The 576,716-nt window shown below is 43.8% G+C and overlaps 2 protein-coding genes across 2 annotated transcripts; both read left to right on the top strand.

The window, feature by feature from the left end:
* The first annotated feature begins 228,458 nt into the window (after nucleotides 1-228,458).
* LOC137347569 (tomoregulin-1-like) lies at nucleotides 228,459-547,787 on the top strand. The gene is made up of 10 exons (XM_068012070.1): nucleotides 228,459-229,034; nucleotides 336,804-336,913; nucleotides 362,539-362,668; nucleotides 402,094-402,120; nucleotides 471,743-471,839; nucleotides 502,329-502,477; nucleotides 517,820-517,876; nucleotides 529,518-529,632; nucleotides 539,178-539,336; nucleotides 540,790-547,787. The coding sequence occupies exons 1-10, from the start codon at nucleotides 228,851-228,853 to the stop codon at nucleotides 540,878-540,880; spliced, it is 1,119 nt and encodes a 372-aa protein (XP_067868171.1). The 5' UTR covers nucleotides 228,459-228,850; the 3' UTR covers nucleotides 540,881-547,787.
* A 150-nt stretch (nucleotides 547,788-547,937) lies between these two features.
* Nucleotides 547,938-552,560, top strand: LOC137347574 (caveolae-associated protein 4-like). The gene is made up of 2 exons (XM_068012083.1): nucleotides 547,938-548,413; nucleotides 550,737-552,560. The coding sequence occupies exons 1-2, from the start codon at nucleotides 548,000-548,002 to the stop codon at nucleotides 551,364-551,366; spliced, it is 1,044 nt and encodes a 347-aa protein (XP_067868184.1). The 5' UTR covers nucleotides 547,938-547,999; the 3' UTR covers nucleotides 551,367-552,560.
* The last annotated feature ends 24,156 nt before the right edge of the window (nucleotides 552,561-576,716 follow it).

Genomic DNA, 576,716 nt, shown 5'->3' with positions numbered 1-576,716 from the left:
CATTTTACAGTGAACATAATAAATGATTGGGACATACACGTGGGGTTAAAAAAGTTTTAAAAATATGTGTAACTCTTTTTATCATAGTGGAGAAATCTGACATTCCACAAATATTAAATTAATTTTCCAGGGGCAGAGAGGTTTTTCAGCAGTAATTATGAACTTAGTATACCATTGAAAATGAAGTTACACCTCATTCAAAAAGGTGTAACTTTTTCAAGGGCTGTTACAGAGAAACTAATAAAGTGGAAAGACAAGTTCATGGCAGTTCTCTGATTTCTAATTGATTGCAGTCTGCAGGGATTTCAACAGTGCACCCTATGGGAAAGTACAGAATCAATGACATCAACTTCGGGTTTTAACTGTGCACCTGCGGACCCCAGAAGTTACTGTCAGTTTCAGAGGTGAAATGACAGTGAATCCTGACAGTTTGCATCATTACTACAACAAAATCCAGGCCATTATGAGCACAAAAAGATTAACGACAAATGATTTTGATTCAATACATTCAATGAAAAATTCCTTCCTATTACCTCAAAAACAAAAGGAAATAAAGTTGTGAGTTTTTCTTACTGAGTGTGAATAAGATATATGAAATTGTAAAAAAGAGCAGTGACTTTCTGTAGTTTTTGAAAGCTTCATTATCTGGCACTCAAATTGCATGTGTTCAAATCAAAGCTACTTCTCGAGAGTGTGATTCTCCAAAATTGTGTCTTAATTTTCTGTGCTTTGACATGTGCATGCTCAGCATACAGCCACACAATATAATGCTTGGGCCAGAATTTGCTGTCAAAATAATGGAGAGGCTAATCGTGCTTGTGTTATTTATGCATAAATGGTGTAGCAGCTTCAGGTGGTAGGCAGACTGTGACTATCCAAAAGTTGCAGTCCAAGTTGCGCTGTTTGCTGTTAGCTTCATGGAAACCGCATCTCACTCTCTGCCTCACCATTGACATGCATTGAATGTGGTGAGGTTGCTGTTTTTGCATAGTAGGTGCAAACTAAACTCGCCACAGATTTTTGGGGCTATTAGTTGCAAACTTAAGTATCCTTTTAATGCCATATTAATTACTGCCAGTAAACCTCTCTGGCACCAAAAATTAACCATTACAAGTATGGGGGTCATTTCTTCAGTTTGTAGATTGTTTTAGCAGATTTTAAAAATGACATTTTTACTTTTTCTTTCTGCCTCTTTCTCTCTTTTAATCCAATCTTTCTTTCCCTCTTTGTATTTCTCTTTCTGAATTGAATCCCGTTTAAATTATCCTCCTCAGTCCTTCCGCTGTTGATTTCCCAGTTCTTAAATCACACTGGTTAAGGAGATATCATGGTGCTTGTCCTGTTCACTCAGGTCCCAGAAGCCCGGTTTCACTCACTGCGCCATTATCAGCTCGGACTTTCAGCAATTTACTGGGCAAAAATATTTTGAATTGAAGGGTGCAGGAAGCAATCTGCTGTTAAGATGCCCACCTACAGCAAAATCTTGCCCAATATATCACAGGAGTTTATATGTTATAGGCTTAAAAATTTGCAGTTTGTTCATTGATGTTAATTTTATTATTTAACACTAGATGGGCCCACAAGAGCTGCTTCATCAATGCCATTCTAAAAGAGTTTTCTTTTGTTTGCCATATTACAGCTGAATTTGAAAAATTGTTGCAGTTATTTACAACTAAATTATTTTAGAAGCTCTGTTTCAGATAGTGAAGTCATCTTGGGAGATGTGACAGTGATGGCAAATCTGGGAGAAAGGGAGAGAGACCCTGAAATTCCTAGGGTCAGTGGATAGATAGCAAAATAGAAGGGTTCAGAATTTGGGATGAAAGCTGGTTACACCTGGATTCTGCCCTGTTTACAATGCCCCTTTAAATTCTGAAGATGAAGGCGGGCTGTGGACACATCTACCATCTGGCCCCCTTCATGATGGACATCCCAGGGAATTCTACCTATAACAGACTTGATAGATACTGGCATGAATCAAATCTTTGTAAGACTGAGGCAACTGATTCATGAGAAGAACGATTATCTTTAATCAAAGGGAGAATGGCATTAGTAGGAGCTGAAGATGTTTTTTTGAAGTTTTGTCCTCAGCCCAGAAAGGCATCGGGGTAGCTCAGGCAGAGTGACCATGCCACCTTCCAAGATTGTGTTGTGGTGGGTGCTGCTGAAACACCCTTGTAGGTACGATGCACCCACCCTGGCCATGCAATTGACCACGGGCTGAATTTTCCCAGCCCAAGTGGGGGAAGGCATTGGGTGGGTATTGGGAGGGGAGCCTGAAATCGTCCCGCTGCCAATGCCAAAATGCCAGCAGCAGGAAAATTGGCCTCCCAGGTGGCCTATTGAATCATTTAAGTGGCCAATTAAGATTAAGGGCCACTTTGTGCCTCTGCAGGCATTTTGCCCACATCGGGAGGGCCCGCTACCACTTGGGGAGACTGTGTGGCCTCCAGGCGGGCTCCTGGAGGGGGGGAGGTTGTCCTCTTTGATGGGCACTCCATGGTCCAGGAAGAGACCCCCGGCGGCAATGGCCACCCTCGTGGCAATGTGCTGCTGGTGCTCAACAATATCACTCCCCCTCCCGATCACCGGGACCTACCTGCCTGGCTCCGGCTTCCCCCAACCATACTTACCCCTCTTCGAGGGCGCCCACCATTGAGGTACCTCTCCCTGGTGTTGCAGCCTCAGCAATGACCACTGCTAGCAGTGGTGCTGCTGAGGCTGCTGGCATTCTGATTGGGCCAGCAGCTCTTTGTTGCAGGCCATTGTCCTTAATTGGACAGCAGCCTGGCAGCGGCCTCTTAATTGGCCACTGGTGGCAATATGCCGCCCCGGATCCCGCTGCTGGCTAAAGTGGGTTTGGCTCCCGCTTTTGGCCCTGACAGCAGGATTTTACTGTTAGTCACAAAATGTAGCCCTCTGTTTCTGCAGTTGGCAGTTTTGGGCTAGGACAAATGGGGACGAGACTCCTCCACACTTGAGCCAGGAGAGTGAATCCCCTAGCAATTTCAAGGCTCGACATTTATTGGAAGCAAGGTGGCAAGATGCTTGTAATAGATATGTGTGGAAATCTCATTGCCAGAGATGGAGAAAGAGAGAGAATTCCATTAACTGAAGAGTCAGGGATGGATCATGTGAAAGTGATGGTGGGAATTGGAATCAAATAATAAAATTCTTCAAATCAAGTAAGAGCAGAAAGTTTCACAAAAACAGTCATCTATGCAAAGGAAGAATAAATCAGGGAGGATTAAATAGAATTGTAACAAAGAGTGTTGCAAGTGTCCTACAAAAAGACAAACATGTTGGTCTTCAAAGCAACATCTTCCATCTGCAAAAAAAATTGAATTGAAGTATTAAACAGCTTGACAAAGTATACATACAATAACGCGCTTCCTCCCTCTCACAATATTTTCCAGTTCATCAAATGTTGACCACAAAATCCCATAAAGCAGGACACACTTGTAGCAGCGACTTGTAGCTATAGCTTCCCATACTCACACTCTTAAAGGGCTTTTACTACAAACATCCTTCCACTTGAATCATGCTTCATCAGGTGTACATATAATCAGTTCCATGAACTTGAGGTGCCATGTGGGCTCACTACATGTGCGTCTGACACTTCTAACCTCTCAATTCTTCTCCATTGTTTGGAGGCCAGAGCATTGCAGAAGAGAATGGTGCAGACACAGACTGGAGGCGACCCAGGAACCATCAAGTACTTAAGTACATTTTAAGATACCACCTTATAGATCATTGAGCCAAAATGCATAAAGACTGTGTGGGACATTGAAGTTGACAGTCTCCCCCAGCTTAGAGTAAGTACCATACATTTTGTATTGTTTCTTCTAATTCTACTTATATACTCATTGTCTCACAGGCCTTCATCAAAGTTAATTCCATACAGCACAGCATACTCTCAGTTATGCAATACTTGAAGGGTGTTTTGCAGTCAGCTTCCTAATATATGCTCCCTTTCTCTTTTTATCGTGCGTCACAAGAAAAAGTGTCAGTCCAAGTGCCTCACAAAATGTAAGTACCTCACAGTACCCTGCATAATTCAGTGCAAGCTCAAGTGCAGGTACATTCACCTGCAGAGGATTTAAATAGTGAGGGTGATGTACTGGGTATGAGTGAGGAAGAGCTGAGGGCGGTGGCAGTGTAGCAGTGGGTAACTGTGGGCTGCAAGGCCTGCTGATATCCTTCCTTAGCTACAGAGTATTAGATTCGGACATCATGGAGCCTGAATTTAAAAGATGGATGCAACTGGAGCTTTCTGCAGTAGTTCGAAACTGTGCACTTATAGATCTGAGGGTAAGGATTGATGAGTCGACTAGACACATCTGTCCGGCCATGTGGAAAGGTTTCACTGCATCGTGTAGGAAGGGTTCTAATCTCGGAACATATGGCAACTATAAGGATGGTCACAAAAGTTCTAACTCCAGTGTTATGACCAGGTGAGAAGGGGTCTAGGGGTTTCCTCTCTGCTGCTGCCTGGTTTCATCGTAACAGGGTTTAATTTTAGAAACACCGTGTTTTTAGCACCCCCTTAGTGAATCCTTGTTCACTGCTCCAATTGTAAGGCAAAAAATCAAACAGGTTTCCTTAGATTTAAACAAGAAAGGTAGAAGTTTATTAATCTTAAACTCTAATCCAGTTAACGACTACGAATATGTGACACGACCACGCTAGCATGCATACACAATAAACATACATGCAGATAGAGACAGAAAAAGTAGAAGGAATAAGGGTGAAAAATTTGAGGCAATATATGGTAGTTACAGTCCTTCAAATTCAATGTGGAGTCTTTGGTTGCCGGCAATTCTTGAAGTTCGTTGGGGCCCAGTTCACACTTCAACTTGTTTCGCTGTAGGAGTCTTTTCTCCCACGAGAATTATGTGTCTTTCCGTGGGTTCGGAGGCTTGGGAGACAGCGAGAGAGAGAGACAGCGAGGCGAGAGACTTGCTTGTTCCAGCTTCAGTTGGAAAACTGCCTTCTGCTTTTCTGTGTGGCACAACTCAAAAAACCCCAGGTTGCCCAGCAGGTTAGTCATGTGACTAGCTCCTTATTTGGAACAGTCTCTCCTGCAAGGTTTGTGGACTGTATTACCTTAGTAGTCTCTGGAATTCGCTTCCTTACACCTTCAGTGTCCTGTGATCAAAATCCATTCGGGTTAATTGGAGCAGGGAATAGTCCTTTGTCTCAACAAGCAGCATCTCTTAGTATGCAAATGTCCTTCCAGACCAGTGTCTGGTGATCTTCAAACAAGTCATTTCTTTACTCCAGCAACAGTTTAAAATCATTCAAATGACAACATTAATATGCCTCATTCTTGTCAGGAGGGGGTCTGCATGACACCAGTCAGAGTATCACTTGTGAATGCTAAATTTGCTACTGTAGAGGCTTTGGGTTCTATTTTACGATAATGTTCAAAATGCGAGAAAGGATGGAGTGCATGTTGAGGCAGAGTTTAGGTCTTACTGCTGCCCATGTGTCTGCTCCTACGTAGATCAGTGAACATGCTGAGGTTATCCCAGCAGCATGGCTGAAGATGGAAGATATGTGGCTGCTGTCCCTCAAGGTTAGACTGCATGTGGCCTCTATTTGATAAAAATGTGACAGAAAGTGCACTGAGCAGTAGCTAAGGTATTAGAGCTAGTTGCTAAGACATCTTTTTACACAGCACACATCGTAGAATGGCTATAAGGAGTACAAAATTAAAAACTAGAACATCTGTAAAAATGTATTAGCACCAAGCACATGGTAAAACAGACTAAGCACACATGAACTCAGTGCCAGGAAGGGAATAAATTGGGTTAAAATAAAACAATTTCCACTTTGACCAAATAGTTTTGTTTCTGCTGCCAATGAATGCCTTCTTTCATCTTATAGCAAAGTTCAGCATGAAATCAGTAACTGTGGAGCTTTGATATCAAGCTCCAGCATTAAGATCACAGTAATTCGCCAAAGGGCATTGACCTCTGTAGTTTCCAGTTGGCAGTCTTGGTGCAATGAACAGTTGTATTAAAGGAGCCGCTTTACAGATCCCCTCTTCTTTTAAGGATCTTCTACTCTGTTTAATTTTTGGAATGGATTTCTTCCATAATATGATTCTTTGTGACTGATAACAATGTCTCTTAACATAAACATTACCTCCTTCATATGATACAGTAAATGCTTCTGTAAATGCCATTCAAGAAACAGGAAAAATCCCTGTAGATGCCATAAAAACACAGGAAAATATGATTGAATAACATTAGCAAAAAATCTTGAATGTCCATTTAATTTTAATGTTTGGCCTGAATGGGCAAGGGTGATGCCCCTAAGAGTTTTGATAGCAGACAAAACCAACTGAACATGCTGCTTGTATATTTAATGAGCATCTCAAGTGAATGATGCCATAAGGAAAGCAACCATGGTGGCAAGGGAAGACTGCGTTACACAGAAGAGAAGGTTTTGGAGATGAGATGTGCTCCTGCCTCTTGTCGCCGTGACTGAGAAGTTCTGTGAGCGCGAGTCATTGTGATGCCCTCTTCCACTTAATTCTCACTCCAACAAAAATCATGGCCTCTTCATCAGCAATGATAAAGTCCAGCCTTTTTTGAACACCATAGCAGGTTATAATGAATCATGACACATGGTCTGGAGTGTACTGCAGAGCCCCTCTGGACCGATCTGGACAGTTAAAGCTTGCCTTTAAGACCGAAATGGTCTTCTCAACAACTAATCTAGTGGAGGCATCTGTCTCGTTGTAATGCATTTCTGCTACTATATGGACTACTTTTACTGGATACATTATCCATGGGAGCAGGGAGTGGCCAGAAGCCTGAAGTGACCTGAATTTCATTCCTGAAAAGATCAGGCAGGGCCTAATTTTGAAGGATGAATGCATCATAACAACTTCCAGCATGTCGACATGGAGGATCCTTTGAATGTTGTCATACTGAATCTACATGTTGGGGGAGTTGAAACACTTCCTGTCGAGATACTTGAAGGAGAGTTTTATGGTAGCTGAAAAAGTAATGTGAGTGGCATTGATAGCTTAAGAAAATTCAACAATCCCCTCAGGAATGTAAGTTGTGAGGATGCAAAGAGGCTGCAAAGGGAAATGTGGCAAAGTGTGAAGTTGCCCCTTTGGTAGGAAAAATACAAAAGCAGAATATTTTTTAAATGGTAATAACTGGGAAATGTTAGAATTCAGAGGGACCTGGGTGTCCTTGGACATGAAGCACAGAAAGTTTACATGCAGGTACAACAAACAATTAGGAAAGCAAATGGTATGTTAGCCTTTATTACAAAGGATTTGGAGTGTAATGGTGAAGAAGTTTTACTGCAATTATATAGGGCCTTGGTGAGGCCACACCTGGAGTACCATGTGCAGTTTTGGTTTCCTTACCTGCCCTAGAAGGAGTGCAACAAAGGTTCACTAGACTGATTCCTGGGATGAAAAGATTATCCTATGAGGAGAGATTGAGTAGACTAGGCCTAACTTCCCTGGAGTTTAGAAGAATGAAAGGTGATTTCATTGAAACATACAAAATTCTTGAGGGACTTGACAAAGTAGATTCTGGAAGGATATTTTTCTGGTTGGAGATCTAGAATATGGGGTCACAGTCTCAGATTAAGGGGTCAACCATTTAGGACTGATATGAGGAGAAATTTCTTCACGCAAAGCATTGTGAATCTTTGGAATTCTTTAGCCCAGAGAATTGTGGATGTTCAGTAATTGAGTATATTCAAGACAGAGATCAATAGATTTTTGGGGACTAAGGGAATTAACAGATATGGTGATGGTGTGAGAAGGTGGAGTTGAGTTAGAAGATTAGTGATGATCTTATTGAATGTGGAGCAGGCTTGAGGGGTAGAATGGCCTACTCCTGCATTTTTTTTTTATTCGTTTATGGGATGTGGGCATCACTGGCTAGGACAGCATTTATTGCCCATCCCTAATTGGGGTGTAGGTGCACCAACAATGCTGTCAGAAAGGGAGTTCCAGGATTTTGAAACAGCGACAGGGAAGGAATGGTTATATAGTTGCAAGTCAGGATGGTGTGTGGCTAGGAGGGGAATGTGCAGGTGGTAGTGTACCCATGTATCTGCTGCCCTTGTCCTTCTAGGTGGTAGAGGTTGCAGGTTTGGAAGGTGCTGTCTAAGGAGCCTTGGTGTGTTTCTGCAGTGCATCTTGTAGATGGTACACACTGTTGTCACTGTGCATCAGTGATGGAGGGAGTGAATGTTTGTGAATGGTGTGCCAATCAAGTGGGCTGCTTTATCCTGGATGGTGTTGAGCTTCTTGAGTGTTGTTGGAGCTGCACCCATCCAGGCAAGTGGACAGTATTCCATTACACTCCTGACTTGTGCTTTGTAGATGGTGAACAGGCTTTGGGGAGTCAGGAGGTGAGTTACTCACCACAGGATTCCTAGCGTCTGGCCTGTTCTTGTAGCCATGGTATTTATATGGCTACTCCAGTTCAGTTTCTGGTCAATGGTAACCCCCAGGATGTTGATAGTCGGGGCTTCAGCAATCATAATGCTCTTGAATGTCAATGGGAGATGGTTAGATTCCTTCTTGTTTGAAATAGTCATTGCCTGGCACTTGTGTGGTGCGAATGTTACTTGCCACTTATCAGCCCAAGCCTGGATATTATCTAGGTCTTGCTGCATATGGTCATTGATTGCTTCAGTATCTGAGGGGTCGCAAATGGTGCTGAATATTGTGCAATCATCAGAGAATATCCCCACTTCAGATATTATGATTGAAGGAAGGTCATTGATGAAGCAGCTGAAGATGGTTGGGCCTAGGACACCAGATACGAACATACGAATTAGGAGCAGAAGTAGGCCATTTGGCCCCACCTCAGAACAATTAAAGCCCGGGGACCCGTAAAATGTGGGTCGGATTCCCAGGCCAGGCGGAAGCAGGTTCACCACTGACTTTTACATCGATGACCAGCTCCCATCCGTCCAACGTAAAATCAAGCCCAGAGAGTTCCAAAGTTGCACAACCCCACTAACAGATAAAAATTCTCCTCATCTCTGTCCTAAAAGGGCAACACCTAATTTTAAAACAGTGCCCCCTAGTTCTGGACTCCCCACAAGAGGAAACATCCTTTCATTTCCACCTTGTCAAGACTGTTCAGGATCTTATATACTTCAATCAAGTCTCCGCTCACTGTTCCAAACTCCAGTGAAAACAAGCCCAGTCTGTCCAACCTTTCCTCATAAGACAACCTGCTGATCCCAGATATCAATGTAGTAAACCTCCTCTGAACCGCTTCAAACGCATTCACATCCTTCCTTAAATAGTGAGACCAAAATTGCGCACAGCATTCGAGATGTAGTCTCACCAATGCCCTATATAACTGAAGCATAACATCCTTATTTTTATTTTCAATTCCTGTCGTAATAAAGGATAGCATTCCATTAGCCTTCTTTATGCTCCATGACCTTCTGATCAGTTATTCTCTGTGACCTTGTCCTATCAACACCTCTTTTGTTATATCTTGCCCCAGCCCCGCTTTACTTGATTAAAACCCATTACATTTTTGGCTCTGCCAGTTCTGATGAAGGGTCACTGACCTGAAACATTAACTCTGCTTCTGTCTCCACAGATGCTGCCAGACCTGCTGAGTATTTCCAGCAATTCTTGTTTTTATTTCAGATTTCCAGCATTTGCAGTATTTTGCTTTCATTTTAGCTTTCTTTATGAATTGCTGTAGCTGTATATTAACTTTTTGTGACTAATACACCAGAATACCTAGATCCCTCTTACCTTGGAGTTCTGCAGTCGTTTTCCACTTAAGTAATACTCTGCTTTTTTATTCTTCCTGTCAAAGTGACCAGCTTCATATTTTCCCACATTATACTCCATCTGCCAGATTTTTGCCCACTCACTCAACCTATCAATATATGTCTGCAAGCTCCTTATGTCCTCTTCACAACATACTTTCCTACCTACCTTTGTATCATCTGCAAATTTAGTTACCATGCCATCGCTCCCCTCATCTAAGTCATTGATATCAATTGTAAAAAGTTGAGTACCCAGCACAGACCCCTGCGGGACTCCACTTGTCACATCCTGCCAATCAGAAAAGGACTACCCTGAGGAACTCCTACAGTGATGTTCTGGGGCTGAGTTGATTGACCTCCAATAACCATAACCATCTTCCTTTTTGCTAGGTATGACTCCAACCAGTGGAGAGTTTTCCCCCTGATTTCCATTGACTCCAGTTTTGCTAGGGCTCCTTGATGCCATACTCAGTCAAATGCTGCCTTGATGTCAAGGGTAGTCACTCTCACCTCACTCTCACTCTCAACTCACCTAACTTCTTAAGGGGGAGGCGAAGGCGTAGTAGTGTTACTGGACTAGTAATCCAGAGGCTTGGGCTCTGGGGACATGAATTCAAACCCCACCACCGCAGATGGTGAAATTTGAATTAAATTAATAAATCTGGAATTAAAAGCTAGTCTAATGGTGACCATGAAACCATTGTTGATTGTTGTAAAAACCCATCTGGTTCACTAATGTCCTTTAGGGAAGGAAATCTGCCATCCTCACCTGGTCTGGCAGACATCTGACTCCAGATCCAAAGCAATGTGATTGTCTCTTAAATATCCAGTGAAATAGCCTAGCAAACCACTCAGATCAAGGCATTTAGGGATAGGCAATAAATGTTGTTCTAGCCAAAGATGCCCACATCCCATGAATGAAAAGAAAATGCACTTATGTCCTTAAAACTGGCTAGTTGTATCTTGCTGCTGCTTTGTTGTGATCCCAAAGGTGATGAATTCCTCAGGTCTTTAGTAAAATGTGTCAGTGACCTGAATGGAGCCTAGCTGAAGTTACGTAGAACACCTGTTGCTGCCTGAAACAAGCCAGTGTCTGCATACTTTCACAGCCATACTTGCTGCAGGCTGTCTCTTACAGTAGATGATAAATTGATGTATTGCCTCTTTGATGAAGCACATCTTCTCAATAAGATCTTCATAAGACCTTAGTTGCCTGTGCATTCTATAGGGGAAAAGCAGGTACTAATATCTGGTGAGCTGCAGATCCCTTAAATGCTGCTTTCATTTGCTCCATCCTGTGCTGCTCCTCATTCATAATACTAATAATGTGTGACACTCATGTAAAGTGCAGCAATTGAAATTACAAGAACTCAACCTGAAGAGTTACAAAAATTGACTTTTCTTTTTAGAAAAATGGACAATGTGCTTACAAAAATTGCCACTGAAGTTCCAAAGGCCTTGCCCTTGTATATTCAAACTGTCTGGCAAGGACAAAAGAATACATTCAAAGCTAAGATGTGTCAATTGCACCCGTCCTGAACCCATCAAGAGACTTTTTGAATTGAATGGGTTCTTCTGCGTCAAAGAAGGTGTGAAGTAGCTACATCCTGGGCCATTATCAGTCACCACAGGGAGTAAAATCTCTGTCTCCCAACAGAGGTGAGATGTGAGAGACTTTTAGCTTTAAAGATAGCTCTCTGGCGAGACAGAGAGAGACACCCAGGAAAAAGCAACACAAAAGCAATCCAGCTGAGAGCTGGGAGAAAATCCAGCAAGCCAAAAGGGAAGTGCCTTGCTGGGAGTTGTACATTTCAACATGTGCAGCAGTGAATTGGAAGTGATCCCTTGTTTTCAAACAGAACTTTCAACCAACAGAGAAAACTGCAAAAACCTCAGGCCTGCAACTAAAGAGAGCTTGACCTCCAAGAAAATTGAACAGGTTTACCGTGAACTCCAAAACCCTACCTCACTTCAAACCAGTTATCCTTTTTCCTCTCTACCTGTCTCTTCTTGTGCATGTGTGTGTGTGTGTGTGGAAACCACCCACATCCCTTACCATGTGGCCATAATAAATGGCATATTAGGGTATGCCTGTGGGGAATAGCATATTTACAGAGAGGCTTCCTCTGCGTGTAGATAATGGGAGGCAGATGGTGAAGGAGTGCTAAAATCTTTCAGTGATTTAACCCAGTGAGAAGCAGTAAAAAATTGGTAATGGTGTGAATAAGCAGAATGTCACTGGAATAGGCCTTGGCAGGCTCAACCCATGCCCCAGTGGTTGGGGCATATTGAACCTCTTTTAATTGGGCCTGACTTCTCAATGATTTCAGTCTTAGTCTTTGACCTAGGCCTCGATCCTCTCCACTGGCCTGGGGGAAGGTAAATCTCCTTTCAGATAAATTGGCCTCTCAACAAGGACAACAACTTATATTTATATAGTGCCTTTAACATAATAAAATGTCCCAAGGTGCTTTACAGGAGCATTATGAAGCAAAATTAGACACATAAGGCAATATTAGGACAGATGGCCAAAAGCTTGGTCAATGAAGTAGGTTTTAAGGAGCATCTTAAAGGACAAAAGAGAGGTAGAGAGTCAGAGAGGTTTAGGGAGGGAATTCTAGAGTTTAGGGCCTAAGCAGCTGAAAATACAGCCCTTAATGGTAGAGCAATTAAAATTGGGGCTTTCAAGAGGCCAGAATTAGATAAGCGCAGTTATTTCGGAGGGTTGTGGGGCTGGAGGAGATTGGGCGGATCCAAATGGATCCCAGGCTGCGGCTAAGAAAATAAAAACAGAAAGTGCTGGTAATACTCAGCAGGTCTGGCAACATCTGTGGAGCGAGAAACAGAGTTAACGCTTCAGGTCTGTGACCTTTCATCAGAACTGGGGCTAAGGAAATCCTGGCTTGGGAGCTCCCTCCACTTTCTGTGCCCCTTCCAATGTAGCTGCCATCTGGGGCAGCTGGTGGTTCCACTCCAAACAGACCACTGAGGAAACTATCAGTGGAGACCATGATTTGGTGAATTCGGGTCATGGTTGAATTTGTGCGTCTTCTATTGCACTCCCACCCAACTTGAGGCAGGAGTGTGTTAGCAGGAATGAGAATTTAGGGAGCTTAGGTGTCCAGCTTGCAATCCCCTCATTTTAACAATTACGTTAAGGGCAGTCATAATCACAGATGAAGAATAAGACAGCTATGAGTTCATGCTGACGGTGAGCGATGCTTCCTGATAGCAACACAGACTTGTAAAATAACTCTCTACTGTGCTTCTGAAGCTGAAACTTCAAGCCTGTCTGGATCGAAGAGAAAGTTATCTGCTGTGGTTTTAAGTGAAAACTGTTCATGGAGAAAATTACCTGGCTCCCTGTGCAATGATAAAACCTGTCCATTGCTGGTGATACTAATGATAAGGAGGAAGAGACAGTAGCTCTCTTGATACCACACAAATGCTTCCAGGATAGCAACTGGAAAATATGAATTGGGACATCATCTGAGAAATGAAATACATTTGATAAACCCACAAGAGCGTAATGAGGTAGGGAACTTTAGCATCTTGGCATCTACACTGGGACAGCTCCAAAAAGATAAGACTGAGCAAGCTGCTGTAACTTAGCAACGTTTTCCACATCTAATTCCAGAAGTTTCAAAGCCAGGGTTTTCTTCCTCCAGCTAAAAGAAAACATTACATGCGGCCATGCCAGATTCAGTTCAACCCTTCACCATTAACAAAGGAACTATTTAAGCTTCCTCTGAAGTCAGCCATGAGGAAATATGGCTTTGAAATATAAATCCAAGTGTCATTTTACAATGTCAAAATAAATGTTACTTAAAAAAATATTTTCATTAAATTGTCTCAGTCGAATGATTGACAAATCCAATATTGTAATTGAGTCTCTTACCAGAACGAGTTTACATTTTCAGCAGATATTCTAAATTCCCTTCATCTGTCCTTCTGCACCTCAGTCTTCCATCAAAAGTATAATGCTCTCCCAATTTCCTTCTGTACCTCTGTGCTGTAGTAAGTCTACTTTTTTTTGGACTTACTTAAGACCGGCACTAATGTGGTAATATTAATGTTCATAACACCAGAGATGAAAATTGCACATATTGAGTAAAGCAAGCAATGGAGCTAAATAATACATCCATGGGGCACAAAAATTGACATGTGCTATAATTTTCCTCACACACAAACAGCCAAGGGGAAATGTATGATCAATGTGAACACATGGACAAAACAATATTAGTTGTACTCACTCCGTCCAAAATCATACCACAGATGCTTGCCTTTTTCTTACTGGGAATACTGATTTTAATTCTTTTAGCTGTGAACAGATTCTTCAATACACAATTCAGTTATACTTAAATAAATTAGCAATATTTTTTAAAGAAACAAGTTATTTTGTCGCAACTTTTTACCTTCATCTTATTCCTTCTGTTTACTCTATGAGGCCAATTTTGCAATCCTGACACAGCGGCGATGGAAACATTGCTCTTTGAACCCTTGTAACAGTGAAAGCTGACCTTCCCCCATAAATTAATGCCATCTAATTTATGTGAGATCATGGCAGTCCAATTATACATGAGCTAAACATATTTTTGGGTCCGTGAATGGACATATAATTGCCCTTAAGGCTGCCCTGTTGTGAAGAGAGAGAGGAAAGGCTCCACCCATGGGAAAAGTGAACTAGAGTTTTAGGTGTGGCTTTGGATGTAATCAGTAGAAGGTGTTTCTATTTGGAGTGGGGAAATATCCTCTTGGTAAGAGCAGTGCCAGTGCAACCTGGACAGATGTTGCATAGCTTCTGTCATTGATTCAGAAAGCAGATGTGGAAGAAACTTACTAATCTCTGAAAGGTTGCAAAAGTTTCCCACTTCAACAACCTCACAGTATAATGTATATCAACAACATTTTATGGTAAGCTCACTTTAGCATCATAGAAAAAACATGTCCAGCTCTCTGGCAATTGTTCATCTATTTTCCAAGTGCACAAACACATTGAGTTGCTGCCACATGAATATGTTCTCACACATAAAACTTGCAAGCTAAGGATACCATGTCATTGTCGATGGAAGATGGCTGTATGCTATTTGTCATGGGCTTACATAGGTGGCTGGTGGCTGGGCACTTAGGTGACACTAATGTCATATTTTTCTCAATTCAATAAATACCCCTTATCATCATGATAATTTCATGAACTGGACCATAAATGGACTCAGTAGCTTCCTTTTTATACAAGTACTTTTTCAGGTTCCGCAGAGGTCTAACCAACAGCCCACTATCGTGTTGTGTGGCATTACCACCGTGCTAAATGGGATAGATTTCAAACAGATCTAGTAACTCAAAACTGGGCATCTATGAGGCGCTGTGGGCCATCAGCAGCAGCAGAATTGTATTCAAACACAATCTGTAACCTCATGGTCCAGTATATCCCCCAATCTACCATTATCATCAAGCCAGGGACCAACCCTGGTCCAATAGGAGTGCAGGAGAGCATGTCAGGAGCAGCACCAGGCATTCCTAAAAATGAGGTGTCAGCCTGATGAAGCTACAACGCAGGACTACTTGCATGCCAAACAGTTGAAGCAGCATGCAGTAGACAGGGCCAAGCGATCCCATAACCAACAGATCAGATCTAAGCTCTATAGTCCTGCCACATCCAGTCGTGAATGGCGGTGGACAATTAAACAATTAACAGGAGGAGGAGGCTCCACAAACATCCTTATCCTCAGTGATGGGGGAGCCCAAGACATCAGTGCAAAAGACAAGGCTGAAGCAATTCCACCCACCTTCAGCCAGAAGTGCAGAGTGGATGATCCCTCTCAGCCTCCTCCTGAGGTCCGCAGCATCACAGATGCCAGTCTTCAGGCACGTGAAATTAAGAAATGGCTAAAGGCACTGGATACTGCAAAGGCTATGGGCCCTGACAGCATTCCGGAAATAGTACTGAAGACTTGTGCTTCAGAACTAGCCATGCCCCTAGCCAAGCTGTTTCAGTACAGCTACAACACTGGCATCTACTCAGCAATGTGGAAAATTGCCCAAGTATGTCCTGTCCGCAAAAAAAAAGCAAGACAAATCGAATCCGCTCAATTACCGCCCTATAAGTCTACTCTCGATCATCAGCAAAGTGTTGGAAGATGTCGTTGACAATGCTATTAAGCGTCACTTGCTCAGCAATAACCTGCTCAATGACACTCAGTTTGGGTCCTGCCAGGGCCACTCAGCTCCTGACTTCACTACATTCTTTGTCCAAACATGGACAAAAGAGCTGAACTCCAGAAGTAAGTTGAGAGTGACTGCCCTTGATATCCTTGAGCTCCTGTCTCCTCAAAGCTCGTCCACCAACTACAAAGCACAAGTCAGGAGTGTGATGGAATACTCTCCACTTGTCTGGATGAGTGCAGCTCCAACAACACTCAAGAAGCTTGACATCATCCACAACAAAGTAACCCGCCTGATTGGCACCCCATCCACCACCTTCAACATTCACTCCCTCCACCACTGATGCACAGTGGCAGCAGTGTGTACCATCTACAAGATGCACTGCTGCAACTCACCAAGGCTCCTTCGACAGCACCTTCCAAACCCATGACCTCTACCTCCTAGAAAGGCAAGGGCAGCAGATGCAAGGGAACACTACCACCTGCAAGTTCCCTCCAAGCTACACAATTACCTGGCTTGGAACTATATCGCCGGTCCATCAATGTTACTGGGTCAAAATCCTGGAACTCCCTTCCTAACAGTATTGTTGGTATACCTACCCCACTTGGACTGCAGCATTTCAAGAAGGCGGCTCACCACCACCCTCTCAAGGGTAATTAGGGATGGGCAATAAATGCTGGCCTAACCAGTGACACCCACATCCCATGAACAAATAAAACAAAATTAAAGGGATTGTTAAAGGTGGCAGTAGACATCTGCAGGTAGGTTTTTTTGACGTTCCTTAATGAGGAGCCAGGAGGAGCTGGAATTCTACCCCTGTCTCCACAAGCAGACTGCCAGCCTGCCCTCACTCACTCCCTGTTTCCCCCCCACAACCTTAGACTCTCCTGTGGGCTTTGGCTGCATCCAAGCCAGTTGGAATTGGTCAGGCCTTGATCAGCGAGTGGTATTGGGGCACCCAACCAATTTTTGATGGCCCTTGGGGCTTCTCACTCTAATGCACCTTGGCTGAATGCCGAACGATTTCACCCAGTTTTGGGCATCAATAAATGTAGGTCCCTCTGACTACATTGTAAAATGTTGCACTAAGAATTTCTGTAACATCAAGAAGCCAAAGATACACCATGTAAATGGATTTCCAACCATCTTCTGCTGAAGTGACAGTGATCAATCGGGAGACCCGACAATGAAATTCCCGGTGATAATTTTTCAGTGCCTTAATGAGCCTAGTGCATATTAGGTATGCAGGCTATCAGCACCACATGCACTAGCTGCAGATAATGCATTAAGCAAAACGGGGCAAAATAAGTCCTAAGCACTTCACAATCCGCATTAGATCTAGCTGCATCAGGAATCTAAATTTCTAAACCTTATATTCACAAAGGAGCAATCCACCTGAAAAATAGTGAAGAATTTCTTTTGGCTTCTTTTAGCATTACTGTTAGTACAATGCTAACACTGATTTGCCCCATGTATTTTTTTTATTTTCTACAATGAGGCACTTCTTTAGCAAGGTGAAGTAGTGCTATCATTTGAATTGCACTGCTTGGTGAATATATAGGCGCCTGCTGTCTATTCCACAGTGTACCAACATTATCAAACAGAAAAGATAAGCCTGTGACTATTATCTGAGTTTTTGAAACATTCAAACATTCTCAACCAATCAAACCAGAGTTGCCATCTGCCCATTATTTTAAAAGACTGACTTTTGGTGACAAAACGACTGATTTTCCTGAGGCTCATGGAAATGAATGTGACCAGTGGGCAGCATGCTGGAATTGTACTGCCCCTGATGCCGTGCCTCTGTGGCACAATTTCCTCTCGGGGTTAATTTGCATGCTGTGGGTGTTCCATGGGCAAACACTTGCGTCTGCTTCAAGGGTTGGGACATCTTGGGGCCTCAGGAAAACCTGTGGAGGGAACAGGAGAACCTGAGCCTGGGTAAGCAGTAAGGAAGTCTGCAACATGCAGACAAATGTTTCGGAATTTTCCTGTGAAGTGATTTTTGCCAGATGATCATTTTAAGTGCAGTGCAGAGGAGCAAGGGTTGTATGCAACGATAAATAAAAGCAGCTTGTAGTTTTCAGAGGGCGTCCTTTCATGATGAGGCCATTGAACAGCTGCTGCAGAAAGTGGAGCAGTGCAGGCTGTGATATTTCCCCATGGTCGAAGGAATATAGTGAAGGCAATGATACTCAGGACAGGGAAAGAAGTTGCTGAGGCCTTCAGCAGCAGCAACATGCAAAAGATATGGGTATAATGCTGAAATAAATGTGGACGTTTACATGGATATAAAAATGCTGGTGAGCAACATGCCAACTACCTAGTGTTTCCTATCATTCAATCTAATCTACTATTTAGTACAGCATTATGTAACAATGGGATATCCTCGTGAACATTAAGGATTGACTCACTAGCCAGAAGTTACATTCATTCTATAAGGTAATGATCAACAAAGCAGCACCACCTTCATAGTAATCGCAGCTGTTCCTGAATGGAAGATGAAAAGGCACTACTAATGTTGTGGGGGGGGTGGGGGGGGTCACTATATTGCAGAAAGTCATGGAAGTCTTAGTCACAGGAGAAGGCAGCATTTAACAAAAGGTACGTCACAGCTCCTGGTGGTGTACCTGCTCCAGTTCAGGAAGTCACTCCATTTTGTGGAAAGGACAATACAGCTGCAGAGATGCAACTTGACAGAGGTGGTGGGGAGGTGAGGAAGAGAGGGGAAGAATATATACAGAGGAGTCATTGGGTGATGTTCCTAGGCAGCATTCAGACCATTGTGACAACCGTGAAAGAGTCCACCTCTGCAAAAGTGAGGTGTTGATGTAAGTGGTGACAGCCAGAGATGAAAGTTCAAATTGCATCTACAATGTGCTGTGTCAATCCTGTAATGGGGTCTGACAACCTCAGACCTATGGGTAGAGTGGCAGAAAGGTCTGGAGAAGGTTAGAATTGAGCATGGATGTTGGCGCTCTCTGGCTGTCTCCACTTACACAGCTATCAGTCCCCTCCACCACCTCTACCACACTGTACCCCAACCCCCTCCCATACCCTGCATGACTGAAATGAGATCTAAAAGCATGATGGCCAGGCCACCCCTGCAGCAGCAGATAAGCTACAGCCTGAAGCTAGCTCATTTGGTGTGTGAGTTCACGGAGATTGAGACTACCTCAAGTGCTGGAGCCTGACTGTGAAACAAATCTACCATCCTCCTTCCTACATCATGTCTCAAGGGAACAACTTAAGACGAAAACAGAAAATGCTGGAAACGCTCAGCAGGTCAATCAGCATCTCTGAAAAGATCAGACAAGTCAACATTTCAGATGTGGATCTTTTGAACCTATTTAGACAGGTAGACAAGAAGGACCAGGCAGGTAGTGCAGAGTTCCCTTTGTGCATTTCGCTCTCCAACTAGTGAGAGTGATAGTTCCACGGGAAGTGCAGCCAGAGTCAAGTCCACTGCACCATGGCTGGCTCAGCTGTACAAAGAGGCAGGAGGAAGACTGGGAAATCAATAGTGATAGGGGATTTTATAGTTAGGGGAATAGACAGGTGTTTCTGCGGCCGCAGAGGTGAATGCAGAATGATAGGTTGCCTCCCTGGTGTCAGGGTCAAGGATGTCACCAAGCAGCTGCAGAGCATTTTGAGGGGGAAGGGTGAAGCCAACAGTTGTGGTCCATATTGGTACTAATGACATAGGTAGAAAGAGGGATGAGGTCCTGCAATTAGATTTTGGCGAGCTAGGAAGGAGAATAGCAAGCAGGACATCAAAGTACTAATCTCTTGAATACTCCCAGAGCCATGCGCTAGTGAGTATAGAAATAGGAGGATAGAACAGATGAATACGTGGCTGGAGAAATGGTACAGGAGGAAGGACTAAAGACGCTTGGGATATTGGGATTGGTTTTTGGAGAGGTGGAAGGGTACAGGCTGGAGGGGTTGCACCTCAACAGGGCCTGGATCAATCACCTTGCAGGACAGTTTGCCAGTGCTATCGAGGAGGGATAAACTAACTTAGCAGGGGTGGTGGGGTGGTGGGGTTGGGGGGTGGGGGGGTGGTGCAGGGTTGTCAGAACAAGGGGTAACATTAGAAAAGAAAAACAAGGTGCACCAAGAACTGGGAGAGACTGATAGCACTAGGTTAAGAAATAGTAAGACATTAGGTGAGGTCAAAGTAGGGCAGAATGCAATAAGGTCTAAATTAGGTTTACAGTGCATGTATGCAAACGCACTGAGCCTGGTAAATAAAGTTGGTGAGCTGCAGGCACAGATAAATAAGGGGGAATATGATGTTGTGGTGGCAATGGAGACCTTGCTCATAAAGGCCAGGACTGGGTATTAAATATTCCTGGATATAAGATATTCAGGAAAGACATGGGAGGAAAGAAAGGAGGAGGTGTGGCAGTGTTGATCAAGGAGATTATTACATTGCTGGAGAGAGTATGCCCTGGGCAGGTCAAGGGCAGGATCTATTTGGTTGGAGTTAAGAAAAAGTAGAGGTATAATTACAGTACTGGGTGTATTCTTTAAGCCACCAACTAGTAGGTAAGATATAGAGGAACACATTTGCCATGAAATTACAGAGATGTGCAAAAACTAAAGAGTATTTATAATGGGGGACTTCAATTATCCTAATTTTGACTGGGATACTAATAGTGTAAAGGGTAGAGAGGGGCAAGAGTTTCTGAAGAGTGTTCAGGAGAACTTCTTTGATCAGTATGTTTCCAGCCCAATGGGGAAAGAGGCACTGCTGGATCTGCTTCTGGGGAATGAGGTGGGTCATGTGGATGAAGTGTCAGTAGGGGAAAAATTAGGGGACAGTGATCATAGTATGAAAAGGCTTAAGTTGGCTATGGAAAAAGACAAGGAACAATCCTGAATAAAAATAATTAATGGCGGGGGGAGGGGGGGGGGGGCGCAATTTCAGTGGGGTCAGAATGGATCTGGCCCAGGTAAATTGGAATCAAAGATTGGTAGGCAAAATTGTAATTGAACTATGGGCTGCCTTTAAAAAGGAGATAGTTCAGGTACATTCGAGGTACATTCCTGTGAAGGATAGAGATAGGACAAACAAAGCCAGAGCTCCCTGGATGATGAAAAAGATAGAGAGTAGCATGAACCAGGAAAAGGATGCATATGACAGATGTCAAGTTGATTATACAAGTGAGAACCAGGCTGCACATAGACACTTCAGAGGGAAAGTTTTTTAAATTCTTTCATGGGATGTGGGCGTCACTGGCTAGGCCAGCATTTATTGCCCATTCCTATTTGCCCTTGAAAAGGTGGCGATGAGCTGCCTTCTTAAACTGCTGCAGTCCATCTGGTACAGGTACACCCATAGTGCTGTTAGGTAGGGAGTTCCAGGATTTTGATCCAGTGACAGCGAAGGAACAGCGATATAGTTCCATGTCAAGATGGTGTGTGGCTTGGAGGGGAACCTGCAGGTGGTGGTGTTTCCATGCATCTTCTGCCCTTGTCCTTCTAGGTGGAAGAGGTCGCAGATTTACAAGGTGCTGTCAAAGGAGGCATGGTGAGTTGCTGCAGTGCATCTTGTAGATGGTACGTACTGCTGCCACTGTGTGTCGGTGGTGAAGGGAGTGAATGTTTAAGGTGATGGATGTGGTTCCAAATAATAAGGCTGCTTTGCCCTGGTTGGTGTCGAGCTTCTTGAGTGGTTGGAGCTGCACCTATCCAGGCAAGTGGAGAGTATTCCATCACACTCCTGACTTGTGCCTTATAGATGGAGGACAGGCATTGGGGAGTCAGCAAGTGGGTTACTCACCACAGAATTCCCAGACTCTTGCAGCCACAGTACTTATGTGGCTACTCCAGTTCAGTTTCTGGTCAATGGCAACTCCCAAGATGCTGATCGTGGGGGATTCAGCAATTATAATGTCATTGAATGTCAAGGGGAGATGGTTAGATTCTCTCTTGTTGGAGATCATCATTGCCTGGCACTTGTATGGCATAAATGCTACTTGCTACTGATCAGCCCAAGCCTGAATGTTGTCCAGGTCTTAACTGCATACGGACATGGACTGCTTCAGTGTCTAAGGAGTTGCAAATGGTGCTGATCATACAATCATCAGCGAACATCCCCACTTCAGACCTTATGATGGCAGAAAGGTCATTGACGAAGCAGCTGAAGATGGTTGGGCCTAGGAGACTACCCTAAGGAACTCTGCAGCAATGTTCTGGGGCTGAGATAATTGGCCTCCAACAATCACAAAAAATGTCCTTTGTGCTAGATATGACTCCAACCAGTGAAGAGTTTTGCCCCTATTCCTATTGATTTAAATTTGGCTAGGGCTCCTTGATGCCACACAGTCAAATGCCACCTTAACGTCAAGGGCAATCATTCTCACCTCACCTCTGGAGTTCAGTTCTTTTGTCCATGTTTGGACTAAGGCAATAATGAGGTCAAGTGCAAAGGGGCCCTGAGAGGTGTAAAAATAATAGGGTAATAATAGTAGGGGATTTCAACATCCCTAATATCAACTGAGAGAGTGCAAAAGGCTTAAAGGGGGCGGAATTCTTAAAATGCATACAGGAGAGCTTTTTGAGCCAGTACGTAGAAAGTCCTACAAGAGAAGGGGCAGTACTGGACTTAATCCTAGGGAATGAAGCTGGACAAGTAGTAGAAGTGTTAGTGGGGGAGCATTTCGGGGATAGTGACCATAACTCTGTAAGATTTAAGGTAGTTATGGCAAAGGACAAAGACGGACAGGAAATAAAGGTACTGAATTGGGGGACGGCTGAATTCAGTATGATAAAGCAGGATCTGGCCAAAGTGGACTGGGAGCAGCTACTTGTAGGAAATTTTATGTCAGACCAGTGGGAGTCATTCAAAGAGGAAATAATGAGAGTTCAGAGCCAACATGTACCCGTTAAGGTGAAGGGTAGGACCAACAAGTCCAGTGATATAGAAAATTGGATCAGGAAAAAAAAGGAGGCTTATGGCAGATTCAGAGCGCTGAAAACAGCAGAGGCCCTAGAGGAGTATAGAAAGTGTAGGGGAGGTACTTAAAAAAGTAATTAGGAGAGCGAAGAGGGGACATGAAAAATCACTGGCGGGCAAGATGATGGAAAATTCTAAGGCATTTTATAAGTATATTAAGGGCAAGAGGATAAGCAGGGAACGAATAGGGCCCATTAGGGACCAAAGTGGCAATCAATGTGTGGAGCTGGAGGATGTAGGTGAGGTTTTAAACGATTACTTTTCATCTGTGTTCACTATGGAGAAGGACGATGTAGGTGTAGAGTTCAGGGAGGGGGATTGTGATATACTTGAATGTATTAGTTTTAAAAGGGAGGAAGTATTAGCTGTTTTAGCAGACTTAAAAGTGGATAAATCCCCAGGCCCAGATGAGATGTATCCCAGGCTGTTATGTGAGGCATGGGAGGAGAAAGCAGGGGCTCTGACACAAATTTTCAAATTCTCTCTGGCCACAGGAGAGGTACCAGAGGACTGGAGGACAGCGAATGTGGTACCATTATTCAGGAAGGGTAGCAAGGATAAACCAGGTAATTACAGTTCGGTCAGTCTAACATCAGTGGTTGGGAAAATATTGGAAAAAATTCTGAGGGACAGGATTAATCTCCACTTGGAGAGGCAGGGATTAATCAGGGATAGTCAGCATGGCTTTGTCAGGGGGAGATCATGTCTAACTAACGTGATTAAATTTTTCGAGGAAGTGACTAGATGTGTAGATGAGGGTAAAGCAGTTGATGTAGTCTACGTGGACTTCAGTAAGGCTTTTGATCAGGGACAGCATGGGAGGTTGGTTAAGAAGGTAAGAGCCCATGGGATCCAGGGCAATTTGGTAAATTGGATCCAAAATTGGCTTAGTGGCAGGAGGCAGAGGGTGATGGTTGAGGGTTGCTTCTACGAGTGGAAGTCTGTTACCAGTGGTGTACCACAGGGATCGGTGCTGGGACTGTTGCTGTTTGTAGTGTACATTAATGATTTAGACATGAATATAGGAGATATGATCAGTAAGTTTGCAGATGACATGAAAATTGGTGGTGTCGTAAATAGTGAGGAGGAAAGCCTTAGATTACAGGACGATACATATGGGCTGGTAAGATGAACGGAGCAGTGGCAAGTGGAATTTAATCCTGAGAAGTGTGAGGTGATGCACTTTGGGAGGACTAAAAGGCAAGAGAATTATACAATGGATGGTACGACACTAGGAAGTACAGAAGGTCAGAGGGACCTTGGAGTACTTGTCCATAGATCACTGAAGGCAGCAGCACAGGTAGGTAAGGTGGTTGGGAAGGCATATGGGATACTTGCCTTCATTTGCCGAGGCATAGAATATAAGAGCAGGGAGGTTATGATGGAGCTGTATAAAACTGGAGTACTGTGTACAGTTCTAGGTACCACACTATAGGAAGGATGTGATTGCACTGGAGAGGGTGCAGAGGAGATTCACCAGGATATTGCCTGGGCTGGAGCGTTTCAGCTCTGAAGAGAGACTGAAAAGGCTAGGGTTGTTTTCTTTCGAGCAGAGAAGGCTGAGGGGGAACATGATTGAGGTATACAAAATTATGAGGGGCATTGATAGATTAGATAGGAAGAAACTTTTTCCCTTAGCGGAGGGGTTAATAACCAGGGAGCATAGATTTAAGGTGAGAGGTAGAAGGTTTAGAGGGGATTTGAAGAAAAATGTTTTCACCCAGAGGGTGGCTGGAATCTGGAATACACTGCCTGAAGAGGTGGTAGAGGCAGTAACCATCACAACATTTAAGAAGTATTTAGATGAGCACTTGAAAGGCCATGGCATACAAGGCTATGGACCAAAAGCTGGAAAATGGGATTAGAATAGTTAGGTGGCCGGCACAGACACAATGGGCCGAAGGGCCTGTTTCTGTGCTGTATGACTCTATGACTCTATGACTGATGGAACCCAAACTGAGCATCAGTGAGCAGGTTATTGCTGTCTAAGTGGCGCTTGATAGCACTGTTGAGGCCACCTTCCATCACTTTGCTGATGATCGAGAGTAGACTGAAGGGACGATAATTGTGGCTGGATTAGATTTATCCTACTTTTTGAGGACAGGACAGACCTGGGCAATTTTCCACATTGTTGGGTAGATGCCAGTGTTGTAGCTGTACTGGAAAGCTTGGATAGGGGCAGAGCTATTTCTGCAGCACAAGTCCCCAGTACGACAGCCGGGATGTTGTCAGGGCCCAAAGCCTTTGCAGTATCCAATGCCTTCAGCCATTTATTGATATCATGTGGAGTGAATTGGATTGGCTCAAGACTGGCAGTTGTGATGCTGGGGACCTCAGGGGGAGACCAAGATGGATCATCAATTCAGCACTTCTGGCTGAAGATGGTTGCAAATGCTTCAGCCTTTTCTTTTGCACTGATGTGCTGGGCTGCCCTATCACTGAGGATGGGGATATTTGTGGAGCCACCTCCCCTGGTTTGTTGTTTAATTGTCCACCATCATTCACAACTGGATGTGGCAGGACTGCAGAGCTTTGATCTGATCTGTTGGTTGGGGGAGTATTGTGCCCAATTCTGGGCACCATACCTTAGGAAGGATGTGAAGGCATTAGAGAGGGTGCAGAAAAGATTTATGAGAATAGTTCCAGGGCTGAGAGACTTCAGTTATGTGAATAGCATGGAAAAGCTAATGCTGTTCTCTTTAGAGAATGGAAGGTTGAGAGGAGATTTAATAGAGGTGTTCAAAATCAAGAGGCGTCTGGACAGAGAAACTGTTTCCATGATCAGAAGGGTCAAGAACCAGAGGACTCTGATTTCAGGTGAAAAGCAAAAGGCGACTTGAGGAAAAACATTTTTTTGCAGCAAATGGTTAGGATCTGGAATGCACAGCCTGAGAGTGTGATGAAGGCAGATTCAATCATGGCTTTCAAAAGGGAATTGAATAATTATCTGAAGAGAAAAAAAATTGCAGGGCTACAGGGAAAGGGCAGGGCAGTGGAACTAGTTGTGTTGCTCTTGTAGAAAGCTGGAATGGACACATAGGACCGAATGGCCTCTTTCTGTGCTGTAATCATTCTATGATTCTGAGATAAAGCATCACATAGCCAATCACAAATTACACCTATTTTAGAAGAGAGAAACACCGCGATGGAAAGCATTACATTGATAGTGAGACATTGAAAGTTTATAAAATAATTTTTTTGAAATCAGATGATGCTTTGTGCAGAATATTTTTACAAATCCAACATGTCAGGTTTCTAGCATATGTTTAATCGTAATAAAATGGATAATGACTTTACTTTTTATTGATATTTTTATTATACAAAACAGTTAAGGGGGAAGGATAGAAAGGCACAATGTCTGAAACATTCAGGGAAAATGTCCCAATTACAAATGTCCAAATTACAAAATGGTCCTTCCAATAAATCTCACCATGGTAAGCAGTGAAATCAAATACAATTAACGGTGATTTGTAGGCTAGTACAAAATGACCATGAGAGCTTCTGGATTTTTATGAAATCACAACTGGTCCACTTTTGTGTCCTCCTTGGAGAAGAGGAGGTTGAGAGGACATTTGATACTGTGTTCAAAATCATGAGGGGTCTTGACAGAGTAGAGAAGGAGAAACTGCTCCCACTGGGAGAAGTGTCAAGAGGACTAGAGGACTAGAGGACACCGATTTAAGGTGATTAGCAAAGAACCAGAGGCAACATGAGGAAAAATGTTTTTATGCCGCGAGTGGGTAGGATCTGGAATGCACTGCTTGAGGGTGTGGTGGAGGCAGATTCAATCGTGGCTTTCAAAAGGGAATTAGGTTATTATCTGAAGAGCAAACATTTGCAGGGCTACAGGGGAAAAGCAACAGAGCGGTTCTCGCTGAGTAGCACTTATGGAAAGCCGGTATGAACAATGGTCACTTTCTGTAATGTAACTGTTCTATGATTCTATGTCCTTCAGTAAAGGGACCCTGCCACACTTATCCAACCTAAACATATGGCTCCAGTCCCACACTGAGGGCTGAATTTTACCAGCCCCTCGACCTTGGGGGTCATGGAGGGGGGTGCGTAAAATACAACGCCAAGAAGGCCCTACCGCATTTTACCAGAGGTGGTGAGGCCTGAGTGCAGCCGGGCCTTCATTTAAATATTACAATTAATTAAATAAACATGCAAATCAACTTACCTGGTCCCAGCGGCCGTCCAATGCCAATATTACGGTCGCCCACTGCAACTCGCGCACCTTCGGAACTCCGTTCTGAGTTCCGAGGCGAGCCACTGATGGTGAGGGTGGAGGAGTGAAATTAGCAGGGTGGGGGTGGGGGGGTGCGGTAAAAAAATTTTATTGGCTGTGGGGATGGTGGGAATGGGTTGAAGGGCAAATGTGATGAGTTTTGGGGGGAAAGTTCAGGGTGTGAATACAGTTATTGATCGTCATATAGGACAATAAAAAAAGCATTGGGGAGGCTGGAAAAGGGTCTCCAGCTTTTGATTATACTTTACAACAAATTCCAGAGTAATGTTCCTTTAAAAATTCAAATTTTTGCTCTGGGCTTGAAGCCCTTTAAAAAATGGCGCTGCCACCTGCACGGTTGCGGCGGCGCCATTGTTGAGGACAGAGCGGCTGCCCCCTTAAGTCATTGGGGGTGGCCACTCTGCTTCTTCCATTTAAGTGAGTCCCTGCGCGAAATATCACGGGGGCTCAGCAGCGGCACTTCTGCGCCTGAAGGCCGCCAACCTCAAAACACACCATTGCAATGTGCGGCACGCTAATAAAGTTCAGCCCTGTGTGGTTGACTCTTAACATACTAAAGTCAAGTTGAATTTGGCAATAAATGCTATGTTGTACATATCCCAGTGATCAGACCTAACCAATTTTGAAATAAAGCTAGCAGAACTCTGGCATTGCTTATGTGAAATTACAGGATACTTTATGAATGTGTGATTATGCAATTTAATTCATTTCCTGTTCATGAATAAATTTTTGCAAAAAAAATTAAAGGAGGCAATAAATAAATAACTGCTTGTTACAGCAAAAAATGAATAATTGATTATTTTTATAGTTGTCAGGTAGCCCAATTAGTGAAATAGACAAATTTCTGGCATTGATTTATCTTTCTTTATTCGTTCAGGAGGTGTGGGCATTGCTGACTAGGCCAGCATTTATTGCCCATTCTTAATTGCCCTTGAGAAAGTGATGGTGAGCTGCCTTCTTGAATCACTGTAGTCCATGGGGTGTAGGTACACCCACAGCGCTATTAGGAAGAGAGTTCCTGGATGTTGTGCAGGTTTTCTGCATCTGGACATTGGCTGCTTCGGTATCTGAGGAGTCGCGAATGGTTCTGAACATTGTGCAATCATCAGCGAAGATCCCCACTTCTGACCTTATGATGGAAGGAATGTCATTGATGAAGAAGCTGAAGATGATTGGGCCTAGGAAACTACCCTGAGGAACCCCTTCAGTGATACCCTGGGACAGAGATGATTGACCTCCGACAACCACAACCATCTTTCTTTGTGCTAGGTCTGACTCCAACCAGTGAAGAGCTTTCCCCTTGATTCCCATTGACTCCAGTTTTGCTCGGGCTCCTTGATGCCATACTCGGTCAAATGCCGCCTTGATGTCAAGGGCAGTTACTCTCACCTCACCTCTGGAGTTCAGCTCTTTTGTCCATGTTTGGACCAAGGCTGTAATGAGATCAGGAGCTGAGTGGCCCAGGAGGAACCCAAACTGAGTGTCAGTGAGCAGGTTATTGTGACAAGGAAATGTCTGTGTGACACAGCTAGCAATCATGTCAAATAGATCAAGAAATCTGATGCACTGAACTGCTGAAGTTGGATAACTTAATAAATCTATGTTGGCTGTGGTAAGAGCTTGGCATTCCTCACTGTGCTAATATTAGAGTATGAGGCTGGTCCATGACTTCTCGTCACCTCACTTATCATTGTAGATGGTGAACAATAGGAATTGTAATTCTTTTCTTCCTGTATTGCTGTAAGGGAATGAAGAGATTGTCAGAGAGAATTAGAATGCCTGTTGGACCAAGCAACCCCTTGAACTGTCCATATGGACAACGCAAAAGAGGCCTGTGTCAGGTGCTCCACTTGAAGATATGCTTTCAAAACAACCCAAAATCATGCATGAGCCACCATGTCCAGTTACCAGATTTGGCCAGGTATTTTTCTAATTATCTCTTGCTCTCCAACTTGCAATCTTCAGTTGTTCTTGGCTTTTCAAAAGCTGACTCCTAAATTCCAAGCACTGCCCCTGTGTACATGGGAATTGCGCTAATGAACTGCCAATGCATATTGCAAAGAGTTAACCCCACCATTTACGGCACTGGTGAGGATTGGTGGTTGTAAGGTCTGCTTTCAGGACGCAACAGTGGCCTGAATAACCCCAGGGATTTTCAGGGCAAATTCTTTTAATTATCTAAAGTCTGTGGCGCTTTTAATTAGACAAAATAGCAAAGAAAGGAAATGGCAGCAATTCTATATTTGTAATTTAAAAAAGAAATCATTCATGTAACCTTTTCTCAAGTAAGTCCTTGTTGGGTCCTGTGCTATTCTTCCTTGGTCTCCTCTAAGACCCAATTCCACAACCTTACCAGCCAGCTGGAGGTGTGTGGTACTATTAGCAGAGCAACCCGATCCAATTTCTCTTTTACATAGAGAGAGGCCTTGCAATCTGCATTTAGGAGATTCCCACTTGGCACAGTTAAAGAACTGACTGAACTGCAGGATTGAACCTGACATGCACCACTCCATGACACTGAGCATTAGAATATCAATCTTCAGCACCACTGCACTAATCTGCATTCTGCATCTTCATTTTGTCCACTGCACAGTTAAGCAAAGACTAATGCAAAAATCAGACTTTAAAGCCCATTTAAGAAAAAATACTTTCTAGCTGTGGTAAAATATTTAATTAACACTCATGACAATTGTAGAATGTATTGAATACAGTACAAACTATAGTCAACTATGAGAAATAGTAAAAAAAATTGGTTCATATTGTAGCTCTTAATCTTTTATAATTTCAACTATTATTAAGAGTGAGGTATTTATGTCTCTATTTTTGCTGAAGTGATATTTCTATTCATAATTTATTCCATGGAAAAGATTCTAGTTATTGACATTATATTCTCTCCTATCTAATTGACACCACATACAATTGCTGCTCAATACCACAGGCAGAAAAATGTGCATTCAGCCAACATTGAACAATGCCAGTTACAAGGAACTGTGCAACTTGACTGCACTCTAGTTATGTGAAGAGATATATTTACTCTTCTTCTGATAATCGCCAAAGGAACAAGATAATGTTCACTGTCATTACAGTTAAATTTTATGTTTGTTCCAATGTTCCTTGTTTTATCCCCCATTTACCATTTTCTGTCACTTAGCCTTCCTGCTATGAAGATAAACACCTGGAAAAAACTTTGGCAGTTAACTGTGGAGAAATGCTGGGGGGTTTCTGACAATCTTTCACCAAAGTTATGGTGGGAGATTGACAGAAACCAATGGAAATTCTCACCTGAGAAATAAAACTGAAGTGAGAAAACAGAAAATGCCAGAAATATACATCATGGGTCAATGTTTTCTGTAGCAAGGCGATGAATGGTGTCAGCATTAATTAGACTTGCCCTTGCCCGTTTAGATTTTTAAATTTTTGTATGGCAAGTTGCTGAAAGTGCAAGCTGATCATGCTGCAATGATGGAAATAAAGGCATCTGGGACCTAAGTGAGCAGGGAAAACAACAGTGTACTGAAGGATTGCAAATTCAATGCCAAATCAGGTACAAAATGAGAAATAAAGAGAGGGAAGGAAAGATTGGATTAAGAGAATGAAAAATATACAGAAAGGAAAAGTAAAATTATTTAAAATTTGACATTTTTCAAATTTCCAACATCCATTAATACCTGAAGGAATGAGAATCCACAATTGTAATAGTTAATTTTCAGTGCCAGAGATGCTGATTATCAGTATTTAGCAGCTATCATTAAAATAATACCTGCGCTTGAACTGACAACACTTAACTTTCTGTGGTGAATTTAGTTTGTATCTGCTATGCAAATGTAACAACTTCAGCAATTCAGTGCATTTCAATTATTCGCCAAACAGCAAGAAGCCATTTTCACAAAGTTCATGGTAGAGCATTGCAACTTGTATATCAATGGTTTGATACCCATGTACAACTGTGCACTTGCCCTCTTCTGAAGTTGCTGTACCATTTGCACATAAATAACAGTGAACGCCATTCGCCTCACCAAACTTTTGAGAGAAAAATCTGGGCCAGCAACTGAAAAGATGTGTAAACCTCAGTAGTGGGCAAATTATTGGAATCTATTCTGAGAGACAGGATAAACAGTCACTGAGAAAGGCATAGGTTAATCAAGGATAGTCAACATGGATTTGTTAAGGGAAGATCTTGTTTGACCAACTTGATCGAATTTTTTGAAGAAGTAACAAGGAAGATAGATGAGGGTAATGCAGTTGATGTGGTCTACATGGATTTTAGCAAGCCTTTTGACAAGGTCCCACATGGCAGACTGGTTAAAAAAATAAAAGCCCATGGTATTAAGGGAAATGCAGCAAAGTGGATACAAAATTGGCTCAGTGGCAGGAAACAAAGGGTAATTGTTGATGGTTGTTTTAGCGACGGGAGGGTTGTTTCCAGTGGCGTTCCGCAGGGCTCAGTATTTGGCCCCTGCTTTTTGGGGTGTATATTAACGATTTTGATGTAAATGTAGGGGGCATGATCAAGAATTTTGCAGACGACACAAAGATTGGCCATGTGGTAGATAGCGAGGAGGATAGCTGTAAGCTGCAGGAAGATATTGATGGTCCGGTCAGATGGGCAGAAAAGTGGCAAATGGAATTCAGCCTGGAGAAGAATGAGGTGATGCATTTGGGGCGGTCAAACAAGGCAAAGGAATACATGGTTAATGGGAAAATACTGAGAAGTGTAGAGGAAGTGAGGGACCTTGGAGTGAATGTCCACAGATCCCTGAAGGTAGCAGGACAGGTCGATAAGATGGGTAAGAAGGCATATGGAATCCTTTCCTTTATTAGTTGAGGTATAGAGCAGGGAGGTTATGCTGGAACTGTTTAACTCATTCGTTAGGCAACAACTTGAGTACTGTGTGCAGTTCTGGTCATCTCATTACAGAAAGGATGTAATTGCACTAGAGAGGGTACAGAGGAGATTTAGGAGGATGTTGCCAGGACTGGAAAAATGCAGCTATGAGGAAAGATTGGATAGGCTGGGGTTGTTCTCCTTGGAACAGAGAAGGCTGAGGGGAGATCTGATTGAAATGAACAAAATTTTGAGGGGCCTGGATAGAGTGGAGGTGAAGGGTCTATTCACCTTAGCAGAGAGGTCAGTGATGAGGGGGCATAGATTTAAAGTGATTAGTAGAAAAATTAGAGGGGAGATGAGGAAAAACTTTTTCACCCAGTGGGTGATGATGGTCTGGAACTCACTGCCTGAAAGGGTAGTTGAGGCAGAGACTCTCAACTCATTCAAAAGGAGTCTGGATATGCACCTCAAGTGCCGTAAGTTGCAGGGCTACGGACCAAATGCTGGAAGATGGGATTAGAATAGGTGGATCATTTTCTGGCACAGACACGATGGGCCAAGTGGCCTCTTTCTGTGCCTTAAACATTCTATGATTCTAACACTTCTGCTGAAAAAGCCAGAGGTGTCTCCTGACAAATTCAAAATGTTAACCTTTCTCTCTACAGACTCTGAAGGAACTGCTGTGCATTTTCTGTTTTATTTCAGAGTTCCAGCATAAAAATTGTTTTCTTTATTTCAATACTGCTCTATTACAACCTAATAGAAAATGCAATTTTTGTGGCATGAGTTAAATTCTGCCACTGATTCCTTCCTTTAAACTAGAATTAGACAGTGTCTTGTAGAGCTTATTCCTCCCACGGTAATCTGGTTGGACTTCAAATACTGCTTCAACGTTACCAAACTGTCTTCCAGAAAGCATCGCTGGCAGGCGTTTATTCTCTAGATAATGAATGTACACTTCCTCGCCTCCACATAGAAACTTGCATCACCTGGAGTCCAAGGATGTACATAAAGCACATTGCATAAACTTCAGAAAGTACACAGACTTGAATGTCATATCACCACCATATCAGCATTCCTGTAGCATAGATGATGTAGCACCACAGGTGCAGAAAATGAATTAGACAAACCTGTGTTCCATCAAATATGTCGCTGAACTCATGCATATGTGTAGAAGATGGGTACAGAGATGATCTAGCCTTGAATTCTGGAATAGCAGCAGGATATAAGCAGTACAGTATGTTATGTATCACTAACTGTAATTTTACATAATGCACATATTCTGCCCATTACACTATGGTGTCATAACGTGGACGTCATGGGGCAGAATTTCCTGTTATTGCAGTTGGGTGTGAAACGTTACCTGGATGTAGCATAAAGAGGAAAATTGGGCGGGGAGGATTATACATGTGTAACAAAATCCACCTGATTATCTGTCCACTCAGATTGACAAATATCTGTTCAAATAACTGGGCAACTATTCGCCAGTTGGTCTTACAACAGTAATAGAAATATTATTCGAGACCATAATTAGAGATATACTATTTGAATAGCTAGAAGGGCATGGACTGATCAGAAAGGTTTGTGAAGGAGAGGTCATGTTTGATGAACATAATAGAATTTTTCAAGAGAGTAATGTAAGATTTAAGTTTGGGAGTCACAGAGACCGAAAGAAGGGAATCCAAGTCATAGGTGGTTTTTAAAGCAGTTTATTAAGAAGCAACAGCTTAATTATAATATATATTAAGAAAAAACAGTTTAAATATGATGATGCATAAGTTAAATAGACAGAAAACACATATGACTCATAACAGATTGAACAGATTCCTGATCCCAGATCATACAGTAGGGAAGAACGGTGCTGACAGTCATCCTGATGGATGAGGCAGGCAAGGTGTTGGTGGTCTTATTGGTCCTTGAGATCTTCAGTCTTCTTGAGCTAACCAAAGCGTTTGGCCAAAGCTGAGCTTCGGGAAGCTCTTCTTCTTCCCTCCCCCCACCTCCCCACACACCCCAAGCACCTGTATATATACTTTATTTCTAGGGGCTGTTGAGTGTCACATGTCAATCCACTTGTCCAATTCCAATTGCCCAATCACAAGTGCTAAAAGTAAATGCCTCCTATGCCCATTACTTTGCCCCTCAAACTCACTTTTCACCTTATCTCATGCTTGGTATTGTTTGTAATCTTCTGCCGGACACTTGTCTAGAGAGGGTACAAGGCTATTATCAGCTTTAGCAATGTCTTGTTTCACAGCCTAGTGCTAGAGTCATGTCCTTGGCAAAGGTAACAGGCCAATGCAATAGAATCTTTCTTCATAAGAGAGAGAGCTATTTCTATAGGATGCAATTAATTTCTTAAGGTTTTATCAGATTTTTAGACAACTATTTCTTACAAATGGAAAGTATAGATGGGGGAGTGCAATAGATGAAGTTCATATTGACTTTAAGAAAATATTTGATAAAGTGTTACATAAGAAATTGACAAAATTAGGATACTTGGGGTGGAATCTTACCAACACAGTCCCTGGCAAAATGACAGGACCATTTTTGGGTTTGGGATCAGGCTCCCTGCACGGTGTGGCCAACAGTTGTTCTTTACCAAAGTAAATCAATTAACATCCTGCCTCTGGGCTCCCCTGACCAATTAACATCCATTTTGTCAAAGGAAGGCTTTTTAATTAAACAGACTATGGCAAGTTGCAGAAAAGCTCACTGGCACTTGGATTTTTCAAGCTGTAGCAACCATAGAAATGGAGAGGAGACCTGGGAAAGCTGCTCCCTGGGTCTCTCACTCTTACCTGGAGGTCCTGCTGTGGGATGTGAGAGGCTGCAGTGAGGTGAGTTTTCCCAATGTCAGGAGGAACAGGCCAGCTTCTCCAAACAAGCAGGCATAGATGGAAATGGCCAAGGAAGTCAACAGCAGGAGTGTGGTCCTTCCAACCTGGAAACAGTGCACCAAGGATCCAGGACCTCAGTAGAACATGACAGGTGAGTGGCATAACACTTTCAGGTGCCAAGCCCCACACTCTGACTTTACCAGCATTCTCCTGCTCAGCACTCCTCAGGTATAAACACACCTTTCAGCTCCACTCATTCCTCTATCTCCAGGTACCTCATATCCCCATCTGAGCAGCCAACACTCACTCTCAGTGTATTGCTCTCTCACACCTATGCCTCACAGTCACCCTCCACAAATGGTGTCATTCCCTCCTTTGCGCACAAGCCATTACGAACATTCGCACATCCCTGCTATCTCTCCTTGCTGGCTAAGATAGCATACAACTTGGTGAGAGGCAGAGACACATGACAGTCACCTTGTTATCCACTGACAAAAATGCCCAGTTGGTCCGCTGGGAAGGTCTTGTTCTTGGAGGCTGCAGATGTCAGCAGTGGCCTGCCATGAGAGCCTAAGCCTCCTGAGGCACTGGTGCTCACACACATCGAGACAGCTGATCCTCTGCCTGTAGATCCTGTGTTGTGGGTCTCACCTCCTTCCAGCTGGATCTTGGTGTCCAACCCATCTGTCCTGTGAAGGGGCATGCAGCAGCGGAGAAGGTAGCTGGTGCTGGTGCTGATGCTGATGCTGGTATTGCTCCTTCTGCTGGAGCGGATAGCAGTGGTGTGGGCTGTGCTCCTGACCCTTGGCAGAAGTGGATGATGGAGTTGCTAAGCTGCTCCCATGTTGTACTGAAGGCTGGCAGCAGAGAAGTGCAGCTGAAGGTGAGTGCAGTGCTAGATAGGTGAAGTGCCTTTCCAAGCAGTTGACAATCACCTGTCACGCAGTGAAAGCTCTCTCTGAGAGAGGAAGTGCTTTGAACAGCAGCCTCTCAATGGCCATGCTTGGAGCTGTTCCGTATAACGGATCGATTTCCTAGCTTGTCAGTTTCACTGAAGAAGCTCTTCGTGCTCGGTGCCCTGGGTGAACTGCTGACAGGTCGGGAAATATGTTCCATGGCTAGGAAAGTCAGGATTCAAGGCTGAAGGACCTCATAATAGGCCTCTTAACAACCTCAAAGTTCTTAACTACTTACCTGACAGATCCAAGGGATTTCACCGGTTGCCTTAAATGACGCCCCGGGGAAAACCGGAAGAGGACGGGATCTTGTTGGGATCCCAATCCGACACCACTTTATGGGATTTTCCCACCTCGCATGCTCCCAAACCTGCCTCCACCAGGCTGGAAAATTTCTGTCCAAGGTATAAGTAGCAAAGTGGCAGTATGGAGAGCAAGATGGCAGAAAGGCAGAGAGCAAAAGACTGCGGTAAATAAATATTGCTCAGTTATTAATCGGGTACCCCATTGATCAGTGATAGGAACACTATTGTTTTCCACATATAAATAATCTGGACATGGACATAAAGAGGTGGAAATAAAAGCTTGCTAATTATGTGAAATGTGGAGAAATAGCAAATTGCTAGGAAAAATGCAGCTGGCTATAGGGGTCACTTCTGACTATCTCACTGGAAGCTCATATTGGAACCTTATGTACATATCTTTGTATACATAATTGTGCAACATGCAGCAGGTAACCCAAACCATGAAGTGAAGCAATGAAGGCACCTAAATCCATCCTCTAGCATTCCAATGGTGTTCTCAGTGTTAATGTGGGTTGGCATATGGGCCTTGTTACAGCGTTTCTCACCATCTGCAGATATTACACCCTGGCATTGCAGCAAACAACTATTATTCCCTCAGTAACTCCCCCCGCCCCCCCAGACATATGTCTATCTGGTCGAAACGTAGCTGGGACACTTGACTGGCACAGAACAAAGTAGTAGCAACAGATGCGAGCAAAATGGGATTGAACTTGCAGAATTCTGTACTGTTGGTTGTGCCTACCAGCTGCACATTTAATAAATAGAATCTTTTTTAGTTCAGCTGGTTCATGGATTTGATAGTTGGAGGGATGGTCATGGCCCACTACCCATTGCCCGCTAGGGAAGCTGGACAGGTGGTTAAAAGGACTGGCTGTTCAGATTGCTATTTGGCAATTATGCAAAATGTCATTGTTTGGGCAGCCTTGCTGACACAATGCATCAATCACAACTGTAACTTAGTAGTGTGGTTGTGTTCCTAGAGGCTCTGATGACCCAAGTTCAGACTTTTAAAATAGCCTGAAAACATTGTGGCAGACAGATACAAAAGATAACGCAGAATATAGACATAGTGGATGATGGCCTCCATCAGAAGCTGACCAAATTGATATTCAAATTAGGGAAATAGTCTGCTGCTCATTATCCTCAGCCTCCCAAACAACACAATTTCCCAGCAGAACAGGTAAAGTTAAAGTAAGTTGTGATTACAAGGAAATCTCAGTCCTAAAAATAATAATTTTTAGTTCAACTTAGGCAGAAGAAAAGTTTAAAGCAAACCATCAGCAAGAAACCAAGATCTAAGGGAACAGAGGGAGCACCTGACAGAAAGTTAACTAAAAGGGCATATAATAGAAGGGACAAATATAAATGAAAGGCAAAAAGGAGACAAATGAGATGAATAAAATCTAAAGGGGAACAGAGGAGAGAAGTAAGAGTAAAATGGAAGTCTTGAGGTGATTTTGCTGTGAGACATTTACAAAATAAAGTCATGTTTAATAGAAGAGCTAAAAGATGCAGAAATTACCTTCTGACCAATAAGCTTAAAGGAAGGATCATCACTTTAAATATTGTCACAGTCCTGTAGTTTTTTTTTCGGAATATGCGGTTTGCCTTTAAGGCTTGCAAGGGATCAGTATTGCTTTAAGAGCCGGCAAGCCTCATGAGTTATAGGAAGGTGCATTTTCGTTGCCTTAGAAACAGCCATTTGGAGACTGCGATTCAAAGGGTACATTCTCGTTACCATAGATATAGCCACTGGGAGTCATTCTGATGAGATATATTTGTTACAATTCAGTTTTGAACTGGCTTTTAGTGGAGACAGTTTTTTATAATAGAAGACACAGACACAGACAGCTGTGATAAGCACGCCTGAAAAAGAGCTCTCAACCATTTAAACTGAAGGAAGAGGATTTTAGTCTGTTTAATTATTATCTCTCAAAATTCTAAAAAAAATGTCAATCTCTGGTAATTTAAATTGAAGAAAGGGAAGTTAGACTGTGACAATCTTTTATCTCTCAAAAACTCTAAAGTAAGATTGATTCTGCTGAAAGTGTTTGCAAGTCGTTAATTGCTGAAATTCGCTGGAGAAGGAAAGCAACATTCTGTGAGGACTTTGAGCAACATCCTGTGAGGACTTCAAGCAACATTGGACTGTAAATTTGCAAGGACTCTAATTTTTTCTATTTTAAATGTTGTTTATATCTTCATAGTGTTTAAGAATTTAGTTCTTCTAATTAAAGAGTTAATTTATTGATTTAAAGACACCTGGTTTGGTTAGCCTCATTCGGGGGTTAATAGATGGTACAATTTGGTTGGGTCTTTCTTTAATTTGGAAAGTTTTAAATGATATATTAACCGATCTGTGGAACAACAGATTGAATTAACAGTGCGTTGGTCCCACCACAATCAGAATCGTATATTTTGATTGGGGGCTTTGACAGGAGTGGTCAGTCGTAACAATATTTACCGAGAACAGTTCATTCTGTAGTTTTGTTCTGAAATGTACCCAGTTATTTATGAAGGTAGCTTGTTGACTTCACACATTACCAGTCATGCATCAACATCTTTAGTTTTCAGGGTGAGCTTCCCTCTTTTCCCAAGCACTGAAAATACCCCAGAGAACATTGCTATGCATCTAATGCCTTTGTGTTTAAAGCTAATGCTTCTTTTAACGCACCTACATTATTTATTTCAGTGTTATTTACCCTGTTTTGGATGACCACTATGAAATCCTGTCCCGTTGCTTTCTGTAGTGCTTCGAACCTTTCATTCATATGTACTGCTCTAGCTCCAGGTAGACAAATCACCATCCTGTGGATATTGTCCTTAGGAGATACATGGTTATTCACTTTTCTGAGCAAAGTGTCCCCAAATGCATTAATCTCCCTGTAGCTTGTAAATCGCTTCTTAGTCCAAGATGCCTTACCTGTTTTTCTAGCAACCTCATCTTCTGCAACCTTGGGGGTACATATGACATACAAATTAGGAGCAGAAGTAGGCCATTCGGCCCCTTGAGCCTGCTCCACCATTCAATAAAATCATGGCTGATCTGTTTGTGTCTCGAATTCCACACTTCCATCTACCCCCGATAATCTTTGATTCCCTTGCCTAACATCAATGACTAGGGCGGCACAGTGGCGCAGTGGTTAGCACCGCAGCCTCACAGCTCCAGTGACCCGGGTTCAATTCTGGGTACTGCCTGTGTGGAGTTTGCAAGTTCTAAGGATACGGGGTAAACCTTTCAGGACTGAGATGAGGAGAACTTTTTTTACCCAGAGAGTGGTGAGCCTGTGGAATTTGCTACCACAGAAAGCAATGGAGGCCAAAACATTGTATGTTTTCAAGAAGGAGTTAGATATAGCTCTTGGGTCTAAAGGGATCAAAGGGTATGGGGCAAAAGCAGGAACAGGTTACTGAGTTGGATGATCAGTCATGATCATAATGAATGGCGGAGCAGGCTCGAAGGGCCGAATAGCCTACTCCTGCTCCTGTTTTCTATGTTTCTATGTTTCTATTTGAAATTTTTGGAGAAGTGCAAGCAGCCCCTAGGAATCAACGCTTTCTGCTAGTTATGCACGATCTCCATAGCAAATTGTCGGAAAATGCTACAACAATTTCCATTACAATCACCTCAGTCACCAACATCCTGGACAAATTATTTACAAAATGATGTTTGCTGGAGACCATCACTACAGACAATGGACTGCAGTTTGTTGCAAGTCAATTCATGGAATTCCTAGCCAGTTATGGAATCCATCACCAGCTGACATCACACTACAACCCGCAATCGAATAGTGGCATTGAACGGTTCAACAGGGTGATAAAGGAAAGTCTGAAAGCTAGTATTGCGGAGGGAAGAACATCCTACTCCGCACATACCGATCCACCCCACACTCTCTGACCGGCAAGACTCCAGCCGAATTTATGATAGGTCATAACTTTCTCATGCCACTGACCATTCTCAAGCCACCACTACCAGTTAACAAGGATGTCAGAGCGAAAGCAGATGAAATCGCAAAGCGACAGGGTAAAGCAAAAGCATACTTTGACAAACGTACAGAAGCAAGAGAACCACAATTTAAAGCTGGAGATTGGGTTCGAATCAAAAGGCCAAATCACAACCACAAACTTCTTTCATCAGTATCAGGTCCAAAGCATATTAAGTGTTTGCCCAGTACACATGCTTATCTGTTGGCTGACAACAGCAAGTAGAAGGCAAGATGTTTGATAGGGAGCAGACCAGGATATTCTGAGGATAGTGGTTATGAGGATACATTTCCTTTTCCTATGAATGATATTGATAATTGACCTCATTAAGCTGACCAACAGATCCACACCTCGAATTTGTAAATCTAATTACAGACCTAAGAGACCTTCCTCGCTCAAAGACTATTTCTGTACTTAGTGAAAACAGACAAGTTGAACACTAAAAAATAACTTGATGTATATATGTTTGATGTTTAGAATACTTTAATTTACAAATAATGTCTTTAGTCAAAAGGGGGAAAAATGTAGTGTTTGATCGATCAGAGTTTGACTGTATCAATCTGTCCACTATCGTTGTTCACTGTGTTTGATTGCTTAAGCCCCCAGGTGGAGCTGCAGAGTAAAAGTGAAACTAAGACAGACTGCTAGAAGCTTCCACAGAATACTAGCTGCTTTCAAGACATGTACTGAAATCCTGTAAGAACTTTTAAGTTAATGTGTTGTAAATAAACCAGTTGGTCATTTAACAAAGTGTGATACCTGCATTGATCGGAGATTAATCAGATATCAAAACTAAACCCAGTAATCCAGCGTAAACATAACACCCAGTAAGAATTAAAAAAAGGCCTCCATTCAGGCCACACTCCTTCTGCAGCATTGCCTGCCTGAATCAATCTTTTATTGATAAATGTCCAAAAATATTGGCATAACAATGCACTACTTTTCGTACATTTATTTTTCATAACATTAAGTGTTCTCATCAGCTAAGAGTTTGCAATGCTTGTGAATCAACGTTTTTCATGTAGCCTTCAATAAGCATGTTATGACTATGGTCAAGGACAAGGGCTATCAGTTGGATGTGAGGCAAAATAAAATGAGATTATTCAGTTAGTGTCACATTTGAATGATCTTTCCATGAGCCTGCTTCAATTAGAGGCCTGATCTATTCAAAATTTGGAATAGTTTTGCAAAATTCCAGTTCTAATCATGTAACTGCAGCATATATGGTTATCTGAATCTTCATCACTGAGATTAAAGTCAAAGCAGAGGCCTGAACCTCTATCTATCTATGTCCATAACTCTATAATCTACATGCATAAATATATAGATAGTCCCCATCACTTGCACTATCCGTGCTTATCCTAAATGGCTCCCTATATTGGGCAAATCGCACATTATTTACAAAGGAGCTGCTTAAACCATATTATTTCCATGCTATTTCAGACAGTTCGAACAGTTGTTCACACCTCGTTGAACTGCCACTTCAGCCGCGTTCAGCTCTCAGTACTAAAGGTGAAACTGACTAGACTGCAATATTTTTCTCATGAAGTGTCACTGACCTGAAACGTTAATTCTGCTTCTTTCTACACATATGCTGCCAGACCTGCTGAGTATTTCCAGCATTTCTTGTTTTTATTTCAGATTTCCAGTACTTTGCTTTTAATATAATATTTTTCTCCCGTTTAGTTAATTTTTGGGACATTCAGAAAGAGTGTGAAGTACAGAGAGAGAGGATAATTTCCTGGATGCTTTAAAAAAAATCTCATTTACACCGACCACCAGAGTAAAAGCTAAGATCTGCATGGCTCGTTTACAAGCAGTATGATTAGTCTATAAATTTTAATTTTATCTCCAGCAAAAGGGAAACAGATGTAGTGGAGCTGACATTAAGAATTGCTTGTTTCCAAATTAATGCAGGGAAAGAATCCATCATTAAACCACGTACACAAACATTCATACCTCACTCATGAGACTTGCAGGTTTTTTAAACAGAGACAGTAGCCCTGGATTTACATTAAAGCATTTGCGCCATTATTACACTGTTATTACGCTAAAAAAAATGATCGAGGAAATTTGTGTTTATCGCATTACATCTCTTTTGTGCTATTAATACAGTCAATATGAGTTTCTTTGATTTGTAGCAGCATTGCCAATCCACCCAAGCCCCATGGTGTTTATTTACATTAAATGAGTGCCACTCACCTGGCACACTAATTCCAGGAATTCCCGGCTTTTACATCACTACTATAGTTTTTGCAGCAACGCAGGTGAGCTATATTGGTTGGGAAACTGTGGGATTTCATTGCTACTTTGCTCAGAATTATTATTTGTGGGCTTTGAGATCTTGCGCCTGATTAAAATTTGTTCGCGGGTACTAATAATACTAGATCAAAGCATTGCATAAATATATAAACATTTTAACCGAATCTGCCGGACAGGAATCTTTGGGATCGGATCGGCCTCCCATTTTATACCTCAACTGATTTTATCTTTCACTTAAGGACGGAGCGTCTCTGGAGAAAATTATTGAAATCAGCAGGACAGGAGAGCGGCAGCATTGACAACTAACTTTACTCTGGTTCCCACTGAGCTATTGAGGTGGTAGCAGCAAATGACAGGGGAAGGGAAACACAACAGCAGCAGCAACACTGTTGCTAAACAGAAGGGTCTAACCCGTGCAACAGAAACATGAGTGGGTGAACACTGGATTACTGTATAACAAACCTACCATTGTCTACTTTTACAAGATGTCAGCCATTTCCCAGAAAATGCTCTGCTACAGATTCATCCTGTGGTGAATGTTAAGTACGGTGGTTGGAATTGATTTAGGGCTGATTTTAACTTTCAGCAGTGGCAGAAAGCGGGCGTAAGTGGCTCACCCGCTTGTTCTTACAGACCACCTGATTTTCCTTCCCTCAATGCAAGGGAATGGCTGGAGTGTATAATGTGTGGTAAGTTCCCAGCTCCATTTTAATTGTCCCTGGCATAGGGAATTAAAATCGACTCATAGTAGCAGAATCCTTATAACTTTGAGCTCAATTAATAATCTATTGTCTGGAGCTTTATCAAATACCTTTTGGAAGTCTGCGTCCATAATGTCATTGGGTTGAACACAATCAACTTGAATTATCACTTGAAGAAATTAAGGAGATTGGTCAGGAGGATCTTTACCCCTCTAAAGTGCTGTTTACTAGATAGTTGTTGTTGCAGATAATCCTCAATGTTACTCATGATAATCAATTTCATTATTTTATATGGAACTGAAGTAACACCAGTGGATCTTCACTTGTCTGCGTCTGCTTGAATATAGGCACAAAATTAGAATGTTTCCAATATATTTGTACCTCCAGAGTCTCCATTGACTCTCCCATAATGATTGACTGTACTTTGCAAGTCTGCTCACTAGTATCTGTCAACCATGCCACCTACCACTGGGGATTTATTTGTTTATTGCCTTTTCATTTTGTGTAGGATTTCCATCCCATTTATATTGAAGCCTTGAACTTTTTTTGAGACCATGCTGTCCATGTCTTCCCTTGTGAATTCTTTGAGGAAATAATCATTCAGAATATTTACTAGCTTGTGCTCACCCCAGTTTCAAGCCTATTTGCATCTTTCAATGTGCTCACCTCTTCTCTGACTGTCCTCTGTAGTACTGCTGATTGTTTTATGGTTATGTTTTACTTCTGTAGCTCTCTTAGTCTGTTAAATCAACCTCTTAACCTATTTCTGCCTATTCCTATATTCATCCAAGTGAGCACTTTCTCCCTGCAAGATTAGTAGAGGTTATTTTTCCTCTTTATTTCATGTTTAATCTTCCATTTAGAGACACACTTGCTTAGTTTGAGCTTGCTGATCTTAGCTATGCATTTATCTTGCATGTATTCTTTTAAAGGTGTTCCATTTGCTTCAGGTCTGTGTTATCTACTTTCAGACTCATCAGGACTTTTTTTCCAACTTGATTATTATCTTATTTTGTTGCATGAGCAAAAAGCTTAGCAGAATCTGAAAAAAAAAGATAGCTCCCAATCCTTGTTAGCACTGCCCCGCATTTCAGCTCGTTAGGTCCATGAATCAGAAGTCAAATAGCTAGAATCGTCTCTACATTCCGCCAAACCTAAACTGGGAACTGGTGACATTGCTAAAACAAAATTGGGGGAGATTTTCTTGTTATTGTGCCAGGGCACACTGGATTTCAAATAGCATGGAGGAAAATTGCAAGGCGAGGATCTCACACCAAAAAGAAAGCCCACTAGATTTCCTGTTACATACTCCGCTTGGGCAAAATGTCCAGAACTTTAAAAAGAAATACGGTCTGGATAAATTAATTACATCAATATGCAACAGAGAATCATGCAATCATACAACTTTCAGCACAGAGAGAAGCTATTTGGTGTCATGCCCCTGCCAGAGGGAAGTAGTGTTTTTTTTAATATATTTCTGCTCAGACTATAATGAATCAATGTAATGAGCCAAAGGATGTAAATCCCTTATGTTCAACAATCTTGAAATAATTCATATTAATCTTACATGGTGTATTTATATTTGAATGTAGAATTATTCATTGGTTTACTGCAGGTATATGTTTCTCTGCATGGTAATATTCCTTATGCTGTTATTCCTCAGTGCATTTCTAAGCACAAAGCAGGTCGACATCTTGCTCAATAGGCACCCATTTCTCCATACCATTCTCAATGTAAGAACACAGAACCAGATGTTAAGACCAACTGAGGATGTCAGTTGCTCAATTTGATTTATTGGCACATAATATTACAGCAATGAGGAAATTAAAGGTAGATTTGAATGTTATTTCACCTAGAAATACTTGTGTCTTCCGATCAACACCAAGGATGAAAGTATGTCAATCACTGCCAGATAGTATGAACTCAATTGTATAGTGAACATCAAGTGTACGATATCATAGAGGTTTGAGATCCAACTGTCAAATATGTAAGACCTTCCAGAGAACACTGAAAGCAATATGCCTGGTAGGAATGTGTACAGAAAGTGGTTGGAAAAGTGAAAATGGGTAGACAGACTTGAACAAAAAAAAACTGGACAACAACAAAAACCTGTATTCATTATGTCCTTAAAGTAGTAAAATGTTTCAAGGCACTTCACAGGAATACTATCTGTTACAAAGGAGGTGGGAGGAGTGCACTGTTCATTCAGTCCCACTTCTCCACAGGTCAAAGCATATCAATAAATTTTCTCAATTACTGAAACAGCCAATTAGATACTCTATTTGCCCCCAGAATAAAGCACACAGGTTTCTTTAATAAACAACAAAAAATATCCGTTTATTATAAAACCAAGTCTTAACCAATAATGAAGTAAATATATATATGAATTGAGATATTAAAGCTCCTTATTTTTCCCCAGCCCTCACGCACACGCACATACATCCAAAAACAGGTTAACCAGGAAAAAAATAGATTTTTATTAATAGCTATTTCAAAGGAATAAAAGGAATAAAAAAACTTAGATTGCAATGATCTGGAAGGAAGTTCTTTGGTTTGGCAAGGTGTCCCAAAGTCGAATAGTTGGATGCCACTTGAAGTCTTTCCAGGCGAGGTTGATGAACAGTCTGTGTTGGGTAGGCGTTCAAAGAATTTCAACTGTAGAAGGTTTCACACAGGTCTTCCATCAGGGGTGCAGCAACAGGTATCAGTTCTCACATTCAATGCAAAAGTCCTTTTAAAGATACAAGTTTTCTGCAAATTCAGGGTTTCTTCAAAAATGCAGGAGGCAACAGTACCACTTCATACACACTAGTGCTTTTCAAGAGCAAAGATTCTTTACAGAGAGGGAAAACTTGTCTGGTTCTTCTTCTGATTTCCTGGCAGGTCTAAATCAAATTTGAATTACCTGCTTTAGTCTGAACCTTTTAAACTTCAAAAATGAAACTAAAATTTTCCAGAAACTTTCCATGCTAAGTCATAAATTCTCTCTTGTCACACAAAGGATAGCTCTTAGGTCAAACCCCCTGCTGATTTCCTTGAAATTACCTGGTTTCCAGTATTTGGTTACTGGTCAAAACTAGGAACCTCTTTTTGACCTTGCTTTTTTTTAAAAAAAAGCATCCATAAAGTTCTGCTATCTCCAGATGTTTCAATGTCCACTGAAATACTCTTCAGTTTTTAAAAACATAGAATCCCAAGTTTTAATACAGAAAATGGAAATCCTCTTAACATATCAAACAAAATTTGACACCGAGCCACATAAGTAAATATTCCAACAGATGATCAAGTGCTTAGTCAAAGAGGTAGGTTTTAAAGAGCATCTTAAAGGAGGAAATAAAAATAGAGAGGCGGAGAGGTTCAGGGCCTTGGCAGTTGTAGGTATGGCTGCCAATGATTAAAATTGGGGATATGCAAGAGGTCAGATGGGATGAGTGCAGATATCTTGGATGATTGTAGAACTGGAGGAAGTTACAGAGATAGGGAGGGGCAAGGCTATGGAAGTATTTGAAAACAAGGATGAGAATTTTAAAATTGAGGCATTGCTTAACCAGGAGTCAATGTAGGTCAGCGAGCACAGATGCGATGGGTGAACAGAACTTGATATGAGCGGCAGAGTTTTGAATGAGCTTAAGTTTCTAGAGGGCGGAAAATGGGAGACTGGCCTGGAGTGCATTGGAATAGTCAGGTCTGGAGATAACAAAAGCATGGATGAGGGTCTGAACAGCAGATGAGCTGAGGCGGCACAGAGTTGGGCAACGTTACAGAGGTGGAAATAAGCAATCTTATTAATTGTGCTGATTTGAGGTTGGAAGCTCATTTCAGGGTCAATTACGACACCAAGTTGTGAACAGTCTTGCTCAGTCTCAGGCAATTGCCAGGGAGAGAGATGGAGTTGAAGGTTAGGGAGCGGAGATTGTGGGGGGATCAAGGACAATGGCTTCGGTCTTCCCAATATTTAGTTGGAGGAAATTTCTTCTCATCCAGTACTGGCTGTCGGACAAACAATTCAACAATTTAGAGACAGTGGAGGGGTCAAGAGGGCTGGTGGTAAGATACAGCTGGGAGTTGCCAACATACATGGGAAAACCAACACTGCATTTTCCAATGTTGTCACCAAGGGGCAGCATGTAGATTAGAAATGGGAGTGGCCAAGGACAGATCCTTGGGGATCACCAGAGATAAGGGTACGGGAGTGGGAAGAGAAATGATTGCAGGTGATTCTCTGGCTATAACTGGATAGGTAAGAATGGAAATAGTCAAGTGCAGTTCCACCCAGCTGGACGATGGTAGGCAGGCATTGGAGGAAGACGGTGCAGTCAATCATGTCGAAGGCTGCAGACAAGTCGATAAGGATGAGGAGGGATAGTTTACCACTGTCACAATCAGTGGTACATGGGTGCCATCTATTGCAACAAGGGACTCCCAAAATATTATCTCAGAGCTTCTTCCTATGTGTGTTGGGGGGTGGGGGGGGGAGTGAATTGAAGAACCCAGAAACATGATGAGATTGGATGGCTCTATCATGCTGCGACCTTGCTTTCATGCCAAACTGGGTGAATATTCCCACTCTCCAAAAGTTACTTGACAAATGTATGCATGGATGGCATCCTTGGTGATATTGTAGAGATCACATGACTGCTCGAAATGAGTCATTGACATAGAAATTGAGTGCAGTGGTAACTTTTACAGTCTCAGGCTCTCAAGCTGTTAGAGGCAATGTCAGTTTTGTCTAGATACAGTACTACACCAAAAAAGCCCAATATCTTTCTTGTAAGTGAACTGATCTCCAGTGTTCAGGTGCCACAGTAAAGCACTTCCTTCAAGATCAGCTCAAGCTGGCACAAGTATATCCCTTTGATTTTGTTCTAAGTTACTCTTGGTGTGCTGGGGGTTCAGGTTTAGCCTCTCCTATGCCGGCTAACCACATTTGTATTTATTATAAGTAGCTCCAGGCAGCACACCCATTATTGGTTTAAACACTCTGCAAAAATGTCATCTATCTCAATTTACAGGCCTCAGAAAAGAATATCATCATTCCAGGGGCAAAGGTGTGCTGGCAATGGTGTATAAATTTGAGCTGCATGTGTAAATTAATGCAATTGATTCTGTACGAGTATACTGAGCTGTTGATATTTCCAACTGGTTTTACATCTTTGGAGTCTAATGAAGCCTTTACTTGGCATTTTATATCACACCCAACATAACTGTAAAACCAGTCTATGCCAGTTTCATAGAAATATAAATCTTAAAGCTTGACAGCTTAAGTCCTTTAGACAGGTATGACATTCACTTCAGCGTGCCATCATATTGGATTCACTCTTTTTCAAACACACAATGTAAATTAAATAAAAGACGAAGACATCATTTCATTTCAACTCATCTGTGCACTTTGAAGAGGACAAAATAGATGTGAGTTGAAGAATGTTCACTCTGGTTAAAGATTCACATGACTTCAATAAATATTGCATGGAAGGAATAGAATGAGGCGACTGGAGGTCACAGCTCTTACAGAATTGCCTGAATTTCTTGGCAGCTATGCACTATTTTAATCAAATATTTCCAGAGCTTGTGTTTGTTCATCATTTTTCATCTGCTGCTGTGACATGAGGCAATTTCAGGTAAGTAAAGTTTGTAAAATGAAAAAGAGGGTCAGCAACAAAAGGGGAATATTAGTCCCTCTGTCCAGCAGAAACCGTATCTGGGTGGGGTGGGGGTGGGGGTGGGGGAGGCAGTTAAAATGGAATGAGAAACTTAACCACTGGCCTCCCATCCCCAGCCTATCGACTTCTGCATTCTCTGTAATCTTGCAATTCAGAGAAGTATCTGTATGGAATAGCTGAGCAAGAGCCATCTGCTGAACAGCTGGAGGATGTTGCTGAAAAGCCCGATGAACTAGAGGAGGCAACAACACAAATATCCTTGGCAGCTGCAAGGGTCATTCATCATATGGGACCCTTTATTCAATCCATGAACCCTTTCCATTGCCAGTCCTCCGTGCAATAAATACAATTGGAACAGTGTATGCACAAGTCTAGTGCCTGTAGATTTCATTCCGCAAAATATAATGTGCTTGTTACCATGGTGTATCTTATTCTGAACAGTCTGTATAAATTATGCTCCATTACCAAATCAAATGCTTCTTCTTGGTGTAGCCCCAATGGTTGGAGCCATCAAGGGACTGGCAGATGAACTCAGAAATTGTGTTGGCTCTTGACCTCTTTAAACACAGCCCAGAGATGCTCCTGCTATGGGCTGAAGCACTGCCTCAGCTGTGGTGGCAGAGAAGCCCTGGCTGCCTTACTGGTACATGTGAAGACTTTGGAGTGGGGTGGTGGAATGGTCTGATGTGAAGTCTCTCAATATCAGGAAAGACAACAACATCATCTGTTGCTTCCTCAGGTCTATATCCAACTTTTTCCAAGTTCTGCATCACTGTGTCCACTGATCTGTGGGTTAGCAGATCTCCTGGGCTGAAGTCCCTATCAAAATTGATTTCTTAATTCAATCTGGTAACCATTCAAGCAGGGGTTTTTATTACACTCCAAAACTTGCATGGCAGTGGTATGGACATTCCTGAGAGTACAAAGATTGCCATTAGTTCCTTTGCTGTAAGGGGCTGCATGGCAGATATCCCTGGAAATGTCATGTCCTTCAAAGTGGGCTATGGAGTTATCAACAGAACCCCATAATTGAGGCTTGTAGAATTCTCCACACTATAAGGCAGGTCCCTCTATTTGTTATGCTCTGAAAGCTGGGCTGTGGAGATTGCGACCCTCACCAACTGTGGAGGGATCCTCTGACCCCTGACTCAGCTTCCTGTAATACCCAGCAAGAGAAAAATTGTCACTGACAAGTCCTCATTATAACTTGTTTCTGTGCATATTTCACCAAAGTACTGGCATGAAGCTACAGTTCAGTGGCGGCTTTAGTGTCAGTGATTGCGCAAACTCTGAGTTCTAACCATGCTTCCTACTTCCCCATCTCAATCCACTTCTAAATCCTATCTCTATATTTGGAAGTGCATTAATATAATAGGTGGAAAATCAGAGGTAAGATGCACATAATTTCTCAGATGTGCTTCCTGTACATGCAGCTCTCTGCTGGAAGAGTCAGATAGTGGAATTACCCATTTAAGCCCTTTTGCAAGGGGTCAGAGAGAGGACACATAAATGCTAAATGACTATTGGTCTCCCTCACCACCACCACCCCCCACCCCCACCCCATCCCCGATTCATCTGGTAAACAAAGCGTGGGAGGAAGTAAAGAAAGCATATAGCTATCACAGTCTTGGGTATGGCAGACTCACATGCAGAGCCCTCCGAATGAACAACTTAAGAAGATCGAAGGTTTCAAGAAAGCCAGCAGGCTGTTGGTGAAACCCTGTAGCCACCCCCCAATAAATGGAGTATGTAGTTAGAGACTTCTCATTTAAATATAAACAGTCTTACATGCAACTGTGGGTGTATCCTGAATGCCTACCAGTCCCAGGATACCACAAAATGTGGCCTTGATGCCCAAGCTGAGGTGGGGGAAGGGACTGGTGTCAGGGCCCCATTGAGACCGCCAGATTCAGCCCCCAGTAGCATCCAGTTTAGGTGCCACTTTAAAAAAAAATCAATAAGCATAAAGGAAGTCTGGTGTTGTGATGTCCCATACGGATTTTACTGTCGGCAACCAACATGAAGGTGGACATTCATGAGGCGGGAAGCCAATTAAGTTATATAAGTTCCCAACGCGCTGCAATTTTGTTCACTGTTTTGAATTTTCCTTATGGCGCACAGGAATCATGGGGCTTCAGGTGCCCACCTGGTGAAAGGAGACAGGTGCTCATGCTGGCTTCACTGGGAAGCCGTTGGGTGAAGTAGTGTCACTTGAAAGGAAGTGTGGAGGAGGAAAGGCATCGGGAAATACTGGCAGGAGTGGGGGCAAAGATGCCTGTACTGCAGGGAATCAATAACAGGGTCCATCGGGGTAGTGCCAACTCATCGAAGTAAGGGGTGGGGGCAAGGTCCGATTAGCTGAAAGGTCAGGGAGAGGCAAACTGTCGTGCACCTCATTTACCCTGGTCTCGTGGCCCCATTTGAGGAGGAGGAGCATAAACTGGTAGGGGCAGCACCGCTGTCTGGGGGCACACAGGAGGGACAGCCTCGGGAATGGGAAGCTAGAGAAGGATGCAGAGGGGCATGCCAGCTGCCTTCTGTGCGCAGAAGAAGCTACCCTCCAAAGAGGGCCTAACGGCCAAGGCTCAACTACCTGCACTGTCCGAATGGCAGTGTCTCTGAAGACTCCACCTCTCCAGGGAGACCGTCATTGATCTGTGTGCCATAATGCATGATGAGCTGAGATCCATGGGACTTGGAGGGCACCAGATGCCAGTGGCACTGAAGGTCACTGTGGCACTGAACTTCTATAATATCGGATCATTCCAAAGGTCCTTGGGCGATAAGTGTGGAATCTCCCGGTCTGCAGCACATTGGTACATCAAAGAGGTCACCAATGCCCTGTTCAAGAGGACTGGCAGCTATGTGCACTTCCACACCAATCCCAACTCTCAAGCTGAAAGGGCTTTAGGATTCGGGACCATCTCTAGATTCTCCCAAGTGCAGGGTGTCATCAACTGTACGCATGTGGCTATCAAGGCTCCCACTGACCAGCCTGTTACCAGTGTTAACCAGAAGGGCTTCCACTCGCTCAAGATGCAACTGGTCTGCGACCACCGCAAATGGATCATACAGGTGTGCACGAGATTCCCGGGAAGGAGTCATGATGCCTACAAACTTCGGCAGTCCCCGGTGCCAGAGCTTTTCCGTCATCCCGCGCGCCTTCAGCATTGGATCGTTGGAAACAAGGGCTACCCACTGAGGACATGGCCATTGGTCTGCTCAAGATGAGATTCAGGTGCCTAGACCAGTCCGGTGGAGTCCTTCAATAAGCCCCTGCGAGGGTCTCACATATCATGGTGGTTTGCTGTGCACTGCAAAAGCTGGCGCTGTGGAGGGGGGAATACGTTGACCAGTGAGGATATTATGGAGTGCAATGCCTCCTTCGATTGCGAGGATACGGAGGAGGATGCTGCCCAGGCATTGCAAGGTGAAGAGCCCCAGGCACAGCAGGAAAGGCATCATGAGATGTGTGCGAGGGAGGCATGAGATAGCTTTATACATTAATGTTTCCTTTGCACTGTACTACCTTCTGGAACTGCAAAAATAAAGCCTTACCGTTAAGCAGTCCTGTTTTTGCCTGCTTCCTTCTGCATTGCAACGCCAGTTGCACATCACACCGTGGCAAGGCCAAATCGTTGAGCACTCGCAGCTTGATCATTGCTTCCAGCCACTTGGCAGGAAGGGTTTAAATAAATTCCCAAAGGGCATCGACAACAGAAAAGAGATGTGGTGAGTGAACGTCATTATTTTATTCTGCATCACAACAAATGCAATACTAACAATTTCGACTGCATCTTCACCCGTGTTCCCCTAAGTGCATCTAGATGTTCTTCTCAAATCTTTTCTGGGTGCTCCTGTATGGTGCTTCACCTGTGCTGTCAGCTGAGGTGGATGCAGGCTGCTGAATTTGTGGTCCCCTGGCTTGGGATGACTTTGGCGGTCATCCTGCAGCTGCCTGAAGCTTCAACAAATCACAAAATCGTTGCAGTGCAGAAGAGGCCATTCGGCCTGAAAGAGCAATTCCCTCAGTTCTATTCCCCTGCTTTCTCCCTGTAACCCTGCACATTCTTCCTTTTCATATAACTGTCTAATTCCCTTTTGAATGCTTCAATTGAACCTGCCTCCACCATGTTCTCAGGCAGTGCATTCCAGACCACTAGCTGTGAGAAAAATATTTTCCTCATGTCTCTTTTGCTTCTCTTACCAAATACTGTAAATCTGTGCCCTCTCGTTCTCGATCCTTTCTACTCTGTCCAGACCCCTCATGATTTTGAATACCTCTATCAAATCATCTCTCAGCCTTCTCTTCTCCAAGGAAAACAGTCCAACCTCTCCAATAGATCTTCATAACTGAAATTGCTCATCCCTGGAACCATTCTCCTGAATCTTTTTTGTAATTTCTCCAATACCCTCACGTCTTTCCTAAAGTGTGGCGCCCAGATCTGGACGCAATACTCCAGCTGAGGCCAAACTAATGTCTTATACAAGTTCAACATAACGTCCTTGCTCTTGTACTCTATGCCCCTACTAATAAAGCCCAGGACACTGTGTGCTTTATTGACCACTCTCTTGACCTGTCCTGCCAACTTCAATGACTTATGCACATGTACACCCAGGTCCCTCTGCTCCTGCACCCCCTTTAGAATTGTACCCTTTATTCTATATTATCTCTCCATGTTCTTCCTACCAAAATGAATCACTTCACATTTCTCTGCATTGAACTTCATCTGCCACCTGTCTACCCATTCCACCAACTTGTCTATGTCCTTTTTGAAATTCTACACTATCCTCCTCATAGTTCACAATGCTTCCGAGTTTTGTATCATCTGTAAACTTTGCAATTATGCCCTGTACACCAAGGTCTAGGTCATTAATATATATCAGGAAAAGCAAGGGTCCCAACATTGAATCCTGGGGAACTCCACTACAAACCTTCCTCCAGCCTGCAAAACATCCACTAACCACTACTCTTTATTTCCTGTCACTCAGCCAATTTTGTATCCATGTTGCTACTGTCCCTTTTATTCCATGAGCTACAAGTTTGCTCACAAGTCTGTTGTGTGGCACTGTATCTGTATCAGCACTGCAGTGCTGGATCTGAGTTCTGAAGAAGGGTCACTGACCTGAAATGTTAACTCTGCTTCTCTCACCACAGATGCTGCCAGACCTGCTGAGTATTTCCAGCATTTCTTGTTTTTATTAAACCCCTCTAGTGTCTGCCTTACTTCCTCTTTCAACATTGCCTGGGTTGCATCTTCTTCCTTGGTAAAGACAGATGCAAAGTATTCATTTAATACCTTAGCTATGCCTTCTGCCTCCATGTGTAATTCCCCTTTCTGGTCCATAATCAGCCCCACTCCTCCTTTTACCACCCTTCTGCTATTTATGTGCCTATAGAAAACTGGGATTTCCTTTAATGCTAGCTGCCAGTTTCTTTTCATGCTCTCTCTTTGCTTCTCTTATTTGCTTTTTCACTTCCTCTCTGGACCTTCCATATTCAGCCTGGTTCTCAATAGTATTTTCTACCTGGCATCTGTCATAAGCACACTTTTTCTTCTTTATTTTAATCTCTGCCTCTTTTATCATCCAGGGAGCTCTGGATTGTTTGCCCTACTTTTCCCTTTCAAGGGAACATACCTTGACTGTGCCTGAACGATCTTTTCTTTGAAGGTAGCCCATTGTTCATCTACTGGTTTTCCTGCCAGCTTTTGACTCCCAATTTATTCACCCTAGCTCCATTCTTACCCCATTGAAGTTGGCCTTCCCCTAGTTAATTATTCTTACTCTGGATTGCTCTTTGTCCTTTTCCATAGTCAGCCTAAACCTTGTGATACAATGATCACTATTCCCTAAATGCTCTCCTACTGATACTTGACCCATTTGGCCCACCTCATTCCCAAGAACCAGGTCCAGCGGTGCCTCCTTTCTCATTGGACTAGCAACATACTGCTGTAGAAAATTTTCCTGAACACACTCTAGGAACTCTTGCCCCTCACTGCCCTTTACACTACTATTATCCCAGTCTATGTTTGGATAATTAAAGTCCCCATTATAAGTACCCTATAATTTTTGCATCTATCTGTAATTTCCTTGCACATTTGTCCTTCCCATTAGCTGGCGGCCGAGAAACAACACCGAGCAATGTAACTGCATCTTTTTTGTTCCTTAGCTCTAGCCAAATTGATTCTGTCCTCGACCCCTCTGGGACGTCCTTTTTCTCCAGCACTGTAATGCTCTCCTTAATCAATATCGCCACCCCTCCCCCTTTTTTCCTTTCCTTTCTTACCTGAACACCTTGTATTCAGGAATATTTAACACCCGTCCTGCCCTTCTTTGAGTCAGGTCTCTGTTATAACCACAACATCATATTTCCACATGGCAATCTGCACCTGTATCTCACCAGTCTTATTAACTACACTATGTGCATTCACATACATGCACATTAACCCTGATTTAGACTTTATTGCTTTCTCCCTTACTCTGGCCCTACTTAATCACTTACTAGTCCCTACTCTAGTGCTATCTATCTCCCCCAGTATTCTGTGCATCTTGGTATTCCTCTCTAATACTTGCTCCTGGTTCCCACACCCCAGACAAGTTACTAGTTTTGCTTCCCTCCAATCTGAGCTCCCTCTCAGGTTCCCACCCCCTGACAATTTAGTTTAAACCCTCCCCAACAGCACTAGCAAATCTCCCTGCAAGAATATCAATCCCAGTCCTGCTAAGATGCAACCCGTCCATATTGTACAGGTCCCACCTGCCCCAGAACTGGTCCCAATGTCTCAGAAATCTGTTGCCCTCCCTCCTACACCAGTTTCCAGCCACATGTTCAATTGCTCAATTCCCCTATTCCTATCCTCACTTGCACGTGGAACTGGGAGTAATTCAGATATTACTGCTTTTGAGGTCCTGCTTTTTAATTTCCTTCCTACTTCCCTAAATCTGCTTTCAGGACCTCGTCCCTCTTCCTACCAGTGTCGTTGGTACCAATGTGGACCACGACCTCTGGCTGTTCAAGCTCCCCGAGAAGAATGTCCTGCAGCCTCTCCGTGACATCCTTGACCCTGGCACCAGGGAGGCAACCCACCATCCTGGAGTCACGTTTACTGCCGCAGAAATGCCTGTCTGATCCCCTGATCCCCTAACTAATGAATCCTCTATCACTACTGCTCTTCCACTCCTCTTCCTCCCCTCCTGTGCAGCTGAGCCACCTGTAGTGCCACAAACTTGGGTCTGACTGCAGTCCTCCGAGGAACCATCACCCTCACCAGTATCCAAAATGGAAGACCGATTAGCGAGTGAGATCATATCAGGGGACTCCTGCACTACCTGCCTGGTTCTCTTAGACTGCCTGGCGGTCACCCATTTCCTATCTGGTTGCATGTTATTGACCTGTGGTGTGACCACCTCCCTAAATGTGCTATCCACGTAGTCCTCTGCCTCACGGATACACCACGGTGACTCCAGCCACCGCTCGAGTTCCGTAATCCGGAGTTCAAGTTTCTGCAGCCGGTAACACTTCCTGCAGATGTGTTTGTCTGGGACACATGGTGCATCCATGATTTCCCACATGCCACAAGCTGTACATTCCACTCCGCAGAGTTGCCCTGCCATACCTTAACTTTACAGACTATTTATTATAAGTAGAGTAACTTACCAGTGACTCACCAAACAGCTCCTTCCACTGCACCAAAGCAAGAACTAAATACTGGAGGGAGAAAAAAGTAGAAAAAAGGAGCACCTCCTCCCCGCTTCACTGAACTCGCTACTCACCAAACTCAAATCTCAACACTCAGCTTGCAATCTGCACACCGTTTAACACCGCATGGAGGGTCCCAGCATATTGAGGTCATCCTGCAAGGGTGCAAGGATCCCTCTGTCATCAGGGACGGCAGAGGGGTGGTGGAGCTACTGCCCATACCAGGAGGACCCTAAGAGGAGCCCCCAGATGTGGGAGGCAGCCACTCCTCCCCACTTAAGAGGCACACTTGTATCTCCTTGCTGACCTGAGAGGGATGTGGACCAGGACATGCACAGAGCTCATGAACAAAGCAAAGGAGTGCAGGTCTGGGGTTATCTCCAGCAGCCACTGATTGGTCTGCTGGATCTGGCTCTCCGTAAGAGCTGCCAATCTCTCAGCAGAGGAAGCCAGATGCACAACTGGCGGAAACAGTGCAGCATCCAAGGCCTGGATGGATTCCTCCATCGGCCGCTCTTGGGTGCACATAGCCTATGGCATCCCTGCCAGATGTTGCCTTACCTCTTGCTGCAGCTGCAGCATTTCCCGTGTTGCCGCTGACATCAAAGGCATTTCACCAGCCTGGGGCTCAACATGGGCCTGGCCTCCCATAGTCCCCAGACTGAGAGTAGCCTGGGCTGTCAAAGCCTCCGTTAGCTGCCCAGGCACATATCCATGATGTGCTCACATCTCAACACGTGCGATTACCCACTGACGTGAGAGTATCTGCGCTGGTGGACTGGTGTGGAAGAATGATGCGACGGTGCATCCTCTGAGGCTCCCTCCTCCTCCTCAGAGGTGGCTGCCTGTTGTCCAGCCTCTTCAGCTCCTCTCTCTCTTGTTGTTCATCTTGACCTGCATGAGAAATCATAGACATTGAAGGATTAGGGTCTGCCCTTCGTCACATTCCAGCCACCCCAACTGTGCTTCTCCATTGATGCTGTGGTGATCACATGAGCAGCATGGCTCTTTGGCACCAGGTACACCCTTGTGCCCAGGAGATGCTCACTCACTCTCTTGGGTAGGCACCCCTGTCCTGCCATCAGCTATGATGTGTCCGCCTTACTGCCCTGCCAGTTCCATGGTCTCCTCCTCCATTGGGCTGAGGACATGGAGATATGGCACTCCACTGCCAGTCTTGGCATGCTTCTTCCTATTGTGTGCTGTCTTCTCCTGCAGACACAATAATGAATCATGTTAGTCTCCCAGTGGGGAAAAGCTATTGAATTCAGATGGTGATAGTCCTGGGGGCCATAATGGGGGCACACATCTGCCTCCTGCATGCAGGCCCTTTCGAGGGTCTGTGTATGGTCTAACAATGACTGTCATGTGCCCCTCGCTGAGATGCAGCCCATACACAGTCATCATGTCCTAATGACCCTCCCCAGTGAATGTGACTGGCTGGCTACTCTCCTAAAAACAAGCTGAGCCACATACAATGCCCAAAGTGTTTGGAGTTCACACCTTAGCAGCCTGGAAGAGGTCATTGGCCCGCTTGCTGCACTGAATCCATGTCCTAGATGTGATCCCCCTGGGCTGCTGATCTCCTCTGCAATCTCTGTCCAGGCTTGCATGGTCAGGCGGGCAGGTCTTCTCCTCCTGTCCCTGGGGAAGAGGACTTCCTGCCTTGTCCTTTGAGCCTGGAGCAGAACCTGCAGGGAGGCATTGCTAAACCGTGGAGCCATCTGGGGTCTTCTTTCAGCCACAGCAAGTGCAGGCTTGTGAACAGCACCTTGCCTAGTATGTAGTAAAGGCAGCAGACAGGATCCAGGGGCCATGAAGGCAGCAGACAGGATCCAGGGGCCATGAAGGCACCAGACAGGATCCAGGGGCCAAGAAGGCAGCAGACAGGATCCAGGGACCGTGAAGGCAGCAGACAGGATCCAGGGACCGTGAAGGCAGCAGACAGGGTCCAGGGGCCATGAAGGCAGCAGACAGGATCCAGGGACCGTGAAGGCAGCAGACAGGGTCCAGGGGCCATGAAGGCAGCAGACAGGGTCCAAGGGGAAAAGAGGGCACAGTTTGGTTTCCCATCCAGGCAGGAGTGAATGCAGGGCTGGCAGCCCTTTAAATATGGCTCCAACACCTGCTTCTGTGTGTGATGACGGCACCATCGGCATCCTCTTCCCCACCTCAAGCCCGTGGTTGCATGGGCTCCACGCCTCCCCTTGCTTAATTGGCCGGCTGCTGCATGATCGTGGTCATCCGGCTGCATTTCTCATGTGCAGCAATGGCACCACCCGCTTCTGGTGCTGCTGCTGAGACCTGCAACAAGCAAAATTCAGCCCAGTATACCTTCGCTGCCTTCGGAGAATACTTGGCATCAGGTGGCAGGACTATATCTCCAACACAGAAGTCCTTGAAGCGGCCAACATCCCCAGCTTGTACACACTACTGAGTCAGCGGCGCTTGAGATGGCTTGGCCATGTGAGCCGCATGGAAGATGGCAGGATCCCCAAAGACACATTGTACAGCGAGCTCGCCACTGGTATCAGACCCACTGGCCGTCCATGTCTCCGTTATAAAGACGTCTGCAAACGCGACATGAAATCGTGTGACATTGATCACAAGTCGTGGGAGTCAGTTGCCAGCATTCGCCAGAGCTGGCGGGCAGCCATAAAGACAGGGCTAAATTGTGGCGAGTCGAAGAGACTTAGTAGTTGGCAGGAAAAAAGACAGAGGCGCAAGGGGAGAGCCAACTGTGCAACAGCCCCAACAAACAAATTTCTCTGCAGCACCTGTGGAAGAGCCTGTCACTCCAGAATTGGCCTTTATAGCCACTCCAGGCGCTGCTTCACAAACCACTGACCACCTCCAGGCGCGTATCCATTGTCTCTCGAGATAAGGAGGCCCAAAAGAAAAAGAAAGAAAGAATACCTTGGAAAGATACCTTCCCAATAGGAAAAGCCATTACTGGACTGTAAAGCTCATTTTAAATGTGGAAATACAAATTAATGAAGGCATACATCACAACGCTTTCTTTACATGGATTTTCAATGTGCAATAAAACTCTCACGTATTCTGTCTAAAAGCAAAGAACAGGAGTGAGAAACCATGTCTGCAATAATGTGGTGTATGTTATGAGTAGGGAGATTACGAGTTTCAGAATTTACTATTTCCAATCTTTGCTGCCATAGAATCATTTCTGCCAGCTGGAATTTTTATCCTAACAATTTTTTCCTTCACAGAAAACTGAAGACTGCTGGTGCAATTAAGCCACCTTAGTATCAGAATGCAACAGTGTGAACAATGATATCCTGCTTATGTAGGAGTTTTGTGAGAACCTCATGGTGACACTGCTGTTGGAACACACCATCATTGGCATAAGACAGCCTGATATCACAAGTTCCGAAGTGGGAAAAGAAATATATTATTTTTGATAATTAGAACTGAATTATATATCAAATTACCTTAGCACATTTTGCCCTGCACACACTTCAGTGGAGAACCCATTATTGTTAGTCATATTCTGTTAAGTTTGTATATTTCTCACAAAGGAGCCAAAATCACATCTCAAGTGGATTTTCTTTTGCTGAGAGGGACACTTCAATGGAACAGATTCACTCCCTACTCACTGCAGCAACTGAGATCAAAGGAACCTTTTTCTTTGCTACTGCTGATTTCCCCAAACTCATCCATCTGTCTGTGCATCTGGAAAGAATTCATATGTCTACGGCAAAAAGACAAACATCAGATGGTATGTGCTGTCATCAAGGATCTTATCTCGACAGAACCTATGACTGCTGCCAATTCTCAACTATATGGAGGTTAGCTAAGGTGAATTGATCAGTGCATAGCTTAGTATGGATCTTTGTGTTTGTGCTCTGGTGATTTTTCATTAGGATTTAAAAGAAAATCCCATTCTCCCTTGAATAGGCGATGTGGAAGCCTTTCCTCTGTCATGAAATTGAGGCTTATAAAAACATAGTCTCTGATGTATTTTATGTCTCGTTTACCATTGCAATGCTGGATATAAGGTGCACCCGTTTGACCCACGCATCAGTGTTGCTATGGCAGCGAAAGGGAATATTTAAAATTTAACAGGCCAAAAAGCCAGTACAATTGATCACAAGGTGCCTTTATTGAAAATTAGATTTTTTTTTTGTTGCTTTCATTAGACAGCACTGAGACTGCTAGCCTTGCGATGCTGTGGCCTCTGGGATCTGCCACAGACATCTACCTCCCTCCAGGCAGACTCAACGACCCAGGCCAGGAAGCTCGCTAAAATTAATAAATGGTGCTCGGGCTGGAAAATCTTCACCCATGAGCAATCAGGAATTCATCACTGCAGCAGGCAGAAATTTTGCCCCACCCAACATCTGCCAGTGAAAGGGGTTTGTGGGTGACCTAGGTGCTAATGTTTGAGTGTGATTAGCAAACCAGGGAGCTGAATACATGTAACAGATTAAAGCCTGATATCATCTTTATCAAGATGGAGAGTGACGTAGTTGATTCTGAGACAAGGGTCCTAAATTTTAGGAAAGGAAACTACGAAGGTATGAGGCGCGAGTTGGCTATGACGGATTGGGAAACATTACTTAAAGGGATGACAGTGGATAGGCAATGGCAAACATTTAAAGATCGCATGAATGAACTGCAACAATTGTTTATCCCTGTCTGGCGCAAAAGTAAAACGGGGAAGGTAGCCAAACCATGCCTTACAAGGGAAATTAGAGATAGCATTAGATCCAAGGAAGAGACATATAAATCTGCCAGAAAAAACAACAGACCTGAGGATTGGGAGCAGTTTAGAATTCAGCAAAGGAGGACCAAAGGATTGATTAAGAAGGGGAAAATAGAGTACGAGAGCAAGCTTGCGAGGAACATAAAAACTGACTGTAAAAGTTTCTATAGTATGTGAAGAGAAAAAGATTGGTGAAGGCAAATGTAAGTCCCTTCCAGTCAGAAACAGGGGAATTTATTATGGGGACAAAGAAATGGCTGACAAACTAAATGCATACTTTGGTTCTGTCTTCACAAAGGAGGACACAAATATCATACCAGAAATGTTGGGGCTTAGTGAGAGAGAGGAACTGAAGGAAATCAGTATTAGCAGAGAAATGGTGTTGGGGAAATTGATGGGATTGAAGGCCGATAAATCCCCAGGGCCTGATGGTATGCATCCCAAAGTACTTAAGGAAGTGGCCCTAGAAATAGTGGATGCATTGGTGGTCATCTTCCAAGATTCTATAGACTCTGGAACAGTTCCTACAGATTGGAGGGTAGCTAATGTAACCCCACTATTTAAAAAGGGAGGTAGAGAGAAAGCAGGGAATTATAGATCCGACGTCAGTAGTGGGGAAAATTCTAGAGTCCATTATCAAAGATTTTATAGCAGAGCACTTAGAGAACAGTGGTAGAATCGGGCAGAGTCAGCATGGATTTACAAAAGGGAAATCATGCTTGACAAATCTATTAGAATTCTTCGAGGATGTAATGAGTAGAGTTGATGAGGGGGAGCCAGTAGATGTGGTTTATTTGGGCTTTCAGAAGGCTTTCGACAAAGTCCCACTTAAGAGATTAGCGTGCAAAATTAAAGCACATGGGATTGGGGGTAGTGTATTGCGATGGATAGAAAATTGGTTGGCAGACAGGAAACAAAGAGTAGGGATAAATGGGTCTTTTTCCGAATGGCAGGCAGTACTGGTGGGGTACCGCAGAGAACGGTGCTAGGACCCCAGATATTCACAATATACATTAATGATTTAGATGAGGGAACTAAATGTAATATCTCCAAATTTGCAGATGACACAAAACTGCGTGGGAGGGTGAGTTGTGAGGAGGATGCAGAGAGGCTTCAGGGTGATTTGGACAAGTTGAGTGAGTGGGCCAATGCATGGCAGATGCAGTATAATGTGGATAAATGTGAGGTTATCCACTTTGGTAGCAAATACAGGAAGGCAGATTATTATCTGAACAGTTATAAACTGAGAGAAGGGACTATGCAGTGAGACCTGGTGTTCTTGTACACCAGTCGCTGAAGGTAAGCATGCAGGTGCAACAGGTGGTAAAAAAGGCAAATGGTATGTTGGCCTTCATAGCGAGAGGATTTGAGTACAGGAACAGGGATGTCTTGCTGCAATTATACAGAGCCTTGGTGAGGCCACACCTGGAATATTGTGTGCAGTTTTGGTCTCCTTATCTGAGGAAGGATGTTCTTGCTATAGAGGGAGTGCAGCGAAGGTTTACCAGACTGATTCCTGGGATGGTGGGACTGAAGTATGAGGAGAGATTGAGTCGGTTAGGATTATATTCACTGGAGTTCAGAAGAGTGAGGGGGGATCTTATAGAAACCTATAAAATTCTAACAGGACTTGACAGGGTAGATGCAGGAAGGATGTCCCTGATGGTGGGGGAGTCCAGAACCAGGGGTCATAGTCTAAGGATACGGGGTAAGCCTTTCAGGACTGAGATGAGGAGAAATTCCTTCACCCAGAGAGTGGTGAGCCTGTGGAATTTGCTACCACAGAAAGCAGTTGAGGCCAAAATATTGTATGTTGTCAAGAAGGAGTTAGATATAGCTCTTGGGTTTAAAGGGATCAAAGGATATGGGGCGAAAGCGGGAACAGGTTACTGAGTTGGATGATCAGCCATGATCATAATGAATGGCAGAGCAGGCTCGAAGGGCTGAATGGCCTACTCCTGCTCCTATTTTCTATGTTTCTATGTTTCTATCCTACAGAGTAAAGGTGACCAGGCTAGACCAGACAGCCACTACAGCAATGGATATGGTGCAGCCAGTTGCACATACTATCACTAAGAGAAGCATTGGGATAAAAGAAAGGGACAAAACATTGATTGACCAGTTCGAGGGAACTAAATTAGGTTTAATATAGAACCACTTGTAGAGAGAATTTGTCCTTATTGCTGCAGATTAAGTTATCTCTTTCATCTTGTATCAAGTAAAATATGAAATCAAGTGATTTTACCACACTCCAATGTTAAGGTTACCCTGTCTTACCAAAGGGCACTGGGCTCTGTAAATTCCAATGAGTTGCTTTGATGGTCCCATAAACATTGGTTATATAGAAGCCACTTTGCAAATCCCTTCTTTCTTAAGGATCTTTGTGCTCTGCTGAATTCTTGGAAAGCATTTCTCCACAGTAGGTTTCTCTGTAATATTCCACCCTAAGTGCACCTACCTTGCAGCATAACTAGGACAGGGAGGTGCTTTTTTTTATTCGTTCATGGGATGTGGGCATCACTGGCTAAGCCAGCATTTATTGCCCGTCCCTAATTGCCCTTGAGAAGGTGGTGGTGAGCTGCCTTCTTGAACCGCTGCAGTCCATGTGGGGTAGGTACACCCACAGTGCTGTTAGGAAGGGACCAGGATTTTGACCCAGTGACAGTGAAGAAATGGCAATATAGTTCCAAGTCAGGATGGTGTGTGGCTTGGAGGGGAACTTTCAGGTGGTGGCATTCCCATGCATCTGCTGCCCTTGCCCTTCTAGGTGGCAGAGGTCGTGGGTTTGGAAGGTGCTTCCGAAGAAGTCTTGGTGAGTTGCTGCAGTGCAATTTGTCGATGGTACACACTGCTGCCACTGTGCGTTGGTGGTGAAGGGAGTGAAAGTCGAAGGTGGTGGATAGAATGCCAGTCAAGCGGGCTGCTTTGTCCTGGATGGTGTCGAGCTTCTTGAGTGTTGTTGGAGCTGCACCCTTCCAGGCAAGTGGAGAGTATTCCATCACACTCCTGACTTGTGCCTTGTAGATGGTGGACAGGCTTTGGGGGGTCAAGAGGTGATTTACTCGCCGTAGAATTTCAGCCTCTGACCTGCTCTTGTAGCCACTGCATTTATGTGGCTGCTCCAGTGGAATGTGTCAAGTGTGGAACGTGCCGGGAGCTGTACCACTGAGTCCCCGCCATTTGTTTAATTCTGAGTGATGTTGAATCCAGGAAGCACCCGCACACTTTCATGAAAATATAAATGAAGGGATAATGACATTATGATGTTCCACATCACATTTTCTTCATTGTGCCTTTAATTGCCTAGTGCAAGGGATTCCTGTACAAAACAAACATTCTCTGTTTCTAAGGGTCAGGGGTCAAGATGGAGGTGCTGTAACTGTGTCACAAGATATTTATATTCATTTTTTCATTTATTGGGGGTGGGTGTGCTATTTTCAGCCTGCTTGACCTGTGTCCTAGAATCTACTGTTGTTTGGATTTTAAATTATAGGGCTGCAAAATTTGCTTGCATAGCACCTGTATTTTCAGCGCTACGGGTGTCACTTTGGGATCAAAATGCTGTCTGCGCCGTATGTGCATACTTCTGGTGTGGACCTGCTGGACGGTATTTTGAGCAGGGCATTAGTGCAGGCAGTGGGAGCATGTGCCGTAAGTAGGTAGATCGCAACATCAGTCAGCGTGTAATGCTGATTTGATTCTAGCGCCGCCATTTTCGACCACAATGCTCCAGTTAACACCCTCTCTTAATCTTGCACAATTAATTGCATTTGGCAGCATAAAGAACCACCTATCAACGCTATTTAAAGGGATCAGCAACAACTTTCAGGTTGGTTGTTGATTGATTTCTATTGGCTATTTCTCAGTTAGTATAACTTTGTACTGCTGCTTAAAGTTGGTGAAGTCTACAGGGAGTGGTGCTGCACATAGTGAAAGCCTTGGTTCTCACTTCAAGAGTTCTGCTCTCAACACTTGTTCCCAGTCATGGCTGCTGGAGTTACCAGCCCACTGAGTCTGCAGGGTGACAGGGAGAATAAGCAGAAACAACACATCAGGTGCTCGAAGAGAGAGGAGGAGGAGGAGGAGGAGGAGAGTTCTCAGCAGGGTCTTCAGGGAGCAATTTTCCTACCTCAACCTCAGCGAGGAATAATGCGTGTGATGCCCCATTTCACAAAGGAGGTGCTCACTGAAAACTGCCACCTTTTGCAGGCAGACCTGCAACCTCACAGCAGGGCGGGGACAGCATTGCCAGTTGCTGTGAAGGTGGCCGTGACCATGAATTTTTTCACTTGGTATCCTTCCATGCTAGAGCAGGTTATATTTCCAACATCTCGCATTTCACAATTCACATTGTATGAGGGAGTTCACTGAGGGTCTGTAAGCAAGGAAAGCTGAATACATTTCATTCTCCCTTGCTAGAGAGAAATAGGCAAAACAAGCACACAACTTTGCCAGGATAGCAAGTTTGCCATGGTGCAGGGTGCCATTGAATGCACATATGCACATGTGTGGAGTTTGCAAGTTCTCCCTGTGTCTGCGTGGGTTTTCGCCGGGTCCTCCGGTTACCTCCCACCACCAAAGACTTGCAGGTTGATAGGTAAATTGGCCATTATAAATTGCCCCTAGTATAGGTAGGTGGTAGGGGAATATAGGGACAGGTGGGGATGTGGTAGGAATATGGGATTAGTGTAAGATTAGTATAAATGGGTGGTTGATGGTCGGCACAGACTCGGTGGGCCGAAGGGCCTGTTTCAGTGCTGTATCTCTAAATAAAATAAATGTCAGTCTGTGTGAACTGCAGGTAAATTCAGAGATGTACTGCAAGCAGAAGGGGTTCTACCTCAATGTCCACCTTGTGCACATTCAGCCCATCATGCAGGTCAATGCCGGGTATCCTGGCAGCAGTCATGATGCCTTTATTCTGCTGCTGCCTACTGTACCACCAGCATTTGAGCCACCATGAGAAACCAAAGGGTGGCGACAAAGGCTACCTACCCACTGACTACCTGGCTCATGAACCTGGGTGCGCATTCCACGCAAACATGGGCAGCATGCATATAACAAGGGCCATTCTGCCACACAAAATGTCACTGAGTAGACCATTGGGGTTTTTAAACAATGTTTCTGCTGCTGGGACCACCCTGGAGGAGCCCTAAAGTACCCTCCAGAGTGCATGTCACAATTGGTGCTGGTCTGCTGCATGCTGCCTTGGTCATCATGGGGGCAGAGCCTTTGCCATCAGTTATACTGCGAGTAGCTGAGAAGAAGGAGGGAAGAAGGAGACGAAGCAGGAGGAGGAAGAGGAGGTGGATGAAGGGAGCAGCCAACCAACATGGCCCCTTTCTGGAGGGACTGTCTATGATAGGCTCATTCAACTGCAGTACCAGTGAACGCAACCCAATTCTCCATTCAACAACAGTAACAAACCTTACCTTCCCTCTGACACTGACCATCCCAGCGTCCTCCTGGCCACTATGCTACAGGCAACGGTAACTACCAGACTGTCATAAAACCTATCTGGTCCACTAATGTCCTTTAGGGAAGGAAATCTTCTATCCTTACCCAGTGATTCCAGACCACAGTAATATGGTTGACTATTAATTGCCCCCTGAAATGGCCTAGCAAGCCACACAGTTAAGGGCAATTTGGACTGGGCAATAAATACTGGCCTTGCCAGCAATGCTAATATACTATGAGTGAATAAAAACAAATGCTTAAATAAAAGCCACAACAAACTAAACATTCCAAACCAAATTTAAAAATCAGAGCATCAAATATTCCATACAAAGGTGAACTAATCACCCTTGTACATTCTCTTAGTGCCTGCCTACTATGTGTCTTTGCCTGTCCTAGTGCTCCTATGCAATGCTATCCCAGTGGCTGCAGCGTGACTGTTGGAAGGCTGCCGAACATCAGTGGAGGGCATTGCAGATGGCCTTGTAGGATGACTTTGAGCAGCTCTATGTCTAGAAGGTCTGGCATCAGACTGCATGAGTGGCAGCAGTCTGGCCTACCTGGCTGAAAGGCAACAGTAAGGCACTGGCGTAATGGCAGTGGTGGGAGGGCAAATGCAGTCATCCTGAGAGAGGACAGTGGGATTGGGCTCTACTGAACAAATGCCACTCCCCCAGGCTGATTCCTCAGCAATGCTGTGCTGCTATGAGATCCTGAAAGCCCTTTTTGAGCACTGGTATCCACAGCCATGTTACCAACAGTCTGAGCTTGCATGGCAACTAGCTGAGGTTACATGACTTCAATGAGAGCTTTCACTGCAGCACTCAGATATTGGGTGTCTTCTGCTTTTGCTGCAATGAACATCCGACAACATTGACCATCAGACTGTCATGTTGGATCCACAAGTGTGGTAGTGGAGTTGGCAACCACTTCTCCTCCATGCTCCTTGACAGTGACCCCCAGGCTTTGTAGCAAGCCTGCCAACGTACCCAGCATTTCTCTGTGCATACCCATCACCTTTATTCTGTAAGCGACCCCCTCAAAGTCCTCATCTGAGTCCTCTGCAGCAGAACTCATGTGCAATCTCACCCTGCAGCAAACTGGCAGCTGTACTACCCTTTCCCTCTGCCGTGGTTGCAGATCCTACCTCTAGGCTAGCTTCTAAAGTATGCACAGTGTCAGTATCTGACCTGGTGGCTGTGTTTCTTCATCATCAATCTCTACTTCCTTTCCACTTCTTGCTCCTGCACCACTGCCTGGCCAAGTTGCAGTTCTTGGGTATCTTAAAGGAGAAAGGCACAAGGGTAGGGTTGCAGGGAGAGGAGGGGCAAGAAAGCAAGAGGTGCATGCTTAGACCATTTGCAGGGAAGCGGGATGTGAGAAGAAGGATTAGATATCAGCATACTGTTAACTTCAATAGTTTGAGCCAGCCCCACTTTCGGCCATGGCCTCAGTCATGGCCTTTCCAATGATGGTGAGCACTGTCTTATCTCTGAAGGTGAGGACATGCAGATGTGCCTGTCCCCTGCCAGTTAGGTGCTGCTGTCTCCAGCTACGTGCCGCTTAGTCCTGCAAGAGAGGAATGGAAGTGTGTGTGGTTCAATATGTTTGGGTGATGTGCCTATCATGATTGAATAGCTGGCAATGTGTGCTAGCTGTGAAATGTAGGTGTGAGGCTTGCAACAGAGCTATGCATGTGGGAGTGATGTGAAGCTATGAAAGTGAAGTATGAGTTGTGGTTGATAGAGATTGTTGGTAGGTGTTGGTAGGGCTATGGTGAATTGAGTAGTATGTGAGGCTAGTGGTGCAGTTGGTGGGATATGATATTTGAAGACTCATTCACTGACCTTCACTCCTCATGTGAGGTAATTGAACTTCTTGAGGCACTGCATCCATATCCTCAAGGCTACATCACTGGAATTGCTATCTGCTCCCAAGGCTTTCACAGTGTCTGTCTGGAGGGCCTCCAGGTCTCCAGTGGATAAAGGGCCTCTCTCCTCCTCTCCACCTCTTCCACCAAGGCCTCCAGTGCTGTGCAGGGAAACTTGGAGCCCACTCTCATCCTTGTTTTGCCAATCTTGTGTCTTTCCCAGGTCAAACTCACTTTTCGAATGATTTCCTGCACCTGCTGCAGTCAAGATGCACCTGCCTTTAAGAGGTGCAGGCTGAGCTTAAGTAATGGAAGCTAGAATGAACTCATGCTAGCCTCTCATGATTATGTACCCCCTGCTCAGGCATTCAGTCACTCAGCAGTGAGCTTGGCACTGAGTGCACGCTACAATCATGCAAATGAGCAGGCAACACAAAGTTTGCATACTGCCTGCATCGGAAGAAACAGGTGTAGATTCACAATCCCCACATCATTTATCAGCGGTTATGCAATTTTGCCCCAAGGACTCTTATACATTCCATCTTGGACAGGATGGCACTCCCTTTGGAAATACTTCTCTGCTCGCTGTCTTGGAGGAGTAAGAGGAGGAGGCAGGTCAGACTGTACAGGTAGTATCTGATAACCACCTGGTAGTACTGAACCTCAAGAATCTACAAACCCTATTAGTACTACCTGCACTTCATCTATGAGCAAAGCATAATAAGGCTTACCTCACATGGGAAGCCAGTCATCCACATGCTGGAAACTGACTGTAGATAACCTCCTGCATATTGATTGCACTATCAATGGTGGTTAAGATAACCATCACTTTTAATTCCTTTACCATGGTCTCATTCCAGGCTGCTTCAGGGGACATTTGTGACAGTTCTCAGTCAGCTACATTTGGTAAATCTGTGTTACATCAGTGTGGAATAAAAACAGAAAGTGCTGGAAAAGCTCAGCAGGTCTGGCAGCATCAGTGGAGAGAGAAGCAGAGTTACCATTTCAGGTCAATGACCTTTCATCAGAACTGGCAAAGGTTAAAAATGTTACAAAGGTTTTAAACAAGAAAAGTGGGGGTGGGGGGAAGAGAACAAAAGGGAAGGTGTGTGAGAGGACAGAGGGCTGGAGAGATTAATTGACAAGGTCATGGGACAAAGGCAAAGAGAGTATGCTAATAGTGTGATGAAAGATAAAGCATTAGTGCCGAGGGAGTGTTAATGACAGAATAATGAGCAGCCCTAGCCAAAAGCACAAACATGAAAAAAACAGTAGGCAGGCACATGGTAAAAAAAAAATGGAACAAAATAAAATAAAATAAAAATAAAAAAGGGGCAGTCATGTTCTGAAATTATTGAATTCAATGCTCAGTCCGGTAGGCTGTAGTGTGCCTAATCGGAAAATAAGGTGTTGTTCTTCGAGCTTGCGTTGATGTTTATTGGAGCACTGCAGCAGGCCAAGGACAGAGATGTGGGCATGAGAGCAGGGAGATGTGTTGAAATGGCAAGCGACCGGATGCTTGGGGTCCCCAATGTAGAGGGGACCGCATTATAAGCAGCAAATACAGTATACTAAATTGAAAGAAGTACAAGTAAATCGCTGCTTCACCTGAAAGGAGTGTTTGGGGCTTTGGATAATGAGGAGAGAGGAGGTACACTGGGGAGACCAAACGCAGATTGGGTGACTGCTTTGCGGAACACCTCCGCTCAGTCTGAAAACAGGACCCTGGGCTTCCAGATCGGTTCAGCTTTCCAGCATCTGAAGTATTTTGCTTTTATTCCATCAGTGTGGAATGACCCTGCTATTTTATTAACTGATCAGATACTCCAAAGCCAGAGAGACCATTGATGGAAATCATTGGCTCTATATGCTCCCTTTATCAATTCTGTAGTTTGCATCAACAGGAAAGGCTATATTCCTTCAAAGTGTAGCTTGTGTGAGACTGCTAGCCCTGCATGATGCTCATTTTCGGCAAGAATGGCCATGATTCTTTTATACTTAAGCCCTGGTGTCAACACTCTTTCAAAAAAAACACCAAATATTTGGCTAGATCTTGGTGATAAAGGCTGTGTCTTCGGTTAATGAAACTTGCATCTTCCTCAGAGCACCTGGATTGATCTGGCGGGGATCAGTAGGTACAGTATGGCGTTAGGGATAGCGTGCTGCCTGCTACACAACTTTGCTTTAGAAAGAGGGCTTGTCATGGAGGCCAGAGAGGACGAAGGTGACTAAAGACATCAGAAGGATGGCCAGCAAGAAGAGGAAACTGAGGAAAACCAATTTCCAGTGACCAGCAGTATTGAGAACCAGTTGATTTGGGACATCCTCTCCTGAGAATCACATTTCCCAGTACATGTATAGCACATTGTCCCACTGCTTATCCCTGAGAATCCACTCTGCCCGGAATCTTTTGTATTCCCATTAAATCACACAGCTGCCATTCATCAGATATTATTCCAGCCACTTCAAAACAGATTGAAAAGCCATTGCAAACAAAAACAAAAATTGCACCATTTCCAAATACTTATTTTCAGTTCTCACTAACAATGACAATTTATGCACCTTGTAACTAACATACTTCCCCTTGGTAACACTCTGTGCTCTTCTACCTGCGACTACTTTGGTGCTGATCCTAAGCACTATGTCAAAAGCTGGAGCAGATAGAGAGTTGTTTGCTGACTGTTTTTATGAGCCTATTGAGACTATGGTGGCCATCATCTCCTGGCAGCTACATCCTGAGAAGCAGCGGTTTCAGGCAACATTTCTAGTAGAGATATTTGAGTAGGCTGGCCCTGTTGTCTTATCGCCATGTGCAGCCATGAGGAAGCTATATGGAAAAAAAACATTTGATCTGCCATTGTGAGAGACAGCAGGGTCTTGGTGGCACCTTCCGACCTGGTCATTGGCACTGGGTTCTGCAAGACCACTAATCTGATGCAGAGCACATGGTACCAACAGGACCTGCCTTGTGGTTGTCTTTAACCAGTGCCAAATCTGTTGAAACCAGAAGAGATAAGCTTCTCAAAATGGACACCTAAGGCCTGAATAACAGCAGTTTGAGGTGCCATGGAAGACAGTCCTCCTGATCCATGAGGTGAGACATCTGCTGCAGTGCTGCCTGGAGCTCCTACACACTCCAGGGTGCTCTGTAGAGCTGTGAAATTCATCTTTATGGTGCCACACTTGCTAAGCTTCGACCTCTTCAGTTGGCTAGACAGTTGCTGCACATGGTGGGAGATTGTATCAATTCTTTCACATAGAAATGATTTTCAGCTTCTTTCTATTAAAAGCAGGACTAGTGCGATCACCATCCGCAAGCTCTTTGGCGAAAGGTTGAGACCTCCTGACCCTACACCAGGAATGCCAGGGTCCTTGGGGTGTATTCAACTTCAGGGGGCAGACAACATATCGACTGCTCGTTATGCACTCTGATCCATTTTTATTTCCATCTGAAGTTAAGCAGAGCATATGGCAGGCAGCCGATCGAATACTGTTCTCTTGAGCCCCGGCCTAAATTGAATTTCATCCTTCTCATCTTTCATCACATATTCCCTGTGCCCTCTTATGCTTATTATCTAATTCTCTCTCTTTTTTTAGTATTTCAGCTGGCAAGGCATTTATTATCCATCCAGTCAGATAGTTCTGATGAAAGATCATCAGCCTGAAACGTGAACTTTGTTTCTCTCTCCACAGATGCTGCCAGACCTGCTGAGTATTTCTGCATTTTCTGTTTTAATTATTGGTGACAGTACGAGCTGTGAGAGACTTATTTGTATAGTTTGGAGGTCTTCATACAGGGAACACCAGGATGGGTGGTCTTCACAGCTGTTTTTGATTGTCTTCCGGATTTGAAGTCCGATCAGAATATACAGCAACAAGGATGTACTGTGGAGGGAGCTGCAGCTGGATAGCAGAAAGGGGGGAGCAATGGGGGTGGGGGGGGGGGGAACAACAGAGTGATTGAGTTCATATAGGAGCCACTGCGACTTAACAGAGTGTACCGACAGAGGCTCAGCTTCCTTGACCTCTCAGAAGAGCAGTGCTTAGAAAGACTCAGATTGTCATGTCAGGATATTGCAAACATCTGCGGTCTTCGAGAAAAAGACCTGTTCCCTCTGGCCTTGCATTATCAGTAGTTATAAAAGTGTAAATAATTTATATTGGATTGGGACTTTGATACTCAGAGACTAGAGGGAGCCTTGTTCTAATGTATATCTGTTTTTATACATATAAAAGAAATTACAAGAAGTTAAGGCACAAAGGTTATACTTATTCAACAGTTAAACAGTGAATAAGACGATATACAATCTGACTAATATCTAAAAGGTTCTGAGGTTGTTATATTATCTGTAAAGAGCTAGGAACTAATTAGCTAGGAACTAATGGTTATGTGTTAAGTGTTCCAGCAAACCACATTCACGGCTGCACCAGACAGTCATGTGACATGTAACACTACACCAGTTTACAAGCAGGTCCTTTCCAGGCAGCATGGAAGCTGAATGAAATAAACAAAGGGCTCCAGTATTTTTAAGCCTAAAGTGTAATTATTTCTAACTTATGGGAACCAGAAAGCATAATATGGTGGCAGCAGGTGTCTGTGAGTGAACCTAAAACATTTTAAACAAATTTAATGGTGAATTAGGTTGGAAAAAATCGACCCAAATTAGTGCCAGAGAGAGGGAGAAAAGACTGAGTGAATCACGTGAAAATTAAAATGACCGCTGGCGCAGCAATGAATGCACAGCTACAGCCCTTAATGAATTGGGAAGCTGATGATGTTGTCGAGGCATTTGAGAAGTTTAAACAAAAGTGCAGATTGACAAAAGGCACCAACGAAGAGGAGAACATCAGCTATATCATTCTGTGGACAGGAGATAAAGGATTAAATGTGTTTAATGGCTGTGAGTTGAGTGAAAAGGACAGCAGAAACCCAGTCAAAATTTTAGAAAAATTCAGCACCCATTTCTAGCCAAAATAAAATCATTAGTTCTACCAAAATGAATTTCAAGGCCTCAGACAGGAATTAGGTGAGGGACATTGACAATTTTGTAACAGGATTGAAAAGTGCAGCCAGAAAATGTAAATTTAAGGACACAGATGAAAGGCTGATAGATCAGCTAAGTTGGGGTTCTGCACACCCTGAAATACAAAAAACTCTAACTGGAAAGGACAAACTCACAATATCGCAGGCTGTAGACACTACCAGAGCACATGAAGACACGGGCAGTCAGATGAAGCCACCGACTACCCAAACAGCTAGCCTTCAGTTAAGCCAAGAGAAAGGCAGCAGGGTTGATGCAGTGAACCAGCAATGAAAGAATGCACACCAGACAGAGAGAAAGACGTGCAGAAGCTGTGGGCGACCACATGAATTCACAGACAGAAGGAAACATCAGTAGAGTTTGTGGAAAGGCCAATCACTGGGAAAAGATGTGCGGAACAAAGGAAAAAGGTGGTAGACGAATCACCAGAAACAGAGCAACAGGATGAATGAGTAGGAAAAGAAACGAAAACATTGATACCCTGGAAGATGACAATGAGTTTGAGAACACGAGAGACATACGAACCACACAACTGCAGGAATGTCTGGATGCAACAGCTCCAGAGAAAAGAAATTCACAGAACCATTCAGATCAGGAAGAGGGTGAAGAATAAGCTCACAATGATGAATCTGAAGGTGAAGATTGCTACTGAATATAGAGTCACATTATAGAGTAACATCATCCCACTCAGACTATACCAGAAGATGTTCCTGAAAATTTGGAAGAAAATGGTTATCCAAGGAAAGGTGCTCTGAAACTGAGCAAAAGATAAGGCTGAAGCATTTGCAGTAGTCTTCAGCCAGAAGTGCCGACTTGATGATCCATCTCGGCCTCTTCCTGAAGTCCCCAGCATCACAGATGCCAGTCTTCAGCCAATTCGATTCACTCTGCATAGCAAGAAATGACTAAAGGTACTGGATACTGCAAAGGCTATGGGCCCTGACAACATTCTGGCAATAATACTGAAAACATGTGCTCCAGAACTCGCTGCGCCCCTAGCCAAGCGGTTCCAGTACAACTAAAACACTGGCATCTAACTGGCAATGTGGAAAAGTGCCCAGGTATGTCCTGTACACAAAAAGCAGGACAAGTCCAACCCGGCCAATTACCGCCCCATCAGTCTATTCTCAAATATCAGTAAAATGATGGAAGGTATCGTCAACAGTGGTATCAAGCAGCATTTGCTTAGCAATAACCTGCTCAGTGACGCTCAGTTTGGGTTCCGCCAGGGCCATTCAAATCCTGACCTCATTGCAGCCTTGGTTCAAACATGGACAAAAGAGCTGAACTCAAGAGGTGAGGTGAAAGTGACAGCCCTTGACAGCATTTGACCGAGTATGGCATCAAGGAGCCCGAGCAAAACTGGAGTCAATGGGAATCAGGGCGAAAGCTCTCCACTGGTTGGAGTCATACCTAGCACAAAGGAAGATGGTGGTGGTTGTTGGAGGTCAATCATCTCAGCTCCAGGACATCACTGCAGGAGTTCCTCAGAGTAGTGTCCTAGGCCCAACCATCTTCAGCTGCTTCATCAATGACCTTCCTTCAATCATAAGGTCAGAAGTGGGGATGTTCGCTGATGATTGCACAATGTTCAGCACCATCCGTGACTCCTCAGATACTGAAGCAGTCTGTGTAGAAATGCAGCAAGACCTGGACAATATCCAGGCTTGGGCTCATAAGTGGCAAATAACATTCGCACCACACAAGTGTCAGGCAATGACCATCTCCGACAAGAGAGAATTGAACCATCTCCCCTTGACATTCAATAGCATTACGATCACTTAATCTCCCAGTATCAACATCCTGGGGGTTACAATTGACCAGAAACTGAACTGGAGTAGCCATATAAATACCATGTCTACAACAGCAGGTCAGAGGCTAGGAATCCTGTGGTGAGTAACTCACCTCCTGACTCACCAAAGCCTGTCCACCATCTACAAGGCACAAGTCAGGAGTGTGATGGAATACTCTCCACTTGCCTGGATGGGTGCAGCTCCAACAACACTCAAGCAGCTCGACGCCATCCAGGACAAAGCAGCCCACTTGATTGTCACCCCATCCACAAACATTCACTCCCTCCACCACTGATGCACACGTGTATACCATCTACAAGACGCACTGCATCAACGCACCAAGGCTCCTTAGGCAGCACCTTCCAAACCCACAACCTCTACCAGCTAGAAGGACAAGGGCAGCAGATGCATGGGAACACCACCACCTAAAATTTCCCCGTCCAAGTCACACACCATCCTGACTTGGAACTGTATCACCATTCCTTCACTGTCGCTGGGTCAAAATCCTGGAACTCTCTTCCTAACAGCACTGTGGGTGTATCTACCCCACGTGGACTGCAGCGTTTAAAGAAGGCAGCTCACCACCACCTTCTCAAGGGCAATTAGGGATGGGAAATAAATGCTGGCCTAGCCAGCGACGCCCATATCCCCTGAATGAATATAAAATAAAGTCATGCTAACGGTATACGAGGAGATATGTGGAGATATGTAAACTTCTTCTGTGATGACAATAGCCAGAATGTGGGCACTCAGATTCGCGTATCTAGCTGGCTTCCCAGAAGTGCAGGATGACATCAATTGCACCTTTGTCGCAATCCGAGCATTGCCAGATCAGTCAGGAACAATCATAAATAGCAAGGGATTTCATTCTATCAATGTTCAGCTGGTGTGTATCCACAAGAAAAGGTTCATGCAGGTATGTGCCAAATTCCCTGGGAGCTGCCACGATGCTTTTCTACTGTGTCAGCCCAACATCCCCAACCTGCTCCTGCCTGGGACTATCCTTAGGGGGGTGGCTGCTTCGCAGCAAAGGATACCCCCTTCAGTGCTGGCTGTTGACACCTGTGAGGAACCCCACTAATGACTCCAAGACCGCTACAATGTGAGCCTTATGACAACCAGATGTGTCATTGAGCAAGCTATTGGCATGCTCACAATGCACTTTAGGTATCTGGACAGATCTGGAGGTGCCTTTTAGGATTCGCCAGTGAGAGTCTCTAGGGTAATCATTGAGTGCTGCTGCATTCTGCGCAACTTTGGGTGGAGGAAGAACAAGCCACCTCAGCACTTACCATCTGATGAGGATTCCAATAAAGAGGAGGGGGAGGAGGAAGAAAAGGAAGATGAGAGAGCCCCCAAAGTCTGATCATCCAATAACGTTGCTGCTCCAGATGCCAGGGATGTCCTAATAATGCAATGGTTGAGTGAGTCATTCACTGACTTTGTTTTTTTAAATTTCCTTTGTACAATTCTTGCCTGAGTTTGACACAAGTATATATTCTTGTTTAGAACATTTTCGGATAGTGAACATTTTTTCTTTTTAGGATGGCCAAGTTCAAGAAATTACGATGTTAGAAAGTTGGATTGGTTGTTATTTATTAAATAACCAATACACTTGCTCCCCTTTCACCTCCACTAATACAAAGCAGTCCTGCAAGCAGTCATCCGCCCATGACACATGCACCAATTGGTCGCAGTCAATCCATGTTTCCACATTCATCACAAAGCAATTGAAAATCTAAATTGGCATTCACCATGCAAGAATGGTGAACACAGGAGAAAGTTGAAAATTAATAACATTTGTGTGAATAAGTGCTTGAGCTGGATTCCTCCATCTTCTGTGCTATTGTGAAAAGTCTGACCTAACTGCCTGTACCTCCCACATTTGCTACTGAGCCTCTATCATTATCCTTTTCATTGATGGCCTCCAGGTTTCAGCATCTGTGTTTAGCTGAGCAGAGCTTGGACAGGACTGTTTCCTCTAACACAGACTCACCATAACTGTCCATGCCACCAGTCTCTGCCAATCCTCACCTGCGAGCTGTGAGTGACCAGGTGAGATCCCACTTAATTGTCTAAGAGGAATCAGAGAGAGCTTGTATCCATGCTGGTGCCTGGTAAATATGTGTTCAGTGCACCCTCAGAAGGAATTAGCTCCTCTGAGAAAACATTGTCTGCAAGGGGCACTGGCTGCTCTTCTTATGATGGCCCTGGAGGAGAGATGAAAAGGATGTGATTTAGTCATGGGAATGTAAAAATGGTGACATTCAGCATGTTTAAGGAGATTATTTTTACAGATTTTTATATATTTTGAAGAAGGGTCACTGACCCAAAACGTTAACTCTGCTTCTCTTTTCACAGATGCTGCCAGACCTGCTGAGTGGTTCCAGCATTTCTTGTTTTTAATCCCATATCCCCTACCACATCCCCACCTTCCCTCAATTCTCCTACCACCTACCTACACTAGGGGCAATTTACAATGGCCAATTTACAAATCAACCTGCAACTTGCAAACTCCGCACATGCAGTACCCAGAACCGAACCTGGGTCGCTGGAGCTGTGAGGCTGCGGTGCTAACCAGCTCATTTGGAGCTGAAAACAAGTCACCAGAACTTAGTCTTGTATGTTTTGTGGGTCGGAGAATCTTAACGCTGTCACCACACAGCAGTGAAGTCTGGGTCTTGCTCCAAATTCCAGGGACACTAGTATTCTGTTCATCTCCATGTACGCCTGCTTTTTAGATGTCAGCTGTATGATCTGTGGTGGACCACCTCTGGTCCTCTTCCTCACCCTTCTATTTTTTGCTCTCTTCTTGTGCAAGGGGCACGTCAGACCTGAGTGTCTATAAAACATATGTGTAGCAGATGGATGCAGTGCATTTGTAAGAGTGACTATCAGGCATCATTGAGGTGAAATTATGACATGCACATCATGTCTGCACAAGTGCACTGGAAACTCAAAACCCAGAAGTAAAATGACAATGAGGCATCCCTGTTGAAATTGGACATTCCCACCCATCCCATGATCTTTTGTGTTTCGTGTCTACTCTTGCTTCCCCCCACCCCCTGCTCAGATCCCGCCTTTGCCTTTGTATTGACACCATGTCTGGCTGGAAAATCTACCTCAATACAAAAGCAAATTTTCTTCTTTTTCCAAGGGCTGCCCACAATATTGAAAAAAATCCTCTTCTCTAATTTACATGTGAGAATTCCTATTTTCTCCCAAAAAGCATAAAATGGCATTTAAAAAAAATTGAAGTTAACAAAAATCACAGAAGTGCACTTTCTTGAAATATGTGATTCTGAAGAAAGTGATTTGGGAACAGAAAATATCCACTAATCATGATGCACTTGCATTAATTATTCTGTAACACTTCTCAAGCAGCTAATGAGCCACTGCAACAGTTTAAATACCAAAGTTCATTCTTTAAACTGTGGCGTGCATAATTAGATCAAACAATGGCTGAACATTAGCAATCTGATTTACCCACATGTCACTGCATGTTTTTGGGCCCATAGCAGCTGTTTTATTTTTTGGCTTGAGCTTCAGTGTAGATAAAGTAGCTGTTTCTTGTCACGGGCAGCGGCTTCTACATTGTCCCTAATGAAGCTATTTGTAAGTACCATATTGTTTCATATTTCATATCGTCTTTCCGTGCCCATGATCATAAAATCTCTCCCTCAACCATGATCTCTCTCCTGAATAAGATCTCTCTTCCCTGACCACACTCCCTCCCTCCTTGTTCTTTGCTCCTCAGCTGCGCCCTTGATCCACAGGCTTTCCCACCCAATAGATAAGCAGCCTATCGATCAGACTGGCTATTGGGCAGGAAACTTGGAGAAAAAAATTCAAATATGTCCTTCAGTTAATATCTGCAGGATGTCCTGGAAACCCCATCCTTCCTGGTTTCCTGTTCAGAACTTGCCCCCTGCTCCTCATCCCTGCCACTTCCTCTCCATAACTATTGACCTTCTTCAAATTGACAATGGTCAGAACAATGCTTACAAAGGAATATGGATTGGTTAGAACACTGGCAGTTTGCACCCTATGAATATATATTTTCCATCTTCATTAACAACTTTTACTTTGATTGCAAACTCAGTTGAGACATGAAACTGTATTGCACAGCTACACGGTGTCCTGCACTGGACCTTACATCAGGATCAGCCTTCTTAAACTTCCATACAGCTTTCAATAACAATTTTTTGGAAACATTTAGAGATGCAAATCAGAACATGATAGAAGTACAAATCACAGCTCTCAAAATAGATATAACTAAGGGAAGACATTCAGCCTATTGTTACGACCAGGAGGCCCTCTCAGCCTTCACCTGGTCTTACCGTAACAGGGTTTAATTTTAAACACACCATGTTTTTAGCTCCCCCTTGTTGAATCCTTGTTCACTTCTTTCCAATTATAAGGCAAAGAAACCAACACAAACAGGCTTTCTTAGGTTTAAAGAAGAAAAGTTGAAATTGATTAAACTTAAACTTAAATTCTAATTCGGTTAACACCTACGGATACATGACGCGTCCACGCTAGAATGCATACGCGATACACACATGCAAATATAGAGAGAAAAGAGCAGAAGAAAAATAAAGTGGAAAAGTTTGAGGCAATACCTAAAGAGTTTTTGTTTCGGTTCTTTGAACTCACTGTTGAGTCTTTGATTGTAGGTAGATCTTGCTTTTTGTTGGGGCCCAGTATTCTTCTTAAACCTGTTCACTGTAGGAGACTTTTCTCTCTTGGGGTTCATGTGTCTTCAGTGGATTCAGAGGCTTGTGAGAAAGAGATGGGAATAGACAGGAGAGATCTTCTCAGTCCAGAAGCAAACAGACACTCTGAGTTCAAATTGTTTGTACAATTCAGAAGAATTTGCCAAGCAGGTTAGTCATGTGACTAACTGGTCTGACCACGTCTTGGATTGTATCACCTTAGCAGTCTCTGGAATGCTCCTCTTACACACAATACCTGATAATCAAGGTCCATTGTGGGTTGAATGTGTCAGGGAATGGTCCTTTGTCCTTCCAAACACTGTATGTTAACATGCAAATGTCGTTTCCAGCCATGGCTGATCTGTTGAACAAGTTCTTTCTTCACTCCAGTAACAATTTAAAATTAATATTCATGACAAAATGAATATGCCTCATTCTTGGCAGGTGGGGGCCTAGCATGACACTATCATTGTTCATCCATTTGGAATTAAAAAAAAACTTACTACCCACCCTCCCTCACCCACTCATGTTGCCACCTAACTATTTCTTGAATGAATCTAAGGTTTCCATCTTCACTACCCTACCTAAAAGACCATTACAAGTTTTGAGAACTCTGGGTGTGATGTTCTTCTTGACATCTGCCCAATGATTTAAACTTATGTCCTCTTGCTTGAGTGTCTTGGCATACCTTGATTTAATTCTCCAGATTTACTTTACATGCGCTGTTAAATATATACTTCTAAAAAGTCCACTCTCAATCACCAGCTTCTAAAGCTAAAGCGCCAGAGGACTATAAATTGGAGAAGGCCCATTAGTGGGCACAGGGGTCAAAATGTGCAATTATCCCATGCCCGATGGAAGTAATGCAGACTAAACACGCTACTGACTGGTTGTGTGATTAGCAGGGGCCAAGGTTCATGTGAGGCTAGCACAAATTAAAGCTAGCCTGCACTTCTTAAAGCCAGCCTGCTCCTTTTAAATGAGAGGTGTATTCTAACTGCAGCAGGTGCTTGAAGTGGCTGTGAAAGACTTTGAGCAGGAAAAAATCTGGAGCGCTGAAGCAGCAGGCCAGATGCAGGGTCTCAGATGCAGCACTGCAGGCCTCAGTGCAGGAGGTGGAAAGGAGGAGATCGATCCTTTTTCCACAGGAGGCCCTCGAGACAAGCACTTAGAAGGGGATGTGAGCAGCAAGGCCAGAAAAATGATAGTGCATGTACCAACTCACTGGAGGACAAGGTTGCAAATGAGTTCTGCTGCAGAGGACTCAGGTGAGGACATCAATGGGGCGACATACAGGAAAAGGCTGTTGGCTATGCACACTGAATTGCTTGGTGCATTGGCTAGCCTGCCAGAAAGCCTGATGTCACTGTTGAGGAGCATGGAGAAGTCTGGCTCCAACTTGGCACATGGCTTAGTGCAGAGCTTAATGCCCATCTTTTCCAGCATGGAAGTGGTGGCCAATTCCATGAGAACACTGGCATACTCAGTCGTGATGCAGCGTCTGATAGTCAATGTCTCACCTTCCATTGCAGCACAGGCAGATGCCACCCAATGTCTTGTGCTGCAGTCTTGTGCTCAGACTGAGGTCATGAGATTTCTTGTTGCCATGCAAGCCCAGCTTGGTGCCTTACAGGCTCAGACTGCTGCTATCACAGTTGTGAACACCAGGGTTCACAGGGTCTTGCAGAGTCTCAAAGGAGTCCAGCAATCTGTCCTTTAGCAGGTTACTAGGATTGCTGAGGCACCACCCTGGGGAATTGGCAGTGGCTCTGTGGTGGACCCCATCAGTGCCCCTGCGGTTGCCTGGTAGCCAGCCCAGACTACTTCCACCCAAGCTGAGGTGGTGCAAATCAAAGCCGGGCCCTCAAGGCCCAGATCTGTTCAAGGGTGTCCGGCAAGGCCATCTGCAGCATACCCAACTGCAAGTCAGTCAGCATTCCACCAGCCATACTGCAGCCACTGGGGTAGCCTCTGACGGTACACTTTTTGAGCAGGGTACTTACTGCCTTCTGCGACCATGAGGATGCCCGCTGCTCCCATGTGTCCTTCTTGTCCACTTCCAATGCTTCCTCAGGCTACTGGAGCTCCCCTGGCTGCTGCACAGGTGCTCCATGTGACTCCATCCCCATCTCTGTGCCACTCTCCTCCTCACTGGAAGAGTCAACCTCTGAAAGCATTGACCCCATAGCCAGATGAAGCCTCCACTGTGATGAGCCTAGGAACCTGTCTCCAGTAGCTGCTGTGGATTGGGTGGCCCCTTTCCAATAGCAGCACTTCACTTTGGCCCCATCCTCTGGAGTGCCTCCAAACGTGATAGTGTAGCTTCTTCAACACGCAGCCTACAGACATGTCACAGTACAGCTGCCAGCTCCCTCCACAGCTCAGCTGCTGCTGAGATCTCGCCTTGTTTGAGTAGGCAAGACTGTGAGCTTCCATGCATCCCATGCGCCATTGGTAAAATTGGAAAAAGGTAGGAAAATACCTGACAATTGGCTGTTTAACAACCTTAATTACCTTCCCTCTGCCAGTCCGTCAGCCACTGATCCATCCCGCTGCCCGCCTCTGGTAAAGTTGGTTGGAAGCAAGAACACACCAAGGAGCCAGTTCGATGCAGGTCCACGCCATTTTACTAGCTCGCCCCCCTCCCCCCCCACCTCCATTCCCACCTCCACTGGGCCGGTAAAATTCTGCCCAACAACTTAGGATGGATAGTGAGAAAATGTGCATGATTTTCCCTTCAAAATACTAAACTAAAATTGTAGATAAGCATCAATTAAAATACCAAACGCCATACTATTCCAAATAGGCATGACTGCCACCCACCCCAATAAAAACAGAAAGTACTGGAAATACTCAGCAGGTCTGGCAGCATCTGTGGAGAGAGAAACAGAGTTAACGTTTCAGATCTGTGGCCTTTCATCAGAACACCTGCTGAGTATTTCCAGCACTTTCTGTCTTTATTTCAGATTTCCAGCACCCGCAGTATTTTGCTTTTATTTAACTGTTGGCCAGTTGCTTTTGATTTCCATTGGTCTATTGCTAAATAGCTTAATCAGCATATTTGTTTTATATTTTGTTTTTCTAATCATTCTCCAGAGTATTCATCCTGCCAGCAGTACAGAACTATAAACTGATCCTAGGTGCCTACCCATACCTATGATAATATTTGGAAATGCACTTCTTCATTGAGTTCACTAACACCAGATCTGCCCTGGAGTGAGATATTCACTTTCTGATTTGTTTGGGCAGCAGTGGAATACTATATGCCATTCTTATCCATGACCTGAACAAGGTTGTAAAACATCAGCTTCTTGTCACAATTTCATTAATGTTCATTAATGAAGTTTTGGTGGGATGTAGGAATGATCAGAGCAAAACTAAATTAAGGTGAACAATCCATTATAACATTCTACCTAAAATCTGCACTTTTTGCTCAGTACTTATTTTTCAAAAGTAGGAATTTCAGCCTCTTTTTTTTTTAGCAGATTTTAGTAGACTACTGTCTACTAAATGAACTTCCTGTACTATTTAATCATTTATGAAATCAAGACATAGTCAAAATCCAATTAAGCAAGTGACTTTAGTGTTTAACTTTGTACTCTATTAAAAAAACAGGTCTAATTGCCCCCAACAAAAACTCTTGCTATTGGGAAATAAATCATTAGGAAATAAATAAGTTGAGGAGAAGGTGGCGTAATGGCAATGTTACTGAAATAGTAATCCAAAGGCCCAGACCAATGCTCTGGGGACCTGGGTTCAAATCCCACCATGGCAGCTGGTGGAATTTTAAATCAATTAATTAATAAAAATCTGGAATTTAAAGCTAGTTTCAGTAACGGTGCCATGAAACTATCATTGATTGTCATAAAAACCCATCTGGTTCACAAATATCCTTTAGGGAAGGAAATCTGCCGTCCTTATCTGGTCTGGCCTACATGTGACTCCAGCCCCACAGCAACGTGGCTGATTCTTAATTGCCCTCTGAAATGGCCTAACAAGCCACTCAGTTCAAGGGCAATTGGGATGGGCAACAATGCTGTCCTTGCCACTGGTTCTGACATCCCATGAAAGAATAAAAATAAATTTCCATGATATCTGAAACAGTACAAACAAAGAACAAAGAACAGTACAGCACAGGAACAGGCCATTTGGCCCTCTCATGATGCCTGTACCCTCTATTCCCATCCTATTCATGTATTTGTCAAGTTGTGTTTCTGTGTAATATTCAGTGAAATAATAACTAAGTGTAGTCAGATTAATTGGCCATGTTTTTGCTGGTAGCACAGAAAGACTGGGAGATGGAATGGCAACAAACAAACCATAAATGTTTCAAAACTCCAATGATCCTTAGCCAGCAAGTTATAAATAATTGTGCATTAGGGATTATACATTCAGGGAACAGAATCTGAAGCAATATTTGGAAAATAATTCTACATGCAGAAGGCAATGGCATAGAGGTGTAGATTTTTATCTTCACTATCTGGGCGGTAATCTGGTTGAACAAATCCCACACCTGTTATAGAACCCACCCGATTGATATGGCTTAAATGGAATAACTGTGCTCCAGCCATATTGTGGTGCAGGACTAATGGCCACATAGGTCTCTTCGCTGTTGTCGAGGTGGATTCTGACAATAATCCAGATTCATCTAGATCACTGGACTCTTTTGATTGTACAAACCCACAGGCATTAAAAAAGGCTTCTCTGTATCTTGCTAAAGAGGATAAGAACATTCAATCAATGGGCAGATATAGGTTCTGTAAAATACTGATTGCTGGTGTTGACAAGAAAGTTAAAACTTTCTTGAGGAGTATTGCTCGCTTTGCATCTTTCCATCTATCTTTTCAACTTATTTGTTTCAGCATCATTTTGATATGATTGAAAAGGCAAGGAGCTCGATGTTTTTAACTAAAGTCATTTTGTACCTTTAAAGAGAAAATAACATCATTGTCAATTTTTATCAGATAGTAACTTATTCTTCCCAATGCTAAAGATAACACATTTATCTATCCACTGTCCCCTTATATCTAGATTTGTCTGAAATGATTCAGTTAGTGCAGGTCTTTCAGATAAGCAGCGAAGACTAGAATATTTTTGATTGCATCTGGCAAATCATAATGATAAGGAACAAAGCCAGGCAGGCATTCCAGTGGGTGTTGGAATAAGATGACAAGTATTGCAATTCAAAATCTGCATTCTCTCAAGTAGTCACTTATCCAGTTCATCATCTCACCAGATATATAAAGGAGAGAAAGATTTGTATTTATATGGAGCTTTATTATGTCTTCAAGAAAGGTGTTAAAGTGCTTCATGTACAATAAAGTACTTTTAAGTGCAGTGACTGTTGATCAGGCAAATCAGGCAGCAATTTTCCAACAGTAAGATGCCCCAAATAACAATGAGATGAAGGACGAGTTAAATTATTGTTGGGAGAGGGAAGATTATTGGTCAGGACATCAGAAGCCCCTTATTTTCTTCAAATAGTGCCTGGGACAGAAGCAGAGCTCAACATCCATGTAAAAATCAATTAAATTAGCTGTACATTTAAAAGTGTCTCTTTCAAAAGAGTAACCAATACACATAATATCCTGATTCAACCATATTTCTATAAGAATCATCTGTCTTGAATGATTCACCCCACTGATATTGTTTCCAGTGTTTTTAGAATTTAGTTGTATCAGACGTTGTGTAATGTGACTGCTAGGATGGTAGAAGGCAAACTAGATAGAGTTTGGTCCATCTTCATCTAGCAATTCCTATGTTCTTATTACCTATCATAGAGTCATAGAGAGATACAGCGCTGAAACAGGCCCCTCGGCCCACCAAGTCTGCGCCGACCAACAACCACCCATTTATACTAATCCTACATTAATCCCACATTCTCTACCACATCCCCACCTTCCCTCGAATCTCCTAACACCTACCTACACTAGGGGCAATTTACCATGGCCAATTTACCTATCAACCTGCAAGTCTTTGACTGTGTGAGGAAACCGGAGCATGCGACAGAAACCCACGCGTTCACAGGGAGAACTTGCAAACTCCGCACAGGCAGTACCCAGACTGAACTGGGGTTGCTGGAGCTGTGCGGCTGCGGTGCTAACCACTGCGCCACTGTGCCGCCCCATCTGTCATAGAAACATAGAAAAATAGGAGCAGGAGTAGGCCATTTGGCCCTTCGAGCCTGCACTGCCATTCAATATAATCATGGCTGATCATCCAAACTCAATACCCTGTTCCCACTTTCTCCCCGTATCCCTTGATCCCATTAGCCTGAAGAACTATATCTAACTCTTTCTTGAATATATTTAATGATTTGGCCTCAACTGCTTTCTGTGATAGAGAATTCCACAGGTTCACTACTCTCTGGTGAAGAAATCCCTCCTCATCTCGGTCCTAAATGGCTTACCTCTTATCCTTAGACTGTGAAGCCTTGTCCTGGTCTCCCCCGCCATCAGGAACATCCTTCCTGCATCTAGTCTGTCCAGTCCTGTTAGAATTGTGTAGGTTTCTATGAGATCCCCTCTCATTCTTCTAAAGGAACAGTTCAAAAGGAAGACAGTTCAACTCAGATTTTCTTATATTGGGGTATACAACAGACTGGTATTCAAATGCCAGTGCTCTATTTGCACCCAGTTTTTTTGGTATATTCAGCATGATATCAGGTGCACATTTAAATTAGGGAGCACTCCTGTGGTTGGATATGAAAATTACATTTAAGTCAAATTTAAAGAGATGAGGACAATTAAAGAAGAATGCGACAATAGGGAACGAAAATTCTGGAAGACTTTGAAGAGTCTCGAAAGGCCTCTTAACCCAGTCAACTCAAGCTTAAAAGGCAGATCGCTAAGAAGGGACAGACTAAAATGTAGGGAAAGGAAACACAAGGCACACCTATGAGTGTGCAGCAACATGACAGAAAAGTCACTAACCCCAACTCCCTTTTTAAGAAGGTCTGGCCAATAATCATCCCTCAACCAACCTGACTAAAACATGCAAAACAGATTATCTAATCTTTTCTCATTGCTTTATGCAGGACTTTGCTGTTTATAAATTGGCTACCATGTTTTCCTACATTATGGCACTTCGAAAGTATTCCATCAGCTGTTAGACACTTATGGACACCTTGAGGTCATGAAAGTTACTATGTAAATGTAAGTTCTTTCCTTTCTTTCTTGCTGAAGTGGAGGTCGTGCTGCATCAAATGGCTGCAAGGATAGTTGTACTCTCTACTACTCCCTCTGGATCAGTGATCCAGTATGCCTGCAAAGAAGTGAAGCTAGGTTTCAGACCACAGCTAACTATACAGTCACTACAGTGCCGGCTGTATGCAGCATGGTAGCTGCAGATGTCCTTGCAGCAGGTGGTACTGAACTGCAGTTGCCGCTCTGCTGATCCAGACCTGAGGAAATAGTTGCCAAAAGTCATTGCAAGGTAGGTGAATCAGAACCTCAAGAAAGGTTGTTTGTATCTCAGTAGGTGCGTCTGTGATCACCTGGCATACATTCTTCCATACAGTGGCACTGAAAATACAACATGCTGTTCTTGGAGTCTCTCCAAAGAAACACTTAAAATTATCATTTCATGGATTAACATATTTTAGCAATTTCATTGAGTCCGCTGTCTCACCTTCTTTTGGGAAGAAGAGCTTCCACCAGCCCTTAATTGTCTGCAAAGTAAGTATTTTCAGCTCTGTTTGCTGGTATGGGTATATGGGTATCAGAGATGGGTAAAGAACATCATTTGTTTAGCTTGCTCTTATCCCAAACATATCCAGTTAATGGATTCCATTGGCAAGTATATTTGTATATTGTATAGCAGTGGGTATGTATAAAAACTGACATAAAGACACCTGAGAACCTAAATGCCAACAAAAAAAGAAAACTGATTAAGAAAGACTAAAGTACACTTATCTCATATTACTGCATTTTCCATGATCTCCAAGAGGCTTACTTCTGCCTAGCAACCCCAGATGCCCAATTCAAGTGTCGTTCATTACATCAGACCTCGTGCATACCAGAATGGCAGGCTCACAAATGTTTTAAGGGAGTGCCAACCTGTTTTCACCAGGCATTTTTACCACCACTGGTGCTATGTCCTGGAAAATGTTATTAAAGTGATCTGCTGAAGGGCAGGCCCACTGCTCATTTCGCCATGCCTCACGGTCTTGCACTTTCCTCTTCAGTTGCTGTAGAGGCCTCCCATTTTCAATTTCAAATTGTCCAACATCATCGTTCTCTTTCTCTCTCTTGGTCTACATCCCTCTAATCTTCCTTCAATCACCTCCTTCAGCAAGTTCTCGTGCCTAGAATACAGCCATACAACCTTTTTGCCTTTCCTTGATGATATTCACTAATCATCTATCATCCTCCACCATCCTGAGAACTTCTTCACTGCTCTTGTGTTCTCTCCAAGTGACTTACTCCATCCTTCTCCAGAACCACATTTCACAACTTTCTAATCTTTGGATGTCTGCTTTTCTCAAAGTTGACATTTTAGCCCCGTACAGCAAAACACTCCAAATCATAGTCTTGATAAGTCTTTTCTTAACATCTCTACTCATTCCTATACTGAGCAATTCTTTATATTTGGCGAATGCATTCTTTCCCATTACTATTCTAGCTTTGATTTCTTTCTGGCAGTACCATCTTCTGATAGATGCTTCCCCAGTACTTAAACTGTGATACATGTTCCAGCTGTTGACCATTTATCTTGACCTCTGCTTTCTCATTACTATCCTTCCAATCTTCATAACTTTCACCTTTTTTACATTCATTTTCATTCTGTAAACTTTCAACACTTTATTCATTCCATCTATTAGTATCTGTAGATCTTCTGCTGTGCTAGCCACTAGGGCCTGGTCATTTGAAAATCTCACTACCTTCACCGACTTTGACACCTTTCTGTATTTCACCTAGAGCTTCTTTTACCATGGCTTCTGCACAGATATTAAAGAGCAATGGTGATAGTAGACAGCCTTGTCTCATCCCGTGCCGGATTAAACCAGGTTCAGTTTCACCAAATACTGTCCAGATTGTACATGGGACGGACTGCTACAGAGCTACAATCATTCATATATGTCCTCAGTCAGCTCTGATCTACTCCAGCACTTTCAACAGCTTTTGCTAGTTCACGCAATCGAAAGCTTTTTCACAATCCACAAAGCAGGTGAATAATTCTTGCTGGTATTCTTTGCTTCTTTTGCTTAACACTCTCATCACTGCGATAGCCTCTCTAGTTCCACAACCTTTCTTAAAACTGAACTGATCATAGCCAATGTAATGGCTTGCTTTGGCTTCCAATCTATTTGCTAGGATCTTTAACAGTACCTTGGATGCATGTGTAATTAAAGTTATGGTGTGGTGCTCTTCACATTTTCTGGTTTTTGCCTTCTTCTCCAATCGGTCCATTGTGCTCCTCAAAATGTCTTCAGGCCATTGTCCCTTAGTGTACATCTCCTTACACAATGTTATGACCAGGTGAGAAAGGTGTCTAGGGGTGCTTCTCAGCCTTCACCTGGTCTTGCAGTAACAGGGTTTAATTGTAAACACACCGTGTTTTTAGCTCCCCCTTGGTGAGTCCTTGTTCACTACTTTCCAATTATAAGGCAAAGAAACCAACACAAACAGGCTTTCGTAGATTTAAAGAAGGTTGAAATTTATTAAACTTAAACTTAAACTCTAATTCAGTTGACATGACGTGCCTACGCTAGCATGCATACATGATACACACATGCAAATGAGACAGAAAAGAGAAGAAAAATAAAATGGAAACGTTTGAGGCAATATCTGAAGAGTTTTTGTTACTGTTCTTTGAGCTCCCTGCAGAGTCCTTGATTGTAGGTAGATCTTGCTTTTCATTGGGGCCCAGTATTCTTCTTAAACCTTGTTCACTGTAGGAGACTTTTCTCTCTTGGGGTTCATGTGTCTTCAGTGGATTCAGAGGCTTATGAGAAAGAAATGGGAGCAGACAGGAGAGATCTTCTCAGTCCAGGAGCAAACAGTCTTTCTGAGTTCAGACTCTCTGTGGCTAGTTCAAAAGACCCTGGAACAACCAGTTAGTCATGTGACCAGCTGGTCTGACCACGTCTTGGAGTGTATCACCTCAGCAGTCTCTGGAAAGCTCCTCTTATACACAATACCTGGTGATCAAGGTCCATTGTGGATTGAATGTGTCAGGGAATGGTCTTTTGTCCTTCCAAAAACTGTCTGTTAATATGTAAATGTCTTTTCCAGCCATGGCTGGTCTGATTATTTCCTCGCTCCAGCGACAATTTAAAATCAATGTTCATGACAAATTTAATGTGCATCATTCTTGGCAGGTAGGGGCCTAGCGTGACAACAAGTTAAACAATTCTCTTGTTGTCTTCTCTCCAAGTCCTTTTCATCATTTCTGCAGGGATTCCATAACATCCTTTTGTTTTTCCTGCCTTCTGTTCTTTTGTAACTCAAATTATTTTACAATCCAGAAGATCAGGTCCTAAACCATCCCGGAAAACGTCGTCTTCTTTCTCTGGTTCGAGTTCTGTTGGCTTGCCATCTTTGTCGTACAGGTCTTTGAAGTACTCTTTCCATCTATTCTTTACTTACACTGGTTTTATAAGCAGTGTACCATTTCTACTATCAATTCCTCTTTGCACTTGCTTACCTCTCCTTCCTCCTGTCAATTCTTTAATTTTCTCATAGACAGTGTCCGTACTTTTTTTTTAGTTCTTCCAATTCTCTGCGTTGCTCTCCCCACCAACTCTTTCTTGCCTGATCACTCTCTCTTCTTAGCTTATTGTCTAGTTTTCTATACATTCTTTTACCTTCATTAGTGTTGTTGTTCTTCCACTTTCTTGTCTGGAAGATACATTAGATCTTAAACTTGGCATATTTCCAGTGGGTTGGACTGCTGCCCGTTTTCCAATAACACTATTCGGGCCTTTGGAGGCAGGGGAGTGAGCAAAATTGGAGAAAAATGCATTGTAATGATTCCCCAACGTGTTCTTGCCTCCTCCCGCTTGTCCCAAAGGTGGCTTCTGTGCAGTGACGGCAACCTGCCAGCAGTGACGGGAAGCCAATTATGCTTGTTAAATGGGAAATTATTAGCAAATTTCTGAAGGCATTGCAATTTTAACAGCATGCCTGGACTCCATGCTGTGTCAGAACCTCAGCTTATCAGCTACAGTAGGAGGTACAAGTGGCGTGAAAATAAGATGCATTATGACCGTTCAATTGTACAAACAGCAAACCTGAGGGTATTCTCAGACAGATGATTGCCATTGCACAAGCACCTCTTGGAAATTGCTCTCACAGACAGTGCTTAAAGCGCAGAGATGGCTGATGGTTCCCTCAGCCTTTTCTCGCAGCCATTTTGCCTGGCCCTCCTTTGAAGCTTTCACCTCAGCAACACACGGACACTCCAACCACTGTGAAGGCTGCCGGTGCACTGCTGGCCCTCTGTCCTCCTCAACCCGCCTGGAATGGCAAACCTGGAGAAGGCCTACTAATTGGTTGCCTTCCAGAAAATTGACCCTGAAGGTGTGGTCCTCTGACGGCCAGGTTACAGACCCATAAATGGTCCCGATGGCCGAAAATACTCTATCTCCTGAAAATTCAGCCCAATGTCTTGAGTTTAACACCTGTGACATAAAAGATTTATTTTGATACAAAGACACTGTCATTACTAATCATCTTCTGTTCAGCTTCAATTAACTCTAAAATAATGACTGGACTCTGCACTGGGCAAAAATATCACCTCATCCATGTATAAAATCTTTGAAAGATTGGTTTCTCAATGAGTCTTCACTGATTATTGGACAATGTAAGAAATGCATCCTGAAGAATATTTAACTCGTGGAGACTGATTTGAATGTTATTGCTGTCTAAGTATTTTTACCATTATTGTCTTGTAATGTTTTTCTGATTCTGTGTAACTATCCTACTGGCAATTAAATTTTATCGATTGGCCATATCAGTCTGACGATATGTTTTTTTTTTACCACCTTTGAGATTCCAGTGTTCATCCCAAATAGTGCCCAGTGTGCTATTCCATACATGAGGCAGACTGGTATCCCTACCACATATGCTCAATTCCTGTTATGCATACGGATGCAAATTTCAGATCATAGGAGATGTTCAGTCTGCTTACTGAAACTAACATTTTGCTGTGAGCAGTAGTTGAAGATGTTGTGAAGAAGTCCAAACTAAAAGTGTCCAAATCATTTCAGGAACTTGAACAACCATTCCATCAGGCAGACAAGTCCTGGTTTACCTACTATCTGAAAGAGAGTCTTTCTAACATTATAAATGTGTCACAAGGGGCTCCATAAGGAAGCCTTGAGCTTCCATTGTTTGGACTCTCCTCCCCCTCCCCTGACCACTAGGCCCTTTCAACACACTACCACCCCTCGCCACCACCAAACCATTTATCTCACTGGGGGGAACCATTCCTTTGTGTCACTGCCATCCGAAATCTCACTCCAGCCTTTGGCCAGCTATTGTTTCGCACTAGGTTCAGGTGGGAGACTGACAGGACTCTGAACTTGAGGCACAAGAGTTACAGTCTGCTGAGCCTCACACTGCAGTGGGTCAGATGGTGTGCTTCAACCTCCGCCATGCAACTTCCGGCAGGAATTAACATTGGGGATTTTATGGTAATAGTTAACAATGCTTTCAGAATTAATGCAAACTCATTTTCCATGAGCTCTTGTGGATGTTTCCCTGCCTTCCTCAAGGAGGATATGACAGCCATCTGAGATTTCAGAGTGATGAACCTTGATCATTAGATGTGCCCTCTGTGCCTCCTGGATCAATTGATCCTGGATGAATTCACCTTTTGCACTGGTAGCTGTAACTGAATTAGTTGGTTGAAATATTACCTCCTTGATCTCAGGGAAATTTCTGCATCAAAGTGACATTCTGTATCTGGCTGGTAAAGACGTACTATCTTAACTTCTGAAGCCTTTCTCTGTCAGAGATGCATTTTCTGATCTTGTAAAGAAGGTGTTGTACATAGAGTAGACAAATAAATCCTGCACCTTCTATAATAAAGTTTGCTACAAACATTACTAAAAGAACAAGAACTAAACTAAAATAAGAAATAAAACCTGAAGCTGGAGATTAAAAACTGAGAACATAACATTAACTGAGAAAAAAACCGTATGGCCCATATTTTGCAGTCAACCGTGAAGTGATGACACTGACCTTGAAGAAAACTGCCTAGTAACCTTGGGCAATCCTCTTGGTGAAAACTGAGAGATTTCTGTGTGACATCCATTCCCAAAGATTTGAGCCACATTCCTTAATACACTTGCAAATAACATGGGGCATTGAAGACAAGACGCACCCACAAACTCTGACAAAACTGACTGGAAAATACGACATGCCCACAAATCCATCCTGGACTGAAGAGAGGTGAATGCGGTTAAATGACCTTTTAGCTTTAATTTTAATTGCAGAGAAACGTTTAAAAACTTTTGTAAAGTTTTAATAAAATGGCAAAGTAAAATGGACGGTTTGTAAAAAGCTGAGCAAAGTAAAATTAACAGTTTTTAAAAGGTGTGCAAAATAATTGACTTTTTAAAAAAGCTGCGCACTTATAGAGAAAAAGTCGGCAGAGCAAAAGATAGATGAGAAGACGAAGTGTCACAACTTTTCTGATGAAGACGTCAACACATTCCTCAATCAGGTGGAAGTGAGGTGTAGGCAAGTTATCAAGAACGAGAAGTATAGGGCACCATAAAGTTTAGCATGTTGGCATGCAAGGAGGTGGCAGAGGCTGTGAGTCATAACTGGAACATGACACAGAGTGAAGAACAATGTCAGAAAAAACTGAATGGTTTTATGTCATCTGCTAGGATTTGTACAATTACTTGAAATTTTAATATTAAATTATTTCTTAAACTGTCACTAATGCAATGAAAAATGAGGAGCTTGTTTATGGGTGGGTTGGTCAGGCTTCAATCTAAAGACAACTGGTCATAAAATTCAATTGCCATTGGAAATGGGCCTCACTAAGTGCTTGTAAAGATCTTTTATTTGTATTCCACAGATTGGAGGTGTGAAATTGCAATTAGTGAATTATACCCTATCTCCAAAGCACCCAACTAGTTCCTCTCACACCAACAATGAAGCACATAATGCCTGTGAGCAGCTGATGACCAGTGGTGTTGTAGCCTTTCTCAAGGAGATTCATGAACATGAAGAAAAGGCCAGACAGCTGGCTGGCATCAATAACAGTTCAGTGCCTGGTGCCCATTCATATATTGGAGTGAGGAAAGGTGAGTGTCACATTGTTACTTTGGCCAGCTGCATATAAATATGAACAAAAAATGTAAAAAGTCATATAAATGTGAAAACTGAACAAAATCTGATACCTGGCCTTACAGGCATTTTGGGTAAGTTTAGTCCATGTGAAAATCTCCTTGCAGTAGAATTGTGGCTTCATTAAATATTCACAAATGCCAAACAGGCTGCTTGTGCCTCCTCAGACAAGACCTAAATCTTCTCGCAAAAACAAGTTTGTAAGAAGTGGGCAACTGGCCCAAGCTCATGCCCGTATGTTGTTTTCAACATAGGAGATTTCAACAGCTCACCCTATGGAGAAGCGTAGAATCACTGACAGCAACTTCTGGATTTCCATGTTTAACTGCATTTGTGCAGACTACAGAAGTTACTGTCCGTTTCAGAGGAGAAATGATGACAAACACTGACAATTTCACCATCATTACTACAGCAAAATCCAGGCCAGGATTCTTAATTTCCAAAGAAATCTCTTTAATTCTGATAACCAATTTAACTGACGTGAATGAGATGAGTAGCCTCACACAAAATCATAGTACCCCTGATGACTTCTAAATTAAATAAAGCACTGACATCTAGATAGGTGAGGCCACCATTTACTTCCTAGCTTCTCAGATCTTTCCGAGGGGGGTCTAATACAGGTACGTATCAAGTAAGACATCTTTATGTCCCATTTAATCAGCCACCTCCAGATTGGATCATGATGGCCTTTTTCTAACCCTGGTGAGGAATGTTTTGTTTGTATAAGCCTTTGTGGTTTCATTAATATTGCCCTTCCTTTTCGTACCATTCTGTCTGACTACAAACTCCATTTTTGACGACATGTTTAAGGCAATTCTTAGGGCATTTCTCCTAAGACTTCTTACTAAATCAATACCATACATGAGACAATGTCAATGGGCAGCTGGTTGAAATAGAATGTACCAACAGCACTGTGTGAGTTAATTTAGTGAGTTTGGTTAGGTTAAATACAGGGCAGAGGTGATCGTCAGAATTGTCCAATGGTATTTTCTTGAATATTTTCTGGAGATCAGAAATAAATATAAATTTTCTTGTAGTTTGAGATCAAATCAGCTGGATAAACTCAATAGTGATTGCAAAAAAGGGCAGTTGTTTGTGTTTTTCATTTCAAAGCCAATACTCATGATTGTGATTGAACTTACTAATCATGAGAATGGTGAACCTCATCAAAGTCTGGCAACAGCATCTGAAAGGTAGTTAAAATTTGAATTATTAACAGATGGTAGATTGTAGACTGTTGCCAAATCATCATCTCCATGAGGAGTGTTTCTACCCAAAGGACTTTGAAGGTGCTTGATCTAAGACTTGTCTGCAAGAGGATGCCAACTTATCCTTAGTCACCTGCCCTTATGTGGCTCAGTGTCAAATTTTGTTTGATAATGCTCCTGTGAAGTGCCTTGGAATATTTTACTGTGTTAAAGGTGCTATATCAATGCAAAGATTTTTGCTTTTTTTGGATTATAGAACAACACAGACAACTATCTGTACTGTGGTTCCAGAATTGATAACAGGGATGTAAACAATCTTGTTCACTACTTGTTTCATTAAGAATGATGTTTTGATAGCTGCTCTATCAAGATTATCAGAGGCTCTGCCAATAGTTAGCAATAACAAGAACACAATGTCATGTGTCAGTATTGGCTTAGTGATAGCACTCTTACATTTGAGTCAGTTGTAGATGATTGGTTAACAGACAGGAAGCAATGAGTGGGCATAAATGGGGCATTTTCAAGTTGGCAGGCAATAAATAGTGATGTGTCGCAAGGATCAGTACTGGGGCCTCAGCTATTTGTAATCTATATTAATGACTTAGATAAAGAGACAGAAAGTAATGTATCTAAGTTTGCTGATGATACAAAAGTAGGTGGAAAGGTAGGGGGTAACATATTGGCATGGATAGAAGATTGGTTAGCTAACAGGAAACAGAGAGTAAGCATAAATGGGTCATTTTCTGGTTGGCAAGATGTAACGAGTGGTGTGCCACAGGGATCTGTGCTGGGGCCTCAACTTTTTACAATTTATATAAATGACTGAGATGAAGGGACCAAAGGTACAGTTGCTGAATTTGCTGATGACACAAAGATAGGTAGGTAAGTAACTTGTGAAGAGGACAAAAGAGGGCTACAAAGAAATATAGATAGGTTAAGTGAGTGGGCAAAGACCTGACAAATGGAGTATAATGTGGGAAAGTGTGAAATTGTCCACTTTGGCAGGAAGAATAAAAAAGAAGCATAGAATCTAAATGGTGAAAGATTGCAGAGCTCAGATGCAGAGGGATCTGGGTGTCCGAGTGCATGAATCACAAAAGGTGAGTATGCAGGTACAGCACGTAATTAGGAAAGCTAATAGAATGTTATAATTTATCGTGAGGGGAATTGATTACAAAAGTAGGGAGGTTATGCTTCAGCTGTACAGGGCATTAGAGAGGCCACATCTGGAGTACTGTGTACAGTACTGGTCTCCTTATTTAAGGAAGGATGTAAATGCGTTGGAGGCAGTACAGAAAAAGTGTACAAGACTAATACCTGGAATGGGCGGGGCTGTCTTACGAGGAAAGATTGGACAGGCTAGGCTTGTATCTGCTGGAATTTAGAAGAGTAAGAGGGGACTTGATTGAAACATATAAGATTCTTAGCGGTCTTGATATGGTAGAAGTGGAAAGGATGTTTCCCCTTGTGGGAGAATCTAGAACTAGGGGTCACTGTTTAAAAATAAGTGGTCACCCATTTAAGACAGAGATGAGGAGAAATTTTTTCTCTCAGTGTGTCATGAGTCTTTGGAATTCTCTTCCTCAAAAGGTGGTGGAAGCAGAGTCTTTTGAATATTTTTAAGACAGAGGTAGTTAGATTCTTGATAAGCAAGGGGGTAGAAGGTTATCGGGGGAGGTGGAAATGTGGAGTAATCAGTTCAGCCATGAATTTATTGAATGGCGGAGCAGGCACGAAGGGCCGAGTGGCCTACTTCTGCTCCTAATTCATATGTCCGTAAGCTGTGGGGAAGAAACAGAGAGGCTGCAAAGAGATATAGAACAAAGAACAGTACAGCACAGGAACAGGCCATTCGGCCCTCCAAGCCTGCGCCGATCTTGATGCCTGCCTAAACTAAAATCTTCTGCACTTCTGGGGACCGTATCCCTCTATTCCCATCCTATTCATGCATTTGTCAAGATGCCTCTTAAATGTCGCTATCGTACCTGCTTCCACACCTCCCCCGCCAGCAGGTTCCAGGCACTCACCACCCACTGTGTAAAGAATTTACCTCGCACATCCCCTCTAAACTTTGCCCCTCTCACCTTAAACCTATGTCCCCTAGTAACTGACTCTTCCACCCTGGGAAAAAGCTTCTGACTATCCACTCTGTCCATGCCGCTCATAACTTTGCAAACCTCGATCATGTCACCCCTCCACCTCTGTCGATCCAGTGAAAACAATCCGAGTTTATCCAACCTCTCCTCATAGCTAATGCCTTCCAGACCAGGCAACATCCTGGTAAACCTCTTCTGTACCCTCTCCAAAGCCTCCACGTCCTTCTGATAGTGTGGCGACCAGAATTGCACGCAATATTCTAAATGTGGCCGACCTAAAGTTCTGTACAGCTGCAGCATGACTTGCCAATTTTAATACTCTGTGCCCTGACCGATGAAGGCAAGCATGCCGTATGCCTTCTTGACTACCTTATCCACCTGCGTTGCCACTTTCAGTGACCTATGGACCTGTACGCCCAGATCTCTCTGCCTGTCAATGCTCCTAAGGGTTCTGCCATTTACTGTATACCTCCCACCTGCATTAGACCTTCCAAAATACATTACTTCACATTTGTCTGGATTAAACTCCATCTGCCATTTCTCCACCCAAGTCTCCAACCGATCTATATCCTATCCTCAACTCCACCAATCTTTGTGTCGTCCGCAAACCTACTACTGCTACCCTCTGTCTTCTATGACAGAGCCAGTTCCGTATCCATCTTGCCAGCTCATCCCTGATCCCGTGTAACTTCACCTTCTGTACCAGTCTGCCATGAGGGATCTTGTCAAAGGCTTTACTGAAGTCCATATAGATAACATCCACTGCCCTTCCTTCATCAATCATCTTCGTCACTTCCTCAAAAAACTCAATCAAATTAGTGAGACACGACCTCCCCTTCACAAAACCATGCTGCCTCTCGCTACTAAAACATTTTCCCTCATCTCCCCTCTACTTTGTCTACCAATCACTTTCAATCTCTGCCCCCTCACCCTGACCTCTCTGCTGAGGTGAATAGACCCTCTCACTAATAAGTTTGTTTGTTTCCAAATGGGAGTAAATCCTGTCCCGAAGAATCCTCTCTAATAATTTCCCTACCACCGGCCTATAATTTCCTGGATTATCCTTGCTACCCTTCTTAAACAAAGGAACAACATTGGCTATTCTCCAGTCCTCTGGGACCTCACCTGTAGCCAATGAGGATGCAAAGATTTCTGTCAAGGCCCCAGCAATTTCTTCCCTTGCCTCCCTCAGTATTCTGGAGTAGATCCCATCAGGCTCTGGGGACCTATCTACCTTAATGCTTTGCAAGACACCCAACACCTCCTCCTTTTTGATAATGAGATGACTGAGACTATCTACACTCCCTTCCCTTGGCTCAGCATCCACCAAGTCCTTCTCTTTGGTGAATACTGATGCAAAGTACTCATTTAGTACCTCGCCCATTTGCTCTGGCTCCACACATAGATTCCCTTCTCTGTCCTTGAGTGGGCCAACCCTTTCCCTGGTTACCCTCTTGCTCTTTATATACGTATAAAAAGCCTTGGGATTTTCCTTAATCCTGTTTGCCAATGACTTTTCTTGACCCCTTTTAGCCCTCCTGACTCCTTGCTTAAGTTCCTTCCTACTGTCTTTATATTCTCAAGGGATTCGTCTGTTTCTAGACAGATATAGACAGGTTAAGTAAGTGGACAACAAGATGGCAGATGGAGTGTAATGTAGGGAAGTGTGAAGTTATGCACTTTGGTCATAAGAATAGAAAAGCAGAATATTTTTTTAAAAGTGTGAAACTTGTGTCGATTTTCAAAGAGACTTGTGTGTGCTTCTACAAGGAACGGAGAAAGTTAACATGCAGGTACAGCAAGCAATTAGGAAGGCAAATGGCATGTTGGCCTTTATTGCAAGGGGATTGGAGTGCAGGAATAAAGAAGTATTGTTACAATTGTACAGGGTTTTGGTGAGACCACATCTGGAATGCTGTGTGGAGTTTTGGTCTCCACATTTAAGAAAGGATGTACTTGCATTGCGGCAGTACAGTGAAGATTCACTAGATTGGTCCCTGGGATGAAGGGGTTGTCCTATGATGAGAGGCTAAGTAAATTGGGCCTGTATTCTCTGGAGTTTAGAAGAATGAGAGGTGATCTCATTGAAACATATAAGATTCTTAAGGGGCTGGATAGGATAGACACTGAGAGGTTATTTCCGCTGGTTGGGGAATCTTAAACACGGGGGCACAGTCTCAGGATAAGGGGCCGAACATTTAGGACTAAGAAGAGGAGAAATTACTTCACTCAAAGGGTTTTGAATCTTTGGAATTTTCTACCCCAGAGGGTTGTGGGTGCTCCATCGTTGAATACATTTAAGGCTGGGATAGACAGGTTTTTGGTCTCTCAGGGAATTAAGGGACATGGCGAGCAGGTGGGAAAGTGGTGTTGAATCCTAAGATCAGCCATGATCGTTTAGAATGGTGGAGCAGCCTCAATGGGCATTATGGTCTACTCCTGCTCCTATTTCTTTTGTTCTTGTGTTATTAAGCCCTATTCCAGCAACCTGAGCACATAATCCAGGCTAACATTTCAATGCAATTTTGCAAATGTGCTGCACTGTTTGAGGTGCTCTCTTTTAGAAGAGATGATAACCTGAAGCCCCATTTGCTATTCAGATGGATATAAAAGAATTGCATTGATAAGAAGAGCAGTGTTCCCTGGGTGTCCTGTCAAACATGTAACACTTACTCAATACCACTAAAACAGATTTTATGGTCATTTATTGCATTGTTGTTTGTGGAAACTTTCTGTGCACAAATAGACTGAATGTCTGCCTACATTACAGCAGTGACTACACTTCAAAAGTTCTTCATTTAAGACATGAATGGTACTACATAAATGCAAGTTCTTTCATTGTATATGAAGCTATAGGGAAAGGAATGGGACCTTATTGCACTCCACCAGTTATAAAAGAGACACAATGAGGGCACATTTTGGGGACCAATATCCTTCACCCCAAGGACTCCGAAATGATGCCGACTTGGATGTTGGGTCCCCCACCTAAAGTAACGATAGGTCCTTCGTATATGCAATGAGGAACCTAGCTTCTTTTATTTGGACCCTTCTGGGAAACTAGGCTGCTTTGAGCAGGGAAAACAACAGTCCTGTTCCACTCAGGTCTTGCTGGTGTGGGGCTGCAGTCTAACAAACTACCATCACCAAAAATGAAAGTAACTTTTAAAATTTTTTTTATATCTGGCCAGGAAGAGCAGAAGTGCTTCTCCCGGATTCACTGTGCTCCTGAGGGCTGCTGATGGCCTGTGATTGGTCCCTTCCTTGCATCCATTCACTTATCCAAGTGCAGTTGCCAATCAGACGGGGATCCAGAATTGAATCCCTCGACATAGACAAGCTGCCTCCAGAAATACAACAGGTGTCAGCAGCCTGCTCAAAATATTAAGATTAGTCCAAGGAGCAATTTCAGGCGGTCCTTGGGCAAGCCTCTTTGGTGCCCGCAGCATGTGTGCAATCTGGTTCATGCAAAGTTTTTGAAGGAGTAACTAATTAAAAAGATAAAGGGAATTAGATATAGTGTACATGGAATTTCAGAAGGAATTCTACAATGTGTTGCACAAGAGGCTTGTTAAAAAAGTTCAGACGTATAATTTAACGGAAAATCAGCATGGATTGAAATTTGTTTGACAGGAAACAATGATTTGGGTAAACTCAGATTGAAAGTGATGTACCCTGGGGCATTTGGGAATAGGGAACATAATCTTGAAATTTGCTGTTGGCGCATAAGTAGTGGGTTGGCAAACAACAAGGGAGCAGAAAGTAAGATTGCATTTATGTATATCAGCTTTCTCCTCACAATGCCCAAATTGCTTTACAGCCAATGAAGCATTTCTAAAGTGAAATCACTGTTGTAATGCAAGAGGAGGACACAACAGACATGAGGAAGACAGAAAGAGGTGAACAGAATTGTCAGGTAGGTGCCAACTGCAATTTAATGCTCATAAGTATGAGGTAATACATTTTGGGAGGATAGACAAAGAATAGCAGTATACAGTTAAAGAAAAGACACTAAAGTGTGTGCATGAACAGTGACACTTAGGGGTTCAAATACATACTGCAGGTAAATAAAGCTATGAAAAGAGACTAACAGTATTTTTGGGTTTTATAAAAAGGAGCATAAAGTACAAGAATGAACGTCATGATGAATTTGTACAAAACATTGGTTAGCCAACAGTTAGAAAAAACATTAAAGGCATAGAGGGCATTCACCAAGATGATGCCAGGGATGGGAAACTATAGTTACAAAGAGAGTCTTGAAATACTGGGACTATTTCCAATGCAGCAGAAAGGCTAAGGGGAGATTTAAAAAAGGTTTTCAAAGTTATGAAAGGTTTTGACAGTGAGGGACATTTTCCCTGGTTGATAAGTCAATGATGAGGGTTGCAGAAGGGGAGGGTTGGGATGGGAGAAGGAGGGGTGCTTGGAAAGCAAGAACAGCAATGTTACATCATCTGTAGCTTATACATCTTACCAGATTGAGGAGGAGGCTGAAGTGAGATTTATGAAGGTCTATAAGGCAGGAACATAGCGTCATCATGGATGATTTTAGCGAAGCTGGTTGCCATGGCCTCAGTGATGGCCCTACCAAGCATGCAGAGCACGGTGAAGACATCGAATCATAGAAAATTTAAGGCGCAGGAAGAGGCCATTTGGCCCATCGTGTCTGTGCCAGCCGAAAAATGATCCACCCACTCTAATCCCACCTTCCAGCATTTGGTCCATAGCCCTGCAGATTACAGCACTTGAGGTGCATATCCAGACTCCTTTTGAATGAGTTGAGGGTTTCTACCTCATCTACCCTTTCAGGCAGTGTGTTTTAGACCCCACCACCCTCTGGGTAAGAACAAAGAACAGTACAGCACAGGAACAGGCCATTCGGCCCTCCAAGCCTGCGCCGATCTTGATGCCTTTTGAACTAAAACCTTCTGCACTTCCGGGGACCGTATCCCTCTATTCCCATCCTATTCATGTATTTGTCAAGATGCCTCTTAAACGTCGCTATCATACCTGCTTCCACCACCTCCCCTGGCAGCAAGTTCCAGGCACTCACCACCCACTGTGTAAAGAACTTGCCTCGCACATCCCCTCTAAACTTTGCCCCCCTCACCTTCAACCTATGTCCCCTAGTAACTGACTCTTCCACCCTGGGAAAAATCTTCTGACTATCCACTCTGTCCATGCCACTCATGACTTTGTAAACCTCTATCTTGTCGCCCCTCCACGTCCGTCGTTCCAGTGAAAACAATCCGAGTTTATCAAACCTCTCCTCATAGCTAATGCCTTCCAGACCAGGCAACATCCTGGTAAACCTCTTCTGTACCCTCTCCAAAACCTCCACGTCCTTCTGGTAGTGTGGCGACCAGAATTGCACGCAATATTCTAAGTGTGGCCTAACTAAAGTTCTGTACAGCTGCAGCATGTCTTGCCAATTTTTATACTCTATGCCCTGACCGATGAAGGCAAGCATGCTGTATGCCTTCTTGACTACCTTATCCACCTGCGTTGCCACTTTCAATGACCTGTGGACCTGTACACCCAGATCTCTCTGCCTGTCAATACTCCTAAGGGTTCTGCCATTTACTGTATAATTCCCACCTGTATTAGATCTTCCAAAATGCATTACCTCACATTTGTCCGGATTAAACTCCATCTGCCATTTCTCCGCCCAAGTCTCCAACCGATCTATATCCTGCTGTATCCTCTGACAATCCTCATCACTATCCTCAACTCCACCAACCTTTGTGTCGTCCGCAAACTTACTAATAAGACCAGCTACATTTTCCTCCAAATCATTTATATATGCAACAAACAGCAAAGGTCCCAGCACTGATCCCTGCGGAACACCACTAGTCACAGCCCTCCATTCAGAAAATCACCCTTCCACTGTTACCCTCTGTCTTCTATGACCGAGCCAGTTCTGTATCCATCTTGCCAACTCACCTCTGATCCCGTGTGACTTCACCTTTTGTACCAGTCTGCCATGAGGGACCTTGTCAAAGGCTTTACTGAGGTCCATATAGACAACTACCAATGCCCTTCCTTCATCAATCATCTTCGTCACTTCCTCAAAAAACTCAATCAAGTTAGTGAGGCACGACCTCCCCTTCACAAAACCATGCTGCCTCTCACTAATAAAATGTTTTTCCTCATCTCCCCTCTACTTTGTCTATCAATCACTTTAAATCTATGCCCCCTCGCCCCTGACCTCTCTGCTGAGGTGAATGGACCCTTCACCTCCACTCTATCCAGGCCCCTCAAACTTTTGTACGTTCCAATCAGATCTCCCCTCAGCCTTCTCTGCTCCAAGAAGAACAAACCCAGCCTATCCAATCTTGCCTCATAGCTGCATTTTTCTGGTCCTGGGATTGGGGGATTGTCCTACGAGGAAAGATTAAATTGACTGGGCCTTTATTTTCTGGAGTTTAGAAGAATGAGAGGTGATCGCATTCAAACATACAAATTTCTTATGGGGTTGGACAGGGTTGATGCAGGAAGGATGTTTCCCTTGGCTTGGGAGTCCAGAACCAGGGGACACAGTCTCAGAATAAGGGGCAGGCTATTTAGGACTGAGATGAGGAGGAATTTCTTCACACAAAGGGTGGTGAATCTTTGGAATTCTCTGCCCCAGAGGGCTGTGGAGGCTCAGTTGTTCAGTATGTTCAAGACTGACATCGATAGATTCCTACATATTAAAAACATCAAGGCTTACGGGGACAGTGCAGGAAAATAGTGTTGAAGTAGAAGATCAGCCATGATCTCATTGAATGGCGGAGCAGGCTCGAAGGCTAAATGGCCTACTCCTGCTCTTATTTCTTATGTTCTTATATTCTTATTGGGCATGGGGCAATTACACATTATAATCCCCATGCCCACTAATGAGCCTTATTGAATTTTCTCTCAATAAGCTTATATTAGTTAAAATCAAATATCAGACAATATCAGAGGTAAGATAAAACATTTAAATTATATTTAATGATGAAAGAAAGAAAATTAAATCAGGCACAGTAACATTTGTGGGAAGGTACTCGGGGAAAAACTGGACTGTGTACTGCCTGCTTTTTGGTGGTACTTGGCCTCCTAATGCTCAAATGGGTCCAGGATGCACATGGACTTCTGATGAGAATTGCGCTGGCCAGCATCTTGGTAAAGGGATTTGTGAGCTGGCACCTATCAATCACCGGCAGCATTATGACATCATTGTGCAACATGATTTCATACCAGTCTGCCATTTTTGAACTCCGTGTTCCAGTCTACACCCTGTCTTAACCTTCCGCAGCTTAACACAACATTAAATTGAATGAAAGAACTCTCACCAGCACAATTTGGCGGGATCATGAGCTACTTACAATTTAGTTGCTGGATTGTTTCTTCTGTCTGCTGGTGCAATTGTATCCATTTTTGGAACTTCTCTATATTTGATGGAAGTTTGAATAGTCATCAGGGAGCGGCCTGTGGTTCTGAAGTACCTTTTGTTGATTCAAAAGCTTGAGCTGTAACAAGTGCTTGCAGTCACTGCTTAAGGCTTCTTTTGGGAATTGAACATAACATGGAAAACAAAAAGAGGTCACAGAGCAGAACAAGCTGCTAGGAGAAGGAGAGGGAGAAGGGTTCTGAACAGGAGGCCATATCCACCAAGCGTCTTTAGGGAGAAATTCTGTTACTCCAACTTCAGAGAGGACCAAAGCATGAGACATCTTAGCTTCACGAAAGAGGTCACGACTGAAACCGCCAACTGCTTCAGTCACAAAAACAACCTCAAAGCAGAGCAAGGACAGCACTGCCTGTGGCTGCCAAGGTGATTGTGGCTCCTTCCAGGCTGTTGCTAGAGATGTGAGTAACATCTCATCGTTTGCAGTGTTGCATAAAGGAGGTCACTATACAAAGAGTGACAGCTTCATCTCATTCCGTCTAGTCAGAAACAAGCAGGCGGAATGAGCACAAGGGTTTGCAAGGATTGCAGGCCTCCCCATGGTGCAGGGTGCCATTGACTGTCCACACACTGCCTTGATGTAAACTTGGCCATTTTCATGAACCGAAAAGGATTCCACTCCCTCAATGAACAGCTGGTGTGCGACCACAGACAGCTTATCATGCTCCTCCTGCACATCCTGTTGCACTTCGTCCTCTTCCTCATGTTCCTGCTCTTCAGCTTCTTGCCTGATAGATGGTGGCAAGGGTTGTTTCCTTATCATGGTATATGGTAGTGTGCATCCTGCACATTATCACAAATCTTCATGCCCACTCAACTGAGTACTGCAGGGCTCCTCCAGAACGGTCCAAGCAGCAGAAGCGTGGCTTGAGGATGCTGATGGTATAATGTTCCTTTTTACAGAATGGCTCTCATTTGGGTGATGTGGCTGTTGTGGTTGAATAGCGAGTGCGTGCGAGCTGTGAGTTGTAGGTGTGAGGCTTACAACAGTGCTACGTATTTCAGGATGAGGTAAACCATATGAATTGAAGGGTTGAGTACTGATTAATAGAGATTGTTGGTGGGTGGGTAATGGGAGTGTAGTGAATTGAGCAGTGGATGAGGCTAATGGTGCAGTTGGTAGGATGTGGCTTTTGGAGGTTGAACTCAGTCGCATGATAACTGGTGTCAGATCATTAAACTGTTTCCTGCACAGCATCCATCTTTCCGGAGCAACACTCCTGACATTGGCCTCCATTGCTTTTGTTCCCACTGCCTCCTAAGCGTCTGCTTGCAGGACCACCTGCACCCCTCTAGATACACAGCGGGGGAATTTTATGCTCTCCCCCCAAGGCAGGTTTGGAGGCAGGGAGGGCATATAATCGGGTGGGATGGTGACAGGGTGGGGGGGACCCCGTCACCTTCCCGCCTCCATCAAAATTAAGTCCGGGTTGGGAAGGCCTGTAAATGGCCCCCCGCCCTGCTGCAAATTGAGGCCCAATTAAGGGCCTCATCCTGCTGCCTTGTTGCTGTATGGGAAGCATGGCACAAAAAACTGTGCTGGCTGCTTTCTGGCTGCAGGGGGGGTGGGGGTGGGGGGGTAGTGCCCTCCTTAAAAGGCACTTAGTGCCTGAATGATGGATCCAGATTTGGGAAGAGGGCCCCCTGACAGCCATGCTTGACCTAGCTACCACCCTGCCTGCACCCCATCCCCCGCAACCCTCACCCCTTGAGAGCCCTCCCATCTTGCCCTACCTGTGACCTGGGTCCAGCACCACTCTTGGGCCTCGGGTATGTGCTTCACCGACAGCAGCCACCGCCTCTGCTGCTCAGTTAAAGAGCTGCCAGCCTCTGATTGGCCGGCAGCTCTCAGAGAGCAGGACCTCTGTTGCCAGTGTCCTTGACTCTGTGGCAGGACTGCCACTGTCCACTTAGGTGCTTAATTGGCACTATATTCGGCAAGCCTCCCACAGAAGAGGCGTTGATTTTTCCAGAAGCCAAAACCCACGTTGCAAGGATAAAATCCCAGCCAATGTCTCTGCTGTCCACCTTTTACACCCAGGCTGCCAACGCATTGTATGAGAACCTTGGTGCTCGCTCTGTCACATGTTCATCCATTGCTTAAAGTATCACAGCCCAGACTGACTTTTGCAAAAGCTCCCCTCACTTCTTGCAGCCCCAATGCACCTCCCCTTGACAAGATGCAGTATCCCTTTAAGTAGTGGTAGCCACTCATGATATCAGGTGCCCTGCAGATGAATGTAGTCAATGGACAGCATGGGAGAGTGTTGGCTGCCCACAGCAATTTAAAAGAGCAGGCAGCATGAATAGGCATGGGTTAATCTTATACTGTGATTCCCCACTCCTGTTTTCAAGGATTATCCAATTTAACCTTCACTGAGTGGTGCCATAGGCCACAAGCCAAATTAACTTTTCTAACTGACATATATGAATTGTTTAGAAAGGTTACATGGCTGTGTTTTGATGATATAATGAAATATTTACTCGCTTACTTATTGTGCACTAGAGCCAAAATGTTGGTGCATTAAATTCCAGAGTACATATTGCCAGTTACTTCTGCATCCCTCTTGAGTTGATTTTTGTATTTTTGTACCACTAGCTGTATATTACTTCATTACATATGTCTTTTGTCAAAAATATCAAGAAAGAAAGAAATGCAAAATATATTCAACTTGATGTAATTCTAATTGATACATCTGGGAAAATGTTTAGGTAATGTTGCCTCAGAAATTTGGGTGTGCCCAGGCACACAGGAGAGTTCATTCACTGTGCCTGAGTGGTGATGCCTGAGTCACCTGTGATATTGGGTGTGAGGCCTCATTGCAATGGGGCCAGTGAATGAGAGCCTGCCAGTGAAGAAGAGTTCAAGAACAGGCTGTTGCTATGAATCATAGTTAAGTGGGACTGGAAGTTGGCTCTGGGATTGGATGCAGGGGTCAGGGCCAGGGATCAGAGCTTGGGTTTGGGTCAGGGATGGGAGCCTGTGATCTGGGCCAGACGTCAAGTCAGGGGTCAGGGCCAGGCTCCAAAGGTGGGCCTGAGGGGTCAGGGCCAAAATCCAAGAGTGGGGCTGGGGGTCAGGGTCCAGGATCGAGTCTGGAAACCACGGGGGCCGGGGATCATGTGGAGTGGGAATCATGGATTGTGGAGGTTTGGGGACGACAATTGGCTTTGGACCCAGGAGAGGTGGCAGCGGACCAGAGGGCCAATGAGGCCTCCTTTAATTCCTCATCACCATCCCCAACACCCCCGCCCCTCCAAAGTCACGGGTGCCAGAGGGCAACAGCTGCAGGCCATCCTGTGCAAGGGCCCCCTTAATTGGACAAGGCTCCTGGAAGCAGCCTGTTAATTGGCCACCTCCAGGAAGATTGCACAGTTGGGTAGGACTCGGACATTATCGGGGTCAGGACCCCACGCCCAAGAGTCTTCTAAGTTGGTAAGGTTATAAGAGTCAAGAGGAGAGCTCAAACAGCCATTAGGCCCTTGATTTACATATGCAAGTGTAGAATGCCTATTGCAGATGGGTGGCTGGGACCCTGGGAAAGATGCCTTTACAGGTATTGGGATGTCCCTGACACAGGTGCAAATTAGGGGCTGGATGTTGCAGCCTGCAATTGATGCTTTTTGACCTCATTTTGGCCTGGAAAGCACAGTTCATGAAGAACAATGTCTCCCCTGTAAAACTTTAATTAAAGTGATGGACATTGTCAGATGACAGAGGCAATAATGTTAAACATGCAAATAGTCTATGTGGTTACATGCACAATAAAAATGATTCCATTATTTCAGACCTTTCTTTATAATGAAAATATAAGTTTCCTGTTTTAAATACATTAAAAATACCTGCTGACCATTTTAAAGAAGTTTAAATCTAGAGGCTTGAATCAGAATGTCCCGGTGGAGAGCATAACCAGTTAACATCACATTTTCATGTTCAATATTATAAAAGCTGTATTAGCACCATTGTAATGAATATGAAACATTAATAACTGCACAATATTTCTCAGATCATATAATGGTGTGTGAATAGTGTTAAAAGTATCTGATTTCAGCTGAGTACCTGTGCTTTGGCACTTGATATCCATGAAATCAGGCTTCAAAATTTTCAGTGTATAATTTGAGAATCTGCCACATTGAGTACTAAAAAAAGATAAGCCAAATCCTTCTTTATGATATAAATTTATTCCGGTTAACTAGTATGGGACCCGGGTTCAATTCTGGGTACTGCCTGTGCGGAGTTTGCAAGTTCTCCCTGTGACCGCATGGGTTTTCGCCGGGTGCTCCGGTTTCCTCCCACCGCCAAAGACTTGCAGGTGATAGGTAAATTGGCCATTGTAAATTGCCCCTAGTGTAGGTAGGTGGTAGGGAATATGGGATTACTGTATGGTTAGTATAAATGGGTGGTTCTTGGTTGGCACAGACTCGGTGGGCCGAAGGGCCTGTTTCAGTGCTGTATCTCTAAATAAATAAATAAATAAAAGTATATGCAACTTTTAGCTCTGATTTCCTTCGACTGTTTGTCATAGATTGGCAAATTTTAGAAGAGATTGCTTTATCTTGTAGCATGCTGATGTTTTCTCATGGGGAGACGCCACAAAGGAATAGAAGACTGCTAATTATAGCTTCAATTCACTCTGCACAAATAGCAAAACAACAGGATAGTATCAACAACCAGGCATGAAAAAGGATTTTTGAAAACAAATACTTGATGAAGTTCTGAACCAAAATTCACCCAAGTTAGATAAAGCTTTCCTCAGGGGTTCTTTTCATTTTGAACTTATGTTACTCAGGGAATTAAATTCACTGTCATTTTAAACACTGCTCATTTGAATGTTGATGCATGGAGCCAATAAATCTCCAGATGCCTAAAGGCTGTTGTCATTGAATAACCATGTGCTTCAGTGACTTTTACTACACAGTTGCGTTATTCTTTAACCTGACAAAAAAACCTGAGAATTGTTCTTTTCAGCATTTATCCATCTCTGCCATATTAAATTGATGTTGCAAAGTATACTTCCAGAAAAGTCACCTGTTATGAAGGGAAGCGAAAGTGACACTCATTATTACAAAACATGCAAGCCCTTCAGGTTTGTAGTGCAGACAGGGTAAATAAATTAAAATATAAAATATTCTGTAAAGGGAAAAAATTCTGGATACAAACTTGTACATAAAATCTTAGTTTTGTTGATTTATTTAAAAAATTAAAAACAACATACAGTGTTGTATAAGATATATTAGTAAAAGCATCTTACAATCTATGTTTAAGGAGATCCATACCGGAAGCAAAAATATAACATTACCATCTTCCATTTGTTTCCATGATGTTTTCAGTTGAATAATGTTCCATTCTTCATGTTTAGTCTTTCCTGTGTATTTCATGAGAAATTGCAAGATGTCATTTTTCTATATGGTATTAAAGGGATATCTAGATTGAAAAGTTCAGTACTCAGAAGATTAAACTTGCAATTTGATTAAATTATTTTATCAACAATTCTAAGTATGAGTACGAATATATGATGAATATGCTAAATTATTTAATTACAATAAGCAAGTTTTCCAGTTCACAGATTGTCCTTTTTATGTTTCAAAGTTCATTTATTTTTTGACAAAAATGAGGGAGTCTTGTTTTAATTGGTGGGAGATTTGCTTCACTTCAAAGATTAAAGTTAAGTAAAATCCTTAATGATTTTCTGTGGCTTTATAGAAAAAGCTGCTCTTAATTTCAAGTATCAGATGTTAGCAGCTGAATTCTATTTGCATAATATAATTTGTGGCATCATCTGAATATGATACCATAATCTTCTGATTCCATTCCTAACAATTTATTATTTAATAGGTAGCTGAATAATAAGTAATAAGAATGATTTTTTCGAAGAAGTAAACTATTTTAATATAATTGATAAAGCAGACATTCAAACAGCTCCATGATTGTTTGGCAGACTTCCTTATTAAACCACTTTTTGATAACACTATTAATTTTAGTTAACAGTGACACGGCTAATTTGACATTCTTTCCAAGAGAAAAGTCACAGACACCAAATAATTTCCAGTGTGTTCCAATCACTGCTAATGACAAAGGCAGCAAAGTGGCACAGTGTATTGGTTTGCTAATGTGCTCTGCTGCAAGTACTAGGACACTGCCACAGCTGTAGTTATTGCCACGGCAACTTCTAGGTCTGAAATAGATTATTGGGAAGAGTGAGATACAAAGCTCAAGCATACTGATTTCCATATAAGGTAGGGTACATCAAAGAACAAGCCAACTCCTATTGTTCTTTCATTGCTCCAAGCAGCTAAATGGACTGTAGTTTAGGCAACAGTATAGCAGCAGATCATATGCTGACCTCTGAATTAGAGCATGTATGGTGTGTGTTATGACCAGGTGAGAAGGAGTCTAGGGGTTCCCTCTCAGCCTTTGCCTGGTTTAACCGTAACAGGGTTTAGTTTTTAAAAACACCATATTTTAGCTCCCCCTTAGTGAATCCTTGTTCACCGTTTTCCATTTGTAAGGCAAACAAATCAATTCAGACAGGTTTTCTTCGATTTTAAACAAGAAAGGTAGAAGTTTATTAATCTACAGACTGCAAATATGCGATGTGACCACACTAGCATGCATACGCGATAAACACATACACAGCTAGAGACAGAAAACTAGAAAAGAATAAAGGGGAAAAAGTTTGAGGCAATAGATGAGTTTCTATTTTACTGTTCTTTTGAGTTTGCTGTGAAGACTTTGGTTGCCGGTCAGACTTGTAATTTGTTGGGGCCCAGTGCACGCTTCAACTTGTTTCGAGGTTGGAGTCTTTTCTCCCTTGAGGTTTACTTGTCTTCCGTGGGTCCGGTGGCTTGAGGGAAAGCAAGAGAGAGAGACAGGGAGGAGAGTTGCTTGTTTCAGCTTCAGTTGTGCACTGCCTTCTAAATTCAAACTGCCCTGTGGCTAGTTCAAAAAACCCTGGACCAGCCAGTTAGTCATGTGACCAACTGGTTTAACCAGTCCTCGTTCTGTGCATTGTATCATCTTAGCAGGGCCTGGAATGCACTTCCTTACCCCTTCAATGCCTGGTGCTCAAAGTCCATTGTGGGTTAAGTGGACCAGGGAATAGTCCTTTGTCTCCACAAGCACTGTCTGTTAGTATGCAAATGTCCTTCCAGCCAAGTGTCTGGTGATTTTTTTTTAACAAGTCCTTTCTTCATTCCAGCAACAGTTTAAAATCAATGTTCATATGACAAAATTAATATGCCTCATTCTTGGCAGGTGGGGGTCTGCATGACATATGCTGACCTCAATTAGAGCATGTATGGTATGTCCTTCAAAAATGACACATTAAAAAAGTATACTAAGTGTGAGCGCATTTATGAAATCTGTTGGGAACCTGCTGATATTACTCATATATTTTATAATAATTCAATGAACATTAATTTTCAATTCCTTTGTCAAAAGCAGAAAGCTAATAATGCAGGATATTGGCACTTTTATTAAGTATCAACACTTTAGGATTCTTTACATTGACCTGTTTTTCATTGATTCACTCTTGGCCTATCTGCTTGATGTCTTGAATTTTCATGAGTGTACCAACTGACAGAGAGGTCCATATTGTAGGCTGAAATCAATATACTTACAGTACAAATGGAACTATTTACGTATTATGCAAACTTTGTTTTTTTTTAAATTTTACAGCACAAATTATTTTTTCCACTGTTTATGTTCTCCCTTTTGCTCCTCTTCAGGACATGCATTGAGACCTTGGATCCTACCAATGCTGTTCCTGATCCAGACATGAAGAGCTTTGCAAAAGTGACATGGGTAGACTTGCCTTTCAACTTTCTCTCCTTTGTTCTTTGAATTGGGATATACCACACTTGGATGGGCTCACTAAGAGAAGAACTGACTTGAGACAAGGGGATAATTTTCTGGGTATGTGATGGCAGTGGAGAACCTTGTCTAACAATGTCTAATATTGGAAAATCACAGATGTGCTTCCTAGAACTTTTCCATCCGTTGAACAGAACAGGCAGAAAAGCATGGTGCATGCACATGCGAATTTCCAGTATAGACTCTTGGGTGAAGTTCTCCTGCATCCAGTATTTTAGCGTTCTTTTGAAAAAAGGGTTTCAATTTTCTCCCTTTTCGCTCCTGAAGATGCTGACTCAGAGTTGCCGACAACACTTCTGTCGTTACATGAATACAGTTGTTTTGGTGCAAATAGTCACTCTTCAGGTATGAGTTGAGACAGTGAGTGTTTCAAGTTATCTGAATACAGGAATGATGTTCCCATAAATGCACATTACAGCAGAGGTCACTGGATAGTTGCCACCTTGGCTGATTTTTCCCTTTCCCTAGCCCACTTGAGGTTATTGTAGCCTCTGAACTGATGCACAGGATGCTATTAGTAACTCAGCATACAATGAGATACAAATCTCAGACCGCTCTGCCTAGAATGACACAGCATCACAACAGGAACATAGACCTATCCACTGGGTCATCGGGAATTTATACACTAATACGTTAAGGTGCTGCATCTTTGGCCCATTGGTTCTATTTTTAATTTCTGACTTTTATAGAAAGATCAGAGAACAATTTTAGAAATGTGATAGGTATTCTGTTAGTTAAGGCTGGACTGATGACTATTTTCAGAAGAACAATATTATAGTGTGTTGCATTATTAATCATAGAACTTTCAATTTTAAAAATTGAGATTTAAAAAAAAAAATCTGCAGAAAGTGGGAAATAAATCTGCTTGTATTTTCCATTGATCTCATTGATGGGGCATTCCTTCCTAGTGGTGATCTGATAAACAGGGCAATTTAATTTTTAATATGACACCCAATCAGCAGGCTTCAAATGTACCGGAATCTTTAGGTACATTTAATGCCATTTAGTGCAGACTTGGTTTCTGAATGCATCCATTGTGTTACCCTGACATTCCATTGAACCAACCTCAGGTGGACTATGAAATTAATTCAGGAAGTAAACTGATTTTTTCCAGAATAACCAAGCTATAACCCTTCAGACATACATATGCTGACTTGCTGACAGCTAGTGTCACCTGAAGCAATTAGAAAAGAACCCCATTGAAAGACTTGTGCTATTAATTCTTCATCTTTGTAACATTCAACCTCATGATATTACAAGCGACTCGAAGATCGTTTTACTTGTTTCTCCAAAAGGATCAGAACACAAAACAAATTTGAACCTTTAGACAAGTTATGCATCGTGATCACAGCTCCTTTCTGTTCAGGGAAACCATTATCAATCTATTGCCCTCAATGACCACCAATAACGCATGTCTGTAGAGGTAAAAGCAGTTGATAGCTTTTCCAACTGATGACAATGAAAGGTATTGATGTGGGAGTTCTTCTAATCTATTCCAGCCTGAAGTATTATCCCCTTTATAATTGAATCCTGACACTCAAGTGAAAGGCAGGACTTTCTATTAGAAACATAGGCAATTGTAGCCTCTGAACTGATGCACAGGATGCTATTAGTAACTCAGCATACAACAAGATATAGATCTCAGACCACTCTGCCTAGAATGACAATTGTATTGATAGATAACTCACAGGGTAGATATTTTGTCAATATTGCTGATATTTTATGGTTTTCCATTAATACCGTCTATAAGACCATAGATGCAAAATAATGTATGTAAATAACAAAATGTGATGACTTTCATCATTGAAAGTAAATATATTTCTACGTTTTTCCAATAATACTTGCATTCATAGAGCATCTTAACATGTGGCAAAACATCTCAAAGTATTTCATGTGAATTACTTTTAGAATACAAAGCTTGTTAGCACTTCAGAATAAAATATCAATTGCTGTCTACTGGCAGCAGGAATACAGAATTTGGAGACTAAAATGATGTCTAAAAAAAACAGCTGTCATTCAGACTGGCCAAATCATTCTTGACTGGATATCTTCTCCATGATACTTTTAGACTTCTGGTGTGTGTGTTTATATATATATTTATATATACTGCATAAAATGCAACAAAGATATTTAATTAATCTGGCCAATCACATTCTATTCCAATTTTCAGTTTCTCCTACATAAAGAATAAAATTGTGTCCACATTTCTCTTTCCTTCAGTCATGAAAGATTACCTGATATTTCATTATGGCAGCTTCTCAGCCTGTACCCATCTGTCGTTTTAGTTACGCAGTTTTTCCAAAGGTTTTGTTGGTTAAGAAATGATTCCAAAAGTGCAAGTCAATAATCCATTTCTGAAATTTTTACCTAACCTCGAACAGTCAACAAAAGAGTAAGATTTTCTCAGCTCCCCTCTTGACTCAACAAGTTCATCTCCACTGTCAGGAAACCCACCCCCCCCCCCCCCCCCCCCCCCACACCTGCCAAGGCTGAGGCACACATGATTTCGCCACATGAACATTAAAACTTAAAATTGCAAGCCCCCAGCTGGAAGGATATTTGCATAGTACCAGACAGTGTTGAAAGAAAACCAGTCCCCGCACTAATTCACAGAATAGACCTGGTCAAACCAGTTAGTCACGTGACCACCTGCTGGCCAACTAGGGGAGTTTTAAACTGGAAAAACAGAATTTGAACTCAGAACGTCGTGTGCTCCTGGAACTGAAGCAAAAATTACCTCCTCTCCTGTCTCCCCTCATCTCATTCTCACCAGCTTCGGAAACCACTGAAGACACGTAAACTCAATGAGAGAAAAGTCTCCTACATGGACAAGGTTTAAGCAGAATATTGGGCCCTAACGAATTGCAAGACCATATCTTCAATCAAGGACTACAGTGAGCTCGAAGCACAATAACAAGATATTGCCTCAAACTGTTCCACTTTATCTTTTCTTCTCTTTTCTGTCCCTATCTGCATGTGTCTATCGTGTGTGCATGCTAGCATGGGCGCGTTATATCCGTAGGGATGAACCGTATTAGAGTTTAAACTTAAGTAAGTTGAATAAATTTCACTTTTCTTCTTTAAACCATAGAAAGCCTGTTTGTGCTCATTTCTTTGCCTTATAATTGGAAAGCTGTGAACAAGAATTCACAAAGGGGAGCTCAAAACACAGTGTGTTTAAAATTAAACCTTGTTACAATAAGACCAGGTGAAGACAGTAACAGACCCCTAGATACATTTCTCACCTGGTTGTAAGACCACAGACTAAGATGCTACCAGGTTCAATATCCAGGCTCAATGCCTTTGGGTTAGGAAAGGTAAAATGATCAAAATTCATGCTCCTGATAGTTATCCAGTGAAGGGATGCCATACAGGATGGTGAGGATGGGCATGCACACCGAGATGCTGGGTGCATTGGTTGGTCTGCCAGACAACCTCCTGTCACTGTTAAGCAGCATGGAGGAGTCCAGCTCCACTTGGCAGAGGGCATTGGCCAGAGCTTGCCCTCTCCACTGCTGCTGCTCCATCTCCCTGCTGTGTTGCAGACCCAGTGGCACTGCAGTTGCAGCCTGCATAACTGGTACAGCCTTTGGGTGAAGAGGTCAGCTACTTCTCTGATGAAAGGTCACAGACCTGAAACATTAACTCTGTTTCTCTCTCCACAGATGCTGCCAGATCTGCTGAGTATTTCCAGCACTTTCTGTTTTTGTTTCAGATTTCCAGCAGACTGGAGCATTTTGCTTTTGTAAGTCATAGGGAGCATTCAGCATTGATTCACTAATATAACACTTGGGATGGTAAACTGTAACCCCAAATTTAACCTAAGCTGCCCAGCGGGAATGGGATGGACGTGGTCAGACACCTGTTTTATACCCTACCCAAATTTACACTTCATTGAAGAGACTCAAAGGTAAGAGTGCTACCACTGAGCCAAGTCTTAATGACAGATGACACTGTGAATGCAGCTTTCTGCAGGAGCTTTGCCAGTGGCGGTTACTGCAAATTACTTCAGCACCATTGTTAGTTTTGTACAGAAGTGGTTCATGTTATAGCAAGTTATATAAAATATAATGTTATACATATTATATAAGGTACTGATTCACCCCAAGCTGTTTACGAACATATGAACATAGGAATTAGAAGCAGGAATAGGCCACTTGGCCCCATAAGCCTGCTCTGCTATTCAACAATATCATGGCTGATCTGATTGTAACCACAACTCCACATTCCCACCTACCCTGATAACCTTTCTCCCCCTTGCTGATCAAGAATCTATCTACCTCTGCCTTAAAAATATTCAAATACTCTGCTTCCAACGCCTTTGGAGGAAGAATTCCAAAGACTCACGACCCTCTGAGAGAAATAATTTCTCCTCATTTTTGTCTTAAATAGGCGACCCCTTATTTTTAAATAGTGACCCCTAATTTTAGATTCTCCCACAAGTGGAAGCATCCTTTCCACATCTACCCTGTCAACACCCCTCAGGATCTTATATGTTTTAATCAAGTCACCTCTTACTCTTCTAAATTCCAGTGATACAAGCCAAGCCTGTCCAAACTTTCCTCATAAAACCAACTGCCCATTCTAGGTATTAGTCTAGTAAACATTCTCTGAACTGCTTCCAATGCATTTACATCCTTCCTTAAATACTGTACACAGTACTCCAGATGTGGTCTCTCCAATGCCTTGTATAACTGAAGCATAACCTCCCTACTTTTGTATTCAATTACCCTCGCGATAAACAATAACATTCTATTAGCTTTCCTAATTAATTGCTGTACCTGCATACTAACCTTTTGCAATTCATGCACGAAGAAACCCAGATCCTTCTGCATCTCAGAGCTCTGCAATCTCTCACCATTTAGATAATATGCTTCTTTTTTATTCTCCCTGCCGAAATGGACACTTTCACATTTTCCCACATGATACTCCATTTGCCAGGTCTTTGTCCACTCACTTAACCTGTCTATGTCCCTTTGTAGCCTCCTTATGTCCTCTTCACAACTTACTTTCCTACCTATCTTTCTGTCATCAGCAAATTTAGCAACTATACTTGCGGCCCCTTCATGCAAGTCATTTATATAAATTGTAATAAGTTGAGGCCCCCGCACTAACCTCTGCGGCACACCACTTGTTACATCTCGCCAACCAGAAAATGACCTATTTATGCCTACTCTCTGTTTCCTGTTAGCTAACTAATCTTCTATCCATGCCAATATGTTACAACCTACACAATGAGCTTTTATTTTCTGCAATAACCTTTGATATGGCACCCTATCAAATGTCTTCTGGAAATCTAAGTACAGTACATCCATTGGTTCTCCTTTATCCACGGCACATGTTACTTCAAAGAACTCCAATAAATTGGTTAAACATGATTTCCCTTTCATAAAACCATGTTGACTCCAATTGATTACCTTGAATTTTTCTCAGTGTCCCGCTATAGTGTCTTTAATAATAGCTTCTAACATTTTCCCTATGACAGATGTTAAGCTAACTGGCCTGTAGTTTCCTGCTTTCTGTCTCCCTACCTTTTGAATAAAGGAATTACATTTGCTATTTTCCAATCTCGTGGAACCTTCCCAGAAGCTAGGAACTTGTCATACCGCAGCTCCAACAATTCGCTCAGTACTAGTTCCCTGGTGTTTGTAATTTTCTTGAGTTCGTCCCTCCCATCCATTTCCTGTTGACAGCTATTTCTGGGATGTTACTTGTATCCTCTACAGTGAAGACCGATGCAAAATATCTGTTCAATTCATCTGCCATCTCCTTATTTTCCATTATTAATTCCCCAGACTCGCTTTCTATAGGACTGATACTCATTTTGCTAATAAAAGCAAAATACTGCAGATGCTGGAAATCTGAAATAAAAACAGAAAGCACTGGAAATACTCAGCAGGTCAGGCAGCATCTGTGTAGAGAGAAGCAGAGTTAACATGTTAACATTTCAGGTTTGTGACCTTTCACAGTGGCTAGCACCGCAGCCTCACAGCTCCAGCGACCTGGGTTCGATTCTGGGTACTGCCTGTGTGGAGTTTGCAAGTTCTCCCTGTGACTGCGTGGGTTTCCGCCGGGTGCTCTGGTTTCCTCCCACAGCCAAAGACTTTCAGGTTGATAGGTAAATTGGCCATTGTAAATTGCCCCTAGTGTAGGTAGGTGATAGGAGAATTGTGGGGATGTGGTAGGGAGTATGGGATTAATGTAGGATTAGTATAAAATGGGTGGTTGATGGTCGGCACAGACTCGGTGGGCCAAAGGGCCTGTTTCAGTGCTGTATCTCTAAATAAATAAAATAAACTGACAACGATTAGAAAATAATTAAGTTTTAAGCAAGTGAGGCAGGGTGGGGGGGGCTGCGTGTTTGGTGGGGAATAGAAAAAAACGGAAGGTGTGTGATAGGGCAGAGGGCAGGAGAGATTAAATAGCAAAGCTGTCATGGGACAAAGGCAAAGAGTGTGTTAATGCTGGTGATGAAAGACAAAGCATTAGTCCAGAGAAAGTGTTAATGGCAGAATAATGAGCAGCTCTGTCGTCATGAGAAACAGGCACATGATTAAAAAAGAAAATAAAATAATAAAGAAAATATAAAATATAAAAAAAAGGCCAGTTATGGTCTGAAATTATTGAACTCAATGTTCAGTCCACAAGGCTGTAGAGTGCCTAATCAAAAGATCAGGCGCTGCTCCTCCAGCTTATGTTGATGTTCACTGGAACACTGCCGCAGTCCAAGGACAGAAATGTGGGCAAGAGAACGGGGTGGGTGGGTGTTGAAATAGCAAGCAAGAGGAATCTCAGGGTTATGCTTTCGGACTGAGCCGAGATGTTCCGCAAAGCGATCACCCAATCTGTGTTTCGTCTCCCCAGTGTAGAGGCGACCACATTGTGAACAGCGAATACAGGATAGGAAATTGAAGGAAGTACAAGTAAATCGCTGCTTCACCTGGAAGGAGTGTTTGGAACCTTGGATGGTGAGGAGGAAGAAGTAAAAGGGCAGCTAATTACACCTTCTGCAATTGCATGGGAAGGTGCTGTGGGAAGGGGACGAGGTTTCTGGGGTGATGGAGGAGTGGACCAGGGATTCACAGAGGGAATGCTCCCTTTGGAATGCTGACAGGGGAGGGGAAGGGAAGATGTATTTGGTGGTAGCATCTCGCTGTACATGGCGTAAATGGCGGAGGCCGATCCTTTGGATGTGGAGGCTGGGGGGCGTGGAAAGTGAGGACAAGGGGAACCCTGTTGCGGTTCTGGGAGGGAGGAGAAGGGGTGAGGGCAGAAGTGGGGGAAATGGGTCAGACATGGTTGAGGGCCCTGTCAACCACAGTGGGGGGGAATCCTCAGCTGAGAACAAAGGAAGATATGTCAGAAGCGCTGTTGTGAAAGGTTGCATCATCAGAACAGATGCATCCGAGACGGAGAAACTGGGAGAATGGGATGGAGTCCTTACAGGAAACAGGGAGTGATGAAGTGTAGTCAAGGTAGCCATGGGTGTTGGTGGGCTTATAATGAATATTAGTAGACAGCCTATCCCCAGAGATGGAGACAGAGAAGTTGTGGAAGGGAAGGGGAGTGTCGGAGATGGACCATGTAAAGGTGAGAGAAAGGTCAAAATTGGAAGCAAAGTTGATGAAGTTTTCCAGTTCTGCGTGAGAGTAGGAAGCAGCACTGATACAGTCATCAATATACTGGAAAAAGAGGTGAAGGAAGGGGCCTGAGTAGGACTGGAACAAGGAATATTCGACATATCCCGCAAAAAGATAGGCATAACTAGGACCTATGCGTGTACCCAAAGCAATACATTTTACTTGAAGGAAGTGAGTGGAGTTGAAGGAGAAGTTGTTCAATGTAAGAAAAGGTTCAGCCAGGCAGAGGAGGGTGGAGGTGGATGGGGACTGGTTGGGCCTTTGTTCAAGGAAGAAGCAGAGAACCCTCAGACCATCCCGTGAGGGATGGAGGTGTAGAGAGATTGGACGTCCATAGTAAAGAGGAGGCGGTTAGGGCTGTTTGGAAATTGTCAAAATGACGTAGGGCATCCGAAGAGTCGTGGAATTAGGCGGGAAGAGACTGGACCGGGGAGAAAAGATAGTCAAGATAGGAAGAAATAAGTTCAGTGGGACAGGAACAGGCTGAAATGATGGGTCTACCAGGACAAACAGTCCTGTTTGTGGATTTTGGGAAGGAGGTAGAAACAGGCTGTCTGGGGTTATGGGACTATGAGGTTGGAAGATCTCCGGAAGAGATGAGGTCAGTGACAGTCCTGTAGACAGTAGCTTGATGTTCGGTGGTGGGGTCATAGTCCAGGGGGAGGTAGGAAGAAGTGACAGAGAGTTGGCGCTCAGCCTCTGCAAGTTAGGGGTCAGAATGCCAGACAACAACAGCACCACCCTTGTCAGCAGATTTGATCACAATGTTGGGGTTAGAACTGAGAACGGAGGTCAGAGGGAGACAGATTAGAGTAAACGAGGGGAGCGGAGAAATTGAGACAGCCGATGTCATGCCGACAGTTCTCAGTGAAAAGATCAAGAGTGGGTAACAGACCAGAAGGAGGAGTCCAGATGGAGGGAGAATACTGGAGGTGGGTGAAAGGGTCCACTGGTCAGAGAGAGGACTCCTGGTCAAAGAAGTGAGCCCAGAGGTGAAGACGATGGAGAAGAGTTCCAGTGATGAAATTACAGTCTATTCCTCTTAAGTCAAAGTTGCTTCATTCAAATATTAGAGTCATAGAGAGATGCAGCACTGAAACAGGCCCTTCAGCCCACCAAGTCTGTGCCAACCATCAACCACCCATTTATACTAATCCTACATTAATCCCATGTCCCCTACCACATCCCTACCAACACGAGGGGCAATTTACAATGGCCAATTTACCTATCAACCTGCCAGTCTTTGGCTGTGGGAGGAAACCAGAGCACCCAGCAGAAACCCATGCAGTCACAGGGAGAACTTGCAAACTCCACAGAGGCAGTACCCAGAACTGAACCTGGGTCGCTGGAGCTGTGAGGCTGCAGTGCTAACCACTGCGCATTCTATTAATTCTGTTAATTCAATGTATTTAAGACACAAAACATCTTCTGTGCTGTTTTATTTTAGTTGCTAAAATCAAATTACTGGATAATTCAAATTATTTTATGTAAGAAGTGATTCGATCAGCAAGAGTAGACTGTACATCCAAAAAATTAACATATCTTTGCAGTGGCCTTCAGTTTACTTCCAATATTTTCTGTTTTGTTCCAATTTGTAATTTTTTACCTTTTGTCTCTGGCCTAGAAATTCAGCAGGCAACATTTGCGTGCACATTATGGCTTGGCAGCAATCCGGAAGACTGCTACAAGATCCCACTTGGCCCCCTCCTAATCATTCCTCTCCCACCCAATTGATATAAACTTTTTGAAACATTTGTATAATAACAGTGGGCTTCAGGTTCAAATGTATAAAGATTTTGGTTTACGTTAAAGTTTTGTGTTTAATGGGATTGAAAGTAGGATATTAAAATAGAATTAGATGAGGTGACTGAAATAATATTGTTTTAGTTTTGCAAATACTAAAGGCTATCTAAAATTGGTACAACAGGATCAGAGGGATATCACCCTTAATCTCACATACAAACTAGGTTGCAGAACTGTTTGTAGCATTTTGAGAAGACTGAATCCCTTAACAGGACAGTCTTTCAATTTTGTTTCAATGAGTGCTGCCTTTGTCCTCAAAATAAAGTGATCAGTGTAAGCCCATTTAATCTTCCTAAATATTCATCACTTACTGCCTATGGGTTACCTTTTGTGAGCACTTCTTACTCTATACAAAACCACAAGGGATATCTAGCACAGCTCTATTTATAGATAATGGTTTAATATGTAAAATAAACCGTAACATAAAATGGTGCCTTGTTTCAGGACAGTAGTTTTATGTAGACTGTAAAAACCATTAGCATATAATATTTCACTTTCTTTCCTGGAGCACTGTATTTGGAGAGATGGTGGGAATTTTAACCCTCAAGGACGGGTGGGTTGCCGGTGCTTGGGAAAGGTGGGCCATGAGGTTAGAAGACCAATCCGCTCTTAGGAGACAGGTTGATCAGTAAAATCTTTTAAGGAAATGGTGTTGCTCTATTTTAGCCGCATTCTTATTTTTAATCCATTTCAAACAGGTTTTTTGGGGTTTGGGAACCCTGGCAGGTAAAAGGAGATGAAAAGGGCCAGATCCATGAGGTAAGTACATTGACAGCATCACAGAGAACTTCATAGAATATATAGCACAGGAACAGGCTGTTCTGCCCAATCAGCCCATGCCTGCAGGATTTCAGATGGGGAAAACTTTGGGAGTGCCAGCTATGAAAACCACACTGCATTTCACAAAGAATTTTATGGTTCCTTTCTGGGCCATATGGACCACCAGACAATCCCAGTTCTACGCTGAGTTAGCTGATCTCATCGAGGGCAATTGTAGGGATGTAAACCACCACTCAGGATTATTAGGATAGTTTCAACCAACATTTAGCATCAGCCATCTTGTCCATTTCCTGCACTTGTGCTTTTCCTAAAGGCCCAATAATGGTGCTCTTTTTAAAGCCTCAATTCCTGGCTGATTGAGACATCTATCCAGTTCTCTCATCTTAACTATGCTGCCCAGAAGTCTCCCCACTTGGCAGCTTCAATGCAATGAAAGTAGAAAGAAACGGAAACTTGCAAAGGCAAAAGAAGAAAGAGTTGAAAAAGGGAAAGTATAAAGACAAAGAGAAATAAGTATAGGATTTTACCCACTTTGTACGATTTCACTGTCATCCTTATAGACCTTAGGCTCAAACCCAGAGGGAAGATCACAGATTTACAGAATTGTTACAATGCAGAAGGCGGCCATTCGGCCCATCGTGTCTGCACTGGCTCTCTGAAAGTGCAATTCCCTCAGTTCCTTTCCCCATAACCCTGCACATTCTTCCCTTTCATATAACTATCTAGTTCCTACTTCCCTTTTGAATGCTTCAATTGAACCTGCCTCCAACATGTTCTCAGGCAGAGAATTCCAGACCTTAACCACTCGCTGAGTGAAAACGTTTTTCCTCATGTCGCTTTTGCTTCTCTTAACAAATAATTTAAATCTGTGCCCTCTTGTTCTCGATTCTTTCACGAGTGGGAACAATTTCTCTCTATCTGCTCTGTCCAGACCCCTCATGATTTTCAATACCTCTATCAAATCACCTCTCAGACTTCTCCAAAGAAAACAGTCCTAACTTCTCCAATCTATCTTCATAACTGAAATTCCTCATCCCTGGAACCATTCTCGTGAATCTTTTCTGTACTCTCTCCAATGCCGTCACATTTTTCCTAAAGTGAGGCGCCCAGAACTAGACACAGTACTTGAGCTGAGGCCGAACTAGTGTCTTATACAACCCCTTATCCTGAAACTCTGACCTCTACTTCTACACTCTCCAAATCAGTCGCAAACATCAGTCACCATATTGGTAAAATCAACATTGCTTTATTACTTCTACCAGTTATTCAATAAAGAGTTAACAATAATACAACCTCAAAAAGAGGGTTTGTACAATGCTCAAAATGAAGGGTTGATCACACCCTTGTCGAAGGGTACTCTCCTGATGTCTTCTTTCTTCTGCTTTTTAAGCAATACAAGGTTTAAGAAAATAAAAAAGGAGCAGAAGTAGGCCATACGATCTCCTCAAGCTTACTCCACCATTCAATAAGATCATGACTAATTTTCTACCTCAGTTCCATTTTCCTGCCCAATCCCCATATTCCTTGATTTCCTTAGTGCCCAAGTATCTATCCATTTCTGACTTGAATAAACTCAATTACTGAGCATCCACAGCCCTCTTGGATGAAGTATTGAAAAGATTCACAAACCTCAGAGTGAAGAAATTTCTGCTCACCTGAGTTCTAAATGGCTGACTCTTATCCTGAAACTATGACCTCTACTTCTACACTCTCCAGCCAGGGGAAACAATCTTTCAGCACCTACCCTCTCAAAACCTCTAAGAATTTTATATATTTCAATGAGATCGTCTCTCATACTTCTAAACTCAAGCAAATACAGGCCCCTTCTACTCAATCTTTCCTCATAGGACAGCCCTCTAATCCCAAGAATCAATCTCGTGAACATTTGTTGCACCCCCTGTAAGGCAAATATATTCTTCCTTAGGTATGGAGACTAAAACTGTGCACAGTACTCCAGATGTAATCTCACTAATGGCCTATATAATTGCAACAAAATTTCTTTACTCTTATATGCCAAGCCTTTTGCAATAAAGGCTAACATACCATTTGCCTTCTTCATTGCTTGCTGTACCTACATATTAATTTTCTGATGAAAGGTCACCGACCTGAAACGTTAACTCTGCTTCTCTCTCCACAGATGCAGCCAAACATGCTGAGTATTTCCATCACTTTCTGTTTTTATTTACATTAATTTTCTTCATCATTTCCTTAAAACTGGTATTAAAAAGTCCACACTCCTTCATAATTGAGGGAAGATTGAGATAAAAGTGAGTGACAGTGAGGGGGAAAGGAGACAAAAGGTAGACAGACAAAAGTGGAAGAAAAGAAAGATGATAGAAAAGATGGATGAAAGTGAGTGGGACAGAGAGAGATTAAAAGCGAGAGAGAGGAAACAGAAGGGAAAATGAAGCGGCAAAAGCATTGTAGTGAAAGATGGAGAGTGATATGAAAGTGAGGAAGGACAGAGAGACAACAGTAAAAGATACAAGAAACTGAAGTGCAAGAGAAAGAGCAGGAAGCAGAATTGGAGGAGAAATCAAGAGATGAAATAACTGTAGGAGGAAAGAGAGAAACAGAAGTGGGGAGAATGTAAAAGAAATAGAGTGAACAAGGAGAGTGAGAGAAAAAGAATTAAGGAGATAGAAAACCGTATAGGAAAGAGAAAAACAAAAGTATAAGAGAGAATTATTTGTTTTGTTGAAGACTTACTCCAATCAGTACCCTTGGCTAGAGGGATGTTGTAGGGTAAGAATACTTTGGTGGGGCTCAGTCCCCAAAAAAAGATTTGAAAACAATGGAACCAGATCATTTTGATCAAGTTTATTGACATGAATAATCGATAATAATTAGTTTTAGCCAGTCTTGAGTGAAGGTATGTGGTCACAGCATATATGTGGCAGGGCTGAGCAGGTCTCCAACTATTATCATGACAGCAGTTGCACCACTAAGGTGTTAAAATTAGCTTCAGTGGCCCTGGAGTAGGCGAAAAAATATCACCCTGAAGAGTTAAAGCAGGCGGGGTTAAAATCAGCATTGGACCTGATTCCATCAGTTTCATGATGGGCAGGTGAAGGTAAAATTGCACCCTTTGGCTTGAACTTTCCTTCATGACAGTGGGATGAATTTTATCAGCCCTCTAGGGAAGACATGGGGCCCATAAAATAGTGAGTGAAGGTGGGAGGTGAGGTGCCCCTCACCTTCCCGATGCCATTCAATTAAGCCAAGGGCGGAGAAGGCTGAGGACGGACTTCACACCCAGAAGCCAATTGAGGCCTTTAAGTGGCCATTCCACTGCTGCTGGTATTTTGTCAGAAGCCTGTGGGAACCCCACCACGTGTGGAGGCAGCCCAGTAAAACACGGTGGCCTCCCTGTGGGCTGGTGGGGGGGAGCCCTCCAGCTTAGGCAATCTGTGGCCCACGGAGGGACTCCGGTTGCAATAGTCACTTCTGTGCCAACAGCACAACCCCTAACCTCATCAACCACCTCACCCAGCCCCTCAATGGGGCCTGCCTGTCTGGCCCCGGTGAGCCCGCCCCCACTTAGCTCATCTCCGAGGCTCCAGTGCTGCTCCTGATCCAGGGCCTCCTTCAGTCCTAGCAGTAGAGACTGCTCCCAGTGGCGCTCCTGGAAACGCCTCTGATTGGCTAGCAGCTTTTGGAGGCAGGATCCCCATCCTTAAAAGGTCAGGGACCCTAGCACTGGGCAGTTAATTACCTGTGCATCGTAACATGCAGCTGGGAATCCCCAAAATGGCTGAGGCAGGGTTCCCCCCACCTTTCTGGCCCAGCATTGGGACCTCCGCTGGCTGTATAAAATCCAACCCAGTGTGTCCACCGCAAGTGTGCTGGAACAGGAGATCTGTCTGATGGTGAGACCTGTTCTGGTCCCATCTTATTTTCCTTGGTTGAGTCATTATATTATTTAGGGCAGGCTCTCATGCTTGCTTTGGGAACTTGCCTCTAGAGGGATGTGGGAATCTGGCAATGATGCAGCATCTAACTGGCTGCAACATTTTAAGGTCACTGACACAACATCAGAGAACAAGGAATCTGAACAATGCCTGCATGTTTCAGGGTGCTACATCAGTGCCTGGAGCCCCCAAGTAGAGGTTTTATTGACTGCTTTGCCAACTCGCTTTGTTGAATGATAATTTTCTTTAATCCACTGACTGGAGATCTGGATTTATGTTTTTTTTTAAAGAAATTTGAAAGGAACAGATAAAAGATGACTTTGCTAGCAGCTTAAGATGACCACCTAATTTGCAACACTGTATCCTATACTGCAAGGACTGTGAGGAGGGAGATGAAATGACTGCTCATCCCTGCAAGAACCAAGACACAGGAAGTTTAAGGGAACTGCTTGCTCTTTTTAGCAAGAAGAAGAAATACTGCTAACTGCTATGTTTGAATCTCTGCGTGACTGTCATGTGACAAGCCCCTCCCCATCTGTGGTTTTAAGCTGGTGTTTTCTCTGCAGCAGAGGAGAGGCTTCTGCACTCTGACACATTCAGACCCAAAGTGTGGTCCCTCGCTCTCTCTCTCTCCCTGTTTCAGCTTGAAAACTTCAAATCCTGTTTGTTGACTGACCACCTTTGCACACTCCAGCTACAATCAGAAAACCTGTTGGAGGAAATCATTCACATCACTGTCTCCAAGAGACCCACCCAACCATTCATCTACCTCTTCAAACTAAAAGCCCCAGGACCACCGAATTCAGCTAGAAGCCAGCTGAATCACCAAACCTCACAGACTGTATACCCTTTTTTCTATGGACTCTAACTCAACTAATCTACCTTTCCCCACTCTGTAACCTCTTTGTGTGTGCAAACCTATAGTGTATGTACATAAGTGAATGTTGGCACATAGTTTATTATTTTCATTAGTTAGGTTTAGGTACAATAAAGTTAACCTCTTTCTCTGTTAAAACTCGAGAAAATCTGTCTGATTGGTTCTTGTTATGATCATAGAAAATAAGTAATCAAACACCTACTGAAATGGCCAGAACATTCACTTTAAAAACGAATTAAACCTGTTGTGGTCAAACAAGGAGAGGGAAAAGAGGGAAGCCCTTCAACCCCTTCTCACTTGACCTTAATAGATATTTGGGGGCTCATGTCTGGGATCAAACCCAAAGACAAATGGAAAATTGGAAGCAGGAAACCAAATTTACCCCTAACAATAATTTAAAGACTTCAATATAGATTTTCTTGTGAGTTTCAGTGCTAGAGTACTAAAATGTTCATATTCGAGGCCAGTACCTTCCTAGAACAGAGTGAAATAATTCGGGCCAGGTTATAAGTCCGATCTATTGAAGAGTTGAGGAATGTAGCTGGGCAGTTAGAGATTACTATCCATTCAAAAGCTAGGAAGCCTGAAATCCTAAAACATGTGGCCAACCATTTTAAAATTGACACTGAAGAACCAGAGACAGGCTTAGAATCTGAAATGGTCAAGGTAACATTAGCTAAGGTACACCTAGAACAGAGGAGACTAGAATTAGAATTCCAGAAGGAGAAAGAGCAGAGTGTGCTTCAGGAAACAGAAAAAGAGAGAGCTTTCCAGACAGAGACAGAGGAGAGAGAATTCCAGTAAAGGGAAAAAGAAAGGGAGAAAAGAGCAAAAGAAAGTGCTTTCCAGAAGGAGAAGGAGGAAAGGGGGTTAAGGTGGTTCAAACTAACTAAGGAAAAACCCAATATAACCAGTGAAGGCACCGCTAGTGAGGGAGTTACCACTTTCTCAGGACATGGTGCTGAGCTCTTAAAGGTCTCCCAGTTGATACCAAAGTTCAATGAGGGGGACGTGGAAACAGTTTTTGTCTCTTTTGAGAAGCTTGCACAACAGCTGAAGTGGCCAGCAGAAAGCTACACACTGTTAAAGCAAATGAACAGGAAAAGCCCAGGAGGTTTATTCACTGTTCCCGGATGAGAGTTCATCAGCCTATGAGATGACTATAAATGCTATCCTGGGCGCATATGAGCTAGTACCAGAGGCGTACTGCCAAAAATTCTGAAGCCACCGAAAGCAGCCTGAACAAACTTACCTCGAGTTTGAAAGAGTTAAGCAGCTTGCTTTTGACCAGTGGAAAAGGGCACTTAAGATAGAGTCCACCTAGAAAAACCTTAATAGAAGTGATCCTCCTCGAGGAGTTCAAAAACTCGCTTCCCCTGTCTATAAAAAAAACCACGTGGAGGAACAAAAGGTTCCAAGAGCCTGGCAGGCAGTAATTCTGGCTGATGATTATACACTTATTTACAAGCCGTTTCCCCAAGGGAAACCCTTCCCAAGTCACCTCCAAAAACCTGAAAAGGATAGAAGGTGGCCACCACTCCCGGTGGGACTGCCGATACTGCTGAGCTGCTGACACTTTGGCCAGCAGCTCTTGGAGGCGGGATACACGTCTTTAAAGGGATGCGGTTCCCGAGTCCTGAAACTTTGTTTTAAAAGACTGGAGGATAGTTCCGGGAGAGGGTGAGAGGGGTGGGGAGAGGGAGCAGAAAGGTTCGGCCCAGTGCCGGGAGCCCCGCCTCCAACATAAAATCCATCCCTCTATTTCTATTTCAGATTTTCATTAATTGCAGTTTCAGTTTTGCCTGTTTGATTTCTGACACTTCTCTTCCAGGAGAGCTAGCTTTGAAGAAGCTCTATCTTCTCTTCGTTGTGATTTCTGTTTGTTTCTTTCATACTGCCCATCTTCATTGTCATCCTTTTTGCTTTTTCACTGTGACTCTGTACTTGCTAAGATCCACTTTCAGATCCATATCTTCTTTCTCAACACCTGCCTTCACTCCATATGGATTCAAGGTTATCTTTTGCCTTTCCCCTTTTGGTCCACTCATGGATACCAATTCCTTTAAAATATTCAATGCTCCTTTAACCACTGCTCTCAACATTTCTTCCTCTCTGGTATGTGATACTGTACGCACATTCTAGGGGTCAGGTTTTGAGTCCCCACCGGGGCTGGGAAAGGAGGCGGGCCAGTGCTAAAAATAACAACACTGGCTGGCCTGCCAGTTCCCTGCCTCCATCCTGAGACAGCCATTTTCCTGGAGACGGGATTGGGGATGGAGGGGGCAACAAGGCTACCTGCCCACACACGTAGGGTAGCCAATTAAATTAATTAATGGTCACTTAAAGCCAATTCAAGGAGGCTGGCTTGGATTTTCCAATTGGGCTCCAGGTCCGCACTGGCAGAGGGGGCCGGTTTAACTGCTTGGAGGCAGCCACCCTGTAGCATACCAGAGGGTCAGCACTGCAGGCAGGCTTAGAGGCCCTCCTGCCTATAAAAGTTGATGGCAGTGGTAACCTTAACAGACCCTCGGAATGTGAAGGATTTGTTGAATGCAGGCTGCACGTCCTGGCTGACTATGTAGCACGGCTATTAAGTATTTATTGTGTACATCAACCAAGCTTGCAGATAATAATACATTAGAAAGCATACTAAACTACTCTGAGTTCCAAAAAATGGGGCTGTATCATTAGAAAAAAGGAGAGTAAGGGGTTATCGAATAGAGGTATTTAAAATTAAGGAAGGATGGAACAGAGCAGATAGGATAATAATTTTAATCCTCAAATACAGGCAGGTTCGAGTCAGGTAGGCAGTAAAAAATATTTTAAATTTCAAACCCACCCCCAACTGGTTTTAATGGAATCAGGGCAGGCAACCAATCCGCCCTCAGCAGATGGATTGGGGGTGGGGGTGAGGGGGGGGGTCAGGTGACCAATTGCCATCAGAAGATGGATCAGGTGAGGGCAGGCAACCAATCTGCTCTCAGAAGATGGATCGGGGAGGGACAGCTGACCAATCCGCTCTCGGGAGGTGGGTCACTGAAATCTAAAAAAGCTTTTTCTCATGTTGTCTCTGGTTCTTTTGCCAATCACACTAAATCTGTGCCATTCAGCCATTGGAAACAGCTTCTCTTTATTGACTCTATCTAAACTGTTCATGATTTTAAACACCTTTATCAGTCTCCTCTAAGCCTTCTTTGCTCTAAGGACAATAATCCCAGAATCTCCATTCTATCCAAGTAATTTTAATCCCTCATTCCTGGAACTATTCCAGTCGATCTCTTCTGTACTCTTGCCAAAGTCTTCTCATCCTTCTAAAGTGTGGCGCCTGGAATTGGACACAACCCTCCAACTGGAGCCGAACTACTGTTTTAAATAAAATAAAAACATAAATGCTGGAAATACTCAGCAGAGCTGGCAGCATCTGTGGAGCAAGAAACAGAGGTAAAGGGCAGAATTTTCCAAACTTAGAAATTGTTTGGCCATCGGGACCATCTTTGAATTCTGACCACACTCACAGCAGCAGCATGCCTTCCGGTTCAGTCTTTCAGAAGGCGGCAAATTAAGAACTTGCCTCCGTGACCGCTGTCCTATTAGGGATGGCGGGTTGGCTGAGGGGGCAGGAGGTCAATTTAGTGCACCTCATTGCAAGGGCAGCTGGCAGCCTCCACTGTGGGAGGGACGCAATGGAGGTGGGATCAGTCGGATGGGAGTGGCTGCCACTGCAGCACCCCAGCCATATCTGAGACATCAGTCTCCAGGCGCTCCCCACACAATGGAAAGCCTCTGTCAGCAGAAGACATCAGCCTTTCCATTAAAGGTTAGAAAGGCATGATCTCTCACTGCTCCGAGCTCCCACTGTGCAGCTGTTCCCTCTGAGTTACTGAAGTACTGACACATATGGGGCCTGCAATGCCAGTGGGAGATTGCATTTAATTGCCTAATTATACACCTCAATTGGCTTCCTGCCACTGCTGGGTGGGTTGCCAACATCGCACTCAGCCCGGCCCTGGGAAATGCAGCCGAAGGCAAGAACACGCTGGCAAACTGGTCTGTCACTTTTTTCTCTAATATTGTTCACCATCCTGCATCCAAACCTGCCTCTAAGGTCCTGATAAAACTCCCTCCAATGTTTCAGGTCGATAACGTTTTGTCAGAAAGGTCTGAAGTTCAGTCAAAAGGTCATCGACCTGAAATGCTAACTGTTTCTTTCTCCACAAATTCTGCTAGACCTGCTGAGAGTTTCCAGCATTTTCTGTTTTTGTTTGAGATTTCCAGCATCTGCAGTATTTTACATTTGTATTAGTGTTTTATATAGGTTTAGCATAATCTCCTGGCTTTTGTACTCTATAACTCCATTTATAAAGCTCAGGATCCCACGTGCTTTAAAAACTGCTTTGTTATCCTGTCTTGCTACCTTCAAAGATTTGTGCACAAATATTCTCAGGTCTTTCTCTTCTTGCGCTCCTTTTAAAGTTATACTATTTAGCCTGTATTGTTTCTCCTCATTCTTCCTACCAAAACTTATCACCTCTCGTTTTTCTGCATTGAATTTCATCTGCCATATCATAGAGACATTATAGCACAGAAGGAGGCCATTCATCCCATCAAGTCCATGCCAGCTCTCTGTAGAGCAATCCAGTTAATCCCCTTCCCCTACCCTATCCCTATAGCCCTGCAAGTTTATTTCCCTCATGTTCCCATCCAATTTTCTTTTGAAATCATTCATCGTCTTTGCTTCCACTGCCCTCGTGGGCAGCGTGTTCCGGGTCGTTACCACCTGCTGTGTAAAAGAAGTTCTTCATCACATTCCCCCTGCAATCTTGCCCAAAACCTTAAATCTGTGTCCTCTAGTCCTTGTACCATTAGCTAATAGGAACAGCTTTTCTTTGATAACCTTATCTAAATCTGTCATAATCTTGTACACCTCTATCAAATCTCCCCTCAATCTCCTTTGCTCCCAGGGAGAACAACGCCAGCTTCTCCAACCTAACCAAAATCCCTCATCCCTGGAGCCATTCTGGTAAATCTCCTCTGTACCCTCTCAAGGACCCTCACATCCTGCCTAAAGAGTAGTGACCAGAACTGCACACAATACTCCAATCGTGGCCTAACTAGAACTTTATAAAAATGCAGCATGATTTCCCTGCTTTTGTACTCAATACTGCTATTTAAGCTCAAGATCCCATATCCTTTGCTAACTGCCTTCTCAATATCACTTGCCACCTTCAAAGTTCTATGCAGATGTACCCCCAGGTCCCTCTGCTCCTGCACACTCTTTAGAACTGTGCCATTAAGTTTATATAGCTTCTCCCTATCCTGTCTGCCCATTCCACCAACCTATGTGCTCTTGAAGTCTATTACTGATCTCCTTATTTAAGGAAGGATGTAAATGCATTGGAGGCAGTACAGAGAAGGTTTACTAGACTAATACCTGGAATGGGCGGGCTGTCTCACAGGGAAAGATTGGATAGGCTAGGCTTGTATCTACTGGAATTTAGAAGAGTAATAGGTGACTTGATTGAAACATATAAAATCCTGAAGGGTCTTGACAGGGTGGCTGTGGAAAGGATGTTTCCCCTTGTGGGAGTATCTAGAACTAGGGGTCATTGTTTAAAAATAAGGGGTCGCCCATTTAAGACAGAGATGAGGAGAAATATTTTTCTCTCAGAGGGTCGTGAGTCTTTGGAATTCTCTTCCTCAAAAGGCGGTGGAAGCAGGGTCTTTGAATATTTTTAAGGCAGAAGTAGATAGATTCTTGATAAGCAAGTGGGTGGAAGGTTATTGGGGGTAGTTGGTAATGTGGAGTAATCAGTTCAGCCATGAACTGACTGAATGGCGGAGCAGGCTCAAAGGGCCGAGTGGCCTACTCCTTCTCCTAATTTGTATGTTCGTATGTACTATCGTCCTCAGTGTTTACTGGACTTTCAAGTTTCGTGTCATCTGCAAATTTCAAAATTGTGCTCTGTGTAAGATTTAGGTTGGAAGTCACAGATACCCAAAGAAGGGGGACAAAAACCCATAAGTAATTTTAAAGTAGTTTATTAAGAAGCAACAGTTTAAATATAGAGTATTAAGGAGTAGCAGTTTAAATATGATGATGCATAAGCTAAATAGACAGACGAAGTATACAACCCATGACAGAGGATTTTGCAGCCGATTTCTGCAGCTGGAAGGCCAGTCTTCTCTCTCTCTCTCGCTCTCACCTCTTCCAGTTAGCCGAGGTGTCAGGAAGCTCTCTATCTTCTGCCAGACAGGGGCTGCCATCTCTGCTCCTCTGAACATCAATTGATATACCTTATTTCTGGGGGCTGGTAATTCACCCTATGTCAATCACTTCTTCGAATCCTTCTAGCCAATGAATACAGAACAGGTACCTGAGGTGTCAGAGTTGTCAGCTCCCCCTTGTCCATCATACAGAGGAAAAGGGGTAAGTGGTTTTCAGGTGAGGTAGGGTTTCGGGGTTCATGATAAACCTGTTGAATTCTTTTGGAAGTGAAGTTCTCGTTGGTTGCAGGCATGAGGTGTTTGTAGATTTCTCTCTTGGTTGAAAGGTCAGTTTGACGACAGAAGATCACATCAAATTCACTGCTGCATAAGTTTAAAATGTGGAATTTGCAGCAGGGCGCTTCCCTTCTGGCTTGCTGAATTTTCTCCCAGCTGATAGCTGGACAAGCTTTTTGGTGATGCTTCATTCTGGGTCTCTCTCTCTCTCTTTCTTCAGGGAACTACCTTTAAAGCTGAAAGTTTCTCACATCTTGCCTCTGCTGGGAAACAGAGATTTTCTTCCTTGTGGTGACCAACAATGGCTCAGAATGTGGCTACTTCACAGCTTCTTTGTTTCAGAAGAACCCATTCAATTCAGGAATATTTCAGGATGCGGTAATTGACACCTCTCAGCCTGGTTAGGCATCCTTTGTTCAAAACAGACAGTGTGGCAATGTTCGAATACACATGCAGGCATCTATTGCAGCATGCCCCTTTTTAAAAAAAGACAAAGTCAATTTTTATAACTCTACAGTTTGAATCTGTATTTTTTTCATCATCGCATTTCTCGTAAGGGTGACACTGATTTTAACTCCTTCATCATTTAGGGAGCTCTGGCTTTGGTTGCCCTCCCTAACCCCTTCATGGGAATGCACTTAGACTGTACTTGAACCATCTCCTCTTTAAAGATTGCCTATTGTTCCATTACATTTGTGCCTGCCACTCTTTGGCTCTAATTTACCCAGACAAGATCCCTCCTTAATTCACTGAAATTAGCCCTCCTCCAATGAAGTATTTTTATTCTAGATTGCTCCTTGTCCTACTCCATAACTAATCTAAATCTCATCATAATACAGTTAGTATTCCTGATATGTTACCACACTGTGACTCTCCACTTGACCCACTTCATCCCCCAGGATTAGATTTCGCTTTGTCTCCATCATTGGGAAGGAAACATACTGAACAAGAAAATTCTCCTGAGCACATTTCAGAAATTCCTCCCCTTCTCTGCTCTTAACACAAACACTGTCCCATTCAATATTGGGATAAAGTCTCACATTATCACTGCTCCATAGTTCTTGAATCTCTCTGCAATTCCATTGCAAGTCTGCTCCTCTATCTCCTTCCCACTATTCAGTGCCCTATAAAATAAACCAAGTAGCAAAACAGCTCCTTGAATAGATTTTTTTACTTCTAACTAACGTCAGCCAGGTTTCTTGGGGGTTGGGAATCCCTGTAGGTAAAATGAGTCAAGAAGGGCTGAATGCAAAATGCAGGTGCTTTTACAATACTGCTTGTGGGCTAGAAGGAGCAGAAATGTTTCCTCCAGGCCTAACAAGCTTACTCCACCTAACCGAGATCCGTGATCTCCGACTCCCCTGACATCTCCAACACCCACCACCCCACAATTTCCGACCCTCCCCTTCACCCAGGATCCCCAAACACCTCACCCTGATTTCTGACTCCCCTACAATCTCCAACCCACCCTCCAATCTGCAGCCCCCCAATCCCGATCACCAATCCCCCCACCACAATCCCCTACTGCCCTCCACTTACCCGGCATTCATTTCTCAGCTGCTTTCCCACTAGACAGGCAGCCAGCTGTCAATAATCCTGCCAATCAGGTTGGCTGTCAGCCAGGAAATCTACTGAAAATGTTTAAAAGACATTTTGCGTAAAATCCTGCCGAACATTTGGGAAGCCCTTACTTCAGGGTTTCCCGTCCAGAAATCCTCGCCACCCACCCCCACACCTCCCCCCACCCTCTCACAGCCAAGTAAATATTAGGGCCACTGTTCCTAGTGATTGAGCGATTCAGAACAAACAGACATAAATATAAGAATAAAGGTAGGAAATTTAGGACAGAGAGCAGGAAAAGCCTTTTTACACAAGGGGTTTTGAAGCTGTGGAATACACTACCAGTAGTATTGATTAAAGCAGGCATCAGGTCAACATTTAATAAAATGTTAAATAGATGGTTAAATGAAAGGAGGATAAAGGGATATAAGAACAGAGCAGGCACATGGGATTTGGACTACAGCTTGTGTGAAGTATAAACACCAACATGGACTGGTTGGGTTGGACAGGCTGTTCTCGTGCTGTAATTTCTATGTAATTTATGTTACTATTATACATCCTCATGAGTGAAGCACAGCTTTTGTCAGCATTGCCTTTTGTCTTGGGCTATAGATTTGGATAAAAGGTACCTCCGTGCTTTCTGCTTAGCCTGGCCTCTGCTTTCCTTCTCCTCATCCTCCAATAACTAACACAAATAGAGAAAAATCCCTAAAAGATTTGCCATTGTTGCATTTGTGGAAGGTCACTGGGTAAAAATTCAAGTCCCAGAGCATGTTCAACTTAGCAGTAAGGTTTGAATGACAATAAATCAAAATAAATATTACTATAAACAAATACTGAGAAGAGACTTTAAAGATTCCGTGAAGTTCCCCTTTAAATGTACTTCTGCCTGTCAGCAGATGTCTATCAATGCTAAATGGCTCTTTTATACTGTTGTTCTCAGAAACAACGGGAAATCCAAGGGCTGATGTCATGTTAGTATTTAAATTCAATTTACATACAGCTGCCAGTAATTGGAAGGCCGCTCCGAGTCACTTATTTCACTTCTGGAGGAAAGCGTTTACAGGATTTGTTAAGGGCAGAGATGCAGCAGAATGCATCAGCATCCCGATTTCCTCCTCCAGCCTCTCTGAAACTATTCAAAATTGGGCATTAAAACAAAAAAAAATCTAACCTATTAAGTTCCAAGTGTGATACAAGCAAGCAAGTATGCATTTCAAATATATTTTACTGGCCTGTGAATTAACTGGACTCCAAGCCTAAAACCTGTGTTTCACTGGAGTATTAAAGAATACAATCCTGTATTGCTGCTGAGACTTCAGGTTTAAATTGGCGTTCAAAACTCATAAAACAGAAGTTGAATTTGATATCTGCCACTATTCTGACTTGTATTCCAGAGATAATATGGACTGCCAGGCAACCAGCCACCATCCTCAATAATCCACCAGAAATCCAAACAAAGTACTGGTAACATAAGGCTGCAAACCCTCAGCACAATAGACTACCAGAGATCAGATGCACATTTTACGAGCATTCAAACCATCAACAATCAGACTTACTTTTTCTCTTCAACCTCTCCAAGGGTCAATTCTGAAGTCCTGTTGCAGCAGCAATGGTACCATTAATGCAGAGATTTGACCTTATGAAGTTTAAAACGTCAGGCAAGTTACACCAGCAGGACACACACTGGAATCAATGGGTGGGATATCTGACAAGATCAGTCCTTATAGATCTGCTCTTTATTCCCTTAAATCTACCCTGTTGTGACTTCAAATTTAATGTGTAATGTTTGGCATGAAGGAAAGAATTAAAAGAAACAGGATTGCTTCTTTTCAGAAGGCCATATTGGAGGGCTTGCTCCATAAGATCCTGGCCAGAACAGTGATTGTTATGCAGCTCATTGGTAGCCTCCAATCTTTTCATAGCTGTGCAATACCTTGGTAGAAGTGACAAAGCATATTATTGCTGTATCATGCATGCATGGAACCTGGAAATAAATAAGAAAGGTATTTTCTGGATTCAGGATTGCATTTAATATACTTTACGTATATGATCCCTTTCATAATCCCTTTCCTGTGCGCCACCATTGGTGTATGCTTGTTCAGACATTCTGTTCCTCCCTGCTGAAACTGCATATGCAGTTCACTCAACCTTGCCACTTCCATAGCTCCTTTCAAAATCTTTCTCAAAACACTTCCTTCAACATGCTATTGGTGTTGGGCCATAACTTCTCCAATTTTTACTTCTCTCTTCCTGCTCCTTATTTACTATTTTCTGCTTCTTCATGTAAAATTCTTTGAGATATCTTTCTCCACTTGTGGAGTCCTACTGAAATGCAAGTCATTGCTATTGCTATTTAACCATGGGGAGCATCACGGCTGACTCCAATCTTGTTCTCACTTGTAAGCATATTGACAGCAGGAGTCACTCGAGCATTCAGGGGTAAAGAACCAAAAAGAAAACTTGCATTTATAAAGCACCTTTAATGACCTCAGGGCATCCTAAAGCACTTCACAGCCAATGAAGTACTTTTGAACTGTTGTTCCTGTTGTAATATAGGAAAGATAGCAGCCAATTTGTGCTCAGCAAGATCCCACTAACAGTCAGGTCAGGCTCACAGTGTGGTGCATTTGCGTGTACTGGAAGCTACATATATTAATACACAGGGCCCTGTTCTTTGCAGACAGAAAGAACATGTACAGACATTGCTCCTGTTTCAGCTAAAGAAAATAACTGACAGCCATTGGCTGGTTCATTTCTCAGGGCAATGCCTTAACCAATCAGAGTCAAGCTGCCTGGTTTAAATTTCAAACAAAGCTTGGCAGTTAACTGTCAGTCACCATAAACTGGTGCATTCACCATGCCACTGCCTCTACCAGGCAGAGTCCACTTGCCAACCAATCAGCACTCTTTTCTCATATAGTATAAATTTGTTGCTTCTGCTTACATTGATATTCTTGCACATGATCTGTAGCGGGGAAGCCTGCAGATGGGTCCAGATGAGGCCCACCACGGAGCTTGACACCAGCAGGGCCCAGCCCAATCCTCCCGGTGGCAGTGACAGGTCCAGAATTTAAATATGCAAATGAATAATGTTAATGAATTTACATACACTTATGTCCAACTTGAGGGCCCGGTGTGGCAGCCAGCACTCCCACGCCTTCAAATCCCTGACTGGGGAAACGCGGCCCCATACTGGTGGGGAAGGGGGAGGAGATATGTTTGTCAGTGCGGTGGGGGGAACGGGGTCAAATAAATGTAATGGGTGTAGGGGATTGTGGGAAGGGTTGAACCTTAAACTTTGTGCAGTTTGGTGGGGTGGGGAAGTTCAGATGTAAAGGGTAAGTGTTTTTTTTTGGGGGGGGGGAAGGCAAATAGTTATTGTTATTGGTGGCTGAGAAAGAGACATTATAAATGTATTTATTTAATTTGGGGGGGAGTGTGACTTTAAAAATTTTAATTGGGTGGCAGCGCTGCTGCCCTTTAAAAATGGCACCAGTGCACAGCAGCTGATGCTATTGCCAGGGACAGTCAGCCCACCCCCTCCAAGAGATTGGAAGGGGGTGGGCCGCCCAGGCTATTTAAATGAGCTGCTGTGCTTGAGTTTGCAGCAAGTCTTTGGCGTGCGGCCTGTGCATGCGGACACCATTTTTGAGCTCCCCGCCAAGATGGCGGCAGGCTCTTAAAAGTTCAGCCCTGTGCGTTAACCAGGGGTAATTCCATGATCCCATACTCGCAATGAGGAGTCATGCTCACAAAGAATGTAGGTCAGTAAGTCAGGACTACATTATTGCAGCCCTACCTCTGACTTGCACCCCCAGCACATGAAAGTGCATTGAATGGTTTCTGGATTTTTCATCCATGGATCTTTACCCAAAATATTAGCCTACGTTCTCTTTTTATATGGCGATGCAGCTGTAATTTTTTACTTTTACTTCAGATTGCTGTTTTTTCTTTTGTCCTTTACTGTGTTTCCCCTGTATGACTATAGAATGTTTCATTCCAAGCACATAAATCCTGTTGGAGGCACTTTATATGATTTAACCTTCATGGTTTTGAAAAGTTACTGGCCTGTTCCATGAGTCTCTGTTTCTGTATTTTTGTTGTTCATGAAAAGCTGCATGAAAATGACAACAGGCATGGCTCATTCAAATGATTGTTTCAATATGTGTTTCTATTTTTTGTAAGTTAAAAGCAAAATGTTTTCGATTACAGGCATAAGCCTTCAGGGTATGTCAAGTTTCCTACAATTTTCCCTGAGTCAATTAGAGCAAAAAGCACAAGACATATGCTCAATAAACAAGAGAACTCGGCAAATTTTACAGGATGGAGCTTATTAGGTATATGGTTCATTGCCACTTCCAACAGGTATGTTCTGATCAGCTCCTGGGCTGTTTATTAGCTCTACTGTATCCCACCTCATAGACAACACACTGGCGAAAACTACCTGCCAAAACAATATTAAAGGAAGTAGAAATGTACTCTGATTTAACACTTTCTCAGTGCACTAAGAGGAAATTAACCCTTCAATGATTAATTTCAAGATGATTAGTGTATTCTGTTTTCGTAAGCAAATATGGAAAGGTTTCTCAAACACATTTTCATAAGGTATGGTAATTAATATGGCAAAATGTACATGTTACCAACGCTTCAATCAGTTAAAGTATTGGGTTGAACTTAGAGACCCTGTCATGGATCCCAATGGGGACCCAGAAGCGGGTGCTATCGCCACCTGAGGCATGTGCGGCCGGCCAACCGCGATCACGCGATGGGGGTCACTTAACATATTGGAGGCGTGGGCCTGTCCAATCATATGATAGGGGTGGCTTGGAGGTGGCAATTGCAGGGCCAGATGACTCCAATGCAGGTGTTAGCGCTATATTTAAAGTCTGCCAGTTCTGCTTGTATTGCTGCGTTTAAATGAATCACTGATTCTGGATTGCTGCTGGACCTGGTGAACTCCTGGACTGCTCCCCCACCTCCGCCCGCAACCCTGCACCCCGCCCCCCCGGGAAGAAGGACGTGGCACTGTTGACACACAGTGGGAGTGACCTGGCACTATGGCTGAGGCAAGACACCAGGCGGCCCCACGGTTTAGCGATGCCTCTCTGGAGATTCTCCTCCAGGCTGAAAAGGAAAGACGGGAGGTCTTTTTTCCAAGGGATGGCAAGAAGAGATCCTGCCACTTGTTGTGTATTTCACTGAGTAAAACTAACATGTGGACTCACAGCAAGCAGCCATTATAGAGCTAACTAATTTACACCTCCCCAGCAGAGAGGGCAGTATAACAAAAAGCTCAACTTTTATACTACACGAATATATTACGCTCCCTTTCCACTTAAAAAAACATATATTAAATTGTCAAATGGTACATGTACATAATTTCCCTGAATACAATCACAATACATGAAATTTAACAGGTTGGGTTGCATGCTTATTGTTACCGTAATCACAATTAAAACATATAAGACCAATATTTCCAGAGTAATTTACATGTAAAAAAAATGTTTTACCTTAACTTCAGTGTGTGTTTAACAAAAATCATGATTTGACAAGAAGTAATGAAAAGAACAACTTAATCCTTCTTCCTTCCTACATACTTTCAATTAACCATAGAAAAATTACGGCACAGAAGGAGGCCATTCATCCTATCGTGTCTGTGCCAGCCAAAAATAAAATCTAGCTGCCCATTCTAATCCCACCTTCCAGCACCTGGTTCATAGCCTTGCAGGTTACAGCACGTCAGGTGCATGTCCAGGTACCTTTTAAAAGAATTGAGGATTTCTGCCTCCAACGCCATTCAGGGCAGTGAATTCCAGACACCCACCACCCTCTGGGTGAAAAAGTTTTCTCTCATGTCCTCTCTACTCCTTCTACCAATCACTTTAAATCTGTGTCCCCTGGTAATTGACCTCTCTGCTAGGGGAAACAGGTCCTTCCTGTCTACTCTATCTAGGCCCCATAATTTTGTACACTTCAATTAAGTCATCCCTCAGCCTCCTCTGTTCTAAGGAAAACGACCCTAACCTATTCAATCTTTCCTCATAGCTGCAACTTTCAAGCCTTGGCAACATTCTTGTAAATCTCCTCCGTACTCGCTGCAGAGCAATTATGTCCTTTCTGTAATGTGGTGATCAGAACTGTACGCAATACTCCAGCTGTGGCCTAACCAGCATTTTATACAGTTCCAGCATTACATCCCTGCTTTGGTTTTCTATACCTATCTGGCTTCTTTCTCTTTCTGCCTGGGTATTTTCTTCCATTTCCATTAGCTTGACTCTGCTCTGTCAACATCTCAGGCTGTATCAGCCCTGAACTTCGACTTTGACTCTACTTAATGGTTGGGACTGTGAAATTGATTGATTAGTCTTAATCAAAGACCCTAACTCACTTTGCTCTATCCACTGATACTGGCAAACTTTCAGTTTCTTTGTGATTTGCATTTTCTTTCTGACTTTCACTTCGAACTGTAGGAACTTGGACTATAGGAGGTTTCTCATGCTCTTCCTTTGTCAGATTTCCTCTTTCAAGCAAAGAATCTATATGACACTGACAGAGTCTCTCGCCAATCTTCACTAGATATGTACACCTAGTCTTTTTACAGCAACTCCAAACACATACTTCTCATTATCACCTCGGTGGTTTTTCATCATGACCTTCCGACCAGCACTGAACTCTCTAAGTTTCATGCCTCGAGTATCATGACTTATCTTCACTCTGTCATGCTTTTCTCTTACTTTGCTATTGACGTCAGGCTCAAGCAAACTAAATCTTGTCCTAGAAGTGTGTTTAAAGGCTAACTCGTGAGGTGAGCAACCTGTTACAGACTGTGGGGTTATTCTGTAAGAGAACAGACAATTCTCTAGCTTTTGTCGGAGAGAAACATGGAAATTACTGCCTAGCTTGTCACCGAACAAATACTTCTGCAAAGACTTCTTCACAATTTGTACACTTCTTTATGCAGCACCATTCGATGCTGGATGATATGGCGGTAGTAGAGTATGTTTGTCTCCGTTCTTACTCAGAAATATTTCAAACTCTTCTGATGTAAACTGGGGACCATTATCTGACACCAACACCTCTGGCAACCCATAAATTGCAAACCAACTTCTGAAAACCTTAATAGTTTGGCACTTGCTTTATTGGGCAAAGACTCAACATTTATCCACTTGCTATAGCTATCAACCAAAACAAAATACTCTTTCCCTTCCACTTCAAAGAAATCGGCATGTACTCATTCCCATTGTTTTCTTGTGTTTGACCATGGAGTGAAAGGAGCCTTGGTTGGATCATTTCTCATTCTGAGACACACTTTATGACTTTTCACCAACTCTTCAATATCTCTATCTACCTTTGTATATCAAAAATAACTTCTTGCTTCTGCTTTCCTATGGACCATCCCTGTGTGCTCTTGATGAGGTTCCTTGCACAATCTCACTCTACATCTTGGCGGATTAATAACTCTTAAACCCCATAGGAGACAGGCTTGATCTACACTCAGTTCATTTCTATGTGTGAAATACTGCAATTTCTCATCATCACACTCTGTAGGCCAGCCATTCATAACATAATTGAGCCCTTGACTGAGTACCATATCCTTGCAAGTTTCTTCACTAATTTCTCTGGTGACACTGGCATGTCATTTGTGTATGTAAAGTAATTCACAGGTACTCATTGGCTTGATAGTCAGTTAACAAAGTGAATGTCCTACCATGTATGTATTTATGGAACTTTGTAATGCCATATATAATCGCTAATGCCTCTTTCTCAACTTGTGAGTAATTTTGCTCTGATTTTGTTAAAGTACGTGAAGCATATGCTACAGGCTCATCCACACCATCTTCCATTATGTGAGATAACAACACACCTAACCCATGTGGTGAGGCATTGCATTCTAAAACCAATTGGGGATTTCTTGAGATCACAGTGGGTCAAAGCAGCATCACTAGTTAGTACTTTCTTAACTTCTTCAAATGCTTTCCGACACTCCACAGACCACTCCTAATCTATTCCATCTTTGATACAATGGAACAAATGTATTAGCTAAGTTGAGGATGAACTCAGAATAATACACAACAATTCCTATGAATATTCTAAGTTCTTCTTTGTTCTCTGGTCTCTTTGCTTCACTCCTTTCATCCCACTTAGTACAGGATCCATGACACTCTGGAACACTGCGGGAACAGTAGACACCCCAAATGGTAACTTTTTGTACTGGTACAACCCTTTGTGTGTATGAATGGTAAGCAATTTCTTGCTCTTATCGGGTCAGTTAATTCTGTTACATAAGTACTTCCATTTTTTGATTAAATTTTGAGGACTTGTGTTTTCATACGGAAAAAAAGACTCCATAGATGCTGGACTTTGCATCTTTTTTTAAAAAAATAAGTTATCGTAAGGTCTTTTGGTTTGTAAACAGCCCCTATTGGAAGGCACCTGTCTGCAGATAATTAACCAGCAGGGGTTTTTTGATTTGGAGGAAATGTTTACAGAGAAGTGACAGGTAAAGCTTTATAGGAGTCAGAAGGCATGACTCTTGAGATTGTTTTTAGTTTCACTTTGGACAGTCAGTTGGAGTTTTAAAAAAATCAACCTTAAGGACAAAACCCAGTTCAGCCTGTTGCATCTCTTTGAAAAGCCTGCCAGTTTTTCCATCTCTTTGAGAAGTTCTTAGAAGCGAGTATGAGAAACAGAGAAATTGATAATGCATTCCTCCTGAAAGGGCTGCCTGAAACCCCGGTTGCTACATTTCTCCTGAGAAGCTGGAAAAACCTGCCCGATAAACCCTCGCATTGCCTGACTGAATTGCTCCAGAGAAAGATCCCAGTGACAGCCGTCTACGTGAATTTAGGACGCCAAACCAAAAAAGGACAACTGACATCTTTACATATCTTTTTTTTTCAAGAATTAGCAATTATTTGGCCAAAGTATTCTTTTTTTGTCTTTTTTTATAACAGAGCTTTAAAAAGAAAAATCTCTATTTTTTCTGTTTAATCGATGTGTGTATGTGTGTGTGTGAAGGGCTAAGGTAAAAGGGAACTTTCATATTTCAATCTGTGTGTTAATGCTTTGCTTCATTACTGGTTTTGTCTTATTTTATAATAAACTGATAATTTTGTTGTTTATTAAAGAAGCCTGGTTGGTGTATTTTATTCTGGGATAAAGAATAGAGTCTATGATTGACCATATCAGTAACTGGGTAAACATTTAAATAAATGGTGGAACTAGAAAAGACAGTGCACTCCTCCCACCTCGGTTGTATCATATAATTGGGGGCTCTGTGCGGGATAGCCTAAAGCGGACGATGTGCATTTGTAAGTAAGTACTATAGCTGCTCCACTGACAGATTTGCTATAAAAAAGAAAGCTAAGATTGTGTGGTCAGGGAAGTGCCAAGCATCTTTTGTGAGGCTGAAAGCCATTTTGATTAATGAACCATTGCTGACTGCTCCAAATTTCACTAAGCCCTGCAATTGATGCTAGTGACTTCAGGGTCAGTGCAGTCCTGTTACAAGACGATGAATCAGGCATCAGGCATAGAAAGGCCAGTGGGTTATTTTTCCAAAAAGCTAAATCGACACCACAAGAAGATATTCAACCATGGAAAAGAAACCCTGGGCTTATTACTGGCTCGTAAGCATTTTGAGGTCTATGTCTGCCATGACTACAGAGAGACACTGGTATATACTGATCATAACCCCCAAAGCCTTTGTGGAAAAATTCAAGAACCAGAATGCCAGGCTATTCCAATGGAGTTTACTATTGCAACCTTATCACTTAAAGATTATCCACATTGGAGGGCAAAATTGTGTGATTGCAGATGTTTTATCCAGAATTTAATTTTGCTTTGCATTATGAGTGCAAAGATGGTACAAAGCAGAACTGTATTAGCTACAGGTAAAGAGTGAATGTGAATGAGTGTGTAAATGTGTTTTAATATTTTTTCATCTTCTATGTTTTCCACACTTTGTAATGAAACATATTTAAAAATGCTGTTTCATTCCTCCAAGGGTGGAGGTGTTACAAAAGTACTTCCATTTTTTGTTAAATTTTGAGGACTTGTGTTTTACAACTGAAAAAAGGACTCCATAGATGCTGGACTTCGTATTTTTTTTAAAAAAAGAGGTCATTGTAAGGTCTTTTGGACTTGGTTTGTAAACAGCCCTTACTGGAAGTCATCTGTCTTCAGATAATTACCCAGCAGGGGTTTTTGACTTGGGAGAGATATTTACAAAGAAGTGACAGCTTAGGATTTATAGGGGTCAGAAGGCATGACTCTTGAGATTGTTTTAGGTTTCGCTTTGGACAGTCAGTTGAAGTTTTAAAAAATGAACCATAAGGACAAAACCCAGCTCAGCCTGTTGCATCTCTTTGAAAAGCTCTTGGAAACGAGTGTAAGAAATAGTAAAATTGATCATGTATTCCTCCAGAAAGGGCTGCCTGAAACCCCGGTTTCTGCATTTCTCCTGAGAAGCTGGAAAAACCTACCTGATAAATCCTCACACTGCCTGACTGAATTGCTCCAGAGAAAGATCCCAGTGACAGTCTGTACGAATTTCGGATGCCAAACCAAAAAAATGACAACTAACATCTTTACATATCTTCTCTTTTTTCTTCAAGAAATAGCAAGTATTTGGCCAAAGTATTCTTTTTTGACTTTTTTTTTGTAACAGAGCTTTAAAAAGAAAAATCTCTTTTTTTTTTGGCCAACCAGTGTGGGTGTGTGTGTGTATGTGTGAGGGGCTAAAGTAAAAGGGAACTTTCCCATGCTGAGCCCCAGGCTGATGACGAACCTCTGGTGTTGACAGCACAGGGCATGGTTGAGTTGCAGTGTGAGGTAAGATAATATCTGGCAGAGATGCCAGAGGCCATCCTCAGCCTTGAGCGGACAATGGAGGAGTCTATCCATGCCATAAGTGCTGCCATGTCGGCTGGCAACCCTTATGGAGAGCCAGATCCTGCAGATGTGTACAGAGCTGCACACCACTGCCTTGGCCATGAGCTCAACATAGCAGTGGCAAGGCGAGAGAAGGACGAGGCACCTGGAGTCTTTTCCAGGTCCTCCTTCTTCTCTGGTCAGCAGGGAGATTCAAGTGAGCCTTGAAAGGGAGGAGGAGAGGCTGACCTCCACATCTGGGGGGGTCCCCTCCAGGTGCTCTGAGTCTGGACACTGACTGCTCAGCCCCTCTGCCAGTGAGCGCAGCTCCAGTAGCCATGACTGAGAAGGCTCCTGCACCTGTGCAGCAAGCCCTCAACCAGCAGCGGCCCTCCAGGCCTCAGGTAGCCAGAGGGCATCCACCGATGTCATCCCAGGCTAAGGAGCAGACTGATCAGCAGCCTGCCTCCAGCCTAGCTGCTAGCACAGAGGTTACACCTTGTAGAAGCACTCAAAAATGTATTAAGATAAGCACTAGACAGCTGTTTTTTATTTGCCATTTATATTGTTTTATAAACCTTTGTCATTAGTACAGTTCACACTAAGTGTTGTGAAATGCTCATTCTTTCATGCCTAAAATGTGAGCTGCAGGTTTCACCCTTGCTGCCTCATTGAACTGCCTTTGTACGCACAGGCTGTGTTTGGTAAGTGTCTCAGATGTGCCAGAGCATGTGGTGAAGCTGGGCACTAGGCACAGAATTGAGAAAGGAGGCGACAGACTGAATACAGTGAGGAGCCTTTAAAATGTTCACTTTGAGAGGCTAACATGGTGGCAGGAAGCAGATATGTATGAGATTGTCACTTGCCTCCCTTGCCCATTGCTCAATGTGCCTGGCCTCCAGTGCAAGGGGTTCAACATCCGTTGCTACCTGCTCATTAGCCACCTCCACATCCTCCTCATTGATCGCCAGTCCTCAACCAATCATGTCCTGTTTATGCAAGGCCTCCTCTCTCCGCAGTGCTAGATTATGCAAAATGCAGCATTCAGCCACGATACGTGAGACCCTCGCTGGAGCATACTGCAGGGCTCTACCAGATTGATCGAGGCAGTGGAATCTCATCTTCAGCAGCCCAATGGCCTGCTTGATGGTCATTCAGTTGGAGCCGTGGCAATTGTTGTACTTTTCCTCTGCTGCAGTGCGAGGATTCCTCACAGGTGTGAGTAGCCATGTCTTCAATGGGTAGCCCTTGTGCATGAAAAGCTGTGGCACCTGAGACTCTCGAAGTATGTAGGCAACATGGCTGCTTCACAGGAAGCAGGCACACACCTGCAGGAAACATTTTCAGAGGTTGCAGACCAGTTCAACATTGATGGAATGGAAGCCCTTCCTGTTGATGAAGGTGGTTAGCTGCTCCAAAGGAGCCTTGATGGCCACGTGCGTGCAGTCCATGATACCTTGCAGCTGGGGGAATCCAGCAATAACCCTGAACCTGATGGCCCTCTCTGCCTGACTGTCAGGGTCGGTCTGGTAACACATATAGTTGCCAGCCCTCTTGAACAGGGCATTGGTCACCTCCTTGATGCAGCGGTGGGCTGCTGCCTGACAGACTCCACACTTGTCCCCAGTGGGTCCTGGTAAGAGCCAGATGTGTAAAAGTTGAGTTCCACAGTGATCTTCAGGACCACGGGCATTGGGTGACCACCGAATCCTATAGGTCGCAACTCGTCTTGCAGCACGGCGCATAAGTCGGTAATGGCCTCCCTGGAGAGCTGCAGTCGTTGCTGACACTGCCGCCTGGACATTTGCAGGTAGCTGAGGCAAGTCTGGTACACTCTCTGGGGCAGGCAAGCCCTTCTCGGCATGGCTGGCTCCTGTCACTCACCTCTTGGAACTTCACAGGCAGGTGTAGCTGCCTCTTGGCACGCTCTCCCTCTGAGCCATTGCCTTGTGCCACAGGGGTCCACAAAAACAGGGTGTATGAGACCCATGCCAGCTGATTGGTAGCACTCCAGAGTGCTGTCCTTGCAGAGACAAACTAGCCTTAGCACCTATCCCTTTGCTACTCCCCTCAGAATATGCGCTAATGGCCCTCAATGCCCACCTTGCAGCGAGCCCACCACTATGGCCACTGAACCCTGTCACCCAATATTATGGCCACCAGATCCTGTCACTTGAGACCAAGCCCACCTATGCAGAGTACCCAGCACTGCAGGCTTACAATGGTCTCCACTCCCCCCTCTTCCCTGATTCAATGCTCCCCATGGCTGCCTTCCTGCAGCGGCACTGAGACCTTGCCTCGGTGCCGCCACCTTTCAACAGCCGGGGACCAGAAGGCACGTGATCCCAGACCACCATTGACATAATTCCAACCCCACTCCCCCGCCCCATTGAATTGCCATCAGTTCCATGCAAATATATTACAACAAGCCGTTCACCAATTTAAATTGCAGTCCCATCATGTCAGGGCACCTAAACTGTCTTGGAGCTTTCCCGCCGCTGACAAAATCCAGAACCAATGTCACAATGTTGGATTTCTGGGCGAACATGTCCATTGCTTTTCTCTGGTCCCCCCGCCTCCATTCCCACTCCTGCTGGTCTCATTAAATTCCGCCCATGTGCATCCCCTTACAGAAAGATATTACAGCTGTAGGCAAGGCACATAGGAACATAAGAAATAGCAGCAGGAGCAGATCTTATGGCCCCTTGAGCCTCCTCTGTCATTCAATAAGATCGTAGCTGATCTTCTGCCTCAACTGCACTTTCCTGCCCACTCCCCATCTCCCTCGATTCCCTGCGAGATCAAAAATCTTCCTATCTCAGCCTTAAATATACGCAATGATGGAGCATCCACAAACCTCTGGGGTAGAAAATTCCAAAGATTCACAACCCTCTGATGACTCTGTCTAATCATACTATGATTTTCTAAGTGCATTGTTAAGAATTCCTTAAAAATGATTCCAGCATTTTCCCAGTGAGTGAGTGAAGAAATTTCTCCTCATCTCAATCCTAAATGATCGACACCTTATCCTGAGATTGTGCCCCCATGTTCTAGATTCCCCAGCCAGGGGAAACCCCCTCCCAGTATCTAACCCTGTCAAGCCCCTCATAATCTTGTATGTTTCAATGAGATCACCTCCCATTCTTTGAAATCACAGACAATATAGGCCCAATTTATTCAGGCTTTCATCATAGGACAAACATCTCATCCCAGGTACCAATCTAGTGAACATTCGTTGGACAATGTAAGTACATCTTTCCTGAAATATGCAGACCAAAACAGCGCACAGTGCGCCAGGGGTGTTCTCACCAAATCCCAAGACAATTGCAGCAAGACTTTCTTATTCTTGTACTTCAATCCCCTTACAATAAAGGCCAACATGACATTTACCTTCCTAATTGCTTGCCGTACCTGCATACTAACTTTCCATGTTCCTTGTACGAGTACACACGAGTCCCTCTGAGTGTCAACATTTGCAAGTTTCACACCTTTTGAAAAATATTCTACTTTTCTATTCTTACTACCAAAGTGACTATCTTCACACTTCCCCACATTATTCTTCATCTTCTACCTTAAGTGGCGCAGTAGTTAGCACCGCAGCCTCACAGCTCCAGTGACCCAAGTTCAGTTCTGGATACTGCCTGTGTGGAGTTTGCAAGTTCTCCCTATGACCGTGTGGGTTTTTGCCGGGTGCCCTGGTTTCCTTCCACAGCCAAAGACTTGCAGGTTGATAGGTAAATTGGCCATTGTAAATTGCCCGTAGTGTAGGTAGGTGGTAGGAGAATTGAGGGAAGGTTTGGATGTGGTAGGGAATATGGGTTTAATGTAGGATCAGTATAAATAGGTGGTTGTTGGGCGACACAGACTCGGTGGGCCGAAGGGTCTGTTTCACTGCTGTATCTCTCTATGACTGTACCTTGTTGCCCACTCACTTAACCTGCATATATCTGTTTGCAGCCTCACAGCTTACGTGCCCACCTAACTTTATATCGTCAGCAAACCTAGATACATTAATTTCAGTCTCTTCACCTAAGTCATTAATGTAGATTGCAAATAGCTGAGGCCCCTGTACTGAGCCTAGTGGCACTCCACTAGTTACAGCCTGCCAATTTGAAAATGCCCCGTTTATCCCCTCTGCTTCCTGTCCGTTAACCAATCCTCCATCCATGCTGATATATTACCCCCAACTCCATGAGCCCTTTTCTTGTGTAATAACCTTTTGTGTGGCAACTTATTGACTGCCGTTTGGAAATCCAAGTATACTACATCTGCTGGCTCCCCTTTATCTACCCTACTAGTTACATTCTCAAAAAATTCTAATAAATTTATCAAACAAGATTTCCTTTTCATGAAATAATGATGACTGTCTGATCATACTATGATTTTCTAAGTGCATTGTTAAGAATTCCTTGCTAATGATTCCAGCATTTTCCCAATGACTGATATCAGGCTAACTGGTCTGTAGTTCCCTGTTTTCTACCTCCCTCCTTTCTTGAATAGCGGTGTTACATTTTCTTACTTTTAATCCGCTGAGACTGTTCTAGGATCTAGGGAATTTTGGAAAATCTTGACCAGCACATCTATTATCTCTGCAGTTACCTCTTTTAGAACCCTAAGATGTAGGCCATAAAGCCCTGAAGATTTGTTGCTTTCAGTCCCTTATGTTTCTCCAATACTCTGCCTCTGCTCATGTTAATTAACTTAAATTCTTTATTCTTATTAGCCCTTTATATTTCTGGTATGTAATCTGAGTTTTCTACTGTGAAACCAGACACAAAATATTTGTTCAGCATCTCTGCCATTTCTTCATTCCCCATGATAATTTCTCCTGTCTCTGCTTCCAAGGGACCAACATTTACTTTAGCTACTCTCCTCCTTTTTATATACTTGTAAAAGCTCTTACAATCTGTTATTGTATTCCTGGCTAGTTTAATCTCATTCTACTTTTTCCTTTGTATCAACTTTTTGGTCACCCTTTGCTGGTCTCTAAAACTCTCTCAATCCTCAGGCTTCCTAATATTCTTCACAACATTATAAGTAAGCCTTTTCTTTTAATTGAATACTATCCTTATGTTTCTCGCTGAGTTTTTGTTTTTAAATGGAATGTATTTTCATTGAACATTTTAAATTGTTTCTTTAAATTTTTGCCAATGTTTATTTACCGCCGTACCTTTTAGCCCATTTACCCAATCAACCTTAGCCAGATCTCCACTCATACCTATGTAATTGGTTTTGTTTAAGTTTAAGATTCTTCTTTTGAACTGGAGTATGTCGCTCTCAAACTTAGTATGGAAATCAATTGTATTATGATCACTTTTTCTGAAAAGATCATTTACTATGAGATTACTAATTAAGCCTGCCTCATTACACAACACTAGATCTAAAATAGTTTTACCCCTAGTTGGTTCCACAATGTGTTGTTCCAGGAAACTATTGTGAATGCATTCTACAAACTCATCTTCCAGACTGCCTTTGTCAATTTGATTTGTCCAGTCTATATGAAGATTAAAGCGCCCACAATGATTTCATTGCCTCTGTTAAATGCTCCAATTATTTCTTGATTAATGCACTGTCCAATGGTATAATTACTGTTATGGGGCCTATAAACTACTTCCACCAATGATTTCTGACCCTAGTTATTCCTAGCCTCTACCCATACTGATTTTACTTTCTGATCTTAGCTAAAGATCCTTTCTTACTACTGTCCTTATGTCATCCTTTACTGTCGGGGCTACTCCTCCTTTTCCATTCTGCCAGTCTTTTCAAAATGTTATGCACCCTAGAATATTTATTTCCCAACAGTGAAGATTCACTGGAATGACACCAGGAATGAAACATTATAGTTACGAAGACACACTTGAAGATGGGGGCTTTTCATCATGAGCAGGAAAAGTTAGGGAGGATCAAGTAGAAATATTCAACATAATGAAAGGCTTTGAGAGAGCTAATAGTGCCACATTGTTTCCGATGAATATTCAAGTAGTAACAAAGAATTATCACTAAAAGAAGAAACAGGAATGTTAGAAGAAATTTTCAATATACATGGTTATCAGAATATGGAATGCAAGTGGCTTTTGAAGCTAAAAGTATATCAGATTCAAGATCAAGTTTTTCATACTACTAATGTTGCCTGTATACTTGGATTAATTAACTTCTTGACATTTATATCAGTTAATTGGCTTATTAGTTGCTTGACAAGTGTTAAAGGATCATTATTGCAGGAGTTCTCTGATTGGCTATTATTTCTCATTTTCAATAATGAAATTGCATTTTCAGATATCTCTTCAAAAATTTGATTTCTTGCAACTTTGCTCGGGTTCATTAATCTTGATTTTAAAAAAGGCAGAATCTCTCACACTTCACAAAAATAGAAATTTTGGTCTGTGAAAGCTATCAGGAAATGGAGGGTGGAATTTTATGGGCTCTGCAAGAGCGGCTTTGGTGGCGGGCAGGGTGATTTTAATAGGCATTCCGATGGTGGGATATTTTTTTCGAAATTAAGTCAGTGGCATGTTTGCGGTGGTCTGGGGATTCCTCCGCATGGTGGCGGATTGCAGCTTTGCATTCATCTACATATCATAAATACCCGTTACCCTACACTTAGTTCAAATTAAGTCCTACCTGCCAGATTAAGTTAGCGGCAAGTGGTATTCCCGTGCCACCCGGTTCATGTTTGTTTAAACATGGTGTGCAATAGTCGGCTTTGTGCAGTTGTGTCTGAGGTCAGTGGTTTCATGTCTTAAACTCATCGACGCGAGGAAGGCCAACATTGGAATGGATGTTTGGCGCCAGGTTCGGCACCAGCAAGGGTGATTCTTCTTAAGTGATGGTGGGGAAGGAGTGGGGCTCGGGTGCATTGAGGAGCAGGGAAGGGTAGTCGGGCAGGACAGGGTGGGGTCTCGGGTGCATGGAGGAGCAGGGGAGGAAGGAGGGCAGAATCCAGGGTGTATCGTCGAGTTCACGGAGGAGCAGGAGAGGGAGGAGGTCAGAGTCCAGGGTGTATAGTGGCTGATTTTGATGATGAGGCTGGCTGTGTGTGGTTGCAGGGCGTGGTGGCTTGATATTTTGCTGTCAGAAAACTGATGGTCATGAGGGGCCTAAAAGGAGGGAGGATCACTGTCTATGTCAAGAGTCCTGTGTGTCCAGATCAGGGTACTGGCTAGCAGAAGGTACAGTCACAGGGGACAATTGTAAATGGTGGGGGGAAGGTTGAGACTTAGAGCTGGATATTCAAGATAATCATAGGGCGGGGATTGGGAATCTGTAACTATATCAAGGTGGGTTTTTGGAGGTTCAAGGGTGAGAGTCGGCAGTTGGATGGTGGTGGGAGTATGGACAGGGGGGAGGGATGGCATGTATAAATTGATGATGAGCTGGTCCACGGTAATGGGGGGAGGTTCTATGGTAACGGAGAAGGGTGAAGGTTAAGTTGGGTGAGTCAAGGGTGATAGGTGCAGGCTGGAAGGTGGCAGGTGGAGGTTGGAACTTACCTGGTATCGCAGATACAACATTTTCTGGAAGAAGAATGCAAACCACGTGTCCAATCAAGGAATGCAGGTTGATTGGGAGGAGACAAATTTTATTTTTTTTAAATTTATTTATTTATTTTATTTTATTTAGAGATACAGCACTGAAACAGGCCCTTCGGCCCACCGAATCTGTGCCGACCAACAACCCCCCATTTATACTAATCCTACATTAACCCCATATTCTCTACCACATCCCCACCATTCTCCTACCACCTACCTACACTAGGGGCAATTTACAATGGCCAATTTACCTATCAACCTGCAAGTCTTTGGAGGTGGGAGGAAACCGGAGCACCCGGCGGAAACCCACGCAGACACAGGGAGAACTTGAAAACTCCGCACAGGCAGTACCCAGAACTGAACCCGGGTCGCTGGAGCTGTGAGGCTGCAGTGATAACCACTGCGCCACTGTGCCGCCCGAAATGATGGTGGGCGAGATCTCCTGCTGCATGCAAATGTAAGGCACATAACAACAATCATGACTTTCATGGTTCTGCTGAATGGCAGAAGGAGAACTATTTTACAACACTCGTCTCATCTGAACAACTATAAAGCTGCAAAGACACTAGTCTCATACATGCAATTTGACCTCTAACACGCAAACAATTGCAGAGGAAGACTGAGGAGGGATCTTGACGATCAATGGATGATGCCTCAACAGGAGCAGTAGGCAGTACAAGAGGTTGAGGCTGCTCAGAATGAAGCCATCCAGGAAAGGCATCATTGAAGACAGGAGCTGGCGTGTCATCGCATCCTCAAGAGAAGGACATATTACCTTCAGATGTCAGAGCGGGAATGCCAGAGAAGCATGAGGATATGACTTACAATGGCGACAGAAATGTGTACAATCCTTCAGCATTACCTGAAGCTGCCTGTTTTCGTAGGGAACCCCATGCCACTTACCCTCAAGGTTACTATTGCAATCAATTTCTTTGCTAACATGAATCAACGGGTGACATATGTGGCATCTCACAGTCCAAGACCCATAGGTGCATCAAAGAGGTGACCAATGCCCTGCTCCAGCATGCTGATGATTTAATCTACTTCCCTGTAGACGAGGACAATCAGGAAGCAATGTCTGCGCCCTTTGGCTACATCACTAATTTCCATACAGTTCAAGGGGTGATCGAGTGCACTCATGTGGCCATTAAAGCTTCAGGGCAACAGCCTACAGCATTTGGCATTCGCAAAGGCTTCCACTGTTTGAACGTACAACTGGTTTTTACCCCTTGAAAAGAATCATGCACATTTGCGTGCGATTCCCAGGGTGGTGCCACGACTCATACATTTTGCAAAATTCACAGCTGAGAGAAAATTTTGAAGAAACAGCAGAATTTGATGGCTGCATCTTCGGTGACCAGGGCTACCCCTTTGGACATGGTTAATAACATCAATGCGGCATCCTCAAAGTGCAGCTGAAGATCGATACAATGCTGCTCACTCATCCACTAGAGCCATCATCGAACAGGCCATTGGCAGGTTGAAAATGCGATTCCGATGCCTTGAACACTTTGGAGGAACTCTTGAGTACACGCCACAGAGGGTCACTCTCTGCTGACCACTGCACAACCTGGCAATTAGATGCAGTCACAGATTTCATGCTGTGCAACAGGAAGCACCCTAGTCATCCTCAGATGAGAATGACTATTCAGAGCATGAGGAGGAGGACAACAATGCAAATTATGCCATTATAGATATAAGGGCCATAACGTTTCAGCCAACATTGAGTCACTTGATGAAGTCTATTTAATTAGAAATGTCGTGCAGGCCCCCACCTGCCAAGAATGAGGCATATTGGTTTTGTCATATGAACATTGATTTCTAATTGTTGCTGGAGTGAGAAAATGACTTGTTGAACAGATCAGCCGTGGCTGGAAAAAACATTTGCATACTAACAGACAGTGCTTGTGTAGACAAAGGGCCATTCCCTGACACATTCAACCCACAATGGATGTTGATCATTGGACAGTGAGGGGGTGGGGAAGAGCATTCCAGGGCAATCCACAGGGGCCAGGACTGGTTGGACCAGCTGCGCACATGACTAACTAGATGTTCCAGGGTTTTTTGAACCAGCCACAGAGAGTTTGAACTCAGAAGGTCTGTTTGCTCCTGGACTGAGAAGATCTCTCCTGTCTGCTCCCATCTCTTTCTCACAAGTCTCTAAATCCATTGAAGACACATGAACCCCAAGAGAGAAAAGTCTCCTACAGTGAACAAGGTTTAAGAAGAATATTGGGCCCCAACGAAAAGCAAGATCTACCTACAATCAAGGACTCTTACAGTGAGCTCGAAGAACTGTAACAAAAACTCTTCAGAGAATGCCTCAAGCTTTTCCACTTTATTTCTTCTGCTCTGTTCTGACTCTATCTTCAAGTGTGTATTGCGTATGCATGCTAGCGCGGGCACATCGTGTATCCATAGGCATTAACCGAATTAGAGTTTAAGTTTAATAAGTTTCAACCGAAGAAAACCTGTTTGTGCTAGTTTCTTTGCCTTATAATTGGAAGTTACTGAACAAGGATTCACTAAGGAGGAGCTAAAAAAACAGTGTGTTTATAATTAAACCCTGTTACGGTAAGACCAGGTGAAGGCTGAGAGGGAACCCTAGACTTCTTTCTCACCGGGTCATAACAGGAAGGAAAACAATCTACACATGTTAATGTAAGTCTGTGTTCTGATTCAATGTAAAAGAAGGGCTCTTATGACAGCATCAAGTTAACCTGCATTGGAGATGTGCCTAATGGCCTATCTGCTGTCTCCTTTATTGAAAGGGACATGCATCTCCATGGAAATGATGTCCTGCATCAAGGCTGAGACACTCACACAGAGGAGGCAGCAACTTTGCAGCACTTTGATATGAGATGCATATATAGTCATTTATGGGCAACAAGAGACCTGCAACAGCACCTATGCAACTGATGTAAGGGGGCGACCACAGAACTGAAAGTGGAAGACGTGTTGGTAAAGAATCGAGCGACAACTGTTGAAGCGGAAAACAGCCATCGTTGCAGACTGAAGGCAACAATGTCGAAGATTAAATGACACAGGACTCTTTCATAAATCCTTTGCAAGCATCAATGGGTGCCAGATATAGGCCTGCAAAATAAATGTACCTTCTCATCTAGAACTAATGGAATGACTTAGGAGAGTGCATCAAAAATTAAAGCTAATAAATATATTTGTAACATTCCTTCCGTTACGTACAATATTTACATCACCCATGTCACCTAAGTGCTCGTAATTATTTCCTTTTACTTTTCCTACCACTATGTCTACGTGCAACCCCAACATTAACAGCTGAGGTGGAGGCAGTCTGCTCAGTGCACTGCTCTGTTGCTGTGGATGACTGTGGCAGGTGTCCTCTGGAGGAACGGGGCCTTGATGGTTCTATCCTGCTGGGGGTGTGTAGCTCTGGTGCTTGAGTATCCCCGTGTGCTCGTCTGCTGGAGGTAAGGGGGTCAATGTCGGGGGTGGGGTGGGGTGGGGTGAGGTGGAGGACAAGACGCCATTACTCTGGGGGTGTCATGAGAGGAATGCCCCAGGGCAGCTCCTCCTCTATCTGGGAGCACGATGGCACCAGTCTGTCTCCCTGAAGGGAAGGAGCACTTGGAGGCAGGTCCAGGTTCCTCGTCCCCCTCTCGCTTAGACTGTGCTGCATAGAGACCATGGATAAAGCAATGAAGTGCAGGTCAGATCGCAAATGGTTCAAGTGCTCAACCAGACTCACCACAGAGCTCGCTAAACTCTCGACTGAGGAAGCCGTATGCTCAAATTCCTGGGACATGGCAGACGTCATGGCCTGCATTGGACTCCTCCATGGCATGCGGAAAGCCAAGCAATACTTCAGCCCTCTCCAACATATGTTCCACATGGCTTTCCTGCACATCCAGCAGACTTCTCATAGCAATAAACAGAGGATCATCAGGAATGTGGGGCTGAGCAGGGGCTTGGTCTCCAGCTGTCCTCCGGTTGTCAGGGGACCCGGCTAGCACATGCTCCTTCAGCTGCTGAGACATGTCTGTGTTGTACCCACCAGATTGTGACCTTGCTTCTAAGCCTATCCCCCCGCGGACCATGTAGATGTATATGCACTGGTGGTGGTGGATGAAGAGGCAGGTGACTGTTTTGTTGGGTTTGTATTAGTAGCATTTTAGGGCATTCTAGAGAAAGTCTTAGACTCCGGTAAAGGTTAACTAACAACTCTATTATTTACAGTTACTTTTGTTACGACCGACCGCTCCTGTCAAAGCCCCCTATCAAAATATATCATTCTAATTGTGGTGGGACCAACGCACTGTTAATTCAATCCCATCGCACCACAGATCGGCTAACATATCATTTAAAAAACTTTCCAAATTAAAGAGAGACCCAACCAAATTGTACCATCTATTAACCTCTGAATGAGGCTAACCAAACCAGGTGTCTTTAAATCAATAAATTAACTCTTTAATTAGAACTAAATTCTTAAACACTATGAAGATATAAACAACATTTAAAATAGAAAAAATTAGAGTCCTTGAAAATTTACAGTCCAATATTGCTCGAAGTCCTCGCAGGATGTTGCTCTCCTTCTCCAGCGAATTTCAACAATTAACGACTTGCAAACACTTTCAAAAGAATCAATCTGACTTTAGAGTTTTTGAGGGATAAAAGATCGTCACAGTCTAACTTCCCTTTCTTCAATTTAAATTACCAGAGAACTCTGTTTTGGCTTGACTTTTTCTTAGAATTTTGAGAAATAATAATAAATAGATTAAAATTTCTCTTCCTTCGGTTTAAATGGTTGAGAGCACTTTTCAGGTGTGCTCATCACAGCTGTGTCCTTTGTGTCTGTGTGTCTGTTAGAATAAACTGTCTCACTAAAAGCCAATTCAGACTGAATTGAAACAAATGTATCACATCAGGCTCACTCCCAGTGGCTGTTTCCATAGTATCGAGAATGTACCCTTTGAATCGCAGTCTCCAAATGGCTGTTTCTAAGGCAAAGAAAATGCACCTTCCTATAACTCCTGAGGCTTGCTGGTTCTTAAAGCAATACTGATCCCTTGCAAGCCTTAAAGTCAAACCACATATTCTGAATAAAAACTACAGGACCATGACACTATACACACTCTCCACAAGCCACTTAAACTGGCATCTTTCTTGCTGCTGTACCTTCTTCTTCTCAAGCCTATCTCATGTGATTGTTACATCATCGCTTGTACAGTGAGAGGGGTCTCTCACTGTCTTCAGTATTAACCCTTTACATCCTTATACTACAGTGACAATGCACCCTCTGGGGCATTGGCTTCTTCTTCCTCCCCAGAGGAGGATTGCAGGCCCTCACGTCATTCTGTCGGCAGAGTGTGGCCACCTGCAGTGGAGACACAAAATGAGGAACATTCAGCATAAGTTCAGCATGAAAGTGAAATTTTCACTCACATTCCTGCTGCATTCACATATGGCTGCTAGACTACATTGAACACTTCATCCTTATGCCTCCTCATTTGAATGATTTCAGCAGGTAGCCAAGCATGACCTGTACTGCTAACTAGATGCACACTGAAAAAGAGGATCCCAGCAGTGCATGTGGCTAACACATGTTTCAGCTAGTCTTAAAGATAGCCTACCCCTTAAAGGGGAGCTGCATTCATTACACAGATGCTGCTGCTGATGGTGGAGAATGTGGTTACAAGGAGAAGCACACCAAATGGAACAACAGGCAAGAGAGGAAGCTCCCAAATTTTCTGATGTGGCACTGGAGGCATTAGTATAGGAGGTGCAAGGGAGGAGAGATGCAATGTTTCTGCAGGGGGCCAGGAGGCCCTTAAGGCGCACCCTGAGCAAATGACCGGGGTGGTTGATTCCCAGAGTCTGGCCCTGAGCAGTGCCACAAAAAGTTCAATGACCTAATACAGATGGTCAAGTTCAGTAAATTCATCTTCACATGACACCTCCTATTCACCACTCCACCAACTTCTTATGCTGCTCAATGCACTACACCCCCATACTCACTCATCAGCAATCAGGACATGCTTAACATTCAGATACTCCACCTCACCCTCACACACTGCCAAAGTACACCCACCTCTTGCTGCTTCCACATACCTACAGCTATTCAGCTTTGGCAGGCACATCACCCAAACACATTGTACACCATCACTAGCATTCTTACCTCTCTCTCTTTCAGGATAAGGTGGTCTATAACAGGAGGGAGCAGAGCAGAAGCAGAGGGAAACAGGCACACGTACATCACCAGAGCCCTCTGGAGGAGATCGTTCTCCGTAAATGAGGCCATTTATGACAGAAGCCGTTGCATCCAGCATGACCGAGAACATTCAGGATGATAGTCTGTTTCTGCCTTATGGCTCTTCTCAAATTCCACCTCACCATCATCCTGCTGTCTGGTATGAATGCTGTAGATGGGGTAGCCATGGATCTATTGCTTTCCAGATCAACACCCCACCCCACTTCCCTCACCCCAACCTTCCACCTCCCCTTCTGCATTTCTACTTTCAGATATTCAAGAATTGCCCCTTGCCAGCAACTGCAGCCTTATGAGGAAGAGCAAGAGCTGTTACAGACCTCCAAGGAAGAAGCACCATCATTTGATGTGATAATCGCAGCCACCAGCTCACATACTGGCACTTAGAGGGGAGTAGTGGGATCTGCATGTGGTGAGTCAATGGGCATGAGTGAGTTGCAGCCAAGTCAGGGGCTAAGGACAGTTCAAGTGCCAGCTCGCCAGAGGGCGAGGTCACAGATGAGTTCTGTTGCAGGGGACTCAGGTGAGGACTTCAATGGGGCGGCACACAGGAGAAAGCTGATGAGTATGCACACTGAGATACTTGGTGTATTGGAAGGCCTGATAGAGAAGATTGTTGTGACTGTCAAGGAGCATGGAGGTGTCCAGCTCTTACTTGGAACAGGGCTTGGCACAGAGCTTGGAGCTCATCCTTTCCAGCATGGAAGTGGTGGCCAACTCCATGACAGCATCTGCAGACCCATGGTGATGCAACATCTGGTGGCCGATGTCTCATTTTCCACTGCAGCACGGGCAGAAACCTCCCAATATCTCCGTTCCACAGTGAAAACTCAGACTGAGCTCATGAGAGCCATGCTTGCTGTCATGCTGACACAGACTGCCCACCTGCATTTGGCTGCATGTCAGTGAGGTATTGAGTGTTGGCAATGTTTCAGATTGTCCAAAAGCATTCTGAAACAGCATTGCTCAGTGTGTTTAATTTGTCATCCATTAATAGATTCCATATCAATGTAGGTTTCAGCTTTTGGAAAAGGGTGTGTAAAGTGGAAATAGATTCAATTAAAGTGAGCCACATTGTCATTTCTGATATCCTGAAGGGAATTGCAAACATAGTGCTGAAAAATCAAGTGAAATTTAGTGATTCTAGCTGTGTAGATCAGCAATTATCAAAATTTAGCATCATAACAAGCAAGAAGTGAACCTATTGACCCCAAATAAAAAAAGTTGTCATTAATACATGCAAATTGAAAATGTCAGAGCCATGGTTCAAAAAACACTGAGGCTGACTCATATTTACGGCAGTTTGGAAGAGGCACTTGCAGGAGAAAGAGGAGTATTACATGTAGTGACTGAAGGTACCACTGAAGAGCTGGACTTTTAGGAGGCTATTGAAGGTGGGGAGAGATGAAACAGGGCAGGCTTTGTGGGGGGGGGAGGGGGGGGGGGGTAGTATGTGTTGGGGGGATGAAAAAGTGCATTCCAGACTGTAGGGCTGAGATGGTTGAAGGCTTTGTCACTGCTGGTAGAGCAGAGAGAAGAGGAAACGCACAAAGGACCATGCCTAGGAGAGCTGAGGATGTGAGCCAACATGTAATTAATAATATAGAAATGGGTGAGGTTACAGAGGTAGAATTGAGCAAGGCTGTGGGGAGATTTGTAGAGAAGGATAAGAATTGTGAATTTGACATTGAGGAATGGAGAGTCAATGATACTTGCCAAGGAAACGCATGTAAGTCAGTTTGTGCAGAATAGGAAACTGTCACTAGGTTATCCAACTGGTTCATCTATTTGATACAAAAATTAGCCATGTGGTTGTTCGTGAGGAAGAAAGCTGTAGACTGCGAAAAGATATGAATGAGCTGGTCAGGTGGGCCGAAAAGTGGTAAATGGAATTCAACCCAGAAAAATTTGAGCTCATGCATTTGGGGAGGGAAAACAAGGCAAGGGAATACATATTAAATGGTAGGATACTGAGAGGTGTAAAGGAACAGAGGGACCTTGGAGTGCATGTTCTCAGATCCCTGAAGGTAGCAGAACAAGTAAGTACCGTAGTTAAGAAGGTATACAGAATACTTTCTTTTATTAGCCAAGGCATAGAACATAAGAGCAGGAAGGTTATGCTAGAGGTGTATAAAAACTATTTCGCCACAGCTAGAGTACTGTGTACAGTTCTGATCACTGCATTTTAGGAAGGATATGATCACACCAGAGAGTGTACGGAGGAGAGTTACGAGGATGTTGCCAGGAATGGAGAATTTTAGCTATGAGGAAAGATTGGATAAGGTGGGGTTGTTCTCCGTAGAGCAGAAGTGAGATTTACTTAGGATGTATAAAGTTATGAGGGGCCTAGATAGAGTGGATAGGAAGGATCTATTTCACTTAACAGAGAAGCCAACAGGGGCACAGATTTAAAGTATTTGGTAGAAAGATTAGAGGGGAGTTGAGGAGAATTTTTTCGCCCAGCAGGTGGTGATGTTCTGGAAGTCACTGCCTGAAAGGGTGGTAGAGGCAGAAACCCTCATTGCATTTAAAAAAAATACTTGGATATGGTTTTGAAGTGCAATAACCTACAAGACAATGGACTAAGAGTTGGAACATATATTAGGCTGGATAGCTCTTTTTGGTCAGCACAAACATGATGGGCTGAATGACCTCCTTCTGTGCTGCAAATTTCTATGATTGAGCAGTATTTCTGCATAGAAGTGCAATGATTGCTCTATGGGGTTTCCATTGAAGGAGTACAGATGTTTGCAGTTTTGTTTTTAAATGTGTCATTTATCACAGCAGGATCCACTCTAGTGGTTCCATCCTCATTCTTAATTCCCATAATTATTCTGTTGGCTATCTCCTTATAGGAGGAGCAAATCAACGATTTCCCAACTCTGCTACACGTTCAGTTTAGCTGGTTTTGATCTTTTAATGACCATTTATGTTAATCGTTCAAAATCTAATGTATTTTGATTTTTTTTTCTCTTATAGCTACACCAGACAGGGTTGCACAAACATCTAAAATCACTTCCTGACTGTCTCCAGATCTCAAGATTTGACTTCCACATGATTTTCTACTCCCTTTATTTAATGAGATTCATAACATATCGGGGTCTCAGCTGCACTTCCAACTAAGTTATGGCAGCATGGTTCTGTAATGTTAACCTGTCTTCTTTTTACTAATGTTGACTGATCGGCTTTTTCAGGCATTCACTGTTCAAATTTCAGATTTCCAGCATTTGCAATATTTTTTTCATTTTTACTCATAAAGAGATTGCCAGCCTAGAAAATGAGAATAAAGCTAGAAATGCCCATTCTTTTATACATGTTTTACTAGCTGCCTTGATTTGTACAGTTGTGTGTTAGATTAAGTGAGGAGCTTTATACTCTATTTCAATCCCAAATGGTAAGCAATCCAGCAAAAGATAAAAATAAAGTTAGCACCATTATTCAGTGAATGCTAAATTATCAATTAAACTGATCAAATACAAAGAAAAGTATAAACTTCAGAAAAGAAGCTGAGTATATCGATGATTATAAATAACATTGACTTTTTTGGCTGCTGAATTTATATTATAGTTCTAAATTATGGTCGTTGAACATTTTGAGATTATGGGTAGGGAGGAAATCACAGGGTGGGGTTGAGAGATTGGCGGGGGGTGATTCGGTGAACACAGAGAGCAGCTGACAGATCACAGGGGAGATCGGGGGCTCAGTGATGGGGAAATGGTGATCATAGGGGGAGGGCCAGTGAGAGATCGGGGCCTCTGTGATGGGGAAATGGTGATCATAGGGGGAGGGTCAGTGGGAGATCAGGAGCAACGGTGATTGTGTGGGGTCTAGGGGACATCAGGAGAGTTGGTGATGGGGAGGCAGAGAGAGATCATGGAAATGGGGGTGGGATTTACAAGATAAGCTTTTTGGACCTGGAGGGAACACTCCTGTTCCTCCTGCCCCACAAGCAATGCTTTAAATGCACTTACCTTATGGAGCCAGCCCTTCTTGTTAAGCCCTTCTCCCTGCTGAGTTTCCTAAGGCCAGCAAAGCCTGGCCTACAGTAGTTAAAAATAGAAACCTGGTTAAAATGGCAGGATGCAGCCTCCTTAAAAGGTTTCAATGACCAACATTCCATCTGACAGCAGATTGGCCATCAGTCCTTCGTCCCACCCCCATTAAAACCCGAAGTGCACTGGTATGAGGTGGGTTACGTTCGCATTTGAACTTCTTAACATTTGTACTTCCCCTTAGACCCAAACCCACCTATTTTGTGGTGGGGGGTAAAATTCTGACCATCATATTAAAAGATCTTTCATAATTAAATAATGAAATTGATCAATGGGAAATTTAAAATGCTATCTTTTAAATACCCAGCAACATATAAAATTAGAAATAGATCATTTTTTTAATGACATTTGATTAAACTAATTTTCTTACCTTTAGTTTCTGTCTGGACTCTGCACAATTGAATTTGGGCCCTGAGATTTCCCAGAGCCCATTTTCCCTCATGATGTAAGGCCTGGACTTCTGCCTGTTGACTCACTCCAAACCTGACCCTACCATAAATCGCAGGATTAGGTCATTTGGCATAGCTGCTGGCATTGACTTGGGCACAACTCCCATGTAACACAGAAGGTGGCGGTAGCACTGATGCCACTTCTCTCACCCTAGAACTGCAGATAAATGCTGGGGAAATTTCAATGACTTGATGAGAGCATGCAATGTAAAGACAACAGTTTCCTCCCTGTCCAACATGGGCACCACTGTAAAATCAATTAGTTGCATAAGTCAACTCTAGTTAAGGTCACTAACTTTGCTTTTTACAATATATGTTGCCAAATCCACTAAAAGGAATTACTTGCATGTAGCACCTTAAAACCCTCGCTCCACTGTTAACACAATGGTATCAGAAAATCTATTACATCAGCCACCCTCAACTGCTAGCCTTAAACTCTGATTAATCATAGCAATGAATCTCCATCATAGAACCATATAATGATATAGCACAGAAAAAAGCTTTTCAGACCACCATGCCTTTGCCAGCCCTTTGGTAGAGTGATCCAATTAATCCCAGTCCCCTGCTCTTTCCCCATAGCCTTGTAATTTTTTTTCCTTCAAGTATTTATCCAATTTACTTCTGAATGTTACCATTGAATCTCCTTCCACCAATCAGGCAGTGCATTCCAGATCACAATAACCTGCTATGTAAAAAAAAGTTTAGAAACATAGAAAATAGGAGCAGGAGTAGGCCATTCGGCTCTTCGGGCCTGCTCCGCCATTCAAAAAAGATCATGGCCGATCGTCTAATTCAGTACCCTGTTCCCGCTTTCTCCCCATATCCCTTGATCCCTTTGGCATTAAGAAATATATCTATCTCCTTCTTGAATATATTTAATGACTTGGCCTCCACTGCCTTCTGCGGTAGAGAATTCCACGGGTTCACCACCCTCTGAGTGAAGAAATTTCTCCTCATCTCGGTTCTAAATGGCATACCCCGTATCCTGAAACTGTGACCCCTGGTTCTGGACTCCCCAGCCATCGGGAACATCCTCCCTGCATCTAGCCTGTCTAGTCCTGTTAGAATTTTATAGATTTCTATGAGATCCCCTCTCATTCTTCTAAACTCTAGTGAATATAGGCCTAGTCGACCCAATCTCTCCTCATATGTCAATCCTGCCATCCCAGGAGTCAGCCTAGTAAATCTTCTTTGCACTCCCTCCATGGCAAGAACATCCTTCATCAGATAAGGAGACCAAAACTGCACACAATACTCCAGATGTGATCTCACCAAGGTCCTGTACAACTGCAGTAAAACATCCTTGTTCCTGTGCTCAAATCCTCTTGCAATGAAGGCCAACATACTATTTGCCTTCCTAACTGCTTGCTGCAACTGAATGCTTGCTTTCAGCGACTGGTGTACAAGGACACCCAGGTCTCATTGCACCTCCCCCTTTCCCAATCTATCACCATTCAGATAATAATCTGCCTTTCTGTTTTTACAACTAAAGTGGATAATCTCACATTTATCCACATTATACTGCATCTGCCATGCCTTTGCCCACTCACCCAACTTGTCCAAATCACATTGGAGCATCTTTGCATCCTCCTCACAGCTCACAGTCCCCCCTAGCTTTGTATCGTCTGCAAACTTGGAAATGGTACATTTAGTTCCCTCACCCAAGTCATTAATATATATTGTGAATAGCTGGAGCCCAAGCACTGATCCCTCCGGTACCCCACTAGTCACTGCCTGCCACCCGGAAAAAGACCCGTTTATTCCGACTCTGTTTCCTGTCTGTCTATCTGGGTGTGAGGGGGGGTGGCCATACTACTGGGTGTGAGGGTCGGGTGGCCATACTATTGGGTGTGAAGTTTGGGTGGCTATACTACTGGGTGTGTAGTTTGGGTGGCCATACTACTGGGTGTGAGGGTGGTGTGGTCATACTACTGGGTGTGAGGGTGGTGTGGCCATACTACTGGGTGTGATGGGGGGGTGGCTATACTACTGGGTGTGTAGTTTGGGTGGCCATACTACTGGGTGTGAGGGTGGTGTGGCCATACTACTGGGTGTGATGGGGGGGTGGCTATACTACTGGGTGTGAGGGTCGGGTGGCTATACTACTGGATGAGAGGGTGGGATGACCATACTACTGGGTGCTGGGCTGTCTGAGGGCCATTAGCACGTAAGCCAAGGGGAGTAGCAAAGGCAAAGATGCCAAGGCAATTTGTCTCTGCAAGGGCAGCACTCTGGAGGCCTACTGATCAGATAGCATGGGTCTCATACACCCCATCTTTATGGACTCCTACATCATGATGCAGTGCCTCGAATCGAGGGAGGGCCAGGAGGTTGCTGTGCCTGCCCATGAAGCTCCACAATGAGAGCAACAGCAGCCAGCCATTCCAAGAAGGGCCCACTTTTGCCAGAGAGTGTACCGGACTCGAATCAGCTACCTGCAAATATCCGAGTGGCATTGTCAGCGGTTCTCCAGGGAGGCCGTCACCAAGTTATGTGCCCTACAACAGGATGAGTTGCGACCTATAGGCTTCAGTGGTCACCCAATGCCAGTGGCCCCGAAGATCACTGTGGCACTCAACTTTTATGTGTCTGGATCTTTCCAGGGATCCACTGAAGACATGTGTGAGGTGTCCCAGGCAGCAGCCCACCATTGTATCAAGGAGGTGAACAATGCCCTGTTCAAGAAGGCCGGCGACTATGCACACTACCGTACCGACCCTGACAGTTAGGCAGAGAGGCCATTGGGTTCGGGGACATCACTGTAGTTCCCTGAGTGCAAGGTGTGATAGGTTGTATGTGTGTAACGATCAAGGCTCCAATGGAACAGCCAACTGTCTTCATCAACAGGAAGGGCTTTCATTCCATCAACTTTCAACTGGTCTGGAACGACTGCATGCGTTTCCTGCAGGTGTGTGCCTACTTCCCAGGTAGCAGCCACGACGCCCACATACTTCGACAGTTCCAGATGCCACAGCTTTTCAATCCCCCCACTCACCTTCAAGGATAGATTCTCATGGACAAGGGCTACACCTTGAAGACAAGGCTATTCATACCTGTGAGGAATCCTCGCAATGCAGCAGAGGAGAGGTACAATACTTGCCACGGCTCCACGCGACTGACCATCGAGCAGACTAGAGCTGCTAAAGATGAGATTCCAGTCACTGGATCAATCCAGTGGAGCCCTGCAGTATGCCCCAGTGAGGGTCTCGCACATTGTGGTGATTTGCTGTGCTCTGCACCTTCTAGCAATGCAGAGGGTGGGAGGCCTTACATGAGCAGCACACGATTAATCATCAGTTGTCTAGTGACGAGGAGGATGCAGAGGAGCGAGATGAGTAGGCAGCACTGGATGTTGTAACCCCTTGCACCAAAGGCCAGGCACATTTAGCGAAGGTCAGGGAGGGAAGAGACAATCTCATACTTACCCACTTCCAGCCACCACGATCACCTCTCAGAGTGAAATCAATAAAGACTCACCTCAATGGATTCAGTCTGTCACCTCCTTTCTATCTGGATTCTGTGCCTAGCATCCAGCTTAAACACTCACTCTGGCACATCTGAGATACTTACCAAAGTAAGGCTGTACTTTCACTGGCAGCCCAATGAGGGAGGATGGGTAAAGGCAGAATCTTACAATTAAAGCATAAAAGAATAAATACTTTACAATAATGAATGTGAACTGTAATAGCGATAGAACTTTATAACACAATACAAATGACAAATGGCAATCGCCCGTGAAATCCCAAGTCTAGGAGCTTTTCTTAATATATTTACGAGTGCTTTTACGAGGTGTGACCCTTGCAGGAGTGGCTGGGCTGGAGTCAGGCTACATACCAGAATGCCCCTTGGTCTCGGCTGATTTCGGCAGCCATCCTTTGGCTGCCTGTGGCCTGGAGGGCCCCGGCTGCCTAAGGGTTTCCTGCACAGGTGCAGAACTCTCCTCAGGCGTCACGGCTAATGGAGTTGCGCTCACTGGCGGCAGGACTGGCAAGCCAGTTTCTACACTCAGAACACCCTGAGGGGAGCCCCCAGATGTGGAGGTCAGCTGCTCCTCCTCCCCAAGGCTTACTTGAACCTCCCTGCTGACTAGAGAAGGTTGAGGAGCTGGAGAAGACTCCTCGTGTCTCATCCTTCTCGCCTTGCCACTGCTGTATTGAGCTCCTGGCCAAGGCGATGGTGTGCAGCTCTGTGCACAGCTGTGGGATCTGGCATTCCGTGAGGGTCACCAACCTTTCGATGGAGGAAGTCATATGCTCACAAGCCTGAGACATGGCAGCACTCGTGGCATGGGAGGGACTCCTCCATCGTCCGCTCATGGCTGTGCATGGCCTCTGGCATCTCCGCCAGATGTTGCTTTACCTCTTGCTGAACTCCAGCATGCCCTGTGCTGTTGACACCAGAGGCTCATCATCAACCTCAGGCTCAGCATGAGCCTGGCCACCCACAGTCCTCCGACTATCAGAGGCCTCGGCTGTCTCAGCCTCAGCCTCAGCCAGCTGCTTGGCACGTGTGCGGTGCTCTCACCATCTTGTGATCCTGACTCTACAGCTGAGCGGAAAACCATCGAGGTGAAAGTATCTGCGCTGGTGGAAGGTGTAGGAGAATGATGTGATGATGCATCCTCTGACTGCTGATCCTCCTCAGATGGCTGCGCCCTTCAGCTGGAACCTCCTGAACATGAGAGAACACAAACATCTGTGGTTGGGATGTGCAGCTCCTGTCATGCCAACCTTGCATGATGTGGATCTCCAGAAGTGTGGTGGATGTCAGTTGAAGACAATCCTCACTACCTTGTGTGGAGACTCCAGTCTCACCAAACGCTATTGAGCTGCCGCCCCGGGCCCCCGCTAACTCCAGTGCCCCTGCTTCAGCCATGGAAAGAAGTCGCACATCTGGTACGTCTCGTCAGTCCGTGAGTTCTCCCTGGTGTTATGGCCCCGTTTGTCCTGCAAGTAGAAAGAGGGACATAGTAAGATTTCGCAGGTAGAGCAAGAGGACAGTTCTGCTAGTGACAGCCCCTCATCCCCTGATGGGGTTACCTACATGGTTCCTCCTCACGCTCGCTCTTAGGGAACTTTATTGGGCTGACCTGTGAAAGAAGGTGGCTTGTGGTCGAGATGCAGCCATGCACCTACCAGGATGTGATGATACCTACCCCTCTTGCCATCACCTGTGTGGTGACTCCCTCCCCATGTCGCGTTGCCTTCCACATAGCCACATGCAAACTCCAAATAGGTGATAGTTATGGAGCACTCACCTAGGCAGAACAAAGTTTGTCAATTACTCTCTTCCTGCTCTGGACCCAGTGCACTGGGTGACCCAACAGCTGCTGACCTCCTCTGCGATCTCCATCCATGCTCACTTGGTCAGGCGGGAGGATCGCTTCTTACCATCCCTTGGAAAGAAGACCTCCTGCCTTGCAGTGTGGAGGAGAATCTCCAGGGAAGCATCACTGAACCATGGGGCCACCCAGTGTCTTCCACCTGACGTGGGTCCCTTGGCTTCTGGAGAACTCCTGGCCTTTTGAGGTCCTGGTCAGCAGCACAGCAGCAGAGAGACTCCAGGCAGGGGATCAGCAGTACAGCAGCAGAGAGACTCCAGGCAGGGGATCAGCAGTACAGCAGCAGAGAGATTCCAGGCAGGGGATCAGCAGTAAAGCAGCAGAGGGACTCCAGGCAGGAGATCAGCAATACAGCAGCAGAGAGACTCCAGACAGGGGATCAGCAGTAAATCAGCAGAGGGACTCCAGGCAGGAGATCAGCAGTACAGCAGCAGAGAGACTCCAGACAGAGGGTCAGCAGTACAGCAGCAGAGGGACTCCAGGCAGGAGATCAGCAGTACAGCAGCAGAGAGACTCCAGGCAGAGGGTCAGCAGTACAGCAGCAGAGGGACTCCAGGTAGGGGGTCAGCAGTACAGCAGCAGAGAGACTCCAGGTAGGAGGTCAGCAGTACAGCAGCAGAGGGACTCCAGGCAGGGGGTCAGCAGTACAGCAGCAGAGAGACTCCAGGCAGGGGATCAGCAGTACAGCAGCAGAAGGACTCCAGGCAGGGGATCAGCAGTACAGCAGCAGAGAGACTCCAGGCAGAGAATCAGCAGTACAGCAGCAGAAGGACTCCAGGTAGGGGGTCAGCAGTACAGCAGCAGAGAGACTCCAGGCAGAGGGTCAGCATTACAGCAGCAGCAAAGTCAGTCAGTGAAGCAGCAGTTTAAGCAAGGCTGGCAGTGTTTTAAATATGGCGCCAGCACTTACGTTCATCTCCGCTGATGACACCATTGGTGTCTCATTGCCTGACCCCATCCTTCAATTGGAATGGGCCAGCCGCTGCGTGATCAAGGTTCGGCTGGCTGCAAACATAACAAGCGGTGACGGCGCTCACTTCCGGATTTGCCACCGGTACACATGACGAGCTCACTAAATTCAGCCCGATTCCTCTTTCAATAAAGCCAAGGATCCCATATCCTTTTTAACAGCCTTCTCGCCTTGTCCGGCTCCTTCAAAGATTTCTGTACATACACTCATGTCTCTCTGTTCCTGCTCCCTCTTTAAAAGTAAACCATTACTTTCATATTGTCTCTTCTTTATCTTTGTGCCAAAATGTATCACTTCACAGTCTCGGCGTTAAATCTGCCACGTGTCTGCCCATTTTACCAGATGTCTACTTTGTCCTGAAATCTGTTACTATCCTTCAAGTTTACTACATTTCTGAGTTTTGTATCATCTGCAGACTTTAGAATTCTGCCCGGTATCCAAAAGTCCAGGTCATTGATAGAAAACAAAAAAAGCAGTGATCCCAATACCGACCCCTGGGGAGCACCACTGTATACTTTCCTCCAGTCTGATAAACAATCGTCACCTCCGCTCTCTGCTTTCTATCTCTTAGCCAATTTTGTTTCCATGCTGCCACTCACCCTTTAATCCCATCAGCTTTAATTTTGCTAACAAGTCTATTATGTGGTACTTTATAAAATGCCTGTTGAAAGTCTTTAAACGCAATATCAACCACATTACCCTCATCAACCCTATCAAAGAAGTTAGTTAAACCCAATTTGTCTTTAACAAATTTATGCTGGCTTTCATTTATTAGTCCATTCTTTTCCAAATTTTGTTTTGGATTATTCGGCTGAATTTTCCCATTTTAGGATTTTTGTGGACAGTGTCGTTTCTGAATTTTGTGCAGCAGTGGTACTGCCAGTAGAGTCTTCTGAGACGTGTCCAATTAAGTTAGTGCCTCTTGGATCAGTGTCTAATTAGGGACGGTGAGTGGGTTGAGGAGGTGACAGGGTGATTCAGCGGCTGCGATTGCAAGGGCAGCCAGCAGCCTTCACTGTGTCTGCAGTGAGACTGCCATTGAGGTGAATGGGACGAGAGAGGGCCGGACGAAATAGAGGCATAAAATGGCTGGAGGAAATGGCAGCCACTTCTTCACCACCAGCACTATCCGTGACATCAGTCTCCAGGAGATAATCATGCAATTGTAGGCCTCTGCCTGCAGATGTAAGCACATTCCTAGTAACTACAGGCTGGTCAGTTTAACATCAGTGGTGGGTAAGGATTTAGAACCAATAATCAGGAAAAAAAAGATCAACAGGCACATGGAGAGATTTGAGTTAATTAAGGAGGGCCAACACAGATTTGTAACAGGCAGATTGTACTTGACTAATCTTGTTGAATTTTTTTGATGAAGTAACAGAGAAGGTTGATGAAGAGAATGCAATGAATGTTGTCTGTATGGATTTCAACAAAGCATTTGATACATAGAAGGTTAACAAAATTGAGGCTCATGAAATAGGAGAGTCAGTGTGAGCTTGGACAAAAAAAATTGGCTTAAGGATAGAAAACAGTGAATTATGGTATATGTTATTTTTCAGATTGGAGGAAGGTAGACAATGGTGTTCCCCAAGGGTCAGTGCTAGGACGACTGCTTTTTTTCCATATTTATATAAATGACTAGGATGTTGGAATACAGAGTAAAATTTCAAAATTTGTTGATGATACCAAACTTGCAGGTCTGGCAGATAGTGATAGCACCATATGTGCAAGAAGTGTCATCAGTTGCAGCAACTCGAGCTCCGGGTTCCGGAACTTGAGCATCAGCTAGTGTCACTGCGGTACATCCGTGAGGTTGAGAGCTTCATGGATAGCATGTTTATAAATGTGGTCACCCTGCAGCTTAAGAGTATGTAGGGAAAGAGAGAATGGGTGGCCACCAGACAGTCAAGAAGAAACAGGCAGGTAGTGCAGGGATCCCCTGAATGCATCACACTCTCCAACCAGTATTCAGTTCTGAATAATGATGAAAGTGATGGTTCATCTGGGGAGTGCAGCCAGAGCAAAGCCCATGGCACCATGGTCAGCTGAGCTGCACAGGCGAGCACAAAGAAGATTGGAGGAGCAATATTGATAGGAAATTCGATAGTATGGGGAATGGACGGGCATTTCTGTGGCTGCAGCCGTGAATCCAGGATGATGTGTTGCCTCCCTGGTGCCAGGGACAGGGATGCCACTAAACAGCGGCAGAGCACCCTGAAGGGGGAGGGTGTACAGCCAGCAGTTGTGGTCCACATTGGTACCAAGGACATAGGCAGAAAGAGGGATGTGGTCCTACAGTCAGAATTTAGGCAGTTAGGTAGGAAGTTAGCAAACAGGACCTCAAAAGTAATAATCTCTGGATTACTCCTGGTGCCACGCACAAGTGAGTATAGAAATAGAAGGATAAGACAGATGAATGCGTGGCTGGAAAGATGGTGCAGGAGGGAGGGCTTTAGATTCTCGATACATTGGGACCGGTTCTGGGGGAGATGTACAGGCCGGACGGGTAGTACCTGAACAGAGCCAGGACTGAGTTCCTTGTGGGACGTTTTGCTAGTGCTGTTGGGGAGGGTTTAAACTAGTTTGGCAGGGGGGTGGGGACCTGAGGGTAGACTCAGTTGGGACAATATCTGAAATGAAAATGGAAGGCAGAAAATTAATAGATGAGTATGGAAGACAGAGGGGAAAAAAGGTTAGAAAATGAAAAAAAGAGTTTGGCAGTGCTCAAGGGTATCTATTTCCCCCTCCTGAAGTCCCCAACATTACAAATGCCAGACTTTAGCCAATTCGATTCACGCCGCATGATATCAAGAAATGACTGAAGGCACTGGATACAACAAAGGCTATGGATCCTGACAATATTCCAGCAATAGTACTGAAGACCTGTGCTCCAGAACTTGCCGCACCCCTAGCCAAGCTGTTCCAGTATAGCTACGACACTAGCATCTACCCGGCAATGTGGAAAATTGCCCAGGTATGTCCTGTACACAAGTCCAACCAAGCCAATTACTGCCCCATCAGTCTACTCTCAATCATCAGCAAAGTGATGGAAGGTGTCATCAACAGTGCCATCAAGCAGCACTTGCTTAGCAATAACCTGCTCAGTGATTCCCAGTTTGGGTTCCGACAGGGCCACTCAGCACCCGACCTCATTACAGCCTTGGTTCAAACATGGACAAAAGAGCTGAAGTCAAAAAGGTGAGGTGAGAGTGACTGCCCTTGATATCAAGGCAGCATTTGACTGAGTATGGCATCAAGGAGCCCTAGCAAAACTGGAGTCAATGGGAATCAGGGGGAAAACTCTCTGCTGGTTAGAGTCATACATAGCGCAAAGGAAGATGGCTGTGGTTGTTGGAGGTCAATCATCTGAGCTCCAGGACATCACTGCAGGAGTTCCTCAGGGTAGTGTCCTGGGCCCAACCATCTTCAGCTGCTTCATCAATGACCTTCCTTCGATCATAAGGTCAGAAGTGGGGATGTTCGCTGATGATTGCACAATGTTCAGCACCATTCACGACTCCTCAAATACTGAAACAGTCCGTGTAGAAATGCAGCAAGACCTGGACAATATCCAGGCTTGGGCTGATAAGTGGCAAGTAACATTTGTGCCACACAAGTGCCAGGCAATGACCATCTCCAACAAGAGAGAATCTAACTATCTCCCCTTGACATTCAATGGCATTACCATCGCTGAATCCCCCACTATCAGTATCCTAGGGGCTACCATTGACCAGAAACTGAACTGGAGTAGCCATATAAATACCGTGACTACAACAGCAGGTCAGAGGCTAGGAATCCTGCAGCGAGTAACTCATTCCTGACTTCCCAAAGCCTGTCCATCATCTACAATGCACAAGTCAGGAGTGTGATGGAATACTCTCCACTTGCCTGGATGGGTGCAGCTCCAACAACACTCAAGAAGCTCGACACCATCCAGGACAAAGCAGCCCACTTGATTGGGACACCATCCACAAACATTCACTCCCTCCACCACCGACGCACAGTGGCAGCAGTGTGTACCATCTACAAGATGCACTGCAGCAACGCACCAAGGCTCCTTAGACAGCACCTTCCAAACCCGCGTCCTCTACCACCTCAAAAGACAAGAAAAGCAGTGCATGGGAACATCACCACCTGCACATTCCCCTCCAAGTCGCACACCATCCTGACTTGGAACTATATTGCTGTTCCTTCACTGTCACTGGGTCAAAATCCTGGGACTCCCTTCCTAACAGCACTGTGGGTGTACCTACCTCACATGGACTGCAGCTGTTCAAGAAGACAGCTCACCACCACCTTCTCAAGGGCAATTAGAGATGGGCAATAAATGCTGGCATAGCCAGTGACGCCCACTTCCCATGAATGAATTTTTAAAAATTTCAATGCAAGGAGTATAGCAAATAATGCAGATGAGCTGAGGGCACAGATAGACATGTGGCAGTATGATATCATTGCTATTACAGAAACATAGCTTAATGAGGGAGAGGAATGGCAGCTCAATGTTCTTGGTTACAGGGTTTTCAAACGTGATAGGGAGGGGATAAAAAAGGAGCGAGTGTGGCAATTTTTGTCAAAGAAACTATTACAGCTGTGAGGAGGGATGGTATGTTGGAAGGTTCATCAAATGAGGCCATATGGATTGAGCTAAGGAACAAAAAAGGGGCAATCACACTGCTGGGAGTGTACTATAGACCCCCAAACAATCAGAGGGAGATAGAAGAGCAGATATGTAGGCAAATCTCTGAGAAGTGCAGGAACAACAGGGCAGTAATAGTAGGGGATTTTAACTACCCCAATATTAACTGGGATACTTTTAGTGTGAAAAGAATTGAGGGAGCAGAATTCTTGAGGTGCATTCAGGAGAACTTTTTTGGCCAGTATGTAGCAAGTCCAACAAGCGAGGGCACAGTTTTAGACTTAGTTTTAGGAAATGAAGATGGGCAGGTGGAAGGAGTGGCAGTGGGAGAGGATTTTGGTGTTAATGATCATAATTCAGTCAGTTTTAACATAATTATGGAAAAGGACAGAGATAGAACAGGAGTTAGAGTTCTCAATTGGGGCAAGGCCAATTTTACTAAACTGTGGAGTGATTTCACGAAAGTGGACTGGAAACAGCTACTTGAAGGTAAATCAGTGCCAGAGCAGTGGGAGGCATTCAAAGGGGAGATTCAAGGGGTTCAGAATAAACATGTTCCCATAAAGATAAAAGGGTGGGATGGCCCAATTTGGAGCTCCATGGATATCAAGGAGCTTGCAGGGTAAGATAAGGCAGAAAAGGAAAGCTTATGTCCGACACCGAGAACTCAATACTACAAAAAGCTGAGAGGAGTATAGAAAGTGGAGGGGTGAAATCAAAAAGGAAATTAGGACAGCAAAGAGAGGGGTGGAAAGAATATTGGCAAGTAAAATCAAGGTGAACCCAAAGATGTTTTATCAATACATTAAGAGTAAGAGGATAGCTAAGGAAAGAGTCGGGCCCATAAAAGACCAAAAAGATAACCTATGTGTAGGGGTGGAAGATGTTGGTATTGTTCTTAATGAATACTTTGCATGTCTTCACAAAAGAGGCGGAAGATGCAGATATTGTAGTTAAGGAGGAGGAGTGTTAAATATTGGATGTGATAAACATAGGGAGAGAGGAAGTATTAATGGGATTAGCATCCTTGAAAGTTGATAAATCACCAGGGCCAGATGAAATGTACCCCAGGCTGTTAAAAGAAGCAAGAAAGGAAATAGCGGAAGGTCTGACCAACATTTCCTCACTGGATACAGGTGTGGTGCAGGAGGATTGGAGAACTGCTAACATTGTGCTTCTGTTCAAAAAGGGAGCGAGGGATAGACCAAATTATTACAGGCCAGTCAGTCTAACCTCAGTGGTGGGCAAATTATTGGAATCTATTCTGAGAGACAGGATAAACTGTCACTTAGAAAGGCACAAGTTAATCAAGGATAGTCAGCATGGATTTGTTAAGGTAGGATCTTGTTTGACCAACTTGATCAAATTTTTTGACGAAGTAGCAAGGAAGATAGATGATGGTAGGGCACTTGATATGGTCTGCATGGATCTTAGCAAGGTTTTTGACAAGGTCCCACATGGCAGACTGGTTAAATAAATAAAATTCCACGGGATCCAGGGAAATGCAGCAAGGTGGATGCAAAATTGGCTCAGTGGCAGGAAACAAAGGGTAATTGTTGACAGGTGTTTTAGCGACTGGAGGGCTGTTTTCAATGGAGTTTCCCAAGGCTCAGTACTGGGTCCCCTGCTTTTTGTAGTATATTAACGATTTGGTCGTAAATGTGGGGGGCATGATCAAGAAGTTTGCAGACGACACAAAGATTGGCTGTGTGGTAGATAGTGAGGAAGATAGCTGTAGGCTGCAGGAAGATATTGATGGTCTGGTCAAATGGGTAGAAAAGTGGCAAATGGAATTCAACCCAGAGAATTGTGAGGTGTTGCATTTAGGGAGGTCAAACAAGGCAAAGGAATACACGATTAATGGGAAAATACTGAGAAGTGTAGAGGGAATGGATGTCCACAATCCCTGAAGGTAGCAGGACAGGTCAATAAAGTGGTTAAGAAGGCAAATGGAATCCTTACCTTTATTAGCTGAGGTATAGAATATAAGAGCAGGGAGGTTATACTGGAACTATATAATTCATTGGTTATGAGTACTTAAGTACTGTGTGCAGTTCTGGTCAACTCATTACAGAAATGATGTAATTGCACTAGAGAGGGTACAGAGAAGATTTACGAGGATGCTGCCAGGACTGGAAAAATGCAACTATGAGGAAAGATTGGATCGGCTGGGGTTGTTTTCCTTGAAACAGAGAAGGCTGAGGGGAGATCTGATTGAAATGTACAACATTTTGAGGGGCCTGGATAGAGTGGCGGTGAAGGGCCTATTCACCTTAGCAGAGACGTCAGAGACTAGGGGGCATAGATTTAAAGTGATTGGTAGAAAAATTAGAGGGGAAATGAGGAAAAACTTTTTAACCCAGAGGGTGGCGGGGGTCTGGAACACACTGCCTGAAGGGGTAGTTGAGTCAGAAACCCTCAACTCATTCAAAAGGAATTTGGATATGCACCTCAAGTGCTATAATCTGCAGGGCTACGGACCAAATGCTGGAATGTGGGATTAGAATGGGTGGATCGTTTTTCAGCTGGCACAGACACAATGGGCTAAGTGGCCTCTTTTTGTGCCTTAAACTTTCGATGATTCTATGCTTCTCAAGCTTTCCTCAAAAAACAACCCCTTCCTCCCAGAAATCAGCCTAGTGAACCTTCTCTGAACTGTCTCCAAAGCAAGCATATCCCTCCCTAAGTAGGGAGACCAAAACTTATTTTTAATTCTTTCCTCAATTGTGGGCATGGCTGGCAGGCCAGCATTTATTTCCCATCCCTAATTGCCCTTGAACTGAGTTGCCTGCTCGGCCATTTCAGAGGGCAGTTAAGAGTCAACCACATTGCTTTGGGTCTGGAGTCACATGTAGGCCAGATCAGGTTAGAACAGCAGATCTCCTTCCCTGAAGGACATTCGTGAACCAGATGTGTTTTTATGACAATCAATGATAGCTTCATGACATCATTACTGAAACTAACTTTCAATTTCAGGTTTGTACTGATTAATTGAATTTATTAATTAATTGAATTTAAATTCCACCAGCTACCACGTTGTGATTTGAACCCCTGTGCATGGGGCATTAGTCTGGCCCACTAGATTATTATTTTTTTTATTTAGAGATACAGCACTGAAACAGGCTCTTTGACCCACCGAGTCTGTGCCAACCATCAACCACCCATTTATACTAATCCTACACTAATCCCATATTCCTACCACATCCCCACCTGTCCCTATATTCTCCTACCACATACCTATACTAGTGACAATTTATAATGGCCAATTTACCTATCAACCTGCAAGTCTTTTGGTGGTGGGAGGAAACCAGAGTACCCGGCGAAAACACACGCAGACACAGGGAGAACTTGCAAACTCCACACAGGCAGTACCCAGAATTGAACCCGGGTCGCTGCAGCTGTGAGGCTGCAGTGCTAACCACTGCGCCACTGTGTCTCCCCCAAGTGACATTACCATTACACCATCGTCTCCCCTACTGTATGCAGTAATCTAGTGCAGACTCACCAATGGCCTGTACAGTTTGCAGGAAATGTGGATGTTTTATATCTTTTTGCATTATAAATTTTATATATGTTTCATCTATGTTTTGTATAAGCTTTTGTTAAATAAAGAGTTAATTTTAGATATGTGCCTTATTGAAAAAAAATGCTGCCTGCACAGTTTGAGTCAAACGAAATCACTTTGTGACACAGGTTAATAATATGAACAGATAAAGGGAAAGAAAAGAACATATATCAAAAACTATGTAACAAGTTGTGGTCAAAATGTAACAGAAAACCAGGATAAGTTTCGCTGGCAATGTATGAACTAATGGACTTCAATGTGATAACGGACTGCTTGTGTGCCAAGGACACATTGTTTTGCGCATGTGATCACGATTAATGTCTAAACAGAAACATCAACAAATGAAATGACAGGACCAATCGAAACAGCGATATGTATAAATCAACCAATCAATGCATGGTATGTTCCCCGGAGCACAGGAGGAGCCACCGCCTAAGAAGAATAAAGGAACGAACCTGGAGAGATTCGGCACAAAGATTTGAAGATGACAAAGGGAGAGACAAGAGAAGAGGAGTCACGAGCTGTCAATGCCACTAGAGCTGAAGAAGAGTCAAGGCCAGCTGGACTAGGATACCGACTGCCTTGGATTTGTTAAGTATTTCTTTTTGCCTTAACAAAACATTCTGATACTATTACATCAGGTTTCTCCTTGTCTGAATTCTTATTGTCTGGTCCAAGAATAAATTATAAGTAAGGTTCTAAATCTTACAAGTTGTAGCAAGTCTTCCCTACGTTTATACTCCATCCCCCTTGCAATAAATGCGAACATTCCATTTGCCTTCCTAATTACTTGCAGTACCTGCATGTTAACTTCTTGTGATTCATGTACAAGGACACCTAGATCCCTCTGTACTGCAGCATTCTGCAGTCTCTCTCCATATAAATAATATTCTGCTTTTCTATTCTTCCTGCCAAAGTAGACAACCTCACATTTTCCCACTTCCCACTCCATCTGCCAAATTTTTGCCCACTCACTTAACCTATCTATAGCTTTTTGCAGACACTGTGTCTTCCTCACAACTTGCTTTCCAACTATCTTTGTATCGTTTGCAAATTTGGCAACAATACACTCAGTCCCTTCATCCAAGTCATTAATATAGATTGTATATAGTTGAGGCCCCCACACCGATCCCTGTGGCACTTCACTAGTTGCAGTTTGCCAACTGGAAAATGCTGCATTTATCCTGACTCTCTGCTTCCTGTTTGTTAGCAAATTCTCTATCCATGCAAATATATTACCCCAAACTTTGTTTGCAAATAACATAACGGCATATGAGGATAGTGTGGGGAAAAAGCATTGAAGTGGATGATCAGCCATGATCGTATTGAATGGCCGAGCACGCTCGATGGGCTGAATGCCCTACTCCTGCTGCTATGTTCCTATGTTTCTATGTAGTAACCTTTTATGTGGCACCTTATCAAATGCCTTTCGGAAATCAAAATACACTACATCTAAGAGTTCCCCTTTATCCACCCTGCTTGTTACATCCTCAAAGAACTCTAATAAATTTGTCAAACATGATTTCCCTTTCACAAAACCATGTAGGCTCTGCCTGATGGCATTATAGAGTCATAGAGTGATAGAGTTATACAGCACAGAAACAGGCCCTTTGGCCCATCATGTCTGTGCCGATCGTCCAGCACCCAACTATTCTAATCCCATATTCCTGCACTTGGCCCGTAGCCTTGTATGCTATGGCGTTTCAAGTGCTCAGCTAAATACTACTTAAATGTTATGAGGGTTCCTGCCTCCACCACCTCTTCAGGCAGTGCGTTCCAGATTCCAACCACCTGCTGGGTGAACAAGTTTTTCCTCAAATCCCCCCTAAACCTCCTACCCCTTACCTTAACTCTATGCCCCCTGGTTCTTGACCCCTCCGCTAAGGGAAAAAGTTTCTTCCTATCTAACCTATCAATACCCCTCATAATTTTGTACACCTCAATCATGTCTCCCCTCAGCCTTCTCTACTCCAAGGAAAACAACCCAAGCCTTTTCCGTCTCTTCTCATAGATGAAATGCTTCAGCCCAGGCAACATCCTGGTGAATCTCCTCTGCACCCTCTCCAGTGCAATCACATCCTTCCTATAGTGTGGTGACCAGAACTGTAAACAGTACTCCAGCTGTGGCCTAACTAGCGTTTTATACAGCTCCATCATAACCTCCCTGCTCTTATATTCTATGCCTCAGCTAATAAAGGCAAGTATCCCATATGCCTTCCTTACCACCTTATCTACTTTTGCTGCTGCCTTCAGTGATCTATGGAAAGGTACACCAAGGTCCCTCTGACCTTCTGTACTTCCTAGGGTCCTACCACCCATTGTATATTCCCTTGCCTTGTTAGTCCTCCCAAAATGCATTACCTCATACTTTTGAGGATTAAATTCCATTTGCCACTGCTGTGCCCATCTATCTCCCTGTAATCTAAGGATTTCCTCCTCACTATTTACAACACCACCAATTTTCATGTTATCTGCGAACTTACTGATCATACCTCCTATATTCACATCTAAACCATTAATGTACACTACAAACAGCAAGGGTCACAGCACCAATCCCTGTCATACACCACTGGTCACAGGCTTCCAATCGCAAAAACAACCCTCGACCATTACCCTCTGCCTCCTTCCACTAAACCAAAATTGGATCCAATTTGCCAAATTGCCCTGGATCCCATGAACTCTTACCTTCTTAACCAATCTCCCATGCGGGACATTATCAAAAGCCTTACTGAAATCCATGTATACCACATCAACTGCTTTACCCTCATCGACACATCTAGTCACCTCCTCGAAAAATTCAATTAAGTTAGTTAGACATGATCTCCTCCTGACAAAGCCATGCTGACTATCCCTGATTAATCCCTGCCTCTCCAAGTGGAGATTAATCCTGTCCCTCATAATTTTTTCCAATATTTTCCCAACCACTGATGTTAGACTCACCGGCCTGTAATTACCTGGTTTATCCCTGCTACCTTTCTTGAATAATGGTACCACATTCGCTGTCCTCCAGTCCTCTGGTACCTCTTCTGTGGCCAGAGAGGATTTGAAAATTAGTGTCAAACCCCTGCTATCTCCTCCCTTGCCTCACCTAACAGCCTGGGATACATCTCCTTCTCCGTCTCCGACGCATCTGCTCTAATGATGCTACCTTCCATGACGGTGCTACTGATATGACCTTTTTCCTCAACCGAGGATTTCCCCCCATTGTGGTTGACAGGGCCCTCAACTGTGTCCGGCCCATTTCCCGCACCTCTACCCTCACCCCTTCCCCTCCTTCCCAGAACCGTGACAGGGTTCCCCTTGTCCTCACTTTCCACCCCATCAGCCTCCATATCCAAAGGATCATCCTCCGCCATTTCCGCCACCTCCAGCGTGATACCACTACCAAATGCATCTTTCCCTCCCTTCCCCTGTCAGCATTCCGAAGGGATCATTCCCTCCGCGACACCCTGGTCCATTCCTCCATTACCCCCACCGCCTCATCCCCGTCCCATGGCACCTTCCCCTGCAATCGCAGGAGGTGTAATACCTGCCCATTTACCTCCTCTCTCCTCACTATCCCAGGCCCCAAACACTCCTTTCAGGTGAAGCAGCGATTTACTTGTACTTCTTTCAATGTAGTATACTGTATTTGCTGCTCACAATGTGGTCTCCTCTATGTTGGGGAGACCAAGCACAGACTGGGTGACCGCTTTGCGGAACATCTCCGCTCAGTCCGCAAGCAGGACCCTGAGCTTCCGGTTGCTTGCCATTTCAACACTCCCCCCTGCTCTCATGCTCACATCTCTGTCCTGGGATTGCTGCAGTGTTCCAGTGAACATCAACACAAGCTCGAGGAACAGCATCTCATCTACCGATTAGGCACACTACAGCCTGCTGGACTGAACATTGAGTTCAATAATTTCAGTGCATGACAGCCCCCCATTTTACTTTCATTTTTAGTTATTTTTTCTTTTTTACATTTTTCACAATCTTTTTTTTTGCATTTATTTCATTTCATCTTAGTTTGTTCAGTTTGCTTACCCAATGTTTTTTTTCAGGTTTGCACTTGCTGCTGTTCAATATTCAGTCCGTTAACACCTAATCTGTACTAATGCTTTGTCTTTCAACACACATTAACATATTGATTGCCTTTGCTCCATGACCTTTTAGTCAGCTATGTGGCCTTGTCCAATCTACACCTCCTTTGTTATCTCTTGCCCCACCTCCACCTCACTTGCTTATAACCTGTGACTTTTCTAATATTTGTCAGTTCCGAAGAAGGGTCACTGACCCGAAACGTTAACTCTGCTTCTCTTTTCACAGATTCTGCCAGACCTGCTGAGTGGTTCCAGCATTTCTTGTTTTTATTATCTGGGATACATCTCATCTGGGCCTGGGGATTTATCCACTTTTAAGCCTGCTAAAACAGCTAATACTTCCTCCCTTTCAATGCTGATATGTTCAAGTATATCACAATCCCCCTCCCTGATCTCTACACCTACATCATCCTTCTCCATAGTGAACATCGATGAAAAGTAATCATTTAAAACCTCACCTATGTCCTCTGGCTCCACACAAAGATTGCCATGTCGATCCCTAATGGGCCCTACTCTTTCCCTGGTTATCCTCTTGCCCTTAATATATTTATAAAATGCCTTAGCATTTTCCTTCATCTTGTCCGCCAGTGTTTTTTCATGTCCCCTCTTCGCTCTCCTAATTACTTTTTAGCTGCCAGCCTACACTTTCTATACTCCTCTAGTGCCTCCGTTGTTTTCAGCGCTTGGGATTTGCCGTAAGCCTCCTTTTTTTTCCTGATCCAATCCTCTATATCCCTTGACATCCAGTGTTCCCTGGGCCTGTTAGTCCTACCCTTCACCTTAACGGGTACATGTTGGTTCTGAACTCTCTCAATTTCCTCTTTGAATGACGCCCACCGATGTGATGTAGACTTTCCTACAAATGGCTGCTCCCAGTCCACTTTGGCCAGATTCAGTTTTATCATATTGAAATCTGCCTTCCCCCAATTCAGTACCTTTATTTCTGGACCATCTTTGTCCTTTTCCATAACTACCTTAAATCTTACAGAGTTATGGTCACTATCACCGAAATGCTTCCCCACTGATACTTCTACCACTTGACTGGCTTCATTCCCTAGGATTAGGTCCAGTACTGCCCCTTCTCTTGTTGGACTTCCTACATACTGGCTCAAAAAGCTCTCCTGTATGCATTTTAAGAATTCCGCCCCCTTTAAGCCTTTTGCACTAAGACTATCCCAGTTAATATTGGGGAAGTTGAAATCCCCTATTACCCTATTATTTTTACACCTCTCTGAGATTTGCCGACATATCTGCTCCTCTATCTCTTCCTCACTGTTTGAAGGCCTGTAGTACACTCCCAGCCAAGTGATTGCCCCCTTTTTGTTTTTAAGTTCTACCCATGTGGCCTCATTAGAGGAACCTTCTGAGATATCATCCCTCCTTACAGCAGTAATTGACTCCTTGATCAAGAGTGCAATGCCACCTCCTCTTTTATCCCCTCCCCTGTCGCGCCTGAAGATTCTATATCCTGGAATATTGAGCTGCCAGTCCTGTCCCTCTCTCAACCATGTCTCTGTGATAGCAATAATATCATAATCCCTTGTGCTAATCAACACCCTCAATTCATCTGCCTTACTAGTAAGACTCCTTGCATTGAAGTAGATGCAATCCAACCTTGCATTTTTCACTTGTGCCTTACCAGGTCTATATTTGCTCTGCCTTCCAGGCGGACTCACTTTCTGTTCTATATTACCCCCTACTGTATCTTCACTCTGTTTCCCATCCCCCTGCCAAATTAGTTTAAACCCCCCCCTTCCAATAACACTAGCAAACCTCCCAGCAAGGATGCTCGTCCCATTCCGGTTCAGGAGCAACCCGTCCAACATGTACAGGTCCCACCTTTGCCAGAAACAGACCCAGTGATCCAGGAAACTAAAGCCCTCCCTCCTGCACCATCTCCTCAGCCACGCATTCATCTGCTCTATCCTCCTATTTCTAAACTCACTAGCACGTGGCACCGGGAGTAATCCAGAGATTACAACCTTAGAGATCCTGCTTTTTAATCTACTACCTAGCTCCCTAAATTCTTGTTGCAGGACTTCATCCCTTTTCCTACCTATGTCATTGGTACCAATGTGTACCACGACCTCTGGCTGCTTACCCTCCCCCTTCAGAATGTCCTGCAGCCGCTCCGTGACATCCTTGACCCTAGCACCAGGGAGGCAACATACCATCCTGGAGTCACGTTTGCATCCACAGAAACGCCTATCAGTATGCCTTCTGATAGAATCCCCTATCACTCTAGCTCTTCCACTCCTTTTTCTCCCCTGCTGTGCACCAGAGCCATCCTTGGTGCCACGACCTGGCTGTTGCTGCTTTCCCCTGGGAGGCCATCGCCCCCTACAGTATCCAAGGCAGTATATCTGTTTGAGAGGGGGATGGCCACAGGGGACTCCTGTACTACCTGCCTGCGCCTACTACTCCACCTGGTGGTCACCCATCCCTTTTCTGCCTGTGCTGTCATTACCTGCGGTGTGACCACCTCTCTAAACGTGCTATCCATGATGTCCTAAGCATCGTAGATGCTCCACAGTGAATCCACCTGCAGCACTAGCTCCATAATGCGGGTAGTCAGTAGCTGCAGATAGATACACTTCCTGCACACATGGTTGTCAGGGACACTGGAAGCATCCCTGATTGCCCACATAGCGCAGGAGGAGCATATCACGGGTACGAGCTCTCCTGCCATGACCTTCCTTTAAATGACTTAGTTACTAATTACTAATAAAATACTAATTACACTAGGGGCTTTGTTCTACTCCAAACACACCCAGTACAATCTAAAGTCCTTAATAAATTACACTAATTAAAAAAAAAACACCCTTTCGTACTAATCACCTTATCACTTGAGGTTTTTTAAAAAAACACTTTCCCCTTTTTAAGCAACTTAAATACACTAACAGCTGTTACTTACCCAACCAATAACCTTGCAGAATTCCCATAATATCACTAAGTTTTTTTCCTCTTTGAGTCTCAGCGCGCGCCGAGAGACACAGGGAGTCTACCGCTGCTCCGGATCAGCTTCCTCGCAGGTCTGCCAGCCGCCGCTCTGCTCCCAGGTAAATGAATGAGGTCCTCGAGCCCCGCTCTTTATTTACCGGCGCTGCTCCGGATCAGCTTCCTCGCAGGCCCACCAGCTGCCGCTCCGCTCCCAGGTAAGTGAATGAGGGCCTTGAGCCCCGCTCTTTATTTACAGCCGCCACTCTGGATCAGCTTCCTCGCAGGTCCGCCAGCCACCGCTCTGCTCCCAGGTAAGTGATGAGATTTGACATGTCCTGCTACTACTTCCTTAATAGATTCTAGCATTTTCCCAATGACAGATGTTAGGCTAACTGGTCTATAGTTTCCCTGTCTGTCACACCCCTCCCCCCTTTCTTGAATAGAGGTGTTACATCTGCAGTTTTCCAATCTGCTGGGACCTTGCCAGAATCTAGGGAATTTTGGAAGATTGCAACCAATGTATCCATTATCTCTGAAGAAACTCCTTCTAAGACCCTAGGATGCATCAGGTCCAAGAATTTGTCAGACTTTAGTCCCATGGCTGGGATTTTATGCTGGTGACAAGGGCCACAATATCTGGAAAAATGACGGCGAGATCCCTGCGTCGCCTCTTCTCCAGAAGACCCACAAAATCTAGTGCCAAGCAGGCACTTAAATGGACAGCAGCAGGCCTTCCAAAGGATTGAGGACCCCGTCATCGGAAGTCTCACCCTTGGAGAGCTGCCGGATAACCAGAGGTCGGCAGCTGTTCCACTGAGCAGCACCGCCATGTTTGCGGTGGCTGCTGGTGAAGGAACACCTGCTGGAGGCCCAGGAGCAGCTCTGGACCCAGACCACAGGTAGGACAGGGTGGTAGGGGTCTCTCAGGGTGTGGGTCACAGGGGAGAGTGGTATAGGGGTTTCCCTCGCAAGGACGGGGGGGCAGCTCTCAGCAGACCCACCCTTCCCGATGCCGGGTACCTCGTTCAGGCACTAAGTGCCTTTTAACGAGGTACCAACCCCCACTCCCGGAGCTGGGAAGCAACCCACGCAGTTTTGTATGCCATGCTACCTGTATGGTGAAGGGGCCGCCTGCTGCATAACTAATTGTGGCAAAGGTGGGATGAGGCCCTTAATTGGGGTTAATTGCCCAGTTAAGTGCCTCAATTGGTGGCGGGGCGGGAAGGCCATTCACAGGCCTTCCCAACTTGGAATAAATTTTTGAGGCCTTCCTGTCCCGGGCTAAATGTGTACGGAGGCGCAATGGTGGTGGGAACCCCCTCCGCCACCATCCCACCCTATTGTATGCTTTCCCCACCTCCAAGCCCGCTATGGGGAGAGTATAAAATTCCAACCCCCCCCAATTAGTTTTCCTAGTAGTTTTTCTCTAGTGATAGTGATTGTTTTAATTTCCTCACTCCCATTTGCCCCTTGATTTTCTTCTTTCCTTGGGATGCTTTTTGTGTCCTTTGCTGTGAAGATAGATACAAAATACTTGTTCAAAGTCTGCCATTTCCTTGTTTCCCATTATTAATTCTCCAGTCTCATCATCTAAGGGACCAACACTTACTTTAGCTACTCTCTTCCTCTTTATATATTTGTAGAAGCTTTTACTGTCTGTTTTTATAATTTCTTGCTCGTTAACTTTCATATTCTAATTTCTACCTCTGCTGGTTTCTAAAATTTTCCAATCTTCTGGTCTACCACTGATCTTTACAGCATTGTACACCCTTTTTTTCAATTTGGTACCATCCTTAACTTCCTTAGTTAGCCATGGATGATGCATCCTTTTCAGAGTTTTTCTTTCTCAATAGAATATATCTTTGTTGAGAGTTATGAAATATCTCTTTAAATGTCTGCCACTGCTTCTCTACTGTCTTACACTTTAGCTTATTTTCCCAGTCCACTTTAGCAAACTCCGTCTTCATACCCTTGTAATTGCCATAATTTAAGTTTAAGACACTAGTTGCAGACTGAAACTTCTTACCCTCAAACTGAATGCAAAATTCTATCATATTATGATCACTCTTGCCTAGAAGATCCTTTTCCATGAAGTCATTTATTAATCCTGTCTCATTACACATTAACAGGTCTAAAATAGCCTGCTCCCAGGTTGGTTCCAGAATGTATTGTTCTAAGATACTGTCCCTAATACACTCTATGAATTCATCCTCCAGGATACCCTTGCCAATTTGATTCATCCAATCTATATGAAGATTAAAATCACCTGCAAGTATTGCAGTACTTTTCCTACAAACCTCCATTATTTCTTGATTTATATTCTGTCTTACAGTGTAGCTACTCTTAGGGGGCCTATAAAATACTCCCACCAGTGACTTTCCTATTTCTTAACTCCACCAAAATTGATTTTACATCTTGATCTTCTGAGCCAAGATCATTTCTCACTACTGAACTGATCTCATCCTTTATTAACAGAGCTGCTCCACCTCCTTTTCCTTTCTTGCTATCCTTCTGAAATGTAAAATACTCTTGAATGTTTAATTCCCAGCCTTGGTTACCTTGCAACCACATCTTTTAATGGCTATCATATTCCTGGCACAGTGGTGCAGTGGCTAGCCTCACAGCTCCAGTGACCCGGGTTCAGTTCTGGGTACTGCCTGTGCAGAGTTTGCAAGTTCTCCCTGTGACCGCGTGGGTTTCTGCCGGGTGCTCCGGTTTCCTCCCACAGCCAAAGACTTGCAGATTGATAGGTAAATTGGCCATTGTAAATTGCCCCTAGTGTAGATAGGTGGTAGGAGAATGGTGGGAATGTGGTAGGGAATATGGGATTAGTATAAATGGGTGGTTGTTGGTCGGCACAGACTCGGTGGGCCGAAGGGCCTGTTTCAGTGTTGTATCTCTCTATGGCTAGATCTTCAAGTTCCTGGGCCAAAGTACATTCCTCTGCTGCTTTTGGATCTTATGGTAACCTCCTACCTCACAACTGCATTTTTTCTGCTCTCCTCTGATTCTGACAGGTCCCAGATCTTCATTCTGATGAAATACCTCCATCAGTGTGTCTTCCAATACCCTACCATTCAAATAACCTCTGGTTTTCGATCACCTTCCCACCTATCTCTGAACTTCGAAAACAGTTCATTGATGCTCCATGCTGACATCACACTACCGATGTCAACTTTATCCCACTATTGGTACCTCCAACTTTAACTTTGGATTCCCTCCTATTGTCTCCTCTCTAATCCCCATTTACTGCCAGGATATATGTATCCTAATAATTGCTACAAAACCAGGGCTATGTAACTTGAGTTTTCCTCGTGTCCGTTCACATCCACACTTTGGCAGCTGCTCTGAACCCATGCCCATCACTTCTATTTCCACTTTGTTTTCTCCCCTTTTTACTTCTTTTTTCATTACCTTTCCTCGACCCCTCTCTCCTATTGTCATGTCTTTCATTTCTCTCCTCTCAGGTACTCTGCCCTCCCAAATCCCTACCCCAATCTTTCAGTACTCCTTGACCTTCCCACTCTCCTGAAACTTGACTCCCTCTTAGATAAGCCTACAGCTTCCCTTTGTGCCTCTCTTGGCATCCTCTGAAGGGCCCATTGAGGCACTCGGCACTGCCTCTTTATAAACAGCAACCCCCAACTGCCCCATCCTACTGTCTCGCTGTCCATCCACTCAGTGCATTCGCTGTGAGTTAATCTTGAAATCACCTCCCCATCCAACTCTCCTCTCCCTTTGGACTCTGCCAGTGGATCAGCTATCATGGCCCCTCTCCATATCTCCCTCCAAAATGTCCGTGAGCGAGGCCCTTGCCATCCACGAGCTCATTGTGGATGATTGTATCAACATGACGGCCTTAAAGGAAAACTGGCTGAAGGATGAAATGAAGCCTCCCTGTCTGGCTATATCTTCCACCACTTACCCCTTCAAGACCATCACAGTGGTGGTGTGGCTCTTATCACCAAATCACACCTTTTTATGTCCCCGTATCTCCTAGTCACTTTCTCCTGCTTTGAGCATCTCTCCTTATTCCACCACTCTTATTAAAACCTCATTTAAAATCCTCATTCTTCACTGCCCACTCAAATACCATTAAAATGTTCTTACCGAGATATCGTCACTGTTTTCTTCCCTCAGCTTCTGCATTGAGGGACTTCACATTGGAGGTGATTTCAACCTCCATCTCAATTCATCATGCTCTCTCTGCTTTGAGTTCACTGTCACTGCCCTCCAATGCTCCTTTAATCTCATTGCTTCATTGCATCATTCGCCACCCACATCCCCTTCCCCCTTCCCCCTTCCCCCTTACAACCCTACTTCCTGCTGTGTCCGCCCTGGAAAAAAACTCTCACCCAATTTACTTGCAACTGCACTTTCAAAATTCCAACTGTCTAGCCTTTGGCCCTCCATTCACTACAACATTTCTGCAGCTACGAATCTGTTCAACAAATCTGTTCAACCACACTGTTTAACTTCCAACTGACGACAGCAAATGCTTTTGTTACTAGGGTTTTAACCCCCTTTGTGTTTTATTTGTCAAATAAACAGACAACAGGTTTTCCTTTAGGTTTAAAACAGAAGATTAACTATTTATTTAATGAGCAATATTCATTCCTGAAATGGTCGCAAACATTCCCATACATGCATTCACTCGCACACAGACAAGAAGAGATAGATAGAGAGGAAAAGGGTAAGTGGTTTGAGGTGAGGTAGGCTTTCGGGGTATACTGTAAACCTGTTGAATATTCTCGGAAGTCAGTTTCTCTTTTAAAGTTGCAGGCCTGGGTTTGTAGATTTCTCTGGTAGTTGAGACTTCAATCTAGAGATGGGGGATCACCTTCAGTTCTCTGCTGCATACGTTGAAGTGCAGAACTCACAGCAGGGCACCTTCTTTGGGTTTTGCTGGATTTCTCCCCACTCGGAGCTGGACAGGCTTTTCTGATGCTCTCGCTCTCTCTCTCGCTCTCTTTCTCCAGAGAGCTACTTTATAAGGTTAAACATCTGTCACATCTTACCTATGTTGGGAAACACAGGTTCCCCCTCCCTGTGGTGACTGACAATGGCCCAGGATGTGGCTACTTCACACCTTCTTTGTTTCAGGAGAACCCATTCAATTTAAAAATGTCTCTCAATGAGTTCAGGATGGGCGTAATTGACACCTCTTAGCTTGGACTGTATCCTCCTGTCCATACCAGACAGCAAAACAGTTTGAATATGCAGTTTGACCTTTATAACTCTTCAGTTTGGGTTCTTGTATTTTCAGTTGCTGCACTTCACTTGAGTGTAACAACACCATCATGTCCATCATTGATGCCTCATCCATTAAAACCATTACTCTCTTTTACCCAGGCCATTCACCCTGTATGACCCTCATCTCTGCTCCCGTAAGTCCAAGGATATGGCAGACAACAGGTTTAGCCACTCACCACCAGATCTGGCCTGACTACATAAAGCGTATATGCCAAAACTGCTCACTGTTCCAGGATCATCCTGGAATGGAAAGATAATCCCTACCTACTTTGTTCTCCTGCAAAATGTCTTCTTAAAACCAATTCTCCTGTCGCCTCACCCTCACCTCCAACAAGAGTAAGGAGCTCATGGGCTTCATTGTCACTATGATTGAGATCCTTTGATCAGTTTCCTCTGCCTCTTCCCACTCTTCCCCGAGCCCACTGGGCCAAACATCCTCTAATGTTCTGCCCTGTGCTAGCCCTTAACTTGCACCTTTATCTAGCTTCTCTCTTATCTCCCCTCATGCAATTTCCTAACTCAACTTGTCTGAGATCCACCTCCATGACCCTATTCCCACTAAACTGCTAATCACCCAACTTCCTGTCCTGACTCCCATGTTAGCTGATATTGAGTATTGCTGAAAAGAGACATGCTGTTGAAGCTTCTCATCTTGCACTCATCAGGACAGACATAAGAATGTCAAATTTCAAAGAAAGCAACAATTTATACTACATGAGAAAAGGGTGCTGATTGGTTGGCAAGTCAACTCAGATTGGTGGAGGCATTGTTATGGAGAATGTACTAGGGATCTATTGCCCCCACACTTACGTTTAATTCAAAAAAGGCACAATGCCTAGCCATGTTCCTTTTGCCTGCAGAGGACAGGTCCCTCCATACGACTGTATGTAACTTCTAGCAAACATAAGTGAGCCACACTGTGAGCTCAACTGATAATAGGATGAATAGTTTAATATTTATAAGTGCTGTTGGTTGTATCATGTTTACATTATCTTGGATGTATATAAACAATGATGATGGTAATTGGGTAGTGGTGGAAGGTTCGGTCTTTTTTTATTGTGATCTTTATGGGGAAAGTCCTGAAAGAATTGCCTGATGGATCTTAAGTTGTGGACAATACATCATATGGCAACAGTGTTCCTGAATCTGATGGTGGAGCACGTCTCTCAAAAGCACTCTTCAATTAGATGGTGGCAAGTGTCCCTCTCAAATGGAGGACTTCTGCCTGTAATCCTTTGGTGCTCCTCCCAGTTCCCCTCCTCTTCCTCCCCCTCCTATTCTTGTGGCTGCTGAGCATAATTGCTGGTGGTAACAGCCAGTCTCTCATGAGCATCAGATTGTGGAGCATGCAGCAAATCACCACGGATCTGGGCATCTTTTCAACTGAGTACTGAAGGACACCTCCTAATCAATGAAGGCATCTAAACCTCCAAATGATGACCCCCATAGTATGCTCAATGATATTCCAGGTGGCCGAGTGCCTCTCATTGAATGTGTTTATCTAGTGCCAGGAGGCTTTCTCAAGGGAGTCATAAGCCATGGCATCAGAAGGTATCTTTTGTCATCTAATAGCCAGCCATTGGGTTGGGGCTCAAAGATCTGTAGAACTACGACAGTCTCATTATAAATGCATTGTGCAGCTACCTGCATTGCAGGCATTCAGATGTATGATGCATTGCTGGTGGATGCAGACAAGCTGCACATTGAGGCAATGGAATCCCTTTCTGTTCCTGACATCCCTGAGTTTAAATGAAGGACTCGCATGGCCATATGTGTGCAGTCAATGGATCCCTGGACAATAGGGAATCCCACAATCCTGTTGAATCCTACAGCTGTCTGCCTCTGTTCTTCTGTGGCAATAGGGAATGATATGCCGTCATTCCTCAGGGCATATGGAGATGCAGAGACTTCCCTTATGCAGAAATACACAGAGGATTGTGATATGGGACTTACATCACCTGTGGCAGCAGGAAGTACTAGTGTGACCTTGATTGCCACAGTCAAGGCAGTTCTGGCTGTGCTGCAACATCTGAGTCTTCGTTTCATGAGGTCACAGATCTCTATAATGACCTTTTAAAGTGCAGCCTCCTCATCCACTGGTCTTGGGTCATATAAATGTAGGAGCACTGCTCTGCAAAGACTCTGGGTAGATATAGCCTCCTGCTGAGAGCTCTTCTCGCCCTGCTGTCCCTTTTGCCCCTCTCTCCTGCATCTACTGATACTGTTCTGCCGACCTTCATGTCTTCATCCAATTTCTCATGCAAAGCAAGGACACCCCCTGGCCCCAGTAAGATATTCATGACCAAGCACTCCCTTTCTCCTGGTTACTCCTATCACGTAGAATAGCACACTACTCACTTTTTCAGTGAAACTCTGAGAGAGCATTTGGGAAAAATGAAAAGTTGATAGAGTGTTGGTGAAATCTTGATAAAGTGTCCCAGAAAGTCTCCTAATATGTCTCAAGGATCCTCTTCAAATGCAATGTAGTCAGTCAATCTCAATCAGCAAGTAAATACTAAAAGCTGAACATAGCTTTAAGTAGCACTCTGTAAAAATGTGTTTACTCCTATTCAGCTGTTCACTGTTAGGAGCTATCGTTAACTGAAGCATCACCCAACAAATGGTGTGCAGCCGCTTTAAGGGGCTTGAGCAGGTAATTTACTTGTCAATCCGCCCTTAACAATCCTCCGGATGGCCATTCTTAGCCTGTGCTTCAACTCCTTTACCAAGATGGTATTTTACACTAAACACAAGCTAAATGGGCATGTGGCTTAAGATCCATCCTGGCCACCTCAGAGGCTCTTGAGCACCTAAAGTATCTGATGAAATCAAGCCCTCTAACTACAATTACTTCTTACCACCCTGTCTTGTCCCTTGTCCCTTGTCCATTGTAGAGTACAGAAATAGGAGAATAGCACAGATGAATGCGTGGCTTAACAGTTGGTGCAGGAGTGAGGGTTTAGATTCCTGCACCACTGGGGCCATTTCTGGGGAAGGTGGGACCTGTACAAGCGGGACGGTCTACATCTGAACCAGACGGGGACTAATATCCTTGCTGGCGGGTTTGCTAGTGCTGTTGGGAGGAGTTTAAACTAATTTGGCAGGGGGAGGGGACGCAGACTCCTAGCAGAATAGGGACACAGCTAAACACAGGAAAGCAAACAAGTCAGAGGAAATACAGTGGAAGTAAGTTTCAAAGGAGTAAGACCAGGATGGATGGCCTCGACTTTAATGTCAAGAGTATTACAGGTAAAATGGATGAGTTAAGGGCAAGGATTGACATGTGGAATTGTGATATCGTAGCCATCACGGAGACATGGTTGAGGGAGGGGCAGGATTGGCAGCTCAATATCCCGGGATATAGAATCTTCAGGCGAGACAGAGGAGGGGGTAAAAGAGGAGCGGGCATTGCAATATTAGTTAAGGAGTCAGTTACTGCAGGAAGGAGAGATGATATCTTGGAGGGGGCATCAAATGAAGCTTTATGGGTAGAGTTTAGGAATAAAAAAGGGACAGCCACATTGCTAGGTGTTTATTATAGACCCCCAGATAGTCAGCGGGAAATTGAGGAGCAAATATGTGCGCAATTCGCAGAGGTGTGTAAAAATAATAATAGGGTAATTATATTAGGTGATTTCAACTTTCCCAACATTAATTGGGATAGTCATCGTGTTAAGGGCTTAGATGGAGTGGAGTTCTTAAAATGTATACAGGAGAACCTTTTAGCTCAATATGCAGAGGATCCAACAAGGGATGGTGCAGTGCTGGACCTATTTCCGGGGAATGAAGCCAGACAGGTGGTCGATGTGTTGGTGGGGGAGCATTTTGGTGATAGTGACCACCAACATGGTAGAATTTAAGCTTATTATGGAGAAAGAAATAGACAAGTTGCAAAAAAAGGTCTTGGATTGGGGGAGAACGAATTTTAGTAAAATAAGGCAGGATCTGGCCAAGGTAGACTGGAAAGAGTTACTTGTCGGGAAATCTACAGAAGAACAGTGGGGGGCATTTAAAAAGGAAATGGGGAGGGTACATGCCCAACATGTTCCCTCTAAGGTAGTAGGTAGGAGCAACAAGCCCAGAGGACCATGGATGACCAGAAACATTCAGGGTACGATGAGTAGGAAAAGAGAGGCTTTTAGCAAATACAAAGAGAGCAAATCAATGGAAGCATTAGTGGAGTACAGAAAGTGTAGGACGTAGCTTGAGAAAGCAATTAGGAGACCAAAGAGGGGACATGAGAAAGCTCTGGCTGGTAAAAGTAGAGAAAATCCCAAGATATTCTATAAGTATATCAATGGGAAGAGGATAGCCAGGGAAAGAGTAGGACCCATTAGGGACCAAGGGGGAAATCTGTGGGTGGAGCCAGAGGACATTGGTGGGGTGTTGAATGAGTACTTCACATCTGTCTTCACCCAAGAGAATGAGGAAGTAGATATGGAACTCGGAGAGACTGTGAGGTTCTTGAGCAAATTGTCAAAGGGTGTGACAAGGTATTGGAGGTTTTGGCAGGCTTAAAAGTGGACAAATCTCCAGGTCCGGACGATTTGTGTCCCAGTATGCTGTGGGAGGCGAGGATGGAGATAACAGGGGCTCTGACCCAAATTTTTAATTCCTCTCTGGCCACCGGGGAGGTGCCAGAGGACTGGAGAACAGCTAATGTGGTCCCACTATTTAAGAAAGGTTGTCGAGATAAGCCAGGGAACTATAGACCAGTGAGTCTCACGTCAGTGGTAGGGAAACTATTGGAGAAAATTCTGAAGGAGAGAATCTATCTCCACTTTGAGAGGCAAAATTTGATTAGGAATACTCAGCATGGCTTTGTCAGAGGGAGGTCATGCCTAACAAATTTGATTGAATTTTTTGAGCATGTGAGCAGGTGTGTAGATGAGAGTAGTGCAGTTAATGTAGTTTACATGGATTTCAGCAAAGCCTTTGACAAGGTCCCACATGGGAGACTTATCAAGAAAGCAAATGCACATGGGATACAGGGTAACTTAAGGTGGATTCAAAATTGGCTTATCTGTAGGCGACAGAGCGATGACAGACGGCTGTTTTAGTGACTGGAAGCCAGTGTCCAGTGGCGTACCACAGGGATCTGTGCTGGGTCCCCTATTGTTTGTCATTTATATAAACAACATAGTTGACTATGTGGGGGGTAGGATCAGTAAGTTCGCGGATGGCACAAAGACTGGCCGAGTGGTTAACAGTGAGGTTGAGTGTCTTAGGTTACAGGAAGATAAAGACGGGATGGTCAAATGGGCACAAAAGTGGCAGATGGAATTTAACCCTGAAAAGTGTGAGGTGGTACACTTTGGAAGGAGTAATGTGACATGGAAGTATTCAATGAATGGCCTGACATGGGAAGTTCCGAGGAACAAAGTGACCTTGGCGTGTTTGTCCATTGATCTCTGAAGGCAGAAGGGCAGGTTAATAGGGTGGTGAGAAAGGTCTTTATCAATCGAGGCATAGATTACAAAAACAGGGAGGTCATGTTGGAGTTGTATAGAACTTTGGTAAGGCCACAGCTGGAGTACTGTGTTCAATTCTGGTCGCCTCATTATAGGAAGGATGTGATTGCACTGGAGGGGGTGCAGAGGCGATTCACCAGGATGGTGCCTGGGATGGAACATTTTAGCTATGAAGAGAGGTTGAATAGGCTTGGGTTGTTTTCGCTGGAGCAGAGAAGACTGAGGGGTGACCTGATCGAGGTGTACAAGATTATGAGGGGCATGGACAGGGTGGATAGGGAACAGCTGTTCCCCTTAGTTGAAGGGTCAGTTACTAGGGGGCACAAGTTTAAGGTGAGGGGCAGGAGATTTCAGAGGGATTTGAGGAAGAACTTTTTTACCCAGAGGGTGATGACAGTCTGGAATGCACTGCCTGGGAGGGTGGTAGAGGCAGGTTGCCTCACATCCTTTAAAAAGTACCTGGATGAGCACTTGGCACGTCATAACATTCAAGGCTATGGGCCAAGTGCTGGCAAATGGGATTAGGTAGATAGGTCAGGTGTCTTTAATGCATTGGTGTAGACTCGATGGGCCGAAGGGCCTCTTCTGCGCTGTATTATTCTGTGATACCTTCTAATTTGTTTGCACAGGTTCCTAATGTTCTATTTGTACAAGGTGCTCCCTCACTGATAAGCGGCTGAAAGGTGGGTGGTTGTGATCGTGTTCCTGGTCTCTTTGAGGATTGAGGTGATTCTTGTCTTGGTGAAGCTGCTATCATACTTCTGGTCACCTTTCTTTTTGCATATTATAGGGTGCCAGGTGTAAAGATTGCAATGATAGACAAGGACTTCGGCCTTAGACTATGTATGAGAAATCAGGATTCTAAACGCGAAGCCAAACACTTGCAAGTTTATTAAGGGTTAAAGATGGGGTGATGCTTTATTGCGGAAGATCACAAGTTACAGTCGTTGAGCTCAACTAACTACGGGTCTGCTTTTTCTTCTTCCCACTTCGAAATACAGTCTTGCTCTCTTTATACATTTTTCTGGCCATTAATCCAAATACTTTACACACTCTACCAGCTCGTACTAGTCTTTATCAACTTTCCACCCTCAACACGATCTTCCCCACAGAACACAATTTCATCACATCCCCATAAGACCCACCCACCAATCATTGTTTCTCTCTTTTCCTCCCTTCTCTCTGATCCTTGGTTGTGGTCTTGTGCTGCGGGCTTTCCAGTCTGACAGGCGAACATCCTGTCAATAGCTGTTGGGAGGGAAACCAGCAAAAAAAATTAAAAAGCCACCCTGCACATAGTGGGCTGAAGTTTGTGGCACGGCTGGGCTCCCAGTGTCAGGCCTTGGCCATTTGGTTCCACCCCGGCACTGTCCCTTTAAAGACAGGGATCCCTCCTCCAAGAGCTGCTGACCAATCACAGGGCCAGCAGCTCAGTAATATCGGCAACACCACTGGGAGTGGTGGGCACTGCCAGCACTGCAGAGGCCTTGGACCCAGGCCCAGCACTGGAGACCAGGACAACAGGTAAGTGAAGCAGGGTCACCTGGGCCAGTCAGGCAGACACCGGCGAGGAGTGGGGTGGAGGGTGGGAATTGAGTATAGGCAGAGGGTGGGTTATATATAAACATATCATTTGTAAAGAGCTAGGAACTAATTAGTTAGGAACTAAATGTTATGTGTAGTGTGTTCCAGGGTGCTGCATTCACTGCTGTACTTGAGTCATGTGACATCTAACATGACACCAGTCTAAAGCAGTCCTTACCAAGCAGCATGGTGGGCTGTATGAAATAAACAAAGAGCTCCAGCTTTTCCAAGTGTGATCAAAGTGTGATTATTTCCAACTTATGGAAACCAGAAAACATAATATGGTGGCAGCAGGTGTCTGTGCGTAGACCTAAAACTTTTTAAATGTATTTAATGCTGACTTAGATTGAAAAAAAACCCCAAATTAGTGCTAGAGAGAGATGGAGCGAGAAAAACTGAGTGAATCATGCAAAACTGAAATGACCACTGGCACAGCAATGAATGCACAGCTACAGCACATAATGAATGGGGAAGCTGACGATGTCATAGAGGCATTTGAGAAATTTAAACAAAAGTGCAGAGTGACATCCAATAGTTTTCTAAAAGACACTATTGCAGAGGAGAGGGTCAGCTATATCCTTCTGTGGGCAGGAGATAAAGGATTAAATTTGTTTAATAGCTGGGATCTGAGTGAAGAGGACAGCAGAAACCTCGACAAATTTTTTGAAAAACTAAGCACCCATTTCTAGCCAAAATCAAATTATCAGATCTACTAATATTTATTTCAAGGCCTCAGATAGGAATTAGGTGAGCCTATTGACAATTTCATAACAAGTTTGAAAAATGCAGCCAGAAAATGTAAATTTAAGGACACAGATGAAAGGCTGATAGATCAACTAATTTGGGGTCCTGAAGTAAAATAGCTCTAATCGGAAAGGACAAGCTCAAAATATCAGATGAAAACACTGTCTAACCAAACAGCTACCCTTCAGTTAAACCAAGAGAAAGGCAGCAGGGTTGATGCAGTGAAATGGCAACAAAAAAATGCACGCCAGACAGAAAGACGTGCAGAGCTGTGGACGACCACATGAATTCACAGTCAGAAGGAAATGTTCTGCATATGGATCATTCTGCAGAGCTTGTAGAAAAGCCAATCACTGGGAAAAGATGTGCCGAACAAAGGAAGAAGGTGGTAGATCAGTCACCAGAGACAAAGCAATGGGGCGAATGAGTAGGATAAGAAACTAAAATATCCATGCCCTGGAAGATGATGATGAGTTTGAGAACGAGATTCAGGGGAACCATACAACTGCATGAAATGTCTCGATGCAACAGTTCCCAGAGAAAAGAAATTCACTCAGTCAGATCAGCAAGAAGATGAGAAATAAGCCCACAATGATAAATCTGAAGGTGAAGATTGATACTGGAGCACAGAGTAACATAATCCCGCTCAGATTATACCAGAAGATCTTTCCTGAAAATTTGGAGGAAAATGGTTATCCAAGTAAAGGTGCTCTGAAACCAAACAACGTCAGGCTAATGGCATACGGGGGAATTGAGATTTGACAGTTAGGAACAACCCAAATCAGAGGGACACACAAAGGAAAAGACATTAACTGTATGTTGTACGTCACAGAAACAGATGGTCCTGCTATCCCAGGGTTGAGCAGTTGTGAAGAGCTGCAGATTATCTCAGTAAATCATGAGGTGAAGAAGGTGACAGTGAAAGTTGAAGATAGTACACCCGTTGAAAATCATCCTCCAATCAAAAGCAAAGAACATCTGGTACAAATGTACCCAAAGTGTTTTGGTGAGACAATTGGATGCTTTGAAGATTTTGAGTATCACATCACTATTGACCCAGCGATGAAATCAATGATTCATCCCCCACGTAAAGTACCAAAAGAACTAAAAGGAAAGCTTGAAAAAGAGCTCCAAGAGATGTAAGAAGGTGATCGCCAGAGTCACAGGGCCTACAGATTGGGTAAATTCCATCATGATGAGAGAGAAGCCAAATGGACGGCTAAGAATTTGCCTAGATCCCAAAGATCTTAACCAAGCAATAAAGAGGAATCACTCCCCTGTTCCAACACTGGAAGAGATCACACCAGCACTGGCAGGGGCAAAAGTTTTCAGCAAGCTTGCTGCCAGAAACGGCTACTGGAATGTGAAGTTGACAAGGAATCTTCGCTGTTGACAAGATGGAACACACCCTTTGGACAATACAAATTCCTGCATCTTCCTTTTGGCCTTAAAGTGAGCCAGGATGTGTTCGATCAGAAGTAGATGAGACAGACTGAGGATGTAAAAGAGCAGTCGGTATAGCAGATGATATCCAGATATATGGAATGCCAGTTCTTTGGAATGGTGTACACAGCTGATGGAGTCAAACCGAGTCCTAAAAGAATCTCAGCCATCTCTGGGATGGAGGCCCCAAGAGAGAGTTGAGAAGTTTCTTTGGCTTGTTCCAGTACATGAGCTCTTTCATATCGCACATGTCGGAACACAGAGCAAATCTGCGGGAGCTGATGAAAGGAGATCTAGAGTACCAGTGCTCAAAGTCACATGACAGGAGTTTCAACAAACTCAAAAGGTAGTATGCAAGGAGACAAGTCTGTCATACTATGACAGAAAGAAAGAGGGTGATATATATTGGCTTATCATTCGTAAAGAGCTAGGAACAAATTATCTAGGAACTAATTGTTCTGTGTAGTGTGTTCCCGGGTGCTGCATGTATTGCTGCACTGCAGTCATGTGATGTGTAACATGACACCGATCTAAAGCAGTCCTTACCAGGCAACATTTGTTGTCAGAAAGTGAGAAAGACTTCTTTATTTGCTCCAAGTCTGTGCTGCCATTGAATGGGGGAATGAGGCTTTGCACTGACATTGCAAGCTCATAGAATTACCCCTCAGTAATGCAGAGTGAAATACACAACCTGGAAGAACATGTTTGGTTAATAATAAAAAGCAAAATTCTGCAGAGTCTAGGAATATGAAACAAAATGGAAAATGCTGCAAACTCTCAAAGTCTGTCAGCATCTGTGGAAAGAGAAAAAAAAACTATTCAGGAGTGGACCCATTAAAACTTTTGAAATATGATCCATGAAAACTACTAAATTTCAAATGGTTTTTGGTTAGCGATATTGTACTAAAAACGATTTAGATACATAAGGGAGAAATTAAATTCTGTTTGCTTAGTGGAAACCAGGTGGTATGGGAGTTTAAATCAAAGGGGTCCACTTACCGTTGCTTTTCCACTTGTGGCTTCTTTTCAGTCAGGTAATTGGGGGGTGGGGGGGGGGGCTCCACTTACATCAGGTGCAATTCTCTTGAATTTACATAAATGAGGTTTGTATCACTTAAACAGATCACTGAAGCTTTTTTAATGGACTACTGAGCAGAACATCTGCTGTGGATGCCCTGTTCAGAAGAAGCTGCCAGGCACCCACTTGAGGCACCAAAAGATAAGAATTGTTTTTTTGGGGGGCCAGGTGAGGCAGGAGTACTCCTCTAGGCCCCACAAAGAACCTTTCGGCCTTTGCCACTTGGGCTCCCTCCCACTCCAGACCCTGCCCAATGACTTACTTGGCAGACTACAGGCCACATGATATTGCACCAGCTAGAACCTGGCAAGCTGCTTCTGAGCATCCATGTTAGGTGAACAGCCTGTTGGTAGTATTTAAATGAGGCTGAGCTATTAAAATGGACTGGGCCTCCCATTGCATCTCCCAGATGACCAGCCTATCCATCAGGCTGGTCAACTGCCTGGCAGCTAAAGTTCCTCCTTTAATGTCTCCCAAAATCTAAATAAATCCTTAATCAACATTTATCTTTTACTAATATCAGTATTTAACCAAATCTGATTAAATGTTTTTTATACAAAATGATTTGATTCCATTATCAGTATTTTACAGTCATCGATCCTAAACTAAACCCGCTATGTATGCACCATGTGGATAGTTTCTTCGATATATGCCATATATTTTTAATGGACTAAATGTGTTATATGTCAGCACTGTTAAATTATTTTAGTGAAGTTATGATACCTTTATTTTTTGTTTTACCTTTAATTAGACCTTTAAACTGAAATTCCACACTATTTCATTTATTATAAGAGAAGAAACTGAAATATTCTGTGTCTTGCTCATTTTAACAATATTGACAGAAAAAAAGTAAGTCTCAAAAAGAAACATAGGAATGGAATAGGCCACTCAGCCACTCCAGTCTGTTCCACCATTCAATTGGATCGTGGCTGATCTGTATCTTAACCCTATCTATCTGCCTTACTACTGGGGCTAAATGAGTTAAGTCATGTGTATAGGCATAGACTAGGCTTATATTCCCTTAAGTATAGAACCCCCTAATACTCTTGCTTAATAAAAATCTATCAATCTCAGTTTTGAAATTTTCAATTGACTTAGCTTTTTAGAGAGATTTTCACGACCCTTTGGGTGAAGAAGTGCTTGCTGACATCACCCCTGACAGCCGAGCTCTAATTTTAAGGATATGCCCCCTTGTTCTGGACTCCCCCACCAGAGAAAATAGTTTCTTTCTATCTACCCTAATCCTTTAATCATCTTAGGAACCTCAATTAAATCACTTATTAATCCTCTATACTCAAGGGAATGCAAGTCTAATCTATGCAGCCCATCCTCATAACCTAGCCCTTTTAGCCCCTGTGGCATTCCGGTGAACCTTTGCTGCACCCTGTCAGCTATTGTCTGACAGATAGAAAGATTCTCAATAATATACAGCTGTTGATGAGTATCAAAATGACACAGCACTGAACCAAATGCAGGCAGAGAGAAAGTCTAAAGCTGCAGGCAACAGGTCATTAATTTATACTGGAAGCCTCTTTTGAAATCCTCGGGAAGATAATATGGCCTGTTTGAGCATTTAAATGGTCTAAATCTCTAACATGCTGGGTAGGAAGTACACATTCATTACAAGCTGGAAGTGCACTGTCCACCATGTTGGCGTGCAGTGCCGACACCTGAAAACGGCATTAAGATGCATAATGCCCATTTGAGGCCCCCCATTGCAAGATTGGTTTGCCATGAGGCAGCTAGTGGCAGCACCAGCTGCACTCAGGAAAACCAGACCTACGTATGGCTTAACAAATGGTCCTTAAAAGGACCACCATTTCGACCACAATCAATAAGGTAAATTTTTTAAAATAAACCTACCTGAATGTGGAGCTAGGAAGAACAGGAGTACTCCTCCCGAACCCAGATAAAAAGAAAGCAGACTCCAACTACAGTTATCCACCCCTTCCGTACTTACTTGAGGGCCTCTGCCAACATTGCAAAGGGTGATCTTCAAAGATGTTTTGCTGGGTGAGCTGCGTCTTACTCTCGGCATCCTATCCACTTTATGGAAATGAAGCCCAAGGTCCATTATCGGGGCACCTTAGGCTATTCCAAGGTGGGCACACCCAAATTTCTAGGCTTATCTCGTTTAGTTCCATACATTAGCTGAGTGGACCATTGCTCATAATTAGTAAAAAAAAAAACTATAGTTTAGAGATCGCAAGAGACAATAACTGGGGAGGAAGCTGTTTTGCCCATTAGAGAACAAATTTCTTGGCCATTCTTTAAGACTACATAACAGCTTCACAGTCATACAAAATAAATCCTACACTGGTCTTAAATTGTATATTTAGCTTAGGCATTATCAGTGAGAGTACTGGGGTCCTTACTTGGTTGAGGGCTAAGGTCATGGCCAGATGGCTCATGGTTTAAATCCTCAGCTATTCACCCATCAGAGGTGAGTAAAGTGTATACTACATCTTAGGATATTGAGAAAGGGAGCAAGAAAGAACAGAACACTACTGCGACTATCCTCCAATCAGCAAAACAGCATTTGTAACAATGTTGTGCAATGTTTGCCACGTTGTCCAAGTACTGTCTTCAGTTCAATAGGCAATAGAAACAGAGTTAAGCACCACCTCATGCTACCATCTGGTGGCAATGAGATACATTTGTCTCAACACTGAAGCATCATAATGACATTCCTAATATTTAAAATAAAAGGGGTATTATTGATGGCAATAGAGTTTGTAGGTGAGGAAAGAAGGAGGGACCTCATAATTTAATTACATTATTGCTCCCAAAATGCTCTATTCCAACTGTTGCATGTCCATCAGCAGAATTTATGTTTGCAATTCAACACAATTAACTGCTGCTGTAGAAAAAATAACCTGAACAGCCAGACATATTCTGTGGAAAGTGTGGGGATTGAAGGAGGAGCAATGCAATGAAATTTGAAAATTTTCCTTCCTTTCCACTTAAAGTTCCAAATTTACTAAAATGCCTATTATTCAACCAAATTTATTACAACATTTTTAATGGCTGTTGATGCTGCTGTTTATTTGCTTTCACTTCATAAATAGACCAGCGTAATCCCTTCGGTTTGAATGAAATCTTATCCAAAACTTGTAATGTGATTCCTTTCTTTCCTATTCTTACGACCAGGTGAGAAAGGGGTCTAGGGGTTCCCTTTCAGCCTTCTCCTGGTCTTACTGTAACAGGGTTTAATTTTAAACACACCGTATTTTTAGCTCCCCCTTGGTGAATCATTGTTCACTGCTTTCCAATTGTAAGGCAAAGAAACCAGCCAAACAGGTTTTCTTAGGTTTAAAGAAGAAAGTTTGAACTTTATTAAACTCTAATTTGGTTACCGCCTACGGATATGCGACGCGCCCACACTAGCATGCATAAGCGATACACACATGCAGATAGAGACAGAAAAGAGCAGAAGCAACAAAGTGGAAAAGTTTGTGGCAACATCTGAAGATGGTTTTGGTTACTGTTCTTCGAGCTTACCAGAGAGTCCTTGCTTTTTGTTGGGGCCCAATATTCTTCTTAAACCTTGTTTGATGTGGGAGACCTTTGTCTCTTGAGGTTCACGTGTCTTCAGTGGGTTCAGAGGTTTGAGAAAGGGATGGAAGCAGACAGCAGAGGACTTCTCAGTCTAGGAGTAACCAGTCTCTCCCTGTTCAAATTGTCTGTACAATTCAAAACTCCCAAGTTGGCCAACAGGCTAGTCATGTGACCAACTGGTGTATCCACATCTGTGCTTGTGGATTCTCTTGTCCTAGCAGACCCTGGAATGTCTCCTCTTACACACAATACCTGGTGATCAAGGTCCATTATAGGATAAGTGGTTAAAGGATGTAACCTCTCTTGTGCCTATTGGTATGCAAATGTCCTCCAGCCAAGTGTCTGGCAGCCCTTGTAACAGGCCTTCTCTTCTTCCCAGCAACAATTTGAAATTTACTGTCCATATGGCAAAATTAATATGCCTCATTCTTGGCAGGTGGGGGCCCAGCATGACACCCATATTCAGCCATTTTTACCTCAGTATAACAATGGTTTTCACTCTTATTGATAATTAGAACTTGACCTTAAGGTTGTTAACAAGTCGTGATGAAATTCCTATTTTAACAAAAACGGGAAAATCAAATTCTCAATGTTTCATTAGTGCTGCTTTCCCTGATTTTGTTGGTGAGTTTATGAAATATGGGGGGAAAAATCTCTTTCTTTCATTATGGGAGGTTGTGACAAAAGAAATAGCTTTTGTCTGTAAAATATCATGATATTAGTTTTGTTCTATTTGACAAGGTAAATAAGGTGTTAAAAATCAGGTTCCGTAACAGAAAATGTTTCAACTTGTTTTGATAAAATAAGAGATTTTGAGGTCTCCAGCCTGGCGGAAATGAGGCGGTTGCATCATGAACATCATCAGAAAGAGCTTAGCTCCTAATTCTGTCCGCCACTATGGCTGTCGCAATTTTGCCAGGGTCTTTGAAATAGGTGGTCCAAGCAGCTGCCTGAAGGAAGTGTATAGGTAATTTAGGCACTTAAATCACTCATACAATCACAATAGAATCCTGGTGCTATTTTGGACAGATTTGAAACAAGCACACGTGGTGATGGTTGTCCAGCCAAAGAGGAGCCAAAAGGAGCTGGAGTGCTCTTCAGCATCCACAAAATTAACCTGGTGTGCTACTGCGCTGGGTAGCCATCCATCAACACCCACTAACTAAGCTCTCACCTACCCTAAGTTAATAAAAACCACACAGAGGGAAAGTCTATCGCAGTATGCCCAGTTTTATGGCACTACATGTGTGGTTTTGCCTCTAAAATGCATCCATGGTATCTGTATGCACACATCTGGTGCTAGCCTTGTCAGTTGCCATTTTGGTGAAGTTGTTAGTACATGCGCAGCATAATAACACTGATTTGACACCAGCACTGCTATTTTGGAGCTCAGTGCTCCAGTTAATGTGATCTGTTAACCTTGCACAGTGGAACATGAGCTCAGCAGCAGGAAGGAACCCCCAGCAGTAATATTCCAGTTTTAAAATTTTTTTTAATTAATTGAATTTAAATTCTACCACATGTCCTTTGAGCCCATGTCCTCAGGGTATTAGTTCATAACATTACCACTATGCCACCACCTCTCCAAGTATTGAGGATTCTGCACAAGCCATTTGTTCCCAGATATGGGTGCAGTAGTTTACATCCCATTGGACTACAGCAGGATAGGGAGAATAAGCAGAGGCCACACAGAGCAGAACAGTTTTGAGAAGAGGGAGGAAGAGGAAGCGAAGAAGGGTTCTCAGCAGGTGGCCATATCTGTGCCCTGGGTCATCAGGGAGCAATTCTCCTACCTGAAACTTAACAATGAACAATGTGTCAGACGTCTCCACTTCACTAAGGAGGACCTCGCTGAAATCTGCTGCCCGCTGCAGTCATAGGAACATAGGAGTAGGAGTAGGCCATTCAGTCCACTGAGCCTGCTTCGCCATTCAATACGATCATGGCTGATCATCCACTTCAATGCCTTTTTCCCACACTATCCCAATATCCCTTTATTTCATTGGTAATTAGAAATCTTTCAATCTCTGCTTTAAACATACTCAATGACTGAGCTTCAATAGCCTTCTGGGGTAGAGAATTCCAAAGATTCACAACCCGCTGAGTAAAGAAATTTCTCCTCATCTCGATACTAAGTGGCTTCCCCCTTATTTTGAAATTGTGTCCACTGGTTCTAGACTCCTCAACAAAGGGAAACATCTTAGCTGCATCTACCCTGTCTATCGCTTTATGTATTTTGTAGGTTTCAATGATCACCTCTCATTCTTCGAAACTCTAGAGAATACAAGCCCAGTTTCCCAAACCTCTCTTCAAAGGACAGTCCCGCCATCCCGGGAACAACTCTGGTGAACTGTCATTGCACTTCCTCTATGGCATTAATATCCTTCCTAAGGTAAGTGAACCAAAACTGCACACAGTACTCCAGGTGCGGTCTAACCAAGGTTCTATGCAATTGAAGCAAGACTTCACTACTCCTGCACTAAAATTCTCTTGTGATAAAGGCTAACATACCATTAGCCTTCCTCATTGTTTGCTGAACCTGCATGTGAGCTTTCAGGGACTTATTGACAAGGACACCCAGGTCCCCTTTGTCCATCTATACTTTCTAATCTCTTAACATTTAAAAAATACTCAGCACATCTGTTCCTCCTACCAAAATGGATAACCTCACATTTTTCCACATTATATTCCATCTGCCACGTTCTTGCCCACTCACTTAAGTCTGTCCAAATCCCTTTGAAGCCGCTCTGCATCTTCCTCACAACACACATTCCCACCTAGTTTTGTGTCATTTGCGAACTTGGAAATATTACATTTGGTCCCCACATCCAAATCATTGATATATATTGTGAAAAGCTGGGGCCCAAGCACTGATCCCTACAGTACCCTACTAGTCACAGTCTGCCATCACGAGAATGACCCATTTATTCCTACTCTGTTTTCTGCCTGTGAACCAATCCTTAATCCATGCCAATATATTACCTCCTATCCCATGTGCTGTAATTTTACTAACCAACCTCCTGTGGGGAACCTTATTAAAGGCCTTCTGAAAATCCAAGTGTATTATGTCCACCAACTCCCCTTTATCAATTCTGTTAGTAACATCCTCAAAAAACTCCAACAGGTTCATCAAACATGATTTCCCATTCATAAATCCATGTTGATTATGCCCAATCAGATCGTTATGAGCCAAGTGTCCATTTATCACATCCTTTAGAATAGATTCCAGCATATTCTCTACTATTGATGTAAGGCTAACAGATCTGTAGTTCCCTGTTTTCTCTCTCCCTCCCTTCTTAAATAGTGGGGTGACATTTGGGACCTTCCAATCTGTAGGAACCATTCCAGAATCTATAGAATTTTGGAAAATGATCACCAATGCATCCATTATCTCCATAGCTACCTCTTTCAACACTCTGGGATGTAAAATATCAGGTCCTGTAGACTTATCAACCTTCAGTCCCATCAATTTCTCCAGTATAACCTTCTTACTAATATTAATTTCCTTCAATTCCTCATTCCCCCTAGTCCCTTGGATCTCTAATTCTAGAAGATTTCTTGTATATTCATTAGTGAAGACAGACACAAAGTAATCATTTAGCTTCTCAGCCATTTCTCTATTCTCCATTATAAATTCTCCTGACTCTGCCTGTAATGGGCCCACATTTATCTGAGCCAAGCATTTCCTTTTTACATACCTAGAGAAGCTTTTACAGTCTTTCTTTTATGTTTTTTGCTAGTTTCCATTGATATTCTATTCCCCCTTTCTTTATTATTTTCTTGGTCCTCCTTTGCTGTATTCTAAAATTCTCCCAATCCTCAGGCTTACTACTATTTCTGGCAATTTTCTAGGCCTTTTCTTTTAATCTTATACAATTCTTAACTTCCTTTGTTAACCACGGTTGACTGCCTTTACTTTTGGGGTTTTTGTGCCTTGAAGGAATGTATAGTTGCTGTAAATTATGTAATAATTCTTTGAAGACTATCCATTGTTAACTATCCATTATTAACACCCTGGCTTCAGATTGAACTACCTCACTTTCAAACATAATGTAAAATTCTATCATATCATGGTCACTCATCCCTAAAGGTTCTTTTACAACAAGATTATTAATTAACCCTTTCTCATCACATAATACTAGATCTAAGATAGCTAGTATTTTTTCTCGTATTTTTTTCTCTAGTCAGTTCCTCAACATACTGCTCTAGAAAACCATCCCTAACGCACTCCAGAAACCCGTCCTTTACAGCATTAGTGCTCATTAGGTTTACCCAGTCTATGTGTAGATTAAAATCACCCATGATTACTATATTACCCATGTCACATGCTTCTCTAATCTCCTGATTAATACCATGCCCCACACTACTACTACTGTTTGCTGGCCTATAAACAACTCCCACCAATGTTTGCTGCCCCTTACTGTTTCTTAGCTCCACCTAAACAGATTCCACATTTTGTTCTTCTGATCTGAGATCTTCCCTTCCTAATGCACTGATCCCGTCCCTTATTATCAGCACAACGCCACCTCCTTTTCTTTTTTGCCTGTCCTTCCTAAATGTCAAATATCCTTGAATATTCAGTTCTCAGTCTTCGTCACCCTGTAGCCACGTTTCCGTAATGGCAATTAGATCATACCCATTTACCTCTATTTGTGCCTTTAAATCATATACCTTGTTGCAAATGCTGTGTGCATTCAGGTAAAATGCCCTTAACCTCTTTTAACAGTGGCGCAGTGGTTAGCACCACCACCTCACAGCTCCAGCGACCTGGGTTCAATTCTGGGTACTGCCTGTGTGGAGTTTGCAAGTTCTCCCTGTGTCTGCGTGGGTTTCCTTTGGGTGCTCCGGTTTCCTCCAACATGCCAAAGACTTGCAGGTTGATAGGTAAATTGGCCATTAAAAATTGCCCCTAGTATAGGTAGGTGGTAGGGAAATATAGGGACAGGTGGGGATGTGGTAGGAATATGGGATTAGTGTAGGATTAGTATAAGTGGGTGGTTGATGGTCGGCACAAACTCGGTGGGCCAAAGGGCCTGTTTCAGTGCTGTATCTCTAAATAAAATCAAAAAAAAACCTTACCTTCTTGACATTATTCTGCATCCTAAGCCTAGTTGATGCTTGCCTTTGTTTCACCTGCCCTCTAATGTCGCTTGCTACTTTTCTACCTCCTGTTACCAGCTTTACTTCCTTCCAATTTGAGCTACCCCTCAGGTCCCCAACCCGCAGTCAGAATTGCAACCTCAGAGCAGGGCGAGGACGACACTACCAGTGGCTGTGGAGGTGATTGTGGCCTTAAACTTTTATGTGTCAGCCTCATTCCAGGCTGGAGCAGGTGATATTTACAACATGTCCCAGTTTGCCACCCACTGTTGCATAAGGGAGGTCACTGAAATTCTGTTTTTCAAGAGAGCTGAATACATTTTATTCTCCCTTGTTATAGAGAAGCAGGTGGGGTGAGAACATGACTTCATGAGGATTGCAGACTTCCCCATGGTACAGGGTGCCATTGAGGGTCCAGGAGGTACGCCGCTTTGCAGGAGCTACACGTCAATTCTGAGATGTACCACAACCAAAGGGGATTCCACTCCCTCAACATCCAGCTGGTGTGTGACCATGCGAGGTGTATCCTGCATCCTTTGCCAATGTGGCTCATGAATCCAGTGTGTAACCCACACACACGTGGGCAGCATGCATACAACAAAAGCTATGCTGCCACATGTGATAGAGCAGACCATTGGGTTGCTTGAACAATGCTTCCACTGTCTGGACTGCTTTGAAGAAACCTCACAATACTTGGATTTGTGGTGGTCTGCTGCATGCTGCACAACTTACCATCATGTGGGCACAGCCCTTGCAATCAATTATATGAAGAGCAGTTGAGGAGGAGGAAGAGGAGGGGAAAGAGGAGGAGGAAGGGAGGAGGCAATCAGCCCAGCCCCTTTCTGGCTGCACTGTCTGTGATCAACTCATCTGACTGTGATACGAGTAAACGCAACCTCAATTCCCCATTCACCAACTGTTCCACACCTAGCCTTCCCCCTTTTACTGACAATCACACCATCTACTTGGCCACAATGCAAAAATAAAAGTCACCACAAAATAAACTTTCTAAACTGAATTTATAAATCAAGTTATGCCATATTGCACACAAAAGTCAATTAATCACACGTGTAGTTAATGCCTGTCTTAAAGTGTCTTTGACTGACCTAGTGCTCCTATGCAGTGCTACCTCAGTGACTGAAACAAGGCTGGTGCAAGGCGATTGACTTCCAGTGTAGGGAGACTGCAGATGGCCTTGGAGGATGATCTTGAGCAGCTCTGGCCCTAGAAGGCCAGCTTCAGACTGCACCACCTCAGCATGGGCGGCAGCAGTTTGGACTTGCTGGCTGACAGGCAACAGCAAAGACACTGGCAGAGTGGCAGTGGTGGGAGGACCAAGACTGTCATCCTGAGAGAAGACAGTAGGTTTGTGCTCTGCAGAGGCACTGCCATTCCCCCAGAGTGGTACCTCAGCATTTCTCGTAATCTGTTGGAGGACTGCTGGACTGCTGTGACACCCTGCAAGCCCCTTTGAGCACTGGTATCTGCAGCAATGAAGGCAGCAGTCTGAACTTGCATAACACTAATCTGAGCTTGCATGACTTCAGTCTGCTGTAGCATCTGAACATTGAGTGGCTTCTGCTTGTGCTACGATGGAAGCTGAGACATCGGCCATCAGACGCTGCATCGTAGTTGGGTCCATAGGTGTGCTAATGGAGTTGGCCCCCACCTCCAGGATGTGCTCCAAGGTCAGTGGAAAGCCCTGTGCCAAGTTGATGTCGGCTCCTCCATGCTACTTGACATTGACTGCAGGTTTTCTGGCAGACCTGCCATGGCACCAAGCATTTCATTGCACATACCCATCAGTCTTCTTCTGTAGGCCACCCCATCAATGTCCTCGTCTGAAGCCTCTGCAGCAGAACTCATGTGTCACCTCACCCTCTAGCAAGGTGATGCCTGCACTACTGTAAGAATGTGAACTATGTTCTGATTTATTTATCCATGCACATGTATCAGTCAAGTATATTTTGAAATCTTGCTGCCATATTTTTAGACACCATATTTTATACATTAGTCTTTTATACACACTAGTTGTTATATATTTATATACATTGTTATACATCCTAGTTTTATATAAACTAACTTTGAGTTTTGTTTTAGTTTTGAGATTATGTAACTTACCACCTTACTTTTGTCTTGGTTGAAAACATTATTTGCCATTAATTTCATTTATAAGACAACATGAGATGTGCAGACCTTTTCCTGGAAACCGCATGATCTCCTCAGGATTTGGATTCCTGGAAATTATGCAGTCTCCTCAGTCACAGTCATAAGCAGGATTTCTGGAAATCTCATGTCTGTAATTTCTGTAAAACATGAGACCTCTTATCTCAAGAGAACAAAGGGGCAGTGGAATGGATAGTGCCGCCCCTTTAAGAAACCAATGAGAAAGTGATCACATGCACCTGAGACCAATCAAAAGAATTGGGAAGGGTCGTCTGGTTATGGGTGTAAACCTTCAAGAAAGAATCAAAAGACTATGCCCAGTAGCCTTTGGCACCCAGTTTCACAAAAGAAAGAAGTAAGACCAGAACTAGTGTCAACCTGTGTCCAAGCCGTTCCAGAGAGTAAATGTCATGTGTGACTTGTAAACTATCACCTGCTTGTTAAGTATGACTTTGTTACTTAATAAATCCTCTTAATTTGTTGCACCGGAGCTACTGTCTGTCAACTGTTTTGTCTTGTTCAAGCACCCAAATAAGGTTCAGAACCACCCAGAATCTTTACACTACCCTTGTCCCATGCCCTGGCTGCATGCCTCATTCTTGGTGTCTCACCATGTGCAGATCTTGCCTCTAAAATGTCCTGTAAAGTGTCAGTATCTGAGATAGTGCCTGCAACTGTGACAGCAACTGATGGCATTTCTGGCTCATCACTGTGTTCCTGCTCATCCAGTTGTTTCATTTTCACAACTAAGTGACTAGGTTGCAGTTCTTGGGAATCTGAAAGGAGAAAGGCACAAGGGTAGGGTTGTGGTGAGGGAAGGGGGCAAAGTAAGAGGTTCATGCTTATACCATCTGCAGCTTGTAATTCAGAAGAGATTGTGGGATGAGGGAGAAGTGGTATGTGAGAAGGAGGATTAGGTATGAGGATATTGCTATCTTCGATTATTTCAGCTTGTCGCTGGCCACATCCTTAGCGATGGGTGCTCCAATAATGGTGAACACCATCTCCTCCATTGGAGTGAGTACATTCAACCCTGGCCGTCCCCCACCAGTTAGGTCCTGCTGCCTGCGGTTATGTATTTATGCTACTTCCAGTTACCTTGTCCTGCAAAACAGGGAAGTGTGTCAGTGAGTATGGAACAATGTATTTGGGTGATGTGGTAGTCATGGTTGAATAGTAAGCAATGTGTGCAAGTTGTAAGATGTGGGTGTGAGGCTTACAGCAGTGCAAATTGAGGTGAAACTGTTGTTGTGTGAGTGTTTCTATTTTTCTTTGCAAAAAGTGCTTTAAGAGCTGATATTTGAATTGAGGACTGAGTGAAGTGTGCACAGACTGCAAGGCACCTGTTTCCAAGCAGCTCAACAGGGAAATGGCAAGAAGATTTATGACTGTCACATGACTTGATTGTGGATTTTAGTTTCACTTTGCATTGTGAAAGAAGTATGGGCAGGACCAGCAGCATGCAGTGAGACCTGGCTGGGACCTGCTTTTGCAGACCAGGGAAAAAGACCGACTCTCTGTAAAAGATGACTTGCCTCTCTTGGAAAAAGAAATCCTACATTTGGGGTGGTGGCTGTGGTCTGCCTGGAGAGAGGAAAAGACCACTGGAGAGAGAAAAGACCCAGGAAAAGAGGAGTTGCTACTCTGTGAAGGAAAACTACTTTGCAGAGAGAAAACCCCTGCAATTTGAAAGATAACAAATTCCAATTGCCTCCAGTCTCTGGAAAAGCTCTACCTCAACAGTGTTGCTTCTTGTGTTTTGGAAGATCCTGAAAGCTCAAGAAAGCTTCTACTGCTAGACTGCTACTTCAAAATCCAAGTAGACCTTTTGTGACACCCTTTGCTGAAAGGCCTGTGTGATGTCTGCCACAGACAAATTGCCTTGAAAGTCTACCCATCACAGACTGTTCATCAACCTTGCCTGGAGAGACTTGGAGTGGCATCCATCTATTCGACTCTGGGACACCTTACCGATCTGGAAATATCATACCAGACCGTGGCAATCCAATTATTTTATTTATCGTAAGAAACAGTAAACTGAAAAAGCCTTTTTGCCTGGTTAACCATTTTTTGAATGTATGTGTGTGCATGAGGGTTAGGAAGAATAAGAAGTTTAAAAGTATCTTTTTCACATATAGACTTATCTCATTATTGTTTAAGACTGTTTATTAATAAATAGTTAATTTTGTTGTTGTTTAAAGAAACCTGGTTTGGTGTGTTTTATTCTGGGGGACACATATAGTGTTTAATTTGACTACTTTCTGACAGGTGGGAAACTTTACTAATATGCTGTGACCTGTAGAGTAGTAGGACTGAATCAACAGTGCATTATTCCGGCCTTGGTCGTAACACTATGATGTGAAGTGTGAGTTGTGATTGATAGGTGAGTGATGAGGGTGTGGTGTATTGAGCAGTTTGCGAGTCTAATGATGCAGTTGGTGGGATATAGCATTTGAAGCTGAATTCACTGGCCTTGACCATTTATATCAAGTCATTGAACTTCTTGTAGTACTGCATTCAGGTCCTTGAGCTAATCTCCTGGCATTGACTGCCATGACTATCTGATCCCACTGCCTTTGTACAGTTTGTTTGTGGGGCCTCCTGATCCTCTGTGGATAGAGTACACCTGTCCTGCTGTCGACCTCCTGCACCAAGGCATTCAGAGAAATGCCAGACAACCTTGGAGCATGCTTTCTGCCCTGTTGCAGCTAATTCAGTGTTCTTCTTGCTCACACTCCCTTCTGCAACCTTTACCAATACCTTCTCGAGCCAGAATGAATCTCCCTTTTCAGAGGTGCAGGCTGCCTTTAAATAGTGCAGGCCTAATTGAAGTGGTGCTAGTGTTGCACAAACTTGGGCTGCCTGCTGAGGCACGCATCCACTTCGCCACATGTTTAGCACTGGCTGCATGCAGCTATCATGTAAATAGCAGACAGCACAAAGTTTGCGTGCTTGCATTGGAAGCAACGGGTGTGGGTTAATTATGCATTGTGATTCCTGTGCCCATTTTCAGGCATTATCCAATTTCCCTGCCTATGGGCTGGATTTTAAGAGCCTGCTGCTGATCTTATGCGCGGCGGCTCATTAGCATGCCTAGGTAGGCCCGCTCCCCCTAATCATGTGGCGGGGGCCGTGAATGGTGTCAGCTGACAAGTCAACAAGTGCTGGTGCCATATTTAAATGGCAGCCAGCCCTGCATACAACCTCTTTCATATTTAAACATTTGCTGCTGGTGCTGACCAGCCAGCAGTGAAGTGTGAAGAGCCCCATCTGCCAAGGAACTGCAGATGGCAGAGATGCGAGGAAGGTTGGCCCCACGGTTCAGTGATGCCTCCCTGCTCACTCTCCTCCAGGCTGCAAGGGAAAGGCGGGAGGTCCTTTTCCCCGGCAACGGTAAGAAGAGGTCCTCTCGCCTGATCAAAGCAAGCCTGGACGGAGATTGCAGAGGAGGTAAGCTGCCATGGGGTCACCCGCTGAGACTGGGTCCAGTGCCGCAAGAGGATGAACGATCTCATGCGCTCGGCAAAGGCAAGTGGCACTTTGTTGTACGGCTCCATTTGAAGTGGATGTCCACACACAGAGTGGCACTTGGGTGCCACAGCCATGTCAAAGACAGGGAGGTCAGGCAGGGAGGATTGAAGCCACATGAGTGGCTGCATGTATGAAAGAACTCACCCTCATTTGCACCCCAGAGCATAGCAACTACATGACAGGCTGAGTCCGTATTACACACTGATTGTCCCCCACCTTTGGCTTTAGCCCCCCTGTTGTGACATGCATTATGTTGTTGTTTGGCAATGTTCAACATCTGCATCCATGCTCTTCCAGGCAAAGAGGGCCCACAACGCGAGGGAGTCCTCCAGGATCAGTGGACAGGTGCCAGACATCAGACCACTATCACAGGCTGAGGAGGAGGCCCTTGAGCTAGGTGGCAGCCAGGGAGGATGTGCCATTTCGGATGATAAACTTGGGGTCCTGGGTGAACATACAGCTCTTTGACAAACATAATGATTACTCAAAACATTTCATTTCTGGACACAATGCTGTCATATTTGTGACTTGTGCACCATAAAACCTAAAATTGTGCTCTTCACATTGTATCTTGCAAGGCAACGTTCTAAGTCGGCATTGGAGGCCCTGGAGATTTCCAGCACCTCTGAGGAAGAGACAACTTCAGAGGATGCAGTGTCCCATGACACTCTCGCACCTTTCACCAGCACAGATACACTCACCTCGGTGGTAATCTGTTCGGCTTTAAAGTCTGGGTCACAGCTGGTGAGAGCACCACACATGCACCCAAGCAGCTGGCTAAGGCTGAAAAAGGCAACGCCTCTGACAGTCAGAGGACTGTGGGTGACCAGGCCCCTGCTGAGCCCCAGGTTGATGATGATCCTCTGATGGCGACAGCACAGGGCATGCTGGAGTAACAGGAAGAGGTAAGGCAACATCTGGCGGAGATGCCACAGACCATGCACAGCTTTGAGCGGATGATTGGGGAGTCCATCCAGGCCATGACAGCTGCCATGTCCCAGGCATATGAGTGCATGGCTTCCTCCATCGAGAGGTTGCGATCCTCATGCAGAGCCACATTCCACAGATGCACACAAACCTACAAACATTCACCTTGGCCATGAGCTGGACGCAGCAGTGGCTAGGCGAGAGAGGGACCAGGAGCTTGGAGAGTGTCTCTGCTATTGGTCCTTCTCAGCAGAGCAGCGAGGTTCCCACAAGCCTTGAGGGGGAGGAGGTGAACCAGTGCTCCACATCCAGCAGCTACGATGTCTGAGGACAGCCCTGCACTGGTGCAGGAGGCCCTCAGGCTGCCAGAGCCCTCCAGGTCTCAGGCACCCAGAGGACGAATGCCCAAGTCATCCAAAACCAAACGGCGTGCTGATCAGCGGCCTGCCTCCAGTCAAGCTGCTAGTGCAGAAGTAGCACCACGAGGGAGCACCCGCAAACGTTTCAAAAAGACACCATGACATATATGGGTTTTCACGGGTGACACGTATTAATTCCCTCTCACTAAATGTGTTTTTCTAATATATGTCTCCTTTTTACTGTGCGAATGACACATGCCAGCATGTGCTAATTATATGTCCTCCCATTACATCATTGACATGACAGAACTACCAATGTATGGAATAACATCATTGTTATGCCAGTACGAGTGATGACGCACTGCATGGATGCAGTCACATGGGCAATGGCTCAGTCATCTACTGCCAGTAATAGTGGAATCACAGATGTCACAGATGCAAAAGGCTGCCTACCAGATGAAGCATGGTGATGTGTGACGTGCAGAGCATATGGTGCACTTCAGGGATTGTGGAAGCACTCAGCAATTAGACATTGTCATGCATCCCTTGCTCGTTGCTCACCATGTATGCGCTGCATCAATGAGTTCCATCCTCCCATGCGCGTATGCTGCTGCAACTCCTCTGTGTCCTCATCATCCAAGGATGTCTCCTGCTCCCGTCTCTTATCATCCTGCAAGGTCTTCCCTTCTGTATTCTAAAGTTGTACAGAACACAGCAGACACTACGATATGCGCAACCCTTTCTGGTACGTGCTGTAGGGCCCCACTTGATCTATCCAGGCAGCGGAAGCGCATCTTCAGCATGGCCTGTTCAATGGTAGCTCGTGTGGAGCCATGGCAGGCGTTGTACCTTTCCTCTGCATCACCGGTGGGGTTTCTCACCAGCGTCAGGAGCTATGTCTGCAAGGGGTAGCCCTTGTCCCCAAGAATCCACACTTGCATCTGAGCTGGTGGAGTGAATAGCAGCGGCACCTGGGACTGGTGCAGGATGAAGGAGTCATGACAGCTGCCTGGAAGGTGGGCACATACTTGCAAGAAGATGCTCTTCCGCTGCCTGGATCAATCAAATGGGGCCCTACAGTACGCACCAGAAAGAGTTGCGCATATCGTTGTGTATGCTGTGTTCTGCACAACTTGGCAATACAGAGAGGGAGGCCTTGCAGGATGATGAGAGACGGGAGCAGGAGGCATCCTGTGGTCACATGCTAACTGCATGTTGACGGAGTAGAAGCCCTTTCTATAGAGGTATGCGGCTGGTTGTCCGGCCGGAGCCTTGATGGCCACATGCATGCAGTCTATGACCCCTTGCACCTGTGGGAATCCCATGATGGCCCCAAATCCAAGGGCCCTCTGGGCCTGACTTTCAGGGTCTGCCCTGAAGTGAACATAATCACCGGCCCTGCTGTACAAGCCATCGGTGACCTCCCTGATACAGCAGTGCACTGGTGACTGTGAAACCCTACACAGGTCGCCAGTGGGTCCCTGGAATGATGCGGTGGTGTAGAAGTCAGGAGCCATGGTCACTTTGAGGTCCACATGCATAGGGTGTCCATCAAAGCCCATCGGCTGCAGGTCATCATTCAGCAGTGCACAGAGATGTGTCACCGCCTCTCTGGATATTCTCAGTTGTCTCTGACACTGGCACTCTGACATCTCCAGGTATGTCATGCAGGGTCCGTAGGCCCACTATCTTCTTTAGCCACGAATGTACCTTAGTGGCTGCTGCTTGTGTCTGGGGGCTACCACGTGGGCTGCATCTGCCTGTTGGTTCTGCCTCTGCTGGATATGGCTCCTCAAGGCATGTGGATCAAGAAAAACAGGGTGGACCAGCCCCATCTGTATGCTGTAGGTGAACTCAGTTTTCAGTAGGTCAATGGCACCTATTGGGGCAGAGAATGATGTGAATTGGTGCTTCAGCTGCGTTCTGGCATCACCTATAAGGTATGGCATAACATTGCCCATCTTAGCTTTAAATAAGAGTGGGGCAGCATGAGCACAGTCATATTATTGACCTTGCCTGGATTGGCCCACCAGTGACATGACCTTAAAACCATTTGTGCCATTGTTACCCCACCTCCCCCAAACATCGTTGGCCAACTGCAGGGTCGACCCCCTTCCCACCCCCCCTCCCCCCAAATGTTCACAGGCGCAGAGTGGCCCCCTTTACCGAACAAGGGTATGGGATTCCTCCCTTTGTGAATGCAGTGTTGAGACCCCCCTTCACAACAGCCACCCACCCACCTCCCTTCATGAATGCAGAGATGAGACGCCCTTCACAACACACACCCATCCACCTTCACAGACTCCGAGGACTGACACCTCGGTGCTGCCAGCTTTTCTCAGACGTGAAAGCTAAAGATTGTGACCTGATGGCTGAATCACAGCGGCATGCATAGTAACATATGGTAAGTGGATATTTACATATTCAAATCCAGGTCCCGTCGCCAAGCAGCGGGGGTCCACCACAGAGCCTCACTGCTGCCGGAAGGATCGGCCGGGCCCTCCCGGCGCCGAGGTCCATGATGGGCCTCTTCCGGACCCATCTTCTACCCCTTCCCCCCGCCACGGATCATGACGTCGGGGCTTGATAAAATCCAGCCCTTTATGTCTGTCAAGGTGTCCAATGAAGACCCAAGCTATTCAATTCAAATGCAAGTATTTTTTGCATTCACAACTGCGGTACCCTGCTTGACTTCAGGCTGAGCTTCCAACCCCATATTCGCTCCACTATAATGACTGCCTACCTCGAACTCCATAACACCACCTGTCTCCACCTCTAAGTCAGCCCATCTGTCACTGAAACCTTCAACCAGGCCTTTGTCACCTTTAGACCTAACTAATTACAATGCTTTCTGTCTGGCCACCCATACGCCAACCTCCATAAATTTTGACACTCCAACCTATGCTGCTCATATCCGTTACTCCTGTCCTCACTGACCCATATTGGCTTGCAGTCCCGAACACCTCAAATTTAAAATTCTGATCCTAGAGCTTAAATCCCTTCATATTCTTGTCCCTCTCTATGTCTGTAACCTCCTCCTGTCCTGCAATGGCCCCAGCCCAGAACTCTCCATTCCTCTGAGTCTGACCTATTGCACAACTCTCCTCATTTCGCCCCACCATCAGCAGACTTACCTTCAGCAATATAGGCCCCAGGTTTTGGAATTTCCTCCCTAAATCCTCCATTTCTCCATCTCTCTAAGATCCTCATTAAAGCTCACTTCTTTGACCAAGCTTTTGGTCATCCCTCCTTTTATTATCATCTTTGCCCCAGTTTTTTTGATTACACATTTGCAAACCCACTGGGAATTTTTCCTATGTTTAAGGTACTTTTTAAATAGAAATTGTTGTTTTATTGGTATCAATGTTTTATTATCAGTTAATTTTGAATACAAGGGACAGCCTGGACATTAATGGGGGCACAGAGTTTTGGGTGAAGCCTGGGTTTCCTGCATGTAGTAGAGTTTTACCTCCACAGCACACGTCTTTTGACCCTTTCAGGTTCCCTGCCCAGAAGTCAGCCTGACTAACAGACTTGTCTTCCAGTTGTGTAGGGAGGACTCAGGAGCAGGCCGCACGACTGGGTAGGTCCAATCCCGACCCTGAGCCGTGGGGGTGGTCCGATCCCAGGGACTGTCTGCTCCTCATTCCCAGCAGTTGGGCTGATCCCCAACCCGAGGGGGACTCTTTGTATAGGGAGGGGTTCTGATGGGGGTGGAGCTTGGGAGGCCAATGGGAAACACTCCTCCTTCTCCTGGTCCATAAGCAGTGCTGGAAAGTCACTTACCTTCTCCTTGAAGCTGTCCTTGCCTCCCTTCAACTGCCAGGTGTCCCATGCCTGGGAAAGCCAGTCGACCTGTTAAACCTGTAAAGCAGGCTAAATCAGAGGCTTCCAGCCTCATTAAAATATTTAAATTATCAACCCGCCTCCTGGCAGCAGGTTTGCTGCTTACCCCTTGTCCCGTCTCCGTTAAACTTGGAAGTAGGTGGTTTGGAGGCTGCTTGCGGTCGGTTTCAGGTTTTTAAAATTTTAGCAGCTGACCCGATGCCAGCACATCCATTCTTGGGTGTTAAACTTCATCCTATATTGTTTAGTACAGTCATTTTAAAAAAAATATTTTTCAATCCATTTGGTTAAAATGGAATAGTCTATCTGAATAAAAAAAGAGACTCTGTGGCCAGTCAGCAAGAAACCATCGAATATCCAGGAATTTTTTGTAACTACTATAAATCTACTGTATGTCATTGCTTCTGTTCATTTATTGTCCAATAAATCTGTTTACTAGTTTATGGTCTAAGCCGTAGTCTAGTGAAGTATTTACTCTACCAGTTTTCAAAGCTGAGAAGGTCATATGAGTGCCAGTGATATAACCAATTGCCTAGGTACTTTATTGAGCATTATTGATCACCCCTGGCAGTGATCTGAGATGCAGAGAGATATATTTAGAATAAACCATGAAAATGTAACAAGTGATTTCACCCATTAGAGTCTTGCACTTGATTTTTCAGCAATGTTCTTCACAAAGAACATTGGGGCGGCACAGTGGTTAGCACCACAGCCTCACAGCTCCAGTGACCTGGGTTCAGTTCTAGGTTCTGCCTGTGCGGAGTTTGCAAGTTCTCCCTGTGACCGTGTGGGTTTCTGCTGGGTGTTCTGGTTTCCTCCCACACCCAAAGACTTGTAGGTTAATAGGTAAATTGGCCATTGTAAATTGCCCGTAGTGTAGGTAGGTGGTAGGAGAATGGTGGGGATGTGGTAGGGAATATGGGATTAATGTAGGATTAGTATAAATGGGTGGTTGTTGGTCAGCACAGACTCAGTGGGCTGAAGGGCCTGTTTCAGTGCTGTATCTCAAAATAAATAAAAAATTTTGCTACTCTTCTTCCCAGGGTAACAATACCAGGTACTACATGACTTGTGCATTTCACGTCCTCCCGTAGCTGTCTTTTATATTGGAAACATTGAAGACAAGTCTCCTCTAACAAGAAATCTTCTTCTTCCAATATGTCTGTCTTAGCTACAGACTTTTCAATCACCTCAAAATAACCATTTCCTTTCAATTTTTTAAAAGCTAGGGATGATGTAGAGGGTCTATAAATGCAACTCCCAGGGTCGTGACAGCGGTGGATAGGACTCATCAGGTGTTCTTACACCTGCTTTTGGTGGCCTCTTATGAAGTGCTCTTCCTCATTTGAAGAATACAGTACATTTGGAACCTAGCAAGGCATTTGAACATATGAAATTGATGGGCAGGAAAAGACCAGGGGAGGCCTTAAAATTAAACTTTTTTTCTAGTTGCAGGGACACTAATAGGTGCATTTTGAAAGTTTTAAAATATCCTATATTTTTTAATTTACTAAGAACCTGACTACTGTATACTAATGGAACCAGTAAATGATTCTGCACAGTTTTTTTAAAAGCCATTTTCAGTTATTTAGAATTGAGTTACTCATATTTGGGAGACACTCTGATTAAAAATGCTTATGTTTTTCTGTATTAACAAAGCTGCTCCAGGTCTTAAATATATAGAGGAATGTTTTTAATGCAATTTTTTAAAAAAATACTAAAGAGCTGCCTAATTGTGCTGGTTTATGGCAGATTTTATGATTGGGAGTTATGCATATGAGTTTGAGCAGAAACTTGAGAGAAAAAAGCACCTCTCAAAACTAATGCAATTTGTGCCTGGATCACCTATTGTGCCCAAAGCAGAAACTCTTGGCCTTTAAGTATACTTTGATTTAAACACAGAGGATCAAATAAGGAAGAGTTGGAAAATCATTTAAAGTTAAAACATCATCAACTTGCACTTATATAGCGCTTTTAACATAATAAAATAGCCCACAGAAATGCTAATAGAGCAAATTTAACACCAAGACACATAAGGAGATATTAGGACTTGTGGCCAAATGCTTGGTCAAAGAAATAGGTTTTAAGGAGTGTCTTAATGGAAGGGAGAGAGGCGGGGAGGTATCGGAAGGGAATTCTAAAGCTGGGGCCTAGGCAGATGAAGGCACAGCTGCCAATGGTGGGGCAATGGAAATTAGAATGCATGGCAGGGAAGATTGGAAGAACACAGATATCTCAGAAGGTTGTAGGGCTGAAGGAGGTTACAGAGACATGGAGGTGTGAGGCAGCGGAGGGATTTCAAAACAGCAATGAGAATTTTTAAATCAAAGCGATGCCGACTGGGAGCCAAGGTCAGCAAGCACAGGGGTGATACTTGAACAAAGCTTAGTATGAGTTAGTGTTACGACCAGGTGAGAAAGACGTCTAAGGTTGCCCTTCAGCCTTCACGTGGTCTTACTGTAACAGGGTTTAATTTTTAAACACACTGTGTTTTCAGCTCCCCCTTGGTGAATCCTTGTTCACCGTTTTCCAATTATAAGGCAAAGAAACCAGCACAAACAGGTTTTCTTAGGTTTAAAGAAGAAAAGTTGAAATTTATTAAACTTAAACTCTGATTTGGTTGATGTTTATGGATACACGCACACTCACGCTAGTATGCATACGTGACAGGCGCATGCAAATAGAGACAGAAAAGAGCAGAAGAAATAAAGTGGAAATGTCTGAGGCAATATCTGAAGAATTCTTGTTACGAGTCTTTGAGCTCACTGTAGAGTCCTTGATTGTAGGTAGATCTTGCTTTTCCTTGGAGCCCTGTATACTTCTTAAACCTTGTTCACTGGAGCAGACTTTTTTCTTGGGGTTCATGTGTCTTCAGTGGATTCAAAGGCTTGTGAGAAAAAGATGGGAGCAGGCAGACAGGAGAGGCTGTGGTGAGCCAGCCAGTAGAGAGCTTCTCAGTCCAGGAGCATTCTGCTTTCTCCCCAAACTGTTTGTACAAATGCAAAAACCTCAGGTTGCCCAGCAGGTTAGTCATGTGACTAGCTGGTTTGACCATGTCCGTTTGTGTATACGGCCATCTCAGCAGTCAACCTGGAATGTGAGCTCTCCAACCTTGAATGTCTGATGATCAAAAGTACATTGTGGGTTGAATGTGTTAGGGAGTGGTTGCTTTGTCCTTCCAAACACTGTCTGTTAATATGCAAATATCTTTCCAGCCGCAGCTGATCTGTTTAACAGGTCCTTTCTTCACTCCAGTAACAATTTAAAATCAATGTTCATGACAAAATTCATGTGCCTAATTCTTGGCAGGTGGGGGTCTAGCATGACAATTAGGGTACGATCAGCAGAGTTTTAGATGAGCTGAAGTGTGTGGAGCTGGAAGGTGGCCAGGGAAACATTGGAATAGTTGAGTTTAGAGGTAACAAAAGTATATAAAAAATAATGTAAAATTGAAAAAAAAAAGGAAAAACACACTGTAGTGAATTATATGATTTATTGCTCATATTCAGAACTATCGAGCTGTTCTGTAAAAATTGTATAGTTGTTTATTTCAGTTACATTATCTGTTAGGATGTTCTGAAATTTTCTGGTAAAGACTGGAGAAGGTTATGATCAGTTCTAAGTAAAATTAAAGGTGTTCAGCTAATAATACCTCTGAATTCCCTTATCATTGAATCATAGAATGATACAGCACAGAATGAGGCAATTTGGCCTCATTGTGTCTATGCTGGCACCTTGAAAGAACTTTCCAATTATTCCTACTCCCCTACCTTTTCCCAATAGCCCTTAAAATGTTTCCCCTTCAAGTATTTATTCAATTTCCTTTTGAAGATTATCATTGAATCTGCTTCCACACCATTCCAGATCATAACAACTCATTGCCTAACTATTTCACATCAATGTAATTGTTCTGTGCAATCTATGATTCCTTTGCCAAGGAAGAATTGCTCTGGTCATTGTCTATGTGATTATGATATTGCTATACAAAGTCACGAGAGAAATCCCCCACCCCACCATGTGTAGACATGGTGCATAAAATGAATGGATGGAAAATGCTATGGGGGATGCCTCATACTGTGAGCATGAATTCATAACAGCAAGACTGATATTTTCAATTTACATCCATATGTAAATAGAAAAAGATGCTGGTTACCCATTAGCCATATTTATCAGCGAGCAAACCCAACTCAAATTGATTGGCCACTCATTGAATAAAAATTTGATGACTGACATGATCCTCTGAATCTTTAGTTTTATTAGCAGTACCACTGTTACCGTCTAAATCCTAAAGTTCAGATTTAACACAAGATATCTTACATCTAGGTACCCTACTGAATTTAAAATTTATCAAGCTTGTTTTTAACAAATGCTCTGTTTATAGGATCCAGTGTTGTGGTTAGGTTCTTCCTCTAACTCAGCCCATCCATTACCGAATGTTTATACATTCCTCTGTTACCTCCAGACTTGACGCAAATACTGCCCTTGCTGGTGTTTCATTCTCTATTCTGAAACTCCAATTTATACAAAAAATATTGTGTCCTGTCCGGTACAATGTCCCATTTGCCCATCACTCTTGTTTTCATTGACTTACAATAGCTCCCTATCCCAATTCAAGTTCAAAATCTTTGTCATATCTCGAAATCTCTCCATGATCTTATACCCTGCTATATCTCTGCAAGCACCGCCAGATCTACTTCCTTTCCTGAAATGTCCATTTCTCTGACTTCTGTAAACCCCATTAATTTTGCCGTATTGTTAGTGGCAGAATCTTCAGCTGCCTTGGTCTTACTCGTTTGATCTTCCTCCTTTAATCCTTTTTGTCTCTTCTCTTCCTTTAAAACCGACAGAAAGCATATCTTTGAGTTTGCTTTCAATCACCCTATCTAGTTCAGTGGGATTAGTTTTGAATTACGGGAACAAAGAATTGACACTGATCGCATGGGCTAAAGGGCTTCCCTCTGTGCTGTAAAATTCTGTGGTTCTGTCTCTTCCTGGCTCAACAGCTATTTTCACTGGGTTTGCATATGTAGCACTTTGGGAGTTTTTTTTACTGTTAAGGGCGCTTTATAATTTAAGTTGCTGCTGTTACACCTATCGCGTGCTATTCTATATTACCCCTATTAACCCTACATTATACTACTATCACGCACATTTATTACAAAATGATTTATTGGCATTTAGCTATGCCAAGCATTATTTGAAATGCTGCACTTGAATCATGTGTTTTTGTAATTTATTCTTTTCTGATCATATTTATTCAATCTTCGAAACATCTGATTCCGCATGGCTCATTTTTAATTGTCTCTTTCGCACCCTGTCAGATAATGTTGAGTATTTGCGTACATTTAAATTTGGCTTGGGGACCCAATATTTGAGTATCATGAAGTCGAATCCGGAGACTTAATTCCATCAGGCAATGCCCAATTTTCCCGAGACAAACGGGGAAGGCAAATAAACGTCTGACTGTATGACCATGGAGAGCGAGCACGCTCGTCCAATATGATAGAAGACACAGATCGGAGATCATCAATCACTTGCTCAACCCGCGGGGACGGTAGCAACACGCGGAGACATTTTGTGCTCGAGTGCCATCATTTTTGAATGGGATAGGAAACCATCAATCCGAATTGATTCCAATTTACGTTTACAGAGTGACCAAATGAACAAAAGGAGCGCCCCTCCCCCCACGCTCGCCCCGCTAAAACTCACATTTGTATTCAATCTTACTGTTTTGTCTCGTTTATTTCCAGTGAAATTGTTGATTTTCTGAAGAGTTTTAACCTGTTTCTGTGCCGTTCACTGCAGCAAACTGAACACTTGTGATTATTTCTACGAATTGAATATCTCGCTGTTGGAAATATTTCACGGTAGCAAGTAATTTAGCAATCGAAAGGCAACATTTGGTTGTAAATGCCCAAGAGTTATCTGACTAATGTATTATGGAAAAATTCGTAACACTTTTATTCTAAGCAGCTGTTTGTATATCTCTGCATCTTATTTATCACCGCCTTGCACCGTGGAGCTAACTGATTTGGAAGATTGATGTCTGTGTTTGAAATTCAAATTCCATAAGCAAGACCCCCCCCCCCCCCCCCCCCCAGTAAGGTGGATTTGTGCACAGTTACATGCTTTCGAATATTGGAGCCAGTCTGTTTCGCAAGTCCGTTTTTTTAATGTGGGGGATTTTGGAAACCAAAATTACTACATTACCCAACACCCACGAAGTGAAATTAATTGCTGCTTAGTTACTAAACGTCCCTTTTCAGTCTCCTGTGGAGAGTATTCACCAAATCTCCATCCATTTCACTGAAAGATAAAGGTATGTCGAGTAAGACCCGGCTCCCTCCTCTCACTCTTGTTGACTTGCTTATTCATATGTATCCACACATTCCGTCCTGTTTAACTCTGATTGCTTTAAACAACCGTTTTATTTGCGGGACGAAGGGATACAAATTCACCAATACTTCACGTCTATCTATGCGTCAACTATAAACAAAAGTCGGAACAATTTGGAGTTATTTCCAGACACTTGACGGGTAGCTTAAAAATACATGTGAACTTAAGGCGAGTAGGAGAATGGGGTTGGTGTTATTGTTTTTTTTTGGTGGCTGTCAGATTGTCCACTGGTGCCCCCGCCCCCTCCTCTTTTAATGTGTGTGGTGTCCCCGCGGTCATGTGATGTGATTCCCCCCCCCCCCCGCCTCTCCTCCTCAGCTCCGCTCCGCCGTCTCCTTTGTTGTTTCTGTGGCTCAATCCCCCGAATCTGCCCGAGTGTCTGCGAGGAGAGGACAACAGAGAGAGTCAGAGGAGCAGAGAGAGAGAGAGAGAGAGAGGGGGGAAATCAAGCAACTGAACAACTCCTCACGTTTATTAATATACTTCGTATCGGGGGACAGCCTGAGGAGCTGTTTGAAAGAATTGGAGAGAGAAAAGCAGCGTTGTGCCCCCACTGAGAGAGGGAGTGAAGAGGAGAGGAGGTGCTGGCTTTCTGAGGGGGATGGCCGGTGAGAGGAGGTGATGCTCCAGGGAGGACGAGCGCTTCTTCTCCTTGACTGAGGAGCTGCCGCCGCTGCCTGCTCTCTCTCTCTCTCTGCCTCCCTGGATCCTCGCTGTTTACCCTCGCTCCGGTCATGGTGCTGTCAGAGTTGTCCGCCTTTCCTCAGCGCACGTTAGGCGGCTCCTCGGCCGTGTCCTGCTGCCTCGGGGTTTTCGCCGTGTTGGCGCTCAGCAGCCTGCAGCCGGTCGGACTGGCCGCCAACCCGCTCTCCACTGCCGACTGCCAAAGCGGCAAAGGCAAAGGAACCAACTGCTCAGGTGGGTGAGAAACAAAGAACCGGGAGAATCATTGTTTTTACTCATCCCTAGAACAAAGAGGATGAGAATGAGTTAAACCATCAGCATGTGAATCTTTTCCTATCATTGCGTCTATTTTTTTTGTTGAAGGGGTGGTTGTAGACAGAATGAATTTCTGAGAAATGTGCCAGATTGAATGTAGCACTTGGGCACTTTGATGTCGCTGGGGTGCATTAATATGCTCTTTGGATGTTGCATAGGGGAGTAGCAGGAGATTGGCACCCCACCCCCATCAGCCCCAAGCCTCCCTTGGCCAGCAGAAAGATTGAAAGATGGAGCATCCCCAAGGACTTCACGTGACCTTCACCATTAAACATTTAACAAAAGGGTTTTTTTTTGTTCATAAAGACATAAAGAGCAAAAACGCTGACCGAGAAAACTGGAAGCTTGCAATGATCTGTTGGTCAAAGATATCAGGATCAAAATCGCGAAGTTTGTTTTGCAATACCTACATATCATGGTGAAATCGTCAGGCTTTGACTTTTGCCATTTGATTTTTGTAGGTCAGTATTACACGTAATATGGAAAAGGACTTTCTACTTGTCATTGTTTATTTTTGATATTTATAGAATGCGAGCGAGTTTTCTGTCAACCAGTTATTAATTTAACGTGTAGACCTTTAAAAAAAACTCCTCCCCTCCCTGTGATGTGACTAAATAGTGAACCAGTCTCTCAGATCTGTCTTTACGGTGCGAAGCACAGTACCATTAACACTGAGGTCCGTTTCAACTGCTCAGTGTTTGAGCTCAACTCTAACAGCTCCAGTGCATAAATACAGAACTGAATCATTGTGTAGGATCATATGTTCAAATGCTGTCTTGCTTTCGTGGTTGAGAATATATTCAATTTAATATGTTTTGTTCTGGTACTTTAAATATGCCTGTATAGTACAGTAAATATTCGTGAAGAAGCGGAGCTTGTATTTTAAAGTAAACATTTCAAACACGTAGAGAGTGATATCCACAACGAGTTTTGTAGCTTTACTGTTTACATGTTTGATCCGTGCAAAATTCCGAACTATGCATTGATTGTGTCATCTCGATTAGTAACAGCCACTGCCTTCTGAACGAAAACCCTTGAAAACACTCATCGCTACTTCTAGACAATGGTTTGGAAAGCAAACTTTTCTCATGCGTTAATGCAGTTCTCTTAGACAAAGGATTTGCTCGTAGAAAAGGAGAACTTAACTTCGTTGAATCTAACTCCTGTAACTTTTTACTGTCCTTTCATTTCCCCACATTGACTGCGGGCTTATGCCTCCAATTAACGCTTTATGTCCTAACATACCGCATGGTCATCATAACAGCCTCGCCTATCCCAGATTCCTGACTGCGACCTAACCTTAAACCATTCATGTTATAAAGTCCCCCGCTATTCCTGCAAAATAACGAATTAAACAGACAAAATAGAGAGATCACATAACATATATTTTTCATGCTGTAATCATACCTTAACATTTGCCAGAGGCCTTTCTTTGCCTCTTTCAGAATTACAATCCTCCTTTACTTGTGCGCATCCAAGTATCTAATCAAGAATCCACAGTCCAGGAAGACACCCTTTCCTCAACAGTTCGTTTTCTCCAAAACTAAACAATAGACTATTAAATTGAATTTTAATTAACATTCAGTTGGTAAATTGTTAAATTGATTAAAAGTATTAATACAATTTACAGCAATCCTGATCTGTTGTATGAAGTTCATAGGGAAATAGTAATGAATTTCTAGGGATTTAACTACTGCATGCTACATTGGTTCTGTATGCATTTGATATATTTTCTAATTGACAAACCCTGGTTGTCATCAAGGTTGGAAATAGTAAAAAGACAGGGAATCAGGAAGGAGTGAATAGATGGACATCAAATTTGGGTTTTAAATGGGTAGATTTGTATGGGGCATGGCATTAATGTGGGAGGGAGGGAAGAAGTTAGGAGTTTCAAAGTTCTGAAGTCCTGGGAAAATGTAAATGCTTGTGGTAATCTGCAGTAAGTCCTGATTTCAACATAGTGGAGACAAAGGAAGAAGAAATAACACAATATAGCAGATTAGAAGGAGCAAGTAAGGAGAGAGTAGAGAAGCAATCATTATAATTTGTATTGATGAAATGAAGGCAAAAATTTCTAGTGGAGACAATTAGAGCTCAAGGTGAGAGATGGATCTCTTATTGAGTAACAAGCTTTTCCATCCAGATAAAGCCACTCTAACATGTAAGCAGTATTCAAGGCTGGAACTTAGATTTTCTAAGGAACAAATATGTATTTGTTAGTAAACTGGAAACCAAGTTTCTTGAAAGCAATTTTAAGAATGGAGAAGTGATAGGTCCATTTGAAGTCATAAAAAATGAAGCCAACACTGTTAGTGCATGAAAAAATGTAAGAGCTGATAGATCATAGAATCATAGAATTATAGGGGCAATGTTTATTTTTCATCCCTATTTTCAACTGGCAACAGGACAATAATGTTTCAGAAGTCACAGAACTGAACATATTACTCTCTTCACACTCCCAATCCTCCCACCAACATTTTCATTGTGGTCTTCATATGAGTGACCAGGTGTTCATCTGTTTTGGAACTTATATTGGGGTCCTGACCCCTGATGCAATTTTGAGGGACCAGTGTGCGCGCTGTTCACGCTTCTCCAATTGGTATTAGTATTGAACAGCCTAACCAGTGGCCATTAAAGGGGCCGCTGCAAGCCACTTCAAAACCAGGTACAATTTTTTTTTACAGATTATTGAGGGGTCAACAGATGTAATTGCATCCTTTAATATATTCTTATAAAGGATATTAGGTAGACCTGTGAGAGTCAGGAAGAATTGAAAGAAACAATATATAGCTTTCTGATCTGAATTGTAAAACCTAGAGCATGCCCAATGGGAAAATAATACATCATCTGATTGCACACAAATTATTAATGTGCTATCTATGTAAAGTCATTTCCATGCCAAAAACCTTCTTTAATTGGTCATTTCTAAGCAGAGGTGTCAAATTGGATTGTGGATGGCTTATAAAATTAATACTTTTGTTTAAATCTATGTATACGTTATGCAAGTATGTTGCATTTTTTTTAAATGCACAATGTTGTGTAGTACAAAAAATAACAGACTTTAAAATGTGACAGCTACCCAAAGAAAGAAAAAAAAAGGCAGGGAGAAGGAAGAAGACAGAGAAGAAAAAGATATAGGGAGAGGAAAGTGGATGGGAAGGGGAATAGAAGAGGAGAGACAGAGAGAAACAGTAATCTGAAGACAAGAAATAGATATTCTGTTCCTTATGCACAAAGGCATGTGGGAGATTGACTGAAAATAATAATTGTACAACATAGAGAGAACAACAATAATCTATTCATGTAATATAAAAAAAGATATGTGCCCACATATTTCCTGTCCATCATGGTAATGCATTGTGAAAGGAAATCAACGGATTGGAAGCGTAAACTTAATGGAAAGATGTTGAATAATATGGAGGAATAGAGAGACCTGGGATCAAATACATAATTCCTCTCAATAGTGAGAGTGCAGGTAAATACAGCTATAAAAAGACCAATGTTTTTTACATTTTATAAATATAGGTGTAGAGTACAAGAACAAAAAAGGTAATGACAGTTTTTAACAAATAAATAGGGCACAGCTAGAGTATTGTATGGTTTTGGGCATCACATTATAGAAAAGAAATTGAAATCATACAGAGGATATGCATAGAATATACCAGTATGATACCAGGGGTAAGAAACTATAGTTATTTGGAGAGTCCTTAGATACTGGGACAGAGAAAACAAACAGGAGGTTCAATAGGGACAGTTTTACAATTGTGAAGAGCTTTGATAAGGTGACAAGGGAAAGACTATTTCTTTCTGGTTGGCAAGATATTGTCCAGTGATTATCAATTGAAAATTGTCATGAAAAGAATGAGGAGATAAGTTAGGAAAAATTCTTTATACAGAAAGTTGTTAGAGCATGAAATCTTTTGCCACAGGGAGTAGTTGAGGCAGAGACCATTACATCTTTTAAGGGAATAGCAGATAAATATTTGAAGCCGAGGAAGATATAGGACTACGGGGTGAGAGCAGGAGAGTTAAATTAGTTTCTGATTGCTCCAGCATAAAAATAACTTTAAAAAAGCTTAGCAATTGCACTTGGAAAAGAGAAAAGAAGCCAGCCATTTGATCGTGACTATTACCTGCAGTTAAACTTTGGTTAACTTCACCCCGCGTAGCTCCCTCACCAAACAACTAAATTCCAATTGAATTAAGCATCTGTTTTGTGGCCTGAATAACAGAATAATACATTCAGACAGATTTAACTGCGCCCTGATGCCCCCCCCCACTATCCAATCCTAGGATCACTGCAATTTCCAATCCCAAAATATACTCAGCACGTAATGTTAATATTATTAATTAATATAACCACAGCTGCAGCATCCGGTCCCAACCTCTCAATTCCTTCTTAACACAGATCATGCTTCACTATGCCACACCCAGACCATGACTTCCAATTTCTTCATGCAGACATCACAATTTGCCACACATCCCTATCTCCACCTACTTAGAGACAAGTAGCGAGTAATTTTAAACTAACCCTTTGGGCAGGTTCAGGTCGGTCAACTGTTTTATATTGGTCAGTATTGACTTCAACTAAAATTACTCGCAGAATTCCTTCAGCCATCAAAGGTTTGGAGTAATTCTGGGTTTACTTCCAGTTCTCTAATACAGATGGAAGGAGAAAGAGGAGGACTGAACATTCAGAAAGAAGACAGAGACAAAACCCCAGAGAAAAGGGACCAAAAGTGTATGAGAGACATACGTTGTGCCAGGCAAACAAAAAAAAATGTCCAAGAAGAGGAAGAGCAATGAACAGAAACTGTTTGTTGCATGGAGAAGAGAATAGGCAGGGATAAGGAGAATCTTTAGGCAATAGGAGAGAGTTAGGGGTTGAAATTTATAGACCCGCCAGTGAAATCGGCTGTGGACAAAAACTATGGCGGTCCGCCTGCATGAGCCGCACGTCGTGAAGCCGCTGTGTTATTCAGCGCGGTGGTTCATTTAACTAGCCAGGACAGACTGCCCACCCTGATGACGTGGAGGGGGCGGGCTGTCCTTCCCCAGCAATGGTGTCAGCTGCCTTTGCGCAGGCACTAACACCATTTTTAAAGGGCTTCGAGTCCTCCATTTCAGTTTAAATATTTAAATTGAATTAAATTTAAAATTCCATGGAATCCGACGCCAGGAAGGCCTGGCCTGATATTGCCAGCAGCAGAGAGGCCTTGTGGCACCCCGCCCCGCCCCCCGGTCGCTCGGCAACAGGAGCCCAATTTAAGTATTTAAATTAATTTAAATATAATTTAAATAAACAAAATAGATATTTCTCGTTCCTGCCGTCTGTCCCAGAGCGATAATGGTGCCTTCCTGTCTGGGAATCTGATGCGGAACACTAGTGGGGAGGGGGAAGCAGGTAATTTTCTCTGGGGGGGGGTGGTGGTCACTGTCATCTCATTGGTATAGAGGATGATGGGAAGGGGTAACATTACACTTTAGGGGGCAGGAAGGTCAGGAGCACAAGGTAAGTGTTTTACGGGAGGGGGAAGAGGGCAGGTAATTAAATGTATAGTTATGGGGGGGTGGAAGAGGGTCAGGATCAATTTATTTAATTTAAAATCAATATCTTTAAATTGACCCCTTACAGTCAGAGACAAATTAAACAGATAAAGAGCCAGTGACAAAGGTGTGTGAGAGGCATATGAGGAAAGAGAGCGAAAATGCCAGAGAATGGAGAGAAAACATAGGAAAGGGGAGACAGAGAGAGAGAAAATTACCGGAAGAGAGAGATGCAATCTAATTTTTTCCAATTTCTGTTGAACACCACCAGGAAAGATCAACTGCAGTATAATTATGCATTGTGTGTCCATGGTAAAATGGTCCTGTTAGTAGTTAACAGTGGGGTCAATGTTAACTTGTATTGTTTAGTTTAGTTTAGAGATACAGCACTGAAACAGGCCCTTCAGCCCACCGAGTCTGTGCCGACCATCAACCACCCATTTATACTAATCCTACACTAATTCCTACCACATCCCCACCTGTCCCTATATTTCCCTAGCACCCGGAGGAAACCCACGCAGATACAGGGAGAACTTGCAAACTCCACACAGGCAGTACCCAGAATTGAACCTGGGTCGCTAGAGCTGTGAGGCTGCGGTGCTAACCACTGCACCACTGTGCCGCCCCTGGTGTCTGGTGTAACTGGAACTCACAGCCTCAAAATGGGTAGCTCGTTAATCCCCACAATGCGCCCAGTGCCATTTTGAAAAGGGCCTAATGCAGTGCACCCAAAGCACCTTCCTGTTTTAGGCAGTAGGCCATTTCAAAATGTAAACCATGTTCTAGGACTCCGATTACTATTTTAAGTTGGAAATGATTGGACTGTGTGCCATGCACACTCTGATCATTTCTAGGGGCAATAGAAGGAAAGAGAAGTTTTGAACTATTTTTGTAGAGAGTGCTGCTTTGGACTCCACAAAAGTAAGCTGAGCTGCTGCTGCTGGCCTGGTACCCCCTACTACAAAAGTGACTTTCCCTTCCCCCGCTACTTATCTTTCCAGCTGTTTCGAACCGATCGTGGTCGACTTCAATCCAGGGAGTTGCATCATAATGTCTGTCTGGTGCCCCGCAACCTGCTGTTCCAATGTTAATGAGGCTGCAGCTGAAATTCAATGTTGCTGCTTGTCCAGATGCAGTGATAGGCTGTGCCTTCCCTAAACTCAAAATTAACCCCAATGGATCCTCCAAAGTACAGTGAGCAATGCCATGGAGGCCTGCTGTATTATATAACATAACAGCTGCCACAGAGTGGGTTAAATGCTGTAACCTAATCACAGGAATCAATTCATGTTTATAAATCTTATGAGTGTCATTTCCACAATTCATGATTTATTTGAACCTCCTGATTCACATATAGGATCTATTACTCTGTATGTAAACATTTTGTCAGTTTTTAGATTTCTTTGTGCCATGTACAAGGTGAACATCAGGCAGTGTTTCATTTCATTAGCGGGAGGTCAACAGACCATGCTACACACTGAATGAAATTCATTAACCATCGTTCAGTGATGTATCATTCACTACTCATTTCAGTGAAGTCCACATATAATAAATTCAGACAAGATCAAATCCTGCTTTAGTTAAAAAAAAAATCTCGTACTAATCATTCATTCCAATGTAATTTATAGATAAATTTAATTGCATTTCCTCAAATATTCTTTAAGGTGCATCTTTTCAAGTATAATATTTGTGCAGCATTCTCTTAGAAGTAAAATTATTCTGATTTCTAATCCTCTGTATATTATTTTTCTAGTGTCTGTTTACCATTGCATTATCCTAGGCTTTGGTTTTTCAGGGGAAGGTACTTAGCAGTGAACATATGAGATCGTGATGGTATTTTGTATGACTTGCTGCTTGATTTTCATTAGTAGTAAAGAATAGTGAAATAAGGAACTTGAGAAAGGCCAGCAGATTTTTACTAGCTTTTCATTCACAGTTTTTGTTTTTGGATATGTTCATAACACTTCCGTTCTCAGCTTCAAATCCTTCAAAGTGTAACAGTTCTGCGAATTTTTAATTGTCAAAATGGATTTGTGTGGCCACACTGCAGTTTGCATTAGATTATCTGGGAATTAAATAATTTAGAAAATTATTAATTGCCTATGCAGGCCCTCTGTCATTTTTCTAGATACCTATTACTGCAAAAAGCAATTGAGCAGATTTGAATAACTTGTAAAAGCTACGTTAATGATTCATTCCAACACAAAATCCATGTGTAAGCATGCCTGAAATGAGCACACAAACTTTTTAACTATTTCACTGTTATGTAGTGCTGATGAAAATATAATGATGCGACAACCTTGTGGGTTTGCAGCAATTAGGAAGTTTAGTTTAATGCTGTGTTCCCTGGTCAAATGGAACATTTTACTTCTATGAAAAAAGTGTTATAAAATTAGTGCAAAAACTTGATTGTGCTTGGGAGTTTTCCTTTATGTTTGCCACATCAATGCACATGGTAAGTAAAGCTAAAACTGATGAAGGCTTATTTACTGCTAAAGCATGTATGATATACAGTCGTGCAATGTTGCTACATCTCTGTTTTCCTTTTGTATATGATTTGAAGATCTCACTTGAGATAATACTTAACTTTGAAATTGCCCTTCTTGGAACTATCTATCCATATTTTAAAAATAATGGATTCACTGATTTTGTCTGGCTCAAAAAAATATATTTTATTAAAGCAAACTTTTGACATACTTCATCCCCACATGTTCACAGTATTGGTGATGGTGTTTCACCACCTTTAGTGCAAGAATGGAATATTTTAAAAATTAGTACAGGTTAGCCAACCTTGAGTTCATATATAATTTTTGCTCTCAGCTGTAATTATCATTGGCAACTATATATTTGTCCCTTCTCATGCACAGTTGATTGTCTGAATATTTCAAGTAATCATGTGCAGGACTTGAATTTATTTTTTTACATGCACTTGTGCTCTTGGCTGTAATACCACAAGTAAACATTTGTTTCAGCAGGAAAAATGTATTTCCTCTCTAATTCTACAACAAAGCTGTTCCTGCTATACTGTAAAGTTGTTGCTAGTGTGGTGATGATTATCAGTTCTGGATAAAAATAAAATTTAATTACACTTCCTCTGAGCATTGAAGCCTAAGTGTATGTGTGTTTGTGTATTCCCATTTGTTAAGATAGCTTTTCTTTCTCCATCCCTTTTGTGAGTCTTCCCACACAAACACCATTATCAGCTGAGTGGGTTAGTTGGTGACCTGTTATCAGGACTCTTCCACTGCTAGTCTGTAGCCAGGAAAAGCATAGAAGTTGCCTTAGAGAATTGTTTGATTTTCAGAAGCAGTACCTTGCACTCATTGATCTAGTCTTTCCAGGGTAAGGCTTCCATTCCATAGATACCCCACCCCTGACCACCTTTCCCAGATGGGGAGGGGGTGGGTGGGGAAAGGGGCATTTACATGCTATAGCTGGGGTGTCTACCTGGTGCGTGGAAATTATGCCACACTGGGTTATGATTTGCCATGGCAGGCCTTACAGACTTCTGCAACAGGAATAAGAAGGCAATCACCTGATGTTTCATGTCGCTGTTGAGGCCTGGACAACCCTTGAGCGGGCTCCTCAATAATCCTTTGAGGTTCCCTCTGCTGATCATTAAACACTGGATTCAGGGACCCAACAGGTGGAGGCTGTGTCCCCCTCATTTCAATTTCATTAGCATATAAAGCAGCGTATTTTAGGGTGCTGGGTGTGCATGTCCAGAAAAGGACAGAGATGGGGATGCAGCAAATCAAGCCCCCAAGCACATTAATAATCTAAAATAAGAAATAGGAGCAGATGTAGACCACTCAGCCTTTGAAACCTGTTCCACCATTCAATATGATCATGGCTGATCATCTACCTCAAATCTACTTTCCTGCCCACTCCCCATATCCCTTGATTCCCTATGAGATCAAAAATCTATGGATCTATCTCGATTATACTGAATGATGGAGCATCCACAAACCTCTGGGGTAGACAGTTCCAAAATTCACAATCTTCTGAGTGAAGAAATTTCTCTTCATCTCAGTCCTAAATGATCAACCCCTTATCCTGAGACTGTGCCCCCCCTGTTCCAGATTTCCCCAGCCTGAGGAAACAACCTCTGTGTCTATCCTGTAAAGCCATTTCAGAATCATGTATGTTTCAATGAGATCACCTCTCATTCTTCTAAACTCCAGAGTGTATAGGCCCAATTTATTCAGCCTTTCATCATAGGACAACCCTCTCATCCCAGGAACCAATCTAGTGAATCTTTGCTGTACCACCTCCAATGCAAGTATATCCTTCCTTAAATGTGGAGACCAAAACTCTCCACAGTTCCTTATTCTTCTACTCCAGTCCTCTTGCTATAAAGGCTGACATGCCATTTTCCTTCCTGATTGCTTGCTGTATGCTAACTTTGTGTTCCTTGTCCGAGTACACGCGGGTCTCTCTGAATATCAACATTTAAAAATGTCAAGCTTTTAATTAAAAAAAAATTCTGCTTTTCTATTCTTATTACCAAAGTGAATAACCTCACACTTTCCCAAATTACACTCCATCTGCTACCTTGTTTTCCACTCTTTAATCTGTCTATCTCTTCAGTCGCTTTGTATCCTCCTCACAGCTTACATTCCCAACTAACTTTGTATCATCAGCAATCTTCAACAAATTTCTTAGTCTTTTCATCTAAGTCATTAATATCGATTGTAAATATCTGAGGCACAGTCCTGATCCTTGAGGTACTCCACTAGTTCCAGCCTGCCAACTTGAAATGACCCATTTATCGCTACTTTCTGTTTCCTGTCCATTAACCAATACTCCATCCACGCTATTATATTACCCCCCATCTCCAGGAGCCCTTATCTTGAGTATTAACCTTTTGTGTGCAACTTATCAAATGTCTTTTGGAAATCCAAGTATACTACTGGTTCCCCTTTATCTAGCCTACTAGTTGCATCCTCAAAGAACTAAGAAATTTGCCAAACATAATTTCCCTTTCGTAAGACTTTGTCTGTCTGATCATACTCTGATTTTCTAAGTGCATTGTTAAGACTTTCTTAAGAGATTCCAGAATTTCCCTGATGACTAATGTCAGGCTAACGGGCCATGTAGTTCCTTGTTTTCTCTCTCCCTCCTTTCTTGAATAGCGGTGTTACATTTTCAAAGCTGTCCACCCCAGTTCCACTGGAACTAAGTTAGGCCAAGCTGGAAAGCCTAGCAAACCATCTGCCCCTTAAGACATGAGATAGGAAATATATCGTGGAAAATTATGGGCAACAGGCCATATCATGCGTCAAGTGATGCCACTGTGCATACTGGCCAAAGAGTATATCTAATTGTTAATACAGGACTGTTCAGCGCAATATACAGGTATCATGAAGATGTTATAATTTATGCTGTGATATTCAATTGGATTCAATATGGAGACAATTTTAACTTTTACCTTCAATTAACTTCAATGGAAAAGAAAATCTGGCGAGGAGTAAAACCAGCTGCCAGGTCGTACAATGAAATTGAAGTTCTAGTGTGTCAATCAGACTGGAAAAGCCATTTTTAAGGCCTACTGGGTTGGTCATTCCCCATGGATAATCCACTGAATACAACCTGTCGACCAAGAAGCAGAGGTCCTCAAAAGATGAAGTCTGTTCCCCCATTCAATTAAATTTTGGCTAATCTGCATTTCAACTCCATTTACCCGCCTTGGCTCCATAGCCCTTGATACCCTTGTCTAATAAAAACCTATCTATCTCGGACTTGAAAGCTCCAATTGTCCCAGCAACCACAGCCCTTTGGGAGAATGTTCCAGATATCCACTATCCTTCGTGTGGAAAAAAAAAGTGGTTCTTGGTTTCACTCCTCAATGGCCTAGATTTAATTTTAAGATTATGTTCCCTTGATGTTGGTTACTTGTCTTCTCTGTAGCTAATCTATCAAATCCTTTTAACATTTTAAACACCTTGATCTGGCCATTCCTCAATCCTCTATATTCAAGGGAATACAAGCCGAGTTTATGTAACCTATCCCCATAATTTAACCCTCTAAGCCCTGATATTCTGGTGAAACTGCATTGCACGCCCTTCAAGCAGCCGGAAGGAATAGTAGTGCAGAAGACCTATGGAAACACCACAGAAATGGTGTCAACAGTGTAATGGCAAATGATTGGGAGATCCCTATGAAAATTTGATTCCTTTTGTTTTTACTGTCAATTTTATGACCTCTTCCGAGCTGCTCACTCAGGCTTACTCTGATGGTGCTGCTCTTATTATTCTTTGCAACCCTGTGCTGAGCTTCAAACCTCACATTCATTCCATTAATATGATTGCCTAATTCAGTCATTCTCTAACTTTTTTGATTGAAGGACCCCTTGTCAAATCGATTGATAATCACAAACCCTCCATTTAAATTAAAATACGGTGTAATACTCGCTGTAAACAAGAAATAGTTCTTAGTTATATGTGGTAACAGTGCTGGCCTTGGGGAAAATGGCACCTTCGGTGAACTTGTATTTTGGCACCCTTGCTTTGAGTTAAGTATGCAGTACTTAACTATTTAAAAAAAAAACTCTCCTCTCGATCATGGCTGAACTCACCTGGCACCCGCCATTTGCCTTGGTAACTGTGGGTCTACCTGGCAATCTCCGTATCGCTCTCCGCTCTCCTTCATGCAGGCTTCCTTTCTAGGCGCAACAGTCAACGAACTTGGTTGCACATGTGGCGGCCATGCTCTGCTCCCAATTCCTGGCTTGCACCAAATCTGCCTCTGGTCCTTGTAGTGCACTCCATACAGTTGTGATGCTTTGTACACTACAGTACAACCACTCTGTGCTTACCTGGAGGCATGTAATCTGGAAGAGGCTGATCAGAGAGAGGCAGCATGGATTTGTAAAGGGTAGGTCATGTCTGATAAATCTGATTGAATTTTTTGAAGAGGTGTCTAAAGTAATGGACGAGGAAATGTATATGAATGTTATTTATATGGACTTCCAGAAGGCATTTGATAAAAGTCCCTCATAAGAGAATGTTAGATGATTTACCTCAGCTCAGGCAGTATTTTAAGTAGAGTAGATTGAAGCGTAAAATTACGAAAAGATAATAGATTGAGTGAATGGGCAAAACTATGGCAAATGGATTCCACAGTGGGCAAATGTGAGGTCATCCACTTTGCACCTAAAAAGGATAGAACAGGGTACTTTTTAAATGTTGAAAAGCTAGAAAAAGCAGAGACCCAAAGTAACTTGGTGGGGGGTCCAGGTACACAGATCATTAAAATGCCAAGAATGGGTACAGAAAAAAATTGAAAAGACTAAAGGAATGCAAGCCTTTATATCTAGAGGGATAGAATACAATGGGGTTGAAGTCAAGCTGCAGCTATACAAAGCCCTGGTTAGACCACAGCTGGAGGACTGTGAGCAGTTCTGGACACCACCCTTTAGGAAGGATGCCTTGACCTTGGAGGGAGTGCTGTGTAGATTTACTAGAATGATACCTGGACTCAAAGGGTTGAGCTAAGAGGAGGGTTATAGTCTCTGGATGGAGCATTTCTGACATCCTGTCCCATGATGTTCGTTTTCTTGAGGCTGATGGTTAGGCCAAATTCGTTGCTGGCAGCCGCAATCCTGTCCGTGAGTCTCTGCAGACACTCTTCTGTGTGAGATGTTAATGCAGCATTGTCAGCAAAGAGGAGTTCCCTGATGAGGACTTTCTGTACTTTGGTCTTCGCTCTTAGACGGGCAAGGTTGAACAACAAGGTTGAGTTCTGATGAAGGGTCACTGACCCGAAATGTTAACTCTGCTTCTCTTTCCACAGATGCTGCCAGACCTGCTGAGTGGTTCCAGCATTTCTTGTTTTTATTTCAGATTTCCAGCATCCGCAGTATTTTGCTTTTATTTTAAAGTTGAACAACCTGCCATCTGATCTTGTGTGGAGGAAAATTCCTTCTTCTGAAGACATGAACGCATGTGAGAGCAGCAGGGAGAAGAAAATCCCAAACAGTGTAGGTGCGAGAACACAGCCTTGTTTCACGCCACTCAGGATAGGAAAGGGGCCTGATGAGGTGCCGCTATGCTGAATTGTGCCTTTTGTATTGTCATGGAATGAGGTGATGATACTTAGTAGCTTTGGTGGACATCCGATCTTTTCTAGTAGTCTGAACAGACCCAGTCTGCTGATGAGGTCAAAGGCTTTGATGAGATCAATGAAAGCAATGTAGAGGGACATCTGTTGTTCACGGCATTTCTCCTGTAGCTGGCGAAGGGAGAACAGCATGTCAATGGTGGATCTCTCTGCTTGAAAGCCACACTGTGCCTCAGGGTAGACACGCTCAGCCAGCTTCTGGACCCTGCTTAAAGCGACTCGAGCGAAGACTTTCCCCACTATGCTGAGCAGGGAGATTCCACGGTACTTGTTGCAGTCACCACGGTCACCCTTGTTCTTATAGAGGGTGATGATATTGGCATCGCGCATGTCCAGTGGTACTGCTCCCTTGTCTCAGCACAGGCAAAGCAGTTCGTACAGTGCTGAAAGTATAGCAGGCTTGGCACTCTTGATTATTTCAGGGGTAATACCGTCCTTCCCAGGGGCTTTTCCGCTGGCTAGAGTATCAATGGCATCACTGAGTTCCGATTTTGTTGGCTGTACGTCCAGCTCATCCATGACAGGCAGAGACTGGGCTGCATTGAGGGCGGTCTCAGTGACAACGTTTTCCCTGGAGTACAGTTCTAGGTAGTGCTCCACACAGCGGTCCATTTGCTTGCATTGGTCAGTGATTGTGTCCCTTGATTTAGATTTGAGGGGGGCGATCTTCTTGATGGTTGGCCCAAAAGCTCTCTTAATGCCATCATACATTGCTCTGATGTTTCCGGTGTCAGAGGCCAGCTGAATATGACTGCATAGGTGTTGCCAGTAGTCATTTACGCAGCGCCTGGCTGTTCTTTCTGCAGAAATGCTCCATCTCATCAATATTGGCGACCACGCTCTGGAAGTGGTTTACGAGTTCACCTACCTAGGCTCAACTATCACCAGTAACCTGTCTCTTGATGAAGAAATCAACAAGCGCATGGGAAAGGCTTCCACTGCTATGTCCAGACTGGCCAAGAGAGTGTGGAAAAATGGCGCACTGACACAAAACACAAAAGTCCAAGTGTATCAAGCCTGTGTCCTCAGTACCTTGCTCTACGGCAGCGAGGCCTGGACAATGTATGTCAGCCAAGAGCGATGTCTCAATTCATTCCATCTTCGCTGCCTCCATAGAATCCTTAGCATCAGGTGGCAGGACCGTATCTCCAACACAGAAGTCCTCGATCGGCCAACATCCCCAGCATATACACCCTACTGAGCTAGCAGCGCTTGAGATGGCTTGGCCATGTGAGCCGCATGGAAGATGGCAGGATCCCCGAGGACACATTGTACAGCGAGCTCGTCACTGGTATCAGACCCACTGGCCGTCCATGTCTCCGCTTTAAAGACGTCTGCAAACGTGACATGAAGTTCTGTGACATTGATCACAAGTCGTGGGAGTCAGTTGCCAGTAATTGCCAGAGCTGGCGGGCAGCCATAAAGGCGGGGCTAAAGTGCGGCAAGTTGAAGAGACTTAGTAGTTGGCAGGAAAAAAGATAGAAGCACAAGGGGAGAGCCAACTGTGTAACAGCCCCGACAACCAATTTTATCTGCAGCACCTGTGGAAGAGTCTGTCACTCTAGAATTGGCCTTTATAGCCACTCCAGGCGCTGCTTCACAAACCACTGACCACCTCCAGGCGCTTACCCATTGTCTTTCGAGACAAGGAGGCCAAAGAGAAGAGAAGTCTCCGGAATTTAGAAGATTAAGGGGTCATTTGATTGAAGTTTTCAAGATATTAAGGGGAACAGATAAGGTAGATTGGAAAAAACTATTTCTGCTAATTGGGGAGTCCAGGACTAAGGGGCATATTCAAAAAATTAGAGCCAGACCTTTCAGGAGTGAAATTAGAAAACACTTCTACACGCTAAGGGTGATAGAAGTTTGGAACTTTCTTCACCAAATGGCAATTGATGCTAGATCAATTGTTAATTTTAAAACCAACTGATAGCTTGGATAACAAAAATCTATCAAGGGATAAAAGGCAAAGACAGGTATTGCTGAAAATAGAGACATGCTGTCAAGCTTTTCATCTTGCACTCATCAGGAATCAGCAAGAATAACCAATGTAAGGGAAAACAACAACTTATACTGCATGAGAAGAGAGTGCTGATTGGTTGGCAAGTGAACACTGGTAGAGGCATTGCCATGGAGAGTGCACCAGTTTACGATGACTGGCAGTTAACTGCCAAGCTTTGTTTGAAATTTAAATCAGGCAGCTTGATTCTGGTCAAGGCATTGCCCTGAGGAATGAACCAGTGAACGGCTGTCACTTATTTTGTTCAGCTGAAACAGGCACAATGTGTGTACATGTTCTTTCTGTCTGCAACGGGCAAGGTACGTGCCATACCAACCAGCCCATGCTTGCAAAACTCAAAACACAGTGTCCAACATTAGATGTGATTCCGCGATTGGACAACATTTGCTAAATAATCTGCAGTGTGCTGAGAGTTACACTGACAACCAATTTAAGATTGTCAGTAGGGCTTGCGGTGTGGCGCATTTGCGCGTACTGGAAGCTGCATATATTAATACACGGGGCCCTGTTCTTGGCACTAGGTGGCCAAAGTAGGTGGAATAAAAAATCAAGAAAATTCCTCTCCAACACATTCAGTGCACGAGCCGGCAACCTGTTTCACAGGTCTTGATCAAATCATCCTTGAGTCTATGCTTCTCTAAAGTATACATACCCCTGTTCTTTAAATTTATCTGAAATAGCTAAGGATTTTGAAACTGTAAATCAATCTTGTGGTCTTTCCCTGTACCATTTCCAAAGTCTCAATATCCCCCACTATGTGAGACAATTAAAACTGGGCCCAGTTTTCTACCTGATGCCGAACCTGGGTCTTGTACTGGACAAAATGGTATTTTTTTTTCTCTAGTGAATTGAGAATAGGTGGAGTGGTTTAGGGATGGAATTCTAGAGCTTAGGGCCTAGATGGCTGCCAATGATTGGGCGAAGTCTCGAGATAAAGGCATGGTTGAGGATTCCAGCAGCAGATGGGTTAAGATGGATGCAGAAGTGGAAGCGGTGATCTTTGTGATGAAGAGGAAATAGGGTTGGAAGCTGAACTCCATGTCAAATAGGGCACTGAGGTTGTGAACACTCTGGTTCAGCCTGAGACAGCGGCCGGCGACGTGATGGAAGTTCAGGTTGCATATAAGTAGCACTGCTCAGGATAGGCAATATTTTAATGAGATAGAAGCATTAAGGAATCTGGCAAATATGCATCGTAACATTTAAAATACACCAAGTTTTGTAGATTATGTCTGTGTAATGTCATGTTAAATTGCTGCTACAGCTTGTTTTCCTTTCTTGAATTCCCTCCCTCTACGTCTTATTCTGCCATGCAGAAAATACCTGCAGCCTGTTTTGTTAATTTGTATGTGCCCTCTGCTTGTCGGTAAACCATTAGTCCATATTTTAATATTCTTGCAGGCACTAAGAGTTCCTTCTTTCTTTCAGTTCGCTATATTCATCTGCAATTTCCACAGTGTCAAACTGATAGATCCCACAAAATTTAAATTAAGTTCCACTGAAAATGTTTCAAAAGTATACTTCTCATAAAACATATTTCATGGCAATCGATGCATTACTTCATTTTATCAGCCTTTGAAAAATGTCTTTCACCATATCACTGTTGTGATTAAGAACTCTCAGTCATGCAGGACAGTTTTAAAATCTACACTATGAAGTTTAAAAGCTGCTGGTGCAAAAATAATTTTTAAAAATCAAAATTCTGTGGAAGTTATTGTATAATTTTCATTTATAGCAGGCATTCACTAATAAACACCTGAATTTTGATTGCATTTTTAATGTAAAGTAGGTATTATTCAAAAATTTATTGTACAGGGCAGAAGCTAACCATAGTAAAGTCATCCTATAGAGTCTAAAGAGTCATTTTTCTCACCGTTCTTAGTGTATTTCTGATGTATAATCAGGGCAAGGAAATTTTTGTGGCAGAAAAATTGCGTAGGAGCCACCTCTGCTATTTTTCTGCCATCAAATTGTACATCATTAGTTGCTACTCTGCCTACATACACTTGGACTTAGTTCTCACTGTTTCTGACAGGGTCATACTACCAGCAGATTTTCATCAACCCATATCGCACCGAGGGCTTCTTAGGAGTGAATGTAGCTTGCCATATTGCTGTACACTTGTTTGCCAATGTGGTGGTGGAAGAGGAATAGCAAGGAATGGATGCAGTCCACCAGATATTGCTGGTCAACAGATGGTTTCTGGATAACAAAGGCTACTCCTTGCTCCCATAAATAATGATCCCCTGTAAAAGTGGCCTAAACTGTATTGGGGTATTACAATAAGGTGCATGGCTTAAATAGATTGGTCACTGACTGGACATAATGGGAGCAGCTCTTCAGTGTGTTCTAATTTGGTGTCATGAATTACTGCGCCCTTCACAACTTCACAATTTGACACTGATGGTGAGAAGGCCCTGGCTTTATTAGGTGGAAAGAGGTCATTGGGCCCAAGCAGTCCATATTGGTGTTTACCCTGCACATGAACATATAACCTAATCATGTTTGCCAACCTGGTTCCCATACCTCCTCATAATATTCTCCTTCATCTTTTGGTCCAATGTTGTATGATGACATAAGGGGGTGAACTTCCTCAGAGCTTCTCCTGCTCCACTGCCATAACTTTGGCGGAAGCGTGGCCGGCATTTTAACTTCCCTCTCCACCCACTTCCAACCTGGCAGAAATGATGCAGGAGGGGAATTAAAATGGGGAGAATTACTTACACCTGTTATCCTCTTGCCTTCGCTCTGGGCCTCAATAATAACCTGCTCTTTTGAGCAGGCGAGCAGAATGCCTGGAGGAAGGAAGAGGGGTACAAATATGCAGATTGGGTCAATTTTAGAAAGGGACCTGGCAAGGGAGTGGTGACGGCAGTTCTGATGAAGGTCACAGACCTGAAATGTTCACTCTGTTTCTCTCTCCATTGATACTTAGCAGGTCTGGCAGTATTTCCAGCATTTTCTGTTTTTATTTCAGATTTCCAACAGCCGCAGTATCTTGCTTTTATTTTATTGGTGATGACTTACCCATCAGGCTAAACCTGTTGGGAGGGAGATACAGGTTCAGCAGAGGCCCAGGCAGATAAGTCTTTTTTTATTTTTAATTTTCAGTTTCATTGTGAGATAGGAGTGCCCCTCTGGACTACACAATGAAGCCTTGGACTTCCATTACCCCGAGCTTTTCCCCCTGACCCCCTTACAACAACAACTAGCATTTATATAGCACCTTTAATATGTCCCTAGGTGGCTTACGGGAGCATGATCAAACATTCCTGGACTCCTTGGGTGCACCAGCTGCTATGGGTCTGCCCACATGAAACCCGTCCACCCATTAAATCGGGACTCCTGTTTAGCCTGCCAATACAATGACAGAGCAGGAGAGGCTGCTAAGACATTCCGTCCATGGTTTTTGCCTCAACAGCTAAATCTGGTCGTGAATTCTGCAGCTTCACTAATCTCTGTATACAGATGTTTCACTTGTTCTCTGTTCTAAACACCTTTCATTTAATCTTGTGTCTATAGTCCCTTATTCTAGATCCCACAACTACGGGAAACAGTTTGCTTCTATATATCCAGTCCCATCCTTTATAATTTAAACTTTTCTATCATATCAGCCCATCAATCTACATTGTTCTAATGAAAAAAGCCCCTGTTGTTCAAGTGATTCTTCATAATTGTAACATCCTATTTTTCCTATTGTATGGAGCCCAATATTGCACACAGTACTCTAACTGTGGAATTATTAAGATTTCATACAGACTCATCTTTACTTCTGGGCTTTTATATTCTATACCTTGTAATAAAACTTAGAATTCCATTAGCTTTTGTCACAGCTTTAACAACCTGAGTGCTGTCTTTAATGTCTTAAATCCCTCTGTTCTTCCATGGCACCTAGCCGATTTCAATTCAGAATATAATTACTGTTTTTTTTTATATATCAAAATGCATGACCTAATGCTTTCTGGCATTGAGTTCTGACAATTTTCCCATCTTATAAATTTTGCAGCTTCCTTTAATTTTGTAAAGATTTAGCCGTGCACACAGGCTCCTGTTCCAATATCAGCTGCAAATTTCAACATCAATCCGTCTAAGGCTATATCCAAATAATTGGAATTGATTTTAACTCTCAGCAGGTTTGGGGTGGGGTGAGTGCAAATTGCAGTCACTAGCTCGATTTTGGGCCCAGAGCATTTTAACTCCTGGGCCCCATTATCATTTGATTGGTGGGTTTCCCGATCGTGTCAGGAACAGGATGCTGGCCCATTTTTTATGATGCAATTTTCGGCCGGCTTGTAAGCACCTATTTGAAGAGGGAATGCACCTCTATTTTTGCAAGATGGCTGCAAAGGTTTCTTTTTGAGATGAGTCAGATGCATGCTCTGAGGCCTCCAAGGAGCCATTGGCCGAAGAACTGAGGGCGACTGTGTTTCCTATGAATGGGAGGAAGATTGTGAAGTATGACATACACCAGGCCTGGAGATCAGTTGCTGAGATAGTCAGTTTTGGAAGCATCATCCCCAGGGTCTGGACCCAGTGGAGGAAACTATTCAATATCTTCACAAGAGTGACAGTGGTGTGTTTGCCTCTATTTCTCCATCTATTTGAATGATAGCTGACAACAGTCATTCTCATCCCTCTAACCCCACAATCTGAACAATCTCCTTCCCTACACCACCGGTCACAATGGCACGTTATACCACCTGTATTGTAAGGTATATATTGCAAGGGGATGGGAGTACAGGAATAAAGAAGTCTTACTAAAATTGTACAGGGCTTTGGTGAGACTGCACCTGGAATAGTGTGTGCAGTTTTGGTCTCCACATTTAAGAAAGGATATACTTACACTGGAGGTGGTGCAGCGAAGATTTACAAAATTGGTCCCTGGGATGAGGGGGTTGTCCTATGATGAGAGACTGAGTAAATTGAGGCTATATTCTATGGAGTTTAGAAGAATGAGGGGTGATCTAATTGAGACATTCAAGATCAAGAGGTTTGCAGATGACACGAAGATTGGCCGTGAGGAGGATAGCTGTAGGCTGCAGGAAGATATTGATGGTCTGGTCAGATGGGCAGAGAAATGGCAAATGGAATTCAACCTGGAGCAGTATGAGGTGATGCATTTGGGGAAGTCAAACAAGGCAAAGGAATACACGATAAATGGGAAGATATCGAGACATGTAGAGGAAGTGAGGGACCTTGGAGTGAATGCCCACAGATCCCTGAAGGCAGCAGGACAGATCGATAAGTTGGTTAAGCAGGCATATGGAATCCTTTCCTTTTTAGAATATAAGAGCAGGGAGGTTATGCTGGAACTGCATTACTCATTGGTTAGGCCACAACTTGAGTACTGTGTGCAGTTCTGGTCATCTTATTACAGAAAGGATGTAATTGCACTAGAGAGGGTACAGAGGAGATTTACAAGGATGTTGCCAGGACTGGAAAAATGCAGCTATGAGGAAAGATTGGATAGGCTGGGGTTGTTCTCCTTGGAACAGAGAAGGCTGAGGGGAGATTTGATTGAGATGTACAAAATTGTGAGGGGCCTGGATAGAGTGATGGTGAAAGGTCTATTCACCTTATCAGAGAGGGGGCACAGATTGAAAGTGATTGGTAGAAAAATTAGAGGGGAGATGAGGAAAAGCTTTTTCATCCAGTGGGTGGTGGGGGTCTGGAACTCACTGCCTGAAAGGGTAGTTGAGGCAGAGACCCTCAACTCATTCAAAAGGAATCTGGATGTGTACCTCAAGTGCCGTAATCTGCAGGGCTATGGAGCAAATGCTGGAAGGTGGGATTAGAATAGGTGGATCGTTGTTTGGCTGGCACAGACACACTGGGTCAAGTGGCCTCTTTCTATGTCTTAAACTTTCTATGATTCTATAATTCTGAAAAGGCTTGATAGGGTAGAAGCTGAGAGACTGATTCTGCTCATCTGGGAATCTAGAATGGGGGTGGGGGCACAGTCTCAGGATAAGAGGCTGATCATTCATGACTGAGATGAGGAGAAATTACTACACTTAAAGGGTTGTGAATCTTTGGAATTCTGTACCCCAGAGGGTTGTGGATGCTCCATCGTTGAATACATTTAAAGCTGGGATAGATAGATTTTTGGTCTCTCAGGGAATCGAGGGGTATGGGGAGCAGGCAGGAAAGTGGAATTGAAGCCCAATATCAGCCATGATCGTATTGAATGGCAGAGTAGGCTCAATGGGCCATATAGTCTACTTCTCCTATTTCTTGTGTTCTTGTGTGTGTTCAAACTCTCATTCCAAGCATGTACTCACTTTTTCCTTACTCCCTTCACGGCAGCCACTAGCAGTACTCTCTTCTCATTGGTAGCCTTTACAGAATCAGCATGACTCCTTCCACACTTCACATTCCAGTCACTCGCTTTCCATTCAAAATCTCCCCATCATGATTGCATTCTCCTTCTTCATCATATGCACTACCAGCAGAAGTCTCACATATGTGTGCTTTTTTTCAATGGGCACTCACTAACTCTTGCACTCTCTTTCTGCACAAGCCAGAGCACAACAGCAGGGAGAAACAAGATTGTGGGAAGAACACCCAACGTGATGATCCTCTCAGAGCTGGAGTAGCATGTCATCGGGAACAGTGGCCCCTCCAGAGCTGGGCCCCTCATTGAATGGGGTCTTTGTATCTTTGAAAAATGCACATTCAACCTGCTTGAAAACGTCAAGTTGCAATGTGAAGCCTGTCATCAGCTACTATCCAACTTGTCAGTTCCAGCCTAACACTTCTATCTTTTTGCTTCCTCTAGGTGCTTCTCAGCATCAAGAAGGAGGAGGAAGATAATCCTCCTGAGGATGCACTATCATACGCTCCATCCCTTCCAAACACCAGCACAAAGATTAGCACCTTGTGTGATACAGAAAGTGAAATAGAGGGGTCTTCTCATTGGCAAGCACCTCGTGTGAATGAGTGAGGGCAGATAATGATGGCAGGGACAGCCTAGAAGGGCTGGAGGGTGAGATCCTTTCCCAGCTCTGCTGAACAGGACAGTGTTGTGAACTTCAGAGGTTCAGACTTAAAGTTAAAATTTCTAGCCTCTCGCAGACAATTACACAAGGTTTTGGAATACTTGCCAAGATATTTCAGTATCATGGCTGAAAATATGAGAGAGCCTGCTTCCAACTTGTGTGGTGTCATCTTGCTTGGCACCAGCATTCTGTGGTCTACCTTGGTGCATACGATCAACTCCACACATGCTGCAGTTGGTCTCTCACAGCAGGGGTTGATATTGTCAGCTTTTGTAGCTCTGGTGAAAACTCAAATGGCTGCCATCCAGATTCTGCACTCCACTTGGAGAGGCTGCTGGACTAAGCAAGGAAGCATTTTCAATGCATCCTTCATCACCTCAGTCTGCTCTCCCACAGATGAGTGGAACTGCTGAGCCCCAAAGGAAGAGGCAGTGACGCAATGGGATTGCATGTGTTGCCCTCTCTCTCAGGTTGTCAGCACATCTGTTCCCTTGCCACCCCTCAACCAAAACCATCATGGTGCCAGAAAGTCTGCTGGCCAGGCTGCCATGGCAAAGCCAAAGTGCAGCAGTCTGCACCTGATCCATCACATGCTTAAGCATCTGAAGTCACTGGTATCTCAAAATCCAAGATGAGCAACAGAACCCTTCCAGTAGTTTTGCTGAAGGGGCATCACGTATATGTGATGGAATTAGTACACCTTCTCATAAGAAAAGCAAAATGGATTGATAGTTGGGTGAGAAATGAAGACAAAGGAATTATTATGTTTTGTGTTAATTTCCTTTATCACTTTTGGTATTTTGATTTTCATGTCTTGTCATTGCAGATGCAAGCCAGGATTTTATTTTGCCGCCGCTATAATTGGCGGCTGCCCTAAAAGATGGTGGCTGACGCATGCGGGTTTTACTCCACGGAGCCACCACAATATTATAAGTGGCGGCTGACCTACATGGCCGGGGCTTCCAGCCCTTATATTTAATTTTAAAGACATATTGCCTCAAAATGTATTAAAAATAATTAAATAAATGTTCCCAACCACCCCCCCCCCCAATAATTTTACATTTCAGTCCTTGCCCTCTTCCCCCTGCAACCCCCCCCCCCAAATACTTACCTTATCTACCTGACCTTGCCCACCACTCCCCTCCTCACCAAAGTTCAGAAACTTTTTTAACTTTACCCCTTCCCATCACCCACTAGACCAATCAGGTAAGTTTGACTCCACTTCCCCACCCCCCCACCCCCAACCTCCTGCACTAACATACTTACCCCATTCCCCTCCCCACCTGCATTCCGCCTTACAACATCAGTCGCAGAACTGACAGTGCGGGAGTGCTGGCCGGCGGGACCAGGCAAGTCATTAATTAACATTAATTTGGCTGTCACCGAACAGCTGTTGGGGGTGGGGGGGGGTGGTGCCTTCCTGGCATCAGGGAGTGTGGCCTATCCTGGAGCCATTTTACGCACCCCCCCCCTCCACTGCCATGACCCCCCCCCCCCCCTATGTTGGGGATTCGGTAAAATTCAGTCCTCTAAGTCTGTATGGTCAGTATGGTATAAAGGTTGGCTGAATGCTTTGTGTATTCTTTAATGCAGGATTAGGAAAGTGCTGAAAGGGGTAACAAGGACAGGTTTTCAGGTGCCCTTGGGCTGCAGGATCACATGCCCACAAATTGGTCCTTTTTTGCACCCATTTTATATTTGTACAACAGGTGCAAAGAGAAACAATTTCTACCTCTTTGTGTGCGACTTATTATACGGAATCCCCAGACCTATTGAGGCACCTAAACCTTTGCTTCAATAGGCCAGTAATTTACTCAGTGATGTTTCTGGTGGTCTCCTTGCTGTGCTTGTACCTCAGTCATTCAGGAGTGGTAGGTTGCAAAGAAGTGTCATCAGCCATCTATGGAGGTGGTAGCCCTCGTCCCCAAGTAGCCAGCCTGTAGCTGGATGAGTGTTGCACAATGAAGGTGTTATGATAGCTGCCTACAAAACTAGCACAGACTTGTGTGATCCTGCCGAGGTGACCTCAGACCAACTGGATATTAATTGATCAATAGAAAGTACAAAACCTTTTCCATTAATTTAACAGTGGCACAAATGTCTGTGAAGAAATTCACCCACTATGTGCACACATACTTATTTATGGGTGTATACTACTGAGGAGCAGTGGTACTTTCACACCACCACCCATGTAATTTATTAATAGATGCTGTAGCTTGCTTTCTTCATAATATGGCAATGTATGGTCAGAACACCTAGCAGAAGATTTAGCATATGATTTAATAACTGAAAACCTTTTTCACAAGTTGATAGAATTTCCCTTTAAAATATCTTTCAAATTAGTGCTGATGAATTAGAAAAATATTGCAGTCTTTCAGAAGTCTGGCTCGATGATGACCTGCTGTCTTTTGTAACTGAAGCTATTCCTGGACTGCTAATGTGTAGCCTTTAAAGAGCCCTCTGAGACCAAATAGGCTCAAGGAACTCCTCTACAGAATGCAGTAAAGAGCCAGACTCTAAGGTCTTTAATAGCCAAAAATTTGCAACTTCCTGAAAGCAAAATATTTTCCAGGGAGCAAGGGAAAGGGGCCAACCTTTCTGTACAGAGAACCAATTATTTTCCAGTCCAGAGCTTTCAACTTAAATAGTTAAAAATGACACTTTGACCTTGTTAAAATTACTTCATGCCTCTAGCATCAGGAACAGCTTATTCTGTTGTGCCAAATTCCAGATTATTCACAAGTGTATATTATTTCTCCTGCCTCAACCCAAATAAAGACTAAGCAGAACATACTTTAAAACATTGATTCCCTGAGGCAAGAGGCAAGCTATAATTCTAGGATAGATCAAAATGACTTGCTCCTAAAGGTGGCAAATGTAAGGAAAATGCTTGGAGTTAAAGTGATTGATGTGCAACTAGTCTGTAAATTTTTCAACAAAGATCCATGTAGTCTGGATGACATAAGTTATTTATGCTCAGTTAATACAATAGACTTACGAAAATTTATGGCTTTCCAGTTTTGCCAGTTTACATAATTAAAATTGTCAAGTCATAGTTACATATTTATATGTGTGTGTATACACTATGTATATTACTTAAAAAAAAAATCCAAGGATATAAATTAATCTTTGCAGCTAATTTTGCCAAACCATGATGCTGTATTCACTTTTGCCATTGGTGTCTTTGTACATATACCTGTATATTTATGCACAATTCCTCATTCTTATTCTCTCCAGTATTCGTGTCCTTTCTTAGTTCTTGAGTGACCAAGAAACCACCAATTAAACCCCTCACATCCAGGTTATTCACTTATGAAATAAGCTACTACTTCATATGATAATCTCAAAGGAGTTGAGGTGAGGGCGTGGATTTTCAACTTTGGTCTGAAACAGGCGTGAGGTCTGGGCCTCATTTAAATATTACTGGCAAACTGCATGTGCCAAATGGGCACCCCACTTCAGCTCAGTGGTTTTGGATGGTGGAAAATCTTCCACTTACTGCATGGAACCAGCCTGCTGACCTGGGGACAGCAGGCCAGAAATCTTTTGTGGGCCCAGCTGGATTCTGAAGGCTGACCTCACAAAAATCTTCTTAAAAAAAACCACCCCAAAACTTACCTCTTCCTGAGAGGCTGCCAGTGGCTCTTTTATAGACCACTGGTTAGATTGCTTAATGCCTCGCAGAACTGATATTAGTATGCATGATGTAAGCTCTGCTGATTTGTACACTAAAATTGCAATCGGGATCCTACAACATCCTTCCTAACTGCTTTGGGTGGGAGTGCTGGATGCCCACTTAAAGTCTTGCTTGAAAATTGTATCAGGCAGGTAAATGGATGACCAAGGTGTCCACCAGATTTGGCTGTAGCAATTACCTGTTTTCTCAGGTGAGAAATTGGTGTCTGACGGTAGAATTTCTTTTTGCAGGGATGTTGACACTGGGAAAACCCTGGGTGTAATATTTCTAGTCATGTGTCGGACACAATGAGGTATTGTGTTGAGTCAAAAGCTTGTCTATCTCTCTACTTAGCTGTCACATTTGGAATAAGGTTGGGTGGGGTGGGGGAATGGCCTGAAATATGAAACTGATACTGTCTAGTGGTAATGGTGGTAATGATGGGGGTGGGGGGAAGCTCAACTGTTTCATTGCAAGGGGAGTTCTTCTCTAGCTTTGCTTAACAACTTCCCCTCTAGCTGTACATGAAACCACACAGAGAGGATTACTGATTTTTTTTTTCTTTCTTTCCTTCCCTCTTTCCACATTGTCTTTAAGTTGATTCTTCAGTGAGGCTGAAGTGAATATATACCCTGCCTTCAGACATCATTTATTCACCAACATCACAGTCAACCCAATAGTTTAGTCCTTCTTCCAAGACCTTCTATAATTGCATTGTTATGAAATTCCTTTCTCAGTGTGTGATAATTTTACAACACACCCTAACTACATGAGAAAATGTTTCAAACACAGGCGTTCACAATTATGAATGGTTTTGATAGTGTAGATAGGGTGAAACTGTTTCCACTGGAAGGAGGGTCGATAACCAAAGGACACACACCTGAAATAATTGGCAAAAGAACGGGGGGAGAATAACTATTAATGTAGCATTTTATTATGGTCTGGAATTCACTGCTTGAAATGGTGGTAGAAGCAAATTCAATGGTAACTTTGAAAAGGAATCTGTTATATGCTTTAAAAAAAAAATTGCAGGGCTGTGGGGAAGGAGTAGAAAAGTGGAAGTAATTGGGTAGTTCTTTCAAAGAGCAGGCACAGGCTGAATAGCCTCCTTCAGTGCTGTATGATACCATGATTTTTTTGATATAAGAACATAAGAATTAGGAGGAAACCATTTGGCCCCTTGAGCCTCCTCTGCCATTCGATAAGATCATGGCTGATCTGATCTAGGCCTCAACTCCACTTTACTGCCTGTTTCCCACAAACCCTTGACTCCCCTTAAGTTTACAAAAAATTGCCTATATCAGCCTTGAATATATTCAATGACTCAGCTCTCTCGGGTAGAGAATTCCAAAGAGTCACAACCCTTTGAGAGAAGGAATTCCTCCTCGTCTCTGTCTTAAATGGGCGACCCCTTATTCTGAAACTATGACTCATAGCTCTAGATTACCCCACAAGGGGAAACATCTTCTCAGTATCTACCCTGTCAAGCCCCCTCAGAATGTTATATGTTTCAATAAGATAATCTCTCATTCCTCTAAATTCCAATGAGTAAAGGACCAACCTGCTCAGCTTTTCCTCATAAAACAACCACTTCATCCTCGGAATCAACCTAGTGAACCTTCTCTGAACTGCCTTCAATGCAAGTATATCCCTCAAAACTTGCTTATCTACCTATAATTGTATCATCAGTAAATTTGATACAATACTCTCAGTCCCTTTATCCAAGTCATTAATATAGATTGTAAATAGTTAAGGCCCCAGCATTGATCCCTGAGGCACCCCACTAGTTACAGTTTGTCAACCTGTAAGGCTGCCCATCTGTAGGGATGGGCAATAAATGCTGGCATAGCCAGTGACGTCCACGTCCCATGAATGAATTAAAAAAAAAACCTGAAAATGACCCATTTATTCCTACTGTCTGTTTTCTATTAGTTAGCCAATCCTCTATCCATGCTAATTACCCTCAACCTATGAGCTCTTATCTTGTGCAGTAACCTGTTATGTGGCACCTTTTTGAATGCTTTTTGGAAATCCAAATACACTATATCTACTGGTTCCTCTTTATCTATACTGCTTGTTATATCCTCAAAGAGCTTAATAAATTTGTCAAACAGGATTTCCCTTTAATACAATCAAGCAGAGGCAACAAGATTTTATTATATTCTAAATCTTCTGCTACAACTTCCTTAATAATGGCATTTTCCTGATAACAGATGTTAGGGAACTGGCCTATAGTTTCCTGCTTTCAGTTTCCCTCCTTTCTTGAGTAGGGGTGTTTCATTTGTGGTTTCCAATCCACTGAGCCCTTTCCAGAATCTAGGGAATTTTGGAAGATTTCAACCAATGCATCCACTATATTTTAAGACTGTTGAATGCAGGCTATTGGGTCCCAGGGATTTATCAGCCTTTAGTCCCAGAAGTTTGCCTAGTACTTTTTCATAAGTGATAATTGTTTTATGTTCCTCCCTCCCCTTTTCCCCTTGATTTTCTACTATTATTGAGATGCTTTTAGTGTCTTCAACCCATGAAGCTATATACAAAATACTTGTTCACAGTCTCTGTCAATTTCTTGTTTCCCATCATTAATTCCCAGTCTTATCCTCTAAGGGACCAATGTTTACCTTAGCTACTCTTTTCCTTTTTATATACTTGTAGCAGCTCTCACTGTTTTTATATTCCTTGCTATTTTACTCTCATTATCTATTTTCTCTTCTAGCCATCCTTGGCCAGTTTCAAAAATGTTCTCAATCTTCTGGTTACCACCAATCTTTGCAACATTGTATGCCTTTTCTTTCAATTTGATACCATTCTTAACTTCCTTAGTCAGTCATGGATGGTTCATCCTTCCCAAATATATCTTTGCTGAGAATTATGAAATAGCTCCTTAAATGTTACTGCTTAACTATTGTCTTACCATTTAATATATTTTCTCAGTCCACTTTAGTCAACTCTGTTTTCATACCTTTGTAGTGCCTTTATTTAATTTTAAGACATGAGTTTCAAACCCAAGTTTCTTACCCTCAAACTGGATGTAAAATTCATCATGTTATGATCACTGGTTCCTACAGGATCCTTTACTTGAGGTCACTAATCCTGTCTCATTACACATTACCAGATCTAAAATAGCTAAAATAATGTAAATTGAAGGCTAAATATGTGCCCTTTCTCAAATTGTGACCTCGTCTTTCACGTCCAACAGAGAGGGCAGATATGTCCTCAGTTTAGCACTTCACATCATACAGGGCATCACTCACTCAGTTCTGTACTGAAGTGTCAGCCTTTGAGTGGGACTTGAGTTCATGGCCTTCTAACGCAAACATGATGGTACTACACGGAGCAAAACCTGACTCCAGTTGACTCACTTGCCATTGCTATCACCTAATCCCATTGCTAATTTGAAAGATGTATCCTGCGTGCATGTGTGCTCAGACCTGGGGTGGAATTTTGTGAGGCTGGTTTGGAGTGGGAATGGAGATGTGGGGGGACCGGAAAATAGTGATGGATGCGTCCACCCGGAAATCCGATGTCGTGAAATCAGTTCTGGATTAAGTCAACGGCCGGAAAGCACCAAGGTGGCCTGACCACCTTGGTGCGATGGGAGTGCAATTTGAATTGCCAAACAGTTAGTTTAAATACATTTGAATGTAATTGATTGCAATTCAGTGGGGGGGTTTGGAATTAAGTTGACGACGGGTAGCTCTCAAGTGCTTTCGGATCCCCGACCATTGAAAGCTGGCGGCACTGAGGCCAGGCCATTGTTGGCCTGCAATGCTGTGCACTCTGCATGAGTGGGCTTGGTCTCGGGTGGTCAGCACGGTTTTCAATACAACTGGGTGCAAGGGTCAAGTGGCCATACTGTTGGGTGAGAGGGTTTGCTATCAGTAAGGGTGGGCACTGAGTATCATCAGCATGTAAGTTGAGAGAAGTAGCAAAGGAAAGATGCCAGGGCAGCTTTGTCTCTGCAAGGACAGCACTCTGGAGGCCTACTGATCACTTGGCATGGGTCTCATTCCCCCATGTCTTTGTGGACCCCCCTGGTGTGATGCAGTGCCACCGATGGAAGGAGATCCAGGATGCAAGAGGCAGTCTCATATTTGCCCGCTTCTGGCTTCATACTTGTCTCTCCGAGTGAAGGCAATAAAAATTTCCCTAAAAGTATTCATTCTGTCGCCTCCTTTCTGTTAGGGTTCTATGCCTAGCGCCTGGATCACACACACGCTGTGGCACATCAGAGGCGCTTACCAAAGGAGGGCAGAGCCTAGACTGGCATCCAACTATGGGAGAAGGGTGAAGTCAGCATCTCACATTTAAGGCATGAAGGAATGTGCATTTTCCACAATGAATGTCAACATCAGAAAACAAATAGCAAATTGCAATCACCCGTGAAAATCCAAATGTGTCTAGATTTTCTTTTACATGTTTGAGCGTTTCTACATGGTTTGACCCCTGCGCTAGCAGCTGGGCTGGAGGCAGGCTGCTGATCGTGCAGCTGCTTGGCCTGGGATGACATTGGTGAGCCTCCTCTGGCTGTCTGAGGTGTGGAGGATCGCAGCTGTCTGAAGATTTCCTGCACAGGTGCAGGACTGTCCTCAGGCATCGCAGCTACTGGAGCTGGACTCACTGGCGGAGGGGCTGAGAACCCGCTGTCCACACTCAGTCCCCAGATGTGGAGGTCAGCCTCTCCTCCTCCCTTTCAAGGCTCACTTGAATGTGCCAGCTCACCAGAGAAGGATGAGGAGCTGGAGAAGACTCCAAGCACCTTATCCTTCTCTCACCTTGCCACTGCTGTGTTCAGGTCATGGCTAAGGCAGAATCACAGAATTGTTACAGCATAGAAGGAGGCTGTTCGGCCCATCATGTCTGCACTAGCTCTCAAGGTGTAATTTACCTAGTGCCACTCTCCCCACCTTCTCCCTATAACCCTGCACATTCTTCCTTTTCAGATAATAGTCCAATTCCCTCTTGAATGTCTTGATTGAACCTACATCCACCACACTCTCAGGCAGTGCATTCCAGATCCTAACTAATTGCTGCGTGAAAAAAGTTTTCCTCATGTCGCCATTGCTTCTTTTGCCAATTACCTTAAATCTGTGCCCTCTTGTTCTCGATCCTTCCACCAATGGGAACAGCATTTTCCTATCTACTCTGTCCGGACCCTTCATGATTTTGAATACCTCTATCAAATCTCCCTTCAGCCTTCTCTTCTCCAAGGAAAACAGTCCCAACTCCTCCAATCTATCCATGAAACTGAAGTTCCTCATCACTGGAACCATTCTTGTGAAACTCCACTACAAACCTTCCTCCAGTCCAAAAAACATACATTAACTACTACACTCTGTCCTGTCACTCAGCCAATTTTGTATCCATGTTGCCACTGTCCTTTTTATTTCATGAGCTATAACTTTGCTCATAAGTCTGTTGTGTGGCACTTTATCAAATGCCTCTTGGAAGTCCATTTGGACCACACTAACAGCATTACCCTCATCAACCTCTTTACTGTTACCTCATCAAAAAACTCCAGAAAGTTAACCGTGATTTGTCCTTAACAAATTTGTGCTGCCTTTCCTTAATTAACTCACATTTGCCCAAGTGACTATCAATTTTGTCCCAAATGTTGTTTCTTGAAGCTTCCCTCTTACCTCTCGCTGCATCTCCAGCATGCCTTCTGCTGTCAATACCAGAGTCTTGTCATCAGCCTGGGGCTCAGCATGGGAATGGCCACCCACAGTCTCTGACTGTCAGAGGCCTCGGCTGTCTCAGCCTCAACCAGCTGCTCGGCACGTGTGCGGTGCTCTCACCAGTTGAGACCCAGATTTTTTAACGCAGAGCGGAAAACCACCAAGGTGGAAGTATCTGCGTTGGTGGAAGGTGCAGGACATTATTGTGACAGTGCATCCTCTGACTGCTTCTCCTCAGAGGTTGACTGCTGTCCCACTTTGGATTGAGTTGCCTGCAATGCCGACCCTGCATGAGAGAACACAAAAATGTGTGGGTTAGGCATTGCAGAGCTTATGATATCAATGCATTATGAGGATCTCCAGAAGTGTGCTGCATGTCGATGGAAGACAGTCCTCACTCTGTTGCGTGGAAACTCCAGTCTCGTCATCTGCGATTGAGTGTCCACCAAGGGACCCGGCCAACTCCAGTGCTTCACTCTCAACTGCTGAGAGAGGCCATATGTCAGTAATACATCCGTCAGCCCATAAGGTCTCCCTGTTGTTATGGGCCTTCTTGTCCTGCAAGTGGAAAGAGGGAGATTGTCATACTTCACAGGAAGAGCTACAGGACAGGTGTGCTAGTGGCAGCCCCTCGTCCCCTGCAGAGCTTTTCTATATGGTTCATCTGCATGTTATTTCTCAGGGAGGTAATGGAGGGAGCTATGAAAGAAGGTGGCCTGTGGTTGAGATGCCACCATGCAACTGGCAGGATGTGTTGATGCCAAACCCCTTTGCCAGCAGCTTTGTGGTGCCTCCCTCCTCATGTTGCGCACCCTCCTGCATAGTCAGATGCAGTCCCCATAAAGGAAAGGGGTATGGAGCACTCACCTTGGCAGATCGAATGAGGTCATTGGCTCTCTTCCTGCACTGGACACATGTCTGGGGGTTGACCCCACAGCTGCTTACCACCTCTGTGATCTCCAGCCAGGCTTGCTTGGTCAGGCAGGATGGCCTCTTCTTGCATTCCCTGGGGAAGGGGACCTCTTGCTTTTCCCTTGCAGCCGAAGGAGAATCTGCAAGGTGCATTGCTAAAGCCTGGGGCCACCTGGTGTCTTGCCTGAGCTATCCTGCAGTTTCCTTGACAGAAGGGTGGTGGGTCCAGGCATCACTGCAGTACCAATCTCAGCAGAAAACCATGAATGACTCTAAGGCAGCAATGAAAGCAGGGCTGGCAGGATTTTAAATATGGCCCCAGCACCTGCTCTGGAGTCATCCTACACCCATTACGTAATTGACTGGGTCCTGCGCCTCCATTATTATAATTGGCCGCCCGCTGTGTGATTGTGGTGGGCTGGCCACACAGGTGCTGAGTGGAGACGGTGCCCACTCCCGGGTCTGCCTCCAGAAGCTGCGACACGCACATTAAATCCAGCCCCAGGTGTGCATCAGCAAACCAATAGCTTTATGCGTCACTTAGAATCATGGAATAGTAAAGCACAGAATGAGGCCATTTGGCCCATTGAGCTGCACCAGTTCTTTTGAAGAGCAATCCAGTTAGTCCCACTCTCCAGTTCTTTTCCCATATCCCCGTAATTTTTTCTCCTTCCAAGTTTTCATCCAATTCCCTTTTGAAGACTATTATTGTATCCGTTTCCACAACCCTACCAGGCAGTGCATTCAAAGCCTAACCACTCATGACGCCTCTGGTTATTTTGCCAATTATCTGAAATCTGTAATCTCTGGTTATCAACTCTTCAGCCACTAGAAACAGTTTTGCTGTATTTGCTCCATCGAAATCCTTCATGATTTTAAACACCTTTGTGGTATATCTTTTCAGGGGCATGTCTAAAACTGTTGTCTATCACCAGACAGGTTATGATGTATGTGCTCATGTAATTATCGGGCAGAAATTAGGTGCAGTCAGAGAGACCAGACATATTAGTTAACCTCCCAGATATTGTACATAGTTTCATATCTTCAAATAAAGAACCCACTTTTTTGAGTTACCAATTCTCCTCGTGTAGTTGGTGTGTTTGTGTTAAGGAAGAGGACAAAATGGTGGCAGCTGGTGGTGTTTGAGGATTTGCTTCAAAGATTCTGCAGGATCTGCAGCACTGAACCCCTCCACACACTAGAGAGCTCCAGTGTGTGGAAGTTTGAAGATGCAACAAGTACATCTGCCGTACTTACAGCAGCGTGGAAGTCTCTGTGAATGATTCTGTAACAGTGTAGGTGTCCATTACTCAGCAGAGCTGTGCTGTCCCAGTAAAATAGCTGCAGATTGGGGGAGCGTTAGTCGGAGTGTAATTGCTGGTGCAGCTTGCACAGAAAAAAAAATATTTCACATAACCAACGCCGTGAGGTGTTATGTTGGGGATCAGGGTACTGGAGCGGGGGTGGGGGGGTGTGGGGATGGGGTGGTTGGTGGGCGGCGGCAGTGCAGGTATGGGGGGCGGGGGGGGTGCGACGGACATGCAAAAGGACCAGAAAATAAAAAATAAGTAATTGAACGATAGCCTCCTACAGCTTTGAGAAGGCTGAAAGAGACCTTCATCGCCATTAAAAATTTTGTCGCTGAAACTCAGCTTCGTGGGCATGGCCCAGCAAAAGAGCAGGACGGTCGCAACAGCGCCATCGTTTCCAAGTCTAACAACTAGGTGTGGCCATCCAAGGTACTGCAAGCTAGTGGAGCCTCAGAACTTAACTCCTTAAGGGCTGTGCATGTGTGAATTTTTGTTCCTACTCCAGATTTAACTGAAACTCCTGCGAACATTGGCAAGTCAACTACAAAATTCCCATCTCTGAGTTGAAAGGACAGCAGATCTCCTTACTGAATTCAAATCGTTCAGGCAATGGATGGAGCTATGTTTTTTGGACTTGGCTGTCTCTGAACCAGACAGACAAGCCTGCAAGGTAAAAATAGCCAAAGGAAATGAAGGTCTCCACAGACTGAATACATCAGGACTGTCTGAGGATTACCTCAAAGACCCAAGTAAAATATGGTCTACACTGGAAGAGCAGTTAAAGGTGAAGCTCAACTTCCGAATACACTGTCTTGAATTTGTCTTTCAGACAGCAACTGAAGGAGACAATAGATGAGTTTGTGAGCCAGTGCAGAGATAAAGGGTGTGATTGAGACTTTTTGGAGGCAGAGCTGGCTGATAGAATCATCGAGCTCATGAGCGCTTCTACCCCTCTCGAGGCAGTTCAAAGGGATCTTTTGGATCGACCCAAATGTTACAGCTTGGAAACATTGCTCAAGAGTGGTCACAAGAATGAAGCAATCCTTATGGGTCAGCAGAGTCTTGAGGCTCTGAGTTCTACCATTGGCATGGTAGCCAATTCAAACAAACTTGGTAAACCATGCATATAGTGCAGTCTCATACATGCACCCAGAAATTGTCCAGCTTTCCATGACATATGCAAGGTATGTGGCACCAGCGGACACTGCAAACACAAAGCAGGAAGCCAAAGCCAGAACAGGTGGCTCGATCCCGGGACAAGCCACAGTTGGATGCAAGACAGGTACAGCATTCCAGAAAACGAAGGGAGTGTATCAGATATCACAAGCGGCAAATCCATAAAATGACCAGGCAGATGACTAGGGCAGATGATGAGGATGACCAGAGCATTAACGCACAAAGTGAGCAGGCATTACGTACAGTCAACATCACTGAACATGTTGACATCACGGTACCATCCGCAGCCTTTGCCATTATTCACATCGTATGCTTACAGAAGCCTGGTAAGCATATGCTGTGGACAAAAATCGTTACAAGTGCCAATGCTAAAATCCTTCCACGTTGCACACTGAAAAACATGTACCCACAGAAGTGGAAAGCGATGGCTGAACCAACCACTGCCAAGCTCGCTGCCTGCAATGGCTCAGAGATTCTATCACTGGGATCCATTGTGCTTGAATGTCGCTACAACAACTCACCATGGTCAGCCCAGATAGTCTATATTGTGGATACCATAGGTCCAGTGATTGCAGGCCTTCCGGCATGCAGAGACCTGAGCTTGGTTACCTTTTGTAGCATCGACATGATAATGACGAAAACAACAGTCCACAAGGACAACTGCAGATTATCTGTGATGAGCAGGACTGGGCTACCAACTCAGTGAGTCAATACTCAAAATCGAGACAATTAAACAAGGCAACAAGGCATTGCAGGGTCCAACTCGAAACTGATCTGAAGATCAAAAAAGAGTGGAGACAGGCACTACAGAATGTCCTTCAGAGGGAAAGGGACACCATCTCCGAACTGAGAGCACAAACACAGCAACACAAGCTGAAGAAGGAATTCCATCGATTACAAGAAGACAAAGGACAAAAGGTACGAATACAACACCCAACCGACGGAACATGCAATCGAGCAGAAATCATAAGTATCTGTCCAGAACCACAATCATATCAAGTATGAACACCCAATGGCAAAGAAATCTATGCCAAATCAGGGAAGTACCTGAATGAGAAACACCAAGTAGCCCAATTGCAAGTCAAACACGAGCGAAGACACTATCCAAGTACAACACTCCTACAGACAACCAGAGTTGTGAGAACATACAGCGATCTCAAAGCAACTTCACAGTAACCAAGTCTGGGCATATCAGTAAATCACCATTACACTTCAGAGACATAAGTTTATCGCTTGGTATTGCTGTATGTTTAAACACAACAGTTTTCTCTTGATGGGATGTAAGTAGTTCTGATTGTTTTAAGTGTACAATTTTAACTTCGAAAAAAGGGGCATGTTGTGGTATACCTTGAAAGGGTGTGTCTAAAACTGCTGTCTATCACCAGACAGGGTATGATGTATATACTCATGTAATCATCAGGCAGAAATTAGGTGCAGTCAGAGAGACCAGACATATTAGTTAACCTCCCTGTTAGTGTGGTACCTAGTTTCATAGCTTCAAATAAAGAACCCACTAATTTGAGTTACCAGTCCTCCTCGTGTGGTTGGTGTGTTTGTGTTAAAGCAGAGAGAAAACACAACAAACATCTCTATCAAATCTCCTCTTAGCCTTCTCTGCTATTAGGAAAACAATCCCACCTTCTCCTGTCTATCCACATAATTGTAATCCCTCACCCCTGGAACCATTCAAGTAAATCTCTTCTATACCCTCGCCAATATCTTCATGTCCTTCCTAAAGTATGGACCCAACAATTTTACATAATACGCTTGCTCTTTTATATAGATTAGCTTAACTTCCTGACATTTGCACTGTATGGGATAGATTTTATGAGCCCCCAAGGATTGGCAGGGTGGAGTGCTTGACACCTTCTCGACACCATTGAATTTAGTCTGGGGCAGGGAAGGTCGAGGATGGCCTTCCTGCCCAGAGGCCAATTGAGGCCCTTAAGTGGCAAATTAATGGCCATATAAGGACCTTATCCTGCCACCACAGGCAGTATACCAGCAGTGGGGAGGCCCTGCACCACATGTGGAGGACGTCCAGTAAAACCTGGGAGCTGCCCCTGTGCCACCTCCCACCCCCTGCCCTGAACAGTATATGCCTGGCCAGGGCATGCCTGACTGGCCCCAGCGAGCCCACACCCACTTGCCTGCAGTCTAGGGCAACATGGCTGCTCTTGGTCCAGTGACTGCTGCAGTTCCAGCAGTGGTCACTGCTCTTGGTGGCGCTGCTGGGCCTGCTGAACATACGAACATAAGAATTAGGAGCAGGAGTAGGCCACTCGGCCCTTTGAGCCTGCTCTGCCATTCAATAAGATCATGGCTGATCTGATTGCAACCTCAACTCCACATTCCCGCCTATCCCCAATAACATTTCACCCCCTTGCTTATCAAGAATCTGTCTACCTCTGTCTTAAAAATATTCAAAGCTACTGGCCCTCTGATTGATAGGCTGCTCTTGGAGGTGGGATCCCTAACCTTAAAGGGATGGGAAGGAAGTCCCCCAAATGGCTGAGGTGGGGTTACCCTCACCTTTTTGGCACGGCGTCAAGGCCACCCCCACCCCACCCGACTACATAAAATCCAGTGCCACGCCTCTATTTTTAAACCCCAGGATCTTCAATGCTTTATTAACTGATTTGTTAACCTGTCTTGTCACCTTCAAAGATCTGTACCAAACAAACACCCAGGACCCTCTGTTCTACGCCCACTTTAAAATTGTACCATTTTGTTTGTATTGTGTCTCATTCTTCCTACCAAAATGTATCACCGCAAACATTTCTGCCCTGCCACATCTGCCATGTGTCCGCCTATTTCATCCACCTGTCTATTCCATGTTATGATCCCCATGGAGATCAACAAACCAAAAGAACCGAATTTACTGAACAACCACAATTTTAAAAAAAACAAATGCACAAGATTTCACTTTTATAACTTTTACTCTAACAATCAAACCAAAATCAACATAAATCTAAATTAACAGACAAATAACAGTCAAATATGTATTATAAATTACATATTAACTATCTGATACAACAAAGATAGATCTCATGGATTTGGAGATTTGATGGAGGTATTCAAAATCATGAGGGGTCTGGACAGAGTAGATAGGGAAAAACTGTTCCCACTGGTGGAATGATCAAGAACCAGAGGGCACAGATTTAAGAGAAGCAATGATGACGTGAGGAAACACTTTTTCATGCAGCAGGTGGTTAGGATCTGGAATGCAGTGCCTGAGAGTGTGGTGGAAGCAGGTTCAATCGAGACATTCAAGAGAGAATTGGATTATTATCTGAAAAGGAAGAATGGAAGAAAGCAGGGTTATGGAGGGAAGGCGGGGGAGTGGCAATAGGTTACTTTTCCTTCGGAGAGCCTGCGCGAACAAGGAATGCGGAATGGCCTCCTTTTGTGCTGTAATAATGCTGTGATTCTGTGGTTCACTGGGCAGTCCACTCAGCATATCTGACACCAATCACAGCCACAAACTCTCTAAAACTAAATGTCCTCAGGTAGATCTCCAGCACCTTTCTTCCAAGATGTAGCCACTGATTCTCAGCCAACAGCAGTTCGCCTTCAACCCAAACTCCACGGATATGGTCTTCACCAAAACTGCGCACTTCTCCAGAACCTCCTTATCTCTGCTCACAGCAGTCTTGATGGTGTAGATCCACCAGTATTAAGTAACAGAAACAGCTACAGCAACTTGCATCTGCCTATTGCCAGCTCCTGGACACAGCCTATACTTTCTTCAGCTTGCCTGCACTCCACCCCTGCAGGATCTGAGCTTGGATGTCTGTCTTTTATATCTGGTTTCAACCAGTTTCTGTTTCCCCAGAAACCTGAAGTTTTATTTTCCCTTTCAGTTAGGGTCTGTCTCCAAAAAAAAAGCTTTGAAACAAGGGTCTGTGCATCTAACAGAACATTCGATAAGTCATCTGTTCAGACAACAGCTTGCACACACTTCTCCACTGGCCCTGCAAAACTACAGGTTCACACCTTCTTGCAGTCTCTTAGCCTTCTCACTGTTTACTACACTTCTACTTTTGTGTTGTTTGCAAATTTCAAAATTGTGCCCTGTAGCCCAAGTCCAAGTCACTAATGGATATCTTTGACAAATGGGGCTTGAGATGCTGATGTCATGAGATTGTCTTCAAATACAAGACAAATTGATAGCTTGCTTTTTATTTCTCATTCTTGTGATCTGTTCCCTTCACCATCAATTAATGAGCCATAGCCAAATAACTAATCCTGCAAATGTATTAATGGCATATTAATAACTTCCTACATTGAGCTGATATGATATTTTATTTTCACAACACAGTGTATGTTGTGGCAATTAGATTTTCTTAATGCAATGTCATCTGTCAGCAACTCAATGGACATTATCCAGATTTTGTTTTAAATTATTTTACTGCTTGTTTCCAGGCTAGTGTACTCAACTATATTGCTGAAAAGCAAATTTTCCCACTTTATCACAAAGCTTTGGATCAATGAACAATGGTGGAAGGGGTAATTTTAAGTCAATTAAGGAGTTTTTAATGTGTTTAGGGTGAATCAACTGATAAAGGAACATTCTTCTGGTAAAACCTCAAGGAGGTACATAGTATAGGATTTATAGTGAGGATCTTAATTCTGTCAGTCCCTGTTGTGGACGGGTAAAGATTTTAATTTATTCTAGGGCACCCGCTTAGATTGTTTTCATCAATGAGTGAAACCACACTACTTTATGACCATCACTGACTGAAAGGAGAGATGTCTGTCTGTGTTTTCTAAGAAATTAGAATACCCAAGACAAAACAAATTAAATCACCTGTTGATGATTTATGCATCAGAATCGATTACCCGATATAAACTTGATACCAATTTTTTGCTCAACTTCGTATCTTAACTTCTCCAACTGTAAAACGAACTTCAGTTTCAATAGTCCTCTACCTAGCAGACTAACTCTCCTCTAATGTTTTGTTTTTCCCTACATACTGTGCCAATTTACCTGAGAATATTATTTTGCTTCAACATTTATACAGGATCTGCAGGCAATGGTCCAAACTGAGTAAATTTATATCATCTTTTGTGCATCAAAAATAAATAAGGAAAATCTAACATTTCTCATTTTGAATGTGAAATCACAGTTCCATAGAAACAACATAAGGGATTAAAGCATCAATAACAAACTAGTGTATTTAAACATGATGCAGTAAATTCCACGTGGATATACTTTTAGTTCTGAACAGGTATTGTATCTAAGATGTGGCAGATTGGAGGCCAGAGCCGCATTTAGGTTTGAGCCTCATTAACAGTCTGTTAGTACGCTGTGGGCACCATGTAGGTACTCTGGCTGCAGCTTGCCTATTTCCTTGTGCGGAAAATCAGCTTGCTACTCCAAAAAGCCAGCCAGCAGGTAAGGCCCTCTGGGGGGGAAGCAGATGCTGAGAAGGGGTGGGCTGGAGTTGGGGGCAGAGGGGAAGTGAAAATGAGTGGCAGTGAGCCAGAAGATTTTTGTGGAGCCTGAAGGAGAACTCCTGGTCCCACAGAATTCTTTAAAGAAAACAAGAAACTCACCATTTTTGGAGAGGCTTCCAAAAATCACTTTAAGGACTGCTGGTTCTGCCTCTCAACACCTGGAAAAATGGCATTGACATGCATTGTACATGTTTTGCCCATTTCTTTTTGACAATTGCAATCAGTGTCCTACAACAGATGAATCTAATTGGCTTCCTGCCTGTGTTGGATGAGAGTGCTGAGTACCTTTTTAAAGGCCTGCCTGAAAATTGATTGAGGTTTGCAGGTGGGTACACAAGGTCCTTGCTAGATTTTATAGCTGATAAAGAGATCACCAGCAGTTGAAATTCTGATGAGTTCTAAGGCCAGTCTGAAGTTGTGATGTCCTTTACTATAGATGGGTTTGCTCTGGGACAGTGGAACAAGAAACATGTGTAAAAGTGATAGTAAAGTTGTGAAAGGAAAAAGGAAATAGGATGCTGCTGTAAACAAAGCTGAACAGGCAACGCAATGCATCTCAAAGTCAGATTTAAATGTAGTCAGATTATAAACATTCTACCTTTGAAAGAACCCATTGATGGATTGTGGAGTGGTCAGGAAAATGTAACATAGATGTTTTGATAGGTTTAACATATGAAGCGAGACTCAGAACTGAACATATTTTAATTGTAGGAACAAAATTTAAAAGTAAAATTAATCCAGGCTCTGAAAATGCATAGGTGATGCTATGTATGTGTACATTAATCAGGTTATGTAACTTAATCTGTGACTTTAAAACTGCAAGATAGGAGTACAAAATTATAACAAGGCTCAAGTGAACTAGAGCTCAAGGCACAAAATATTCCTGTAAAGTGATGCGTATGCAGGACAGCAAGAGTAGCCAATGCTGTGTCTATTAACTCTTGTCAAAATAAATATCTGGTTAGGAATAGAATTGAAAGTGAGTTTGATAGAGATTAATAAGTACTCTTATCAAATTGAAAGATTTCTCAGTGATGGGTACTGCAAATGTCATACTATTGTCAAATCTTCTTTGGCCTCCTTATCTCAAGAGACAATGGGTAAGCGCCTGGAGGTGGTCAGTGGTGTGTGGAGCAGCGCCTGGAGTGGCTATAAAGGCCAATTCTAGAGTGACGGGCTCTTCCACAGGTGTTGCAGAAAAATTTGTTTGTCGGGGCTGTTACACAGTTGGCTCTCCCCTTGCACCTCTGTCTTTTTTCCTGCCAACTGCTAAGTCTCTTCAACTCGCCACACTTTAGCCCCACCTTTATGGCTGCCCGCCAGCTCTGGCGAATGCTGGCAACTGACTCCCACGACTTGTGGTCAATGTCACAGGACTTCATGTCGCGTTTGCAGATGTCTTTAAAGCGGAGACATGGACGGCTGGTGGGTCTGATACCAGTGGGAAGCTCGCTGTACAATGTGTCTTTGGGGATCCTGCCATCTTCCATGCGGCTCACATGGCCAAGCCATCAAATATAACAAAGGTTATATGGTTAAACGGGATGCTTTTGGATTTAATTTGGATATTTTTTATGGCTGGGATAAACTTTTAACCCTTTCCTCATGAGGTTCCATAAATTGAGTGAACTCCATGGCACAACAGTTCTACAGTTTATGGGAGAATGGATTTGATAGAGGAAATGCTCAATGTTCTGGTTCTATGCTTTATTATGTAATTATAGGTATGGTTAGTGCTTCTAATTCTACAGTCATAAATTGGAAAAATCCTTATAAATGTGTCACTGGGGGAAGATGACTGACAGAGTGGTATATTGGGTTAACATCTTATCCTTTGGATCCAATTGAGATGAGTATGGCAGGAAGCAGTTTAGTTTAGTTTAGTTTAGTTTAGAGATACAGCACTGAAACAGGCCCTTCGGCCCACCGAGTCTGTGCCGACCATCAACCACCCATTTATACTAATCCTACACTAATCCCAGATTCCTACTACATCCCCACCTGTCCCTCTAATTCCCTACGACCTACCTATACTAGGGGCAATTTTATAATGGCCAATTAACCTATCAACCTGCAAGTCTTTGGCATGTGGGAGGAAACCGGAGCACCCGGAGGAAACCCACGCAGACACAGGGAGAACTTGCAAACTCCACACAGGCAGTACCCAGAATCGAACCCAGGTCCCTGGAGCTGTGAGGCTGCGGTGCTAACCACTGCGCCACTGTGCCGCCCTTTTCTAATGGATATTAATTCACAACATAAAGTTGTTCATCATTTGGCATATATTGGGAAAAGGCAATGTTCAGTAACACTACACCATGTATTCCCCAGGTAAATTTCATTATAAATATGTTGTTTGTAAATATGTTTTTGATTAGATGTTATTTTAAAACAAAAGTGAAGTCGCAAAGCTTTGTAACATTTATATCAACACCATCCAGGACAAAGCATCCCGCTTGATTGGCGCTCCATCCACAAACATTCACTCCCGCCACCACTGATGCACAGTGGCAGCAGTGTGTACCATCTACAAAATGCACTGCAGCAACGCACCAAGGCTCCTTGGACAGCACCTTCCAAACCCGCGACTTCTACCAACTAGAAGGACAAGGGCAACAAATGCATGAGAACACCACCACCTGCAAGTTCCCCTCCAAGTCGCACACCATCCTGACTTGGAACTATATCACCATTCCTTCTCTGTAACTGGGTCAAAATCCTGGAACTCCCTTCCAACAGCACTGTGGGTGTACCTACTTCACATGGACTGCAGCGGTTCAAGAAGGCAGCTCACCATCACCTTCTCAAGGGCAATTAGGGATGGGCAATAAATGTTGTCCTAGCCTGCGATGCTCTCATCCCATGAATGAATAAAAAAACATTGAACTACTTAATTTCTACACAATAGTAAAGAGGTTAAATCTGGGCAGCTCTGCCTGTGTATCTTAAGAGCTGGAGGTAGAATAATGTCTTATCCATTAAATGTTTTACTTTATTGTAAAATTCCATTGTCTAAATTTTATAAACTTCACATTCCCTCTCATGAATAGTTAGGTGAAATGCAACTTAATTCGAAAAGCAAGATTGTCCTTTTATCCAACCTGACAAGAAAGAAATAGCCAGTTTAATTTTAACATTATTATAGAAACTTTGTTCCTCAACCATAATGAAAATATGCCAGCAAGAAACAGCTAGTAAATTCTGTATGATTTTAAATGAGGATAGAAACTGTTTCAGAAAGGGATCTGAAAATATTGATCTAAACCATTGGGAGTTCATTTGGAGGCAGGCATATTTTACTTAGAAAGTAATTTACTGCAGGGCAGTTCCAATTTAAGTCTGACATCAATTATATTGGATCCTATCTACAACAATTGCTCACTCATGAAATATGTAATTCATTGGAAATGAAATAAAGAAAATAAACATCATGTAAAACTAGACACACCATATTTGGAGAATTATCCTAAAATATTCTGATAATATACAAAATGAACATGGGGCCAGATGTTATAATAATTTTACATATTTGCTACGTTTTAGAAATGAGAACCCTTTGTGCACTGACTTTAGCTAAAAGGGAAATAGACATTAAGGTTTAGCAATGGAATCACAGTTGGGTAAATAGATTCCACTGGATGCAGGTACAATTATGTCCAAGGGAATTTGGTATTGTTCGAGGGATATAATTGTGACCTCCTGAAAATATGGTTGACTTCTTGTTGAATCCAGCAGTATAAAGGAATGATTCTTTAAACAGAGAATCGACTATATAATTTACTAATGAGTTCTATTGCATTTATTATTTTCTAATTTGTAGAGCAGTGTAGAGAGTGGAGAGGATTAGAATTTCTAAAAGAAAATTTCCAAATACCTTTTATTTGATAGATCATTAAGTAGGAAAAAAGGTCACTCACCAATATTGTATGCTTCAACAGATCTAATTATAATGGCTACTTTTGAAAAACTTGCCACTTTTGGGAATTGGATGCTAATGTCTAAATTTAAAAAAAAAATGTTGAAATTCCTTTAGGCCCATTTTCAGACCTGAAATGGGTGTCATGCATTGAGCATGTGCCCCAACAGGGAGGCCTGAAGCCAGCCAAAATAATTCAACTTCTACAGCACAGGTCATCAGAAGAACAAGATGTTACAGATCAGGAAGGCCTTATGCTCCATCTTAACTCATCCATTAGCATCCAACTGTTTCTTAATTGATTCTAGGGCTTTTGCTTCCACTATTCTACATGGAAGTCCATTTCAATGTCTTTTGTGTGAAGAAGGTGTAGTGTGTGATCTGGGTTTGATTGTATTAGTCTGTCCATTGATCAGTGTTTGATTGCTTAAGCCTATGGGTGGAGCTTAAGAGTTTATGAAACTGAAACTGAAAGAGCCAGGTTGGAATGTTCTAGAGACAGAGACTGTTCTGAGAGGCATTGTACTGAAATCTTGTAAGTGCTCAGATATTTTAAAGTACTGTAAATAAACCAGTTGGTGATTTAATACAAGTGTGATATCTGCATTACTGTGAGATAAATCAGATATATAATATCCAGCAACATGGCGTAAACATAACAGATGGATTTCCTGATATCAATCCTTTGGTTAGTTTAAGGTAACACCTACTTGTTCCACTATCATTATATAATTTGAGGTATCCTGCCAGGTTTGCCCTTTTCTGTATAATTTATTAACTTCTATATGGTCCCACTAAGTCATTTGCTTTCAAAGCTCAAAAGTTCCAGTTTGTTCAGTCTTTCCTTATAACGCAGTCCTGTGATGCCAAGAATCAGCCTCATGGCTTTCTGAAATACCTTCAGGACTTTGTTACGAGGGATTTCATTTTTTGTTAAACTTGAGAATCTATATTTTAAAACTAAAAAGGGATTCCATGGATGCTAGAATCTTGAAGGGGCTGAACTTAGTGGCTGTTTTTAAAAGAAGTTACCAGAAGGTTTGGACTGAATGTAAACAGGTTTTACTTGAAGGCACCTGTTTGCAAAGAACCCAGCAAGAAGTTGTGTTTTGGCTTGAAAGAGCAAAGAAGTAACAAGCCAGGATTTATAGATGTCACATGACTTGTCTCTGGAAAAGTTTCCTTTTGAACTGTGAAAAAAGCCAGTTGGTGTTTGGGCAGAGTTAGTTGGAGTTTGCTTATTGACCTGCCAAGAGAACAGAAGAAGATCCAGCCAGCCCATCTTTCTCTTGGAAAGCAAATCCTGTGTCAAGTGTGTTTCCTGTTGCCTCCTGTATTTGAAGAAATCTTGCATGTTTGCAGAAACTGTGCATCTTTGAAGGAACTTTGCATCGAACGTGAGAGAATTGAAACCTTTGTTGCTGCACACCTGATGGAAGATCTATGTGAAGCCTTCCATAGCTGCACCTCTTTGAAAGCCAACACAGACTGATCTTCAACATCGCCTGGAAGGGACTGTTCTGGGTAGATCCTAGTGGCAGCTGCCTTTTCGCATTTGGGATGCCTAACCAACAATGGACATCTTTACATACCTTCTTTTCAGCATAAGTTTTTTAAATTCCTTCCATTTCTTTATAACAACTGTAAACAAAAATCAATTTTTTCCCCCACGGTTAACGGTTGTGTATGTGTGTGTGTGTGTGTGTGTGTGTGTGTGAAGGCTAGGATAAATAAAGGGCTTTAATATTTCCATTTGTGTGTATGCTTTGCTTCAATATTGGTTAAGACTTGGTTTAGAATAAAGCAGGTTTGTTCTTTACTAAAGAAACCTGGTTGATGTGCATTAATCTGCGGTAGAATTGTTTCTGACGATTTCAGTAAGTTGGAAAAATTTATATATATGTTGTGACCTGTGGGGAAGTGGGACGGAATTAACAGTGCACTCCTCCTGCCTTGGTCATAACAACTTGGACATCTCTATCGTGTGGCAATGACCAAAACTGGGCACAGTACTCAAGACATGATGTGAGCACATTTCACCATGCATGACTTCTGATTTGGTATTCTATTAGTTCAGTATTGTATTCATTTTGTTGATAGCTGCTCCACAGTTGCTAGATATGTCAAATGCTAAGTATACTATTATTCCTAGATCTCTTTCATCACCATAGCAATTTCAACACCATTCATGAAATTGAGTCAATTTTCTTTACTACATCCAATACATTACATATATCAGGATTAAATTCCATCTGTTGTTGCTCTACAAACTTGCCTTATCTCACCTTATAGCCTTTGCATCTTTATATACACCCCATTTTTAGTTTAGTATCATTGTAAACCTGACTGTATGTATTGAGATTCAAGCAGAGATTTGCTGTGCCTATACTGCCCTGTTTGTGCCAAAAAGCAGGATAGTAGCAGGACCAAGACCAGTTGAAGTCATTTGTTTCCTGTAGTTCAGAGTTTCAGTGACATCAAAGTTAGGTGGCGAGAGCACCTGATGGAAGTAGGTGGGAGCCTCATGACTATATGTTAATCAGGATCAGATAGACTATAATGTCCCTGGAGCCATTTTTGTCTCTGCTCACCAGATTTGCACCACTTCATGTTCCTACCTGCCAAATATTGGTGTTACAAAGGAACCCTTGGCTGCAGCCACATCCTGACTCAGGTGGGTGTGCAATTGACAGGTTATTACCATATTAGGAAAGCTTTGGTCTGTGAAAAATGCACATGAATTTCAATAAGACTACTCAGATTTACTTTACATAGGGTACGTAGGAACGTTGGAAATAGGAGCAGGAGTAGACCATTCAGCCCCTCGAGCCTGATCCGCCATTCAACCAGATCATGGCTGATCTACCTCAATGCCATTTTCCTGCACTATCCCCATATCCCTTGATATTTTTAATGTCTAGAAATTTATTGATCTCTGACTTGAACATATTCAATGACTGAGCCTCCACAGCCCTCTGGGATAGAAAGTTCCAAAGATTCACCACCCTCTGAGTGAAGAAATTCCTCCTCTTTTCAGTCCTAAATGGCCTACCTCTTATTCTAAGACTGTGTCCCCTCGTTCTAGTCACCACCCCCCACACATCCTTCCTGCATCTACCCTGTCGAACTCTGTAAGAATTTTGTATGCTTGAATGAGATCACCTCTCATTCTTCTGAACTCTAGAGAATACAGGCCCAGTCTCCTCAATCGCTTCTCATAGGACAATCCTGCCATCCCAGGAATCAGTTTGGTGAACCTTTGTTGCACATCCTCTATGGTAAGGAGACCAAAACTGCACACAGTACCCCTGGTACAGTCTCACCAAGACTTCTTTACTCCTGTACTCAAATCTTCTTGCAACATACCTTTTGCCTTCCTAATTGCTTGCTGCACCTGCATGTTAGCTTTCAGTGACTTTGAACAGGGACACCCAGGTCCCTTTGGACATCAACACTGCCCAATTTCTCTCCATTTAAGATATACTCTGCATTTCTATTTTTCCTATCAAAGTGGATAACTTCACATTTTTCTACATTATATTCCATCTGACATGTTCTTGTCCACTCACCTAGCCTGTATAAATCCCCTGAAGCCTCTTTGCATCCTCCTCACTACTCACATTCCCACCTACTTTTGTGTCATCAGCAAACTTGAAAATATTACATTTGGTCCCCACATCAAAATCATTGCTAGAGATTGTGAATAGCTGAACCCGGGCACTGATCCCAGCCTGCCAACCTGAGAATGACCTATTTATTTTGTTACGGTCAAGTGAGGAGTGGTCGAAGGGCTTCCCCCTTTTCGCTCTTCTTGTTTGACCACAACAGGTTTAATTGTTTCTTAAATTGGAAGTGCTGCGAATTCAGTAGGTTTTTGATTGGTTTGTGTTATGATCATAGCAAGTAAGTAATCGGACAGGTTTTCTTGAGTTTAACAAAGACAGTGGTTAACTTTATTGTGCCTAAACCGAACTAATGAAAATAATAAACTATGCGTCACCTTTCACTCACACACACACTAGAGGTGTGTACACACACAAATAGGTTACAGAGTGAGGAAAGGTAGATTGGTTGAGTTAGAGTCCATAGAAAAAAGGGATATACGGTCTGCGGGAATTGGTGATTCGCCTGGCTTCTAGCTGAATTTGGTGCTCCTGAGGCTTTCAGTTTGAAAAGGAAGATGACTGGTTCAGTGGGTCTCTTCAAGACAGCAATGCAGATGATTTCCTCCAACGGGGTTTCTGATTGTAGCCGGGGTATGCAAAGGTGATCAGTCAACAAGCAGGATTTGAAGCTTTCAAACTGAAATGGAGAGACAGAGGAACCACCACTTTGGGTCTGCACGTGTCAGATTCCAGAAGCTGCTCCTCTGCTGCAGAGAAAACACCAGCTTAAAACCACAGATGGGGAGGGGCTTGTCACATGACAGTCACACAGTGGTTCAGTTGGCAGTATTTCATACTAAAAAGAAAAAGTAGTTCCCTTAAACTTCCTGGGTCTTGTTTCTTGCTGGGGACTGAGCAAACATTTCATCTCCCTCCTCACAGGCCTTGCAATCTAGGATACAGCGTTGCAAATTAGGTAGCCATCTTAAGCTGTTAGCAAAGTCATCTTCTATCTGTCTTTTTTTAAATGTCTTTTCAAAAAAATATAAATTCAGATCTCCAGTCAGTGGGTTAAAGAAAATTATCATTTAACAAAGCAAGTTGGCGTGACAATTCCTACTCTCTCCATTAACTAATTCTCAATACATGCCACTATATTATCTCCAATCCCCTGTGCTCTAACTTTGTTTACTAACCTCTTGTGTGGGACCTCGTCAAAAGCTTTCTGAAAATCCAAATACACCACATCCACTGGTTCCCCCTTATCTATTCTGCTAGTTACATCCTCAAAAATCTCCAATAGGTTTGTTAAACATGATTTCCCTTTCATAAATTCATGTTGACTCTGCTCAATCCTACAATTATTTTCTAAGTGTTCAGTTATCATCCTTTATAATAGGTTCAAGCATTTTCCCTACTACTGATGTCAGGCTAAGAGGTCTATAGTTCCCTGTTTTCTCTCTCCCTCCTTTCTTAAATAATGGGGTTACATTTGCTACCTTCCAGTCTTCAGGAACCGCTCCAGAATCTATAGAATTTTGGAAGATGATCACCAACACACCCATTATCTCTACAACCACCTCTTTCAACACTCTGGGATGTAGATCATCAGGTCCAGGGAATTAATCAGCTTCCAGTCCCATCAATTTCTCCAGGACTACTTTTTTATTAATATTAATTTCTTTCAGTTCCTCACACTCACTAGTCCCTTGGTTCTTTAGTATTTCTGGGAGGTTTTTTGTATCTTCCTCCGTGAAGATAGACACAAAGGGCTGAATTCTGTATTTCTGTCACTGGGAGTGGCGGCGGGCGAAGAAAATGGCAGCCCACATGCATGGGCCACATGTCGCCGTGATCATGCAGGGCGGATCATTTAAATATGCAAGGCGGGACAACCACACCCCCCCACCCCACCCCAGTAACGTGGTGGGGCAGCCTCAACAAGACCGTGAACTGCGTCAACTGTCTCTGCACAGGTGCTGGCACCATTTTTAAAGGGCTGCCAGACCTGCCCAGAAACTGCAGAATTGAACCCCGTGCTCCTTCCACTACAACGCAAATAATTGCATGCCCCATTTTCCCCCCACCAAAACACTTAGATTGCAGGGTTTCCCAATTCCCCGTCCCAACCCCACAAAGCACTTAGATTGCGGAGTTGCCCTCGCCACCCCATCCCCACAATTGCACAAAGTGCAGAGATCATCCCTTCTAGCCCCACCACACCTGCAAACTTGACCCCGCCCCCCTCTACACTAAATATCTTAAGATCTCCCCTTCCCCACTTCGGTGGCGGCAGCTTTCCCTGGACAAGTGAATGCCACCCATTGCACGGAAGATCTCGAACTGCAAGTAAGATTGCGGTGAATTGTATTTAAATGTATTCATAACCTTTATTTAAATATTTAAAGTCGAGTCCCATCGCCGAGCTGTGAGGGGCTGCCGCCATCAAGATTGGGCCTGGCAATCTCAGCGTCTGGCTCCGTGGCGTGCCACTGCCGCTCTGATCTTCCTGTCCCCAATTTGTTTAATTTATCATCCATTTTCTTATTCCCCATCATAAACTCCCCTGTCTTTGCCTGTAATGGGCCCAAATTTGTCTTTGCTAATCTTTTCCATTTTACATACTAAAACTTTTCCAGTCCAGTCCATTTATATGTTTCTTGTAAGTTTACTTTCATATTCTATTTTCCCTCCTTTATCAGTTTCTTGGTTCTTACAAGGGCCTTAGTTAGTTGAATTTTTCATCATATCAGCCATAGTAGAATTTGAACCAAAAATCTCAGGGGTGAAGGAACAATGTAAACCACTTAGTCTCCTAAAAGTATTTTCTTTATAAATGTGACTTTTTAATGGGTGAAATCTAATCAAAGTCTTTGATCCCTTTGAGAAAATGTATTGGTTTGCTAATCTACATGTATCTACTCTAAAAGAACCACAAAAAAGACACTGGATATTTTCTTTTAATTTTTAAAAAATTCATTTTGTGGGATGTGGGTGTCACTGGCTAGGCCAGCGTTTTGTTGCCCATCCTTAATTGCCCTTGAGAAGGTGGTGATGAGCTGCCGCCTTGAACTACTGCATCCATCTTGCGCCAGTACACCGACAGTGCTTTTAGGGAGGGAGTTCCAGGATTTTGATCCAGCGACAGTGAAGGAACGTCGATATATTTCCAAGGTGGGTTGGTGTGTGGCTTGGAGTGGACCTTACGGGTGGTGGTGTTCCCATGTGTCTGCTGACCTTGTCCTTCTAGGTGAAAGAGATTGTGGGTTTGGAAGGTGCTGTCAAAGGAGGCATGGTGAGTTGCTGCAGTGCATCTTGTAGATGGTACACACTGCTGCCACACTGTGTCGATGGTAGAGGGAGTGAATCTTTATTGTGGTGGACGGGGTGCCAATCAAGTGGGTTGCTTTGTCCTGGATGGTGTCGAGCTTCCTGAGGGTTGGAGCCAGGCTCATTCAAGCAAGTGGATAGTATTCCATTACACTCCTGACTTGTGCCTTGTAGATGGTGAACAGGCTTTGGGGAGTTAGGAGGTGAGTTACTCACCACAGAATTCCCAGCCTCTGACCTACTCTTATGGTCATAGTATTGGTGTGGCTGGTCTAGTTCACTTTCTGTTTAATGGTAAGGCCCAGGATGTTGAAAGTAGGGGATTCAGCGATGGCAAACATCAAAACGTAGAAAATAGGAGCAGGAGTAGGCCATTCGGCCCTTCGAGCCTGCTCCGCCATTCACTGTGCGGTAGCACAGTGGCGCAGTGGTTAGCACCGCAGCCTCACAGCTCCAGCGACCCGGGTTCAATTCTGGGTACTGCCTGTGTGGATTTGCAAGTTCTCCCTGTGTCTGCGTGGGTTTCCTCCGGGTGCTCCGGTTTCCTCCCACAAGCCAAAGACTTGCAGGTTGATAGGTAAATTGGCCATTAGCAATTGCCCCTAGTATAGGTAGGTGGTAGGGAAATATAGGGACAGGTGGGGATGTGGTAGGAATATGGAATTAGTGTAGGATTAGTATAAATGGGTGGTTGATGGTTGGCACAGACTCGGTGAGCCAAAGGGCCTGTTTCAGTGCTGTATCTCTAAACTAAACTAAACATTATGATCGTGGCTGATCATCCAACTCAGTAACCTGTTCCCACTTTCGCCCCATACGCTTTGATTCCTTTAGACCCAAGAGCTATATCTAACTCCTTCTTGAAAACATATAATGTTTTGGCCTCAACTGCTTTCTGTGGTAGCAATTCCACAGGCTCACCACTCTCTGGGTGAAGAAATTTCTCCTCATCTCAGTCCAGAAAGGTTTACCCCATATCCTTAGACTATGACCCCTGGTTCTGGACTCCTCCACCATCGGGAATATCCTTCCTGCATCTACCCTGTCAAGTACTGTTAGAATTTTATAGGTTTCTGTGAGATCCCCTCTCACTCTTCTGAAGTCCAGCGAATATAATCCTAACCGACTCAATCTCTCCTCATACTTCAGTCCCGCCATCCCAGGAATCAGTCTGGTAAACCTTTGCCGCACTCCCTCTATAGCAAGAACATCCTTCCTCAGATAAGAAGATCAAAACTGCACACAGTATTCCAGGTGTGGCCTCACCAAGGCCCTGTATAATTGCAGCAAGACATCCCTGCTCCTATATTCGAATCCTCTCGCTATGAAGGTCAACATACCATTTGCCTTTTTTACCATCTGTTGGACCTGCATGCTTACCTTCAGAACACCCAGGTCTTGCTGCATATTCCCCTCTCTTAGTTTATAGCCGTTCAGATAATAATCTGCCTTCCTGTTTTTGCTACCAAAGTGGATAACCTCACATTTATCCACATTATACTGCATCTGCCATGCATTTGACCACTCACTCAACTTATCCAAACCACTATTTCTAGGGCCACTTCCTTAAGTACTCTGGGATGCATACCATCGGGCCCTGGGGATTTATCGGCATTCAATCTCATCAATTTCCCCAACACCATTTCTCTACTAATACTGATTTCCTTCAGTTCTTTTCTCTCACTAAGCCCTGTGTTCCCCAACATTTCTAGTATGATATTTGTGTCCTCGTTTGTGAAGACAGAACCAAAGTATGCATTTAGTTGGTCAGCCATTTCTTTGTTCCCCTTCATAAATTCCCCTGTTTCTGACTGTAAGGGACATACATTTGTCTTCACCAATCTTTCTCTTCACACACCTACAGAAACTTTTACGGTCAGTTTTTATGTTCCCCGCAAGCTTGCTCTCGTACTCTATTTTCCCCTTAATCACTTGGTCCTCCTTTGCTGAATTCTAAACTGCTCCCAATCCTCAGGTCTGTTGTTTTTTTCTGGCAGATTTATGTGCCTCTTCCTTGGATCTAATGCTATTTCTAATTTCCCTTGTAAGCCATGGTTTGGCTACCTTTCCTGTTTACCTTTTGCGCCAGACAGGGATAAACAATTGTTGCAGTTCATCCGTGTGCTCTTTAAATGTTTGCCTTTGCCTATCCACCGTTATCCTTTTAAGTAACGTTGCCCAATCCATCATAGACAACTCACGCCTCATACCTTTGTAGTTTCCTTTACTAAGATTCAGGACCCTAGTCTCAGAATCAACTACGTCATCTCCATCTTGATGAAGAATTCTATCATATTATGGTCGCTCATCCCCAAGAGGTCTTGCACCACTAGATGTGCAATTATTCCTCTCTCAATGCACAATACCCAGTCTAGGATGGTCTGTTCTGTAGGTGGTTCCTCAATGTATTAGTCCAGAAAACCATCCTGTAGACACTCCAAGAATTCCTCCTCTATGGTATTGTGACTAATTTGATTTGCCCAATCTATATGCAGATTAAAGTCACCCATAATTACAGATGTTCCTTTATCGCATGCGTCTCTAATTTCCTATTTCATGCCATTCCCAAGTCACCACTACAGTTTGGGGGTCAATTTACAACCACCATTAACATTTTTTGCCCCTTAGTGTTTTTCAGCTCTACCCATACAGATTCCACATAGTCAGAGTTAATATCTTTGCTCACTATTGCATTAATTTCCTCCTTAACCAGCAATACAGCTCCACCGCCTTTTGCTTTTTGTCTGTCCTTCCTAAATACTGAATACCCCTTGATGTTCCTTTCCCATCCCTGGTCACCTTGCAGCCATGTCTCCATAATCCCGCCGATATCATACCCATTTACATCTATTTGTGTGATTAATTCATCCACTTTATTGCGAATGTGCTGCACATTAAGGCACAAGCTTTAAGGCTTGTTTTTTTAACATTACTTGTCCCCTTCCCACTATTTTTGATTCTGGTCCTTGATTTCTCTGCCTATCACTTTTCTTATTCCCCTTACGGTCTTTTGTTCTTGTCTTTGATCCCCCCTCCTCTGACTCCTTGCAAAGGTTCCCATCACAGAATCACAGTATCACAGAATCACAGAATAATACAGTGCAGAAGAGGCACTTCAGCCCATCGAGTCTGCACTGATGCATTAAAGACTCCTGACCTGTCTACCTAATCCCATTTGCCAGCACTTGGCCCATAGCCTTGAATGTTATGACGTGCCAAGTGCTCATCCAGGTACTTTTTAAAGGATGTGAGGCAACCTGCCCTCTACCACCCTCCCAGGCAGTGCATTCCAGACCATCACCACCCTCTGGGTAAAAAAAGTTCTTCCTCAAATCCCCCTTAAACCTCCTGCCCCTCACCTTAAACTTGTGACCCTTCGTAACTGACCCTTCAACTAAGGGGAACAGCTGCTCCCTATCCACCCTGTCCATGCCCCTCATAATCTTGTACACCTCAATCAGGTCACCCCTCAGTCTTCTCTGCTCCAGCGAAAACAACCCAAGCCTATCCAACCTCTCTTCATAGCTTAAATGTTCCATCCCAGGCAACATCCTGGTGAATCGCCTCTGCACCCCCTCCAATGCAATCACATCCTTCCTATAATGTGGCGACCAGAATTGCACACAGTACTCCAGCTGTGGCCTTACCAAAGTTCTGTACAATTCCAGCATGACCTCCCTGCTTTTGTAATCTATGCCTCGATTGATAAAGGCCAGTGTCCCATATGCCTTTTTCACCACCCTATTAACCTGCCCTTCTGCCTTCAAAGATCTATGGACAAACACGCCAAGGTCCCTTCGTTCTTCGGAACTTCCCAGCGTCAGGCCATTCATTGAATACGTCCGTGTCACATTACTCCTTCCAAAGTGTATCACCTCACACTTTTCAGCGTTAAATTCCATCTGCCACTTTTGTGCCCATTTGACCATCCCGTCTATATCTTCCTGTAACCTAAGACACTCAACCTCACTGTTAACCACTCGGCCAATCTTTGTGTCATCCGCGAACTTACTGATCCTACTCCCCACATAGTCATCTATGTCGTTTATATAAATGACAAACAATAGGGGACCCAGCACAGATCCCTGTGGTACGCCACTGGACACTGGCTTCCAGTCACTAAAACAGCCGTCTGTCATCACTCTCTGTCTCCTACAACTAAGCCAATTTTGAATCCACCTTATCAAGTTACCTTGTATCCCATGTGCATTTGCTTTCTTGATAGGTTTCCCATGTGGGACCTTGCAAATGCTTTGCTGAAATCCATGTAAACTACATTAACTGCACTACCCTCATCTACACACCTGGTCACATGCTCGAAAAATGCAATCAAATTTTTTAGGCATGACCTCCCTCTGACAAAGCCATGCTGACTATTTCTAATCAAATTTTGCCTCTCCCAGTGGTGGTAGATTTTCTCCTTCAGAATTTTCTCCAATAGTTTCCCGACCACTGACATGAGACTCACTGGTCTGTAGTTCCCAAGCTTATCTCTACAACCTTTCTTAAATAGTGGGACCACATTAGCTGTTCTCCAGTCCTCTGGCACCTCCCCTGTGGCCAGAGAGGAATTAAAAATTTGGGTCAGAGCCCCTGCAATCTCCACCCTTGCCTCCCACAGCATCCTGGGACACAAATCGTCCGGACCTGGAGATTTGTCCACTTTTAAGTCTTCCAAAACCTCCAATACCTTGTCACTCCCTATGACAATTTGCTCAAGAACCTCACAGTCTCTCTCTCTAAGTTCCATATCTACATCCTCATTCTCTTGAATGAAGACAGATGTGAAGTATTCCCCCTGCCATTTTAGCTTAGACCCTCCCCAATCACTCTAGCAAATCCTCCACCTCGGACATCAGTCCCAGTCCTGCCCAGGTGTAACCCGTCCAGTTTGTACTGGTCCCACCTCCCCCAGAACCGGTCCCAATGTCCCAGGAATCTAAAAGCCTCCCTGTCACACCATCTCTTCAGCCACGTATTCATCTGATATATCCTGCTATTTCTACTCTGGCATTACCAGTGCCACGTGCTAGTCATTGAATGTCAAGGGGAGATGGTTAGATTCTCTCTTGTTGGGTATCATCATTGCCTGTCACTTGTGTGGAGCGAATGTTGTCAACTGGCCTGGATTGTCCTGGAGTCAAGATGGAATGAAGAATATTCTTGGCAGTCACTGCCAAGAATGATCTAATCTGTTAAAGGGGTCTGTTTTATTTCCAATTGGTGTGGAGTGCAGTGTGCTATGAGGATGGATATGTTGAGCTACCAATCGTGTAAGGGTAAAGGCAGATAATTGGAGGATAGAGCTCATGTGTTGAAATCTTCTGGATCATCTCCAACCAGAGCTGGTGGCCCGAGTGGGAATGGGCAGTAAGGCTGGATTCAGCTGGTGTGTGGGAGTGACATTTGAGTGATTTAGATGACTGACATTGAGCTTGTGTCAGTTATCCTCTGCCACCCATTTTAAAGCTTTCATCATACCACCTATTACTTTCTATAATTGCTGTTGGGGGATGAAACAAAGTAACCTAAAATTTTGGGTTGGTGATTCAAAGTTATACAAGAGATTACAGAGTATCAGGCTCTTTCATATGATGAAGTGCCAATGAATTCAGCATTTTCACAGAAGGCGACTGAGGCACTAAAAATATAAATGAAAAAAAAGTTGCTATTTTTCAGATTGCTGTTTTTGGCGAACTCAGCTGATAAATAAATGTGTCCTCGATCTGTGTTAGTTTCTTCTTCAAACAGACAGTTGGAATGGAGAATAATTTATTAAAGATCATTTTGTCCTGGCCAATGCTTATCGGGTGGAAGGTAAACAAGTTTTGAAAACTGTAAACAAAATATGAAATTATCCAATGATTTTTTAAAGTAAGAATGTTCTAGTTTCCTAAATATTCTGCAGGTGAGTTTGACTCCAGCAAAAACAGAGCTGTAGAGAATGACCTACTGCTCTATACCCACCGTGTTGCTGTGGCTGCTGTAATTTCCCCCAGGCCTACCACTGAGTGGCCAGAGCACCTGATTAAAGTTAAATGGGAAGCCCTTTTAATATGCAAATCAATCCTATGACCAACATGGGACACCATTTGACATTTTGGGACTGTTCTGGCTGGAGCATGTGTTGCACATGCTGGCGGTCTGGCCGTAGAGGAGCCCAAAGGGAAGTTTAATGTATTTTTGTGGGTCTTGGCGAAGCAGGAGAGCTCCTCCACACTCCACAAAGCCAGCCTGGGCTGCTGTTGCATCCCAGAGATCAGAATGTCTTTCTTTGTAATATTTTATTTTCTGCTTTCTCATTGGTATTTCTAAAAAAAACTTTTAGAAATGGTCCCACTAGCTGCAACTTAATCTATTTTTTTAAAATTAATTCATTGGGTTGTGGGTGATGCTGGCGATGCCAGCATTTATTGCCCAACCCGAGTTGCCCTTGAGAAGGTGGTGGTGAGCTGCCTTCTTGAACTGCTGCAGTCCATTTGGGGTAGGTATACCCACAGTGCTGTTAGGAAGGGAGTTCCAGGATTTTGACCCAGCGACAGTGAAGGAACGGCGATATAGTTCCAAGTCAGGATGGTGTGCGACTTGGAGGGGAACTTGCAGGTGGTGGTGTTGTTCCCATGCATTTGCTGCCCATTGTCCTTCTCGTTGGTAGAGTTTGCTGGTTTGGAAGGTGCTGTCTGAGGAGCATTGGTGCATTGCTGCAGTGCATCTTGTAGATGGTACACACTGCTGCCACTGTGCTTCGGTGGTGGAGGGAGTGAATGTTTGTAGATGGGGTGCCAATCAAGTGGGCTGCTTTGTCCTGGATGGTGTCGAGCTTCTTGAGTGTCGTTGGAGCTGCACCCATCCAGGCAAGTGGAGAGTATTCCATCACACTCCTGACTTGTGCCTTGTAGATGGTGGACAGGCTTTGTGGAGTCAGGAGGTGAGTTACTCGCCTCAGGATTCCTAGCCTCTGACCTGCTGTTGTAGCCACAGTATTGAAATGGCAGTTCAGTTTCTGGTCAATGGTAGCCCCTAGGATGTTGATAGTGGGGGTTTCAGCGATGGTAATGCTGTTGAATGTCAAAGGGAGATGGTTAGATTCTCTCTTGTTGGAGATGGTCATTGCCTGGCACTTGGGTGGCACGAATGTTACTTGCCACTTATCAGCCCAATCCTGGATATTGTCCACGTCTTGCTGCATTTCTACATGGACTGCTTCAGTATCTGAGGAGTCACGAATGGTGCTGAACATTGTACAATCATCAGCGAACATCCCCACTTCTGACCTTATGATTGAAAGAAGGTCATTAATGAAGCAGCTGAAGATGGTTGGGCCTAGGACACTACCCTGAGGAATTCCTGCAGTGATGTTCTGGAGCTCAGATGATTGACCTCCAACAACCACAACCATCTTCCTTTGCGCTAGGTATGACTCCAGCCAGCAGAGGGTTTTCCCCCTGATTCCCATTGACCTCAGTTTTGCTAGGGCTCTTTGACGCCATATTTGGTCAAATGCTGCCTTGATGTCAAGGGCAGTCACTCTCACCTCACCTCTTGAGTTCAGCTCCTTTGTCCATGTTTGAACCAAGGCTGTAATGAGGTCAGGAGCTGAGTGGCCCTGGCAGAACCCAAACTGAGCATCACTGAGCAGGTTATTCCTAAGCAAGTGCCGCTTGATGGCCCTGTTGATGACACCTTCCATCACTTTACTGATGATTGAGAGTAGGCTGATGGGGCGGTAATTGTCCGGGTTGGACTTGTCCTGCTTTTTGTGTACAGCACATACCTGGGCAATTTTCCACATTGCAGGGTAGATGCCAGTGTTGTAGCTGTACTGGAACAGCTTGGCTAGGGGCGCGGCAAGTTTTGGAGCACAGGTCTTCAGTACTATTGCCGGAATATTGTCAGGGCCCATAGCTTTTGCAGTATCCAGTGCCTTCAGTCGTTTCTTGATATCACCCAGAGTGAATTGAATTGGCTGAAGACTGGCATCTGTGATGCTGGGGACTTCAGGAGGAGGCCGAGATGGATCATCAACTCGGAACTCCTGGCTGAAGATTGTTGCAAATGCTTCAGCCTTATCTTTCACACTGATGTGCTGGGCTCCCCCATCATTGAGGATGGGGATATTTGTGGAGCCACCTCCTCCAGTTAGTTGTTTAATTGTCCACCACCATTCACAGCTGGATGTGGCAGGACTGCAGAGCTTCTATCTGATCCGTTGGTTATGGGATCACTTAGCTCTGTCTATCGCATGCTGCTTACGCAGTTTGGCACGCAGATAGTCCTGTGTTGTAGCTTCACCAGGTTGACACCTCATTTTGAGGTATACCTGGTGCTGCTCCTGGCATGCCCTCCTGCACTCTTCATTGAACCAGGGTTGGTCTCCTGGCTTGATGGTAATGGTAGAGTGGGGGATATGCTGGGCCATGAGGCTACAGATTGTGGTTGAGTATAATTCTGCTGCTGCTGATGGCCCACAGCACCTCATGGATGCCCAGTTTTGCATTGCTAGATCTGTTCAAAATCTATCCCATTTAGCACAGTGATAGTGCCACACAACACGACGGACGGTATCCTCAATGTGAAGGCGGGACTTCGTCTCCACAAGGACTGTGCGGTGGTCACTCCTACCAATATAGTCATGGACCGAAGCATCTGCAGCAGACAGATTGGTGAGGATGAGGTCAAGTATGTTTTTCCCTCGTGTTGGTTCCCCCGCCACCTGCCGCAGATCCAGTCTAGCAGCTATGTCCTTTAGGACTCGGCCAGCTCGGTCAGTAGTGGTGCTACCGAGCCACTCTTGGTGATGGACATTGAAGTCCCCGACCCAGAGTACATTTTGTGCCCTTGCCACCCTCAGTGCTTCCTCCAAGTGCTGTTCAACATGGTGGAGTACTGAGTCATCAGCTGAGTGAGGGCGGTAGGTGGTAATCAGTAGGAGATTACCTTGCCCATGTTTGACCTGATGCCATGAAACTTCATGGGGTCCGGAGTTGATGTTGAGGAGTCACAGGGCAACTCCCTCCCTATTGTATACCACTGTGCCGCCACCTCTGGTGGGTCTGTCCTGCCGGTGGGACAGGACATACCCGAGGATGATGATGGCAGTGTCTGGGACATTGTCTGTAAGGTATGATTCCGTGAGTATGACTATGTCAGGCTGTTGCTTGACTAGTCTGTGGGACAGCTCTCCCAACTTTGGCACAAGTCCCCAGATGTTAGTAAGGAGGACTTTGCAGGGTCGACAGGGCTGGTTTTGCCGTTGTCGTTTCCGGTGCCTAGGTCGATGCCGGGTGGTCCGTCCATGTGGGTCTGGAGTCACATGTAGGCCAGACCAGATAAGGACAGCAGATTTCCTTCCCTAATGGATATTGGGGAACCAGATGGGTTTTTACAACAATCGACAATGGTTTCATGGCCATCATTAGACTAGCTTTTAATTCCAGATTTATTAATTAAATTCAAATTCCACCTTCTGCTGTGGTGGGATTCGAACCCATGTCCCCAGAGAAATACCCTGGGTCTCCAGGTTACTAGTCCAACGATAATACCACTACACCACTGCCTACCCTGTCAACAACTAACCATTTAAAGACTCTTTATATTCCAAAATGATCGTTCAAAAATGTCATTTTTTTTTTATATTCACCAATTTGCAGCAGGAAAGGTTCAGTACTCAACAATCCAATTGGGAAAAAAAAGATCATTAACATTTGGCTCTAAGGTTTTGCCCTTGAGGTTCTCCGTTCCCAGCTCTTACATGCAGCATCCCAACATATTACCATGTATAATCCCTTGCATTGTTTTATTATCATTGATATCAGTTGTGTTAATGTTACTTTAAGTGGGAGAGAGCACATAATATTGAAATAGTTCTGAGCACATTCCATCACAATATATATTATTTGAAGGCTATATTTGCCTTGGAAAATTGTAACCATTCTGAATTATGCCACAAGTTCTTTACTGTAACATATGACCATTGCTTATGCCATAGAAAACTTTCCCTCACAATTCTAATACTGTAAAATGACTAATGATTTGTGAACCAGCATCTCCAACATTTGAGGTTGAAGTTCCTTGTTGTGAAGTGTTGATTAACATTTGAGGAAGGGAATTAACAGGAGGAGGGATTGCATATGACACTTGCCTCAAGCACTGGTGCACTGGAGTTACCTGTATCCATGAAAGCATTAATGCCACCATTCCAAGACGCTGGATAAGCAATATCGTATCTCCATCAGGAAAGCACAGTGTGGACCTCAGAAAATGAACATGTTCCCTTGAGGGACAAAGACTGCATTGAGGATAGCATGATTAATGAATTCAGAGTTATTCTCCACAACCCCAATGTACCAGTGTGTTTAGAACCTTCTCGAGCACTGACCCAAATTAATCTGCCTTTCGTAACCAATTTACATGGGATGTTTCAGGTAAAAAGAAAATTGTGAACACTGGAAATCTGAAATTAAAAGAAAGTCCTTGTAGACCATTTAGTTAGTATCCAAGAGCAAGAAAGATGATGGTTTTGGGCATAACCCATCATAAGAATTGGCAGTCAGTTAGTTCGTAACAAAGGGAAATTGTGAAGAATAGCCTAGGTGCAGAATTTTTCTTTTTAATAAGGCTGACAAGGATGAATCAGAACATTCTCTAGAGAACAAGTAAGTGAGAAAAGTGTAGTAGGTAGAGGTCAAGTTCAAATCTAACATCTACTTTCACAGAAAGGTAGCAGATGGATGTAATAGCCTATTAGTAGAATTTAAAAACAGACAAAGAGGTGTACATCATACAGAGTTATACTGTACTAACGGAAGAAATGTACCAGAATGTGAATGGGGCCTACTGGGGAAGTTCAGCAGGAAAATTGGAGAGTCTGAGGTTGAGAGATGAAAAGGGCCCAGAATAAAAGATGAGAAACTGCTCCTGAATTCTGAACAGTGCTCACTGAGAGCAGAGTTGCAGGCCAAAGATGAAAAGGTTAGAGTGAGAATAGGAGATAGCAGAGGTGATGTGGGAGTTGTGAATTAAGGGCCAAGGCACAAAAAGGTTAGAATCTTCTGTCCAGATGGAATGGAAATATTCATGAAAAGGATTATTTCCCCCACCTTACTGAAGCATGCTTGAAGGAGATACTTGAAATTGCTATCTTGTGCTAACCTCTCCCTTGGATCTGAAGCAAACAGATCAACCTTTCTGCAAAAGTAATGCTATTTTCATAATAAATAACTAAGTACACTGAATTTACCAAATCTTTTATTTTCCTCTGGAGCTTAACATGGAGAATATGGGGCTAAGAACCAAGTTTTTAACGGATCCTGTATTAAAACAGGACAGCCAGAGACTTTTTCCCAGGGCGGAAAGGGCTATCACCAGGGGGCATAATTTTAAGGTGATTGGAGGAAGGTTTAGGGGAGATGTCAGAGATAGGTTCTTTACACAGAGAGTGGTGGGTGCGTGGAATGCACTGCCAGTGGTGGTAGTAGAAGCAGATACATTAGGGACATTTAAGCGACTCTTGGATAGGTACATGGATGATAGTAGAATGAAGGGTATGTAGGTAGTTTGATCTTAGAGTAGGTTAAAGGGTCGGCACAACAACGTGGGCCGAAGGGCCTGTACTGTGCTGTACTGTTCTATGTTCTATGTTCTAAAACATATAATGTGCCTCCTCTTCCATGCAGTTCATTTGACAGAAATTATTCACTACTCTGAAAGTTGTGTAAACAATTCTAAGTGTGAGCTTGGCACTAGTTGCGCACTCACTTCTAAGTTCAAAGGTTGGTAGTTCAAGCACCACTCCAGCGAGTTGATTTTGATCTTTGGGTGACTGACTGCTGCACACACTGTCCAATTCAAAAATGATAAATGATGCCCTATATACATCATGTGAATCCTATTTACATATTTAAAGGGACCTACCACCTGAGCCAGGAAGCACTATGGACACTCAGCTGTAGGCTTCTGCCAATGTCACAGCAGGCAAGATGTTAGTGGGGTAATAAGGCTGCCAACCCCATTTTTAATCCCTTATCACCCCATCTCAAATGGTTTGGGGTCCTGCCACTCCACTGACTTTGCACCAGTTTTGGACAGAAATCAAGCATCAGCCCCACCATCTTTTTGCTGAGATATTAAATTAAAGCCCTATTGTTTATGCAGATGCTATAAACAGGTCACATGGCACTATTTTAAGAGTAAGGAGATTTCCTGGTGTCCTGGCAACCTACCCTTGAACCAATAACACCAAAACAGATATATTTGATTTTCTGTTTGTGTACGACTTCTATTACCTTTTACATGGGCAGTTGAAACACAGTAATTATAAAGAATAAATTCATATCTTTGAGATTCTAGTTGTTATTGCATTGCCAGTTACAAAACACTAGTTCCTGCATGTTGTAATTTATTTTGGATTGTTGTTTCCAGTCGTCATGACTTTGCAACAGCATGGATCATTTTGAAAAATTTTGAAGTTGCTTGAGTCATTTACCTTGAATTTTACCATAGTTTTCAACTAGTCAGAATTTTATTTTTTCACCACTCTCACTCGTAACATGATGCCCTTAGCAAGAAATTAGATGGAAAATTTAGTTTAGCGCTATTGCCAATTTTGTAAAAAAAAAATTTGCAGAAATTAGAGTTAAGATTATAATTTAATCACGGTTTATCGCCTATGGATCTACTAACAACCGAACCTAGGGTTGTGGATTGAGCAAAACATCTAAATCAGCCAGAATTTACCATTAAACCATGACACACTTTGGTCTTAGTTGACATAAAACAAGCTTCTTCTGAAGTACACTTCAGCTTTATCAGCAACCTCTCTCCTGTAAGTGTAGGAAATCGTTATGCGAAAAGGAGCTGGTGTTATCTGTTTATATTTCAGCAGCTTGAGGCACTTGCAGCACTAATGTTGCTCAAAACAAGAGCAGCAAAAAACTGTTCTGAAATCTAACAAACTGAGAGCGTAAGCTTGATACTTTAGGGCAGAGAAAATCAATTTCTGTTTTCCCAGATAGTCCAACTATGCGTAGGAATTTTATTATATGCCAGTTAACATGGCTGCAGTTTACGTTCTTCTGGTAGTGTTCTAGTTGACTTGTTTCACAGAATCACAATAATACAGTGCAGAAGAGGCCCTTCAGCCCATCGAGTCTACACCAATGCATTAAAGACACCTGACCTGTCTACCTAATCCCATTTGCCAGCACTTGGCCCACAGCCTTGAATGTTATGACGTGCCAAGTGCTCATCCAGGTACTTTTTAAAGGATGTGAGGCAACCTGCCTACCACCCACTGGTTTTTTTCAGGTTTGCACTTGCTGCTGTTCAATATTCAGTGTATTAACACCTAATCTGTACTAATGCTTTGTCTTTCAACACACCGTTAACATATTGTTTGCCTTTGCTCCGTGACCTTTTGGTCAGCTATGTGGCCTGGTCCAATCTAGACCTCCTTTGTTATCTCTTGCCCCAACCCAACTTACTTGCTTATAACCTGTGACTTTTCTAACATTTGTCAGTTCTGAAGAAGGGTCACTGACCCGAAACGTTAACTCTGCTTCTCTTTTCACAGATGCTGCCAGATCTGCTGAGTGGTTCCAGCATTTCTTGTTTTTATTTCAGATTTCCAGCATCCGCAGTATTTTGCTTTTATTATTATGCCTCTACTACCCTCCCAGGCAGTGCATTCCAGACCATCACCACCCTCTGGGTAAAAAAGTTCTTCCTCAAATCCCCCTTAAACCTCCTGCCCCTCACCTTAAACTTGTGTCCCCTTGTAAGTGACCCTTCAACTAAGGGGAACAGCTGCTCCCTATCCACCCTGTCCATGCCCCTCATAATCTTGTACACTTCAATCAAGTCACCCCTCAGTCTTCTCTGTTCCAGCGAAAACAACCCAAGCCTATCCAACCTCTCTTCATAGCTTAAATGTTCCATCCCAGGCAACATCCTGGTGAATCGCCTCTGCACCCCCTCCAATGCAATCACATCCTTCCTATAATGTGGCGACCAGAATTGCACACAGTACTTCAGCTGTGGCCTTACCAAAGTTCTGTACAACTCCAACATGACCTCCCTGCTTTTGTAATCTATGCCTCGATTGATAAAGGCAAGTGTTCCATATGCCTTTTCACCACCCTATTAACCTGCCCTTCTGCCTTCAGATATCTATGGACAAACACACCAAGGTCCCTTTTGTACCTCGGAACTTCCCAGTGTCAGGCCATTCATTGAATACTTCCGTGTCACATTACTCCTTCCAAAGTGTATCACCTCTCACTTTTCAGCGTTAAATTCCATCTGCCACTTTTGTGCCCATTTGACCATCCCGTCTATATCTTCCAGTAACTCAATGCACTCAACCTCACTGTTAACCACTCGGCCAATCTTTGTGTCATCCGCGGACTTACTGATCCTACCCCCCACATAGTCATCTCTGTCGTTTATATAAATGACAAACAATAGGGGACCCAGCACAGATCCCTGTGGTATGCCACTGGACACTTCCAGCTACTAAAACAACCGTCTGTCATCACTCTCTGTCTCCTAAAGCAAAGCCAATTTTGAATCCACCTTATCAAGTTACCCTGTATCCCATGTGCATTTGCTTTCTTGATAAGTTTCCCATGTGGGACCTTGTCAAAGGCTTTGCTGAAATCCATGTAAACTGCATCAACTGCACTACCCTCATCTGCACACCTGGTCACATGCTCAAAAAATTCAATCAAATTTGTTAGGCATGACCTCCCTCTGACAAAGTCATGATGACTATTCCTAACCAAATTTTGCCTTTCCAAGTGGAAATAGATTCTCTCCTTCAGAATTTTCTCCAATAGTTTCCCTACCATTGACATGAGACTCACTGGTCTGTAGTTCCCTGGCTTATCTCTACAACCTTTCTTTAATAATGGGGCCACATTAGCTGTTTTCCAGTCCTCTGGCACTTCCCCCGTGGCCAGAGAGGAATTAAAAATTAGGGTCAGAGCCCCTGCAATCTCCACCCTCACCTCCCACAGCATCCTGGGACACAAATCGTCCGGACCTGGAGATTTGTCCACTTTTAAGCCTTCCAAAATCTCCAATACCTTGTCACTCCCTATGACAATTTGCTCAAGAACCGCACAGTCTCTCTCTCTATGTTCTATATCTACATCCTCGTTCTCTTGGGTGAAGACAGATGTGAAGTATTCGTTCAACACCCTACCAAAGTCCTCTGGCTCCACCCACAGACTTCCCCCTTGGTCCCAAATGGGTCCTACTCTTTCCCTGGTTATCCTCTTCCCATTCATATACTTATAGAATAGAAGTAGAATTTTCCCTACTTTTGCCAGCCAGAACTTTGCTCTCCTAATTGCTTTCTTAAGCTCCATCCTACACTTTCTGTACTCCACTAATGCTTCCGTTGATTGGCTCTCCTAGTATTTGGTAAAATCCTCTCTTTTCCTTCTCATCGTACCATGAATGTTTCTGGTCATCCATGGTTCTCTGGGCTTATTGCTCCTACCTATTACCCTAGAGGGAACATGTTGGGCCTGTACCCTCCCCATTTCCTTTTGAATGCCCCCCACTGCTCTTCTGTAGATTTCCTGACAAGTAACTCTTTCCAGTCTACCTTGGCCAGATCCTTCCTTATATTACTAAAATTCGCTCTCCCCCAATCCAAAACCTTTTTTTGCAACTTGTCTATTTCTATCTCCATAACAAGCTTAAATTGTACCATGTTGTGGTCGCTACCACCAAAACGCTCCCCCACCAACACATCAACTACCTGTCCAGCTTCATTCCCCAGGATTATGTCCAGCACTGCACCCTCCCTTGTTGGATCCTCTACATATTGAGCTAAAAGGTTCTCCTGTATACATTTTAAGAACTCCACTCCATCTAAGCCCTTAACACGATGACTATCCCAATTAATGTTGGGAAAATTGAAATCACCTAATATAATTACCCTATTATTATTTTCACACACCTCTGCGAATTGCGCACATATTTGCTCCTCAATTTCCCGCTGACTATCTGGGGGTCTATAATAAACACCTAGCAATGTGGCTGTCCCTTTTTTATTCCTAAACTCTACCCATAAAGATTCATTTGATGTCCCCTCCAAGATATCATCTCTCCTTACTGCAGTAACTGACTCCTTAACTAATATTGCAATGCCCCCGCCTCTTTTACCCCCTCCTCTGTCTCACCTGAAGTTTCTATATCCGGGAATATTGAGTTGCCAATCCTGCCCCTCCCTCAACCATGTCTCCGTGATGGCTACTATATCACAGTTCCACATGTCAATCCTTGCCCTTAACTCATCTGTTTTACCTGCAATACTCCTGGCATTAAAGTCGAGGCCATCCATCCTGGTCTTACTCCCTTGAAACTTACTTCCGCTGTATTCCCTCTGACTTGTTTGCTTTCCTGCGTTTAGCTGTATCCCTAGTCTAGCTAGGAGTCTGCATCCCCTCCCCCTGCCAAATTAGTTTAAACTCCTCCCAACAGCACTAGCAAACCCGCCAGCAAGGATGTTAGTCCCCGTCTGGTTCAGATGTAGACCGTCCCGCTTGTACAGGTCCCATCTTCCCCAGAAACGGTCCCAGTCGTCCAGGAATCTAAAACCCTCCCTCCTGCACCAACTCTAAAGCCATGCATTCATCTGTGCTATTCTCCTATTTCTGTACTTGCTCGCACGTGGCACTGGGAGTAATCCAGAGATTACAACCCAAGAGGTCCTGCTTTTTAGTCTACTGTCTAATTCCCTGAATTCTTGATGCAAGACCTCATCCCTCTTTCTACCTATGTCATTGGTAGACATGTACTATGACCTCTGCCTTATCACCGTCCCCCTTCAGGATGCCCTGCAGGATGCCCTGCAGCCGTTCAGTGACATCCTGGACCCTGGCACCAGGGAGGCAACACACCATCCTGGAGTCACGTTGACAGCCACAGTAGCGCCTATCTGTTCCCCTGACTATAGAATCCCCTATTACTATTGCTCTTCCTCTCTTTCCCCCTTCCGGTGCAGACAGGCTACTTGTGGTGCCAGAAGCTTGGCTCTGTCCGCACTCCCTGGAGGAACCAGCCTCATCAGCCTCCAAAATGGAATACCGATTTGCAAGCGGGACCCCAGGGGAGTCCTGAACTACCTGCCTGTTTCTCTTGGACTGCCTGGTGGTCACCCATTCCCTTCCTTCCTCAAGTCCCTTCAGCTGTGGTGTGACCACCTCTCTAACCATGCTATCCACGATTTGTTTGCTCAAAGTCCCTTTGTGCTCTCATTCAACACAGTTGTTATCCTGTTTAAATTAGCGATCAAAGAAATTTAACACAAATACATTAACCGACGCACTGAGAAAATGAAACCTCTTTTGTTATCTGGGGTCTCTGATGGATAAATGTTAGAATTTTCACATGTACAAGGCTATCAAAACTAGAAAAAAGTGAGCTGATACTTGGCACTTTTATATCCCCTCTCCAGCTGTTATCCTGTGAAACATCAATGGTTCTTAATGAGCCATGAGCCAATTAACACATGATAAAGCTGGTTCTGTAACCTCAAAGTATAGCAGTCATTGCAGAAATATTTGTTACCCTTTTGTCTTTTAGTTAGAGACTGCTGCCTACTTGAATAGAATTACTGGCTAATATTAAAACCTGTATTTTTATTATTGAGTGCTGAAAGAATATCAATACTAAAGAAAAAGTCATTATCAAACAAGAAAACAGCAGATGGCTTGCAGCAACAAGCTGTTATACAGAGGTTATGCGAGAATGATGGTGTACTGTGATCATTTTTAGATTTTCCATAAAGGTTAATGTCGGTGCCTGACTTGGGTAGAAGTTCGATTATGGATTTTGGCATTTCATTGATCCAGCTGCTCAAAAAATGTCACCATATCAGGGGCACCTGTATTTTCAGGTACAGGAGCTTGAATAATTTCATATATTCATTAATATTTTGGATCTTTTCTTGAAGTTGTCAGCATCCTGCCTGTACAGTGCAGATTTTCTTTCATACTCAACAGTTCCAGTTATTTTTATCTGTTGTTTCATATCGTCAATGAAAGTGTCATCACCCCCCTTTTGTTAATTATATCAATTTCTCATCCCATGGTCAATTTATTTCTCGCTGCTCAAAAGATTTCATTCATTTTTTTTGCCCTAAAGAGGACCTCAGTTGGCAGTAAAGTGTGTTAGGATGTCCTGAGGTCATGAAAGACATGATATAAATAGTCATTTTTGCTTTTTCTCAATTGTCTTGAGTTGTTGGTGAGTCCAGTTTCTACCATTTTGCACAAATCTAATCTTTTTGAGAATGTATCATGCAACCTTTGATATCTTTACTGGGTGCTAATATATAGAAGCCTATTATCTTATTGTAACTAAAATGGATTTCTTTTCTTTGAGTGGAAACTTAGCTCTGCTGCAACCAACTTCCTAATCATTATTTTGATTTCTCTAATCATATTTAGGCTATACTTTTGCGATCAAGAAGCTCATTGAAGCATGTTAAAAACATGGACCTAGAAAGTCGATGGCACTAATGTCAGTTTTCAGACTCAAAACAAGTGCCTTAGCATCCAATATGACAGGAGGGTGTGCAAGTGATAGAAGTGTGCCATCTGCCATATTGGTAAAGACAGAAAAAGAGGCATCCAGGGCCCATCCCTGAAACAGGTGTTATGCCCTTTGCCTTTTTTTATTTGTTCATGGGAGGTGGGCATTGTTGGCTAGGCCAGCATTTATTGACAGTACCAAATTGCCCTTTAGAAGGTGGTGGTGAGCCACCTTCTTGAACCACTGCAGTCCATGTGGTGTAAATACTCCCACAGCGCTGCTAGTTAGGGAGTTCCAGGATTTTGATCCAGTGACGTTGAATGTCATTGGGATCTTCTTAGAACAGTTCTTGTCTGGCGATGTTGAAGATCAGTTTGGGCAGGCTTTCCAGGAGAAATGCAGCAACAGTTTCAGTCTGTTTCTGATACTTGCTTCTCAGGGCTTCTTAAAGAGATGGAAAAGTTGGCAGACTTTTTTTTTTAAAGAGATGGAACAAGCTGAGTTGGGGTTTGCTTCCTTAGCAAGTTTTCTCCAACGGTCTTTTTAACACAGTCCACATCTCCAACTCACTGTCCAAAGTGAAACAAAAAACAACATCACAAGAGTCAAGCCTCCTGACCCCTATAAATCTTGACCTTGTGTTGGTTCCCTCACCATCTGCTACAGTCCCAGTTTGGCAGCTATCTCTTTCATGGGTTCCAGCGTCAATGTTGAGGACTTCCTCCTGATTGGATACAACTGTGCCACCCACTCTGGTGGGACTGTCCTGCTGGGGGTCAGGTCATACCCAGGGATGGTGATGGAGTCTGGGATGTTGGCTGAGAAATGACTACGTTAGGCTGTTGCTTGACTAGTCTGTGGGACAGCTCTCCCAATTTTGGTGTAAGTCCCCAGATGATAGTGAGAAGGATTTTACAGGATCAGCAGGGCTGTGTGTGTTTTTATTATGTCTGGTGTCTAGGTTGATGCGGGTGGTACATCCTGTTTTAGTCATACTAGACATTTTTAAGCTGGTTTGATACAACTGAGTGGCTTGCTAGGCTAATTCAGAGTGCAGTTAAGAGTCAATGACATTACTGTCGGTCTGGAATCATATTTGGCCACGTTGGCAGATTTCCTTCTCTCAAGGACATCAGTGAACCCGATGGGATTTTAAGACAATCCGGTAGTTTCATGGTCGTCATTACTGATACTAGCTGTTTTATTCCAGATTTACTTAATTAACTGAATATAAATTCCCCAGCCACTGTGGTGGAATTTGAATTCATGTTGCAGGATTCAATACAATTAGATCCACATTTCAAAATTGGGCTGCCCTAAACGCAGCCAGAGCTGACCTGACTGTGTTCAAGAGAATGTGGTCTACATGCAGCCTAACTAGCAATCTTTAAAATAGCAGCTGAAGGCAACCACCAAAAAATTAACTTTTATTAAAAAAAAATGCTTGTCTGAATTTAGAGCCAGAAGAGGAGTGTTCCTTCTGGCCCCATTGCAGTGCTGAAGTGTATTGCTGGCACCCACTCAGCCACTTCCCAATGGTGCCCCTCCCTCCTATTTGCTCTTCTACAATAAAGTTTTTGCTGGTGACAAAACAGCCTGAAATTGAAATGCTCTTCGCTGCCAGGGGCTTCCCACCAGGCATCTGCAGCTCATCGATCTCATGTAGATGAGGTCCAAGGCCCAATGTCGAGTGTGCCTTGGGTCTATCCATTCCAGCTCAGGTATCATTTCCTGCATCCATTTCATACTGATAGGCCATACAAACCAATTTTTAGGCCGTGTTCTCTTCAATGGCACCTTAACGGACACTGCCATTTGCATTAGGACCCGCTGCTCTGTGGCAGGGGATCTTTCCGTGCTTGAGGTCAGGTAAGTAAAAACAGTGAGGGGTGGAAACACTTCTAGATCATGACCCAAATCTCCTCCACCATCTTTCTCACACATTTCCCACTGGCAGGTGGGGGGAATGGTAAATTTGGCCCCCATTTGTTTAGCTGCACACCAAGCCAACCCCCGACGTAGTCCTGTAATCCCGTGTCTCTATTTTATCTCCCATCTTCTCCTACCTCTCTCTGAGCTCGTCTCATCTCCTGCTCCCCTGGTCCCCAACCTCATTTAACTACTGATGCCCATTTCTCTTCCTGGTCCCCATGTCAGCTGAGATTGTAAATGTTTCCTACTTCTCTGCCAGAGTTTCCTTCCCTTTTAAAACCATCACCATCATCTCCCCACCTCAAAAATCCCATGCTTGACCCTTTTTTCATCAAACTACTGTCCCCTCTTCAAACTCCCTTTGCTCTCCAACCTCCTTCAATAACATTTTGTTTCCCAAATCTGAGCCCCTCTCTTCCACAACTGACCTGTTTGATTCTCCCTACTGAGATTTCCATTCTTCACACAGCACTAATATGGTCCTAACCAGAGTCATGAACAACATTCTCTGTAACTGGGATCATGATGCATTATCCTCAGCTTCCTGATCCTCGCTTGAGGTTTTGAGACATTTGACCACAATATCCTTCTTGGCTTGGCCATGTGAGCCGCATGGAAGATGGCAGGATCCCCAAAGACACATTGTACAGCGAGCTCGCCACTGGTATCAGACCCACCGGCCGTCCATGTCTCCGTTATAAAGACGTCTGCAAACGCGACATGAAATCGTGTGACATTGATCACAAGTCGTGGGAGTCAGTTGCCAGCATTCGCCAGAGCTGGCGGGCAGCCATAAAGACAGGGCTAAATTGTGGCGAGTCGAAGAGACTTAGTAGTTGGCAGGAAAAAAGACAGAGGCGCAAGGGGAGAGCCAACTGTGCAACAGCCCCAACAAACAAATTTCTCTGCAGCACCTGTGGAAGAGCCTGTCACTCCAGAATTGGCCTTTATAGCCACTCCAGGCGCTGCTTCACAAACCACTGACCACCTCCAGGCGCGTATCCATTGTCTCTCGAGATAAGGAGGCCCAAAAAGAAAAAAAAAGAGATCCTTCTCCAACACCTCTGCTCCTATTTTCAGCTTTGCAGGATAACCTTTGATTATTAAATTGTAGCCGGAGCATCTCTAACAATTATTTTTCTTTCCACTCTCGCACTGATACCTCTGTAGTTCCCCAAGAATCTATCCTTAATGCCATCCATTTCCTCATCTCCATGCTGTCTTTTGGTAATATCGGGCTGGATATTGTAGTCCCGCCGTCGGGAGCGATGGTGGGCATAGAAATGGCACTGGCAGGCACGGGCCGCACGCAGTCATGATCTTCAGCCCAGTGGCTCATTATCATATCAGGCGGCGAGGGCCTTGGCAATGCCATGAACGGCATCAATTGCATCTGCGCAGGCTCTGGCGCCATTTTTAAAGGGCTGCCAGACCTGCGTAGAAACTGCAGAGTTGCCCCCATCCCGTCCGCACTGCACTAAAATACATATTTGCCACACCACAACCAGGCTACCAATGCAGAATTAACCCCTTCTCTGCCCTGCACAAAGTGCAGAATTCATCCCATCCACACCCCCCCCCCCGACTACACTACCAATGCAAAGTTAACCCTTCCCCATCCCACGAAGTGAAAAGTTCATCCCATCCACCACCAGCACCCCCACCACCCACCCCCTCCCCCACCACTACACTACAAATCCCCTCTTCCCCACCTCAGTGATGCCAGCTTTCCCTAGACGGGAAAGTAAATGCGCATGAGTGCCACCCGACGCGCTGAAGATCCAGAACTGCAGGTAAGATCACTGTGGATTAGATTTCAATTCATGCAAACAGGTAATTTAAATATGTAAAGTTGAGTCCCATTGCAGCGCGGCAGAGAGCTCGCCATGGAGCTTCCCCTCCGTCGGGAAGATCGGGCCCGGCAATCCTGGCGTCGGGTTCCATGGCGGGCCACTGCCGGTCCAATCTACCGCCCCGTCACGGAGCCCGTGTCGAGAGGAAAACAAAATCCAGTCCATCATCTGCAAACATGGGGTCAGTTGCCATGACACCCAGATCCATATTTCTACCACCCCTCCTGAGCTGTTCATTGCCTCTGTGTTGCCAGACTGCTGGGCCAACATCCAGTCTTGGATGAGCCACAATTTCTTCCAGTTCAACATTCGAAGTTGAAAGTCATCATCCTCGGCCTCTGCCAAAAACTCCATACCTTTGCGACCAATTCCATCCTCCTCTCCAGCCGCTGTCTCATGCAGCCTTTATCTACAAGATGCACTGCAGCAACTCAGCAAGGCTCCTTCGACAGCACTTTCCAAACTCCCGATCTCTACCACATTGAAGGACAAGGGCAGCAGTTGCATTGGAACACCACCACCTGCAAGCTCCCCTCGAAGTCACACACCATCCTGACTTGGAACTATATTGCCATTCCTTCACTGTCGCTGGGTCAAAATCCTGGAACTCCCTTCCTAACAGCACTGTTGGTGTACCAACACCCTAAGGACTGCAGCAGTTCAAGAAGGCAGCTCACCACCACCTTCTCGAGGGCAATTAGGGATGGGCAATAAATTCTGGCATAGCCAGCAATGCCCACATCCCATGAACAAATCTAAAAAAAATTCTATTCAACCACAAGCTTCCAACCTCATGTTCTCTCCATTAAAAAGGCCACCTACCTTCACCTCCATAAAATCGGCTGCCTCTACTTCAGCCCATCTGCTGTTGAAATCCTCATCTAAGATGTTGCCATTTCCAGACTTCTCCCTATCTTTATTCTCAATAAAATGCAGCTGATCCAACACTCTGTTGTCTATCTTACATCATCCTACTCACCTATCCTGCTGTTTTTGCTAACTTATATTGGCTCCTAATCTCCCAACACTGCACAATTAAAATTGTGTTTAAATACCTTCATGGCCTCACTCCTCTATCTCTAACAACATCCAGCCCTAAATATATTCCAGTCCCTGAACTCTGTTTCTCTGGATCTGGCCACTTGTCCATTCACTCCCTTGTCCATTCACTCCCCTGCCCCTCCCCCCACTTCACCCACCATTGGTTGCTGTGCCTTCAACACTTAACTTCTAGGAATTCCCTCCCTAAATCTGTCTGCCTCTCCAACTCCCTCTCCTCTTTTATGATCCTCCATAAGACCCCATTCTTTGACCAAGCTTTTGATCACCCCTCCTAATATCTCTTCGACACAGTCTCCACTTTTTTGCTTGTGTCCCTGTGAAGTGCATGTTAAAGGCTCTGAATAAATACAAGTTGTTACTGTTGTTTAGAATATAATATATTTTAAACATCATCTATGTTGTTGTGGATTTTTGTAATGGCATGTCACCATCCATTTTGTTTTGCTCTGTCCCAATTCCAGTCTCTGCAGTTTCCTGTAACTTAGACACCATGAATATTTACATTCATACCATCAGTGTCACAGCTTAGCCAACCTAATTTTTTTTCAGATTCCCCAAAGGCAATTCACTTGAGACTGGAAATCATCGTGCTAAGAAAATTTAATGTGTATTTCATTCAAGCCCAAGATTCAGATTTAGTCTGACTTATAGCTGCAAAAACCAACTAAAATGTAGCAGTGAGTTCACTAGATATGCAGAATTAGCATTCACCGCTCCCTGGAATTCAATCACCGATGAACAGAAATGACAGGTGCAATATGGAAAATTCACTATGCAGACATTAGATATTAAATATTAAAATTTTTCTTTTCAGTAACAGGAAATGCCCATTAGCGTCAGTATCAGTACAGTCCATTACTCTTAATTCAAAGTCGCTTAATTCAAATTATTGAAATATTCATTCAGTTGGCAAATATATAGCACGGTCATTATTTCCCATGGAGGGAAAACCTCATCCTGAAATGCTGGTTGGATGTCTACCTACAGCTGTAAGTAAAATTAAGGATATTTTTAGTAATGAAGTGGTAAAAATTTCTCTAATAACATTTCCTGGGGGTGCATCTTGGCATATGTTTTGAGATGCAAGTGCCAGTGATCTTTGCTGTTGGCCCTGCTAAAGTTTGCAGGATCAGGGAGTCTCCTATTTTACATGGAAATAGTATACCTGCTATAGGAATGAGAGTGGAAAATCCGATACAGGTTTCTGGAGTATCAGCACCCCACCCCATCCCTTTTGGAAACTCCCAATATGTGGAGTTACATGCTCTCTTGCACTGATGGACTGGTTTAGAACAAACGGTGGCTCGATCAACCCACCTTGGATGCTCTAGGTACAAGTTTCATCCCTTGCACTCTCCTGGACGTCCGTGCTGTGCTGCCAGCTCTTCAGAGGTCACCTCCATCTTGAGGCACCCTCTGTCCTAACTACATCGGCAGCACCCACTTCCAACGGTGGGGCTGTTGATATTTCAGTGCTGGAGAGCCACCTATTCGGTCACCAGCCTGAGGAGCCCACCTGCCGACATTAATTGGATGCTGAGTGCAAGCCCTGGCCCTGAATTCACAGAATTGTTACAGTCCAGAAGGAGGCCATTCGGCCCATCGTGTCCGCACTAGTTCTCTGAAAGAGCAATTCACTTAGTGCCATTCCCCCGCCTTCTCCCGTAAGCCTGCACATTCTTCCTTTTTATATAGCAATCTAATTCCCTTTTGAATGCTTCAATTGAACCTGCCTCCACCACGCTCTCAGGCAGTGCATTGCAGACCTTAACCACGCACTGTATGAATAAATTTTTCCTCACATAAATCTGTACCGTCTTGTTATTGATCCTTTAATGAGTGGGAACAATTTCTCTCTATCTACTCTGTCCAGCCCCCTCATGATTTTGAATACCTCCATCAAATCACCTCCCAGCCTTCTTTTCTCCAAGGAAAACAGTCCTAACATGTCTAATCTGTCTTCTTAACCGAGGTTCCTCATCCCTGGATTTGGCCTGCTTGTGAAAAATTGCATCGGGTTGGGACGCGGAAATGCACCCAACGTTGGCGTCCTGACCCCAGAATGAAAATTCAGCCCTTCATTCACTTGACCCACCTCATTTCCCAGAACCAGATCCAGCAGGGCCTCCTTCCTCCTTAGACTGGAAACATACTAATAAGGAAAATTCTCCTGACCACATTTCAGAAATGCTTCCCCTTCTCTGCCCTTTACACTATTACTATCTTAGTCTATATTAGGATAATTAAACCCTCATTATCACTACACTATAGTTTGTGGACCTGTATGTAATTTCCCTGCACACTTGCTCCTCTATATCTTTCCCACTAATGGGTGGACTATAGAATACACCCAGCAATGTAATGGTACCTTTATAGTTTCTTAACCACATTTCATGCTACATTTCAGGGTGAGGAGGGAGTTGAGAAGGGGCATAAGGCAGTCCCTTACTGTCACCCTTGATAGCCTTGGAGACTTGGATGCCATGGACTCTGATTCCCAGCACCAACTCCTCAAGGGGCCTGAGGGGATGAAGTAGTGCCAACATCCTGCCAGTTTTATGGGTCTCCCTGCTGTTATGTGTGACCTGTTCCTGCAAGAGAGAGGGCAGAATGTTACCTGCTGTGTTGCAATGTGTTTGGGTGATGATCCTGCCATTGCTGAATAGCTGGATGTATTTGGAGGCAGCAAGAGGTGAGTGTGAGGCTGGAATGATTGGAAGATGTGTATGGGTGAGGTGGAGTGTGTGAATGTTAGGTCTTGAGTCCTGAATACTGAGTGCTGCTGGGTGAATGACGGGATGTGGTGCGCTGAACAGCTTGAGAGATTGGTGGTTTGGTGGATATGAGATGTCATTTGAAGATGCATTCCCCACCCTTGACCACATGTGTGAGGCCATTGAACTTCTTGCAGTACCGCTGCCAGGCTCTCGGGGCCAGACTCTGGGGACTCACCTTTCTTTGTGTCATTTACTCCCACTCCCTTTGGAGACTGCTGCATGAGAGACCTGGCCCCCCCAACATAAACATGGACTGAATTTTAACCTAAAATACAGGGTGGGCTTGGGTAGGGTGAAGGGGTTTAAGTCTGAAAAATCTGTTTCCCAACTCAAACCTGCCTCCAACCTGCCCATTTCTGTCTTTAACTGAGGTTGGAAGGTGGTTGGTAGCTAAGCGGCTCCAAGGAAGTGGGTTTGGAACTTTAAATATATTAATGAGGCTGTGAGCTGGTCGGCTGGGTATCCCGAGTGTCACGAAACTCAGCAGCTTCATTGAGGCGAGGACTTGGTTGATTGAGGAGGTAAGTGCCTTCGCACCTAACTCCTGGATCCAGGACCTCCTTGAGAAACCTTAACAATTGGGCACCCCCATGACCTCCCCCCTCACCCCTCCGCCAGGGCCTCTGATATACCATCCCGAGGCCTCTGATCTCTCTTCCCCCAACTAGGCCTCTGATCACCTAACATGAGGCCTCAGATCCCCCCACCCCCGAGGCCTCTGATTTTTCCCCCCACCCCAGCCCAGGCCTGATTTTACCCCCCACCATGATATCGCTAACACCCCCACCCTCCAGTCTCCGGACCTCCTCTACTCCGACCCCCCCCCCCCACCACCACCCCTGCCCCCCCAGGATCAGCAGTCCAGCCAACCGACCCTCATCCTCATTCCTAATTGACCCCTTTGTCCCCGTCCCAGTCCCCGGCACAGACCTACCTGCTGCTGTGGCCTTCACTGACTGGCTCCTCCCCCACCCCAGCAGACTGGAGGCCCGGCCTGTCAGTCAGGCTGGCATCTGGGTGGGGAACCAATCAGTGACATCACTGACATGTTGTGGAATTGAAACTCCACAGCTTCTCGGAGAATCCTGAATTCCAGATTTCCCATGATTTTCAGACCAACCTGTTCCCAGCAGATCAGCTAAGTAAAAACTCTCACATGGCCACTCTGTTTAACTCTACCTGGGTGACTAATGCCTCCAGTGTGGCATGACTGAATCTTGGAACCCTCTCCCTGGCAGGGTGTGCCACTTTCCCTGACCTTCAGTGTTTCAAAATCACTTTGTCAGCTTTGAATTCTGCAGTGTGGCTTCCCTTTAAGAAGGACAAACTGCCTTTAAAAATTGGAGGCTAGCTAGACCACATGCCATCCTTGCATGCTGTCGGCCCCTGGCTGTGCAGCTAGGCAGCCAAAATCACGGCAGACGCTTAGCCCCAAGCTACATGGTAATGCGGTGGCAGCACAAAATTCACGTGCTACCTACCTCCAAAGGGACTGACATGGGCAGGCTCCGAATCGTGGGCTCCTGCTCCTGAAATCCAGGGTAAGCCAATTTTTAGCCCCCTGACATTAGGCCTGTACACAGGTTACGGTCTAATTTTCAGCCTATTCTGGCACATATTTACCAAAGTTATGGAGGGAGTGTACCGCAAGAGCCATGGATTTTCAGCCCCCTGTGGCAGTCATTCATTCCATGTCCAATACTACTAAAGCATTGCTGGAATCACAACATTCAACCTCCAAAACACAAGTAAAAATCCTAGATTTATGGCCAGCCTCTATTCTGCTCCTAGTGCTTGGGCCTGGCTAGTCCTTTAATTACCAGCAATGGGTCTGGTCTCTGTTTCACTGAATGAATTTGTGTCTGGCCTATGTTCCACACTATGGTTTATAGAAGTCCTCTGCTCTGGTCTCTACTTGTTCTGTCCCAATCAGTTGGTGTTCAGTATTTCAGAATTATTCATTTGTTTGTTCAACAAAAATGTATAATATTGTAATCATGGCCATTTATTGATTATTTATGTCACCAGTGTATGTTGTAATATTGCTGCATTGGCTGTTTATATGCTAATTCATCATGATTTTAACCGGTATGAAATTTCTATTACTACTTATTGCTCTTTTGGGTATTGATATAATAGTTCAGAATTTTGAAATATTTTGCTGTCTGCATAAATAAATAGATTTGTTTCATAGTTGTCCATCAAGTAGTACAGATCTGATTAGGCCATACTAAACACAGTATTATCACTTGAATAGCTGTTGGGATCAATCGCTGCCCTTTTGGCCTAGCTATCACTGTGCAATCAGCTGCTGCCCTCCAGCATTCGCCTGCACATCTCTGCTCTGACCCCCAAGCCCCAGCAGTTATTAAATAAAAACAAAAAATGCTGGAAATACTCAGCAGGTCTGGCAGCATCTGTGGAGAGAGAGAGAAACCAAGTTAACAGGTACTGAAGATAGGCCATCATCGACCTGAAAATTTGGGTGGAATCTTGCTCCCTTTAAGGATAATCGCAGGGCAGGACCATTTCCGGGTTCCAACCCTGCACTTGCTGGCAATGTGCCCACCGGCATGACTTTCTGGGAGGTGGCCTCCTCCAAGTCCGCCGTCCAATTAAGGACAGCAGGCGGGTTCCTGAGATTGCAGACCCATCAGAGTGCCTGCTGCCTTGGAAGGATGTTAGCCCCACTGGCAGAGTTGGGCGCTGCTGCTGTGTGGGGGAGGGCCCTCCCACCCTGAGCTCAATTGAGCCACCTAAGTGGCCAGTTAAGGGCCTTTTCCTGTCTCCTCTGGCATTTAACCAGTGGTGGGGCCTTCTGCCATGTGGAGGGACCGCCATGTAAATCCTGGTGGCCTGCTGGCTGTCTCCGGTGGGGGTGGGGGCCCCCTCCTTTTTGGGCACTCTTTGGCCCAAGCAGGGGCCCCCCTGGCGGTAATGGCACCGCCTGCTCTCAGCAACCCTTCCCACCCTTGCTGGCACCTGCCTGACTGGCCCAACTGCCCCCATTTCCCTGGTTGTCTATTGATGCGCCCTCCATTTCCAGATGCAGCCCCAGCAGTGGCCTCTGCTCCTGGTGGTGCCGCTGAGGCTTTTGAGCTGCTAGTCCTCTGATTGGCCAGCAGCTGTTGGGGATGGGTGGCTGTCCTTAATAGGCTTAATTAATTGGCTGCTGTTGATAAGATGCATCCCCGGGTCCCACTGACCGCTAAAGCTGGTTTGACGCACCCCCATACTTTTAGACCAGGCAGCAGGACCTCTGCCTCCAGCACTAAATCCAGCCTTCTGTTTCTCCGCAGATGCTGCCAGACCTGCTGAGTATTTCCAGCATTTTCTGTTTTTATTTCAGATTTCCAGCATTTGCAGCATTTTACTTTTGCCCCAGGAGATGTTCCTCATTCTCTTCCAGTCTCATGCAATAGTCTGTCCCTTTCTGCCTTCTATCTAAGCCTCAGACACTCACACCTTCACAACTCACCTCTTCTACTCCCACTTCCTTATAAAGAACAACAAGACTGTCCGTGCCCTGTCTTTTCTTCCTCCCAGAAAGACAAGAAGCTCAGATTCTGCTTCCAGCTCTCTGGCAGGTGAAAGGAAAAGGATACAGAATGCCAATTAAACAGAAAGAGAGAAAATGCTAAATGCACATAGAAAAAGACAAACTTGACTAAAAGAGCGAAATACTGCAGATCCTGGAAATCTGAAATATAAACAAAAAATTCTGGAAATACTCAGCAGGGCTGGTAGCATCTGTGAAGAGAGAAACGGAGTTAAGGTTTCAGGTCGATGACCTTTCATCAGAATTTGGAAGAGTTAGAGTTTTTACAGAGTTTAAGCAGTGAAAGGGGAAGGGTGGGAAGAAGAAAAACAGGGAAGGTGTGTGAGGGTGGAAGACAGGAGAGATTAAATGACAGAAGAGGTAGTCATGCAATGTGAAAGGGAATGGTGATGGGGCCAAAAAAAAGAAACAAAAGATGTGCCTAGAGCAAAAGCAAGAGAAAAACCAAAACATGCTCAGAAAAGGAAACAAAATGGGTGCAGAGATTACGGTTTGACATTGTTAAATTCAATGTTGAATCCGGAAGGCTTTAAAGTGCCTAATCGGAAGATGAGCTGTTCCTCGAGCTTACGTTGAGCATCATTGGAACACTGCAGTAGGCTGAGGACAAAGGTCAGCATGAGAGCAAGGTGGAGAATTGAAATGAAAGGTGACCGGTCGCTTTGTGAAACATCTCTGTTCAGTCCGCAAGCATGACCCCAAGCGACCAGTCGCCTTTTTATTTCAATGACTAATGACAGATATGCACAGAGGATGGGAGGCTGAAATGGGAGGACAGATAAGGAGTGGCTTATACAAAAGGAGAAAGCATGAGAAAAAGAATTACAAGCAAATGCAGAGGTACAGAATCAACAAGAAATGGAAGAGCTGTGCAGGGAGAACAAAAGAGGAAGAGTGGAAGAAAAAACAAAAGGTGCAGAGGGTTGATCCAACAATTGAGAAAACTATAGCAACATACAAGAGATCAATGTATATACTCAGCAAAAATGACAGAATAATTGTCAAGGATGACTGCTATCTATGTAATTGATCCGCTTAAAATATCCAAGTACAGAAAAACCTAATGTAGACATTGCACTTTGCATAACATGGTTTCCAGGAATAATCTATGTGCAGAATTGTTCTAAGCAGACAAGAGGGTAGCATTTGTTGCAAAGGTTTCTCACCTTAGAGAATACTTTTATTTGATAATATGCATCATGTAATAGAGAAAAAAATTGCAGTTGCTGCCTACAAAATTTGTCAACCGACCATGGTGCCAACAGGGCTTCTCTGCTGCATTCACTCACCCAGATTAATAAACAAGCCTTCAATTTCATTTACTGTTATAGGTGAAGCATTATAGTTGGCATCAGCCGATACAGTTTTAGGTTGACTGTACAATATCAATGCAACTCAAAGAACCAACTGTACAGCTCACAGCATTGTTACTATTATAACATAGATCATTAATCATTTGTTACTCCAAACATCAGTTTATTTCTACAAAAAATCTACCTGCAACTGCATACACAATTCATGTAAAGCTAAAGTTAGGCTTATATTTAGTCAGTGGTATGTACAATTACTGTCTATGGATCAGCTAGTTACTGACATTGTGCACACCATTCTGGGAGTTGTAATTCTTTGCAGACTGAGATTTGCAGTTCCCCAATGGGTTGCAGATGAGACTGCTGTTGATGTCCAGCTGTGAAGTTTGATCAGCTGTTTGTGAAATGTTGTTCACCACTTGGGGCAATCCTTAAGTTGAGATCACTAACAGGTAATATTTCTGGCTTATCAGCAGGTAATAGTCACCCTAACCATCTGACTCCCTTGCTGTTTTTTTGTTAAAATCAAAATAGTTGATGTAAGTTTTTTCATCTGACTGGGAGAAAGGAGAGAAAGGTGGGGTTTGTGTTGTATAACCGAGGCAGGTTTTTATTGATAACTCAAAAACAAAATAAAGTATCAGAAGATTTGGAAGGGTATAATGCTGCAACATTATGTAGAATGTATTACTAAATTATACCAAATCTGCCTAAATAATATTCACAAAATCAAACTACTAAGAAATACAATCAAAGACTGAAATTCTCTTTTTAAGAAGTTTTTAATTGAAGATAAACCCAAATTTATTAAGTGAAGCTCTGTCAAAAAAAAAATCCTATTAATGTGCCTGAAACAAGAATATATATTTTTTATATTCTTTCATGGGATGTGGCTGTCGCTGGCTAGGCCAACATTTGTTGCCCATCCCTAATTGCCTTTGAGAAGGTGGTGATGAGCTGCCTTCTTGAACTGCTGCAGTCCATGTCGTTCAGTTACACCCACAGCACTGTTAGGAAGGAGTTCCAGGATTTTGATCGTTTCAAAGTCTATTGGGGTCATAGCATATTGGATAGGATTATAATTTATGTATTATATTGTCAGTGTGATGTTATTGTTAAATGAGGATAGTAGACTTTGGGTCAAAGTAACAGTAGTTTATTTACAGAGGCTTATCTCTAAGGTAGCTACGTGAACACTGAGCAACTTGAGGTTCAGACTCATGACATCCTGTAATGATGCTTAAGGTCTATATACATAATCTACCCTGCAACAGCTTATGTACATTCTACTACCTCTCTCTCCCCCCACCCCAAGTCTCTGACTTCATTCATCAGGTCTGTAACACTGTGGGGTTCTCATCAATCTGCCATAGCATTTTCTCCTTTCACTAGTTTGGGGCATTGGGTCTTTCAGTTCTTCTGCCTCACTTTCCTGTGGATGAGTGGAACTACTGGATGACTCGGGTTCTCTGTTTTCACTGTCGTCTGGGTGGTCTGTTGTTGATAGCTGATTTCTCTTGATTTTTCCCCATTTGTTTTTTCTGACATGCCTGTATCAAAGATCTTCTCTTTCTCCTTATCCATCCCTGGTCTGTCTGGACTATGTAGGACCGAGGATATGGAGATTTCTCTGTCTCTTCCCCATATCAACCCTGATCTTAAATCCAAATGAAATCTCCAGGTCGCGGGTCCGTTTAATTTTTTGCATTGTATGATCTATCATGATTCTCCATTTGGGTTGACCTTTCTTTCTCTTCTCCCACCCTTACCCTTTCCTGGTCTTCTGCACTGATTCATGGCTGAAGGGTGCTTGTGAGTGTGGGTAATTGTATCCTTAACCTCCTACCCATTAGCAACTCACATGGAGCCAGCCTGTTCTGGAGTGGTGTTGATCAATATTCTAATAGTTCTAGCTGAAAATCCTCATTCTTTTTCAGTAGCATTTTCATGGTTCGAACACCCCTCTCCACTTCTCCATTGCTTTGGGGGTTACTCACTGAATTTGTAACAAGGGCAAACCCATACGTTTCTGCGAAATCTTTGAAGGCTTCATTCACGAATTGTGGGCCATTATCAGAGATCACTAGATCTGGAATACCATGTGTGGCGAAAATTTCTTCTAGTGATTGATTACGGCTTCAGAACTCTGGCCATGTATTGGTTTGATTTCAACCCATCTGGAGTAATAGTCAATGACAAGAAGGAAAATCTTCCTTTTATGTTCAAACAGTTCTATTCCCAGGTGCTCCCATGGCCTGGACAGAAACAAAGACAAGTGGCTTTCTAGAGTCCTGTCCTGGTAGTAGCGCATGTGATACACCTGGAAATCATGTCTTCGATCGCCTTGGAAAGCCCCAGCCACCATACCAAGTTCCTCGCTCTTGCTCTGCACTTGGTGATTCCTAAGTGCCCTTGTTGTAGTCTCTCTATGATGTCTAACCTTCAAACCCTTGGAATAACTAGTCTTTTGTCGTAGACTAGTAAGTCGTCTACAATAATATGACTTCATTGCTCATGATACTTTCTTAGAACCAGGTTATTCGGCATATATTCTGGCCAACCTTCTTGGCAAAACTGCCTTACTTTTTCGCAGACTTCGTCCACTTTCTGTAGGTTTCAAATTTGCCGTAATTTTTGAGCAGTTCTAGCTAAAGCAAAGACGTCCACTTCCTCCAGGAATGAGACATCTCCTGCTTCAGGTATATCACTTGACGCTCTCGATAACGCATCAGCAGTTACCTGATACTTCCCTGGGACATATTCAGTTGTTGTGTCACATTTCATCAGTCATAGTCGAAATCTCTGTACCCTTGGGGGTAATTTTGCTAACTCCTTTGAATTAAGCAATATCACTAGTGGCTTGTAGTCAGTTTTGATTTTGACCTTGAGGCCCAGTACATAGTCCAAAAATTTTTCGCACACCCATGTTGCTGCTGATGCTTCCGTTTCAATCACTGCATACCTTCGTTCTGTCTCTGACAACGAAAGAGAGGCAAAGTACACCGATCTGCATTGCCCATAGTTTTGAATCTGGAAAAGGACTGCACCTAATCCTGTTGACAATGCATCTGCTGCAATAATGGTCACTTGTTCCGGATCATAATGCACCAAAACTTCTGATGAAGCTAACATTTCCTTGATCTTCTCAAAAGAATTTTTCTGGCAGTCTTCCCAGCAACAGGCATTGCTGTTCTTTAGCAGTTATTGTACAGGCTCCTTAATAGTGACTAGATTTGGTTGGAATTTCCCTACCTGGATAACCAAAGTAACAAGAGTTTATTTACAGGGCTCTTAACTCTAAGGTATCTACCTGAACACTGAGCAACACGAGGTTCAGGCTTGGGACATCACATTCTGTGATGATGTTTAAGGTCTACATACATAATTCACCCAGCAACAGCTTACGTACATTATACTACATTTACAACGTGCAATATTACTGAGCAAACATTAAAAAAAAAGTAATTCCTGGTTATAGGTGTCACTGGCAAGGGCAGTATTTATTACCCAGCCCTACTTTCCCTAGAGAAGGTGGTGGTGAGCCACTGCCGTGAACCTTTGCAGTCTGTGTAGTAAAGGTATTCCCACAGTACTGTTAGGTAAAGAGTTCCAGGATTTTAATATTTTTATATCAAATTTGGTTAAAATAGCAGACAGAAGAATTCTATGAGTTCATTAAGTATTAATTACCAGTATTGCATGGTGTAATTTATAGCCTGTCAGCATTTAATGGGTTAATACCTGATTGAAATAGTAGTTGGACATTTCTTATTCTAATATTGTGTTATGTTATCGCAATCCATAATATAATTCCTGTTTCACAAAACAACTTGCATTTATATAGTGCCTTTAACAAAGTAAGTTGTTTTATTCATTCATGGGATGTGGGCGTCGCTGGCTAGGCCAGCATTTATTACCCATCCCTAATTGCCCTTGACAAGGTGGTGGTGAGCTGCCGCCTTGAAGTCCATGTGGGGTGGGTACACCCACAGTGCTGCTCGGAAGGGAGTTCCAGGATTTTGACCCAATGCCTAAATCAATTCACAGAGGCATAACCAAAAAAAAAGATGGCAAGGCAAAGATACAGAAAAGAAAGACTTTTATTTATATAGTGCCTTTCATGACCAACAGACGTCTCAAGCACTTTACAATCAATGTATTACTTTTGAAGTGTAGCCACTGTTGTAATGATGGAAACGTGGCAGTCAATACGTGCACAGCAAACTCTCAAACAGCAAAGTGACAATGACCAGATAATCTGTTTTTGTGATGTTGATTGAAGGAGGAATATTCGCTAGGACACCTGCTGTTCTTTGGAATTGTGCTATGGGATCTTTTACATCCACCTGAGAGTGCGGACGGGACCTCAGTTTAATGTCTCCTCAAGAAACGGCACTTCCAACAGTTCAGCATTCCCTCAGTACTGTACTGGAGTGTCAGCCTTGATTTTTGTGCTGGAGGGGTCTTGAACCCAATTGCACTTCTGTCCCAGAGGTGAGAGTGTAGGCAACTGAGCAATGGCTGGCTGGCGGGGGGGATGGTGAAAAAGGACTTGGCCAAAGAAGTGTGTATTAAGGCAGGTGTTCAAGATGGACTGGAGTTTAGGGAGGGAATTCCAGAGGGTGTGGTTTAGATGGCTGAAGACAGTGGTGGAGTGAAGGGAGGATGATGTCAGAGTTGGAGGAACATAAATTTCAGAGGAGGTTGTAGCACTGCAGGAGATTATAGTGATAGGGAGGGGTGAGACTAGAAAAGATTTAAATCTCAGGATGAGAGTTTTACATTTTCCTATCTTGCATGGTTCATACTTTACCCACCTGTACATGAAAATTATAATCAGGGTGCTACAACTGGTGTTATTTCATGATTTATATATGGCTTCCTGTCTGCTTTGTGACTGAGATGCTCACCTGATGTATCTTCACCAATTGCCTATTCATCACTTAAAATTTTTAGTTACAAAGAAATCCATGAACTCCTTGCAGTTGTGGTTGGAGGTGGGGCAGGAGGGGATTTCAGGAAATGGTTGATACTGGAAAATACCAATAAGCCAAAAACCTCCTTTTGAATTCTAGCCACTGCTGCAATTTTATGCAGATTTAGATTACACTGCTCATTTAAAGAACACTTAGTTTAATTTACATTACTTATTTAGAGGCTGACGTGAGCATTAGTATGTGACTTGTGTAACAAACAACGTGTTCAAATGTGCATGAACATTTTATATTGCATACAATAGAGCCACGGCCAACAGCGGAACCGGAGAAATTTTGGTGGTGATGGTGGAAGAGCTAGAACTTGGAAGGACAATGGCTGCTTACAGGCATGTAGGCATGTAGACCCACGTCTTGGGTAGAGGACTTGTGTTTTCTTTAAAGTATACATGAGGAAGGCAATGGGAAACCACCTCATGAACTTTTCCCTCGTCATATTGCTCATTTCTCATGGAAGTTACAAACTGGGAGCCTCTTCGGAGTATGTGATGAAGAAAGCACAGGACCGTGAGGCGTGGAGAAATAAGCAGAGGACCTGTCCTCGGTCAGATCACCACTACTACTACAATAGAGTGACATAGCAAAATTTGCTTAATGGGATCCCCTTTACTATCTTCCAAACTTTATCTTTCCATATCTGCTCCACTGATTGATGAATTTGTTAAATACAGAACCTCACTAAGAAACCCAGAGTATAGCATTATTTTCAATAGTAGTGGGATTTTAACTTTGTCTGCCAGGTGGAAGCTGGTGGTACAGGAGTTAAAATCATACATGGCGCTTGTTTACTATCCTGCCTCCACCTTCCTGCTGTTGATTTATTAGGTGGCTGAAGCGCTGACCTGTCCCAGGAGAGCCATGTTAAATTGGGCTGCTACTTTGTTAATAGCACCCGGGAACCAATTTTTAGGCCCACAAGGTGGCGCTTCCGCTGTGGATGCCATGCTCAGTAGAACCTGTTGGCCAAGAAGCAGAGGCTCTCAAAGGTAAATGAGGAAATATATTTTTGTGGGACCAGGAGGAGCAATGGTCGACTTCCATGCCCCCACAAAAATAATCAGGGCTGCTGTCTCCTGGGCTTCCCCTTCCACTCCATGAACATGAATCCCATCTCTCGGCCGATGTAACTTGCTGCCAGCCAGGCGGTCTCTGCCTGAATTGGGGAACTGCATTGGGACGCTCATTAGGGAGGATAGATCACCAGCTCTATTTAAACAAAACTTTGTCCTCAAAATGGTCTAGATTTCCCATTGTGCGTCCTGGGAAATCAGCCCGCATGTTTCACCAGTTGTCTGTCCAAGTGACAAATATAATCAAATGTGTAGTGCTTTATCTGAGGATGAATTCTTGCCATTGGTAATGTTTTACTTATTGTAAAATAGTGTTAATGACAAACTCATGAAAAAAGGATTTGCTCCAATATAAAATGATAAAACGATTGGTTGATCTAGAAAGTACCAATACACTATGCCACAAAGTGGAGGAATGGAACTTAATTGCCTGTTACAGTTTGCTATGGATTTCAGCTGTTGTTCAGCACTGAGTGAAGCAAATGAAAGGACTTGCATTTATGTTGTGCTATATCACGTCACTCAAACATTTCAAAGTGCTTTTGATTACTTTAAAGTGCAGAGATTGTTGTGATATAAGCAAAGTGGGAGCATTTCTCTAAAGAGGAGAGTTTATCAGAAGAGGATTTGCATGGCCACCAGCTGCATTGGTGGTGATCCAGAACGGCTTACTTGGCCTGCTGACTTAGCTGCAAAAGTCTCAAGGGGAATAGAAAGGAAAGGTCACAGGCTTTCTCAAAGAAAAAGTATTACTGATGTTTAAATTATTGTAAAAGCAAATCATATGGTCCAAGTGCTGCAGATGTGGTGGGCAACTGGTTTAACCATTCACTTCCAAATCTGGCTGGACTACATAAAGCACTATTGGGTCCTGCTCTTGTCTGCCAAAACTGCTTGCTATCCAGGATCATCCTCGAATGCAAAGATAACCCATGGCTTATTTTCTCTACTGCAAACCATTTTCATAAACCCCTCACTCCGTCTTCTGCACCCTCATCTGTAATAAGTGTGAGGAGCTCATGGACCTTTTTGTCACTAAGATTGAGACCATCTGATCAGTTGTCTTTGCTACTTCTCTCCCTTTCCCTTGCCCACTGGCCCAGACTTCCTCTAAGGTTCTCCCTCCCCTAGACCTGAACTTTAGTTTCTCTCCTATCTCCCCTTATGCCCTCTCTGGGCTCATCTTGTCCATGAGACCCATCTCATTCATGCCTTTGTTACCTCTAGACTTGATTATTTCAATGCATACCTGGCTGGCCTCTGGCGTTATAGCCTCCGTAAACTTGAGGTCATCCAAAACTCTGCAGTCCATGTCCTAACTCTCAATGTCCCATTCACCCATCACCCCTCTGCTACATTGCCTTCTGGTTAAGCAACTCCTCAATTTTAAAATTCTCATCCTTGTTTTCAAATGCCTCTATGGCCTGGCCCCTCCCTATCTCTAACCTATTCCAGCCCTACAACCCTCTGAGGTATCTGCACTCCTCCATTTCTGGCCTCTTCAGCAACCCTGGTTTTAATCTCTCCACCATTGGCAGCTGTGCCGTCAACTTTCAAGGCCCAAAGCTCTCTAATTCCTTCCCTAAAATTTACTATCTAGCTTCCAACTCTTTCCTCCTTTTAAGATGCTTCTTAAAACCTACCTCTTTGACCAAGCTTTTGGCCATCTGTCCTAATACCTCCTTCTGTGACTCAGTGTAAAATTTTGTTTGACCATGCTCCCGTAAAGTGCTTTGGGCATTTCACTATGTTAAAGGTGCCAACAAGTTGTTGTTGTTGTTGTTCGTTGATTAAAATGCTGAAAGAAAAGCTCAAATAATGCAAATAAGGTTTGTCATATTTTCATTTTCTTGCTAATGGTCTCTGATAATTTTTGAGTTGGCTTGTGTAAACTAAGTGCACATTGTCCCTTGCTGGTCTTGATCTGTTGTATGAGTCCAAGGCAACATCAAATTTGCAAGAATGACTACAGTTCATTGGGAAGATCTGCTGTCTACCTTATGTAAAAACAAATTTACCATACTTGAAAAACAGATTTGTAACATTGCAGTTACTATACTTTAAACAATAAAAATAACAAAACTGAATCAATAAACACAGATCATATACTGTTTGCCCCAGCATGGATGCTACAATCTCACTGAGGGAGATCATCAACATGAATAAAAGGCGCAACATTTTAAAAAGAGATTTCCATTTTTATATGTGTTATGAAATTCTTTGTACCTGCTTTAACTGCAGATCTCCGTAATCGCTTTAGTTATTATAGGATCAGCTGTACCTTTTGACATACTTATTGCTGATGTTTGTTGTTTGTTATATATAGCCGCCTTACTCTTGCAGAAATAAAGCCATAGGTAGCAGAGAATAAAAATAAGGACCAATTAGTCATGTACCAGTCTACTATGAATGCTGTGTACTAGTGTTACAAAGTCAATATATTTATTTACTATTGCTGATACTATAAAGCTGATAATGTAGTACTTCCTAAACTGGTGATACCATAGCCCTTTTTTGAAATAGTTTTGGCATTTTGGCCTTTATGCCTGTGGTATAGATTAGTTTGTTTTGAATAAAAATGTGTTATGACAAATGAGTTCTGTTTCTGTTAAGTAATATTTTAGTTCAAGTTGTAAACTATTTTAGGAGTAAATGCCCATTTTAACATTTTTGTTCCTGGATTTTAAATGTTGGTTAGAATTTATTAAAAAAAAATTATTTGGAAATAGCTTTGCATCAGAAATCAGTGTTTGTAGATTGGAGAACAGAGTAACAACAACCAAAAAGTAACAAGAAGAGAAACAAAAACTACAAGTAGAGAATTTAGCCCTGAAATTCCACTGGTGTAATGAGATTACACATCAGGTTAATGGGTGCAAGTACCATTCTGGTGCTTGCCTGCCCCCTAGGAGAGCTTCCCACCCATGGGGCGGGACATTTCCCCCGACCCATCCTCCCTAATCCTGATCCCATCCAGGGCTCTGGTCAGCCTTGTTAAAAGGGGGCAAATCCAGGAAGTATTTTTTTAAACTGTCCTCTTTGGGGTTCAGGCCCTTCCCAGGCCTGAATCCATTGGTGGGACCTCCATGTGCTCTTGAGGAGGCAGGTTTGCTAAAAGAATTGGGGTTACCAGCTGCCACTGAAATGCCAAGCCGCAACTTGGGCTCAGTAGCATGAACTCTTTGCTCAACGGGTTTTTACCCTGCCCAATCCTTTTTTTTCTATCTGTTAGACAAATGTTTCATTCCTTACAAGAACATGAAACTGACTCCTTAAGAGGTGATTTAACCGTTTAGATTTGTGCTGGGATTGGTTGAACTGGGTGCCCATCACTGTTGTAAAGGCATAGTCAACCCTTTGATGAGATGCCAATTAAGTTCAACAGTCAAAATTGGTCGGGTCATCGGCTCATGTAAGCAGATGGTCAGCATAATGGTCCCACCCAACCACTGCCCGAAAAATGTCCAAAGCCAAATCCGCCATTCTAACTTCTCCATTGTGATTCGTTGCTATTTTATTCATATGAAATTTGAGCCAAATTGTTGGAAGAAATTTACATATCTATTGTTATAAAAGTGAAATGTGACAGACAAGATTATGTTTGATACAATAGGGTTGAAATTCTTTAATTGTTACTGTGGTGGTGTGGGATTTATGCCCCAGTCGCATGCCAAGCTGTAATATCTGAGGCCTGGGTGAGGTAAAGTAATTATCATAAAATAGATGGGCACCCACGCCAGCATGGGAACATCTTGGGCAGCCACTAGAGTTAGGCAGAGAAAATTGGAGTATTGTGCAGCGTAGTGTATTTGAATTCCCAAAAGGCATTTGATAAGGTGCCACATTAAAGGTCACTACATAAGAGCTCATGGTGTTAGGGTTAATAAATTCGCATGGATGGAGGATTGGCTAACTAACAGAAGCAGAAAGTTGGGATAAATGGGTCATTTTCATGTTGGCAAACTGTAACTAGTGGAGTGCCACAGGGATCAGTGCTGAGGCCTCAACTATTTATTATATTAATGACTTGGATGAAGGGATCGAGTGTATTGTAGCCAAATTTACGGACGATGCAAAGACAGGTAAGAAAACAAGTTATGAGGAGGACACAAAGTCTGCAAAGACATATAGATAGGTTAAGTGAGTTGGCAAAAATTTGGCAGATGGGATGTAATGTGGGAAAATGTGAAGTTATCCACCTTGGCGTGAAGAATAGAAAAGCAGAATATTATTTATATGGAGAGAGACTGCAGAATTCTGCAGTACAAAGGAGTCAATGTCCTCGTACATGAATCATTAAAAGCTAGCATGCAGGAACAGCAAATAATTAGGAAGGCAAATAGAATGTTGGCATTTATTGCAAGGAGGATGGGGTATAAAAGTAGGGAAGTTTAGAGATACAGCACTGAAACAGGCCCTTCGGCCCACCGAGTCTGTGCCGACCAACAACCACCCATTTATACTAATCCTACACTAATCCCATATTTCTACCAAACATCCCCACCTGTCCCTATATTTCCCTACCACCTACCTATACTAGTGGCAATTTATAATGGCCAATTTACCTACCAACCTGCAAGTCTTTTGGCTTGTGGGAGGAAACCGGAGCACCCGGAGAAAACCCACGCCGACACAGGGAGAACTTGCAAACTCCACACAGGCAGTACCCAGAATTGAACCTGGGTCGCTGGAGCTGTGAGGCTGCAGTGCTAACCACTGCGCCACTGTGCCGCCCACTGTGTCTTGCTATGACTATACAGGGCATTGGTGAGACCACACCTAGAGTACTGCATATAGTTTAGATCTCCTGAAGAAGGGATATATCTGCATTGGAAGCAGTTTGGAGAAGGTTCACCAAGCTGATTCCTGGGATGAAGGGGTTGGCTTTTGAGGAAAGGTTGAGCAGGTTGGGCCTATACTCGTTGAGTTTAGAAGAATGAAAGGTGATCTTATTGAAACATATGAGATTCTAAGGGGGCTTGACAGGGTAGATGCTGAGAGGATGGGGGGAATTGTATGCTGGTGGCGGGTGTCTCAACGACGGGAAACCGATGCTGACATGCCTGTGTCACCTCTTCTATAGGAGGTCCGCTGAATTTAGTGGCAATCAGGCACTTAACTGGACAGCGGCGGGCCTTCCAAAGGATTTAGGACCCCACCACCAGAAGTCCCGGCCTTGCAGAGCTGCCGACCACCAGAAACTAGCAGCTGCAGTGCCATCATGGAAGCAGTGCCTGCTGCTCTAGCTGCAGCGACCAGGCTCTGAGGAGGGTGCTGGAACCAAGCTTAAGGAGGTCAGGGCGAGAGGAGTCTCGCTGGGAGGGGGTCACGGAGGACAGGGGTTGGCAGCAAGGGTGGGGGTGGGGCAGTCAGCAGGCCCCTCCCGCCCGCCAGAGCTGGGAAGCAGCCCGCATTGTATTTTGTGCCATACTTCCTGTGCAGTGACAGGGTCACCTGCCACATGGGTAAGTAGCCACCAATTGCCGCTGCAGCAGCAAGAGGCCCTTAATTGGGGGTTAATTACCCAATTAAGGGCCTCAATTGGCAGTGGAGTGGGAAGACCATTCACAGGCCTTCCCACCCCGGACTAAATTTCAGCAGAGGCAGAATGCGAGTGGTATCTCCCCTCACCGCCACCATCCCACCCGATTTTATGCTCTCCCCTCCTCCAAACTCACTGCGGGGAAGAGCACAAAATTCCATCCTTTATGTTTCCCCTCATGGGGGAATCTAGAACGAGGGGGTACAGTTTCAAAATAAGGGGTCTCCCTTTCAAGATGGAAATGAGGAGGAATTTCTTCTTTCAGCGGGTCATTAATCTTTCGCATTCTCTTCCCCAAAGAGCCATGGAGGCTGGATCATTGAATATATTCAAGGCTGAGAGCGATAGATTTTTGGACTCTAAGGGAATCAAGGGTTATGGGGATTGGGTGGGGAAAGTGGAGTTGAGGTCGAGGATCAGCCATGATCACATAATCGTATTGAATAGTGGAGCAGGCTCGAGGGGCCATATGGTCTACTCCTGCTCCAATTTCTTCTTATGTTTATGACTGGCTAAATGTCTGTCATTTTCCAAATAAAATGCTAACATATACAAATATTGGCACATTGTCTGATTAAGCTTCATCTTAATATAAATCCAGAGAGAACCTTCTCTATTGTTCGTTTTTGCACGTTAAGAATAGATTTTTCAAGTTTTGCATTTTTATGCATAGGCAGGATGAATATCTCTAAGTCAGATGAATTTGGAACTCTAATGTATATTTGTACAGTTTGACATAAACATTAACAGAAATTGTTCGAAGATGGTACTTTCACACAAAACTCTTTTTCCTTTATAATCAAATAATAACACTGCTGGTTCTAGCTACGTACAATTTGCAGCATTTATGGAGAAGTGTTACCATCAGGACCAAAGCAATAATGTATTCCAACCTGATGTTGTTTAAAAACCCTTTCAAAATTGCTTTTGAGTATATTGTATTCATTGCATTTTCAAAACAATGGAACAGTAATTTTAAGATCTCTTAAGTGTTGCTAAAAAATATGTGCAAAGCTCAGCATCATAAGGCCTTGGATGGCAAGAAGGGAGGAGGTGAAAGGGCAGGTGTTGCATCACCTGGGCTTGCATGGAAAGGTGCCATCGGAAAGGGACAGGTGTTGGGGGTGATTGAGGAGTGGACCAGGGTGTTGTGGAGGGAACAGTCCCTTTGGAATGCTGAAGGGGGAGGGGAAGATGTATTTAGTGGTGGTATCACACTGGAGGTGGTGGGAATGATGAAGGCGTTGAATGTGGCGACTGGTGAGGTGGAACAAGGGGAACCCTATCATGGTTTTGGGAGGGGGAAGGGGTGAGGGAAGAATTGCGTGAAATGGATCGGACACGGTCGAGGGCCCTCTCAACCATGGCGGGAGGGAAATCCTCAGTTGAGGAAAAAGAAAGACATATTGGAAGCACTGTAATGGAAGTTTGCATTGTCAGAACAGGTGCAACAGTATAGAGAACCTGCAGTCATCAAGGTCACCATTGCCCTAAACTTCTATGCAGCCAGCTCATTCCAGGGATCAGCAGCAGCTCATCATGGCATCAGGTAGGTCACGGATACCATATTCAGGAGGGAATGCATCCACTTTGACACACAAGGGCCAGCGCAGGCACACAGCACATTGGACTTCACCACCATCGATGGATTCCCTCAGGTCCAGAGGGTCATCGATTGCACCCTAGTAGCCGTCAAGGTACCGAAAGACCAGCTAATCAGATTCATGAACAGAAAGGGCTACCACTCATTGAATGTCCAGCTGGTCTGTGACCACAGGAAATGAATCTTGCAGGTCTGTGCCCAGTTTCTAGGCAGCTGTCACGATTCCTTTATCTTGTGAGAGTCCCTCTTCAGGCCCACATCCAGACTCCATGGGTGGCTGCTGGGGAAGAAGGGTTATTCCCTAAGGAGGTGGCTCCTGACACCCGTTCGAAATCTAGACACGGATGGGGAGAGGCGCTACAATCTCCTAACACGGACCTGCCTCTTGAAGATGCGCTTCCGTTGCCTTGACTGGTCAGGTGGTGCTCACCAGAACAAGCCAGCCAGAGTGACTTGTATTGTGGTCATCTGTACCCTGCACAACATGGCAATACAAGGATGCCTGGAGCTGGATCAGGAGGAGGAGCTGGAATGTCACTCCACCTTGAATGAGGAGTAGACGGAGGAGGAAGAGAAGGAATGGATTGCTCCAGAGGTGGCTGGTGCCCAGGCTGTGGAGGATGACCGGCCATGCCATCCCAGACCTCGGGGTGAACTGCAGGCTGGCATGGCAGCAAGGGCCACACTGATTCAGCAGCACTTCACCTTATCTCTCCCAAGCCCTTGCACTCACCTTCCAGCATAGAGAGCTATTTCACCACTATGACCCTTAACTGGGAGATCCCATTGCCAGCTATGAATATGCAGATGGAGGGTTCCTCTATCCATCATTGTCCAACATCGTAAGGCATGGGTACGTAACACTGTCAGGGCCCCATGTCCATGCCACCCACCCCACAATGCTAAGTCCCTTATTGAGATGAGATATCAACAGCACATTTTGAGTGGTGAAATAAAGAAGTTATATTGTGAGGGAAATGAAATAACAGACAGATGCACACAATAGCACCCAGGTGACCCAATAAGTGAATTCAGTGCCGTGGTACCTTCCTCTCCCTAACACATCTACAGGGTGCTCCTGCTGTGGCAGAGGATGAGGTGGAGGCAGCCTGCTCCCTACTCTCTGGCACTGGCTGAGAGGCCCTTGGCTTCTATCTTGGAGGTGTCCACGGGGGCTGCTCCACAGGCTACCGCGCTTGTGTCATGGCAGGGGCTGCCTCTGTCACAGGGCCCTGGTATACAGATGGTTCCTTTTTTTTAATTCATTCATGGGATGTGGGCGTCGCAGGCCAGGCCAGCATTTATTGCCCATGCCTAATTGCCCTTGAACTGAGTGGCTTTCTAGGCCATTTTGAGGGCATGTAAGAGTCAAACACATTGCTGTGGATCAGGAGTCACATGTAGGCCAGACCAGGTAAGGACTGCAGATTTCCTTTCCTAAAGGAACCAGATGGGTTTTTACAACAATCGACAATGACCATCATTAGACTAGCTTTAAATTCCAGATTTATTAATTGAATTCAAATTCCACCTTCTGCTGTGATGGGATTTGAACCCATGTCCCCAGAGCAATACCTGAGTTTATGGGTTACTAGTCCAGTGACAATACCTGTACGCCACCGCCTCCCCTCCTGAATCAGAGGGAGCGAGGGGCCGAAGGGTAATGCCGATGGCCCCTTCATTTAAACATACAAATTAGGAGTAGAGGTAGGCCATTCGGCCCTTCGAGCCTGCTCTGCCATTCAATAAGACCATGGCTGATCTGTTTCTGTTTCAAATTCCACACTCCCATCTACCCCCAATACCCCTTGATTCCCTTGCCTAACAAGGATCTATCTACCTCCACCTTAAAAATATTCAATGTTCCTGCCACCGCCACCTTCTGAGGCAGGGAATTCCAAAGTCGCACAGCCCTCTGAGAGAAAAAATATCTCCTCATCTCTGTCCTAAAATGGCTTTCCCTAATTTTAAAACAGTGCCCCCTAGTTCTGGACTTACCCACAAGAGGAAACATCCTCTCCACATCCACCTCAAGGCCGTTCAGGATCTTATATACTTCAATCAAATCTCCCTCTCTCTTCTAAACTCCAGTGAAAACAAGCTCAATCTGTCCAACATTTCCTCATAAGCCAACCTGCTCGTTCCAGGTATCAATGTAATAAACCTCCTCTGAACCGCTTCCAGTGCATTTACATCCTTCCTTAAATAAGGAGACCAAAACTGCACACAGTATTCGAGATGTGGTCTCACCAATGCCCTTTATAACTGAAGCATAATATCCTTACTTTTATTTTCAATTTATTTTGTAATAAAGGATAGCATCTGCCATTAGGACCATCTCAGCCCTTTTTTGGTGCCCATGGATGCTGGAAGCAGCCAACTGGGATGCAGTTGGCATCCACTCAGAGCACCTTTGCACTATCAGTGACACTGAGCGGTCTTTGCTATGCAAAGTTTCACTTTTTCTGTGCATATCAGCGCCATGCTCCTTCACCCGCTCAGAGTGGTGGTGCATTTGAGTCTCCAAGAGGTTGCCCAATCTTTCAATGGAGGAGCGGATGTGATCGAATCCCTGAGCCATGACAGAGCATATGCAATGCATGGACTCCTCCATTGCCTGCCCATGGCTCCTCAAGGCCTCAGGGAACTCCGACAAGCAGGAATTTATCTGTCTCTGGTTCACAAAGAAGGCCCTCCTTGTCTATGACAGCCGAGGCCCAGCACCTCCCCCCAGCGAAGCATCGCTGTGTCTGTCCTCTGCCTCCAAATGGTCTGCCAGCAGGTGAATCTGTCTCATCCTCCTCCTCCTGTTCGCTCATGCTGGGGGGTTCACCCAGTGCTCCCCTTTCTATGCTAATCTGTGGCCCAACCAAGGTGAGTGTCTCTGTGTTGGTGGAGGATACAAGTGTAGTGTTTGATGGATCTGGGTTTGATTGTATTAGTCTGTTCATCGATCAGTGTTCATTGTGTTGATTGCTTAAGCCTAGGGTGGAGCTGAAGCGTTTGAAACTGTAACTAAAAAGAGACAGAACGAGAATGTTCTATAAAAAAGAATGCTCTGAGAAGACATTGTAATGAGATCTTGTAGTGCTGAGATATTTTAAAGTGCTGTAAATAAACCAGTTGGTGATTTAATACAAGTGTGATATCTGCATTGCTCTGAGATGAATTAGATATACATAATATATCCAGAAACCTGGCATAAACATAACAAAAAAATGGCCACAATGATGCTTCAGCAAAGCTTAATGTTATCCACTCCAGAACCATTTCTTTCAATGGTGGGAAATCCCTTCTTGCGCTGTGAGCAATGGATTTGCTCGCTCCATGGGGATGGACAGCCTAGATGTAGCAGTGAACCATAAGAAAGCGATATTTGAACATTATCTTGGAGCAGAAGGGTAGTGTGTATTCCAGCAGCTCACAGAAGACTGATACGGTGGTAAGTGCTTTCAAAAAATACTTTGGGCAAAGAAAACTGGGATGATAGAGCGATACGCATTCCCCCAGAAATCCCAGGGACACGGTGAGTCCATTAAACAATATGTGACAGCATTGCAGCAATTGGCGGCCACATGTAAATTTGGCACACTAACCAATGAACTAATTCATGACCAATTAATTGAAAAGACTTCAATTCCACACATTAGGGAACGTCTTCATGGAGGATGGTGAGTTAACCTTGGAAAAAGCCATAACCTTGGCAGTCCAGATAAAATCTGCCATGTTCAATTCAAAGAGGTTACTCACACATGCATCCTTAGACTCAGGGTTGCAGACACAACTTGCCCAACCAGCTTCAGTGCAAGAGTTAAGGACAAGAAGACCTCAGCAGCGTTATCAAAATGTGCCCCCCATCATGGTAAGTTACCTTCAAAACTGTGCCCAAATTGTGGAAATGCTCATCAAGTCATAGAGTCATAGAGTTATACAGCACAGAAACAGGCCCTTCAGCTCATCGTGTCTGTGCTGGCCATCAAGCACCTATCTATTCTAATCCCAGAACACAAGTTACAGTGCCATGTCCAGCTCGAGGGAAAAAGTGTAACTCATGCTTAAAGTGGAACCATTTTGCAAAGATGTACAGGTCATCAAAGAAAAGGACTTCATCAGTTCGACATGTGGGGGAGGTACAATATGTATGTACCGTCACAAAAAGAAAAGCACCAGGTCATTTTAAGGAGTGCTCAGCCGAGATCGCAGGCACATTAGTGTCACTTCTTATCAATGTTGGCACAAAAGTATCTATTTTGAGTGACAAACTCAATTTTTCGCAATTCTGTCTCAGTCCTGCAACTAGACACTCTTCAAGATTATGACAACACTATCATTCCAGTTTTGGGGACGATCACAGTTCCAGTACCCAACAAAAATGTCACCTGAGACAGGTTCACTTTCTATGTAGGCATAGGCTGAAGCCTTTTTTTTTATTTGTTCATGGGATGTGGGTGTTGCTGGCCAGGCCAGTATTTATTGCCCATCCCTAATTGCCCTTGAGAAGATGGTGGTGAGCTGCCTTCTTGAACTGCTGCAGTTCCTGGGGTGTAGGTATACCTACAGTGCTGTTAGGAAGGAAGTTCCAGGATTCTGACTGAAGGAGCAACGATTTGTTCCAAGTCAGGATGGTGTGTGACTTGGAAGGGAACTTGCAGGTGGTGGAGTTCCCATGCATCAGCTGCCCTTGACCTTCTAGGTAGTAGAGGTGACAGGTCGAACATGCTGTTGAAGGAGCCTTGGTTAGTTGCTGCAGTGCATCTTGTAGATGGTACACATTGCTACCACTGTGCATTGGCAGTGAAAGGAGTGAATGTTGAAGGTGGTGGATAGGGTACCAGTCAAGTGGGCTGCTTAACCCTGGATGATGTTAAGCTTCTTGACTGTAGTTGGAGCTGCACCCATCCAGGCAAGTGGAGAGTATTCCATCACACTCCTGACTTGTGTCTTGTAAATGGTGGACAGGCATTGGGGAGACAGGAGGTGAGTTACTCGCTGCAGAATTCTCAGCCTCTGACCTGCTCTTGTAGCCACAGTATTTATGTGACTGATCCAGTTTAGCTTCTGGTCATTGGTATCCCCCAGGATGTTGATAGTGAAGAATTTAGTGTTGATAATGCCGTTGAATGCCAAGTGGAGATGCTTAGATTCTTTCTTGTTTGTGATGGTCATTGCCTGGCACTTGTGTGGCGCGAATGCTACTTACCTTATCAGCCCAAGCCTGGATGTTGTCCAGCTCTTGCTGCATCTGGACATGAGCTGCTTCAGTATCTGAGGAGTTGCGAATGGTACTGAAAATTGTGCAATCATCAGCGAACATCCCCACTTCTGACCTAGTGATTGAAGGAATGTCACTGATGAAGCAGCTGAAGATAGTTGGGCCTAGGACACTCCCTTGAGGAATTCCTGCAGTGATGTCCTGGGACTGAAATGATTGACCTCTGAAAGCCACAACCATCTTCTTTTGTGCTAGGTATGACTCCAACCAGCAGAGAGTTTTCCCCTTGATTTATATTGACTCCAGTTTTGCTAGGACTCCTTGATGCCATACTGGGTCAAGTGCTGCCTTGATGTCAAGGGCAGTCACTCCCACCTCACCCTTATGGGGGTGAAGTTTTTCGAAAGGCTTGGATTCAAACTTGAAGACCCCACCAGAGCACACATTAACAGCATTGATAATACAGATTATACATGCCAGTATTCTTCCTATTTACTGTATTTGGGGAAATCAAAGGGTACTGTCATGCTCCTCGCATTGACACATCAATTAGACTAGTTTCACAAATTTTGAGGTGGTTGCCATTAGCAATGTACAGAAGTGTCACAGGAGCCGAAGCAACTAGAAGCAGATGGTATCATTGAGCAAATCGATACATCGCCGTGGTTATCAAATCTAATCATTGCACGACGAAAAAATGGCGATCTTAGACTAAGCTTTGTTGACTGCCTTTAGGTCAATGCAATCAGACCAGACAATTATCCACTTCCTACAATTCAAGGACTGTCAGCATCATTTCATGACTCCACAATCTTCACAAAGCTTGATATGCAACTGAGTTATTTTCAGATATCTCTAGAACAAAGCCGATATCTTACAGTTTTTGTTCTTCATGATGATGTGTTTCAGTACTGCAGAATGCCATATGGATTAAGTTCAGCACCTAGCGCATTCCAGAAAATCAATTCTTCAGTCTTGTCGAATGTTGAGAGGATGCTCAACCTACTTGATGATGTCGTTGTCCACGGAATGGGCTAAGCTGAACATGATCAACGATTATCAGCAGTGCTCACTCGACTTGCAAAGCACAATTTGACGTTCAACAAGGACAAATGCACATTTGCGGCACCCGGGATTGATTTTCTAGGTTACAGAGTGACAGCAGCTGGAGTAACGCCTACACACTCTCTGACTGGAAAGACACCAGCTGAACTTATGATAGGTCATAACATTCGCATGCCACTGACCGCTCTTAAGCCATCACTACCAGTTAACGAGAATGTCAGAGCAAAAGCAGATGAAATCGCAAAGTGACAAGGTAAAGCAAAAGCGTACTTTGACAAATGTACAGGTGCAAGGGAACTGCAATTTGAAGTTGCAGATTGGGTTCAAATCAGATGGCCATACTGCGACCACAAACTTGCTTCATCAGTATCAGATCCAAAGCAGATTAAACGTTTGCTCAGTACCAATGATTATCTGTTTGATGACAACAGCAAGTGGAATGTGAGACGTTTGATAGGGAGTAGACCAGGATATTTTGAGGATAGTGTTTATGAGGATACATTTCCTTTTCCCATGAGTGCTATTGATCATCTGCCTCATCAAGCTTATCAAACAGATCCATAACCTCAAATTCATACATCTAATCGCAGACCTACGAGACCTTCCTATCTCAAGGATTTCTGTTCTTAGAGAAAACAGACAAATTGAACACGAAGAAATAACTTGATGTATGCATGTTTGATGTTTCAATTACTTTAATTCAAAATAATGTTTAGTTAAAAGGGGAAAAAAATGTAGTGTTTGATGGATCTTGGTTTGATTGCATTAGTCTGTCCATTGATCAGTGTTCACTGTGTTTGATTGCTTAAGCCTAGGGTGGAGCTGAAGAGTTTGAAACTGAAACTAAAAAGAGACAGAACTAGAATGTTCTATAAAACAGAATGCTCTGAGAAGACATTGTAATAAGATCTTGTAGTGCTGAGATATTTTAAAGTGCTGTAAATAAACCAGTTGGTGATTTAGTACAAGTGTAATATCTGCATTGCTCTGAGATAAATCGGATATAAATAATATATTCAGCAACCTGGTGGAAACATAACACTGAGGTATGATGTGATGGTGCAGGTTCTGTGGACTCCCCATCCCTCCGCCCTGCTGAGGATGTTGGTGCTGATGCGGCAGGTCAACTTTGGCGCCACTCTGCAGAACCTGTGGGAGATAAAAGAAAGTAGTGATAAAAACTGGTCCGACTCAACATATATACTGATATATTTTTCGATACTAAGGGAATCAAGCAATATGGGGAAAATGCAGGATGGTGGAGTTGAGGTAGAAGATCAGCCATGATCTTATTGAATGGCAGAGCAAGCTCAAAGTGTCGAAAGGTCTAATGCTCAAATTTCTTGTGTTCATTAGGATGTACCAAATGGCTTCACGACCAATGAATTACTTTTGTAGTTCAGTCACTGTTGTTACACTGGCAAATACAACAGCCAATTTGCACACTACAAGTTTCCACAAACTACAAATGAAATGAATGATGAGTTATTCTGTACTTTTAGATGTTGTTAGTTGAGTGAGGAATGTTATTCAGGATACCAGCAAACACCCTTGCTCTTCTTCACAAGAGCCATAGGATCTTTTGCATTCACCTACACCACCAAAACAGACAGGTAGGCTCAGTGTAAAGTCTTGTCCGAAGTGTGACATCTCTAACAATGCAGCATTCCCTTAGTGCTATACTGGATGCGAGAAAATAGGGAAAAGTAGTAATCTGGGATAGTCCAAATAGATGTATATAAGTGAAGAGTAGAGAACCAATTTTATAAAATCACACTGTTGATGGGAAACCTTGAGCAACAGTCATATAAGGAAATTACTAGTGGACTGCCAAAGATTTTCCATTCAACCATTTGAAAATTGGGCATCAGATATCTTGAAGTTGAAGGAACAAGTCGAGGTTTCCAAATGGTGATGTTTAAAGGATTTCTATTTGGTGAAAACTTCTGAAGGTTAATCTAAGTCAATACGTTAAAGTTAATTTTCATAAATTTTCATAAATATTACAATCCTACCCAACTTCAAAACATTGGACAGCAATATAACAACTTTAAAATCAGTATAGAACTGATTCCATTTTCTATTTATGCAATTTCTGTGAGCTGGGATCAGGTTGAAGATGGTATTTTCAAACGGAAGTGAGTCTGATAGATGTGCATAAGAAAAGGAGCTCCTGAAGCCCCAGCTGATGCTGACCTGGTTCTGGATGTTAAGCTGCTGAAGGTGACCACCTGGAAAGAAATGATGCAAATAATGAATAGAATGTAGATATTAGCAGGTGCTCGTGCCCATTATAATTGGCTGATTCAGTGGGCCTAAGTTTTGGGAAATCAGTCAATGGATCATCACGGAGTGAGGGTATGGAGAATTTAAATGAACTGATTTTAAAGGGCACAGGCTGTCACTGATAGCCAAAGTATTTCGCTCTTCCTAATGGAACTGTGGACCCTACCCACGCGGGATATTGTGAGCCTAGTCAAAAAGAAAAAGGAAGCATTCGTAAGGGCTGGAAGGCTAGTAACAGACGAATCCCTTGAGGAATATAAAGACAGTAGAAAGGACCTTAAGCAAGGAGTCAGGAAGGCTAAAAGGGGTCATGAAAAGTCATTGGTAAACAGGATTAAGGATAATCCCAAGGCTTTTTATACATATATAAAGAGCAAGAGGGTAACCAGGGAAAGGGTTGGCCCGCTCAAGGTCAGAGAAGGGAATCTATGTGTGGAGCCAGAGGAAATGGGCGAGGTACTAAATGAGTGCTTTGCATCAGTATTCACCAAAGAGAAGGACTTGGTGGATGATGAGCCGAGGGAAGGGAGTGTAGATAGTCTCAGTCATCTCATTATCAAAAGGGAGGAGGTGTTGGGTGTCTTGTAAAGCATTAAGGTAGATAAGTCCCCAGGACCTGATGGGATCTACCCCAGAATACTGAGGGAGGCAAGGGAAGAAATTGCTGGGGCCTTGACAGAAATCTTTGCATCCTCATTGGCTACAGGTGAGGTCCCAGAGGACTAGAGAATAGCCAATGTTGTTCCTTTGTTTAAGAAGGGTAGCATGGATAATCCAGGAAATTATAGGCCGGTGAGCCTTACATTAGTGATAGGGAAATTATTAGAGAGGATTCTTCGGGACAGGATTTACTCCCATTTGGAAACAAACAAACTTATGAGCAAGAGGCAGCATGGTTTTGTGAAGGGGAGGTCGTGTCTCACTAATTTGATTGAGTTTTTTGAGGAAGTGACAAAGATGATTGATGAAGGAAGGGCAGTGGATGTTATCTATATGGACTTCAGTAAAGCCTTTGACAAGGTCCCTCATGGCAGACTGGTACAAAAGTTGAAGTCACACGGGATCAGAGGTGAGCTGGCAAGATGGATACAGAACTGGCTCTGTCATAGAAGACAGAGGGTAGCAGTGAAAGGGTGTTTTTCTGAATGGAGGGATGTGACTAGTGGTGTTCCGCAGGGATCAGTGCTGGGACCTTTGCTCTTTGTAGTATATATAAATGAATTGGAGGAAAATGTAGCTGGTCTGATTAGTAAGTTTGCGGACGACACAAAGGTTGGTGGAGTTGCGGATAGTGATGAGGATTGTCAGAGGATACAGCAGGATATAGATTGGTTGGAGACTTGGGCGGAGAAATGGTAGATGGAGTTTAATCTGGACTAATGTGAGGTAATGCATTTTGGAAGAACTAATACAGGTGGGAAGTATACAGTAAATGGCAGAACCCTTAGGAGTATTGACAGGCAGAGAGATCTGGGCGTACAGGTCCACAGGTCACTGAAAGTGGCAACGCAGGTGGATAACGTAGTCAAGAAGGCATACAGCATGCTTGCCTTCATCGGTCGGGGCATAGAGTATAAAAATTGGCAAGTCATGCTGCAACTGTACAGAACTTTAGTTAGGCCACACTTAGAATATTGCATGCAATTCTGGTCGCCACACTACCAGAAGGACGTGGAGGCTTTGGAGAGGGTACAGAAGAGGTTTACCAGGATGTTGCCTGGTCTGGAGGGCATTAGCTATGAGGAGAGGTTGGATAAACTCGGATTGTTTTCACTGGAACGACGGAGGTGGAGGGGCGACATGATAGAGGTTTACAAAGTTATGAGCGGCATGGACAGAGTGGATAGTCAGAAGCTTTTTCCCAGGGTGGAAGAGTCAGTTACTAGGGGACATGGGTTGAAGGTGAGAGGGGCAAAGTTTAGAGGGGATGTGCGAGGCAAGTTCTTTACACAGAGGGTGGTGAGTGCCTGGAACTTGCTGCCGGGGGAGATGGTGGAAGCAGGTACGATAATGACGTTTAAGAGGCATCTTGACAAATACATGAATAGAATGGGAATAGAGGGATACGGTCCCCGGAAGTGCAGAAGGTTTTAGTTTAGGCAGGCATCAAGATCGGCGCAGTCTTGGAGGGCCGAATGGCCTGTTCCTGTGCTGCACTGTAATTTGTTCTTTGTTCTTTCCCCCATATCGCATATGCCCATGGGTATGTGGGCTACCAACTGACAACTGTATATTATATAATAGAACAATAACATCTTTGATATCGGATGTCAAATTTGATGTTGGATAATCAGTCTGGTAATTTTTCAAAAAGAGAAAAAACACTGCAAATTTTGCCTATCAGAAGCAAAAAACAGAAAATGCTGGAACTACACAGCAGGTCACTCAGCAGATAGGAAGAAGTATAAAGAGGACTAGGGGACATAGTTTAAAAATTAGAGCCAGATCTTTCAGAAGTCAAATTTGGAAATACTTCTACACACAAAAGGTGATAGAAGTTTAGAACTCTCTTCCACAAACAGCAGTTGATGCTAGAGCAACTGTTAATTTCAAACTGAGATTGATAGATTTTTGTTTCCCAAAGTTATTAAGGGATAATGGGCAAAAGCAGGTACGTGGACTTGGGTCATAGATCAGCCATGATCTCATTGAATGGTGGAACAGGCTCGAGGGGTTAAATGGTCAACTCCTGTTATGTTCTTTAAAAGGAGGGGTTAATGATTTTGAGGAAGAGTTCTGCTTGAAACATTAACTAGTCACACCTCTCTTCATATGCTGCCTGACCTACACTGAAGTTCCATCATTTTCAGTTTCTATTTTGGTTTAAAATTTTAATTCAATATGTTAGTTAATTCCCAGAAATTTTAACTCTAAGGACCACAAAGCTTTGATGCATCCCTATATTTATTATAAAAGATTTGAAATATTAAGACTCCACAGTAAGCACTTGTATACAATGCTCATTGTGGTCATCACTTGTTATTACAAAACCATACTATTATCTTTGACTGGCCGCTTTTTACATGCAGTGAAATACTTACTAATATATGAATATTTGTGAATTTTAGAATGAAATTATGCATTGTATTTAATTTTCTGAAATCTGTTTAAATATTTTTGTTTTGCAGAATTTAATGAACGAGAAAATGATTTCAAGATGTGTGACGAAACTACATGTAAATATGGTGGAGTGTGTAAGGAAGTCGGTGATGACTTGACATGCTCATGCCAGTTCCATGTAAGTGCATCTCTACCATTTTTCAATCTGTAAAGGCAGTTTCATCATTGACCTCAGCTCCATTTTCCTGCCCGATTCCTGTATCCCTCAATTTTCCAAATATCTATCAATCTTAGCCTTGAATATGCTCAACGACTGAGCATCCACAGCTCTTCCAAAATTTCATAACCCTCTTGAATAAAAAAATTTCTCCTCATCTCAATCCGAAATTGTCATTCCCTTACCCTGAGACTGTGCCCCCCAGTTCCAGACTCTCCAGCCAGGGACCCCAGTTGCCTTAATTGGACGGAATTGGTCAGAGTGCAATTATTTTCTTGGCGGCACAGTCAAAGAGCCTGAAAAAGGTAAATTTTAAATTATTTTAATGTGAAATGCTGCTGGGATAGAACAGACTTAATGGGCTGTATGGCATTTTCTTCTGACCTTAAGACATGATTTCTGTGAGTGTTAATGTAATGTGCTGACTACAAGGAACATAGGAACATGAGTAGGCCAATCAGCCTATTTGAGCTGTTTTGTTTCTCCCCGTCTATGTAAAAATTAAAATCTTCCATTATTACCACTTGGCTTTTGCTACATGCTTCCTTGATCTCCATATTAATACATCCCACAATACTATCAGGAGGTCTGTAGACAACTCCTTACAGTCTCTTGCACCCTTTACTGTTCCTTAACTCTACCCATAGTTTCCATTATCTGATCACACTTGCTAAAATCCCTTACTGCAGTAATTGTATCTTTTATCAATATTGCTACTCTTTCTCCTCGAGGCCTGATGCATTGTGACAATAACTATGTCCGAGCATAACCTTCTCTAAAATGTGTAAGAAATGTAATACCAAAGCCAAGTTTGTTTAAAAAAATGCCTTTGGGAATGGCTGGCTTCCAATGAATATTCAGTTTAAATATGCTCGCACATAGAAAGTTATGGAAGGCAGGATGTTATCATGAACTACTAACCATATATCAAGGGGGAGGGGGGAGGTAACAGCTTCTCTGTTTTGCAATTCTAATTGCAATGCAATTTTAAATTCAAATTTATATTTTTGATATTTGATGAAAAATTACAAGTGGTGAAAATGCTACTGTTTTTCTCACCACAACAATGAAAACAATGCAGTGGGCTTCATTTCTTTTGAATGTTGAAAAGCCACAATTGTTAGGCTCAAGTTGCGAAAGACACATTTCTTAAGTAGATGTGCAATAACTGTCAAAAGTGCCACACTCTATTTTGTATCAAATAAATATCATGGAAAAATAATACACAGCTACATTCATTTTTGATTGATATTTTATGAGACTGATTAATTACTTTGTAAATAAACAAGGGGAAAAACTCAAAGGAATTTCTTGATTTCCAAACAACAGTGTAGTTTTCAGTCAGTCTCTGGAGTGTTATGATTAGTTATACTATGAGGCTTCCAACCAAGAAGATACAAATAATTTGTAAGGTGGTAGACAGTCATGTTTAAGAAAATGTTCTGTATGTTATTACTTCATCCTGGGTATAACCCAGCTCATACTGCACTGTCCCAACTGACAACTCATGTCCCATTTTCTGCATGCTCCCTTTGACAGCTTCCATTTTGTCTAGCCTGTTAACTCTGCCTATAATAAAAATAATCAATACAAAAAATGTCAAGAGCTGAAAGATACTCCTGTGCAGCAGCTGATGATTTTAGACACATACGCATGAAGTGATAAAACCTACAGAACAGTTTTACACCTATCTAACTGAGTGGCACCCAACCTGATGCAACTTTTAATCCCAGGAGATCAAAGCACAATTTTAGTTTGTGCTATGCAGTAATATTCTGTGTCCTAAAGGTGCAGGATGTAATTATCATGTGTGTTTGCCCTGCTTTGGCATTTTGTTGGGAAGGAAATGGCCTGATGCAGTATTTCTTCCCTAGATTAGAAGAGAAACACTTTTTCTTTCAGAGTTTGCATTTTCCATTCAGAGTATATTATCTTCTTCCTTCAAGCTGATCCTTTCTGGACCGTGCATCTCCTGCAATAATGGGACCAGAAGAAACTGCTTGTCCTGAATTATTGATTGCCAATATTACTTTTCACTAACAGCAAGGCCACACAAGAAATGGTCTTGGTGAAAAAACTCATTACAATTTCCTTTGCTTTCCCCATCCCTTTTCCCCCACTTCTGCCCCCACTTCCCCGATTCCCCCCAGCTCCAATTGATAGCTTCATTAACTAGGCTGGCACATCAAGAGTTCAGTGGAATGGAAGATTGAACCTATATGCCTTCACTGCCTGGCACCATGGTGCTCTTACTCACTGCACCATGGTGTCCTCCATTATTATTTAAAGAATTTAAATTATTTATAAGGTGGGTGAGCTTGCAGCATGGGTTGGTACCTGGGATCTCGATGTAGTGGCCATTTCGGAGACATGGGTAGAGCAGGGGCAGGAATGGATGTTGCAGATTCCGGGATTTAGATGTTTTAGTAAGAACAGAGAAGATGGTAAAAGAGGTGGGGGTGTGGCATTGTTAATCAAGGAGAGTATTACAGCGACAGAAAGGACGTTTGAGGACTCGTCTACTGAGGTAGTATGGGCCGAGGTTAGAAACAGGAGAGGTGAGGTTACCCTGTTGGGAGTCTTTTATAGACCTCCGAATAGTTCCAGAGATGTAGAGGAAAGGATAGCGAAGATGATTCTCGACAGGGGCGAGAGTAACAGGGTAGTTGTTATGGGGGACATTAACTTTCCAAATATCGACTGGAAATACTATAGTTCGAGTACTTTAGATGGGTCAGTTTTTGTCCAGTGTGTGCAGGAGGGTTTTCTGACACAGTATGTAGACAGGCCAACCAGGGGCGATGCCACATTGGATTTGGTACTGGGAAATGAACCCGGCCAGGTGTTAGATTTAGATGTAGGTGAGCACTTTGGTGATAGTGATCACAATTCGGTTAGGTTTACCTTAGCGATGGGCAGGGACAGGTATATACCGCAGGGCAAGAATTATAGCTGGGGGAAAGGAAATTATGATGCGATTAGGCAAGATTTAGGATGCGTAGGATGGGGAAGGAAACTGCAGGGGATGGGAACAATCGAAATGTGGAGCTTATTCAAGGAGCAGCTACTGCGTGTCCTTGATAAGTATGTACCTGTGAGGCAGGGAGGAAGTTGTCGAGCGAGGGAGCCGTGGTTTACTAAAGAAGTTGAAGCGCTTGTCAAGAGGAAGAAGAAGGCTTATGTTAGGATGAGACGTGAAGGCTCAGTTAGGGCGCTTGAGAGCTACAAGCTAGCCAGGAAGGATCTAAAGGGAGAGCTAAGAAGAGCAAGGAGAGGACACGAGAAGTCATTGGTGGATAGGATCAGGGAAAACCCTAAGGCTTTCTATAGGTATATCAGGAATAAAAGAATGACTAGAGTTAGATTAGGGCCAATCAAGGATAGTAGTGGGAAGTTGTGTGTGGAATCAGAGGAGATAGGGGAAGTGTTAAATGAATATTTTGCGTCAGTATTTACAGTAGAGAAAGAAAATGTTGTTGAGAATACTGAGATTCAGGCTACTAGGCTAGATGGGATTGAGGTTCACAAGGAGGAGGTGTTATCAATTTTGGAAAGTGTGAAAATAGATAAGTCCCCTGGGCCAGATGGGATTTATCCTAGGATTCTCTGGGAAGCTAGGGAGGAGATTGCAGAGCCTTTGTCCTTGATCTTTATGTCGTCATTGTCGACAGGAATAGTGCTGGAAGACTGGAGGATAGCAAATGTTGTCCCCTTGTTTAAGAAGGGGAGTAAAGACAGCCCTGGTAATTATAGACCTGTGAGCCTTACTTCAGTTGTGGGTAAAATGTTGGAAAAGGTTATAAGAGACAGGATTTATAATCATCTTGAAAAGAATAAGTTCATTAGAGATAGTCAGCACGGTTTTATGACTGGTAGGTCGTGCCTCACAAACCTTATTGAGTTTTTCGAGAAGGTGACCAAACAGGTGGATGAGGGTAAAGCAGTGGATGTGGTGTATATGGATTTCAGTAAGGCGTTTGATAAGGTTCCCCATGGTAGGCTATTGCAGAAAATACGGAAGTATGGGGTTGAAGGTGATTTAGAGCTTTGGATCAGAAATTGGCTAGCTGAAAGAAGACAGAGGGTGGTGGTTGATGGCAAATGTTCATCCTGGAGTTTAGTTACTAGTGGTGTACCGCAAGGATCTGTTTTGGGGCCACTGCTGTTTGTCATTTTTATAAATGACCTGTAAGAGGGTGTAGAAGGGTGGGTTAGTAAATTTGCAGATGACACTAAGGTTGGTGGAGTTGTGGATAGTGCCGAAGGATGTTGTAGGGTACAGAGGGACATAGATAGGCTGCAGAGCTGGGCTGAGAGATGGCAAATGGAGTTTAATGCGGAAAAGTGTGAGGTGATTCACTTTGGAAGGAGTAACAGGAATGCAGAGTACTGGGCTAATGGGAAGATTCTTGGTAGTGTAGATGAACAGAGAGATCTTGGTGTCCAGGTGCATAAATCCCTGAAGGTTGCTACCCAGGTTAATAGGGCTGTTAAGAAGGCATATGGTGTGTTAGCTTTTATTAGTAGGGGGATCGAGTTTCGGAGCCACGAGGTCATGCTGCAGCTGTACAAAACTCTGGTGAGACCGCACCTGGAGTATTGCGTGCAGTTCTGGTCACCGCATTATAGGAAGGATGTGGAAGCTATGGAAAGGGTGCAGAGGAGATTTACTAGGATGTTGCCTGGTATGGAGGGAAGGTCTTACGAGGAAAGGCTGAGGGACTTGAGGTTGTTTTCGTTGGAGAGAAGGAGGAGGAGAGGTGACTTAATAGAGACATATAAGATAATCAGAGGGTTAGATAGGGTGGATAGTGAGCGTCTTTTTCCTCGGATGGTGATGGCAAACACGAGGGGACATAGCTTCAAGTTGAGGGGTGATAGATATAGGACAGATGTGAGAGGTAGTTTCTTTACACAGAGAGTAGTAAGGGCGTGGAACGCCCTGCCTGCAGCAGTAGTAGATTCGCCAACTTTAAGGGCATTTAAGTGGTCATTGGATAGACATATGGATGAAAATGGAATAGTGTAGGTCAGATCGTTTCACAGGTCGGCGCAACATCGAGGGCTGAAGGGCCTGTACTGCGCTGTAATGTTCTAATTCTAATTCTAATTGCTCTTCCTGATATATATTAATGACCTAGACTCTGGTGTACAGGGCACTATTTCAAAATTTGCAGATGATATGAAACTTGGAAGCATTGTGAACTGTGAAGAGGATAGTGTAGACTTCAAAAAGACATAGACAAGTTGGTGGAATGGGTGGACAAGTGGCAGATGATGTTCAATGCGGAGAAATGTGAAGTGATTCATTTTGGTAGGAATAACATGGAGAGACAATATAAAATAAAGGGTACAACTTTAAAGGGGGTGCAGGAGCAGAGGGACCTGGGTGTATATGTGCATAAGTCATTGAAAGTGGCAGGACAGGTTGAGAGAGTGGTTAATAAAACGTACAGTATCCTCGGCTTTATTAATAAGGGCATAGAGTACAAGAGCAAGGAAGTTATGTTGAACTTGTGTAAAACACTAGATTGGTCTCAGCTGGAGTATTGCGTCCAGTTCTGGGCACTGCACTTTAGGAAATTTCTTAAAGCATTGAAGAGAGTGCAGAAAAGATTCACGAGAATGGTTCTAGAGATGAGGAACTTCAGTTATGAAGATAGATTAGAGAAGTTGGGACTGTTTTCCTTAGAGAAGGGAAGGCTGAGAGGTGACTTGGTAGAAGTATTCAAAATCATGAAGGGTCTGGACAGAGTAGATAAGGAGAAACTGTTGCCTCTTGTGAAAGGCTTGAGAAGGAGAGGGCACAGATTTAAAGTAATTGGCAAGAAAAGCAAAAGCGAAATGAGGAAAAGAATTTTCACACAGCGAGTGATTAAGTTTTGGAATGCGCTGCTTACAGGCAGGTTCAATCAAGGCATTCAAAAGGGAATAAGACTGTTATCTGAAAAGGAAGAATGTACAGGGTTACAGAGAGAAGGTGGGGGAATGGCACTAGGTGAATTGCTTATTTGGAGAGCCGGTGTAGACACGATGGTCTGAATGGCCTCCTTTTGTGCTGTAACAATTCTGTGATTCTGTGAAGAAAGAAAAAGAATTGGACATTGTAAATAGCTAATATATTAAAATAAGTAACAAGAAAATCATGGCTATACATCATGTGTACAGTGCAGGATGGTACATTGTGCAACCCAAGGGCCATGATTGGTATTGCCTCAGAATTAAAATGTAGTTGTATCAACTCAACAGCCATACCCATACTCTTCCTGCCCCTTTTTTTAAAGCCAAAGTCTGAGTAATATTTTTCAAGCATTCCACCTTATTCTGAATTCCAACCTGCTTGTTTGTTTATGTTCACATTATGGAAGATGGTAATTAACAGGTTTGTGTTGAGGTATGACGCGTAACAAGTGGCTATAATAATGTGAAAATACTTTATTGATTACAAATGTAAGTTTTCACAATCATTTTTTGAAAAACAAACAGATTTACAAGTTTTTATTGAAACTCATAAAATTCAACAATCAACACAATGAAGGTAAAACACGTCTTTAATAATTTCATAGTGTTATTTCAGCCAGTATTTTTAGTCTTGATATTTTAGTTTTAGAGATACAGCACTGAAACAGGCCCTTCGGCCCACCGAGTCTGTGCTGACCATCAACCACCCATTTATACTAATCCTACACTAATTCCATATTCCTATCACATCCCCACCTGTCCCTATATTTCCCTACCACCTACATATACTTGGGGCAATTGCTAATGGCCAATTTACCTATCAACCTGCAAGTCTTTGGCATGTGGGAGGAAACCGGAGCACCCGGAGGAAACCCACGCAGACACAGGGAGAACTTGCAAACTTCACACAGGCAGTACCCAGAATTGAACCCAGGTCGCTGGAGCTGTGAGGCTGCGGTGCTAACCACTGCGCCACTGTGCCGGAACTTTCAACTTGACAGGATGTAGGACTTTCCAATGAAGTCATTGGAAGGGAAAATCTAGTGGGTGTAAAATGGCTGGCCAATTCAATCCCATACCATTCTATCCTGTCAGATCCAATCTGATCCCATCAGATCCAGATCTACCCCATCCCATCTCATCCGATATTGTTATTTTACTCCCCTGCTGAAGTTGAAAGTTTTTCCTGATCTCTTTGCGAGATTTTTACCAAGTAACAATTACTCCTTTTGGCCTTTATTGCCAGAGGGGTTAGAGTTTAAAAATAGGGAAGTCCTGTTACAACTGTACAGGGTGTTGGTGAGGCCGCTCCTGGAGTACTGTGTACAGTTTTGGTCCCCGGATTTAAAGAAGGATATACCAGCATTGGAGGCAGTTCAGAAAAGCTTCACAAGGCTGATTCTTTGGATGAAGGGGCTGTCTTATCAAGAGCAGCTAAACAGGTTAGGCCTTTATTCATTGGAGTTTAGAAGAATGAGAGGTAATCTTATAGAAACATATAAGATTTTAAGGGGGATCGACAGGGTAGATGTTGAGAAGATGTTTCTACTAGTGGGGGAATCTCGAACTAGGGGATATAATTACAGAATGAGAGGGCACACATTTAAAACTGAGATGCAAAGGAATTTCTTCTCTCAGAGGGTGGTGAATCTCTGGAATTCTCTGCCTCAGAGAGTTGTGGCAGCTAGGTCACTAAATGTATTTAAGGAGGAGGTAGATAGATTTTTGAAATCTCGGGGAGTCGAGGGTTAGGCAGAGCAGGCCCGAAAGAGAAGTTGAGGACTGGGACAGATCAGCCATGATCTTATTGAATGGCGGGGCAGGCTTGAGGGGCTGAATGGCCTACACCTGCTCCTATTTCTTATGTTCTTATGTTCCTGTACGTAGTAAGGCTGTATGTAACTAAACATCACTGTATCTCATTTGCATGTTTTGTGAGTATCTTCTACTATAACTAGAAACAGAACTTATATTTATTGATTGAAAATACTAACAGAGTATAAGAAACTAGAACACAAAATATGAAAAGAACTTTCCAAAAATATTGCTCCCTTATCCGCCCTGAGTTTTGTTTTCCGCTTCTATAACACATGCAGGTTAAGAGGAGAGGAACCCGAGGAAAAATGTGACAACATTATTAGATCACTAACTGTAGTTTACCATTCTATAAAGACAAATTTATATGCACTAATGTGCTTGCGCTATTTTGTCACTCACTGCTTATTTATGCCAATTAAAGGCTTGCTAATTGTTCATAATGGTAATTGATGCTCATTTACATGGTCTGCAATGTATTTTTTGATGATGCCCAGAGTTCGCCATCTGGTTTTAGCTATTAGGGTGGATTTTCCTCTTCACTGCACGTGGGAACTCAATTTTCCCCAAGTGCAGGGTGAGAAGAAAAAGCAATGGGGATCTGCAAAACCAGGGCTCTGCCCTCTCCCTTCTCCCACGCTGCTTTGGCTTCCGGCTGATTTGATGCATGGTTTTGAAACTTGGACCACGCAGGTCCACTGAATGCTAATCACACTTAGCTGAACATGCATTCAGCTACACGGGGAACACCCTGCTAGCTCTATTTAAAGGGACAGACATTCAACTTGTAGGTGAGGTGCTTTTGATTTACCTCTGATATTGGAAAGTTTTTGGAAGTACTGTGGCTCTTTTTTGGAGGTGATATGGTGAGATAGTGCATCCATACAGGGAGGGCAGAGGATTTGGTCACCTGTCTGCACCAAATCTGCAAGAGGTGTGGGGGCTATAGTTGCAGTGCCTCTGGGTGTGCATCATGACAGACAAATGGAGCTGAGGCTTTAGAGAGGGGAAACTCTGCACAGAGGGAAGAAAAGGACGGCTCTCGCAGAAGGCCTTATCCACCATGGATTTGCAGGGGGCACTTCTACCTGCAACCTCACCCAGGAGCAATGCCTCAGATTCAAGAAGGCGGTGGTCACAGGACCTGCAGCCTCACACCAGGGCGTGGATGTGTTGCTAATGGCCATCAAGATCACTTTCTTTAAACGTTTACACGACTAGAGGAGGAAGAGGCAGGAATGAGGCCTCTGGAATTCCTTTGCTCCAGATGGGCTGTCCGAGAGTGCCTATTCAGGTGGGAGTAGGCAACTGTCATGCAGGCCCCCAGCTGCCAAGAATGAGGCACACATTATTTCGCCACATGAACATTAAAACTTAAAATTGTTGCTGGGAAGAAAACAGGGCCTATCACAAGGAATTGCCAGGCCCCACGCCAGAAATACCATTTTTGCATACTAGCAGACGGTGTCGGAACAAAGGAACCAGTCCCTGCTTCCCCAATACACAGAAGACCTGGTCAGACCACTTTAGTCACATGACTAACTGGCTGTTGGAAGTTTTTTTAAATTTAAACTTGCCACAGAGTTTTAAAACTCAGAAAGCTGTTGGCTCCTGGACTAAAAAGACCTCTTTCCTGTCTGCTCCCATCTCTTTCTCACGGAACCGAAGACCCATTGAAGACACATGAACCTCAAGAGAGAAAAATCTCCGACAGTGAACAAGGTTTAAGAAGAATATTGGGCCCCAACAAAAAGCAAGACTACCTACAAAAGGAGTACAGTGAGCTCAAAGCACAGTAACTTCTGATATTGCCTCAAAGCTCTCTGCTTTTTTCCCCAGCTCTTTTCTGTCTCTATTTGCATGTGCGTATCGCGTATGCATGCTAGCGTGGGGCGCAGCGTGTATCCGTAGGCGTTAACCGAATTAGAGTTTAAGTTTTAATAAATTTCACTTTTCTTCTTTAAACTTAAGAAGGCTTGTTTGTGCTCATTTCTTTGCCGTATAATTGGAAAGTGGTGAACAAGGATTTACCAAGAGGGAGCTCAAAACAAAATGTGTTTAAAAATTAAATCCTGTTACAATAAGATCAGGTGAAGGCTGAAAGAGACCCCTAGATACCTTTTTCACCTGGTCGTAACAGAAACATTCCAGAAATCTTCCAGTATGCTGGCCCTTGCTGCATCCAGCCTCCAGGAGGTGACAGAGGCCCTACATGCGAGGAAAGGCTATTTCATCTTTTTCTCTTTAAACAGAGAGAAACAGGATGAGCAGGCTCATGGATTTGCCAAGATAGCAGGATTCCCAGTCGTGCAGGGAGCCATTGACTACATATACATAGCTCTGTGGGCCACTCATGTCAACGGGGAGAGGTACGGAAACTGCAAGGGCTACCACTCCATTAATGTGCAGTTGGTGTGCAACCATGCACAAACCATTATGTCAGTAAATGCCCCCTATCCTGGCAGGTGTGACAACGCCTTCGTCCTGAGGCAGTATACTGTTCTCACCATCTTCAGGCCACCAGAAAGAACCAGAGGCTGGCTGCTCGGAGACAGGGTGGTCTGCTGTGTCCTCCACAACATCGCGATCATGAGGGTGCAGCCACTGTCACTAGGCATTTGCCTGCTACCATGGGAGGAGGAAGAGGAGCAGGCAGGAAGGAGGAATCCAGGATCCCTTTGCTACAGGTGGACTGCCTGGAAGTGCCTATTCAGACTTCACTTCCCTTCAGCACCATAGTTCTATTATTCCCCACCTTCCCACCCATATTGGATACCCCATCATGTGTCCTTTGGCCAACTTCCTGGCATAAAAGACACCAACAAAAACCTTTCAAATACATCTTTATCCAACAATATACTCAATTTTAAAAAAAATGAAATATTCACCCTTGTGCATTCCTTTGGTGACTGTCTTGTAGGTGCCTTTGTCTGGCCTAGTGCTCCTACGCAGTGCTACCCCAGTGGCTGCAGCATGCCTGGTGTAAGGCTACTGACTTTCACTGGTGGAGACTGCAGATGGCCTCTTAGGATGTCCTCAAACAGCTCTGGGCCTTGAGGGCCTGACTTCAGACTGCACCAACGCAGCATGGGCAGCAGCAGTCTGGACTAGCTGAATGAGACGCACCAGCAAGGGCACTGGCCGAGTCTCAGTGGTGACAGCACGAATACTGGGAGAAGACAGCAGTTTGTGCTCCATGGTGCCACTGTCACTTGCCTGGGATGGTGCCTAGTTATCTGCTTTAGGACAGATTGCTGGACTTCTGTGAGAGCCTGCAGCAAGCATAGATCTCATTACCTCTGTCTGAGCTTCTATTGCAACACTGTAACATTGCATGGCTTCCCCCTGTGCAGTAGTGGAAGCTGAGATGACAGCTACCAGATGCTGCAACACAGCTGAGTCCACAAGTGCTGTCATGGAGTTAGTCACCACTTCCACGTTGCAAGGGATGGGCTGCAAGCTCAGCGTGATGCCCTGTGCCATGTTGGACTCCTCCATGCTCCTTGACGGTGACAAGAGGCTCTCTGGCAGGCCAGTCAATTCACCAGATATCTTAGTCTGCATGTTCATCAACATTCTCCTGTACACCGTCCCATCAAAGTCCTCCTCTAAGTCCTCTGGAGTAGAATGTGTGTGAACCCACTTTACAGGCAGCTAGCACACAAGTTATCCTTTAATCCCAGGCTTGGTTGTAGTTCACTCATGCCTGGTGACTTGCCACATCAGATTCTGACTCTGCACAACCTGCTAAAGTTTGTGCAGTGCCAGTATCTGAGCTGGTGACTGCATGTGTCAGATCAGGTGACATTGCTTCTTCATCTCTAGCGTGGTGTTGCTCTCGCCCTTCCTGCTGAGGCTACTGTTGCTGGCCAGCTTGCAGTTCTTGGGTGACTGAAAGCAGAAAATCAGATTGGAAGGGTTGGGCTGAGGGAAGGGGTAGGGTGGGGCGGTGGGGGAGGGGGGGTGTGCATGGACAGAAAAAGTTTCATAATCACATCATCAGCAACTTGCACTTCAGCCAGAATTTTACAACGACTGCTGAGTCCCACCACCGGGGCTGAAGGTGGCATATTGCCAGTGGTGGCCAATTAGTTGGCGGCTGGCATCCCAATTAAGGATAGCAGCCCACACCCCAAGAACTGCGGGCGCAATCAGAGGGCCAACAGCTCAGCAGCACCACTGCTAGTTGGTGGCTGCAGCTCCAGGGAGAGTTTTAGTTTAGTGATACAGCACTGAAACAGGCCCTTCGGCCCACCGAGTCTGTGCCGACCATCAACCACCCATTTATACTAATGCTACACTAATCCCATATTCCTACCACATCCCCACCTGTCCCTATATTTCCCTACCACCTACCTACACTAGGGGCAATTGCTAATGGCCAATTTACCTATAAACCTGCAAGTCTTTGGCATGTGGGAGGAAACCGGAGCACCCGGAGGAAACCCACGCAGACACAGGGAGAACTTGCAAACTCCACACAGGCAGTACCCAGAATTGAACCCGGGTCACTGGAGCTGTGAGGCTGTGGTGCTAACCACTGCGCCACTGTGCCGCCCGAGGATCCTCAATGGCCAAGGCACCCTCGAAGAGGAGTAAGTGGGGTTTGGGCTTGCAATTAGTGGTGGTGGTGGGGGTAGGGGATTGCTGAGGGCAGGCAGTGCAGTTGCCATGGATCGGCCATTGCCACCGGGGGACCACTCCGTGGGCTGCTCACGCAATGGTAGGCACCCTCAATGCAGGCAATATGACAGCAGAGGCGGGAAGTGGGCCTTAATTGGTCACTTAAGTAGCTCAATTTTGGCTCCCGGCGGGTGGCCAATCAGCCACCTTTCCCGTCCGTAACAAAATGGCTTGGATGTGGGAAAACACCAGGAACAACCCCCAATGCCTTCTTGTGCCATTTTGCCAGCCTCCCAGCCCATTGTCAATGACTTGATAAAATCCCAGCCTTTACATCAGAAAGCAGGATGAGGGTGAGGTAGGGTTTGAGAAGGGGCATAAGGCAGGAACATACCATCATCATCTCTGTTCTTGATGACACTGGATACAACGGATTTTGTCGCAGCCGGCTCCATACGGAGCAGCATCTCCCATAGGGCGTAGGTGACACAGGCATGCCCCATTCCCCGCCACTTCTGCTCTGCTCCCTTTGCTTATGCCGCAACTTTTCCTGCAAGAGAGAGGCAAGAATGTCAGTGATTATACTGTTATTTTGGTTGATGTTCCTGCCATAGCTGAATGGCTGGAAGTATGTGGACGGTGTGAGAGATAAGTGTGAGGCTGGTATCATTGGAAGGTGTGTGATGGTGAGGTGGAGCATCTGACTGTTGGGCCTGAGTCCTGAATGCTAAGGACTGCTGATAGGTGAGTGATGGGATTGTGGTGCATTGAGTGGTGTGAGAGGTTGGTGGTGTGATGGGCCGGAGATGTCCTTTGGATACCTTTGTAGATACATTCACTGACCTTGACCACCCGCATAAGGTCATTTAATCTCTTGAGGCACTGCTGCCATGTGCTTGTGGCCAGACTCTGGAAGTTCATCTTGAGGGCCTCTTGGCCCCTGTAGAAACATGGCCTCTATCCTCCTGTTGACCTCCATCTTTAAGGCCTTCAGTGCCACACCTGTGAACTTGGGTGCCCTCTCTTTTCTCTGGTGCTCCATTATTTTGCTTCCACTTGCAGCCAATTCCACTTCAGGCATTCAGCAGCAGCTTTCTTGTAATGAGCGCAGCACCCCTTTTAAACGGGCAGGCTGCCTTTAAGAGCTGGAGGCTAGCTACAATATGTGCTAGCCACACACAGTGCTAGGCCCCCGGCTTGGCATTCAGCCAGCAGCGTGGGTCATACTTGGCTGAACACTACAATCATGCAAATGAGGAAGCAGCACAACGTTTGCGTGCTGCCTGCCTCAATGGGCGGGGGCAGATCATGAATCATGACCCCTGCACCCCAAACTGGAACAGATGAATTTTGAGTCCCTTACCTCAAAAAATCTTCTGCAACAAATCTTGAACAAAAAAAAAATTCACATAAATAACTGTCAGGCATAGTCCAGAAAGTCCTCTGAAGAAAATGAAAATGTTTTAAATATAAGAACATAAAAAATAGGTGCAGGGGTAGGCCATTCGGCCCCTCGAGCCTGTTTCGCCATTCAATAAGATCGTAGCTGATCTGATCACACCCTCAACTACACTTTCCTGCCTGCCCCTCATAATCCTTGACTCCCTTGTAGATCAAAACTCTGTCTAGCTCAGCCTTGAATATATTCAATGACCCAGCTTCCACTGCTGTCTGGGTTAAAGGTACCAATGATTAACGACCCTCTGAGAGAAGATATTCCTCCTCATTTCCATTTTAAACGAGAGATCCCTTATTCTGAAACTGTGCCCCCTCGTTCTAGATTCCCCCATGAGAGGAAACATCCTCTTAGCATCTACCCTGTCAAGCCCCCTCAGATTCTCATGTGTTTCAACAAGATCACCTCTCATTCTTCTAAACTCCATTGAGTATAGGTCCAATCTGCTCAACCTTTCCCCATAAGGCAACACCTTCATCCAAGGGATCAGCCTAGTGAACCTTCTCTGAACTGATTCCAATGCAAGTATATCCCTCCCGTAAATCCCTCCCTTTTAAAAGTTGCATCTTATTTGCTTGAAATACTTAATTTCTTCAGTGACAAGTAATAAACACGCTTGTAATTGTAATTGCAGCTGCCCTAAGACATTGATTGCCATTTATATTTACTCTAAGTAGCACAAAGTTCTGCCTGAGTGAGTGCTGTACAAATTTGCTAAGTGTGGGAATTTCAAGGGTCGATCTCTTTCTAAAGTCTAGTCAAGTTGGCATTTTGCATTTAATTTAACTTTAACATTAAATTGTAGTTTCTTTCAGTCTTAGTGGTAAACAAGCTGCCTGCTACTGTCAGCTGCACAGTTAGTTAAATAGGTAGCTAGTTAGAACTGGTTTCATAGTCAGCAGGGCCTGACTCAGTTCTCTGGAATTCCAGCTAGTATAAATACAGGAGGTCTTCCCAACACACAAAGTTCTGCTTGACTTGAGTGCTGTGAGACAGAGTTCTGGTATTTTACAGAACAAGGAGTTATCAGAGAGGGAGCTAGAGACAGTGAGACCTGAGAGCTGAAGCTCAGACGCATTAAGTAGGTGATTGATTGGTGAGTTTTAAGGTTTTTTTTTTCCCCTTTCTAAATTGGGGCAGTGGTTTAAACTGGTACTGGGGAGATATAAGTCTTGTATCAAATTTGTAGCTTAATTAGTTAAACCACTTAATGTAGCTACAAATTATCAATGTTATTTCTAAACTTGAAACCTAATAAGCAAAAAAAAACACAATAGAGATGGCAGGGCAAGTAATGTGCAGCAGCTGTAGCGTGTGGGAGCTGGTGGACACCAGTGGGACCCATGGCAACCACATCTGCAGCAAGTGGCCGCAGCTCAAAGAACTTCATCTCAGAATTGATTAGCAGGAATCCAAGCTTCGGACACTGCGATGCATCAGGGAGGGGGAAAGTTACCTGGCCACTTTCTTCCATGAGGCAGCCACATCCTCTGGCTACGTACTTCAGGTTTGGTCCATTCTCAAGGACAGGAGGGTGTGGCTATGAGTGAGACAGTTATGGGGTCCCAGAAGGTAGTAATGGAGGAGCTTCAGCCCTTGCATTTGTCCAACGGGTATGAGATTCTTGCAGCTTGTGTGAACGAGAGCAAGACTGCAGGGAGGATGAGCAAACTGACCACAGCACTGTGGTACAGGGGGCCATTCAAGTGGAGGGAGAAAAAAGGAATGTAGTAGTAGTAAGGGAAAGTATTGTCAGGGGGTAGATATTGTTCTTTGTAGCCCAGAGTATGAGTCCCGAAGGCTGTGTTGCCTGCTGGTGCCAGGGTTAAAGCCAACTCCTTGTGGCTGGAGAGGAACTTGGAGGGGAAGGATCCAGTTGTCGTGGTCCATGTGGGCACCAGTGACCTAGGTGGGACTAAGAACCAGATTCTGCTAAGGGAGTATGAACAGCTAGGGGCTAAATTAAAAAGCAGAACCACAATGATAATCTCTGGATTACTACCTGAGCCACAAGCAAATTGACATAGGGTAAATAAGATCAGAGAGTTGGATGTGTGGCTCAACAATTGGTGTGGGAGAAGTGGGTTTCAATTCATGGGGCACTGTCACCAGTACTGGGGAAAAAGGAAGCTGTACCATTGGGATGGCCTTCATCTGAACCTCGCTTATTCCAGTGACCTGGTGAATTGTGTAACGAGGACTTTAGAGAGGGTTTTAAACTGAATAGTGTGGGGGAGGGCTCAGGTGAGGGGAAATTTAGAAAGTTAACAAAAAAGGGCAAGGCAATAGTGCAGGGTAGTGATATGGGTAATGATAACCAGAATGTGACAGGAAGAGACAGAGTGTATAAACATAACAGTGCACCAGCAAATATGGTCACAGTGGGGGAAAACTGTAAAAAGACAGAATTAATGGCTCTTTATCTGAATGCACACAACATCTGCTATTTTTCAGGGGTGGCAAGTGATCTGTCCGAGTGTGCTCTTTTTGTTTGTAATAAAGCTCGAAAAATTATTATTTTTTTAACCTTTTCAGTTAACAGGTGTATATATATATATATATATATATATATATATATATGTATATGTGTGTGAGTGTGAAGGGACTAATGTAAAAAGGGACTTTAAAAATTGGTCAAGGTAAAAAAGAGGAATTTTTAAAATTTAATGTTGGATTTTTAAAAAATGTCTCTGTGATATTGTTTACTAGTTAAAACTTGTTTTATAATAAACTGCTAATTATGTTGTTCAGTTAGGAAACCTGGTTAGTGTGTTCTATTATGGGGAAAATAGTGTATCTGACTGTTTCAGCAAGTAGGAAAAATTTAAAGAATATCTTGTGAACTGTGGAGAAGTGGGACTGAATTAACAGTGCACTCCTCCCACCTCGGTCCTGACAACATTCCAGCAATAGTACTGAAGACCTGTGCTCCAGAACTTGCCCCGCCCCTAGCCAAGCTGTTCCAATACACCTACAACACAGGCATCTACCTGGCAATGTGGAAAATTGCCCAGGTATGTCCTGTACGCAAAAAGCAGGAGGTCCAACCTGGCCAATTACCGCCCCAACAGTCTACTCTCGTATCATCATCTCTTCTATCAAGCAGCACTTGCTTAGCAATAACCTGCTCGCTGATGCTGAGTTTGTGTTCTGCCAGGGCTACTCAGCTCCTGACCTCATTACAGCCTTGGTTCAAACATGGACAAAACAGCTGAACTGAAGAGGTGAGGTGAGAGTAACTGCCCTTGACCTCAAGGCAGCATTTGACCGTGTATGGCGTTGAGGAGCCCTAGCAAAACTGGGGTCAATGGGGATCAGGGGGAAAACTCTCCACTGGTAGGAGTCGTACCTAGCGTAAAGGAAGATGGTTGTGGTTGTTGGAGGTCAATCATCTCAGCTCCAGGACATCACTGCAGGAGTTTCTCAGGGTAGTGTCCTAGGCCCAACCATCTTCAGCTGCTTCAATAAGCTTCCTTCAATCGTAAGGTCAGAAGTGGGAATGTTCGCTGATGATTGCACAATGTTCAGCACCATTCGCGACTCCTCAGATACTGAAACAGTCTGTGTCGAAATGCAGCAAGACCTGAACAACATCCAGTCTTGGGCTGATAAATGGCAAGCAACATTCGCGCCACACAAGTGCCAGGCAATGACCATCTCCAACAAGAGAGAATCTAGCCATCTCCCCTTGACATTCAATGGCATTGCCATCGCTGAATCCCCCACTATCAACATCCTGGGGTTACCATTGACCAGAAACTGAACTGGAGTAGCCATATAAATACCGTGGCTACAAGAGCAGGTCAGAGGCTAGGAATCCTGCAGCGAATAACTCACCTCCTGACTCCCCAAAGCCTGTCCACCATCTACAAGGCACAGGTCAGGAGTGTGATGGAATACTCTCCACTTGCCTGGATAGGTGCACCTCCAACAACACTCAAGAAGCTCAACACCATCCAGGACAAAGCAGCCTGCTTGATTGGCACCCCATCCACCACCTTCAACATTCACTCCCTCCACCACTGACGAACAGTGGCAACAGTGTGTACCATCTACAAGATGCACTGCAGCAACTCACCAAGGCTCCTTCGACGGCACCTTCCAAACCTGCGACCTCTACCACCTAGAAGGACAAGGGCAGCAAATGCATGGGAACACCACCACCTGCAAGTTCCCCTCCAAGTCGCACACCATCTTGACTTGGAACTATATCACCGTTCCTTCACTGTCGCCTGGTCAAAATCCTGGAACTCCCTTCCTAACAGCACTGTGGGTATACCTACCCCAAATGCACTGCAGTGGTTCAAGAAGGCAGCTCACCACCACCTTCTCAAGGGCAATTAGGGATGGACAATAAATGTTGGCCTAGTCAGTGACGCCCACATCCCATGATTGAATAAAGAAAAGGTTGTGATAGCACACCCACAGTGCTGTTCCTATGTTCTATGTTACTTTTCAAAAAATGATTCATCAGGTCTCGCTCCCATTTGATGTTCACTGTCCCTAACCAGTGAATCTTTCCCATGCACAACAAGGAATAAAATCAATCTTAATACCTATTTCTTCACTTTTGTTATTTTAGTTGTGTATTAAATCAACCTGGGCCATTTTCTGTGAGTCTCCTACCTTTCAGTCCTATATGGAAAGAGACCCTTTTCAAAGAGTTCTATTCAGCCTGTTTTGTTGAACTTAACTATCAACCTGAAACCATCAGAAACGGATAAGTAGCTCACTGGCACTCTGCCCATTTTGATTCATTTTTGCTACAGTGGACTCTGCATTCTAACAATGGCACTAATTGTGCAGCAGGATTGAGCTGTAGATCAATGAGTCCCATGACAAGAGCAGGGTGCTGATCAACCAAGCCATTGGTTAGAAATTTGACTGTGCAGATATGTAGATATTTAAAGCAGGAAGTACTGATAGAAAAGACATAATAAGGCAAATGGAGTTTGGACTTTCTACATCGGTACACTGAATTTAAAAGTAAGGAAGTACTATTGAATTTTTACAAGAGATTGATTAGGCCACAGTTGGAGTAGCATGTGCAGTTCCGGGCACACTGTAATAGCTTTAATAATCTTCCTATCAGAAGGATACAGATTTGCAAGAATGTTGCCAGGGTTCAAAAGTTGCAGCTATGAAAAAAGATTTGATCAGCTAGGGTTGTTTTCCCTAGAACAGAGGAGACTGAGGGGTGACTTAATTGAGGTGTACAAAATTATGAGGGGCCTAGATAAAGTAGAGAGGAAGGACTTGTTTCCCCTAGCGGAGAGGTCATTTAACAGGGGATTTAAGGTGATTGGTAGAAGGATTAGAGGGGACATGAGGAAAAACGTTTTCACCCAGAGGGTTGTGAGTATCTGGAATTCACTGCCAGGAACGGTGGTGGAGGCAGAAACCCTCAACTCATTTAAAAGGTACCTGGACATGCACCTGAAGTGCTGCAAGCTGCAAGGCTATGGACCAGGTGCTGCAAGGCGGGATTAGATTGGACGGCTAGTTTCTATTTTTTTTTCTTCTCGGCCGGCATGGACACGATGGGCTGTGTGGCCTCCTTCTGTGCTGTAATTTTTCTATGGTTCTAAGAATTGCTAAAATTATACCTGGAATGGGAGATTATTGTTATGGAAAAAGGTTAAAAAAATTGGGCTTTTTCAATAGTCTTGAGAAGATCAAAGAAAGATCCGACGGGAGTTTAAAAATTATAGAAGTTTTCAAGAGGTTAAATAGCGAAAGATTTTCTGTTGATTGGTGAGTTGATAACACAGACTCAGGATTATTACTTACAGAACAAAGGGGCAAATTAGAAGATTTTTTTTCGATGAAATGTTTTACCACAATTTGCCATTGAGGCACAGACTAACATTTAAAAAAGAATTGAATAAATATTTAAAAAGAAAGATTAACGTAAGAAAAAGGCAGGGAAATGTGATCTGAGTAGATAAGCTGCTGCACAGGCTCAACCAGCCACGTTGCTTTCTTATTCTTTTTGTATCATTTGTTTGATTCAGTGGATCCAAAATTCGAGACAAACATAATCCTGGAAGATCTCTCGACTGGGGCCAGAGAATGGGATGGTTTTGTTAGGACTCTGTCCCTTTTCTCCTGTGTTGCCATTTTCCTGATGGGATTACCATGGGCCTTATTCAAGAGGGCATGTTGATGGAATTTCCCTGGGGACCCCATGAATTTTGCCCATTATGCCCATACTTGCATTTATATAGCACCTCATGAGCTCAGGATATCTCAAAGTGCTTCACAACCAATGAGATATTTTTGAATTGTAGTCACTGTTGTAATTTAGAGAGGCACTGCAGCCAATTTGTGTAAAGCAAAATCCCACAAACAGCAATGATACAAATGACCGAATATTCCATTTTAGCAGGTTTTATTGAGAAATGTGTTGTGTAGGACACCAGGCATACTCCCTTCTCTTAACTAAACGTCTAATTTGAAAGACAGCACCTCTGTCCATGCAACTCTCTCTCTGTACAGCACAGAAGTTTCAGTTTATATTATGTACTGAAGTCCTAGAGTGGGACTTGAACCCATAATTTACTATTGCAGAAATGAAAGCAGTACTGCTGAACCAAGTCTGACATTTGAGAGTAGGATAAAGAGGAAACATTGCATCTGGCCCTTTGAAGGAGGACTGCCAACAGCACATGAAGAATGGCAGCAAATGTTCAACATTTTCTTTCCTTGAGCTCTTCACAGGGATTTCTGATTTGTTCTTGCTGCAATGATGTCTGCTCTACCTTCCCCATGGTGCTTTGCATTTTAACACAAGCATCAATGCAAGTAGATGCTAATAATCTTGGTGTTTATATAATAGAAACAGAGAGCATAATGTTTAATTAGTGGCAACATTTCACATCTACATGTGTTCAGAACAGTGATGTATTCATGTGCAAGGATTTACGTATAACATAATGAAAATGGTTATTGACAAGTGAATGGGTGAGGTGGGACTACTAAGTGTTTTCATATCACTGTGTTCTTGTTTTATTTTTCATCCTGAAAACCTATGGATCCTAATGTGCCTCTACATACTCGCAGAGGTGTACCAGAGCTCTGAAATACCCTTCTCAAAGGCATTCGAGTAGCAAATAGTAAAAGTACAAATCTTCCTGGATTTTGTGTTGCAGCAAGATTCTGAAAATGGTAACTTATGTATATTAAAGTCTACTAATATATAACTGCCAAAATATTTTTCCTAAAATGCTAACTATAACATTGGGGGTTGGCAGCTTGTGCCCAGAACCCCAACAAAAGTCTAGCATGTTAAAACACAAGAACAACCTGTAGTTATATAGTGGTTTTCGTGTAGAAAACCGCAAGGAAATATGTTCATAACACACACTAAATAGCACTTTACAGATCCTGACATGTTGAAAAGCATGAGACATTGCACAAGCACCAATGTGCCGAATAAGGAATGACATTCACCTCCATTTTGTGATTACAGTATGCAATTACTTTTGAATTTTGTCATTCTGTTTCATCCATTGAGGTTTAGTTTTCCGTATTAAATTAAAAACTGCTGCTCAAAGCCTTGTGCTTTGTCTCCTGGCAATGTACCATTAATCATTCTCAGAGGAATGAAAACCAAACCGAGAAAACAGTCAGTGGCAAAATTATGGTTCAGAAAATGAAGTAGGACAGGATTTAAAATGGGTGGAAGCTTAAATTGGAGAGGATGAGAATAATAGAGTAAGCAAATTCTGGAACTGGAACTTTAGGAGCTTTTTGCTTCAGTTGTTATTCTAATGTCCCTAATGCTTTGAGGCCATAGCCTCAAGAAAATGAACATCATGGGGCAGGACGTCAGAAATGCTCCATCCATCAATATCGGCGACCACGCTCTGGAAGTGGTTCAAGAGTTCACCTACCTCGGCTCAACTATCACCAGTAACCTGTCTCTCGATGCAGAAATCAACAAGCGCATGGGAAAGGCTTTCACTACTATGCCCAGACTGGCCAAGAGAGTGTGGGAAAATGGCGCACTGACACGGAACACAAAAGTCCGAGTGTATCAAGCCTGTGTCCTCAGTACCTTGCTCTACGGCAGCGAGGCCTGGACAACGTATGTCAGCCAAGAGCGACGTCTCAATTCATTCCATCTTCGCTGCCTCCGGAGAATCCTTGGCATCAGGTGGCAGGACCGCATCTGCAACATAGAAGTCCTCGAGGCGGCCAACATCCCCAACTAATACACACTACTGAGTCAGCGGCGCTTGAGATGGCTTGGCCATGTGAGCCGCGTGGAAGATGGCAGGATCCCCAAAGACACATTGTACAGCGAGCTCGCCACTGGTATCAGACCCATCGGCCGTCCATGTCTCCGCTTTAAAGACGTCTGCAAACGCGACATGAAGTCCTGTGACATTGATCAAAAGTCGTGGGAGTCAGTTGCCAGTGATCGCCAGAGCTGGCGGGCAGCCATAAAGGCGGGGCTAAAATGTGGCGAGTCGAAGAGACTTAGCAGTTGGCAGGAAAAAAGACAGAAGCGCAAGGGGAGAGCCAACTGTGTATCAGCCCTGACAAACAATTTTTTCTGCAGCACCTGTGGAAGAGTCTGTCACTCTAGTATTGGCCTTTATAGCCACTCCAGGCACTGCTCCACAAACCACTGACCACCTCCAGGCGCTTACCCATTGTCTCCCGAGACAAGGAGGCCAAAGAAGAAGAAGAAGAATGCTTTGGTATATTACACAGCCTTCCAGATGAATGTTTTATATATCATATTGAAATTTATTATACCCATGCCTTGAGTTGATAATCTAAACTAGCTGAAGAAACATAAAATAAAATGATTTGTACCAAATGATATTTATAAACATTAATATTCAGGTTTTTACACAAGTGACAATTAGGATAAAGGAATGAAGATGTTATAAGGTTTAAAGGCAAAATCAATAAAAAGATAGGTAGTGCATTCTACCAAAGCATATAATTGCACAAAGATGAGTGGCAGGTCAGATGATTGGTCAGAATATAAAGAATGGCGGAGAATGACTAAAAGGTTAATCAGGAGAAAGAAGTTCGAGTATGAGCTGAAGCTAGCGAGAAATGTAAAAATGGATAGCAAGAGTTTCTACAGGTATTTAAAAAGGAAAAGAGTAAGTAAAGTGAGTGTTGGTCCTCTAGAGAGTGAGAATGGGGAGTTAATAGTAGATAATAAGGAAATGGCAGATGAAATGAACACATTTTTTGCTTCTGTCTATGCTATAGAGGATACAAAAAAATTCTAGTAATAGCTGTAAATCAGGAGGTAGAAGGAAGAGAGGAACTTGGTGAAATTACAATCACCAGGAAAGCAGTACTAAGCAAACTGATGGAGCTGCGGGCTGGCAAGTCCCCGGGTCCTGATGGCTTCATCCTAGGGTCTTAAAAGAGGTGGCTAATGAGGTAGTAGATGTGTTGGTGTTAATTTTTCAAAATTCGCTAGATTCTGGAAAGGTTCCATCAGACTGGAAAGTAGCAAATATAACCCCTCTATTCAAGAAGGGAGGGAGGCAGAAAACAGGTAACTATAGGCCAGTTAGCTTGACATCTGTCATGGGGAAGGTGTTAGAATCGATCATTAAGGAGGCTATAGCTGGGCACTTAGAAAAACTCAAGATAATCGGGAATAGTCAGCATGGTTTTGTGAAAGGGAAATTATGTTTAACCTATTTATTGGAGTTCTTTGAAGGAGTAACATGCACTGTGGATAAAGGGGAGCCTGTTGACGTACTGTACTTGGATTTCCAGAAGGCATTTGACAAGTGCCACATAAAAGGTTATTGCGCAAAGTGGGAGCTTGTGGTGTAAGGGATAACATATTAGCATGGATGGAAGATTGGCTGGCTGGCAGAAAACAGAAAGTATGCATAAACTGGTTGTTTTCTGATTGGCAGGATGTGATAAGTGGAGTTGCGCAGGGGTCCGTGCTGGAGCCTCAAATTTTCACAATTTATATCAATGACTTGGATGAGGGAAACAATGGCATGGTAGCTAAATTTGCAGATGACACAAAGATAGATAGGAAAGTATGTTGTGAAGAGGACATAAGGAGGTTGTAGACATATAGATAGGCTGAGTGAGTGGACAAAAACCTGGCAGATGGAGTATAATGTGGGAAAATGTGAAGTTGTTCACTTTGGCAGGAAGAATAAAAAAGCAGAGTATTACTTAAATGGAGAACTACTGCAGAATTCCGAGGTGCAGAGGGATCTAGGTGCTCTAGTGCATGTCACAAAAAGTTAGTATGCAGGTTCAGGAAGTATTAAAGAAGGCTAATGGAATGCTATCCTTTATTATGAGAGGAATTGAAAATAAAAGTAAGGATGTTATGCTTCAGTTATACAGGGAATTGGTGAGACCACATCTCGAATACTGTGTGCAGTTTTGGTCTCCTTATTTAAGGAAGAATGTGAATGCGTTGGAGATGGTTCAGAGGAGGTTTACTAGATTGATACCTGGAATTAGCTGGTTGTCTTCTGAGGAAAGGTTGGACAGACTGGGCTTGGTTTCACTAGAGTTTAGAAGAGTGAGGGGAGACTTAACTGAAATTTATAAGATCCTGAGGGATCTTGACAGGGTGGATGTGGAAAGGATGTTTCCTCTTGTAGGTAAGTCCAGAACTAAGGGGCACTGTTTTCAAATTAGGACAGAGATGAGGACAAATTTTTTCTCAGAGGGTTTTGCGACTTTGGAACTCTCTGCCTCAGAAGGTGGTGAAGGCGGGATCATGGAATATTTTTAAGGCGCAGGTAAATATATTCTTGTTAGGGAAGGGAATCAAAGGTTATCGGGGGAAGATGGGAATGTGGAATTCGAGACACAAACAGATCAGCCATGAACTTATTGAATGGCAGAGTAGGCTTGAGGGGCCGAATGGCCTACTTCTGCTCCTAATTCATATGTTCGTAACTGGCCTGCCAAACACTGAGCAAAATATGGAAAGATCACCATGCTTTGACCTACCAGTGCCATCTAGTGCTGACTCTGGCAGAGTGGGTCTCCTGTCTGACCCCAAAAAGCTCATCCCTCACGCTCTATATCTCTATTAGGAGTACATGCAGGTTAGAGTCCCGAAGGTTGATGTAGTTCTCTTGGTTCTGGCTGACATCACTGACTTCCAAATTACTTGCTCCTCCAACACTGCCATTGCCCATTTAAGCAACAGTAGGTTTTATACCCGCTGCTGCATCAGGTCTGTATTTCTTTTCCAGCACCTGGGGATCACCCTCCCATCAAGGGTGGAGCAAGGCCGAAGTTTCTGGAAGTATGGAGCAGGTGGGCATCAGAGACCTACCAGCCTACTCCACACTAGTGAGGTGCCCTGGCATTGACCCCACCCCGCCAGCTCTGGCAGAGTCAGTGTTGGAGGGCATGATTGGGCGCAATCCTGGGTTACTACTGAGGTCTGGACCCAAGCAAATTCAGGGGCAGTTACTTTATACAGACAGTAGTGAACATTTGGAATAGACTGTTGAAGCACACAGTGCAGAAAGGAAGATAGTATAGAAAAATGTGGGGAAAATTGGATAGATATTTGAGAGAGTAGGCGATTGAGGTACAGAATTAAATTTTTCTAGTTCTGTTTTCCTATGTCAGTTGCTATTGGTTCATGTTCTGAGTGGTTATCTCTATTTTACTGTTTTATCAAGCTTTGAACTTGAGAGAAGTAACTTTTGTCATGATCCACACATATAAAATCGCCAACCTTTTTGTCTTTCAGTGCCATACACATTACATCCCCGTTTGTGCATCCAATGGAGATACCTACCAGAATGAATGTTTCATGAGGCTAGCTGCGTGCAAATATCAGAAAGAAATCACAGCAGTAACAGAAGGTCTATGCTATATAGGTACGTACTACATGTTAGTAAATGGAACTTTTGAGCAAAAATTATTTTACTTTGAACTGCGATTTGTTGTGATTGTATTTCTTAAGAATTCCTTTTTGCATGATAACTGAAAGTATTTACTGACAGCTGACTATCTAAACAGACTTACTAGCCATATATCAGAAGTTAACTTTTTCATCCACTATACCTATAGTGTAAGGAAATGGGGTGGGGAGGTCTACTGCCATCCCCATCCCTGCAAGCGGCATGGTAAAGTTTACTACCCCTTTTACAAGTGTTGGTGAGGATGAGGCACGGATATCAGCCGATTTATCTGGCTCCTGTCTCAACTCTTGCTTGTTATACTCCAAAGAGCCTTGTGGTGAAGGATGGAACTGGAGTCAATCATTACACACTTTTATAGCATTTATTTAGAATTACACATTACAAACATGCACCTCCTCCCCACAACAACCACAGTTTCAATCTGTTCCTTTATATAGGGACACAAGTGAATTCCCAGCTAATGCCCACCACCTGCATACAATTAAATAAAACCAATATGCAATTAACAGATTCCCTCCCCCACCTAAAATAAAAATGAGTTTATTGGTGTGCAACCACTATTTCAAAAAAAAATTACTTCAAAGACCTTCATATTGTGCACAAAACATTACATTCTGAGACTGTCTTCCCCTAGGACCCCTAACACTTTCTTGGTACAAGCATTTCTTTCTATAAAACAATCCAACAATTCATGACTTACATCCACCCATTTAATTTTAGAGATTTCAGGCTGGATTTTAAGCTCTGGTAGAAGGTGGGTTTTTTGATGGGGTAGGCGGAGAAATGGCATGGAGTTGTCCACCACAGAACCCGACGCTATAATGCAGTTTTCTGATTATCTTGGACGCAGCAAAGTTCTGTGATGGTACCTCCACCAGGACGCGACGGGATCATAATTTAAATTTTGTTACGTACTGTTTTGCATAAATTTGTATCTAATTCGCCACAATCCTACCAGACATTCGTAATCTTATGCATGACGTGTGGCACTCATGTGCCTTCACTTTCCCATCTTTAAAAAGCTGACAGCACCAAGGCGCGAATCCTCGGTGCCTGCGAAGGTTAGGTAACTTATCCGTTGTTAGTTTGTGGAATTTATTTCGCATTAGTCATTGCTGCTGAGCTCCATCTGCAGATGTGAGGGGAGGGTGGAACTCTGCAGGTGGATACTGTTCGGGGGGAGGGTGGAACTCTGCAAGTGGATACTGTTGTCGGGGGCGGGGGGAGCTCTGCAAGTGGATACTGTTGGGGGGGGGTGGGTGAGAACTTGGCAACTGTATAGCTTGTTTTTCTTGGGGGTTCAGTGCAGGTTACTTAAATAAAATTGATATGGTCACGATGGCTTGCGCTTATTGAAAAGTTGTGAAAGCACATCAATCCATACCATAGAGTTCATGCATGAATGCTGCAGAACCAAAATTAACACACATATTTGCCCAGATATGTGTCCTTGACCTTTTGAAGGAAGCCAAAGTTACAAGGAGGATAGAAGTGAGTATGCTTCACCCTGTTTTCCTGGATCACGTTGCTGTGCTGAGGCATCTCCACCAGATGTGGGTCCAAGAGGCAGCTGTGGACCAAGAGGAAGCTCCTAGACATGAGCAGCAGCAACCACCAAGGCGAAGAAGAGCCCAGATATGCCAACGATTCTATAGGACTCAGGTGACATACCTGCAGATGTCTGAGCGCAACTGCCAGTGAAGACTGTGGCTGCCCAGAGAGGCCGTCACAGACCTTTGTTCAATGCTGAATGACGATTTGCGTCCAATGGGTTTTGGTGGTCATCCTGTGCCTGTAGCCTTCAAAATTACCGTGGCCCTAAACTTTTATGCCCCTGGATCATTCCAAGGATCCACTGGTGACGTGTGGGGTCTCTCAATCTGCAGTGCACCACTGCATCAAGGAGGTGACCAATGCTCTGTTCTGGAGGGCCAGCGAATATGTACACTGCAGGACAGACCCTGAGAGTCAGGCTGAGGGGGCCATTGGATTTGGGGCCATTATGGGATTCCCACAGATCCAAGGTGTGATCGACTTATGCATGTGGCCATCAAGGCTCCCACAGACTAACCAGCCTCCTTCATAAACAGAAAGGGGTTTCATTCAATTAACGTCCAACTAGTATGCAACCACAGCAAGCACTTCCGACAAGTGTGTGTCCACTTGCCAGGCAGCTGCCATGATTCATACACACTTCACCAGTCCCAAGTGCCACTGCTTTTCACTCCCCCGCTTGCCTTCGGGGGTGAATTCCTGGGGATAAGTGCTACCACTTGATGACATGGCTTCTGACACCAGTAAGGAACCCCAGCAATGATGCGGAAGAGCGTTACAATATCTGCTATGGATCCACCCGAGTGACCATTGAGCAAGCCATTGGTATGCTGAAGATGCAATTCTGCTGCCTCGATAGATCTGGTAGAGCCCTTCAGTATGCACCAGACATGGTTGGGCACATCATTGTGGTCTTCTGCGTTCTGCACAAGATCGCACTACAGTGTGGGGAGGCCTTGCGAGATGAAGAAGTACGGAAGCATGAGACATCCTCCGATGAAGAGGGCACACAAGGCAAAGTACGCATGGTGGAAGGTGCAGGAGAGTCATGGAACGGTGCCTTCACTAAGAGTTCCTGGTCCTCAGAGGTTGCCGTCATTTCCTTATTGTCTCTAATCATTTGCAAGTGGCACCCTGAAAGATACAAAGTAAAGACATTTAGGTGTTATGGTACACATGCCCTGGTGATGACAGCATTGCATTTCTCTAAAAAATGTAATTACAATTGTCATGCAGACCCCCACCTGCCAAGAATGAGGCATATTAATTTTGTCATATTCTTTCTTTTGGGCCTCCTTATCTCGAGAGACAATGGATACGCGCCTGGAGGTGGTCAGTGGTTTGTGAAGCAGCGCCTGGAGTGGCTATAAAGGCCAATTCTGGAGTGACAGGCTCTTCCACAGGTGCTGCAGAGAAATTTGTTTGTTGGGGCTGTTGCACAGTTGGCTCTCCCCTTGCGCCTCTGTCTTTTTTCCTGCCAACTACTAAGTCTCTTCGACTCGCCACAATTTAGCCCTGTCTTTATGGCTGCCCGCCAGCTCTGGCGAATGCTGGCAACTGACTCCCACGACTTGTGATCAATGTCACACGATTTCATGTCGCGTTTGCAGACGTCTTTATAACGGAGACATGGACGGCCGGTGGGTCTGATACCAGTGGCGAGCTCGCTGTACAATGTGTCTTTGGGGATCCTGCCATCTTCCATGCGGCTCACATGGCCAAGCCATCTCAAGCGCCGCTGACTCAGTAGTGTGTATAAGCTGGGGGTGTTGGCCGCTTCAAGGACTTCTGTGTTGGAGATATAGTCCTGCCACCTGATGCCAAGTATTCTCCGAAGGCAGCGAAGATGGAATGAATTGAGACGTCGCTCTTGGCTGGCATACGTTGTCCAGGCCTCGCTGCCGTAGAGCAAGGTACTGAGGACACAGGCCTGATACACTCGGACTTTTGTGTTCCGTGTCAGTGCGCCATTTTCCCACACTCTCTTGGCCAGTCTGGACATAACAGTGGAAGCCTTACCCATGCGCTTGTTGATTTCTGCATCTAGAGACAGGTTACTGGTGATAGTTGAGCCTAGGTAGGTGAACTCTTGAACCACTTCCAGAGCGTGGTCGCCAATATTGATGGATGGAGCATTTCTGACATCCTGCCCCATGATGTTCGTTTTCTTGAGGCTGATGGTTAGGCCAAATTCATTGCAGGCAGACGCAAACCTGTCGATGAGACTCTGCAGGCATTCTTCAGTGTGAGATGTTAAAGCAGCATCGTCAGCAAAGAGGAGTTCTCTGATGAGGACTTTCCGTACTTTGGACTTCGCTCTTAGACGGGCAAGGTTGAACAACCTGCCCCCTGATCTTGTGTGGAGGAAAATTCCTTCTTCAGAGGATTTGAACGCATGTGAAAGCAGCAGGGAGAAGAAAATCCCAAAACGTGTGGGTGCGAGAACACAGCCCTGTTTCACACCACTCAGGATAGGAAAGGGCTCTGATGAGGAGCCACCATGTTGAATTGTGCCTTTCATATTGTCATGGAATGAGGTGATGATACTTAGTAGCTTTGGTGGACATCCGATCTTTTCTAGTAGTCTGAAGAGACCACGTCTGCTGACGAGGTCAAAGGCTTTGGTGAGATCAATGAAAGCAATGTAGAGGGGCATCTGTTGTTCACGGCATTTCTCCTGTATCTGACGAAGGGAGAACAGCATGTCAATAGTCGATCTCTCTGCACGAAAGCCACACTGTGCCTCAGGGTAGAAAAATGTAATTACAATTGTCATGCAGACCCCCACCTGCCAAGAATGAGGCATATTAATTTTGTCATATGAACATTGATTTTAAACTGTTGCTGGAGTGAAGAAATGGCTTGTTTGAAGATCACCAGACACTGGGCTGGAAGGACATTTGCATACTAAGAGTCGTTGCTTGTGGAGACAAAGGGCTATCCCTGTTCTAATTAACCCAAATGGATTTTGATCACCAGACATTGAAGGTGTAAGGAAGCGCATTCCAGGTCCTGCTAAAATAATACAATCCACAGAGCCAGGATTGGCTAAACCAGCTGGTCACATGACTAACTGGCTGGTCCAGGTTTTTTGAACTAGCCACAGGACAGTTTGAATTCAGAAGGCAGTTTTTCAACTGAAGCTGGAACAAGCAAGTCTCTTGCCTGGCTGTCTTTCTCTCTCACTTTCTCCCAAGCCACCGGACACATGGAAGGCACATAAACCTCAAGAGAGAAAAGATTCCGACATCGGAACAAGTTGAAGTGTAAAATGGGCCCCAATGAACAACGGGACTTATCGGCAAACAAAGACTCACATTGAACTTAAAGGACAGTAAATACTTAACAGATATTGCCTCAAACTTTTCCCCTTTGTTCTTTCTATGTTTTATGTCTCTATCTGTGTGTGTGTTTATCGTGAATGCATGCTAGTATGGTTGTGTCGCATATTCGTAATTGTTAACCGGATTAGAGTTTAAGATTAGTAAACTTCTACCTTTCTTGTTTAAATCTAAGGAAACCTGTTTGATTTCTTCGTCTTAGAAATGGAGCAGTGAACAAGGATTCACTAAGGGGGAGCTAAAAACAGTGTTTTAAAATTAAACCCTGTTACAGTTAAACCAGGCAAAGGCTGAGAGGGAACCCCTAGATCTCTTCTCACCTGGTCGTAACAATGATTCATTCTGTTTGTCAATAATCACTCTCTTCAACTGGGACCCCAGGCTTGATGTCCAATATGACACATCCTCCATGACTCCCAGCTAACTCTAGCACTTTCTCTTCGGTCTGTGATAGAGGCCGTAGGTCAGACACCCCACCACCTGTCCTGGCTGTCTCCCTGCTGTTGTGGGCTCTCTTCCACTGAAAGATCAAGGATGCAGTTATTGTCAAGTTCCAAATGTATCTATGTCAGACGAATACTAAGCTGGGCCCCTCTTCTGCACATGGGGGATGTCTCTGCTCTCATACTGACTCTACCAGTCATGGGTCTTAATTGGGCTAATTTAGAAACAAAGGAACATATGAACATACGCACATATGAATTAGGAGCAGGAATAGGCCACTCGGCCCCTTGAGCCTGCTCAGCCATTCAACAAGATCATGGCTGATCTGATAGTAACCTCAGCTCCACATTCCCGCCTACCCCACTAACCTTTCACCGCCTTGCTTATCAAGAATCTATCTTCCTTTGTCTCAAAAATATTCAAAGACTCTGGATCCACTGCCTGTTTTGAGGAAGAGAGTTCCAAAGATTCACGACCCTCAGAGAAAAAAATTCTCCTCATCTCTGTCTTAAATGGGTGACCCCTTATTTTTAAATAGTGACCCCTAGTTCTAGATTCTCCCACAAGAGGAAACATCCTTTCCACATTCACCCTGTCAGTACCCCTCAGGATCTTATCTGTTTCAATCAAGTTGCCTCTTTTTCTTCTAAACTCCAACAGATACAAGTCCAGCCTGTCCAACCTTTCCTCATAAGACAACCTGCCCATTCCAGGTATTAGTCTAATAAACCTTCTCTGAACTGCTTCCAATGCATTTACATCCTTCCTTAAATAAGGAGAACAATACTATACACAGTACTCCAGATGTGGTCTCACCAATGCCCTGTATAACTGAAGCATAACCTCCCTACTTTTGTATTCAATTCCCCTCGCAATAATCAATAACATTCTATTAGCTTTCCTAATTACTTACTGTACCTGCATACTAACCTTTTGCAATTCATGCACTAGGACACCCAGATGCCTCTGCATTTCAGAGCTCTGCAGTCTCTCATCATTTAGATAATATGCTTCTTTTTTATTCTTCCTGCCAAAATGGACAATTTCACATTTTCGCACATTACACTCCATTTGCCAGATCTTTGCTTACTCACTTAACCAGTCGATATCCCTTTGTAGTCCCCTATGTCCTCTTCACAACTTACTTTTTCTTACCTATCTTTGAGCCATCAGCAAATTTAGCAACCATATCTTCAGTCCCTTCATCCAAGTCATTTATATAAATTGTAAAAAATTGAAGCCCCAGCACTGATTCCCATCGCACACCACTCGTTACATCTTGGCAACCAGAAAATGACCTATTTATGCCTACTCTCTCTTTCCTGTTAGCTAGCCAATCTTCATGATCGTGGTCCACATTGGTACCAATGACGTAGGTAGGAAGAGGGATGAGGTCCTGAAAGAAGATTTTAGGGAGTTAGGAAGGAAATTAAAAAGCAGTACCTCGAGCAGTAATCTCAGGATTACTCCCAGAGCTACGTGCTAGTGAGCATAGGAATAGGAGGATTGATCGATTGAACATGTGGCTGGAGAATTGATGTAGGAGGGAGGGCATCAGATGTCTGAAGCATTGGGACCATTTCTGGGGCAGGTGGCACCTGTACATGATGACAGGCTACAACTTAACAGGACCAGAACTAATATTCTTGCAGGGAGATTTGCTAGTGCTGTTGGGAAGGGTTTAAACTAGCTTGTCAGGGGGATGGGAACCTGAGGGGTAGCTCAAATTGGAAGGAAGTAAAGCTGGTAACAGGAAGTAGAAAAGTAGCAAGCGACATTAGAAGGCAGGCAAAACAAAGGCAAGCATCAACTAGGCTTTGAATGCAGAATAATGTCAAAAAGACAAGGTTATGGGCACTCTATCTGAATGCATGCAGCATCTGCAACAAGATAGATGATTTAAATGCACAAATAGAGGTAAATGTGTATGATCTAATTGCCATTATAGAAATGTGTCTACGGGGTGACCAAGACAGGGAACTGAATATTCAAGGATATTCAACATTTAGGAAGGACAGGCAAAAAGGAAAAGGAGGTGGTGTTGCACTGATAATAGAAGAAGAAAATGTGGAATCTGTTTGGGTGGAGCTAAGAAACAGCAAGGGGCAGAAAACATTGTTGTTTATAGACCATCAAACAGTAGTGGTTGTGTGAGGCATGGTATTAATCAGGAGATGAGAGAAGCATGTAGCATGGGTAATACTGTAATCATGGGTGACTTTAATCTGCATATAGACTGAGTAAACCTAATGAGCACTAATGCTGTGGAGGATGAGTTTCTGGAGTGTGTTAGGGATGGTTTTCTAGAACAGTATGTTGAGAAACCGACTAGAGAACAGGCTGTTTTAGATCTAGTATTTTGTAATGAGAAAGGGTTAATTAATAATCTTGTTCTAAAAGAACTTTTAGGGATGAGTGACCATAATATGATAGAATTTTACATTATGTTTGAAAGTGGGATAGTTCAATCTGAAGCCAGTGTGTTAAATTTGAACAAAGGAAATTATGAAGATGTGAGGGGCAAATTGGTTGAGGTGGATTGAGAAAATACATTAAAAGGTATGACCGTAAATAGGCAATGGATAGTCTTTAAAGAATTATTACATAATTTACAGCAACTACACATTCCTTCAAGGTGCAAAAGCCCAAAAAGAAAAGATAGTCAACCATGGCGAACAAAGGAAGCTAAGGATTGTATAAGATTAAAATAAAAGGCCTACAAAGTTGCCAGAAATAGCAATAAACCTAAGGATTGGGAGGATCTTAGCGTACAGCAAAGGAGGTCCAATAAACTGATCAAGAAAGGGAGAATAGAATATGAATGTAACCCAGCAAAAAAATGGACTTTAAAAGCTTCTGTAGGTATGTAAAAAGGTAACATTTAGCTACAACAAATGTGAGTCCATTACAGGCAGAATAAGGAGAATTTATAATGGGGAATAGAGAAATGGCTGAGAAGCTAAATGATTACTTTGTGTCTGTCTTCACTGAGGAAGATACAAGAAATCTCCCAGAATTAGAGCTGCAAAAGTTGCAGGAGAATGAGAAATTGAAGGAAATTAGTATTAATAAGAAGGTTGTATTGGAGAAATTAATGAGGCTGAAGATTGGTAAGTCCCCAGGACCTGATATTCTACATCTCAGAGTGTTGAAAGAGGTAGCGACGGAGATAGTGGATGCATTGGTGATCATCTTCCAAAATTCTATAGATCCTGGAACTGTTCCTGCAGATTGGAAGGTAGCAAATGTAACCCCACTATTTAAGAAGAGAGGGAGAGAAAAAACAGGGAAATACAGACCTGTTAGTCTTACATCAGTAGCAGGGAAAATGCTAGAATCTATTCTAAAGGATGTCATAAATGGATACTTGGATAATAATGATCTGATTGGGCATAGTCAACATGAATTTATGAATGGGAAATCATGTTTGGCAAACCTGTTGGGTGTTTTTTGAGGATGTTATTAGCATAATTGATAAAGGGGAGTTGGTGGATGTAGTATACTTGGATTTTCAGAAGGCTTTTGATAAAGACCCCAAAGGAGGCAGGTTAGCAAAATAAAAGCACATTGGATAGGAGGTAATATACCGGCATGGATTAAGGATTGGTTAACAGGCAGAAAACAGAGAGTAGGAATAAACGTGTCATTCTCATGTTGGCAGACTGTGACTAGTGGCGTACCGCAAGGATCAGTACTTGGGTCCCAGCTGTTCACAATATATATCAATGATTTGGATGTGGGGACCAAATGTAATATTTCCAGGTTCACAGATGACACAAAACTAGGTGGGAATGTGTGTTGTGAAGAAGAAGCAAAGTGGCTTCAAGGGGATTTGGACAGACCTCGTGAGTGGGCAAGAACAGGGCAGATGGAATATAATGTGGAAAAATGTGAGATTACTTTGGTAGGAGGAATAGATGTGCAGAGTATTTGTTAATTAGTAAGAGATTAGAAAGTGTAGATGTACAAGGGGACCTGGGTGTCCTCGTCAATAAGTCACTGAAAGCTAACATGCAATGCAGCAAGCAATTAGGAAGGCTCATGGTATGTTAGCCTTTATCGCAAGAGGATTTGAGTACAGGAGTAGTGAAGTCTTGCTTCAATTGTATAGAACCTTGGTTAGACCACACCTGGAGTACTGTGATAAAAGCAAAATGCTGCGGATGCTGGAAATCTGAAATAAAACAAGAAATGCTGGAACCACTCAGCTGGTCTGGCAGCATCTGTGGAAAGAGAAGCAGAGTTAACGTTTCGGGTCAGGTCGGAACTGATGAAGGGTCACTGACCCGAAACGTTAACTCTGCTTCTCTTTCCACAGATGCTGCCAGACCTGCTGAGTGGTTCCAGCATTTCTTGTTTTTATTATACCTGGAGTACTGTGTGCAGTTTTGGTCCCCTTACCTTAGGAAGGAAATAATTGCCATACAGGGAGTCCAACAAAGGTTCACCAGACGTGTTCCCAGGATAGTGGGAGTGTCCTATGAAAAGAGATTGGGGAAACTGGGCCTCTATTTTCAAGAGTTTTGGAGAATGACAGGTAATCTCGTTAAAACCTACAAAATACTTAAAGGGATAAACTGGGTAGATGCAGGTAAGATGTTTCCCCTGGTTGGGGAGTCTAGAACCAGGGGACACAATTTCAAATTAAGGGGGAAGTCACTTAGGACTGAGATGAGGAGGAATGTCTTTACTCAGAGGGTTGTGAATCTTTGGAATTCTCTATCCAGAGTGCTGTGGAAACTCAGGCATTGAGTATGTTTAAAGCAGAGATTGACAGATTTCTAAATACCAATGACATAAAGGGATATGGGGATATTGTGGGAAAAGGCATTGAAGTGGATGATCAGCCATGATCATAATGAATGGTGGAGCAGGCTCGATGGGATGGATATAAACATACGAATTAGGAGCTAGAGTAGAATGGCCTACTCCTGCTCCTATGTTCCTATCCATGCCAATATGTTACCCCCCTACACAATGAGCTTTTATTTTCCGCAATACCCTTTGATGTGGCACCTTATCAAATGCCTTCTCGAAGTCTAAGTATAGTACATACACCAGTTCCCCTTTATCCACAGCACATGTTACTTCTTCAAAGAACTCCAGTAAATTGATTAGACATGATTTTTCTTTCACAAAACCATGTTGACTCTGCTTGATTACCTTGAATTTTTCTAAGTGTCCTGCTATAACGTCTTTAATAATAGCTTCCAACATTTTCCCTCTAACAGATGTTAAGCTAACTGGCCTGCAGTTTCCTGCTTCCTGGTCTCACTTATGCGTTCAGTCATCTGCCATCATTACGCTATGGCCTTCCTTTCACTGGAATGACTGTGTCAACTGCTTGTGGGAAGGCAGATAGCAACAAGCTATCTGGAACTGCACAACTTACCTTGGCTGAGCGTAGGAGGTCATTACGACGCATGGCCCCACAGCTACTAATCTCCTCTGCGATCTCCGTCCAGGCTTGCTTGCTCAGATGGGAGGACCTTTTCTTCCCATTTCTGGGGAAGAGGACCTGCTGCCTTTCTCTTGCAGCCTGAAGGAGAATCACCAGGGAGGCATCACTGATCTGTGGGGCCACCCTTGCTCTGAAATCTGAGGTGGTCAGCATGATGCCTGGGCATGCTGCTTGCTGATTAACAAAATTATTGCAAACCACAGTAGTGTTGCTTCAATAATCTGCTGTTCAATGCACAGAGAGAAAATGCAGGGCTGACAGGCTTTTAAAGATGGTGCTAGCACCTGCTCCAGAATTAGGCGGCACAGTGGCGCAGTGGTTAGCACCGCAGCCTCACAGCTCCAGCGACCCGGGTTCAATTCTGGGTGCTGCCTGTGTGGAGTTTGCAAGTTCTCCCTGTGTCTGCGTGGGTTTCCTCCGGGTGCTCCGGTTTCCTCCCACATGCCAAAGACCTGCAGGTTGGTAGGTAAATTGGCCATTAGAAATTGCCCCTAGTATAGGTAGGTGGTAGGGAAATATAGGGACAGGTGGGGATGTGGTAGGAATATGGAATTAGCGTAGGATTAGTATAAATGGGTGGTTGATGGTCGGCACAGACTCGGTGGGCCGAAGGGCCTGTTTCAGTGCTGTATCTCTAAACTAAACTAGGTGACGCCGTTAATGGCATCCCCAAGCCGTCCCTACCACGTGATTGTGGAGGACAACCGCTGTCATTATGCTAAATGGCCACCCACCGCATAATTGCAGCGGCACAGGTGCTAACATCACAGGCGGGACCACTGCCATTTTGTGCACCTGCCGCTGCTCCCGGCGACAGTATAAAATCCAGCTTTTCCTTTCTCACCAGCATTTGTTTCAAGTGGGCAAGGTCAATCTGTAACCTTTTCTCAGTCAAACCTTACGTCGAGTGTACATAATCTCTCAATAGGACCTTTATCTACATAACATTCAATAGGTATACTACCTTCAGTATGCCCAATGTACAGAACCTCACTTAAAATATTTGACAAATAGAAACCCATATCCATTGCCTCAGCAAGAGTCAGTCTTTTGGCAACCAATGTACTTTTAACAACCCTTTATCTTTTCTTAATTTCCCAAGCTAAAGGACAACATTTTTCATTCCCACCTATCGAAAATATTATGAAACCAGCTGCACTAGAATACTCATCAGGAAAATGAGCGTGTGAAACATCAGTAAAAATGACATGCTTCATGTTCTTTGGGTCACCTGAGGATGGGAACTTCAGTACACATTTCTCCAAATTTAACTTCTTTAATGTTTTATTCGGCCTTAAAACATTCTCAACTTTAGGGCATTTCATCGTAGTACTTAACCCCAACACATCAAAACTAGCATCTGGTCTAGTCTGTGCGCACAACCTGTTCAACTGACCAATCAAGCTTCACAACTGCTCTGTCTCTTCTTGAGATATAACATCATCTTTCTGTGAGGACCTAGGATGATTAATTGGGTTGAGAGTAACACTGTCTAAATAGGATTGTTGATTGAAAGTTATTCCAGACCTACTTTACTTAATATATTTAAATGCCTCACAAGCCTGACTCTCAATTTTAAGTTCTACTCTAATCTGATTACTAACACGTTTCTCAAATTTTGCAGTATCCCCCCATAAGAAATCATCAACATGTGTCATGAAGGTGTCTAATATTTCCCCTTTATGATACCAATAAAATATTGTGGGATCTGCTTTTAGTTAAACACAACCTATTTACAGCAAAGCAGATCTCACTGGAAAAATACTCTGGACATCTTTCAGGCCATAGATGCATTTGTTTAGCTTCCTTAGTTTTTCTTCCGCATTTGCTGCCTCTTTAGGCAGTTTCAGAAACACTTTCTGAAATGTATTGCCCTGCAGAAATGAGTATATCAGTCTATCAGCAGCCACCAAAACTTCACAGTCATGAGGATTTCCACTTCTGTTTCTGCTCTGAGAATGCTCTGTAGTCTGTGGCCTTTATTTCATTGTCTAATCTATTTAAACTATGGCCTCTACTTCCAGTTTTATCTCTGTTGGGGCTACTTCTGTGAGATTGCCCTCTTGCACTATCAGAGGCTCTTTCTCGTTTTCTGATGCAAGAGAGATGGGCAATAAATGCTGGCCTAGCCAGTGACGCCAACATCCTCAAACAAATTTTTAAAAAGTCACTTCTGGATTCACGATCAGTACTTGCATTGCATTTTCTTACTCTTGACTCATCCCATTCTGCCAGTCTATGGACCTTACATCTTGGGCATCATCATGAACATTCAACCAATATTTAAACTTGCCAGTAGTTTTTCCCTGCACTACCCACAATTGTCACATTCATCCATTCACCTGACCCCTCTAGAATGTATGTCACCCAAATACCAACTCTGCGCAATTGGCCTTTGGATGTGATAGCTGTGTCCTATGTGTCATGATCACTCACATTATCACTATCCAGCCATTGATCTACCATATTCTTTTCCTTGGGACATTCAACTGCAGTATTCATGACCATGATGTTCAAATTTTCGCATGTCTCTGAACTCGTCATTGGCAAATTCTCCTCCATTATCAGTCAGAAACTTTGCTAGTGCCCCAAGTCTAGTCCCTATCCATTTCTTCAACATTTTGTATAAAACAATCCTTTTTGACCTTAATATGCATTATTACGGAAACACTAAATCTGGTTGCCAGGCCTATAAAATGTAAAATGATAATATTTCTGTCTTTGACCTATACTGTTAGATCCATGGTAACTATCTCGTTAAAGTCACATGCCAGTAGAAGGCTTACAATAGGATATGGCAGCGTCCTCAGATACTTTTTACAAATTTAATTGTTGTGACTAATTTCTTCTATTAGCCTCATATACTCTTCATCAACCACACTTGTATCTTTTAGCAGGATTTTTAACATTTGACAAGTAGTGTGAGCAAATTGTCTATGTAATTTTAAGACAATTTGCCTTTTTTTTTTCTCTGATTCTTATCACCTAATCCCATTAATACTTGTGTAACACTCTGAGAAGCATCAGGTTTGGTTCAGGGGATACAATCATGTCCTGACTGGGTAATCTGCAGATTAACTGACTTTGCTAAAATAATTGCCTTATCGTGCTCCATGTCAAATTTCATTTGTGCTTTTTTCATAGGTTTTTTCAACAGCACAGGTATGTCACTAGAGACTACATCAATACTTACAAAATGGCTTACTCCAGTTATTTTACATGGAATTACAACCATCTTTAGTGACTTCACTGTGTTGTCATCTACAAACCTAAAACAAGTGGTACTTGTATAGTCCTTAACCTTGCATCGATCCTCACTATTTAGTGAATCAGGGTAACATTTTAACCAATCTGTCCCACATACAGTTGAAGTACAAACACTATCTAATACTGCACAGTTAAATGAGACCGCAACTAACGCATTTATCACAGGACTAAAACTGGTTGTGACTAGTATCATTTGTTCGGATTCATCATTATCTTCATCCTCTTCCTCAGAATTTTCTTTGTAATGTATCATTTTGAGGACTTTGCCTCTTCATTTTGGTTAGTTCACCTGAAGCACCTATTAACTGTTTCTTGGGCATTGCTGGGATTGGTTCACCTATTGCTGTTCCAATTTTGTCTTCCGCTGTAATAGCCAGATCTGCTAACAGTGCTTTCATTCTCATTCTTCCTGACTTAATCCTTCCATTGTATTGAGAACTGCATCCAGTTTCTGGACTATTTTGAAATCTGGCAATCATTGAGTCTTCTATTCTTTGTGTCATTGTGGAATGGCTCATTTGTTCCATGAAGGCTGGAGGAAATTATTGTTTCCCCAGGAATTTTTCAAGGCGCCAGACATCTGATCCAACAGGGTCTCCCTCTCTGAGAATCGAACACCAGTTAGAACCAGGAGCCTGTCCATGTGAGACATCTTAGCACAATCTAGTAATTTAAATGCTAATTCCAATCCAGGGATCCCCAAATTTAATTTTGTTAATCTTTTATATAAGCTGTTGAAGTCCATGATCTATTATTCCATGGAATAACCATGTCTTTTCTGAAATCTATCAAATTCTGACTGTGCCTCATAGGCATTTAACAGATCTTCTTTCTTGTAGATCTCATCCAAGAACTCTGAAGGCCGAAACCTTCATCACTATACAACTAATGGACATCCATCTCACAAAATACTTCTGATTTTACTTCTTGTAGGAAGTGACAGCACCAAGGCTTTACCTTGTTTCCTCTTTGGTAAGGACATAACCCATGTCCACATTTCCACTTCATTCTGCCACTGGCCATATGGTTCAGACTCCAAAAACATCGGAGAGTTATTGTACTCCAATAATTTACACTTGTATTCGACCAGATGTCTGAAATTTGTTTTCTTAGTTTCCAATCTTACCTTTAGGGAACCATTCTCTGCTACCATGTTATACTCCAGAAAGTCAGGCGTTGAAGGATAGAACTGGAGCCCATCTTTACACATTTTTTTATGGGCATTTATTTAGAGATACACATTACAAACATGCACCTCCTCACCCAACAACCACAGTTTCATCTGTTCCTTTTTATAGGGGCACAAGTTCATCCCCTGTTAATGCCCACCACATGCATACAATTAAACACAATTAATATACAATTAATTTCACTGACTTCAGTCGAAATGAATGGATAGAATAGGAATATCCCATCCGCTAGTCGTTTTGATCCTTAATCTCAGGACTAGAGTCTTTAACATACTGGTGGTGGGTGAAAGTTTGTAGGTGCTGTTCCAGCAGCGTTGATGCAAGCAACAGTGGCTGAAGTCCTTGGCACCTCAGTCTTCCTATGGAAGTTAACCCCTCAGTGATGGACATTTATTGTAATGATACTTGATCCCTCTGTGATGGATTGACATTTGATATGTTTATAGGGCCTACATACTGTCCAGGCCAGTACCCACTTTATGGCAGTTTGTCTGGCCAGGAATGCTGCCACACGTGCTCCCAAAATGACGTTGGAATGTAAGGGGCAGATAAAAGAAGCATCAGCCTCTTCCATTTGGTCTTTCTATTGCTGGTTCTATAGGGTGGAATCACAGTATTACTAGGATATGTGCTATCCACTGTATATATTATAGTACCATTTACATTACAATTTTGTTGCATCAAGATGATACCTTGGTGAATCTATGTTCTATTGCACAGTTTCATATGCCTGAACCACATACCAGAATTCATATGTAGAAGACAGCATGTCAAGCTCAAACAAGTTTCCATCCATTGAAATTAACGGATAGAATATTTACAGGGCTGCTAATTGGGCACATGATTCTGATCCCAAAATCTTGGTTTGCATTTCTGTGTTGTGAAGCTCCATGACAGTGGTACAAGTTTATGGAATTGTAACTTAAGAATAAATTATACTCTAAGTTGTGAGATCCCAAAGGAATGAAATTCTGCATAGGCTGTTGGAAGGAAAAGGTTTGATAGGCTTCATATCTTGTTATGCAATAATATATATTAGTTTGGCTGCGTAAAATAGATTACATCTTTTTCAGTACTCATTTCCTGCCACATTGTACTAAAACAGGCAGTACGTTCTGATTGATCTATTCACTTGTTGCATCAGTCAGTGTTGTCCCATTTAAGTAGAAAACGGGAAACATCAAGGCTATCAACTAGATGTAATGAAAGTGAAAAGCTAGTAATACAGACTAATGAACATCATAGTGCTTACAGCACAGAAACAGAACATTTGTGTCTATTCTTCAACTGGAGCTGTGTACTCTAATCTAATGTTATACCCTTTCTCTGCATCCTTTTATAAATTTTCTTTTCAGATACATATTCAATTCCGTTTTAAATTTTGTTGTAGTCTTTGCCTCAATGGGCAAATGGGAAAATATCCATGTTCTAATAACATCTATGTGAAAAGCATCTTCTAAATTCCCTCTTTGTTTTCTAGTGATAATCCCAAATTTAAACTTTTAATTATTGATTTGCCAGCGAGAGGAGGCAATCTTTCATTGTTTACCATCTCAAAACCTTTCATAGTTTTGAAAATTTCAATTATATTCCCCCATCCTTTTCTCTTCCACTGAAAAAGACAAGGTTTTAAGTCTTTCTTCATAAATCTCTCATTCCTAGTATAATTTTAGCAAATCTTCACTGTGCCCTTTCATGGCTCTGATATCCTACTTATGCCCAGAACTGCATAAAGTACTCCAGCTATAGCCTAACCTGTGACTTGCACTAATTCAGTAACACTGCCGTGCTTTCATATTCAATGCTCCTATGTATATAATCCAGAATCCCATTTGTCATTCTTGATGCATTTTCTGCCTATTGTCTCACCTTTAAAAAACCTCTGCATCTGTACTCCTGGATCTCTCTGTTCCACTGTGCTATTAAAATTCTTACTGCTTAGGCTATACTTACTTTCAATGTTCTATTCCCCAAAGTATACCACTTCAGAATGAATTAGAAGCTGTTGTAACATCTCATGCATAACACTCTGCTATTTGTTCACCAATTAGTGTCAGCTCGGGCTCAGTTGCAGTGTTCTCATCTCTGAGTCAGTAGTGAGAGATTAAACTGAGGCTCTGTCAGGTAGATATAAAAGATCCTATGGCACTATTAAATAATAGCCAACATTAAAAGACAGAATAACTGGTCATTTAACTTGGGACTTTGCTGTGCACAAATTGGCTGCCACTTTTGCCTATATTACACCCTTCAAAAATGTAACTCATTGACTATAAAGCACATTGGGACATCCTGAGCACATGAAAGGCATGACATGAATATAAACTTGTTCTTTCTTTCAATTCAACTTCAGAGGAAACTGGTTAACTTCTGATTCTAAATCTCATTGTCCAAACTTACTTGCTCTTGGGATGCTATGTGTTGCAAGCTTTGTGGGTTGAGCAGAGGTAGATGAGACTGCTGTGAATGTTGAGATGCTCTTACCAATGTTACAGCCAGTGAGAGCCCTGCCAAAGGCTTCCCACCCAATATCGGAACCTCTGTTCCGAACATGCCTATGAGCTATTGTTGGGGCCATTGTATCTCTGTTTAGTAACCCTTGAGTATGGCCACCTCATAATCATGGGCTCATTTATTTCAAGTAATGTATATCACTTCACTTGATGAAGATGCCTAGTCGATGACCTCAGAAATTCTACAATAGTTATTAGCACTTAAATCAGACCTCCATGTTGTTCCATGTGATGCATCAAAATGGCAAAAGCCTTTATTTGCATACATTGACAGCAGAGGTTGCATGTCTATGGCAAGCCAGAGTGTACAAAGGTATTTATCCAAACATCCCCTTTTCATAAAAAATTTGCATGCAAAATTGTTTGCAAATTAAGTACATGAGAGTTAATTTGAAAGTTAAATCTTTTAATGTCCTGTGTTCCAAAAAATTCAGCAATATAATTTGTTCGCAATAAAATAATCCAGAGTTTCACATATAACACTTAAAGCATTCTGGCATTTTTATGGTACGGGTGCAAGTTGTCATTGGTTTTTTGTTTAGAATAATGTGAGTCATGAGGGGCTCTTAAGCTTGCTCAGTTTGATGTTCATTGCAAGCACTGCACTGGCTGATTGGACCTTCATCTCATTGCTCATGTTTGGTCAGTAGAGCACTTCTCTTGCCTTCCTCAGACTCGACTTGACTGCTTGATGGTTTGCATGGACGTGCTTCATCATTTCTCATCTCTTTAGGGAAAGTGACCCTAGTTCCTTTATATAAGATGCCATCTTGGGCAGTCACTTCACTTCTGTATACCCAATACACTCTTACAGCAACAGCTGTGTACTTGATGGTTTCAGGCCATCCTTTCATCACAACTTCCTGCAGCATTTAGAGTTGCATTCCGCCATGTAGTTTGTGTGATCTGAGCAAGAGGCTTGTCTGTCAGTTTCAATGCCTCTGCTGGGTTTACTCAGGGATAGGCATATTGCTCCACGGACACTTGACAAAATTATTGACTCAGCCATGGACATGGGGGCAATTAATCTGTATATAAAGTCTATAATAAATCTAATGCCATCAAAACACAGTCCAATTTAAAACTCTTTTCTCCCTTTAAATAAAGTAGCTAAACATACAAACAACAATGGAGAGCAGCACAACTGTATTAGCTCGCTAGCAAGCAAATTAGTATGAAATGCCAGTGCGAATTACTTTTCTGACACACCATGTCACAGGGTGGCAGATGGACTTTGTTGGATGACCTCTGTGCATTCACATTGTATCAGGAATGGAAATTTATCCAATAAATCATGCAACTCAAGACAGAATTGTTATTTAGGTGAGGCAGTAGAAAATTCAGCAAGAGGAAGACGAACCATTTTTCATACTGCTGTTGTCATATGACAATTTAACCTGTGATGGTCAATATTTGTGCAGCTGTCTTCATCTGCTTGTAATATGCGTCTGAAGACAGAGCGGCCAACAACAGGGCAGTGATCTCCAAATCAGGAGAATTTCATAGGATGTAGCACTTAGTACTTCAGAAGAGTTATGTAAAACAGAAAAGCAAAGTGGTTCAGGAAAGGATGGAGAGATTAACAACAGGTAGCCAAGACTAGTTTATTCACCTTGACAGGTTGTTAAACTGGATCCTGGATTCTAAAATACAGAAATAGCAGAATTTCTCATGGACAAAATGTCATTTTCTCATCAAAGCTAGTGACAAAATTAGATAAACACAGTTATAAATAAAAAGCACCCTTCAATTCCTGCAAGAAAGTGATTCTCTTAAATTTACTTATGCCTATATCTCAATCTGTCACTGTAGATTCTGCTTCAGCTCTGAAAAGATAATTATTAACAAAAAGTTTTTCTTCAAAAAGTTGAGCGGTTGTTAGTGCATGTATTATTCAGTTACAAAATGTTTAGTCACTGGGCTGAACTTTATGTTGCCGCCGCCAATTATGGCGGTCCACACATGTGGAGCCGCTGCGATATTCAGTGCGGTGACTCATTTAAATGGCTGGGGCAGATCACCCACCCGATGATGGAGACAGGGTGGGCTGTTCGTCCCCGGCAATGGCGTCAGCAGCCTTTGTGCAGGTGTTGACGCCATTTTTAAAGGGCTTCAAGCCCTTCCATTTAATTTAAATATTTAAAGAGAGATGTTACAAAAAATTTTAAAAACATTTAATTTGCCCCTCTCCCACCCTCCAATAACCATGCAATGCATTACTTGCCCTCTTCCTCCCAAAACACTTGCCCTGCCCACTTGACCTTCCTCTTCCCCCACCAAAGTTCATAAACTGTGCACTGTAACCCTTCCCACCATTCCCTACACCAATCAGATGAGTTTGACTTCGCTCCCCCCCCCCCCAACCCGGGAGGACCAAGGGATTCATTAAGAAGGGGAAAATAAGAGTACGAGAGCAAGCTTGCAGGGAATATAAAAACTGACTGTAAAAGTTTCTATATGTATGTGAAGAGAAAAAGATTGGTGAAGACAAATATAGGTCCCTTGCAGTCAGAAACAGGGGAATTTATTATGGGGAATAAATGGCTGAACAACTAAATGCATACTTTGGTTCTGTCTTCACAAAGGAGGACACAAATATCATGCCAGAAATGTTGGGGAACGCAGGGCTTAGTGAAAGAGAGGAACTGAAGGAAATCCATATTAGTAGAGAAATGGTGTTGGGGAAATTGATGGGATTAAAGACCGATAAATCCCCAGGGCCTGATGGTATGCATCCCAGAGTACTTAAGGAAGTGGCCCTAGAAATAGTGAATGCATTGGTGGTGATCTTCCAAGATTCAATAGACTCTGGAACAGTTCCTACAGATTGGAAGGTAGCTAATGTAACCCTACTATTTAAAAAGGGAGATAGAGAGAAAGCGGGGAATTATAGACCAGTCAGCCTGATGTCGGTAGTGGAGAAAATTCTAGAGTCCATTATTAAAGATTTTATACCAGAGCACTTAGAGAACAGTGGTAGAATCGGGCTGAGTCAGCATGGATTTAGAACAAAGAACAAAGAACAGTACAGCACAAGAACAGGCCATTCGGCCCTCCAAGCCTGTGCCGATCTTGATGCCTGTCTAAACTAAAACCTTCTGCACTTCCGGGGACCATATCCCTCTATTTCCATCCTATTCATGTATTTGTCAAGATGCCTCTTAAACGTCTCTATGGTACCTGCTTCCACCACCTCCCCCGGCAGTAAGTTTCAGGCACTCACCACCCTCTGTGTAAAGAACTTGCCTCGCACATCCCCTCTAAACTTTGCCTCTCGCACCTTAACCCTATGTCCCCTAGTAACTGACTCTTCCACCCCAGGAAAAAGCTTCTGACTATCCACTCTGTCCATGCCACTCACAACTTTGTAAACCTCTATCATGTCTCCCCTCCATCTCTGTCGTTCCAGTGAAAACAATCCGAGTTTATCCAACCTCTCCTCATAGCTAATGCCTTCCAGACCAGGCAACATCCTGGTAAACCTCTTCTGTACCCTCTCCAAAGCCTCCACGTCCTTCTGGTAGTGTGGCGACCAGAATTGCACGTAATATTCTAAGTGTGGCCTAACTAAGATTCTGTACAGCTGCAGCATGACTTGCCAATTACTATACTCTATGCTCTGACCGATGAAGGCAAGCATGCCATATGCCTTCTTGACTACCTGATCCACCTGCGTTGCCACTTTCAGTGACCTGTGGACCTGTACGCCCAGATCTCTCTGCCTGTCAATACTCCTAAGGGTTCTGCCATTTACTGTATACTTCCCACCTGTATTAGATCTTCCAAAATGCATTACCTCACATTTGTCCGGATTAAACTCCATCTGTCATTTCTCCGCCCAAGTCTCCAACCGATCTATATTCTGCTGTATCCTCTGACAATCCTCATCACTATCCGCAACTCCACCAACCTTTGTGTCGTCCGCAAACTTACTAATCAGACCAGCTACATTTTCAAACGAACAAAGAACAAAGAAAATTACAGCACAGGAACAGGCCCTTCGGCCCTCCAAGCCTGTGCCGATCCAGATCCTCTATCTAAACATGTTGCCTATTTTCTAAGGGTCTGTATCTCTTTGCTTCCTGCCCATTCATGTATCTGTCTAGATACATCTTAAAAGACGCTATCGTGCCCGCGTCTACAACCTCCGCTGGCAACGCGTTCCAGGCACCCACCACCCTCTGCGTAAAGAGCTTTCCACGCATATCCCCCCTAAACTTTTCCCCTCTCACTTTGAACTCGTGACCCCTAGTAATTGAATCCCCCACTCTGGGGAAAAAGCTTCTTGCTATCCACCCTGTCTATACCTCTCATGATTTTGTACACCTCAATTAGGTCCCCCCTCAACCTCCGTCTTTCTAATGAAAATAATCCTAATCTACTCAACCTCTCTTCATAGCTAGCGCCCTCCATACCAGGCAACATCCTGGTGAACCTCCTCTGCACCCTCTCCAAAGCATCTACATCCTTTTGGTAATGTGGCGACCAGAACTGCACGCAGTATTCCAAATGTGGCCGAACCAAAGTCTTATACAACTGTAACATGACCTGCCAACCCTTGTACTCAATACCCCGTCCGATGAAGGAAAGCATGCCGTATGCCTTCTTGACCACTCTATTGACCTGCGTTGCCACCTTCAGGGAACAATGGACCTGAACACCCAAATCTCTCTGTGCATCAATTTTCCCCAGGACCTTTCCATTTACTGTATAGTTCACTCTTGAATTGGATCTTCCAAAATGCATCACCTCACATTTGCCCTGATTGAACTCCATCTGCCATTTCTTTGCCCAACTCTCCAATCTATCTATATTCTGCTGTATTCTCTGACAGTCCCCTTCACTATCTGCTACTCCACCAATCTTAGTGTTGTCTGCAAACTTGCTAATCAGACCACCTATACTTTCCTCCAAATCATTTATGTATATCACAAACAACAGTGGTCCCAGCACGGATCCCTGTGGAACACCACTGGTCACACGTCTCCATTTTGAGAAACTCCCTTCCACTGCTACTCTCTGTCTCCTGTTGCCCAGCCAGTTCTTTATCCATCTAGCTAGTACACTCTGGACCCCATGCGCCTTCACTTTCTCCATCAGCCTATCATGGGGAATCTTATCAAACGCCTTACTGAAGTCCATGTATATGACATCTACAGCCCTTCCCTCATCAATCATCTTTGTCACTTCCTCAAAAAACTCAATCAAGTTAGTGAGACACGACCTCCCCTTCACAAAACCATGCTGCCTCTCGCTAATAAGTTTGTTTGTTTCCAAATGGGAGTAAATCCTGTCCCGAAGAATCCTCTCTAATAATTTCCCTACCACTGACGTAAGGCTCACCGGCCTATAATTTCCTGGATTATCCTTGCTATCCTTCTTAAACAAAGGAACAACATTGGCTGTTCTCCAGTCCTCTGGGACGTCACCTGTAGCCAATGAGGATACAAAGATTTCTGTCAAGGCCCCAGCAATTTCTTCCCTTGCCTCCCTCAGTATTCTGGGGTAGATCCCATCAGGCCCTGGGGACTTATCTACCTTAATGCTTTGCAAGACGCCCAACACCTCCTCCTTTTTGATAACGACATGACCCAGACTATCTACACTCTCTTCCCTAGACTCATCATCCACCAAGTCCTTCTCTTTGGCGAATACTGATGCAAAGTTCTCATTTAGTACCTCTCCCATTTCCTCTGCCGCCGTCGACAATATGGGGCTTGGCTTTCCTTGCATCAAGGTCCATGGCAGGCCTCTCCCGAAGGCATTTCTTGGCCCCCTCCCACCATGACCCCCAACGTCGGGGGCTCTGTAAAATTCAACCCATTATCTATTGTACTCCAGACTAACCAATTTATGCCCAAGCCAAATCCATTACCTATTAGCCAAGGTGTACTTCTAACATAACGTATATGATACAAACAACTTTCAAATGGCATTGGCCACTCCCACTATCTGCCCTCAAACTGAATAGTAAATGATGCATGTTGTACTTACCGATCTTTGACATACTTGTAAAACTTGTCCTTTAATCCAATTCGTAGCAAACAATATCAGTTAATGGCTGTTTCTAACATGGATTTTGAAACATACTAAATTTTTACTATGTCTTTCTTGACAGTTTTTAAAACTGCAAATACAGACTAGCTTTTGAAAAGGAATCATAGACAGTTTATCATTGATTAAGGTTTAATAAAGCTATCTGTTACATTTTATTTACTATTTTATATGGGTCAGCAGCAACCTGTATTTTGCCAATATCACTCAGCCCCATTACACCATACTCTTGTATTCATGAGGAACTTACAGTTCTGACTTCTGGAGATTCCTTGGTTTTTCTTACCTGTTTTCCCCTCAATACAAGGTCTGGAATAATGTGATTCCAAATGGATAGCAGTGGAATTGAGACATTCAACATGTCATTGAGCTTGTGTCCTACATGAAAGTAATGCATGCCAGAACTTAGAAATCAAGGCATTCCCTCCGTGACTTTTGCCATTGTAAAATGAATTTACAAAACACAATCCTTTAAACTTGTGCTTTGAAATAATCTAGCTGCTCTCCTCCGCTCTCTTTCCCCCCCACTCTCTCTCCCTCCCTCTCGCTCCCCCATTCTCCCCCCTTTCCCTCCCCCCTTTCCCTCCCCCACTCTCTCTCCCCCACTCTCTCTCCCCCACTCTCTCTCCCCCACTCTCTCTCCCCCACTCTCTCTCCCCCACTCTCTCTCCCCCCTCCCTCTCCCCCCTCCCTCTTCCCTCTCTGTCTCCCCCACCTCTGCCGTTCCCCCCCTCTGCCACTCTCCCCCCCGCCGTTCCCCCCCAGCTGTCCCCCCTGTCGTTCCCCCCGTTCTCCCCCTCTCCCTTCACCCCCTCTCGCTTTCCCCCTTCTCTCCCCCATTCCCCCCTCTCTCTTCCTCCCCCTCTCTCTTTGTGCCCCCTCTGTGATCCCCCCTTCTCTCTCTGTGACTCCTCGTTCTCTCTCTGTGATGCCCCTCTCTCTAAGCACCCCCTCCCTCCCCCTCTGTCCTCTCTCTCTGTCATTGCAAATGTAACCCTGCTATTTGAGAAGGGAGTGAGAGAAAACGGAGAACTAGAGACCTATTTGATATCAGTAGTAGGGAAAATGTTAGAATCCATTATAAATGATGCAATAATTGGACACTAAGAAAATAATGATATGATTGGGCAGCGTCAACATGCATTTGTGAAAGGAAAATCATGTCTGACAAACCTATTGGAATTTTTTGAGGATGTTAATTGTAGCATAGATAAAGGAGAACCAGTGGACGTGGTGTATTTAGATTTTCAGAAGGCTTTTGATGAAGTCCCACACAGGAGGTTGGTAAACAAAAATGGAGAACATGGGATTGGGGGTAATATACAGGTATGGATTGAATATTGCTTAACAGATAGAAAACAAAGAGTAGGAGTAAATGGGCATGCTCAGGATGGCTGGCTGTTACTAGTGGGTTACCGCAAGGATCAGTGCTTGGGCCACAGCTGTTCACAGTCTATATAAATGATTTGAATGTGGGGACCAAATGTAATATTTCCTAATTTACTGATGACGCAAAACTAGATGGGAATCTAAGTTGTGAGGAGGATGCAAGGAAGCTTCAAGGGGATTTGGACAGGCTAAGTGAATGGGCAAGAACATGGCAGATGGAATGTAATGTGAATAAGTGTGATGTGATCCACTTTTTTAGAAAAAAGAAAAGCAGAGTATATCTTAAATGGTGAGAGGTTGGGAAGTCTTGATGTCCAAAGGGACCTGGGTGTCCTTGTTCATGAGTTACTAAAAGCTAGCATGCAGATGCAGCAAGCAATTAGGAATCCAACAAATTGTTGCACTGCCTTCACATCTGTTGGTTGCTTCATCTTTGCTACAGCTCGCACCTTATCAGGATCAGGGCGAAATCCTTTTCTCGGGCAGTACATGTCCTATGCACCTGATTCAGTCATCTTCAGCTGCAACTTTTTCTTCAGGTTCATTTGGCGAGCGAGCTCTAGCAATCTCACTAGATTCCGATCATGATCTGCGATGGTGTCTTCCATCATATCTCCACATCCATAGACTAGAAGATCATCCATGATCACTTCCACTCCTGGTAGACCATTGACTATCTCATGCCTTCTGCATTGGTACTTTTCCGGAGCAGTAGAAAAGCCAACAGCATGCGCAACCATCTGTACCTCCCAACTGGCGTCCAGAAAGTAGTCAGAAAGCTGCTGTTTTCATTCATCTTCACTTGCCAGCATCCATCCTTAGCATTGAAGTTAGTAAAGGCCTTCGCCTTGGCAAGTAGAGGCAGAATCTATTCAATGGTTGGTACTGGCTAATGAGATTTATTTAGGTCCCTTGAATCTATACACTCAGTTTTCCAGGTTTTTTCACTGCTGGTAATCCAGTCTATAGGAGTTTCCACTTCTTGTTTAGTTTATTGTTTAGAGATACGGCACTGAAACAGGCCCTTCGGCCCACCGAGTCTGTGCCGACCATCAACCACCCATTTATACTAATCCTACACTAATCCCATATTCCTACCACATCCCCACCTGTCCCTATATTTCCCTACCACCTACCTATACTAGTGGCAATTTATAATGGCCAATTTACCTATCAACCTGCAAGTCTTTGGCATGTGGGAGGAAACCGGAGCACCCGGAGGAAACCCACGCAGACACAGGGAGAACTTGCAAACTCCACACAGGCAGTACCCAGAATTGAACCCGGGTCGCTGGAGCTGTGAGGCTGCGGTGCTAACCACTGCGCCTTTTCAAGCTCCTCTATCCAGTCTTTCGGGTTGGACTTGAGGGCAGCTGGAGCTCTCCTCAGAAGATGTTGAGTTCGCCTCATACTCTCAGCTACTTTGATATGATATTTACCAGGAAGGCATCCAAGACCTTTGTAATCTGTCAAGATTGTCAGGATTTGTGAAGCAGTCAATGGCTTGGTGTCACTGTAAATCTGTTCTGGTATGTGGAGGATTGCTAGCCCAAGCTTTTGACTTGTTTCAGCCGAGATGAGGGCAGTTTGCTTAGTGTTCACTATCTGGAACTGAAGTTCTTCTTTCTTCCCATTGCATTAGACTCTCAGCTTAGTTTGTCCTCTTGGGATGAGCATCGTTCCATCATAAAGCCTTAACTTTAGCTTCAACAGCTTCATATTTGGGTCACTATCTTGAGCAATTTCAAACAAGTTTGTGAAGCTCATGGTGTTGCTCATAGAACCAGTGTCTATCTGATACCTTCCAACAGCTTGATACTCTCCTTCTGCAGTCATCATTCCAAAGTCACAAACTACTTTCTACCTCGTGACTTGATGGCACCAACATGCTCTAGGATGTAGAGTAATTCATCAGAATCATCATCCAACATCTCTCCAGCAGCCACTTTGACAGGCTTGCTTTTCTCTCTTGCAAAACACTTACGTGCAAAGTGGTTCAGCTTCTTGCAGTTAGAGCACTGCTTTAGAGCACTGCTTTCACCACACAGGACATGCTTCCCTTCCCTTGTGGTGTCCCCCACAGTATTTACATCCAGTCCTCTAGCCTTGATCTTTCTGCTGGCCTTTCTGAAAGTTGTCCTTCCTTTTCATCATTGACTTCTGCTTGGAAGACTTGGACTGCCTCTCAGCATAGTGCACAGCCCCATCGGTTCTCCCATCAATACTCTTTAGCTGTTGATTAATCACCTCAAAGCTTCTGCACATGTCTTGAGAGTGAGCTTCTCTTCTCTCAGTAGATGTCCTCTCACAGTGAGACCTCTTATTCCTAAGACATTCCTGTCTCTGAGATCACTCTTCAGTTGCCCAAATCCTCAAAACTCAGCTAGAAGTCTCAGTACAGACACATGCTGATCAATATTCTCCCTCTTTTCCTGAGCTCTAGTGTTAAACACATAACGGTCATAAATGACATTAGTAGAGGGTTCAAAGTGGGTCTTCAGGGCTTCAAAATCTCAAGTGTCGCTCTTCTCCTTTCGTGAGATCTAGGGTGCAATACAGCTTGCAACACTTCTTCCCCATCAATTATAACAGAGTTGCTACTCTTATCTGTTTGGGTTTCTTTTCCAACTCTGTGGCAATATAATGATTTGCCATTGAAACTGGAAGAATTGCCAATTCCCTCTCAAATTTTCCTTTGTGTCCATAGAAGCAGGTACGGGAAAATTCAAAGCCATAATGACTTACTTAGCTGTCGTTGTCCTGTACAAAATTGCAGACAAAGGTTTTATGATCTGGCTCCTGTGCAAAAATGCTTAAGTGTTCCAGAGAAGGCTTCTGTGGCTTATTAGCAGGTCAAACATTGCTGGCTGTCTTACAGCAGACATGCTTCAATCCAAAGGCTTTCAAAATCCTCTCAAATCCCGGCGACTCACTTCTGACACCATGGTCGGAATTCTACGCCCCCCAAAATGAGCAGGCTGGTGGTGGGGGAGGTGTAAAATTGAGTGGGAGGTGGGGAGAGGCCATTCCCGCCCCCTCCCGCCCCCATTGCAATTTTACGAGGGGTGGTGGCGGCAAGAAACAGCCCGCCCGCCCCAGGCAATCAAGGCCCTTGAGTAGTCAATTTACTGCCACTTAAGGGCCTTCGCCTGCCGTCGCAGGTATTTTCCTATTTTCCTCTTGGTTGGTGGGTGGCTGAGGCCTCAAAAAGCTAGCATGATGAAACCAGGCAGCCTTCTTGCGGGCTGTTGGAGGTCCCTCCTGATTGGGCACCATGTCCCACAGAGGGCTGCCCCCGTAGCCCCAAACCCCCTCCCCCCAATGCACAATACTCCCTTCGCGCCACCCCCACCCCCCAACTAACCCCACCCCTTGCTTCGCCAGGACCCAACCGATTGTCCCTGGCGAAGCCCTAAAAACTTACCTTTTTTCCTGACCCGTCCTTCCTGTTGGTTCGAATGGCTGTGTATAGTCCCAGCAGTGGCCACCATTCCCTGCCTGCTGATTGGCTGGCAGATCCATTAGTTGGAACTTCCTGCCTCAAGGAGGTGGAAGTCCTGCCCAAGACCAATTTAAGGCCTGGGAGCCTTAAAATCCCATTTTTATCGGCTGGTGGACGGGGCATCCCACCCAATGAAAAATTCCGGCCATGTTCCTGTGTTTCATCAAAATGGCAAAAGACTTTATTTGCACACATTGATATCTGAGGTCACATGTGTATGGCAAGCCAGAGGGTACAAAGGTATTTATCCAAACACATGTCTAGGCCAGGAACTTGAATTGCTGCAGCTGCAGTTCAACTCTGTTTCAGTGCAAAATGTTGGGAAAGAATTTGAGTGATGAAGCTTCATGACATGACTTCCCTCCCTGTAGAACTCCCTGCCACACAGTATGGAATCAAGCACCACTTGCTGAACCAGGTGGTTAGAGTATGCTATCAGCTGTGGGAAATCTGTTCTTTATTGATATTTCAGTACAATATCTCTGAGTCTTTCTGTGCTTCAAGCAATCAAAAGGAACAGCTGTGTGCAACATCTCTCCTTCTTACTGCCTCTACTTTGGTTTTATGCTATTTAATTAGAAATTCTCTTTGGTTTGTTTTAGTGTTTTGCTATATGCCTTCGTTCACACGTTAGTAACTGTGGAAAACTATATTTTACAATGTACAGGCCCATCTGTTTATTGACTAGAAAAATAAATAATACTTCAGCAGTTAGCTGTGAGAAAAACACAATTTTAATATAATCTCAAAGGTGTTCTGTAAGCCAGCAACAAGTCATTAAAGGAGTTTAAAACTTCTGATGCAAATTCTCAGGTGTCCTACTTGACATTTCCAGGAGTGACTTGGGTCTTGTAAGGTGCTGTGCTACTGACTGGCAATTGGCCAGGTTTTCTGGAGTAAGTCTGTTCAGTTTTGCATCACAGTTCTTTCAAGGTCCGGGATTTTATGGGCCCCCCTGAGGTGGACAAATGGTGGGGGTGCACGGAGAATCGCAATGGGTGGTGGGGTGGGGGGGGGGGCGGTGGCGGGGCGGAGGGTCCGTCACCTCCTCATCGTCCAGTGATCTTCCTGGGGGCAGGATAGACCGATGATGGCCTTCCCGCCAGAGGCCAACTGAGGCCCTTAAGTGGCCTATTAACAGCCAAAGGGCCTGATCCTGCCGCCACTGGGATCTTACCAGCAGCAGGGATGGGGCAGCCTCCACTGTGCGGTGAGGATGCCTTGCGACATGAGGCACCCTCCCTGTGGGCTTGGTGGGGGGGAGGGGCTTCCTCTGTGGGTAATTTCGTGGTGCATGGAGGACCCCCACCAGGAACAACTTTACCCTCCACTCCCCCAAGCACCCTCTTCTCCTGGACTTCACGACCCCCTCCCCCCTTCACCAGGGCATTCTGGACTGGCTCCGGTGACCCCGTCTCAGCAACCTCTTGTCCGGAGTTCCAGCGCTGGGCCTGGGTCTGAGACCTCTGCAGTACCGGCAATGGCCATCATTCCCGATGACGCTGCCGAAACTGCTGAGCTGCTGGCCCTCAGATTGACTGGCAGCTCATGGAGGCGGGATCCCCATCTTGAAAGGTTTGGGGATCCCAGCTCATGAATCTTTAATTGAAAAATGCCAGAGGATCACTCGGGGCGGGGGTGGGGGGGGGCTGAAAAAATGCAGAGGTAGGGCTCCCCCGACCTTTTCAGCCTGGTGCTGGGAGCCCTGCCTCCTGCACAAAATCCAGCCCAAGATGTCTGGTTAAAAATACCAAGAACCAAAAGGTCAAAATCAATAATTCCAGGAGCCCAAGGTTAATTGAAGCTCAAGAGAAGATGTCCAACTCCTGTCCAATTATTAGATCTGCATAAAGTTTACAGAAATTTTCACACAACTTTTTTTTAAATTGGCGCTCTTCCAATAATTTGAATGGAGGGAGTTCAAGACAGTACGTACTGTTAAACAGGTGCACCAGATTTACATTTTTTAATTTATTCTTGGAATGTGAGTATTGTATATATTATACTATCTGTAAGGTGTTAGGAACTAATTAGCTAGGAACTAGTTGTTATGTGTAAGTGTTCCAGTAGGGGGCCACATTCACAGCTGCACTGGGAAGTCATGTTATATGTAACATAAGAATCAGGCTCTACAGCACAAAGCATGGTACTGTAATAAACACAACTGATTCCAGCCTTTTCCAAGTTAAAAGTGTGATTCTTTCCAACATCTGGGAACCAGAAACAACATAAAGATGAAATAAAAGCAAAATACTGCGGATGCTGGAAATCTGAAACAAAAACAAGAAATGCTGGAATCACTCAGCAGGTCTGGCAGCATCTGTGGAAAGAGAAGCAGAGTTAACGTTTCGGGTCAGTGACCCTTCTTCAGAACTGAAGAAGAAGGGTCACTGACCCGAAACGTTAACTCTGCTTCTCTTTCCACATAAAGATGAAACATGGTGGCAGCGAGTGTTTGTGAGTAAACCGAGTACATTTTTAAAAAGCTCCAGATTGAGCAAAGTGACCCAAATTAGTGCCAGAGAGAGAGAAAGTAAAACTTAGTGACACGTGCGAAACACGTGCGAGAACTCTTTAAAAAAAAATGTCAGACGGGACAGGAATGAATGCACAGCTACAGCCCATCATGAATTTGGAAACATGATGGCGTAGAGGCATTTGAGAAATTTAAACAAAAGTGCAATTTGGCATTCGGTAGTTTCCTAAAAGGCACTAGTGCAGAGGAGAGGGTCAGCTATATCCTTCTGTGGGCTGGAGATAAAGGATTAAATTTATTTAACAGCTGGGACCTAAGCGAAGAGGACAGCAGAAACCCAGACAAAATTTTTGAAAGATTCAGCACCCATCTCCAGCCAAAATCAAATCATCGGATATACCGATATGAATTTCAAGGCCTCAGACAGGAACTAGGTGAGCCTATTGATAATTTTGTAGCAAGATTGAAAAATGCAGCCAGAAAATGTAAATTTAAGGACACAGATGAACGGCTGATAGATCAGCTCATTTGGGGTTCTGCACATCCTGAAGTACAGAAAGCTCTAATCAGACAGGACAAGCTCTCAATATCGCAGGCTGTAGACACTGCCATAGCCAATGAAGCCACGAGCAGACAGATGAAGACTCTGACCTCCCAAATGGCTAGCCTTCAGTTAAGCCAAGAGACAGGCAGCAAGGTCAATGCAGTGAAACAACAACTAAAGAATATATACCAAACAGAGAGAAAGACGTGCAGGAGCTGTGGACGACCACATGAATTGACAGATAGAAGGAAATGTCCCACATATGGATCAGTCTGCAGAGCTTGCGGAAAGACCAATCACTGGGAAAAGATGTGCAGAACAAGGCAAGAAGGTGGTAGACGAGTCTTCAGAGCCAGAGTAACAGGGCGAAGGAATAGTGAACGAAATCAAAATATCCATATGCTGGAAGATGGCGATGGGTTTGAGAACGTGATAGACATAGGAACCGTAGAATTACATGAAATGTCTGGATGTGACCGTTTCCAGAGAAAAGAAATTCACACAACCATTCAGATCAGGAAGAGGCTGAGAAATAAGCCCACGATGATAAATCTGAAGGTGAAGATCGATACTGGAGCACAGAGTAACATCATCCCGCTCAGACTATACCAGCAGATCATTCCTGAAATTTTGGAGAAAAATGGTCATCCAAGGGAAGGCGCTCTGAAACCAAACAAAGTCATGCTAACAGCATACAGGGGAACTGAGATTCGACAGCTCGGAACAACCCAAATCAGAGGGACACACAAAGGAAAAGATGTAAACTGTATGTTCTATGTCACAGAAACAGATGATGCAGCTATCCTGGGGTTGAGTAGTTGTGAAGAGATGCAGATTATCTCAGTAAACCATGAGGTGAAGGAGGCAACACTGAGGACCCATTGAAAAGTGCTCTCCAATCAGAAGCAAAGAAGATCTGGTACAAATGTATGCAGAGTGTTTTGATGAGCTGGTTGGATGCTTCGAAGATTTTGAGTATCACATCACTATTGACCCAGCATTGAAACCAGTGATTCATCCCCCATGTAAAGTACCAGTAGAACTAAAAGGAAAGCTTGAAAGAGAGCTCCAAGAAATGGAAGAAAAGAAGATGATCGCCAGACTCAGAGCCTCCAGATTGGGTAAATTCCATCGTGGTGAGAGAGAAGCCAAATGGACGGCTAACAATTTGCCTAGATCCCAAAGATCTTAACCAAGCAATAAAGATGGCTCACTACCTTATTCCAACATTGGAAGAATTCACACCAACAATGGCAGGGGCAAAAGTTTTCAGCAAACTGGATACCAGAAATAACTACTGGAACGTGAAGCTAGAAGCAGAATCTTCACTGTTGACAACATTCAACACACCCTTTGGACGGTACAAATTCCTGCGTCTACCCTTTGGCCTCAAAGTGAGCCAGGATGTGTTCCGACAGAAAGTAGACGACACATACAGGGGATGCAAAGTTGGCATAGCTGATATACAGATATATGTTGTAGATGGAAAAGATCATGACAATCATTTACATGAAGCCATGGAGAGAACCAGGAAAGCTGGGATTAAGCTAAACGCAGACAAATGCATTTGAAAGTGACAGAATGCTAGTTCTTTGGAATGGTGTACACACCTGACGGAGTTAAGCTGAGCCCTGAAAGAATCTCAGCCATCTCGGGGATGGAAGCCCCAAGAGATAAGAGAGTTGAGAAGTTTCTTTAGTTTAATACAATACATGTGCTCCTTTATTCCGCACATGTCAGAATACACGGCAAACCTGCGGGAGCTGATGAAAGAAGATGTAGAGTACCAGTGGTCAGAGTCACATGACAGGAGTTTCAACAAACTCAAAAAGGCAGTATCCAAGGAGACAAGTCTGTCGTACTACAGCAGAAAGGAACCTGTCACTCTGCAAGCAGATGCTTCCACAAAAGCATTGGAAGCAGCTTGGTACAACAGGGAAAGCCAATAGCATTTTTGACAGTCATGTATGGATGTGAGAAGTTCCACACATATCTCTGTGGGAGGAAGTTTACAGTAGAGAGTGATCATCGTCCACTGGAGCAGATCTACAAGAAAAATCTATGTAAAGCACTAGCAAGACTGCAGAGGTTATTCTTGAAGCTTCAGAGTTACGATTTCACTCTGAAATATAAGCCAGGAAGAGAAATGGTGCTGGCAGACACCCTATCTCGGTTGTCACCATAGGAGAAACATGAGATAGAAGATCTAGGCATAAAGATTCATCACCTAATGAACATAACACCACCGAAACTGAGTCAAGTTAGAGATGAGACCAGCAAAGACGAGGAGTAACAGATGCTATCTCAGCATGTGATCCAGGGATGGCCTGATAGGATACAGCACACACAGACAGCAATACGGCAGTACTGGTCTATCAGAGATGACATCTCACTGGAAGATGGTGTTCTACTAGCCGGATCCAGAATAATCAAACCCAAAACAATGCAGGAAGAACATCTCCGAAAGATACACAAGGGCCATATGGGAATGGAGAAGTGTAAGCTCAGAGACAAATCAGCTGTGTACTGGATAAGCATATACAAAGATATCGAAAATATGGTGTCTACATGCAATGTATGCTATAAGTACAGAATCTCACAACAGAAAGAGGAGGTGATAGCTACTGAAGTACCACCCAGACCATGGCATAGAGTAGGAATATATTTATTCACACATAATCAAGAATGTTTTCTCATAGTCGCAGATTACTACTCAAAATTTCCTTTTATCCGGAAGATGAAAGACTTGAGAGCCACAACAATAATCTCAGCAGTATGAGTTCTGTTCGCTGAGCAAGGGATTCCTGAAAGGTTAATAAGTGACAATGGCACCCAATTTACATCCAGAGAATCTAAGGAATTGGCTGACCAGTATGGGTTCAACACCATCATCTCATCATGCCACTACCCACGGGGACATGGATTTATAGAAAGACACGTCCAGATGGTCAAAAGAACACGTGAAATGCCAAGAGACGAAGGAAGACCCAAACCTGGCCTTATTGTCACTCCAATCCATACCTCTCAAGGCTGACCTTCAACATGGAGGAGCACTGATTCATCAGTGGAGGGAGGGCAGTAGGTGGTGACCAGTAGGATATTTCCTTGTCCATGTTTCACCTGTGCCATGACATTTCATAGGATCTGGAATCAATGGAATCAGGCTACTTCATTCTGACTATATATCACTGTACCGCCACCTCTGGTGGTGCTGTCCTGTAGGCGGAATAGGACATACCCAGGGATAGTGATGGATGAGCTGAGTCTGGAATGTTGGCTGATAGGTATGATTCATATTATAATATTTAATAATATGCTCCATATTAAAACTGCAGGACCCTGCTGGCCACCCCTCACCCTGTTCTCATCCCCTCCCTGGACTCGCAGTAGGCCTGGTGTGGTCTGCTGGTAGCACTGCCTCAATTAATAAATATAAAGCTATTCCCTGCAAACAAGTTTTAGGGAAGTCTTCTGGAAGAAAAAATTACATAAATTATTATAAAAGCACCAGAGTAGTGGTGAATTGAAGACCAATAGAACTTGCACCTATTAAAGACTGATAAACATTGGTCCTTCTCCATTCTGCTCACGCTGGCATATTCTAATCAGTTTAGCAGCAACTCTTAGCATAAATTTGGCATGGAGGATTGTTGCAGACAACAATCTAAATTATGGTGTTCATCACAAATATCAGCGCCGCAGGAAATTCTGGACAATTATGTTGCAAATATGATCATTAAAGTTCTTTTAGAGCATAATATTAGAGACAAAAATAAGGATGGCAAATTCTCTTGGCTGTTCTGCTGAAGTCTCAGCATAACTCTGATAATACTTTGGCAGAATAATCAGAAAAAGGGGTGGACCTTGTTTGGGAAATCCTGGTAGACTTTGTAAAATGTGGAGCCTCTGCCTACTCCTCATAACGGCAGCCATGTTACAGGAAGTGAGGCTAAGAAGGAGGGGTCCCAATTGTGGAATCTGGTGGAACACGGCAAGTGAGTATGCCAAGACATACAGATTCCTAATGGCAGGTGAGTCCTACTGGTGGGGGAGCTGGGGATCCAGGCTAAGAAATCAACCTGTCGATGGTTAATTATTTTGGAAGATTTTTGAATCAGCCCCTTTTACACAGGGCTGAGGATGGTCAGGATCCAGTATTGGAGGACACCAGCAGATGCGAGCCCAGCGTTACAGCCAAGATCACAACCTGTATATTTTTAGGGTCAAAATCTAGAAATGCTCAAAATTTGAAACAAAAATAAAAAATGCTAGAATTGCAGATCAGTCAGCATCTGAAAGAGAAAAGCAAGGTTAACGTTTCAGGTGTGACTCTAAAGGTGATTTTAGCCATGCCAGCCAAGTGGACCCAGGTAGTTAAAATCAGCCAGGAGACTTACCTGCTGATGATCCTACAGTCTTCGATTTTAACCTGCTCTTCTTAGCAGGAAACTGGCAGGGTCCTTATTTCAGAAAGAAGAAACAACATGAATTTAAATATGCAGATTCAGCTTCAATGATGTCACCAAGGCCCAGTTGCCATTTTAGCTGGTGGTGAAAGCCATTGTGCATTTTCCTCCAGATGGAGCCAGCAGGAAGAGGCCAGAAGACACCCAAAGAGGTAAGTATTTTAAGTTTTGTTTACTTTCACCTCCATGCCCAACATACAAAGTTTAGAGGTATGAATTTCACCTCCATAGACACTGGAGGTGGTACTACAGAGGCTTAGCACCGTTTTACCGGGGCGTGTTGCATGCCTGCCACTTCCAGCACAACCTGCAAGCTGCACCCTCTTGAGAAGGGCACTGGGCAGGCATCCCCAGTGTGTGCCAGATGACTGTGAAGGACTACTATCCTGACGTCACACAGCCCAACCAGCTGATGCAACACTAAGGTATCTCATTTAGACTATGCAGATCCAGGCCACGATCTCCTGTGTCACTCCGCAAACAAGCTGCAAGATGGGCCCTGTACTAGTTTTATTTAAAGTGTCAGCATCCAAGTTGCAAGTAAGATTATTTTTAAGAACTTTTTGTTATTGCGAAGTGACTGGAAGTACACTGGAGTGTTTTTGGAGGTGTTGTGGTGAGTTCCTGGATTTGCCAGAGAGTTACTGCAATTTCACAGAGGATCAGGTGACCTGTCCACACAAACACTGCAACAGTTATGGGAACAACAGTGACAGTGCCTCTGGGTCAGAGGCACAGCAGAGAGATGGAGCAGAGGCTGCAGAGAGAGCAAGCTCTGTGTGATGCCCTCTGCCATGTTGGAGCCAGGCTGCTGCATGATCCTTGACAGTGACAGGAGATCTGTGACAGGCCAGCCAATGCACTCAGCATCTGGGTGTGCATCCTTTTCAAAACTGTCCTGGATGCTGCCCCATTGAGGTCCTCATCTGAGTCCTCTGCAGTGGAACACCTCTGTGACCTTGCTCCCCGGTGAGCTGGAAAATGAACTATCCTTTCCTCCTGGCCTGGCTGCAGTCCACCATTGCCAGGATGACTCACCCAGTTGGTGCTGATCCCAACTCTCTACTTGCCTCCAAGGCAGGTGCAGTGCCAGTATCTGAACTGGTGGCTGCGAAAGTCAGATCAGGTGCCGAGGCCTCTTCATTTGGGCTGTACTGTTGCTCTCTCTCTTCCTCCTTGGTTACTGTGGCTGGGCAGGCAGTAGTTCTTGGGTGTCTGAAAGCAGGAAATAAGGGAAGTGGATGGGGTGGGAAGCAACATGTTCATGTTCATAACATCTGCAGCTTGCTCATCATGCCAGATTGCAGGATGAGGTGAGCTGGGAGTTGAGAAGGGGCATAAGGCAGGAATATACCATCACTCTCAATTTTCTCAGCGATGTTGGATGACGAGGGCTTCATCGCAGCCAGTCCCATGTTACTAAGAGCCATCACCTCCATAGGGCTCAGGAGATGAAGGTGCCCTTGTCTCTCTGCCAGTTCTGCTCTGCTCCCTTCTAGTGTGTGTCACCTTGTCATTCAAGAATGTCACTGATTGTGTAGCACCATATTTGAGTGATGTGCATGCTATAGCTGAATAGCTGGAGATTTGTGGAGCCAGCGAGAGTGGGTGTGAGGCTGTCAGCATTGGTAGGTGTGTGAGGGTGAGGCAGAGTATCTGGATATTAGGTATGAATCCTGAGTGCCAGGGAGCACTACTGGGTAAGTGTTGGGGGTATGGTGCATTGAGCAGCGTGAGAGGTAGGCGGTGTGGTGAGTAGGAGATGTCATATGAAGATGTATTCACTGACTTTCACCACCCGCGAGAGGTCATTATACTTGTGGTACTGCTGCCAGGACCTCGGGTCCAGACTCTGGGAGTTGACCTTCCTGGCCACCTGCTCCCATTCCGTTCTGATGGTGGTCCTTGAGGGCCTCCTGACTGCTGCAGAACAATGGTGTCTCCCCTCCTGCCCACCTCCACCATTAATACCTCCAGCATCACATCTGTTATCCTGGAGTGCTCTCTCTGCCTTAGTGTTCCATTTTTATGTTTCAAATTCCAGCACAGTATTCAATGCAGCTTCCCTTTAAGAGGGACAGACTTCCTTTAAGAAGAGCAGGCTGGCTGCATCTCATGTTATCAGCACAAAGCTGATTAGTGCCCTGCTGAGCCCAGAGGCATCCAGCAGCACAAGAGCCACTCGGCCCAATGCTACTTGATTAATGAGGTGGGAGCACCAAATTTGCATGCTGCCCACCCCCAATGGAAGCCTCACGGAAAGTCACAAATCGTGACTCATGCACCCAATAAGCAGGGTAGATGGGTTTTTAGCCCTAGGTCTCCTCTCCCCGGACTCTCTGCATTCCCTCAGCCTTGCCTTATCACATGATGCCCCTGATATCTGCTCCCTGTGATTTACCTGAACACCAGGGACTGTTCCTTTGGGTCTGCCGGACAGCATTCTGCTCCCCACACCGAGCTACCACTTCCTGCTAAATTAAAATGGGCAACTGAATGCAGACTTGCAACTGAGGCCCAGGAGTTAAAATCATCAGGGCTTTACATGCTGGTCAGGGAGCATGGCTTCTGTCTCAGCCCCCAATCCACCCAATTCCCACCCAGTGTTAAAGTTGGGGCTTTTATGTCAGGTGCTGATTGACCTGTGTATTTACAGTTTTTGCTGTTTCTATTTCTGCAACATTGTAATTTGTTGTGGTACGATAAAGCTCTACACCAGAATACATTTATCACATCAGTGTTGGAAGCAGAAGAAATGAACTCATTCAGCACAAATTGGTGCAGCATAACCCAGTAATGAAAACTCATAATGGAACAATAGCAGGCTGTATATATGGATAAAAAAATAAGCAGAGTCTGGATGTAGGTTTATGGTGTTCATGTTATTTCAATATGTAGCTTGATGGATCTTCACTGTTGTGATTTCTGATGTGATCAAAACCTCTCAATTGTATTATAATTTGTCAACTGTCCTTTATTCTCTTTGCATAGTTGTACCTTAATATGTTATGATTTATGACCATAATGCAATCCTGTTTTAAATGCAGCTGGTTGAGATTTACTCAGAGGAAGTATATAATGATAATTGATAATCCATGTTTTGTCATCACATTTTGTGAAACAACAGCTATGCCCGAGAATTTAGCAGTAAGTCTCTGTTCTTTTCTGTTTTTTTCTAGAAAATGGCTCTGGATCTGGAGAAGGAGGTATGTTTTACATCTTTCTAAAAAATAATTGAAGCATCGTTTGGCGTATGCAATTCAACCCGATAGTAGACAAATCCCTCGCATTGTATTTAAATGCCTCATGTGAGGGAACAGTGATTCATTGGGACCATCGACAAGAGGCCTAACTGTGGAGAGTGCAGGTTTTGGGTGGTGCCTCAGTGGGAATGGGGGTGTTGACAGTGTTCATTAATGTAGAGGGTGCAGCTGGGTCACATTTCCTCAAAGGTGGTAGAATGCCTTACTAAGGGAATGGCAGTTGGCAAAGACTCTGAGCAGTGGGTAGTTATGAGCATGGGACATTTGAAAAGTGCCTCAGTAGGGGAGGGAGAAGGTCCAATTTTTTTAACTACATAAGTGGTTCTATTTCCTTCCAATTGGTGAGGCCCAGGCATTTGATTTTTACACACAGCCAAGACCGTATAATTTTCTTACATTATGAGGAGGGCTCAGTTTCTTTCCAAAATACACACCACATGAGTTCAATCTGACTACGGGTTCTAAAGTAACACATTTAACAAGGCAATGGCCTCTTCAAAAATGGTAAGATTTGATTTTGGACCATTAATGTATAGACATCTTCAGTATTAAGCTGATTTTTTTTTCACAGCAAGTAGGTTCTGATTTTTCCACAACTTTGAGAAGTCCTACATTTTTTTAAATCTTAAAAGCTGCCAAATTGGTTAAGAATGTAAGTAGTGCTGGATTTTTTTAAAACTAAGTTATGAGGCCCATATTTTTCTAGATTCAGTGAAAGGCATACCTTTGCTGGTCCTTATTATGAATCTAAGTAGCACAGAGTGCAGTTCTCAGGAGTACTGCTTCTACAGAGTGTTCAATTTGAAGAATTTGGTGAGTGAGAGAATTTGGTACAGTGAGGGAAGATGTGCTGGTCTTGTATTTTTAAAAAAAGCAGTCTGAGAGAGGGAGCTGGAGACAGCAAGACCTGAGTGCTGAGGTCTAGAGGCACTAATTAAAATTAATAGTTTAAACAAAGTTCCAGAAATACTCAGCAGGTCTGGCAGCATCTGTGGAGAGAGAAACAGAGTTAACGTTTCAGGTTTGCGACCCTTCATCAGAACTGATATTATGTCTCCTGGTTCCTAAATGTTGGGAGTAATCACACTTTAGACTTGGAAAGGCTGGAATCTGTTTCATCATTCAGCCACCATGCTCTCTTGATCTACGACTGCCTCAGGCTGGTCTCCTGTTAAATGTCACATGACTCTCCAGTGCGTGCGCCTCCCCCGGAACACTTACACATTACAATTAGTTCCTAGATAATTAGTTTCAGCACTTTATAGATGGGATAACAATATTTTACATCCCTCTTTCTTTAAAAACATAATGTCCTTATATCAATATAACTGTCCCAGTCATTAACTTTTTCTAAACTAAAGAAGATTATTAACCGACCTTTGGAAATAATCAAAACCCTATTTTAGTGTCTCTTATAGCGTGTATTCTTTTCTAAAAATATTATTCACGGTATCGCTTAGGAGGTAAGATCTTGTAGATTTGGCATTCGTTGCTCTCAATGGTGAGTTGGCACGCTGCACAGGCGATATTGTGCTTGTTGCTCCTGTGTTGTAGGAGTTGTGCTTGCTGTTACTAATGTTGGGTCACTTGCTGGTGACGTTGTTAATGTTGTCTCACTGGATAGTGATGTTTCCAGTGTTGATGATGGTCTTTTCTGTTGTTCCAGCTCAGTTTTAGGTCGAATATGGACACTGTTCCTTCTCATTTGGTTACCGATTTCAGTCCCAATGATATGACCTTGGAGTCTCAGCTTCACTAACAACCTTTGCTGGGCTCCAGGTTTTCACAATTGGATCCTGTACATGTACAGTTTGTCCTTTCAGTAGCTCAGCTAGAGATTTAGCATACTTGTTGAAGTGTTGCTCTCCTCTTACCTGTGCTTCAGTGAGTTGTTGAATCACTTCCTCCTGGTCACTTGAAGGATGTATTTTGCTTGGCAGAGTTGTCTTATATTTTCTTCCATTCAACAGCTCTGCAGGTGATTTCATGTCAGCCTTGAGACTTGTGGATCGGAGTGACAATAAGGCCAGGTTTGGGTCTTTCTTCGTCTCTTGGCATTTCACAAGGGTTCTTTTGACCATCTGGACGTGTCTTTCTATAAATCCGTGTCCCGTGGGTAGTGTGGTGATGAGGTGATGGTGTTGAACCCATACTGGTCAGCAAATTCCTTAAATTCTCTTGATGTAAACTGGGTGCCATTGTCACATATTAATCTTTCAGGAATCCCTTGCTCAGCAAACAGAACTCGTATTGCTGAGATGATTATTGTGGCTCTCAAGTCTTTCACCTTCCAGATAAAAGGGAATTTTGAGTAGTAGTCTGTGACTATTAGATACCATTCTTGATTATGTGTGAATAAATCAGTTCCTACAGTATGCCATGGTCTGGGTGCTACTTCAGTAGCTATCATCTCTTTCTGCTGTATGCTTCTGTACTTCTGGCATACGTTGCATGTAGACACCATGGGCTGAATTTTACCAGCCTCTGACATTGGAGGGCGTGGCGGCGGGCCTGGAAAATACTTCTGGGAGAGGCCTGCCACGACCTCCGATGCCGGGAAGATCCCGCCAATATTATACCAGCAACGGTGGGACTTCGGTGCGGCCCCCCATCGCTCAGCAGCGGCACCCCAATTACCATATGTAAAGTGCAACTTACCATGCTGACCTATGCATCCTGCTGCCTGTCACTCCACAGTTCCACATTTTTCGCTGAATGGGCAGCTGTCACGTGCCGTGCCATTCACGAATGAGAAAAGGCAGCGGGACAGCAGAAGTAGGAGAGATCTAACACAGTGCAGGTAAGTCTGGATATACCGGGGTCTCAACTCTGCAGGCATGTAGGGAGGTGGGAGGGCAGGATGAGATTATTGGCGTCTCCACTCTGCATACTTGAAGGAAGGTGGAGGAGGAATGAGATTAATGGGGCACAGCTCTGCAGGCATGAAGGGAGGTACTGCATACCCTCCCTCTGCACCATTGTTTGTTTGTGTGAGTGAGGGAGCAATGGCACTCTAGTCACCCAGTGTGTGGGGAGACTGCCAGAAATGGTAGTCATCTAAAGGTTACCTGGCTGGTGGGCCAATTGATACAGCTGGTAGAATCTTTGTGTGGTCATGCTGTGCCACTCTTAGTGGGAGCTAAGACAGGCAGTGCCATGCCGCGCCATATGGTTGATGCATGAATGCACCTGATGTTCCCGTCAACAGCAATGCCTGCTCTGTTAGGAACCTCCAAAGAAGTGAAGGATACAACTTTATTTGTTACGTGGAGATGGGTCTGGCTTATCCTATATTGTCTGATCCACTTCTCACGAGGATCTACATGCGCCACAGGCAAAACCAGCAGGTCGGTGCAGCCCATGTAAAGGCCCCCGGTTGTGAGCAGCAGCTGCCCCCAAGCAGATCGCGCCACCACAGAACGCCGTGTATCTAAAGGTCCCACATGACATACCTGCAGACGTCTGAGCGACAGTGTCAGAGGTGACTGCGGATGTCGAGAGAGGTGGTGCCACATCTCTGTGCCCTGCTGTACGATGATCTACAGCCCATGGATTTCAGTGAACATCCTGTGTCTGTGGCCCTCATGGTGGCAGCGGCTCGTACGCTTCTGCATCATTTCAGGGGCCCACCGGAGACCTTTGTGGGGTCACACAGTTAGTAGTGCACCGCTGCATTAGTAAGGCCACTGATGCCCTGTACCGGAAGGCCAGTGAGTATGTCCGCTCCAGGATGGACCCTAACAGCCAGGCCCAGAGGGCCACCGGTTTCGGCACCATCTCCAGATAACCAAAGGTGCAAAGGGTCATAGATTGCACCCATGTGGCTATCAGGCTCCCACCAGGCTAGAAGCTGCATACATTAACATTAAGGGGTTCCACTCAATCTAGGGGCAGCTGCCGTGACGCCTTCATACTGCGCCAGTCCAAGATGCCGCTGCTGTTCACTGAACTGGCTAAGATGGAAGGGTGGCTTCTTGGAGACGAGTGATACCCCTTGCAGACATGGCTCCTGACACTAGTGAGACACCCCACCACTGCTACAGAGGAGAGATACAGCACCAGCCATGGAAACACAAGAGCCACCATTTGAGCAGGCAATCAGCATGCTGAAAATGCGCTTCCGCTGCCTTGGATAGATTGGGTGGTGCCCTGCAGTATAAGCTGGAAAGGGCAGCTCCTTTGCTGCTTGCTGTGCGCTGCACAACTACACAATCAATAGGGGCAGGCCTGGCATGATGAGGAGAGACGTCAGTAGGAATCCTTCTCGGACTATGAGGACTTACAACAGGAAAGGCACATGGGAGGTCAGAGGGAACCCAGACTCCGCTTGCAGGGCGAGCAGCGAGCTAGGAATGCACAGCAGCGGCTTATCAAACAAAGGGTCTCCACTCCATAGGAACCGCCATGAGCTCTGCAAGCCACACAGAACCTGCTCACCTGCTATGCAGCAGTCTGCATCTGCAACATCTTTGTCTCAACCATTTGAGGCACCAGCAGACTGAGCCAATGTCCATGTTACTGCATCCATGGAGACGTACATGAGTAATGATGGCACGGCAATTATGTTATTGCATATATTGGCAGTTCTGAAAGGCCAATGATGAAAAGGGATGAGACATGAGCGCCACATCCTGCACACTTCATTCAGACTAAAAAAAAGCACACGCATGTTAGTTAATAATATTTAGTGCGATACTTATTTACATAGTGGTGACACCCGTCCCATTCCCATTTGTGTTACTGTGTTTTTTTTAAACGCTTATGGGTGCTCCTTTTCGATGCAACCTCAGCACTAGCAGCCTGACTGGAGGAAGACTGCTGATCAAATTGCCCTTTGGCTGTGGATGACTTTGGCAGTCGTCCTTTGTGTGCACGAGGCCTGGAGGGGCCTCGGCTGGTTGGAGGAATCTTGCGTCAGTGCAGAACTCTCCTCAAATGTCACAGCTGCTGGAGCTTGACTCACAGGTGGAGGGGCTGGCGTCCACATTGGAATCACCTTGAGGGGAGCCCCAGATATGGTGCGCAGGCTCGCCTCCTCCATCCCAGGGTTTTTTAAGCCCCTCTGCTATCTCAGGAAGGACATGGGGCAGGGACAGTCTCCATGCCCTTGGTCCCTCTCTTGCCTAGCCACTGCTGAATGGATGTCACAGCAGCAGCGAGCGATTGCAGATCAGAACTTAATAATGGACTCTGCCTCTCCAGGAGGGCCGGCCCCCTCTTCCTGGATGATGCCAGGCACTCATATGCCTGGGACGTGGCAGCTGTCATGGCCTGTATGGACTCCCCCCATCGTCCACTGTAGGCTGCGCACGGCCTGTGGCATCTCCGCCTGCTGTTGCCAGTACTTATACATCAGCTCCAGTATGCCCTGTGTTGCCGACAGCAGAGGGTCATCAGTAGTCTGGGATAGCATGGACCTTGCCACTCATAGCCCTCCAACTGTCAGGACCTCGGCTGTCTCAGCCTCAGTCAGCTGCTCGGGCTTGTGTGCAGTGCTCTCACCAGCTTGTAACCCACACTCTAAGGTCGAACAGATACCCACAGAGGTGACAGTATCTGCGCTAGTGGAAGGTGTATTAGTGTCAAGGGACGCTGGTTCCTCAGAGGATGACTCTTCCACCGAGGCGTGGGAGGTGTCCTGCGCAGCTGGCGTCGGCTCAGAGCATTCCCTTGGAAGACACGATTGGGAAGAGCACACTGTCAGTCTTGATGTAGCACATGTCACAATTACGACATATTGCATCACAGAACCGCAATTCCACATTGATCATTGTTTATATTAATTGAACGTATGTTCAACATGGACCCCAATGTCCACTTCACCAAGTGAGCGTGTCAACTCGGTTGCTGAGATCTCCAGGGCTGCCTCCTCAGGTTCTATGAGCCGTTGTATGTCTGCAACACCTCCACTGGCAAGGGCAGCGTCCCACACATTGTGGGCCTTCTTCACCTGGAGGAACAAGGAGGCAAATATTATGGATGGTATTCCAACAGCACGACACGTCACAAGAAGGGCGCTGGGCACAAAGGTGGGGATGCCTGGTGTGCACTATTGAGTGAGCCACTCATGTACTCATGTCGGTGCCATTCTCTGAGCAGTAGACAAGGGTAAGTTCTATCATATATTTCTCCATTCATGCCACGTCTTTCCTCCCTGCCCAACCTCCCTTTGGCATGGCAGTGGCACACATGGAAAGCCCTGATGTAAAGTTGAACTTACTTTTGCGGCTGGAGGCAGGTCCTTCTTCCTTTATCGACACTGTACCCTGTCTCAGCGGATGGCCCCAAGGCTACCGACCTCCTCTGCCACCTCCAGCCAGGCTGCCTTGGTCAGGCGGGAGGGCTTCTTCTTGCTATCGCTGGGGAAGAGGACCTCCCTCCTTGCCCGCACAGTCTGGAAGAGAGTGAGCAGGGAGGCATCACTGAACTGTGGGACCACTCTGAAATGCCACTCTGTCGTCATGCAGGTAAGGTTTTGCTTCCCTGTCAGGATTCAGACTCTGCAGACCAAAAAGCTGTGCCCTTCAATGTGTTGTGTAAGTGGAGGCATAGCTGATGTACTGGCTGCCCTTTAAAAAGGGCCTCAGCACATGACCATCAGCTGAGCTGATGTCCATCACGGTGCCAGATGTCCTGCCTCCCCGTTATTTGGGGGGTGGGGTGGGGGACGGCGTGTCGCCGTGATGCTAATGAGCCACCGCGCTGAATATAGCTGCGGCTCAACGACAGGCGATCTGCATGGGCCACGTCATAAAATTCAGCCCCATATTTTCAATGTCTTTGTATATGCCTATCCAATACACAACTGATATGGCTCCAAGCTTACACTTCTCCATTCCCATGTGGCCTTCATGTATCTTTTGGAGAAGTTCTTCTTGCATTGTTTTGGGTATGATTATTCTGGATCCAGCAAGCAGAACACCAAGGATGTCATCTCTGATAGACCAGTACTGCTGTATTGTTGTCTGTGTTTGCTGTATCTTATCAGGCCATCCCTGGATCACTTGCTGAGACAGCATCTGTAACTCCTCGTCTTTGCTGGTCTCATCTTGTATCTCGTGTTTCTCTTTTTTTCTTTTTTTACATTTTTTGTTTGGAGCATTACTCTGTACCTAACCTCATTTTTTTTTCTTTTTCTCTAACCCTTATTTTTTTACCCCAGGCCCTTTTTATTTTGCTGAGGGGGCTTTTATTTCCCAGGCCCCCTTTATATACATTTTAAACTCATGTTTCTCCTGTGGCGTGAACCGAGATAGGGTGTCTGCCAGCACCATTTCTCTTCCTGGCTTGTATTTCAGAGTGAAATCGTAACTCTGAAGTCTCAAAAGTAACCTCTGCAGTCTTGCTGGTGCTTTACATAGATTTTTCTTGTATATCTGCTCCAGTGGATGATGATCATTCTCCACTATGAACGCTCTCCCATAGAGATCTGTGTGGAACCTCTCACATCCATACACAACTGCCAAAAGCTCTCTTTCTATGTTGGCATATCTGGTCTCAACTTGTCTTAGACCTTTGGATGCAAATGCTATTGGCTTTCCCTCTTGTACCAGGGCTGCTGTCAGTCCTTTTGTGGAAGCATCTACTTGCAGAGTGACAGGTTTCTTTCTGTTGTAGTACGACAGACCTGTCTCCTTGCATACTACCTTTTTGAGTTTGTTGAAACTCCTGTTGTGTGACTCTGACCGCTGGTACTCTACATCTTTGTTCATCAGCTCCCACAGGATTGCTGTGTGTTCCAGCATGTGTGGTATGAAGGAGCTCATGTATTGGATCAAGCCAAGGAAACTTCTCAACTCTGAAGAAGACCTGAAATGTTAATTCTGCTTCTCTCTCCACAGATGCTGCCATATCTGCTGAGTATTTCCAGCATTTCTTGTTTTTATCTCAACTCTTTTACCTCTTGGGGCCAGAGATCCCAGAGATGGCTGAGATTCTTTCAGGACTTGGCTTGACTCTGTCAGGTGTGTACACCATTTCGAAGAACAGGCATTCTGTCACTTTCACAATGCATTTGTCTGTGTGTTTAGCTTGATCCCAGCTTTCCTGGTTCTTTCCAAGGCTTCATGTAGATGGTTGTCATGATCTTTTCCATCTACACCATATATCTCGATATTGTCTGCTATGCCAACTGCTCCTTTGCATCCCTTGTATGTCTCGTCTACTTTCTGTTGGAACACATCCTAGCCCGCTTTGAGGCCAAAAGGTAGGCGCAGGAAGTTGTACCAGTGAAAGGGCATGTTGAATGTTGTCCACAGTGAAGGTTCTGCATTGAGCTTCACATTCCAGTAGTCGTTTCTGGCATCAAGTTTGCTGAAAACTTTTGCCCCTGCCAGTGCTGGTGTGATCTCTTCCAGTGTTGGAATAGGGTAGTGATCTATCTTTATTGCTTAGTTACGATCTTTGGGATCTAGGCAAGTTCTTAACCGTCCATTTGGCTTCTCTCTCACCACGATGAAAGCTCTGTGACTCTGATTCTGGCGATCACCTTCTTTCCTTCCATTTCTCAGCGCTCTCTTTCAAGCTTTCTTTTTAGTTATATTGGTACTTTACATGGGGAATGAATCACTGGTTTAATCGGTGGGTCAATAGTGATATGATAATCAAAATCTTCAAAGCATCCAACCGTCTCATCAATACACTCTGGGTACATTTGTACCAGATCTTCTTTGCTTCTTATTGGTGGACGCTTTTCAACGGGTGTATTATCTTCAATCCTCAGTGTCGCCTCCTTCACCTCATGATTTACTGAGATAATCTGCAGTTCTTCACAATTGCTCAACCCTTGGATAGCAGGACCATCTATTTCTGTGACATAGAACATACAGTTAACATCTTTTCCTTTGTGTGTCCCTCTGATTTGGTTTGCTCCTATCTGTCGAATCTCAGTTCCCCCGCATGCTGTTAGCATGAGGTTGAGTTTCAGAGCACCTTTCCATTTTCTTCCAAATTTTCAGGAAAGATCTGCTGGTATAGTCTGAGCAGGATGATGTTACTCTGTGCTCCAGTATCAATCTTCAGCTTCAGATTTATTGTTGTGGGCTTATTTCTCACCCTCTTCCTGATCTGAATGGGTGTGTGAATTTCTTTTCCCTGGGAACTGCCGCATCCAGACATTTCATGCAGTTGTATGGTTCCTATGTCTATTGTGTTCTCAAACCCATCGTCATCTTCCAGGGTATGGATATTTTGGTTTCTTTCCCTACTCATTCGCCCTGTTATTCTGACTCTGGTGTCTCATCTGCCACCTTGCCTTGTTCTGCACATCTTTTCCCAGTGATTGGCCTTTCCGCAAGCTCTGCAGATTGATCCATATGTGGGACATTTCCTTCTGTCGGTGAATTCATGTGGTCGTCCACAGCTCCTGCATGTCTTCCTCTATCTGGTGTGCATTCTTTCATTGTTGTTTCACTGCATCAACCCTGCTGCCTTTCTCTTGGCTTAACTGAAGGTGAACTGTTTGGGTAGTCAGTGTCTTCATCTGTCTGCTCGTGGCTTCATGTACTCTGGCAGTGCCTACAGCCTGCGATATTGTGAGCTTGTCCCTTCCAATTAGAGCTTTCTGTACTTCAGGATGTGCAGAACCCCAAATGAGCTGATCTGTCAACCTTTCATCTATGTCCTTAAATTTGTATTTACTGGCTGCATTTTTCAATCTGGTTACAAAATTGTCAATAGGCTCACCTAGTTCCTGTCTGAGGCCTTGAAATTCATATCCAATGATTTGATTTTGGCTGGAGATGGGTGTTGAATCTTTCAAAAATTTTGTCTGGGTGTCTGCTGTCCTCTTCACTTAGCTCCCAGTTGTTAAATAAATTTAATCCTCTATCTCCAGCACACAGAAGGATATAGCTGACCCTCTCCTTTTCGCTCGTGCCTGTTAGGAAACTATTGAATGTCAATCTGCACTTTTGTTTAAATTTCCCAAATGTCTCTATGACATCATCAACTTCCCAATACATAATAGGCTGTAGCTGTGAATTCATTACAATCCCGGCTGACATTTCGTTTTTTTGTTTTCGCATGATTGACTCTGTTTTTCTTTCTCTCCTGGCCCTAATTTGGGTAAAATTTTTTTCCAATCTAATTTAGCATTAAATTTGTTTAAAACGTTTTGGGTTTACTCACTCGCTGCCACCATATTACGTCTCCTGGTTGTTTTCTGGTTCCCATATGAAACAAATAATCACACTTTAGACTTGGAAAGGCCGCAGACTTTGTTTAATCATTCATCCACCATGCTCTCTGAGAGTTCAGGATAGTAGATGGTGGCCATTCGGAAGAGTAGGAAGAGACAGGAAGTGCAGGAGTCTTCAGAGTGTGAGTCTTGAACCATTGGAGACTGCTGGGAATGCTGACACTTTGGAAGGAGTGCAGTCCAGACCGTGGCACCTTTTGGGAAAGAGACTGCACAGGAGAGAACAGCAGTCAATATAGGAGATTCCATGGTTGGGGGAAGAGATGGGCATTTCTGTAACAGTCATCGTGAGTCCCACATGGTGGGCTGGATTTATTCATGCTGGCAAGGCTCCCGGCGCCGGGCCAAAAAGATGAGTGGAATCCTGCCTTGGCCTTTCGGAGCAATTCAACGGCACTCAGACACTTAAGTGCATGACACCGGGATCCCCGTCCCTTTAAAGACAATCACAGGGCCAGCAGCTCAGCAGTATCGGCACTACAGAAGGCCTGGGAGCAAGCCCAGCGCTGGAGAGAAGCTAAGTAAGTCGGGGTTGCTGGGGCCAGTCTGGCAGGCCCTGGCAATGGGGAGGATGGTCAATGTTGGGGGGGGGTGGGGGGGAGTGCAGGGAGGGGTTCCTTACAGAAGGTAGGTTGTTTGCCAGTGGGGGCCCTCCATGGGCCACAGATTGCCCTCAGAGGAGGGATCCCCTACCCACCCACCCACCCCCCCCAAGCTTATGGGGAGGTCGCCTCATTTCACTGAGCGATCTCCCTGCGTGGCGGAGGTCCTGCTGCCAGCTGCGGCAGGAAGAGGCCTTTAAGTGGCTAATAATAGGCCCACTTATGGGCTTCAATTGGCCTCTGGGCAGGAAGGCTATCTTCAGCCTTTCCCGCCCCGACTTAATCATGGTGTGACGGGAAGGCGACGGTCCCTCCACCTCCTGTTGTAATTCTATCGGCCCCCGCCTTTTAGCCCATTTCCGAGGGACCCATTAAATGCAGCCCGGTGGGTGCCAGGGTAAAGAACATCATAGAGAGGCTGCAGAATATTCTGCTGGGGGAGGGAGTGAGCCAGAAGTTGTGGTACACGTTGGTACTAACAACGTAGAGAGGGCAGGTACTGAGGTCCTGCGTTCAAGAGTTAGGGAAGAAGTTAAAGTCTTAGGACCTCAAAGGTAGGGACCTCTGGATTACTCCCAGTGCCACATGCCAACAAGAGTAGAAATAGGAAGAGAGGAATGATCAATGCGTGGCTTGAGGCATGGTGCAGGAGGGAGGGCTTCTGATTCTTGGGGCACTGGGACCAGTTCTGCGCAGGAGACACCTATTCAAAAGAGACAGGTTACACCTCAACAGGAGTGGGACCAATGTCCTCACTGAGAGGCTCACTAGTGTAGTTGGGGAGGATTTAAACTAAATTAGCAAGGGGATGGGCACCAGCATATACAAGTAGTAAAAGAGGAATAAGGTGCATAAAGGAGTGAGAGTGTTGGATAGATGGGTGCAGATTAAGAAGGTCTATGAGGTTTAAAATGCATGTATGTAAACGCACAAAGTATGATGAATAAGGTTGGTGAACTGCAAGCGCAAATAGCAGTATAGAATCTGATGTTGCGGCAATAATGAAAATGTGGCTTAAAAATGGCGAGGACTGGGCGCTTAATATACAAGGATATAAAGTGTTCAGAAACGAGAAGGAGAAAAGGGAGGTGGGGTGGCAGTCCTGATTAGGGAAGACATTGCAGTGCTGGAAAAGAGAGGATGTCCTTGAAGGGGCAAGGACAGGATCCATTTGGTTAGAGTTGAGGAGAAAAAAGGGAATGATCACATTACTAGGAGTATTCATTAGGTCTCCAAATAGTGGGAGAGAGATAGAGGAGCAAATCTGCAGGGAAATCACAGAAATGTGCAAGAACTATAGAGTAGTGAAATTGGGGGACTTCAATTATCCAAATATCGATTGGGATAATGTTAGAGTAAAGGGGAAGGATCAGGAGGAATTTCTGAAATGTGTTCAGGAAAATTTCCTCAACCAGTATGTTCTTGATACAACTAGGAAGGAGGCATTGCTGGATCTGGTGCTGGAGAATGAGGGGAGCCAAATGGCCCAAGTGTCTTTGGGGGAACAGTTGTGTAAGAGTGATCATCGTATCATCAGGTTTAGATTAATAATAGAGAAGAGCAAGGAACAATCTAATGTAGAACTTCTGAATTGGAAGAGGGATAACTTCAATGGAATGAGAGCAGTTCTAAGTCAGGGTAAAATGGAACCAAAGTTTGCCAGGAAAAACTGTAACTGAACAATGGGTGATCTTTAAGGAAGAGATGTTTCAGGTACAGGCTCGGTATGTTCCAACAAGAGGGAAAGCCAGGGGAACCAAAGCCCGGACTCCTTAAATGAAGAAGGAAATAGAGAATATGATGAAACAAAAAAGAGGGTGCATGATACACGTCAGATGAATTTTTCAATCGCGAACCAGACCAAATACAAAGTTGAGAGGGGAAGTGAAGAGGAAAAAAAGACTGGCAAAGAGAGAATATGAGACTAGAATGGCAGTTAACATTAAAGGGAACCCAAAAATAATCAACAGGCATGTAAATAGTAAGTGAGAGGCAGGGTGGGGCCTTTTAGGAACAAAGACGGTGATATCTGCTTAGAGGCACAGGGCAAGGTGAGAATACTTTGTTTTGGTGTTTATTAAGGAAGAGGATGCTGACAAAATATTGGTAGAAGTGGAGATGGTAGAGGTAATGGATAGGGTGAAAATTGATAGTCAGGACGTACTGGAAAGGCTGGTTATGCTTGGAGTGGATAAGTCACCTGGTCCGGATGGTCTGCATCCCAGATTGCTAAAGAAAGTGGGGATGGAGATAGTGGAAGGGCTTGCCATAATCTTCCAATCTTCCCTAGATACGGGGAGGTGCCAGAGGATTGGAGAGTGGTGAATGTGATACTCTTGTTCAAGAAAGGGTGTAAGGACAGTCCTAGTAACTTCAGGCTGGTCAGTTTAACATCAGTGATGGGTAGGATTTTAGAACAATAATTAGGGAAAGATTAGAGGCACTTGGAAAGGTTTGAGTTAATTATGGATAGCTAGCACAGATTTGTAAATGGAAGATCATGCTTGACTAATCTGATTGAATTTTTTGATGAAGTAATAGAGAAGGTTGATGATGGAATAGCAAGGGATGTTTTCTATATGGATTTTAAGAAAGCATTTGACAAAGTACCACATAGGAGGCTGGTTAATGAAATTGAGGCTCATGGAACAGGAGGGTCAGTGTTCACTTGGATAAAAAATGGACTTAAGGCAGAAAACAGCGAGTTGTGGTAAATGGTTGTTTTTCAGACTGAAGGATGGCAGACAGTGGTGTTTCCCAAAGGTCAGTACTAGGACCACTGCTTTTTTTGATATACATAAATGACTTGTGTTACAGTCAAGTGAACAGGGGTTGAAGGGCTTCCCTCGTTTCCCTCTCCTCGTTTGACCACAACAGGTTTAATTCTTTTTTAAAGTGCATGTAATTGCCAATTTAGTGAATGATTATTTACGTGCTATCATCATTAAAAGAACCAACCGGACAGGTTTTCTTGAGTTTAACAAAGAAAGAGGTTAGTTTTATTATACTTAACCCGATCTAAGTAATATAATAAACTACACTCCAACTTTCACACACACACCACACACACACAATAGATTACAGAGTGGGAAAGGGTAGATTGGTCGAGTTAGAGTCCATAGACAAAAGAGATATATAGTCTGTGGAGTTTGATGATTCGGCTGGCTTCTAGTTGAATTCAGTGGTCCTCAGGCTTCCGGTTTGAAGAGATAGATGGCTGATTCAGTGGGTCTCTTGGAGACAGCGATGCAGATGATTTCCTTCAAAAGGTTTCTGGTTGCAGCCAGAGTATGCAGAGGTGGTCAGTCAGCAGGTTTGAAATTTGCAAGCTGGAATGGAGAGAGAATAGAGGGACCTGCATTTGGGTCTGCACTTATCAAAGTCCAGATGCCTGACAGCCTGCTGCAGAGAAATACTAGCTTAAAAAACAGATGGGTGGGGGGGGGGAGGTTGTCACATGATAATCACTCAGTGATTCATAGGGCATAGGAGCAGGAGTAGGCCATTCAGCTCATCGAGCTTGCCCCACCATTCAATATGATCATGGCTGATCTTCCACTTCAATGCCTTTTTCCCAAACTGTCCTCATATCCCCTTATATCATTTGTTATCCGCTTATGTCATTCAAGCATGATAGTTAGCAGTGTATTTCTTCTTGCAACTAAAACAACCCATGTCTGGGGATTACTTTCTGACAACCAGGGCCCCATTGTTCAAGTGATAGTCTTGGTACTTTGCTAATGGGAACAGGCAGCTCCCTTAAATTTCCCTTGGTTCTTGGTTGGATGGGCAGACATTTCGTCTCCACTTCACAGGCCTTGCAATGTATGATACAATGTTGCAAATTCGGTGGCCATCTTAAGCTGCTAGCAAAGTCAACTTTTAATTTCTTTAAAAAAAATTTCAGGTCTCCAGCCGATGGATTAAAAAATTATCATTCAACCTAGCACGTTGATAAGGCACTTGGATATTGGAATACAGAATAAAATTTCAAAGTTTACGGATGTTACCAAACTTGGAGGTGTGGTAAACAGTGAGGATGATGCCAGTCGACTGCAACATGACATAGATAGGCCAGTAGAATGGGCAGAGAAGTGGCAGATGAAATTTAATACAGAGAAGCGTGAGGTGATGCATTTCTCAGGATTGTTCTACAGAGAGCCACCATGGACTTGATGGGACAAATGGCCTCCTTCTGCGCCGTGATGAATTTTATCAGCCCCAGGGCAAAAGGATTGGAGGCGGGGTGTCTGGTAAAATGGTAGGGGACACTTTGGAATGGAACCCTGATGTGTTCCCAACGTCTGCCAATTTTTACAGTCCAGTCAGATGGCAGAGTTGGGAGCACATGTAGTGGCAGCGAGCAGGCAATTAAGCCTGTTAATAAGGCAATTGACTGAAACTTTGAGCGGCTTTTTAAATTCCACTGGGGGAGCAAGGGCTCCACAGAGCTTTAGTGGCTCGCTAGCTATCAGGAGGCGAGAGCTCAACGGCAGGTGAGTGGTAGCTGGAACTGGAAGCCATTGAGAGCAGCAGCATTTTTAAATAGGAAAGGTGAACGGCAATAATGCATGGGAGGGAGAAGCTGGAGGCACTGCTAAGAGAGCAGACTCCTCGGAGGCAGATTATGGGAAGGGTCTGTCCGAGGTGCAACTTATGTATGCAGAGTTAGAGGATTGAGAGGCTTTTGGACTTGAGCAGCACTTAGCAATGGGTCTCATGCCTTCAGATTTTGACTCCTCCAGTGAGGAGGAGAATGAGAGAGAGCGAGACAATGTTGGCACAGGGAGCAGGGCTGTAACACCCATAGGCGACACAGAGTCATAGGAAACACAGAAGAGGAGGCTGGAGACTGCTACGATTGTAGCTGCATGGTTGCAGAAGGTATTACCCTGCTGATAGGGATTTCTAGCAAAGACTGAGCTACATGAAGATGTCAGAACATCAATGTCTATGAAAACTGCGTCTGCCCAGGCAGGTGATTTTGAAGACGTACGCAATGCTGGAAGGAGATTTGAGGCCTCTGGGATGTGGTGGCTGTCCATTGCCTGTAGTGATGAGAGTCACCGTGGCCCTAAATTTTTACACCTCAGGATCATTCCACAGATCCTCTGGAGACATCTGTGGGATCTCACAGTCAGGGGCCCGACACTGCATCAAGCTAGTAACAGATACCTTATACCAGAGGTTAGGCCAATACATACACTTTTGCACAGATCAGGCCCGTCAATCTGAGAGCATGGTTGGATTCAGGGCTATCGTTGGATTCCCCCAGGTGCAGGGGGTAATCGACTGTATGCATGTGGCCATTAAGGCTCCTGTAGAGCAGCCAGGAGCCTTTGTAAACAAGAAGGGGTTCCATCTGCTGAATGTACAGCCAGTAGGTGACCACTATACATGTGTGGAAGGTTCCCTAAAGCTGTTTTGACTTTTATATCCTGAGACAGTCCCAGGTGCTTCAGCCTTTTAAGCCACCCGAATTACTCCATGGATGGGTACTGGGTGACGAGGACTATGATCTGAAGACATAGCATCTTATACCTGTGCGGCATCCCAGCACAGAGGCAGAGGACATCTACAACTGCAGCAACTACAAGGTTAACCATTGAGCAGGCCATAGGCCTGCTGAAAATGAGGTTCCGGTGCCTGGAGAGATCTGGCGGAGCACTGCAGTACACACCATCAAGTGTCTCGTGTATAGTGGTGGTATGCTGTGCTCTGCACAACTTGATGCTCCATACGAGAATAGCCTTGAGAATGAGGATCTGCTGAAGTGCGCATCCTCCTTCTCTGAGGAGCAGGATCTGGAGGGGGCAGTACGTCAGCAGCTAGGACTTCTTCCGTCCCGCCTCCAGTTGTTGGCCGGCTCCCACGCTTGCCAATTAGATGCGAGAGGCACAATCTTCTTCCATGTCTTGCCTCCCACCCGAGCTGCCATGCAACCAGATTTGGGCCCCGACATCGGTTAGTCCTCCCATTTGACAAAAAATTCAGCTCTATGACTCTCTAACTCTACGAAGTCCTCAAAGTATACAGCAGTTTGTTTTGTGTGGCACTACCACCATGCTAAATGAGATAGATTTCAAACAGATCTAGCAACTGGGCATCCATCAGGCGCTGTGGGCCAACAGCAGCAGCAGAATTGTACTCAATCACAATCTGTATTCTCACAGCCTGGCATATCCCCCACTCTACCATTACCATCAAGCCAGGGGATCAACCCTGGTTCAATGAAGAGTGCAGGAGGGCATGCCAAGAGCAGTACCTCAAAATGAGGTGGCAACCTGATGAAGCTGCAACCCAGGACTACTTGCGCGCTAAACAGTGTAAGCAACATGCGATAGACAGAGCTAAGTGATCCCAAAACCAACGGATCAGATCTAAGTTCTGCAGTCCTGCACATCCAGTCATGAATGGTAGTGTGCAATTAAACAACTCACTGGAGGAGGTGGCTCCACAAATATCTCCCATCCTCAATGATGGGGGAGCCCAGCACATCAGTTCGAAGGATAAAGCTGAAACATTTGCAACTATCCTAAGCCAGAAGTGTCAAGTGGATGATCTATCTTGGCCTCCTCCTGAAGATGCTACCACAGAAAGCAGTTGAGGCCAAAACATTGTATGTTTTCAAGAAGGAGCTAGATAGAGCTCTTGGGTCTAAAGGGATCAAAGGGTATGGGGCGAAAGTGGGAACAGGTTACTGAGTTGGATGATCAGCCATGATCATAATGAATGGCGGAGCAGGCTCGAAGGGCCAAATGGCCTACTCCTGCCCCTATTTTCTAAGGCCCCAGATTTACAGATGCCACTCTTCAGCCAATTCGATTCACTCCATGTGATATCAAGAAAAGACTGAAGGCACTGGCTACTGCAAAGGCTATGGACCCTGACAACATTCCGGCAATAGTACTGAAGCCCTGTGCTCCAGAACTTGCCACGCCCCGAGCCAAGCTGTTCCAGTACAGTGACAACACTGGCATCTACTGGCAATGTGGAAAATTGCCCAGGTAAGTCCTGTACGCAAAAAGCAGGACAAATCCAACCCGGCCAATTACTTCCCCATCAGTCTACTCTCAAACATCAGTAAAGTGATGGAAGATGCCGTCGTCAGTGCTATCAAACGGCACTTGATTAGCAATAACCTGCTTGATGACGCTCAGTTTGAGTTCCGCCAGGGCCACTCAGCTCCTGACCTCATTACAGCCTTGATTCAAACCTGGACAAAAGAGCTGAACTCAAGTGGTAAGGTGTAGAGCACCCGGAAGAGCGACCCGACCCGAACCCGACGGGACCCACTGACGTGTCGGGTTTGGTTCGGGTCGGGTCGCTCTTCCGGGTCTGGCATTCGGGCTCGGGTCGCGTCGGGCTGGGTCAGACACACTCTATCACCACCTCCGGTACGTGGCTCCAATGTTAATGTACATTTTGGACTTGAAAGGTTGTTTAGTTACAGTATTTTTAAGCTTGTGCAGAGAAGCAACAAAGTGAAAAACGCAAGCTAGGTAAACTGATGGTCGGGTCGGGCACGGGAAAAAATGAAAGAACTCGGGCCGGGTCAGGTTCGGTTCAGTGTGGTTCTGTCAGGCTTGGGTTAGGTTTCATTTGCATTCCCAAGCCAGTCCAAATAAGGTGAGAGTGACTGCTCTTGACATCAAGGCAGCATTTGACTGAGTATGGAATGAAACAGCCCTAGCAAAACTGGAGTCAATGGGACTCAGGGGGTAAACTCTCCGCTGGTTGGAGTCATATCTAGCGCAAAGGAAGATGGTTGTGGTTGTTGGAGGTCAATCGTCTCAATTCCAGGACATCACTGCTGGAGTTCCTCAGGGTAGTGTCCTAGGCTCAACCATCTTCAGCTTCAGCTGCTTCATCATTGACCTTCCTTCAATCATAAGGTCAGAAGTGGGAATGTTTACTGATGATTGCACAATGTTCAGCACCATTCGTGACTCCTCAGATACTGAAGCAGTCCATGTAGAAATGCAGCAAGACCTGGGAATATCTAGGCTTGGGCTGATAAGTGGCAAGTAACATTTGTGCCAGGCAATGATTATCTCCAACAACAGAGAATCTAACCATGTCCCCTTGACATTCAATGGCATTACCATTGCTGAATCCCCCACTATCAACATCCTGGAGGTTACCATTGACCAGAAACTGAACTGGAGTAGCCATATAAATACCATGGCGACAAGAGCAGGTCAGAGACTAGGAATTCTGCAGCGGGTTACTCATCTCCTGATTCCCCAAAGCCTGTCCACCATCTACAAAGCACAAGCTAGGAGTGTGATGGAATACGCTCAACTTGTCTGGATGGGTGCAGCTTCAATAACACTCAAGACGTTTGACACCATCCAGGACAAAGCAGCCCGCTTGATTGGCACCCCATCCACTAACATTTGCTCCCTCCACCACTGACACATAGTGGTAGCAATGTGTACCATCTACTGCAGCAATGCACCAAGGCTCCTTAGAAAGCACCTTCCAAACCCACTACCTCTACCACCTAGAAGGACAAGGGCAACAGATGCATGGGAACACCACCACCTACATGTTCCCCTCCAAGTTGCACACCATCTTGACTTGGAACTATATCACCATTCCTTCACTGTTGCCTGGTAACAATCCTGGGTTCTACCCCACGTGGACTGCAACGGTTCTAAAAGGCGGCTCACCACTACCTTCTCAAGCAATTCGGGATGGACAATAAATGCTGTCCTAGCCAGCGACGCCCACATCCCACGAAAGAATTAAAAAAAAGTTCAGCTGGCACATGACATTAACAATGTGAATCCCAGATGTGATTCCAATGGGATGTTGTGATCCATTTATGGATTTTTGATATTTGTTTAGCACTCCTCTAATTACATTGTACGTGTGCCACTCAGTTTGAAGGAGTGGATAGGAAATCTGCTGACAGGCTTCTCCTCTGCCAATACTTGAGCTACCACTAGGAATTTATATACCCTTCCTGAAATGACTCACTCTTCCGACCTTCATGCCCCTTTCTGCTGAGAAGAACTCCAGCTTCCTGTTGGTACAGACAAGATTGAGAACCATAATCAGACATCCAGCGCATATTGCATTAGCAGTCCATATGCTGTGGGACAACACTGGCAATAAATAAAATATTTCTATAAAATTTATGCTTAGAATGTGATGATGCAAGAATGCAAATGTTTGCATTAATTCCAAATCAGTAAAATTTATAAAGTAGCAATTTGTGTTCACTGCAGTTTTGCCATTTTACTATAGAAAGATGAGAATAGAGAATGAAGATGTCAAAAATGCACTTCAGTATAAAGACTTCAGTCCTGAAATGTCTTTGTGTGATTCTGAAGTATGAATTGTTAACTCCATTTGAATTTCTGTCTGCACTATATTAACAGAAATGTTAACCCTTTTAAAATAAATGAGTTAACACCTCTGCTAAAATAATGAAGGGAAAATTTTCAGAGGCGTTAAGTTTTCATATGCTTGCATCCCATGACATAATTTCAGGATCCTATTATAAACCAATCAATTGTATCTAATATATAACATGCAAATAATTCTTTTGCCAGTTTGCAGTTTTCATAGGAGGTGATTTGTTTTTTAAAAGAAATGATGTACAATCAAAACATAGTAACTGACTTCAAATTTGTTGAGCTCAGAATATCACTAAGCCATTGTATTTTCCAGTCAAAAACTGCTGTATAAAATACATTAGGAAGTACTATGCCATGCAAGTCTGTATAGGTTCGGCCTCCTTGGACTGAATTTTGTGCGGCCATATAAGGTGGGTATGGTGATGTGGGGGGACAGAGAATCGCAGCAGAGCCTTCTGCCTGGAAATCCGCCATCATTACGTCAGTTTCCGATTTTCTCAGAGGTGGGAAAGTACCATGGCGGAATCACCCCTACACGATGGGAACCGATTTTCAATTGCTAAAATGCTGTTTAACCTGAGTTTAAAAGTAACTATTTGCGATTTTAAAACTGGACAGTGATTTTGTGAATGGCACTAACGTGGCTTCAGGTTTGGCGATCGTTAAAAGCTGGTTAAATACTGAGGCAAGAGGCCTCAGTTCCGTGACAGGGAGGTACCCAGACCGTTACACCATAGGGGAAGTGGGGGGTTCTGAGGCCATTGTCGCTCTGTTGATGGGGGCTCTGCTAGGAGGTTGGGTGTATCAGGTGCTCTGCAATGGGGGTGTGTGTGTCGGGGGTTCTGCAAGGGTCTAGGTCGTGTGTAGGTGGGCATCATAGGATGTCGTAACTGCTGTGTTACTGTCTATGGTGGCTCACGCTGCTGTAAAAGATGGTGGTAAGTTTGAGTTCGGACGTACATCAGGCATTCTGCAGAACAAATCGTGATCAGCACAGTTGCCAAGGCAGGGTCATTTCTGCATCTAAAGGCCCCAGGTCATCTGCCTTGGGTCTCACACACCCTGTGTTTTTGGATCCCCTTGTCAGGTTGAGGCGTCTGATGGAGGCAAGCCCAAGAGGCAGCTGCACCTGACCCTGAAGCTCTACAAAGAGAGCAGCCGCAGCCGGCCAGGCCAAGAAGGGCCCACTTACGCCAGAGAGTGTACAGGACTCCCATTACCTCCTCTAAATGTCTGAGCGACACTCAGCGAAGACTACAGCTCTCCAGGGAGGCCGTCACCAACTTATGCAGCCTTCTGCAGGACGATTTGCCACCTATCTGTGATCCTGAAGATTACCATGGCAATAAACTTTTATGTATCTGGATCTTTCCAGGGATCCACTGGGGACATGTGTGGGGTTTCCCAGCCCGCAGCCCACTGCTGCATCAAGCAGGTGACCAATGCCCTGTTCAAGAGATCCGGCGACTATGTGTGCTACTGGACTGACCCTGACAGTCAGGCTGAGAGAGTTATTGGTTTTGGGGCCATAGCTGGATTCCCACAGGTGCAAGATGTGATAGCTTGCACGCATGTGGCCATTAGGCTCCAAACGTCCAGCCAGCTGCCTTCATCAAAGGAAGGGCTTCCGTTCAATCAACGTTCAACTTTTTTAGTTGGCTGCTTTGTCCTGGATGGTGTTGAGCTTCTTGAGTGTTGTTGGAGCTGCACCCATCCAGGCAAGTGGACAGTATTCCATCACACTCCTGGCTTGTGCCTTGTAGATGGTGGACAGGCTTTGGGAGAATCCTACTCGCCGCAGGATTCCGAGCCTCTGACCTGCTCTTGTAGCCATGGTATTAATATGGCTACTCCAGTTCAGTTTCTGGTCAATGGTAGCCCCTAGGATGTTGATAGTGGGGGATTCAGCAATGGTAATGCCATTGAATGACAAGGGGAGATGGTTAGATTCTCTCTTGTTGGAGATGGTCATTGCCTGACACTTGGGTGGCTCGAATGTTACTTGCCACTTATCAGCCCAAGCCTGGATATTGTCCAGGTCTTGCTGCATTTCTACATGGACTGCTTCAGTACCTGAGGAGTCGCGAATGGTGCTGAACATTGTACAATCATCAGCGAACATCCCCACTTCTGACCTAATGATTGAAGGAAGGTCAATGATGAAACAGCTGAAGATGGTTGGGCCTAGGACACTATCCTGAGAAACACCTGCAGTGATGTCCTGGAGCTCAGAAGATTGACCTCCAACAACCACAACCATCTTCCTTAGTGCTAGGTATGACTCCCAACCAGTGGAGAGTTTTCCCCCTGATTCCCATTGACTTTAGTTTTGCTAGGGCTCCTTGATGCCATATTTGGTCAAATGCTGCCTTGATGTCAAGGGCAGTCACTCGCACCTCACCTCTTGAGTTCGGCTCTTTTGTCCATGTTTGAACCAAAGCTGTAATGAGGTCAGGAGTTGAGTGGCCCTGGCGGAACTCAAACTGAGCATCACTGAACCGGTTATTGCTAAGCAAGTGCTGCTTGATGGCACTGTTGATAACACCTTCCATCACTTTACTGATGATTGAGAGTCGACTGATGGGGCGGTAATTGGCCTGGTTGGACTTATCCTGCTTTTTGTGTACAGGACATACCTGGGCAATTTTCCACATTGCCGGGTAGATGCCAGTGTTGTAGTTGTACTGGAACAGCTTGGCTAGGGGCACGGCAAGTTCTGGAGCACAGGTCTTCAGTACTATTGCCAGAATATTGTCAGAGCCCATAGCCTTTTCAGTATCCAGTGCCTTCAGTCGTTCCTTGATATCACACGGAGTGAATCAAATTGGCTGAAGTCTGGCATCTGCGATGCTGGGGACTTCAGGAGGAGGCAGCGATGGATCATCAACTTGGCACTTCTGGCTGAAGATTGTTGCAAATGCTTCTGCCTTGTCTTTCACACTGATGTGCTGGGTACCCCCATCATTGAGGATGGGGATATTTGTGGAGCCACCTCCTCCAGTTAGTTGTTTAATTGTCCACCACCATTCACGGCTGGCTGTGGCAGTGGTCTGCAACCACTGAAAGTGTTTCCTGCAGGTGTGTGCTCCCTTCCGGGAAGCAGCTACGTAGCCCTATTTTCTGTGTTTCTTTAGGATCAAAGGGTATGGGGCGAAAGCGGGAACAGGTTACTGAGTTGGATGATCAACCATGATCATAATGAATGGCGGAGAAGGCTCGAAGGGCCGAATGGCCTACTCCTGCTCCTATTTTCTATGCTTCTATGTTTCTATATTTTGACAGTCCCAGGTGCCTCAGCTTTTCAATCCCCCTGCACAGCTTCAGGGGTGGATTCTGGGGGATAAGAACTACCCATTGAAGACATGGCTGCTCACGCCTGTGAGGAATCCTCGCAATGCAGCAGAGGAGAGGTACAACACTTGCTACGGTTCCACCTGTGTGACCATCGAGCAGGCCATTGGACTGCTGACGATGAGGTTCCGCTGTCGATCAATCTGGTGGAGCCCTGCAGTATGCCCCGTCAAGGGTTTTGCATATCATGGTGGTCTGCTGTGCTCTGCACAATCTAGCATTACAGAGGTGGGGGAGGCCTTGCATGAGGAAGATTTGCATGAATGACAATCATCCTTTGATGAGGACGCAGAGAAGAGAGGCGCAAGCAGCAATGGATGATGAGAACATGGTGATGGAGGCCAATCATGTTGAGCGACGCACAAAGGAGGCAAGAGACAACCTCATAATGACCTGCTTTCAGGCACCCTGAAGTTCACTCAATGAGAATCCAATAAGACTCACCTTCATGTGAGTCTGCATCCTTTCCATCTGTGTTCCCTGAATGCCGACCAGCTGCAGTACATGCTCCTGCCCATGTGAGAGCATCTGCGACCAGTTCGAACTGGCCTCGGGAGCCAAAGTTAACCACGGCAAGAGCGAGGCCATGTTCTTTGGCAACTGAGCTGACCAATCCTTTGTCCCCTGCACCGTCAGGTCAGACTACCTGAAGGTGCTGGGGATATGGTTCGGAAGGGCCGGGACGTGCACCAAAATCTGGGAGGAGTGAGTAGCCAAGGTACAACACAAGCTGAGCATGTGGGGGCAGCGATCTCTCTCCATTATGGGTAAGAACCTGGTCATCAAGTGCGAGGCACTCACGTTGTTGCTGTACGTGGCGCAGGTCTGGCCCTTACCCCACTCCTGCGTGGTGGCGGTCACCCGAGCCATTTTCCGCTTCATCTGGGGATCCAAAATGGACTGGGTCCGGAGGGACACGATGTTCAAACCTCTGGATAAGGGCGGGAAAAATGTACCCAACATGGCCCTCATCCTGATGACTACCTTCATGTGCGGCTGCATCAAGCTGTGTATAGACCTCCAGTACGCAAACTCCAAGTGTCACTATGTGCTAAGGTTCTATCTGTCCCCGGTGTTGCGAAGGATGGGCCTGGTTACATTGCCGCAGAACGCTCCATCTATCCTTCGTGGAGCAGTTTCTGAGGAAAAACACCTTTGACCACCGATCCATCAAGCAGTGGTCTGCACGGAATGTCCTCAAGGCCCTGCGGGAAAAGGAGATGGTGGATCCTGTTGAATGGTTCCCCGAGCAGACTACCAAAGTCATTTGGCGGAATGCCTCATCACCAGAACTTTCAAACATGCACCAAGATGTAGCTTGGCTGGTGGTGAGAAGAGCCCTCCCCGTTAGATCCTTCCTGCACGCCCGAAGTCTCACCCCCTCCGCACAATGCCCTCGTGGTGGCTGTGGTGGGGAAGAGATGGTTGCCCACCTCCTTCTGGAATGTGTCTTTGCAAAGCAGGTGTGGAAAGAGATGCAGTGGTTTTTATCAAGGTTAATCCCAAGCAGCTCTGTAACACAGGAGTCTGTGCTCTACGGGCTGTTCCCAGGGATGCACACCGAGATAAACATCAACTGCTGCTGGAGGACTATCAATTCGGTGATAGACGCCCTTTGGTCTGCCCGAAACTTGCTGGTTTTCCAGCACAAAGAGTTGTCCACGACCGAATGTTGCAGACTGGCACATTCCAAGGTCCAGGACTACGTGCTGAGGGATGCACTAAAGCTTGGGGCAGCCGCAGCAAAGGCTCAATGGGGAAAGACCACTGTGTAAGGTCCCCCCACCCAGCTGAACTGAGGGGCTGGATCCATGGGAAACCCCTCAAACTGTATCGGGAAAATTTTGTGTGCTGTAAAATGTAAAATTGTATATGGCATGGGAAATGAAAAGGAAGGGTTGTGAGGCAACTCATGATTGTATTGAAGGAAACTGATCTCCTTTGCACTGTTTGTAATTTTTGACTTGGTGCTGTTTAGAACTGTTTCGTCATGTATTTTTTTTACAGATTTTTATGAATAAAGTATATTTTGGAAATAAAAAAAAAGTTATAATGAGATCTGCAGTCATATTGACATGATAATGAGAGCTGTGATCACATTGGTACTACACTAAGGGGTAGGGTAGAAGTCAGAAGCTCACAATTAACGCATGATGGAACACGGGTTTCATACAATGCTGGCTAATGATTGGCACAAAAGAACTTTTAATTAAATTCCAAAGAACATATTTTCAACACCCATGAATCCCCAAGTGTGGCTAGGTGCTTTTCTTAATACGTTTGTGGGTGCTGCTACATGGTGTGACCCCTGTGCTAGCAGCTGTGCTGGAGTCAGGCTGTTGATCAGGATGCCCCTTGGCCTGAGATGACTTCGGCCGTACTCTGGATGCGGCCCCGACTGCCTGAGGGTTTCCTGCACTTCCTCAGGCATTGCGGCTGCTGGAGCTGGGCTCACTGGCGAAGGGGCTGAGGAGCTTGTGTCCACACTCATAGTGCCCTACGGGGAACCCCCAGATATAGGGGGCAGCCTCTCTCTTTCAAAGCTTTCTGGAACTCCCTGCCCATTAGAGAAGGACTAGGAGATGGAAAGTCTCCAGGGACCAGCTCCTTCTCTCGCCTTGCCACTGCAATGTTGAACTCATGCCCAAAGCAATGGTATGAAGATATGCGCGCATCTGTGGAATTGACTTTCCATGAGGGTTGCCAACCTCTCAATGGAGGAAGCCATATGCTTGTATGCCGAGGATATGGCAGTAGTCATGGCAAGGATGGACTCTTACTTTGTCTGCTCATGACTGCATATGGCCTCTGGCAACTCTGCAACTCTAGCATGCTCTGTGCTGTTGAGAACAAAGGCTCATCATTAGCCTGGGGCTCAACACAGGCCTGGCTAACCACAATCCTCTGACCGTTGGAAGCCTTGGCTGTCTCAGCCTCAGCCAGCTGCTTGGGCGTGTGTGCAGTGCTCTCACCAGCTATTGACCCTGACTGTAATTCCAATTGATTACCCACTAAGGTGAAAGTATCTGCACTGGTGGAAGATGTAGAAGAGTCATGGGATGGTGCATCCTCTGAGTTCTCCTCTTCCTCAGCCTTGGTGGCTGTCCCTCTGGGACTGTAGTCACCAGAGAACACCAACCTGCATGAGAGAACAGTAACGTGTGGGTTAGGCTGCACATATCCCATAATGCCAAACATGGCTGATATGATTCTCCATAAGTCATGATTATTTCGATGACTGGCAGTAATCACTTTCTGGCAGGGACTCCAGTCTCCCCATTAGATATTGCGCATCTGCCCTGGCCTCTGCCAGTTCTACAGCCTCTTCGTCAACATGGTTTAGAGGACAAATGACAGGGATCCCTCTACCAGTCCTAGTCACCTCCCTCCTGTTATGGGTGCTCTTTTGCAAGAGGAAGGTTGGAAAAATTATAATTTGTCATAAATATCACCATGACAGTTCTGCTACTGTGGGCTCCTCGTCCCCAAATGGGGGATCTGATCTATCTCATGATGACACATGCTGTCATGGGTTTTACTGGGGGTGAGCTATTAATCAAAGTGGCCTGTGTCCCAGATGCAGTCATGATGAGGTTATAACACTCTGCCATCGCGCTGGCAGTGGCGTCCTCACCATGTTGCACACCCTGCTGTGTAGTCACATGCAAACCCCAAAGAGCACTGCAACATAGCAGTCACCTTGGCTGAACACAGAAGGTCATTGACCCTCTTCCTGCACTGGATCCAGTTGCGACAGGTGACCCCATGGCTGCTGACCCCCTCTGAGATCTCCAACCAGGGTTGCTTGGCGGGAGGACGTCTTCTTGCCACCGCTGGGGAAGAGACCCTCCCACCTATCCCTTGCAGTCTGAATCAGTAGGGAGGATCACTGGTGTGACCACCCTGTCCAGTCTTCGTAGGGGGGATTGGGTGGTGTAGGAAACAGTGCTGTGAATTTTTATGCTTCACAGTACACAGAGCTTCTATTGACTACAAGGCAGGAGTGATTGCAGGGCTACCAGGCCCTGGTAAAGATGGCGCCAGGACTTGATTCACTGTCAGCTGATGCTGTAATCGGTGTCTTGCCTCCTGCTCCCGCCACATGATTGGGGGTGACCGGTACCTGCATTATGCTAAGTGGCTGCCCGCCACATGATTTCAGTGGCGCGCTTGCACACCTGACGCAAGGGAACACCACCCATTTCCGGACCCATCAAATTCAGCCCCTTATAATTGTAGGTAAAACTTCAGATTTTTAACATACAAGATACAACTATAGTAATGTACAATAAATGCTAAGGAGTCAGATGTCCAGATTTTTAAAATGTGTTTTTAGTTAGTGAGACTTTGAGATTTGTCCTTTTCTCATTTCCTTAAAAATTATTTAGTTTGAGACTAAAAGTATAAATCTCAACAAGAAAAAGCAAAATTTAAAAAATAACTTCCCTCTGGCAGCTGCTGCTTCAGAGAAGCATAAAAGAAATTGATTTTTAAAAATGTGTTAGTTACATTGTGTGCTTCAACTTAATAGGAGTCAATTCTTGAACAATACAAACATGACATATTTCATTTACGTTTAACAGTGTAAGAGGTAGCATCAAATAAAATTCCACACAGGTGCTGTTATTCATAATTATGAACAGCATTGTATTCCCACAATAAATTCAAATCATAATATAGTCAACAGAGAGGCAACAGTGACATTGCCATCGCTGGGTCTGTTCCCTTGTGACCAATTGGCAACCACTGAATGGTTCAGATGATACTACTTATGTGTTTTATTCAATCACTGGTGTGAGTGAGTAACATTGAATAATGCTACTTCAGTCTTACCAGATAGGTTATACTAGCCACACATGATTGAGCATTTCTGGTTCTCAACCTCAACGCAACACAATGCATGTATAGATTATCCTGTGTTATGTATCATACACTTGCCCATACAGAAGAAGCCAGTAATGTCCATGCCCCCACAATACAATCTAACTACACCTACTGTTGGATATTGTGCCATACTTATTAAGAGCATATATGCTATATAAGCAATGTAACAGCAAAGTAGATCAAAATATTGAATTTACCTTGCCTCCTGATTTCAAGTCTTGCTAATATAATTTTCCACCATGATGCTTTAAAAGCTGTCAGTTTCTGACTGCTGTAGATCATATTTAAATGCCCTTTGTTCCTTTATGACATTCTGATTATTGTATTTTTGTGCTTTTTCAATTATAAATGTCCCCTACATTTTACTCCAGCTTAATTATATACTTTTGGAATGCACACTATAAATTCTGGAGTTAGGCTAAGAATTAATACTTTCAAATTAGTTCTATCTTTCGTTTTTGTTTTAATTTGTGACCACACTAGAAAGATGTCACGCTTACGAGAAGTACAATGATGGAAAATTACGGACTAAAACTGAAGAGTTATAAAAATTGACTTTGCCTTTTAAAGAAAATGCACAATGCTGCAAAAGATAGCCACATGTGTATTAGAATATTTCCACACTGTCTGTTTAGAACAAAGAATACCTTCAAAGTTAAGAGGTGTCAATTGCATCCACCCTAAATCCATCATGAAACATTCCTGAATTGAATGTGTTCTACTGAAAACAAAGAAGGTATGAAGTGAAAACATCATAACTGGACTATTCTCACCCTGGGCCATTGTGGGATCACCATGGGGTGAGACCAGAGTGTCTTCTACCAGAAGATGATGTGAAAAATATTTTACTTAAAAAGGCAGCCCTCGAAGAGAGAGAGACACACACACCCAGAAAGAAGCATCACCAAACAGCTTGTCTAGCTAAGGGCTGGGATATGATCCAGTAAGCCATAAAGGAGGCACCCTGCTGTAAATTCTACATTTTTAACTTATGCAGCAGTGAAATTGGAAGTGATCCTCTGTCTTCAAACTGAACTTTCAACCAAGAGAGAAATCTACAAAAACCTCAGGCCTGTAACCAACAAGAACTTGACTTCTGGGAGAATTCAATAAGTTTACCATGAACCCCGAAACACTACCTCACCTGAAAACCACACCCCTTTCCCCCTCTATCTGTCTCGTGTGTACGTGGGTGTACATGCCTGAGTGGGTGCAATAGCGACAATTACGGGATAAGGTGTACTGCTTGATAAATAATTGATCTTCTGTTTCAAACCTACAAGAAAACCTGTCGCTGTCTGTTTATTTGATAAAATAAAACAAAAAGGGGTTAAATCCTAATAATAGATAACACTTGCTGCAATCAGGGAGGAATTGAACAGTGGGAATCACCCACACTCCTCACCATGTGGCTGTAACAGAGGGTGTAGAGGAGATTTATGAGGATGTTGCCATGATTGGAGAATTTTAGCAATTTTAGCTATGAGGAAAGATTGGATAGGCTGGGATTGTCTTCTTTGGAGCAGAAGAGGTTGCACGGAAATTTAATTGAGGTCTATAAAATTATGAGGGCCTAGATAGAGTGGATAGGAAGGACCTATTTCCCTTAGCAGAGAAGTCAATAAGCAGGGGGCATAGATTTAAAGTAATTAATGGAAGGATTAGAGAGGAACTGAGGAGAAATCTATTCACCCAGATGGTGGGTCGGGGTGGGGGGGGGCGTGGTTCTGGAACTCACTGCCTGAAAGGGTGGGAGAGGCAGAAACCCTCATCGCATTTAAAAAGTACTTGGATATGCACATGAAATGCCGTAACCTACAAGGATACAGACCAAGAGCTATAAAGTGAAATTACCTCTTTTTTGGCTGGCATAGACACAATAGGCCGAATGGCCACCTTCTGGGCTATAAATTTCTATTTCTATGACTCTCTATTCCTTCACTGAAGCCTTTAATGAATTATATTTAAGTTACTAATTTGGAAAATCTTTGAAGCTAATATTTGAGAAATTGAAGTATGTATCTCCCTAAATCCATTTGCTTTCAATTTTGGCACCCTAATGAAAACCCTGATTATTCACATATGTTTTAACCAGCAGTAAATCAATGTGTTGTATTTTGGTCATTGTTCAGTTGTCCAGGTGAATATGGATATTTAGTACAGTATGTTGCAGTGCATTGAAAGTAATGTCACGTATCACTATGCTGGTGCTATTGACCATCCCTCTATGTATTTATTAACAGAGAATTGTGGTTTGAAGAGATTGCACACAGTTGTCAGTTGACTAGAATTGATCTTGATTTGCATTTATTTTTAAGGCTTTCACATTGACCATCAACTAAACAGGTTTAGTCAAAATAGAACTTAATTTTTAATTTGATACCAAATCTATTTCCTTTGGAGCAGTCGTGAGTTAAGACAAATATCTGGGATAGTATTAACTGTCTTGAATTTATAGTGGTGCATTCTCTGAAAAGTTCTAGCTTGCAAGCTTCACATTCTTCCACATAGCAACAACTTGCACTTGTATAACATTAACATAGCAAAACATCCCAGATGCTTTATAAGAGCGATTATGAAACAACATTTGACACTGAGCCACTAAAGGAGATGTTAGGACAAGCGACCAAAAGCTTGATCAAAGAGGTAGGTTTTAAGATAGGTAGATAGCAACTGATTTGAGAGATATGGAAGAATAGATTGATGGACTTTTCTAAGAGGTATTGCTAGTATTACTTTATTTTATGCACAGTAAACCCACTTGGCCGACTGCCAGAAACTGGGTGAGTTAGTAGGAATTTCAGCAGCTCCTAATTTTGTACTCCAAAGTTTAGGATTATATTAGACCTCAAATTAAATAGGTTGAAATCATATTCTGTGGTATTAATAACAAATACACATGTTTGAAATTCCTTTATCAACCATTTAACACAAATGTTATCCTATTGATATTACACAGGTTTTTTTTCAATTAGCAGATGAAGGAAGATAGAGGTTTCCAGAATAAGGAGGCCACTTGTCTTACTGTCTCTTTGCTGACTCTTTGCAAGAACAACTCAAAAACTAATCCCACTGTGCACTCTCTTCCCAAAGCCATCTATCTTCCTCTGCTTCAAATATTTATCCACTTTTTCCTCAAAAGGCCCTTGCTTCAACCACTCCCTGTGATCGAAACCATGCTCCAACAACTCTCTGTGTAATGAAATTTCACCTAACCTCTCTCCTCAATCTCTTCCTGTTCATTTTAAATTGATAACCCTTCTTCACTGACTCCTTAACAGGAGAAAGTAGCTTTCCCTTTTAACCCTATCAAATTCATTCATACTTTAAAAACTATTTATAGAAGCTCAACTTAGTCTTCTCTCTTCACAGAGAGTTATGAAGCTCTGGAATTTACTTCCAGGGTTAGTGCTGGAGGCAGAAACTATGGGCTGGATTTTGTTAATGCAGTTGGGGGTTCCCACCAATGGGCCCGAAAACGGGGGTTGGGGTGACCCCGCTTCAGCAGTCATTGGGATCCAGGGCCGTATCTTGTCAGCGCCAGGGCAGCCATCCCTACTAAGGACGGCTGCATGCGCCCCGCTGCTGGCCAATTGATAGGCCGGCACCTCAGCAGCGCCACCAGGAGCAGTGTCCATAGCTGGGACTGCACCTGCAAGAAGAGGATGCCATCAGTGGATGGCACCCTCACAACCAGGTAAGTGAGATCTGGGAGTGCTGGGGCCAGTAAGGCAGGCCCTGGCAAGTGGTGGGTGGGGGCGGAAATTAGTGAGGGCAGGTGGCTCTGTTGCCATGGGAATGGCCATTGCCGCTGGTGGGGGGGGCCCTCCAGGGGCAAAGAGTGCCCGAGTAGGAGGCCCCCCCACCAAGCCTACTGGGAGGCAGTCAGGGTTTACCTGGCAGTCTTCCCACATGGCAGAGGGCCCCCCACCACCACTGCTGGGAAAATGCCAGCAGCAGCAGGAAGAGGCCCTTAATTGGCCACTTAAGTGGCTCAGTTGGCCTCTGTGTGGGAGGGCCGTCCTCCACTTTCCCTGCCGCTGGCAAGATGGCATGGTGGCAGGAAGGTGACGGGCACTCCCCCTGCCTTCCATTGTCATTTTACAGGCTTCCTCGCCTCCCAGCCTGTTTCATTGTTGTAATTTCTATGCTCCAGTAAAAGTAAATTCAATTCTATCTTCATAACTATAGTTTTCTAATCTAGTTCATTTGAATACATTTGCAGCTAATAGTGAAGAATACCATGACAATTATGAAGTGTTTAAATTCGGACATTACTGAGAAAATATGGGAACTAAGTTTGGTACTAATTTCTGGAGTTTCCTCTGCCACTGATGAGTTTCCAAAAATCAGGTTGGGATCCTGCTGTGCCAGGGTAATGACACCAGGAAACTGGGTTGGGGTTATGATAGTATTAGAGCAGTGGGTGGAATTCCTGCCCTGTCTGAATACCATCAGTCTGAAGAAAATACAGCCTAGTCGAGCTTTCTTTTCAATTATTTATTAACCTCATTGATGAGAGCATTAAGAGGGGAATTTTAACCCTAAAAAATGGGTGAGATTGGGTCATATGACAGGTTAAGTATTCATAATCTAAATCCTGATTCCAACCCACCTCTAGCCTGCCCACTTCCTGTTTTAACTTCCTGTTGGGTCTGGGCTCGGGCAAGCAACCTGCTCCCAGGAGGCAGGTTGGCAATTTACATATCACAATGCGGCTGGGTGCCTCAGATGTATCTACCATTTCAAATGTAACTCTGGTCAGCCAGCTTTCCCGAGCCCTAGGAAACTCACTAACTAAAAGAAGAACAAAACTCCTGGGTCCAGGAGGTAAGTGCCTTTCCAGTTACCTACTGGATCCAGCGTACCTGCCTCACCAAATAACCACCCACCCCCCCGTCACAATTGGACAACCCCCCCCAACACTTCCAATCTTCCCTACAAGGTCGCCAACCCTGCGCGGGATGCAACAACACCCCCACCCACCTGGGTGAGGGCTCAGGCCTCCCTGGTCCTGCAGCCTCTTCTCCAGCATTCTCTTCTGAAACAGCAAACCAAGTCTATCAATCAAACTGACTTCCGGGTGGAGAACCTGTCAGTGATGTCATATGCACGGTATGTTAAAAACATGTGGGGAAGGCCTAACTTCTTGGTTTCCCACACACTACCAGGCCCACCCACCACCCACCCCCATCCTTCACTCACTCAGCAGCTCAAAACATTAAACTTCCCCACCCCGCCACCCAAGAATCTGACTTCTGTCCACCCATAAAACATGCAAATTGTTTTGGGTGGGGTGAAGTGATGGGAGAGAAAAAGCATAAATGATTACTGAAAGAATCCATACTTAACATTTCATCATCTAAACTGGCACTATTCCTTTGGGGTACCAGGTGGGCAATAGGTTCCAATCTTTTTGTCTTTGGCACCAAGGAGGAAATTCTAACTCAGTTAAAATGGAGTGGGTGAATTATCTGTTCAAAGGTAAGTTTTCCTTTAATTTTTTAGGGCCAGGAGGAGTAGAAGTCCTCCTCTGGGTTGCATTAAAAATATCCTGGGCCACTGCCACACTAGGTCCACACCTCCCTACAAATGGACTGGCTCTCCACCCACCTTTATCTTGGCAGGGCCAGTCTCTGGGCTGTTCAAATTGCAGCAGCCTAGAACTGGCAGGCTCTCTCATGGCACCTGTTTTCCACTGGGGTCACAGCAATGGGGCCTCACCTTCGAAATGGACTGGAAATCTCATCAGCAGACTGCTGGTTTGTTGAAAATCTAGCAACTAGAATTCATGAGAAATGGATAGTTAAAGTAGTAGGAAGCAGAAAAGGCATCCTCACCTACTGATATAGTTGTGCTGTCATGTTTATTATGATGTAACTAGTTCCCTCTTTTTGCATAGTAATGTCCTAACTGAATCAATTTGGGTTGAAATTTCATTCTGCAACTTCAGTTATAAATATATAACCAGTGTAAAGATAGACCCCAATAGTCTCAAATTGAAATGTAAATACAATCTATTTGATTTGATATTACACCAGAACAAATTCAAAGCTCATTCTCTTGAGTTAAATGCCAGTGCCTGGAATTTTGCCTGGAATTCTTCAACGTGAGAGCAGCAGAGAAACACTATTAATCAGAAACTCTGGGCCTAATACAATTATTTGCAGATTTTAACCAAAATGATATCCTTTATACCAGCGTTGCTGCAAGCCTGTCAGCTAAGAAACTTTCTATTCAAGGGCAAATTCTATTCAGGCTCAACTCATAGATCCAAGAGTGGTTGTCAGCACATGCTTAAAATGAAGTCTGCCAATATTCTGAATTTAACAGCAGGATTCCTTGAAATTAGAATCACACGCCTGAGACATTAGTGCTTGTTATACACTGAACATAAAAATTGTGAAGCTGTGAATTTATTAATAAATGCATGAGTTTGAAGTTCTGACTTCAGTGATCCTGAACTAATAATTAAAGGCAGTTGAACTTGATTAAGGGCTTCTTACTAGTGGTGGTATATCATTGTATTTCATCACAGATGGGGAAGGGAACCAGTTAGGTTTCACAAACAGCATAACGTTTGGTTAAAAAAATATTGAACTGAAATGTAAACCTCTTTAAGGTATTATTGAAACTGTAGCAATAATGAAGTTCACTTGTACTTCATACTAAACTAAGGTCTAGACAGAAAGACTGAAGGATGAACTTCAGCCTTGCCTTCATATTACCAGGAGAACAAGGCAGCACAGGTACAGATTGTATCTACAGATGACCTACTAATGCTCCTGTTTCCTATGATCCTATATCAATTAGCCAATACTCAATGTACAGCATCTCACCTACCTATTATAATGAAGCTTTACTGCATAGTTTAATGCTTAATGGAAAGTGGTTTTGGCTTGGTTCCCAAAATGGAGAGTTAAGAAATGACAGTATTTACAGAGTTTGCATTTCACTGTGAAATGCTGACACTGTAAATACCAGTATTAAAATCAATGGTATTATTTACATTGTCCACATTTATGAACTTTTCCTTATAAATAGTATGACAGATCATGTAAAAGAAACATCAAATTTTGTCACATTGAACAATGTATATACTGGTATTGATTTCAGTATCCACATTTATAGTATACTGCTGTTTAATCAATCTTCCTCCAGTAAAATGTCAACATTCAAAATTTCAAGATTCAGTGCTGGTATTTTATAATAAAATTCCAACGTTGCCAAAACTAATAATGGCTACTACTCTTTTATAACACACCCTACATTACAATGAGCTTTTGGTTGGCTGCCAAATACGGTGCAATAAAGAGGGCATGCTGCATTTGATCTGAAATGCATTATTATGGCTACAGGCATTAGCTGAGAATACAAACCAGAATATTTATTGTTTTATTTCCGGAGCAAAGATAGGCAGGCTTCCCAGAAGGGTGCAGGATTCTTTGGGATTTTTACAGAAAAAGGGAGTGCCACACTTTAGGACAGATGTGAAGGCATTGAAGAGGGTGCAGAAAAGATTTATGAGAATGGTTCCAAGAATGAGGGATTTCAATTATGTGGATAGATTGGAGAAGCTGGGCTGTTCTCCTCCGAGAAGAGAAGGTTGAAGGGAGATTTGGTAGAGATGTTCAAAATCATGAGGGGGCTGGACAGAGTAGATGGTGAGAAACTGTTCCCATTAGTGAACCAAAAAACACTGATTTAAGGTGAATGACCAAAGAACCAAAGGCGTCATAAGGAAAAACTTTTTTACGAGTGTTTAGGATCTGGAATGCTGTGCCTGACAGTGTGATGTCATGGCTTTCAAAAGGGAATTGGATAAGCACCTTAAGAAAAAAATTGCAGGGCTCCAGGGGAATGGGCAGGGGAGTGGGACTGGTTAAATTGCTCGAGGTGAGCTAGCATGGACACAATGGGCTGAATGGCCTCCTGCTGTGTTGTAAGTAATTTATGATTCAATAATGCAGCATTATGGAGCCATTCATGGAGGTGCCCAATTTTCCATATGGCCAGACAATACTTAGGGGAGAATTTTATGCTGTTCCCCCAACGCGAGTTTGGAGGCGGGGAGAGCATTTACTCGGGCGGGATGGTTGCGGGGGAGGGGGGCCCTGCCACCTTCCTGCCTCTTGCCACCCCTCCCCCCAATTAAGTCTGGCAGGAAGGCACGCCCGTGGACAGCCTTCCTGGCAGCCGCTGCAGCAAATTGATGCCCAATTCAGGGCCTCATCCTGCCTCTGCTGGTATTAGCCCAGCGACAGGTGGGCTTGTCGCCACACGGGGAGCACAACAAGAAAACCTCTGCAGATTGCTTGCTGGCTTCGGGGGGTAGGGAGGGTGTCGTTACTAAAAGGCACAGTGCCTGATTGAGGCATCTGACATCAGGAAGGAGGGTGGGGGGGGGGGGGCGCACTAAGAGCCATTCCCTGCCCTTGCTGCTAACACCCCCCTACAGCCCCCCACATCGCAACTCCCACCCTGCTAAACCCCTCCCGCCCTGACTTAACTGTGGTCTGGGTTCCTCGGTTCCGGTGAGTCCATTACTGGCAGCAGCCACTGCCTCCCTGGTGGCAGTGCTCAGTGAAAGAGCTGCCAGCTTCTGATTGGCTGGCAGCTCTCAGCAGGTGGGAATTCCATCACTGGGGTCCATAATCCTGGGGAAGGCCCGCCGCTGACCACTTAAGTGCTTAATTGGCATGTAATGTGGCGGGCCTTCCCCAGAGGAGGCAACGTAGTATTCAAGCAGGCGCTTCAGCCAGTGACTGCGACCCCTGTCGCCCAAATAAAATCCCTCCCTTAGTGTTAAGTAACGGTCAGGGCACCAAGGCAAACTAAATTTGGCCTGAGTACCTCTGAGCTAGGGAGAGGTAGAATCAGCTAGGGTTTCCTACTCCTGATTGCTACCTAATAAACCCAGCAGGACCATGCAAGTGTGTGGACATCAGGTGAGAACATGACCGTGGAAACACACAAAGTTCAGACTCCCATTTGAAGAATGGCGACTTGGGACCCAGCTACTAGAAAGTTGCTGCCATCGTTGAAACAATTACCTCAAGAGAATAGAGAAAGAAATTAAAAAGAAAGAAAAGAAATAAATGCCAACACAGAAAACTATCAAATGCTAACTAATGGCTGATAGACACTATGAAAAGCTAAGAACTCCAAAACGACCCTGATTATGACATATGAAAATAAATAATTACATGAGCTTGATAGCATAAGCTGTAGGTATATCCAAAATTCCTTCATATTGAAGGGACACAAAGGTTGGAGTCACACAATTGATCCTACATTTCTCAGGGATATAATTTTGAATGTTTGCATTTAAAATAAAGCATTTTGGTTAATTTTTAGTACTTTAATATTAAAAAAAAATTAAATATAAAATAGCAAAGTAGCATTTGGATTTTCAACAGATCAGTGGGAACCTCAACAGTAACAGTTTCACATTCACATCCAAATCTGTGTCCCAGTTCGTAAAGACACAGTATTTCTCTACTTGAGCCAGGTCATCAATACACTGTACTCTTTCACAGAAACACTGGGGCCAAAATTGATTGGCCACATCTCTGTATTCCCTCCACATTTACAAAGGGGAGCACTGAGTGCACCACAATTGATTTTCCAGTAGGGCCCTGGTACCTTTCCCCTTCCCCGAACTAACAAGTTACATTGAATCTTTTGGCCAACAGGGTAAGGTGGGTGTGTAAGATGCACTTAGAGTGGTACAGGCACGTGCTAGGCCCATTTGAATGAGGTGACCTCTCACTGATCCTGCAGTACCAGTGGGCTCAACATTGAAGGTAGGCATGATTCAGATGTAAAAACCAAGATTGTTGGCTCGTGTTATTTTATGGCCCACTCTCTCAGCTAAAGCAGATACTCTCCCCTCCCAGTTACTGATAGCATTCTTTCTCCTCCCTCAAGTTCTTAAAAGGACACTCTCTACTTGTTGGAGTCATACCTAGCACAAAGGAAGATGGTTGTAGTTGTTGGAAACCAATCATTTCAGCCCCAGGACATTGCTGCAGGAGTTCCTTAGCTGCTTCATCAATGACTTCCCTACATTATAAGATCAGAAGTAGGGATTTTCACTGATAATTGCAGTGTTCAATACCATTCACAACTCCTCAGATAATGAAGCAATCTGTTCATGTATGCAGCAAGCCATTTAGGTTTGGGATGATAAGTGGCAAGTAACATTCGCACCACAAAAGTGCCAGGTAATGACCATCTCCAACAGAGAGTGTAACCACCTCTCCTTGACATTCAACGGCGTTACCATTGCTGCATCCCCCACCATCAATATCACCATTGACCAGCAACTTAACTGGTTGAGCCATATAAATGCTGTGGCTTCAACAGCACGTCAGAGGCTGGATATTCTGCAGTGAGTATCTCAGCTCCTGACTCTCCAAACCCTTTCCAAAATCTACAAAGCACAAGTCAGGAGTGTGATTGAATGCTTTCCACTTGCCTGGATGGGTGCGGCTCCAACAATATTCAAGAAGCTCGATACCATCCAGGACAAAGCAACCCACTTGACTGATACCCCATCCACCATCTTCAACATTCACTACCTCCATCACCGGTGTACCATGGCTGCAGTGTGTACCATCTACACGATACACTGTAGCAATGCGCCAAGGCATCTTCGACAGCACCCTTGATCCAAATCCTCCATCTCTACCACCTAGAAGAACAAGAGAAGCAGGTGCATGGGAACACCAAGTTCCCCTCCAAGTCACACACCATCTTGACTTGGAATTATATCACCTTTCTTTCATCATCACTGGGTCAAAATCCTGGAATTCCCTACCTAGCGGCACTGTGGGTGTACCTTTTTTTTTATTCATTCATCGGAAGTGGGCATCACTGGCTATGCCAGCATTTATTTCCCATCCCTAATGCCCTTGAGAAGTGGTGGTGAGCTGCCTTCTTGAACTGCTGCAGTCCATGTGGGTTAAGTACACCAACAGTGCTGTTAGGAATGGAGTTCCAGGATTTTGACCCAGCGACAGTGAAGGAACGGCGATATAGTTCCAAGTCAGGATGGTGTGTGACTTGGAGGGGAACTTGCAGGTGGTGATTGTTCCCATGCACCTGCTGCTCTTGTCCTTCGTGGTGGTAGAGGTCGTGGATTTGGAAGATGCTGTCTAAGGAGCCTTGGTGCATTGCTGCAGTGGATCTTGTAGATGGTACACACTGCTGCCACTGTATGGACTGCAGCAGTTCAAGAAGGCGGGTCGCCTTCATCTTCTCAAGGGTAATTAGGAATGGGCAATAAATCCTGGTCTGTCAGCAATGTCCACATCCCATAAACAAATAAAACTTTTGCACAACCCGAAATCATGCTGGAATTCTTATCCCACCTCCTCAATTTATGCTGACATTCTCTTTGCTTACTTCCTCTTAATTAGTGCTGGCACTGTCCTTCCATTTCCACTCCAAAGCATCACTCCGGGCTCCTGTCCCCTTCTTTCACTCTGTCATTACTATCCTATTCCATCCCCAAACATTGTCGGTCATTTTCCCTTCTCTTTCCCTTTTGTTGCTATATATTTCTCTTTCCTTCCCTCTATCCTCACAGCCACTCTAAATCCTAAATCCTGCTGCTGTTGGAAGTCATTTCAGCTGCTGCTCACAATAGGTGAAAATTCCTCTTCTCACAAGAATTCCTGTCACTTGTATCCAACGACTGGAATCATTTCCATTAGTGGCAAGACCCCCGTAGGCATTGTGCTGAGGGAAAAGGAGCGGCAATGTAAATCATTCTCCCAAAATGTTGACTGTCAGTGCAAAACGCTGCTGATATGCTTGATTGGTCATTGCATTTCCAATGAGCTGTGTGGTTTACTTTCAAGGCTCATTGGGTCATCATTAATTTCGGTTGAGAACAAATATACTTCAACAAAATATCATTTAGAATCGCTGAAATGTTAAAGATGTTAATAGTAAACGGAATAAATTTATTCACTTTGAAAAGTGACATCAAATTGGACAAGTTATTGATTTTAGGTTAAAGTAACTATATTAGATTGCCTAACCAATGGCTATTTTATACATTTCTCTTCATTTCAGTTGACAGTGACTCTCATTTTGACCTCAATTTAGCTCCAAGTGAACCTGATTAATCCTCATTCTGCTTAGAGCCTGCTGCAGATGGTGTTGATTTCCAATAACTTCTGTAAATATAAAGGTTTCTCCTTATGTTAGTTTTCTTTATTTTGTTATGATGTTCCTATTCTAATTATGATTTGGAGATTGCAGTTTGCTGTACTTATCATTTTTGTGATTTCCATAAAATATGCTTGTTAGGCTATAGCAGGAATGGGAATTCTGTATTGTCTAATACAGTAGTTCTCAATTCTTTTGTTGAAAGACACCTTTTCAAATGGATTAGTAACCGTGGGCACTCATCTAAATTATAATACTGTATAATACTCAACAGCACCAACTTATATTTATGTAGAGCCTTTAACCTAATAAAACATCCTAAGGCATTTCACAGGGTCATAATAAAACAAAATATGACACTGAGGCACATGAAGAGATATTAGGTCAGATGACCAAAAGCTTGGTCAAAGAGATAGGTTTTAAGGAGTGTCTTAAAGGAGGAAAGTGAGGTGGAAAGGCGGAGAGGTGTAGGGAGGGTATTCCAGAGTTTAGGGCCTAGGCAACTAAAGAGTGGTAGAGTGATTAAAATCAGGGATGCTCAACAGGACAGAATTAGATGAATGCAGATATGAGCAGAGTAAGGCTGGAAGAGATTACAGAGATAGGGAGGGATGAGGCCATGGAGGGATGAGGCCATGGAGGGATTTGAAAATTAGGATGAGAATTTTAAAGCCAACACATTGCTTGACTGGGAGCCCATGGGCAATAGGTGAACGGGACTTGGTGTGAGTTGAGACACAGGCTGCAGAGTTTTGGGTGGCCTCAAGTTTACGGAGAGTAGAATGTGGGAGACCAGCCAGATATGCATTTGGATAGTCAAGACTAGAGGTAACGAAGGCATAAATGAGGGTTTCAGCAGCAGATGAGCTGACAGGGGTGAAGTTGGGCAATTACAGAGGTGGAAATAGATGGTCTGAGTGATTGTGAGAATATGACATGGCAAGCCCATCTCTGGGTCAAATGTGACACCAAGGTTGAGAACAGTATGGTTTAATCTCAGACTGTTGCCAAGGAGAGGGATGGAATCACTAGCTAGGGAACAGAATTTGGAGCGGGGACAGAAAACGCTGGCTTCAGTCTTCCCAATATTTAATTGGACAAAATGTCTGCTTATTCAGTACTGGATGTCAGATAAGCAGTCTGATAATTTAGCAACAGTGGAGGAGTCGAGAGAAGTGATTGTGAAGTAAAACTGAGTGTCATCAGGGTTTCTGTGAAAATTAATGCGGTGTTTTTGGATGATGTCACTGAGGGGCAGCATATAGATGAGAAATAGGATGGGGCCAAGGATAGATTCTTGGGGGAAACCAGAGGTAATGATATGGGAGCAGGAAGAGAAGCCATTGCAAGTGATTCTCTGGCTCCAATTAGATAGATAAGAATGGGACCAGGTGAGAGCAATCCCACCCAGCTGGATGACAGTGGAGAGGTGTTGGAGGAGGATGGTGTGGTCGACCATGTCAAAGGCTGCAAACAGATCGAAAAGGACAGGGAAGGATAGTTTACCTTCATCATAGTCACATAGGATGTCATTTGTGACTTTGATAAAATATTATTTCGGTACTGGGGCAGGGGAAGAAATCTGATTGGAGAGATTCAAACATGGAGTTCTGGGAAAGATGGGAACGGATTTGGAAGGCAACAACACATTCAAGAACCTTGGAGAGGAATGGGAGGTTGGAGACGGGATGGTAGTTTGCAAGGACAGTGGGGTCAAGGGTTAGTATCTTGAGGCGAGGGGTGATGACGACAGATTTAAAGGAAAGAGGCAGAACACCTGAAGAGAGAAATCTGTTAACAATATCACCCACCATGGGAACCAGGAGGGGAAGTTAGGTGGTCTGCAGTTTAGTGGGAATAGGATCGAGTGAGTAGGAGGTGGGTCTCATGGACAAGATGAGCTCAGAGAGGGCATGAGGGGAGATAGGAGAAAAACTGGAGAAAGATACAAGTTCAGGGCTAGGGCAGTGAGGAGCATTATAGGAAGTTTGGCCAGGTGGGCGAGTGGAAGGGAGGGATTTGGCAGAGGCAGCTGATCAGATAGTCTTGATCTTGGTGACATGAGCCTCTTGCACTTATTGTTGGAGGTGAGGATGGGGGGGACAAAGGAGAGGGGTTTAAGTTGATGGTTTGCAATAATGAAAAGAAGCCGAGTATTATCTTTGCATCCCAAGATAGTGAGCAGTTTTAGCAGACAAGAGCTGACGAGAGCAGGACCTGATAGTGTTTTAAGTGGTCCCGCCAGATCTGTTGGTAGATGATTAAACCAGTTGTCCTTCATATCCTTTCAAGTCTGCGTCCAATGAACATAAGGGAGCGGAGATGTCGGCTGTGCCAGGGGAAATGGCCAGGGCAAGAGAGAGTAATGGTTTTATTGGGAACTAGGGTATCAAAGGTGGAGGTGAGCATGCGGTTGAGCAAATCAATGGCTGCAAAAATGTTGCAGCAAATGGAGGGCCAGAAGCTAGGTATTTGAGATTTTAAAAGTGCAGTTGTAAGTGAGTTTGGGGTTAGTTTTTTCCTGAGACAGATACAGAAGGAGGTAGGGTTGGGGCGTGTAAGGGGGATATGGGTATTGAGTGATATAAGGAAGTGATCAGAGATGGACTTATCTGTACTGAGGTGATGGGACTAGCAAGACCACGAGAGATGGCAAGGTCAAGGAGGTGGCTGTGAATTTGAGTTGGGAGCTTACATGGAGGGAGAGATTTAGGGAGGATAAGAGGGCAGTGAACTCAGAGGAGAGAGAACATGATGAGTTGAGATTGAGATTGAAATCACTGAGGATGAGATGTTGCTCGGTGCAGAGACTGAGGGAGGAAAGCAGTGAAGATATCTCAGTGATACAGTTTTAGTGAATGATGATTTTGAAAGAGAAGTGAGAGTGATGGAACAAAGTGAGATGTTCAAAGGAGGAGAAAGTGCCAGAGGAGAGGAGGGTCAGGCTGAGGTGTGATCTGGTGATAAGCACCACACTGCCACCACAACAGCCTGGTGAGTGGAAGATGTAGCCAGGCAGGGAGACTTCATTAAGTGGCAACATGTGCAAACCCCTCAACCAGGTTTCTGTTAAGGCTGTGTTGTCGATGCAATCATCAGAATAAGTTAATGGATAGCAAGGGCCTTGTTCACAAATGAACAGACATTCTGGAAGACGATACCTAGAGGAGTGCTGAGAGCTGATCCACTGACAGGATCAGCAGTGGGAGGAATGAGTTGGACAGGAAGATGATTTGCAAGATTAGCCCCAGTGGGCGCACTGGGTGGGAGGATAGATGAGAGAGTGGGATGGGGCAGTTGGCGTTACTGCTCATAATGAGCCAGCGCCAAGTGCCTCGATGAGCCTGTCGAAGGATTCTAAGAGAGGAACAAAGGGAAGCCGTAGGCTTGTCTAACAAGCCTGTGACACTGGCAAGAGAGCAGGAAGGCCAAGAAATAATGAAGGGCTGGAGTAGGGAGGGCAGAGTACCTGAGAGTGGAGAAGTGAAAGGAGGCATGCCAATAAAGGGGTCCAGGAGGGGGAAAGAGAAAAAAAGTTAAAAAGAACAAAAGTTGAAATAGAGAAATGGACTTGTATCCAGAGCAGCAGCCAATATGCACATGTGAATGGATTTGGAGAGAGTTTGAGTTAGGGAACAGAATTTGGATTGGGGACAGAAAACGCTGGATCAGGAGTCACCAACAAGTCGCTTGTGAGCTACTGGTAGCTCACATTGTCTTTTGAGTAGCTCACATAAAGCTCCTGACAATGCAGTCTGATCATCCACATCATCCTACCAGCATTAATCCGCGCACTCACATACTGACGTCACCGCGCACTGACACCACAATGGATGAGCGAGCAGCAAGGAGAGAGGAGGGAGGAGGAAGGAGTGAGCAGTGTTGGGGGTGGGGTGGGAAACAGGTGGCTCATGATATCATAGAGCTGTTAAGAAGGCGTATGGTGTGTTAGCTTTTATTAGTAGGGGGATCGCGTTTAGGAGCCACGAGGTCATGCTGCAGCTGTACAGAACTCTGGTGCGGCCGCACCTGGAGTATTGCGTGCAGTTCTGGTCACCGCATTATAGGAAGGATGTGGAAGCTTTGGAAAAGGTGCAGAGGAGATTTACTAGGATGTTGCCTGGTACGGAGGGAAGGTCTTACGAGGAAAGGCTGAGGGACTTGAGGTTGTTTTCGTTAGAGAGAAGGAGGAGAAGAGGTGACTTAATAGAGACATATAAGATAATCAGAGGGTTGGACAGGATGGATAGTGAGCGTCTTTTTCCTCGGATGGTGATGGCAAACACGAGGGGACATAGCTTTAAGTTGAGGGGTGATAGATATAGGACAGATGTCAGAGGTAGTTTCTTTACACAGAGAGTAGTAGGGGCGTGGAACGCCCTGCCTGCAACAGTAGTAGACTCGCCAACTTTAAGGGCATTTAAGTGGTCATTGGATAGACATATGGATGAAAATGGAATAGTGTAGGTCAGATGGATTCACAGGTCGGCGCAACATCGAGGGCTGAAGGGCCTGTACTGCGCTGTAATGTTCTATGTTCTATGATATGGTACACACTACTGCCACTGTGCATCGGTGGTGGAGGGAGTGAATGTTTAAGGTGGTGGATGGGGTGCTGATCAAGCCAGCTGCTTAGTCCTGGATAGTGTTGAGCTTCTTGAGTGTTGTTGGAGTGGCACCCATCCAGGCAAGTGGAGCGTATTCCATCGCACTCCTGATTTGTGCCTTGTAGGTGGTGGACAGGCTTTGGGGAGTCAGGAAGTGAGTTACTCACTGCAGAATTTCCAGCCTCTGACCTGCTCTTGTAGCCATGGTATTTATATGATGAGCCCAATTAAGTTTCTGGTCAATGATAACCCTTCGGAATTTGATGGTGGGAGATTCAGCAATGGTAATGCCATTGAATGTCGAGGGGAGATGGTTAGATTCTCTCTTGTTGGAAATGGTCATTGGCTGACACTTGCGTGGCAGAATATTACTTGCCACATCAACCGAAGTCTGAATGTTATCTAGGTCTTGCTGCATGTGGGCACAAACTGCTTCAGTATCTGAGGAGTCATGAATGGCACTGACCACGGTGCAATCATCAGCAAACATCCCCACTTCTGACCTTATGATGGAGGGAAGGTCATTGATGAAGCAGCTGAAGATGTTTGGGCCTAGGACACTACCCTGAGTGACTCCTGCAGCAATGTCCTGGAGCTCAGATGATTGGCCTCCGACAACCACAACCATCTTCCTTTCTGCTAGATATGACTCCAACCAGTGGAGAGTTTTCCCTCTGGTTCCCATTGACTTTAATTTTGCTCAGGCTCCTTGATGCCACACCTGGTCAAAATGCTGTCTTGATGTCTAGGGCAGTCACTCTCATCTCGCCTTTCAACTCAGCTCACTTGTCCATATTTGGACCAAGGCAGTAATGAGGTCGGGAGCTGAGTGGCCCTGACGGAGCCCAAACTGAGCATCAGTAAGCAGGTCATTGCTTCGTAAATGCCACTTGGTAGCACTGTCAATGACACCTTTCATCACTTTGCTGATGATTGAGAGTAGACTGATGGGGCAGTAACTGGCCGGATTGGATTTGTCCTGCTCTTTGTGGACCGGACATACCTGGGCAATTTTCCACATTGTCGGATAGATGGCAGTGTTGTAGCTGTGCTGGAACAGCTTGGTTAGGGGCGTGGCTAGCTCTGGAGCACAAGTCTTCAGTACTACAGCTGGGATGTTATCAAAGCCCATAGCCTCTGCTGTATCCAGTGCCTTCAACTGTTTCTTGGTATCACGTGGAGTGAATCGAATTGGCTGAAGACTGGCATCTATGATGCTGGCGACCTCAGGAGGAGGTTGAGATGGATCATCCACTCAGCACACTGGCTGAAGATGGTTGCAAATGTTTCAGCCTTGTCTTTTGCACTGATGTGTTGGGCTTCCCAATCATTAAGAAAGGGGATGTTTGTGGATTCTCCTCCTCTGCGGTTGAATGCAATTCTGCTGCTGATTCCCACAGCATCTCATGGATGCCCTGCTTTAAGCTGCTAGATCTGTTCTGAATCTATCCCATTTAGCACAGTGGGATAGAGGCACACAACACGATGAGGGTATCATCAGTGTGAAGTTGGAACCTCGGCTCCACAAGGATAGTGCGGTGGTCACTCCTACCAATAATTAGACAAATGCACCTGTGGAAGCTAGATTGATGAAGACAAGGTCAAGTATGTTTTTCCCTCTTGTTGGTTCCCTCACCACATGCTGCAGGCCCAGTCTTCAGGACTCAGCCAGCTCAGTCAGTAGTGGTGCTACTGAACCACCTTGATAATGAGCATTGAAGTCCCCACCCAGAGTATATTCTGTGCGCTTGCTACCCTCAGTGCTTCTTCCAAATGGTGTTCAACATGGAGGATTACTGATTCATCAGCTGAGTGGTAATCAGCGGGAGGTTTCCTTGCCCATGTTTGTCCTGATGCCATGAGACTTCATGGGGTCCGGAGTTGATGTTGAGGACTCCCAGGGCCACTCCCTCCTAACTGTACATCATTGTGCTGCCACTTCTGGAGGTCTGTCCTGCCAGTGGGTTAGGATGTACCCTGGGATGGTGAATGAAGAGTCTGGGACATTGGCTGTAAGGGACGATTTGGTGAGTATGACTTTGTCAGTCTGTTGCTCATGTCATGAATGTGCTTCCATTGTTAATATTTTTGAGGGCTTGTGTGTAAAAGGCTGTGGGGAATATTTGAGGAGATGCTGGACTTGTTTTTTAAAGGGTCACTATAAGGACACTTGGGACTTTGTTTAAAAGCAAACACTGGAAGTCACATGTCTTAAGCTAAGTAAACAGCAGGAGCCTTGTTGACTATTGGAGTTGTTTACAGAGAAGTGGCATGTCTAGATTTATGGCGGTCAGCAGTTGGTTTTGTTTTTTAACTGTTTGAATGTGCAGTTGGGGTGTAAGCCTGCTAAGAGAGAGAGGCAACCAGCTCATCCTGTTCCACCTCTTTGTGAAACCCTGAAAATCCAGTGTGAGAACTGGAGAAACTGATGCAGCATTTCTCCTGAGAAGCTTCTTCAAGACTTCCTCTCTACATCTCCTGAACGAATTGCTTCTGAAAAGATCTAAGTGACCACCACATATGTCTAGTGTTATGACCAGGTGAAAAAGGGGTCTAGGGTTTCCCCTCAGGCTTCACCTGGTCTTACCATAACGGGGTTTAATTTAAACACACTTTTTTGAGCTCCCGCTTAGTGACTCTTTGCCTTATAATTGGAAGTTGGTAAACAAAGAAACTAGCCAAACAGGTTTTCTTAGGTTTAAAGAAAAAAGGTTGAACTTTACTAAACTTAAACTCTAATTCAGTTAATGCCTACGGATACGTGACGCGCCCCCGCTGGCATGCATACGTGATAGAAACATGCAGATAGAGACAGAAAAGAGCAGAAGCAATAAAGTGGAAATATTTGAGGCAATATCTGAAGATGATTTTGGTTACTGTTCTTTGAGCTCGCTGTAAAGTCCTTGATTGTAGGTAGTTCTTGCTTTTTGGTGGGGCCCAGTATTCTTTTTAAACCTTGTTCAATGTAGGAGACTTTTCTCTCTTGAAGTTCATGTGTCCAGAGGCTTGTGAGAAAGAGATGGGAGCAGACAGGAGAGGTATTCTCACTCCAGGAGCAAACAGTGTTTTTCAGTTCAAACTCTTCGTACAATTCAGAGAAACCCAGGTTGCCAAGCAGGTTAATCATGTGACTAGCTGGTCTGACCACATCTGTTTGTGGATTCTCTTGTCTTAGCTGACCCTGGAATGTCTCTTCTTACACACAATACCTGGTGCTCAAAGTCCATTGTGAGTTAAATTGGAACAGGGAATAGCCCCTTAGTCCCTCCATGCACTGTCTGTTAGTATGCAAATGTTTCTTCCAGCTACAGCTGATCTGTTTAACAAGTCATTTCCTCGCTCCAGCAACAGTTTAAAATCAATGTTCATATGACAAAATTAATATGCCTCATTCTTGGCAGGTGGGGGTCTGCATGACACTAGGTACACCTAACTATGTGCACTAGGGCGCCGGACCGAATGTCATTTGGAACATTTCATAACTTACCCTTTTTCTTCAAGAATTAACAAGTATTTGGCCAAAGTTTTTTTTTGTTTCTTTGTAAAGTTGACCTCTGCAAAGAAAGCTTCTTTATTTTTTCTTTAACCGGTATGTGCGTGCGTGAGTGTTGGGTTATTTAGAAGGGCATATATTTATACTTTCATATTTCAACCTGTGCATTAATAAGCTCTTCCTCCTTATTGAATGAGTTTTGTTTTATAATAAATTAATAATTTTGCTTATTAAAGAAACCTAGTTGGTGGAATTTTCTGAAACTAGAATAGATAAAAGTATATAATTGGCCATATTGGTAGCTGGGTAAAACATTTAAATATATGTTGTGAGCCATGGAGAAGTGGAACTAGAGAAAGACTGTGAACCCTTCCATCCTTGGTCATAACACTTGACCAGTCTGTGGGAAAGTTGTCCCAATTTTAGCACAAGTCCCCAGATGTTAGTGAGAAGGACCTTGAGACGATGACTGGGCAGGGTGTACCTTTGTCATTTCCGGGTGCCTAGGTCGATGCCAGGTGGTCCGTCTGGTTTCATTCTTTTTCAATTTTTCTGTAGCAGTTTGATACAGCTGAGTGGCTTGCTAGGCCATTTCAGAGGGCAGTTAAGAGTCAACCGCATTGCTGTAGGTCTAGAGTCACCTGCAGGCCAGACCAGGTAAGGACAGCAGATTTCCTTCCCTAAAGGGCATAAGTGAAGTAGATGGGTTTTTATGACAATCTACGGTTACCATTACTGAGTAATCTGCTCCCAGCTCATGCCAAGCCCACCTCTGGCCACTGCCCAATTATTTTGCGGATCCCCTGGAAAGTCTCTACAGACCCTAGGGGTTCACAATGTCAGTTTCAACACCACTGGTCTAATACCCCTAACCAGTTCCAGGTAAATCTTTTCAGCTTACTAGCTGTCCTGACAACTTCTGTTAATTGTCTCATACATTATTTATTTTTGGTGAGGTCTGACGGGACTTGCTATTAAGCTGTCCTTATCAATCTGTCTATGTAGCAATGTAATGATATCTGGTAGGAACCCTGACATATCTCCCACATAAATTAATCACCGTGTCATGCTGGGTTAATAGAGTTTGGTTTGATTTCAGGTGGTTCCAATTTCATGAATAGTCAATATCAAAACTTTAATATTTTTTCTGTACAGTTATTGATATTTAGGTGTTGAAACTCATTGAGTACTAAGAAATCTTGTGATGGAAATAGCTACTGGATATGTGTACATATTAATACATTTAGGGCTTAATTTTCTCCATTTGTTAGTTTTATTGAAGAAATAGAAATGATTATCACTCAAACTTGGGAAGATGAAGGTCATTGCTTTCAGTCCTCACCACAAACGTTGTTCCCTAATCACCGATTCCTTCCCCCTCTCTAGCCACTGTCTCAGCCTAAACCAAACTGTTTGCAAACTTGGTGTCCTATTTGGCCTGGAGCTAAGCTTCTGGTGGCATCTCCTCGCCATCAACAGGGCTTCGACCTCCATAATATCACCTGTCTCCACCCTTGGCTCAGCCCATTTGCTGCTAAAATCTCACTCATGCTTTTGCTACCTACAGACTCCACTTTTCCAATTCTCTCCTGGCCTGCCTCCCATCTTCCACACTCCATAAACTTGAGCTCATCCAAAACTCTGCTCCCCATATCCTAACTCACACCAAATATTTAATTTGTAGATGTTATGTCAAATAATGGGTTTGAAATCAGGCTGTATGATTGTAATAGTAGGTATGCTAATGGGTTCATATAAAACTCTTCTATTTGCTATTTTAATGGCGAAGTTAAACATTTAAAATAAAATAGTGGATATAGGAAAGTTACACATTTGTTAGTAGTATTACTCAGCACAATTTCAATTCCCATGTGTGTAAATTGAATGTTATAAATTAAGTTAATCCTTAAATAGTTAATACAGAATTTCTATATGCATCAAATATCATTCACCCATTACCTTAACCTACATTGGCTTTTGATCTGGCAATATCTCCATTTTAAAATTCTCATCCTTGTTTTTAAATCTCTCCACGGCCTCACCCCCTCCAGTCCTTAGAGATATCTGCAGTCCTCCAATTCCAGTCTCTTGAGCATCTTCTATTTCAATCACATCGTTGGTGGTTGTGCCTTCAGCTGCCTAGACCCTAAGCTCTGGAATTCCCTCCCTAAACCACTCTGCCTCTCTTTCATAGAGAGATACAGCACTGAAACAGGCTCTTCGGTCCACCGAGTCTGTGGCCGACCAACAACCACCCATTTATACAAATCCTACCTACATTAACACCATATTCCCTACCACATCCCCACAATTCTCCTACCACCTACCTACACTAGGGGCAATTTATAATGGCCAATTTACCTATCAACCTGCAAGTCTTTGGCTGTGGGAGGAAACCAGAGCACCCGGAGAAAACCCACGCAGTCACAGGGAGAACTTGCAAACTCCGCATAGGTAGTACCCAGAACTGAACCCAGGTTGCTGGAGCTGTGAGGCTGCGGTGCTAACCACTGCGCCACTGTTTTCTCCTTTAAGAAACTCCTTAAAACCTATCTCTTTGACTAAGCTTTTGTGCATCTGCCCTAGTATCTCTTTAGGTGGCTTGGTATCAAATTTTGTTTGATAACTTGAGGCGCCTTGGGATGTTAGTGGCTTTTAGCACGTTAAAGGCATTATATAAATACAAGTTGTTTTTGTTGTTAAAATGTCTCTGACAAACAAGGATGCTAAAGAGTGGGTAAAAAAAATGTATTTAATAATCTGAAAAGATTGTTCTTCAAAAGAGCTGGTGCAGACTCGACAGTCTGAATGACCTCCTTCTGTGCTGTATGATTTTATGATTCTATATACTTGATATAGGAGTTTATTTGTTCTAATCTGTTCTGCATTCCCAAATTATTGCTGGTTTTGTTGATTTAATCAGTCATGATTAAAATAAGCAACCAGTAGGTCACTAATTGTTTCTTCACCCTTCAGCTACTTTGACCACATTATTATTAGCATTTCTGTGCCATCAATTTACTCCTCTCTTTTTGGTTGAAGTGCCTAATCTTTAGTTTGTTACTAGCTTAAGAGCTCATAGTGGCTAATACATCTGTTATTCAATTAATAGGCATAGTGTACGTATGACTGCAAGTAGAAGAAAGGAAACAATTTTCCTTCAGATAGAATAGCTGGATAGCTGTATATTGTGTCTTTCAGAGAAAGAATCAACAGAACTCTTTCCAATAGCATTGATTGCTGAGTTACCCCAAAACTGTTTTCAAAATCCACATTGACTCTATTTTTCTCAACTGGTTCCCTTTTAACTATTGATCTGTTGCTACAATTGAAACCTATACAGTGTTAACATCATGTTTCTTCCTTAATGTCAATCAGCAAGGCAGCCTGCAATGTATTTGTTCTCACAGTACTGTTATGGCCACGTGGTGAAGGTTATAGGTGGTTCCCACTGTTCAACTCCCACCTGACTGCAGTTAGTGTTTTGGTTTAACCCTTTTGTGTTTTATTTGTCAAATAAATAGACAACGACAGGTTTCCTTGTAGGTTTGAAATAGAAGATTAATTATTTATTGAGCAATATGCCTTATCCCAAAATTGTTGCAATCACATCCACCCACGAATTCATCATGCGCGCACACTCTCTCGCACAAAAGAGACAGAGAGGAAAAGGGGTAAGTGTGTTTAAAGGGGTAGGTTTCGGGAGTCATGGTAAACCTGTTGAATTCTCTTGGAAGTCAAGTTCTCATTGGTTGCAGGCTTGAGGTGTTTGTATGTTTCTCTCTTGGTTGAAAGTTCAGTTGAAGACAGTGGATCACTTCTAATTCTTTGCTGCAGATGTAAAGATGTAGAATTTTAGAGCACTTCTGGCTTGCTGGATCTCTCCCAGCCCCTTAGCTGGAAACAAGCTTCTTGGTGATGCTTCTTTCTGGGTGCCTTGCTCTCTTTCTTCAAGGAGCTACCTTTCAAGTCAAAAATGGTTTCAGTTGGGAGATGTGGATCTCGTTCCCTGTGGTGACCAACAATGGCCTGGGATGTGGCTACTTCACACTTTTTTTGTTTCAGAAAAATCCATTCAATTCAAAAGTGTTTCTTGATGGGTTCAGGATGAGAATAATCTAGTTATGAAGTTTTCATGTTATACCTTGTTTCAGAAGAGCCCATTCAATTCAGGAATGTTTCAGGATGGGTGCAATTGACCCCTCCCAGCTAAAAAGGTATTCCTTTGTCCCTGTCAAACTGTTTAAATATACAACAGCCAGATGTTTTACCTACAGTGGCCATTTTTAGCAGCATTGTCTATTTTTTAAAAAGGTAAAGTTAGTTTTTATAACTCTTCAGTTTTAGTCTGTATTTTTTACATCATCGCACTTCTTGTATGCATGACACTACTTTTAACCTCCCTACGTTATCATCATGGCTCACTCACAAGAATAAATCAGTTTGTCTTTAGCTCATTAGGCATTAAAGTTGCTTCAGCAACTACTTAGCCTGTTAGGCATGGCTTTAATGCGGTCCTAATCAGAGGATTGAATAATATACCCGGGGAAATAGTTTAGAAGCTTACATGTTGAACCTGTCAGTAGATGACAAAACTGTTTAAAAATGTTTCCAAAATGCATTAACACTTTAATGTGGCATGTTAGGGCCCCAAACACACTGCGTTATAGACAAGTCGGATAGATACCCCTGCATAAGATCCTCCATATAGTCCAAGCTTTATTTATAGTGAGAAGGCTCTGAATAAAAGCAAGATTTTACCCACAAGGAGTTGTCACAGGGTGCTTCAGTACAACTCCTTGCTGCCAGTTGCAGAGCAATATGCCTCAGGGTGAGTAACCTACCTTCTGACTCAAGAATGTAATGGAATACTTTCCACTTGCCAGGATGATTGCAGCTCCAACAATACTCAAGCAGCTCAACACCATTAAGGACAAAGCAGCCCACTTGATTTACACCCCATCCACCATCAAAACATTCACTCTCTCCACCATGGACACACTGTGGCTGCAGTGTGTACAAGATGCATGGCAGCAGTTTGCCAAGGCTTCTTCAACAGCAGCTTCCAAACCCGTGACCTCTACCACCTAGAACACCAAGAACAGCAAGCACATGGAAACACCATCACTTGCAAGTTCCCCTTCAAGTTACACACCACCCTGACTTGGAACTATATCACTGTTCCTTCATCATTTCTGGGTCAAAGTCCTGGAACTCCCTTCCTAATAGCACTGCAGGAGTACCTTCACCACACAGAATATGGCGGTTCAAGAAGGCGGCTCAGCACCACCTTCTCGAGGACAATTCTTCTTTGGTGTACTGCCTTTTGACAGGTTTTTGCCCCTTTCTTACATCTGCCTGTCGATGGCCCTTTTAATATTGGCCTTGACAGTGACACCCACACCCATGAATGAATACAAAACGGCTCATGGCAAATCACTCACCATGAGGATGGTGCATGACACAAAGAAAAGTCAAGACAGGAGAAGGGCGAGAGAGTACCTTTCAAAGATTGTCATTTCAAAAAATGTTTCCACAGTAGGTTTCTATATAGTTTGACTTTTACAACAAATACTATTTTCATATGAATACTTTGTCATCAGAAAATGGATCAATTCAGTGTTTTAGTATTGTAGAATTTTGCTGCTCAGAAGGAGGCCATTCAGTCATCATGCCTATGTTAGCTCTCTTGAACTATCTATTTAATCCTATTTCCCTTTTCTCGTTTTTGAATATTTATACACTTCCCTTTTAAAAGCTGTTATGGATTCTGCTTCCACCATTGTTTTTGATAGGACATTCAATTCTCTAACAGTGTTCGATGTAAAGCAAAGGTCCCCTAATCTGTCATGTTCATTCTTTTTCATTATGATTTTAGATTTATCTAATTACCAGCTCACTGGCCATTTGAAATAAATTTGTTATACCTATCGTTCTGCATATTTTAAGTTTTTAACAACTTTGTCAATTTGTTCTCCCACTATTAAAAATGTGTCTATATGAACCAATATTTGCTCTTCTACTCTCTTAAAAGTTTAATAATTTCTTAGAACCGATCTAGCAGCTCAAAACTGGGCATTCATGAGGTGCTGTGGGCCATCAGCAGCAGAATAGTATCCAACCACAACCTCATGTCCCAGCATATCCCCCACACTATAATTACTATCAAGCCAATCTGGTTCAATGAAGACTGTAGAGAGTAGAGAGTAAAGAGTAGCACAGGCACACCTAAAAATGAGATGGCAAGCTGGTGAAGCTACAACACACGCATGCTAAACAGCAAAAGCATCACACTATAGACACAGCTAAGTGTAGTATAAGGGTTTGAAAGGGTTAATGTTTGAGACAGTGTGAGGACTGCCTCCCACCATGATGATGTAAGAGATCAAATGTGAGAGAGACTGGAGGGAGATGCAGCATGGCTTCAGAGGAGTCATACAGACTTATGTAAAGCTGTATATAGTTAAAATGTAAGAAATGAGTTAATGCTATAATTACTGAAGACTCAGTAATCTCTCCTAGCTAGACTAACCAAATATACAAATGGTGGCAGAGTAACCAAGCATACATTATGGTGAACAGCGGTGGTTCTTATCATACAACACCGAGATGAATTTGAAATATACCTTAAAGAAAGCTGACTTGGAAAAGAGCGCCAGAACTGCAGATCTCGAGAAGAGTCTGTGAAAAGCTCTAGAGCTGTTCCATGGATGAAAGAGGCATGGAGAGGCAGGGAATCGGCTTGTCGCTGTATTCAGGCTGCATCACAGAGGTGGGTAGTCTGTGGAAAAAGTTCCGGTCCAGCGATCGCAGGCTTCGAGTTGGAGAAGTAAGCAATGGTTGAAGATCTAGTGAGAAACCTGTCAAGAGGGTAAAAATTTGTCCCTAATGGTACTAGGTAGACAACACCAGGAAAACCAAAAGTCCTTAGCAAGCACGGATCAAGGTCGGCGCCATTGCATGTGGCGACCGCGAGAAGAAAAAAACAAAGGGGCTGCAAATACTCAATACCCTAAGTGACGGGTGTAAAAAGAGTATAGAGAAAAAACACCACAAAATTGCGTTTAAAGAAAGAAATAAATAGTATCTAGCAATGAGATTTCACAGGGAGAAATGGTGATCATAGTGGGAGTCAGCGTGAGGCTTAAAAGTATGAGAAACAAGCTGTTGTGTGTTTGCCTTTAAGAGTAATAGCAGCATACTGTTCTGCTGCTGATGGCCCACAGCACCTCATGGATGCCCAGTTTTGAGATGCTAGATCTGTTCTAAGAAATTATTAAACTTCTAAGATCTTAATATGCTAATTAGCTAAGTACCAGGACGTGGTTATGTGACTACATGCCAGGCCCACTCTGTAACTGTAACACCAAGAGGGAAGATCTGCAAATAGTTAGCTCTGTACTGTACATAGTTGTTAGCTGTTTAATAACCTTGTTTAGAGATCTTCAACTACCTGAACTCCACGCATCTCAATTTATGTTGCACCAGACAACATAAAAAAATGCTTCTCATTGCATGGTGGCAGTGGTGGTGAGAAGACAGAATTCAAGTTTGAAGACCACAGGAAAACAGCTTTAAAAATACCTACAGCTAGAAGAGGGAAAGTTAAATACAAACACTAGCCCAAATAGTGTAAAGAAAAAAACCTCACCTTCAGCTGCAGAAGACAGAGCTGAATGACAGGCTGCAGATCAATCACTATGATCGGGTGAGTTAGTCTGCCATCGCTAGAGGAACCCCAATTTAAAAAAAAGAAGTCTTTAAGTCTTTCAAAGATTGATTTCTTTTTCTCTCAACGGCTCCCTGGGAGAGTAAAAAATACAGAGAATACCCAATCCCTTTCTTAGGCTGATTAAGTCCACGCCATTACAGGAGGTGTCCCAACAATGGAAAGCACGGGACTCATCCATTCACACAGTTTGCAGCTACAGCGATAAATAGAAACCATGAAATCATTCAAACGCTGAAGAGTTTTCATTCACTCAGCCTGAGTTTAAAAGGAATTCATAAAACCATTCAATTAAGAATTGTCTCATGAAAGGCTATATAAACAGACAAGCAGAAAAAAGCACTTGAAATACCTGTTGCGCAGCTGTACAAACAAACAGGCTTAGTGCTAGAAGCTAGACAGACAGTTATGCTGCTGCTGTCAATCAGATCAGCCACGAGAGTTTCTTAAAGAGGTAACAGTACAGAGTCACAGAACCAGAGTCTTAAAGCAAGTTCTTAAAGCAAGCTTCAAAGCAAAAGAACAGCAGAAAGATGGATTCCAATTTTTCCGGCATGAACTGGAAAGCCTTGGATATCCTATCCAAGTTGAAACTGTCCCAACAGAGAATGCAGTTATGCTTTACAGACCCAAGTTATTGCAGAACCAGAAAAACAAGCTCTAAAATTAATGATAGTGTTTGGAAATGAGGGATTGCACAAAATCAATACCTCTTGGTTATCTGAACAGGACCAGAAAGATTCTGCAAAGATATGGAAAGTGCTGGAAAATCAGCTCAGACTAAGTGTGAATCTTTGAATTCACCACCTTGAATTGATGTCCTTCAGGCAACAGCCACAGGAATCAATAGATCAGTTTGTCAGTAAATGCCGTAGTAAGGGCAATGAGTGTGATTTCACAGAAGCTGAGCTGTCAGACTGTCCAGCAACAGCACAACTATGCCACACCTTCACTTCTGCTCTATAGAGAACCGCAAGTACTACAACAAGCCAGAATGGACAGATATCTCCATGAGACCAAGTACGCTTCCTCCAACAAGTCCTCGACCTTGAGCCCCAAGCCTTCAGACGCAGAGGACAAGGAGAGGCGAAGGACATGCAATGTCCTGAAGAGGTAGAGGAGGAATGAGTTGAAACAATGTCTATTGGCTCTTCAAGATGAGGTGCCAGAACTTTCCAAGAATGACGAGACCCCAAAAGTGGTCATCTTGAGAAAAGCAACAGAATACAGTAGCAAGCTGAAGGCAGAGCAATAGAAACTGAAAACCGAGAGGGAGAAACTGCAGAAAGGACAGCAACAGATGAGACGCAAAGTCCCCAAGCAAGAGTTGTCAAACCACCAAGACTTTTGAGCCTCCATTCTTGTAAATTTCATAATCTCTAGCCATGTGTAAATAATTTTGACTATCTAATTTTGTGTATTTTACTTTTAGCATACAGGGCTTATCTTTGAAAGAAGGGGGATGTTGTGTGATTGCCTTTAAGAATAATGTACCTTTAAGATCTTAGTATGCTAATTAGCTAAGTACCAGGACATGGTTATGTGACTACATGCCAGGCCCACTCTGTAACTGTAACACCAAGAGGCAAGACCTGAAAATAGATCACTCTGTGCTGTATATAGTTGTTAGCTGTTTAATAACCTTGTTTAGCGATCTTCAACTACCTGAACTCTATGCATCTCATTTTATGTTGCACCAAACAACATTAAAAAAACCTTCTCATTGCACTTCCAATACTGGATGGAAAATTTTATTAAAAAGTAAACCAAATAGAAAGCCATGGATCTTAATTTCACAATACCAGAGAGGTTTGGATACATAGAAGGACCAAATCAAACTCAAAATCTGGTGCAAAAGAATTTTGAGATACAGAATTGTTTCCAATTAGACAGCCAGTCTGAAGCAGAGCAAGTTAACACATTGCTGTATTCCATTGGAGCAATAGCAGACGATGTTACTGCAAGACAAGGCATTAATGAGACATCAGACAAATATGACGAAGTTTTAAAAGCCTTTGATAATTATTTTAACATGGGAAGCAATATGATTCTGTAAAGGGCAAAATTTAACAGAAGAAGCCAGAAACCAGGTGAAACAGTTGATGCTTTTATTAACGACCTTTACAGACTAGCTGAAGGCTATGAAAATGGAGACCTAAAAGCAGAATTAATAAGAGACCACATTGCAGTAGGTATTACTGATGAATCCCTATCAGATTATTGCAGTCTAAGGAAGACCTCACCCTAGACAAAGCAATACACCTGGTGAGACAAGCAGAAGTCCAGAAGAACAGAGCAATCCGGACAGGTTAAGAAAAGTCTTCGTTCAGGAAACCTCCAGTGACCATACAGTTCCTTAAGCACAGGGCTTTAAAAGAAACACCAGAAAAGAAGGTACACTGGGAGTGGGGGGGGGAAGTGCAAGATGCCATGAAACCCTACCAGCGCTGTGGCACCAAAAAGACCAATAGACGAGAACAGTGTCTTGCAAACAAAGCAGTTATTCTCTGTGACCCTATCCTATCAACACCTTTACTTTTGTTATCTCTTGCCCCACCCCCACTTTATTTGCTTAAAACTTATTACATTTCGAACCTTTGCCAGTTCTGATGAAGGGTCACTGACCTGAAACATTAACTTTGCTTCTCTCTCCACAGCTGCTGCCAGACCTGCTGAGTATTTCCAGTATTTCTTGTTTTTATATATAAAAAACAATTTTAGGCTGACTGGTCTATAGATACTCATTTTATCCCTTTAGGAACATAAGAATGTACATGACCATTCCTAAAAATTCTATTTCAATCCATCTGACTGGCATCAAGTTCAAAAATAGAACATACTGTTTGTTCTCTATCTGTATCCCTTTCTTGATTTTCTTTCCAAAAGTCTGTCCAACCTACTTACAAAATTACAGATGTTATCGGCCTCAATCACCTCCCTGCAGAGTCGATTCCAAAACATGCAACACTCACTGGGGTAGGTTGTGACTTTGTGCGATAGAGTAAAATGGGTGATAGTGAGTCGGCAGCTCTCAATTTCTATTTCCAATTTGCTATCACCCATTTTACACTATTGTACAGAGTTAAGATCTGCCCCATTTTGTGGTATAGTCATTCATGATCTGTCCATTTATGTTCCCTCTTTTGAACTTGATCCCATGTGCCCTATTTGCTGTCCTTGAACAGAGATATTGCATTGGCAATGCTCTAGTGCTGTGGTACAGATGTAGAGACAAAGGGCAGAATTTTTTTCTGCCCTTAGTGATGGGCATGGAGGCAGGAGGGGCAAACAAAATGGCAGGGGGCCCCATTCCCAATGTTGCCCAGGCCCCCTGCCATTGTGTCCAGGGTGGGAAGGCTGAGAATGGCCTTCCCACACGGGCCAATTAAGGCCCTTAAGTGGTGAATTAACAGCCACTTAAGGGCCTCCTCCTGCCTCCACCTCAATTTTGTCGAAGGTGGAGTGGCCAGGTAAAGCCTGGCAGTCTTCTAGTGGGGTCAGGGGGTCCCTCCTTTGGGGCAATCCAGGACTCCCAGCAGTAATCATTGCCCCAATCCCCCCGGGGGAGGCCTCCCCCCATCCTTGCCAACTATCCCCTCCCTCCCCCAACCCATCACCAGGACCTGCCTGTCTGGCCCCAGCAACCTTGACCCCACTCACCTGTCCCAGGAGCCTCTTCAATCTTATCCTCTCTTGGTACTGCAGGGCCTCCTGCAGTACCAGCTGTGGCCACTGCTTCTGGTGTCACTGCCGGTACTGCAGAGCTACCAGCGTTCCAATTGGCCAGCAGCTCTGGAGGCAGGAGCTCATCCCTTAAATGGATGGCGTCCCTAACGGAATAGTAATGGGGTTCGACAGAGAGCCAAGACGGGTTCTCCACCCACCTTCTGGCACTGCGAACCCCATTGCCGGAATAAAATCCAGTATAAAAAACACAAACATAGATGTAGATTTATTTATCTGTGCATCTTTGCCAATGATCGAATAATTAGAAATATTGTCCAAGGGTTTACAGAATTTGCAGTATTTCCAAATTTTTAAAATATTTTCAAGCCAGGTGGTTTGAAATACTTTCTGATACTTTAAGTGCTTTACAATAAAAAGGAAACAATTCAGGCTTTTCCGATTTCTCTTCATGTATTCTGAGATTTACACTGTTTTTCAAATCCTTTTACTCCCAATTACAATGTTGACCTTCACCCCTCAACTTTTAAACAGGCTGTAATTATCATAGTTTATTGCTGAGCTTTTATTATATTGGTAGTTATATATCATTACCATTCATCCTCTTGCATTTTATCAGTTACACTTTATCTTAATTGCATTGAATTACATCTGTTTCATAGCTCTTCTGCTTGGTTTTGTCGTCAGCCAGTTAAATCTTTATCACCATGTGGAATCTGATTAGATGTATGCATGTATGGCTTGTATCAAACTGCACATTTATGTCAAGTTGGTTATGCATTGCCTGCTGCATCTCATCAATCATCACGGAATCTTCATGACAAGGTGTAGGTTACATTATCTCATCACACCATTGTCCTATCTCACTCACGGTATCACACTCTCAGTGGGAAATAGTTAATTCCCTTCAGTCAGTTGACCTGTAGTTGATGGATATAGAATTGGGAGCAGGTAAACCCATCATGCCCCATGCCAGTGTAGTTAATTTTTTCCTCTTCCTGCTTAAACAATGAGGAAAGATGTGTTCAGCTTATTGTAACATTAGAGATTGCCTTCATTCTTCTTTTCATTTGGGTTGGTCTTTGATGTCACATATATTTATTATCAGTTATCTATAGTCTACTGTCTGCTGATCCTGTCATAGTATTTAATCACTGATTGTCACTAGGTGAGGATGCAGTTCATCCCTTTGCCTGAAGACGCGTTGCCTCACCTGATCTTGGATACAGTTTCCCAGCTTTTACATTGTCTAGATTTTGATTTCTTTCTTATCATTTTAATTTATTTTAGCATTATTGTGCTCTCTTCCTGAGTTACAGAAAGAACAAGAAGTTTATTTTGGCAGCATCACAGAATTGTTACAGTGTAAAAGGAGGCCATTCGGCCCATCTTCTCCGCACCGGCTCTCCGAGTCAGCAATTCATTTAGTGCCATTTCCCCACCTTCTCCCCATAACCCTGTACATTCTTCCTTTTCAGGTAACTATCTAATTCACTTTTGAATGCCTCAATTGAACCTGCCTCCACCGCACTTTCTGGCAGTGAATTCCAGAACCTAACCACTCGCTGCGTGAAAAAGTTTTTCCTCATGTCACCATTGCTTCTTTTCCAATTACCTTAAATCTGTGCCCTCTTGTTCCTGATCTTTTCACAAGTGGCAACAGTTTCTCCCTATCTACTTTATCCAGACCCCTCATGATTTTGAATACCTCTATCAGATATCCTCTCAACCTTCTCTTCTCCAAGGAAAACAGTCCCAACCTCTCCAATCTATCTTTGTAAATGTAGTTCCTCATCCCTGGAACCATTCTCGTGAATCTTTTCTGCACACTCTCCAATGCCTTAACATCTTTCCGTAAATGTGGTGCCCAGAACTGGATACAATACTCCAACTGAGGCCAAACTAGTGCCTTATACAAGTTCAACATAACCTCCTTGCTCTTGTACTCTATGCCCCTATTAATAAAGCGCAGGGTACAGTGTGCTTTATTGACTGCGTTCTCAATCTGTCCTGCTGCCTTCAATGTCTTATGCAATATGCACCAGGTCTCTCTGTTCCTGCACCCCTTTAGAGTAGTAACCTTTATTTTATATTATCTCTCCATGAATCACTTCACATTTCTCAGGATTGAACTTCATCTGCCACTTGTCTGTCCATTCCACCAGCTTGTCTATGTCCTTTTGAAGTTCTATACTATTCCTTCAAGTTTCGTATCATTTGCAATTTTTTAAATTGTGCCCTGTACACCGAGGTCTAAGTCATTAATATATATCAGGAAGAGCAATGGTCCCAACACTGACCCCTGGGGAAATCCACTACAAACCTTCCTCCAGCCTGTAAAACATCCATTAACCATTACTCTCTGTTTCCTGTCACTCAACCGATTTTGTTTCCATGAGCTATAATCCTAGGGATTAGTCTGGTGAACATCCGTTGCACGCCCTCTATGGCGAGTATATCCTTCCTTAGATAAAGAGACCAAAACTGTACACAGTACTCCTGGTGCAGTCTCACCAAGCTTTAGACAATTGAAGCAATACATCCTTAATCCTATACTCTAATCCCCTTGCAATGAAGGCCAATATACCATTTGCCTTCTTAATTGCTTGCTGCACCTGCATGCTAGCTTTTAGTGACTCATGAACAAGGACACCCAGGTCTCTTTGGACATCAACCTCTCAACCTCTCACCATTTAAGAAATACTCTGTCTATCTGGTTTTTTTCTACCAAGTGGATCACATCACAATTATTCACATTATATTCCATCTGCCATGTTTTTGCCCATTCACTTAGCATGTTCAAATCCCCTTGAAGCCTCCTTGCATCGTCCTTACAACTTACATTCCCTCTGAGTTTTGTGTCATCCGCAAACTTGGAAATATTGCAATTGGTTCCCATATCCAAATCACTTATATATTGTAATCAGCTGTGGCCCGAGCCCTGATCCTTACGGTACCCCACTAGTAATAGCCATCCTAAGAATGACCTATTTATTCCTATTCTCTGCTTTCAGTCAATTCTTAATTAATTGCAGTATTTTAGTCCCAATCCCAGACAAAGGCCACAAAATTCAGATGCATGGCACGTGTACTTTCAGTGCAATGGGTACTGTTAGCAGTCCAAAATCGTGCTACGCCGCGCATGCATGCTTCTGATGCGTGCCATGCCAGATCTCATTTTGGGTAGGTTGTTCGCACAAGTGCTGGGAGCATGTGCCAGAAGTATGCAGAGTGGGCAGATTGCAATGTCAGTCAGCATGTAGAGCTATTTGACTGTAGCAGTGTCATCTCCTAACCTCATACAGCAGAACATGCATTCAGCAGCAGGAAGGACTCATCGCCAGTGCAATTTAAAGGGATGATCAACTATTTTCGGGTTAGTTGCTGATTGATTTCTACTGGCTGTTGCTGAGTTAGTGGAAGTATTTGATGGCTTATACTGTTAATTAAAGTTGCTGAAGTCTGCAGGGAACATAGTGAAGGCCTTGGTTCTCAGTTCAAGGGTTCTGCTTGGACCACTTGCTCCCAGTCGTTGGTGCTGTAGCTTTTATCCTCCTTGGCCTGCAGCATGACTTGGAGAATGAGCAGAGGCAACACAGAGAAGGACAACTTGCTTGAAGAAGGAAGAGGAGGATGGGGAGAAGGCTGTTAGCAGGAGGTCATACCCACCGAGAGTGTCAGGGAACAATTGTTCTACCTCAACCTAAGCCAGGAACACTGTATGTAATGTCTCAGTTTCACTAAGGAGGTGCTCACTGAATTCTGCCACCACTTAGTCGTAGAGTCATAGAGTTATACAGGACAGAAACAGGCCCTTCGGCCCATCATGACTGTGCCGGGCATCAAGCACCTATCTATTCTAATCCCATTTTCCAGCACTTGGTCCGTAGCCTTGTATGCTATGGCATTTCAAGTGCACATCTAAATACTTCATATGTGTTGTGAGGCTTCCTGCCTCCACCACCCCTTCAGACAGTATGTTCCAGATTCCAACCACCCTCTGGGTGAAAATATTTTTCCTCAAATCCCTTCTAAACCTCCTGCCCCTTACCTTAATTCTATACCCCCTGGTTATTGACACCTCCGCTAAGGGAAAATTTCTTCCTATCTAGCTGATCAATGCCCCTCATAATTTTGTATACCTAAATCAGGTCCCCCCTCAGCCTTCTCTGCTCTAAGGAAAACAAACCTAGCCTATACAGTCTCTCTTCATAGCTGAAATGCTCCAGCCCAGGCAACATCCTGGTGAATCTCCTCTGCCCTCTCCAGTGTAATCACATTCTTCCTATAGTGTGGTGACCAGAACAGTACACTCCAGCTGTGGCCTAACTAGTGTTTTATACAGTTCCATCATAACCTCCCTGCTCTTATATTCTATGCCTCGTCTAATAAAGGCAACTATCCCATATGCCTTCCTAACCACCTTATCTACCTGTGCTGCTGCCTTCAGTGATTTATGGATAAGTACACCAAGGTCCCTCTGACCCTCTGTACTTCCTAAGGTCCTACCATCCATTGTATATTCCCTTGCCTTGTTAGTCCTCCCAAAACGCATCACCTCACACTTCTCAGGATTAAATTCCATTTGCCACTGCTCTGCCCATCATACAAGCCCATCTATATATTCCTGTAACCTAAGGCTTTCCTCCTCACTATTTACAACACCACCAATTTCCGTATCATCTGCGAACGTACTGATCTTACCTCCTATATTCACGTCTAAATCATTAATGTACACTTCAAACAGCAAGGGTCGCAGCACCAATCCCTGCAGTACACCACTGGTCACAGGCTTCCACTCGCAAAAACAACCCTTGACCATCACCCTCTACCTCCTGCCACTAAGCTAATTTTGGATCCAATTTGCCAAATTGCCTTGGATCCTATGGGCTCTTACCTTCTTAACCAATCTTCCATGTGGGACCTTATCAAAAGCCTTACTGAAGTCCATGTAGACTACATCAACTGCTTTACCCTCATCTACACATCTAGTCACCTCCTCGAAAAATTCAATCAAGTTTGTTAGACACAATCTCCCCCTGACTATCCCTGCCTCTCCAAGTGGAGATTAATCCTGTCCCTGAGAATTTTTTCCGTTTCCCTACCACTGATGTTAGACTCACCGGCCTGTAATTACCTGGTTTATCCCTGCTACCCTTCTTGAATAATGGTACCACATTCGCTGTCCTCCAGTCCTCTGGTACCTTTCCTGTGGCCAGAGAGGATTTGAAAATTTGTGTCAGAGTCCCTGCTATCTCCTCCCTTGCCTCACAGAACAGCCTGGGGTACATCTCATCTGGGCCTGGGGATTTATCCACTTTTAAGCCTGCTAATACTTCCTCCCTTTCAATGCTAATTTTTTCAAGTATATCACAATCCCCCTCCCTGATCTCTACACCTACATTGTCCTTCTCCATAGTGCACACAGATGAAAAGTAATCATTTAAAACTTCACCTATGTCCTCCGGCTCCACACACAGATTGCCACTCTGGTCCCTAATGGGCCCTACTCTTTCTCTGGTTATCCTTTTGCCTTTAATATACTTATAAAAGCCTTGGGATTTTCCTTTATCTTGCCCGCCAGTGTTTTTTCATGTCCCCACTTCGCTCTCCTAATTACATTTTTAAGTACCCCCCTACACTTTCTATACTCCTCTAGGGCCTCTCCTGTTTTCAGCACTTTGAATCTGCTATAAGCCTCCTTTTTTTTCCTTATCCAATCCTCTATATCCCTTGACATCCAGGATTTTCTGGACTTTTTGGTCCTACCCTTCACCTTTACAGGAACATGTTGGTCCTGAACTCTCACTATTTCCTTTTTGAATGACTCCGACTGGTCTGATGTTGACTTTCCCACAAGTAGCTGCTCCCAGTCCACTTTGGCCAGATCTTGTTTTATCATATTGAAATCGGCCTTCCCCCAATTCAGGGTTTTTATTTCCGGTCCCTCTTTGTCCTTTTCCATAGCTACCTTAAATTTTTACAGAGTTATGGTCACTATCCCCGAAATGCTCCCCCACTGACACTTCTAACACTTGACAGGCTTCATTCCCTAGGATTAGGTCCAGTACCGCCCCAGTACTTGCTGACAGATCTGCAGCTTCAGATCAGGGCAAGGACAACATTGCCAATGGTTTAAAGATGAGAGACCAGAGGGTGACTGCTGGCAACGAGGCTATCCGCTGACCACCTGGTCCATGTCTGAGGTGCACAACCCATGCTCACATGAGAAGTATGCTTAAAGCAAGAACCATACTGCACATGAAGTGCCATCGAGCAGACCATTGGGCTGCTTAAGCAACGTTTCTGCTGCCAGGATCACACTAGAGGAGCCTTACAGTACTCTCCCGAGTATGCATCATAATTCATCATGATCTGCTGTGTTCTGCACAACCTTGCCATCATGAGGGCACAGCCCTTGCCACCAAGTATATGGCAAGCAGTTGAGGAGCAGGAGGAGTGAAGTGGGACCAAAAGATTATTTTGCATTAGAATGTATTCATAATCTTAGAAGAAACACTGTAGTTGTGAGGGACCCATTGAATGATGGGATACTTGACCATTATTCTGGGATTGTATAACTCCGTAGTTAATTGCCTCTACAGCCTGTATAAACATGCTGTCCCTGCTTCACGAATCAAAGAGATAAGGGAAAGACTGGAGACGAGATAGGATGCAATAAACCATGGGAACTGGCAGCTTCAGGGTTTGGGGAGGATGTTGTGGGGCAATACAATCCAATTTATTGATAAAGTTGTAGACCTGGAACGTGTCGGGGTAGTGTGAATAAATGAGTAATGGCTATTGTATCCTATAAATGTGTACTGCAAACTCTGTATCACTGAGAAGTTCTTTGGGTTACCAGAAACTTCTCTCTTGCATATGCTTGAAATAAAGTCTTTATTTGCTTTAATCCCATGGACTTGAGAGTGGTTAGATTTTTCCACAACAAGGAGGAAGGGAGGAGGCAACAAACACATCTCCTTTTTGGCCAGGCTGACTGTAATTGGCTCCTTGACTGCCTTACCAGTGAATCCTACCCCAATTCTCCATTCCACAGCAGTCCCACATCTTACCGTCCCACTGTTATAAACCATCATAGCATCCTCTGGCCATAATGCTGAAATAAAGCCACCAAAAAAAACAATCATTCCAATCCAACTTTGTCAAATGAACCATCCAATATTCCATAGAAAAGTCAACAAGTCACCCTTGTGCTTTCCATAGTGCCTGTCCTCTGTGTGCCTTTACCTGTCCTAGTGCTATGCAGTGCTACCCCAGTGGATGCAGCATGGCTGGCAGAAGGCTGCTGACTTTCAATAGGGTCGCCTGCAGATAGCCTTGCAGGACGACCTCATGCAGCTCTGGTTCTAAAAGGCCCAGCTTTGTACTGCACCAGCTTGGCATGGGTGGCAGCATTCTGAGCTGGTTGGCTGACAGGCAATGGCACTGGCAGAGGATGATTACTGTCACTCTGAGAGACAACAGCATGTTTATGCTCCATGGAACCACTGTCATGTCCCTTGGGCATCGCCTCAGCAATCCTAGCAATATGTTGGACGACAGATTGTTGGACTGCTGTGAGTCCTTGCAAGCCCCTTTGAGCACTAATATCTGCAGCCATGATGGAAGCAGTCTAAATGTCCATGGCAGCAAGCTGAGTTTGCATATCTTCAGTCTGAGCTTCCACCGCAGCTCAGACATTGTGTGGCTTTTGCTTGTGTTGCAATGGAAGCTGACATCGGCTATCAAGCGCTGCGTCATGGTTGTTTACCCAAGTGTTCTTATGGAATTGGCCACCACTTCCACACCTTAAAGGGTGGGTTCCTAACTCTGTGAAAAGCCCTGTGCAAGGTTGGTGCTGGACTCCTCCATGTTCCTTGACAGTGACCACACACTTACTGACAGCCTACCAATGCACCTCGTATTTCTGTGTACATACCCAGCAGCCTTTTGCTGTACACCATCCCATCAAAGATCTCATCTGAATCTTCTGCAGCAGAACCCATACAACCTTTGCTCTTTGGTGAGCTGGCACCTGCACTACCCTTTGCCCCTGCCCTGGCTGCAGACCATTCATACCCAATGTCTCACCACATGCAGGTCCCATCTCAAATTACCCTCTAAAGTATGAAAGTGACAATGTTCCTTCGGCATCAGTCTCTTCCTCCACCACTGCCCGGCCAGGTTGCAATTCTTGAATATCCGAAAGGAGAAAGGCACAAGGGTAAGGTTGCAGTGAGGGAAGATGGGGAGGGAAAGCAAGAGGTGTATCTTTAAACCATCTGGTCCTTGTAAATCAGAAGAAATTATGTGGTGAAGGGGAAGTGGGATGTGAGAAGGAGGATTAGAGAAGAGCATAGCATCATCTTCAATGGTTTCAGCCCTGCTGCTGGCCAAGGCCTCAGTCATGGCTGCTCCAATGATAGCTACCGCTGTCTTCTCCATCAGGGTGAGAACATGCAGGTGCACCTGTCTCCTGCTGATTGTCTCCTGCTGGTTAACTCCTGCTGCTTCCGTTCTGCACCACCTTGTCCTGCATGAAAGAGGGAACTATGCCAGTGAGTGTAGTGCAATGTGTTTGGGTGGTGCAGCTGTCATGGTTGAATAACAAGTTGAAAGATGTGGGTGCGAGGCTTGCAGCAGTACAAGGTGTGTGAGGGTGAGGTGAAGATATGAATAAGAGACTTGAGTCACAGTTGAAAAAGATTACTGGTAGGTTAATGAAGTGAGTGTGGTGAAATGAGCGGCATATGAGGCTACTGGCTGAGTTGTAAGGATATGGCATTTGAGGTTGAATTCACTTACCTTGACCACATGTGTAAGGTCATTAAACTTCTTCCTGCACTGCATCCATTTTCTCAAGGCTATGCAGCTCCCACTGCCTTTGCATAGTTTGCCTGATGGGCCTCTTGGCCCTGTGTGGATAGAGAAACTTTCTCCTGACCACCTCCTGCACCAAGGCCTCCAGTGCTGAATCAGATAACCTTGGAGCACGCTCTTTTCTTACAGGTCAGACACTCTTGCCCAGCCACTTCCAGCGCATGCTGCAGCCAGAATACACCTCTCCTTTAAACGATGCAGGCTGGCTTTAAGTGGTGCTCGTCTCACATGAAGTTTGGCCCCTGCTGAGGCTTGTAATCACTCAATAACATGTTTAGCACTGGGCTGCACACTACTATCATCTAAATTAGCAACCAGTACAAAGTTTGTATGCTGCCTGCATCAGAAGGAGCAGGTGCGGGTCAATCCAGCATCGCGATCGCGATCACCATGCCCGTTATTTGGGGCTGTTGAATTTTGCCTCCACCTGTATCATATTATCAGGTTTTGTTTAATCAGTGAACAGTCATTTTCCTTAATTATGTACAAAATTATACAAAGTCAATGGAAGTTTCATTTGTTTCTATGTTGCATTATTCATATATTGTCTGAAACCTCTAATTATCTCAACATTATTTCTGTGCAGAATACGAAGGCTCAGGAGCTGAAAGACGGCAAAAACATGTAAAGTGTGGAAAATGCAAGTATGGGGCTGAATGTGATGAAGATGCAGAGGATGTCTGGTAATTTATCTTTCAAAATGTACAACAGAGGCAACATAACTGTAGGGTAAAACAAGAAAACAACAATAACTTTCATTTCAATCAAAGCAAATGGCAATTATTTGTGAATATGCTGAAAAACTGTACAAGGACATTCACACATTTCAACTTGTGACCTCATTTACAAGCTGTGATTTTTGTTTCCCCATAGGAATAGTTTTGGGTAGACTTTTGTTGTATTTGAAATCTATGACTTGTATTTGAAATTTTTACTGAACAGCCTTTTGCACACAGGAGAGTTAGAGTTGGATAAGTGCATTCATTACCTCACCTGCCAAACACTGGACTATACTGGATTGTGTAAAGCTCTATTGATTAAAAATGGCAACACACAAAAAGTTAAAACAATATGCATATGAAAGCTCAATGGAAATAAAATCAGAAGAAGAACATAAGGATAAATATAAAATAAATATAAACAAATGTAGGAAATCATAATGGGAAAATAAAAAAAGACAAAACCACGTTGCATTTACATTGCTGAAACACCAAGCTTTTGTTCAGCTGCAGTCGATTTATTTGCATTCTCTTTCATACATATAAGCCTAATTTTTTTCTTGTTTTTTTTGCTAAACATTATACTAAGTTACTCAAATGAAAACAATTCTTTTCATGCTGTTTAAAGTAGAGATCAGTATACGGATGTGGAAAACCTGGGGTAGGGGTGGGGTGGGGGATGCTGCGGTTGGGGTTTGAACACAAGACTAAAGTAAGAGGAACAGACAGTTCAGGCGGTTGTAGACCTGAAGGAGGTTACAGAGGCGGGGATGGTTGAGGCTATGAATGGAATTTAAACATTAGGAGAACAAGCACCAATGTAGGTCAGTAAAGATTGAGGTGATAGATGAGTGAAACTTTGGGCTGAATTTTATGTGCCCGCCGCTGATTTCAACAGCGGGCAAAGAAAATGGCAGACCGCCCATGTGGGCCGCACTTCGCGGAGCTGCCACAATCTTCCATTCGGCAGCTCATTTAAATACTCAGGGCGAGCTGTCGCCCCCACCCCCAATCATGTGGAGGGGGCAGCTGTCTGTCCCCGGCAATGGCGTCAGCAACCTGTGCGTTGGCACTGATGCCATTTTTAAACGGCTGTCAGTCCTGCTGGGAAATTTAAAGGAAAAGTGAATTAAAATAAATAAATACATATCTTTTGCCCCTCTCCCAACCCCCCCTGCAATAATAATTAAATTAATTATTTGCCCTTTTGCACCCCCCCAAAACACTTAGTTTTACCTTCTGATTGTCCCCGTTCGCCCGCCCCCCACCCCCAGCCCCCCCGCTTGGCCAAGTGCACAAACTTTCCACTACAAGCCTTCCCACCATCTCCTACACTCATGACGTTACTTTGACCCCATTTTCCACTGTCCCCCCCACCACACTGATAAACATACCTCCTCCCCCCCCCCACCAATGTGACACATCATTTCCCCGGATGGGGATCCAAAGGCGCAGGAGCGGGCCGAAGATAGCAGCGGGATATCAGGTGGAGAAGTGAGTGTCATAAATTCATTCTTTTTAATTTATTTGAATATTCAAATTGGGGTCCCATTGCTGAATGGTGGGGGGGCTACCACGAGGCCTTGCCACCGCCGGTAATATTGGGCCGGGCCTTCTCATCGTCAAGGTGCGTGGTGGCCCTCTGCCAGAGGCATCTTCAGGCCCCCCCCACCCCCCTAACCACAGAAGCCGACACCAGGGGGAGAACAAAATCCAGACCTTTGTGTGGGATAGAACATGGGCAGTGGAGCTTTGGTTGAGCTGAAGTTTTACAGAAGATGGAGAATGGGAGACTGGCAAGGGAGCATTGGAATAGTTGAGCGTGAAAGTAACACAGTAAGATAAGGATTTCAGCAACGGATAGGCTGAGGTTGGATGCCTGAGGGAGGCAATGTTACAGAGTTGGAGAGAATATGGAGTCAGAAGCTTAACTCAGGGTCAAATAGCAGGCTGAGCTCATGGACAGTCTGGTTCAGCCTGAGAGAGTAAGCAGGAAGGGAATGGAGTTAGTGGCAAGGGTATAGAGTTTGTGAAGGGGGATGAAGACAATGTCAATGATATTCCTAATATTTAACTGGGCAATAAATGCTGGCCTAGCCAGTGACGCCTACATCCCATGAATGAATTAAAAAAAAAATACATAGGTAGTTGAGGCGATGGAGAGGTAGAACTCAGATTCATCAGCGTACATGTGGAAGCTAACCTCATGGCCAGGGTTTTCTGGGAAGAGGTAAGGCCTGACATTGGGACCATATGCAGGTCACGGGCCTGCATGGGCAGGCAGTGGAACCACGGGAGCAACCTTCCCAACAGCGATTAGTTAATTGGCTACCGCAAGGCGCACCTTCAATTAAGGATGGCAGTCTCTCTCTCCATACTGCCGGCCCAATCAGAGGGCCAGCAGCTCTGTAACCTCGGCAGCACCACCAGGAGAGGTGACTGCTGCTGAGCATGTAAGGAGAATGAGAGGGGGCCTCCATTTTGAGGAGAACTCGCAGTGTTATAAAATTTTTTCTCTGCTGGGGCTAGGCAGGTAGGCCCCGGCGATCAAAGGGAAAAGCCCTCCAGCAGTGGCGTCAGAGCCACAGGGGGCATCCTTTGTTGCTGGGGCCTCCCTCCTTGGGCCACGGAGCCTCTGCATGGGATGGCACCCCCGCACCGGGAAGCTGCTGAGAGGCCGCTTCCATGCAGCGGGGGGTCACTCTGCAGCCAGTGGCCTGAGAAGATGGCCGTCAATTGGGCTTTTAATTGGCTTAATTGGCCACCTGCCTCTGGTGGGCGGGTGGCCAAGCCGCTGCCATAAAATGGCACAGCGACAGGACTGCTTAAGGATCCCTCTTGATGTGCCCTCCCCCCGCCATGTCTCCTAGCCCACCACCCAGGGGCCATTTCTGTGAATGATGTTCTTAAGGGACACCATGTAGGTGAAGAAGAGGAGCAGACCAAAGATTGATCTCTGGGGAATATTTGAAGTTATAATACAAGAGTGGCAAGAAAAAGCTTTTCTAAAAAATGCTGTTACTATAATCAGATACCTGAGAGTTGAACAAAGCCAGGGAAGACTAACTGAGCTGGACAAGGGAGGAGAGATCAAGGACGGATCTTTGGGAGACTTCCAAAGTGACAGTGCTAAGTTGGAAAGAGGAAGCCATTGATAGAGCTGCTCTGGCTATAATTAGATAGGCATGAGTGGAACCAAATGAGGGCAGTCCCACTGAGTTGGACAAAGGAGGAAAGACATTGGAGGATGGTGTAGTTGACCATGTCAACAGCTGAACAGTGGTTGAGGGGGATGAAAAGGGGTAATACACCTTGTTCAAAGTCATAAAGAATTTTGTATGTGACTTTAGTTAGCCATTTTGGTGCCGTGGGAGATATGGAAACCTGATTGAAGAGATTCAAACAGGGAGTTGGAGAAGAAATGGGCTCAGATTTGTCAGGTGACAACACATTCAAGGGTTTTTGAATGAATAGGGAGTTTGAACATGAGGCGGTAATTTGCATTTACAATGTCAACTGACATAGGGCCAGGAAGGGCAGTTGTGTGATCAGCAATTTTGTGGGAGTAGGGGCAAGGGAGCAGGAGCTGGGTCTCATGAACAAGATAACATCAGAAAGAGCATGGTGAAGCTGGGGGAGAAATTAGAAAGAAGTGGGTGTGTTGATATATAGCCGGGGAAGTTCGGCTTGATAAATAAGGGAAAGCAGCAGAGGCAGGTGAATAGATGGCCTCTATTTTGATGACAATTAAGCCCATCAGTTTCTCGCACTTGTTAGAGCTGAGGGTGGAGCAGTCAGGATTACGGGATTTAAGGAGGCAACTGGTAGGGGGAGAAAGAGTTCAGGTAGAGCCTGATGTGGAGCAGCAAGATCTAGCAATGGGCGGCTAAGTCAGTTTTATGCCATACATGCTTCTCTGCACTCCTTAGACTTGAGGGTAAAGAGATAGGTGCCATACCAGAAGTAATGACTTGGATGGGAGACAGTTAAGGTTTTCATGGGCCAAAGGTAGAGTTAACCAAGCGGTTGATCAAATTGATATATTTTGGCCAAAGGCTAGTTAGTTCAAAATTTTAAAATATAGTTCTAAATTACTGTGGCAAGAGTTTGTTCAAGGGTGGATGTAGAAGTAAGAGGGGCTGGGAGGAAATAGGGGCCTGTGGATGGGAAAGGATACAAGGAAGTGATTGGAGATGGTCTTGATTGTGATTGAAACTCGAGAGTAGTGAGGCTGCAAGAGATGGTGAAGTCAAAAAAGTGGCAGTGAATATAGGTAGTTTATATGTAGAGAGAAAGAAGTTTAAGGAGGATAGGAGGTTGACAAATTTAACAGATATGATGAAGGATAGCTGAGGTGGAGATTAAAATCACCAAGGATGAGGAGTCACAGTGCAGAGGCTGCCAGAGGAACAATAGAGAATACCTGAACAGAATCTCAGGGTAGAGCTGAGGGGGTATTTTGGGGTGAGATGTGAGGGATTGAATGGAATATGATGCTTAAGGGAGGAGAAAAAGCCAGAGGAATATGGAATGAGACCAAGGTGTGACTTGATAATAAGGGCTACACTGCCACTGCGGCTGTTGGGCAGGGGTGATGGTATTGTTAGGTGGGAAGACTCTAATAAGGTGGAACGTGTTGTCACCCATGAGCCAAATTTCAGACAAAATCAAGATATCAATACACTCATCCACAATAAGGTCATGGACGGCAAGGACATTGATCATAAAGAACAGGAATACTCAAGGGAAATGTATAGAGGGGCAGTGGTTGTTGATCAAAAGACCTTGATGTATTGGAGAGGATTCAAAGAATAACAAGAATGATTCAGAGACTTAGCTCTACATTATAAGGAGAGATTTATATAGCTAAAGTTGTTTCAATTACAGAAAATAAATTGAATGCAGGAGAACCAATTTTTGAAATGCGCCGAGGAATGGATAATGCAGACGCAAGCAGATACTTAAACTGTGAGCACAGAACCAGAAGACATAGGTATGAAATTAATAAGCCTTAAGCAAGACTTGAAACTGGAAGCAATTTTTATTTCCCACAGAGCTATGAATAGTTATCAGTTTACAGAATAGATTTACAGATAAGGCAGATCATGCTGCCTGCGTGAACACCTCAAAAAAGTACTGCATGAACACCCAATTAGCAAAAGGTTTGAGGTTTGTCAGGATAAGTACGAATAGTGTTGATTGAATGCAGTGTGATTAAGATCAGATCAGCGTCCTGGATTAATGCTTCATTTGTTTTTTTGGGTGGGTGGGGATTGGGCACAGGCAGATACTTGGCGAAAGAGTAAATGATGGAACAGATTGTAGCTGATATTGAGAAGGAATGAGCTTCCCAGCCCCAATTCCTTTTTCTCGTCCATCCTCATTTGTGTTGTCAAGAAATATGACCCTGAAAACCTGCAGTATTTTTGGAGCATCTGGGGCTTTATAGGAGCAGGTGGAGGTAAAAATTGGGGCAGTTTTGCATGAAGTTTCCTCAGTTAAAGGGATGAGTATTTTGTGCCTACCCGCTTTCTAGCTGACCCAATCATGTGTCAGCGGTACCTTTCGCCTCTGAGTCAGAGGTTGTGGGTTGAAGTACCACTCGAGCCTTGAACACAAAATCCAAAGAAATGGCACTAGCCTGATGTCGCCCACTGGAATTCCCACAATTCCCACAAAATTCTAAGCCAGCAGGAATGAGGCCCACCAAAATGGGAAAGCCTTGTTTTCCTGAAAGAACACTGCAAAAATGAACAGCTGCTGTAAGCAAACCAACCTCCCAGGAAAAGGGCCCATTTGTGCTGCATTCTTTAATCTTCTACCAGACTTGTTAACACTTGCTTGAGTGGCTTATCAATGCTGTTATCTTTCTCTCCAACACCTAACAGGTGCTGGACCAGCCCTGATATTGACACAGGTGCCCACCAAAATAGCCTAACCCCTGAAATATTGATAGGATCAGGTACATAACTGTGTAGCATACATGAAGTCCTTTTCCACCATTGTTATCAATGGAGCAGCATCATAGGTTTTCAGGGCCGATGTTTTTGACCTGGTAAAAAATCATGATTTTGAGTCTTGCTTGCTTCCCAGGGCACGTTAGTGAGAGAGGTAACAGATGTGGCTAAAAATCTTCTAGAGTGACTGCCTTTAATTTCAGTGAGGCCTGGTACTTCAGAGTGGTCCGTATAAGAGAACAATAACATCGTGGTTATGTTGCTAGACTCATGCTCCAGATACATGAGTTCAAATACCACAATGACAGCTGGAGAATATAAATTCAATTAGTTAAATTAATCTGGAATAAAAAAGCTAGTCTCAGTAATGGTGACAATGAAACTACTGGATTGTTGTAAAAACCTATCTGGTTCACTAATGTCCTTTAGGGAAGGAAATCTGATCCTACTCAGTCTGGCTTACATGTGGCTCTCAACTGCCCTTTGAAATGGCCGAGCAACCCATTTAGTTGTATCAAACCACGGCACAAAAGTTGAATAAGAATTTTTTAAAAAGAACCGACCACTCACCATAAACCTAAGCACCAGACGCAAAAAAAGACACAGACCTCCCAGTCAATCCTGCAAAATTCTCCTCACCTGGGGACTTGTGCTACAATTGGGAGAGATGCCCCACAGACTAGTCTAGGTCCAGATGATGATATTATCCATGAACTTGCTAAAATGTGCCTAGCTTCCATGTCTATTGATTTCACCAGTGAAGTGGAAGTTTACGAGAAAGGTGGGCTGGAAACACTCATTAAACTTCTTGATCCTGATGTTCAAAAGTATTCTATTGCATGTATTTCAAATTTAGTTAAGGTAATAGTTATTTTTCTTCATTTACAAGTAGATTCTCAGACAATGCTATATTACTAATTTTCTTAATTCAGCAAATATAGTCAATACGTGAAAAATTCACATGTCATGGTGGTTGCTGTTACTTTTTATAAAGTAATCCCAAACCAAGGCAATCCGGGCTTATCTCATTTAAGATATGCTATGGATTCATAGCCATCTACTGATCAGTTTCTAGTAACTGTTGTTATGCAGGCCCCCACCTGCCAAGAATGAGGCACATTAATTTCGCCACATGGACATTAAATTTCAAATTGTGTATGGGAAGAAGAGAAGGCCTGTCACAAGTGGTTGTCAAGCCAAGGGTTGGAAAGACATGTTTGCATATTAACAGATGGTATTTGTAGACAAAGAACCTTTCCCTGACCCATCTAATACACAAAGCCAGAAGTGGTTATACCAGTCATGTGACCACCCTGCTGGCCAACTTTGGGAGTTTTAAATTGTAGAGACGGTGTTTGAACTGGCAGAAGGCAGTTTTGCTCCTGGACTGAGAACATCTCTCTCTTGTCTGCTCCCATCTCTTTCTCATGGAGTTGAAACCCACAGAAGACACATGAATCGCAAGAGAGAAAAGTCTCCTACAGTGAACAAGGTTTAAGAAGAGTACTGGGATCCAACGAAAAGCAAGATCAACCTACAAAAGGACTCTACAGTGAGTTCAAAGAACCATAATAAACTCTTCAGATATTACCTTTCCACTCTATTTTTCTTCTGCTCTTTTCTGTCTCTATTTACATGTGCGTATCGCGTATGCATGCTAGCATAGGTGTGTTGTGTATCTGTAGGCATCAACTGAATTAGAGTTTAAGTTTAATAAAATTTATGCCTTTCTTCTTTAAATCTAAGAAAGCCTGTTTGTGCTCATTTCTTTCCCTTATAAATTGGAAAGTGGTGAACAAGGATTCACTAAGGGGGAAACTAAAACACTGTGTTTAAAAATTAAACCCTGTTGCGGTAAGACCAGGTGAAGGCAGAAAGGGAACCCTAGACCTCTTTCTTACCTGGTTGTAACACTATTAAAATATAAAATATATTTTTGCTAAGTTTGAGTTGCTTAAAAGCACAGCTACTTTTGTTAACATGTCCTGCAGTTCATGGATGCATTTTCTTTTAAATGGAGGTAAGGTCACAGCTGGAGTACTGTGTGCAATTCTGGTCGCCGTATTATAGGAAGGATGTGATTGCATTGGAGGGGATGCAGAGGTGATTCACCAGGATGTTGCCTAGGATGGAACATTTAAGCTATGAAGAGAGGTTGGATAGGGTTGGGTTGTTTTCGCTGGAGCAGAGAAGACTGAGGGGTGACCTGATCAAGGTGTACAAGGTTATGAGGGGCATGGACAGGGTGGATAGGGAGCAGCTGTTCCCCTTAGTTGAAGTGTCAGTTACGAGGGGACACAAGTTTAAGGTGAGGGGCAGGAGGTTTAAGGGGAATTTGAGAAAGAACTTTTTTATTAGAGGGTGGTGACATTCTGGAATGCACTGCCTGGGAGGGTGGTAGAGGCGGGTTGCCTCACATCCTTTAAAACGTACCTGGATGAGCACTTGGCACGTCATAACATTCAAGGCTAGGGGCCAAGTGCTGGCAAATGGGATTAGGTAGACAGGTCAGGTGTCTTTAATGCATCGGTGCAGACTCGATGGGCTGAAGGGCCTCTTCTGCACTGTATTATTCTGTGATTCTGAGTAAAAACAAAAGTGGTAAATATCCTCAATGAAACTCAGGTTGCTCCATTTTGTGCCCAACTGAAGCCTATTACATTGCAATACTGTTGTATATTCCTCTGCTGTCACTTGCAGAATGATAACATCTAAATTGTAGAATCTAAGGAGCCTCAAGACCAAATGTTACTTCCAGATACTATCCTCTGCATAAAGTAGTCTCAAACTATCAAATATTACCAGCAAAAGTTTGACAAAATAAACATAGACAGAAGAGAACCAAACTGGCCATAAAAATGGTAGCATAGGGAAGAGTTAAATGCATTTTTCTTTTACTCATATGACAAATCTCATTGTTTGTCAAGTCTGGCTCCTTTTACAAATAAATACCAGTCCTGAGGTTGTCGTGGCCGTTGACCTCTCATCATAAAAAAAAATACGCTGGCAAATTGTGTCATGCAGGTAGGCAGCACACCCGCAGATGTGTCATTACGATGAGGAGACCAGAAGCTTTATTTAAATGACACCTAGCATTTAAATCAGCCAGGCTTCCAAGTTGCACAGTGTGATGCCGCATTCAAATAAAAATCAGGGCATAAGTATCACAATTAGAAAAGTATTCTTTCTCAGTATTGATAGTCTTTAAAAACTTTTCAAAAATTGCAGCTTCAAAATGGCATTTTATACATATTACTTATTGTAACTTGGTGCTAGATATATTTATATTAAGCATTGTATATCAATGAGTATAACCTTAAACAAGAAAATTTTTCATACTGTATAACTGAAAGAATTACACCATAAGATTTCATATTTTAAACTAAAACCTTTACAGTACAAGAGTTAATCAAAGCAAAACACTACTAACTTAATTATACAATTTGACAACACATCTTAAACGAAAAATCTTAACATGAAGACGTATACTTGAAACTCTAAATCTCAACAGAACACTCCTTTTCGACTGTTACTTCCACCCCAAGAATTTCCCTATATGATACAGGATCTTGGTGGTTTGTTCACTTCTCCTGGACCAATCCAAAGTGTACCACAGGTCTTAGAAATTCACTTTGATTTCCTTAATTCCTGAGCTATCTTCTGAGGTATCAGATCTCCTAGATTTGGACTTACCAGCTTGAGCACAGGCCTTACTCAAAACGGAAATACCCCTGTTTCCTAATGGTCTCTGTGCTTTTGAGCCCAGCTGCTTTCAAAGCCAACTTGCTTTTCCAAAAGCTTACTGCTTGATCGAAGGCCAACTGCCTGTCTGTGTCAGCAAGCACATAGATCAGAAACCCAACAGGCACCCCCCGAATCATCTATCTCTAAAGCAACATGGAATGTCTCAGATAGCAACTTAAACTAATTTAAATCTTCCCTTTGTTCTATGAATGATTTAAACCCCTGACTGAGGCAGCTGCAGACACACTGTCTCCATCAAGAAGTTCAGAGAGGTTCCCATTGTGTAGGGCTTCATACTTCCCATTATGCCCTTACTAAATAAACATGGGCCACTCTTTGATTAGTAACCACCCTAGATTTGTCTGCCCATTTCTCAAACCAGGTGTTTTCATTTGTCTTACATAAAAAAATTAAATTCCTGAATTAAAAGTTATGTCTAGAAAATAATACAAACCGTGGCCTACTCCTGCTCTTAATTTATTTGTCCGTATGAACCAGGTGATCATAATACAACTGAAAAAGGATATAGATAGGCTAGCAGAATTGGCAGACAAGTGGCAGATGGAATTTAAAACAGAGAAATGTGAGGTCAAAAGAAATGTCAAAAGGGATAGGGAGAAACAATATAGACTAAATGATACAGTTCTAAAGAGTGTACAGAGACAGGGGGACCTGTGGGTTCATGTGTATCGATCTTTGAAGGTGGCAGGACATATTGAGAGAGTAGTTAGCAAAGCATATGGGATCTTGGGCTTCATAAATAGAGGTATTGAGTAAAAAGGAGGGAAGTTATCCTGAATTTTTATAAAGCTCTTGTTAGGCCACAACTAGAGTATTGCGTCCAGTTCTGGTCACCATGCTTTAGGAAGGATGTGAAGGTCCTTAAGAGAGTGCAAAGGAGATTTACCAGAATGGTTCCAGGGATGAGGGATTTTAGCTACAAGGTTAAGTTGGAGAAGCTGGGGTTATTCCCCTAGGAGCAAAGGAGTTTGAGGGGAGATTTGACAGAGGTGTACAAGACAGTTTATGACAGGTTTGGATAGGGTAGACAAAGAAAAGCTGTTCCCATTAGCTGATGGTACAAGGACTAGGGAACATAAATTTAAGGTTTTGGGCAGGAGAGGCAGTGGGGATATGAGGAAGAACTTTGCTATGCAGTGAGTGGTTATGACTTGGAATTCACCACCTACGAGGGTGGTGGAAGTGGAGACGATGAATGATTTCAAAAGGAAATTGGGTGGGCACTTGAGGGTAATAAACTTGCAGGGCTACGGGGATAGTGCGAGGGAATGGGACTGACTGGATTGCTCTACAGAGAGCCGGCATGGACTCGGTGGGCCAAAGGCGGCCTTCTGTCCTTTTGTGACTCTATGACTAGTCAAGCAACAGCCTGACTTAGCCATATTGAATCATACCTTATAGCCTATGTCCCAGACCCCTCAATCACCATCCCTGGATGTGTTCAGTTGCCCTTGGAGTCCTCAACATTGCCTCTGGACCCCATGAAGTCTCGAGACATTGGGTCAAATATGGACAAGGAAACCTCCTGCTGATTACCACCTGCCGCCCTCCCTGAGCTGTTGAATCAGTACACCTCCATGTTGAACACCACTTGGAAGAAGCACAGAGAGTAACAAGGGAAGGCAATTTACTTCAATGTTCATCAAGAGTGTCTCAGTAGCACCACTACTGACTGAACTGGCTGGGTCCTGAAGGATATATCTGCCAGAAGGGGCTTGTGGCAAGTGGTGAGATAACATAAGGGAAAAATCTACCAATACACCTTGCAGATGCATCTATCCATAACAGTATTGGTAGGAGTGACCACCGCACAGTCCTTGAGGCGTCAAAGTCCCATCTTCACACTGAAGACGTATCCATGCTAAATGGTTTAGATTCAGAACAGATCCAGCAGTTCAAAATTTTCTACCATCTTCAGCCAGAAGTGCCGACTGGATGATCCATCTTGGCCTCCTTCTGAGGTCCCCAGTATCTCAGGTGCTAGTCTTCAGCCAATTCAATTCACTCCACGTGATATCAAGAAACAGCTGAGCACACTGGATACAGCAAAGGCTATGGGCCCTGACAGCATCCCGGTTGTAGTGCTAACTAGTTGTGCCCCTAGCCAAGCTGTTCCAATACAGCTCTTCTTCTTTGGCCTCCTTATCTCGAGAGACAATGGATAAGCGCCTGGAGGTGGCTATAAAGGCCAATTCTAGAGTGACAGGCTCTTCCACAGGTGCTGCAGAGAAATTTGTTTGTCGGGGTTGTTACACAGTTGGCTTTCCCCTTGCGCCTCTGTCTTTTTTCCTGCCAACAGCTACAACACTGATATCAACCCAACAAAGTGGAAAACTGCCCAGGTATGTCCTGTCCACAAAAATCCAATTTGATCAATTACCACCCTATCAGTCTATTCTCAATTTCAGAAAGGTGTTGTCAATGAGACTGTCAAGTGGCAATTACTCACCAATAACCTGTTCACCGATGCTCAGTTTGGGTTCTGCCAAGGTCACACAGCTGCAGACCTCATTACAACTTTGGTCCAAACATGGACAAAAGAGCTGAATTCCAGAGATGAGGTGAGAGTGACTGCCCTTGACATCACGGTAGCATTTGAACAAGTGCGGCATCAAGGAGCCCGAGTAGAATTATAGTCAATGAAAATCATGAAGGGGGAAAGCTCTCCGCTGGCTCGAGCCATACCAAGCAGAAAGGAAAACGGTTGTTGTTATTGGAAATGAATCATCTCAGACCCAGGACATCACTGCAGGAGTTCCTCAGGGCAGTGTCCTAGGCCCAACCATCTTCAGCTATTTCATCAATGACCTTCCCTCCATTATTAGGTGAGAAGTGGGGATGCTCACTAACTATTGCACTGTGTTCAGCTCCATTCACAATTTCTCAGATGATGAAACTGTCCATGACCATATGTAGCAAGACCTGGACAACATTCAGGCTTGTGGCAAGTAACATTTGTGCCACACAGTGCCAGGCAAGGACCATCTCCAACAAGAGTGTACCTAACCACCTCCTCATGACATTCAATGGCAATACTATCGCAGGATCCCCACTATCAACATCCTGAGTGACTGATCAGAAACTCAACTGGACCAGCCATAAAAATACTATGGCTGCAAGAGCAGGTCAGAGGCTGGAAATTCTGTGGCAAGTAACCCACCTCCTAAGTCCCCAGTGTCTGTCCACCATCTACAAGGCAAAAGTCAGGAGTGTGATGGAATACTCCTCACATGCATGGATAAGTGCAGCTCCAACAACACTCAAGAAGCTCGACACCATGGAGGACAAAGCAGCCCGCTTGATTGGCAGCCCATCCATCACCATAAACATTCACTCCCTGCACCACTGGCACATTGTGGCTGCAGTGTGTACCACACACAAGATGCACTGCACAATCTGCCAATGCTTCTTTGACAGCACCTTCCAAACCACCTTTAAAACCTAGATGAACAAGGGCAGTAAGTGTGTAGTAACAGCACTACCTGCTGTTTCCATCTAAGTCACACACCAGGAGTTACCTGGGGGAGAGCGGAGGCACCAGACCTGCAAGAGAACACACCGGAGAGGGAGAGGATATAAACACAGAGTGAGGCTCGGGGTCTACATTTACCTGGGGGAGAGTGGAGGCAGTGGACCTGCAAGAGAATGCAATGGAGAGGGAGAGTATAGAAATACAAAGCGAGGCTCAAGGCCTACAGTCACCTGGGAGAGAGCAACTTCTTTAGAACATTGGCTTTGAAAAAACAAATCAAACCATGACATCACAGGAAAAACGTAATTTGATTGGCTGGTTAGTATTGCTCCTTAGGGACTGAGGCTAAATAACCAGGAGTTTAAAAAACATTAAAAGTACTAACTATTAATAACAAGTAATGTGAGTAGTTGCAGAGTCTTATCTTGTATTTTTACGTAAGATGTATTAAGTATCACTAGGATTTATCAGTGTTAGTAAGGTTTATCAATAGTAGCAGTGTTTATTATTATTGGCAAAGCTTTATCAGCATTGATAAGGTTTATTACCAGGAGTAAGGTTTATTAGCAGTAACAAGGTTATTAATTAATAAATAAAGTAATGATAGGGCGACTCTAACCTCAAGAGTGAATGTCCATTGCAATGTGGGAACTCCAGGATACTTCACATGTCCTAGCTAACCATTTGTGCAGGAAGTGGCGTCGGTTGCAGCAGCTCGTGATCCGGGTTTTGGAACTTGAGCAGCAGCTGGTGACACTGCGGTACATCGGTAATGGTGAGAGCTAAGTGGACAGCATGTTTATAGATGTGGTCACCCCATGGTTCACAGGGAGACAGGGAATGGGTGACCACCAGACAGTCAAAACGAAACAGACAGATAGTGCACGAATCCCCTGAGTGCATCCCACTCTCTAAACTGAATACTGATGAGGGTGATGGTTCATCTGGGGGGTGCAGCCAGAGCCAAGTCCATGGCAGCAGAGGTGGCTCAGCTGTACGGGGTGGGGGTACAAGGAAGACGAGTAGAGCAATAGTGATAGAAGATTCGTGTAGACAGGTGTTTTTGCGGTCGCAGGCGTGAATCCAGGAAGGTATGTTGCCTCCCTTGTGCCAGGGTCATGGATGTCACTGAGAGGCTGCAGAACATTCTGGAGGGGGAAGGTGAACAGCCAGAGGTCATGGTCTAGGGTAGAAAAAGGGATGAGGTCCTTCGGGCAGAGTTTGAGGAGTTAAGAAAGACATTAAAAATCAGGACCTTAAAAGGTAGTAATCTCCAGATTACTCCCAATGCCATGTGCTACTGAACATAACAATAGGAGGTTAGAGAAAATGAATGCGTTGCTGGAGAGATGGTGCAGGAGGGAGAGCTTTAGATTCCTGGGCATTGGGACCGGTTCTGGGGGAGATGGGACCTGTACAAGTCAGATGGTTTGCACCTTAACAGGGTCAGAACAAATATCTTTGTGGGGCAGTTTGCTAGTGCTGTTAGGCAGGGTTTAAACTAGTTTGGCAGGGGGATGGGAACCTAAGAGTCAATTCAAATGGGACACAATCAGAAATGGAAGGCAGGAAATTAGTGGATGAGTTGGAAGGCAGAGAAAACAAAGGTTAAAACATTTAAAATAAGAGTTTGGCATTGTTCAAAGGTATATATACAAGGCTCATATTAAATAAAGCAGACAAGCTGAGGGCAGAGATAGAATTATGGCAGTATGATATCATAGGTATTACAGAAACATGGTTTAAAAAGGGACAGGAATGACAGCTCAACGATCCTGGTTATTGGGTTTTCAGATGAAATAGAGAGGGGGATAAAAAAAGGAGGGTGGCTCACAAGTTTCGAAGAAATAATTACAGCTGTAAGGAGGGACGATATGTTAGAAGGATCATCAAATGAGGCCATATGGATTAAACTAAAGAACAAAAAGGGGCTGTCACTCTACTGGAAATGTACTATAGACCCCAAACAGTTAGAGGGAGATAGAAGAGCAAATATGTAGGCAAATCTCTGAGAAGTGCAAAAACAGGCCAGTAATAGGAGATTTTAACTACCCCAATATTAACTGGGTTAGTTTTAGTGTGAAAGGAGTGGAGGGCAGAGAATTCTTGAAGTGCATTTTGGAGAAATTTTTTGGCCAGTATGTAGCAAGTTGAACAAGAGAGCCACAGTTCTGGACTTAGTTTTAAGAAATCGAGCTGGGTAGGTGGAAGGAGTGGCAGTGGGAGAGCATTTTGGTGGTAGTGATCATAATTCAATTAGTTTTAACATAATTATGGAAAAGGACAAAGAACAGGAGTTAAAGTTCTAAATTGGGGTAGGCCAATTTTACTAAGCTGAGGAGCGATTTAGCAAAAGTGGACTGGAAACAGCTACTCGAAGGTAAATCAGCTTAGAGCAGTGGGAGGCATTCAAAGGGGAGATTCAAGGGTTCAAAGTAAACATGTTTCCACAAAGAAAAAGGGTGGAGCAGCCAAATCTAGAGCCCCCTGGATGTCATGGAGCATACAGGGTAAGATAAGGCAGAAAAGGAAAGCTTATGTCAGACACTAAGAACTCAATATTGCAAAAAGCTGAGAGGAGTATAGAAAGTGCAGGGTGAAATCAAAAAGGAAATTAGGAAAGCAAAGAGAGGGCTTGAAAGAATATTGGCAAGTAAAATCAAGGAGAGCCCAAAGATGTTTTTTCAATACATTAAAAGCAAGAGGATAACTAAGGAAAGAATAGGGCCCCTAAAAGACCAAAAAGGTAACCTTTGTGTAGAGGCGGAAGATGTGGGTGTGGTACTTAATGAATACTTTGCGGCTGTCTTCACAAAGAAGGGGGACAATGCAGGTATTGCATTTAAGAAGGTGGGATATGAAATATTGGATGTGATTAACATAGGGAGAGAGGAAATATTAAGAGGATTACCATCTTTGAAAGTGGATAAATCACCAGGGCCAGATGAATTGTACCTCAGGCTGTTAAATGAAGCCAGGGAGGAAATAGTGGATGCTCTGACCATCATTTTCCAATCCACACTAAATATAGGTGTGGTGCTGGAGGAGTGGAGGATTGCTAACATTGTACACTTGTTTAAAAAGGAAGCGAGGGATAGACCGAATAACTACTGGCCAGTCCGTCTAACCTCAATGGTGGGCAACTTACTGGAATCAATTCTGAGAGACAGGATAAACTGTCACTTAGAAAGGCACAGATTAATCGAGGATTAATCTGACCAACTTGATTGAATTTTTTTGAGGAGGTAACAAGGAGGATAGATGAGGGAAGTGCAGTTGATGTGGACGACATGGATTTTAGCAAGGCTTTTGATAAGGTCCCACATGGCAGACTGGTTAAAAAAAAAGTAAAATCCCATGGGATCCAGGGGATTGTAGCAAGCTGGATACAAAATTGGCTCAGTGGCAGGAAACAAAGGGTAATTGTTGATGGGTGTTTTTGTGACTGGAAGGCTGTTTTCAGTGGGATTGTGCAGGGCTCAGTACTAGTTCCCCTGCCTTTTGTGGTATATATTAATGATTTGGACTTAAATGTAGGAGGCATGATCAAGAAGTTTGCAGACAACACAAAATTGGCTATGTGGTTGATTAGTGAGGAGCGAAGCTGTAGACTGCAGAAAGATAACAATGGACTTGTCAGCTGGGCAGGAAAGTGGCAGGTGGAATTCAACCCGGAGAAGCATGAGGTGATGTATTTGGGGAGGTCAAACAGGGCAAAAGAATACACGATTAATCAGAGAATGCTGAGAGGTGTAGAGGAAGTGAGGGACCTTGGACTGAATGTCCATAGATCTCTGAAGGTAGCAGGACAGGTTGATAAGGTGGTTAAGAAGACATACGGAATACTTTCCTTTATTAGCCAAGGCATAGAATATAAGAGCAGGGAGGTTATGCTGGAACTATATAAAACACTAGTTGAGTACTGTGTGCAGTTCTGGTCACCACATTATAGGAAGGATGTAATTACATTAGGGAGGGTACAGAGGAGTTTTACAAGGACGTTGCCAGGACTGGAAAATTGCAGCTTCAAGGAAAGATTGGATAGGCTCGGGTTGTTTTCTTTGGAACAGAGGAGGCTGAGGGGAGATTTGATTGAGGCATACAAGGTTGTGAGGGGCCTGGATAGAGTGTATGTGAAGGACCTATTTCCCTTAGCAGAGGGGTCAGTGTCTAGGAGGCATAGATTTAATGTGATTGGCAGAAGGATTAGAGGGGAGTTGAGAAAACAAAATTCACTCAAAGGGTTGTAGGGGTCTGGAACTCACTGTCTGAAACGGTTGTCGAGGCAGAAACCCTCAACTCATTTAAAAGGTATCTGGATATGTGGCTGAAGTCCCATAACCTCCAGGGATACAGCCCAAGTGCTGGAAAATGAGATTAGGCTGGGTGGTTTGTTTTCAATAGGCACAGACACGATGGGCAGAGTGGCCTCCTCCTGTTCCGTAAATTTTTCCACATTTTCTAAATGTTCTAAATATCTGTAGAGGAGGAATGTGTAGGGATGTGGGGAGAGGGTGGGTGAATGACAGTACGTGAATTTCTCCTTAGGAGGGCCAGCACGGAAACGATAGGTCGAATGGCCGCCTTCTGTGCTGTAACAATTCTATATCACCATTCCTTCACTGTCGCTGGGTCAAAATTCTGGAACTTCCTTCCTAACAGCTGCTGTTTCCTGCTGTAATTTGGATTTGATACTTCAGTTATTTTTGGAGTATTAAGTCACATTTATTTTTGACTTTTTTTCCTTTAGTATTTGCCTGCTTTTTCCATGTCCAGTATTCTTGGAAGCTGCAATTTTACTCATATTTTTCTCACTTTGCTATACCAGAAGCACACTGCTTACACACGGACTGCAGTCATTCAAGAAATGGCTCACCACCGCCTTCTCAAGGGCAATCAGGGATGGGCAATAATTGCTAGCCTTGCCAATGATGCCCACATCCCATGAATGAATAAAAAAAAGTGTGCAATAGTAAATAGAGATAATCAGCTTTTTGAGGTTAATAATCTCCGAGTTGTGTCCTCTTATGATCAGTGGAATTGTTCATGGATCCTAGTGGACTGTTTGGGAGGAAAGCATAGACTCAAAATGCCATATTTCTATAAAGACAATAAATAACTTAAATGAAGTAGTTTTTTTTTCATTAAATGAAAGGGATGGAGAACGCCTTGAATAGGAAGCACACCCATACCTGTTACTTTAAAAAAATTGCAAAGAAATCTGCCCATAGAAGGGTAGAAATTCCAATCCAATTGACTAGTTGCACCAGCATTTATCACAGGTCAGGAAACTGGGTCAATAGGCCTTTGTGCCACTGCTTGCTGGATTCTCATGGAATATGATTTTCCAATCTGCTTCCTTTGGGTGAAAGTTACTTTTGAGAAAAAAAAACATGCAATAATTTTATTAAGACTCCAACAAATATGCAAATAGCAAAAATAATTTTTGCTGCTATTTCCTGGCCTTCTCGCTAGGAATGTGTTTGTAAACCCATACAAAATGAGCATTTCTTGAAAAACACACCTGGCTTTCAAGAGCTTGTTATCATTGAAATGGGTTGGAATGTTTCCTGCTGTAATTTGGATTTGTAACTTCCGTTAATTTTGGAGTATTAAGTCACATTTATTTTTGACTTTTTTTTCCTTCATTATTTGCCTGCTTTTTCCTTGTCAGTATTCTAGCTAGGCATTGCGCAAACGACTACTGGCAACACCTATGCAGTCATATTCAGCTGGCCTCAGACACCGGAAACATCAGAGGAATGTATGATGGCATGAAGAGAGCTCTTGGGCCAACCATCAAGAAGATCACCCCCCTCAAATCTAAATCGGGGGACATAATCACTGACCAACGCAAACAGATGGACCGCTGGGTTGAGCACTACCTAGAACTGTACTCCATGGAGAATGCTGTCACTGAGACTGCCCTCAATGCAGCCCAGCCTCTACCAGTCATGGATGAGCTGGACATACAGCCAACCAAATCGGAACTCAGTGATGCCATTGATTCCCTAGCCAGCGGAAAAGCCCCTGGGAAGGACAGCATTACCCCTGAAATAATCAAGAGTGCCAAGCCTGCTATACTCTCAGCACTACATGAACTGCTATGCCTGTGCTGGGACGAGGGAGCAGTACCCCAGGACATGCGCGATGCCAACATCATCACCCTCTATAAAAACAAAGGTGACCGCGGTGACTGCAACAACTACCGTGGAATCTCCCTGCTCAGCATAGTGGGGAAAGTCTTTGCTCGAGTCGCTCTGAACAGGCTCCAGAAGCTGGCCGAGCGCGTCTACCCTGAGGCACAGTGTGGCTTTCGTGCAGAGAGATCGACTATTGACATGCTGTTCTCCCTTCGTCAGATACAGGAGAAATGCCGTGAACAACAGATGCCCCTCTACATTGCTTTCATTGATCTCACCAAAGCCTTTGACCTCGTCAGCAGACGTGGTCTCTTCAGACTACTAGAAAAGATCGGATGTCCACCAAAGCTACTAAGTATCATCACCTCATTCCATGACAATATGAAAGGCACAATTCAACATGGTGGCTCCTCATCAGAGCCCTTTCCTATCCTGAGTGGTGTGAAACAGGGCTGTGTTCTCGCACCCACACTTTTTGGGATTTTCTTCTCCCTGCTGCTTTCACATGCGTTCAAATCCTCTGAAGAAGGAATTTTCCTCCACACAAGATCAGGGGGCAGGTTGTTCAACCTTGCCCGTCTAAGAGTGAAGTCCAAAGTACGGAAAGTCCTCATCAGAGAACTCCTCTTTGCTGACGATGCTGCTTTAACATCTCACACTGAAGAATGCCTGCAGAGTCTCATCGACAGGTTTGCGTCTGCCTGCAATGAATTTGGCCTAACCATCAGCCTCAAGAAAACGAACATCATGGGGCAGGATGTCAGAAATGCTCCATCCATCAATATTGGCGACCACGCTCTGGAAGTGGTTCAAGAGTTCACCTACCTAGGCTCAACTATCACCAGTAACCTGTCTCTAGATGCAGAAATCAACAAGCGCATGGGTAAGGCTTCCACTGCTATGTCCAGACTGGCCAAGAGAGTGTGGGAAAATGGCGCACTGACACGGAACACAAAAGTCCGAGTGTATCAGGCCTGTGTCCTCAGTACCTTGCTCTACGGCAGCGAGGCCTGGACAACGTATGCCAGCCAAGAGCGACGTCTCAATTCATTCCATCTTCGCTGCCTTCGGAGAATACTTGGCATCAGGTGGCAGGACTATATCTCCAACACAGAAGTCCTTGAAGCGGCCAACACCCCCAGCTTATACACACTACTGAGTCAGCGGCGCTTGAGATGGCTTGGCCATGTGAGCCGCATGGAAGATGGCAGGATCCCCAAAGACACATTGTTCAGCGAGCTCGCCACTGGTATCAGACCCACCGGCCGTCCATGTCTCCGTTATAAAGACGTCTGCAAACGCGACATGAAATCGTGTGACATTGATCACAAGTCGTGGGAGTCAGTTGCCAGCATTCGCCAGAGCTGGCGGGCAGCCATAAAGACAGGGCTAAATTGTGGCGAGTCGAAGAGACTTAGTAGTTGGCAGGAAAAAAGACAGAGGCGCAAGGGGAGAGCCAACTGTGCAACAGCCCCAACAAACAAATTTCTCTGCAGCACCTGTGGAAGAGCCTGTCACTCCAGAATTGGCCTTTATAGCCACTCCAGGCGCTGCTTCACAAACCACTGACCACCTCCAGGCGCGTATCCATTGTCTCTCGAGATAAGGAGGCCCAAAAGAAATTCTTGGAAGCTGCAATTTTACTCATATTTTGCTCATTTTGCTATACCAGGAGCACACTGCTTACACAAACTCTTAACCACCCAACTGTGCCTTTGTCACCTCTAGAATCAACTGCTCCAAAGTTCTCCTAGCTGTCCGACCATCTCCACTTTCTTGAAACTTCAGTTCATCCAAAACTCTGCTGCCAGTTTCTGTCCTGCACCAAGTCCCACTCTCCTATTATACTCCTGTCATCACGCACTTACTGTGACTCCTGGTCCACCAGTGCGTTCAATTTAAAACTCTCAGCTTTGTGTTTAAATCCTTTCATGGCCTCGCCCCTTCCTAGCTCTGTAAGACCTCTAGCCCTACAACTGTCCACTCAAATGCTGTTTCTCTAACTCTGACCTTTATGCACCCTTCATTACTACTCCTGCACCCTCAAAACTGCCCTTTGCAGTCATGTCTTCAGTAGTCTAGGCCTTCTACTTTAGAATTCACTCTCTAAACCTCCCTGCCTCTCCACCTCCCTCTCATCCTTAATGATCTTCCTTAAAATCCACCTCTTTGACTAACGCTTTGGCCAACCCCACCTAATAATTTCTTCTTTGACTCTGCATCTATTTTTTGTCTGATTAACCTCTCTGGTGCACCTTAGAGAGTTTTTCTACATTAAAAGCATTATATAAATACAAACATGTTGTTATACACAAATCTACAACCACCTGGATAGATTATCCAACTGGGCTTCAGTACAGAGCAGTCAATGAGGTATGCTGTCTCCTCCAGCCTAACCTTGAGATAAGGTTAATGCCAAGGAAAGCTTTGCTAGTGACTATGAACATTTAAATAACATTCCCAGCCATTTCAGGGGAAATGTGCCTGATTAGTCAATCTGCATGCACTGATATATTCAGTAGGTGACAGATGTCTTGTTTGCCATGAAAATCATTTTTCCCATAGAAAGCGACCAGTACAGAGGGCACTACATTTTCATTAAAGGCTGAAATTTCAGGCCCGTCCAAGGGCAGGAATGGAGGCACGAAAATACCAGCGTCGGCCGGGCTCTCAGTTTCAAGACATGTTCCCGACCTGGCAATGTTCACCAGGACGGGGGGAGGGCAGGACAGCGAACCTGTCTGCCTCCTGATTAAGGTCAATTAACGTACTTAAATAGCTTGTTAAGAGCTTGTTCGAGTTGGAGGTTGGAATATTGAAGGGGGCACACACGTTACATGTGCTGTCTATTGCAGATCAGCTTAAGAGAGGCGGGTACAGAGTGGATAGCCAATCATGGCTGCCCCAGTGAATTACCCTGGCCCATAAGAGGGTCAGCGGGTCAAAGAGGGATGGCATTTGAAAAGGAGGTGCCCTTGGCACTATGCAGGTGGCATGGAGAATGGACATTCAGCACTCGCATATTGAACGGGGTTGTCACCCCTCACCCGGCTTCGTGGGGGCAGAAGAACAGAGAGCAAGGCGGCCAATCACAATAGGGCAGCCAGCTGTCCAAAAGGAAGGGTGTAGCTGGCAATGGGGGCATGACTGACAGACTTTTGGCCCAGTGGCGATCAGGGGCAACACCCTCCGCAGGCAGGGCAGAGAGGAAAGAGGGGCAGGAAGGACATGGAGGCCAAACCCTGAACACAGGATCGACCGCAGAAGATGGTGCTACCTGGAGATGACAGTGATCCAGTGCCGCAGGAGACAGCAACTCTCCAGGCAGATGGTCACAGGCATCTGTGACCTCATCACCAAGGAACTCTTACCTCGCAGCATTGCCAATAGCTGTCAAAGTCACTGTGGCCTTGAACTTCTTCACTTTTGGCTCCTTCCAAGTGGCATCTCACAAATGGCGGCACACTACTGCATTTTATAGGTCACTGATGCCCTATTTGCCAGAGCTGGACAGTACATTCATTTCACGACAAAGGTGGCCTCGCAGGAACAGAGGGCAGTGGGTTTCGCGCCATCATTGGATTCCCCCAGGTGTAGGGCATCATTGATTGTGCCCATGTGGGCAACAAGGCACCCAGTGACCAGCCCGTGAGATCCATCAACAGGAAGGGCTTCCACTCCCTCAACGTTCAACTGCTCCACATCCACAAGCGCTTCCTCCATGTGTGCACTCGCTTTCCTGACAGCTGCCATGACTCTACCAGTCCAGGCTGCCTCAGATCTTCAATTCAACCCCAAAGGGCCTGGATGGATCTGTGGAACAGGGATATCCCTCAAAGAGATGACTGCTCACCTCTATATGGGAACCTCAGAAAGAGACACAGATGTGATACAACCAAAACCACCTGCTGACGAGGACCATCATTGAGCAGGCCATTGGGCATCTGGAGCCTGGGCTGGTCGGGTGGTGCCCTGCAATATCCCCCTGTAAGGGTCTCAGTCATTGCGGTGGTCTGTTGCGTTCTCCATAACATGGCTCTCCAGAGATGTGCAGACCTTGAGGACAGTGAAGCCCTGGAAGGAGACAGCTCATTGGGGGAAGAGCAGGAGGTGAGAGAGGAGGAGGAAGTGGAGGTGAAGAGAGATGGCACTGAACAGAGAGGTGCCCCGACCGCACAGGGAGGTGACCGGGCACAGCTCAGGGCACAAATGGCTCATGAGGATGCCATAAATGTCAGGGATCTCCTGATTCAAGGACATTTCTACTGAGCCCCTCTGACCCAGATTGAGGGACATGGCATGGAAGGGAGTTTAAGATACCTGCGCTAACACATGCCTAGAATACATAGCCTGGAACATTTCACACTGCCAATGAAGGCAGCACATCTGCCCAGAGGCTTTGCCCACACCATGGATGATCCCATTATCGCTTTCACCATGTCAGACCACTCTTCCTGTCACGGCAGCAATAAAATGAGTCCCAGACTTGTGCCTTCAAGTGTCATCATTTATACAGTGCAAAGAGAGGAAAACAGTTGACATAGACAGTGAGAAGACAACCCATTGACCCACTTTGTGCTCCGCGTGACATGGTGGCCTCCATGCTCAGTCATTCCTACGCTGTGCTCCTCTCGTAACCTCGGAGTTGGTGGATGTAGCCTGTTAATGCATCTCGGCTTGCCACTGAGATGCATGTGGTGGTTGTCCTCATTGTGAAGGTGCCCTTGGGGCATCTCTGAGGCTGCTGCACTTGAATCATTGTGGGGACAGCCTCCATCAATTGGTCATGCTGCACAGATGGTCCCTCAGTCAGAGAAGCCAAGGAGGCCGAGGATTATGATGGTGCCCCATGAGGGGTGGCGCACTCATTCTGCTCTGTGACATCCTCAGCCCTTGCCAGGCATTCTGGATGCCTGGTGGAGGACACCAACTGGGATGTAGCTGGCATCCTCTCCAAAGATCTCTGCATCAGCAGCACCACTGACCAGACCACGTTATCCAGGATTTCATGGATCCTGTGGACATCAATGCGCAGTTTCTGCATCCGCTCTGAGTAATGCTGCATATGACTCGCCAAGAGATTGGTCACTTTCTCTATGGAGGAGCTCATGCGCTCATAGCCCTGAGCCATTGTGGTGCACATGAGTTGGATTGATGCTTCCATTCTCTGTCCAGGACCCCGCAGTCCCTCAGGGAACCACGACATGAGAGCACATCTCCTGCTGCTGGTCCAGGTAGAGCCTCCTTTCCAGTGATTCCTGAGGTCCTGTTCCCAGCTGAGCAGGACTGTGTCTGTGCTTCCTCCTCTGAGGGGAACTGACCAACCCTCCCTCTGCCACGGGCACCTCCTGCTGCACACCACTAGTGCTGTGATCATCACCCTGTGCCACCATATGTGCATGACGACCCACCAAGGTGAGAGTATCAGCACTAATGGATGGTGTGTTGGTAAGCTATGATGGTATTTCCTCCTCTTTGTGCTGCTTTGGGCCCATGGAGGGATGGGGAGAGGGTGCCTTGAGTTAGACATCTGCACCTGTGGGAGACAGAAGAGGAGATGAAGAGAGCTAGCTCAGGAGAGCAAAAACCTTTATAGTGGTGAAACTACCCAATATTGCTTAGTGCGCAACACACCATCAGACGGGATGGAGTGCACTGCATCTCTTTAATGACCACTTTTCCCTCTTTAATCACAAAGTCGACCAAAAGCTCCCATTTTGCCTGGTCTGACTGTCTCCTCTTCCACTATCCTGCCTATCTCAATTGCTGTCTGCTCTATTCAGGTAATTCAGTAGAAGAAGGGCACTCCTCCAGTCTGGGCCCTCACATTGTGTGTGCATTTCTCCTGCAAGGACAAAAGATAAAGCACTGCTGTCCTTTGTGTCCAATGTCATCTGTCCCTATGCATTAGTGTGTGTCAGTGGTGACAGGTCCTCAGCAGCGCTCTGGCTGTGAGCCATTCTGAGGGGTGACTACGTGTCCCTGGGCACGCACCTCCACCCCCACCCATGTTCAGGAGCTGCATGCACCTTGATGCTGCTCAGGTGCTGTGTCTGCTGGAGGGTGCAAGCCCTGAGACCTGTCCAGTGGGTTGGAGGTTACACTCACCTTGCCAGAACCTATGAGATCATTGAACCTTTTGTGGCACTGGATTCAGGTTCTTCTTGCCTCACTTCTGCCACTGATGGTGGCAGCAATCTGGAGCCAGGCCTCTTTGGTTTCAGCTGGTGGCCTCCTCCTGCCACCCTCCAGGAAGAGGACCTCCCTCCTCTCCCTCACAGCCTCCAACATTAGATCAAGGTCGGCATCAATGAACTGAAGGCAGCCCAGCCTGGGTGCCAGATCTCTGGCTCTCCTGACTCATCTCACTTCCCTCTGGTGCAGTGGAAGGCATTGGCATAAACTGCAGATCTCTCCCTCAGGGAAACCAACAGCCTCAGTGATGGCTGCAGTGGGGAGTTTAAATCAGTCCCTAACTTCATCTGACCCCCTCTGTTCCTGCCCCCACTGGCTCTAATTGGACAGGGAACCTGCCTCAATATCAAGTAAGGGCTCATCCACATGAAAATCATGACTTTAATCAGTTTCCCACTGGAGGTGGGTTCCTGACCCAAAAACAAACCTGACTTCTGTTTCCCACCTCTGTGGCGAAAATTCAGCCCAGCATAGCTAACATTCTAATATTTTTCCCTTTTCTGTCATCATAGGCCTGAAAGAGCAGCCTGTGTGGAAGTACCAGCCTAAAACTATATAGTATCTGTATCGTTCTTACCAAATTTTGCAAGCACCAGCACAGTGACATACATCCCAGATGATTCAGTTAGTCACTTTGATAAGATAGCACGAGGTGAACTTGAGTACATCCAAAACACTGCTGTCCATATCCTAAATCGTACCAATTCCCATTCACCCATCACCCCTGTGCTCACTGATCTGTAATGGTCCCTGGTCCAGCAATGCCTTGATTTTAAAATCCTCATCTTTTTAAAGTCCTCCATGGTCTTGTCTTTCACTATTTCTGTAAGCTCATTCAGGCCCACAACTCTTTAAGATCTCTGTGCTCCTCCAATTCTGCCCTCTTGATCATTCCCGATTTTCATTGCCTTACATGGGTAGTTGTGCTTTCAGGTGCCTAAGCCCTAAGCTCCCTCCTGAAGCCTCTCCATCTCTCTAGGCCTTTCTTCTCCTTAAGATGCTCCTTTAAACATTCCTCTTTGACCGAGCGTTGGACACCTGTCCTAATATCTGCTTACATGGTTCAGTGTCACATTTTGTTTCATAACATTCCTGACAAACACCTTGAGACCCTTTATTACATTAAAAGCACTTTTTAATTGCAAGTAATTGTTGTTGAGACAGAGTGAACAGATGAAGAAGAGCAAGCGGTGTTGGCAGAGTAGGAATAGGAACATGCTGCCAGGAGGAGCTGCTCAAGTTCTTCCTCAACTGTTGGCATCAGGGATTAAAATCTCCTGGGCTGAACATAGAAATGTTATAAGCTTGTTGTCACTTCTCAGATCTGTGGCCATCTCTCTTGGGGCTCCTTGTTTGAATTCTTCCAAATAGATTCCTGTTCCTTCCATTGCACCAAAATAACCTTAACCAAAGGCATGAGCAACATTCTCTCTGTGACAATGATATATCATCAGTCCACATGCTCCTTACCTTTCTGCAGTCTTTGACATGGTTCAGCGCACCACCTTTCCCCAATGCCTCTCCTCCATTGTGTAGCTCAATGGAATTTGCCTCATTTGGTTTTACTCTTACTGGTCTGCTCATGGTTAGGATGGCTATATTAATCTCTTTTCATTCCACCCCGGCACTGTCACTTTTGGTGTCACCCAAAGAACCACCCCTTGTTCTCCCTCATCTTCCTCATCAAAATACTGCTTCTTGAAGACATAATGAAAGCAGGTGACACAGAACTCTAACTCTCCAAAACTTGACATACCCCTCGACACCTCTGTGCAATCAGAGTCCTTTTCTGAAAGGACACCATTTGGGGCCATACATCGAGCTGCCCAGCCCCCAAAGCCTGGAATTCCTTCCCTAAACTACTCTGTGTCTCTACTTCCCTCTCTTTTAAGACTCTTCTGTAAACCCCCATCTTTGACTAAGTTTGTACAGAACATTGCCAGTGTCTCAGTATTCATTTATTTCCCCTGTGCCTTTGTGAAGTGCCTTGAAACATCTTTAAAAACGGTATAGGCACTATATCAGCACACATTGTTTTGGTTGCTATTGTAAAAATGATGGAAGAGCTATAAGGTTGTGTGAGGGCTGACCGTTGACGAGAAGTAAACATGAAACAGGTAACACCTTGGACCTTTGACCCGGCAAATGGTACTGTTACATAATCTTAATTGCCACATTCCTGAAGGTGTGCTATCTGTTCCTAAATCTATTCCTAAGACTGACAAGTATTGCATAGAGTATTGACCATGGCTTCCACCTCCTGCCCGACATGCAGCACTGCTGTCCTCTAGGGAGATTGCCTGGAGTACCAAATAACTGCCTCATGCTGCAAATCCACTTTGCCAGCCATCAAACTAGGGGTCGCCCATATCCCGTGCCCACGATTCTGTTTCATGCCTAATACATAAATACAGTTTTCAATTTTTATAAAGGCTCAGTTAATTTCCCCCCACATAATTTTTATCTTTAAGTGATAATGCAGACTAGGCTGATAGTTGCATAAATTATTTAAATTTAGACTGCTTTTGCTGACAACACAACCAATAGTGACCAAGCAAAAGAAGTGTAGTCAGTATGCTGAAATATCTTTAAAGTGCACAGCAGGTGCTTCACGGGGAAATACATGGAATTACTTGATACCTGACTTTCAAATGAAACACAACTACAATGTCTACCACTTGACCTGCATTTCTAGCTGATTTAACTTTCCTTTCCACTTATAATAACTCTCTCATAAATAAAGGAAAAAAGAAATAAAAAAGCGAGGTAATGAAAAGAGCATAAAATAAATAAAGCAAGGGAGGTAACTAAGAAGAAATAGAAAGGAGGAGCATAGGAATTACTGATGATAAAAGTCCATCTAGTTCATTTTCTACCATCCTGATGATATAGGGGGTAGCAGTGGTGCAAGTTGATGAGGGCCCAGCAATTATAAGGCAGAGGGTCAATGTTTCCCTCTTAAGTGGCATGAGAATACATGGATTAGTGGGCCTGATTTTCAATTGAGAATATTAGGACACGTCTGGGATGAATAGTTACTCCCCTGACCGCCACATATACACACAGTTGGAGCTGATGTTGATAAGCTAGACTGAGGTTCTCTGTGCAGTGGCCTACTATTCAACATATGTAGAAACCAATGGCATCTATACTGGTAATCTGATTTAGACTGACCATGGGCACAGTAGAAGCATCTTCCATGAATGTTCCTACTTCTGTGAGGGAGGCATTGGAATTCATTTGAAAATTATTACAGGTGATTATAAGAAAGGGATGAGAGGCCTTGTCAATTGGCCAGAGATCTGTGCTAACACAGATCAGTGGCCATCGTGCAGAGATGGATCCCCACTCCCTGAAATCGTAGAATTTCAAGCACTCTAAGTGACAATTGCAACCAGTAAAAAATGTATAGATTTATTGATGTTCTGCAAGCTAATGAAGCAGATTCTTACACTGAAATTTTTTTTTTTAGATTAGAGATACAGCACTGAAACAGGCCCTTCGGCCCACCGAGTCTGTGCCGAACATCAACCACCCATTTATACTAATCCTACACTAGTCCCATATTACTACCAAACACCCCCACCTGTTCCTATATTTCCCTACCACCTACCTATACTAGTGACAATTTATAATGGCCAATTTACCTATCAACCTGCAAGTCTTTTGGCTTGTGGGAGGAAACCGGAGCACCCGGAGAAAACCCACGCAGACACAGGGAGAACTTGCAAACTCCACACAGGCAGTACCCGGAATCGAACCCGGGTCCTTGGAGCTGCGAGGCTGCGGTGCTAACCACTGCGCCACTGTGCCGCCCTAGAGAATGTATGAAATAAAAATTATAAGTGCTGTAACGAAAGATAGATAAAGTACAATGATCATTAAATGGACCCCACTAATCATGCAGAAAGACCATTAATAAATGTTTTAGACTGAACTACTTCTTCAATTTTGAGTAAATATCTTTGTTTTACTCTTTTGAACATCCACAGAAACTAATATGCTTTATACAATGATCACCTTTAATATGAATGTGACCAATACATTAGATACATTTTACTTATCCTTTTACTAATAGATGTTTGAGATACCAGTGAACTATAATAGTAATGATCCAAAAAAAATCTCAGACTTTTTAAATCGATGTTTCATAAGCAGGAAATCTTGTGAATGCTGTGAGAAATTTAGAGCATTCTAATGTCTGAGAGAGCTGTTTTTCATCTTTCATTCTTTTCTGATATTGATGTTTGCCAGAAACGTAATCTTGAATAGTGGAAAATTCAATGAAAACAAACTGTGGACACTTGGACATTATGCAAAATATGACTATTCTCCTAGAGGTTAACTGCATCAGTTATACTAAATTGAATCATTAGAGTCTAATAAGCAGTCATGTAGAAGGCAGTAAAATCAGCAAAGCTGAACAGATAACACAATGTTTATACAGTGTGACAGGGGCGCGAGATTAAGAGCCTGAGGAATAATTTGTCCCAAATCAGATAAACCTGCCCCCAAATCTGCTTTCAAAATGGCAAGCTAGTGAAGGAATCCTGCATCTCAGTCAGTGGTGAGATTCATTTGTGTATGCTAAGAGTACACTGCTCTTAGTAGAATCTCAAGTACAATTTAAATGAATCATGGGGAAACTTGTTTGCTGTTTTCCTATTGACTTTCCATCTTTCACACATGAAGTATTAATTCCATCAGCAATGAAATGGTAAGTTATGCCGTGAAGATGCACGCTATTACAGTACAGGTACTTGAATTTAGAACTCAGGAAGATGTTTTCTGGGGGTTCCTGTTTGAGCAGGTGCAATTTGTGGCAAAGTCATGTTTGAAAGGTTTCATTGTGATGTAATTTGTATAGCAGTGATTGGTTTATGTGGTAACCGATACAATGTGCATTTTTTGGTTTTATCAGGTGCGTGTGTAATATAGACTGCAGCAGATTCAACTACAATCCAGTGTGTGCATCTAATGGAAAGTCATATGATAGTCCTTGCCTTGTCAAAGAAGCATCCTGCCAGAGACAGGAATGGATTGAAGTAAAACGTATTGGTAAATGCCAAGGTAAATACATTTTCAGAAATTATGCATTGAAACAATATTCACAGTGATGCTCTAAGAGACCGGCATCTGCTTTGGGTGGCAAAAATTCTGCAAAACATTTCATCAATTTATCCATGTGCAGAGTTGTAGAAATAATAAATTAAAAGCCATAGTTGATGCATCGTTTAGCTCACTCATAATGCAATTATTGGCATTTCACCCAGTCTTTTTCATTTCCATTCACATCATGTAGCATCCCAATGAGTGTTTAGCTCCATATGAATGCGTATTTCTGCCTTTTCAAAGCTATTGTATATTCCAAATTACTATGTTTTCCATTAATAATTATGCAGTTCTAAATGAAAATATGCCTCCCCTTTAATAGAACTTGTCAGCATGTTTGTTCTCAACTGCTAGCTAGTGAATCATCTGTTAATGTATTAAGCTCGTCTCCAAGCAATAGAAAATGGCACTAAAGGAAAACTAACAGGTGCACAGTGGGAGGCTGGGGAACAGACTGTAGTGCGATTCAGTCCAGGAATGACCTTATAAAGGGCAAATGGATGAGGCCACATTTGGCAAAAGTTCAATTAAGATGTATAAGATGTATTTCTTGCACATCAATCTCTCCTCTCCAGAAAAAGAAATTGAAAAGCTGTTTTGAGATTGTCAGTACTCTAGATGAAAAAAATCATTCAAAAACATGTAATTTTAGCTGTCAGTTTTGTGATGTTAATAAAAAAACAACTGCAATTTGTTATGTTGCTACAAATGACAAATACTACTTATGCTAGCCTTGTTTCAATGCAGAAATCTTTTCCATCCAAATTACACCAAAAACAGTTGGATCTTTAAAGCAAATTTGTGATAACTCATGCTGCACCAACACTCAAAATGGTGGGCAGGAAGCACGCGCGCTCTTCAAGCTAGAAGTGCGCTAGCCGTCATATAGAGCCGTCCTTTAACTACACTGAAGCATGCATTAGGCCTTTTGCAATTGCAGATATGCTTGAGGTCCCTCTCCTAGATTGGTTTGCCCTGAGACAGCCTGCAGTAACATGGGCTGCAGTCAAGGGCTGGCAACTTGTGAGGCCCCCTCAGGTGAGGTCGGAGGCAGGGGCCACGGAGTATTGGGACAGGTGGCGGTGGGGGAAGGGGCAGCAGGGTGGAGGGCCCGTTGCCAAGTGATCTTCAAGAGGGCTGGATAGGCCAACAGCCTTCCCGCCCTGAGACCAACTGAGGCCCTTAAGTGGCATATTAACGGCCAATTAAGGGCCTCTTCCCACTGCCGCTGGGATCTGACCAACAGTCAGAGGGAGGGGGGGCCTCCACTGCGTGGGGAGGACACCTTGTAAAATGAGGCACTCTCCCTGTGGGCTTTGGGGGGGGGGGAGGGGTCCCTCCTTCGTGGGCAATTTGTGGCCTACCGGGTGCCCCACCAGGACCAATTTTGCACCCTGGGACACCTCCTCTCCCTAGACTGCATGATTAATCCCCCCTCCTCCCCCTCTCGCTGGGGCCTTCTGGATAGGCCTTGGCGACCCCACCTCACCTACTTCTGTTCCAGGGTTCCACCGCTGGGCCTGGGTCTGGGGCCTCTGCAGTACCGGTAGTAGTTACCGCTCCCTGTGGCGCTGCCGATACTGCTGAACTGCCAACCCTCTAATTGTCTGGAAGCTCTTGGTGGCGGGCTGTTTAAAGGGACGGGGATCCCGTCTCCTAAAACTTTGCTTCAAAAAGACCGGAGGATCGCTCCGGGGGGGCACGAAAAGACAGCGACGGGGTTCCTCCCGCCTTTTCGGCCTATCGCCTGGAGCCCTGCCTCCAGCACAAAATCCAGCTCAGGGAAACTAGTCCTAGTGATCACCTACAACAAACAAAGTAAGTAACTTAACCTGAATGTAGAGCTAGGATTGGAAGCATTTGTTCCTCCTGACCCCTCTTTGAACCACTTTCCTGATCAATGCCACAACCAACCTCAGATTCACCACCTCAACTCCCGTCACTCCTCTCCCAACTGCCTGATTACCTACCCCTAACCTTCTCTCCAAATGCCCTGATCACTCATGCTCACACTGTTCCCCAATCGCTCACTCCCTCTCCGCCCACCCAATGTCCCTACCTCTGGGTCATCACAGCTCCAAGATCCCATGCCTACTGATCTCCCTCACCCAGCACCCTGCAATTCCAAGCCCCCCTCTCCCCCAATGCGATCCCAACACCCAGCCCCTGAGATTCCTGGCCCCCACACAAGAGTTGTCTCACCATCCATCGGCACTCCTGAATTTCTGGGCTTTGGAGGATTTTGATGTCTGAATCAAATATCCATTAATGCTGAGCATTACCCTTTTGATATAAATATTGGGGTAAAAGTTCCACTGGAGCTCTCAACTTTGGCAGCAGATTGGCACATAGCCGAGAGCAACTGCATAATATGTCAGTTTCCTGGAGACTCTGCTAATCTTTCACTGGGGTCATGGCAGGAGATCGGGGGAACTCCTCTGTAGAAATTCTACTGCATTGTATCTGGATTCATAGAATCATAGAACAGTTAAAGCACAGAAGGAGGGCATTCAGCCCATCCTGTCCATGCTGGCTCTCTGCAACAGCAGCTCAGCTAGTCCCATTCTCCCACCCTTTCTCTGTAGTCCTGCAATTTTTTTCTCTTCAAATAATTATCCAATTCCCTTTTGAAAGCCACTGTTGAATCTGCCTGCACCATGAGTGAGGTAGTGCATTCCAAATCCAAACCACACACTGCATAAAAAAGGTTTTTTTTCTCATATCACCTTTGGTTCTTTTCCCATTAACTTCTGATTCTCGACCCTTCCACCAATGGGAAGTTTCTCCCTACCTATTCTGTCCAGACCCTTATGATTTTGAACACATCTACCAAATCTGCTCTTAATCCTCAACCTTCTCTTCTCTAAGGAGAACAACCACAGCTTCCCCAATCTATCCATGTAACTGAAGTCTCTCATCCCTGGAACCATTCTCAAAATCTTTTCTGCACCTTCTCTAACGCCTTCACTTCCTTCTTAAAGTGTAGTGCCCAGAATTGAACACATTACTCCAGTCGAGGCCGAACCAGAGTTTTATAAAGGTTCACATAACTTCCTTGTTTTTGTATTCTCTGTCCCTATTTATAAAACTCAGGATCCCGTATGTTTTAATAATCATTTTCTGAACATGCCCTGTACGATTTGTGTACATATACCCCCAGGTCCCTCTCCTCCTGCACCTCCTTTAGAATCATATCATTTATTTTATATTGTCTCTCCTCATTCTTCCTAGCAAAATGTATCACTTCACACTTCTCTGCATTAAATTTTATCTGCCACGTGTCAGCCCATTCTGCCAGCCTATGTTCTCTTGAAGTCGATCACTATCCTCCTCACAGTTCATAATACTTTCAAGTTTTATGAGATCTTTGAATTTTGAAATTCTGCCCTGCACACCCAAGTCTAGGTCATTAATATAAATCAAGAAAAGCAATGGTCCTAGTACCAATCCCTGGGAAACTCCACTGTATACCTTCCTCCAGTTCGAAAAACAATCATTCACCACTACTCTCTGATGTAACTCAGCCACCTTTGTACCCATGCTGCCACTGTCCCTTTTATTCCATGGGCTTCAACTTTGCTGACAAGCCTGTTATGTGGCACTTTATCAAACACTTTTTGGAAGTCCACGTACACAGCATCAACCACATTACCCTCATCAACTCTCTCTGTTACCTCATCAAAAAACTCAATCAAGTTAGTTAAACAGGATTTGCCTTTAACAAATTTGTGCTGGTTTTCATTAAGTAACCCACATTGTCCAAGTGACTGTTAATTTTGTTCTGGATTATCATTTCTACAGGCTTTCCCACCACCAAGTTTAAATTGACTAGTCTGTAGTTGCTGGTCTTATCCTTACACTCATTTTTTGATCAGGGGTTTGCATATGTAAAAATTGTGCAATCTGTTAAAAATGTGATCAAGTCTGTTTCTGTGTATTCAACTAATTAAAGCCCAGTTTCATGGAACCCTTCTTTAACTGAATGTATAAGATGCAACAAAAAGTGGATGAGATATGAACTGACTAAACAATATACAGTAGATTTTAAGAATCTGCCAGGAACATAAATCAGGGCTTTGGGCACTGAAGTCAGTGGGCTTATGGAATTTTCTACGGATTAATCCAAATTAATCTAAGATTGCATCTGCTCATATTAAAAGAAGTTAAAGAAGAAATAGCAAAGGCATTATTCCATACATATATAAATTAATTAGAAAAAGGACAAGTCCCAGAAGATTGTCAGACAGCTAATGTGATTCTTATATATAAAAAAGTAGATAGACTGAGTCCAGGGAGTTAGAGACCATTTAGCTTCATGCTGTTGATAGGAAAGATAATGGAACCCTTGCTCAAAGATGTAATAGAAAAGCATCGAGAAACTAAAAATATACTTAAGAGTCGTCAACATGGATTCCAGAAAGGAAGGTCATGCTTGACCGAGCTTATTGAATTCTTTGAAGAAGTAACAGAAAATATAGATAAGGATAATATAGTAGATGTAATATATTTGGATTTCCAAAACGCCTTTGACAAGGTACCACATAGTAAACTCAACAAATAAGGAGTGGAGTCAGAGGACAAGTCGCAGAATGGATAGCAAGCTGGCTCCAAAACAGAAAATAGAGAATAGGTGGTTACTCAGATTAGCAAATGGTGGGAAGCGGTGTTCCACAGGATCAGTGCTAAGACCATTGTTGTTCACTATTTTCATAATCTATTTGGAGTCAGGATTCGGAAGAACAATTTCCAAATTTGCAGATAACACCATATTGGGGGATGTAGTTAATACAGAGGAGGACTGTGATAAAATACAGGAAGATATTGATAAACCTGCATAATAAGCATATAATTGGCAAATGAACTTCAATGTTGACAAATCTGAGGAAGTACATTTGGTAAGAAGGCTGTAGAGGTCACATACTCCTTGAAAAATAACAGCCAACATAGGTTTGAGGAACAGAGGGACCTGAGGGTACAGAAACACAAGTCACTTAAAGTAGACACACAAAAGGCCAATTAACGGCCACTTTCCGCTCCGCCAGCATTTTACCTGTGTCAGGATGGGATCCGCCGTGCAGGGAGACTGCCATGTATATTAAGGCAGCGTTCCAGCGAGTTCCTGGGAGCGTGGCCTTCCTTTATGGCTGCTCATGGCCCACGGAGGGGCCCCCAGCAGCAATGGCCACCCCAGCGCCTCCAATGCTACTACTGGAGTGTTCACTGCTCTGATTGCTGGGGCCTGGCTGCCTGGCACGGGCACATTAAAAAAAAAATGACCTGCCTTTCAAGGGTGCCTCAACATGAAGGCACCCTGTCCTTCTCCCTGCAGCCACAGCAACAGCCACCTCTATCGGTGACAATGCCGGCCTGCCGGCCCTCTGATTGAGCTGGCAGGTCTGAAAGGCAGGCCACCATCCTTAATTGGTGGGCGGGATCCCAGCAGCGGCCTCTTAATTGGCTGCTGCTGATAAAGTCCCCGCGGGGTTCTGCGTCCACCCGCATGGGCTCAGGACCCGCTTTCGGTCCCAACTGCGACAACTGCCTCTTCGTAAAATCTAATCCGATATTTCCACTTGTGGAGGAGACCACAACTAGGGGCCATAAGTATAACATAGTCACTAATATATCCGGGGGTCGGTTAGCTCAGTTGGCTAGACGGCTAGAGTGTGATACAGGAAGACGCTAACAGCATGGGTTTAATCCCTGTAATGGTTGTGGTAGTTCATGGAGATCTGCCTCCTTGCCTTGCCCCACGCTTGTGGAGTGGTGACCCTCAAGCTATACATTACCAATTGTCTTGCTGTAATGGGGAGAGATGCCTATGGTCCTTTGGGACTACAGTTAGAACAACAACTACTAGATCCAATAGGAGTTCAGGAGAAACTTCACTACCCAGACAGCGGTTAGAATGTGGAACTCACTACCACAAGGTGTAGTTGAGGTGAATGGTATAGATGCATTTAAGGGGTAACTAGTTAATTACATGAGGGAGAAAGGAATAGAAGGATATATTGATGGGGTTAGATGAAGAAGGGTAGGGGGGGGCTTGTATGGAGCATATAGGCCAGTTGGGCCTAATGGCCTGTTACTGTGTTGTAAATATTTGTTTGTAATTAATTTCTTCCAAAGCAATCTCCTGTGATGCCCAGGCCAGAATTCTCAATATGTGTTTTGAGTAAGTCTGTATATCAGGAGTGTCAATTTGTAATATTTTTCTTTATATTTGACAGAGATGAGTTGAAAATTTCTGTCAGGATAGCAAACGCTATTGATCCGTAGATTCTGCTGAAACTGATCATCAGTCCAATCAGGGAGACCTCAACAGTACAATAAGATATCAGGGAAAAGATGAGTAATTGGATAAAAAAAGAATTTAGAAGACCTTTTTCACATAAATAATTTTGGTGGGAAAGAATGATTATTTTGGTATTGAGATACCCAGAAGCATTCTCAATAGCAAGATCATCAGGGAAGTCATAGTGCAGATTTGGATGTAACATTTACTCATTCTTCTTAGAGGTTGAGAGATTTGACAAATCAATCTATCTGACCCAGTAAGGGGCAATAAGGTTATTTCTACATGTATATTTGTGTATTTTTAAGTATAGTTATAATTCTTTTTATTTTCTCCCATTTCCCTCTGATCTTCTCAGGCCACACAGAATCCCATAGTCACTAATTTGCTCTCAGTCTCTGTTTCTACTGTAGATGAAATAGGAAAAAGTTAGATGAAGTTCACGGCAGCACAAATTGTCAATGGCTCATGGAGGGAGCAGACTTGATGGGCTAAATTATATTTTGTCAATCTATATTTTGCTATGTGTTAGCAGTTGAAGAAGAGGCTGATGATTATTCCTGTTATTATTCTCCCTCAACCATGAGCAGATGTTTGGCCTGCAGATAATCGCTGCCTAGAGCAGTGCACCTGAGACCTGGAAGTCAGTGGATTGGAAGATGTCACACCAGCTGCATGCACCTATACACCATTTCATGACACTGCCCAAAGCTGCTCCCATTTATGCAGGACTTACAGAATTAAAGAGAAAGGTTCATATACATGACACTGATACCAATGTGCAACAACATAGAATCATAAAACAGTACAGCACTTTGGCCTATCGTGTTGGCTCTTTGAAAGGGTTATCCAATTAATCCTGCTTAGAGTCATTTGCAGCACAGAAGGAGGCCATTCGTCCCATCGAGTCCATGCCGGCTACTTCCCTACTCTTTCTCCATAGTCTTGCAAAATTTGTCTTTTCAAGTTTATACATCCATTTGGCCAATTTCCATGAAACAATAATAGATATATAATGTATAGTTCACTTTTGAAAGTTATTATTGAATCTGCTTTCACCAACTTACTGGCGATGCATTTCAGATCACAAAGAATCTCTGCATCATTTTTTCCCTCATGTTGCCTCTGGTTCTTTTGCCAATTACCTTAAATCTGTGTCCTTTTTTAAAAATTCTTGAATGGGATGTGAGCATTGCTGGCAAGGCCTGATTGACCTTGAGAAGGTGGTGGTGACCTTCTTGAACCGCTGCAGTCCATGTGTTGTTAGGAAGGGAGTTCCAGGTTTTTGAACCAGTGACAGTGAAGGAAAGGCAGTATAGTCCAAGTCAGGATGGTATGTGGCTTGGAGGGGAACTTGCAGGTGGTAGTGTTCCCCTGCATCTGCTGCCCTTGTCCTTCCAGGTGGCAGAAGTCATGGGTTTGGAAGGTGCTGTTGAAGAAGGCTTGGTAGGTTGCTGCAGTGCATCTTTATATAATACATGCTGCTGCCACGGTGCGCCAGTTGTGGAAGGAATAAATGTTTAAGGTGGTGGATGGGGTGCTGATCAAGTGGGTTGCTTTGTCCTGGATGGTGTCAAGTTTCTTGAGAGTTGTTGGAGCTGCACCCATCCAGGCAAGTGGAGAGTATTCCATCACACTCCTGACTTGTGCCTTGTTGATAGTGGACAGGCTTTGGGGGTGAGTTACTCACTGCAGAATTCCCAGCCTCTTACCTGCTTTTGTAGCTACAGTATTTATGTGGCTGGTCCAGTTCAGTTTCTGGTCAATGGTAACCCCCAGGATGTTGATAGTGAGGGATTCAGCAATGGTAATGCCATTGAATGTCAAGGGGAGATGGTTAGATTCTTTCTTGTTGGAGATGGTCATTGCCTGGCACTAGTGTGGCGTGAATATTATTTGCCACTTATCAGCCCAAGCCTGAATGTTGTCCAGGTCTTGCTGCATGTGGGCACAAACTGCTTCAGTATCTGAGGAGACGCGAATGGTGCTGAACACTTTGCAATCATCAGTGAACATTCCTACTTCTGGCTGTACGATGGAGGGAAGGTCATCGATGAAGCAGCTGAAGATGGTTGGGCCTAGCACACTACCCTGAGGGTGATGTCCTGGAACTTAGATCTTTGCCCTCCAATAACACAGCCATCTTCCTTTGTGCTAGATATGACTCCAACCAGTGGAGAGTTTTCCCTCTGATTCCCAATAACTACAATTTTGCAAGGTCTTCTCAAATGCTGCCTTGATGTCAAGGACTGACACTGTCATCTCACCTCTTGAATTCAGCTCTTTTGTCCATGTTTGAACCAAGGTTGTAATGAGGTCAGGAGCCCAGTGGCCCTGGTGGAACCCTCTGTGAGCAGGTTATTGATGTGTAAGTGGTGCTTGGTAGCACTGTCAATGCCATCTTCTATCACTTTGCTGATGATTGAGAGTAGACTGATGTGGCAGTAATTAGCTGGATTAGATTTGTCCTGCTTTTTGTGAACAGGATGTATCTGGCAATTTTCCACATTGTTGGGTAGATGTCTATATTGTACTCACCCTTCTACCACTGGAAATAGTTTCACATTTACTCTATCAAAACCCTTCATGATTTTGAGTACCTTTATCAGATCTTCCTTTAACCTTCTCTCCTCTAAGAACAACCCCAATTTCTCTAGTCTCTCCACGTAACCAGGGGGAGATGGTGGTGTAGTGGTAATGTCACTGAACTAGTAATCCAGAGGCCTAGGCTAATCTCCTAGAAACAAGTTCAAATTCAGCTAATTAATGACAATCTGGAATTGAAAGCTAGTCTCAGTAATGGTGCCATGAAACTATCATCAATTGTCGTAAAAACCCGTCCGGTTCACTAATGTCCTTCAGGGAAGGAAATCTGGCGTCTTTACCTGGTCTGGCCTACATATGACTCCAGACCCACAGCAATGTGGTTGACTCTTAACTGCCCTCTTAAATGGCCTAGCAGGCCAATCGGTTGCCAAGGGCAAGTAAGGATGGGCAACCAATGCTGGCCTTGCCAGTGACACCCACATCTCATGAAAGAATAAAAAGCAACTGAAGTCTTTCAGGCCCAGTACCATTCTCGTAAATCTCCCCGTCATCTTTCTAAGGTCTTGATACTGTTCCTAAAGGGTGGTGCCCAGAATTGAACAAAGTACTCCAGCTGGGCCAAAACTATGTTTTCTAAGCATAACTTCCTTGCTTTTGTACTCTCAGCCTCTACTTATAAAGTCAAGGATCCCATATGCCTTTTTAGCAGCATTCTCAATTTATCCTGCTACCTTAAAAGTTTTCAGTAGGTACAGCCCCAGGTCTCTCGATGTACCCTTTTAAAATTGCACCATTGGTCGAAATTTTACGCCCCCCACTGCCCCCCCCCCCAGCAACAGGAGTGGGCTGGTGGCAGGGGAGTGGTGTGATTCCGGACGCCTTCCTGCCCCTGTTGCAATTTTACCAGGGCGGCAGCGAGAAACGGCCCGCCTGCTCCAGGCCAATCAAGGCCCTTAAGTGGCCAATTAACTGCCACTTAAGGGCCTCTTCCTGCTGCCGCTGGTACTTTACTAGTGGCTGGTGGGCACCTCAGGCCCTGAGAATGCCGCCAGGTAAAAACTGGCATCCTCCTTGTGGGCTGGGGGGTCCTCCTGTTCGGTCTCCCTATGTCCCACGGAAGGCCCCCCACAAAGCCCCAACCGCCCCCACTGAAATAAAGCTCCCGGTGGCGCTGCTGGGACTGAGCTGCCAGCCCGCTGATTGGCTGTCAGCTCTTGGAGGCGGGACTTTCTGCCTCAAGGAGGTGGAAATCCCACCCAAGTCCAATTAAAGGCCTGAGACTTGTAAAATTCTGACATGGTTCCCAGGCCTGGCAGAGGCGGGTTCGCCACTGACTTTCTGGATGATGAGCAGGGTCACTCTTCCTGCCAAAATGAATTACTTCACAGTTCTTTGTGTTAGATTTCATCCGCCATATGTCTGCCCATTTCACCAGTCTGCTGACGTACTGATGGAGTCTGTTACTATCCTCCTCATTGTTTACTACATTTATGAGTTTCATGTCATCTGCAAACTTTTAAATTATACCCAAGTCCATGGTCCCAACACTGGCCCCTCAGGGACACTAACCTCCAGTCTGAACAACAGCCACTCATCACTACTCTTTGCTTTCTATCCCTTAACCAGTTACTAATTCACGCAGCCACAGCTTCCTTATCCCATGGGCTTCAATTTTGCTATTATGTAGTACTTTATCAACTGCCTTTTGAAAGTCCATTTACACAACATCAACCACGCTGCGCTCATCAACCCTGCCCATTACTTCATCAAAGAATTCAATCACATTAGTCAAACACAACTTGCCTTTAACATATCTGTTCTGGTTTTCATTTATTAGCCCATACTTTTCCTAATTTTGTTCCAGATTATTGTCTCTAAAAGTTTCCCCATCATCGACGTTAGGATGACTGGCCTGTAATTGCTGATGGATCCCTTCTTGTTTTAAACAGGGGTGCAACATTTGCATTCTTCCAGTCCTTTGGCACTGCTCCCATATCTAAGAAGGATTGAAAGATTGTGGCCAAAGTCTCTGCAATTCCCACCCTGTCCTTCCTCAGCAACCTAAATGCATTCCACCTGGACCTGGTAATTTCTCTACTTTGAGTTCAGCCAACCTTTCACGTACCTTCTCTTTATTTTTATCCTATCCAATTTCTCTAGTACTTCCTTCATTACTGTCGCATTGCCGCATCCACCTCTTTAGCGGAGACATATGAAAGTACTCATTTAGTATCTCAACCAGGCCTTCTGCCTCCACAAGAAGTACTCTATTTTTCATCCCTAATTGGTCCCACCTTTCCACTGATGACCTTTTTACTATTCATATGTTGATAAAAGATTTTTGAATTCCCTTTACTTTTTTTTTTATTCATTCATGGGATGTGGCTGTCGCTGGCCAGGCCAGCATTTATTGCCCATCCCTAATTGCCCTTGAGAAGATGGTGGTGAGCTGCCTTCTTGAACCACTGCAGTTCATTTGGGGTAGGTATACCCACAGTGCTGTTAGGAAGGGAGTTCCAGGATTTTGACCCAGCGACAGTGAAGGAACGGCGATATAGTTCCGAGTCAGGATGGTGTGTGACTTGGAGGGGAACTTGCAGGTGGTGGTGTTCCCATGTATTTGCTGCCCTTGTCCTTCTAGTTGGTAGAGGTCGCGGGTTTGGAAGGTGCTGTCTAAGGAGCCTTGGTGCGTTGCTGCAGTGCATCTTGTAGATGGTACACACGGCTGCCACTGTGCGTCGGTGGTGGAGGGAGTCAATGTTTGTAGATGGGGTGCCAGTCAAGTGGGCTGCTTTGTCCTGGATGGTGTCGAGCTTCTTGAGTGTTGTTGGAGCTGCACCCATCCAGGCAAGTGGAGAGTATTCCATCACACTCCTGACTTGTGCCTTGTAGATGGTGGACAGGCTTTGGGGAGTCAGGAGGTGAGTTACTCGCCGCAGGATTCCTAGCCTCTGACCTGCTCTTGTAACCTTGTATTTATATGGCTACTCCAGTTTCTGGTCGATGGTAGCCCCTAGGATGTTGATAGTGGGGGATTCAGCGATGGTAATGCTGTTGAATGTCAAGGGGAGATGGTTAGATTCTCTTTTGTTGGAGATGGTCATTGCCTGGCACTTGTGTGGCACGAATGTTACTTGCCACTTATCAGCCCAAGCCTGGATATTGTCCAGGTATTGCTGCATTTCTACACGGACTGCTTCAGTATCTGAGGAGTCACGAATGGTGCTGAACATTGTGCAATCATCAGCGAACATCCCCACTTCTGACCTTATGATTGAAGGAAAGTCATTGATGAAGCAGCTGAAGATGGTTGGGCCCAGGACACTACCCTGAGGAACTCCTGCAGTGATGTCCTGGAGCTCAGATGATTGACCTCCAGCAACCACAACCACCTTCCTTTGCGCTAGGTATGACTCTAACCAGCAGACGGTTTTCCCCCTGATTCCCATTGACCTCAGTTTTGCTAGGGCTCCTTGATGCCGTACTCGGTCAAATGCTGCCTTGATGTCAAGGGCAGTCACTGTCACCCCACCTCTTGAGTTCATCTCTTTTGTCCATGTTTGAATCAAGGCTGTAATGAGGTCAGGAGCTGAGTGGCCCTGGCAGAACCCAAACTGAGCGTCAGTGAGCAGGTTATTATTTATTTTTTATTTTATTTATTTAGAGATAAAGCACTGAAACAGGCCCTTCGGCCCACCAAGTCTGTGCGGACCATCAACCACCCATTTTATACTAATCCTACATTAATCCCATATTCCTACCACATCCCCATCTATATTTCCCTACCACCTATCTATACTAGGGCCAATTTATAATGGCCAATTTACCTACCTTGCTAAGCAAGTGCTGCTTGATGGCACTGTTGATGACACCTTCCATCACTTTACTGATGATTGAGAGTAGGCTGATGGGGCGGTAATTGGCCGGGTTGGACTTGTCCTGCTTTTTGTGTACAAGACATACCTGGGCAATTTTTCACATTGCAGGGTAGATACCAGTGTTGTAGCTGTACTGGAACAGCTTGGCTAGGGGCACGGCAAGTTCTGGAGCACAGGTCTTCAGTACTATTGCCGGAATATTGTCAGGACCCATAGCCTTTGCAGTATCCAGTGCCTTCAGTCGTTTCTTGATATCACGCGGAGTGGATCGAATTGGCTGAAGTCTGGTATCTGTGATGCTGGGGACTTCAGGATGAGGCCAACATGGATCATCAACTCGGCACTTCTGGCTGAAGATTGTTGCAAATGCTTCAGCCTTATCTTTCGCACTGATGTGCTGAGCTCCCCCATCATTGAGGATGGGGATATTTGTGGAGCCACCTCCTCCAGTTTGTTGTTTATTTGTCCACTACCATTCACGACTGGATGTGGCAGGACTGCAGAGCTTCGATCTGATCCGTTGGTTATGGGTTCGCTTAGCTCTGTCTATCACATGCTGCTTACGCAATTTGGCACGCAGATAGTCCTGTGTTGTAGCTTCACCAGGTTGACACCTCATTTTGAGGTATGCCTGGTGCTGCTCCTGGCATGCCCTCCTGCACTCTTCATTGAACCAGGGTTGGTATTCTGGCTTGATGGTAATGGTAGAGTGGGGGAATATGCCGGGCCATGAGGTTACAGATTGTGGTTGAGTACATTTCTGCTGCTGCTGATGGCCCACAGCGCCTCATGGATGCCCAGTTTTGCAATGCTAGATCTGTTCGAAATCTATCCCATGAAGCTCGGTGATAGTGCCACACAACACGATGGACGGTATCCTCATGTGAAGGCAGGACTTCATTTCCACAAGGACTGTGCAGTGGTCACTCCTACCAATACAGTCATGGACAGAAGCATCTGCGGCAGGCAGATTGGTGAGGACGAGGTCAAGTATGATTTTCCCTCGTGTTGGTTCCCCCACCACCTGCCGGAGACCCAGTCTAACAGCTATGTCCTTTAGGACTTGGCCAGCTCGGTCAGTAGTGGTGCTACCGAGTCACTCTTGGTGATGGACATTGAAGTCCCCCACCCAGAGTAAATTTTGTGCCCTTGCCACCCTCAGTGCTTCCTCCAAGTAGTGTTCAACATGGTGGAGTACTGAGTCATCAGCTGAGGGCGGTAGGTGGTAATCAGTAGGAGGTTACCTTGCCCATGTTTGACCTGATACCATGAGACATCATGCTGATGTTGAGGACTCCCAGGGCAACTCCCTCCCTACTGTATACCACTGTCCCGCCACCTCTGGTGGGTCTGTCTGCCGGTGGGACAGGACATACCCGGGGATGGTGATGGCAGTGTCTGGGACATTGTCTGTAAGGTATGATTCCGTGAGTATGACTATGTCAGGTTATTGCTTGACTAGTCTGTGGGACAGCTCTCCCAACTTTGGCACAAGCCCCCAGATGTTAGTAAGGAGGACTTTGCAGGGTCGACAGGGCTGGGTTTGCCATTGTCGTTTCCGGTGCCTAGGTCAATGCCGGGTGGTCCGTCCGGTTTCATTCCTTTTTATTGACTTTGTAGCGGTTAGGTACAACTGAGTGGCTTGCTAGGCCATTTCAGAGGGCATGTAAGAGTTAACCACATTGCTGTGGGTCTGGAGTCACATGTAGGCCAGACCAGGTAAGGACAGCAGATTTCCTTCCCTAAAGGACATTAGTGAACCAGATGGGTTTTTACAACAATCGCCACTGGTTTCATGGCCATCATTAGACTGGCTTTTAATTCCAGATTTATTAATTAAATTCAAATTCCACTTTCTGCTGTGGTGGGATTTGAACCCATGTCCCCAGAGAAATACCCTGGGTCTCTGGGTTACTAGTTCAGTTATAATACCACTACGCCACCGCCTACCCGACTGTTGCCTGCTAATATATTTTCATAACACATATCCATATAATATTGTAATGTTATATATCATGTAATGTATTTGACTGAAGTAAGATATATAAAAAATGGAACTGACAGCACCATGTGGAGTAGCATCTCATGAGCATTACAACAGTGTTTCCATTTTATAATCATCTGTGTAAATACCCATCAAAACGCAGAGTATGTGTTGATATGATGGAAACAGTAACTGAAGACAAATTATTAAAATTACTAAGTAACTAGTTACAAAAATATACAACCATTATCAAAGGCTGGTAAACTGTCCATGGATACTGTGGGGAATAATGTAATGATTTTTGTGACCATTGTTTGTGCTGGAATGTTAGAGGAAAGGTGACTGCACAATGAAACACATACACCTGAAAGTTATGTATTTATTTTGCATTGGAAAACCAATCCAAGGTTTCAGATGATCAAACTGGACCAAATGTCACACTGCTGACAATGTCACTTAATGTTAATTCAGAAGTGAACAAAGATTGATAACAGCATGTCCAAATATTTGTTTCAGTCTGTCATTGTTGGTGCCTTTCAAATGGGTCATAAATCAGCCTGCTAACAATTTCTTTATGTATCAACTTTTTTTTAAAGATGAAACTGGTTCTTTGGGGAAGGACAATGGATTTCAGCTGGGTACAGAAGTTAAAGGTAAATGCGAGAATGACTATATCTATATATGATTAAAAACATTCACTGCATCTGCTGAAATAATACATTTTCTGGCCACTGTGGCCAGCGACAAAGAATAGGCTGAGGATCTGGGAAGTCTGACTTAGATTCTGATAGTGCAGAACTGCGCCACTTTTAATCCAGGCTAAAGTGATCTCACGGGAAATATTACAGTGTATCAAATGTAAGCCTATCAAAACTTTTCCTCTAATTGGAATGGGATTGCTTTGGATGTGGCCTTCACCCAACTGGAGTAACCACAAGGAAACTCCACAGATAATGGGACCTTAAAGGCAGAGTTCTTTCCGCCAATCTTGCAATACATTTTTGGTACTTTTATCTAACTGTTAATTTTTGCTGCCATTTTAATGAAGAATGTGTTCCTCTGCATTTTTGCCATTTTTTTGTCTCTTAACAATATGGTATTTATGTGGAGCTTAAAATAGCAGCATTGACTGGTAATTCAATATAAATGTTCTATTAATCTGGCAATTCTTCAGCAGAACATGAAAAAATAGGAGGCATAAACATAGAGCTCCTACACTCAAACTCAAGCTATCAGAGGAGCTCAAGGAGGAACAAACCATATTAAGTGTAGTGTTAAGTTAAAATTAAAGAGGGGTTTCATTTTGAAGCACCACAACTACAGTGTATTCTAGTTACAGTGGTAATGGGTGATACTATTTAAGAAGGGAGGGAGAGAGAACAGGGAATTACAGATGTTAGCCTTCCATCAATAGTAGGGAAAATGTTAGAATCTATTATAAAGGATGTGATAAATGGACACTTGAGTAATAATAATCTGATTGGGCATGGTCAACATGGATTTATGAATGGGAAATCATGTTTGACGAACCTGTTGGAGTTTTTTGAGGATGTTTACCAACAGAATTGATGAAGGGAAGTTGGTAGACATAGTACACTTAGATTTTCAGAAGGCTTTTGATAAAGGCTTCCACAAGAGGTTGATTAGCAAACCAAAGCAAATGGGATAGGAGGCAATAGACTGGCATGGATTAAGGATTGGTTAACAGGCAAAAAGCAGAAAGTAAGAATAAACGGGTCATTCTCGCATTGGCAGGCTGTGACTAGTTGGGTACCGCAAGGATCAGTACTTGGGCCCCAGCTGTTCACAATGTATATCAATGATTTGGATGTGGGGACCAAATGTTAATATTTCCAAGTTCGCAAATGACACAAAACTAGGTGGGAATATGTGTTATGAGGAAGATGCAAAGTGGTTTCAAGGGGATTTGGACAGACTTAGTGGGCAAGAACATGGCAGATGGAATATAATGTGGAAAAATGTGAGGTTATCCATTTTGGTAGGAGGAATAGGTGTGCAGAGTATTTCTTAAATGGTAATAGGTTAGAAAGTGTACATGTACAAAGGGACCTGGGTGTCCTCGTCAATAAGTCACTGAAAACTAACATGCAGGTGCAGCAAACAATTAATGGTATGTTAGTCTTTATCGCAAGAGGATTTCAGTACAGGAGTAGTTAAGTCTTGCTTCAGTTGTATAGAACCTTGGTTAGACCACACTTGGAGTACTGTGTGCAGTTTTGGTTCATTTACCTTCGGAAGGATATTATTGCCATAGAGGGAGTGCAGCGAAGTTTCACCAGCCTTATTCCTGGGATGGCGGGACTGTCCTATGAAGAGAGATTGGGGAATCTGGGCCTGTATTCTCTAGAGTTTCGAAGAATGAGAGGGAACACAATTTCAAAATAAGGGGTAACCACTTAGGACCAAGTTGAGGAGAGATTTCTTTACCCGGAGGGTTGTGAATCTTTGGAATTCTCTACTCCAGAGGGCTCTGGAAGCTCAGTCATTGAGTATGTTTAAAGTAGAGATTGACAGATTTCTAAATATCAATGACATAAAGGGATATGAGGATAATGTGGGAAAAAGGCATTGAAGTGGATAATCAGCCATGATCGTATTGAATGGCGGAACAGGCTCGATGGGTTGAATGGTCTACTCCTGCTTCTATGTTCCTAGAACATAATGTCAGAGACGTCAGGAGGCACTACATTTTTTCACATTATATTCCATCTGCCATGTTCTTGCCCACTCACTAAGTCTTTCCAAGTCCCCTTGAAGCTGCTTTGCATCTTCCTCACAACACACATCCCACCTAGTTTTGTGTCATCCGCGAATTTGGAAATATTACATTTGGTCCCCGCATCCAAATCATTGATACATATTGTGAACAGCTGGGGCCCAAGCACTGATCCCTGCTGTACCTCTCTAGTCACAGCCTGCCAACACGAGAATGACTCGTTTATTCCTACTCATTGCTTTCTGCCTGTTAACCAATCCTTATGTGCTTTAATTTTGCTAACCAATGACAGTCAGTGTACACACAGATATCAAACTGAACTGACTGACATATAGTTCAGCATGACCAGAACTTCCATCTCCTTTCCCACTGAATATTAATAACAGCCACTGTACTGTTACATTTCTCAAAATGGAGGTTCATTGATGCAATCCACTGTACATGTCAGTATCTTGTTAGAAACGTACCTTTGCTTTACATGCAAAGATCTTTGAAGCTGAGTATCGGCTGTAAGTTGCAATTTGAAAGCGTGCCCTGCTGATGTATAGCCATGCATGATAAGCAGTAAAAGAGCTTTAAGGTGGTGTGAGGATCTGTTCGGGCTAACAGTAAATGTTGGACAAGTTGACAAGTAACGTTGCTTATTGTGCAGTGAAAGCATGTTACAATTGATAGGATGTATGTACAGCTGTGTAATAAATATTACAAGCTTTTAACCAAATGTAGAACCATTCCCATGGGATCCAGGAAACTCTCCACACAATAAAACAAGAAGTTGCAGTACTTAGATATTAAATTACTTCCCAGTCAAGTAACCCAACACAAACTTTCACTAATTTATATATAGGCACATATAAATATCTGAATTCACTTCCTATCAAACTTTTCCATTCCAAGTTCCTAGTTGCATGAGGTAATTAACCTGCCAGTCGAACTGCTGTAGTGCTATCACTGGGAGGAGGATGTAATTAGAGTGTAACAAGTTTACAGAGGCATTTTCCATTACAAAGGAGGACGTAAAAAGCATAAAAATAATGCCAGAAAGTATGGGATTGATTTTAAACCTCCTTCCCCCAACTAGTAGAAATGGTGCATAAGCAAAATTAAAATCAGCCGCTCCCGCTCAGAATTACGGAGGCCACACGATTCACATCCAGTGGAATTTTATCTTCGCTAACTTTGAAGTTGGCCAAGGCTCCCACGGCAAGTAACTTAAATCACTTTGTCCCCACATGTGACCACCACCCCACCCCACCCCCCACCCACACACATGCATGAATGCAGATTGGAGGTCGGGGAAGAACTGCAGCAGCACCCCCTTACACACACATACTCACACACACACTGACACATACTCACACAAATATGCAAACTAAAACAAAAAGGATTGAAATTTCACATTATTTATTTAAATTGTTTTTATATTGTTCAATTAATTATTTATTGAATTCTGGTGACTGGAGATTAAAGAAAGAAAGAACTTGCATTTATATAGTGCCCTTCATATCCTCAGTACATTCTAAAGCACTTCACAGACAATGAGTCATTTTTGAAATGTAGTTACTGTTGATCTCTCGGTAAATCCAGCTACCAACTTGCATACAGCAAGGTCCTACTAATAGCAATGACATAAATGACCAGATAATCTGTTTTTGATGGCATTGATTGAGGGTTAAATGTTGGTCAGGACATCAAGAGAACACCCCTGCTTTTCTTCAAAGAGTGCCCTGATGTCCACCTGAAGAGACATACAGGACTCCTCGGTTTAACAGTGCATCTAAAAAAGCAGTACTTCCAACAATGCAGCACAGCATGAGGACACAAAGTGTTATGTGCTGGAGTTCTGGAGTGGGTCAGGAACCCAGGAGCCTCTGATTCACCAAGCCTAGAACCAGGTACAGGGATATGTGCCATGCTTAGTGCCTTATGTTATAAAAAAGTGTTCAACCCGCATTTAATAAGATGTTAAAGGATGGTTTTCAATAAAGGCAGGTATGCTCTAGGTACAAATTATATTTCACCATAACAACCAAGAGATTAGCTTGTAGGTATCTAATGTTAATTATGTTCTATAACCAGCATCAGGAAGCATCCAAAAGCACTCTGGGTGAGGATCTCTCTTTCTGTTCTTCATTTCTCTGTCCGCCCCAATTGGTGGCTCTGTCCCCGATTTCTCTCTCCTGATAGTCTCATTGTTTTCCCCCAATCTCTGTCTCTGTCCCACAATCTTTTTTTCACTATCCTGCAGTCTCACTCTCTGTCCCCCCAATCTTTCTGACTGTTCCACATCTTTGACCCCTGGGCTGGAATTTTATGCTTCCCCTAACCCCTGGGAGTGAGCTTGGAGGCAGTAGGGGGAGTGCAGAATTGGGTGGGATGGTGCAGCTGTCACCCACCCGCCTCTGCTGGTGTTTTACCAGAGGCAGGTGAGGTGGTGGGAGGCCCACTCGCCCTTAGGCTAACTGAAGCCCTTACGGACTACAGAGGGATCTGGGTGTCCTTATACATGAAACACACAAAGTTAGCATTCAAGTACAGCAAGTAATTAGGAAGGCAAATGGAATATTGCTCTTTATTGCAAGGGGAATGGAATACAATAGTAGGGAAGTCTTGCTACAACTATACAGTGCATTGGTGAGAACACACCTAGAGTTTTGGTCTCCTTACTTAAGGAGGGATACAGTTACATTGGAGGCAGTTCAGAGAGGGTTCACTGCGTTGATTCCTGGGATGAAGGGGTTGTCTTATGAGGAAAGGTTGAGCAGGTTGCGCCTATACTTAATGGGATTTTAGAAGAATGAGAGGTGATCTTCGTGAAATATATAGGATTTTGAGGGGGCTTGGCAGGGTAGATGCTGAGATGTTGTCTCCCCTTGTGGGGGAATCTAGAACTAGGGGCATAGTTTCAGAATAAGGGGTCTCCCATTTAAGATGGAGATTAGGAGGAATTTCTTCTCTGAGGGCCATAAATCTTTAGAATTCTCTACCCCAGAGAGCAGTGGAGGTTGTGTCATTGAATATATTCAAGGTTGAGATAGACAGTTTTGTGAATTATAGGAGAGTCAAGGTTTATGAGGAGCAGACAGGTAAATGGAGTTGAGGCCAAAATAGATCAGCCATGGCCTACTGCCACCCCTATTTCTGATGTTCTTATGTGGTGGAAAACCAACATGATCACTCCCAATTCCATGTTTTACCAAGGCACATTCCGAGGCTAGCAGGAAACTCCCATGGAACTGTTGGGTCAGTTATTTACATATCCATTAATTCAGTCTTTAACCCTGAATTCTGACTTTAACAGCCAGTGCAAGGGTTTCCCAAGCCGAGTGGAATTCACAAGGGCCAACAAGGCAAGAAGAACGGCAATTGGGGATGGGTGATAAATGCTGGCTTTGCCAGTGGCACCCACATCCCATGAAAGAATATAAGAACAGCGGGGAGTCATTGATCAATGAAACTGACAGGCTGGAAAGCCTTTAAAGAGTGAAACTGCGTAACTGCTTTCCTGCTAATGGGAAAGGCTTGCACTTACAGCATTTGTTCTGAGAGCCTGATTTCACTGCCTCAAAGTTGATTTCCAACTTTTTGGAAGTCATTTCCCCTACCTTGGACTTTACTTACCTTGATCTGATCTTCCCTACTGTCAGCTATCACTGCAGCATGGGAGTAACTTATGCAGCTACAGCATGGACCTCTGTCTGATGAGGGACAAGAGGAAAATCCATACCAACACTGGCAGCAGCAGGAGCAACAACAACTGCAGCAGCAGCAGCTGCCTTCTCTGCAGCCACAAGCTGTTCCATAGGACAGAGGGGATAGACACAGAGCTCCAGCTCACAAGAGGTGATACCCCCAGCACAGGGTGTACAGACAGAGGATCAGCTTCTTCAACGGTGCAACAGTGCCTCAGGAGGCTCAGACTTTCACAGCAAGTCATTGCTGACATCTGCAGCCTCCTGGTGCTTGACCTCTTTCTAAAAGGGCAAGGCGGGTACACATTGCCAATGGCCATTAGGTCACCTCAGCCCTGAATTTCTTTGCCTTCAGCTTCTTTCAGGGATCTGCTGGTGCTATCTGCATGATTTCACAATCTGTTGCCCACAAGTGTATCTCCTAGATGACCAATGCCATATTTGCCAAGGCCATCACTTATGTCCGCTTTGCCATGGATGAGGCCAATCAGACACAGAGGGTTCTTGTATTTGCTGCAGTGGCTGGATCCCCATCAGGGAGTCATTGACTGTAGCAATCAAGGCACCCTCAGATCAGTCTGGGGTATTTATCAATCGGAAAGGATTCCACGCCCTTATTGTACAGCTCATATGTGACCACTGGAAGATTATCATGCATGTCTGTGCAAAATATCCTGGAAGCTGTCATGATTCATCGTTCTGTGACAGTCACATCTCCCACAAGTTTTCGCCCCTCCAAAAAGCCTGAGTAGGTGGCTCCTTGGAGATAAGGGCTACCCTCTCATAATCCCTGTGAAGAGCCCTGCCACTGAGTCAGAGGAGAGGTACAACAACAGCCATATAACAAGGGCGATTACTGAGCAAACCATTGGGTTGCTGAAAGTGAGGTTTAGCCGAGTTTGTTATAAAATATGAAACAGAAACTATAGGCTGTTGAACTTAAAGGCTTCTTCTGTATTCTGTCTTAGTTTCACTTTCCCTTTGCTAGCATGTGTGTTCTACAGCAGCCTCTAGAGTACACAACACACAATGTAATTGCAACTTCAACACACTATAATACTACAGGAGTGCCTTTCAATATGCACCAGTATGGTGGTGCTGTGCCTTGCACAACATCGCACTGCAGAGACGACTGGAGCTACAGGAAGAGGAAGATGCAGAGCACTCAGCATCCTCCAAGGAGGAGGAGGAGGATCCTGTTTTGGCCAAGGTGCTTGAATGCCAGAGAAGCCCGCAATGGCTTCAGACAGGCAAGCTTCAGATAATCTGAGCGTGTGAGATTCTGTGACAGTGCAATCATAAACCCTCTGCCCATCCCACTTCCAACGCAACAGAAATCACTTCCACAGTCAAAAATCCAACTATCATATTCACATTCTTTGTTTGTCTTCCAACCTGGGCATATCATTCTTCTGAAGGCTACTGTCCATTTGGAATTCAGGATACAACAAAGTAGATGGCTAGAAGAATGAAGAGTTCAAATAATGTGGGCTGAATTTTACAGCCCCCCGCCCGACGCCAGAGGTTGTGGCGGGGGGTTGGGGGGGGGTGGGCGGCGGAATACGCCTCTGGCAGGGGCCTGCCATGGGCCTCGATGCTGGGAAGGCCCAGCTGATATGGCTGGCAGCGGTGAGGCTTCGTGGCGGTCCCCCTCCCCCGCCGCTCGGCGACGGGAGAAAAATTTTAATATTTAAACTTATTTAAATACATGAATTAATTACTTACCCGCTCCTGCTGTTCATTCCGGAGCAATATTGCTGCCGAGGGCCAGCACTCCCTTGCCTTCAGATACCCGTCCAGGGATCTGAGGCGGGACACTGTTGGGGATGGGGAGTGGGGTCAGATTAATTTCATTGGTCTAGGGGGTAGTGGGAAGGGGTAAAGTTTAAAGTTTAAAGCTGGGGAGGGGGAAGGTCGCCAGCACAAAGTAAGTGTTTTGGGGGGTGGGGAGAGGGCAGGTAATTACTTCGATGCTTATTGGGGAGTGGGTGGGAGAGGGTCAGGATCACTATACTCAATATTTTACAATGGCTATTCTTTTAAATAAGTAAATTTAAAAGGCTCGTAGCCCTTTAAAAATTGTGCTGTGCCTGTGCAATGGTGCCTGATACCATTGCTGGGGACAGACCGCCCGCCCCCTCCACGTCATCGGGGTGGGCAGTCCGCCCTGGCCATTTAATTGAGCCGCCGCGCTGAATATCGCAGCAGCTCCGCGAAGTGCGGTCCGCATTGTTTGCGTTCGCCATTGAACAGCTCAGTGTTTGATTCATTTAAATGAACATACACGCAATGATGTGAACATTGTTATACAGGCCCAGGTGAATTCCCTTGTGTAACTAATAAGTCTTTCTCATCTGCTTCTCATTATTCCTATGTGGTACAACCCCTGTGCCTTCAACAGACTTAGAGGCAGGCTGCATGTTCCCCTACCCTGACAGTTGAAGTACCTGTGGCAGACATCCTCTAGGTTGGGAGCCTGTGAGGGCCCCGCCAAAGACTGTCCCTCCTGTACCTTTGAAGGGGCAGACCCGGTCGTAAGTACATAAGAAATAGGAGCAGTAGTAGACCATATGGCATCCTCGAGCCTGCACCACCATTTAATATGATCATGCCTAATCCTCAGCCTCAACTCCACTTTCCCGCCCGCTCCCCATATCCCTTGAGTCCCTGAGAGATCAAAGATTTCTCTATCTCAACCTTAAATATATTCAACAATATTCACAACCCTCAAGTAGAGAATTCCAAAGATTCACAACCCTTTGAGTAAATAAATTTCTCCTCATCTCAGTTCTCAATGATTGTCCCCTTATCCTGAGACTGTGCCCCCATGTCCTGGATTCCCCAGCCAAGGGAAACAACCTCTCAGTGTCTATCCTGTGAAGCCCATTCAGAATCTTGCATGTTTCAATGAAATCACCTCTCAAGCTGCACTCCAGAGAGTATAGGCTCAATTTACTCAGCCTCATGTCTTAGGACAACCCTCTCATCCCGGGAACTAATCTACAGAACCTTCACTGTATCGCCTCCAAAGCAAGTATATCCTTCCTTAAATATGGAAACCAAAACTGCACACAGAATTGCAGGTGTGGTCTCGCCGAAAGCCTTGTACAAGTGTAGCAAGACTTCCTTATTCTTGTGCTCCAGTCTCCCTGCAATAAAGGTCAACATGCCATTTGCCTTCCGAATTGCTTGCTGTACCTGCATGCTAACTTTCTGTGTTCCTTGTAAGAGTACACCCAAGTCTCTCTGAACATCAACATTTACAAGTTTCACACCTTTAAAAAAAAATTCTGCTTTTCTATTCCTACTACCAAAGTGAACACTTCCCCACATTATACTCCATCTGCTGATATGCTGGTCACTCACTTAGCCTGCCTATATCTCTTTGCAGCCTCTTTGTATTCTTCTCTTGGCTTGCACTCCCACCAAGCTTTGTATCGTTAGCAAACTTGGATACGTTACTCTTGGTCCCTTCATCTAAGCCATTAACATAGATTATAAATAGCTGAGGCCCCAGCACTGATCCTTGCAGCACTCCACTGGTTACAGTCTGCCAACTTGAAAATGCCTATTTATTCCTACTCTCTGCTTCCTATCTGTTAACCATTGGGGCATGTGGGCTTCTGTCTTGGGGTGGTTGCGGGGTGGGTGCTTTGCGAGGCATTAGAAGAGTCCCACTTCCATGTGTCCTTTCTCCATCTTTGCTCTCATGGCCCCCCTGCACTTCCCTGCTAGCCAAGAGCTGGAGAGCACTTTGCTGCATTTCAGTAAGGAGTTGAGTCTCCAAGGTGAGGCTCTCGTCCATCCTTTGTAAATGGTAGTCAGTAGGTCATTGGTCTGAGCCAACATGCTCTTGGTAGCCTGCCACATCTGATTCTCCATGCAGGTGGCCACTCTTTCTATGAAGCTGGACATCAGTGTCATTACCTGAGATATCATGGCACTCATGCTAGAGATGGACTCATCAAACCTCTCTCCAATTGCGCACATAGCTTCTGGAAATACAGACTGAAGCACACACATTTCTTCTTGTTGCTCTAGAGGTTCCTTTTTCATTGGTGACCCCTGTGGCTCAACATCTACATCCATTTGAGCAGAGCTTGGCGTGTCCTGCAGCCTCCAACAGGGATTCTCCACTGCCATCATTGTCTCAAGCATCTGCTTCTGTTCACATGTGATGTGCTTCTCACCATGTTGCAATCTAACTATCTACTGCGGTACCCACTGAGGGCTGTATATCTGCGCTAGTGGAGAGTAAGCATGAGTCATATGACAGTATATCCTCAGAGTGCTCACTCCCTTCTGAGGACTTCTGTTGCTGCAGCTCCGCTGTCACCCTTGAAGGTCCTTTGGGAGATGAAAGACATGAATTATTGCTGGCAAGAGGAAAGGGTTCAAATTCTACATTGCACATATCATGACATTTCAGTTAATGGTGACATCAATTTAACATGAGTGACTGTTACATGCCAAGTGACAATGTGATATCTAATGCTGTCACCAGTGGTATGTGGGAGACCCTCATCTCCATCACCCACACCTATGGACTGTGACACCCTGCCAATCTCCAACGCCATTTCCTCTGCAGTAGTCAATATGGCTTTCACTGCAGGTCCACCCCCAGTTCTCTGCCTCTCCCTGGAGTTATGCAGACTCTTCTCAGGCAATGAAAGAAAGCAGAGAGATATAGTGTGAGAAGTGGAGAGGATGGAATGAGAAACTTTGTTAAGGGTGACTTGAGGGATGGATGCAAGATGTCAATAAGATGAGGGTGAGTGTTGGCTGTTCCGATGGGGATGTGAGGAGTTGGCTGGAGAAAGAAGAATGAGTGGAGCTTTGTGTGTGTGTTTGTTGGTCTGAGGAGTGCAGTGCAGGAGAATGCTGGGGAGGTCAGGGTGTGGGAGTTGGCACCTGAAAATGCTGGGCCCCTCACCTTCCCTGCTCTCATTAGGTCATCAAACCTCTTGCAACACTGTATCCAGCTGTGAGGGACCACAGTCCTGCTGCTCACTACTTTTATACCTCCTGTTTGGTTTGGGTGGTTGGCCTTTTCCTCCCATCTGCAGGAAACAGGGCTTCTCTCCTGGCCCTCACCCCTTCCAACATCATCTCCAGGGAAAAGTCAGAAACCTGGGGTGAGGGGTAGCCTTCCCACGTTACCCTGCCATCATTCTTCTTCCTGCAGCCTTCACAAAGGGTGTAGGATGCAACCATTCTGACCCTAGCTGGGGTCCCTGTAAGTAAAGATCCTTCCTTTGACAGGAACGGGTCATCATCATGCCTGCACCTAGAAGCTAAGTTGAACAGCCACAGCACACCCGTTACTTCAACGATCAGGTGCCTGACCCTCTGCCAGTTTCTCCACTGCAACTGGGTTAGTTCATATAAAATTCTGCCCAATGAATAAAGTATGTGCAGTCATCAAAATCCATCAATCGAAGAAAGAACCAATGGAATCAAATCACTCCAAATACTTTTTGAAAATCTTTTCAGCCACTATCCAGGTTTCTACAGTAGAAAATAAAAATTTAATATAATTTTTTTAAATTCAAAATTGACGAGAAATTGAGGTACGTATTGTAATGTTACATATGCCTGTAACAATGCTGTCAGAAACCTGGGCCTTTTTGAGAAGTCTGAACACTGAGTTAATGAATGTCCCAGATCTATCAGCTAAAGAAGCTAAACAGGACAGCATGCACTTGTGCCAACAATTTATAGAATTATTTTGATTAAGGGCAAAGAGTTACAGGCAACAATCCAACCCAATCATCCAAATGTTATGATAACTTTAAAGCAGCCAACCTGTGCCAAACAAGTGAAATGAGTGCAAATGATACTGATAACTATTAATTTACTTTCAAGATGCCAGTGATCAAAGAGAAGATATTTACACTGGAAACTACCAACCATGTTCAGAAAATATCTGCATGCATGGCAAATGTGAATATATTTACGCTCGCCGAGAGACGTCCTGTCTGTAAGTATCTGATTTTCTCTTTACCCCTTGTTATTATTATAATGGGATGTTGATCAGTGTGGTTTTCAAGTTCAGATCATTCTTTATTCTCGGAAAGATCCGAAATAAAAAAATCATAAATGGTGGCATAGAGTACAAAAGCAAGGAAGTTTTCAAACACTGGTCCGGCCTCAACTGGAGTATTGTATCCAATTCTGGGCACCAAAGTCAGTATGTAGATAGATTGGAGAAGCTGGGGTTGTTCTCCTTAGAGAACAGAAGGTTGAGAGGAGATTTAATAGAGGTGTTCAAAATCATGAGGGACAGAGAAGATAGAGAGAAACTGTTCCCATTGGCAGAAGGGTCGAAAACCAGAGGACACAGATTTAAAGTGATTGGCAAAAGAACTAAAGGCGACATGAGGAAAATCTTTTTTATGCAGCGAGTGGTTACAATCTGAAAAGGGTGGTGGAGGCAGATTGAACCATGGCTTTCAAAGGGTATTAAATAAGCACCTGAATGAGAAAACATTGCAGGACTACAGGCAGGGAAAAGACGGGGGAGTGGAGCTAGCTAAATTGCTCTTGCAGAGAGCTGGCACTGGCTCAATGGGCTGAATGGCCTCCTGCGCTGTACCCATTTTATTATTCTATAAGTGTAACAAGAAATAATCTTAGAAGTAAAGCATTTACTCTACAATGTCGGGAAAGCATGTTTTAAGACTAATTGATAATATTTAGATGTACCCACGAATCCATTTGTTTAGTAATTATCCTTTCTACTATAACCTGATTGTTTGCCAGTATCGTGCGAAACAATAATTTACTCACAAGAGTAATCAGTAGCAATGGAGTTCACAGTTAGCTGAGTATTGGTCTGTTGCCATAGTAGAATGTTCAAGTGTTACCTTTTATACAATTAGCAATAAATGGATTTGAGCTGCACAGATTGAATGCTAAATCAGTCTGTTTGTTCAAATTGATAAAGATCTTTTACTCTGATAAATGCAGTCTTTAAATGCCTTTTAAGTCTTTCCTTAGGGAATGATGTGCTCTGTTTACCATTTGTACAAAATTTAAACACATTTCTTCATATTGTGCTATAGATGGCAAACAAATGTAATGTCCTCCCTGCGTGTCGAAACAAAGCTTATAGTTTTATATTCCTTTGCTATGCAGTTCTCAAATATGCAAAGTTACTTTCAGAATTGAAGATCTGGCCATTGGCAGGGAAAAATCTGTACTGCACCATAGTACTGCAAGTGCATAACTGACCTGTACATGCAGCCTGCGGGTTTAGACCCAAAATAACAGGCTCAGTCTCAAATGATGCTACGAAGAACTCTTTAGCTTTTCCACAGGCACTGCTTTTCAGGTGGTGCAGTGAAACTCAAATTCTAGGAAGGTTTCACTGCCTCTGGAAGCAGTAAGGCAGGATCATACATCACTATTATTCACTCCAATTGTTCTCTTGCCATCACAAGCAGTCAAGTAGTATAAAGAGGGGCATGAAGCTGTTTGATGCTTGTTTAAAGATGATGCTGCCAATAATAATAAATTTTGAACTTAATTAAGCTTTCATCTTTTTGTTGAAGTTCCCAAGGATGTTTGTGTCAAGGGGTTGAATTCTTTTCATGTATCTAGTTCCCTGTTATAGTCCCAGTGGAGAGTAAACTTGGACTTCATTGAACAGACATATGTGTGAACAACACTAGCCAACAACTGTTAAGCTCTTATGGATTTGAAAATATCATCCACATATTTCACAAAATAACTTACTATAAAATTAACTAATCGTGTGTAAAGCATGGATTTTAGCCAACTCATTCACTCAATCCAGGAAGGTTAAGCATATAAAGACACGAGAAAATTTCATTCATGCAGCTCCACTCTCGTGGCACTATGCAGACATATGTCGATTCATCAGGGGCTGGAAGAGCTGTGGGCCATGCAGCATTCTTCTGTGATATCAATAGAGAACACTGCAGAGGTAGCAACCCATGAATTGATGTAAGTCTGCATGTTACGCAATCTCCCCCACTATGTTAATTTTGTGCTTGTTCGTCAGCTTATGTTAAAATGTAAAACTGGTTTAATAGCAATCTACTTCCGACATACCATGGTGAGAGATGCTTTAGATATTTTTCAGATATAAGGTGATGAGTAAGCACTAATTTAATATAAATCAGATAGAATTTATGTCACACAAGTAGGCAGCTTGCACATTGAAGGTGATCAATATTGGGCTATTTGTCTCATCGGCAGCAGCCCAAACCTAAGTTCCAGGATGGGGGTGGGAGCTTGCAATAGGAGGAGTGGGGGGAAACAAGAATGAGAATTTTAAAATCAAGTTGTTGCTTGACTGGGAGTCAATGTAGATCAGCGAGCACAGGGGTAATAGGTGTGTCATGTAGGGCCCCTACCTGCCAAACATGAGGTATATTAATTTCACCACATGAACATTACATTTCAAACTGTTGTTGAAGTGAAGAAGGGACTTGCTTTAAAAAATTGCCAGATCTTGGCTGGAAAGACGTTTGCATAGTATCAGGCAGTGTTTGAAAGGACAAAGCAGCCATTCCTTGACACATTCAACCCACAATGAATTTTTGATCACCAGACATTGAAGGTGGGGGAGCTCACATTCCAGGTTGACTGCTAAGATGGTCAAATACACAAACAGACATGGTCAAACCAGCTAGTCACATGACAAACCTGCTTGGCAACCTGAGATTTTTTGAATTGTACAAACAGTTTGAACTGAGAGTGTCTGTTTGCTCCTGGACTGAGAAGATCCCTCCTGTCACTCCCACCTCTTTCTCACAAGCCTCTGAATCCACTGAAGACACATGAACCCCAAGAGAGAAAAGTCTCCTGCAGCAAACAAGGTTTAAGAAGGGTACTGGGCCCCAACGAAAAGCAAGATCTACCTACAATCAAGGACTCTACAGTGAGCTCCAAGAACCGAAACAAAAACTCTTCAGATATTGCCTCAAACTTTTCCACTTTATTTTTCTTCTGCTGTTTTCTGTCTCTATTTGCATGTATGTATCGCGTATGCATGCTAGCGTGGGTGTGTTGTGTATCCATAGGCATTAACCGAATTACAGTTTAAGTTTAAAAAATTTCAACTTTTCTTCTTTAAACCGAAGAAAGCCTGTTTGTGCTGGTTTCTTTGCCTTATAATTGGAAAGTGGTGAACAAGGATTCACCAAGGGGGAGCTAAAAACATGGTGTGTTTAAAATTAAACCCTGTTACAGTAAGACCAGGTGATGGCTGAGAGGGAACCCTAGACACCTTTCTCACCTGGTTGTGACAGGTGAATGGGACTTAATGTGAGTTTAGACACAGACAACAGAGTTTTGGATGACTTTAAAGAGGGTAGAATGTGGGAGACCAGCCAGGGCTGCATTGGAATAGTTAAGTATAGAGTTAACAATGGCATGAATGAGGATTTCAGCAGCAGATAAGCTGAGTCGGGGCAGGAACAGAGTTAGGAAGGTACTAAAAATAGCACCGCCAGCCTGCATGGTGGTTCCCTGGCTCCATCCCGCCCACAGGCCATTTTACCAGAGGCGGGATTGGGGGTGTGGCAGGTAGCCAATTAAGCTCATTAAGGGCCACTTAAGACCAATTTAAGCAAGTCAACTGGGATTTTCCAGTCAGCCTCCAGGTTCCTGGAGGCAGCGGAGCCCAGTTTAGCTGCTTCACAGTGGCAGACCAGGGAGCCAGCATTCCCAGCAGGCCTAGAAGCCCTCCCTGCCTGCCTCGATACAGCAGCAACTGCAGGCTGCCCACCCCCTATAGTGGTGGCCCGGCTGTAAATGCCATTTTTTGTTTTGTTGGAGAGAAGGTGCCTCCACTTTGAAGTACCCTCTTTCTCACTTAACTGCAGTGACCTCCTGCTGCTGCTTTCAGGATGGAAGGCCTCTGGCTGTCCAGCTTTGGAAGCCCACCCTCCACCCTTTGTTGGACGGTGAGCCCGTTCTCTGGCCATTAATAGGATGCTTTGAGGAATATCACAATGACTGACTGTTTCCCACACAATGCGAGCTTCTGACTCCCATTTGAGCCTCACGGCGGGGTTCAGAAGCCTGTGGGAAAAATCCAGCCCAAAGAAGTGTCAGTTGAAAGCCTGAACTGTTGACATTTTGAGGCAGAATGTTACATATCCTTGTAGGTACTTTTTCAACCTGAAGTCTGATCTTTGGGAGAGCATAAACCCACCAAATTAGCATGATACTTTTGATGTTCGTTGCCAGCAGCATTTAAATGAGGACCAAAGCCAAATTTGATGCGAATATCAGGTTGCCACTTGCCCATTTTGAATTTCCCCTCCAGTAAGATTAGTCTGATGCAACCTATCAGAATTGATTTAATAGAATTAATCTGGGTAAACAATATATGTAAAAACATGTTCTACTAAAAAAAGAAGGATCTTGCATTTGTGGCCCTGTAATTATGCACATGTTCTATCCAGACTTTGGCAGAACTCCCAAGGAAATAGCAACAGCCATTTACACTGTTTCCCTGGCTTCTCCAGGTCATTCGTTTGAATAACAAGTTTGAATCCCTCCAGTCAGGTTTCCACTCCTGCCACAGTACCAAAACAGCTCTTATCAAAGTCAAAAATGATATCCTCGTCTTTCTCAACCTGTCAGCAGCCTTTGACACTTGACCACGCCATCCTCCTCCAACACCTCTCTACTGTCATCCAGCTGGGTGGGACTGCTCTTGCCTGTTTCCATTCTTATCTAATAACAGCCAGAGAATCACTTGCGATGGCTTCTCTTCCTGCTCCTGCACTGTTATCTCTGGTGTCCCTCAAGAATCTCTCCATGGCCCCCTTCTTATTTCTCATCTACATGCAGCCCTTCAGCGACATCATCCAAAAGCACAGCGTTAGTTTTCAGATGTACACTGACAACACCGAGCTCTACCTGACTATCAGCTATCTCAGCTCCTCCACTGTCGTTAAGTTATCAGACTGCTGAATGAACAGAAATTTCTTCCATTTGAATGTTGGGAAGACTGAAGCCATTGTTTTTGGACACTGCTACAAACTCAGTTTCCTAGCTACCAATTCCATCCCTCTTCCTGGCAACAGTCTGAGATTAAGACAGTCTGTTCACAACCTTGGTGTCATATTTGACCCTGAGATGAGCTTCCAACCTCATTATCGCACTATCACCAAGACTGCCTATTTCCACCTCCGTAACATCGCCCGACTTCGCTCCTGGCTTAGCTCATCTGCTGCTGAAACCCTCATGCCTTTGTTACCTCTATACTTAACTATTCCAATGCACTCCTGGCTAGTCTCTCACATTCTACCCTCTGTAAACTTGAGGTCATCCAAAACTCTGCTGCCCATGTCTTAACTCACACCAGGTCACATTCACCTATTAGCCCTGTGCTCACTAACATACACTGCCTCCCGGCAAGCAATGCCTTGATTTTAAACTCTCATTCTTGTTTTCAAATCCTTCCATGGCCTGACCCCTCCCTTTCTCTGTAATCTTCTCCAGCCCCACAACCCTCTGAGATATCTGTACTCCTCCAATTCTGGCCTCTTGAGCATCTCTGATTTTAATCACTCCAACATTGAATTGCTGTGCCTTCAATTACCTAGACCCTGAGCCCTCCCTCCACCTCTCGGGATCTCTAGTTCACTTTCTTCCTTTAAGACACTCCTTAAAACCTAACTTGTTGACAAAGCTTTTGGTCGCCTGGCCGAATATCTCCTTATGTGGTTTGGTGTCATATTTTGTGTTATGATGCTCCTGTGAAGCTCTTTGGGACGTTTTATTAAATTAAAGGCACTATGTAAATCTAAGTTATTGCTGTGGGAGGACAGTAAAACTTCCCACGACATTTCAGGAGCAGAATGTCATATCATCCACAGATCACCCAAAACCTTTTACAACCAATAGGTTACATTCAAAGTGTAGTTGTTAGGCAGGCAAACATGGCGGCCAATTTTCACACAGTGATGTCCTGCAAACAACAAATGAATGAATGACTTGATAATCTGTTTTTGGTCATGTTCATTGAGGGAGGAATGTGGGCCAGGGTATCAGAAGAACTGCCTGAACAGTGCTATGGGGCTTTTACCCCCCACTCAAGCAGGCAGTTCAGGCCTCAGTTTACTATGTCGTAACAATGCAGCCTTCCCAAATGTCATCCACTTAAACCCACAATATTCTAACTGGACCAGTTCTATCAACAGAGCCAAGTTGATACAGTTCTTAATTCTGCTTTAAGCTTTACATCTGTCTTTCTAGCTCCTCTCAAAATCAATATGATAGTTTGCTTGAGCAAATTTTTCTGAATTGTGTTCAATGAACCATTTTTGTGATGGTCTTGGCTGGAGCTGAAATCCTTTGCGTCTAATCAGTTAACCACAGAATGATCAAGTGATAGCATAAATCTAATCTGTAATATGCTTGCATCAGCTAATTTGTCTGAGGAATTGTTGGAGAGTGGCCATTTGAAATTGACTGCTCTCTTTGCATCCTTACTCCTGCCTAATACTGCAGGATGCCACTACGAATTAAGACAAAGTTTGTGAACTGAAATTGTAGGTTTCAATTTGAGAAATTTTATTAACTGATTAAATAAAATTGTAACAAATGACTTGGATTCATTTAAGTCATAGGGTGAAATTGATAATTGAAGTGACTCTGGCTTAATTGAAGAGTCTTTTGAAAACCTTTTATTGTCTATGAAGGGAGAAAAATCATGTGCTTTTTGTAACAAGATAACTTCATGCACAAACGATGCAGTATTGTGTGTTGATATAATTTTAAGTCACCATGTGTGCAAATAAAATGTTTTTCCAAACATTCTCATGGAACCTTTACATCTTCCAAATTACTTTGTTATAATATTATTTACAGTTCTTTCACATATGATGCACCCATATTAATGGACCATTGTTCATACACCTTTCATTGTGACTGGCAATCACTGATGGTTGACTGTATTTCACTTCTGCAATTCCCTCAATTATGTAGGCAGAAAAGGCTAAACTTGCTTAATTGGTTTCTTTCCAAATGAACAATGTAATATATCTATTTGGGCTGATACAGTCTATTTATTAGTTGTGCCAAATTGGATACATATCAAAAATGGTTGTTCATTTTATGAGCTATACAGCAAGACTCACATTCAAATTATCCTGCTATGATGATAAAATACCAGGATATCCTAAACTTGCTTACAATTTTTTAGCCTTTAACATCACCACTAATAACCACCAGCACAATTCCTGTCACTAAAGCTATTGATGGTTCCAATGCAAAGTAATTTTACTCTCACTCAGTGGATAATAGCATGGAATGTCTATGCTGAGATTGAAGGGGCAGGTAAAGTGCTAAAACATGTGACAATGTACCTCCCTTTTTACAATTGTTTTCATACCATCAGCTGAATCATAGTGATAATTTCAACTCAACGGAAGCCTAGTTAAGATTCTTAGGTGTTGCTTTTTTCAAATATTCTTTCATGCCTTCGCATAAATCTGTGTATTTTGTGAAACCACTTTATTTGCAAGATCTTTGATATATTTCCTTTGTTGTCATGGCAGTAGTTTAGTTTAGACATACAGCACTGAAACAGGCCCTTCGGCCCACCGAGTCTGTGCCGACCATCAACCACCCATTTATACTAACCCTACACTAATCCCATATCCTTACCACATCCTCACCTGTCCCTATATTTCCCTACCACCTACCTATACTAGGGGCAATTTATAATGGCCAATTAACCTATCAAGCTGCAAGTCTTTGGCATGTGGGAGGAAACCGGAGCACCCGGAGGAAACCCACGCAGACACAGGGAGAACTTGCAAACTCCACACAGGCAGTACCCAGAATTGAACCCAGGTCGCTGGAGCTGTGAGGCTGCGGTGCTAACCACTGCGCCACTGTGCCGCCCAATGTAAATACATTTGGGAGAAATTCATTCTTCAAGTGCAAGGCAGTTTGTTTGGTTTCGGTCTCAGAGTTTCCTTTGGACTGGAGGAGACTCGGGGATTGTGTTTCCATTGACTGGTAATCCATTCCCTGGGGTTGTTGTCCTGCCATGTTATTGTAAAGAAATATCGAATAATCCAACTCCCTGCTCTTTCCCCATAGCCATGTAATTTTTTCAGGTATTTATCCAATTTCCTTTTGAAAGTTATTGTTAAATCTGCTTCTATCACCCTTTCAGGATCATAACAAACGGCTGCCTAAAATGTTTTCTCCTCATCTACACTCTGATTCTTTTGCCAGCTACCTTAAATCTGTGTCCCTGGTTATCAACCCATCTGCCAGTGGCAGCTGTTTCATTCTATGTACCCCATCAAAGCCCTTTGTAATTTTGAACACCTCTATTAAATCTCCCCTTGACCTACCCTACTCTAAACAGAACAATCCCGGCTTCTCTAATTTGAGCAGGATGGTGTATTGCTGACCAAATCCTCTTCAGCAGTAATCCAGAAGGGAGGAGTGAAACTTGTGGAGAGTCTGTGCAGTGGAGTATGTTCAGTGTAATTGTACCCCACATATTTTGTTGACGCTGTAGATCTGGTCGTGAAGCCACAACTACAACAAATGCAAAAGCATGGCATGTGATCCCAGCTGAAGGATTGCGCGGCCCCTTTAACTTCTGGACTGGCTGTTACAGAAACACAACAGTGCCCTGAGAAATGCTCAGGAGGAAACATTAAAATAGAATTTAAATGTTCATGCACTGGAAAGGAAATCTCTCTTTTGCAGGAATACCCCTCAAAAGATTAGAGCTTGGTAAAAGCCAATATAAACAGTGAAAAGAAAATGTAAAATTTATGTGTATTTTGAACGTCTGCAGTTAAAGATCCTACTGAAATAAAAAAAAATACATGTTCCACACAGAAGGGAACCAGTAACTGTTTCAGGAATGTCACAGGGTTGCTACCTATAGCCATTCATCACCATTCATGCAGCATCCTGTTTACAAGTCACAGATAAAACAGGGAAAAAAGTGGGACTTATAATTACTGTCATTTTTTGGTCAAAAAACTAAATCTGTTTAATATTTACACACTTTTTTTAATTTAACTAATAATTGTTGCACTGCCCTGACAATCTAGTGGACAGACACACTATCTTGTGTAACACTAGGGACCTATGTTCAGTTCTGCTATGCTCAGTTAGTTAACCTGAGCCAGGGCAGCAGTTGGGCACTGCAGTGACCTTTAATAGTTATGATGGAGGGAGGGGAAAAATTAGCCAGGGTCCCTGGCTCGAGTTTTTACTCCATAACTCCTAACAGAATGTGTGACTGTCAGGTGAGAACAGGATCAGCTTCAGCTATGATGCCCTCTGTGGAAGAATAGCCTCATCTTGTGGGCACATACATGAAGCATGATCACTTTGGTGTGATGCTGGAAGGCTGCTGGTGCCTGTGGAACTGTATTCCAACTGTCAGTCAGAGCTGGGAAAACTGGAAAGTAAGGTCGAAAACTGAAACAAAAACCTAAAATGTGTTGGGACTTATTATATGTTTAGATGCCAATGTAGTACCTGCCTATTTTGCTGTTGCAGCTGTGACTCTGGATACATTGGACAGCGCTGTGAAAACAGAGACTTCAGTATTCTATATGTTGTTCCAAGTGGGCAAAAGCTACACTATGTCTTAATTGCAGCAATAATTGGAGCTGTGCAGATTGCTATAATAGTTGCTGTGGTGATGTGTATAACAAGGTAAGTAGATTACATTAATAATGCAGCAAAAGAAATTTACAGGAGCTATTTTTGGAGCTATACATACATGGTTTTGAAAATATTCTTAGTTTTCCCGTTCATCCCTGCTCCTCCATGATTTGTTTTCCAGTATGTAATGGGAGGGGAGAGGGGAATTATTCCCTTCTGCCCAAAGCAGATGTGAAGTCAACAGAGTGGGCATACCTCCTCCCTGAAACTGGCTCGAGAGACCCAAGCCATCTTGCACATGGTGCTACATTGCCCATTTGCACTTTAAAAATGCAATCAATGTCCTACAATGGTGTAGGACCCCAATTTGCATATTTAAACAGCCTCTTGCCTCAAACAGATGCACCTGCCATTCACCCATTTACTGTCCACCAGAAAATGTAATCAGGCAGGCCTTGTGCATCTAAGAGGCAGCCGCGTTGCCCATGCTCCCCTCTTGATTTACATGTGTCAGCCACCCATTTTCAGCTGAGGTATGGGAGGGCAGAAGTTGAAAATCACCTCCAGTATTTGTCTTGTTATCCATATCATACTTACCTTTATTCCGGTGTCTAGGTTAGCACTGTTGCTGCAGCATTCTTGTGAGACCAAATATATCCTTCAGTTTCCATGCCCATGCCGATTATTGTGATTAATATAGATTTCACTGTGTGAATGTTCCACAGGTGCACAGGTATGTCGATATCTCCGTCACTGTTGTGCTAGTCCACCCTCTCGGATATGCATGAAAGCAGCTCATTCACCCATGGACTTTTGTCTCCCTCTCTGTGGAAAAACAGCAAATCTTCAGTTGTTCTTCACTGGATTGTGTAGCTGAGGTTGTGAACTCACCACCTGGAGAATTGCATTTATTCTCTTACATCCTTGGCACGGTGATGTACTAATCCAACCTCTCAACTACTAATTGGGCTTTAGACATATGAGCCTTCAAACTATTTTAGGAAAATCACACAAAGCTTCTCTGTTTTACATCATATTTAATTGGGTCACTTATCTGAGAAAGCTTAGGTAGTTCAGCAGGACAGGGCATTGCCCTTTCACAAATAAGACCTAGATATGAACCCAGCCCAGACTGAGTTTTACAAAACTCTCCTCTATTTTCTGGCTGTAAAGGTCCTACATGAAATTACTTTTAATAGTATCAATCCAGATTCTAATGAGTACAGGCCACTAAACTAGCTGTAATTTGGCACTGAATTGATTTTCTCAGAGGGGCCACCAGTGTGGATAGTTTTGGAATGGGAACTGTCACATTGATGCAGATAGGTGGCCCATCATTGGCACAGAATGGAGAGTGACCCTTATTCCACAACTGGCTGTGCTGCACCTTGAGCATGGCATCTTTGATGTTCACATGGGCAAACACCAAAATCTTTTTTAAAAAGCAAACAACAGAGATCTTACATTTATAAAACTCTGATTATTTTCATCATTTGGTTCACAGGAAATGTCCAAAAAATAACCGAGGTCGTCGACAGAAACAAAACCTAGGACATTTTAATGCGGACTGCACCACTTCATCAAGAATGGTCTAGTTTCATTCCTTTTATACTTTTTGCTTCATTTACCATGTCTCACCAATTGCTGAATTACAAATGATTTTTTTTTTCCTGAGAAGAGGAGATTTTTGTTTCAGAGGCTTTCTGGACCTTTACCAGCGTATGGATTACTGTGTCTGGTGGTACAACCAGGATACTCCCATTTGCGGTAAATAAGTAAGACAGTCTAATTGTAACTGACAGTTTCACCACCCCGCCAATAGGAGGGTTTCTTGGTTTCTAGAAAAAATTCAAACAGAAAAAAACACAAGTTAAGATGATGCCGCTGGTATCAAAATAATATACTAAGAAAGGGACATTTTTGTACTTCACAAGCAGAATTTGCTCTTTATTTATGCCACTAACATATGTTGTGTAATGACCTTGCCACAATGTTCATGATAAATTACAAATGACACTCGAAAGGCAGAGAAATACTTGAAGAGGTTTAAACAAGGGATCAACAGAACATGCTAAAGACAAGACTATAAAAGCAAAGGGAAAAATGTTTACAACTGACTTTCCTTACAAGAAATGAAGGTTTTTTAAAAAAATTATTAGGAAATAATACCTTTTCAAACACTATTTGCATGATTTGTGGAACTGTGTACTGTGATTAGTTTAAAATTCAAAGCTGTTTGGATTGAGTATGTGGTGGACATCTGAGCACTACCATTCTAATAACTCTGACACTACAGCTATATTTAGCTATATTTGACTCCCCTTGGTGTAAATTTAGTAACACATAAATGTAACTGGTGGTGCTTGTGGTGTGTGCCACACAAAAAATGGATTTGTCTTTGTAGAACAAGACTTTAGTTGATCATTTGGTGTATTTACTGAGATTCAAATGGTTTTAAAAGTTGAATTGATACTCTGTTATGAGTCACCATCACGCTGTGATAAAATGCACTGTAATTACTAAAACATGTGTTGTACTTGAAATTACTTTGATAATGGTACTAAAATTACAACAGTGTCACCTACTGGGCCTGTGTGTTATGGATTGTGGTTTAACAAAGTTTCATGGTTCTGTCACTGCAGTGACAAGGGTGTGATCTGTCTGTAAAACAGCTACTGCATTATCCCAGAACTCAAAATTAAATGGTGCCATCTTATCTCATAATTCAGTTCTCAGCTAATCTGTCAAAATTCTGTAAGGACTATTTTGTTTCAACTTCTTAGCAGATTACCAATTTTCAAATATTTAATACAAATGCTGAAATTCAATTCAATGAAATTGTAAACATAGAAAGTAACTTAATCCATGGCCGAGAAGTATTGCAATAAATATCATTCCTCTTTTTAAAAAGAATGAAAACACTGGTTCATGGAGAGACAATAAATTTTATTGCGCTCTACTGTAAAACCTTCTCTCTTTAAAACCAGGTCATGATCCGTCTCGGCCTCCTCCTGAAGTCTCCAGCATCATAAATGCCAGACTTCAGCCAATTCAATTCACTCCGCGTGATTATCAAGAAACGACTGAAGGCACTGGATACTGCAAAGGCTATGGGCCCTGACAATATTCCGGCAATAGTACTGAAGACCTGTGCTCCAGAACTTGTCGCGCCCCGAGCCAAGCTGTTCCAGTACAGCTTCAACACTGGTATCTACCGGCAATGTGGAAAATTGCCCAAGTATGTCCTGTACACAAAAAGCAGGACAAGTCCAACCCGGCCAATTACCACCCCATCAGTCTACTCTCAAAGTGATGGAATGTGTCATCAATAGTGCCATCAAGCGGCACTTGCTTAACCATAAGCTGCTCAGTGAAGTTCAGTTTGGGTTCCGCCAGGGCCACTCAGCTCATGACCTCATTATAGTCTTAGTTCAAACATAGACAAAAGAGCTGAACTCAAGAGGTGAGGTGAGAGTGACTGCCCTTGACATCAAGGCAGCATTTGACCGAGTATGGCATCAAGTAGCCCTGGAAAAACTGAAGTCAATGGGGAATCAGGGGGAAAACTCTCCACTGGTTGGAGTCAGACCTAATGCAAAGGAAGATGGTTGTGGTTGTTTGAGGTCAATAATCTGAGCTCCAGGACATCACTGCAGGAGATCCTCAGGGTAGTGTCCTAGGCCCAACCATCTTCAGCTGCTTCATCAATGACCTTCCTTCAGTCATAAGGTCAGAAGTGGGGATGTTCGCTAATGATTGCACAATGTTCAGCACCATTCACGATTCCTCAGATACTGAAGCAGTCCGTGTAGAAATGCAGCAAGACCTGGACAATATCCAGGCTTGGGCTGATAAGTGGCAAGTAACATTCACGCCACACAAGTGCCAGGCAATGACCATCTGCAACAAGAGAGAATCTAACCATCTCCCCTTGACATTCAATGGCATTACCATCCCTGAATCCTCCAGTATCAACATCCTGGGGGCTACCATTGACCAGAAACTGAACTGGAGTAGCTATATAAATACCGTGGCTACAAGAGCAGGTCAGAGGCTCGGAATCCTGCGGCGAGTAACTCACCTCCTGACTCCCCAAAGCCTGCCTACCATCTACAAGGCACAAGTCAGGAGTGTAATGGAACACTCTCCACTTGCCTGGATGGGTGCAGCCCCAACTACACTCAAGAAGCTCGACACCATCCAGGACAAAGAAGCCTACTTGATTGGAACCCCATCTACAAACATTCACTCACTCCATCACCGACGCACAGTGGAAGCAGTGTGTACCATCTACAAGATGCACTGCAGCAACGCACCAAGGCTCCTTAGACAGCACCTTCCAAACCCGTGACCTCTACCAACTAGAAGGACAAGGGCAGCAAATGCATGGGAACATCACCACCTGCAAGTTCCCCGGCAAGACACATCATCCTGACTTGATACCAGTGTTGTAGCTGTACTGGAACAGCTTGGCTCGGGACGAGACAAGTTCTGGAGCCCAGGTCTTCAGTAATATTGCTGGGTCAAAATCTTGGAGCTCCCTTCCGAACAGCACTGTTTATTTTCCTACCTGACATGGACTGCAGCGGTTCAAGAAGGCAGCTCACCACCACCCTCTCAAGGGCAATTAGGGATGGGCAATAAATGCTGGCCTGGCCAGCGATGCCCACATCCCATGAATGAATTTTTAAAAAATGACATTTAGTGGTTCCTTCAAGTATACATCAATGAAGTAAAACTGAAGGACCAACATTAGAGATATTTCACCAGAAGTGAAATACTATCAACATTTTGTCTTAAAATTGGCAAATAAATAATGCCTTGCATTTTAAATGAGCATCTTTTCATGCTGCATAACAGTGAAACTAACAAGTACCATAAATTAGTGTCAGCCATGACTCAGTGATAACACTCACCTCCAAGTCAGCAAGTTCCACTCTACAGACTTGAGCATATAATTTGGACTGCAGGAGTACTGCACTAGCAGAAGTGTCAATTGATGGCCCTGTCTGCCCTCTCAGGTGGCTGAATGAGATGCCATGGTATTATTTGAAGACGAGCAGGGGAGATCCCTAACTAGCCCCCCTCCACCCCCCACCCCCGGTGTCATGGCGTGTCCTGGCCAATATTTGTCCCTCAGCCAACATCACTAAAACAGATTATCTGGTCATTTGTTTCACTGCTGTTTGTGGGAGTTTGCTGTGTGTAAACTGGCTGCTACATTACAACAGTGACTAGACTTCAAAAGTACTTCAGTGGCTGTAAAATGCTTTGGGATGTCCTGAGGTTGTGAAAAGTTGTTCAAGTCTTTTTTTTCCTTTCATTTCTTTCTATCTGCTTCTTTGCATTTATAAAGTTTTAATTTACAATTAAGGTAATGACAGTTGATTTATATTGTAAAGCGTAAAATAATCAGAGATACACCTTCATTGGTTGTTTTTCTGTTTGTGATTTTCATAATGCTGTCCTCTATAGCTTTAAGTATTTCATTCATAGAAGGCAATATTTTAACAAAGACACATGGAATAATGTACAATATTGAGACACTTTTTTGCCCTACAAATGCAAAGTTTTCTTATTTGAATTTAAGTTCTACCTGTCAAATCAAAAATAGTACATTTCTACAATATATTCATGTCGCAAACAATGCATCAAAGACACTTTGCCATAGGGAAGTATTACCAATATCCATAAACTATTTTTATTAAACATAATACTCTGCAGTACAAATGTTTAGTGACCAGTCACAGTTAATCCCTAGTGTTACGGAAAACAATAACTTGCATTCAAACACCTTTGACATGGAAAGTGTCCCAAGGACAGGGAAGGAAAATAGTTTGAAATTACAGCATAATGCTGAAAATGGTTGGCAATTTCAGTGCTCAGTTCTTCTGGATTGTAGATTTGCTTCTCAATTTTAAGCACAGAATTTGATTTTCTCCTTAGTAGTTTATAGTAGCTGATCTTCTGCCAGTGTATCATTTCATTGGCCTACTTAATTTTTATGTATTTTAAATAATCCTATCTTCATGGAATCTCCATCTTTAAAGTTTTCAGCTAGTTTTGACAACTCTAGTCACCAGGGGTAAAAATATATTGATTACACCAGGTCAAGAATGGAAGGAATGACAATCTCTGAAGGATTCTCCTCCGCTTTCATCTAAAATTCTTCTTAGCTGAGGCCTTCAGTTGGGGATCCAACTGATTTTTGAAGCACTTTGCCCCTTATACGGGTCCCTCTCGTGTTGTAGTGGGATGTTGTTGCAGCACCACCAGAGTTCCCTCACTTGCACTGTTCGGCTTCCTCTTGATAGCATGAATCTTGCCGAGATTCCACTACAATAGGCCTGGGCCCAGGAAATTGGGCCAGAAATGCTGGGGCAGTTGGAAGTCCACCTCAAAGAGGAGTAATTGATTGCTGAATGATTATTCCTTGTCGAGAAATTAGCCTCTCAAAATAAATGGGCAGTTGTTTGCTCTGAATATCCTTGGGTCAGCACCATTAGACACACGAAAAGTTTCCTAATGGTGTGGGCACCCTCCTAATACATGTAAGTGTCTCTGACCCCAGAAGTAGGACAGGGTCAGGCTGCAACAAGTGGCCTGAATGGTTATTCCGCCTTACCCCAGATCTACACCCGAAAGAGCTCCCAACGAAATTCACTGGCACTTCATTTTTGATTGGATTTTTAAACAGCTAATCATATAATGCCAATCCCAGTAAAATAACTTAATTTATAAAGCCATCATTAGCAACAATGAGCTAATCTTATTAGGGTTTGCTTTTAACAATATTCTGAGACATTTCAGAATAAAGTTTGATTATGTTTCAAAATACAACTAAGTTGTCAGATCTCTCCCAACATTTCTATCCCAGAATAAAAAGTAAATGCCATTTTGGACGTTAATTGAAAAAAAATTATAAATTCAAAGCCTTGAAATTAGTACTTGGGAACACAATCATGCAATTGCTTAACTTGTTAAATAATAGTCTGCCATCTTCTATACTCACGTCGTGTGTCAGGCCCAATATAATTTTGTGTGCAGTTGTGAAGTGTTTCTGAGTGGGCAACAATCCAAAAGAAACGACGTAACTCAGGAGACTACTGAGTGCACTGAGGCTGTCAGGTGTCCAGGGGAACATCGCATACTGGTTTGCGTTCACATGGAGCGCGGTATAAATTCAGCCTAAAATGCCTCCTAGTGACAAACTGAAATGTGTGGGCATCTACTGAGGACTGGCCATGTCTCAACTGTGATGCTATTCATGGTTTTTCACCTGCCTCCCACGTGAAGGGTATTCTCGTGCATGAGATATTGGATGGTTGCTGGTACCGTGGTACCATATTCTGGCATCTGTCACTGCCTTCAGGATAGGAGGGGAGCATAGAATTAATTGAATTTACATAAATTTGCATAAAATTTTCAACAATTTTTCCCTGTATTTAATTTCCAATAATCTGAAATAAAACAGATGAGAACTAATTGTTTCAGATTTCTTCAGATCCTGATCCAAGCAGAAAGCACATTGCAAAAGTCCTATTACTTCCCCCTCTAATTCCTAAAAATATAACTTTGAACCTGCTATTTACATGTTTCATTCTAGGTGCAGAAAATTTCTATAACTTGCTTTCCCACAGTGCCATATTTACCCTACTTAATTATAAATTCTATTTACTCTGCAGATTTTTTCCCCCAAAAGTAATTTGCAATTCAGATCATTTCTAAAGAACTCTGTGCTAAAACTGACATATTCTAAACAGTAGTGTAAATTTGTAGTGATTGTCAATAGATTTCAATTGCAGCTAGGTGGGCCAATGGAAGAGGATATGATGGGTACTAGACAAAGAGAAACTTGCATGGATCCTAATTATTTTATTCATTTGTTCATATAAACCATTAACAATTCTGTATGTCATCACTTTCTCTGGATTTTTAAAGAAAAGGGTTGAACCAGGGATTTTGAGAATGATAAGTGACAATGGGCAGAGAGTTTTCTTAGAGTGGTTTCATAAATCCTTATCATGTAACACTGTGCGGGGATATTTTCCCCATTGTTCCCTCCCATCCGGTCCCCCCCCACCCCCAACCTGCCTCTAAACCTGAAAAGACATGGCAAAGTTACTTTCCTTAATATTTTAATTACGTATGCAAATTTAAAAAAATTCAGCTTTAAAACCATGAAAATTGTTATAAACACAATACAGAAAGAAGCGTGTTTGTGCATTATTAAAATAGCAGTTTTGATTTCTGATGTGTGTATATCTGTGTTTGTTAAAACTCTGCCTAACAACACCTTGTTCTATAAACTTATAGTGATGACCAAAATAAAAAGGCAGCTATGTACTGCAGTTAAAAGAGCTGTAAGATGAGATTTCAGATTTTACTGATGGAGGACAGCTGTTCGATCACCAGGGTGAGAGTCAAAAGGTATTTTCCACACTCAGGGTTAGAATCCATCTTCGTGCACCCAAGTATTCAAATAATTCAAGATGGATGCATGACAGCCGTAAAACATGGGTGGCTTCCAGAAGTAGGTGGAGTCACACACTGCCCTTTTTAATCTTGGATCATCTGTGAGAATGGCTGGTTGATGTATCGCTGCCAGCACAGTGTGGAACACAGCATTGGTTGTGGCCCCTCTAGCCTACACTCACACAAAGTTCATGTTTTAAATTAGACACAGGAGGAGAGCTTTCTGAACCACCAGCAACATGGCTGAGGAACAAGTGTATTCAGATTCTAGCAACCTTGCTTTTGACATAACCAGTGCTGCAACAGGTGAAGGGGAAGCAACTCCACTGAACCCATTAACAATTTTAACTCTCCTGGAGAAAGTGGCCGGGATTGTTGACAGTGTTAATGAAACTCAGCGAAAAATGGAGCAACAGCAACTGGAAATAGAAAACACTGTTAAAGAGATACAAATTGATGTTGCAAAGCTTAATAAGGCTCACTTGACTACAGATACCACAGTCGCTAAGTTACTAGTGAAAACCCAAAAGATCAACGCTAATGTTAAAGATGTGAGACAGCGACTGGATAAAACGAATGCTCAGGTCAAAAAGGTTGAAGGAAACCACCGCGAGCTGCTCAAAAGGAATAAATTTCGTGTGGTCATATTCCAGGTAAGGGCCATTTGAAATGGTCACTTTATCTGATGTTAGTTTGAACAAACTTCCTTTATGATTCTTATGTGGTGGTAAAAGTCTGAGGTATGGAACTAGTCACAGGAGGACACCTGTTAAATGTTTTATAATCATACAATCCCCAAGCAAATCTTTTTTCCCCTTTTATGTGCCAATGATCTGAACTACAACAGTTGCTCTTTAAATAAAACTACTGAAACACAAATCATTTTAGAGTAACAGATGTAAAATTCATACACAGTAAAGGGTAGTATTAATACATCAGCAGACCTCGTGCCATCTGCAGTGAAGATTATTGGCTGTGGAACAGCGACTATTTGCTGCCCACATGAAAAATAATATGCAGGGAACGATACTTACATCATTGGTATATTTTTGAAAAGATGGTCGGTGCAGTTTATGCATAGATGAATACCTGGAAATATATTAGAAATTTCACACTGTTGCATACCATTATATTTCATATACTGTTGCAATGTAACTAGTGACGATGGAACATGCTGCAGTCATCACATCTTTGGGAGTTATTTTAACATATTTATAGATAATCTAATGAGATGAATGTTCTCATGTATTGTACACTGTGCTATTACCTATTAAGTGGATGCTAGAATGTTGCAGTAACAGAAGACTCCTGTAGTCACGTCAACTTTGGTATCATTTACCTCCTGCCTGTTTTGACAGCAGACATCTAAATTACATCTCATAACAGAATGAGGGAATGATTACAGTCTTTGTGTTCCAACTGGATTTAAGTAGCTCAGTACATTTTTCACAAATTATTGATATTCCTATGCAATTTTTTTTCCCTTCGCTGAAGGCATTGATTCTTTGCTAAAGTACCATTCCACGCATGCCACTTGATGTCAGGTACCTCACCCAAATGGCCATTAGTCATGTGTGAGCTTTGCCATTCAGTGTCAGCAGGCCATTCGACTGCAAATGTGATGGGGGAGGACATTAGACACGAGCCTGATCCTGACCTCGTCCGATGACCATGCATATGTAACTCCAGCAGGGGTCACTGGCTGGGAATCAGAAACAGTGGGCAGCCCTGAAATAAAAACACAAAATGCTGGAAATACTCAGCAGGTCTGGCAGCATCTTTAGTTTTTGTTTTAGTTTGAGATACAGCACTGAAACAGGCCCTTCGGCCCACCGAGTCTGTGCCGACCATCAAGCACCCATTTATACTAATCCTACACTAATCCCATATTCCTACCACATCCCCACCTGTCCCTACATTTACCTACCAACCTGCAAGTCTTTTGGCTTGTGGGAGGAAACCGGAGCACCCGGAGAAAACCCACGCAGACACAGGGAGAACCTGCAAACTCCACACAGACAGTACCCAGAATTGAACCCGGGTCGCTGGAGCTGTGAGGCTGCAGTGCTAACCACTGCACCACTGTGCCACCCATCTGTGGAGAGAGAAACAGAGTTAACGTTCCAGGTCGATGACCTTTCATCAGAAATGGGCATCCTGACTTTTCCGTTCTGTAACCCAGGGCACAACGATCAAATTTAATGAACTACCAACTAACTCAGCTCAATGTAGTGACTGAACTTGTTGGGATAATCTTAATCTGTGTGTCTCAACTACTTATTGGATAAGGTTGCTGAGCCATTGGGGTGGTGGAGTGGGGGATAATTTCAGCACATTTTTTTAAATGCATCTGTAGGAATAAAAACAATTGACTTAGTGTCTGTCTATGCCAGGCAAAGAGATACATAAATTTGCAGATCAAACTGCCATTTGTTCCATTTTTAAACATGATCCAAGAATACTATGGTAACTGAGGGAATATTCAGTTACTTATTCAATAATGATTAAGAGTTCTGAAATTAAACCTTGGGACACTAATGTACAAACGCTTAATGCGATATTCCTCTCTCTGCTATTTACTAGTGGCATTAATACATCTAAAAGGCAGTGATAGGAATTTTAGCATTGGTATGCTAGCATCCCACAATATAATTTTGAGAATTATTCTATCTTGCAAAACCAAAAGTTGATCATAACATAAATTTTATGAGGAAAATGAATGGTGTTACATCAGACAACTCAAAAGAATTTGACAGTGGAGTGATGTTATCATAGAATCACTTACAAGGGATTTACTGTTTCCACTAAGAAGCTGATGGAAAATTAATTCATGGAGATGTGGCAGAATTCATTTCTGTGTTTGGATACAGTTGAAGAGAAATGTTAGCTGCTTAAAAGGTAAAATTACTTGCTGTCTTCATATTGAAACATTAACATAGAAATCCAGAATAAAAACAGCATTTTGTATTTCCACAGGAAGAAAATGAAATGCCTTCCTCCGTAATTTATAAAAATCTTCCGCACGAAGGGAATGTGGTTGCGGCTGAAGATGAACACAGTGCAACTGCAGCCACGCCACCGCCAGACCTCTCATCTGATGAGGAATTTGTTTATGATGAAGAAACTACTGCTGCACGTCTCAAGAAATCGGGCAAGATGCGGGTGGACAGTATCAGAAAAGCTTTTTCAAAAGAAAACATGCAGAAAACCAGGCAAAACTTGGAGAAGCAGATGAATCGGCTCAGTAACACGATAGTCCCTCCAGACCGGAGAGAGAAGATAAGGATTTCAGGAGAGAGGATCAAAAAGTCCATAGTCGATTCGAAACCATTTCATATGAATGTAAAAAAGAAAAATGAAAGAAGCGGGGCGGAAGGGCAAGAAGTTGCGGTCAAAGGTGTAGGAGAAAGTTCCAAAGGCGTGGTCACGGGTACAGAAGTGGCAACGGATGTTGGGGCACCAGGAGCTGCTGAAGTCGGTGAAGATAGCCTCCCAGAAACGATTACAAATGTTGCCAACACAGAAACGGTTGTAGTAACAATGGAAAAAGGTGACGAGCCAGTACCTGCAGTGGCAGAGGTGAAGCAGAGTCCTGAGTTCAGCTAAAGAAAGACTTAAAGCTGCGCTACTTAATAGCCGTAGAAAGTGCTATGTCTCAATTGTGATGTTAATACATCTATAACATGTACCTGTGCATCAAATCAAACTTGCCTAGTTTAATTATTTAGATTTTTTTTTAAATTGGCCATTTTTTGATGAAGCTTCACAGTCATGTACGAGGCGCTACTCCTCTCACACACACCCTGCTAGCAGGCTGAACTGGACCTCAGATGACCGTGGATCAGTCTTCTGCATATTACTTTCTCCTAATAGTTGTAGAAGTGGGTCCAGTGGAATTGTGAAGGATTGACAGGAAGTTTACTATCTAAAAACTAACTAAAATGTGGGAAGGTTTTTTTTTAACAGTGGACCTTTGAAGAAGAGCAGCATCATTTAATTTTGTATTCGAATCTTAAAGTTTTGTCATAGGGCTGTTAAGTAGTACAGTTTTAATTCTTGTCAGTCTATCAGCTATTGTTACCGAGTGGTAATTGAAACACTGAGTAATCACTACTCAGGACTCAGAATGATAAGTGAAGTGAACAGATGCTAAGTATTGGGCATATAAACGTGGCATTAGACAATAACATTGTTGTATAAAAATCCATGGACAGTCACCATATTCCATCCCACAGGGAAGTTGTTACATCCTCTGTAATCATATTGCTGTGTGGTTTAGAAATATATTACTTCAATGTAAATATCTTTCAAAGCCGGATAGCTACGTAAACAAAATCAAAACAATTCAAATAGATTTTTTGGGGGTATTTTACAAACACTCTTTAATACAAGTATTTAGCTAAAATGAGCATGTTTTTGAAGTGTGTATTCTGCGTATTCACATTTGTATCTTTAGTTAGTTTTCAAACTGAATTAGAATTGCCACTGTACATATAAAAAAGTGTGATTTAGTTTAATATTCTTTGGTGCACTTTTCATGTTGTCTTTTCCCTAGCATTAATTGTGGTGTGCATGTGCAAATACTCAATGGTGACTGCAAGCATCAGAGCTATATGTTTAGCTTTGGGATGTTTCCAGTGTTATTTGTAGAAAGCATAAGTCACGCAGTTGGACATTCAAGTGAATAAACTACTTTTAGTTTGAGCAGACTCATTCATTATCCTTACATACATATTCATTCATGAATATAGTCTTTACAATTTTGAGAGCCACTTGCTTAAAATAGACACAGCTGAGAAGTGCCTGAATTCATTTTTCAGCTTTCTTCCCTTTCTCCACCGCACCCCCCCCCCCCCCCCACCTTTTCCTGGAGGTGCTGAACTATCGTACCATGGGTGCTGGAAGCCCTCTGGTATTTCAGTCAAGCAGCCATTCTTCACATGTGAGCTTGTATGTTGATTGCCGGCAGGTTATTTGACCAGGGCGAGGGGAAGCACAACGAGCCCAATCCTGTCCTTACCCAATGTCCATACAAACAGAATTTCCAGCAGGAGTCACTGGATAGTAAACAGGAGCAGGAATCCTGACCATTTTCCCCTGCCCAGCTAGGGATGCTCAAGCAGCTTCCTGAAAAATTGTTGTGTTTTCAACACTTGCTTTTAAGAATGACAGGAAAGATTAACAGGAAATATTAGTGCAAACCTTGCCATGTTTTCTTCCTTTCAACTCCCTCTGCCCTGCCTTTTAAGTCTTACTTTTAATACCAGTCTTTAGCTACCCCATGCTACACATAATGCCCCAGTTAAATGATGGACAGCTATGCGCTCCAAGCTTGTTCTGTAGCAACATGCACATACTGATTGTTTTCTCTCCTTGTGTGGAAATGTCTACTGATGACTGCCTGAGAGAAACAATTCACTGGGTGTGGGCTTCAAGTACAAGCCTGTGTCCTCCATGTTTGACAACTTTGGTACCTTAGTGTACTATATCATTAACTTGGCCAAAATTTATGAACTATGTTTGATACTATATGGCTTTTATATCACATATACAATGGATTTCTTGCATCAGTCATATGTCGTGGATTATTCTGAAATGACTGTGTGTTTTGATATTATTAAGTAGTGATAACAAACGTTTTCCCAATTCCCAGTAGCCCATCATGATGTGATAAATGGTGGACAGGCCCCAAAGGATTAATGGCAAAAAAATCATTAGGTCTGTAGATTTTTTTAAAATTGTCTGTCTCTATGTGTGTTAAAAGAACTAACCTTTGTTTAGGTTGTACAAAATCATAATTTACTGTATGTTTAGTTGGTCCTCGGTTAGATTGTAAAAGTAAAGTTTACAATCTGTCAACTGTAATGTCAAACCACATTAGCTATAACTTGTCATGTCAATAGTGGTAACAACATGCACGTTCCAGCATTTGGGAGCTGGTTCAAGGACTTGAGAATGTAAGACAAGAATTGGAATCTTGCTGCAACAGAAAAACAGGAGGAAAGCTGGATAAAAAGCTGAAAACATGATGGGGGTGCGAAATAGCAAGATGAATAGTGTATGTGAAAGAAAAATGGAGAAAGAAAGTGAGACATCTGAACAGAAGAACAACAAAAATAAAGAGATGTGACTGATAAAGGGTGACATTTAAAAATTGCCAATACAAATGGAGAAAGAAAAGGAAGGAAAGAAGAGCATCTTTTTAAGTGAAAGAAATAGATTTTTATTTGTGAGAGACAGTAACTGTGATATGCAGATATAGAGACCTTACAGTGGATTGAGGCTAGTCCAGTTTGTGTTTCTCTATGTACATTTGTTTATTTTAAACCCATTCCTTCCCTGGATCTAAAGGTAGAAAATACAGATGAGGGTTGATGTGACACTCATAGATTCTCTTGTGTAATGTTGCATTTAGATATAATTGGGTTCTTGCTGATCAAATGTTACAAAACAGCCTCACATTGCATCTTTACATATCAGTTAATGCATCATTACATTCATAAACACCAAGGTGTCAAAATCCAGGGAATCAAAGAGGCAGAAGCTTCCATAGTCCTGCAGTCCCACTTCTTATGGACTGTAATTAATTTACATGCATTAGCACTGGTTTTGAAAGGCAGGTCTGCTACAGCAAGATATATATCTCAGAAGTGGAACATCAATTATTGTTTTATGATAAGATATAGAAATCCTGCTGATTATTAGGTGGATGGGGAAAATAATAACCAAACTGAGGCTGAAAAAATCTGATGTGAACTGAAGATGCCTTGAGTTGACAGAAACAAATCTTTGGTGTCAGTAGAGCTTAATACAGTTCCCCTATCCATTTCTACCATTTTATGTATCAATGCTATGTGAAGTAATATTGTATATGTAAAATATTTCAAGGCTTTTTTTTTACCATGTTGATGTGATTGGACGATGGAAGTTAATTAGTTATCTGGAAGAATAAATCTGATTGCCTTATTCCCTCCTGATTATTGGTACTTGGTGTTTATATTATTTTTTGGTTTTGGATGCAATTTATGTACATTAACTCAATAAAGAAAAAATACATATAATTTGATTGTCTTGACTATTCAAGACTTTTGCTTTTGTTTAGAACTGTCTTATTCATTCACAGTACAAAGCTGACCACGATAAATGCTAACACATCAATTGCCACATTGCTACTTCACACACTGAACATAAACAATAAGCAGTTTCAAGTTATATAGAAAGTTCCTCAGGGATGACGATGCTTCTCCTGATTGGCTGCTATAATTTCAGAAGAAAATCAATGGAAACCCCATTTACACACCTATCTAATCTCCCGCTGAGCCATGGTGTTTCAGTCATTAACTAAGTGAATAATATAAATGATAAACTATTTTATTGGTTGGAATCATACATCTGTATAGTCTCTAAATAAAAAAACAGATCGCATAATATCTTTATACCCAGCAATATTGTAATTGACTCCATAACGTTGGCCCAAAAGTTTGCTCTCAAAATACAGAAAAACTAATAAAATGCATGGTCATTTATGCACAAATGCCATGGTAACTTAAAGTGAGGGCAGATATGTGGAATTTGAAAAGTTACTGTCAAAAATATACAGTAATCTTACAACACATCAGACCAATGCTCTGCAGTCCTACCAAATCCAGTCATGAATGGTGGTAGGCAATTAACTAACAGGAGGAGGAGGCTTCATGAAATTTCCATCTTCAATGTTGGCAGAGACCAGCATGACAGTGCAAAAGACAAGGCGTTTGCAAAATATTTCAGTGAAAATGCCGAGTGAATTATTCACTTCAGCCTCTTCCTCAGGTCACCACCATAACAGAAGTCGTATTCAGCCAATTTGATTCATTCCATGTGATATCAAGAAATGGCTGAGCGCACTGGATACAGCAAAGGCCCCAGCACCATCCCAGCTGTAGTGCTGAAGACTTGTGTTTCAGAACCAACTGTGCCTCGAGCTAAGCTGGTCCAGTACAGCTACAACACTGGCATTTACCTGACAAAGTGGATAATTGTTTAGTATGTCCTGTCCACAAGAAAGAGGACAAATCTAATCTAGGCAACTACCATCCCATCAGTCTATTCTCAATCATCAGCAAAGTGATGAAAGGTATTGTCAATGAGGCTGTCAGATGGCACTTACTCAGCAATAATCTGCTCACCAATGGTCGACCTAACTGGCACCTCTCTCAACCCCTCCACTGTCTCAAAATTGTCAGACTTCTTGTTCAACATCCAGTACTGGATGCGCAGCAATTTCCTCCAACTAAATAGAAGGGAGACTGGAGCTATTGCTTTTGGTCCCCACCACAAACTCCATCCCTCTTCCTGAGGCTGAACATGAATGTTCACAACCTTGATGCTAAATTTGACACCAGAATAAGCTCCATCATGTTTGCGCTATCACTAAGACCCCTGTTACAGACAAAATTGACAGAATTAAAACCACAGTTCCCTTCCTTTATTGTTCATAATCAGGAACAAAATTGTGTGCGTTTGTTAACCCCTGAGTATATGGCCAATTTAAATAATGATCAGCACGCTTTCATGGGTTGAAATAAAGAGGCTTATTTTTATTCATGCATTCACCCCAAAGTCTGACACTACGTCCTCACTCACCACTCACACACACACAAACACACATACACACTCGAGAAAGAAAGCCATTAAAAAGCAAAGTGCACTTTTCTCAATTACAACCAAAAGAATAGTTCGGAAGTCACATGATTTTTGGCTTCTCCTGAGAAAAAGGCATGCATTGCAGGCCCGGTGAAGAAGGTGTTTTCATTCCTGAAATGTAGTTAGGTGGATTCAATAACTAAAGTCACATATCAAAGTCATTCTTGAAGTTGTGGATTTTCAGCAGGTCATGAAGTTAGTTGCTTGTAGTTTCATTACTAGGAGGTCAGTTTTCTGTACTAGTGGACTTGAAAAGAAACAGGCTTGAAGACCTTAAGATGTTACAGCCTCCAATTCTTTTAAGGCATGATGGTAACTGCTTTCTCTGCAGCTGTTGTTTGCTGACTGACTAGTTTCTCCCTGGTGCTTGAAGTAATAAGATTCGTTATTTGTGATGAGTTTGTGTTGGGATGAATGGTGGCCATTCGCACCTATGAATGATTTAACTGTTTTCTTACAGCTCTCTTGGTTAAGTTTTGAGCTTGGAGACACTGAGTTTTGGGTCAGACCACAAGCAGTAGGAGGTGTGAATTCTACAAATGGTTATGTCTTGATATGTCCATCCAAGGGAGACACTCCACCCATGGCCATTCAATTGCAAAAGTCACTTGGTCCTTGGAACCCATCTTATACAGCCTTTTTAATGTCCATTGTGGTTCATTTAAAAAAAGGAAAATTCTGTTCCAGAAGATTCTAAGCTGAATATGGTCCATGTTTAAAGTTATGAATAGGACATGCCTTTACTAGGCATGACACCCCTGATTTCTACTTCAGTAAAAAGAAAAAAAGACTTGTATTCATATAGCACTTTTCAAAACCACCAGACATCTCAAAAGTGCTTTACAGCCAATGAAGAACTTTTGAAGTGTAGTCACTGTTATAGGAAACATGGCAGCCAGTCTGTGCATAGCAAACTCCCACAAACAGCAATATGATAATGACCAGTTAATCTGTTCCTTTGTGATGTTGATTGAGATTAAGCTGAATTCAAGAGGTGAGGTGAGAGTGACTGCCCTTGACATCAAGGCAGCATTTAACCGAGTATGGCATCAAGGAGCCCTAGCAAAAGTGAAGGTAATGGGAATCGGGGGAAAACTCTCCCCCCGGTTTGAGTCATACCTAACACGAAGAAATATCTAAGCTCCAGGACATTGCTGCAGGAGTTCCACAGTAGTGTCCTAGGCCCAACCATCTTCAGCTGCTTCATCAATGACCTTCCCTCCATCGTCAGGTCAGAAGTGGGGATGTTTGCTAATGATTACACAATGTTCAGCAGCATTTGCAACTCCTCAGATATTGAAGCAGTCCATGTCCACATGCAGCAAGGCTTGTACAATATTCAGGCTTGGACTGATAAGTAGCAAGTAACATTTGTGCCACACAAGTGCCAGGCAATGACCATCTCCAACAAGGGAGAATCTAACCTTGACAGTCAACAACACTACCATCGCTGAATCCCCCACTATCAAATCCTTCAGCTGGGGCTCCTTCATTCACTTGGCCTTCCCCTGTCCTCTTGAAGCCTCCTTGCATTGTCCTCACAGCTTACATTCCCTCCTAGTTTTGTGTCATCAGCAAATTTGGAAATATTACATTTGGCCCCCAAATCCAAATCATTTATATAGATTGTAAACAGCTATGGCCCCAGCACTGATCCCACTACTAACAGCCTGCCATCCTGAGAATGATCCATTTATTCCTACTCTCTGTTTTCTGTCTGTAACCAATTTTTAATCCATACCAGTATATTACCCTAATCCCATGTGCTGCAATTTTGTTTACTAACCTCCCGTGTGGAACCTTATCAAAATCCTTCTGAAAATCCAAACATACCACATCCACTGGTTCTTCTTTATCTATGCTACAAGTAATATCCTCAAAAAACTCCAACAGGTTTGTCAAACATGATTTCCCTTTCATAAATCCATGTTGACTCTGCCCAATCATATTAGTGTCTAGTTATCACATCCTTTATAATTGATTCTAACATTTTTCGTACTATTGATGTGAAATTAACAAATCTGTAGTTCTCTGTTTTCTCTCTCCCTCCTTTTTTAAATAGTGGGGTTACATTTGCTACTTTCCAGTCTGCAAGAACCTTTCCAGAAACGATAGAATTTTCAAAGATAACCACCAATGCATCCATTATCTCTGTAGCCACCTCCTTCAACACTCTGGGATGTAACTCATCTGATCCAGGAGATCTATCAACCTTCAATACAGTTAATTTTTCAATTTTAATCTTTCAGATCCTCATTTTCACAAGTCCCTTGATTCCCCAGTATTTCTGGGAGATTTACTGTATCTTCCTCCGTGAAGACAAAGCAATTGTTTAGTTTCTCCGCCATTTCCCTATTCTCCATTATAAATTCTCCTGTCTCTATCTGTAATGGACCCACATTTGTCCTTGCTAATCTTTTCCTTTTCACATACCTAAAGAAGCTTTTACAGTCTGCTTTTATGTTTCTCACTAGCTTGCATTCATATTCTCTTCCCTGTCTTTATCAGTTTCTTGGTCATCCTTTGCTGGATTCTAAATTACTCCCAATCCTCAGGCTTACCACTTTTTCTGGCAACCTTATAAGCAATTTCCTTTGATCTAATGCAATCTTTAACTTCTTTTGTTAGCTGTGGTTGATTCATCTTTCCTGTTGGGTTTTTGTGTCTTAGAGGAATGTATATTTGTTGCAGACCATGTAATACTTCTTTAATTACTAGCCATTGCCTGCCTACTGTCAAATCTTTTATTAGAGTATTTTCCCAAACCACAATAGCTAACTTGCCCCTCATACCTTCATAGTTTCCTTAAAAGAGGCTTATAATTTGAAGAATAGTAGCAAGCCTGAGGATTGTGAGAGTTTAAGAAAACAGAAAAGATTGAACATAAATTGATAAAAAAAAGGGTAAAATAGAGTGCCAGAATAAACCAGCCAGTGATACAAAAACAAATTGTAAATGCTTTTACAAATATATAAAAAGTAAACGTTGTTCTATTAGAGGCAGGGCAGAAGAAATTATCATGAGAAATGAAGGGAAGGCAGAGACATTGAACAAATATTTTGGGTTGAATTTTACCAGCCTCTCGACATCGTGGATTGTGGCAGGGAGGCCTATAAATAGCTTACAAGAGTGGCCTGCCATGACACACGACGCCGAGAAGGCCCCACCACATAATACCGGTGGCAGCAAGGCCTCGGTGCGGCCCCCCCCACCGCCAAGCGGCGGGGCCTTCATTTCAATATTAAAAATAGCAGAATAAATATTGAAATGAACTTACCTGGTCCCGGCGGCCGTCCCACGGCAATTTTACTGCCGCTGGCCGCAACTCACACGCCTTCGGAACGCCAACCAGAGTTCGGGGGCGAGACACTGGTGGGGAGAGGAGAGGACTGCAATAATCAGGATGGCGGGGGGGGGTGGTGGGGGGAAGCGGGGAAAACATTTATTATTGGCTGTGGGGATGGTGGGAAGGGGTTGGAGGGCAAAAGTGACGAGGTTGGGGGGGAAGTTGGGTGGGAATAAAATTAATGTCTCATATTGGCACATAAAACAACCATTGGGGGAGGGGCGGTTGGGAAAGGGCCTCCTACTTTTGATTTTTATTTAAAAAAATTAACAAAGTACTTTGTCTTTAAACATTCAAATTTTTGTTCAGGGCTTGAAGCCCTTTAAAAATGGCGCTGGCGCCTGTGTATAGCGCTGGAAGCCATTGCCGGGGAGTGAGCAGCTGCCTCCTTTATGTCATCGGGGGCGGCTGCTCCACCCCCTCCATTTAAATGAGCTCCCGTGCAAAATATTACTTCCATGTTGGTAGGCCACCAGCTTCAAAGCCGTGAAGTGCGGCATACTAATAAAATTCAGCCCTTTGTGTCTGTCTTCACAATAGAAGACGTAAATTACACAGCAGAAAAAGCGGGTAACCAAAGGGCAAATAAGAGTTAGGAAAGAAATTAATAACAGCAGAGAGAAAGTATCGAGAAACTTAAGGGACTAAAGGCTCACAAAACCCTAGAAACCAATGATCAGCATCCTAGGGTTTCTAAAACAGGTAGATGCAGAGATTGTGGATGCACTGGTTATGATTTTCTAAAATTCCCTAGATTCTAGAACGGTCCCAATGGATTGGAAGTTAGCAAATGTAACTCCGCTATTCAAGACAAAGAGGGAGAGAGAAAACAACGAACTACAGGCAAGTTAGTCTAACATCAATGGTCAGGAAAATTTTGGAATCTATTATTAAGGAAGTCTTAAAATGCACTTAGAAAATCATAGTATGATCAGAAAAAGTCAACATGGTTTTACAAAAGGGAATTTGTGTGTGACAAATTTATTGGAGTATTTTGAGGCTGTAACGAGTAGGGTAAATAAAGAGGAGGCAGTAGATGTAGTATACTTTGATTTGGTAAGGTGCCACATAAAAGGTTAATGTGCAAGATAAGGGTTCGTGGAGTTGGGGATAATATATTAACATGGATGGAGGATTGCTTAATAGACAGGAAGCAGAGAGTAGGGATCAACAGGCATTTTCAAGTGGGCAGGCTGTGAGTAGTGGAGTGCCACAAAGATCAGTACTGGGGCCTCAGATATTTACAATCCATATTAATGACTTAGATAAAAAGACCGAGAGTAATGTACCCAAGTTTCTGACGATGCAAAGCTAGGTGGGAACATAAGCTGTGAGGACTTTTTTTTATTCATTCATGGGATTGGGTGTCACTGGCTAGGCTAGCATTTATTGCCCATCCCTAATTTCCCTTGAGAAGGTGGTGGTGAGCTGCCTTCTTGAACTGCTGCAGTCCATGTGGGAAAGGTTTGGAAGATGCTGTTGAAGGAGCCTTGGTGCATTGCTGCAGTGCATCCTGGAGATGGTACATACTGCTGCCACTGTGCGTCGGTGGTGGAGGGAGTGAATGTTTGTGGATGGGGTGCCAATCAAGTGGGCTGCTTTGTCCTGGATGGTATCGAGCTTCTTGAGTGTTGTTGGAGCTGCACCCATCCAGGCAAGTGGACAGTATTCCATCACACTCCTGACTTGTGCCTTGTGGACGGTAGACAGGCTTTGGGGAGTCAGGAGGTGAGTTACTCTCCACAGGATTCCTAGCCTCTGACCTGAGCTTGTAACCACGGTATTTATATGGCTACTCCAGTTCAGTTTCTGGTCAATGGTAACCCCAGGATGTTGATAGTGGTGGATTCAGCAATCATAATGCTGTTGAATCTCAAAGGGAGATAGTTCGATTCTCTCTTGTTGCAGATAGTCATTGCCTGGCACTTGTGTGGTGCGAATGTTACTTGGCACTTATCAGCCCAAGCCTGGATATTGTTCAGGTCTTGCTGCATTTCTACACGGACTACTTCAGTATCTGAGGAGTCTCAAATGGTGCTGAACATTGTGCAATCATCAGCGAACATCCCCACTTCTGACTTTATGATTGAAGGAAGGTCATTAATGAAGCAGCTGAAGCTCGGACACTACCCCGAGGAACTCCTGCAGTGATGTCCTGGAGTTCAGATGATTGACCTCCAACAACCATCTTCCTTTGTGCTAGGTACGACTCCAACCAGTAGAGTTTTCCCCTGATTCCTATTTTTCTAAGGATCCTTGATGCCATACTCTGTCAAATGCTGCCTTGATGTCAAGGGCAGTCACTCTCACCTCACTTCTTGAGTTCAGCTCTTTTGTCCATGTTTGATCCAAGACTGTAATGAGGTCAGGAGCTGAGTGGCTCTGACAGAACCCAAACTGAGCAGGTTATTGCTTAGCAAGTGCTGCTTGATAGTACTGTCGATGGCACATTTCATCACTTTACTAATGATCGAGAGTAGACTGATGGGGCGGTAATTGGCTAGGTTGGATTTGTTCTGCTTTTTGTGTACAGGACATACCTGGGCAATTTTCCACATTGCCGGGTATATGCTGGTGATGGAGCTGTACTGGCACAGCTTGGCTAGGAGCACGGCAAGTTCTGGAGCACAGGTCTTCAGTACTTTTGCCAGAATGTTGTCAGGTCCCATAGCCTTTGCAGTGTTCTGTGCAATCAGTTGTTTCTTGATATCACGTGGAGTGAATCAAATTGGCTGAAGACTGGCATCTGTGATGGATCATCCACTCGACACGTTTGGCTGAAGATAGTTGCAAATGCTTCAGCCTTATCATTTGCACTGATGTGCTGGGCTCCCCCATCATTGAGGATGGGGATATTTGTGGAGCCACCTCCTCCAGTTAATTGTTTAATTATCCACCAACATTCACAACTGGATGTGGCAGGACTGCAGAGCTTAGATCTGATCCGTTGATTGTGGGATCACTTAGCTCTGTCTATTGCATGTTGCTTATGCTGTTTGGCACACAAGTAGTCCTGGGTTGTAGTTTCATCAGGTTGACACATCATTTTGAAGTATGCTTGGTGCTGCTCCTGGCATGCTCTCCTACACTCTTCATTGAACCAGAGTTGTTCCCCCAGCTTAATGGTAATGGTAGAGTGGGGGATATCCCAGGCCATGAGGTTACAGATTGCGGTTGAGTACAATTCTGCTGCTGCCCCACAGTGCCTCATGGATGCCCAGTTTTGCATTGTTAGATCTGTTTGAAATCTATCCCATTTATCACAGTGGTAGTGCCACACAACACGATGGAGGGTATCCTCAATGTGAGGACGGGACTTTGTCTCCACAATGACTGTGCAGTGATCACTCCTACCAATACTGTCATGGACAGATGCATCTGCAGCAAGCAGAATGGTGAAGATGAGGTCAAGTATGTTTTTCCCTCACCACCTGCCACATACCCAGTTGAGCACCTATGTCCTTAGGACTTGGCCAATAGTGGTGTGACCAAACCATTCTTGGTGATGGACATTGAAGTCCCCCACCCAGAGTACATTCTGTGCCCATGCCACCCTCAGTGCTTCCTCCAAGTGGTGTTCAACATGGAGGAGTATTGACTCATCAGCTGAGGGGTGGGGGTGTGGGTGGGTGTGCACAGTAGGTGGTAATCAGCTGGAGGTTTTCTTCCCCATGTTTGTCCTGATGCCATGATATTTCATGGGGTCTGGTGTTGATGTTGAGGACTCCCAGGGCTACTCCATCTTGGCAGTATAGCACTGTGCTGCCACCTCTGCTGGGTATGTCCTGCTGGTGAGACAGGACATAATCGGGGATGGTAATGGGGGTGTCTGGGACATTGTAAGGTATGATTCTGTGAGTATGACTATGTCAGGCTGCTACCTGGCTAGTCTGTGGGACAGTTCTCACAACTTTGGTACAAGCCCCCAGATGTTAGTAAGGAGGACTTTGCAGGGTTGCCAGGGCTGGGTTTGTCATTGCCTAGGTCGATGACAGGTAGTCTGTCCGGTTTCATTCTTTATTGACTTTTTAGCAGTTAGATACAACTGAGTGACTTGCTAGGCCTTTTCAGAGGGTAGGACATTAGTGAAGCAGATGGGTTTTTACAACAATGGTTTCATTGACATCGCCAAACTAGCTTTTTAATTGCAGATTTATTAATTGAATTCAAATTCCACCTTTTGTTATGGTATGAATTGAACCCTTGTCCCTAGAGCAACACTCTAAGTCACTAGTCCAGTGACAATAACATTATGCCATCACCCTCCCTTAGGATGATACAAAGAGGCTGCAAAGAGATATAAGCAGGTTAATTGAGTGGGCAACAAGGGCTGGATTTTTAAAGCCCGCTGAAGTTCGCATTCTTGGAATTCGGCACCGGGTCTCACCACCTCCAGAACACAAAGCCATTTTTAAAAGGACGTCAGGAGGAAGGGAATAGCAATCCCACAAGTCTCCAATTAATTGCAGGTTGAGCTTATTGTGGAGCTCATTAACAGGCTTGTCAGCAGCAGTTTGGGATTTTCAAAGGAAGGGCATGGGAAGAACGCCATGTCTAGATCATGGCAGGGTTTCGGAGACGTGAACAATGCGGAGGGCCATAACAGCTTCGGGAAGGGCTGATTAACATGATGGAGAGGTCCAAAATACAGCTCAGCTGCTCCAAAAGTGCCACAGAGTAGCTATTGCTGGAATTGTAGGACTTGCTTTTCTCAGTGGTGAGTGGTTGGAATCTGGAGAGGATGTGAGGCCGCTGGCACCACTGGGGTACCTGGGGTTGGCAGGGGAAGGCCTGGTAAACGTGCAAAGCCCAGCTGAGAGAGTTCAGATGGGAACAGGCTACTTTGACATTGGACAGAGCAGCCAGGATGAGTTTCAGCAGATGCAACCTCCTGAACAGGAGGCGGTCAGAGGAGCACAACGGGGGCTGCAAGGGAAGAAGGCGCTAACCAAGACATCAGATGTGTCGCCCAAATGTTAACCACCTGCAAATGACAGAGCGCCAGTGCCATTGAAGGCTGCACCTAATCAGGCAGATGGTCTTGGACATTTGTGCTCTGATCCACAATGACCTGTGGCATTGTGGCACCCAAGGCAATCCCTTACCTGCAGCCATCAAGGTCTCCATCACCCTGAATTTCTAAGCAACTGGGTTGTTCCAGGGATCAGCTGCGGACCTAGGTGTCATCTTGCAGTTGGCAGCTCATCACGCCATCAGGCAGGTCATGGATTCCAATATTCAGGAAAGCGGAGGCACAGAGACCATTGGGTTTCGCTGCCATTGCTGCATTCCCCCAGATGCAAGGCATTATTGATTGTGCCCACGTGGCCATCAAGGCACCCAGTGACCAGCCAGTGAGATCCATTACCAGGAAGGGCTTCCACTCCCTCAATGTCAACTTGTCCACAACAAGAGCATCCTCAGTCTGTGTGCTCGCTTTCCTGGCACCTGCCATTACTCTTTCATCCTCTGTCAGTCCAGGCTGCCTCAGATCTTCACTCCATCCCCCAAAGTGCTTGGATGGACACTCGGGGACAATGGAAATCCCTTGAAGAGATGGCCTCTACAGGAGCCCCAGACAGAGGCACAGAGGCAACACAACCAATGCCACCTGATCAGCAGGTCGACCTTTGAGCCCTTTGGGCTTCTGAACAAGCGATTCTGGTGCATGGACCAGTTGGGTGGCACCCTCCAAAACCCTCCTGCAAGGGTCTCGCTTATTGTGGTGGTCTGCTGCTTTCTCCATAACATACCCTCCACCTTGAGGACAGTGAGGCCCTGGAAGGAAACAACTCATCAGGGAAGGGGCAGGTGGTGAGAGAGGAGGAGGAAGAGGAGGCAGAATGGGATAACACTGAACAGGGAGGTGCCCCTGCTGCACAACACTTTAGAACAACGACTGTGAACTCTATTTATAACAGCAATTGCAAAAAACAATTTAAAGGCCAAATGTAATACACCCGTGAATTCCCAAGTGCTTCTATGCGGCGTGACCCCTGCACTATCAGCTGGACAGAAGCAGGCTGCTGATCTGGAAGCCCCTTGGCCTGTTATGACTTTGGTGGCCGTCCTCTGGGTGCCAGAGCCCTGGAGGGCCCCGGCTTCCTGAGGGGTTGCTGCACAGGTGGAGGAGCCTCCTGCCACCCTCCGGGATGAGGACCTTCCCCCACTCCTCATGACCTCTAGCATTACATCCATGTCGGCACTGCCCTGAGCACCGAACCTCCAGCTTGCCTGTGACATGTCGCTTCTCTCTGGTGCAGTAAAAGGTTTTGGCACAAACCATAGATCTCTCCCTCGGGATAACCAGCAGCCTCATTGATGGCTGCTGTGGGAGTCTACATGAGCACCATACTTCATCTGACCCATCTCCATTCCCGGCCCCACTGGCTCTAAGTGGGCAGGAATTAAGTGCTTACCCATTTGAAAATCTGAATCAGTTTCCCACTGGAGGCAGGTTTCTGACCCAAAACCAAGCCTGACTCCTGTTTCCGCCCCCATAACGAAATACCAGCCCAAGGTGGCAGATGGAGTATTATGTGAGAAAGTGGGAGGTTATTCACTTTGGTAGTAACAGTAGAAATGTAGAACATTTTTTTCAAGGCGTGAAACTTTTAAATGTTGATATTCAGAGACTGGTATATTCATACAAGGAACACAAAACTTTAGAATGCAGGTACAGCAAGCAATCAGGAAAGCAAATGGCACGCTGGACTTTATTGCAGGGGGATTGGAGCACAAGAATAAGGAAGTCTTGTTACTTGTAAAGGGCTTTGGTGAGAGCAGACTTGGAGTACCGAGCTGAAATTAGTGAGCCCGTTGCAGGTCCCAGTGGCGGACCCGGAAGTGTTTGATGGGACAGTGTAGAGGGAGCTTTACTCTGTATCTAACCCCGTGCTGTACCAACCCTGGGAGTGTTTGATGGGTGCTGTTGCTGCATGTCACGTGTACAGCCGGCTGACTGTGATCACGCAGCGGCCAGCCACTTAACATAATGGAGACATGGGGCCAGTCCAATTGCACGACGGAGGTGGGATCCGAGGCACTAATTGCAGCACCGGCTGACTCTAACGCAGGTGCTGGCGCTATTTTTAAAGTACTGCCAGCCCTGCTAATGTTGCTGCCTTTCAATGAGGCAGTGAACCTGGAGTGAAGCTGGACCCCTCTGATGGTATTTTGAACTCCTGGACCCCCCTGCCCACTGCTGTAGTTGTTTGCTAGGACTGCAATTCCTGGACCCCCCTGCACCAGCACTGCTGACCATCAGGATGGAGCTTCAGCGAACTGAGACCGTGTCTGTGGCAGGACACCGGGTGGCCTCACAGTATAGCGATGCATCTCTGGAGGTCCTCTTCCAGGCTACAAGGAAAAGGTGGGAGGTCTTTTTTCAAAGGATGGCAAGAAGAAATCCTCCCACCTGACCAAGCAAACCTGGATGGAGATCACAGAGCAGGTCAACAGCTGTGGGGTCACCCACAACGCCCCCCACCCCCCACCAAAACCCTCCCCCTGCCCCCCCAAGTAACTGGGTCCAGTGTCACAAGAGGTTCAATGACCTCCTTCGCTCCGCCAAGGTTAGCCCTTCATACCTCTCTCCTCTTTGGGGCTTGCATGTGGCTACGTTGGAAGGAGCACAACATGGGGAGGGAGTGACCACAAAGGTGGTGACAAAGGTGTTAGACATCACCACATCCTGGCAAATGCATGGATGCTTCTTGGCGACAGGCCGCCTTCTTTCACAGCTCAGTCCCATTATATCCTTTAAGAGCGGACGTGGGGAGGAGCCATGCAGGAAACCCCATCAGGGAACGAGGGGCTGTCACTAGCAGAACTGCACTGTTGCTCTTCCTGCAAAGTCTTACTATGTCCCTCTTTCCAATTGCAAGACAAATGGGCCCATAACACCAGGAAGACCTTGAAGACTGACGGAGGGATCCCTGATCTCTGGCCTCGAACGCGGCTGAGAAGGACGCTCTGGAGCCAGCGGGACCCAGGGCAGCTCTTCAATCATGGTGGGTGAGACTGGAGTGTCGGCACAAGACAGTGAGGATTGTGTTCATGTGATCTCCACCACACTTCTGGAGATCCACACCAGGTGTGGTTGGCATGAGGAGATTCTGCACAACCTAAACCACAAATGTTTGTGTTCTCTCATGTAGGTCGTTGAATGCCAGAGGCAAGCACTGACACTGCAACAGGCGCCCCGCCATTGACCTCTAAGGAGAAGTCAGAGGAGCAGTCAGAGGATTCACCATCACATCATTCTCCTGCATCTTCCACCAGCAGAGATACGTTCACCTCTGGGGGTATGCACTCACAATTAGATTCAGGGTCACAAGCTGGTGAGAGCACCACACATGCTCTGAGCAGCTGACGGAGGCTGTGACAGCTGAGAACACTGACAGTTGGAGGACTGTGGGGCAGCCAGGCCCTTGCTGAGCCCTCAGCTGTTGATGAGCCTCTGATGTCAAAAGTACAGTGCATGATGAAGTTGCAGTGCGAGGTAAGGCAAAATCATGTGGAATTGCCAGAGGCCATGCGCAGCAGACGATGGAGGAGTCCATCCATACCATGAGTGCTGCCATGTCTCAGGCATATGAGCACATGGCTTCCTCCATTGAGAGGTTGGCAACCCTCATGGACAGCCAGATCCCTCAGATGCACACAGAACTGAAAACCATTGCCTTGGCCTTGAGCTCAACTCTGCAGTGGCAAGGTGAGAGAAGAATGAGGTGCCTGGAGTCTTCTCCGGGTCCTTGTTCTTCTCTAGTCAGCAGGGAGGTTCAAGTGAGCCTTGAAAGGGAGGAGGAGAGGCTGACCTCTACATCTGGGGGCTCCCCTCAGGGTGCTCTGAGTGTGGACAGCGGCTCCTCAGTCCCTCCACCAGCGAGCCCAGCTCCAGTAGTCACGACGACTGAGGAGGCTCCTGCACCTGTGCTACAACCCCTCAGGATGCCAGGGCCCTCCAAGACACAGGCACCCAAAGGACAGCTACAAAAGTCATCACAGCCCAACCTCCTCTGTAGTGCCAGATTGTGCTGAGCACAGCAAATTACCATAATACTTGAGACCCTCACCAGGTATTACTGCAGGGCTCCACTGGATCGATTGAGGCACCGGAATCTCATCTTTAGCAGCCCAATGGCCTGTTTGATGGTCGCTCAGATGGAGCTGTGGCAAGTGTGAGGTTTCCTCACAGGTGTCAGACATCCCTGAGAATCCATACCTGAAGGCAAGCTGGGGGGCTTGAAAAGCTGTGGCACCTGGGACTGTCGAAGTATGTAGGCATGGTGGCTGCTTCCCAGGAAGCAGGCACACACCTGAAGGAAATGCTTTCAGTTGTCACAGACCAGTTGAACATTGATGGAATGGAAGCTCTTCCTGTTGATGGAGGCAGCTGGCTGCTCCATGGCAGCCTTGATAGCCACATGCATGCAGTCGATGACACCTTGTACCTGCGGGAATCCAGTGATGGCCCCGATGCCAATGGCCCTCTCAGCCTGACTGTCATGGTCAGTCTGGTACCACACATAGTCGCTGGCCCGCTTGAACAGTGCATTGGTTACCACCTTGATGCAACGTTGGGCTGCTGCCTGGGATACCCCACACATGTCCCCGGTGAATCCTTGGAAAGAGCCAGAGGCAGAGAAGTTGAGTGCCACGGTGATCTTCAGGGCCAAGGAGATTGGGTGTCCACACAGCATGGTGCATAAGTCAGTGACCACCTTCCTGGAGAGCCTTAGCCTTCACTGACACTGCCACTCGGACATTTGAAGGTAGCTGAGCTGAGTCCGATACACTCTCTGGTGCAGGTGGGCCCTTCTTGCCGTGGCTGGCTGCTGTCAGTCATCCACTTTCCATTGAGTAAAGTATCAGCATTATTCTTTATCTCATTGGTGTGGCTGAAAGCTGAACGCTAATTGGTTGAAAAGGTATCTTAATTTTTTTATTCGTTGAGTTTGAGTCAACCTAGATCAGTGAGATAAAGTGAAATCAAACAGGGAGTTGGGATCTGTAGGAACTGTTAAATGTGTTACAATTTTTGAAAATTAAAATGTCAAGATAGGTAGAATGATTGATAACAATATTTGGCTTTTATGAATCATCTATTCAAATTAAGAATTAGCTGAATTAGTTATCCTTCAGCATCATCTTTCAATCATTCAGTCTACCCACAATTTGACAAAGCAGCCAGCCCATTATGTCAAAATTGTATCATATTGTAGTTTACTGATCCATTTATAATGAAGAAACTCATATCCTCAGAACAGTGTTTCAGTAATTAAAAAAGAGCTGAGGGTTATTTTAAATGATCAACTTATTAACATAATGGCCTTTTATAAGGATAACCACATCAGTGCAGTGGTTTATATTTGTTAAGTTCAAAGAATATATGGCCAAATTCATTTTGATCCATTTAGTTTCTCAAATGCGGTAGATGATTTTTTACAATTGCTCAATGCCACTTCAAAAAAAATCATGACTTTACTGAAACATTAGAAAATTGACTTCAAAAAAATATTCACACAGAAATAACCAAGTTTGTGAGGAAAGCAATTTAGCAAGCAATTCCATATTGTTGAACTGCTTAGCTTTTATTTCTGCAAAGTATTTACAAAATACAATTTTGTATATATACAAACTGGGTGGTTTTATTTTAATAAAAAAAAGTCAACAGATGAAACTCTCCGCCGAACAAAGGCGGTGGAGGGGTGCCACCACCACCCGGTAAACGGGACCTGGAACAAGCAGAGATCAGCAGCCGCCAGCATCTCAATCCGGTGCCGGGGAGGAGGGTGGGTGTGGGGGGAGGGGAGGGGATGGCCAACAGTTGTAATCTATCTGGGAAAACACGAGGCTGGGAATTAACGGCTCTCCATCTCTTCCAACCTCGAAACAAGGAGCCATTACAGCAAGAACTCGTTGACCTGTTGCCACTAGATTCCTGAACAACATGTCACCTCCAGCCTAGACTGCCGTTCCTCACAAAAGAATGTCACCAGTCTTCCCTACCTTCCCTGAATTTGCTGTTGGTTGGCCAATCTGTATGACAAACTATTGGTTAAAGACCCAAAACTATTCCACGTTCCTTTGTCAGTTTTTTATATCCGGCGAAAGCAGCTTGCAAATTCCATGTATGTTTGGAGAATCAGATTGTTTGCATAGATAGTCTAAAACATCACATGATCTCAAGGGAAGGTTCATTCAGTTGTTTGAAAGCATTCACCAGATACTTTTCAGAAGGCTATGGAGTCCGATTTGCATGGGGATAATATATTTTTTAGAATTTATTCAGAACAACTTGCTTTATACTTTTTGGAGATGGTACTGAATAAGCCAAATTATTTTGATGCCATTTGGTGCCAAAGTCTAAGCCATTGCAAAGTGACTAAATAGCAACATTGAAAGGACAAGACATAATGACGGAGAGGAAAAGAAAAGACAGCCTTGTCCCTCATGCCATTTTGGGCACTCAAATGACTGTAATGTAATCCTGTGTGACATACCAGCTCATATAAATTTAGACTGTCCTGTATTTAGAGCCTTACAAGTGGAGCATGGTGTCACTGGAAGAACATTTATTCTGACAACCACAACTTTCCCCCAAATGGGCATTTGTAATTTAAGGGCCTCTCTAGCTGCTTGTAGTTGATTCTTTTTAAGTATAATCAATTTAATTTAAATATTATAGTTATCAATTAAATATCACTATTAATTATAAATGTTCAATTATGCTTTAAATGAATTAAATGTTACAGTTACAGTATTTCAATAAAGTACTTAAACAAATTTAATCTAAAAGTTATACTGTGTGTGCTTATATTATAAATATTGATATTACTGGTATATCAAAGATGCTTACCATTTAAAACAAAGTTCATCTATCAACCTCTATTTATAAGTACATACCGAGACTCAGACACACCATATCCTAGCTAATATGACAGTACATATATGGACTGCTGTATAAATAGATTGTTTCAGATTAACTGAATGGGGGAAAAAATGAAAATGAGCGTAGGGATTGCGATGTGCAATTAACCCACACCCGTTTGTTTTGATGCAGGCAGCACGCAATTTTCATGCGGCCTGCTAATTTAAATGATTATGGCATGCAGCCAAGTGCTAAATGCACTGCTGAGTGACTACACGGTTCAGCAGGTGGCCCAGGTCTGTGCAAGGCTAACACCATTTAAAATTAGCCTGCACTACTTAAAGCCAGCCTGTGCCTCTTAAAGGGAAGATGCATTCTGGCTTCAGCAAGTGCTGGAACCAGTTGCAGAAGACCTTAAGAGCAGGAAGAAGAGTGAAAATGGTGCAACAGGACAGACAGCTTGCTCCAAGGTTCTCTGATACAGTGTTGGAGACCTTTGTGTAGGAGGTGGACAGGAGGAGAGAAGTCCTCTATCCACAGGGGACCAGGAAGCCCCCAGATAGACACTAAGGCAGCAGGAGCAGATAGCTATTGCTATCAATGCAAGGAGTGTAGATCCGAGGATCTGGATGCAGTGCGGGATTAATTTAATGACCTCACACACATGGTCAGGGTCAAGTGAATGCATCTTCAAATGCCATATCCCATCAATGGCACCACTAGCTTCACACACTGCTCCAATCACTCACCTGCCAACATTCTCTATCAAACTCGACTCTTACCTAACATTTGTGGCTTCAGCTCATCCTCACACACTTAGCACTGCTGGAAGCCTAACACCCACATCTCTCAGCTTCTACATACTGCCAGCTATTCAAACATGAAAGTCGCATCACCCAAACACATTATACCCCACACTACTTTCACACTTCCCTCTCTCTTGCAGGACAAAGTGGCACAGACCATAGGCAGCAGCACCTAACTGGTGGGGGCAAGGCACAGCTGCATGTCCTCACCAAATGAAGAAGATGGGGCTGGCAAACATTGCTATGGCTACGACTGAGCCCATGGCCAGTGTGCGGCTGAAACCCATAGAAGATGGCAGATTCTCACATCCCATTTGCCCTTGTTCCATAATCTCTTCTGATCTACAAGCTACATATAATCTAAGCATGCACCTCTTGCTTTCCCCCCTTCCCTACTTAAAACTCTACCCTCATACATTCCTCCTTTGAGGTGCTCAAAAACTGCCACCTGGCCATGCAATTGCACAAGAGCAGAAAGTCCGAGGAGCAGAAGACTAATGATGAAACATTTGATCTCACATTGGCAACCACCAGCTCCCATACTGGCACTTTGTTTTCTTTAGAGGGTAGCATAGAGGCAGAATCTTCACGTGGTGAGTCACTGGACACAATTGGCCTGCAGCCTGGGCAGGGGGAAAGGATCCATAGGCACCAGCTCCCAAGTGGGCAAGGCAACACATGAATTCTGCTGCAGAAGACTCAAATTGGGTGACATACAGAAACAGGCTGATGGGAATGCACCATAAAATGCTTGGAGCATTGGCAAGCCTGCCAGAAATTCTGTTGCCACTGCCAAGGAGCGTGGAGAAGTCCAGCACCAATGAGACACAGGGCATTGCACAGACTTTGCAGGCCATTCTTTCTAGTGTGGAAGTTGTGGCCAACTCCATGCAAACACTTGCAGAGTCAACCATGATGCAGCATCTGATGGCCAATGTCTCAGCTTCCACCGAAGTAAGGAAAATGCTCTCTGGAGATCCTGGGTGGATAAGACCTCCTGTTGAGAGCCCTTCTCCCCAGTCTCCTCCTCCTTCCTCAGAAAGCAGCTTGTTCTCTTCTGTGCTGCCTTTGCTCAACGTCTCTGTCATGTTGCAATTTCTCTGTCATGCTGCAGGGCAAGGGAGATGGTAAGTACAGCACCCATGATGGAAGGAAGTGGTCTGAGCAGAACCCTTGAAGTCAGAACCACGGTCTTCTCCACATGCAGCACCATTCCCTGTCGACTTCATGAACTGTAAACAGCAGTAGAAAACTCACAGTACCTCTACAAACTCAGACAGTGTCAGTAGAAATCAATCAGCAATTAACCTGAAATTAGTTGATGATCCCTTTAAATAGCATTGGTGGGGGGAGGGTCTGTTGCGTGTTGTTGTTCTAGTAGTAGTTGTAGCATAGCACGGGCATTGTCGATAAAGTCTAGATTAGGTCAACTAATAGCTTTTCATTATATATACATTACAATTTACACTCTCCTCAAGCCTCCTTCGCTAGCATCCTTCAGACTGCAACTCTCTTCTTCCCAAAGCCCATTCCCATGTGACTAGTACATCATCATCACTGCAATGGGAAGGGTTGCTCTCACTGTCTCCAACATTAACCCTTACATGTCCTTATTCTACATCTCCCCCCAAGTCTTTATCCAACATTTTCTTAAACATATATACATTCTTGACTTTAGCTACTACCCTTTCTCCCTAAAATCACTGCCTTCACAGATTTAGTCTGATCAGAGGTTTCACAACTTTCCTCGATCTTGTTCTAGTCTGAGTGGGATGATCTTCCTTGTAAGTCTGGATCGCTGACTTGCTTGATTTCTACTAAGGCTTGTAGTATTCTGTTTGTTTTGGGTTTGTTCAACTTCATCTGGGTCTTCCAAAAGAATGATTTACTGTTGCTTCTGGGGAATAGGGATAATGTTTCTCCTATTTCAGTGTATGTTTCCTTCAGTTGTGTGTACCACATATGATCTCAGGTAGTTTTCATCTCTGTGGATTACAGTACCTTCCCTTTCTAGGTCATGTATCCATACGCTTTGGCCTTCATTCAGTTTTGGTAAGTGTCTGACATAAAAATATTTTGTTGTATTTTTGAGTTTGTTGCCTTCTATAAGTGTTTTCCCAGTCTCTTACTCTCTCATAGTCCTGAGCATGCAAACTTGAAAGCAATTTTTTAGGCAAAACAGGAAGTTGTGTTCTTAGCTTCCTGCCCTTCAATAACTCTGCCGGTGATAGTCCACACATCAACGTTGTAGATCAATAAATTAGAAGTGAGTTTGGAAGATTTTCATTCTTCTTCAAGAAGGACTTTATGGTTCTTTAACCTCTTTCCATTTCACCATTTGACTGTGTATAATGTAGTGAATTGTGAGACGTTGAAATCCCATTCTTGTCGCAAACTGAAATATTTATTTGCAAACTGTGGTCTGTTGTCTGACAGTACTTGGTCAGGAAAACCATGTGTCACAAAGATATCTTGTAGGACTCATAACTGCGTTAGTTGTAGTTGAATATAACCTTCTTTCTTCTATCCACCTTAAGAAGTGATCAATGATGATTATGTAGAACCTTCCATTGAACATGAATAAATACATCAGGTCTGGCAGCATCTATGGAGAAAGAAACAGAGTTAATGTTTCAGTCTGTGACTGACCTGAAACATTAACTCTGCTTCTCGCTCCACAGATGCTGCTAGATCTGTTGAGTATTTCCTGCACTTTCTGTTTTTTTATTTCAGATTTCCAGCATCTGCGGTATTTTGCTTTCAGTTTTGCTTTCATGAATAAATCCATACCTAGATGCTGCCAAGGTCTGGTCAGAAATTGAGCGGTTAACAGAGGTTCACCCTGTTCTGGTCTTTGTATTGCACAGATCTGACAGTTCTGGATCAGATTTTCAATGTCTTTGGATATTCCTGGGCCACCACACTGATGATTGTGCCCTTGCTCTGCACTTCGCGATTCCCATCTGGCCCTGATGTAGACGTTCCAAGATATCCGATCTAAATGAACTAGGAATAACTAGTCTGTCGTTATAAATGAGCAAATTATCGATAATTGTGAATGATTTTCTACATTCATAGAAAGTTTTCATCGTTTTTCCACTAGGGCATTCTTGTGGCTACCCTTGTGTGCAATACTGCCTTATGTGAATACATATTTCATTTCTTTTTTCGACTTGACAAATTTCTTGCAATTTCTGTATGCTTGTTGGCCAACTATGTGCGGTAAACTGCGAATAGGACTATTTCATGCACAAAATTCACATCTTGTTGTGTCGGATGGTCTACTGTCGTTCTTAATAGGACATCAGCAAATGTTTGCATCTTTCCCTGGACATATACTGTCTCATGCATATATCTCATCAATCTTAAACAAAATATTTGGATTCTTGGAGGCATTTTTGCGATCTCCTTTTCATCCAACAAAGATATCAAAGGTTTATAGTCTGTCTCGATGATGGCTCTCAATCCAACAATATAATCAGAAAACTTCTCACATGCCCATGTGACATCAAGAGCTTCTTTCTCAATTACCACATACCTTGTCTCTGTCTCGGACAAAGCTCTCTATGTGTAGTATATTAGCCTACAAGAACCATCAGGCTGCTCTTGGAAAAGGGCTGCCCTTAACCCCATAGAGAAGGCATCTGCTGCTAATGTCATTGGTAGTGTAGGGTTATACTGTGCCAAGATGTCTGGTTTTATGTGCACATCTTTAATCTTCCAGAATGCTTGTTCTTGGTGTGAAATCCAACGCCACACTTGCTCTTTTCTGAGAAGTTGTCTAAGCGGTTCTGTTACCTGTGCTAAATGAGGTAAAAACTTTGCTAATTGATTCACCATTCCCAGTAATCTTTGGAATTGTTGAATGGAAGTAGGAGTAGGGAATTCTGAAATAGCTCGTGTCTTCTATGGATCTGCCATTATACCTTTACTGCTTACTATGTGGCCCAAGAAACAAATTGAAGTCTTGGAAAATTCACACTTCGCATTCAATGTTAGCCCTGCTTCTTGAAGCCATTGTAAAACTGCTCAGACTCTTTGGTCATGTTCCTCTACTGTCCACTCATGTATCAGGATGTCATCCATGTGATAAATAACTCCTTTGAGCCCTTCTAAGATGTTAGATGTAGACCTCTGGAAGATATCTGATACGAAAGTTATTCCAAACAATAACTGATTGAAACAACACCTCCCGAAAGGTGTTATAAATGTGGTTAGTAATCTTGAGTACTCATCTAAGAGAA

This window comes from Heterodontus francisci, chromosome 2 (assembly GCF_036365525.1).
Source record: "Heterodontus francisci isolate sHetFra1 chromosome 2, sHetFra1.hap1, whole genome shotgun sequence".
Taxonomy (NCBI): Eukaryota; Metazoa; Chordata; class Chondrichthyes; order Heterodontiformes; family Heterodontidae; genus Heterodontus; species Heterodontus francisci.
The sequence above is the reverse complement of the archived record's forward strand: the minus strand, read 5'-3'. Positions and strand labels throughout refer to the sequence as shown.

Coding starts and splice junctions, on each gene's coding strand:
- LOC137347574 (XM_068012083.1), top strand. CDS start 548,000: ATGGCTGAGGAACAAGTGTATTCAGATTCTAGCAACCTTGCTTTTGAC. Junction 548,414..550,736: donor TTCGTGTGGTCATATTCCAG/GTAAGGGCCATT, acceptor GTATTTCCACAG/GAAGAAAATGAAATGCCTTC.
- LOC137347569 (XM_068012070.1), top strand. CDS start 228,851: ATGGTGCTGTCAGAGTTGTCCGCCTTTCCTCAGCGCACGTTAGGCGGC. Junction 229,035..336,803: donor CAAAGGAACCAACTGCTCAG/GTGGGTGAGAAA, acceptor TTTGTTTTGCAG/AATTTAATGAACGAGAAAAT. Junction 471,840..502,328: donor GAAGATGCAGAGGATGTCTG/GTAATTTATCTT, acceptor TGGTTTTATCAG/GTGCGTGTGTAATATAGACT.